We start from the raw sequence: 576716 nt of genomic DNA, 5'->3' as shown, positions 1-576716 counted from the left end.
TGGGGGTGAAACCCACACAGACATAGGGAGAATGTGCAAACTCCACACACACAGTGACCCGGGGCCAGGATCGAACCCAGATCCTCGGTGCCGTGAGGCAGCAGTGCTAACCACTATGCCATCGTGCCACCCTGAACCCAAAATGAGCATAAGTAAGCAGATGATTGCTAAGTAAGTGCCGCTTGTTTGCATTGTTGACATCATTTTGCAGATGATTTAGTAGACGGCGCACTGGTTGGCTGGACTGGTATTCTCCTGCCTTTTGTGGACAAAACGTAGGTTGGATGATTTTCCACATTATCAGGTGTTCCAGCTGAACTCTTGCAGTCTATGTTACAGCTGAACAGGAACTACTTGGTTAGGAGAGTAGCTAGTTCTAGGGGACAACTTTTCAGTTCTATAGCCAGTTGGTGTCAGAGCCCATAGCCTTCATAGTATCCAGTGTCTTTAGCCGTCTCTGGATAGGACGTGGGGTGAATCAAATTAACTGAAGGCTAGCATCTGTGATACTGGGGACGTTGGGAGCAGATCCAAATGGATCAGCCATTCGGCACTTTTGGATAAAGATGCTGGCAAACGTTTCAGCCTCTTCTTTCAAACTGATCTGCTGGGCTTCCGCATTATTGAGAATACGGTATTTATGCTGTCTTCTTCTCTGGTTAGTTATTCAATTATTCATCAATGTGAACCACTGGATATGGCAACAATGCAGAGTTTTGACTTATCCAATGGTTGTGGAATCTTTTGGCTCTGTCTGTAACATGCTGCTTCCACTGTTTAGCATGTATTTAGCCCTGTGATGTAGCATCTCCAGGGTGGCACCTCATTTGAGGTATTTATTTTTCCAGCTCCTGGTATACTCTCCTCCACAGCTCATTGAATCAGAGCTAATCCCTGGCTTGACATTGATGCTAGAGTGAGGGATATACCGGCCCATAAGCTTTCAGGTTGCGGTGGAATTCAATTCTGCTACGACAGATGGTCCTCAGCAGCTCGTGGATGCTCAGTTTTGAGTTCTTAGATCTGTTCCAAATATATCCCATTTACTACGGTGGCAGCTCACAGAACATAATGGAGGAGATGACAGTATGAAGGCAGGATTGTGTACCTACACGTATTATTGACATTCTTGTATATTTCCTACATCACATTTGTTTGGCTCTTAAAATCACCGTTTCACCATCATGCATCTCTGTCACACTAAATCTATAAGATTAAAATGGTACATCAGCAAATGAAAACTTAAGACATAGGCCACATATAAATAAAAGCAAAGTCGCTAGAAAACTGGATAAAAAACAATCAGTGACAAACTAAGAACTTATGATAATTCAATCCTGAAAGAGTAGTCACAAAAGGCTGCCAATTAAAGAAAGCTCCTCTAACTTCCATCAAAACTGTCAAATTCTTTGGAAAAACTGTTTTGCCAGCTATATTTTCCTCAGTAACGGAAATCTACAAAAGACAAAATTAACATTGGGAACATTCATATTTCACAATATTATGGTGTTCTTATTTGGGCACTGAACCTCACGAAAGGTATGCTGGCCTTCAAGGACGTATAGCACAGATTCACCTTAATGACACTGAACCTTAAAGGGGTTAATTATGAGAACGGGTTGCATAAAATTAGCTTTACTCCTTTCAGTTTATAAGATCTGATTGTAATGTAGAAAATTATAAAGGCTCGACAGGGTGGAGAAACTCAGATGATTCATCAAGTTATTATTTTACAGCTGAAAATAAATTCAATTAAAATTTTAACTGAACATCTCATCATGTGAGGGTACCTTTAAGACATGGATGTTTAAGCAATGTACCTTTAAGAAAACAGTGATGTCAGAGTGTGGGTGGAGCTGGGCTTTAGGTCAGCCATTTTGCAGGTTTTTCGTTTCAGTTTAAAAAGCAGTGTGTTTGTGTCTGTCTGTTTCCAGAGATCTGCAAGTTTTGAAAAGAGCTGGGTGTGTGTCTGTGTTTTGCAGTGAGCTGGATCTCTACCATGAAAGACTATCTCCGGATCATTTGGGTGATTTAAAGTAAAGCCTTTAACCTGATGTGATACTGTTTAAAGGTGTTAAGTCTCTTGGAAGTTTGAAGGAACATTTTAAGGAGTTATTTACTATTGCAATATTTTCTGAGTTATCATTGAAGAAAGGGGTGTTAAGAGATCCAATGTTTATTTAAGATGTTAAGTTGAGTCCATGGAATAAACAGTGTTTTCTGTTTAAAAACCCACGTGTCCATAATTGTAATCCCACACCTAGGGAAAAAGCCGCGTGTTAGGAAAAGCAACAAATCCATTAAAGGGAGAGGTTGGTTGAACTCCGTGATACATTTTGGGGTTCTGAAAACGCCTCGCCCATAACAATTGGGGGCTCGAGGGGGATAAAAGTCTATCTATTGGATTGACTTTTGTGAACTTAAAGACAGTGAAGGATTGTTGCTTTTCCGGTGTGGTATTTTAGTTTAAGTGGGGAGAGTGCTGTGAACAATGGCCCTTTCAGAGGCTCAGAAGCTTTTGGGGGTGGAGAATGTTACACATAGTACCTTACGGACAGAAACGAAAAGCAGACTGTTGGGTCTGGCAAGAACATTGCAGTTAACATGACCTGACAAAATGCGAAAGGATGAGGTAATTATGGCGGTGGTTAAGCATTTAAAGTTGCCCGAGATAAATTGGAAATGGCAAAAATTCAGTTGCAAATTAAACAAATGGAACATGAGAAAGAATTAAAGCGGCTGGCATACGAGAGTGAGAGAGAGGAAAAAGAAAGAGAAAGAGAGAGAGAGGAAAGAGAAAGAGAAAAAGAGAGAGGTAAAAGAAAAGGAGAAGAAAAGAGTAAAGAAAGAAAACCCTAGCAGAACAAAAAGAAAAAGAAAGGGAGATACAGATCAGGGAAAAAGATAAAGAGAGGGAGTTTGAACTTCAGAAAATGGCCATGAAACATGACAATCAGTTAAAATTGGCAGACGTAAAGGGAAACGTACAGTTGGATGATAGTGATGAGTATAGTGAAAAAGAGCGTCATAGATGAAGGCTTGGTGGGAATCTATTTAAATATGTCCAAGCATTGCCAAGGTTTGACGAGAAGGAAGTGGAGCCTTTTTCATTTCATTTGAGAAGGTAGCTAATGAAATGGCCACAGGACATGTGGGTGTTACTGATTCAAACAAAGCTGGTAGGTAGAGCTAGTGAAGTGTTTGCATCACTACCGGAGGAGGTATCTGGAACGTATGAGGTGAAGAAATCCATCTTAAGTGCATATGAGCTAGTGCCTGAAGCTTACAAACAAAGGTTTAGAAATTTAAGGAAAGAATTGGGTCAAACATACATGGAGTTTGAAAGGATCAAACAGAGTAATTTTGATAGGTGGATAAGGGCTTTGAAAATAGACCAAACGTATGAAGCTCTCAGAAAAATTATAATTTTGGAGCAGTTTAAAAATTCAATTCCTGATGTAGTGAGAACTCATGTCGAAGAACAGAGCGTTAAAACTGCGAGATTAGCAGCGGAAATGGCAGATGTTTATGAATTAGTGCATAAATCAAAGATTGGTTTCCGACATCGGTTTCAGCCGGTGGGGGATAGAAACTGGGGACATGAGAAATACTCAAGTGGTCACGGTAAAGGTGATCTGATGGGAGACAATAAAGAGAGTGTACCTCAGATTAAAAAAGAAATCCAGGAGAGTGGAAAAGAAATGAAAAGTTTTAAATGATTTCACTGTAATAAACTAGGCCATGTAAAGTCACAGTGTTGGTGGTTGAAGAAAAACACTGGGAAGGCTGATGTGGTAAAACAGGATAAGACAGTGGGGTTTGTTAGAGTGGTAAAGGAAAGCCCAAGGGAAGCGAAGGAGGTGCAAAAGATTGTACAGCCTGTTCAAGAAGTAATTGTTAAGAAGGTGCCAGATGTATTTAAAGAATTTACTTGTGTGGGTAAAGTTTACTCATGTGTATCAGGAGGAGCAGGTAAAGAAGTTACAATTTTAAGAGCTACAGGGGCTAGTCAATCTTTAATGGTAAGAGATGAGGAATTATGTAGTTTGGGAAGAATGTTGCCAGAAAAGGTGGTAATATGTGGAATTCAGGGTGAGAGGAGTAGCGTTCCATTATATAAGGTAAGGTTGGAAAGTCCAGTGAAGAGTGGTGAAGTGGTAGTAGGAGTAATAGAGAAACTATCTTGTCCAGGAATACAGTTTATCTTGGGTAATGATTTAGCTGGATCGTAGGTGGTAGTGATGCCTCCTGTGGTTGATAAGCCAGTGGAAAATCAGTCAACTGAAGTGTTGAAGGACGAATATCCTGGGATTTTTCCGGATTGTGTAGTAACAAGGTCGCAAAGTCACAGGTTAAGACAAGAGGAGAAATCAAAGAGTGAAGATGAAGTTGAAGTGCAATTATCAGAAACGATTTTTGATCAGATGTTGGAAAAGAACAAGAACAGGTCAAGGATGAGGCGGATATTTTTAGTTCAGGAGAATTGGCGGAGTTACAACAGAAAGATGTAGAAATAAAACAGATATATCAGAAAGCATATACGGAAGAGGAACCTGAGAGTATACCAGAGTGTTATTACCGTAAAAATGGTGTCTTGATGAAAAAATGGAGACCTGTACATATGCAGGCGAATGAAAAGTGGGCAGAAGTTCATCAAGTAGTATTGCCGGTAGGGTATAGAAAGGAGGGGTTGCGAGTTGCACATGAGGTACCAGTGGGAGGTCATTTGGGGATGAGGAAAACTCAAGCTAAAATCCAGAAACATTTTTATTGGCCTGGACTACATAAAGATGTAGTTACATTTTGTCAATCATGTCACACGTCAAGTGATAGGGAAACCTCAAGCAGTGATAAAACCAGCGCCCTTAATACCCATTCCAGCATTTGAGGAACCTTTTACAATGGTCCTAATCAATTGTGTAGGACCGCTTCCTAAAACAAAAAGTGGGAATCAATATCTTTTGACTGTAATGGATGTGTCTACTAGGTTTCCAGAGGCCATTCCAGTACGTAATGTTACAGCTAAAAGGATTGTGGAGGAGTTACTTCAATTCTTTACTAGATATGGACTACCCACAGAAATTCAATCAGATCAAGGAATGAATTTTACTTCAAAGTTATTCAAAGATGTTATGGATAGCTTAGGAATAAAACAATTTAAATCAACTGCGTACCATCCAGAATCGCAGGGAAGACAATGTTGAGGGCGTATTGTCAAGATTATCCAGAGGATGGGATAAAGGAATTCCATTCGTATTGTTTGCAATTAGGGATGCACCTAATGAGTCAACCAAATTTAGTCCTTTTGAACTAATTTTTGGTCATGAGGTAAGAGGACCACTTAAATAGATTAAGGTAAAATTGGTGGGTGAGAAATCGGAAATTACCCTATTGGATTACGTGTCAAATTTTAGGGAACGATTAAATAGAGCAGGTGAATTGGCTAGACAACATTTGAAAGTTGCACAAAATGTGATGAAACGGGTAGTGGACAAGAAATCCAAAGTTCGTAGTTTTGCCAGTGGGGATAAAGTTTTAGTGTTGTTACCAGTGGTAGGGGAGCCTTTAAAAGCTAGGTTTTGTGGACCGTATCAGATTGAAAGGAAATTAAGTGAGGTGAATTATGTGGTAAAAACACCAGATAGAAGGAAGACTCACCGAGTGTGTCATGTGAATATGCTTAAAAGGTACTTTGAAAGGGAAGGAGAGAAAAAGGAGATTTTAATGATTCTAACTCAAAGTGACGAACCAAATCCAGATGACTGTGAATTTGACATACCTCAAATTAAATTGGAAAATGAGGATGTTCTTAAAAATTGGGATGAATTGTTAAGTTACCTTCCAGAGGGAAAACAAACTGACCTGAAAAAGAGTTATTGATATCACATGGGCAAGTTTGTGGAGATAAATTGGGAAGTACTAAAATGGCTATACAGGATGTAGATGTGGGCAATGCTGTTCCTATCAAACAACATCCATATAGACATAATCCTTTAAAATTGGCACAGGTTAACAGAGAGATTGAGAGCATGTTGAAGAATGGCATAATTGAAGTGGGTTGCAACCAATGGAGCTCACCCATAGTGATGGTACCTAAACCAGAACCCAACGGTTGTGTGTGGACTATCGTAAGGTGAATGCAGTTACAAGAACAGACTCTTATCCTGTCCCACCATTGAAGGATTGCATGGAGAAAGTGGGACAATCTGCTTTTATTCCCAACTTCCAGACATGGAAAAAACATTTAAAACATCGTATGGAGTTCTTCAATCGACTTCAGGTTGCGGGTTTGGTGATGAACCTCGCCGAAAGTGAGTTTGGAGAAGCCCGAATCACTTTCCTTGAGGAGTTTCCGATACCCTCAAGACGAAGGGAGACAATCCAATCTCTTAACATGAATGAATTTGATCGAACAGTTGTGCAAAAGTTGTGGCGTGATTACTCCACTGATGGAATTGCTGAAGAAACGTAAAAAAATTAAATGGACAGCGGACTTTCAACAGGCATTTGACTGCCTGAAAGCTGTGATCACCAATGCTCCCGTATTGGAGAATTGCAAGGGACTCTGTGGTCAGATTGAACTAAAGTATCTGATTTCAAAGAGAAATGCAGAGGAGTAGAGGAATGGATGGATTGTTCAATGCAGAGACTTTGTTCAAAGAGACTGTCAATCGAGAAGGATTTCGGTTGGAGGAAGAACAACAAAGAAAAATGGACTATATTATTATACCTGTTTGCATGTGGTTTTTTTTTTTAAACGAAAAGGTGTATTTACTGTGCACATTTCTTAGTGGATGGTGCAAAAGTGAAAAATGAAACCATCTTGAAGTTGATGGTTTATTTTTTTTTTCTTGGGGGGGGCGGGAGAGGTGTCATGTGAGGGTACCTTCAAGACACGGATGTTTAAGCAATATACCTTTAAGAAAACAGTGATGTCAGAGAGTGGGTGGAGCTGGGCTTTAGGTCAGCCATTTTGCAGGTTTATAGTTTCAGTTTAAAAAGCAGTGTGTGTGTGGCTGTGTTTCCAGAGAGCTGCAGGTTGTGAAAAGAGCTGGGTGTGTGTCTGTGTTTTGCAGTGAGCTGGATCTCTACCATGAAAGACTATCTCTGGATCATTTGGGTGATTTAAAGTAAAGCCTTTAACCTGATGTGATACTGTTTAAAGGTGTTAAGCCTCTTGGAAGTTTGAAGGAACATTTTGAGGAGTTATTTACTGTTGCAATATTTTCTGAGTTATCATTGAAGAAAGGGATGTTAAGAGATCCAATGTTTATTTAAGATGTTGAGTTGAGTTCATGGAATAAACCGTGTTTTGTGTTTTAAAAACCCACGTGTCCATAATTGTAATCCCACACCTAGGGGAAAAGCCACGTGTTAGGAAAAGCAACAAATACATTAAAGGGTGAGGTTGGTTGAACTCCATGATACATTTTGGGGTTCTGAAAACGCCTCGCACATAACAATCTATTTTACTTTAATGTGTATCTAAATATTCCTTACACTATCTTGATGTGTAATTACATCTGTTGTTTGCACCCATTGTTCATTACAATGATTCCTTAGCTAAGTTTGCTCTTCAGAAAAATAGTACATGAAACAAAAACATGACAACATAGCTTACAAATAAATCCATGGTAAATTCATAGCAATAAAAATAAATTAAATTAAGAAAACAGTAGGTTAAGTTTTAACAAATTGCTACAGTTTGGTACTATGCCATCACCTGTGTGGATTGGAGGCTTATGGATGCACTGGCTTCAATTTTCTAATCGGCATTGGAACCGGCAAGATAGCTTGCAGCTGGCATATAATGAATAAATGAGCCCAAAAAAGAAAACTCACCACTGACATTTTCACTTAAAATAAGATGAAAGAGTTGGGCAAAAGCATCAACATCTTTGTGCAGCCAAATATCTGAGAGGCAGGCATCCATTTCCTTTATAAGCCAAGGCTCAAGAGAATTGAAATCTTTTTCATTCTGTGGAGTATAAAAACAGGAAAGAAAATTGAGACTATAGCTACTAAAGGCACAACTGTACATCTCAGGCAATAATTCCAATAAGAGGCAAGCTTCATCCCGTCAGGAGTCACTTTATTAGCAGGTATGAACCCAGTATCATCTGTGTCATAGATGCACAATATAACTCATTACAAATATGAATTGAATGAAGACAACTTATGAAGCTTTCATGAATCATTAAAGGTTAATGATCTAAACAGTTTATGATACAAATTTATCAAAGTTTAGTAAAATAGGGAGAGAAGCAGGCCATTTAACTCCGAGCTTTTACCGGCATTCACTGAGATCTTGACTCATCTGCACCTGAACCCCAAATATCCACGGTCGCCCCATATACTTTAATACTCTTGGTTAACCAATATCTATTAATCAAAGTTCAATATTTGATCTTTATCAATTGCCATTTGCACAAGAGAATTTCAAACTACTACCATACTCTGTGCAGCATCTGAATTTCACTCCGGAAAGGTGTGGCTTTAAATTTTAGACTATGCTGCCTCATCTTATTTTCCCCAATGAACAGGAATAGTCCCCCTCAATCTTCCCTTCATGTTTCCATTAATATCTTGAAAACTTCAATCAAGTAACCCCATAATCTTCCAAATTCCAGGCAATACAATCCCATTTTGCATAATTGCTCCTTGTAATTTAACCCTTGGAGTTCTGGTATCATTCCAGTGAAATCATTCTCCTGCTAATATAACCTTATCTGTCTGGTGTCCGGAATGGAATGCAGTACTCCAGGTGCAGTCTAGCCAGGACTTTACATAACTGATGCACAGCTTCTACCTCCTTGTGTCAGAGTCCTTTAAACATAAACGGCTAGAAATCAATAGCCTATGTGGTACAGTATGGTACAAAGTGTGGTAGAAGTTTGAAATGTTCTTGAGCTAATGGCAATTGATCTAGATCAATTACTGAACTGAGATTAATAGATATTGGTTAACCAAGAGTATTAAAAGCAGGGCAGCACAGTGGCGCAGTGGATAGCACTGCTGCCTCAAGGCACCTATGTCCCAGGTTTGATTCCAGCTCTGGGTCACTGTCTGTGTGGAGTTTGCACATTCTCCCAGTGTTTGCGTGGGTTTCACCTCCACAACCCAAAGATGTGCAGGCGGGGTGGATTGGTCACACTAAATTGCCCCTTAATTGGAAAAAATGAATTGGGTACTCTTAAATTTATTTTTTTTAAAACAAGAGTATCAAGGTATATGGGGCGACGGTGGATATATGGAATTCAAGTGCAGATGAGTCAAAATCTCAATGAATGCCGGTAAAAGCTCGAGGAGTTAAATGGCCTACTTCTCTCCCTATTTTACTAAACTTTGATAAATTTGTATCATAAACTGTTTAGATCATTAACCTTTTATGATTTATGAAAGCGTCATAAGTTGTCTTCATTCAATTCATACTTGTAATGAGTATATTGTGCACCTGTTCATGACATTTTAATGTTGCAACAGGACCGCAAGTCTCTTCGACCTCCATTATTTCTAGCTTTTCACTGTTTGAAAAATAGCCTGTTCTATTGTTTTTCGGTTCAAAATGGATGACTTCATATTTGCCTAGAATGAAATCCATTTGCCACAGCTGTCCCCATTCAATTCATCTATCAACATCGCTTTGTAATATTATTCTTCCATTGACAAGGCTTACAATGCCACCTATCTTTGTGCATTCTGCCAATTTGGATCTATGCAATTTCAAAACCAAAGGAACAATTCACAAATCAAAAAATCTTTGTAGTTTGGACATCTGCAATTTTCTCACTCACTTTATTTGGAATTCTGGAAGGGAAACCCTCTGGGCCTGGGGATTTGTCACTTTTTATGTGCCATTATTTTCTTCCTTACTGTTGTTTTGCTGAAATTAATTTTGTCACTGTCCCTGATTCAATATTAGTTTTGTGATTTCCAGTATGTCGACCTTTCCTCTACTGTAAATACTGATGTAAAGTAATTATTCAAATGTCTGTCAATTCCTTATTTCCATAGGCAATATCGTTCCAATTTTCAAGAGGCTGCATTGCCCCTACACTCGGTTTCTACTTGTAATTTTTTTTGTATTGCTTTTGATATTCTTCAAAAGTTTCTCATATTCCCATTTAGTAATTTTGCCTTTGCCAGTTTCTTTTCCAAGTTTTGCATTTTTCAATGCTTTTCTTTTAGCTTTGTGCTGTCCTTACCAGTTGTCCATGGCTGTGTTTCATTGACAAGTAGAACCTTTGTCCCTTAGGTGTATAAACTGGTTCTATATCAGATTTAATTACTTTTTGATAACATCCCACTGATGTTCTAACATTTTATCCATTAGCCAATTTGTCTCATTTACTGTGGGCATCCTTGATCTCGTCTTGTGGAGATCAACCTTACCTAAATTGCAATGGAGTCAGCCTTCCATAAATCTCGCTGACTTTTTAGATGGGGAGCCTGGCCCATAGCACCTTGTTAAATCCAGCCAGTATTTCAGAAAACTATCCCAAACAGACACAAGACATTTATTACTTTTATGACATGTGCTTGTCTGCTTATCCAAATCTATATAAAAGTTAACCCCCATCCCCGTATCCACCTTTGCCACAGGTTTAACTAGTAGATTTATTCAATCTACTATTTCACAGCTACTAGCAGGGTGTCTATACAAATCTGCTATTGGAGTCTTAAACCTCTTTCTCTTTGTCAAGTCTTCACTTCCTACTTACCTCTCTTCAGATCCTCTCATCAGTGATGTGATTTCATATATTTTTTTTAATAAATTTAGAGTACCCAATTCATTTTTTCCAATTAAGGGGCAATTTAGCGTGGCCAATCCACCTACCCTGCACATCTTTGGGTGTGGGGGAGAAACCCACACAAACACGGGGAGAATATGCAAACTCTCAACGGCAGTGACCCAGAGCCGGGATCGAACCTGGGACCTCGGCGCCGTGAGGCACAGTGCTAACCACTTTGCCACCTTGCTGGCCTGTGATTTCATAAATGTAATCACAAAGGCTACTCCTTCAGTTCTACCATTTTTCCTATCTTACTTGTAGATTTTTTAACATGGTATTTTTAGCTCCCAGACCACAGCTTGTCATAACCTCCAAGTTGATTTTGCACCTGCAATTTGTTCAATTTGTTCCTTATGCCTATGTGACTGTGTGAAGAACACTTATTTGGGTGAGAAACCCTAACTTGTCCTTCAGTTCTACGGTTTTATTTTCCTGTTTGTTTTTTAATTTCTCTCTCCTGCTTTATTTCACATCTTCCATTTTTCCTTTTGCCAGTCCTGCCAGTAGGGCGGCATGGTGACACAGTGGTTAGCACTGCTGCCTCACAGTTTCAGGGACCCGGGTTCAATTCCGGCCTTGGATCATTGTCTGTGTGGAATTTGCACGTGCTCCCAGTGTCTGTGTGGGTTTCCTCCGGGTGCTCCAGTTTCCTCCCACAGTCCAAAGATGTGCTGGTTAGGTGGATTGGCAATGGTAAATTAGCCCTTAGAGCCCAGGGACGCGTCGGTCAGGTTGCGTGGCTTGGGCGGGGCGGACAGCTGAGTGGGCATGGTTAAAGTACTCATTCGAAGGGATAGTGCATACTCGATGGGCTGAATGGCCTCCTCCTGCCCTATAGGGATTCTATGATTTAAAGAAAAATTTGACTATTAAAGTACTCTCTTCCCTTTCATTTATTTTTCAATTACCATTTACCTTTTCCATCTAATCTCTCACACCCCAACATATGCGGTTTAAAGTTCTTTAAAGTGTTCACCCCATTTATCCCCTCTCCTAGACTTGACTTCTTATCCAGACATATTGCAAAATAAAATATGATTTCAATTATCCCATCTTTTGAGGAGCAGTCCAACGTAGGCTGAGCATTGACTGTCAAACATGGTAATTCGATTGTTTTTTTATGAACTTCATAAGAAAGCGGAGCCCAAAATTTGGCAGGTGTCTATTACAAAGCAGACTAACTTAATATTATAGAACAATTGCTAACATGGTTTTAATCTAGATATAGCTGTACTATTGTTGGTGTTAACAAAGAATTTCACAGAGTATTTCCTGAATTGGTGATAGATTTTTTTATTGCTTCACCCAGGTAATTCATGGTGGGTCAGTGGTGTACTTGGTTACACTGTATAGGATTGAATGGCTTTTTCCATTCTTCCTTTTATGCGTGTTTTACCAATCCTTTGCATTTTGCTTAAAATGGTCCAATCAGGACTGATCAAGTGCACACAAACTATTATGATGCAACAGAAATGGACGCTCAACTAAAGCCGGAGTATATTACAATCTCTATTCATGATGCATGCTGTTTTGTTTGAACTAAGACTTCTTAGGGATAAAATAAATTTGACGGCTGTCCCTTCCAACATATGTTAGATGACTACAAACTTATCGAAATTGGAACTGTAGATTAAATTGTCTGCCCTAGGAACCAAAATGTCAAATAGTTAACTTGGCCAGAACAGCAGGAAAATAGAAAGAAAATAATTATTTAAAAGTTTGTCAAATTACCAATTGACTGAATACACTGTCTCCGCCATCATCAAGCAAATCATTTTCTGTTGTCAGGCTTGGGATAAATCTTTGTCTTTGATATTCCGATCTGCTGGCATTACTCGTCTCCTTAGCTTTATACCATTCAGTTAAATTTGTTTGTTGCTTTTCCTCTGAAGATAAAATATAATTATTCTCAGCAATTAATATAATTAATGATTCTAAGTATGTTTAATGTTCACACGATGTATTATTGGAACACATTATGTTATACTACTAGGTTAAAATCTAACCAAACTGGACTGTTGCTCAAACCTGCTGGCTCAATATCAGTTCTTATTTTAATCAAGCAGTCAGGTGGCAATGGTGATATACTCGCATTTGAACTTACCTCGCTGTTTCTCTTTTTTATATTTCAACATTTCTTTATTCGTATAGCCAGTTGTACGCAAGATGTCCTCTAAAAATAGTTCTTTTACTTCAAATGGTCTTCCTTGAACTTGAAAGAAAGGCATCAATGATTTTAAACCATGCTTAAATCTGCCTTGTTATACTCTTGATCCAATATATAATTGTAAATTCAATACCTTGACCATAATACAAGATGTTGTTCATCAGCTTTTACTTACTGTAAATTACAGGACATCCAGTGAAGTATCTGATGAAGAGATTAACATCCAGAGCTGCACTAGAAAGTATAAGTCTTAGAGATGGATGTTTTTGCATCAGATCCCTCAGTTTAGTTAGTAAGAAATCACTAAAGCGATCTCGCTCATGTACTTCATCCTGTTACATAAAAATGGGAAAATAAAGAATGCGTATCTATTTTTAACCATTAATCTTGCACCTAGTGAAACAAGGATAAGGTAATATACATTTTTATCTGCATAATTTCTACTCTTTTCAGTTAGCTGGTTAGTAGCTGCATAGCATATATCCCTGCAATCCCCCCACCCATACATGTTTAACCAATGTATTTAATTCACTTCTTATGGTAATTTATGTCTGCATTTATAGAATGAATTCAATCAAGTTCAGCACATTAGTGCTCTAATGTTCAGTGACACACATTAGGACTGTTCAAATTTTGTCCCACAAGCCGTGACCCGAGCTGCAAGGACCACAGAACCATTTTGCCAAGCAGTTGACAAAATTACTGAATGACTGTATTTCATTTATCATCTAAGCCTGCCAACATCAGTTTTTCAACCCATTGTGCCACCATTTAACAAGAAAAATGTTTTTTCTCATTACAATTGGAGAATGTCAATATGAACCAATTGGAAGGCTCTCAGAGCTTATGAGATCAGCTCGAAGGAAAACAATTTTCACCTCACTATTAATTGCACATAAACACAAGTAGGAAAGTTTAGGTATTGGTGTCCGAGAATAGTTTATCTCTCTAATTTAGATTGAAGGAATAGGCTGCGAGAAAACAGCTTTCATTTTAATTTGTTAAATAAACTTTTGAGGCGTACCAGCTTTTGTCTCGAATTAATGTTTATTTTCTCAGGGTGTTTAGTAACCCCATGTAGTTACTTCCGGTTCTGAGCCTTTGATAAAAGTTACTTTCCAGTTGTTTACAGCCTCTGATAACATTCCTTTTTCACCTTTATCTTGTTAAGATTAGTTGCAACTTTGTTTTTTTGAGAAAAGGAGAATGTTTTCTGGATTAACAGACTTCATTAATCACACCTCTCACTGCACTAGGTTAAGAACATGGAAATAGCAGGAGTAGGCCGTTTGGTCCTTCGAGCCTGTTATGATATTAACAAGATCATGGCTGATTTTCTATGCCAACCCCACCATCCCACACTAGCCACTTATCCTTGAATTTCTTTTGTACCCAAAAGTCTAGCGGCCAATCTTAATACCTCAGCAACCAGTCTTGGTTTGGAAATAGACGATCAGAAATATCTGTGACAATCTTGGTTTCAAGAAATTACACTGAAATTTCCATATTTAGCATTGTGATGCAAACTATTGGCCTGTTTGAATGTAATCTCCATTTAGGTTCTACAATTTAGCTATTGTAAGTTTATAAACAAATGGTTGTGACCGCTTAGCTGCCATGAAGTGGAGAAAATAGTCCATACTAATATTGAAGCAGCTAATGTGCATGGAAATATCAAGAATTAATAATAATTAGACTATAATAACTTCCGCTGAATTGGAAACAGGATCATCACTCAAAGGATCACAAACTTAAACTATGGCTTTGAAATGCATTTATTTAATAAGCTCTCACTGCCGCCTGGAACACAGGATAGCAGAAAAATACCCTGGAGGTTTCAACGTAGAAACATTACAGATACAATAGGAGAAAGGTGCAATAAATGAAACATATGAGAATATGTTTTAAATAAATTAATGATACAACTGCAACTTGATTATCATAAATCTAAATCCAAACTTGCTGAGGTAGCTAAGGTTAGCTTCCTATGGTCAAACTTATTATTTAGTCAACTGCAACTGCAGTACTCTAATAGAGACAGCTAACATGCTTTACAAACTATACAACCCTGTCATTGCCACCCACTCCAGTTATACTGCTGCTGTCTATCTGAAGTAGGATACTTCACAGCATATATAAAAAATACCATCATAAGTAACTAATCCTTCAAACCATCATCAAAAATGCACTGCTAATTTTCATTAAAATTTCTATATATTAAATATGTTCAACCGTACTGGATTCAAAATTAAGGGGCGGGATTCTCCGTTTCTGAGACTAAGTATTGACGCCGACGCAGAATTTGTGGACTTTCACGACAGCAAAATTGGCAACGAACTTGGATTGATTCAGCAACTGTGGAGGGCAAGCACCAGCGCCACATGGAACACAATCGATTCCTATGTAAAACAGTGTGGGATTCGCCAGGTCCGTGATTGATACTCAGGTGGCTAACAAGCTGCAGCCGCAAATACACATTACAATCCGCGCACACACACACACATCCCAGCCAACAAGATGGCACTGGTTGTGCCGGAGCCCGCCATACAGCTGATGGGTCGACTAGGGCCAGAGGGCACCTGGGGAGGTAGCCTGGGGAGACACCGATATGACCCGTAGCCCCAAGTTCACCGTGGGCTCTTAGCAGTGTGCGCAGCTGCATGGCTGCCTTTCCAGTTGCAGCAATGGTGTTCCGTGCCCATCCATCCCAACCCCACAGCCCACCTCCTGGCCACACCCTGCTACTCCCCCCGGCCCTGGCAGAAGCCCGGCGGCCAGCAGCCCAACTATCAGCAAACTATGACAATGTTGGACACTTTCCGTACCCCCTCTCTCACTCAGCAGCCACTACGGCAGTTTTAAGATTTTTAAAAGCACAAGTGAACCGCGCCATCGGGAACTCGACCCAATGGAGGCAGAGCATCGCAGAGGCCCCGAAGTATACTGGGTCAGGCCCGGTAATGATATGCAAATGGTATTTACTGTACATGTGTTCCGGACGGCATTGACGCCGCTGTCGAGGTGACAGAGAATTGCGATTCGGCGTCAAATCGACTCCCGCCACAATTTTAGCATCGGAACCTATTCCCCACCCAATCGTATTTTGCGATTTCGCCGTCTTCTCCTTTGGAAAATTGTTTCCCTCCTTCCACTTTCAACCCCTAAAGAAACATAATTGCTCAGCCAAACAGGTGATTTTCTAGGACTTGAAATGCAACCTGCACCCTCAAAAGGGTCAGAAAAGCAGTTCTTGTGACCTTTCCTCCATGAATATGTACATGGCACCCTCCGAGCCAGTATAATTAGTATGGTTAGAAACCTGTCTGTAAGCTTAAACTGCTACACCACCAGATTCTCTTATAAGCATTAAGAATTTGGATTATGGCTAACTATTTCAGAACTGGAATACAGAGAAGCAAACTGAAAACCTTAAATAAAAACTGCAGGAAATAGATATTCAACCCACTAGCATTTGAAAATATGAAACGGCAATTTAGTACATTGGTTGTGGACCCTTTTATCATATCTGGTAAGTGGAAGTTAATCCAGTCCCTTTATGGGACTAAACAAAATTAAGGAAATGAGGTCAGAATAGGTATAAGGTGTGCTTTGGTAGTGGGATCATTCTGTAAAATAGTTCCCATCCCCTGTATCTTCATTGCCACAATGTAAACTCTGATAACACATTCAAAATTTAAGAATTCTTTGAGAAAATAACAAGCAAGGTGGATGAAGAAGAATTTGTAGATGTGGTGTACTTGGATTTTCAAAAGGCATTGAATAAGGTGCTAGGTCAAAGATTTTTTCAAGTTAGCACATGACGTATGGGGCAACATATTAGCATGGATAAAGGATTGGTTAGCTAACAGGAGACAGAGCAAGGATAAACAGATCTTTTTCAGATTAGCAAGCTGTAACAAGGACTGCCTCAGGGTTTGGTGCTTGGGCCTCAACTATTTACCATCTGGATCAATAACTTGGATCAAGGAACCGAATGTATGGCAACTAAGTTTGCCGATGACTCCATGATAGGTAAGAAAGCAAGTTGTTTTTAAAAAGTGGATAGTCTGCAAAGGGATGTGGACAGGTTCAGTGAGTGAGCAAAAATATGGCAGATGGAGTATGTGGGAAAATATGAACTGTCCACTTTTGGCAGACAGGATAGAAAAGCAGTATACTAATTAAATGGAGAAAGATTGCTGAACTCAGTGGTTATTGCAATGGGAATGGAATATAAAAGCAGGGAAGTTTTAGTGCGGCTGTAGAGGACCTTGGAGACACCATTCCTGGAGTAGTGTACAATTTTGTTCTGTTTCTGGCCCATCAAGTCTGCACCGGCCCTTGGAAAGAGCACCCTACTTAATCCCACGCCTCCACCCTATCCCTGTAAACACAGTAACCCAGCCTAACCCTTTGGACACTAAAGGGCAATTTAGCATGGCCAATCCTCCTAACCTGCACATCTTTGGACTGTGGCAGGAAACCAGAGCACCCGGTGGAAACCCACGCAGATGCAGGGAGAAAGTGCACACTCTACACAGACAGTCACCCGAGGCCAGAATTGAACCCAGGTCCCTAGAGCTATGAGGCAGCAGTGCTAACCACTGTGCCACCATGTCGCCCTATCTTTGGTCTTATTTGAAGAAGGATATATTTGCATTAGAAGCAGTTCGGAAATGATTCACTCGACTCATTACCAAGATGAAGAGTTTATCAAGGTTGAATAAGTTGGGCTTCTACCCATTGCAGTTTAGAAGAATGAGATGTGATCTTATTGAAACATACAAGATCCTAAGGGAACTTGATAGAGTGGATACCAGGGACGGTGCATCCTCTTACGTGGCACAGTAGAACTAGGGGCACACATGAAGAGAATTTTCTGAGGGTCATTAGTATGTGGGGTTCTGTTCGCCAGAAAGCAATCGAGACTGGGTCACTGAATTTATTCAAGACTGAGTTAAGATAGATTTTTGATAAACAAGACAATCAAAGATTAGAGGGCAGAGAGGAACGTGTAATCAAGACTACAACCAAATCAGCCATAGTCTTACTGAGTGGCAGAGGAGGCTGGAGCGATGAATGGCCTAATCCTGCTCCAAGTCCAATGTCCCTTTCAGTCCTTTCTTCTTCTAGGATTTTCATTTAGCTATGGATTACAAAACTGTTGTTCAAGTCTGTCCTCATTTCCATGCCTCCACTCCCACCTTTTTAAAAAAAATACTTTTCAGTGCCTCAAGTTAATCATTTTGTTCAGTCCTACAAAATCGCTGTCCTCCATTTCTGAAGAAATGTCCACAACCAAAATATTAACAGCTCTTTTGAGATGCTGAACAACCTTTATTTCCAGTATTTTCTCCGTACGTTTCATTTATTTCATGTTCTGTTTACAAGACCATAAGACAGGAACAGAAATGGCCATGTTAAGGAAAACATTGATTGGCATCCTTCCATCTGTGAGATGATGGGAATGGACTCTCTGAACTTTGTTGCGATCAGATGAGATCATTTGCTGCACTTCTTTCTGATGGCTGAACAAGCCGATTCAGGAAAGGCAAGTCTGGCACGAGTGCCACATGTTAAGTTGTCCCTTGCCAGTGGCACAGGATGATCTCTGCTGAGGCCTTGGGTCAGCTTTGTGCTTCTGAAACCACACTTTGTTGTGATGGCAAATTTCTACCCAAAGCTGGGAGAATGAAAACCCGAATCATTCTGAAAAACTTACTACTATCACATGTGTGACAGCCGCTAAGGTGCCATCTCCTGCCATTAGCGTTCGAAGAAGTACTCCATTTGTACAAAATGTCAGCAATGTCTTTGGTGAAACCCTGAAACAAAAATAATTTTGTATGAGAAAACTTATTACGTCAAGAGAACAAACTTTTAGTGTTTAGCAGTCTCTTCAATTATACCTGCTCTCCAGTCGAATCTGATAACCGATAGTCTGCCCAATCTTCTCACCCCTCTCTGCAGCAACCCTTTCTGCCACAGCAATAGCTGCCAGTCGCCTGGGTTGAGTACAAAATATACGGCAGGGTATTCCATTCTTGTAACAGTCATCCAGAAGGAACTGGGGAATCTGAAAAATAATGCAATAAAGAGTGAACAAAGCTACTCAAAATTAATAGACAAACTCAATAAATTAGCAACACTGCAGCAAAAGTATTTGGAAATATCAAGAATATTGCACTCTCGACTTTGTATTTTGTGACCACATGATTTTCAAAAAAAAAAAATAGATCCAGTACCATATTTTCCAAAAAGGCAAAAATCAAACCAGCATTAAAAAACAGCAATGTAAACTTTTGTCTTTAATAATGAGAACAAGTGCAACAGAAGTGCTGAAAATTATGAAAATACCAAAAGGATAATTATCCACAACAGTAAATGAATTATTATTATTTTTAAAACATTTTATGAAGGCATTTATGATTTTATAACAATAAACAATACAAATACAAATGTGCACATAGTTCAATGCATAACACATTCCCCCCATTGTTCCCGCCTACTCTAAACACAAAATAACCTAACTCACCCTACACCCTAACCGCCCCTCCCCCTCTTATTGAATCTGCTGACAGTTTAGCTTTCTCAGAGGAAGTCGATAAACGGCTTCCACTTCCGGATGAACCCTAACGTTGATCCTCTCAGGGCAAACTTAATTTTCTCAAGTCTGAGAAACCTAGCCACGTCACTAATCCAAACCACTGATTTTGGGGGCTTCGAGTCCCTCCATGCTAATAAGATCCGTCTCCAGGCTACCAAGGAGGCAAAGGCCAAACCGTCAGGCTCTCTCGCCCCCTGGACTCCCTGATCTTATGACACTCCGAAAATCGCCACCTCTGGACTCGGCGCCACCCTTGTTTTTAGTACCGTGTTCATGACATCCACAAATCCCTGCCAGTATCCCTTAAGCTTTGGGCATTCCCAAAACATATGGACATGGTTTGCTGCCCTTCCGCACACCTCACACACTTGTTCTCTATCCCAAAATACTTGCTCATCCGGGCCACAGTCATGTATGCCCGGTGAACCATCTTGAATTGTATCAGGCTGAGCCTGGCACATGATGTTGACCCTGCTCAGAGCATCCTCCCACAGACCCACCTCTACCTCCCCTCCCAGCTCATCTTCCCATTTATGCTTTAGCTCACCTATCTGAGTTTCCTCCCACTCCAGGACTTCTTTATAGATATCCAAAACCTTCCCCTCCCCCACACCCGTTTTAGAAACTACCTTGTCCTGTATACCCTGTGGCGGTCCCGCAACCTGCCTTTGCACAAAAACCCTTATCTGCAGATATTGAAACCCATTTCCTCCCGGCAATTCAAACTCCTCCTCCAAATCCTCTAAACATGGAACGCTCCCATCAATAAATAGATCCCCCAGCCTCTCAATCCCTGCTCTCTGCCACCCCATAAACCCTCCATGTAGCCTCCCCAGGACAAGCCGGTGATTACCACAAATTGGAGCCCACACCGACGCTCCTTCCACTCCCATGTGCTTCCACCACAGAATCTCCCCCATCCCCCCCTAACGCGTCAGAAATGTGTAGGAGTAGGTCGCCTGAATATAATGAGACCCTGTGTTCCACCAGCCCCCCCACCCCAGACTAGCCCCTTCCAGTCCTTTGAAGCTCTCAGCACCATCGCCAATAGCTCTATGGCCAAGGCAAACAACAGTGGGGAGACAGGACATCCTTGCCTTGTCCCTCGGTGCAATTTAAAGTAGTCCAAACTCAGTCGATTCGTCCGCATACTCTCCACCGGTGCCTGGTAAAGCAACCGAACCCAGTCAATAAAGCCCTGCCCAAACCCAAACTGTCCCAGGACCTCCCACAGATAATTCCATTCCACACGGTCGAAAGGCCTTTTCCATGTCCATAGCGATCACTATCCTCGGAAGGCATCATGATCACATTTAGGAGTCTTCTACTGTTGGCCGTTAGCTGCCTGCCTTTAACAAACCCGGTCTGGTCTTCCCCTATCACCTCCGGAACACAGTCCTCTATCCTGGAGGCCAAAACTTTGGCCAGCAATTTGGCATCGACATTCAGTAGGGAGATTGGTCTGTATGACCCACATTGCTCTGGGTCCTTCTCCTGCTTCAGGATCAATGATATCGAAGCCTGCGACATTGTTTTTTTAAATAAATTTAGAGTGCCCAATTAAGAGGCAATTTAGTGTGGCCAATCCACCTAACCTGAACATCTTTGGGTTGTGGGGGTGAAACCCACGCAGAAATGGGGAGAATGTGCAAACTCCGCACGGAAGTGACCCAGGGCCGGGATTCGAACCCGGGTCCTCAGCGCTGCAGTCCCAGTGCTAACCACTGCGCCACATGCCGCCCCAGTCTGCAACATTGTTGGGGGAAGGACACCTCACTCCCTAGCCTCATTAAATGCCCTCACCAGCAGCGGGCCCAGCATCCCAGAGAATTTCTTGTAGAATTCCACCGGGTAGCCATCCGGTCCTGGGACCTTGCCCTACTGCATGGCCTCCAATCCCTCTACTACTTCTACAATCCCGATTGGGGCTTCCAAACCCTCTACTAACCCTTCCTCCACCTTCGGAAACTCCAACCCTTCCAAAAACTGCCTCGTTCCCCCCCCCCCCCCCCCCCATCCCAGCTGGGGGTTCCGACTCATACAGCCGACTGCAAAACTCCTTAAACACCCGATTCACCCCTGCTGGGTCCAAGACCGTGTTCCCCCCCTCTGTCCTTCACTCTTCCTAAGCTGGTGTGCTAGCATCCTACTGGCCTTTTCACCATACTCATATACCGCCCCCTTCGCCTTGCTCAACTGTCCCATCGCCTTTCCTGTAGATAGCAGATCAAACTCCATCTGCAGCTTCTGTCGCTCCTTCAACAACCCCACCTCTGGGGCTTCAGAATACCTTCTATCCACCCTCACCAGCCTATCCATCTCTACCCGCTCCACCTTCTCCCTATGAGCCTGTATCAAAATTAGCTCCCCCCCAGTCACTGCCTTCAGCGCTTCCCATACCGTTGCTTCCGAAACTTCCCCCGTATCATTTATCTCCAAATAATTCTGGGAGGCCTCCCTCACCCGTCCGCACACCTCCTCATCCGCTAACAGTCCTACATCCAACCTCCATTGCGGGTGCTGAGTAAATGAATTATTTGCATAATATAATCTGCATACAGTTATACTGAAAACAGCAAATTTAAAAAACACCATTACATAAACCTTAAACTTCCTGTTCTTGGTGTGCATATAGATAAGGTAGATAGTCAACATCTTTTCCCAAAGGTAGAGGAGTCTAAAACTAGAGGGCACAGGTTTAAGGCGAGAGGGGAGAGATACAAAAGGGTCCAGAGGGACAATTGTTTCACACAGAGGGTGGTGAGTGTCTGGGACGAGCTGCCAGAGGCAGTAGTAGAGTCAGGTACAATTTTGTCTTTTGAAAAGCATTTAGACAGCTATATGGGAAAGATGGTTGTAGAGGGATATGGGTCAAATGAGGGCAGTTAGGACTAGCTTAGTGGTAAAAACTGGGCGGCATGGACAAGTTGGGCCGAAGGGCCTGTTTCCGTGCTGTAAACCTCTATGACTCTATATTCTATTTTTGGAATCTAAGGCAAAATATTAACTTTTTTGTGGGAAGAGTGAATAGGAACATAGGACTTTGTAGAGTAGGCCGTTCAGCCGGTCAAGCCTGCTCTAACATTCAGTAAAATCATGACTGATCTGGTTGTGTTCTAAACTTCATTTTTCAGTCTACCCAAAAACCCTTGATTCCCTTGTATATCAAAAATCTGCACAGCTCTGTCTTGACTAAATTCAATGGCCCAGCCTACACAGCTTTCTGGGGAAGTGAACGTGACATACCTACAGAGAAAAAAAAATCCTCATCTCAGTCTTAAACAGGAGGCCTCTTATTCTTAAAAGTATCTCCCCTAGTTCTCATCTCCCAAAAATGAAAGCATGCTCTCAGTATCTACCCCTTCAAATCCCCTCAGGGATTGTTTCAATAAGATCACCTCTTATTCTTCTAAACTCCAATGGGTTTCGGCTCAATCTGTTCAATCTTCATAAGATATCCCTTCATCCAGAAATGAGTCAAGTAAGCCTTCTCTGTGCTAGTTCTAACTTCTCTGTGCTACTTCTAACGCAATTATCGCCGAAATCTTCCGCTCTCATTTGTGGCTGGGATTTTTTGGTGCCGCTGAAGGAGTGAATGGAATTTTGGCTGGAACGTCAGATTTTCCGTCCTCGCTCATAATGAGACCCGAGAATCCCGCCCTATATCTTTTTTCAAATAAGGAAACCAATACTGTACATAGTGTTCCATATGTGGTTTCACCAAGGCCCTTACAGTTGCAGTAAAACATCCCTACTTTTATATTCCATTCCCCTTGCAATAAACGTCAAAATTCCATTTGCCTTCTTAATCACTTATTGGTACATAGAACATACAGTGCAGAAGGAGGCCGCCCGGCCCATCGAGCCCACACCGACCCACCCAAGCCCTCTCCTCCATCCCATCCCCGCAACCCGACAACCCCATCTAACCTTTTTTGGACATTAAGGGCAATTTAGCATAGCCAATCCACCTAACCTGCACGTCTTTGGACTGTGGGAGGAAACTGGAGCACCCGGAGGAAACCCACGCAGACATGGGGAGAACGTGCAGACTCCGCACAGACAGTGACCCAACGGGGAATTGAACCTGGGACCCTGGAGTTGTGAAGCCACAATGCTAACCCCTGTGCTACCATGCTGCACATGCATACTAACGTTTTGTGATACATGCACCAGGACACCCAGATCCCTCTGTAGCCCAGGGTTCTGCAATCTCTCTCCATTTAAACAGGAGACCACTTTTCTATTCCTCCAGCCAAAGTGGAAAAGTTCACATTTACCCCAATATTTTGCTCCATCTGCCAAATCTGTGCCCACATTCCTAACCTGTCTATTGCAGACTACTTCCTACTGACAACTCGTTTTCTACCTTTGCGATGTCATCGGCAAATTTAGCAACAATACATTCAGTCCCTTCATCCAAATCATCAATGCAGATTGTAAATAGTTGAGGCTGCAGTACCAATCTCTATGGGACTACACTAGTTACAGCTTGCAAGCCCAAAAAAGACCCATTCTTCCTGACTCTGCTTCCTGTTATCTAACCAATTCTTTGTCCATGCCAATGTTACTCCCTACACCATATAATCTTGTAGAATAAGCTTTGGTGTGAGGCCTTATCGAATGTCTTCTGAAAATCCAAGTACACCACATCTACAGGTTCTTCTTTATCCAGCTTGTTTGTTACTTCCTCAACAAAAATATAATGAATTTAAATACAATTTCTCTTTCACAAAACCATGTTGGCTCTGCCTGATGACATCATGATTTTCCAAGTAACCTGTCCCTTAATGGTGAATTCTAGCAATTTCCCTATGACAGATACAAGGCTAATTGGCCTGTTAATCCTGCTTTCTGTCTCCTTTCTTTCTTGAATAAAGGTATGACATTAGCGATTTTCCAATCCACTGGGACCCTTCCAGAACCTAAGGAATTTGGAAGACTATAATCAATGCATCTACTATTTCTCTGGCCAGTTCCTTTAGACCCAAGGGTGCAGGCCATCTGGTCATGAGAACTGGTCAGCCTTTACGTCTAATAGTTTTCCCAGCACTTTATTTTTTACTAGTGATGGTGATTGTTTTTAAATTTCTCCTTCCCTTTCATCGCTTGATTTTTCAAGTATTGTTGGGAAGTTTTCCAAGTCATCTAAGTGAGACACACACAGAATATCTGTTCAATGCCTTTATTTCCTGGTTTTCTATTAATTCCCAGACTAGCTCACTACAAGATCAACACTAGCTTTAGTTACTTTTCCTATTTAAATACTTGGAGGAACCCTTACTATCTTGTTTTTATATTACTAGCTAGTGTTCTCTCAAGCTCTTTTTTCTCCTTCATTTTTGTTTGTCATTCTTTGCTGGTTCTTAAAATTTGACCAATCTTCTAACCTGCAGTGTTTCTTTCAATTTGAAACTATCCTTAACTTCCTTATTCGGCAATGGACAATGCATCCTTCTCAAAGAGTCTTTCTTTCTCACTGGGATTAATCTTTGCTGAGAGTTGTGAAATATCTCCTTAAACGTCTGCCACTCCACCTCTACTGTCGTACCTTTTAACCTAGTTTCCCAATTGACTTTAAGTAGATCTGCTTTCATACCCTACAATTACCTTTATTTAGTTTTTTTAAATTATGTTTATTGAAACATTACATTTAACAAAATAACACAACAAAGTTTGAAAGTAATACAGCACCCAAAGCAAGGAACGAAAAACAAATACAGCTTAACCCGCATGAGCAAAGCATGGAATAGGAAAACAAAATCACAACTGGTTTAATACCAACACTCAGTAATTGAACACAATCTTTTCTTTCAGGATTCCAAACACCTGCACTCATGTAGGAGCAGGGAACAGATATGTCATACCCACCCTCGTTAACGTGAAAGAAAATGCACAAGAACCCAGATCTCGGAGGAGTTACAGGCATACTGTGTAGCGGAACAAAACAGCAAACCCTGGCCCAGGGCAGAACCACAATTATAACAAAAGGAAAATACCATGATATGAGGCACAAGTTGGCTATGAACGATTGAGAAACTTTACTTAAAGGGATGACTGTGGATAGGCAATGGCAAATATTCAAGGAGCGCATGGTGGAACAGCAACAATTGTTTATTCCTGTCCGGCACAAAAGTAAAATGGAAAAAGATGGTCAATCTATAGTTTAGAAGGGAAATTAGAGGGCCCAGCCAGCGATGTCCACATCCCATAAATTAATTTTTTTCAAAAACAGATACCAGAAATGTTGGGAAATGCAGGGTTTAGTGAGAGGGAGGAACTGAAGGAGATCAATATTAGTAGAGAAATGGTGTTGGCAAAATTGATGGGATTGAAGACTGATAAATATCCAGGGCCCGATAATCTACATCCAAGAGTTCTTAAGGAAGTGGCTACAGAAATAGTCGGTGCATTGGTGGTCAGTGTCCAGAGATGACGGGACTGTCATATGAGGAGAGATTAACTAGGTTTGGATTGTTCTCGCTAGAGTTCAGAAGAATTGGGGGGGATATCAAAGAGACATATAAAATTCTAACAGGACTAGACAGGGTAGATGCAGGGAAGATGTTACCAATGATGGGTGTGTCCAGAACCAGGAGTCACAGCCTGAGAATTCAGGGTAAACCATTTCAGAAAGCGAGGAGACATTTCTTCACCCAAAGAGTGGTGACCCTGTGGAATTCATTACCACAGGAAGTAGTTGGTGCTAAAACATTGAATATATCCAAGAGGCAGCTAGATATAGCACTTGGGGAGAATGGGATCAGAGGCTATGGGAAGAAAGCAGGATTAGGCTACTGAGTTGGATGATCAGCCATGATCGTGATAAATGGTGAAGCAGGCTCGAAGGGCCAAAATGCATCCTCCTGCTCCTATGTGTCTATGTGATCCTATAGACTCTTGAACAGTCCCTACAGACTGGAAGGTAGATAACGTAACTCCACTATTTAACAAGGGAGGTAGAGAGAAAACAGGGAATTATAGACTAAGTAAGCTGGATATCAGTCGTGGGGAAATTCTAGAATCCATTGTCAAATATTTTGTAGCAGAGCACTTAGAAAACTAACAGGATCAGACAAAGTTAGCATGGATTTATGAAGGGAAATCATGCTCGACAAATCTACTAGAATTTTTTGAGGATGTAACTAATAGAGTTGATAAGAGGGAGCCAAGAGATATAGTTTATTTGGACTTTCAGAAAGCTTTTGACAAAGTGCCACATAAGAGATTAGTATGTAAAATTAAAGCGCATGGGAATAGGGGCAGTTTATCGAGAAAACTGGTTGTCAGACAAAAAATAGAGTAGGAACCAACAAGTCTTTTTCAAATTGGCAGGCAGTAACTAGTGGAGTACTGTAGGGATCGGTGCTTGGACCCCAGCTATTTGCAATATATATTAATGATTTAAAGAGGGAACAAAATGTAATATCGCCAAATTTGCAGATGACACAAAGTTTGGTGGAAGGGTAAGCTGTGAGCAGGATGCAGAGTTGAGTAAGTGGGCAAATGAATGGCAGATGCAGTATAATTTGGTGAAATGAGAGATTATCCTCTTTGGTAGCAAAAACGGGAACACAGACTATTATTTGAATGACCATACATTAGGAGGGGGGGAATGTGCAACGAAACCTGGGTATCCTCGTACACCAGTCGCTGAAGGTAAGCATGCAGATACAGCAGAGGGTAAAGAAGGAAAATTGTATGCTGGCCGCCATAGCGAGAGGATTAGAACACAGCAAAGGGATGCCCTGTTCCAATTATACAGGGCCTTGGTGAGGTCACACCTGGAAGATTGTGAGATGTTTTGATATCCTTATTTACAGAAAGACATTCTTGCTCTGGAGAGAGTGCAGCAAAGGTTTACCAGACTGATCCAGCGATGGCAGGATGGACGTATGAGAGAGATTGAGTCAGCTAGGATTGTATTCACTGGAGTTCAGAAGAATGAGGAGGGATCTCATATAAACCTATAAAATTCTAACAGGACTATACAGGGTAGATGCAGGATGTTCCCAATGGCAGGGGAGTCCAAAGCCAGGGGTCACAGTCTAAGGATACAGGTAATGCATTTAAAACTGAGGTGAGAAGAAATATCTTCACCCAAGAGTGATGAGCCTGTGGAATTCACGACCACAGAAAATAATCGAGACTAAAACATGGTATGCTTTCAAGGAGTTAGATACAGCACTTGGGACGAAGGTGATCAACGGATATGTGGAAATGGGGGGGGGGGGGGGGGGCGGAAGAAGGTGGGATTAGGCTATTGAGTTGGATATCAGCCATGCTCATAATGAATGGCAGAGCAGGCTCAAAGAGCCGAATCGCCTCCTCCTGCTTTTATTTTCTATGTTTCTTTGAGAGGAAGAGAGGACTGGCAACAGTAATAGTATATTCATATTATGGTCAGGCCCACCAGGCCTCCAAAGGCCCTAGAACTGATCCCTTTGTTGCTCCAGGTGTATATGAATGATTTGGAAGAAAGTGTAGCTGGTCTGATTAGTAAGTTCGCAGACGACACAAAAATTGGTGGAGTTATGGATAGTGAAGAGAATTGTAAGAGGATACAGCAGGATATAAAGTGGTTGGAGTCTTGGGCGTAGTAATGGCAGATGGAGTTTAATCCGGACAAGTGTGAGGTAATGTACTTTGGAAGGTCCAACTTTGGAGACAGCCTGATAGAAGTCTACAAGATTATGAGTGGCATGGACAGAGTAGATAGTCAGATGCCTAGTGTAGGAGAGTCAAGTACCAGGGCACATGGGTTTAAAGTGAATGGGGAAAAGTTTAGAACTGATGTGCAAGGCAAGTTTTTTTTGTTTTGTTTTTTTACACAGAGGGTGGTAAATCTATGGAACATGCTGTCTGGGGCGGTGGTGGGAGCAGGTACAATAGCAGCATTTAAGGGGCATCTAGACAAATATATGAATAGGATGAGAATGGAAGAATACGGACTCCGTAAGTACATACACTTTTAGTTTAGGCAGGTACATGGTTGGCGCAGGAATGGAGGGCCGAAGGGCCTGTTCTTGTGCTGTATTGTTCTTTGTTCACTGCAGATGCTGCCCCCACCCCCCAATCCACTTGCAAGTCCACCCAGTGCGGCGTGTGGTCTGAAATCACGATTGCCGAGTACCCCAGGTCGACGAGCCCCGCCAGCAGTGCCTTGTCCACCACAAAATAATCAATCCGTGAGTACACCACGTGCACATGGGATAAGTACGAGAACTCCTTTGCCCTCAGCCACCGAAAACCTCCACGGATCTACCCCCTACCATGCGCTCCATGAACCCCTTCAGCTCCTTTGCCACCCTCCCCGACCTGTCCAACCCTGGTTCAATAACAGTGTTAAAATCCCCTCCCATGATCAGCCGGTACGAGTCCAGGTCCGGGATCTTCCCCTGGACCCACCTCATGAACTCCACATTGTCCCAGTTCGGGGCATAGACATTCACCAAGACCACTGGCATCCCCTCCAACTTCCCACTCACCATCACAAACCTCCCTCCAGAATCTGCTACAATATTCACCAGCTTGAATGCCACCCGTTTGTTTATCAGCACCGCCACCCCTCGCATCTTCATATTTAATCCCAAATGGAAGACTTGCCCTACCCACCCTTTCCTTAGCCTAGTCTGATCCCCGATCTTCAAGTGTGTTTCTTGCAAAAAGGCCATGTCCGCCTTCAAGCTCCTCAAGTGCACAAACACATGCGACCGTTTAACTGGCCCATTCAGCCCCCTCACATTCCATATGACCAACCTCGTATGTCCACCGTCACCACCTCCCTTCTTGCTGCCCCGCAGCAACCACACCTGTGTCAGCAGTCCATCCCCTAATCAAAACAACAAACCCATCGCCCTCTGATACGCTAGCCTCCTGCTCACCCTCCACTGCGCTCCCGTTAACTAGTCCCCCCAGCTTGCCTGACTGCCCCCGCCAATGGCGCCAAACCTCCTACCCCCCCCAACTGATTCCCCTCCCCTACGTTCCCCAAACATCCCGCACAGAACCCAGCAAGACCCCTCAACAACAACAAAAAAAAAAAAAAAAAGAGGTTTTCCCATAATCAAAAAACAAAAGGCAACAGAAACAAAAAAGGTAGAGAAAAAAGCCAACATCTCCTCACACCTCAATATCCACCTTCTCCTGCCAGTCCATTGCCCCTTAAAAGACTCTGGTGTCTCAAAATATGTTCTCGGCTGTTATGAATCACCCTGAGGTGGGCTGCATATATCATCCCAAACTTTACCCCCTTCTTAAAGAGGACAGCCTTCACTCGATTAAACTCGCTCTCCTCTTTGCAAATTTCGCGCCCAAGTCATGGTGCACCCGGAGCTCATTACCTTCCCAGGTACACCTCCTCGTCTGCCATACCCACTGCAATATCTTCTCCTTGTCGTGGAATCAGTGGAACCGCACCACCATCGCCCTCGGCGGCTCGTTCGCCTGTGGCTTCCTCATCAGCGCCACATGTGCTTGGTCAACCTCCAGGGGCCGGTCAAAGGCCCCTTCCCCATCAGCTTCTCCAACATCTTGGCTACATATCAGCCAGCATCCACTCCCTCGAAGCCCTCGAGTATCCCTACGATTCTTAGGTTTTGCCTCCGGGAGCGGTTCTCCAGATCCTCCATCTTCGTCTTTAGCCGCTTCTGGGTCTCCGGCATCATCCCGAACTCGGCCGCCAAAGAGGCAAGTTGCTCCTCGTGCTCCCCCATCTCTTCCTCCACCTTCTGAATGGCCTGGCCCTGGGACTCCAGTCTCTGTTCCATCCGATCAATTCCAGTTTTTTGTGGTTCTACCGCCTTGGCTCGGATATCTTGGGCTTCCCTCCTCTGCCGGGTGAACCTCTCATTGAAGAAGTCCACCAGCTTATCCATTGTCCACTGAACAGGCAGGGCTGGCCCTTTACCCCCCGCCCGCCATCTTCACCTGTGGCGCATGAAGAATTTCTTGCTCCAACAGTTCCCTTCTTCACGACCCACTTCTGGTCCATGAATCCATCCACCAGCACCACCAGTGGAGTTTAACTTCCCTCGACCACCTCTACATCTTTTTCCACCAAAACATCCGCCCAACAAACGGGCAAAAGGACCAAAAAAACTGCCTCGATGGGAGCTGCCAAATGTGCAACCACTCACTCCATGGCCTCCACCGCTGAGAGTTATGAAATATCTCCTTAAATGTCTGCCACTGCATTTCTATTGTCGTACCTTTTAACATAGTTTCTCAATTCACTATAGTTAGATCTGCTGCCATCTTGTGGCAGCACAGTGGTTAGCACTGCTGCCTCACAGTGCCAGGGACCCATGTTTGATTCCGACTTTAGAGTGACCGTCTGTGTGGAGTTTGCACGTTCGCCCAGGGTGTTCCGGTTTCCTCCCACAGTCCAAAGGTGTGCAGGTTAACTGGATTGGCCATGATCAATGCACAAAGTTATGGGGAAAGGGTGGGGAAGTTGGCTATTTGGAGGGTCGGTGCAGATTCCATGGGCTTAATTGCTCCTCCTGCATTGTAGGGATTCTATGTTCTAACCACAAGTCAGATTGCAGGAAATTTGGATGTCCATTTTTAATCGGGGGTGGGGGGGCGGGGGGGAAAAATCACATTCTAAATTAAGCTAGAGACCTTCATAGGAAGATCTTAGGAAGAACAGGCAAAAAGGAAAAGAGGTGGTCTTGCATTGATAATAAGGGATGGGATCAGTACATTAGTAAGGAATAATCTCAGACCAGAGATTCGCCGATCAGAAGCACAAAATGTGGAATCTGTTTGGGTGGGGCTAAGAAACAGCAAGGGGCAGAACACATTGGTATATAAGCCACCAAACACTTCCGGGTGCGGCGATGACCAGCTAAGTCGCACGTTTCGGCAGCTCCCGTTGGAACGGACTTTTGGGCTCTTGATAGGAGTCCCAACGGCAATTTAAACAGCCAAAAGCACTGTGCAGTAAACCAGAAGGGAATCCCCCCGGACACGCATGGATAAGGGAGAGGATAGCGGCCGGATTGCGGAGGATCCTCTGGAGCAGCGGCAAGGAAAGGAAGCTCAAAGCAAGATGGCGTCGGAAGGTGGCCGTTTGTTATGGGGCCCGGACCTACAAGAGTTCCTGCGGCGCTGTGTGGAAGAGCTGAAGAAGGAGTTGAAGAAGGAGCTGTTGGCCCCGATATTACAGGCGATTGAAGGGCTAAAGGAGGAGCAGAGGACCCAAGAGCTGGAGCTTCGGGTCGTGAAGGCAAAGGCTGCTGAAAATGAAGATGAAATACAGGGCCTGGTGGTGAAGACAGAGACGCACGAGGCACAGCACAAAAGGTGTGTGGAAAGGTTGGAAGTACTGGAGAATAATTCGAGGAGGAAGAATTTAAGAGTCCTGGGTCTTCCCGAAGGCGCAGAAGGGGCGGACGTCAGGACATATGTGAGCACGATGCTTCACTCGCTAATGGGATCGGAGGCCCCGACGGGCCCTTTGGAGGTGGAGGGAGCTTATCGAGTTCTGGCGCGAAGACCGAAGGCTGGAGAAATACCTCGAGCTATAGTGGTGAGGTTTCTCCGCTACAATGACAGAGAGACGGTCCTCAGATGGGCGAAAAAACTCGGGAGCTGTAGGTGGGAGAACGCGGTGATCCGCGTATACCAGGATTGGAGTGCGGAGGTGGCGAGAAGGAGGGCAAGTTTTAATCGGGCTAAGGCGGTGCTTCACAAAAAGAAGATCCAGTTTGGAATGTTGCAACCGGCGAGATGGTGGGTCACACACCAAGGGAAGCACCACTACTTTGAGACGGCAGAAGAGGCGTGGACATTTATTGAGGAGGAGAAGCTGGAATAGTCTGGCGAGAGAAAGAGCTTTTGGGACAAAGTGGTGGGGTGATTATGTGGGGCGAGAAAGGCGGGGGGTGGGGGGGATGATTTTTCAATTTGTTAATTTTGCGATCCTGTAACTTTTCTCTCTTCCCCATGTTGGGGGGGGAAAGAGTATGAGGAACTGTGGGCGCCAGCCATTAGGGGTGGGGCCGAGTGGGAAACGCGGGCTTTGTTCCCGCGCTATGGTAATTATGGCGGGAACAGGGACGCAGGAAGGAGGGGGCCTCGCACAGTGGGGGCCGAGGACAAGGAGGGAAGCCGAGGTCAGCCAGAGTTCGCTGACTTCTGGGAGCAACATGGGGGGTGCAACTACGCTAGAGGGGGATCTAGCGGAGGGGGGGGCGTTAACTGGGTTGCTGCTGCTAAGGGGAAGGGGGAGCGGTTATGGGATGGGGTGGTCGAGGCGGGAGGGCGCCATCGGGGGGATATACGGGTACGTGGGAACCGGGTGAGGAGCTGGGTTAAAAAAGGGGGTGGCTAGTCGACAAGGGGGGGGTAAAGAGCCCCCCAAACCGGCTGATCACGTGGAACGTGAGAGGGCTGAACGGGCCGATTAAAAGGGCACGGGTACTCGCACACCTAAAGAAATTAAAGGCAGATGTGGTTATGTTGCAGGAGACGCAGCTGCAACTGATAGACCAGGTCAGACTACGTAAAGGATGGGTGGGGCAGGTGTTTCATTCGGGTTTAGATGCGAAGAACAGGGGGGGTGGCTATTTTAGTGGGGAAACGGGTACTGTTTGAGGCAAAGACCATAGTGGCGGATAGTGGGGGTAGATATGTGATGGTGAGTGGCAGATTGCAAGGGGAGGCGGTGGTTCTCGTGAACGTATACGCCCCGATCTGGGATGATGCAAATTTTATGAGGCGTATGTTGGGACATATCCCGGACCTGGAGGCGGGAAAGTTGGTAATGGGGGGAGACCTCAATACGGTGCTTGATCCAGGGCTGGACCGGTCGAGGTCCAGGACCGGGAGGAGGCTGGCAGCGGCCAGGGTGCTCAAGGACTTCATGGAGCAGATGGGAGGGGTAGACCCCTGGAGATTTAGTAGGCCTAGGAGTAAGGAGTTCTCATTTTTCTCCCATGTTCACAAAGTATACTCACGGATAGACTTTTGTCGTCTTGGGAAGGGCACTGATTCTGAAGGTGGCAGGGACGGAATATACGGCCATAGCCATTTCGGACCACGCTCCACACTGGGTAGACCTGGAGGTAGGAGAGGAAAAAGAACAGCACCCACTCTGGAGAATGGATATGGGCTTATTGGCGGATGAGGGGGTATGTTTAAGGGCGAGGGGGTGTATTGAAAGGTACTTGGAGCTTAATGACAATGGAGAGGTTCAGGTGGGAGTGGTCTGTGAGGCGTTGAAGGCGGTGGACAGAGGGGAACTGATATCCATAAGGGCACATAAAGGGAAGCAAGAGGGTAAAGAAAGGGAGCGAGTGTTGAAAGAACTTTTGAGGGTGGACAGGCAATATGCGGAGGCATCGGAGGAGGGACTGTACAGGGGAAGACAAAGGCTACATGTGGAATTTGACCTGCTGACCACGGGTAAGGCAGAGGCACAGTGGAGGAGGGCACAGGGTGTACAGTATGAGTATGGAGAGAAGGCAGGTCGACTACTGGCCCACCAATTGAGGAAGAGGGGAGCAGCGAGGGAGATAGGTGGTGTGAGAGATGAGGAGGGAGAGATGGAACGGGGAGCGGAGAGAGTGAATGGAGTGTTCAAGGCATTTTATGAAAGATTATATGAAGCTCAGCCCCCGGAAGGGAAGGAGAGAATGATGTGCTTTCTGGATCAGCTGGAATTTCCTAAGGTGGAGGAGCAGGAGAGGGCGGGACTGGGAGCACAGATTGAGATGGAGGAGGTGATAAAAGGGATTGGGAGCATGCAGGCGGGGAAGGCCCTGGGACCGGACTGATTCCCGGTGGAATTTTATAGGAAATATATGGACCTACTGGCCCCGCTTTTGACGAGAACCTTTAATGAGGCCAGGGAAAGGGGGCAGCTGCCCCCGACTATGTCGGAGGCAACGATATTGCTCCTTTTGAAGAAGGAAAAAGACCCGCTGCAGTGTGGGTCCTACAGGCCCATTTCCCTTTTAAATGTAGATGCTAAGCTCCTGGCCAAGGTGATGGCGACGAGGATAGAGGACTGTGTCCCGGGGGTGGTCCACGAGGATCAAACTGGGTTCGTTAAGGGGAGACAGCTGAGCACGAACGTACGGAGGTTGCTAGGGGTAATGATGATGCCCCCACCAGAGGGGGAGGCGGAGATAGTGGTGGCGATGGACGCCGAGAAAGCATTCAACAGCGTGGAGTGGGATTATCTGTGGGAGGTGCTGAGGAGATTTGGTTTTGGAGAAGGGTTTATCGGATGGGTATAGCTGCTGTATAGGGCCCCGGTGGCGAGCGTGGTCACGAACAGACAGAGGTCTGACTACTTCCGTCTTCATAGAGGGAGGAGAACACCGGGTATCTTTGTATGCAGATGATTTATTGCTGTATGTTGCGACCCAGTGGAGGGGATGCCTGAGATAATGCAGACACTCAGGGAGTTTGGGGAATTTTCGGGGTACAAATTGAATATGGGGAAGAGTGAGTTGTTTGTGGTGCATCCGGGGGAGCAGAGCAGGGGAATAGATGACTTACCGCTGAGGAAGGTAACAAGAGATTTCCGGTACTTAGGGATTCAGATAGCCAGGAGTTGGGGAACCTTACATAGGCTTAATTTAACAAGATTAGTGGAACAGATGGAGGAGGATTTTAAGAGATGGGACATGGTGCCCGTCACTGGTGGGTAGGGTGCAGGCGGTCAAAATGGTAGTCCTCCCGAGATTCCTTTTTGTGTTTCAGTGCCTTCCGGTGATGGTCACGAAGGCTTTTTTCAAGAAAATTGAGAAAAGTGTCATGAGTTGTGTGTGGGCCGGGAAGACCCTGAGAGTGGGGAGGGGGTTCTTGCAGCGTAGCAGGGATTTGGGGGGGGGGGGCTGGCACTACCGAGCCTAAGCGAATACTACTGGGCCGCCAATATCTCAATGGTGTGTAAGTGGATGGGAGAAGGGGAGGGAGCAGCATGGAAGAGATTGGAGATGGCGTCCTGCAAAGGAACCAGCCTACAAGCAATGGTGACGGCGCCGTTGCCGTTCTCCCCGAAGAAATACACCACAAGTCCAGTGGTGGTGGCAACACTAAAAATTTGGGGACAGTGGAGACGACATAGAGGAAGGACGGGAGCCTCGGTGCGGTCCCCGATAAGAAATAACCATAGGTTTGTCCCGGGGAGAATGGATGGGGGATTTGGAGCATGGCAGAGAGCTGGGGTTGTGCAACTGAGAGATCTGTTCGTAGACGGGACGTTTGCGAGTCTGGGAGCGCTGACGGAAAAATATGGGTTGCCCCAAGGGAATGCATTTCGGTACATGCAACGGAGGGCTTTTGCGAGGCAGCAGGTGAGGGAATTCCCGCAGCTCACGACGCAGGAGATTCAAGATAGAGTCATCTCAGGGACATGGGTGGGGGATGGTAGGGTGTCGGATATATACAGGGAAATGAGGGACGAGGGGGAGATCATGGTGGATGAGCTGAAGGGGAAATGGGAAGAGGAGCTGGGGGAAGAGATTGAGGAGGGGCTGTGGGCTGATGCCCTACATAGGGTAAACTCGTCGTCCTCGTGCGCCAGGCTAAGCCTGATACAATTCAAGGTTTTACACAGGGTGCATATGACCGGAGCAAGGCTCAGTAAATTTTTCGGGGTAGAGGATAGGTGTGGGAGATGCTTGAGAAGCCCAGCGAACCACACCCACATGTTTTGGTCATGCCCGGCACTGCAGGGGTTCTGGGTGGGGGTGGCAAAGGTGCTTTCGAAGGTGGTGGGGGTCCGGGTCGAGCCAGGCTGGGGGTTGGCTATATTCGGGGTTGCAGAAGAGCCGGGAGTGCAGGAGGCGAAAGAGGCTGATGTCTTGGCCTTTACGTCCCTAGTAGCCCGGCGAAGGATGTTGCTTATGTGGAAGGAAGCCAAACCCCCGGGCATGAAGACCTGGATAAATGACATGGCAGGGTTTATAAAACTAGAACAGATAAAGTTCGCACTAAGGGGTTCGGCTCAAGGGTTCACCAGGCGGTGGCAACCGTTCATTGACTACCTCGCAGAACGATAAAGGAAATGGGAAGGTAACAGCAGCAACCCAGGGGGAGGGGGGCTCGGGCGGGTCCTCAGGGGTGTTTTTGTATAGATATTTGTACTAGGTTATGTATAATGGATTGTTTGATTTTATTTTTGGAGAGTTATTATTTTTGTTATGGCAGTTGCCATTTAGTTTATATATTATTTATTTATTAAAACGGCCACTGTTATTTATATTGTTTTATTGTTGTAAAAAGGAAAACCTTTGTATTGTTTTGTTTGGCCGAAAAATTTGAATAAAATATATTTTTTAAATATATATAAATATATAAGCCACCAAACAGTAGTGGTAGTGTGGGGCATGGTTTTACTTGGGAGACTAAAGAAGCAGGTGGCATGGGTAATACAGTAATCATGGGTCACTTCAATGTACATATAGACTGGGTAAACGAATGAGCACTAATGCGGTGGAGGAAGGGTTTCTGGAGTGTGCTTTTCTAGAGGAGTATGTTGAGGAACCATCTAAAGGTTTAAATCTAGTATTATGGAACAAAAAAGGGCTAATTAATAATCTTGTTGCAAAAGAACCATTAAGGACCATAACATGATAGAATTTTACATTATGTTTGAAAGTGAGGTAGTTCAATCTGAAGCCAGGCTGTTAAATTTGAAGAAAGGAAATTAGGAAGATATGAGGGGCAAATTGGTAGAGGTGGATTGGAAAATACATTAAAAAGGTATAATGGCACACAATGGATTGTCTTTAAATAATTAAAACAGTTTACAGCAATTATACATTCCTTGAAGTCAGTCAACTGTGACTAACAAAGGAAGTTAAGGATTGTACAGGACTGAAAGAAAATCCAAGTGTATAAATCTGAAAGAAAATGCCAATAAAGTGGTCAGAAATAGGCATAAACCAGCGTATTGGGATCATTCGGAATACAGCAAAGGTCGAGGACAAAGAAACCAATAACGAAAGGAAGAATAGAACATGAAAGCAAACTAGCAAAAAACATTATAAAACAACCGTAAAATCTTATGTAGGTGGGTAAAAAGGAAACACCTGGATAAGACAAATGAGGGTCCACTATGGGCAAATTCAGGAGAATTTATAATGGGGAGTAGAGATATGGCAGAGAAACTAAATAATTACTGTGTCTGTACAAAAACATCTCCCAGAATTAGAGATCCAAGGAACTCAGGAGAATGAGTAATTGAAGGAAATTCATATTAGTGAGAAGGTTCTCTTGGAGAAATGAATGGGACTGATGAGTCCCCAGGACCTGATAATGTATTGAAGTTACAGAGATAGTGGATGCATTGGTGATCATGTTCCAAAATTGTTCTGATTCTGGAACAGTTCCTGCAGATTGGTAGTTAACAAATGTCACTCCATTGTTTAAGAAGGGAGGGATAGAGAAAACTGGGAACTACAGACAGTTAGCCCTACATCTGTAATAGGGGAAATGCTGGAATCTGTTATAAGGAATGTGACAAATGGACACTTGGGATAATAAAGCTTAGAAAGGCATAGTCAATATGGATTTATGAATGGGAAATCATGTTTGATTAACCCAAATGTTTTTTTTTTAGGATGTTACTAACATAATTGATAAAGGGAAGTCAGTGGACATAAGAATTTTCAAAAGGTTTTCAATAAGGTCATCCGCAGGAGGTTGGTTTGCAAAATTAAAGCACTTGGGCTAGAGGTAATATACTAGTATGGGCTAAGGATTGGTTAACAGGCAGAAAACAGAGTAGGAAAGAACAGGTCATTCTCAGTTTGGCAGGTTGTGACTAGTAGGGTACCACAAGGCTCAGTATTTGAGGACCCAACTGTTTGCAATATATATCAATGATATGTATATGGGGACCAGATGTAATATTTCAAGTTTGCAGATAACACAAAACTAGGTGGAAGTGGGTGTTGTGAGGAAGATGCAAAGTGACTTCAAGGGGATTTAGACAGACTTAGAAGTAAGTGGGCAACAATATGGCAGATGGAGTATTGGGTGGAAAAATGTGAGATTATCCATTTTGGTAGGATGTGCAAAGCATTTCTTAAATGGTGAGAGATTCAAAAGTGTAGATGTACAAAGGGACCAGAGTGTCCTCGTCAATAAGTCACTGAAAGCTAACTTGAAGGTGCAGTAAGCAATTAGAACGGCATGTTAGCAAGAGGTTTTGAGGACAGGAGAGGCAAAGTTTTGTTTTAATGACACAGAACCTTGGTTAGACTGAAGCTGGAGTAGTGTGCGCAGTTTTGGTCCTGTTACCTCAAAGAATATTATTGCCATAAAGGGATTTCAACGAACCAGACTTATCATAGGATCACAGAATTTATAGTGCCGAAGGATGCCATTCGGCCTGTCGAATCTGCATTGGCCCTTGGAAAGAGCACTCTACTTAAGTTTATGCCTCCATCCTATCCCCATAACCCAGTAACCCCACCTAACTTTTTGGATACTTTGGAAACTAAGGGGCACTTTAGTATGTCCAATCCACCCAAACTGCACACCCCTGGACCATGAGAGGAAACTAGAGCACCCGGAGGAAACCAACGCAGACATGGGGAGAAAGCGCAAACTGCACACAGACAGCCACCCAAGGCCAGAACTGAACCCGGGTCCCCGGAGCAGTGAAACCTGTTGCCAGGATGGCAGGCCTGTCTTATGGAGAGCAATTGGGGAAATTGGGCCTATAGTCTCTGGAATTTCAAAGAATGAGGGGTGATCTCATTGGAACGTACAAAATGTTTAAAGGGATAGACAGGATAGATGTTTCTCCTGATTGGGAAGTCTAGAACCAGGGAACATAATTTCAAAGTAAGTGGGAAACTATTTAGGACCGAGGTGGCAAAGCAAAAATGTAATCAGAGGGTTGTGAATCTTTGGAATTTCCTACACCAGGTATTCCCTACATCAGAGAGCTCTGGAAGCTCAGATATTGAGTACTTTTAAAGTAGGCATTAACAGTTTTGTATGGCATTTACCGATTTCTACCAATTATATAAAAAGGGATATGGAGATAGTGTGGGGAAAAAGGGATTGCACTGGATGATCAGCCATGATCATATTGAATGGTAGAGTAGGTTCAATGGTATGAATGGTCTACTCCTTCTATGTTCCTACACTTGTTGAAACAGGAAGATGATACATTTATTCGTGAAAATAACTTTAGAAATCAATTTCTTTCAAGATAACATTAACAATACAATTGCAATACTTAGGAGTCTATAAACCATTAAGAAGCCCACATCGCTGATGTTTTGGTGTGCCGAAAATAGAATGCACAATGCCACTGTACAAAATCCAAGAGTTGAAGCACAAGTTTACAAAAACCAAAGCACAGTAGCCTAAGTCAACTCGTTATCAGTATGCAAAAAGCAGTGGATATAAAATGGGGATTTGTACTGCACAAAAATTAACACAAGTGGCCCAAAGTCACAAAATGCACAACATTCTCCTGACAAATGTCCCAACTTACAAAGCTAGCATGTAAAACCAAGCATTGATAGATTTAGATTACCCCATTTAACAGTCATTGCACTCAGAAATGCTCTTTGTAAATTGCTTTGATGCACTTTGATAATAAGTATTGACAAATTAAGGGGACACACCTGTGTAGTTTTTCCAGATCCTGTTTCTCCAATTATTAAAATCACTCTGTTCTCTTTTATGATTTTCACAATTTCATCTCGCTTTTCAAAAACAGGTAAAGACTGTCGAAAGGCATCTAATTCAGAATCTCCACGTTTTGGTGGAACTTGAGGAATTCCATTGTTGAGTCTACCACTGGTCTTATTCATCTCTCTGTTGTTTTCTAGGAGGGAAAAATATGGAACCAACTAAAGGAGCTTGACAATTAACATGAGAAAAAAATAACACATCTTACAAAATATTACAATGCATACAGACTTGTGCAAAATGAACCTGAAAAAATATAAATACATATATTTTAACTAAAAGTAAGATAAAGTCGCCATAGTCCCAGATGACCATAGGCTGCTTTCCCCTTTGAGGGAGAGCTGACTGGTGGTGGTTTAACCAGAGGATCACCACACCTCAGGAGAGGGGCAAGGTTGAGAAGGCGGGCCTTCATGAATAACCTGAGCCGATACAGGAATTGAACCTGCACTTCTGGCCTTGCTCTGTATCAGCTGTCTAGCCCACTGAACATTTTTAAATAACAAATAGAAAATGCTGGCAATACTGTGAAGAAAGGAATAGACCCAAAGTATTGATCTGAAACATTAACTCCAGATGCTGCCTGACCCGAGTATTTCCAGCATTTTCATTTTTTGTTCCGATGCTGTAAATCTGAAATAATTATGTTTTGTGTATATTTTTAATTCCTAGGGCCAATAAAGTAGAGATTACTAACTATTGGAGCCTTACATGCAAGTTTCGCTTCAGACAGGGGGAACACAGTGGCACAGTGGTTAGCATTGCTGCTTCACAGCGCCGAGGTCCCAGGTTCGATACCGGCTCTGGGTCACGGTCTGTGTGGAGTTTGCACATTCTCCCAGTGTCTGCGTGGGTTTCACCCCCACAACCCAAAGATGTGCAGGGTAGGTGGATTGGCCACACTAAGTTGCCCCTTAATTGGAAAAAACTAATTGAGCACTCAATTTAATTTTTAATTTTTTTTTTAAGTTTCACTTCAGACATTGGTGAACTAGATTTCCATTGCCAGGTGATTTTAATAATATTAGAACAGTTATCATTATGAAGCTGTCGTTAATAGTTTACTAAATGGTCAATCTACAAAATGCCAAAATAAATGCTAATTGACAAAATACATCTTCACAACCATCCAAAGTCTATTGCACTTTCGAAAAAAAATGCAACTTGCCTGAATAGTGTGCATCACTTAATGTTTTGAAAGCTAAAAGCAGCACAGAATGGATTGTCAGTAAATTTCTAAAATATAAAAAATGCCAAAATCTTTATTTTTAAAAATAGGTTTTAAGTTACAGCTGAGTACAATGATACTTCCAATCCAGAATAGCCGTAACAGCAGTAACCCCATTTATTTTAAACAACAATTAGAAAATCTAAGTAATTAAATATTATAGCCATCGATAAATTTTCAACAACATAAACTTCAGAATGCTAGCCTAAGTAATCCCATCTCCATCTGCTAGTGTTGGACTCTGCAAAAGGTGAGCACTCTAATTTTGGAATTTTAAAAAAACATTAAAACGGAGATAAACTGGTTATTTCCTTCCTCCAAAATAAACAGCAACACATACCTGCTTCAACAGTTAAGGCATTCCCACGTTCAGTTTTGGGTAAAAGATCTGTGCGCTCTTTATTAGTTACAGGAAACCGCTGAATTAGATTGCGTATGGCGTGTTTCATACTATGGGTTAGTGTGCAGGTCATGACAGCCTGTGCCATCTCAGAGCCATCTTTCTTCTTTATTGTAAGAAATCTGTGTGCCCCTTTTCTGAAAGGAAAGGATTGATTACTTTCTCAAATAACTTTCATAATAATAATAATCTTTATTGTCACAAGTAGGCTTACTTTAACACTGCAACAAAGTTACTGTGAAAAGCCCCAACTTTAAAATACAAAGCATAAAAACATAAAAGGATAAAAGAGAACTTTGATATATGAAAAACATTTTTTTCACTACCCATTTCAAATAAGTTATTTTATGTGCTGTAATACTTGCATAAATGACCAGCACTTCAACCTATTACATACTATTTTGCTTTCTCTTAATTTTGGACTTTCATAGCTTCACTTGAATAGACAATTTAATAAAAATATGCATTAAAAATGCACCAATTCATTCTCCTCCTGTCTGCGTGGGTCTCACACCTACAGATTCTGCTGAGAACAAAGTTGGAACAATGGCCAGAAAATGGAACCAGGTGTAGACTTTCAAGCAGAGGTCTAATAAGAAGGCTTGGATTCCAGTGACGGGGATATGCTGAGCAGACACACTAAAGGTGGCCTTCATCCTGAGAATATGGATTTAGGCACTTTTAACTGAAATTAACCAGCCGAAATTGTGAAAAAACATCCCCGCACCCTCTTCCAACAACAGCGGATCTAACGATGCCTAGCAGTAGCAGCTCCAAGGTCCGAAAACAGGAGGAAGGCAACAACAGCCTAGAGAAGTGAACAGAGGAGATGGTGAACACACAAGGCAATGAGGATCCAGCTACACCCGACAAAGAGGAACGACCAGGCTGTGCACGGGGCTCCCCATCACCGGTGGGTGGATGGAAGGAGTTTCTCACGAAGGAACTACAGGCCAGGGAACAGCAGAGGGCCATAATTGCTAAACTGCACCGCTACTAAGACCGGGAAAGAATCCTGAACTGAGCCAGGCAAAGTACTGCAAATGGGAAGGGCACCCGATCAGAATCTACCAGGACATTGGGGGAGACCTGGCCAAGCGCCAGGCGGAATTTAATAACGCAAAATTAGCTCTGTACAAAAACAGGGTGACGTTTGGAATGCTGTACCCAGCCAAACTATAGGTCACCTTCCAGGGCAGGGATTTCATTGCACCTGCGGATGCGGACGAATTCATCCATGAACGTGGGCTGGGAAGACAGTAACAAAGCCAAAGATGAAACAGATACCCTGGCAAACAGACTTTCAAAGACGATTTGCGCGGGACTGCATCGCCTCGATCTGAATGTGGGAGCTACGCCTTAGATAGGTGGGGGCGAGAGCAGCAGGTTGCAGAAGGGGGTGAGGAGAAGGAAGAAGGAGAAGACAGGTCGCGGGCGAAAGAGAGCTGAGGCTGACCGCGGGAGGGAGGCCACCACACTAGCAGGAAAGCTAGCGGCAGGAGATAGAAGTGAGGGGGAGCCATGGCGCATCTCCCGCTGAGGAGACTGCGCCTGGCGAAACATAATCAAGGGAGGGGGGGGGGGGGGAATGCTCTGGGCTGGCTATGACAGATCACACATGGCAGCAAGGAACACAAACGCACCCCAAACAGCCAGTTTGGACGGTCCCCCCAAAAAAGGTAATCCCGGAGTGCAGGGGCTCAACCACATGGCGAAACACAGTTGGTGGCAATGTTGGGTGCCCCTTGGACAAACGGAAACCCTGAAGCACAGGATCCCAATCTCATGGTGAGTAGTGGCAGCGGTCATTTTGGATGGCCCCTTATCAAAGGGAAACCCTTGGAGTACAGGGGCGCATCCACAAAGTAAGTATGGTTGATCCCGTAAGGGGGGGGCGGAAACAGAAACTCCATCAGAATAGTCAGCTGGAGCATCAGGGGGCTTAACGGACCAGTAAAAAGATCCAGAGTCTTTGCCCACCTGAAAAGGTATGAAAGCCGACAGTCTTCCTCCAAGAAACACACCCGAGGGAAAAAGACCGACTACGGGTAAGAAAGGGCTGGGTGGGACAGAGCTACCATTCATGCTACGGGAGAAGAGCTAGGGGGATAGCCATACTACTCAATCAGAGGACGGTGTTCTCAGCAACAAAGACAGTTACGAACCCAAGGGGACGGTCGTCATGGTCAACGTTGCCCTCGAAGGGGCACCCGTTGTCCTGATCAACGTGCACTGGGACGACGTGAAGTTGGTAAAGGCGGGGGGGGGGGGGGGTAATGGGGGAAACTTCAACTGCGTTAAGGACCCACGGACTGACAGATCGAACCCCAAATTCAGGAAATCCGCAAACATGGCGAAGGAACTAAACACCTTAATTAAACAAAATGGGTGCAGTGGACCGGTAGAGGTTCACGCTCCCAGGGGGGTAAGGAGTTCTCCCTCTTCTCCCAGGTACACAAAATATATACCCGGAGTGACTTCTGGCAGTGGGGAAATCAGTGCTTCCAGGGTTAGCAAGAGCAAAATATTCTGCAACTGTAATCTCCGACCACGTTCCACAATATATGGATCTGACGTTGGAGATGGGCTATTCCCAGTGTCCCCATTGAGGGTGGATACGGCCCTCCGGGCCGATTAAGGCCTTTTGCGAAAGAATATCACAGGCCACAGATGGGTACATTACCAATAACCAGAACGGGGAGGCCTCACCCTCCACGTTCTGTGAAGCGCTGAAGGCTGTGATCAGGGGAGAAATTATCACTTTTAAAGCACACAGACAGGAAGGAGAGGGTGGCTAGAGAACAGCAGATCGTATCCATACTAGAGGTGGACCAGCGGCACTCCGAGGCCCCGATCGCAGAGCTGCTGGCAGAGAGAAAAAAAGCTACAAATGGACTCTTGACCTCCTCTCCACTAGGAAAGCCATGTACCAGCTCGGCCAGAAACTGGGGGCCTTCTACAAACATAGACAAGACCAGCCGTCTACTGACTCACCAGCTGAGAAAAGGCAGCACGGTAGCATAGTGGTTAGCACAATTACTTCACAGCTCCAGGGTCCCAGGTTCGATTCCCGGCTGGGTCATTGTCTGTGCGGAGTCTGCACATTCTCCCAGTGTGTGCGTGGGTTTCCTCCGGGTGCTCCGGTTTCCTCCCACAGTCCAAAGATGTGCAGGTTAGGTGGATTGGCCATGCTAAATTGCCCTTAGTGTCCAAAATTGCCCTTAGTGCTGGTTGGGTGGGGTTACTGGGTTATGGGGATAGGGTGGTGTGGGCTTGGGTAGGGTGCTCTTTCCAAGAGCCGGTGCAGACTCGATGGGCCGAAAGGCCTCCTTCTGCACTGTAAATTCTATAAAATTTCTATGAAAGCAAGCAGCCAGAAGGGAAATAGCACAGATCAGGGACAATAACGGCAGGCTGGTAGCCAAACGAGAAAAGGTCAACAAAGCATTTGATGCCTTCTGCCGGGGGCTTTATACCTTCCAAGCCCCTCCAAAGCGCACTCGGGGATGAAACAGCTTCTCAATGGACTGGACATGCCAGTCGCGGGGGAGGGTAGCAGAAGGGGTCTAGAAGCACCTCTAGAACTGGAGGAAGTCATGGAGAGCAATAACTCCATCCAGGCAGGGAAGACGCTGGACCAGATGGATTCCTGGCAAACTTCTACAAAACATTTGCGGCAGTACTGGCCCTGCACTTGCAGGGGATGTTCGCAGACTTGCTAGTAAGGGGCACTCTGCCACCATGACTAGCACAAGCCTCAATCTCGCTGATACCCAAGACAGACAAAGAACCGAGTGAGTCCAGGTCCTACAGACTCATCTCGCTACTAAATGTAAATCGCGAAAATCCTAGCCAAAATCCTGGCTAGGCGTCTGGAGAACTGCATACCAGAGGTAATTACAGAAGACCAGACGGGCTTTGTCAAGGGTAGGTAGCTAACATCGAAGATCAGGGGTTTGGTAAACGTGATAATGACCCCACCCAGGAAGAGAACACCAGAAGAAATCATCTCGTTGGATGCTGAAAAGGCCTTTAACAGAGTCGAGTGGAAGTACCTCACAGAGGTACTGGAGCGCATCGGGCTTGGTACAGGGTTTAATGATAAAAACTGGGAGGCATGGACAAGCTGAGGCGAAGAGCCTGTTTCCATGCTGTAAAAATCTCTGACTCTATGTTGGATGCGAGTGACTTAGGGAAAGGGGACTGAGGGCTAAGCCGAATGCAACTAAAGGTGGTGCAAGAGCGCACCCAACCAGAACCCAAATGAACAGGTCTGTTTGGGCGGGGGTTCAACCACCCCCCTCCCAGAAAGAACTAGGTAAATGCACAAACTTTGACTATGTCAATGATGGCGGGATTACATTCCATAAACTATGAAAATCAATAAATACATTTTTTTAAAATAATAAGACGGCGGCTTTGTTTTAGCCTTAGATAGGGAACCTCTGATCTAACATGATATCCAGAACAGCTGCATGTCTGACATGAAAGCAATGGCAGTGAAGTACCGTTGAACTGTCAAAAGTTCCATTCATTAAGATAACATTGATAAGAGGCAATCTGGAAAAAGTAGCAGTCAGACTCAAAGGATGGAGATCGAAGAAAACCAGAAATGACTGAGGGCAGGATAACTTTGCAGAATATCAATGACTATATTGAGGCAAGTAGAATGGAATCATGTGGTAGTTGTATATTAAGTTTAATAGGAAATTTGCAACAGAGAATGGAATGGTCAATCAAAATGAAAGCCTTGGAATGCTCTCAGCAGAAGGCAGGTTAATGTGTCACCTTCAAGGACATAATCGGAGGCTTTAACTAAAAAGTTATTTCCTATGCACAGAGATAAAGGTAATTAACTCTTGAAAAAATAGCAGTTTTATTGGAAGATGTTGGGGTATAGTCGTGAGATCATTAGTACTGAGCAACAATTTATTTTGTTTTTTGCTGACAAAGTGTTTGATTTTCAAACATTAAATCGGTTACTTTTGAGTTCATTTTGGGGGATTTATTCAGCCTGTTGGAGCTATCAAGTTGCAGCCATCTTTCCAATTATTTTGTATATGAAACATAGCGGGCGGTATTCTCCCCCCCCCCGCCGGATAGGAGAATCGCCGGGGTGCCGCGCGAATCGCACCATGCCGCCCCGACCCCCGCATGCAATTCTCCCACCCAACCCCTGAAACCAGCGCCGCGCGAATTGCGCCGGGCCGCTCGGAGAATCGCCGCAAACTGCAAGCCGCGATTCTCCGGCCCGAGCGGCCGGCAAAAAAAGCGACAGTCCCGCTGCCGCCGTTCTAACCTGCTCTCGGGCCGGCGGGACCTGGGGCTTCAAGGGCCAGGAGCGGCCTGCACGATCGGGACCCACCGATCGGCGGGCTGGCCTCTCTGTCGGCCTCCTTTCTTCCGTGGGCAAACCATTATCGATGGGCCATTTTTGTGCGGGGCGACCTGGAGGAGGACGGCCACCGCGCATGCGCTAGTTGGCGCCGGCCCAACTGTGCATGCGCGGGACCCAAGGCGTCTTTTACGCGGCGCCGGGTCTCTGATGCCGCTCCAAGGCCCCGCCCCCATAAATTGCACGACGCCCCTGCTAGCCCCACAGAGGGCGGAGAATAGGGGTCTGGGAACGGACTCCGGTTTTTACTCCGGCGTCGGCACATAGACTCCCGTTGGGAGAATCCCGCCCAGCATCTTTGAACAGTAATTGATCTATTTTCACATGTATTTTTCACCTTTGGTATAAAGTAGCAGAAAAGAATGAAAATTAAAATGATTAAATATGTAACTTTGAATGTAAACATATTTAAATATAAAAGCATTTCAATTGTACTCTGCTTAGGTTCCAGGACTTGCCCTGTACAAACTATTCTAAAACTACTAGAGATTTACTACAACTGCTACAGTGTGTAAGTATCAAACATGTCCCAACACTTAGCAACTCACCCTTTGCTTTTAGAGATCAAACCAAGGGACTGGGCAAGGCGATGGATAAATGCCCTTTCTGTACTAGTCAAGGAAGACGGAAATTCCATTTCTAGAAAAAAAATGATCAGTTGTAGATGGTGCAAATGTAATTTATGCAATATTTTATCTAGTTTTCACAATTTGAAATTCTTTTAGTGCATTGAATCACAGTAAGATACATTACTGCATACTGTTAAAACTCCAAACTTGCAATTAATGGTGAAACATTTGTCTCAGTCATTTTCATTCATTCATCCTGGCCTTCGGAACATACTCCATTTTTTAAATGAAAGAGAAAATGTTGGAAATACTCATGTCTGGCAGCATTTGTGGAGAGAGAACAGCTAATGTTTCAAGACATGGCCTTTCATCAGAAACTCTATATTTTTGTTCTGTCTACTTGTCACACACACACACTCCTTAACTTTTAAAAATCTGAACTGGCTGTTCTTCATTAATCCATATTATGAGCATTAATTTTAACCTGTATCATGACCCCTAGAAGCTTGCTTGCTACTGGTATTAGGCTCTTCAATCTACAACTACACACTTAACTCTGACTGCTGAAACACATAGTACACTGGTGACCATGCATGCCTTTGGCACAATTTCTTGAGGTATTTGCAAGATTATGGTCACATGCACTGCCGTTTCCACCTTGGTTTCCCTCAATAATCTTTTTTATTTACAATTATCCTTTTTAATTACTACACTTGCTTATCTTTGTATTTCCAATATCACACCTGTCTGTGAGAACGGAGGCAAAATCTCCACTAATCTTCAAGAGACCTTTTACTTTAGTTTCTCATCGGGTTTATAACTAGTATTGGTACATGCCATGTCTTGCGTACATCGGTTTGCCAGAAAACAATCGTGCTTTTATGATGCAGCCAGTTTTGATTGTCGATGTGTCATTGGATCGTTGCAAATATAAATATCCATGAAGAAATAGAAAATCACTACGAATCCATCTGGACAACTCATCTGCATGCGTTATTAGGAGTGGAGGATGGGGGCTGTTACAGGACATTATTGAATCATAGAATTTACAGAGCAGAAGGAGGCCATCCTGCCCATCGAGTCTGCTCCGGCCCCTGGAAAGAGCACCCTACCCAAGCCCACGCCTCCACCCCATCCCCGCAACCCAGTAACACCACCTAATCGTTTTGGACACTAAGGGCAATTTAGGATGGCCAATCCACCTAACCTGCACATCTTTGGACTGTGGGAGGAAACCTGAGCACCCGGAGGAAACCCACGCAGACACAGCAGACTCCGCACAGACAGTGGCCCAAGCCGGGAATGGAACCAGGGACCCTGGAGCTGTGAAGCAACTGTGCTAACCACTGTGCTGTCCTATTGGTATGGACAGTTGCAGGTTAGCTGATCTTGACTGGAGAATGGTGCACAATAAATGAACCTAAAAGAAAATGCGAGAAAAGTGAAGGAATTTTGGAATGAGTTTGGAAAGTAAAATTGATACATGGGCAATAATCCTATTTAATGGTTAAGATATCTTCACAGTTTGGAGGACCAAAGTTCTAGCAGTTCCTCATCTGAATCTCAAGATAAGATTACCAACTTGGAAGTCATTTCAGAATTTTGCTTTGGCTTAGTTTCTTTTGTGGACAACAAATGCCCAGTGTGTGGAAGCCATTGTCCTTGTACAGTAAACTTTCTTGTTGGGAAGGTCCATTGCTTTTTAAAATTGTTTTTTAATTCCAGGGTGAATTAATGAAAATCACCGAGGAGGGAATGTTTCACCATTAATTGCAAATTTGGAATTTAAACCCATTAGGTTTAAACAAACTTTTAAAAAAAAAATTTAGAGTACCCGGTTATTTCTTTTCCAATTAAGGGGCAATTTAACATGGCCAATTGACCTAACCTGCACATCTTTGGGTTGTGGGGGTGAAACCCACGCAGACACGGGGAGGATGTGGAAATTCAACATGGACAGTGACCTGGGGCAGGGATCGAATCCAGGTCCTCAGCGCTGTAGGCAGCAGTGCTAACCACCCACTGCACGCGCCGCCATTTGAACAAACTATTTAAGGCTGATGCCTCAATGTTGCACTGAAGGAATGTTTCAGTACAGGATTAAAGGAGTTTCATCCCCAGGATAAGATTTTAAACCAAGGACCTGACTGTCAGCTCAGAGTGGAAAAGCTTGCAATTATAATGCCGTTTTTAATAATGTTTTGTCAATGTCACACATCACTGATATGAAGCGGTGCAGATTAACCCTTTTGCGTAACGAATATCTACAATTTGCACATTTAACTGCCAAAAATGATTCATCTCCAAGTGCTTTACAGTCAATAAAGTACTTCTAAAATGTAGTCATCGCTGCAATGTAAGAAACACTCAATGTGGTCTCCTCTCCATTGGGGAGTCCAAACACAGACTACGCAGGCTGGGTGACTGTTATGAGAAACACCTTCGCTCAGTCCGCAATCATACTCCAAAACTTCTGGCTGCTTGCTATTTCAATTTGCCCTCTGCTCACATTTGTGTCCTCGGCTTGCTACGAAGTTCCAGTGAATCATAGACATAGAACATACAGTGCAGAAGGAGGCCATTCAGCCCATCGAGTCTGCATCGACCCACTTTAAGCTCTCACTTCCACCCTAATTCCGTAACCCAAAAACCCCTCCTAACCTTTTTGGACACCAAGGGCAATTTAGCATGTTCAATCGACCTAGCCTGCATGTCTTTGGACTGTGGGTGGAAACCGGAGCACCCGGAGGAAACCCACGCAGACACGGGGAGAACGTGCAGTCTCCGCACAGTGACCCAACGGTGAATCGAACCTGGGACCCTGGCGCTGTGAAGCCACAGTGCTAACCACTATGCTACCATGCTACCTACCCATTGCGACGCAAGCTGGAGGAACAGAACCTCACCTTCCGATTAGACACTTTACAGTCTTCTGGACTAAACAGTGAGTTCCCAATATCTTACGACTATGAGCTCTGTCTTCCAATTTGACTTGAACCCACAATCTTCAGACTCAGGCAAGAGTGCTGACACGGAGTGTAGCTTCGGACAGAGTGTGGAAGTTTGTGAGAAGAGGGAGTTCGGTGAGGAGTAGAGGGCAGTACTTGGATTCTGCTGGTCTACAGGGGAGATGGTGAATATTGGTAAGTTGTCCCGGTCTATTTTCCGAAGGTTTAAATTTGTATTGGAGTTTGTGATAAGATTAACATTTAAAGGAAAATAAATAATTGAATAAAATAATTAAGCCATTAGTTAAAGCTCATAAATACTTCAGGACAGGTGGTTGTCAAGGCTGCAGCATGTGGAAGATCATCAATACTGGTATCATCCAGGGTAGGCACAGCTGAGTAAATTACTATGGCTTGAGGAGCTTCGGTTCAGAGTCATTGAGTTGGAGGCAGAGCTGAAGACACTAACACATCAGGCAGGGCGAGGGTTACCTGGATGCTTTGTTTCAGCAGGCTGTCACTCCTCTTAGGATAGAATCTTCTGGTTTGGAAAGTGGTCAAGAACAGGAAGGAGAGACTGCAGCGGAGGCTGGTATGGGGACCTAGAGGGCAGAATTGCAGGAGTGTCAGCCTCTGCAATTGTCCAACAGGTTTGAGGTTCTTTCAGCTTCTTTGGATGAGATTGGGGGCTGCATGGTGAATGATCTAACTGACCATTGCACTGTTATACAGGAAGCCATTCAAGTGGAGGGAGCACATAGGAATGCAATGATAGTAGGGGACAGCATAGTGAGGGGGATTGACCCTGTTCTCTGTAGCAAGGAGCAAGAGTCCAAATGGCTGTATTGCCTGACAGTGCCAGAGTTCGGTACATCTGCTCTGAGATGGAGAGGAATTTGCAGTGGAAGTCCTGTTGCCGTGGTCCATTTAGGTATCAATAACACAGGTAGAACGAGGAAAGAGATTCCGCATAGAGAGGTTAAGGAGTTAGGCACTAAATTAAACAACAGAACCTCCAAGGTTATAATCTCTGGATTAATACCCGAGCTGTTCACAAATTGGCACAGGGTACATAAAACTGGAGAGATGACTATGTGGCTCAAAAAACTGGGGTGGGAAAAGTGGGTTTCGGTTCGACAGACACAGGTATCAATACTGAGAAAAGTGGGGGCTGTACCGTTGGGATGGCTGAAATCTCAACTGTGCTGGGACCAGTGTCCTTGCAAACCACATAACTAGGGAAGAGGAGAGGGCTTTAAACTAAATAGAGGGGGAATGGTTCCGGAGAGGGGATAAATAGGCTTACGAAGGAAAAGATATGGCAGCAGTACAAGTCTGCTATTTGGGTAATGTAGCCACCTGGGTTGGCCACTTCCCGACTTAAAATGGAGATCCGCAAAAAATGCAGGGAAATTCAGTCAAGCCAGGAAAAATAAGCAGGTGCAAAGTTTCCTGTGTATTAGAACTTGCAGAAACCCAGATAGCACTGAAACTAACAACAATCTGCATATTAATGAGCGATCCCCGGGAACAATTGGAAACATTTAAGGTAAACAAGGCCAAGCCAGACTCCTCGGCGCCAGCAGGAGCCAAGACAAAGGAAGTCCAATGGACACTTAGGAACCGCCCAGCGATTAGGGAACAGCTCCAGTATTGGAGAAATAGATCCAAGTGATCAGAACGTAGTCCAATCACTTGGAACCAGATACGGGGTCCGCCCAAAAGGGCGCGAAGCCCCTAGGGACTATAAAGTAGAGTCCCCAAGTTCAATTCGTCCTTCTTGGCTGGGTCTCTCAGCAGCTCGAAACAACCCTTGACAGTGACCTGCCTAGTAGCTGCATCAACCAAGTAAGTCTCCAGTCAACGCACGCTACGAGATAGGCGCTCCTAGCTACCAGTCCATACCAGCTTTGAATCCTGTAGACTCAGAATCGAACGAAAGGCCATTTGTTCCCCTGACCTGGTGGGCCAGTTCCAAAGCTAAGTATAGGCCTTTTAGTGTTAGAGATAGTCTAGTAAGTAGAGTTTTATACATGAATAGTGATTGACTGTGTATAATAAATGTGTTTTGATTTGAAACATACTAACTGGTGTATTGAGTTATTGATCAGCACTTGAACCTCGTGGTGGTATCATAAAGATACCTGGTGACTCCAGAGCAAAGGTTATAGAAACAGAGCAAATTTAGTAAAGACACAACGAGCAACAAATTAAGAGCCAACTAAAGTTAGCAACATTTACTGGCGAACGCTGACGGGATCAGACTTAGAAGTGGCCTAATCACTCTGGGAGAACCCAAAATTTGATTTGAGAATCCAATTGGGAACAGAAACATTCACAAGTGTTCAAGCAGTTCTGATCAATCCTCATAATTCGGAAGCGTGTTAATGCCTGTGTAACGAACAGGGCTATAAGGGAAAACTGATAGATTTTGTTGCGAAAAAACGGTTGGGAGTTTGTATTCCGGAAAATAGCGAACGCCATACCCGTACTTACAGCACCGCCTTAGTACCCCTCGTTCCAAATTTTAAAAGAGAGCATTCAGATAGGAAAAATGGCAATGAAGGCAATGGAACGCCTCATGAATCCTCAGGAATTCAAGGTCACAGCGACCAGCAGCAGAGTAAGACCGTGTCCCGTTTGGGAAGAAGAGATCAGAAAATATCTCAAAGGGAAAGGATGGCCTCTTTGGAGTGAATTCTGTGATAATGAGGAAACAGGACCCGGGAGTATAGGACATACTTGGTGAGAGAACCTGTCAGAGATCCACAAGAGCAGCTTGGGAAAAGCTCACAAGCCGATGGCAATTGTGTCCTGTCTGGCACAATTGCGAGGCACAGAGGTCGTCGTTCGGACGCTCCGCAAAGAGATAGAAGAGAGACATCGAATGAGCAAGGTCGATGTTAGTGAGATCGAGAGAGAGAATATAGAATTAAGAAGGAAGTTGTCAGCAAAGGACGGAGAGGTGGATGATGCCAAGTGGGCACACCAGTCTTGTCTAGCGCATCTGAGCAGCTTCCAAACTCAATACGATAAGGCCTATCAGGATACGCAACGTGTAGTCCTCGTAAGAGAAGAGACAGAGAAACAGGTAGAGGCATTGCAAAGGCAGTGCAGCGATCTAAAAGCAGCGTTAAGAGCACTCCATGCTGCCACCACGGAGCACAGACAAAGCTCAGTGGATCATGCAAAATGCCGGAAGCAGATTGCGGAACTGCAGTCTTTGCTTTCAGTGCAAAATGGGTTTCAAAGCACCTTTGGATCCCAATTAGATGAAGACGACGGCGCTGATTGGCAAGAACTAAACAAAACCGCGCAGAGATATGTACAGGGAACATGTGCGCAAGGAAAGCCCCAAAGGAGAAAAGCACCCCAACCCCCCACAGAGCAGATAGATCAGGCACCCATGAATCCAGTAACTACCCATCGCACAGTCACATCGAACGGAGACGCGGAATTCCTTTACACCACCCCCTTAACCGTGACCCAATTACAGGACGCGTGCGAAAAGATCACACCGTTCCTCCCCACCTCAGACCCCCACCACTTCTTTGCTAGAGTGAAGCAGCAGGCGACCACGTACGGCCTGGATGAGCGTGAGCAAGTGAAGCTCACAGTTTTAAGCTTAGACCCTTCTGTTGTAGCCGCCCTTCCCGACCCACAGAATGCAGGAGGAGGCACCCTTGCAGAGATGCACACGGCGATCCTAGACGCGATCGGTTATAACAGAGGTGACCCAGTAGAAGGCCTGAATAAGTGCAGGCAGAAGAAAACAGAACACCCCACAGCGTTTGCTGGATGCCTGTGGATCCATTTTACAGCCGTTTTCGGAAACTTAGACGGCGCCCATTTGTCCCCAGACAACATGGCCAAATGGACCCGCACCCTTATCTCCCATGCCACAGAGGCAGGACAGAAAGCTTGTACTAATTATGACCCCTCGGAAGAAGCGCACAACGAAAAGTGGGTTTTTAAAAAGGTTGTCCAGCACCTGGGAGCAATCTGTCCACAACAAACCCGCGATTAGAAAACCCGAGGAACAGCAGGCAGAGGCAGATATTCAAGCAGTTAAAGCGCACCAGAACCCCGCATGGGTGAACGAAGGCATGAACAGCCCCCCACAGAAACCACAGGAGTGTTACAACTGTGGACAATTAGGTCACTTTGCACGAGAGTGCAATGCCCCACGCAAGCCACAGAGAGCCCAGCAGGCAGGCACTCTGAATAGAGACAGAACAAAGCCCATACATAGTGTACGCACCCGTTCAGACCAGACAGACATGAACGGAACTGACTGACGGTGTTCGGGCTTCCCCACCTGGGTCTGCGACACCCTTTGGGATAGGTCCGGCCGACCAGTCGTTGCAGCGAAAATACGGGGACAGCCCATCAAATTTCTCTGGGACACAGGAGGGTCCCGCACCACAATTAATTCCTCCACCATGTTCCAAAAAGACACGTGGCCCACTACCACTACAGCCGCAATCACCCTTAGCAGCTTCACAGGCCACTCCCAACAGGGACATCACAGCCCCTGCCCCCATTCAAATTGGCAACATTACAACAAAACACCCCATAGTTTTGGTCGACCTGGACCACACAGCAGAACACGTTTTGGGCATCGATTTCATGAACTCCCACAATCTTTCATTTGACCCAGTAAACCAATGTGTCTGGAAAATGACAAAGTCAGCAAGAGCCCCCGCAACGCTTACAGTAGGTGAGTATGCTAATAAGATTAGCGCAGTCGACGATTTTTGGTTTGACCCGACCAAGATTAGCGCAGACAAACCGGTTAGGGCAGTTCTCCAGAAGAACAGGGCCACATTTGCAAGTCATAAACATGACTGCGGCAGGATGGTTGGTTCGGTTCAAATAACAGGACCTGACCCTAGACCCCAGAAGCAATATGGATTTCCCAAAGAGGCAGAGGGAGAAATCTCAAAGGTTATTGATAGCTTATTAGAACAAGGCGTATTAGATCAGTAGCCTCTACTAATAATGCCCCGATTTGGCCAGTGAGAAAGCCCGATGGATCATGGCGACTGACCATCGATTACCGGGAACTCAACAAAGTCACCCCCGCAGCAGCCCCCACGGTAGCCACAAGTCCCGAGACCATGCTCAAACAGGGACTCAACTCACGATATTTTACGGTTTTGGACATCAGTAACGGATTCTGGTCCATTCCATTGGCAAAAGCGTGCCAATACAAATTTGCCTTTACTTTTAAAGGTCAGTAGTACACGTGGACATGCCTTCCACAAGGATTCCACAACTCCCCCGCCAATGGTTTATCAAAATTTTCTCGCCCCGAATGTCTGGTCCAGTATGTAGACGACCTATTACTGCAGACAGACACCAAGGCAGAGCACATCGCACTTCTGTCCGAACTCCTACAGCAAATTGGATGTAAAGTGAACCCCAAGAAGGCCCAAATTTTGGAAAACAAGGTGGTATATTTGGGAATGATTATTACGCATGGTAAACGCGAGATCGAGCATAAAAGAATTGACTCGATTGTCAAATTGCCCCTTCCCCAGAACGTTTCGGCCCTCCGGTCGTTTTTAAGACTGGTTGGTTACTGCCGAAACCATATTGACGGTTTCACCACCAAAGCAGCACCCCTCTCGGAACCCCTAAAGAAAGGAGCCCCTTGGGAATGGCTTCCGCGGCACACTGATGCTGTACATGCTTTAAAGCGCGCACTCATTGCAGCTCCCGCACTACAGGTTCCAGACCCGCTTTCCCCCTATGCTATAGAGATAGCTAGCACAGATCGTACCCTTTCGGCCGTGCTCCTCCAGGAACGGCACGAACAGTTAAGACCCGTGGCTTACACCTCCAGAGTTTTAGATCCTGTGGAGCAGGGATTTTCGGCCTGTGAAAGGCACCTGCTCGCAGTTTTCTGGGCAGTTCAATACTTTTCATATATCACCAGACTAAACCCCATCACAATCCTCACGGAACACAACCCCACCCAACTTTTACTGGACGGACGACTTAAGGACTGTACAGTAAGCCAGATGAGAGCAGCCAGATGGACCCTTCTTTTGCAGGGACGGGACATCACTGTTAAAAGGACCAAGACCCACACTTTCCTAGCTGACAACCTTCAGTACCCAGGCACCCCCCACAAATGTGAAATCATCTCACCGCACCACAACACAGGCCCCTTTATCGTGAAAACACCACCTAAAAAGATAGGTAGTTCACCCCAGAGCCCCCAGCACACAGACACGTGCGCACCCTTGAGAATATATGTGGATGGTTCTTCCACTATATTAAACAGGAAGCACATTACAGGATGCGGCATCTATGTTGAGGACGGCAGGGACGCGCCCTAGAAGAAATCTCTTTAAAACTGCCAGGGCACTTAGGCTCGCAGGTGGCAGAACTAGCAGCCATTGCATACATTGTTGATCACCCAGATTCCTTACGAAGGAAAAGGATATGGCAGCAGTACAAGTCTGCTATTTGTGTAATGTAGCCACCTGGGTACAAAGTCACCACCGTTCCTCCCCACCTGGAAATGTAAAAGCCGACGCACTGGTTAAAGCAGGTTCCAGCCATGGACATTTTTGGAACCCCCCCGAAAGCGCCCCAGTGAATGCAGTTCAGGTCTCACAGACAAATATCGAAGATTTAGTGCAGGCCCAGAAGCAAGATAGTAATCTCAGGGAGATTTGAAAAGTAAACTTTCCAGCCCCATACGATGGGTTTAAAAATGCACTGACCACACATGACGGTGTGGTCCTAAAAGACACCCTTTATGTGGTTCCAGAACAGGACAGGAATCCGCTTATTTGTTTGTTCCATGATAGTCATGGGCATCAGGGAATTGAACCCACTACAGCCCATCTTAGGCAGCTCTGTTGGTGGCTGAATTTAAAGGAAGACATCACGCACTATGCTGAAAATTGCCTTATCTGTGCCCAAAACTATCCGGACAGATATGCGAAGAAAGCTCAGCTTAGCCACACCAATAATGGCCCTGGACTAACCTCCAGATTGATTTTATAGGACCATTGCCCCCTAGCAGGAATGGTCACAAGTATGTGTTAGTTGTGATAGACACGTTTACGAAGTGGGTAAGAGCATTCCCATCTTGAACAAACACGGCAAAGACTACAGCTAAGATTTTAACCCACCACATCTTTACGAGATGGGGACTCCCCCGCAGCATTGAATCCGACCAAGGTTCCCATTTTACGGGACGCGTCATGAAGAACGTCCTCACGCTATCTGGCATTACCCACAAATTCCACATCACATACCACCCCCAGTCAAGTGGTATCATGGAGCGAATGAATCGGACCCATAAGCAACCCTCAGGAAAATGGTCCAACAAAACAGCACCACTTGGGATTCAGTCCTCCCTTTTGCACTAATGTTTTTGTGTAACAATGTTTCGACATCCACAAGATACACCCCACACTCTCATGACCGGACGCCCCATGAAAGGAACAGAATTTCTATTAGGACTTGACTTGACCAGCCTCGAAATGACGGCCCTCACACACAAGAACGCAGTGAAACAATTAATAGAGAATGTAAAAACGGCTCAGCTAGCAGCCGCAGTAAAATTAGGCACCAGGAAGAAACAGAGCATGGCCTGTTTTGACAAGACAGTACATGCGACTGAGTTTGATGTCGGACAGCAGGTCATGCTCTCCATCTACAACCCCAGCACGTTCCTGTCACCTAGATATTCGGGTCCGTACTCCGTTGCGGACAAAGTAAGCCCCTCCGTTTACAAGATTAGGTACCCCAACGGGAAGACCGCGTGGTTTCATATTAATCAGATCAAGGCATATGGCTCGCAGTCTAACCACGCACACCACGTCATGCTCGATGCAGCAGACCACGCCCCGCCCACAGCCAACGTATCCCTACCCTCCCCCAACACGTCCACCCCATCCACGGACTCGACCTCGACTCCACCTCCGAACTCTAGACTCCGCCCCGGAATGCCCACAGACAGCAGCAGCAGCGACAGCGACTGTGACACAGGCAATAGCCACAGCACGCCTCCCTACTATCCCCATGCAACAGGCCCCACACCCAGCGACTCTGAACACGATTCGAGTGATCCCTTCCCGATTAAATTCCTAAACAAACCTCACCAAAGACCACCGCCCTACGATGACGAACCCAACTCCGTCCCCACAGAATTAAACACGACTATTTGGCACCGTGACAATTCGTACAGGCTCGTCCGAAACGACGAGATGGACCCTAAGTCACACCATGGAGCTTTTGCAACCCTCATCCATTCAAGAGTATGGCATCCAGGAGAAGATGACGACATTGAGTCTGACTCCCAAAACAAGAACCCCTTTGCAACCCTGTTCGCAACTGATTAGTGAGGTGTCCAGGTGATGTTTTAAAAGGAACCGCTTGGGAGAAACGGTGTCCTTTCTGATGGAACCTGCAGCATGTTTGTTCAATGTTTGTTCGTTCATTTTATCGTTAAATGTGGTGGCCTTTGACGGCCAATGGCTGTTAGAGGATCTAGTTTGTCCCAGACAACAGTTCACAGGAACTAGTCTGTCGACAGAAAATTGTTAAAGGTACAAGTTTGTCCCAGACAATAGTTCAGAGAAACTAGTCTGTCGGCAGACAACAATCATAACTACTCTCCTGATTCGAAGGTAATCACGAGAGGCAGCTCCCACGACGACCACATTCTTACCCGTTCTTGCCGGTTGCTCAGGCAGTGGAGAAACAGCATTGGTACCCGCCCTGCCTGAGGACCCCCCTCTGGTCAGCTACGCTCGGATAGAGCACATACGGCATTGATCACCGTCCTACCCGGGGATTCCATCGAAACCTTACGCCGCGGCCCATACGCACCCCATTTTGTCTTGATTACGTTCAAAATTCTTCTGTTTGGTTTTAGCAACCCTTAGGATTGCTTCCCTATGCTATTTACATCCTCAAACACTAGGATGGTAAATCACACAGGCTGCGAGACGCTCGCAATACGGCAGTACTCTCTTAGATGTCTAGTCCAAATATTTGGTTTAAAAAAAAAAAATGAGGGAGTCACACATGGTGACCAATTATAAAGGCAAATTGGCACTAAAAGACAGACATGCTAACATACAAGATATTAAACAAGATAGTTACGGAAACTATGCTTGATTCACAGAATTCCTGACGGTCCAGGAAGAGAGAAGAGACGAAAAGGAAGAGAAGAGAAGAAAGAAGAGAACAATGAAGATATCATACGTGTTTTTCGTTGTCATTGTAATTTGTATTCGGTTACGCGCGAATGCGAACCCCCCGACCCCAAACCCCCCGGCCGTCAATGATTCATTTCCCCATAGCACCCAGAGCCCAGTGACAAGTAACAACACACCATCATGGTGTGATAGGTTTATAACGTGGTACTCCCTTTCATACGTAATTGAATCCCTTTTAGCATTGGCGATATTCTGCAGCATCGTGCAGACTATCCGCATGAGAAAATGGCGAAGGAGAGCTTCCCACTCTCGCACCCCAGTATACAGGATAAGATCCCCTATCTTCGGTTTTCACCAGGCCCCCGAACCCCTTGATCTACAATAAAGGACATTCGTTTTGTGTCATCTGTGAATAAAGACATCTGAAAGCTTGTACAACTCTGTGCTTGACCGCCAAGGCAGAGGAAAATGTGAATGCTGCTATTATATTTGTATTGTTAGGAAGTTGTATGATTGGATGTTTAAGTGAGTGTAGTTTATGGAAGATAGTTAGAGGTGCCGTTTTAAAAATATGTTGTACTGCATGTCCCTGTTGTGACATAGCGCCACTTAGAATTGTCAGTTAAAAATTTCTTACATAGTTATGATCAGTGCAGAGGCCATGGAAGAGTGCTTGCTGGGTCAGGGAGTGAAGCCATCGCAGTTATGTGATCCTTCACGCTTCGCGTTAGGGATCACAAGGAGGGTGTGTAGCCACCTGGGTTGGCTGGCCACTTCCCGACTTAAAATGGGGATCCGCAAAGAATGCAGGGAAATTCAGTCAAGCCAGGAAAAATAAGCAGGTGCAAAGTTTCCTGTGTATTAGAACTTGCAGAAACCCAGATAGCACTGAAACTAACAACAATCTGCATATTAATGAGCGATCCCCGGGAACAATTGGAAACATTTAAGGTAAACAAGGCCAAGCCAGACTCCTCGGCGCCGGCAGGAGCCAAGACAAAGGAAGTCCAATGGACACTTAGGAACCGCCCAGCGATTAGGGAACAGCTCCAGTATTGGAGAAATAGATCCAAGTGATCAGAACGTAGTCCAATCACTTGGAACCAGATACGGGGTCCGCCCAAAAGGGCGCGAAGCCCCTAGGGACTATAAAGTAGAGTCCCCAAGTTCAATTCGTCCTTCTTGGCTGGGTCTCTCAGCAGCTCGAAACAACCCTTGACAGTGACCTGCCTAGTAGCTGCATCAACCAAATTATTCTCCAGTCAACGCACGCTACGAGATAGGCGCTCCTAGCTACCAGTCCATACCAGCTTTGAATCCTGTAGACTCAGAATCGAACAAAAGGCCATTTGTTCCCCTGACCTGGTGGGCCAGTTCCAAAGCTAAGTATAGGCCTTTTAGTGTTAGAGATAGTCTAGTAAGTAGAGTTTTATACATGAATAGTGATTGACTGTGTATAATAAATGTGTTTTGATTTGAAACATACTAACTGGTGTATTGAGTTATTGATCAGCACTTGAACCTCGTGGTGGTATCATAAAGATACCTGGCGACTCGAGAGCAAAGGTTATAGAAACAGAGCAAATGAAGTAAAGACACAACGAGCAACAAATTAAGAGCCAACCAAAGTTAGCAACAGTAATAACACCCAGAATGTGACAGGAAGGGTCAGTGTTCAAACATTTAACCAAAGCAGCAAATAGGGTCAAAAGGGGCACAAAAATAGTAAAATGGCAAAATTAATGGGTCTTTCTTTTTAAATACAGCGTATTCAGCACAAAATGAATTATACGGCACAATTGGAGGTTAATGGGTATGATCTTATCGCCACTACAGGGACATGGTTACAAGGAGATCAAAGCTGGGAACTAAATATTCAGGGTGTGACTTTTCATAAGGACAGACAGGAAGGAAAGGGTGGTGGGGTAGTTTGTTCGTACGAGAGCAAGAAATGATCTTGGATCAGAAGATGTAGAATCCATTTCATAGAAATCATAGAATTTACAGTGCAGAAGGAGGCCATTTGGCCCATCGAGTCTGCACCGGCTCTTGGAAAGAGCACCTTACCCAAGGTCCACACCTCCACCCTATCCCTATAACCCAGTAACCCCACCCAACGCTAAGGGCAATTTTGGACACTAAGGGCAATTTATCATGGCCAATCCACCTAACCTGCACATCTTTGGACTGTGGGAGGAAACCAGAGCACCCGGAGAAAACCCACGCACACACGGGAAGGATGTGCAGACTCCACACAGACAGTGACCCAAGCCGGAATCGAACCTGGGACCCTGGAGCTGTGAAGCAATTGTGCTATCCACAACGCTACCGTGCTGCCCTACCTCCGTGGGTGGAAGTAGGAAATAATAAGGGGAAGAAGACATTCGTGGGAGGAGTCTTTTAGCCCCCTAACAGTAGCTACACTAGGATGGAGAGTAAATCGGGAGATAATGAGGGATGTAAAAAAGGAAGTACATTAATCATGAATGACTTTAATTTCCATGTGGATTGGGAAAATCAAATTGGCAAAGCATGAGGAAAAATTCAGGATGTATTCAGGAGTGTTTCTGAGAGTTGTATATTGTGGATCGTACCAGGGGTCAGGCTGTTTTGGATTAAGTAATGTGTAATGAGGCAGGTTTAGTAAGCAATCTCAGAGTTAAAAGATCCCCGAGGAAACAGTGACCATAACATAGTAGAATTTGGCATACAGTTTGATTCAGAGAAACTAGAGACCGAAACAGCTGTGTTAAACTTAAATACGGGTAATTACAAAGGAATGAGGGCAGTGTTGGCTGGAGTGGACTTGGAAAGGTGTTTAGCCGAAAAGGCACTTGATCGGCACTTGATCAGCAATGGCAGATCTTTACGGAATAATTCTTGACTCTCAACAAAAACTTGAACGAGGGAACTGAATGTATGATTTCCAAGTTTGCGGGTGACTCAAAAGTGGTGAGGATGACACAAAGATTCTGCAGAGGAATATAGACAGGCTAAGTGAGTGGCCAAAAAACTTGGCAGATGGAATGTAATGTAGAAAATGTGAATTTATGCACTTTGATAGGAAGCAAAGCCGGATATGATTTAGAATCACAGAATTTAGTGCAGAAGGAAGCCATTCAGCCCATCGAGTCATTGAGTCTGCACCGACCCTATGAAAGAGCACCCCACTTAAGCCCACACCTCTACCCTATCCCCGTAACACAGTAACTCCACACAACCTTTTTGGACACTAAGGTCAATTTAGCACGGCCAATCCACCTAACCTGCGCATCTTTGGACTGTGGGAGGAAACCAGAGCACCCAGAGGAAACTCACGCAGACACAGGGAGAATGTGCAGACTCCACACAGACAGTGACCGAAGCCAGGAATCGAACCTGGGACCCTGAAGCTGTGAAGCAACTGTGCTACTGTGCCGCCCACAAATTTAATAAAGAAAGCTGCAGCACAGAAGGATTTAAGGGTCCTCGTGCTTAGATAACAAAAAGTTAACATGCAAGCTCAGCAGGTAATTGGGAAGGAAAATAGATGTTGGTCTTTACTTCAAAGGGTATAAAAAGAGGGAAGTAGACTTCCATTGGAGACCATGGAGTGAGAGGTCGCACATTTGGTGGCATCCACTCAAGGCAGATTTTTTTCAGTCTTTTCCTCACCCAAAGGGCAAAGCATTTGAGTGCAAGAGGTGCAGGTGTGCCTGAGGAAGGTTTTACTCCTCTGATGTGGCTGGTGGATGGATCCACAGACCAGGAGTAGGGCAAGAAGGAAAGAGCTGCTGGAATAGGAGAGTCTTCGTGGTGCACAACAGGATAAGATGGCGGAGGGCAAGGGAGCTGTGCTGCCCACCCAGTGGTCAACGGAGCAGTTAATAGAGTTCCTTAATGGAACGTTCTGCCAGTAGAGGAAAGTGGCCCTGGAAGACCTAGCCATGGTGGTGGAACTGATTTTTCAGGGATCGAGAGAGTGCAGCAAAGGCTGGAGTCCCAGGGCCGGGCAACCCAGAAAGTGTAGGATTCAGTGGGGGAGCACGAGGAGCAGCTGACCTCATTGGTGGCTGAGGTGGGGATGATGTGGGAGAGCCAGAAGAAGCTGAAGGAGAAGGTGAAGAATTGCTCCAGAAGACAAAACCTTAGGATCGTGGGGATGCCCAAAGGTATCAAAGGTGAGGAGGCCGGCATGTACATGGTCAAGGTGCTGGAGAAGTTGATGGGGGAGGGGGCCTTTGACCGTCCCCTGGATGTCGACCGAGCGTGCAGGGCGCTGATGAGGAGGCTGCAGGCGGGCGAGTCGCCAAGGGCAATGGTGGTGCTGTTGCAGCGCTTTCTGGACAAGGAGAAGATTCGCCAATGGGCAAGTAAGACTAGAAAATTTACCTGGGAAGGGAACGAGCTGCAGATGTATCAAACCTGGGAGCAGAGCTGGCAAAGATGGGGGCTGGGTTAAATCAGGTCAAGGCGGCCCTCTTTAAAAGGCGGGGCTAAAGTTTGGAGTATTGTACCCGGCTTGCCCGTGGGTGACTTTCCAGAAGCGAGAGTACTATTTTGATATGCCAGAAGAGGAGGTGGAGTTTGTGAGTGAAATTGGACAGGGGGGTGGTGGGTGGAGGTCTTCAGCGAGAGCCAGCATGCTAGCTGGGCGGGTAGTTAACGGGAGTGAAGTGGGGCGTTGTCAGGAGGAGGACGTGGGGGAGGGGGTGATGTGTTTGGTGCAAGGATATGGGGGGGGGGGGGGGTGGTGGCTGCTGAGAAGGGTGAAGGTGCTGTGGCGCAGTTGGAAAAGGATCAATGACGGTGGACATCCGAAGGTGGACCAAGGGAGTGGTGTGACACAGGCCGGGGGCTGGCCCAAAAAGGGATATGGTTGATCGGGAGCCCTCTAACCAGGCTGGTCACGTGGAACACGAGGGGGTTGAATGGGCCGGTTAAACAGTCACGTTGTTCGCGCACCTGAGGAAGCTGAAGACGGGCGTGGCCTTTTTGCAGGAGACGCACCTGAAGATAGGGGACCAGACAAGGTTGAGAAAAGATGGGTGGGGCAGGTGTTTCACTCAGGACATGAAGACGAGGGGGGTGGCAGTGTTGGTGAATAAGTGGGTGGTGTTCGAGGTGGGAACATTGTGGCAGATTCTGGATGGGGGGGTGGGGGTGAACCATGAGGTTTTGGGTGCACATGGCGTATTCCCAGGTTTATTTTTCATGTTAGACAAGGCGTTGCTGGTTTCGGTGGTCGACTCGGGAGTATTCGCCGATTGTGGTTTCCGACCACGCGCCATACTGGGTGGTATTGTGTGGGGCCCCAAGGGGGGGCCCAGCATCTGCAGTGGAAACTGGATTGATTGATTGACGTACCGAAGACCAGTGAAATGTATTTTTCTGTGTACACAGTAGACAAAAAGTACATCGACAAATACTGATTGGTTACAGTGCGGAACAAGGGCCAAACAAAGCAAATACATGAGTAGGAGCACCATAGGGTGTCGTGAAGCGGGGTTGTTGGTGGAGGAGATGGTGGGCGAGCAGGTGAGGGCTGCCATTCGGGAGTACGTGGAGCTAAACAACATGGGGAGATCACGGCTGCCATGCTGTGGGAGGCGGTGGTCACGTGGGTCATTATCTCAATTTGGGCGCACAGGGAGAAAGCAGAGCAGGCAAGGCTGGTGAACAAGATTTTGAGGGTAGACAGGAGGTATTCGAAGGCCCCAAAGGCAGGGATGTTGAAGGAGAGGCAGAGACTTCAGATGGAGTTTGGGTTAGTGTCTTCGGGGAAAGCGGTGGGGCAGCTACAGAGGGCCAGTATATGAGTAGGGGGAGAAGGCAAGCAGGATGGTGGCTCACCAGTTGAGGAAGCAAGAGGCAGTGAGGGTGATCAGCAGAGAAAGGGATGATAAGGGTGGGGTAGTGTTAGACCCTGAAGGGATGAATGGTGTGTTTGAGGCGTTCTACAGATGACTATAAGAGTCTTTTGGGGGGGGGGGGGGGGGGGCAAGGAGGTAGAGATACTTGTGGCGATGGATACAGAGAAAGCGTTCGATCAGGTGGAGTGGGAGTATCTGCTGGAGGTTTTGGGGCGGTTCGGAATCGGGCAAGGATTTGTGGACTGGGTCTGGATGCTGGACAAGGCACCGTTGTGCGAATGAACCTAGTGAGCTCTGGAATTTTGGGCTGTATCGGGGGATGAGGCAGAGGTGCCCGTCTCCCCGTTGCTTTGGCGATACAGCCACTGGCAATGGCACTTAGGGTGTCGAGGGACTTGAGGGGATTGTGCGGGGGGGCATCGAGCACAGGGTGAGGGCGACCTGCTGGGCAGTATCGGGGACATTATGAGGATTTTAGAGGAATTTGCCTGTTCTCCGCGTACAAGTTGAATATGGGAAAGACCGAAGTGTTCCTGATTGAGTCAAGAGGGCAGGAGGGGAGGTTAGGGGAGCTGCCATTTAGGATGGTGGGGGCGAGCTTTAGATAATTGGGCAGCCAGGTGACTCGGGGTTGGGCTTAGTTGCACAAGTTGAACCTGGCTCGGCTAAGGGAGCAGATGAAAGCGGACTTTAGGAGGTGGGACGTGCTGCTGCTATCGCTGGCGCAAGGGTGCAGACAGTAAATATTACAGTGCTTTCAAGGTTTCTGCTGTGTTGCAATGCTCCCAATTTTCGTCCTCAAATTATTTTTCAAGAAGGTTCATGTGCTGATCTCTGGGTTTGCGTGGGTAGGGTAGACTCCCGGGTCAGGAGGATTTGGCTGACGAAAATGAAGAACTACTACTGGGTGACGAATCTCGCCATGGTTAGGACATGGGTCGTGGGGGAGGGGTCGGTGTGGGGGCAGGTGGAAGCTGCATCATGTCGGGGAATGGGTTTGAGGGTTTCGCTCTCAACACCTCTGCCGTTGTCGCCATCCAGGTACTCAGTGAGCCCAGTGGTGGTGTCAGCTCTAAGGGTTGGGGGCAGTGAAGGTGGCACATGCGGTTGGAGAGTGCCTTGGTGTGGGTATAGATCTGCGATAACCATGGGTTTGCACCAAGGGGGCTTGGATGCGAGGTTTTGGGGCTGTGGCAAGCAGGGATTGACCGATTTGGTGACATGTTCATTGGCGGAAAATTTATGAAGTTGGAGAACCTAGAGGAGGAGTTCAAGCTGCCCAGAGGGAACAGTTTAGGGACCTGTAGGCCCAGGATGTCATAAGGAGATAGGTGCCCGTCCTTTCCTGGGCTTTTGCCCCTGGGGTTGCAAAACAAGGTGCCGTTGAGGTACGAGATAGGGGAGAAGGTGTCCAAGGTCCACAAGGTGTTGATGGACTGGGAGGGGGCCCTGGTGGGGGATATAAAGCAGAAGTAGGAAGAGGAGCTGCGAGGGAAGAGGGGGGTCTGAAACGTGGGAAGAGGCGGAATTCATCCTCGTAGTGCGAGGTTAAGCCTCATTCAGTTCAAGATAATATATAGGGAACATATGATGGTAGCAAGGATGAGTAGGTTCTTTGAGGGGGTGGAGAATAGGTGTGGGCAGTGTGCGGGGAGGTCCTCTAATCACATCCACATGTTTTGGATGTGTCCAAGGCTGAAGGGGTTCTGGCAGGGGTTTGTCGACATAATGTCCAAAGTGCTGGAGGTGGAAGTGGCCCCGAGTCCAGAGGTGGCGATATTTGGGGTGTCGGAAGATCCAGGAGTTCAGGTGGTGAGAGGCTATGAGGAGAGGTTGGATAAACTCGGTTTTTTCTCACTGGATCGACGGAGGTTGAGGAGCGACCTGATAGTTCCACTGTGGCCATCTAAAATGGCCGCCCACAAAGGATAATGGGAATTGTGGTCAGGTTGGGACACAGACGATACATAGTCCCAGTGTATTGTGCTGAGGAAAGCAGACCTACACAGATACTTGCACCTGCTAAAGGTCAATCACCGATTTCCCCAGGACAATGGGACTCAGATTGAAACATAACAGCAGTAACAGACTCGGGAGTGCCTATTCACCTTACTTGGGAGTGCCTATGTGCCTTGGACAATAACAACTAGGACCCGCCCAGCTATCAAGGTACCCGCCCCTAAACGGCCAGAATCAATTAGGGTGATCGAAATTCTATCGATCCATTGGATCCTGAGTTGGGACCGCCCAATAGAGCGCGAAAGATCAGAGGATAAGAACTGCGCGACGAACATTCTGTCTCTTTTGGGACCGGCCTCTGCCCCACCAACTACAGTACATCGACCAGCCAAGTTCAAGGATCCGCGATCACTACCTGAAGGACAAGCCGCAGTCCAGACGTACCTGACAACTTCCAGCCGTCACACATGGGGATTCAGACAAAGGCCTTGTCTAACCTGCACAGAGCCGGTCACTTGAAAGTTAAGTAAAGGTCATTTCAGCTGTTAGTCATAGTTTAATGTGTAGCTGCGTCTAGATTATTACGCATAGAACCAAGTCTATGTTTAATAATAAACAATAATTGAACTAATAGACTGGTTGTGTGGTCAGTTGTCCAGTACACGGAACGTACTCGCGTCTTGTGGTTGTTATTAATAAAGATAAAAGAGCAACACTACAAAATTATGAGGGGTGTGGACAGGGTGGATAGTCAGGAGCTTTTACCCAGGGTTTAGGGGTCAATTACTAGGGGACATAGGTTTAAGGTGCGAGGGGCAAAGTTTAGAGGTGTGCGAGCTAAGTTTTTTTTTAAAACACAGAGGGTAGTGGGTGCCTGGAACTTGCTGCCAGAAGAGGTGGTGGAAGCAGGTACGATAGTGGCGTTTAAGGGGCATCTTGAAAAATACATGAATAGGATGTCAATAGAGGGGTACAGACCCTAGAAGTGTAGAATATTTTAGTTTAGACGGGCAGCATGTTCGGTTTAGGCTGGAAAGCCAAAGGGCCTGTTCCTGTGCTGTACTTTTCCTTGTTCTTTGAGATGAGGAATTTCTTCTCGGAGGGTCATGAATCTATGGAATTCTTTAACTCAGAGGGCTGGGTTGTTCGGTATGTTCAAAGCCGAGATAGATATTTAATCAGTACGAAAATCAAGAGTGGGGATTAGGCAGGAAAGTGGAGTTGAGGATTATATCAGATCAGTCATGATCTCACCGAATGGCAGAGTAGACTCGATGGGACAAATGGCCTACTTCTGCTCCCATGACTTATGATCCAATGGTCACCAAACCAAAGTTGCGTAACTAGACAGAAGAGATCCCCGAGCAATATTCAAAAGGCAGGGCATTCTCTAGTGCATTAGCCAACATTCTTCTCTCAAATCAACACAAGAACAGGTTAAATGCCTATTCATTAACATTGTTCGTAGGAACTTGCAGTGCATAAACTAACTACCATGTTTGTCTATCTAATAACACTTACTGCATTATGAATCCATTGATTATAAAGCACTTGGGATATCTTAAGGTCATAAACAGGACTAAATAAATTCAAGTGTTTGCTTAATAATAGTTCCAAAAAATTGTAAGGAAACTTATTTTGTAACACATGGTCTAAGCTAAATATATGACAATAACTTAAATATAGGTTAGTTTATAAACTATTTTATTTTAAACAGACAATATATAATCAAAAACATTACTTAACAATCCATTAAAGATCAAAGGAATCCAATCAGTCTGTCGCATCCACGCCAACTCTCTGCAAGAGAAACTCAGCTGGTTCTGTTCCTCCACACTTTCCTCATAGGCTGATGGACATGTAGCAGGGCTATGTCCTCTGGTAGTTTCTCACTGTCTTTCTCATGGTTCACAGCACTACCAGGTTTTCTGTCATTTGCAAACTTTGGACAACCAAGTCTAGGTCATTAACATAGATCAAGAAAAGTAAAGAAGTGGCCCTAATACCAACACCTAGGGAACCATTCTGTATACTTTCTTGCAATCTGAAACCACTACTCCACTCAGCCATCATAATATCCATACTGCCACGGTCCCTTTTACTCCATGGGCTTCAACTTTACTGGCAAATTATGTGGCACTTATGAAATGCCTTGTGGAAGTCCATGTACAACACATCAATCACATATTTATCAACTCTCTCTGCTACCTCATCAAAAAACACAATCAAGCACATAGTCAAGTACAATTTGCATTAAACAGATCCATCCTTCATTCATTAATCCATATTTGTCCAAATGAAACTAAAAAGAAATTTTCAGCAACAAATGCAGTGTTATTGCATCCACCTTTTTGATCACTGTAACGGAACCTCTCTAAGGCAATGTTCACTGCAATTTTAACTTCTTCATCAATCCGGATATCCTTAAATCCTTTGGCTTTAGAGGCAGCTTGACTTGACTGGGCACTCCCAGGTCGTGGGGACACACTTGTAGGCCTTGACATATTAGCTCTAAGGAAACAAGAATGATGGTGTAATGTTCAATAAAAAACTCTAATTAATTCTACACAATATGCAATAACATAAGTCAAGTATTTAAAAATTACACATTCTTCCTGCATAATTGAGTTGACTTTTTAATTGTTCAAAATCAAAGTTAATTGATATGTCACAAGTTTGATCCAACAAGTTTCATTACTTTTAGTACATACAATGTCACGGCGCCGAGGACCCGGGTTCGATCCCAGCCCCGGGTCACTGTCTATGTGAAGTGTGCCCATTCTCCCAGTGTCTGCATGGGCCCCACAACCCAAAAAGATATGCAGGGTAGGTGGATTGGCCGCGCTAAATTGGCCCTTGATTGGAAAGAATTGGGTACTCTAAATTTATTTATTTTTTTATTTTTAAGTGTGTCTCCTCATTCTACATTCCTTATAAAGGATCACCAATAGCACATTAAATACATTCAGTTTAAGAGAGTAGACAGGAGTATTATGGGGTTTGTGTGGGCGAATAAGACCCCGAGGGTAAGGAGGAGGTTCCTGGAACGCAGTAGGGACCGAGGAGGGTTGGCGCTGCCAAACCTGGGGAGCTACTACTGGGCAGCAAATGTGTCGATGATCCGCAAGTGGGTTATGGAGGGAGAGGGGGCAGCATGGAAGAGGATGGAGATGGCATCCTGCAAAGGAACGAGCCTGGGGGCATTGGTGACGGCACCGCTGCCGCTCTCGCCGACAAAGTATACCACGAGCCCGGTGGTGGCGGCAACGCTAAGGATCTGGGGCCAGTGGAGACGGCACAGGGGTGCAATGGGAGCATCGGTGTGGTCCCCGATCAGGGGTAACCATCGGTTTGTCCCGGGGAAGGTGGACGGGGGGTTCCAGAGCTGGAATTGGGCGGGGATCAGAAGAATGGGGGACCTGTTCATTGACGGAACGTTTGCGAGCCTAGGGGCACTGGAGAAGTTTGAGCTACCCCCGGGAAATGCCTTTAGATATATGCAGGGGAGGGCTTTTTTGAGGCGACAGGTGAGGGAATTCCCGTTGCTCCCGGCACAAGAAATTCAAGACAGGGTGATCTCGGGTGCATGGGTCGGGGAGGGCAAGGTGTCGGCAATACACCAGGAGATGAAAGAGGGGGAAGCGCTGGTAGAAGAGTTGAAGGGTAAATGGGAGGAGGAACTGGGGGAGATCGAGGAAGGTCTGTGGGCTGATGCCCTGGGTAGGGTTAATTCCTCCTCCTCGTGTGCCAGGCTCAGCCTGATACAATTTAAGGTGGTTCACAGAGCTCACTTGACGGGGGCGAGGTTGAGCAGGTTCTTTGGGGTAGAGGACAGATGTGGAAGGTGCTCAGGGAGCCCGGCGGACCATGTCCATATGTTTTGGTCATGCCCGGCACTGGAGGGGTTCTAGAGAGGAGTGGCGGGAGCAATATCTCAGGTGGTGAAAGTCCAGGTCAAGCCAAGCTGGGGGCTAGCAATATTCGGAGTACTGGATGAACCGGGAGTGCAGGAGGCGAAAGAGGCCTGTATTCTGGCCTTTGCGTCCCTAGTAGCCCGGCGAAGGATCTTGCTAATGTGGAAGGAGGCGAAGCCCCCCAGCGTGGAGGCCTGGATAAACAATATTTCTGGATTAAGAGGATTAAGTTCACCTTGAGAGGGTCTGCACAGGGGTTCTACAGGCGGTGGCAACCGTTCCTAGACTATCTCGCGGAGCGCTAGAGGAAGGTCGGTCAGCAGCAGCAACCTGGGGGGGGGGGGGGGGGGGGAGCAAGAGATAACATGAAGAGTCGGGGAAACTGGCACGTACGGGAGAGAGCCAGTGTACAAAGCTATGTAAATATACTATTTTGTCATGTATATATCTTGCTCCGCGCGATTTCCCGTTTCTTTTTTTCTTCTTTTTTGTTACGGCGGGGGGGGGGGGGGGGGGGTATGGTTTGTAAGGGAGAAAAATTGTGTTAAAAACTTTAATAAATATATATATATATATATTTTTTTTTTTTTAAAATTAAATACATTCAGCAGTACACAAAACAAAAAACTTACCTTATATGCTCAGAAGCTATTTTCTCTGGCTGGAGAATCTAGAACTAGAGGGCAATTTTGTTTTATTCTTTCATGGGATTGTGGTGTCACTGGCAATGCCAACATTTGCTCCCCATCTCCAACTGCCCTCAAGAAGGTAGTAGTGAGCAGCCTTCCTGAACCACAGTTCATCTGGTACAGGTACACCCTTAAAGCTAATAGGGAGTTCTACGTCTAGTGGGTTTTTCGTTCCCTCATCACCAACTGCAGACCCAATCATGCAGCAATGTCCTTCAGGACTCAGACAGCTCAATCAGTAATGGTGCTACCAAGTCACTCCTGGTAATGTACACTGTCATCCCCATGCAGATTACATTCTGTACCTTTGCCACCCTCAGTGCTTCTTCCAAGTGGTGTTTAATGTGGAGTACTGATTCATCAGTTGAGGGAAGGCAGTAGGTGAAAATCAACATGTTTCTTGTCAATGCTTGACCTGATACTATGAGACTTCATGTGGTCTGGAGTAAATGTTGAGCACTCCATAGCCAACTCCCTCCCTACTGTATACAACTGGGCTGCCATCTCAGGTTGGTCTGTCCTGCCATTGGAACTGGACACACCCAGGGATAGTGATGGTAGTGCCTGAAACACTGATTGTAAGGTACGACTATGACAGCTATGCTTGACTGTTCTGTGAGACAGCTCTCCCAATTTCGACGCAAGCCCACCAGATGTTAGTGAGGACTTTGACTGGACACTTGTTAATACAGAACTTGATTATTGCTGAAAAGAGCATGCTATTGGAGCTTTTCATCATATTACATTCATCAGACATACGTAACAATGCCAAATTTCAAAGGGAGCAACAATGTATACTGCATAAGAAAATGGTGCTGATTGGTTGACAAGTCGAGTGGTTGGCACAGTTCATTCTCCATGGTGGACTGGGGTGTGTGACACAAATACAGCTGCAGTGAACGTAGGGTTTGGGGGGTTAGTGGGGAACATAAATAGCAGACGGTAAGGAGACCCCAAAGGCAAAGTTACCCTGGCTTGAGAGATTGTTTCCATGAGGGATGGGAAAAGCAGGGAGGGATGGCAGGAATGACATGAGAAACCAATGTTATGAAAGGGGTAGGAAAAGATGATGGAATTGGTAAAGTGTGGCAAAACAGCAGGAACATCAGTGTTGATTCTATAGAACATGATAATAGTCAATACCCTCGAGTTTCTACACATTCTAACTCCAATGGGCATGCCACCACTTAAACTTAGACTCAAGGAAGGAGCAATTATAATGTTGCAACAAAACTTGAATCCTGGCATGTCATACGATTGTCAGTAAGGAAGCTGCTTTCTTTGATGTCAAATACTGAAATTCTAACAGGCAGATTTCAAGGAAATAGAATGTTTATTCCCCAAAAAACATCAAGCCCATGAAATGTAAACCTCCCCTTTCAACTCAGGGGTGAACAGTTCCCAATTAGACTTTAAATTCCATGACTATAAACAAGTCAAGGCCAGACTCTTGACACAATTCAAATATATTTTCCTGGATCTGTTTTTAACACAGACAGCTTTATGCAGCTTTTTCCAAGTGATTCCAAAGTTTGATTTTGGCTAAAAAAATAACTAGAAATCCTCTATTTTAAGAAGTGCTGTTGCATTAAAGGTACAAACTTCACTGCAAATGTTTTATGGACCTCTGGTAGTTTATAATAGTCTCTCCACTAAGAGATGAACCTCTTTCAAACTTACCTTTGAAAATGTAGCCACATCCACTAGCTCATTTTGCTGCTTAGAAATTATGTTTCATTCAGTGTTGCCCTTTGTCCATTGGTTTCAAACAGCTTCCAATAAATATACTGAGCAGTCTCGGGCCTAGACTTTGCACTGTAACTGGAAGGGCTTTCAAAAGTCTAGCTGACTGTTTGCCACACGAGATCAATTCATAGAGTACAGCTCAGAAGGCGGCTAATTAACCTCATGTTCATGCTGGTTGTCTGCAAAAGCACTTTTTAAAAAATAAACATTTTATTGAGATATTTATGGTTTTACAACAACAAAATAAACAATGTACATGAATTTATAAACATAGTGCAAAATCCATCTTCCTCCCTTACGGGTCCCACCTTTACAAACCCCCTACTCTAAACTAAGCTAACCACCACCCCCACCCCCCCCCCCCCCCCCCCCCCCACCCCTTTCCGCAAAGAAGTCGACAAACGGCTGCCACCTCCGGGTGAACCCTAACATTGACCCTCTCAACACGAACTTGATTTTCTCCAAGCAGAGAAAGCTAGCCATGTCAGATAGCCAGGTCTCCGACTTCGGGGGCTTTGAGTCCCTTCAAGCTAATAATATCCATCTCCGGGCTACCAGGGAAGCAAAGGCCAGAACGTCTGCCTCTTTCTCCTCCTGGATTCCCGGATCTTCCGACACTCCGAAAATCACCACCTCTGGACTCGGTGCCACCCTGGTTTTTAACACCGTGGACATGACATCCGCAAACCCCAGCCAGAATCCCCTCAGCTTTGGGCATGTCCAGAACATGTGGACATGGTTCGCTGGCCCTCCCGCACACATCTTCTACCCCAAAGAACCTGCTCATCCGGGCCACTGTCACATGAGCCCGGCGAACAACCTTGAATTGTATTAGGCTGAGCCTGGCACATGTTGTGGACACGTTGACTCTACTCAACGCGTCCGCCCAGAGACCATCCTCTAGCTCTCCTCCCAACTCCTCCTCCCACTTGCGCTTCAGCTCCAGTCTGCGTCTCCTCTGACCCCATGAGTTCCTTGTAAATGTCAGAGACCTTCCATTCTCCCACCCACACTCTAGAAACTAACCTGTCCTGTATCGCCCTTGGTGGTAGGAGCAGGAAGGTTGAAACCTGCCTGTGTAGGAAGTCCCGCACCTGCAGGTACCTAAATTTGTTTCCCCTCGCCAATCCAAATTTCTCCTCCAGCTCCCTCAGGCTAGGAAAGCTCCCCTCTAGAAACATATCCCCCATCCTCTCAATCCCTGCTCTCTGCCATCTCCGAAATTCTCCATCCATCCTTCCCGGGGCAAACCGGTGATTATTACAGATTGGAGACCACACTGATGCTTCCTCTGCTCCCACGTGCCTCCTCAATTGCCCCCAGACCCGCCACCACCACAGGGCAGGTGGAGTACCGTGCCAGTGGGAACGGCAGAGGCGCCGTTATCAACGCCCCTAAGCTGGTGCCCTTGCATGAGCCCGCCTCCACAAGCTCCCATACAGACCCCCCCACCACCCACTTCCTGATCATGGCTATATTCACCACCCAATGGTAATTACTGAAGTTAGGCCACGCCAGCCACCCCTCCCCCTGGCTCCGCTCAAGCATCCACTTCTTTACTCACGGGGTCTTACCCGCCCATACAAAGCCAGTGATCACCTTATTGACCCGTTTAAAATAAGGACCGCGGAATAAAGATGGGGAGACACTGAAACACAAACCAGAATCTTGGGAGGGCCGTCACTTTCACTGTCTGCACCCTCCCAGCTAGTGACAACGGGAGGCGGAGCGCGTCCCATCTCCGAAAATTGTCCTTCATTTGGTCCATTAGTCAGGCCAGATTTAGCTTGTGCAGGTCGTTCCCATTCTGCGCCACCTGGATGCCTAGGTACCGAAAAGCTTCCCCCCCGACCACTCTAAACGGCAGTTTCCCCCAGTTGCCTCTCCTGCCCCCTTGCTGGACCGCAAACATCTCACTTTTCTCCATATTAGTTTGTACCCTAAAAACCGTCCGAGTTCCCCCAGAATCCTCAATTTTCTTCCATCCCCTCTAATGGGTCAGATACATACAGGAGCAGGTCGTCTGCGTAAGAGCGAGACTCTGTGTTCCACTCCCCCCCCGGACCACCCCCTCAAGGCGCTCAGCACAATTGCCAGCGGGCTCTATGGCTAACGCAAACAGTGGGGAGAGGGGGGGCATCCCTATCTCGTTCCCCCGATGCAGTCCAAAATAGTTCCGATGTCCAATTCGTCCGTCCGCTCACAACAGGAGCCTGCAACAACAATCTGACCCAGTCAACAAAGCCCCGCCCAACATCCGAACCGTCCCAGTACCTCCCACAGATATTCCCATTCTACCCGATCAAAAGCCTTCTCTGCGTCCATTGCGACCACTACCTCCACCTCCCTATCTTCCGGGGGCATCATGATCACATTTAATAACCTTCTTGCATTGGCCACCAACTGCCTTCCTTTAACAAACCCGTCTGGTCCTCCCCAATAACATCCGGAACACAATCCTCAATCCTAGAGGACAAGATTTTGGCCAGCAGTTTGGAGTCCAAGTTCAATAGGGATATCCGCCTATAGGACCCACACAGCTCCGGGTCCTTGTCCCGCTTCAGTAGCAATGAGATAGTGGCCTGTGACATGGTCGGGGGAAGCACCCAACGCTCCCTTGCCTCGTTGAATGTCCTCATCAACAGTGGCCCCAATATCCCAGTGAACGTTTTATAGACCTCCACTGGGTACCCGTCCGGCCCTGGGGGCTTTACCCGCCTGCATGGCCTTCAGACCCTCTGCTATCTCTTCCAACCCGATTGGGGCCCCCAGCCCTTCTACCAACCCCGCGTCCACATTCGGGAAATTCAGCCCCCCTAAGAAGTGCCTCATCTCCTCCGACCCCGCTGGGGGTTCCGACCCATACAGCCTACTGTAAAACTCCTTGAACGCCTTATTCATCCCTGCTGAGTCTCCAACCAGGCTCCCATCCCCATCCTTTACTTTCCCTATCTCCCTGGCTGCCTCCCTCTTTCTAAGCTGCTGTGCAAGCATACTATTGGCCTTCTCCCCATGCTCATAGATCGACCCCCCTTGCCTTCCTCAGCTGCTCTACCGCCCTCACAGGGGTTAACAAGCCAAACTCAGCCTGTAGCCTCCGTCGTTCCCTTAAAAGCCCTGCCTCTGGGGTCTCCGCATTCCTCCTGTTGACCTGCAATATCTCTTTTTATCAGTCAGTCCGTCTCCACTCTGTCTACCTTCGCCCTGTGGACCCGTATCGAGATCAGCTCCCCTCTAACCACCGCCTTCAATGTCTCCCAGACCACCGCTGCCGAAACTTCACCCGTGTCGTTGACTTCCAGGTAGTTTTGAATACATTTCCTCAGCCGCACGCACATCTCTGACTGCTAAAAGTCCCACGTCCAGACTCCAGTGCGGGCGTTGGCTACTCTCCTTGCTAACCTGAAGGTCAACCCAGTGCGGGGCGTGATCGGAGATTGTGATCACCAAATACCCAGTGTCCATCACCCCCGTCAGTACAGCCCTGTTCAAAATAAAAAAATCAATCCGGGAGTACACTTTCTGCATGTGTGAATAGAAGAAAAACTCCTTCACTCTCGGCTGCCCAAATCTCCATGCCCCCCCCCCCATCTGCTCCATGAACCCCTCTAGCTCCTTTGCCATTGCTGGCACCCTGCCCGTCTTTGAGCTCGACCGGTCTAAACCAGGGTCAATAACTGTGTTGAAGTCCCCTTCCATGACCAACTTGTGCGAATCTAGGTCCGGGATCTTCCCCAGCATCCTCTTTATAAAGTCCACATCATCCCAATTTGGCGCATACACATTTACTAGTACCACCTGCACCCCCTCCAGTTTCCCATTGACCATAAATGTACCGGCCTCCCACATCCGTAACTATTCTTCCCACTTCAAACACCACTCACTTATTAATCAGGATGGCGGCCCCTCTAGTCTTCGAGTCCAACCCCGAGTGAAAAACCTGTCTGACCCATCCCTTCCTTAATCTGATCTGATCAGCTACGCTAAGGTGAGTCTCCTGTAGCATTACCATGTCCGCCTTCAGTCCCCTCAGATGCGCGAACACACATGCCCTCTTAACCGGCCCATTTAGTCCTCTTACATTCCAGGTGATCAGCCTAGTTGGCAGGCTCATCCCCCCCCCCCCCCCCCGCCGATCAGCCATCACCTCTCTTGGGCCAGTTTCCAGCCTGCGCCCCATGCTTCCACCGGCTCACCCCCAGGCAGCCTCCACCCCCAACTTCCTTTCTGTCCCTCAGCAACAGTCCCTCCCTCGTCAGCAAAACATCTTACCCCCTCCCCCCCAGTAACAGCACAATGTAAACCGACCCCTTCGATAAGCATAACATCTGCTCACCCACCACTGCACTTCCGTGAGCTAGCCCGCCCAGCTAGATTGGTAACCCCCAGCCATGGCGCCAGACATTCTATCACCTATTGTTCCCCACCCTCCCTCCCGCTCTACACATATACTCAAACAAACACAATTGCCCTAGAAAAAAAAATGATAAACAATAAAAAGATCAAATAGAAGATCCAGCAAGTAACAAACACACCTCCATCTCCCATCAGTGCAAATGTAAACTGTGGGGGAGGGGCCAGGAAGCCTCCCCACCCGACCCCGCAGGAATAACAACTAAAACCACAACAGAATAGAGCAGAGCACAGTATGTGACACACGGGGCAGAAGTCAGTACTAGGGGGAAAAAACAGATTTGTGGGGGGGGGGGGGGGGTAGACAGAGGGAGCACATGTAAAAATCTCTGTACATAAGAAGCGACTTTATGTGTAAATACCAGGTGCACCATAGATTGGATTTGGATTTGTTTATTGCCACATGCACCGAGGCACAGTGCAAGTATTTTTCTGCGAGCAGCTCAAACAGATCATTTAGTACAAGAAAATAAAAGAAAAGAAAAAGAAAATACATAATAGGGCAACACAAGGTACACGATGTAAATACATAGACACCAGCATCAGATGGAGCATACAGGAGTGTAGTATTGATCAGGTCAGTCCATAAGAGGGTCATTCAGGAGTCTGGGAACAACAGGGAAGAAGTTGTTTTGAATCTGTTTGTGCGTGTTCTCAGACTTTTGTATCTCCTTCCGATGGAAGAGTGAAAAAGCTGGGTGGGAGGGGTCTTTAATTATGCTGTTACTCTGTAAAAACTGGAAAATACCAATAAAAATATTTCTTAAAAAAATAATTTACTCCTTTCCAGGTGGTTCTCTGACAAGAGTTGCAAATATCTACTGCAATTAGGATTTCAAACAAAATAATTTGAATCTTAAGTTGATAAAGTAGCTGGAACTATTTGTAAATAAAAAGACCCGATTATAATATTCAAGCAGACAAGAATTAAGTTACACAGAAGTACACATAGTAATACAACTTCAGGTGGCATTAATAAACTATGAAAAGACATGCATATTGAGCCAAGTGGTCACATGCAAGATAGCACCACTAAGTTATTCAGCAAAACACAAAAGAGAAAAGAATGTGATACCCGAGGCTGATGTCAAATCTTTCATTTCAAATGGTTCAGTTAATATCATAAACCACAAGAACGAAACCTTAGTGATTGACTGCTAACATGTTTTAAATAATTCCAGAATACCTTTGGGTAGATAAGGAATAAAGAGCACTACACTACAGAAAAGGGAGGTGGTGACGTAGTGGCAGTCATGGGACTAGTAATCCAGAGTTGAGGACCTGGGTATCTCACCACAGCAGAGGGTGGAATTTGAATCCAATACGTTTCTGGAATTAAAAGTCTATGGTTTCATTGTTGATGGTTCACTAATTGGAGGATGTCCTTACCTGGTCTGGTCTACATGGGAGGCCCAAGCAAGTCACTCCGTTGTATAAAACCGCTAAAAACAAGTCAATAACCCAGTACTGACTGGAATCTCTGGGAGCTGTCTCATGGAATCATACCTTAGCACATCAGACACCACCATCACCATTCCCAACCCACTAACAGGACAGATCCAGCGGAGGTTGCAGCACAGTGGTATATAGTTGGAATCTGAAGCACAGTAGGATATAGCCCTGGAATGCCTCAACATTGTAATAAAGTCAACCATGGGCTGATTAATCAGTATTTGAACACTGAAGGACTGACAATGTCCTAAAGCTGCTTAACTGGGTTGGCTGCAGATGGTGAGGGAACCAACAAAGTGACCTAACCTGCCTGCTGCAGATGGATCTGTCCATGACAGTATCAACAGGAGTGACCACCACACTTGAGGACACCCTCCATCCCATGTTGTGTGGCACTACTACCATGCTAAATGATTTTGAACACATCTAGCAACTCAAGAACAGGCACCCATGAGCGCTGTGGGCCATCAGTTGCAGCAGAATCGTACTCAACCACAATCTGTAACCTCATGGTTCGGCATATCGCCCACTCTACCATTACAACCAAGCCAGGGGATCAACCCTGGTTCAAAGAAGAGTGCAGGAGGGCATGCTAGTAGCAGCACGGGGCATACCTAAAAATGAGAGGTCAACCTGGTGAAGCAACAACACAGGACTAGTCACAAGTCAAACAGCTCAGCAGCAAGTGATAGGCATAGCTAATTGAATTCCACAACCAACAGATCAGGTCTAAGCTCTGCAGTCATGCCAATTCCAGTCATGAATGGCGGTGGACAATTAAACTAACTGGAGGCGGCGGCTGCACAAATATGCCTCATCATGATGGTGAGCCCAACACATCAATGCAAAAGATAATGCGGAAAAATTTGCAAAAATCATCAGTCACAAGTGCTGATTGGATGATCCATCTTGGCCTCCTAATGAGGTCTCTAGCATGAAAGATACCAGTCTTCGGCCAAATAGATTCTATGGGATATCTTTGCGATATCAAGGAACACCCGAAGGCATCGAATACTGCAAAGGCCCTGACAATATTCTGACAATAGTAATGAAGGCTTGTACTCCAGAATTTGCTGCACCTCTAGCCAAGCTGTTCCAGGGGTGCTACAACAGTGGTAACTACCCAGTAATGTGGAAAGTTGCCCAGCTATCAAGAGGCACTTGCTTAGCAATAACCTGCTCACTGACACTCAATTCGGGCCATGACTGCATTACAGACTTGATCCAAACATGGACAAAAGAGCTGAACATGAATTAAGGGGAGAGTGACTGCTCTTGACATCAAAACATCATTTGACCAGGTGTGGCATCAGGGTGCCCGAGAAAAACTGGAGTCAAGGGGCATCGGGGGGGGGGGGGGGGGAGAAGACGGGGACTCTCCAATGGTTGGAGTCATACCTAGGACACAGGAAGATTGCTGTGGTTGTTGGGAGGTCAATCACCTCAGTTCCAGGACATCGCTGCAGGAATTCCTAGTGTCCTAGGCCCAACCATCTTCAGCTGGTTCATCAATGACCTTCCCTCCATCATAAACTCAGAAGTGGGAATCTTGGCTGATGATTGTTCAGCACCACTCACGGCTTCTCAGATACTGAAATAGTCCAAGTCCAAATGCAGGAAGACCTGGGCTATATCCAGGATTGGGCTGACAAGTACCATTTCCAACCATAGAAAATCTAACCATCGCCCCTCGACGGTTAAAAGTATTAACATTGCTGAATCCTCCACAAAATACATCCTGGGGGTACCAATGAGCAGAAACTGAGCTGGACCAGCTATATGAATACTGCGGCTACAAGAAGAGAACAGAGGCTATAAATCCTGCAGCAAGTAACTCACCTCCTGACTCCCAAAAACCTGTCCACCATCTGCAAGTCAGGAGTGAGGTGGAATACTCTCCACTTGCCTCCAACAACACAAGAAGCTGGAGGGCAGGGCAGCACAGTGGTGCAATGGTTAGCACTGCTGTCCGTGTGGAGTTTGCACATTCTCTCCGTGTTTGCACGGGTTTCACCCCCACAACCCAAAGATGAGCAGGATAGGTGGATTTGCCATGCTAAATTGCCCCTTAATTGGAAATGGATTAGGCACTCTAAATTTTAAAGAAAAGATGCTTGAGGGCAAGCAGCCCACTTGATTGGCACCCCAACCACAAACATTCTCTCCCTCCACCACCAAAGAACAGTGGCAGTAGCAGTGTGTACCATCTATCAAACGCACTACAGGAACTCATCAAGACTCCTTAGACAGCACTTCCCAACCCACAGCCGCTACCATCTAGGACAAGGGCAGTAGTCACCTGGGAACACCAGCACCTAGAAGTTCCTCTCCAGACCATTCATCATTACTTGGAAAGATATTGCCATTCCTTCATCATCACGGAGTCAAACACCCTTGATCTACCTCCCTAATGGCACTGTAGATGTCCCTACTGCATCAGTTCAAGAAGGCAACTCATCACCATCCTCTCAAGTGCAATGAAGGATGAGCAATAAATGCTGGCCTCACGAGGATGTCCACATCCCATTAATTACTTTTTAAGAAGAAGCCAATTTGTATTGGCACTCCAAAAACACTCTGGAATTCCTAATTTGGTATTCTACCCCATTCACAGTGATGATGTCACGCTGCTGCATATCTCAGAGGAGCTGGAGGCTTGAAACTTCAAAAGGCATGTACAGGTCTGCTGGGCAACCCATCCACCCACTTTCGGAGATTTCACTTTCAGGATACTGAAAGTTTTATAGTTATATTCCGACTGTGGCGTCACAACAGAAACTGCTTTGTTGTGGTGCAAATGCTCAATCGAAACAAATACATTTTAAAATCTCTATTTATACTGAAAGATCACTACAAACCCAAATGAAGAGCACGCAGAAGAGGACAAAAGTCGTCTGAAGCCAGCAGATACGTCACTACTGGCGTATCTACTACATTCAAAAGCAACCAGTTGAGACTTTGCCTGTCATGTAAAAAGGTGTCACACAAAAAGGCGTCCCATATACAATATCATTAAATATCCAACACTAAAGGAGTATAAACACCGAGGGGGCCTCCCCCTTTCACCCTTAAGGGGGGGAAAAGAGGGGTCAGGGGGGAAAAGAAGGGTCGGGAGGGGGGAAAGAGGGGATCAGGGGGGAAAAGAGGTCAGGGGGAAAAGAGGGGGTCAGGGGGCACAGCCCTACAGGTGAGAATTCGATAGGTGAACCAGGAGCGCTGGAAAACTGGCTGCCACCGGAGGCCGCGCCGCTCGCCTGTCCTTCATCGCAGTCTAGAGACCCGGCATCATCGGCTGGAGGCCGGCGAGGCCTCGGCCACAAACATATCAACCTCGCTGTCTCGTTGAAAGAGAAAAGAGAGCACCCGCACCCGCACCCGGTCGGGATCCCGCTCACCTGTCGCACTCACACGGCCTTTGCTCGCACCCGCTCCCTCAGAGCTGCACGCGCGCGCCGCCCACTCACGTGACCGCGGGAAGTTTACTGGCTGCCGGCTCGAGCGCCGTTTGAACTGCTCCTCCTCCGTCCAGCCTCACTACAGCGAGGAATTCCTGCAGAAACCAAACATCTGGGAGCAAAAGCAAAATACTGCAGATGCTAGAAATCTATAATAAAAATAGGCATTGCTGGAAATACTCGACAAGTCAGGCAGCGTCTGTGGAAAGGAAAAGATAAGTTTCAAGTCGACAACCTTTCATCATAACAGAGGGACGATTGAAATGTATTAGGTTTTGAACAAGTGAAGGGAGTGGGTGTGGGGGAGGAAGAACAAAAAGACAAATGAGGACCCAGATTCGATCCCCAGCCCCAGGTCACTGTCCCTGTGGGGTTTGCACATTCTCCCCGTGTCTGCATGGGTCTCACCCCCACAACCCAAAGATGAGCAGGGTAGGTGGATTGGCCACACTAAATTGTCCCTCAATTGGAGAAAATATATAATTGGGTACTCTAAATTGAAAAAATGAACTGAAGGATAAGTCGGGTTGTCAACTCTGGCAGAAGAGATTCTTGGAGATGTTATATACCTTCATTTGTCGCTCCCCCAGACTCCATCCATTGGCATTCCACCAGGCACTTAATCACTATATTTCAGGTAGAGACTGCTTCTGCTTTGCACCCCACAGAGAACTGTGCCTTTATGGCGAGAACTAACCATGCAGTGCTCCCCTCCTGCATTCTTTCTGAGCTCTAGGTTTCAAAGCTTGTGCGACGCCTGGAGTCATGGTGGCACATCTGGAAGGCCGAGAACATACATGGTTAGCACGTTCAGAGAGGTGGTCACACCTCAGCTTAAGGACCTGGAGGCAGAGAGATAATGGGTAACCACCAGGCAGTCCAAGAGAACTAGGCAGGTAGCACAGGACTCCCCTGGGGTCCCGCTCAGAAATTGGTTTTCCATTTCGGAAGCTGGTGACGGTGCTGGTTCCTCAGATGCGTACAGTCACAGCCAGGTTTTGGCACCACAAGTGGCTCGGCTGTACAGGGCAGGAAAACGAAGAAGGGAAGATCAATCGTGATAGGGGATTTGTTAGTTAGGGGAATAAGCAGGCATTTCTGTGGCCATAGACATGACTCCAAGATGGTATGTTGCCTCTCTGATGCCAAGGTCAAGGATGTCAAAGAGCAGCTGCGGAACATTCTTCTGGGGGGGGGGGGGGGGGGGGGTGAACAGCCAGAGTTCTGGTTAGGAAGGAGGATGGGGTCCTGCAATCAGAATTTAGGGAGATAGGCAGAGAATTAGCAAGCAAGACCTCAAAGTTAGTCATCTGTGGATTACTCCTACATGAAAGTGAGTACAGAACAGGAGGATAAGGCATATGAATATATAGCTGGAAGGCTGGTGCAGGAGGGAGGACTTTAGATTCCTGGGACACTAGGATTGGCTCTGGAGGAGTTGTCACCTGTACAAGCAAGACAGGTTGCACCTGACCAGAGCTGAGTTCCTTGCAGGGTATTTTGCTAGTGCTGTCTGGAGGGTTTTAAACTAACCGTCAGGTGTGTGAGAACCAAAAGGAAATATTAGAGAGGAATATAAGGATGCATAAAATACTGGAGTGACAGAAAACACTAGTATAAAGAATAATAAGTGAAGTCAGAGTAAGGGCACTGAGGAAGTAATGACCTCTAAATCAAGGTTACTGTGCAGGTATGTGAACTCACAAAGTATATGAAATTAAACTGGCGAGTTACAGGCCCATATTGTGTTGTGGAAATATGTTATGGCAAAACCAAGACCTGGCTCAAGGAAGGGCAAGACAGGATACAAGGTATTCAGAAATGATAGGAAATGGGGAGTGGGTGGCTGTATTGGTTAAGGCAAACATTGTAGTGCTGGAGAAAGAGGATGTCCCAGAGGGTTCAAGGACAGAATCAATTTAGCTAGGGCTAAGGAACAAAAAGGGAATAATTACACTGCTAGTGTAGTCTATAGACTGCCAACTAATGAGAAGGATGTAGAAGAACAAATCTGCAGGGAAAGTACAGAGATGCAAACATTATACAGTAATTTTAAACAGCGACTTCAGCAGTACCTATCCAGTCTAACAAGAAAGGATGCACCGGTTCTTCAAATGAGGTGGGCCAAGTAGATCAAGTGTCAGGAGACACTGATCATTGTTTTGCAAGGTTTAGGATGATGATAGAAAAGGAAAATAGGCAATCGAGAGTACAAATAATTAACTGGGCGGGAGCTGACTTAAATGGAGCAAGAATGGAGCCGGGCCGATTCGACTGGAACGAAAGGTTGGCGGGAAAAACTGTAGCTGAACAATAGGCTACCTTCAAAGCAGAAATGGTCCGGACAGTCAAGGTATATTCTCTTAAAAGAAAAAGGTAGAGCAAAGAAATCCAGAGCTCCCTAGATGTAAAAGGAGATAGACATTAAGATAAGGAAGAAAAGAAAAGAAGGTGAAGTTGATGTGCTGAGCGGACACACTCAGGTCGCTCCCCTCCGAACCAGGACAAAAAAAGGCACTTTTAGTTGATTTTTCTTCAAATTTTAAAGAAAAATCCCTCAGCAGCCAAAGGAGGATAGCCAAGAAATGATGCCAGCGAACGGGAGCTCGAGGGCCGAAGAGATGGAGAAGTGGCGGAAAGAGCCACGACCAGCAGGCAGGCGAGACAGCGGATCCATGAGGCAAAGGGGACAACCCAGGAGAGAGGGCGGCCAAGGACCCGAGCATCAGCCTCCCCATCGCCGCCTGGAGATGGATGGAAGAGCTTCCTGATGAAGGAGCTTACCGCCATGAAGGAGGCGATCAGGATAGAGATCCAGGTGTCGGCCAAGGTGGTGGTAGCGGAGGTGATGGCTGTCAAGCAGAAGGCAATTGCGGGCTAGGGAAAAAAGTGGCAACTCAGGAGGGGACAATCCTCAACTAGAAAAGGCCTTGACTGACCAGAGCGACAGAATCATTGCCTTGGAAGCGGAGGTAAAAAGGTTGGTGGCAGCCCAGGAGGATCTAAGGGGAAAAGGCGAGGACCAGGATTGGCATTGGGTTAGAGCCTTGCCCACTGGTGGTGAATGGAGTTTCGGAGCTCCGGATGGGGTCAAAGGCAGATGTCCTGGCCATTGCCTCGCTTGTGACAAGGAGGCAGATCCTCTTGGGCTGGAGGTTGACTACACAGCCAAGCCCCTTGTAGTAACCTTATGTTAGCTGTTAGGGGGTGGGGGGATAGAGTCGGGGTGGAGTTTAGTGGTGAGGTTACAGTGTTGTAACGGGAATGGGGGGGGGGGGGGGGGCGGTTCTTACTGTTTGGTTGTTATTCTGTGTTATTGTATGCGTTGTATAAAAATTACAATAAAAACATTTCCCCAAAAAATATTTGCAGCCCGTTCGAGATAGGAGTCTCCAGGATGGCTTCTGGGATTCACCACCCCTGCAAGTGGGAATTACTACTCATTTCCAAAAATGGTGTATCGCTTATTTTGCGGGGGGGTGGGCGATACACCCATGCTGGTGAGGATGGATCGATGGACGTGGGGGGGGGGGCGGCAGGTTACCCTAATAATAATAATAAACCTCCTCCTTACTATTTATATGCCTACAGAAGATTTTGGAATTCCTGTTTATGTGGCTGCCAGCCTTTTCTCATAATCCCTCTTTGCATCTCTAATGTGCTTTTACACCTCCCCTCTGAACCTTCTGTACACCTCTTGGTTCTCAACTGTATTTTCTACCTGACACCTGTGATAAGCACACTTTCTTCCTTATCTTTTTAAAAAATATATTTTTAATGGCATTTTCCAACTTTAACAGTTTAACATATAAAGCACATGATATTTACAAAGTAGCAACTCAAGTGTGTCTGATATTTACAAGCCAGTTTGTGTCTTATGTACAATGGCTTTTACAAGTGGTCCCCCCACCTCCTCTTCTCCTGTTGGAGGCATATTCTGCGTTTTTCCCCCTGCTGGGGTTTTATTCTTTGTTGTTTGGTGTTGGGGAGGGGGGGAGCTCCCACCGCTTGCCCCCCGTGGTTCACTTTGTGCCTTCTTTGGGATCCCATCTCCTACCCCCCTGTCTCTTGTGTGTGCCCTCCCTTGTCTTTCTCTTCCCTCCCCCTCTCTTCCAATCACTGTTTGCCTCGAACAGGTCTTGGAACAGGCTGATGAATGCCCCCCATGCTTTGTGGAAGCCCTCGTCCGACCCTCGGATGGTGTAATTGATCTTCTTCAGGTGGAGAAATGTTGCCAGGTCTGCCAGCCAGTCTGCAGCTGTGGGTGGTGCTGTCGATCGCCAGCTGAGCAGGATTCTCTGGCGTGTGATTAGGGATGCAAAAGCCAGGGCGTCAGCCCTTTAACCCCATATGAGGTTCTGGCTAGTCCGATACCCCGAAAACTGCCACTCTTGGCATGGCTCTGCCCTTACCCACACAACCTTGGACATCGCCTCAAGCAAAGTTGTCCAGCACCTGACAAGTCTGGGGCAGGCCCAGAACATGTGGGCGTTGTGGGCCAGGCCTCCATGGCACCGTTCACATTTATCCTCCACCTCCAGGAAGAACCTGCTCATTCGGGTTCTAATCAGGTGGGCTCTATGCACCACTTTAAGCTGCATAAGGTCTCCTGCCTAACGCAGGAGGAGATAGATTTGGCCTTGTTCAGTGCTTTGCTCCACAGTCCCCAACCCGCTTCCGTCCCCAATTCCTCCTCCCATTTCCGTCTACATTTGTCCAGTGGTAGTCTTGCCTTGTCTAGCAACTGTCCATATAAGTTCCCACAGTTCCCCACCCTCCTTATTGTCCGTTTGATTAGCTCCTCCAGGAGAGTGTCAGTTGGGGCCCTGGGATACATTACAGTCTCCTTTCGAAGAAAGTGTTTAATTTGGAGGTCCTGAGCTCCTGTCACATCGGTAGGTCTAGGTCCTCCATCGTGTGGTGATATGTGCACAGGCATATCTATGTATAACTGTACATAGTTGCACCAATATATATATATTTGTATATAACAGCACCAGTGTACATAGCCACTGACCAATACATGTAGGGACAGTTATGATTTCCTGCTAGCAGGTGGAACCAGACACCCATACAGACATTTATATACTGAGGGATGGACAAGGGGACATCTTCCTCCTTAATTTCACAGTAACATAGACAGAATTGTTTGTACATAGAAATGCATGGTTACCATCCTGTGTGTCAAGAACTTATAGCAATCAGGGAAGCCATTGAACATGGTACCAGGAGTGCTGAAGAACTAGAGATAACCACAGAAAGACAAACCACGCAGTGGAATAGAAGTAACCAGAGGAACAACCAGTCTACCAACCTGGTGATCTAAAGATTTGCAACTCCACGCAACGCAAGACGATGAAGTGCGAGATAGATGCTTTGAAGGTACCCCACCGGCTTCAAGTCTCGAGCAATTCAGAAGCCCACCAGCTTTGAGCATGACCAGAACATGTACGCATGGTCACAAGCACCCTCGAACACCAATCACATCTATCCTCCACCCCATCGGAAAACTGACTCATTCTAGCCTTGTGAGGTGCTCAAAACACGACCTTTAGCTGGATGAGATTCAGCCTCCTCAGTGCCTCGCTCCAAACCTCCTCTTCCAAGACCGGCCCCAGCTCCTCTGCCCACTTTGCCTTCACACCCTCAACTGAGCATGTCTCCTCCCCCACTATCTTCTGGTACATACCCGACATACTGGCCACCTCTAACCTTGAGCAGGATAACGTCCGCTCGAGCAAGGTAGAAGGCTCCTTCACTGGGAAGGCTGGAAAATGCCTTTGACCCAGCTACGCACCTGGAGATACCTTAACCCATTGGTATAAAAGGTCCATATTTCTCCTTCAGTTCCCCCAGACTAGTGAGCCAACCCTCTAAGAACTAATCCTCCCACCTTCTCCAAATTTGCAACGGAGCTACTATCACCGAATTAGCCGAATATTTCTTCAGCACCTCCGGGAGCGGAGCCATTACCAGCGCCCCAGGCTTGCCCCCCTCACAGACTGCACTTACACCGGGACCTATAGTTCCTCTGAATCTCCCGACCACTCTAGCAGCTTTTCAGCATTGGCCGCCGAATAGTAATACTGAAAGTTTGGTAAGGCCAAGCCCCCTAATTGTCTCTCCCTCTGGACCACCGTACTCCTGATCCTTGGGCCCTTACACGCCCAAATAAACCCATTCACAAGCCTGTTGATCTCTCTGCCTTAGGTACACTGGAGACTCTGAAATAAAAATAAAAATCTCGGCAAGATATTCATCTTAACTGATTACACTCAGCCCGCCAGGGATAGTGGGAGATCGTACCACCTTTGCAGGTCTGCTTTAACCTTCTCCACCAGACTTGGTAATTCAACTCCCTAATACCGAAAATGACTTCCTGCTAGTCTGAACAGCAACCCACCAAGCATCATTTTCCGCCGCAGTGCCCAACCACCAAGCATTCGCTCGTTCCTACATTTAGCTTATAACCAGAGAAGCCCCAAAATGCTGCAAGATCCCCATAATGTTTCCCACTAGTGCCTCTGGATCCCTAACGTATAACAACAAATCGGTATATAGCAAGATCCAATGCTCCACTCCTCCTCTAACTATTCCTTCCCAAGCTTTCAAAGTCCTCAGCACATGGCTAGTGGCTCTATTGCCAATGCAAACAGCAAAGGGGACATTCCTGCCTGGTGCCCTGTAGATACCTTAACCCATTGGTATAAAAGGTCCATATTTCTCCTTCAGTTCCCCCAGGCTAGTGAGCCAACCCTCTAAGAACTAATCTAGTCTAACGACCAGGGCTCAGAAGTCACTTTGTTAGTGCATACACTGGTAAATGGACCCGTATGTAACAGCTGCACCCATATTGCGAAGCCTGGTCCAAACCCAAATTTCTCCAGCATTGTGAATAGATAGTCCCACTTTACCTGGTTGGACGCTTTCTCCACATCTAAAATGGCCGCCCACAAAGGATAATGGGAATTATGGTCAGGTTGGGACACAGATGGGACACAGCCACTGTGTATTGTGCAAAGGGAAACCAGACCTAACTGAAACTCACACCTGCTAAAGGTCAATCACCGATTTCCCCAGGACAATGGGACACAGATCGAAACGTAGTAGCAGACTCGGGGGCGCATATTTACCTTATATGGGAGTGCATACGTGCCTTGGACAGTAGTAGCTAGGACCCGCCCAAGCCATCAAGGTACCCGCCCCTAATTAGCCAGAATTGATTAGGGTGATCAAAACCCTATTGATCCATTGGATCCAGAGTTGGGACTGCCCAAAAGAGCGCAAAAGATCAGGGGATAAGAAGAACTGCGCAACCAGTATTCGGTCTCTTTTGGGACCGGTCTCTGCTCCGACCAACTGCAGCATATCGACCAGCCAAGTTCAAGGACAGCGATCGCTACCTGAAGGACGAGCCGCAGCCGAGACGAACCTGAAGACTCCCAGCCGACACACGTGAGGATCCAGATAAAGGCCTTGTTTCACCTGCACAGAGCCAGTCACTTGGAAGTTAAGTAAAGGTCATTTTAGTTGTTAGGTGTAGTTTAATAAGTAGCCGCGTGTAGATTATTACGCACAGCACCAAGCCTGTGTTTAATAAAAATTATAATTGAACTAACATACTGATTGTGTGGTTATTTGTCCAATACAAGAAACGTACTGGCGTCTTGTGTTTCAGGTAAGAGTAACAAACCAGAACTATGATCTCTGGAACCCTGCCCTCCCCCGGGGAAGTACCACGATCATCAGCCGACTCACGTTTGCAGTCAGGGATGCGATTATTTAAATACGTTTAAAGATTTATTTACATATGCAAGTCTAGACAGCACGGCTGCACAGTGGTTAGCACTGCTGCCACATGACACCGAGGACCCGGGTTGGATCCCGGCCCCGGGTCACTATCTGTGTGGAGTTTGCACATTCTCCCAGTGTCTGCGTGGGTTTCACCCCCACAACCCAAATCTGTACAGGTTAGGCCACGCTAAATTACCCCTTAATTGGAAAAAGAGAATTGGGTACTCTAAATCTATAATAAAAAAATAAAAATTAGTCTAGTTCACGTCCAGTGATTGCATCAGATGCCATGGGCCGAGAGCATCGCGTTCCGTTTGATGCCTGCACTAACCCAGTTTAGGGGCTCTCCCAATATTCTCCAGGAATAGCGGGAGGTGCGCGAGGGACAATGGGGGGGGGGGGGGAAACTATGTAGAATTGCACCCAATAAGTCTAAACAAGATGGAGATCTAATAAACCACCTCTTACCACATACTCCAAGACCCCACAGTCACCATCAACAACACACTCCTCCAATCAGTACAAGATGTTGCTATCTTGGGAGTATCTTCTCCAATAGCACTAAACTGGATGATGAAATCAGCCATTGCCTGATAAAAACAAGCTCAGAGTTTGTCAGGTTCGGTCAGACTTTGGAAAGGGAGTTTGTCTCAGAATAAAGATCACAAAAGAACACTTGGATAACCTACCGGTGTCACATAAAGCAACTAGAAGCATTCCACCTTCGCTGCCTCGGTATCTGCAAAATCAGGTAGCAGGACAAAATCCCCAACACTGAGTTTCTTACTAAGTGCTGTATGTCTAGCTTCCAGAGTATGCTCACCACAGCTCAGCTTTGTCATATGGTTCGTATGGAGGATTCCCTCATATCAAAGGCAGTATCTACAGGCAGGTGAGCACATGAACCTGCACCACAAGACATTCCAAATGTAGATATAAAGACAATCTGAAAGCCAACCTCAGAGCTTGCAAGCTGAATCCAATACTTTGCTTTTTATAGGGTTCCTTGGTGCTAAACTCAGTCAAACGTCAAGGAAGGTCACTATCACCTCATCTCTGAAATTTAACTGTTGATCTTATTGTTCTGATTGCATCATATGCTGTTTATGGCTAGAATGTTGACAATGGAAAGTTGATACCATGGTCACATAATAAGAACATAAGAACTAGACGCAGGAGTAGGCCATTTGGCCCCTCGAGCCTGCTCCGCCATTCAATGAGATCATGGCTGATCTTTTGTGGACTAAAGGAAACAGAAAATAATGAAAGATACTTTATAACTGATTTTTAAAAATCCATAATTTTTTTTGAGCGGCCAAAAAGTTAGTTGATCGAAGAAGACGACACTGACGGAAGAAATCCTTATCCAGCAAAAGAACACAAGAATTAGATGGAGGAGTAGGCCACCAAGCCCTTCAAACCTGCCCCGCTATTCAGTATGATCATGGCTGATCTATGCTGGCCTCAACTCATTTTCTGTGCCATTTCCTCATAGCCCTCTATTCCTCGATATATCAAATGTTTATCCAACTTCACTTTAAATACTTCTAATGATCCAGCCTCCACCACCCTCCAGGGCAGAGAATTCTAGAGATTCACCACCCTCTGCAAGAAGAAATTTCTACATACCTCAGTTTTAAATGACCGGCCCTTTATCTTGTAACTAGGACATCATGTTCAAGTGAAAACATCTCACCATCTACCTTGCCAAGCCCCCTCAGTATCTTATATGTTAGAATAAGGTCACCCCTCACTCTTCTAAACTCCAAGGAATACAGATCCTGACTATTTAGTCTCTCTTGATAGGACAACCTTCTCATCCCAGTAAACCCAGACAGTAAAAGGGGCTAATATGTTTTACCTGCTATGACATTTCTTCACTAAACAGGCTCCACCACAATTTAGACTAAAAGCCAGAAACCTCCAACCTCCATTTGTCTTCAAGAAATCAGAAGAAAATCTTTCAGCCTGCAACATTTCAACCATCATTTTAAAAGACTGTTAAAGAAGTGACCTGTTTTTGTCTTACCCTTTTAGTAATTTACGTGTGTCATAATATACGCCAGTATATCATGGTGCAGATACACACACACTGATGGACACACAGCAAGACCAATCAACACACACAACACCGCAGCCAATCACCAGTTAGAGCACACTCACGATAAAGACAGGGGGCATCAGAGTTCCCGCTCATTCGGGATGCAGCCTCCTACAAGGACAGAGCTTACAGCACAGATCCTCACCATGTGCTGAGTGCATAGACTGGTTCGGACAGGCATAGGTCTTTAGTTTAATCTAACATCGTGTTAATCCTCAGTGAAAGTATGCTCAACAGATTCTAACTTAATAAAATAGTGTTGCACTATTTTAAGTGTTGGTGGCCTGTCTGTGTTCCACGGATCCAGAGCACCCAACACATCATGATACCAGGAGTTGAGGGATGTTAAAACTTCTTAGACCTACCTGCAAGTGATCTGCCTTCCACCAGCATACAGCCATCTTGCAAAATGGACAGCGTCCGCCCGCCGCCGCCGCTCCGCATCACCGGTAACCTGGGGGCCAACTGGAAGATATTCAAACAACGCTTCCAGCTTTACCTGGAAGCCACAGACCGGGAAGATGCCTCGGACACCAAGAACAAAGAACAAAGAACAAAGAAATGTACAGCACAGGAACAGGCCCTTCGGCCCTCCAAGCCCGTGCCGACCATACTGCCCGACTAAACTACAATCTTCTACACTTCCTGGGTCCGTATCCTTCTATTCCCATCCTATTCATATATTTGTCAAGATGCCCCTTAAATGTCCCTATCGTCCCTGCCTCCACTACCTCCTCCGGTAGTGAGTTCCAGGCACCCACTACCCTCTGCGTAAAAAACTTGCCTCGTACATCTACTCTAAACTTTGCCCCTCTCACCTTAAACCTATGCCCCCTAGTAATTGACCCCTCTACCCTGGGGAAAAGCCTCTGACTATCCACTCTGTCTATGCCCCTCATAATTTTGTATACCTCTATCAGGTCGCCCCTCAACCTCCTTCGTTCCAGTGAGAACAAACCGAGTTTATTCAATCGCTCCTCATAGCTTATGCCCTCCATACCAGGCAACATTCTGGTAAATCTCTTCTGCACCCTCTCTAAAGCCTCCACATCCTTCTGGTAGTGTGGCGACCAGAATTGTACACTATACTCCAAGTGTGGCCTAACTAAGGTTCTATACAGCTGCAACATGACTTGCCAATTCTTATACTCAATGCCCCGGCCAATGAAGGCAAGCATGCCGTATGCCTTCTTGACTACCTTCTCCACCTGTGTAGCCCCTTTCAGTGATCTGTGGACCTGTACTCCTAGATCTCTTTGACTTTCAATACTCTTGAGGGTTCTACCATTCACTGTATATTCCCTACCTGCATTAGCCCTTCCAAAATGCATTACCTCACATTTGTCCAGGTTAAACTCCATCTGCCATCTCTCCGCCCAAGTCTCCAGACAATCTAAATCCTGCTGTATCCTCAGACAGTCCTCATCGCTATCCGCAATTCCACCAACCTTTGTGTCGTCTGCAAACTTACTAATCAGACCAGTTACATTTTCCTCCAAATCATTTATATATACTACAAAGAGCAAAGGTCCCAGCACTGATCCCTGTGGAACACCACTGGTCACAGCCCTCCAATTAGAAAAGCATCCCTCCATTGCTACCCTCTGCCTTCTATGGCCTAGCCAGTTCTGTATCCACCTTGCCAGTTCACCCCTGATCCCGTGTGACTTCACCTTTTGTACTAGTCTACCATGAGGGACCTTGTCAAAGGCCTTACTGAAGTCCATATAGACAACATCTACTGCCCTACCTGCATCAATCATCTTAGTGACCTCCTCGAAAAACTCTATCAAGTTAGTAAGAAGATCGGTCTCTTCCTATCCACGGCCGGGGAGCATGCCATCCACATTTTCAATTCTCTCACCTTTGCTGATGATGAAGATAAATCAAAATTCAAGACGGTCCTCCTCAAGTTTGACACTCACTGCAACATAGAGGTGAATGAAAGTTTCGAGCGCTATGTATTCCAACAGCGTTTGCAGGGTAAGGATGAACCTTTCCAGTCCTTTCTCACCCACCTCCGCATCCTTACGCAGTCCTGTAATTACGGGCCCACCTCCGACTCCATGATACGCAACCAGATCATTTTCGGTGTTCAGTCGGACCCCCTACGCCAGCAGCTCCTCAAGGTAAAGCAGCTCACCCTAGCGACCGCCATCGAGGCCTGCATGCTACACGAACACACCACTAGTCGGTATTCCCACATCCAAGCGGCTGAAACGGCACGGCAAGGCCCCCACGAGGCAGAACGGGTCCAAGCAATCGAGCAACTCCAGGGCCTCAGCCTGGATGAGGGCGGCCATTTCATGCGCTTTTCACGGACTCCCGCGCTTGTGCGCACCGAACGAGGGGACGGTGACGTCGACGAACGTACTGCACAGGCGCGCACCACGTATGGCCGCACCACGCATGTACTGGGGCGCAGCGAACGTACTGACGCTACAATGTGCGGCAACTGTGGCTCCACCCACTTAAAGCGGCAATGCCCTGCCAAATCCCGACAATGCCTGAGATGTGGCAAACTTGGCCACTATGCTGCTTTATGCAGATCAGCTCAGCCTGCCAACTCATATCGCTCCAGCCAGCATCCCAGGAATGTCCGGGCCATTCAACCCACGGTCACCGAGTCTGATGCGGACCTACTACCCGATATTGACACCGAGGACCCGAAGGCACCTTTTCGAGTCGGTATCGTTACAAAAAACAGGGTGTCCCCGAAGCAAAGAATCCAGCCTCTATCGGTATACAGCATCGATCCAGACGATGAGTGGTGTGCCACCCTACGGTCAACCAGTCCCAAATGCGATTCCACCTGGACACTGGTGCCTCCTCCAATCTCATTGCGCGGTCTGACCTCCAAAGTCTTCGTGTCAAACCAGCCATCCTCTCATCAGCCTGCCAGCTACTAGATTATAATGGCAATGCCATTGCTGCCAGCGGCTCGTGTCAACTTGAAGTGACGCACAGGTCACGCAAAGCCATCTTTCCCATTGAAATCGTGGGCTCCTCGAAAGCCTCCCTGCTTGGCGCGTAGGCATGCAAGCTGTTGAACCTAGTTCAGAGAGTTCACTCTCTCTCTCCTGCTGACGCGTCTGCCTTTCAGAACACCGACTTCAGGGCGCAGCTCGACGCCATTATCAACCAGTACCATGATGTCTTCGAGGGCATGGGCACGTTCCCGTACACCTACAAGATTTTATTAAAACCGAATGCCACGCCTGTGGTGCACGCACCTCACAGGGTCCCAGCACCCCTTAAGGACCGCCTCAAGCAGCAGCTGCAGGACCTCCAGAACCAAGAAATGATTTCCAAAGTCACGGAACCGACCGACTGGGTCAGTTCCATGGTATGTGTAAAAAAGCTTTCCGGTGAATTGAGAATTTGCATTGATCCCAAGGATCTAAATCGCAATATCATGAGGGAGCATTATCCATTTCCCAAGCGCGAAGAGCTCACATGTGAGATGGCTCGCGCCAAGCTCTTCACCAAACTCGACGTCTCAAAAGGATTCTGGCAAATCCAGCTCGATAAATCCAGCAGGAAACTTTGCACATTTAAAAGCCCCTTTGGCAGATATTGTTACAACAGGATGCCGTTCGGGATCATATCTGCAAATGATGGAAGGCATTGATGGTGTTCGCGTCTATGTTGATGACATAATCATTTGGTCCACCACCCCACAGGAGCATGTTAGTCGCCTCCAGCACGTATTTAGACGTATACATGAGCATGGCCTCCGCCTCAACAAGGCCAAATGCTCTTTTGGTCAGACGGAAGTTCCTCGGGGACCACATCTCCCAATTGGGTGTGCAGCCGGATGCGGACAAGGTAGCTGCCATCACAGCTATGAAAACACCAGAGGACAAGAAGGCGGTCCTCAGATTTCTGGGCATGGTCAATTTTTTAGGGAAATCTATCCCTAACCTCCCTCTCATACCATGGCTCTCAGGAACCTGGTCAGGAAGACGACAGACTTCCAATGGCTCCCTGCTGGTCGCCCGCTGGTCAATATAATACAAAAAGACTTGAACGATATGACGCCTCGCCTCCAGCATATTCTTCTCAAGCTCCGGCGATATGACTTCCAGCTGGTATACACCCCAGGCAAAGACCTCATCATTGCTGACGCTCTCTCCAGGGCAGTCAACACTCCATGTGACCCAACGGGATTGGTCTGCCAGGTTGACGCCCATGTGGCATTCGCGGCCTCCAATCTACCTGCCACGGATGAACGCCTCATCCAAATTCACCGCAAGGTGGCGGCTGACCCCTTGCTACAGCGTGTCATGCGCCACCTAACGGACGGGTGGTTCAAGGGCCAATGCCCTCAGTTCTATAATGTCAGAGTGGATCTGGCGGTAGTAGATGGCATTCTTCTAAAACTGGACCGCATTGTCATCCCGCATAGCACGCTCCAACTTGTCCTGGAACAACTACACGAGGGCCACCTTGCGGTGGAAAAGTGTCGCCGATGGGCCCGAGAGGCAGTGTACTGGCCCGGCATTAATGAGGACATAGCCAACACAGTGCTCAACTGCCCCACTTGTCAACGCTTCCAGCCGGCCCAACCACGTGAGACCCTGCAGCCCCATGAGTTGGTCACGTCACCATGGACCAAGGTAGGCATCGACCTGTTCCACGCACTGGGTAGAGACTATGTCCTGATCGTGGACTACTTTTCGAATTACCCAGAGGTGATACGGTTGCACAACATCACCTCGTCTGCCGTCATTCGTGCATGTAAAGAGACATTTGCTCGACACGGCATCCCGCTCACGGTTATGTCGGACAATGGTCCCTGCTTCGCCAGCCAGGAATCGTCCAACTTTGTAGGCAGGACAATTTTGCCCTTGTGACATCCAGTCCCCTGTACCCCCAATCCAACGGTAAAGCGGAGAAGGGAGTACATATAGTCAAACGGCTCCGAGCAAGGCTGCCGATGCTGGGTCCGATTTCTACCTTGCCTTGCTGGCCTATCGCTCTGTCCCGCTGTCGCCAGCCCAGTTACTCATGGGTCATACCCTGAGGATGACGGTGCCATCCATTCATGTCCCAGACCTCGACCACGTTCCGGTCCTTTGCCAGATGCTGCTGTCTCGTGCACAGCACAAGGCGGCTCATGACTCCCGTGCAGCTGATCTCCCTGCTCTGGCTCCAGATGACAACGTCCGCGTCCATCTTCCGGATGGGGGCTGGTCTGCAACCGCTGTTGTTCTTCGACAAGTCGCCTCCCGCTCGTTCCTGGTTCGTCTACCGGATGGCTCTATTCTGCGCCGCAATCGACGCGCCCTTCGTCTAGTTCCACGCTCGCCACGTGATCCTCCACTGTCGCCTTGCCCTCCTGCTGACCCTGCCATGGACATTGCAGAGCTCCCTGTCACTCTGCATCCCCCCGACTTTGACGCAGTCCAGCCCGCTCCTGAACCGGCGGCTCTCGACCCACCCTTGAGGCGGTCAACCAGAATGTGTCGCCCACCTCAGAGACTTAATTTATGAACTTTGTGGACTTATAGACTTTATGAAATGTTTTGTTGCTTTGTTTGATCGTTTCCCTGGTTTGTATATAGTGTTGATCTCGTTATTCTTGTTGCATACTGCTTCTCTGCACCAGGCATCTTCCCATGTAAATAGCTTAGTTCTCATGTACATAGCCCTGTAAATATGTCTTCACACCCCACACATAGTTAGGAACATTCTCACCATACATTATTTATTGCCACACACACACATTCTTTTATAAAGAACTGGTGTCATAATATACACCAGTATATCATGGTGCAGATACACACACACTGATGGACACACAGCAAGACCAATCAATACACATAACACCGCAGCCAATCACCAGTTAGAGCACACTCACTATAAAGACAGGGGGCATCAGAGTTCCCGCTAATTCGGGATGCAGCCTCCTACAAGGAGAGCTTACAGCACAGATCCTCGCCATGTGCTGGGTGCATAGACTGGTTCAGACAGGCACAGGTCTTTAGTTTAATCTAACATCGTGTTAACCCACAGTGAAAGTATGTTCAAAAGTTTCTAACTTAATAAAATAGTGTTGCACTATTTTAAGTGTTGGTGGCCTGTATGTGTTCCACGGATCCAGAGCACCCAACACATCAAAGTGCATGTTAATTTTCTAGAAATCACCTGGAGTGCATTCCTATGTGTTTGGGTGGTGAGTGTTTGTTGCATTTTGCTTTTCAGGTTTTGTGATAAATAAATGTTTACCCTTTCTTTCAATGTTTAAAGTTAACGAGAAAGCTTGTTTTGCCTGCTATTTAAAGTCACAGTACAAGATGGGAGGCTTGAAACACTCCTTCAGAAATACATCTTGTTCCATTCAGTTGAGAAGTGTCCATTTGGATGTTTGAACTAAAGTCATAAATGAGCTCTGGAGCCAAGTGGCCCAAGCAGAATCCAAACTGAGCATCAGGGAGTTGATTATTGGTGAAGAAGTGCCGCTGTCAGCAATGCCTTCAGTTAGTTTGTTGACAATTAAGAGGTTTTTTAAAAATGTTTTTTTATTGGATTTTCAAACATAGTATATTTACAGATGTGCACAAAAGAGAAAGAAAAAACTGAGAAGATATTATACACAAGATAAAAACAACAACGCTGTATAGTTAGCAAAATCACATGATTAACAAGTAAAGAAAAACATGTAGTGGAGGGGGGGTAACTGGGCGGGTATATATACATTGAGGTACTGGGGAGACCATTTGAATACATCTGTATGCCCGTCTTGTGCAATCTCTCATTTTTATACATTTTTTTTGTCCAGTACAGAGTGAACACACCCCCAGCAATTCAAAAAATGGATCTGGGTAGTCGGGAGGGGGGGGGAGCCTGGGTGGTGCCCCTGATATTGTTGCTTACTTCTCCCGGTTGGCCTTCACTGCCGTTCGTCATTTCTTCCTCTTGTACATTCTTACTTTCTGTCACTGTGTTTGCCGTGGTTGTTTTCGTTTCCTGTGCTCTCCTTCGAGTTTGTGTTCCCTCATCTCCCCCCCCCCCCCCCTTCCTGGTTCCCCTCTATTGTTCTGTGCCTCCTCTTTTCTCTTCTTCCCCTCCTCCCCCACTCTCCTTCCCTGTAGTTCACTTTTCTTTTCTGCTATCCCCCTGCACTGCTCCTCCCCCCCCCCCCCCCCCCCCCCCCGCCCCGGATCTTTCCCTCCTTCTCATGCCTTGGCTCCTTTCCCCTGGCTCTTGGCAACTTGATTATTCTTCAGCTTCTTCGTTGGCTACAAACAGGTCTCGGAACAGATGGATGAATGGCTCCCATGTTCTGTGGAAGCCGTCGTCCGACCCTCGGATGGCGAATTTAATTTTCTCCATTTGGAGAAATTCTGATAGATCGGCAGGCAGTCTGCAACTTTGGGTGGTGCTGCCGACCGCCAACCAAGCAGGATTCTATGGCGGGTGATCAGGGAGGCAAAGGCAAGGGCATCCGCCCTCCTCCCCACAAATAGGTCTGGCTGGTATGATACCCCAAAGGGCTCCATCTTCGGAGCTGGAGGACTCCACCCTCATCCCCACCACTTTGGACATACCCTCAAAGAAGGCTGTCCACTACCCAACAAGTCTGGGGCACGACCAGAACATGTGGGCGTAGTTGGCTGGGCCTCCTTGGCACCGTTCACATCTGTCCTCCACCTCCGGGAAGAAGCTACTCATTCGGGTTCTTATTAAGTGGGCTCCATGTACCACCTTTAGTTGCGTCAGGTTGAGCCTTGCACACGTGGAGGTGGAGTTGACCCTATGCAGTGCTTCACTCCAGAGTCCCCACCCTATTTTGATCCCCAGATCTTCCTCCCATTTCTTTCTCGTTGCGTCCAGTACGGTGTCGGCCCTCTCTACCAGTCGTTCGTACATGTCTCTACAGTTTCCTTTATCTAGGATGTTTGTGTCAAGTAACTCCCCTAGTAGTGTCTGTCGTGGGTACTTCCTTGTCTCCTTCCGTAGGAAGTTTTTAAGTTGCAGGTACCTTAGTTGTCAATTAACAGTTGATGGTTTGGGCAGTAACTGGCCTGATTGGATTTACAAAATATTAGATGACAGCATTTGTCCTACTTTTTCTGGGCAGCACATACCTGGCCAGATTTCCACAAGTACTTGTGTTATAGCTATACTGGAACTCTGTTGAGAAGCATGGCTCATTCTAGCCACACAAGTCTTCAGCATTACAGTTGGGATGGTGGGAACATCAGGTAGTAGCCAAGACAGATCATCTGCTCTCATACTCTGACTGCAGATGGTTGTTTATGCTGGATTCTGCCATTGTTAAGGTTGGGGATTGTTCATAGAGTCCCCTCATCCATTTAGTTCTTTGTTTGCCACCATTTGTAACTGGAAGCAGCAGGACCGTGATCTGATCCATTGGTTGTGGGGTTGCTTATCTTTGTCACAGCTTCCACTGTTGAGCATGTGTTGTGACTTCACCAAGTTGGCACCTCATTACTAGGCACATCTGATGCTGTCCTGCACACACTGAACCAGAATTGTTTAGCTGGCTTGATGGTAATGGTAGTGAGGGATATTCAGAACCACACGATTATAGCTTGTGGTGGAATATAATTTCACTGGTTATCTGGCTCTGAATCTATGCCATTTAACACACTGGTAATGCCATTCAAAATGGATGATATCTTTTAATGTTATAATAATTTTTATTATTGTCACAAGTAGGCTTATATTAACACTGCAATGAAGTTACCGTGAAAATCCCCAGTCGCCACATTCCGGCACTTGTTCGAGAGGTAAAGACGGAACTTCACCTCCATAAGGAATGTGCAGTAATTGTTTATACCAATACTGTCAAGGTAGGAACATTGGTAAAGATGAGGACCATTAGGTTTTTCTTCAAGTTTTTCTCTCACTACCCCCATGCCAGCCCAGTCTGGCAACTGAGTCCCTCATTACTCAGCCCACTTGGTCAGTAATGGTGTACTAATGATGGACATTGAACTTCCCTATCCAGGGTAATATTGTGCCATTCCAAGTGGTGTCAGTGTAGAACAACTGTTTGATCAGCAGAAAGTGTGGTAACAAAGAGATTTTCTTATCCATGTTTGACCTGATACCACTGCACGGGGTCGATATTGATGACTTCAGAGCCATTCCTTCTGAACTGTATACTGTGCCGCCACCTCTACTAGGTCCTGTCATTGGGGCAGGATATATCACAGATTACGAGGAGCAATGTTGGAAATTGGCTGCTCACATATCATTGAGAGTAGGAAGCAGTTGCTTTTGATATATTGAAAAGATTTCCCAATTTTGGCACAAGTCTCCAAATATTACTGAAGATTTCTCTGTAGGGTCGAATGGTCTGGTACCTTTTGTCATGTCAAAATCAGATACACAGTTCAAAGTGGAATGGTCCCTCCAGATTTCTGATTATATTTCTTTGACACAGCTGAGTGACCTTCTCAGCCCATTTTACAGGGCAGGTTTCCTTTCTTAAATGGAATCAGCTGGAATTTACATAAATCTGATATCTTCAATGTCACCAATGTGGAGACTTAATTTAAAAAAATCTAAATTCAAATTCAAAAACTATCATGGCACTATCTGAACTCAGGATCCAAATTATTAGCCCAGACCTCTGGACTGCTGGTTCAGTATTATAACTCAGGTGCTATCATACCCACAGGTGATCAAATAAAAACTTTAAGCACGTATATATGAAGTTCAAAATGTTGATGAACTATTAACACTCGAATTGTCAATAAAAGCATTTATTCTAGATATAAGGTCTTTTGGAAAATAATAGTATAAATGTATCTTCATATAAATAAATGCAGAGTTTGTACAATTCTATATAAAATAAATTGTTTTACACTTTACAGCAACTAGACAAACAAAAAAAGCAGTTATTAAATACAATAGGATATATATATATATATCATAACAACCCTCAAAGATCAGAGATGCTCAAATTCTCATTAATTCCAACTGATCTGATGTAGGTACCAGCCATTTGGACATTTTGCATGTAAAAGTAATCCCAACATCTTGTTAAAAACATCTGTACATCTTAATTGAAGTGTAGAAGTTAAGATTAGTGCGGTCATATATTTAACATCCTTGCTTGTGACATTTCTCTGGTGCTTTGTTCATCTATTTCCAAATTCAGAATTCTTTCCCCAAAAAACCCCTTCAATTTTACAACACAAGGTTAGACAAAGGAAAATGGTATTTGACGGAATTGAAATAATCCTCTATGCATATTAAATAAAGCCTGAAGGGAAATGCATAGTAACTCACTGGTGCCTCTCAATCCTCTTGCTTCATGATTCTGGGTAGACGAGGAACAGATGGTTGGTTTAGAAATGCCACTCCAATGAAGCATGATAAAGGGCTGAAGTAACACGTTCCATTCATAATTTCATTAGAGGTGGGATTTAATTTGATATTCACAGCTCTCTAATAATCTTCTTTATTATTGTCACAAGTAGGCTTACATTAACACTGCAATGAAGTTACTGTGAAAAGCCCTGAGTCGCCACACTCCGGCGCCTGTTCGGGTACACAGAGGGAGAGTTCAGAATATCCAAATTACCTAACAGCACGTCTTTCAGGGCTTGTGGGAGGAAACCGGAGCACCCGGAGGAAACCCACGCAGACACGGGAGAACGTGCAGACTCCACACTGACAGTGACCCAAGCTGGGAATCGAACCTGGGACTCTGGCGCTGTGAAGGAACAGTGCTAACCACTGTGCTGTTCCATTCATGTCATAAAAGGATATGCCTTCTAAAGTGGCATTAAGAATATCTACAGTCGGGCGGCACAGTGGCGAGCATTGCTGCCTCACGGCGCTGAGGTCCCAGGTTCGATCCCGGCTCTGGGTCACTGTCCGTGTTGAGTTTGCACATTCTTCCAGTGTTTGCGTGGGTTTCGCCCGCATAACCCAAAGATGTACAGGGTAGGTGGATAAGCCACACTAAATTGCCCCTTAATTGGAAAAAATGAATTGGATATTTTAAATTAATTTAAAAAAGAATATCTACAGTGTTTGAGTATTGCTGAAAAAGAGACATGCTGTTCAAGCTTTTCAACTTGCATTCATCAGAGCAGATGCAAGAATGCTAAATTTCAAGGGGAACATGAATTTATACTGCATGAGAAATGGGATACTTCACAAATCAGTTCTGACTGGTTGAGGTGTTGCCATGGCGAATGCACCAGGAAACAATCGTTCTCCTCTGCTTTTATTTATTCAGAAAAGGTGCAATGACTGAACATATTTCTTTTGCCTGTAGGGGACAAGTCCTTGCATATGAATACATATAGCTTCTTGCAAGTGAGCCTGACTAATCATTTTAAATTGGTTGTTAGTGCAATTCTTAGCACACTTGGGATTGCTCAGCAAGTGCTCCTGAAACACGGAATCACATCCAATGTTAGACGTTAGGTTCTGCGTTTTGCATGCACGGGTTGGTGGAATATGGTCAGTATTCTGCCTGTTTCAAATAGTCAAAGGGATATGCTGTTTTATATGATCCACCAGTTGTTGAGACATACAGCCCATGTAACTGGAATTATCCCAGCACTGAAATTCATATACCACATTAATCATTTGGAGGTAGGCAGAACATCTTTTTGGTTTGATGGTAGCATCTTGTAAGTGGAAAACACCACTTGTCATGCCTCTGCATGATCGCAGAATGAAACAGCTAGCTTCAACTTTGGTATTCTTGCATCTGATCTGACAAATGCAAGGTGAACAGCTTCGACAGCTTATCTCTTTTCTTCAGCAGTACTCAAGTTCTGTACCATCAAGCAACAAATAATACTGTGGACAGCAGCCCCTGTCTTCTACAATACACATAGTCAGAACAGACTTGTTTGAGAAATATATGGATCTTGTTCAGGGAAATAAATAATTTTCCTGTTATTTCTTCTCACATATAGTACTTTTAAACTATAAATAAAACTTTTTGTAATTTACACATTTTAAATAATTTCCTGGAAGAAACATGATTTTCAAACACAATGAAACATATTGGGCAATTATTAAAATTAAAACAGAACTGAGAAAAGTGGTAATGCGGTTTCACCTTTCAGTGATTTTTAAATAACGCATGTTCCACATACCATAGTTAGTTTAGGTAAACCAATCTGGAGAACATCTGTAATAAGCAACCATTTGAGTCTTGGCAACCCAATTACTATCCTGCAAGCTTTCATTCTTTTGACTACAAGAACCATTTACTATAATGTTCCTCTAACTAACACTTTTCCACTTTCTTTATAATAGTTGTAAGATTGTCCTAAATTTATGCACAAATATATGCTTAATTGTAAGATAGGACAGATGAGAACTTTATTCCTCTCAAGAGGAAAATACAAAACTCAAAATTGGTACAGAACTGAGGGTCTGTCAGGTATATCTTAATTTAAAAAGTGATTACTACACTTGAATGTGAATTTGCAATTATACTTCACATATTCATTAATGCTAACTTCTTCTAAACTTTATCTTAATAAAAAGTGGGCGCACCCACCTGTCTTCATGTCTAGATAAAAACACAAATTTGCCAAGTGTACAGTTTATTCTCTACAGTGGCCACTTGTCTAGTAACCTATTCCAACTGATAGCAAAGTATGATGCATTAATGTCATCTTTCAATTAATTTTGTTTGAAGGTTCAAAATGATCATCTCATAGTGGAGGGGTTTTATGAACTGTTCCATGCTAAAGCTATTTTTACATTAACCTAATTTCTTTTCCATTTTAGGTGTTTGAAACAAAAAGGCACTTTTATTACAAAGCAAGGGGAAATTAAACAAAGGATAGACAAAGTATCATTGAGTACTTGAAACAGATTGTGAGATTATTTATGTCATTGCTATTTGTGGTACATAAATTGGATACCTGGTTTCCTGCATTACAGAGGAGGATAAACATCAAAAGTACTTAATTGGCTATAAAGCACTTTGGAACGTCCCAAGGTTATGAAAGGCAAGATTAAAAATGCAAGTTCTTTGTTCATTCGATTAAATGAGGTATAGCAATCTCACCAAGGAGCTCAAAACTCTTGCAGCAAAACCATATTTAATAGAACAGTTTTTGTAATTTAAAGGTTCTTCAAAGATTAGTCCATCTCGCTCAATTGCATCTGATTGCATCAGAATATTGAATAGTCATTCAGAATACGAGAAGTTCCTGTCCAGCAAGTTAATGCATCAGCAAGGCTAAAGAGGTTAGTTTGTTTCTTTAATCTTTCCCTATATCCTGATTAATGGAAATTTTGAATGTGGATAGCAGTTTCTCAAAGATAGTAACACAAGGAAGGTCCATTCAAAGGATATTCCAGTCCAGGGTGCACTTGGTTTAAATAATAGATTCAAATGAGAGTTATTTTCATGTGTCATTCTGAAATTTGTACAAACTTCACTTATGGGTGACCATGATTTTTGTTTTATTCGTTCTTGGGATGTGAACTTCACTAACCAGGTCAGCATTTATAACGCATCCCTCATTACTCTTTAGAAGGTGGTGGTAAGCGTTCTTCAACGTCTGCGGTTTAAGTCGCAAATAATCAGTTTTCAATTAATGGAGAGAAAAGAAACCTGCATAAAATAGCAATGCTGAAATGTGCAATGGGTTCATCACAATCTTAATTTCTGTAGCAAAACAAGTGTGTGAATTTCAAGAAATAGATACCAGGCGTACAAGGTTACTTGAACTTAAAACATCTAGATCAGGGGCAGATTTTGATTTTAGAGTTCTAACTCCAGACAGTGAGATGCAGATAATTTACCAAATATGACATCAAAAGTTTTGGAGAACTTGAAAGAAGCTTTTGTTTGACCCATTCTTTAAAAAGGAGAACAAGAATTAACTACAGTCATCGGTAAGTTACATGATAAAAAGTTGGAAAGAGTTATGTGTATGTGCGCTACAATTTTCCAAAAGGAATGAGTCCGTTGCTTTTTCATTTCTGTATTTAACTTGTAATCATCTGCGGAATTAGTAAATTAAATCAGAAATTTTGACAACTTTGCATTTGTATGGATGGAACCAGTTTGGTCAGCTATGACGTGCCTGTGTTCAATAATCTTGGGTTATTCTGGTTCAAAATAAAATATCTAAAGCCAACACCATCTGATGTGCCAAAACCACTTCTGGTAAAATAATTAGTTGAGCGAGGTTATGAATAATAATCATAACCGAGTCTTGTATAAAATAATGAAAAATACGAAGGATCATTTTTCTTTATCCCATTTGGAACTACGAGTTCATTCTGCAGGTAGCTAATATGGACTGGCTAATTTAAGGTGTGGCTGAGCTACACAGTACTTTAAAATTCATTAAAAACATGAATTAATTCAACATAAATGTAGCCCAGAGGTGTGTTGAGGCATTTTTTCCTGTTGATTTGTTCCTGATTCTGCGGCAGTATCACATGAAACACTTACCTACAGTCTTCACTTGAAGGATTTTACATGATGTCAACCTTGACAATTGCAGCATAACAGCCTTAGTGTGCGATGAAGATAGTTTAACATTTTTGATAAAACATATTTGTAAGATCATGAGTTTGAATAGAACACTAATGACTGAAATGTTAAGTAGCTGGCAGCAGTATCTATTAAATTTCAAATTCTTGCTGTACAATCATGTGCCGATTTGATACAACTTGGTGATAACATAGTTACAAGTGTCCATTTGCCATATTTAGACAATATTAAAAATGCATGCTCCTTTTGAGATGTAAATATATTTAAGAGTGTTTCTGGGCACAGCTAAGAGCTGATTTACTGGTGTCCAATATTTAACCCAGAGTCGCTTCAGTCATTTTTATTAGAAGCATGGTTTCCACAATAATGTTATGCTGGTGGTTTACATGGTTCCTGGATACATTCACATTTATCAGAAGAAAGATATCAATATCACTTTTCCTATCTTGATATTTACGTTTTCTGAGTTGATGTGGCAGAATTGATGAATTCTCAAAGTCCATACCATTCTTATGTTTTCTTACAGTGAAGTCTCATTTGTTTGAGGTCTCGAGTTTTCCTCTTCAAGCAACGCAATTCTCTGTTTAAGCATTCTCACTTGTGTCTCATGTCTCTCCACCATGGCCATCATTTGTGCTTCCAGTTTTTTCAATTTGTTTTGATGTTTCTTCTTTGCTTTCTCATAGGCAGCTACTAAATTACTGCAATTAAAAAGGCAAAATAATTTACAAATTAGAAATGATGAAACCATATTAATCAATTTGATATACGGGGTGATTCTCCGATATTTAGGCGAAGTGTTTGCGCCGTCGTGAACGCTGTCGCGTTTCACGATGCCGCAAACAGGGCCCGGACACGACCTATTCTGGCCCTGACAGGGGGCCAGCATGGCTTGCTGGAGCGGTTCATGCCGCTCCAGCGTCCTTACGCGGGGCCAAATGGGCGCCGCGCCAACCCGCGCATGCGCAGTTGGGGTAGCCCAATCCTGCGCATGCGCAGTTGGGCCGTGACATCCTGCGCATGCGCGGGGAACGTCTTACGCACACCCGCCCCTCACCAACATGGAGCCGGTGTTCTGGGGCCGCGCGCGGAAGGAGGTAGGCCCGGGGGAGGGAGAGGCCGGCCCGCCGATCGGTGGGCCCCGATCGCGGGCCAGACCCCATTGGAGGCCACCCCACTGAAGGAGCCCTCCTCTCCCCCACCACCCCCCCCCACAGGCCGCCCCCCAGCGTTCCCGCCGGCAGAGACCAGGGGTGGACGGCGCCGGCGGGAACCTTTTGTGTTGTAGCGGTTGCTCGGCCCATCCAGCCAGAGAATCGCCGCTCGCCGGTTCTTCGAGCGGCCCGATGCGAGTCGCCAGGTTTCCACGGGGTGGGAGAATCGCGTGCGGGGGTCGGGGCGATGTGGCGCGATTCTCCCACCCGGCATGGGGGGGGGGGAATAGCGCCCTACATACTTGGATGATAGTTGAATTTTTGAAACCAATTCTTTAGGTCAAAAGTCATGAGGGCAACACATGGGTAATGTGTTTCCTTCCTTCTGATTTCCCTTTCTTCCCATTTCTATTGCTTTCTTTTATTATTTTCGGTCCGTGGACACAATCGGAATGCGGACAACCTAGCAGGGCAGTGTGTCCCATGATTTCTTTTTTGGCGATGAGAAGACAGACTCATCGCGCGCGGGAATCTTAAGGACCAGCTTTGGAGCAAGTTAATTTGATTGGCTGGCTGGCAATCTGTGGGCTGGCCAGTGACAATGGTCTGGCTGACAACTGTCAGTTATTCGTTCCTGCGGGATGCTTCTGAGAGTTGGGCAGAAGCGATTAGACCTTGAACGAAGAAGGAACTTTCTCACTCTCTCTGAAGTAAAAGACTGATTTTGTTGTTCTAAAACAGGTGAGTGCCTGGCACATGTTTACTGCATAGTTGAAATGATCTTGATTCTTGCCAGAGAAAATCCTCTCAAGCTTAGAAAGAAGAAGCATTGAATCATAAGCTGGAACTCCATTTTTGTCAGTTTAATTATATTACTTTATCATTAGTTTTCTTCCCTCTATGTTGCATGGTAGCATAGTGATTAGCATTGTTACTTCACAGCACCAGGGACTTGGGTTCAATTTATGGCTTGGGTCACTGTCTGTGCAGAGTCTGCACATTCTCCCCTCGTCTGCGTGGGTTTCCTCCGGGTGTTCCGGTTTCCTCCCACAGTCCAAAGATGTGCTGGTTAGGTCAATCGTCAATACTAAATTGCCCTTAAGTGTCCAAAAAGATTAGGTGGGGCTACTGGGTTACGGGGATAGGGTGGAGATGTGGGCTTTAGATGGGTGCTCTTTCAAAGGGCTGGTGCAGACCCGATGGACTGAATGGCCTCCTTCTGTACTATAAATTCTATGATTCGATGATACTGTTAAATAATAAAAGGTTATTTGTGTTAAACTTACAAACCTGGTGTTTACAGTTTATGGGCTCAGCCAAGGTCTTCGGGTTGTTTAGAATAACATCCTATTTCACTTGTGTTGCAACTCCATGTCAAGTGGGGCTGGAATTAACCGCCCACTAGCCCAGGGTGTCGCGGCTATTTATGGTTGGTTTCACTTTTAACTTTTCAATTGTAGCCTGAGCACAGAAAATAATTGCATTCTCTTCCCAACTCCACTTACCTTTTGGTTCTGAAATTTTTGGACTGTGACCCCTGGAAAAACTGGGGTCATTTTATACGAGGTATATGAATGTCTCTTTTGGACCAAAAATTATGCAGTCAACTTTAACATGAAAATTGACTTTTACCTGAGTATATATGGTATTTTCCCTATTAAAATGTAGCACAATTCCCGTATGAAGGGGCATTTGCCTTATGGTCAGTGCTTTTATCACATACATGAAGCAGACTTTATAGAAGAAATAGAAATCAAGACATCCAATTCATCCATCATTTATACAAAGAAATAAAAAAATGACTCATAGCTTTTTAAAAAACTTGTACTGTCAGTACGACAATGCAACTGTATAGAGCTATAAAAACTGGAGAAGTGCAATCTAGTTTTAATTCTTTATTAAGTTCCCATTAACAAGAAATAATACTGCAATAAAATAAAGGTACTTTTTACAATATGCATTTTGGATTTATTTTCAATTTTGTTTTGCTGCCCTGTCTCAGCATCAACTGGGTAGAAGGTAAAACTCCAGTTTAACAACATGCTTTAATGCAAATTACACAGGTTAATTTTCTGGTACTTTAGAGGTTGTGGGCGGGGTCAAGGGAAATGCCGATTCGAGGGAGTCGTAGATTCGAACCAGGAAGGTGCGATGGGAATTTTCAGAGATGGGAGGAGAGGAGAGTTAGGGTATTAAAGGATTTGTTTCTGGGAGGCTGGTTTGCGAAGTTGGAGGAGCTGGAGGAGAAATATGGATTGGGGCAGGGGGAGATGTATAGGTATATACAAGTCTGAAATTTTGCCAGGAAGGAGGTACAGAGCTTTCCGATGGCACCGGCTCCCACACTGTTGGAAGAGATATTGACGACAGGGGGGAAATGGAGAAGGGGTTTGTGTCGGCCCACAGTGGGCCGGACCTCGAATAACGACGAGTCAGAATACAGGTGGGAGATAGAGAACCTAGTAGAGTGGTGCAGAGACAACAATCTCTCCCTCAATGCCAGCAAAACTAAAGAGCTGGTCATTGACTTCAGGAAGCAAAGTACTGTACACATTCCTGTCAGCATCAACAGGGCCGAGTTGGAGATGGTTAGCAGTTTCAAATTACTAGCGGTGCACATCTCCAAAAATCTGTCCAGGCCCACCCACATCGACGCTACCACCAAGAAAGCACAACAGCACCTATACTCCCTCAGGAAACTAAGGAAATTCGGCATGTCCACATTAACCCTGACCAACTTTTACAGATGCACCATAGAAAGCACCCCATCTGGCTGCATCACAGCCTGGTATGGCAACTGCTCGGCCCAGGACCGCAAGAAACTTCAGAGAGTCGTGAACACCGCCCAGTCCATCACACGAACCTGCCTCCTATCCATTGACTCCATCTACACCTCCCGCTGCGTGGGGAAAGCGGGCAGCATATTCAAAGACCCCTCCCACCCGGCTTACTCACTCTTCCAACTTCTTCCATCGGGCAGGAGATGCAGAAGTCTGAGAACACGCACAAACAGACTCAAAAACAGCTTCTTCCCCACTGTCACCAGACTCCTAAATGACCCTCTTATGGACTGACTTCATTAACACTACACCCTGTATGCTTCATCCGATGCCAGTGCTTATGTAGTTACATTGTATATGTGTGTTGCCCTATTATGTATTTTCTTTTATTCCCTTTTCTTCTCATGTACTTAATGATCTGTTGAGCAGCTCGCAGAAAAATACTTTTCATTGTACCTCGGTACACGTGACAATAAACAAATCCAATCCAATCCAATCCAATTTATGTGGTGATTCTAGGGGAATCATAGAATCTACAGTGCAGAAGGAGGCCGTTCAGCCCATCGATTCTGCACCGGACCTTGGAAAGAGCACCCTACTTAAGCCCACTCCACCCCCGTAACCCCACATAACCTTTTTAGACACTAAGGGGAATTTAGCATGGCCAATCCACCTAACCTGCACACCTTTGGACTGTGGGAGGAAACCGGAGCACCCGGAGGAAACCCACGCAGACACAGGGAGAACGTGCAGATTCCGCACAGACAGTGACCCAAGTCGGGAATTGAACCTGGGACCCTGGAGCAGTGGAGCAACTGTGCTAACCATTGTGCTACCATGTTGCACAGATAAGGTGTTATGTGTCAGGGTTCAGAGAATCCCAAAGTGTATCATGGAGTTCACCTGACCCATAACTTTTAACAGACAGTGGTATGGGGAGCACACAGCTTACTCTACAGGTATAGTACAGCAGAAAATGGACCAGTGGTTTTTAAAACAAAACAATGTTTATTCTATGAACCCAAGTTAACCTTCTTAAAAAAAAGTAAATATCTTAGCAACCATTAATTCAAATACACCCCCCAAAGAATACAACACTAAATAACCTGTATGCTGTCCTTTTACCATCCAAAAGACTTAACAAACCTTCAAACAGGAGCACATTAGGGTTTACATTCAAGACTGAAAACATTTATACTTCTTCTGAATTCACCAAATGATTAAGAGATGGTCCTTCATGGCAGAGACCAACAACAGTGCAGCTCACAGACACTCCCAAACTTTTCTCAAACTGAAACTAAAAAAACAGAATTAGAGCTCAGCTCCACCCACACTCTGACATCACTCCAGTAACATGAGCAGCTCCATTTCTTCAAGTTACATTTCTTAAACACCCATTTCTTAAATGGTACTCTCACATGACACCTCCCCCCACCCCCTCCAAGAAAATAAAATAAACCATCAACTTCAAGATGGTTTCATTTTTCACCTTTGCACTATCCTTTAAGAAATGCACACAGTAAATATACTTGTTAGGTTAAAAAAACAACACACGCAAACAGGTATAATAATATAGTCCAATTTTTCCCGTTCTTCTTCCTCCGACTGAAATTCTTCATGATTGGCAGTCTCTTTGAAAAAGGTCTCTGCATGATCTGTCCATTTCTCTACGCCTTGGCATTTCTCTTTAAAGTCAGATACTTTAGTTCAATCTGATCCCAGAATCCCTTGCAATTCTTCAACACAGGAGCATTGGTTATCACAGTTTTCAGGCAGTCAAAAGCCTGTTGAAAGTCCGCTGTCCACTGAAATTTTCGACATTTCTTCAGCAAGTCCATCAGTGAAGCAATCACGCTGCAAAACCTTTGCACCAATGTTCGATCGAATCCACTCATGCCAAGAAATCGCATTATTTCCCATCGTCTTGAAGGTATTGAAAACTCCTCAAGGAAAGTGATTTGGGCTTTTCCAAATTCACTTTTGGCTAGGTTTATCACCAAACCCGCCTCCTGAAGTCGATCGAATAACTCCATCAGATGTTTCAAATGGTCTTTCCATGTCCGGCTGAAAATTACCAGATCATCGATGTATACCAAACAATTGGGTAATCCTGAAACAACTTTGTTAGTTAACCGTTGAAATGTGGCTGGTGCGTTTTTCATGCCAAATGGCATAACTTTGAATTGGTATATACCATCTGGAGTCACAAAAGCTGAAATCTCCTTCGCACTTTCAGATAAAGGTACCTGCCAGTAGCCTTTAAGTAAATCCAATTTGGAAATAAAAACTGATTGTTCCACTTTCTCAATGCAATCCTCCAAACGTGGGATAGGATAAGAGTCAGTTCTTGAAACTGTATTAACTTTTCTATAGTCCACACACAACCGTTGGGTATCGTCTGGTTTAGGCACCACCACTATGGGTGAGCTTCATTGGCTGCAACCCACTTCAATTATGCCATTTTTAAGCATACTCTCAATCTCTGTGTTAACCTGTGCCAATTTTAAAGGGTTAAGTCTGTATGGATGTTGTTTGATTGGAACAGCATTTCCCACATCTACATCATGTATAGCCATTTTAGTACTTCCCAATTTATCTCCACAAATTTGCCCATGTGATATCAATAACTCTTTCAGGTCAGTTAGTTTTTCCTCTGGAAGGTAACTCAACAATTTATCCCAATTTTTAAGAACATCCTCGTTTCCAATTTAATTTGAGGTATGTCAAATTCACAGTCATCTGGATTTGGTTCGTCACTTTGAGTGAGAATCATTAAAACCTCCTCCTTTTTCTCTCCTTCCCTTTCAAAGTACCTTTTATGCATATTCACATGACACACTCGGTGATTCTTCCTTCTATCTGGTGTTTTTACCACATTATTCACCTCACTTAATTTCCTTTCAATCTGATACGGTCCACAAAACCTAGCTTTTAAAGGCTCCCCTACCACTGGTAACAACACTAAAACTTTATCCCCACTGGCAAAACTACGAACTTTGGATTTCTTGTCCACTACCCGTTTCATCACATTTTGAGCAACTTTCAAATGTTGTCTAGCCAATTCACCTGCTCTATTTAATCTTTCCCTAAAATTTGACACGTAATCCAATAATGTAATTTCACATTTCTCACTCACCAATTTTTCCTTAATCAATTTAAGTGGTCCTCTTACCTCATGACAAAAATTAGTTCAAAAGGACTAAATTTGGTTGACTCATTAGGAGCATCCCTAATTGCAAACAGTACAAATGGAATTCCTTTATCCCAATCCTCTGGATAATCTTGACAATATGCCCTCAACATGGTCTTTAATGTCTGATGCCACCTTTCTAACGCTCCCTGCGATTCTGGATGGTACGCAGTTGATTTAAATTGTTTTATACCTAAGCTATCCATTACTTCTTTGAATAACCTGGAGGTAAAATTTGATCCTTGATCTGATTATATTTCTATGGGTAGTCCATATCTATTAAAGAATTTAAGTAACTCCTCCACAATCTTTTTAGTTGTAATATTACATACTGGAATGGCCTCTGGAAACCTAGTAGACACATCCATTATAGTCAAAAGATATTGATTCCCACTTTTTGTTTTAGGAAGCGGTCCTACATAATCAATTAGGACCCTTGTAAAAGGTTCCTCAAATGCTGGAATGGGTATTAAGGGCGCTGGTTTTATCACTGCTTGAGGTTTCCCTGTCACTTGACATGTGTGACATGATTGACAAAATGTAACTACATCTTTATGTAGTCCAGGCCAATAAAAATGTTTCTGGATTTCAGCTTGAGTTTTCCTTATCCCCAAATGACCTCCCACTGGTACCTCATGTGCAACTCGCAACACCTCCTTTCTATACCCTACCGGCAATACTACTTGATGAACTTCTGCCCACTTTTCATCTGCCTGCATATGTACAGGTCTCCATTTTCTCATCAAGACATCATTTTTACGGTAATAACACTCTGGTATACTCTCAGATTCCTCTTCCGTATATGCTTTCTGATATATCCGTTTTATTTCTACATCTTTCTGTTGTAACTCCGCCAATTTTCCTGAACTAAAAATAGCCGCCTCATCCTCCACCTGTTCATGTTCTTTTTCAACCATGTGATCAAAAATCGTATCTGATAATTGCATTTCAACTTCATTTTAACTCTTTAATTTCTCCTCGTCTTAATCTGTGACTTTGCGACCTTGTTACCACACAATCCGGAAAAATCCCAGGATATTCGTCCTTCAACACTTCAGTTGTCTGATTTTCCACTGGCTTATCAACCACAGTAGGCATCACTTCCACTTGCGATCCAGCTATATCATTACCCAAGATAAACTGTATTCCTGGACAAGATATTTTATCTATTACTCCTATTACCACTTCACCACTCTTCACTAGACTTTACAACCTTACCTTATATAATGGAACGCTACACCTCGCACCCTGAATTCCACATATTACCACCTTTCCTGGCAACATTCTTCCCAAACTACATAACTCCTCATCTCTTACCATTAAAGATGGACTAGCTCCCGTTATCTCTTAAAATTGTGACTTCTTTACCTACTCCTCCTGATACACACGAGTAAACTTTACCCACGCAAGTAAATTCTTTAAAGACACTGGCACCTTCTTATCAATCACCTCTTGATCAGGCTGTACAATCTTTTGCACTCCTTCGCTTCCCTTGCGCTTGCCTTTACCACTTTAACAAACCCCACTGTCTTATCCTGTTTTACCACATCAGCCTTCCCAGTGCTTTTCTTCAACCACCAACACTGCGACTTTACATGGCCTAGTTTATTACAGTGAAAACATTTGAAACTTTTCATGTCTCTTCCACCCTCCTGGATTTCTTTTTTAACCTGAAGTACACTCTCCTTATTAGCTCCCATCAGATCACCTTTACCACTTGAGTATTTCTCATGTCCCCAGTTTCTATCCCTCACAGGCTGAAACTGATGTCGGAAACTTGGCTTTGATTTATGAACTAATTCATAATTATCTGCTATTTCTGCTGCTAACCTTGCAGTTTTAGCCCTCTGCTCTTCCATATGAGTTCTCACGACATCAGGAATTGAATTTTTTAACTCCCCCAAAAGTACAATTTTGCTGAGAGCTTCATCGTTTGGTCTATTTTCAAAGCCCTTCTCCACCTATCAAAATTACTCTGTTTGATCCTTTCAAACTCCATGTATGTTTGACCAAATTCTTTCCTTAAATTTCTAAACCTTTGTCTGTAAGCTTCAGGCACTAGTTCTATGCACCTAAGATGGATTTTTTCACCTCCTCATACGTCCCAGATACCTCCTCCGGTAGTGATGCAAACACTTCACTAGCTCTATCTACCAGCTTTGTTTGAATCAGTAATACCCACATGTCCTGTGGCCATTTCATTTGTTTAGCTACCTTCTCAAATGAAATGAAAAAGGCTTCTACCTCCTTCTCATCAAACCGTGGCAATGCATGGACATATTTAAATAGATTCCCACCAAGCCTTCGACTTTGACGCACTTTCTCACTATCCTCATCACTATCATCCAACTGTACGTTTCCCTTTACGTCTGCCAATTTTAACTGACTGTCATGTTTCATGGCCATTTTCTGAAGTTCAAACTCTCTCTCATTATCTTTTTCCCTGATCTGTATCTCCCTTTCTTTTTCTTTTTGTTCTGCTAGGGCTATTCTTTATTTTCTCCTTTCTTCTCTCTCCTGTTCTTTTTCCGCTCTCTCTCTTTCGTATTCAAGCTGCTTTAATTCTTTCTCATGTTCCATTTGTTTAATTTGCAACTGAATTTTTGCCATTTCAAATGAGTCAAACTGTATCTCAGGGAACTTTAATTGCTTAGCCACTGCCATAATTACCTCATCTTTTCATGTTTTGTCAGGTAATGTTAACTGCAATGTTTTTGCCAAATCTAACAGTCTGCTTTTAGTCTCTGTCTGTAAGGTGCTGCGTGTGACAGTCTCCACCCTCAAAATCGTCTGAGCCTCTGAAAGAACCAAGTCAACAACACACTCCCCACTTAAACTAAAATACCACACCTGGAAAGCAACCACAATATGCTCACCCCTCACTGTCTTTAAGTTCACTAAGCCAATCCAATACATAGACTTTTATCCCGGAGGAGCCCCCAATTGTTATGGGTCAGGGTTTTGAGAATCCCAAAGTGTATCATGGAGTTCACCTGACCCACAACTTTTAATAGATTGTGGTATGGGGAGTACACGGCTCACTCTACAGGTATGGTACAGCAGAAAATGGACCAGTGGTTTTTAAAACAAAACAATGTTTATTCTATGAACCCAAGTTAACCTTTTTAAAACAAACAGTGAATTTCTTAGCAACCATTAATTCAAATACACCCCCCAAAGAATACAACACTAAATAACCTGTATGCTGTCCTTTTACCATCCAAAAGACTTAACAAACCTTCAAACAGGAGCACATTAGGGTTTACATTTAAGACTGAAAACATTTATACTTCTTCTGAATTCACCAAATGATTAAGAGATTGTCCTTCATGGCAGAGACCAACAGCAGTGCAGCTCACAGACACTCCCAAGCTTTCTCAAACTGAAACTAAAAAAAAAAAGTGGAGCTACTTTGACATCTCTCCAGTGACATGAGCAGCTCCATTCCTTAAAAGTACATTTCTTAAACACCCATTTCTTAAAGGGTACTCTCACATGACAGAGGATTAAGGCAAAGTGGGAGGAAGAGTTGGGGGAGGATATTGAGGCAGGGTCATGGTGTGAAGTGCTCCAGAGGGTGAATGCGTCAACTTTGTGTGCGAGGTTGGGGCTGATACAGTTGAAGTTGGTGTATAGGGCGTACCTCACAAGGGCAAGGATGAGTCGCCTTTTTGAGGGGGTGGAGGATGTTTGTGAACGGTGTGGGGGGGGGGCGGGGGGCTCCACTAATCATTTTGGTCCTGTCCAAACCTGGAGGGGTATTGGAGGGAGGTCTTTAAGGTCATCTCAAAGGTGGTGCACGTGAGACTCGAACCGGGTCCCCTAAAAGCTATATTTGGGGTGTCGGATCGGCCGGGGTTGGAATCGGATGTCTTAGCCTTTGCCTCGCTAATCGCTCAAAGGCGGATTCTGTTGGGGTGGAGGTTGGCTTCTCTACCCTCGGCATGGCGGGGGGATCTGCTGGAATTCCACAACTCATGGGCCTTGCTCATCATGCATTTTCATGAATTGGATGACATCGAACATTAGGGTGGGGGGGGGGGTTGGGGGTTAGAATGTATAAGTTATTAATGATTATTTTGTTTTGGTGTTTTGTATTCAAAATGTTGGGAGCTGGTTGAGGGTGGGTGGGATAAGGGGATTGTTGGCTGGGGGATTGCCATTGTATTTGTTATTGTTGATTATCTGTTGTAAATTTTGATGAAAATGTGAAAAAGGAGAATAAAAATATTTAGTAAAAAAAGTTATTTTTATGGTGCACAGGACAGCCTTCTTTCTATCAGACTGAGATACATTAGGTCTCCAACTTTAAAGGATAATATTAATGCTCATTCTGACATATCGTTCCCCTAAATTGAAATTGGGAGAGCGATCTTAAAAATGAAAGTTTGACTTAGTGGGTAAAGGCACTGCATAGTGTAGCACAAAGCCATACAGATCAAAAGGTCCAAGGTCCTATTTGTAGTCTGTGCCAAATTAACCAAACAATACCATGAGGATAGTTGGGAGACCTCAGCACCCTATGGAGAAAGAAACAGACCTCAGCAAATCAGCTTCTCTTTACAGTCATCTTGACTGTGCCAGAAATTGTCTACGTCATGTGTGGACAAGATCATGATTGGCCAAATAGGCTGTTGACACCATGGTCCAGGCACACACAAAGAGTGGCCCATGGACAAGGTACCAGACAGCTGCCAACACAGCGAACTATATCAGAGTACGATACTGTGCCTTCAAGAAAGGAGATGAGAAGAAAGTGTCTTTATATTAGGAAAAAGAAAATCACAAAATGATGTACATCAAAACAAGAAGCACAAGTGAAAGGTGCTTGTTTAGTTGGGATTCTAGGTCTGGCAGCCTTCTTCTTGTGCTTTAAGCAGAGGGCTATCTCCTTGTTATTTACATTATTATATTAAGTTTCATTATCACGGGGTAAAAATGTAGACCCACTGAGCATTGAATTTGCAATTCTGCCAGAGACACTCATTGTATACAACTTTCATATTGCTACTGTGAAAATAAAAAGACAATAAGGGGAAAGTGTTGTGTGATTCGACTTGCCTTGCTGATAACTAATATCTAAACATTATATTTGATCATCCCAGCGCCAATCCCATTTGAAATCAGCTAATTTTGCAAGACCTAAACTAACACATTATCAACTATTTTGCTAGGATTAGTCCTACATTCAAATATTAGTTCTGTTCTTTTGCAATTCCAAATCACATACCTGTTTGCTCTTTTGAGGTCATTAACAAATTCTGCAGACTGTTGATGTCGCACTTCACTGCTTTTTGTCATTCTTTCTAAAGCAGTTACCAATTCCTGCACACGAGATTTCAATTTTTTCTCTCTGTGAATAAATAAAGTAGTACAAATTTTAGTACAGGAATAGATCATTCAATCCATCATATCTAAGCTGATATTATCTCCCTGACTGGAAGCATCTACTCTAGCACTGTTTCCCATGCTCTTTTTTCTTTATTTTCACCCCCTCAATGTTTACCTGATTTACTGTTCAATACAATGACTGGGTATGGCTCCAAAAAACACAATGTTACAATCCCAGCTGTTGTTATTTCTACTGCACAAGTCACATGCCAGAGTGAACCCCGAAAGATCCGAGCTTATATATATTTTTTAAGAAACTAAACAAATTCACAGGAGTCTGCTAATTAACTTTTAACAATAAGAATAAAATATTTCTTCGACAAGTAAAAGGAACTCTATTACATTAGACAAATGGGTTGGAAAGATCTCAATACAAACAAGAAAATGATTCAAATATTCAAAATACTTTTACTCCAGCTATATCTTTATAGATGCATACAAATTCAGAAAGATAAACAATTTACCATATTTATCTTATATTTGACGATTCAGAGTAAGTATACTGTACAGGTGAACCTACTGGCAAAATGTGGTCAGACACACCACACATCCAAGTAAATGACAGAAGTGACCCAAACAGATTCTATGGATTTCTCAACAACACACTTAGACACTTGGATAGGGATGAGGGTAACCCTTGCGTTAAGGTGCTAAATTGGGGAAAGGCAAAATACAATAACATTGGACAGGAATCAAAGAATTAGGATTGGGTTTGGCTGTTGGAGGGTAAATCAACATCGGACATGCGGGGGTCTTTCAAGCGACAGTTGATTAGGATTTAGGAAAATCCTGAGAGAACGAAGGATAAGCACGGAAAGTTTAGGGAGCCTTGGATAACAACGGATAGTGTGAACCTCATCAAAAAGAAAAAGGAGGCTTTTGTATGGTCTAGAAGGGTGGAGACAGTCAAAACCCTTGAGGAGTATAAAGAAAATAGGAAGGTACTTAAGCGGGAAATTAGGAGGGCTAGGAAGGTCATGACAAGTAGGATTAAGGTGAATCCCAAAGTTTTTTATTCATATGTAAAAAGCAAGAGGGTGGCCAAGGAAAGGATTGAACCACTTAAGGATAATGGGGGAATCTATGTGTTGAGCCAGGGGAAATGGGTGAGGTACTAAATGAGTACTTTGCATCAGTGTTCCCCAAAGACTTTGTGGAAGTTGATTCTCGGGTAGGGTGTGTGGACAGTCTGGGCCATGTTGACATCAAAAAAGAGGAGGTATTGGTTGTTTTAAAAGACATTAAGGTAGATAGATCTCCTGGGTCAGATAGGATTTACCCCAGAATACTGAGGGAAGCAAGGAAGGAAATTGATGGGGCCTTGACTGACATCTTTGTATCCTCATTGACTACAAGTAAGATTCCGAGGAGACTGGAGAATAACTTACGTGGTACTGCTGTTTAAGAAAGGTAGCATGGATAATCCAGGAAACTATATGCCGGTGAGCCTCACGTCGGTAGTGGATAAATTATTGGAGAGAATTCTCTGGGACAGGATTTATACCCATTTGGAAACAAATGGACTCATTAGCAATAGACAGCATTCTTTTGTGAAGGGAGGTCATGCCTCACTAACTTAAGCATGTTTTTTGAGGAGGTGTTAAAGATGATTGATGAGGGGTGGGCAGTGGATGTTATTTACATGGACTTCAGTAAAGCCTCATGGCAGACTGGTACAAAAGGTGAAGTCACATGGGATCACAGGTGAGGTGGCAAGATGGATACAGAACTGGCTTGGTCACAGAAGGCAAAGGGTAACAGTAGAAGGATGTTTTTCTGAATGGAAGGTAGTGGCCAGTTGTGTTCCACAGGGATCGGTGCTGGGGCCTCTGTTGTTTGTAGTTCACATAAACCATTTGGAGGAAAATGTAGCTGATCTGATTAGTAAGTTCGCGGATGACACCAAGGTGAGTGACAGTTAGTGTTGAGGATTGTCAGAGGATAGAGCAGGATATAGATAGGTTGGAGACTTGGGTAGAGAAATGGCAAATGGAGTTTAATCCAGACAAATGGTATGTATTTGATAATGTATTTTGGTAGGTCTAACATAAGAGGGGAAATATACCGGAAATGGCAAAACTCTTCCAAATATAGAAAGTCAGAGAGATCAGGGCGTGCAGGTCCACAGATCTTTGAAAGTGGCAACACAAGTGGACAATGTAATCAAGAAAGCATACAGAATTCTTGCCTTGATCGGACAGGACATCGAGTATAAAAACTGGCAAGTCATGCTACAGTTGTATAGAACCTTGGTAAGGCCGCACTTGGAATATTGTGCACAATTCTGGTCGCCACACTATCAGAAGGATGTGGAGGCTTTGGAAAGGGTGCAGAGGAGGTTTACCAGGATGTTGCCTGGTCTGGAGGATGTTAGCTATGTGGAGGGGCTGAATAGGCTTGGACTGTTGTCATTAGAAAGACGGGGGTTGAGGGACGACCTGATAGAGGTCTACAAGATTATGAAGTGCATGGATAGAGTGGATGGGCAGGCACTTTTTCCCTGGGTGGAGGGATCAGTCACCAGGGGGCATAGATTTAAGATCCGTGGGACAAAATCTAGAGGAGATGTGCGAATCAGATTTTTTACACAGATGGTGGTAAGTGCCTGGAACGCGTTGCCAGGGGATGTTGTGGAAGAGATACATTAACGGCGTTCAAAAGCCATCTTGAGAAATACATGGATAGGATGGGTAGAGAGGGATACAGCAATAGGAAATGCTGAAGGTTTTGGCCAAGGGTGGTATCATGACCGGTACAGTCTTGGAGGGCCGAAGGGCCTGTTCCTGTGCTGTATTGTTCTTTGTATCACACCATGAGCTGACATGTCTCACTGAAACTCTGTCTTTCTCGCATGCGTTTCTGATCTCCACATTTGAACTTTTCTTGGAATTCTCTTAAAACACCACTCCCACTTGGATGGTTTCCACAAGGATTCACCTCCAGGATTTCAATAAAGGTTGAGCATCCCATATCCGAAAACCAAAATACTCGGAAATCCACACTTTTTTTCGAGAGCGCCGACGTGATGCAATGAGTGGGAAATCCCACAAGGCTATGGGAAGAATCCCGGGTGATGCGCAGGTTCCAAAGCGCCGCAGATGCACGGATCCCAACATGCCACCAGCCACGAGTGCATTATATTTGTGTATTGACTGTGATCATTGTGTTGAAAATGCCCCCTTCGAACATTATATTCCAAAATCCCAAAAATTTGAATCAGATTCATCTCAGTCCCAATCATTTCAGATAAGGGATGCTCAACCTGTATCGCCTTCTGAGATTCCTTTCCTCTGGATTGCGGAGTACATTTAAGCTTCACCTTCCAAGCATATACTCAGACCTTCGGCTATGTCAAGCAGAATATCATCGCTTCAAAAGGGTACCTTTACCCTTACGGCCCGCAGCACAAGAGTCATAAACCTTTGGCTGCCCTCCGCAATCTTCTGGGCTTATAGCAAGCCCACGTTTATTCAAATCTTCTCCCCATTGCTCATTCTTTAAATTGGGAGACCTTTTTCTCTGTTCTGTCATTTATCCTGACTCAGTGGGATCTATCACTGATCCCTGTATTCATCCCTACCAGGAACTGTCATCTGGGACCTCTTTCTGTCTCACTCTCTGATGTTGGACCTTTTCCCTGTGTCCTGCCCCTGGGACACGTTCCATTCACCTAAATAAACCCTTGATATTTTTAAAGCCTTATTAATCTCCTCTTTGCCTTCTCTACTTGTGGAATAATTCCAACATCTTAAGTTCCTTCTCAAACTATAATTTCTAGTCCTTGGTAATATCCTAGTATTTATGTTGAGTGCTGCTCCATGGCTTTGTTTTTCTTTAAAAGGCCATGTAAATCTGCACATAGTACTTTTACAAAGGCCTCATCATTGCCCTGTGCAAATTTTGCACGTTTCTTTGCTCCATTACTCTACTCTCCTACTTACAAAACTCCAAATTGTTTTTTTATTGGCTTGGTCAAGTTGGAGTCAAACTTCCAAAAAGATTTTGGGCGTGATTTAACTAAATGGGATATTTCCTGGTAGTGGCAGCGCTGAGAAACACAACGCATTTAAACAGCACTCAGGTTCAATAGGGTACCTCAGCGGGGAACACGCGGCCAAAGCTGCACATTGCCCCGTTTTCTGCAGAGGAACTCTGCTTGCTGGAACCCCTCAGTGTAATGAGAAAATGGCGTCCCGAACTCTGAAGCCCCTGACGCGACCCCTGACACCCCGAAGCTCAACTATGGGAGGGTCCCCGTTTGTGGGGACTAGTGCTGAACGGTGCTCGCCTGAGGTGTTTGAAGCGAAGGGGATAGATCCCAATGCTTCGGGTTCCTCGGGAAACTGCATATTAAAGTAAGACTAGCTGACTTGCTTTAATATGCAGATTTTCCAAAAAGTGATTTACATTGTAATGTCTCACGCGGTCTGGTTAGATCTTGTGAGCATTGTGAGCCGGGTAAATCCCTGGAACAGAGTCTCCTGGCTTCTGGCGGCCATGCTGTGCCATGGCGGGCTGCTTTTCGGGCGCAGCGTGGGCATTCGATCACAGTCAATGTATTTCACTCCTAGATTTACTGAGCTTGCCCTCACTGCTTTCCGCTCTTATTTATAGAATTACAACCAAAGCATCTGCAGCAATGGCTTCTTTTTCCAACGTAATAAGTCCACGGAGGCAGAAGTCCCTTCACCAGAGTCCCTTTTATTAAAAAAACCAACAGCTGTACGACCATGTGCATTCAGCTTGCTGTCTACACTGGGAGTACAGAGGATCTGACACTCCCCATTATATACAGAAGAGGTTCCCTGATTGGTCCACTAATCAGGGAACTCGTATTCCAATTGGCCAATCTCAAAGGCCTGGTCAAAGTCATTACACTCAACTTCAATTTACTTACCCCAAAAGATTCATGACTTTGTTTGGCCCCTTTCTCTTCTTTATCTACATGATCCATGCTAGCACATCATCTTCAGACATGGATTTAACTTTCAAAAGTATCCTGATAAAACCTATGTCTGCACCACTTATTTCGAGCCCTTCACCTGTCTCTGTATTGTCAGATTACGTATCTAATATTCAGCCTTGATTGAGTCACAATGGATTTCCGGTGGTGGTGATGCGCTGAGCAGTCGCACCTCCAGAACACTACCAACAGACACTTCGAGTCAAATTTAGCCCAAATATTCTGACTCATTTCATCCATCACTAAGAAAGGGAGACGAAGAATAACAATATGCCAGCAAACGGGATCTCAAGAAGCCTCAGGGATGGCAGGAGGGGAGGAAAGGCCAAGAGCAGCAGGTGGATGAGACTGCGGACCCATGAGGCAAGGGGTCCCCTGCCCTCCCAGAGACGGAGACGCTCCCCCGCCCCGCCTGGAGATGAATGGAAGACGATCCTGACCAAGGAACTGTTGGTGATGAGAGGGACAATAAAGGTGAAGATCCAGGTGGCAGTCATGGTGGCTGTGGCAGAGGCGTGGTCGTCATGCGGACGGCGATCAACAGTCTGGGAAAGAAGCTGGAAGCTCAAGGGAAGACGATCCAGGAACTTGAGAAGGAGTTGACAGACCTAAGCGACAGGATTGGTGCTCTGGAGGCTGAAATTAAAAGGTTGATGCTATCCCAGGGGAGCCTAAAGGGGAAGGTCGAGGACTAGGAGAACCGGTCCCAGTGCCAGAATATACGGAACGTGGGCCTGCCAGAAGGAATCGAGGGCAGGGACCCGACAAATGATGTGGCTCAGATGTTGGGCAACCTGGTCAAGAGGATAGCTTCCTCAACCGCCAGAGATTGATAGGGCACACAGGTCGCTCCAACCGAAGCCCAAAGCGGGGGAGCAGCTGAGGGCAATAATTGTCAAACTGCATCGGTGTCAGGACCAGGAAAGGATCGTGTGTTGGGCTCGGCAGCCAAAGGTGAGCAAGTCGGAAAGACACAGAATCCGGTTCTACCAGGACATTGGGGCAGACCTGGCAGGGCCGAATTCAACAGGCGAAATTGGCCCTGTTCAAGAGGGAAGTAAGTTTGGAATGCTGCTCCCAGCCAGGTTCTAGGTCATGTTCCAAAATAAAGAACATTATTTCAGTACCCTGAAGGAGGCGGACGAGTTCATGTGAGCGAACAGCCTCGATAAGGGTCCGTTGTCCAGTGCTGATGGCGAAACAGAGGGGGGGAAAAAGGGAGAAAGAAAAATAACAATGATGGACCTATACCATGTTTGCGCAGGACAGTACTGCCTCACTCTGAACAGAAGTGTTAAAAACACAGGAAAGGGCGAGGGCAGCGGACTGCAGAAGAGGGTGAATAGGGAACAGCAATCTAGCAGGCATAGGAAAGAGATAGGATCAGCCCCGGGAGGGTGGCCACCTCACGAGTGGGGATAGCTAGCGGAGGAGGTAGGAGAACAAGGGGGCTACGGCAGGGAGGGAGCATTTGGCTGGGGGGTGGGGGGGGGGGATCAATGGGGCAGGAATGGGGAGTGCAAGGGGAGAAATAAGGAAAGGGGTCATGGGGGGGGGAAAGAGTAGTCAGCAGGGGGGTCTGTCAGGGGGAAGGGGAACACAAGGGAAATTCAAGGATATGAAAGGTTTGATTTTCAGATTGGCTTCGGCAGGTAAGGTGCAGGTTGAGGGAACAAGATGGCGCCGCAAGCAGCCACTTTGGTAGGTCCTTAACCAAAGGGAAACCCTGGAGTGCAGGGGTGCGCGCAGGTGGCGTGTACACAGTTGGCAGCCATGTTGGGTGCCTCCTGGACATGGAAAAACCTAGAGCGCAGGGGCCCGGCCTCATTGTGAAAACGGTGACCGTGGCCAGTTTGGACAGCTCCCCAACAAAGGGAAATCCTGGCGTGCAGGGGCGTGTCCACAGGTAAGTATGCTTCATCCCGCATGAAGCGGGGGGGGGGGGTGGGGGGGGTTATCATCTGGAATGTCAGGGGCATAACGACCCAGTGAAAAGATCCGGAGTCTTCGCCCATCTGAGTTTGAAAGCCGACACAGTCTTCCTCCAAGAGATGCACCTGAAGGAGATTGACCAACAGAGGGTAAGGAAGAGCTGGGTGGGGCAGATGCACCATTCATGTTACAGGACGTGGGCTGGGGGTAGCTATCTGATTAGCAAGAGGATGGTGGTTATGACGACAAACATAAGAACTAGGAGCAGGAGTAAGCCATCTGGCCCCTCGAGCCTGCTCCGCCATTCAATGAGATCATGGCTGATCTTTTGTGGACTCAGCTCCACTTTCCGGCCCGAACACCATAACCCTTAATCCCTTTATTCTTCAAAAAACTATCTATCTTTATCTTAAAATCATTTAATGAAGGAGCCTCCACTGCTTCACTGGGCAAGGAATTCCATAGATTCACAACCCTTTGGGTGAAGAAGTTCCTCCTAAACTCAGTCCTAAATCTACTTCCCCTTATTTTGAGGCTATGCCCCCTAGTTCTGGTTTCACCCGCCAGTGGAAACAACCTGCCCGCATCTATCCTATCTATTCCCTTCATAATTTTATGTTGCTATAAGATCCCCCCTCATTCTTCTAAATTCCAACGAGTACAGTCCCAGTCTACTCAACCTCTCCTTGTAATCCAACCCCTTCAGCTCTGGGATTAACCTAATGAATCTCCTCTGCACACACTCCAGTGCCAGTACGTCCTTTCTCAAGTAAGGAGACCAAAACTGAACACAATACTCCAGGTGTGGCCTCACTAACACCTTATACAATTGCAGCATAACCTCCCTAGTCTTAAACTCCAACCCTCTAGCAATGAAGGACAGAATTCCATTTGCCTTCTTAATCACCTGTAAACCAACTTTTTGCGACTCATGCACTAGCACATCCAGGTCTCTTTGCACAGCAGCATGTTTTAATATTCTATCATTTAAATAATAATCCCTTTTGCTGTTACAGATCCAGGGGGACGGTACGTCATGGTCAGCAGCGTCCTAGACGGGGTACCAGTAGTCCTGGTAAACGTGTATGCTCCCAACTGGGATGACACGGATTTCATAAAGAAGACCATGGCAGAAACCCCCGACATCAACACACACCGACTGATCATTGGGGGTGCGGGGGGAGACTTTAACTGTGTACAGGACCCATTGACGGATCGATCAAACCCAAGAACGTGGAAAAGGACAGGCATGGCTAGAGAATTGGGAACATTCATGGAACAGATAGGGGCTGTAGACCCACACTGGTTCCTACACCCCGGTGAGAAGGAATTCTTGTTCTTTTCACCGGTGCAGAAGGTATACAAGTGAATCGACTTCTTTGCAGTGGGGAAATCGGTGCTTCCAGAAATAGTCAGAACGGGATACTCCGAGATAGTCATCTCCAACCATGCTCCACATTACATGGATATGAGGTTGGAGACATGCCGCACCCAATGCTCCGCATGGAGGTTGGACACAGACCTCCTGGCCGATAAGGTCTTCTGCCAGAAAACATTACAGGTCATAGGCGATTATACCTTTTTCCGCAAGGAGACGGCGAGGTACCCTAGGACCCTGAGAGACACATTGCTGGAGGAACTGCTGGACGTGGACAGTAGGGAGAAGGGGAACTGTGGGGGCATGTATGGACGACTTTTAGAAAGGGCAAGAACACCATTAGACGGGGCAAGAGAGAAATGGGAGGACAAACTTGGGACGGAAGTAGGGCAGGGTCTCTGGTGAAAGGCACTAAGTAGTGTCATGTGAGAGTACCTTTAAGAAATGGATGTTTATGTCACGTGAGAGTACCTTTAAGAAATGAATGTTTATCAAATAGCTGTAGTGGATGTACCTTTCAGAAATTGTTATTTATCACATAGCTGCAGTGATGTCAGTGTGTGGGTGGAGCTGATCTGTGACTCTGCTTTTACTTTCGCTTTGAGCAAAAATGCTGGTGTGGGTCTGTGTGTTTTAATTTTATTTTGGAGGGAGAAGAAGCTGAAGTCACAACAAGGAGGTGCATTGATCTCTCTATGCAATTTAAAGACTGTCTCCAGATCATTTGAGGATTTCAAAGTAATACATGTTTCTGTAGAGAATTTAAACCTGCTGTCTTTCTGTAAAAAGGGTCTTTTGGTCTTATGGATGATGTTAGGAAAGTTATGAAGGGTTACTTATAGAATCTTGTATCTGTGGGGTTATTGGTGTTGATGGTTGTTAAGATGTTTACTGTGGGTTTATAAAGTGTTAACTGGATTCATAAATAAACATGGTTTTGTTTTAAAAGTGCTTTAGATCGCTGTTGCATCACACCTATAGAGTAGGCCCTTGTGCTCCCCATAACCACAATCTTAAAAGTCGTGGGTCAGGTGAACCCCATGATACACTTTGGTGTTCTCTAAACCCTGGCGCATAACAGTAGGGAAGCTCCACCTCCTCTTGCGCAGGGTTAAGCCTCATGCAGTTTAAAATGGTGCACCAGAATCCGAATGAACAGGTTCTTCCCAGAGGTGGAGAATAAATGTGAACAGTGACAGGGAGGCCCGGCCAACCATGTCTACATGTTCTGGGCCTGCCCCAGACTTGTCGGGTTCTGGACAGCCTTCTTCGAGGCAATATCCAAGGTTGTGGGGGTGAGGGTGGAGCCGTGCCCGAGAGTGGCAGTCTTCAAGGTGTTGGACCAGCTAGAACTCCATATGGGGAAGAGGGCCGGTGCGTTTGTTTGTGCTCCCTTAATCTGAGAATCCTGTTCGGCTGGCAATCAGCAGCATCACCCTCAGCTGCAGACTGGTTGGCAGACCTGTCAGAATTTCTCCTCCCGGAGTAGACCAAATACACCATCCGAGGGTCGGACAAGGGCTTCCATAAAGCGTGGGGGTTATTCGTCAGCCTGTTCCAAGGGCTGTTTGAAGCCAATAGTGATTAGGAAGAAAAGGGGAGGGAGAACGAATGAGGGCAGTCAAAATTGCAGAGCACAGAGGGACAAGGGGGGAGGCAAGGAAGGAACCCAGGGAGATAACAGGAAGGGACATGGCTGAGCGGTGGGAGGGGGGGATAAAGAGAGAGAGCAGAGAGCCCCCCCCCAGTGAAGCCACAGGGGTAACAGCAAAAATCACAAAATGAAGGAAACACCCAAGGCGAAAGATCGGGCCAGGATGGAGCCCGACTATCAACAGGAGAGATGGGTAGCAAGGAAAGGGGGAAGGCCGATAAAAGGGGCACATGTAAAATTGTACATAAGGAATGTCTTATTCTGTAAATATTATGTTTTTTATATGTCTAATTGTTAAATTGTTAAAATTGGAAAATGCCAAAAAAAATATTTGATTTGAGTCACAACAAATATTGGAAAGACCAAAGCTATCGTCTTCGGCCTAATAAATGAAAGTCAGCACAATATTGTTCTAGGCAAATGATACCTGACTAACTTAACTGAATTAATGGAGTAATGACAAGGGTAGTATAGTTGATGCACAGGGTATTTGATACGGTAGTACATTATAAGACTTGTTAACAAAATGGAAGCCCGTGGAATTAAAGCAGTAAATGAACTGATCCCAAATTAGCAATGCAACAGAAATCAGAGAGTCGTGGTGATCAGCTGTTTTTCAGGTGGGAGAGAAGTGCTTTCAGGTCGGTGTTGAGACCATTGCTATTTTCGATAAATATTTATGACTGGATTAGTGTATACAGTGCATATGGGGGGCACAGCAGCACAAGGGTTAGCACAGTTGTTTCACAGCTCCAGGGTCCCAGGTTCGATTCTCGGCTTGTGTCGCTGTCTGTGCAGGGTTTGCACTTTCTTCCCGTGCCTGCCTAGGTTTCCTCCGGGTGCTCCGGTTTCTTCCCCAGTCCAAAGATGTTCAGGTTAGGCGGATTGGCCATGCTAAATTGCCCTCAGTATCCAAAATGTTTAGGTGGGGTTACTGGGTTACAGGGATAGGGTGGAGGTGTGGGCTTAGGTAGAGTGCTCTTATCAAATGGCCGGTGCAGACTCGATCGGCCGAATGACCTCCTTCTGCACCGTAAGTTTCTATGATATTTTCCAAATTAGTAGATGACATGAAACTCGGCAATGTGGTTGACAGTGACGAGGTTAGTAACAAACCTATAGGAGGACTTAGACACAGTGGTGAAATGGTATAAAAACTTGCACAGAGATCTGTGAAGTGATTCATTATGGTACGATGAATGAGGAGGGCCAATATCAACAAAATGGTATAATTTTCAAGACGATGCAACAGGGAGACCTGGAGGTGTACATACACAAGTTTTTGAAAGATAAGTTGAGAAAGCTGTTAAAAAGGCATATGGCATCCTTGGCATTAAAAATAGGGGCAGAGTACAAACACAAGGAAGTCATGCTAAATCTTTGTAAGAATTGAGTAGGCCGCAGCTAGAGTATTGTGACCAATTTTGGGCACCACAATTTCAGAAAGCATTTCAGAGAGGGCACAAAACAGATTAATGGTATCAGGGATGAAAGACTTCAGTTATGTGGACAGTTGAAGCATTAGATTTTTCTCTCCAGAGCATAGAAAATTAAAGGCAAATTTGGTGGAGGTAGTCAAAATCTTGAAGAGTTTTGATTAAGTAAAGAAGAAACTGTTTCCAGCAACAGAATTATTAACAATCAAAGGAAACAGATTTAAGGTAATTAGCAGAAGTACTTGAGTTGACATGAGGAAACTTACTTTTACATAGAAAGTTATGACTCAAATTCAACAATACTTTTCGAAAGCAAATAGCATAAATGCTTAAGAAAAAAAGTTTCAGGGCTATTGAAAAAGGGCTGAGGAGTGGGAATTATTGGATAGCTCAACTTCAAGAAGGTAACAATGGATCCAGACCAAATAAATTGGAGTCAAAGGCTGGTAGGAGAAAAAGTTGATGAACAACGTGCTTTTTAAAAAAAATATTAGTTCACAGGATGTGGGCACGCTGGCTTGACCAGCTGCCCATTGCTAATTGTCCCTGAGAAGTTGGTGGAGAACCGGGTTTTTGAACTGCTGCTGTCCCTGTGATACAGGTACACCCACAGTTCTCTTAGGAAGGTCTAGGATTTTGATAAAGCAACAGTGATATAGTTGCAAGTCAGGATGGTGTGTGACGTGGAAAGGAACTTGCGGGTAGAGGTGTTCCTATGTGTCTACTGCCCTTGTACTTCTAAGATAGTTGAGGTTGTAGGTTTGGAAGATGCCAAAGAAGCCTTGGTGTGTTGCTGCAGTACATGATGCAACAGGGAGACCTGGATGTGTACATACACAAGCAAATATTTACAGTGGTGGATGAGGTACCAATAAAACGATTGCTTTGATCTGGATGGTGTTGGCCTCCTGAAGTATTTACAGAACTATTCCCGTCCAGGCAAGTGCACAGGATTCCATCACGGTCCTGACGTGTAGATGGTCAACAAGCTTTGGGGTGTCAGGATGAGAGTTACGTGCAGTAGAAGTCATGGCCTCTGACGTGCTCTTGCTGCTTTGCATGGCTGGTGTAATTCCGTTTCTGGACAATCGTATCCACCCCACCTCCAGGATGTCGATTGTGTGTGTGTGTGTGTGTGTGAGTGTGGGGGGGGTTCATTGGGTGTAATGCCATTGAATGTCAAAGAGAGATGTTTAGATTCTCTCAGATAGATGACATAGATAGTCATTGTCTGGCACTTGTGTGGCACGAATGTTACTCGTCACTTATTAGCTCAAGCCTGAATGTGGTTAGGTCTTGCTACATATGAACATCGAATGCTTCAGTATCTGAGTTATTGCCAATAGTGCTGATCATTGTGCAATCATCAGTAAACATCCCCACCTCTGACCTTATGATGAAGAAAGGCCACTGATGAAGCAGCTGAAGATGGTATGAATTAGAACACTATTCTGAGGATCTCTTTCAATGATGTCCTGGAATTGAGATGATTGATCTGCAACAACCACAACCATCTTCCTTCATCCTCGGTATGACTCCATCAGTGGAGTCTTCCCCTTGATTCTTAGTGACTTCAGTTTTGCTAGGCCTCCTTTATGCCACACTTGATCAAATGCTGCCTTGAAGTCAAGGGCAGACATTCTCACCTCTGGAGTTCAGCTCTTTTCTCCATGTTTGGACCAAGGCTGTCTTAACGTCAGGTGCTGAGTGGCCTTGGTAGAACCCAAACTGAGTGCAGTGAGCAGGTAATTGTTGAACAAGTGCCACTTGATAGTGCTGTTGATGACCTCTTCCATCACTTTGCTAATGATAGAGAGCAGACCGATGAGGCAGTAATATGCCAGGTTTGCTTTATCCAGCTTTTTGTGGGCAGGACATACCTAGGCAATTTTCCACATTGTTGGTAGGTGTCAATTTTGTAGCTGTACTTAGCCAAAAAAATTCAAACTAATTGAACATGATATTGTCTTCAACTAATCCGTGCTGGATTTCATTATCCGGCATTTGCTGAAGTGGCTATTAAGTTTGTCCCGAATTATCGTTTTAGAAGCTTCCCCACCACCTGAAGTTAATCTGACTGGCCTGTAGTTGCTGGGCTCATCTTTGCACCCTCTTTTGAAAAAGGGTACCACCCAAGTCTAAGGAAGATTGGAAAATTAGGGTCAATGCCTTGGCAAATTTCCACTCTCACTTCCCTCAGTATCCTTGGATGCATCACATCTGGTTCTCGTGCTGTATCAACGTTTGAGTACAGATAACCCATCTAATATGTCCTCTCTGCAATTTTAAGGCCTTCAAGTGTCTTAATAACCTCCTCTCTTTCCATGAGCTATGCAGAATCTTCTTTCTCAGTAAAGATAGATGCAAAGTACTCATTTAATATCTGAGCCATGTGTAAATCCCCAATGGGCCCCATTGCTCCCTTTATTACCCTATAACCCATTTATATGCCTATGGAAGATTTTTGGATCCACGGTTATGTTATCTGCTAGTCTCTTCAGAATATCTCTTGGCTTCTCTTATTTGCATTTTCAATTCCCCTCTGAATGCTCAATGGTTCTCGATTGTATTATTTACTTGACATTGATTTTCATCTGCCAGCCTCGATCAATTTCTGCTCCTCCAAAACCATGCTGTATGAATCACATCCCACATTGAATCCTGCTGGTCCCTGACCCTTCCTACATGACTTACATTAAATCCACATGCCCCAACATCTCAAATTTGATATTATCATTTAATTTATTTTTATTTGATTTCAATCCCTTAACTATATTGGTAATCTCATAGACTTTACAGTGCGGAAGGAGGCCATTCGGCCCATCGAGTCTACACCGGCCCTTGAAAGAACACCCTCTGCCAGTAACCAACCTAACCTTTTTGGATGCAAAGGGCAATTTAGTGTGGCCAATCCGCCAAACCTCCATATCTTTGGACAGTGGGAGGAATCCGGAGCACCCGGACAAACCCACGTAGACACGGGGAGAAAGTGGAAACTCCACATAGACAGTCACCCGAGGCCTGGAGCTGTGAGGTGGCAGTGCTAACCACTGTGCCGCACGTGAACTAACCAGGCCGGAGTCTGTTTAGCTTCCGAGATCAGATGAGTATAGCCGTAGGCCGTCTCCTCCATACTTCACCCCTTTCCTATGCACCAAACAGTCCTTGGCACAATTTATATATTTGAGAATTGAAATAGCACGGTCAGAGCATGGTGGTTTATCCACTTTCATTTCTATTAGTATTTTCCAGAATCAAATTCCTTTCCATTACTACTTCCAACAATAACTTCAAACATAACATTTCTCAGAGACAGTGGGCGCAATTCTCTGGCCTCGGTGCGCTCTCGCTCAAGCAAAATGAGGCCAGTGAATAGCGGCAGAGGCCGAAAACCAGAACCGCGCCAGGCGCCAAAATGTTTGCAATGCAAACAGCCCGTTCCCATAGGCAAAATTGGTATCCTGCCTTAGCGTAGCGAGAATCTAATTATCACCACTGAAGCCCCATTTCCATACAATTAATCGGAGCGACCCTATATCCTACGGCCTCACGTGATTCAGCGGACTCCCCAGCAAGTGGTCAGACTGGCGCTGATTAGTACTCCTGGCGGAAGGGCATCTGCGGAGAGCCAAGGAGGTGAAGGCAAAGAGCCCGCGGACGCTGGGCATGCCGCTGGGCATGCTGGGGATCCTCGGCTGGGGGGGGGGCAGCCTTCGTAGGGGTGGCCGCTATGCGAAGGTGGAGGCAACCGAGCGTGGCACCTTCATGCCAACTCCTGGATCGTGTGCACCCGTTCCTGGGGCAACCCTTGTCCTTGCCCGTCTGCCCCACCGACCACCCATAACCCCTACCGATTGCCGAGGCTTCTGGCCATGTGGTTGAAGGCTATGGCTAATAGGGAGATGGCAATTGTGGTTAAATGAGCACCACACAATCCAAGTGGATTCCCCTGGGTGGGCGGGCCATGTAGCATGTGGGAATTACTACCTAGCATCCCAATCAGACTGCGATACCTGACTACCGTGCCTGGGCACTGCAGGAAGCAACACCCACACACAGCAGCCAACATCCTAACACCCAGGGGATGGGACACAGCTCCAGGAATATGTCTACAGCCGGAGATGTGCAAGTGCAACAGGGATAGGACCAGCATCCGGTCCAGATGACCTTATGTGGGGGTGTCTGGCGTGCAGGATCTGGGGACCGATGAGGGGGGCACACTGAAGCCGGGAATACGTGGGGGAAGGGGAGAGGGAAATCAATGGGAGAATGTGGGTCCCAGTGTGGGAGCCACCAATGTATGCCAGTCATACGCCCTCTCCCAATTCCTTACAGATATTGAACGCTATGGACGGTATTTTGGACCCCACAGAACAGGCCCTAGTGGTGCTGCTGGTAGGCCAGGCAGGCAGATGCCGACAGCAGCAGCGTCTGCAGATGCTCGAGGCAGCAGCCCATGTGCCGGACCCCATCCCTTGAGAACTTGGCCACCCATCAGGACAGGGAGGGACCCAGAGAAGGAGGACTCAATGGCCCATGGTGTCCAGGCGTCACTGGTCGTTTGAACAGATGACAGACAGCGTGTGCGGCAGGAGGCTCCGCCTTAACAATGAGACGGTGCGGCATCTATATCATGTCCTTGTGGATGTGGCACCACATGGAAGAGGAGGACACCTGCTCCTGGTAGCCGTCAAGGTCACTGCAGTGCTGACCTTTTACACTTCGAGATCACCCCAGGGCGTGAGCGGGGACCTGTGTGGCATCACGTATGCCACAGCCCACAAGTGCATCCGACAGTTCAGGGATGCCATTTCCCCGTGCAGAAAACGATACTAACTTTGACATGGATAAAGCCCCAAAAGGTGTCTGGGCAGCAGGAATCTCCGCCACTGCTGGAATGCCTCAGGTCCAGGGGCTAAGACTGCACACAGTCGCCTTGCGCTCTCTGGGCCATCTGGGAGTGCCATACGTTAACAGGAAGGGGTTCCATTCCCTGAAAATTCAGCTCATGTATGGCCACCACATGAATAATAATAATAATAATAATAATAACAGCTTATTGTCACAAGTAGGCTTTAATGAAGTTACTGTGAAAAGCCCCAAGTCGCCACATTCCGGCGCCTGTTCGGGGAGGCTGGTACGGGAATTGAACCCGTGCTGCTGGCATTGTTCTGCATTACAAGCCAGCTGTTTATCCCACTGTGCCAAACCAGCCCCTATCATGCACGTGTGCGCAAGTTTCCCAGGGAGTGTGCAGGACAGCTACATCCTGGGGCAGTCAGTCATCCCCGGCCTCTTTGAGGACCACCCCGGTTGACTCGTGGGGGATAAGGGGCACTCGCTGAGGACCTGGCTCATGACCCTAGTATGGATACTGAAACGGTGATCCTATACAACGAGCCCTATGTGGCTATCTGGGCTCACATTGACTGCTCAAAATGCGGTTCCGATGTCTCGACCGCTCCGATGGTGCCCTGCAGTACACCGCCTGGAGGGTCGCCCGCTTTGTGGTGGTCTGTTTGTCCTCCACAACCTGGCACAGTAGCGGGGCAACATGCTGGAGGTTGGGGATGAGGAACATGTACCCACCTCTGAAGAGGAGAAGGATGACGAGGATGATGATGATGATGAAGTGCTGGACCAGCAGGGGCTGGAGGACGTGCCCAGGGGTGAACCGGAGGACCAGCCAGAGGCTGTAGGACAGGCGGCAGCGCCGAGGGTCCGGCACACCTGAGGGCCAGGGAGGCCCTCATACTCACCCGCTTCACATAGGACGTGGCCTAGTCCGTCATCGATACTTTACCCACCCGCCCCATCCCCATCTCCAGGGTCTGTGTAACATCACTCCAGGGTGCTGAGACTGTTGACATCGTCAGCGGGTCACTGTCGAGTGCAGGGGGGCTGCTGATAACCCGCAGAGGGCTGAGCACCAGTGCTCCTCAATCTATGCCAGTCTGACACCTGCATGTCTGCTGAGTGCTCGCTCACACTCATCACCTGTACGCAGCGTGCCCAGAGAGGGGGAGATGCCTGGAGAGATGGGCCAAATGTTCAGAGGTCGGGCACATTGCAGAAGAATGTAACAGAGGCATCATACTGCTTGTGGTCAAGGATTTTTAATGTGTCACATATGCCCAACAATGTCCCACTCTCCCCACCACCTCCCTAAACCCTCCCCTTACCCGTACCTATACCCCAACCCCCCACCCCTGGTACCCTCAGTGATCCTCAACACGCTTAACCTTCCTCGCTCTACCGCGACATCTAGATGTGTCGCCAGGATACACATCTGAGGTGGAGGCACCCAGCTGCTTACTACGTCCCATGGCCTTCGATGCCCCTGGCGGGCGTCCACTTGGGCCAGAGGGCCCCAGCTCACCTGTCGACGGCACATGCATGGCCGTGCCGCCCTGTCCCATGTGCTGACATCAGAGGGGGACAACTCAGGGGAGCTGATGGCCACCATCCCTACTCCATGGCCCGGGTCGGGGTTGACACCCAGCGCCCTCTCCTCACGCTCGGTGCCCAGGGCCCCGGGGTTCACCTCGGGATGGAGGGTCAGCTGGTTCGAGCCCCAGCTGTCCTGCATCTTCTGACTCTGCCAGCCCTAGCGACGCCCCAATGCCTGCACTATCGCGTTGCCGCCCTTGGCGATGCTCCTCAGTCGACTGGGTTATGCTCCGCAGCGCCTCGGCCATTCCCATCTGAGAGCAGGACATATCCCACAGCACCTCAACAAGGTCAGCCTGGTACTGGGTCATATCCCTCAGCGAGTCAGACATTCTGCTGGGGCCCTCAGCCATGGCCGTTACCAGCTGTGCCACGCCTTGGGCACCTCCACTAATGGTGCCGACATCATGCACCAGACTCTCCACTGCGGTCGCCACCCTAGCCGCGTTGGCCTCGGTGCCATGTATTGTCGCCGACATCTCCTATACCTGTATGCTCTGGGGATTCCTCCAAATGGCTTTGGATCTGGAGTGTCACTGACATCTCCCTCTGAATGTCCCGGACACTTCCTAACATCTCCATCAGCTCTGGGTAACCCTGTTCCATAGGTTCATATCTGCCTGGGACCTGGAATCCAGCAGATCTCCGACTGCTGTCTCACCTGAGGGTTCCTGCCTCTACCTGATGTATATCAACAGCTGTGTGGTGCTCACCAGATGGTGCTCCAGGAGCTTGACCACTAACGTAACATTTACCACCGAGGTGTGTCATGGCATCCTCGGAGCTCTTCTCCGAGGTGGTCTCGTGGGAGGCAGGGCTGGGGCACACCTGAGATGGGCCGGTGCCATCGGCTGGAGGACATGCAGGAGAATGGACATGTGGTCAGTGGGAGGGATGGGTCAGTCAGTACAGCAATAACAACTCATGCATGAGAGGTCCTCCAGGTGGGGCCAAGTGGATCTTCATCTCTGTGGCGTGTGCCGACCTCCGCATTGGGGGTCGGGATCGATCCCGGTTCCTGGGCGCCATGAGGGTTATTGACCTTCTTGCGACACTGAAGGCCCGTCCTTCTGGTCACACGCCCAGAGTTCACGGCCGCCGCCACCTCGTCCCAGGTGGCACTGGCTGCCCTGTAGTTCACCCTCCGGGACCCTCGGGGAACAGGACATCATTTCTGGCCTCCACTTCATTGAGGAGCCTTCACAGGTCTGCATCCCCGAATCTTGGGGCCGGATATCTTGGTGCCATGCCTGCTGTTCAAATGCTGCTCGACCTTCTTAGCGGGTAGGCTGGCGAACGTGGTCCCGGCGAATTGGATGGCGAGCCTTCATTTGTGGCGAGAAGCCCGTGGGGCCTCCTCAAGTGGACAAATTAATGTTGAATAGTGTTTCTGGCCTCACCGGGCTGAGCATTGGGAAGCTCGCGGCAATTCCCCCTCGCTACCACACTGAGAAATCTTTCTAGACAATTGCAAAATTTCCTATGGAATGAAATGCCCTTCGAATGAAACAGTTCTATTACTTCAAGCAATCTTTATTGCTTGCAACTGAAAAGTATCTACCCCTTTCCTTTCTTGCATGCCCATACAATATTTTCTTCCCCTTGCACTTTAGTGATAGTTTTAAACAAAAATAAACAATGCATACTCTCAGATCAGAAGCAAGTCAATTTCTGTGATAAGATTGGATGTGGCTCAACCAAATCTAACTCATGAACACTCGCTGAATTCAATTACTTTAGCATTCAAAACAATCATGCAAATCCAGCTTACATTTGGAACATTAAACCACATTGAGTATTAAATATTCATGTAATTAGCTGGATTGGCATGATATCACTGGTATATTAACACCATTCTCTAAAACAATACGTAAAAACTGACCTATAAGAAATGAACAGAAATTAAAATATTGCATACTGCTTATTTAGTTAAAGAACAGTTCAATATTTGCTGGCTCTGCACATAGACCTTGAAAAATGATACAAGCAATACTGCAATCTGGCATTACTGACACCTGACTGGCATCAGACTATTTTAAATTAGTTAAAAACTGCTTTAAGAATTTAAAACTAGTCATCAACAGCAAATGAAAATTTATTGAGAAAGACAGCAACATGTGAAGACTGAAACCATAATCTAGTTCTGTTAAGAAAATTAACAATGCATTATTGTACCATTTAGTTAAATTCAAATCCATATTGTGATGAATGTATATATGAATATATACATATTGGATTATATGTATCTGGTGCAGTAATGTTTTTAAAAATCCTGGTTTAAAAGACAGGCAAGCACTGTGGTTACAGACGGTGCAATTAAGATGTTGCAAACGTGAGATCATCGTTATTTTTGCTTAAAAGGAGAGGTTAATGGGTTTCTGTTATGATTTCTGGGGAGTAGATAATTAGAAACAGTGTTTAAAACTTAAATAATCAGATTTGAGTAGGATAAAGTTGATGTGGTAATGAGAGGGGCTAGGTCTGTGGCAGTGAATTTTGGTGTCAGTTCTGCCAGAAGCTGTGAACTGAACAGCAGCATTTGCCAAATGTTGTGAGGTTAAGCAATAGTCTGACCCAGTCAAAAATATATCTCTCTTCAAGCAGTCTTTCCAAGATATCTCTCTACAAGTATCTATTTGTTCGCTAATTTAATTTATAAGTGGCTTTTGACCTGGGATGGGCTTTGTTTAATAGGAGGTAAAGAAGATATAAGTTAGTAGTAAACAAGGTTTCATTTTATTGTTAACAATTGCTTAACTGTTAAGTGTAAGCTATTTCTTTCAAGATGTTAAGATATTTTAAAACTGTTGTAATAATAGAATTTGTTTTAATTCATCTTATTCCTATGTGCGTGTGGAATCATTCCTGGAGCGAAGTATTCTGTTCCGCACAATTTTACAAATGAAAGAAAATTGTTGGGGTTTCATCTGGTTTCTTAATATAAATTGGGGACTGGTCCTGGATCGTAATAATGTTTAATACTGGACTATTTTCTGCCAGTATTCTCCAAACAATTGAGTTATTGGCCAAGTCTTTCTAATTAACCTAATTTGCATTTGTAATATGGCATAATCAGCAGAATAAATTATATTACTAGGCTTAGCAAATATACCTTTCAAGGCATGAGGTGAAAGCATACATTCTATTTCCCAATATTAAGAATAGCAACAATTTGTACCCTAAAACAGAGGTAACACACCAAAAAAAATCCAACTGCACTGCAGCCAAATTGAGCTAAGGGAACACAAGTTTGGACACCGACACATTATGCCAGTTAGGCTGCACAACTTGATGCTTCCTTTTTAAAAAATATTTTAAATGGAGTTCTCATGCAGTTTCAAGCAAGTGGGAAAGAATTCCAGGAGGAGTTTGTTGGAGAACATTACCTCAACTTGGAGGAGCAAAAATGCTGCAGTGATTTCTTCTCCGTAGACAAAAAAATGTAATGGAAATAACAATAAAATTGTAAATATTATTTCAAATCAATATTTTGCTTTGATCTGTTTCTAACAATTCAACTTGTTTGATAAAACGTATTTTTACCAGTTAAATACTGCCAATTTTCTGGTGTATTGTGTGGAAATATTTGCGTGCGCACCTGAAATGTTTCCTGAGAATAATGGTGACAAAGTATTTCATCAGCGACAGGATGATCTTATGACAAGGACCAACAGTACACATGACTTAATTTTTCTGAAATCAGGGATTCATCTCATGAAAACGCCACTCACCGTCTCAATGCATTGGTTAGCTCAACTGCAATTTCACTGTCACTGTACGTTTTGAGTTCAGTTAGTGCTACAGGATGTGTTACTCCATCACTGCATTCCTGATGGAAAGAAAGGAAGCGAGAACATAAATGAGAAATAATAACTCTTTGGAGTGAAATCATAACATCAATTACATGTTCAATTAGCTTCAGATTTTCACAGGCTGGTTGATGCTCTGTAGCTACAAAGATGAAGAAAAATCATTTTATTAAGAGCTTCCATCTCACTGAGGAGGCTTCAGGCGAATCCATATCCAGCAATCTGCTCTGAAACATCTGCTCACATTTCAACAGTTGTGACAAATTGCACCACAGCAACTGAGACAACCCACAATATTCTAAAACAAATAAACTTCTAAATAAAACAGCATTCTTAAAAATTTGTCTTTCTCCCCTTTAAGAAATTCTAGGTCCGGATCTTCGCCAAAAACAAATGATTTCCTCCCAAGGCCACACTTGATCAGTGTACCATGTTTTGTTGAAATTTGTCCAGTTAGCCTGACATTAGTAGTGAGCAAGATGCTAGAGTCTATTATAAAACATGTGAATACAGACCATTTGAAATGCATGAATGGGATTGGACAAAGCCAGTATGGGTTTATGAAAGACAAATCATGCTTAACAAATCCACCAGGGTTTTTTGAGGGTGTAACTGGTAGAATAGATAAGGGAAAACCAGTGAATGTGCTACATTTGAAGTATTTCAGAAGGCTTTTGATAAGGTCCCTGATGAGAGGATAGTGGGCAAAATTAAAGCCCATGAGATAGGGGGTAATGTATTGGCTTGGATCGAAAATTAGTTGACAGACAGGAAACAGAGAGTAGGAATGCTTGTCCAAGTGGTAGGCAGTGACTAATGGGGTACCGCAGGGATCAGTGCTCGAGCCCCAGACAAAACTGTGCGGAATTGTGGGTAGTGAGGAGGGTGCAAGGTAATTTAGGTACGTTGAGTGAGTGGGCAAATACATAGCAGACACAGTACAACTTGCCCACATGTGAAGTTATACACTTCCGTGTGAAAAACAGAAACGAAAAATATTAATTAAATGGTGATATATTGGGAAGTGAGTATGTACAAAGGGATCTAGGTGTACTTGTACACCAGTTAATGAAAGTTGAGAGGCAGGAGCAGCAAGCAATTAGGAAGGCAAATGTTGGCCTCTATTGCAAGAGAATTTGAGTTCCAGAAGTAGGAACGCCTTACTGCAGTTATACAGGGCCTTGGTGAGACCACATCTGGAATATTGCATGCAGTTTTGGTCTCCCTATTCAAGAGAGTGCCATACCTCATTATAGAATGTGTGCAGCAGAGGGACTGTCCTATGAGGAGATAGTGGTTCGATTGGGTCAGTATTGCTAGAGTTTAGAAGGATCAGAGGAGATCTGATTGAAACATAAAATTCTAACCGGGCTGGACAGCCTAGATACAGGGAGGATGTTTTCCCTGGTTGGGGAATCTAGAACCAGGGGACACAATCTCAAGATACAGGGTAGAGCGAGGGATAGATTTAGGTATCTGGGGATTCAGATAGCGAGGGCGGCGAATATGGACAAGGTGCGGCGGTGGTGGGAAGGAGAAGGGGTAGAATAGGTTAGGATGGAGGAAGAATCTTGTAAGGGGTCTAGTTTGAGGGCTATGGTGATGGCAGTATTGCCTATGGCTCCGAGTAGGTATTCAGGGAGCCGGTGGTGCAGTCCATGGTGAAGATATGAAATCAGTTGAGCAAGCAATTTAGGGTGGAAGGGATGTCAGTGCTAACGCCGCTGTGCGAGAATCATGGGTTTGAGCCGGGAGAATGGATAGTATATACAGGAGGTGGAGGGAAGTGGGGCTGGTCAAGGCGAGGGATCTGTATTTGGAGGTAGGATTCGCCAGTCTGGAGGTGCTAAGGGAGAGGGTAGATCTGCCGAGGGGTGTGAGTTCAGGTATCTGCAGGTTAGGGACTTTACGCGAAAAGTCTGGAGGGGGTTCCCTAAGTTGCCGGGATACACTCTGCTGGAGCGACTGCAGCAATGGAAATGGAGGGAAGAATTGGGGATATGTACAAGCGGCTGGGGGAGCAGGGGGGCGAGCGGGTGGTGAAGATCAAGGAGAAATGGGAAGCGGAGTTAGGAGGGGAGATCAATTGGGGAATATTGAGTGAGGCACTGCAGAGGGTAAATGGGACCTCCTCTTGCGCAAGGATGAGCCTGATACAATTTAAGGTGGTGCACAGGGTTCTTATGACTCAGCGAGAATGAGTGGATTCTTTCAGGGGGTAGCAGATGGGTGTGAGAGGTGTGGGCGGGGGCCAGAGAATCACACCCACGTTTTGGGGTTGCGCAAAATTGAGAAGATTCTGGGCGGGAGTGTTTGCGGTCTTGGCTATGATGGTGGAGGAGGAGCTGGACCCGGACCCTTTGGTGGTGATTTGGGGTTTCAGAGAAGCCAGAGCTCATGAAGAGGAGGAAGGCCGATGTCTTGGCCTTCGCCTCTCTGATTGCACAGCAGCGAATTGTGCTGGAGTGGCGGTCGGCATCGCCACCGGGGATAGCAGCTTGATTGGGTGACCTGTATGACTTCCTGCGATTAGAGAAGATAAAGTATGAGTTAAGGGGCTCTTCAGGGGTGTTTGAGGAAAGGTGGGGGATGTTCGTGACCGTGTTTGAGGGGCTGTTCATCGCGGGGGAGGGGGTGAAAAAGGGGGAAAATCTGTACAGACTGTAAAGTTGATTGTTGGGAAGTATGTTTCCCAGGGTGTTTATTCGCTTTGACCGGTTTTAATACATGTTTGTAAAAAAATACATTTTTAATAAAAAAGATACAGGGTAGACAGACCATTTAGGACTGAGATGAGGAAAGATGTCTTCACTCAAAGGGTCGTGAACCTGTGGAATTCTCTACCTCAGAAGGCTGTCAATGCCAAATCAATGAGTGTATTCAAGAAACAGGTACATAATTTTTTAAGATTCTAACGGCATCAAGATGTATGGGATGAAAGCAGGAAGATGGCATTGAGATAAAGGATCAGCCATGATCATACTGAGCAGGTTCGAAGGGCTGAATGGCCTACTCCTGCTCCTAGTTTCTATGTCCATTTGTTTTTGAGGAATATTGTTTACAGGCAAAAAAGGGTGAAAACATTACTTCCTCCTACCTGCATATTACGTTAACATAGGCAGAAGTGGAAGTGGAAAATAGATAACCGCTATGATAGAGTATATCATAGAATAGTAACAAACAAAAGGACTTTATTCAACTCATTGAGTCTGCATCAGCTCATTCAAAGAAATATCCAATTAGTCCCATTCACTATTGTTTTCCCATACCCTTGCGCTTTTTTCCCCCAAGTAGTTATTCAATTCCCTTTTGAAAACTTCTGTTGAATTTGTCACCACCATGTCTTCAACACCACGTCAAGTAGTGCATTCCAAATCCAAAACACTGGTTTCGCAGAAAAGTTTTCTTAGGTCGACTCTAACACTTTTGCCAATCACCTGTCCCCTCTCTTTATTGATCATTCAGACATTTTAAAACAATGATGACTTTAACAACTCCATCAAATTTACAACACAACTTCTCCAATCTGTTCACACAGGTGTAATTTCTCATTCCTAGAACCATTCTAGGAATCTTTTCTGTGCACTCTCTAAAGCCTTCATGTCCTTCCTAAAATGTAATACCTAGAATTGGGCACAATATTCCAGCTGGGACTGAACGGGTGTTATATAGGTTCAGCACATCTTCCTTGCTTTTGTACTCAATGCCTTTATTTATAAACACTATCTTATATGCTTTAATATTTTTTTAAATTTAGAGTACCCAACTCATTTTTTCCAATTAAGGGGCAATTTAGCGTGGCCAATCCAACTACCCTGCACATCTTTTGGGTTGTGGGGGCGAAACCCACGCAAACACAGGGAGAATGTGTCAACTCCACACGGACAGTGACCCAGAGCCAGGATAGAACCTGGGACCTCGGCGCCATGAGACAGCAGTGCTAACCACTGCGCCACCGTGCTGCCCAATCCTATATGCTTTACTAACCTGTACTACCACCTTTTGAGGCTGTTGCACAAACAACCGTAAACCCTTCTGTTTGAGCATCCCCGTTCCCAACCCAATTAAAATTCCAAATTTCTTTCCCTCCCTTCATTCTTCCTACAAAATACGATGGGTGCTGCCGGGTGGAGCGGGCAGGGAAGGAACGGGCGAGGAGCGGCGAAGCAGTGGAGGACAGGGAAGGAACCGGGGGGGGGGAGCCGCCAAGGTGGGGAAGGAGCGCGGATGGATGGGGGACGGGGAGCGAGGGGATGGGGAACGGGCGCGGGGGGGGACGGGGAACAGGCGCGGGGGGGACAGGGAACGGGCCCGAGGGGATGGGGAACGGGGAACGAGCCGGGGGTCGGGCTACAAGCGTGTGGGGACGGGAGTAAGCACGTAGAGACAGGTGCACATAATGGGAGGGTGTGCGTGTGGCCGGGTGCAAGAAAGGAGAGGTTGAGAGTGTACAGCCAGGCACGCAAAAGGGAGGGCAAGTGCGTGGCCAGGCACTAAACCTCACCTTTCTGAAATTTGCCTACTGGCCCCTTAAGTACGACGAAAACTGAAATGTGGACACTGTGAGAAAAGGTTGGACAAGTCTGCAATAATGCATATCAAAAACAGCAGTGGTCCACAGCCTGAATCCTGAGGATTACTACTCTCGGCTTCCCTTCAGTAATAAAAAAAAACTTTTGTTTCTGAGTCAATTCAGAATTATGTTCCTACTGATCCTTTTAGATGAGCTGCACAGCAGCCTAAAAGGTATGATGTAGGCTTTGTCCTGAGTCAAGCAACATTTTGGGCACAAAAACCTTGGCTAGGTTTTAGTGATGAGGAGACAAGTTAAATTGAAAAAAATCCTCATTTGGTTAGGGTGGTTGGATACAGCTGGGTTGGGCTCAGCTTGCAGTGGCTGTTTTGCTGGTGAGCAGGCATACGCCTCAGTGGTGCTGCCAACATCAAGATGATGGTTGCCATTGCGAATTATATTCTGGACGACGATCCCAGCTCCCTGGTGCAGGTTTTTGGTGCTCACTTTGATGAACTGCGAAATATCCACGGGAGAATGGTAGAAGTGGAGAAGAGAATCCTGTTATTTGATAGACCAATTTCCCTGGTGAGGGCTTGCCTTTGGTCCTTGGAAATCCTGCTCCATGGTATGCCCTCTATCTTGACTGACTCGGAAGAAGGGGGGCCAGACGATGAGTGTTTGTGTGCCTGGTCCCTTGTGAGGAATTCCTGACCAATTCTGAGAGTTGGCTGCCATGCTTTCGCAATCTTGATTTGAAGGCTTGGTGTTTCAGGTCCGAGGGAGCACATTGTATCCAGTCATTGAGGCCTGGGGTTGGTCGGCGATCCAGATCACTGGACATCTGTTGTCCTGTCCTCGATGCTCGTCGTGAGGGGTTGGAGGCGACTGGTCGCGCAGAGTGATCCCCTCAGCAGGGGCCGAGGTTCCTTGCTGCCTGATCATTGGGGCGAAGGCAAGGCAGAGGTGAAGGCGCTTCATTCAATGGTGCTATGGAGGGATCCTGAATGCTGCTCGCTGATCCCATCATGGCTTTGGCATTTCCAAGCAACATGGATTGTGCTATCATCCTGCAGTTCATCAATAATTCTGGACATTATTTCCGCACAATTATGCTGTTGATTTCACGTTTTTTCCTGACAAGACCGCGCGATATATGAGCTAGGGCAAAGGTCGCCTGTTATCCTCTTTTCGCAAAAAACCACAGAGATTTGGTAATGTGACATGTGGTTTGTGCATATTCTTGTCTTTTTCATATATTTTTTTAATGCACTATAATCCTTGCATTTGTGAGGGGGAATGCATTTTTTGCATCCCTACCTCGTTTATAGGGAAGATGAGTAGAGCTATGGCTGGGTGGTGGGTGGCCGGTTGGGAGGGTTGGATAAGTCCACATTTGGGATTGAGAAAATCCCCCAGTTAGAGCTCAGTGTATCAGGTTTTTATTTTGCATTTATGTTACTTAGAGTCTTGAGAATCCATGTTTTATCTCTTATGAAAGCCCGGCCAGATCATGCATCCGAGAGAGAACTGGGTTCCTTGCGATCCTTTTTTATGGTTGGCATCTCCGGAGTTGTTGGGAGCGCAAGGAAATGAATGGTGGCACACGGTTGGGTATGGTCGGTTAGTCTTTGCGCGATTTGTTGGAGCTGAGAGTCTGTATGCTGTGCACCTGCGTTTTTGCAGCCCTTCTTCAGTTTGAAATGAAATGAAAATCGCTTATTGCCACAAGTAGGCTTCAATGAAGTTACTGTGAAAAGCCCCTAGTCGCCACATTCTGGCACCTGTTCGGGGAGGCTGGTACGGGAATTGAACCGTGCTGCTGGCCTGCCTTGGCCTGCTTTAAAAGCCAGCTATTTAGCCCAGTGTGCTAAACCAGCCCCTAAGGGTAGGCTTAATGGGGAAGATAGGCACCCTCCTTTATGTGGTCTTTTCTGGTGACTTCCTGAAGGCAGTGTTTTTATTTTTGTCGCGGCAGTGCTGCTCCGTCCCTTAGTATCCTCCTTGCAATTGCAGGCGCTCCTCCCTTATGGGGATTTGTTCTCTTTAATTGAGTGGGCAGCCTATTGTTGTCTATCAGGTTTCAGGGGGGTTTCCCTTATATCAGGGAGGGAGGGGGACGGGGTATTCTTCTTCGCCTCGATGATGGGGTTTCCTCGGTTGAGGAATGTATCGGGCCAATTGTATTACTATTCTTCTGTCCTCTGCATCTATGTATGTTGAGAAATTTCTGCTGTGCTGTACCATTCCTGTGGTTTTGTTGCGTTATTTGTTAAAATGGAAAACTTAAATTAAAATATTCTTTTAAAAAGTCAGGTTAAGGGAGGTCATTATCATAGATCAGAGAGGAGACACGGGCAGATGAGAGAAACTAAAGACATAGCTACCAGAGTTATGATGGGGGAAGACTTAGTGATGTTTAGCTTAGTGGACAAGGGAAAGGAAGAATCAGCAGGAACGGATAAATGGATGGTCTCAATCTTAAGTGATTAAAACATCCACAAGCAAATTGCACTTATTATTGGAGGCAAGGCTGAAGGATGCATTAAGAAGGAACTTAAGGAGCTGGTTGATACTGAAGAAAAGCCAGAAATTATCTATGCTTTCCTGAATAATCCTGAAGTAGTTCTGGCAGAATAGAGTATGGCCCAATAGTGCTTGATATGGTCTAGCCAGATCTGGTGATGGATGGTTAAACCAGCTGTGCATCATATATGTTTAAGTCTGTGTCCCTTATTTGAGCATGCAAAGAGTGGGGCCAAACGTGAAATCCACAGATGGGAGAGTAAAGATTTCCTTGGGACAAGGACATCTAAGGTAGACAGACGGTTTGATAGATCAACAGCTGCAGAAGCACTGGGGTGAATGAAGCATAAAGGCCATGTAGTTATGATGTAGTAATTAGAGTTGTGACTTGGGAACGTGTTTTTCTAGCAATGGACTTAAAGTGAGTTGGAAGGTGGTAGGGAGATACATTTCATCAGAAATGGTCTTGTCTCTGACTAGGACATTATAGGAGTGGAAATGCAGAAAAATGGCAAAGTCAAAGAGGTGATCATGAATATAGGTTGGAGGGAGAGTTACCAGGGCTTCAGCAGTTGGCACGCAAGGTAAGTGGTCAGTGAATTCAGTGAAGAAAAGGCACATGACAGATGAAGCTTGAAATCACAGTCACTCTGCTGAGGCTGGGGGAGGAAACGAGGGAAAATATCTTGGGGGGAAAAAACTCAGAATGGGGTTGGGGAGGGAAACAACGATTTTAGTGGCGAGGTAAAAAGGAGGAAAAAGTTAGTGGTGAGAGGACAAGTGGAGTAGGAAGAGAGACTAGGGTGTGATTTTTGTGATGGTGAACACACCACCACAATGGCAGTTCAGGCGAGGGAAGACAGCACAAAGCAGAGGAAGTGTGGAATGTTTCAATAAAGGTCATGTTCTTGTCACCCAGGAGCCAGTTTCCATCAGAACAATAAAGTCATGAATGGAAAAGGAATTGGTTGTGAATGAACTGGCTTTCTGGAAGCAAATTCAGTGCTAATGATTGGAAAGGAGGGGAGGCAAAGTAATCAGGAGAAATGAAAGGGAGTATGACTGGGTGACAAAAAAAGGGGATAATATAGAAAAAGGTGCATGTAAGTAAGTAATGGGTTCTTACAGAGCAACAGCCACAATGCATGCATGAATGGACTCAGTAGACTTCGGATTACATTGGTAGAGTGCAGAGATTCGAAGAGGCATGACCCAGTTCAAACAGAGAACTTTCTTGAGACTTCATATAAATTTCACTTCCAATCCCCAATTATTTGAGTGCCATGTACTGACAAACAGTGGGTGGGTTTCTCCATTCAAGATGCCCGGAAAGTGTTCCCCGATAGGACGGAGGATAAGGCGTCAGGAGAAAATCGGGATCGTGGTCAGGATTGGTGCTAGGCACCAACCCAATCGCAATGATCTTACCCCCTGAATGCAGGGAAATGAGGAACATGTAAATAAATGCAAATGGCTCTTAATTATCAATTTGCGTCTATTTAGCAGGCACAGTGCCCTTTTGGTCCGGCCTCCCTTGATTATCCGGCCAGGAACCACGTGGGAGCAGATCACTTGTGCTCTCAGGACCCACCTGGCATGGTGGATTCATGGTGGGTCCTTGGCCCAGCGCAAGGTCCACCACACAAGGGCCATGCTATCTGACTATGGACTATCTGAGGGCCATGCCACCGCCCCCCCCCCAACAATGCACTGCCTTCCCACACCTCCTCTACCAGAGCCTCCCCCCATGCCCGCAACAACCCCCACTCCCCCAGAGGCCCTGGTAATAGGGGGACCCCTGTAAAGGGTGGACCCCCCCAAACAAGGACCCCTGTAATGGGGAGACCCCGTGCCCCAACAGGGACCCCCCAACAGGTCACCCCTGTAATGAGAGGGCCCTCAACGGGGACCCCTGTAATGGAGGGACCCCTGTAATGGAGGAACCGCTCCCCCCACCCAGCCCCTACTCAGACCCCAAAGGGATGTAAGTTCAGTGATTGGAATACACTTAGTGCCTGGAACTCACTTCCATCTCTTCTATATGGTCAATGTTTACAAGCATTGGTGTTTCACCACTTAGGCTGCCGAACCGTGATGAGAGATGAATGAATCAAAGCTGCAGATGGTTTCTGGAAGCGGTCAATCACAGATCACTACTAGAAAGCTATGAATGGCTTGCAGCTAATGGATCTGCGGGAACCAGATGCAGGTCACACCCGTTCTCCTTCCAGGAATCGACACCTTGTGCTGCAAGGTAAGTGTTAATAGCTGTAATTCTTCTCACTGCCTCTACCTGGACTACGCTCTAGCTTCCAGACAGGGGTCTCATTTCTGTGGGGGGGGGGGGGGGGGGGGGGGGGGGTTGTGGTCTGAGGAGGCTCCCTTTAGACAGGGGGTTCCTGTGGGGGGCGGATTCCTACAGGGTGGCTTTTGCCTTCTGCTGCATTGTTGCATGCAGGTGGGGCCTCGCGGCATGCCCGGAGCACTGGCATGCCATCCTGCCCTAAACTGGTCCCAAAAGTATGGAAAACTGAAGGGTGCCAGGAAAATCCCAGTCGATCTCCTCTGATTGGTCTCAATTAAGTCCTTAATGAGACTGAATAGGTGCTTGCGACATGCAGGGAATTAGCCCTGCCAACCCCAATGGCACCTCCCCAAAAATGGCCTGGAGGCAGGATGGAGCTGAGGAACTAATTTTCAACACCAGTCCATCCATCCTCCAGCCTATGGGGAGTGCAGGGGGAGCATAAATTCAGCCCAGTTTTAAGTGGTTTAAAGTGGAAATTGAGTTGATAAGTGAAAGGAGAGTTTGTGAGATTTGTGAGAAAGAATAGGTGATGAAAGTGAGAAAAGTTTTCAGAAGCGCACAAAGGAAAAGAAAATCTTGACAATGTAGAGAGTATGGGTATGCAAGATCAAAGCAGTTGATCTTGAAGGAATGCAGTTGATTGTTCTAGAAGTACATATATAGAACATAGAACAATACAGCGCAGTACAGGCCCTTCGGCCCACGATGTTGCACCGAAACAAAAGCCATCTAACCTACACTATACCATTATCATCCATATGTTTATCCAATAACCTTTTAAATGCCCTCAATGTTGGCGAGTTCACTACTGTAGCAGGTAGGGCATTCCACGGCCTCACTACTCTTTGCGTAAAGAACCTACCTCTGACCTCTGTCCTATATCTATTACCCCTCAGTTTAAAGTTATGTCCCCTCGTGCCAGCCATTTCCATCCGCGGGAGAAGGCTCTCACTGTCCACCCTATCCAACCCCCTGATCATTTTGTATGCCTCTATTAAGTCTCCTCTTAACCTTCTTCTCTCCAACGAAAACAACCTCAAGTCCATCAACCTTTCCTCATAAGATTTTCCCTCCATACCAGGCAACATCCTGGTAAATCTCCTCTGCACCCACTCCAAAGCCTCCACGTCCTTCCTATAATGCGGTGACCAGAACTGTACGCAATACTCCAAATGCGGCCGTACCAGAGTTCTGTACAGCTGCAACATGACCTCCTGACTCCGGAACTCAATCCCTCTACCAATAAAGGCCAACACTCCATAGGCCTTCTTCACCACCCTATCAACCTGGGTGGCAACTTTCAGGGATCTATGTACATGGACACCGAGATCCCTCTGCTCATCCACACTTTCAAGTACTTTACCATTAGCCAAATATTCCGCATACCTGTTATTCCTTCCAAAGTGAATCACCTCACACTTCTCTACATTAAACTCCATTTGCCACCTCTCAGCCCAGCTCTGCAGCTTATCTATATCCCTCTGTAACCTGCTACATCCTTCCACACTATCGACAACACCACCGACTTTAGTATCGTCTGCAAATTTACTCACCCACCCTTCTGCGCCTTCCTCTAGGTCATTGATAAAAATGACAAACAGCAACGGCCCCAGAACAGATCCTTGTGGTACTCCACTTGTGACTGAACTCCATTCTGAACATTTCCCATCAACCACCACCCTCTGTCTTCTTTCAGCTAGCCAATTTCTGATCCACATCTCTAAATCACCCTCAATCCCCAGCCTCCGTATTTTCTGCAATAGCCTACCGTGGGGAACCTTATCAAATGCTTTGCTGAAATCCATATACACCACATCAACTGCTCTACCCTCGTCTACCTGTTCAGTCACCTTCTCAAAGAACTCGATAAGGTTTGTGAGGCATGACCTACCCTTCACAAAGCCATGCTGACTATCCCTGATCATATTATTCCTATCTAGATGATTATAAATCTTGTCTCTTATAATCCCCTCCAAGACTTTACCCACTACAGACGTGAGGCTCACCGGTCTATAGTTGCCGGGGTTGTCTCTGCTCCCCTTTTTGAACAAAGGGACCACATTTGCTATCCTCCAGTCCTCTGGCACTATTCCTGTAGCCAATGATGACATAAAAATCAAAGCCAATGGTCCAGCAATCTCTTCCCTGGCCTCCCAGAGAATCCTAGGATAAATCCCATCAGGTCCCGGGGACTTATCTATTTTCAGCCTGTCCAGAATTGCCAACACCTCTTCCCTACGTACCTCAATGCCATCTAATCTACTTACCTGGAGCTCAGCATTCTCCTCCACAACATTGTCTTTTTCCTGAGTGAATACTGACGAAAAATATTCATTTAGTATCTCGCCTATCTCTTCAGACTCTACACACAACTTCCCATCCCTGTCCTTGACTGGTCCTACTCTTTCCCGAGTCATTCGCTTATTCCTGACATACCGAGAGAAAGCTTTTGGGTTTTCCTTGATCCTTCCTGCCAAATACTTCTCATGTCCCCTCCTTGCTCGTCTTAGCTCTCTCTTTTGATCCTTCCTCGCTACCTTGTAACTATCCATCACCCCAACTGAAACTTCACACCTCATCTTCACATAGGCCTCCTTCTTCCTCTTAACAAGAGATTCCACTTCTTTGGTAAACCACGGTTCCCTCGCTCGGCACCTTCCTCCCTGCCTGACCGGTACATACTTATCAAGAACACGCAGTAGCTGATCCTTGAACAATCTCCACTTATCTGTTGAGGCCTTCCAGTAAAATCTCAAATAAATATTATACCACAGCAATTATTTGTAATCTTGTGATGTTTCTCTGCACCTTTTCTTCTGAGTTGGTACAAGTGAGACGGTGAAAATAAAGTTAAAAATAGAAAGTTAATAAGTGCCAGTAGAAAACAGAACAAATGATTCAGAGACAAGAAGCGAATTAGAAGAAAATACTGTAGTTGATATCAGCAGGTTGAGAATCAGCAGCATTTTTCCAGTTTTCTAAACAGCAATGTTATATTATCAGGATTTTTACACAGCTTTTATCAACTAGACTAATGGTGTTATTTACTTTAACTTGTTTATCCTTTCCTCCACTGCTGGTTGAGCTGAGAGATTGCATACGTTGCTCCTTTTGTTCTTCTACTTCCGATTTCAGGTGTTCAATATGTACTAAGTAAGCTTGTTCCTGGGCTTCACGAGTGCTCAGCTTCAATTCAAGTGCTTTCTTCTCCTTTTCCATCAAATAAAGCTGAGCTTTGAGTTCCGCCATTTCCTCCTTCAAACAGAAATATGTTTCAGATCATAAAAAGCTTGAGTCAAATATATGTCAAAAATATTCAAGCTTTGGCTATAAATCAATATATCAAACTTGTCTGGTGTAGATTACAGCCACTAATAAAGGGCCTTTGACCTCATTAATACCTTGGCTCCCCATGCAAAAAGATGGTAATTTGAGCTGTTGATCCACAGAATTCTAATGCCTTCCAGTGACATTTCGCATGGGATCAAAACTCGACCATAGCATTGTGGTACATATTTCTGAAGAAAAGTCATATTTGACTCAAAACGTTAACTCTCTTTTCAAAGATACTGGCAGACCTTCTGAGTATTTCCAGCATTTGCTGTTTTTATTCAACAGACCAGTGGCTTTCACATTGCACTGCTCAAAATTAACATGAGGAGGAGACTAATGTAGTTTGCCGGCAAGTACAGTATGGGGCCAGGGAGCAGAGCAGTTACACAAAAGGTAACTACAGCAGGGATGCAGCAAAATAAAATACTTCAGTTGAAACAAAGATGAAAATAGACTGGTTTCTTTTTACTCAGCATCTAGACACAGCAAAATTCAAAACCTGTGCGGGTAGAAATTTTCTTCCAATTGAGCATACTGTATCCCAGCTTAAAGTGGTCAAATTTAGACTGGTTGACAACTGTGGCCTGCATCTCTGGTCTGTACAAAACATGATCCTGAGCTCACTTTGGCTTGCAATTTTCGACTTAATTGCCTTCCTCACATTAAAATATTTCTACTTGAACCACTAAAGTAGTTAAACCAACAAATATTCTCCAGGTCAACTATCCTATCTCAACCATCTCAACTAAAACCAAAAACTGATCAGCTTGTCATCATCTGATTGTTGCTTAAGGATCTAGCTGTATAAAAAATGGGATTTGCATACAAATGTCACTGCATTTCAAAATAAAGATTGCACTGGAAATATGTTAAAGGATTTGACAAATGTAATTCATATCTTACAGCTGTTTCAACCTTTTTGCTTTACTGGTACTTTTTCAGCCTCGCAAGTTATTAAATCAAGCAATTGTTTCTTTGTGATAGCAGTTAGCTTTCCAGATTAATGTTTACTTATTCTCTCCTCTTCATATTGTTAGGTCCTATAAATCACAGTTTCCAGTTATGACAAATCATCTACACCTGCATTAATCTATTGTTTCCCTTTCAAGATGTGGCAGAACTTTGTGAGCGTTGGGCATTTTCAGTTATTTCTTTATATCACTATTTAATCAAAGTATCCATTGTTTATTGGTATCACACAGCAAGAATGAAGCCCACCACTTTACTAAAATCAAATGTAAGGTATTAGGAAAACAAATATGGATTGTAATATTTAAGATAAATGCATAAATTGTTAGCTTCAAGTTTGACATGATTCTGATTCAAAACATTTTTAAAAATAGGCTGTAATGATAAATTTGCTATCTGATCTGTTGAGTACTTCAGCACCTTCTATTTTTGTTTCATATTAGCCGGAGTTAACTTTAGGCAATGGTTTTTAAATGCAGTTAATATTTCAGTAGATTTTGTAAAATAAGTTGTTACAAGGCTAAAAGTCAGTGATTCTTCACTCACCTTCATAGCCATGAGTTCCTGCATTAGAACTGCATTCTCCAAATCAAGTCGTTGACTATCTCCCCGAGGTTTAACATCATAACTCAGTGGATCAATATGAATACTTTCCAGCTCTAACATAGTTAGCTTGACTGCTGCTCTGTCATTCTTAAGCTGCTGAACATAATCCTTTAATCTCTGTTCATCTTCTTTTGTAAATTCTGTATCACAGCTACTAGCAGTTGAGCTTGTAGTACTGAAGAGACAATTATAATCAATGTATTATGGACACAGTGTAATTTTTTTAAAAATACTGGTTAAATACTTAGTCTGGACTACTATCAAACATAATTTTGTAATTGGTGAAAAAAGGGACATGACAAAGAGTCATCCAGACTTGAAACATTAGCTCTGTTATCTCTCCACAGATGCTATCAGACCTGCTGACATTTGGCAGCATTTTCTCTTTTTGCCTTCGAAGCTTATTGTCTTTCATTCATCAAGACAGCCACAAGAATGCTTAATTTTAACGGGAACAACATTTATGCTGCATGAAAAAGGCATGCTGATTGCGTCATAAGTTGGCCCTGATTGGCTGTGATGTTGCCATGGTGAATGCACCAGTCCCCCATGCTTTTGTTTATTCAGAAAAGGCACAATGACTGAACATATCCTATGGCCTGCAGCGAACAGGTCCCTACATGTGAATATATGTAGCTTCCAGCAACCATCAGTGAACTACAGTGCGAGCCTGTCTGATAATCTTAAATTGGCTGTTAGTGTAATTCTTAGCACACCCTGCCAAATCATGGAATCACATATGATGTTAGATGCTTTGAGTTTTGAAAGCATGGGTTGGTTAAGTACAGTCATAGAATTCCTACAATACAGAAGGCCATTCGACCCATCGAGTCTGCACCGATCCTCTGAAGGAGCACCCTATTTAGGCCCATACTCCAGCAGCCCCACCTAACCTTTGGACATGAAGGGACAATTTAGCATGGCCAATCTACCTAACCTGCACATCTTTGGACTGTGGGTGGCAACTGGAGCACCTAGAAGGAAACTCATGCAGACATGGGGATCAAACACAAACTCCACACAGTCACCCAAGACCGGAATTTAACCTGGGCCCCTGGAGCTGTGAGGCAGCAGTGCTAACCACTGTGACGCCAGTGAGTACCCTGCCTGTTGTGATCAGCTAAAGGGTATGCTGTTTGACATGATCTGCACCAATCGTTGGGATGGAAGGCCAACGTATCTCATATCATCGCAGCACTGAAATTCATATGCCACATTACTCATTTGAATGGTGGGAAGAATGTATTTTTCACTTTATGGCAGCATCCAAAGCATTCAGGTCCAAAAGTGGCAGCTTTCTATCCATACATGTGTATGCATGATACACAGAAAGCAATGATTTGATTGGGGCAGCCACACTTTTGGACCTGAAAAGTATCCCGTCTACCTCAAATTACTCTGGAAGTTGAAGTATCTTAAAAATTCGAGCAACTGGTGAAGCCAGCGGTTCCATGCTGCAACTTTGTAGTGAGAACACGAGTAGTCAAGCTAAAAAAAAGTTTTGTCAATCATATGAGTAGCGTAGTAAATTAATTTCAGTGCCAGATACGTAAGAGAGGAAACAAAGAAAAGAAAGAGTAGTGCTAAAACTTGAATTAGAATGAGAGAGAAAATGGGAAGCCATAAATCTTGAACTGAACAGAGAAAGACTTTGATTACACAGAGTGAATAGCTGGGAGATTTGACGATGAGTGAGCTTTAACTCTGGTTTTGATTTGGCAAGGAATATGTGCTCATGACTAAATTCAGGAAGAAAAGAGTTGAAATGTATTTAGTCTCACTGGAGAAAATCTTTCCAAAGTTACGAAAGCCAACAGAAATCTGGTTAATTTTATTAGTGCGTTTTGGTAGAGAAAGCGTTTGAGACTTGTTTGACCCTTTTAGATGAATAGTATGTACAGTACAGTTAAGATTGCATACAAGTTCTAGAAGTTTACAGACAAAGGTTTAGAAACCCAAGGAAGAGATGGAATCTTACTTTAGTGGAATTTGATAGAGAAAAAGAAATGGTATTTGATGCTGAGCTAAGAAGCTTGAGCAGCATTTTCAAAACTCGAGAGAGGTGTTGCTAATGGAAGAATTTAAAAACAGTATTCCTTTTTGAATAAGGTCCCACCTAGAAAGCTATAAAGGCTCTAAGATAAGAGAAAGTATTGTCATGGTTGATGGTTACAAACTATCCCATAAACATAAAGGTGGCAGTAAACCTTTGTTTGCAAACTCACAAAAAGCTGCAAAGATAAAAGAGATGTGTTAATGAACACAGAACACCAGTTACACTGGAGGGATAGGAGAAATGAGAAGACAGAGGCTCCTCAGAGCAGTACGGCGGATAAGCATGGTTTGAAGGGACCAAGATTTTCTTTGTGATAAGAGGTCACGTGAAGGCAGATTACTGATGATTAAAACTCCAGTTGCATTTGTGAGTATGTATGGTGTGACTACAGAAAATGGTGGACCAATAGCTTTGAACATATTTACTGTTAGTAAAGTCAAAGATTGTTCATATTTGGGTGAAGTTCCCACATCTTTGTCTGGTGAAGCATTCTAAGAGATACAGTGTCAACTCAATCACTCATGGTGGTCGGTGATGCAAAACTCCCTCTAGAAGATGCGCTATTTAGGAATATATTGATTAAAGGTATTAATGAAGGGTGTTTAACAGCTCCATTGCATAAAGTTAACTTAAAAGATGGTGTCATTTTTGACATTATAACTGGGGTGATTGTGTCAAAGTTGCCTAATAATGGTGCTGATTTCATACTAGGAATCGACGTGGCTGGAGATAAAGTCCTACCATCTTCAATAAAGTCCAATTAAATGTAAGATAAAATTTCAGACCTCTGTAACTATCTGTACTCCGACTATGAATGAGAGTTTTGGGCCATGAATTAAAACTTCAGAATGATAAAACTGCTGCTCACATGAGGGAATAATTGAGCAAAGTTTGTGCTGAGAGGAGAAAAGAAGTTCAAACGATTTGTGAACTGGGCTAAAAAAATGAGTATCAAGATATTTTGACTGAACATCAACATGACCTAAGGAAGTTCTTAGTATAGTGAGTAAATATAGTGAATACAATGGCATAAAGTCACTTGAGGGGTTGATGTACAGGCCCTCTAACATGTAATCATACCCTAGGGCTGGGTATCAAAAGAAGAAATAGTGGGAGCTTGTCAGAAAGATACGGCAATTATCATGGGAGATCTTAATCTACATATAGACTGGAATAATCAGATGGGCAAAGGTAGAGCAGATTTGACGTTACTATCAGATCATCCATGATCTTATTAAATGGTGGAGCAAGTCCGAATGCTAAATAACCTACTCCTGATCCTTTTTCAAATATTTATATAACTGTGGAAGCAGATTGTTGGTTGTTTTAAAAGTTAAATCTGGGACCTTTTCTGTAGTTTAGAGAATATGTTGCCTATTATTATTGCTTAGGCAATGTTGCTTTTAGATTGTTTGTTACAGTAAAAGTCTTAAAACTTGGAATCTTTTTGTATGATCCTTCCAATAAGTCACAGGAAATGCAATTTTTGGTCAAAAACTTTATTGGTCTCGATAGGATAGCAAAACGATGGAGGTTACTGTCCGGTTGACTCCGAATGAAGGTAATTCTGATAGTTTCACTGATATTACTACAGCAACATCTGGGACAATCACGCAGATTGTCACAGTGCACTCCAATAATTGTGTGTCCATAGAAAATGTCTGATAATTGTAACTCCTCTGCTTCATGTCCTTCTTACAGTGGGCAGCACGGTAGCATGGTGGTTAGCACCATTGCTTCACAGCTCCAGGGTCCCAGGTTCGATTCCCGGCTTGGGTCACTGTCTGTGCGGAGTCTGCACGTTCTCCCCGTGTGTGCATGGGTTTCCTCCGGGTGCTCCGGTTTCCTCCCACAGTCCAAAGATGTGCAGGTTAGGTGGATTAGCCATGCTAAATTGCCCTTCGTGTCCAAAATTGCCCTTAGTGTTGGGTGGGGTTACTGGGTTATGGGGATAGGGTGGAGGTGTGGGATTGGGTAGGGTGCTCTTTCCAAGGGCTGATGCAGACTCGATGGGCCGAATGGCCTTCTTCTGCACTGTAAATTCTACATATAGAATAGGTCAACAGGAACAAGTATTCTTTATAAACAGATTCAGTTAAAAGTTCCAAAGAGGGGAATGAAGAAGAATTCAAACTATAACCCCAAGAGAGGAGCTGAATTGTACAGGAAAACCTCTTGGACGTATTAATATTCTATAGCTAAATTTATGGTGAAGCTTAGTATCCTGCCTCCAGGAATTATGTAACAGTTGTCGTATTTATGACAGCCAAGTTTAATTTTGGGGATAGGAAATAGAATGAAGAGAATCAAGAGTCAATGAAAAAAATTAAAATTTCATTTGTGCTGGCTCTTCAGAGGCTCTATTTTAATATAGGGAATGAGAACATCTTCATGATTTCTTTGGGAGTAACAAAGTTGAACTAATAAGAATCCCTTTAAAAAACAATCTGGCGGTTCCGGGTGCGGCGATGACCAGCTGAGTCGCACGTTTCGGCAGCTCCCGGTGGAACGGACGTTTGGGCTCTTGATAGGAGCCCCAACGGCAATTTTAACGGCTAAAAACACCGTGCGGTAAACCAGAAGGGTGTTCCCCCTGGACACGGATGGAAAAAGGAGAGGAAAGTGGCCGGATTGCAGCGGATCCTTTGGAACAACGGCAAGGAAGGCAAGCAGAAACCAAGATGGCGTCGGAAGGTGGCAGTTTCATATGGGGCCCTGAACAACAAGAGTTCTTGAAACGTTGCGTGGAGGAGATAAAAAAGGAAATGAAGAAAGAGTTGTTGGCCCCGATATTACAGGCGATTGAAGGGCTGAAAGAGGAACAAAAGACCCAGGAGCAGGAGCTTCGGGTCGTGAAGGCGAAAGCAGCAGAGAATGAGAACGATATACAGGGCCTGGTGGTGAAGTCGGAGATACAGGAGGCACACCAGAAACGATCTGTGGAGAGGTTGGAGGCACTGGAAAACAACGCAAGGAGGAACAACTTGAGGATTCTTGGCCTTCCTGAAGGTGTGGAGGGGGCGGACGTCGGGGCATATGTGAGCACGATGCTGCACTCGTTAATGGGAGCGGAGGCCCCGACGGGTCCGTTGGAGGTGGAGGGAGCATACCGAGTTATGGTGCGAGGATCGAGAGCAGGAGAAACTCCCAGAGCCATAGTGGTGAGATTCCTCCGTTTTAAGGATAGAGAAATGGTCCTTAGATGGGCGAAGAAAACTCGGTGTAGTAAATGGGAGAACGCGGTGATCCGCGTTTATCAAGATTGGAGTGCGGAGGTGGCGAGAAGGAGGGCGAGCTTTAATCGGGCCAAAGCGGTATTTCACAAAAAGAAGATAAAATTTGGAATGCTGCAACCGGCAAGACTGTGGGTCACATATCAAGGGAGGCACCACTACTTTGAAACGGCGGATGAAGCGTGGACTTTTATTGTAGAAGAAAAATTGGAATGATTGGATTATGAAAATGAACGTTTGGACAAAGTGGTGGGGCGAATGGGGGGGGGGCGAAGAGGGGTTTTATGTTTTAATCCTGCGGTATGGTAACTTTTCTTTCTCCCACAGGTGGTGATGGGGGGAGGTGGGGAGGGAGAGGAGATGGGGCGTTGGCCATGGGAGGCGGGGCCGAGGGAGAGGCGCGGGCTTGGTTCCCGCGCTATGATAATTATGGCGGGAATAGAGAAGCAGGAAGGAGGGGGCGTCGCACGGTGCGAGCCGTGATCACGGGGGGAAGCCGAGGTCAGCCAGAGTTTGCTGACTTCTGGGAGCAACATGGGGGGAGTAATTATGCTAGCGGGGGGTCTAGCAGGGGGGGGGGTGAGGGGGGAATTACTGGGTTGCTGCTGCTGGGGAAAGGGGGGAGTGGGTACGGGAAAGGATGGGCGGGGGGGCACCGTCTGGGAGAGATACAGCTGCGTGGGAACTGGGTGAGAAGCTGGAAAAAGATGATGGCTAACCGGCAAGGGGGGGGGGGTGGGAAGCCCCCCAACTCGTCTGATCACGTGGAACGTGAGGGGGCTTAACGGGCCGATAAAGAGGGCACGAGTACTCGCACACCTTAAGAAACTTAAAGCAGATGTGGTAATGCTACAGGAAACGCACCTGAAACTGATAGACCAGGTTAGGTTGCGCAAAAGATGGGTGGGGCAGGTGTTCCATTCGGGGCTGGATGCGAAAAACAGGGGGGTGGCTATATTAGTGGGGAAGCGGGTAATGTTCGAGGCGAAGACTATAGTGGCGGATAACGGGGGCAGATACGTGATGGTGAGTGGCAAATTACAGGGAGAGATGGTGGTTTTGGTAAACGTGTATGCCCCGAACTGGGACGATGCCAACTTTATGAGGCGAATGCTAGGACGCATCCCAGACCTAGAGACCGGAAAGCTGATAATGGGGGGAGACTTTAACACGGTGTTGGAACCAAGGCTGGATAGGTCGAAGTCCAGGACTGGTAGGAGGCCGGCAGCAGCCAAGGTGCTTAAGGATTTTATGGAGCAGATGGGAGGGGTGGACCCGTGGAGATTCAGTAGACCTAGGAGTAAGGAGTTCTCGTTTTTCTCCTATGTCCAGAAAGTCTATTCACGCATAGACTTTTTTGTGTTGGGTAGGGCATTGATCCCGAGGGTGAGAGGAACGGAATATACGGCTATAGCCATTTCGGATCATGCCCCACACTGGGTAGACTTGGAGATAGGGGAGGAAACAAGAGGGCGCCCACCCTGGAGAATGGACATGGGACTAATGGCGGATGAGGGGGTGTGCCTAAGGGTGAGGGGATGCATTGAAAAGTACTTGGAACTCAATGACAATGGGGAGGTTCAGGTGGGAGTGGTCTGGGAGGCGTTGAAGGCGGTGGTTAGGGGGGAGCTGATATCAATAAGGACACATAAAGGGAAGCAGGAGAGTAAGGAACGGGAGCGGTTGCTGCAAGAACTTTTGAGGGTGGATAGACAATATGCGGAAGCACCGGAGGAGGGACTGTACAGGGAAAGGCAAAGGCTGCATGTGGAATTTGACTTGCTGACTACAGGCACTGCAGAGGCACAATGGAGGAAGGCGCAGGGTGTACAGTATGAATATGGAGAGAAGGCGAGCAGATTGCTGGCACACCAATTGAGGAAAAGGGGAGCAGCGAGGGAAATAGGGGGGGTGAGGGACGAGGAAGGAGAGACGGAGCGGGGAGCGGAGAGAGTGAACGAAGTGTTCAAGACATTTTATAAAAAATTGTATGAAGCTCAACCCCCGGATGGGAGGGAGAGAATGATGGATTTTTTGGATCGGCTGGAAATTCCCAAGGTGGAAGAGCAGGAAAGGGTGGGACTGGGAGCACAGATCACGGTAGAAGAAGTGGTGAAAGGAATTAGGAACATGCAGACGGGAAAGGCCCCGGGACCGGACGGATTCCCAGTTGAATTTTACAGAAAATATTTGGACTTGCTCGCCCCGCTACTGACGAGGACCTTTAACGAGGCAAAGGAAAGGGGACAACTGCCCCCGACTATGTCAGAAGCAACGATATCGCTTCTCTTAAAGAAGGAAAAGGATCCGCTACAATGCGGGTCCTACAGACCAATTTCCCTCCTCAATGTGGATGCCAAGGTCCTGGCCAAGGTAATGGCAATGAGAATAGAGGAATGTGTCCCGGGGGTGGTTCATGAGGACCAAACTGGGTTTGTGAAGGGGAGACAGCTGAACACGAATATACGGAGGCTGTTAGGGGTAATGATGATGGCCCCACCAGAGGGTGAAACGGAGATAGTAGTGGCGATGGATGCCGAGAAAGCATTTGATAGAGTGGAATGGGATTATCTGTGGGAGGTGTTGAGGAGATTTGGGTTTGGAGAGGGGTATGTTAGATGGGTGCAGCTGTTGTATAGGGCCCCAGTGGCGAGTGTGGTCACGAATGGACGGGGATCGGCATATTTTCGGCTCCATAGAGGGACAAGGCAGGGATGTCCTCTGTCCCCATTACTGTTTGCACTGGCGATTGAGCCCCTGGCGATAGCGCTGAGAGGTTCCAAGAGATGGAGGGGAATACTTAGGGGAGGAGAAGAACACCGGGTATCTTTATATGCGGATGATCTGCTACTATATGTGGCGGATCCAGCGGAGGGGATGCCAGAAATAATGCGGATACTTGGGGAGTTTGGGGATTTTTCAGGGTATAAATTGAACATGGGGAAGAGTGAGCTGTTTGTGGTGCATCCAGGGGAGCAGAGTAGAGAAATAGAAGACCTACCGTTGAGGAAGGTAACAAGAGACTTTCGTTACCTGGGGATCCAGATAGCTAAGAATTGGGGCACATTGCACAGGCTAAATTTGACGCGGTTGGTGGAACAGATGGAGGAAGATTTCAAGAGATGGGATATGGTAGCATTGTCAATGGCAGGGAGGGTGCAGGCGGTTAAGATGGTGGTCCTCCCGAGATTCCTCTTTGTGTTTCAGTGCCTCCCGGTGGTGATCACGAAGGCTTTTTTCAAAAGGATAGAAAAGAGTATCATGGGTTTTGTTTGGGCCGGGAAGACTCAGAGAGTGAGGAAGGGATTCTTACAGCGTAGTAGGGATAGGGGGGGGCTGGCACTACCGAGCCTAAGTGAGTATTATTGGGCCGCTAATATTTCAATGGTGAGTAAGTGGATGGGAGAGGAGGAAGGAGCGGCGTGGAAGAGATTAGAGAGGGCGTCCTGTAGGGGGACCAGCCTGCAGGCTATGGTGACAGCCCCATTGCCGTTCTCACCAAGGAACTATACCACGAGTCCGGTGGTGGTAGCTACACTGAAGATTTGGGGACAGTGGAGACGACATAGGGGAAAGACCGGAGCATTGGGGGGGTCCCCGATAAGAAACAACCACAGGTTTGCCCCGGGGGGAATGGATGGGGGATATGGAATGTGGCAAAGAGCAGGTATAACGCAATTGAAAGATCTATTTGTGGATGGGAAGTTCGCGAGTCTGGGAGCGCTGACTGAGAAATATGGGTTGCCCCAAGGGAATGCATTCAGGTACATGCAATTGAGGGCTTTTGCGAGGCAACAGGTGAGGGAATTCCCGCAGCTCCCGACACAAGAGGTGCAGGACAGAGTCATCTCGAAGAAATGGGTGGGGGACGGTAAGGTGTCGGATATATATAGGGAAATGAGGGATGAAGGGGAGACTATGGTGGACGAACTAAAAGGGAAATGGGAAGAAGAGCTAGGGGAGGAGATCGAGGAGGGGCTGTGGGCAGATGCCCTAAACAGGGTAAACTCGTCGTCCTCGTGCGCCAGGCTAAGCCTGATTCAGTTTAAGGTATTACACAGGGCACATATGACTGGAGCACGGCTCAGTAAATTTTTTGGGGTGGAGGATAGGTGTGCGAGGTGCTCGAGAAGCCCAGCGAATCATACCCATATGTTTTGGTCATGCCCGGCACTACAGGGGTTTTGGATGGGGGTGACAAAGGTGCTTTCAAAAGTAGTAGGAGTCCGGGTCGAACCAAGCTGGGGGTTGGCTATATTTGGGGTTGCACAAGAGCCGGGAGTGCAGGAGGCGAGAGAGGCCGATGTTTTGGCCTTTGCGTCCCTAGTAGCCCGGCGCAGGATATTGCTAATGTGGAAAGAAGCCAAGCCCCCGGGGGTGGAGACCTGGATAAATGATATGGCGGGGTTCATAAAGTTAGAGCGGATTAAGTTCGTCCTAAGGGGGTCGGCTCAAGGGTTTACCAGGCGGTGGCAACCGTTCGTCGAATATCTTGCGGAAAGATAGATGGGGGAAAAAAGAAGGCAGCAGCAGCAGCCCAGGACTTGGGGGGGGGGGGGGGGTGGCCTGAGACAAGGCAGTTGCCAATTAGGGCTAGTTTTTATTTTTGTTATTTAATATTTATTTATTTGTTGTTGTTTTCTTTTGTTCTTGTTTAAATAAAAAAAGGTCATTATTATCTGTATTGTTATAATGTTGTGTAAAGGATGCACAATGTACTGTGTTGGTTGACCAAAAATTTTCAATAAAATATTATTTAAAAAAAAAAACCAATCTGGCTGCAGTGTAACATTCTGAAATTATAGGTAGAATTTTATCAAAACAGATCTGCAGACAGTCAGAAGGCCAATAGTAGGTTGGGAATACGATGGCAGAGTGGGTTCAATTGCAGCCTTGGTTGACTGTCTGTGTGGAACATAGAACATACAGTGCTGAAGGAGGCCATTCGGCCCATCGAGTCTGCACCGGCCCACTTAAACCCTCACTTCCACCCTATCCCCGTAACTCCTCCTAATCTTTTTGGACACTAAGGGCAATTTAGCATGGCCAATCCACCTAACCTGCACATCTTTGGGAGGAAACCGGAGCACCCAAAGAAAACCCACGCAGAGACGGGGAGACCGTGCAGACTCCGCACAGACAGTGACCTAGCGGGGAATCGAACCTGGGACCCTGGAGCTGTGAAGCCATAGTGCTAGCCACATGAGCTACCATGCTGCCCATTATGTGGGTAGCACAAGTGTGGAGTTTGCACATTCCCCCAGTGTCTCTGTGCGTTTCCTGCTGGTGCTCCGGTTTCCTCCCACAGTCCAAAGATGTGCAGGTTAGGTGGATCGACCATGATACAAATTGCCCGTTAGTGTCCAAAGATCTGTAGGTTAGGTGGGGGTATGGGGGTAGGGCAGGGAAGTGGGCCTAGGTGGGGCACTCTGTCAGAGGGTCGGTGCAAACTAGATGGGCTGAATGGCCTCCTTCTGCCCTGTAGGGATTCTATGATTTCATGAGACAGGCTTTGAGTTCAGCCAAGGTATTAGCATCTTTCTTCCAGGTTTCCTGATTAGAGGGGGTTGGTGAAATGAAGAATTTGTAGTTAAAGGAATCCTGACAGGGGGCAGAATAACTGAACTGTAAACTAATTTATTTGGCTTCGGTAACCATTAGAATGGAATAGAGATCTGGGAATGCTGCCTATCCCACCCCACGCCATCCTGGCCTCAAACCCTTAACCTGGGGGATCTTGCTGTGGGATCTGAAGGGTTAAAATGTGGCAATGTTTGCCACGGATGGGAGGAAGAGGCCAGTCTCTACAACCAAACAAATGAGTAAGGGGTGTGGGCCTTGGAGACAGTGTCTCAAGGGGTTCAAGGACCTTAAGAGGGTAGGAAAGAGAGTGGCATTAGACTTTCAGGTACCAAGTCCCACACTCGGACATTCCCAGGTTTCTCGTACACAACACACCTCAGACCAACATAGGGCGCTGCACATTATCCAGGCACCTCCGCATAACCCCAGGTAAACAGCCAATATTGACATTCACCCTCATATTTGCCCGACTCACACCTATGCCTCACAGTCACTCTCCACAAATGCTGCCCCTTCTTTCCTCCCCACACAATCTACTTCTTGCACTTCAAACTCTGCTTTCTCACCTTACAGAAGAGAGCACAAATCTTCAGGGAGTGACAAACTAACAGGGTGGAGAGCTCCAGTGTTAGCCACTGGTAATGGATACCCAGCTGGTCCACTGAGAAGCAGGTGTTATTCCATGAGGCTACAGGTGACAGCACTGATGTGGCATGAAAGCTTAAATCTTCAGAATCACTGGCGCTCACGTGTCGAGAGCTGATCCTCTGTAGACACATAAATGCTGCACATTTTCAAGTTAGATTTGTGTGACCAGTCCCCCTGACCTGTGGTGCAACATGTGACTAAGCAGAAAACAGCTGGTACTGCTGCTGCTGTGTTTCCTCTTGTTCCTCAGCAAAGGTACACAATGGAGCTTCATTAGCTGCTCTGAAGCCATAGTGAAGACTGTCAACAGGGAGTAAAGTTCAAGAAGTTGTCAAGCAGCACAAGCAGATTCACAGAAGGCATGCTGTGAGCACCAGTCTCTCACTAGGCATGGCTATTTAGTTTAACTGTCTGAAGGCTTCCTAGCCTGTTAGGTTAATTGGAAAAAGCAGCCCCCTCTGTGCTCTTGCCTGGTTGACCCTCAGGTTCGGCACAGCTGGGCAGCACAGTGGCACGTGGTTAGCACTGCTGCCTGACAGCGCCAGGGACCCGATTCAATTCTGGCCTTGGTTCACTGTCTGTATGGAGTTTGTACATTCTCCCCATGTCTGCATGGGTTCCTCCGGGTGCCCCGGTTTCCTCCCAGTCGAAAGATGCATGGGTTAGGTGGATTGGCCATGATAATTTGCCCCTTAGTGTACAGGGATGTGTGGGTTAGGTTTTAAAAATAAATAAATTTAGAGCACCCAATTCATTTTTTCCAATTAAGGGGCAATTTGGGGTGGCCAATCCAACAATCCTGCACAACTTTGGGTTGTGGGGGCGAAACCCACGCAAACATTAGGAGAATGTGCAAACTCCACACGGACAGTGACCCAGAGCTGGGATCGAATCTGGGACCTCGGCGCCGTGAGGCAGCAGTGCTAACCACTGCGCCACTGTGCTGCCCGTGATGTGCACAGGTTAAGTTATGGGGTTACGGGGATAGGGCAGGTGGATGGGTGAGTGGACATGGGTAGAGTGCTCTTTCAAAGGGAGGGTGCAGACACAATGGGCCGAATGGCCTCCTTCTGCACGATAGAGATTCTAAATCAGTGCACTAGCTGTTAAAGCTGGAATGTTAGGTTAAATCCAGAGTTAACCATCTCTTTGAATATTTACACAACTTAACCAATGGGGATTCACTGCTTGTCTGTAACCCAAGTTGGTTAAACTATTAAGCGAATGGGATCAGAAAGGGTTCTTGACCAGGGTCACTTTTGGGGATTTAACCTTCGTCTACAATCAAAACTTCCTCTCCTTGTCAGTTCAACTTTTGACCTATATTTCTCACCTGGTGTGGCTATGAGAAGATAGACTTTCCCATGGCTGTATATTACATCCTGTTACAGTGCACGCTCCACCACAGCTACCATCAAGTTTCATTAGTAGCGCTTTTGCAGCATTCTCTGCTGTCTTCCTGCAATCATGTGCTCTCTTTAACATCATTGTTATGTTTTCCTCGCCATTTTGATCACCTGTTCAGACGAGATGATCATTATATTGTGAATGACAATAAAGACAAAGTAGCAACAGTGTGCAGAATGACTGAAACGTCATTTTTGAGTTTCATAAATTCAGCATCAGACAGAATGGGATAATTTTTCCAAATGATCATTTGTAAAAATTGAAGGTTTAACAATGCTACAGAACTAAGTTATGAATGCCAAAGTTGAGATTTAAACTGCATAACCACAACTAATTTAATTACTGGCGAGATGATAATGTCGCATTTTAGAACTTCAGTGTAATGCACCACTATCTTTCAGGTTGAACGCTGACACAAAGGAATTTATAAAGTGAAAGGTGGGAAGATGTTGGTGGTGGCAGCCCAGGTTTTACTCACTCAGAGTCACTGGCTTCAAAGTAACAACGGTCAAGGCACAAGAGTAAGATTAACTATTGGATTGCATAAACACAGGTAAGATCAGACACTCCATACGATAAGAGGTCAATTTCACTATTGATGGTATTGAAAGTCAAAGAGATCTAGGAGTACAGGTCCACAGGTCATTGAAAGGGGCAACACAGGTGGAGAAGGTAGTCAAGAAGGCATACGGCATGCTTGCCTTCATTGGCCGGGGCATTGAGTATAAGAATTGGCAAGTCATGTTGCAGCTGTATAGAACATTAGTTAGGCCACACTTGGAGTATAGTGTTCAATTCTGGTCGCCACACTACCAGAAGGATGTGGAGGCTTTAGAGAGGGTGCAGAAGAGATTTACCAGAATGTTGCCTGGTATGGAGGGCATAAGCTATGAGGAGCGATTGAATAAACTCGGTTTGTTCTCACTGGAACGAAGGAGGTTGAGGGGCGACCTGATAGAAGTATACAAAATTATGAGGGGCATAGACAGAGTGGATAGTCAGAGGCTTTTCCCCAGGGTAGAGGGGTCAGTTACTAGGGGGCATAGGTTTAAGGTGAGAGGGGCAAAATTTAGAGTAGATGTACGAGGCAAGTTTTTTACGCAGAGGGTAGTGGGTGCCTGGAACTCGCTACCGGAGGTGGTAGTGGAAGCAGGGACGATAGGGACATTTAAGGGGCATCTTGACAAATATATGAATAGGATGGGAATAGAAGGATACGGACCCAGGAAGTGTAGAAGATTGTAGTTTAGTCGGGCAGTATGGTCGGCACGGGCTTGGAGGGCCGAAGGGCCTGTTCCTGTGCTGTACATTTCTTTGTTCTTTGTTCTTTGATGGAAGGAAAACCAACTTTCTGTGGCAACATCAAGTCACAATTATGAGGATTGATGATTTAATATTTTTGGGGAATATTGGGTTAGTCTGCAAAAGTGTCTGTTTGTGTGTGTAAATCAGTTAATTAAACTGGGGAATGATTAATAGAGACAACTTGTCGAAGAGAGTTGAGAGATATAAGGGGTAAAAGTGATAAATGCATTAATTTGTAATAAAAGGGCACGGTGAAGTGGACTTAAGTAAAAGGTTGGGGTTTTAAACATTTGCATTAGAAGATAGATAGGGACTTGGCTTTTCAGCTGTTACATTTCAAAGGGGAGCAAGAAACCTTTACAAATTACAAGGGTTTTATAAATAAACAAGAGGTTATTAATTTGTAATTGACTCGAAAGGAGAAGCAATAAAAAAACATGAAGGATCTTTATATTTTGGAAAAGCTGAGTTCAAAGAGGTGCTGATGACAATGGAATCGAAGATGAAAGGGGAAAAGGATATTTAAAGAAAGATGTTGAGCTGAGTTAGGTTGGCTGTGTGGGGGAGTGTAAAATTTGAAGCGGCCACCGAGAAACCAGGAAAGTCTTTGATTCAGAAAGGAGTATTGTTTCTGAGTTTTCTTGGATAGCCACAGAACGGGGAAGCACCTGAGAAGTTCTGTGGCACACCATTACTTAAAGTAATGCTTTGCCTCGAGTAATATTACTAGATTTTTAGAGATAATAATCTATAAGGGAGTTTTGGCAAGAAGGCGTCTACCTTATGTGTTCTGACTAAGTGGGTTATTTTGGGGAGGTTTTGTCAGACTGTTGTAATTGTGTAACTTTATTCTTGCTTGCTTAAGCTTTCTTTTCTTGTCAATAAATATTTTTGTTTTTAAAGTTCCAAAATGCTACTGGAGTTGTATGCTTCGGGGGTCAATAGGCTTCACCTCATTTTCGGAACACAAAAAAAGGTTATCAGTAAGACAAGTTTCCCTGTCCAATTTGGATTGCTCAGCAAATAACATCTTCTGCGGCCATAACACAATGTAGAGAATTACATACATTTACAGCACAGAAACAGGGCACTGAACTCAACTGGTCTCATACATGCCAAAACATCAAGATCTTCTGCAATACTTAGGGTGACTGGTCCCGTCAACTATTTCAGCAAGAACATGACAAATGAGTAATTCCATTTTGTACTTTTGCAACATTTTTGGTAACAATGGAATTTCAGCTTCCTTACCTCTTCCAGAAAAAAAAAGGTGGGGGGGACACTTAAAAAGTTAAACATCATTAGGCAACAAAGTTAAAGATAGACATGACATCAACAAAAACCACACTCTCACCCACCCCACTTCCTGCAAGTACGCTTTCCATTTTCCAAGTTTGTCTGTTGCATCTGTTCTGACTGTGCTATCTTCCCAACCAAATATTCCCCTCGTAGCTTGGAGCTTCTCTTTCATAGCCTGTGCTTCTGTTGTCCCAGCCCCAAGGAGCTTGGAGCTCCTTGTCCTCACCTTCTGTTCAACCAGTTTCAATATTCAATGGATCACTTTTTGCCATCTCTAAACTCTCCTCTCCAAATTCGCATTTCAAAGCCTCATGTCACTCCCTACCACTGGCCCACTGCTCCGGCACTCCCAATATCTCCTATCCTTCCTATTAAAGTGCAGGAAATGCAACATCTCCAATTTTATACCCTCCCTTACTACCATGATAGGACCTAAAGGTCCCCCAGATTAAATAAAGCCATGCACAGGCTTCAACCAAAGTCCATCTGCCAAGCCCTGTGGCAATAGAGGACTAAGGACAGGAGTTCTAGTCAAGAAACTTTACACAGGCAATAGATGTAAAGGTCGTCAGACACCTGCTGACAGACAGAGAAGTTCTTGGGCAGCAACATTTAAAAAAATTATTTCACGGAATGTAAGCATTGCTGCTAAGGCCAGCATTTGTTGCCCATCCCTAATTGCCCTTGAATCGAGAGGCTTACCACACCATTTCAGAGGGCAGTTAACACATCATCTCAGAGGGCAGTTAAAAGTTAAACATACTGTTTTGGCAGTGGAGTCACATGTAGGCCAGGCCAGGTGAGGATGGTAGATTTCCTTTCCTAAAGGAGATTAATGAATCAACTTTTTTGTTTACAACAATAGGCAATGATTCCGTGGTCAGCACGACTGAGACTAGCTATTCAATTCCAGATTATTAATTGAATTTAAATTCCACCAGCTGCTGTGGTGGGATTTGAATCCTCGTCACCAGAACATTAGCTTGGATCTTTGGATTACCAGTCCAATGACATTACTGTCACCATCTCCCGCTAATACCGAACAGTCCTCTTCAGTTCACCCCAAATGTGAAGAGGGCTGGAACGGACGCCTTAAAAATAGACTGTCCCACTTTTTCCTGGTTAGGGTACACCTCCCAGCAAAATCACCATCATTTCAGTCAAAGAAAGGAAACTTTTCATTTTTCTACTTGGAAATTTAGGATACACATGGATAATTTCAATTGTGACATCGAGAAAGCAGAACTGCAAATGTACCACATGAGCAATTAAGACTCGCCGATCTCAATGAGACCTGCCTATCTGGGGAGGGACAGTTGAAGGGAGCAAGGGAATGCACCTAGAGGAAAGGAAAGGCTGACAGTGACTCCCATCTCCATGGAGTTGATTAGTCATTCGGAATAGGATCTTGGATGCATTTCAAGTACTCCCTAACGGCATAAACGGAAGACTCATGACACTTCACTTATAGCTCAACCAAAATCAATGTGCACTGTCATCATTCAGCACATATGCCTCGGCTTTGATGAAGTGGTTCTATTCTGACCTTGAAAATGTCCTCTCTGCCATTCAAAAATAAGGAAAGAATCATCCTTCTGGGGGAATTAGCGACAGAGTTACAGTGACTCCGAAGTCTGGAATAAAACTATTCAAAAAAACGGAGTGGAAAACCCAATGCAAATGGCGTCTGTTATAACCTGCCTGCTTACCATTGGCTGGGGACTAATGACAATCCCACAATCCTGTGGGAGTATGAGCTTCCCCAATGAGGGGGGGCGGAGAAATCATTAGCAGATTCCCTGTATAAATAAAGCTGGCCAGTTTGGAACCAGCAGGTAGGAGTAAGCAGCAAGCGAGGTTGCTGTTGTGTGTATATATATGTGATTGTAAATACATTTTATTTCTTTGTATCCTTGAAACTCGTGCTGGATTCTTCATGGCCCTCACAAAACTGGCGACGAGGGTTAAAGTGAATAGCTGTCTACACTGCTGAAGTCACCTCCCTGGATTTTTGTTGGATACAGGTTGGAAGTTGTTTTCTATTATACCATGCCTCTGTACGGAGGTTTGGATGTTTTTGATGCTGCGCTGGAAAGCTGGAACCAGTATGCACAACGGATGCGTTACTATTTCCGGGCAAACAATATCACCGAAAACAAGCGCCAGGTGGTCATATTGCTCACCGCCTGCGGCCCGCATACGTTTGGGGTGATTAGGAGCCTTACGTACCCAGCTGCGCCGGACACCAAAACGTTGGACGAACTTGTGAATTTAGTGGGGCAACATTTTAACCCAACCCCGTCCACGATAGTCCAGCATTACCGGTTGAATACTGCTGAGAGGACCCCAGGAGAATCCCTTGCCGACTTTCTATCCAGGCTACGCAGGATTGTGGAGTACTGTGACTATGGTGAGACCTTGTCAGAAATGTTACGCGACCGTTTGGTTTGCGGTATTAACAATGCGGCCACCCAGAGAAAGTTGTTAGCTGAGCCAACATTGACTTTTCAACAGGCCATTCAAATAGTATTGTCCCGAGAGAGCGCAGAACGAGGAGTGCAGGAGATACAGGGAATGCCTTGAGGCGCAACCCCTTCCTTCTGAAAACGTCCCCTCGCACTCCTGCGGTACCTTGGGTGAGATGACGTCCGGATCGACGCCAGTGGCCGTCGGACATTCCTCCCTGAAGGGAGCCTTCACCAGAACAAATGGATGAGGAGTCATGTCCGTGTCAGACTTGTAGGCACCGACCCAGTCACGGACGCCGGTCCTGGGGGCGCCGTCGTTCTGACCGAAATTGGGACCAGCCCAGGGGCCGTACCTTCCATGTGGATGAACCTGCGGCGACTACTCCGGAGTACGTGGAGACGGAGGATGACTGCCTGCAGCTGCATTGTGTGGCAGCTCCCCGTGTGGCCCCCATTAAGGTGACAGTACGGGTCAATGGTCACCTGCTTGAGATGGAGTTGGACACTGGCGCAGTGGTCTCCGTGATCGCCCAGAGGACATTCGACCGCATCAAGCAGGGTATACAGACCCTTACATTAACCGGCACACAGGCCAGGCTGGCCACCTACACGGGGGAATCATTGGACATTGCAGGAACTACGATGACCCCTGTTGTTTATGGACGCCAGGAGGGGCGTTTCCCACTTATCGTGGTGCGCGGCCATGGGCCCAGCCTGTTGGGTCGGGACTGGTTGCGCCATTTGCGCTTGCAGTGGCAGCACATCCTCCAAACAGTTTCTGAAGGGTTGACTGAGGTGCTAGGACGATACCCAGATGTATTCCAGCCTGGTTTGGGGAAAATGAAAGGGGCCGTAGCCCGTATCCAAGTTGAACCAGGAGCCACGCCGCGCTATTTCCAGGCGCGCCTTACGCCTTGCTCGAGAAGGTAGAAGGGGAGCTTACTCGTTTGGAAACTTTGGGTATTATCAGGCCCGTCCGTTTCGCTGACTGGGCAGCACCAGTTATACCTGTAATGAAGCCAGATGCCACAGTTCGCTTGTGCGGCGACTATAAACTTACAGTGAATACGGCTTCCCGACTCGACCGATATCCAATGCCTCGCATAGAGGATCTCTACGCAAAGCTTGCAGGTGGACTCTCGTTCACAAAATTAGATATGAGTCACGCCTACCTACAGTTAGAGCTGGACCCTGCCTCCCGACCATATGTAACGATTAATGAATATACACATTTGCCCTATGGAGTATCCTCTGCCTGCGCTATTTTTCAACGCGTTATGGAGGGCATTTTGAGAGGTTTACCGCGTGTCGCTGTCTACTTAGATGACGTTTTGATCACAGGGACGTCGGAGCAGGAACATTTGGAAAATCTGGAGGCTGTCCTTAAGACGCTTTTCGGAGGTTGGAGTCCGTTTACATCGCACAAAGTGCGTCTTTCAGGTGAAGGAAGTAGTCTACCTGGGTTATCGGGTGGACCGCGAAGGTTTGCACCCCGTCGCAGAGAAGGTGCGCCTGATTCAACAGGCCCCCGCCCCGACTGACACTTCGCATCTTCGTTCTTTTCTCGGTCTCATAAACTATTACGGGAAGTTCCTCCCCAATCTGGCAACTACGCTGGCCCCGTTGCATCTTCTGCTGAAGAAAAATCACACCTGGGTTTGGGGCCAGCCGCAAGAAACCGCTTTCCGGCGGGTAAAACAACAATTGTCGTCGTCTGGGTTACTAACCTACTATGATCCTGGAAAGCCTTTGCTCGTCACATGTGATGCATCCCCGTATGGTATTGGGGCCGTCCTGTCCCACAAGATGGAGAACGGGGTCGAGCGGCCGATAGCTTTCGCCTCCTCACATTGACTGCAGCGGAGAAAAAGTACACGCAGATCGAGGAGGGGGGCCTGGCAGTGGTCTTTGCGGTGAAACGATTCCACCAGTACGTGTATGGCCACCACTTCATCATCGTGACTGATCATAAGCCTCTGCTGGGACTTTTCAAAGAGGATAAGCCAATACCGCCCATTGCTTCCGCACGGATCCAGCGCTGGGCTTTGTTGCTCGCTGCATTCGAATATTCTCTGGAGCACAAACCAGAAACGTAGATAGCGAATGCCGACGCACTGAGCCGATTGCCTTTATCGACCGGCCCCATGTCGACCCCCACGACTAGTGAGGTGGTTGCAACCATAAATTGTAAGGACACCTTGCCTGTCACGGCATCACAGATCCGTGAGTGGACCCAGACGGAGCCAGTCCTGTCAAAGGTTCGACACATAGTCATGTATGGTGGGCAGCACAGACAGCTCCCAGGCGAGTTGCGGGCATTTTCCTCCAAGCTGTCAGAATTCAGCATGGAAGATGGCATCCTCTTGTGGGGGACGCGTGTGATTGTCCCGGAAAAAGGACAGGAGCTGATACTAAGAGACTTGCACAATGGGCATCCAGGTGTGACCAAAATGAAAATGTTGGCCCGGAGTTATGTTTGGTGGCCAGGCCTCGACGCCAACATTGTGAAGGTGGCCCAAAACTGCTCCATTTGTCAGGAGCATCAGAAGCTTCCGCCGGCCGCGCCCCTACATCACTGGGAATGGCCAGGGCGGCCTTGGGCGCGCTTGCATGTGGATTTCGCTGGCCCTTTTCAAGGATCCATGTTACTTTTATTAATCGACACCCAGTCTAAGTGGCTAGAGGTGCATAAGATGCTAGGCACAACGTCCTGCGCAACAATTGAGAAGATGCATTTGTCTTTTAGTACACATGGCCTCCCCGAGGTGCTGGTCACGGATAACGGCACTCCATTCACCAATGAGGAGTTTGCGAGGTTCATGAAGATGAATGGCATACGCCATATCCGCACTGCCCCTTACCACCCGGCTCCAAATGGGTTGGCAGAGCGCGCAGTGCAGACATTCAAACGAGGCCTAAAGAAGCAGACTTCCGGGTCAATGGATACGAGACTGGCTCGGTTTTTGTTTTCGTATAGGACCACCCCCCATGCGGTGACTGGGGGAGCTCCCACAGAACTCCTAATGGGCCGGAGACTTCGCACCCGCCTTAGTATGGTTTTCCAGGACATTGGCGCAAAGGTACGCCGCACACAAGAACGGCAGGGACAGGGTTTTTCTCGGCATCGGCCGATTCGGCAGTTTGCGCCCGGTGACCCAGTGTTCGTTCGCAATTTTGCTGGTGGTGCCCAGTGGGTCCCTGGTGTAATCTTTCACCAAACAGGCCCTATATCTTACCAGGTGTAAACCCAGGGTCGTCTCCAGCGCAAACATGTAGACCACGTTCGGTCCAGAAGACTATCCCTTCCAAAGATTCCCCGTCCCCGGAGCTCATTTCTACAGCCGCAGAGACCACAGACAATGGAAAGTAGTTCTCCCAATCTTCCTCTGGTGCCTCACTCAAAGCCTGCGCAGGTCGTTACAGAACCGTGCGTAGATAGAGACGCCGGGATGACAGAGGCAGCAGACACTGACTCCGAGATGGAGACACAGGACGCATCAGAGGGGGAATCCTCGGGCCCACGGGCCGTGGATGTACAACCGTTACGCCGTTCATCACGGAAGCGCCGGTCTCCGTCTCGTTACACGCCGCCCGATCCAGCGCCTCGTGCAAATGGTGTCCGGCCTGCGGCAAAACGAGTCCGACGCCCTCCTTCGCCAGGGTCTTCGGTGGATTCCTTGGACTTTGCGGGGGAGGGATGTTATAACCTGCCTGCTTACCATTGGATGGGGACTAATGACAATCCCACAATCCTGTGGGATTGTGCTACCCCAATGAGGGGGGAGGGGCGGAGAAATCATTAGCAGACTCCCTGTATAAATAAAGCTGGCCAGTTTGGAACCAGCAGGAAAAAGTAAGCAGCAAGCGAGGTTGCTGCTGTTGTGTATATATATGTTATTGTAAATAAATGTTATTTCTTTGTATCCTTGAAACTCGTGCTGGATTCTCCGTGACCCTCACAAAAGCATCCAAACACCCACTTCCTCCAGAAGGACAAAACCACATGAAGGCATCCTAGATCAAAGCATTGGCAACTTGTGGATGTCATTTATCGGGTCAAAGGTCTAAGTTATCAGTATCACTCAGTACATGCAGAGAGGACAGATGCCTGCTGAATAGATCAACTTGGTTGGTGATGAACCTCCACCTAGCACTACAACAGCACCAAGTCCAAGAGGAAGACCATCAATGCCTCAGCCATAAAACAGCCCAACCAAAAAGAGGAATTTCAAATTAATCTCACGACCATCTGGAAAATCTTCACAGAGCCAGCTCACTTTCAGAACATCTGGGATCAAATAAAGCCAGCTGTTCTAGACTCCTGTTCCCAGACAACTGGCTTCAAGCATCGTCATTACCAAGTCAAGTTCGGTGAAAATGATGCTCAAACACAAACTTCCTGGAACAAAAAGCAGGAGACTTATTGCCTGGCAGAACAACCTAAAGTCACACTCAAGAAGGCAGCATTCCAAAAGCTCAACTTGATACTGAAAGACAAATTCAGAATATAAAGGACATGTGGTGGGAAGAGAGAGCGGAGAGATCCCAATTTATGCCCATCATCATGACAAACAGTTTTTTTGAAACCACCAGGGCTATCGCTAGACTGAGGTCAAATGAACAAAGTCCTCTTCATTCACAGGATGGTTTTCTCTTCTTTAAGGATGGCAATGGCATCAATATTGGAAAGAACATTTTGAACAACTCAATTCTGAATCCATAATGGCGGCTAATACCCTCCAGGCTGTTCCCCCTGTACCCCTTTGTAGACTATGTGGATGAACCACCATCCATGGAAAGATGCTTACACGTACTCAAATAGATAAAAAAACAAAAAAGTCTATAGTTCCAATGGTATTCCAGCTAAGGTCTTCAAAACTGGTGGACCTTTGCTTTGATGAAAACTATATGCACTCATCCTACCGTAGGTCAATCTTACATGAAAAGAAATCCAAAACTTGATTATTTTTGTTCTGGAAGATGTTATAGGAATAAAATAATTTCTCCCTCAGCTGGTGGAATCTCAAACCTCATTGTCTAAAAACCTTGCAATCTACAAAAGCAGAGGAAATGCAGACAAATTGGCTCTCTAACCTGAACTACCACAAAAGAGAGAGATCAAAATTTGTTATATCAGAAGAGATGATAATAGCCACCTCAAATCTCTCCAAAGGGGAAAATGGAATTCTGGCCAGAAGCACAGAAACTGATATAGCTGCAATTAACCCATTAATGAGCAATGTCACATGATCCAACCCTCTGGCCTTTTGGAGAGTTTTAACATCACATCTTTGGCCTCACAGGCAGAGTGCTGTTTAACATCCAACCGGTAAACACCAAGTAGTAGAATTCCACATACAACAGCCTGCTCCTCATAGCCCGTCTCTGCTGGAAGACTTTCTACCATTGCCTGCAGACCTGATCCAGTCTCTGTATACCAACTTCATCTTGTGGTATGAACACCAAGTGTTAAAGAAAACTCTACAACTCCAGTCTTCAGCCAGCGGAACTCAAGCTCCTACGCAAAAGAACTCCTCACTGGACACGGACTCTGGAAATCAAGTGAACTGATATTCATTTGTGGTTCTTGTGCTGTTAACACCCATAATTGCAGCACTTTGTTCTATACCCACTTTATGCACGTGTGAAGTGGAGCGGGAAGTTGCGAACACGTCTCTCTCTCTCTTCCCCCGACCCCCCACGTTGGTTTTCAATGAAAAATGAACTAACCATCTGAGCTAATCATAACTCGAATTTGCTATGAGTTATTCGTAAATTGAATCATACAAAATGAGGATTTGGGAGAACATACCACTGCATACTTTAAAAACAATTCACCTTTTGCTTATGGACATTTGATGAGTAAAGAAAACAGTTTACTCATCTGTCTCCTGTCTGTAAGACAAAGAATATAAGAGGAAAAGCTTTCTCCTGCAGCCCACCCCCACGAATTCAACAAGGAAGACATGTCATGCTGTAGAAACTATCAAGGTGTTTTCCTCGTCCAATGCAGGGACAATCCGAACACTCATTCTCAATTGCCAATTTTCTGTTGCTGTGCAAATCCTCAGAAACATACAGTGGCTTTAGTCCAACCAGAGGAACCTCCCCCAACATGGTCTTTGTCCAAGAAAAATATCAAGAACATCACCAAGGAATTCCCGACTGCACTCATTGAACTGATCCGTGCATTTGACTCAGCAAATCATAAGGCCCCTGTAAGTTTCAGGGCAATCCTCCATATTTTTTAAAGGACTCAGGAGAAACCTGACATTTTAAAGTGGCCAACTCTGGCTGCTAGCTGACAAAACCTCCCAGAAGGTTCGGCAGGACTAACCTAACCTGCCTGTGGATTGGACTCAGGAAAATTGCAAGCCACAGGAATCCAGGTGCAGCAAAGACACAGACACACCAGTAATCTAATCACCAGCATAACAAAGGGAGATGGAGATCAGCAGACGAGAAGAAAACGGCCCAGCAAGGAGACAATGGCCACGCAAATCGGCCCCATAACAGAAAACAAAAGACCCAACCTGTTAATGGGATATCGTTCAGGAAGCTCCGGACAAACATTAACAGTTCGTTAAAATTGGCCAACAAGCATTAAACAGGACATTGAAATCGACAAGCAACAGGGTACGGCAGTTTCAGCCAAAACCTAAACTGCCCGTGTCCAGAAATCCATTGTCCTTGAAATTGCTTAGGGGGCGGAGTCAGCCTTTTGAAATTGACGTTTAAAAGAGACATGCTGGTGGGGAAAAGGGGAAGTTTCTTAGTTTTGTAGAATCGTGACACGAGGGAAGACCAGCCTGCCCCCCCTTTTCAACCCAAGGAAGGAAGCACCCGGAGACGACAGAGCCCCTAGGATTGTAAGTATCCTCAGCCAACTCGTTGAAGTTCCCTAACTAAGATAGGAGTAGAGGCAACGGAGGGGGGTAGCGTTTTAAACTCCGGTAATCTTTTGCTCATCTGTAAAATTGTGTCAAGGAAGATTTTCGTTGTGTCCGTTAGTATTTTTCTCCCGTAGTAATAAGATAAAGCATACGTTTTATTCATGTGTGATGTGATATTGGAGAGGTTGATTTTGGTGTTGTTAAGTAAATTGTAAGTTTGAAACTCGTTTGGAGTCTGTCTTGTTCCTTTTTTTTCCCCTCTCACTGACACGCTCTAGCAAAGTCACAACTTTTATCCTCGACCATAATTCCGGAGTCGAGAACCGAGGGTGATCTGGGCACCTCGAAACGCTCACTCAAGGGAGACTACTGGTTAGGCATAAACAGTGTGATCCCTCTTTCTCTCTCTTGGGGAACTACTCGAGTGGAGTAGGTACCGGGTGGCAGTTTGTCCCACCGACAAGAGAGAGAATCACCCAGGCATTGGTGGTGGTTCTGGGATAGCTGTGTGATATAAGTATCAGGGTACCGGTTAGATATAAACGGTGAGCCTGGTTTGGCGCTCTCTCCTGCGGAGTTGCCCCAGTGCGGCATTCCCCGGCCTTCGAAATTCCGAGGCTTTTAGGAGAGAGACACACAACTATCGGCTGACCCCCAAACACCGGCCTGTAAGTGGAGTAAAGAGAAAGAAACCCCTACACCCCTGTGGATTATGCTCCAACAATTTGGATGTCCTGCAAATTTCATCACAATTCTGCAGTTGCTTCATGATGATATGACTGAAACTGTCTCGAGTGGGAAATCTGAAACACACACCTTAAAAATTTAGAGTAAGGTCAAACAAGTCTGTGTAATAGCCCCCATATACCTCCAACCTACCTGACAGAGACTATTCACCTCCATGATCAACTGCCCTCTGGTGTCAGTACCAAATACTATCTAGATGGAAAACTGTAACCTCAGTCGCTTCCATGCTGGAACTAATGTGGCCACCATATATTATTTTCTCTGCCCAAGGATCATTCCAGGGCTCAAGCAGGGACTTGTGTGGCATCTTTCAATAGCCCACAAGTGCATCCATGAAGTCATGGATGCCCTGTTTGCCTGGGCAGCTAACTTTAAACTTTAATCTGGACAAGGCCCAACAAAATACCCAGGCAGCAGGATTCTCTGCCATCAATGGGATGCCTCAGGTTCAGGGCCTAACAGATGGCACGCTCAACAGGCCGTCTGGGAATGCCCTACATCACCAGGAAGTGGTTCCATATCCAGCTTGTGTGCAACCACCACATGAAGATCATGCCCATGTGTGCACGCTCCCAAGGGACTGCACAACAGATATATCCTGGGCAGTCGGATATCTCTGGCTTCTTCGAGGACCCATCCCAGGATGGCCGGTGGACTCTGAGGGGATAAGGGGTACCCGCTGAGGACCTGACTAATGACGCCAGTACAGAGGCCAGTGACCGATGTGGAGGCCCGATACAACGAGGCCCATGTGTCCACCGGGGTTGTTATTGATCGGTGCATTGGCCTCCTCAAGGTGGGGTTCCGATACTTCGACCGCTCTTGTGGTGCTCTCCAGTACACTCCCCAGAGGGTCGAGCACTTTGTGGTGGTCTGCTGTGTCCTCCACAACCTGGCACAGCCGGGGGGGCGATGTAGAAGAGGAGGAACATGTGGCCACCACCGAGGAGGTGCCAGACCAAAAGGGGCTGGAGGACGAGTCCGGGGAGGACTGGCAGGACCAGCCAGCGGATTGAGTACAGGTGGCAGCAGCGAGGGCCCGACAAGCCCGGAGGGCGAGGGAGGCCCTCATCCTCTCCCGCTTCACATAAGACGCAGCCTCGTCTGTCATTTCCCTGTGTAACTGCACTCCAGGGTTATGTGACTGTGTCGGCACTGTCAGCGGGGTCACTATCGAGGGCAAGGGGGTGATGATAACCTGCTGAGAGCTGATACTCCTCAATCCTTGTAATAGTCTGACACCTGATTGTCTGCTGCGTGCTCACTCACACCCATCACCTACACATGGTGTGTTGTATGGGGTGGGGGAGGGGGGAAAAAAGAGAGAGAAAATACACCTTCACCTACTATGACCCTCCCCCGCAGCGCCCACTCAGTGATCCTTAACCTGCTTAGCGTTCCCTGCTCTATCACTGCGCCAAGGTGTGTCCCCAGGATGCTCATCAAAGGTGGAGGCAGCCTGCTGCCTATCGTGTCCCATGGTCTTTGATGCCCCTGGCGAGCGTCCTCTTGGGCTGGAAGGCACCGGGCCATTTGCTGCCGGTACATGCCTCACGTGCCACCCTGTCCCGGGTGCTGACTCCGAGAAGCGCCGTTGTCAGGGTGGTGGGTTTTGAGAGAACTGGTGGGCGCTGTCGCCAATCCGTAGGGTGGCTCTGGGTTGACATCCAGTGCCCATTCCTCCTGGTTGGTGACCATAGGGCTCTGGGGTTCACCTCGAGGCGGAGGGGCAGCTGGACTGAGCCCCTGCGTTATCTGGCTCTGCCAGCCATGGCGGTTCCCCTGCAGTGTCCACACCCTCGGCGACGCTCCTCAGTGACTGGACGGCTTTGTAGCGTCCTGGCAATGCCCACCTGCAACTGGGTCATGCTCCACAGCACCTCATCAAGGTCCAGCTGGTACTGACAAGCTCCTTAGTTTTGCTGACACTGAGGGAGAGATTGTTGTTGTTGCACCATGTCGCTAGGTTCTCCATCTCCCTCCTGTACACACTGTTGTTTGAGATCCGACTCATTGTGGTCGTGTCATCAGCAAACTTGTAGATGGAGTTGGAGTCGAATTTTGCCACACAGTCGTGTGTATATAAGGAGTATAGCAGGGGGCTAAGTACGCAGCCTTGCGGGGCTCTGGTATTGAGGACTGTCATGGAAGAGGTGTCGTTGTTTATCCTTTTTTAAAAATATTTTTTTATAAATTTAGAATACCCAAATCATTTTTCCAATTAAGGAGCAATTTAACGTGTCCAATCCACCTACCCTGCACATCTTTGGGTTGTGGGGGCGAAACCCACGCAAACACGGGGAGAATGTACAAACTCCACACAGACAGTGACCCAGAGCCGGGATCGAACCTGGGACCTCATCTCCATGAGGCTGCAGTGCTAACCACTGCGCCACCATGCTGCCCTGTCGTTGTTTATCCTGACTGATTGTGGTCTATGGGTCAGCAAGTCCAGGATCCAGTTGCAGAGGAAGGAGTCAAGTTCTAGGTTTTGGAGTTTGGATATGAGCTTGGCTGGGATTATGGTGTTGAAGGCAGAGCTGTAGTCAATGAATAAGAGTCTGACGTAAGAGTCCTTGCTGTCGAAATACTTTTAAGGCTGAGTGTAGGGCGAGAGAAATAGCATCTACTGTGGACCGGTTGTGGCGGTTTGCAAATTGCAGTGGATCAAGGCATTCTGGAAGTGAAGAAATTTCCCCTCATCTCAGTACTAAAGGGCCTACTCCATATCCTGAGATTGCGACCCCTTGTTCTAGATCCCCACCCAGCCAGAAGAAACATCATCCCTGCCTTTAGTCCGTCCAGCCCTGTCAAAATGTTACATGTTTCAATGAGACCTCCTCTCATTCTTCTAAATCCAATGAGTACAGGCCTAGTCGACAATTCTGCCATCCCAATAATCAGTCTGGTGAACCTTCACTGCACTCCCTCTGTGTCAAGTATATCCTTCTAAGGAAACAAAATTGCACACAACACTCCAGGTGTGGTCTCACCAAGGCCCTATATAGCTGCAATAAAATATTCTTGCTCCTCTTAGCTCAGTTGGCTATTTGGCTGGTTCGTGATGCAGAGCTACGCCAACAGCACGGGTCCAATTGCCGTACCGACTGAGGTTATCCCTGAAGGCTCTGTCTTCTCAACCTTGACCCTCGCCCGAGGCATGATGGCCCTCAAGTTAAATCATCATTCTCTCTCAACTGGGAGAAAAGCCTATGGTCCTCTGGGACTTCGGCGACATCCATTCATACATTTCAGTGTTATCGTTTCATTTCAGTAATATTTTGGATTACCTCAATTCTACAAAGGATGGAATGTAGAGACCGACCAGAAGTGTGTTGGAATAGTCAATGTGGCAAAGGCATGGGCAACGCGTTAGCACAGTGGTTAGCATTGTTGCCTACGGCGCTGAGGACACGGGTTCGAATCCCGGCCCTGGGTCACTGTCCGTGTGGAGTTTGCACATTCTCCGTGTGTCTGCGTGGGTTTCGCACCCACAACCCAAAAGATGTGCAGCATAGGTGGATTGGCCACGCTAAATTGCCCCTTAATTGGAAAAAATAATTGGGTACTCTAAATTAAAAAAAAGAAAGAAAAAAAAATGTGGCAAATGCATGAATGAGCGTTTCTCTAAATGCTTAAATGTAACCCCCCCTCCCCCCCCAAAAAAAGACTCCCTATCATTTACATGCTATCATTTTAAATAATGGAAACTTTCTTAGGCCTTTTTAGAATCCAGCCCCAGCAGAACAGGTAAAAATAATTTCTGAATGTTAGCGAAATAGAAACTATGAAGTTGAAATCAGCCATGATTGAATGGTGGAGTGGACCCGATGGGCCGAATGGCCTTACTTCCGCTCCTATGTCTTATGGTCTTATATTGATGTTTCCCTGTCCATCACATCTCTCATCTTTGCTCTCATTACCAGGTGCCTCAAACATTCTTTTCCTCCTATCGATCATACTTTTGTAAGGGCCACGAAGAATCCAGCACGAGTTTTAAGGATACAAAGTAATAACATTTATTTACTATAACATATATACATAACAGTAGCAGTAACTTCCCTTGCTACATACTCCTTCCTGCTGGTTCTTGAACTGGCCAGCTTTATTTATACTCGGAGTTTACTAGTGGTTTCTCCGCCCCCCCCTTATTGGGGAAGCTCATACTCCCACAGGATTGTGGGATAGTCATTAGTCCCCAGCCAATGGTAAGAAGGCAGGTTATAACATCCCTCCCCCCCCCAAAAGTCCAAGGAATCCACCGAAGACCCTGGCGAAGGAGGGCGTCGGACTCGTTTGGCCACAGGCCGGACACCATTTGCACGCGGCGCTGGATCAGGCGGCGTGTAAAGAGACGGAGACTGGCGCTTCCGTGATGAACGGCGCAATGATTGTACATCCACGGCCCGTGGACCCGAGGATCCCCCCTCTGATGCATCCTGTGTCTCCATCTCGGAGTCAGAGTCTGCTGCCTCCGTCATGTCAGCGTCCCTATCTCCATTCGGTCCCGTAACGACCTGCGCAGGCTTCGAGTGAGGCACCAGTGGAGGATTGTGAGGACTACCTTCCCTTGTCTCTGGTCTCTGCGGCTGTAGAAATGAGCTCCGGGGGCGGGGAATCTTTTGAGGGGATAGTCTTCTGGACCGAACGTGGTCTACATGTTTTCGCTGGAGACGACCCTGGGCTTGCACTTGGTAAGATATAGGGCCCGTTTGGCGAAAGATTACACCAGGAACCCATTGGGCACCACCAGCAAAATTCCGAACGAACACTGGGTCACCGGGCGCAAACTGCCGAGTCGGCCGGTGCCGAGAAAATCCCTGTCCCTGCCGTTCTTGTGTGCGGCGTACTTTTGCGCCAATGTCCGGGAAAACCATACTAAGGCGGGTGCGAAGTCTCCGGCCCATTAGGAGTTCTGTGGGAGCTCCCCCAGTCACCGCATGGGGGGTGGTCCTGTACGTAAACAAAAAGCGAGCCAGTCTCGTGTCCATTGATCCGGAAGACTGCTTCTTTAGGCCTCTTTTGAATGTCTGCACTGCGCGCTCTGCCAACCCATTTGAAGCCGGGTGGTAAGGGGCAGTGCGGATATGGCGGATGCCGTTCACCTTCGTGAACCTCGCAAACTCCTCATTGGTGAATGGAGTGCCGTTATCCGTGACCAGCACCTCGGGGACGCCATGCGTACTAAACGATAAACGCATCTTTTCAATTGTTGCGCAGGACGTTGTCCCCTGCATCTTATGCACCTCTAGCCATTTGGACTGGGCGACAATTAGCAGAAGGAACATGGATCCTTGAAAAGGGCCTGCGAAATCTGCATTTAAGCGTGCCCAAGTGATGGCCATTCCCAGTGATGTAGGGGCGCGCCCTGCGGAAGCTTCTGATGCTCCTGGCAAATGGAGCAGTTTTGGGCCACCTTCTCAATGTCGAGGCCTGGCCACCAGACATAACTACGGGCCAACATTTTCATTTTGGTCACGCCTGGATGCCCATTGTGCAAGTCTGTTAGTATCAGCTCCTGGCCTTTTTCCGGGACAATCACACGCGTCCCCCACAAGAGGATGCCGTCTTCCACGCTGAATTCTGACAACTTGGAGGAAAATGCCCACAACTCGCCTGGGAGCTGTCTATGCTGCCCACCATACAGGACTATGTGCCGAATCTTTGACAGGACTGGCTCAGTCTGGGTCCACTCACGGATCTGTGATGCCGTGACAGGCAAGGTGTCCATAAAATTTAGGGTTGCAACCACCTCACCGGTCGTGGGGGTTGACATGGGACCGGTCGATAAAGGCAATCGGCTCAGGGCGTCAGCATTTGCTATCTGCGTACCTGGTTTATGCTCCAGAGAATACTCGTATGCAGCAGGCAACAACGCCCAGCGCTGGATCCGTGCAGAAGCAATGGGCGGTATTGGCTTATCCTCTCTGAAAAAACCCAGCAGGGGCTTATGATCAGTCACGATAGTGAAATGGCGGCCGTACACGTACTGGTGGAAGCGTTTCACCGCAAAAACCACTGCCAGGCCCTCCTTCTCGATCTGCGCGTACTTTTTCTCCGCTGCAGTCAATGTGAGGAGGCGAAAGCTATCGGTCGCTCGGCCCCGTTCTCCATCTTGTGGGACAGGACGGCCCTAATACCATACGGGGATGCATCACATGTGACGAGCAAAGGCTTTCCAGGATCATAGTGGGTTAGTAACCCAGACAACAACAATTGTTGCTTTACCCGCCAGAAAGCGGTTTCTTGCGGCTGACCCCAAACCCAGGTGTGATTTTCCTTTAGCAGAAGGTGCAAAGGGGCCAGCGTAGTTGCCAGATTGGGGAGGAACTTCCCGTAATAGTTTACGAGACCGAGAAAAGAACGAAGATGCTAAGTGTCAGTCGGGGCGGGGGCATGTTGAATTGCACGCACCTTCTCTGCGACGGGGTGCAGACCTTCGCGGTCCACCCGATAACCTAGGTAGGCTACTTCCTTTGCCTGAAATACGCACTTTGTGCGACGTAAGCGGACTCCAGCCTCCGAAAGGCGTCTAAGGACAGCCTCCAGATTTTCCAAATGTTCCTGCTCCGACGTCCCTGTAATCAAAACGTCATCTAGGTAGACAGTCACACGTGGTAAACCTCTCAAAATGCCCTCCATAACACGTTGAAAAATTGTGCAGGCAGAGGATACGCCAAAGGGCAACCGTGTATATTCATACAGGCCCCGGTGTGTATTAATCGTTACATATGGTCGGGAGGCAGGGTCCAGCTCCAACTGCAGGTCGGCGTGACTCATATCTAATTTTGTGAACGAGAGTCCACCTGCAAGTTTCGCATAGAGATCCTCTATGCGAGGCATTGGATATCGGTCGAGTCGGGAAACCGTATTCACTGTAAGTTTATAGTCGCCACACAAGCGAACTGTGGCATCTGGCTTCATTACAGGTACAATTGGTGCTACCCAGTCAGCAAAATGGACGGGCCTGATAATCCCCAAACTCTCCAAACGTGTGAGCTCCCCTTCTACCTTCTCGAGCAAGGCGTAAGGCACTGGGCGCGCCCGGAAATAGCGCGGCGTGGCTCCTGGTTCAACTTGGATACGGGCTACGGCCCCTTTCATTTTCCCCAAACCAGGCTGGAATACATCTGGGTATCGTCCTAGCACCTCAGTCAACCCTCCAGAAACTGTTTGGAGGATGTGCTGCCATTGCAACCGCAAATGGCGCAACCAGTCCCGACCCAACAGGCTGGGCCCATGGCCGCGCACCACGATAAGTGGGAAACGCCCCTCCTGGCGTCCATAGACAACAGGGGTCATTGTAGTTCCTGCAATGTCCAGTGGTTCCCCCGTGTAGGTGGCCAACCTGGCCTGTGAGTCGGTTAATGTAAGGGTCTGTATACCCTGTTTGATGCAGTCGAATGTCCTCTGGGCGATCACGGAGACCGCTGCGCCAGTTTCCAACTCCATCTCAAGCGGGTGGCCATTGACCCGTACTGTCACCTTAATGGGGGCCACATGTGGAGCTGCCACACAATGCAGCTGCAGGCAGTCGTCCGCCGTCTCCACGTCCTCAGGAGTAGTCGCCGCAGGTTCAACCTCATGGAAGGTATGGCCTCTGGGCTGGTCCCAGTTACGGCCCCTGGGCTGGTCCCAGTTTCGGTCGGAACGACGGCGCCTCTGGCACCCCCCAGGACCGCCGTCCGCGACGGGGGTCGGCGCCTACAAGTCTGACACGGACATGGCTCCTCATCCATTGGCTCTGGAGAAGGCTCCCTTCGGGGAGGAATGTCCGACGGCCACTGGCGTCGGTCCGGACGTTGCCTCGCCCAAGGTACCGCAGGAGTGCGGGGGGACGTTTTCGGACGGAAGGCATGCACTTCCATTCCCTGTAGCTCCTGTACTCCTCGCTCTGCGCTCTCTCGGGACAATACTATTTGAATGGCCTGTTGAAAAGTCAATGTTGGCTCCGCTAACAACTTTCTCTGGGTGGCCGCATTGTTAATACCGCAAACCAAACGGTCGCGTAATATTTCTGACAAGGTCTCACCATAGTCACAGTACTCCGCAATCCTGCGTAGCCTGGATAGAAAATCGGCAAGGGATTCTCCAGGGGTCCTCTCAGCGGTATTAAACCGGTAACGCTGGACTATCGTGGATGGGGTTGGGTTAAAATGTTGCCCCACTATATTCACAAGTTCATCAAACGTTTTGGTGTCCGGCGCAGCTGGGTACACAAGGCTCCTAATCACCCCAAACATATGCGGGCCACAGGCGGTGAGCAATATGACCACCTGGCGCTCGTTTTCGGTGATATTGTTTGCCCGGAAATAGTAACTCATCCGTTGTGTGTACTGGTTCAAGCTTTCCTGCGCAGCATCAAAAACATCCAAACGTCCGTACAGAGGCATGGTATAATAGAAAACAACTTCTAACCTGTATCCAACAAAAATCCAGGGAGGTGGCTTCAGCAGTGTAGACAGCTATTCACTTTAACCTTCGTCGCCAGTTTTGTAAGGGCCATGAAGGATCCAGCACGAGTTTTAAGGATACAAAGTAATAACATTTATTTACTATAACATATATACATAACAGTAACAGTAACTTCCCTTGCTACATACTCCTCCCTGCTGGTTCCTGAACTGGCCAGCTTTATTTATACTAGGAGTTTACTAGTGGTTTCTCCGCCCTCCTCATTGGGGAAGCTCATACTCCCACAGGATTGTGGGATAGTCATTAGTCCCCAGCCAATGGTAAGTAGGCAGGTTATAACACATACTGTCTCTTCTTCTACATGTACCACCCAAGTTTCCAACAGCCTGTGCCTGCCTGCCATTTTCTCATTTTCCCTCCATGGTCAAGGAAGGAAAAAGTTTGTCCACCATTATTTCCATCTGGATAGTATAAAGAGCCGAACTTGATCTAATTTACCAGTAAAGAAACAGTATTTTCATAGCGTGAAGCATGTACTGTAGCGATTCATAGAATCGCTACAGTGCAGAAGGAGGCCATTCGACCCATCAAGTCTACACTGACCTTCCAAAAGGGTCCCATGTCCACTCCCCCATCCACCCCTGCCTATCCTCATAACCCAACCTGTGCAATCCTGGACACCCAGAGGCAATTTAACACAGCCAATATACCTAACCTGCACATCTTTGGACTGTGGGAGGAAACCAGGGCACTTGGAGCAAGCCCACACCGACATGAGGAGAACATGCAAACTCCACAGACAGTGACCCAAGACCGGAATTGTACCCGGGTCCCTGGCGCTCTGAACCAAAAGTGCTAACCACTGTACCACCGTGCTACCCTGGGACAGTGGATCCTGCACTCAATCATTTAAATGTATGTCTTACACTCTGAACCTCCCTTGTCTTCTATCAGAGGCATAGTGTGCTTCCTAATCTCTCTTGCTGTCCAAGATCTGTACTGTGCTTTGCATTTAACTGCTTTATTGTTTATCAGCTCAGGAATTAAAATGCAGTACAAAGGTAAATCACGTTGGTAAATGGTTTAGAGGTTGTGTATGTGGTCGGGTGGAGAGGGAGGGCGGTGTAAGTAGTTAAGAATTGGAGCAAGAGATTGAGAGTTTGCAACACTGGGGTGGAAATACCGAGGTGGTGGGCTTGTTGCTTGACAACGATTACCAACAGGGATGGAACACCTAAGCAATGGCCCAGATTGGAGTTCATTTTTGCTGCCTACTGGCAGGTGTTACCTCCAAATAGCAGGCAAGGGAATGTGTTGGAAATCTGGTAGGGGAGCAAGTTAAAAACTATGATCAGCAGAACTAGGAACAACAGACACTGTATTGCAGACTAGTGTTAGGAAGCGTGAAAGACATCCTGCGTTATATGTATTAACATATAGGTTAAAGCACATGGTTGTGACTCAATATTGCCATATAGTTTTGATATACAGTACATGAATAAGTGACAAAAATATCATGCCAAGGGGAGCTCATATGCCCTGGAAGTGTGTACAGTACTGCATGCAAAACTTTTAATATATTCTATATGATAGAAAGATAGATAGAAATTTAACATGAATACTTTGTTACCCACCAACTGATCCAACACCTGCAGCCCTGAACTGGCCCAGAATGAGTCCTTGTTCACTCTCAGCGAGAGCCAGCAGTAACTCATAGGCTTCTATGCACTGTTCACTGGAGATACAAACACAATCAGTATAAATGTAGCAATTATATTTCACAATAAAAATCACACCATCATTATATTGTGTAATTGAATAGCAACCTGCAATTCTACCATTACACTACAGAGTGTATTCACTATGGCCACAATCTCATGGGAAAGATGTCAGAGAAAATCTACAGGAAATTACAAAGAGCTGCAAAAACTATAGAGCAGTGACGATGGGGGACATCACAGACCATGGAGGAGACCATGGCATGACACAGCGACCAGATAGTCTCATGGGAAGTGGAGCTGCTGATGGTGGAGGCCAGGAACAAAGGCCTGAGGACTAAGGTCGAGTACTTGCAAAATAACTCAAGCCTCGGGATCGTGGGGTTGCCAGAGGGGATGTAGGGCCCGAAGCCGACTGAATACGTTGCTGCAATGTTCGCAAAGTTGTTGGGGGGGAGGGGGCAGTAGGATTCCCCCCACCCCCTACCTCCCTTAAGCTGCACAGGGCTCACAGTGCTCCTGGTGAAACCACGGACAAACGAGCCGCAAGCGGTGACAGTGCGCTTTCATAGCTATCGGATGAAGGAGGGGTTCCTGAAATGGGCCAAAGAAAATCGAGAGGTGCGGTGGGAAGGCAGCAGTATTTGTCTATACCAAGACGTCGCAGCACAGTTGGCGGAGAGGCATGCGGACTTCAACAGGGCGAAGTCAGCGCTGTATAAGAGCAGTGTACGTTTTGGTGTGGGGTATCTGGCAAGATTGAGAGTCACGCATAATTCCAGGGATCATTTGAGTTGGCAGAGGAAGTGGAGGCTTTTGTTAAAGCACAAGGACTTTGACTGAACTAAGGGGGTTTGAATGGGACTTTGATGGGGGTTGGGAAGGACTGTTTGGGGATGTTGTATCGTTTTTCTTCTTTGTATATAGGTATGTTTAATTGAAATTTATGATTATGTATGGAAGTGGAGAGGGGGCTGGGGGGGCGAGGGAGTTATGGATGCGGATTAAGGAAGTGTAGTTTGTAGCCCAAAATGGAGGATGGGGATGTTAATAGGTTTGGGTTTTGGTTATTTGTTGGCAGAGGGAGGGGGCAGGGGAGTTTTTCTCTGTTAGTTATTTGATGTGGGCCCTGGCGGGGTACCCCCTTACCAGCAGGTAGAGGTTGACTAGTGAATGGGAGCGAGATAGGAGCAGGGCCAACAGCCTGTTGGACCTGTTGTGACAGATTTTGATGAGCCTAGAAGGTGTGGATGGTGGGGGAGAAGCCGATGGTGAGATGATGGTTCGAGAGGAAGTAGTTGGGGGATTTCTGGGATGGGGGAGGGGTAGATTGCTAACGGTGACCAGAGGTTTTCTCTTTGTCTCACCTAGTGGGGTAGGCCGGGGGCCATTTTGGGTATGTCCTGGTATTAGGAGGGTGGGAGATAGAGGGGATAACCCCTTGCGATAGAAATGGTTGACTTGAGCAGGGGGGGGGGGGGGGGGGGGGGGCAGTGAGGTTGGTCACGTGGGATATGCGGGTTCGGGGGGCCCAGTGAAGTCATCAAGTCATCGGCACTGTAAGAATTCTAATTGTTGATGCTAAGATTTTGGCCAAGGTACGAGCATTAAGCCTGGAGCAGAGTCTCCCGCAAGTTATGGGGGAGGATCAGATGGGTTTCGTTAAGGGTCGGCGATTGTCATCTAATGTGCGGTGGTTGTTAAATATGGTGTTGTCCCTGGCGGAAGGGATGGAGGAGGCCATTGTTCCACTGGATGTTGAGAAGGCCTTCAACAGGATAGAATGAGGGTATTTGTTTGCGGTACTGGACAAGTTTGAATAGGGCCTAAATTTGTGTCGTGAGTGCGGTTGTTATAAAAGGCTCCGAAATCCAGTGCCCGCACAAACAACTTGAGGTTGGGGTATTTTCAGTTGAACATGGGTACGAGACAGGGGTATCCTATGACCCCCTCTTGTTTGTGTTGGCAATAGAACCTTTGGCCATTGCCCTGAGGGCTTCAGATAGGTGGAGGGGGATAATGAGGCGGAGGGGTGGGGTATGGTATAATGGGGCTGTTGAAGCGTTTGGCTCTTTATCTATTTTTTATAAATTTAGAATAACCAATTCATTTTTCCAATTAAGGGGCAATTTAGCGTGGCCAATCCACCTACCCTGCACATCTTTGGTTTGTGGGGGGCGAAATCGAGAAGCTTGGTAAGAACGGTTAAGACCAACTTGCAGAGGTGGGATAGTCTCCCTTTGTCCTTGGGGGACAGAATTCAGTCGGTCAAGATGAATATTTTACCATGATTTCTATTCCTATTCCAGTATTTGTCAGTTTTTCTACCAAAGTCCTTTTTTTGGGAGAGTTGAGAAATTGATTTTATCCTTTATTTGTGCAGGCAAAGTGGCGAGGATTCATAAGACACTCCTTCAGAGGGACTGGCAGTCAGGGGGCTTGCCAAACTTGATATACTATTACTGCCAGCGAATGTGGAGAAGGTGTAGGGGTGGTGTGGGGATCCGAAGGCGGTGTGGGTACGGATGGAGTCACAATCATGTACGGGGTTGGAGTTGCAGGCTCCCATTCTCACCGGTGAAATATTCAACGTATCTGCTGGTTGTCTCCACGTTGAAGGTATGGAGAAATTTTGGCAACATTTTAAATTGAGCCGGTATCAAAGCTGGCTCCGAACTGTCGGAATTATATGTTTGAATCATAGAATTTACAGTGCTGAAGGAGGCCATTCAGCCCATCGAGTCTGCACCGGCCCTTGGAAAGAGCATCCCACCCAAGCCCACACCTCCACCCTATCCCCGCAACCCAGTAACCCCACCTAACCTTTTTGGACACCAAGGGCAATTTAGCATGGACAATTCATCTAACCCGCACATCTTTGTACTGTGGGAGGAAACCGGAGCACACGGAGGAAACCCACGCACACAGGGGGAGAACGTGCAGACTCCGCACAGATAGTGACCCAAGCTGGGAATCGAACCTGGGACCCTGAAGCTGTGAAGCAACTGTGATAACCACTATGCTACCGTGCTGCTCACGTTTGAGCCTGCAAGGTTGGATTCTACGTTCAGGGGATGGAAAGAGAAGGGTTGGAAGGAATGGGGGATCTGTGTTAGAGGGATGGTTTGCGAGTTTGGAAGAGTTAGAGTCATAGAGGTTTACAGCATGGAAACAGGCCCTTCGGCCCAACTTGTCCCTGCCGCCCAGTTTTTACCACTGAGCTAGTCCCAATTGATGCATTTGGCCCATATCCCTCTATATCCATCTTATCCATATAACTGTCTAATGCTTTTTAAAAGACAATTGTACCTGCCTCTACTACCAACTCTGGTAGCTAATTCCAGTTGTTGGAGAAATTTGGGTTCTCACGGTCTGATGCATTCAGATACCTACAAGTTCACTATTTTGCAAATTGGATCTTTCCGACATTCCCTGTGGCGCTGCCAGCCTCATTGGTGGAGAGGGTTCTTTCATTCACAGGATTGGAGGAGGGGAGTACCTCAGGTATTTATGGAAGGATTATGGCTGAAGATGAAGTATCGGTGGAGGGGGTCAAGGCCAAATTGGAAGAGTTTGTGTTCTAAGCTCGTGAGGTTCTGGGTCTCCTTCTTTGGCACCATGTCGCCGATTCTGCAAAATGAAATAGAGTTCTGTCCCTTAGCGGCCATATTTGGGGTGTCAGACTTGCCAGAGCTCCAGACGGATGTCCTGGCCTTCGCTTTGCTGATTGCTCGGAGGCGAGTGCTGATGGGATGGAAGCCAGCTGCTCCACCCAATGCCTCAGTATGGCTAGTGGGTCTTATGGAGTTTTTAATACCTCAAGAAGGTTAAGTGCAGTGTAAGGGGAGAAATTGAAGGGGGTTCTACCGAAGATGGCAGCTGCTTATCCTGTACTTTAAAGAGTTGGTCACCGTTAGTTGTTAGGGAGTGGGGTGGGATGGAGAGGTGGGGTGGGGGGTTCTGATCCTTTTGTTTTTCTCTCACTGGGAGGGTGGGGTTTGGGAGTGTTATGTTGTTTATTATGTATAAAATGGAAAACATTTGAATAAAAATATATATTTTTTAAAAGTGCAAAAGGAGAGTGAGGAAATGTTTTGAAGCATGTTCATGAGAATTTTTATGACCATTGTGCTTAGGCCCTGCGAGGAAGGAGGCATTGTTGGATCGGCTTCTGAGGAATGAGATAGGGCAACTGGATGAAGCATCTGTGAGGGAACAATGATCATAGATCATAATGTACAGGTTAGCTATGGAAAAGAACAAAGAGGAAGACTAATTTAAAGGGGAAAGAATAGATTTGTCCCAGGTAACCAACATCAAAGATGGCAGGTAGAGCCATAATGGAACAAGGGACTGCCTTTAAAGAGGCGATTGTTCAGGTACATTTGAAGTAAATTCTCATGAGGGGGAAAGGTGAGGAAAGCAAAGCCAGAGCCTCTTGGTGAGCTGATGAAGAGCAAGATGAAGTAGCAAAATGGGGCACATGACAGATTAAACTACAAGTGAGAACCAGGTTAAATATAGAAAGTTCACAAGTTCATGGGGGAAATACAAAAGGAAATACAAAAAGCAAAGATGACACTGGCTACTAATGTAAAATGAAATCCAAAAGTCTTCTGTAGACATTTAAAGAGAAATGGGGTAGAAGATGAAAGGCATGACTATTGATGTGTGAAAAAGGGGATCTGTACATGGAGGCAGGGGGCATGATTTGAGGTATTTAATGGGTACTTTGCTTCTATCTTTACCAAGAAAGATGCTGCTAAAGCAACATTGAAAGAGGAAGTAGTCAAGACGATGGATAGACTAAAATTGATAGAGGAGGTTGTGAGTTGATAAGCTACCATAACTGAATTTGAGGGAAGTAAGGGTAGAATTTGCAGAGGTATTTGCCATAAAATTCAGAGGTGGTGCCAGAGTGCTGGAGAACTACCAATGTTACACCCTTGTTTGAAAAAGGTTGAAAGGACAAACCCATCTATCCCACAACTCCATGTTTGAATCTTTCCATTTAGGTTCCCTGCCCTGTTAACAGCACTGAAACTGTCTTAAAGTCAAAAGTAGCAATAACTACCACTGTGGTGGATTTTTTGTTCATAATTGGTTGGTTATGTTGATAAAGATAAACAATGTCCATCACCTGTGTAAGGATTTAGAGAGCACAGAGTCATCTAGGACACTGAGCGGGTAGTTTGGAGGCAGAGATCTGTAATGATGTGAATAAACCTACTAAAAAGGAAAATATCTGGGTCTTGTTTCACACTTCACCATCTGGATTGGGTCCATTTAACATTTCCCTCCTTGTCCTCCTCAACCTTTCCAAGCCTTTAAAAGCCACATCATCTTCCTCCAATACAACTCCTCCACTGTCCAACTTAGCAGAATCGACCTCACTTGGTTCCACTCTTGTCTATCAAACTGTAGTCGGAACATCCAAAAATAGGGTCTCTTCCTGCTCCCACACGGTTAACTTTGGAGATCCCAAGGATATATCCTTAGCTCCATCCAGTTCCTGGTGCCCACTGTTAACATCACCCAAGCACATAGGTCAGCTTCCATACATACGCTCACAGCACCACCGCACAACCTCTCAACTCTTCCAGTGCATGTGATATCAAACTGTTTATCCAACAACCATGCTTATGAGTTACAATTTCCTCCAGTGAAAGCATCACAAAGACTGCAGTCATCATTTTTGGATCCCCATAAACTGGCTCCTGAGCCGAACCTCTAAACTTAAACCGTCGCCTTAACTAAGAATGTCTATATCCATTTCTACAACATCACCTGTCTCGGTCCACTCTGATCTATAATTCTGTCCCCTCCAGACTCACGATTCCAAAGCGTTGTTGGCCTGCCTTTCATCCTTCAATCTCTGAACCTCACCTTGTCAAAAACAGCTGCTGTAATGACCTCCTGCACTAAATCCTCTCACCCATCGTTCCTTTCCTTGCAGAATTACATTTGTCCCTTAACCTCCAACTTTTCAAGTTTAAATTCTCATCCTTGTGTTCAAATAACTTTATGGCCTTGCTATTTCTGAAACCTCCTTCCAATTACTCGCTTCTACAACCCCTGCTCCCTGTCCAAAAGCCCAGAAACCTTTGTTCCTCTGACCAGGGGCAAGGGTGGAGAAATTGGATTATATGTAAAGAAATAATTTAAAATTATACAACAATGTCCTTTCCAGCCAATGAATTACATTAAGTCATTGTTCTGGTGTAGGCAAACAATCAATTTACATAAAGGAAGTCCCATAAACAATAATCAGCTAAACAGCCAGTTAATTTATCTTGGTTTGAGATGAGGAACAAATGTTGTATACTACTACTCTTCATCCAATAGGCCATGGAATTGTTTATGCCCATATGAGGGGGAATACTTGGCTTTGGTTTGACATCACATCTAAAAGATGCCACCTCTGACAATACAGCACTCTCTTAGAACCACACTGAATTTTCAACCTGGATTGTGTGCTCAAGCAGTGCAGTGGAACTTGGACCAACTAATAGTTGACTCAGAGGCAAGCCAAGTAGAAGTTGAATATAAAAGTTCCAAGAAAGGCAGATCAAACAGAAGGTAAGGGAGACAATAATTTCAGTGGTTAGCTAAAAGAAAGAAACTACTTTCAAAATTATCTATCAAGTAACCAAAATTGATCAGTTAATTCACAGGGAAGCAAGGAAAGCATTCAGCAAACATTATGTTCTAATTATAGTTGATTTCAATTACTGAATTATTGATTAGTTTGTACAGTATTTACTGTGAAAAGAATCAGTAATGTCTGGATGTAATAAGAATTGCTCTATAGGCGAGTTTGTTAAGAGAGAGAGCTATAATTACCTCCACCACTGAAGGTGGGCAGAGATAATGTTTAGAACCCGTCAGTCTTTTTGTTAATAATATATTTCAGAAAGGAATGGACGGATTACAACAAACCTTAGCATTCAAACAGGATATAGCCCAAGGCAGAACTGATTAGATTTTGGCAAAGCATCAGCTCCAGATCCTAAAATCTTTTAAAGGGTCCATTAACATTGGGAGTTAGGGACTTCCGGGTGCGGCGATGACCAGCTAAGTCGCACGTTTCGGCACCTCCCGTTTCAACGGACTTTTGGGCTCTTATCGGGAGCCCCAACGGAAATTTTCAAAGACTAAACCCAGTGTGAGGCGACATAGGAAGGAGTACCCCCGGGTGTGGATGGAAAGAAGTGATAGTAGTGGCCAGATTGTGGAGGATCCTCTGGAGCAGTGGCAGAGAAGGGAAGAGTGAAGCAAGATGGCGGCTGAGGGAGCCCAGTTGGTATGGGGCCTGGAACAGCAGGAGTTCCTCCGGCGATGTGTGGAGGAGCTCAAGAAGGAGGTGCTGGCACCGATGCTGCAGGCGATGGAGGGGCTGAAGGAGACGCAAAAGACCCAAGAGATAGAGCTCCGTGGAGTGAAGGCAAAGGCTGCCGAAAATGAGGACGAGATACAGGGCTTGGTGGTGAAGACGGAGACGCACGAGGCGCTACACAAGAGGTGTATGGAGAGATTGGAAGCCCTGGAAAATAGCTCGAGGAGGAAGAACTTAAGGATTTTGGGTCTTCCCGAAGGGGCAGAGGGAGCGGACGTTGGGGAGTACGTGAGCGTGATGCTCCATACCTTAATGGGAGCTGAGGCCCCGACGGACCCCTGGAAGTGGAGGGAGCGCACCGGGTCCTCGTGAGAAGACCAAAGGCAGGGGAAATACTGCAAGCAATAGTGGTGAGATTCCACCGCTACAAGGACAGGGAGATGGTCCTGAGATGGGCTAAGACGACACGGAGCAGCAGATGGGAGAATGTGGTGATCCGCGTCTACCAAGATTGGAGTGCGGAGGTGGCGAGAAGGAGGGCGAGTTTCAATCGGGCCAAGGCGGTGCTCCACAGGAAGAAAGTGAAATTCGGAATGTTGCAGCCGGCAAGACTGTGGGTTACACACCAGGGCAAACACCACTACTTCGAGACGGCAGAGGAGGCGTGGACATTCATTCAAGAGGAGAAGTTGGACTAGATTTGGGAAAGGATGTTTGGAATGAAGTAGCGAGGTGGTGGCAAGGAATTGTAAATCAGATGGGGGAATTTTTTTCCCCTCGAAGGGGGGGGGGACACGAAGAAATGTGGGCGCCGGTGGGGAAGGGGATGGGGAAGGAGAGAGGGAGCTGCGCCATTAGGGGCGGGGCCGAGAGGGAAGCGTGGGCTCTGTTCCCGCGCTCGGGAAACTGTGGCGGGAAAAGGGGGCGTAGGAACGAGGGGGCCTCACACGCAGGGAGGCTAAGGATAAACAGGGGAAGCCGAGGTCAGCCAGAGTTTGCTGACTCCGGGAAGCAATATAGGGGGTGCAATCAAGCTAGAGCGGGATCTAGCCGGGGGGGGGGGATTAACTGGGTTGCTGCTGCTAAGGGGAAGGGGGAGCTGTTACGGGATGGGATGGTCGGGACGGGAGGGCGCCGTCTGGGGGACAAGCGGTTGCGTGGGAACCGGGTGAGGAGCTGGTTTAAAAAAGGGGATGGCTAGTCGACGATAGGGGGGGGGGGGGGGAAGAGGGGGTAAAGAGCCCCCCAACCCGGTTGATCACGTGGAACGTGAGAGGGTTGAATGGGCCGATTAAGAGGGCAAGGGTATTTGCGCACCTAAAGAAGCTAAAGGCAGACGTGGTTATGCTTCAGGAGACGCACCTGAAACTGGCGGATCAGGTCAGATTAAGAAAAGGATGGGTGGGACAGGTATTCCACTCGGGCTTGGATGCGAAAAATAGAGGGGTGGCAATACTGGTGGGGAAACGGGTATCGTTTGAGGCGAAGACCATAGTGGTGGACAGTGGGGGTAGGTACGTGATGGTGAGTGGCAGATTGCAAGGTGAAGCGGTGGTGCTGGTGAACGTATATGCCCCGAACTGGGATGATGCGAACTTTATGAAGCGTATGTTGGGGCGCATCCCGGACCTGCAGATGGGAAAGTTGGTAATGGGGGGGGACTTCAACACGGTGCTGGACCCAGGGCTGGACCGGTCCAGATCTAGGACCGGGAGGAGGCCGGCAGCGGCCAAGGTGCTTAAGGGCTTTATGGAGCAGATGGGAAGAGTGGTTCCCTGGAGATTTACTAGACCGAGGAGTAAAGAGTTTTCCTTATTCTCCCACGTCCATAAAGTGTACTCCCGGATAAATTTCTTTATCCTGGGAAGGGCGCTGATCCCGAAGGTGGCAGGAGCTGAGTACTCGGCTATAGCCATTTCAGATCATGCCCCACATTGGGTAGATCTGGAACTAGGTGAGGAAAAGGAGCAACGCCCACTTTGGAGATTGGACATGGGACTGTTGGCGGATGAGGAAGTATGTGGAAGGGTGAGGGGATGTATTGAAAGATACCTAGAGGTCAATGATGACGGAGAGGTCCAGGTGGGAGTAGTCTGGGAGGCGCTGAAGGCGGTGGTGAGAGGGGAGCTGATCTCCATAAGGGCCCATAAGGGGAAACAAGAGGGTAAAGAAAGGGAGAGACTGATTGGGGAGATTCTGAGGGTGGATAGGCAATATGCGGAGGCTCCGGACGAAGGGCTATACAGGGAAAGACGGAGACTACACACGGACTTTGGCTTGTTGACCACGGGTAAGGCGGAGACGCAGTGGAGGAAGGCACAGGGAGTACAGTATGAATACGGAGAGAAGGCGAGCCGACTGCTGGCCCAACAACTTAGGAAGAGGGGGGGCGGCGAGAGAGATCGGAGGAGTTAGAGACGAGGAGGGAAGGATGGAACATAGAGCGGAGAGGGTGAACGGGATATTTAAGGTATTCTACGAGAGGCTGTATAAGGCCCAACCCCCGGAAGGGAAAGAGGGAATGATGCATTTCCTAGACCAGTTGGAGTTCCCGAAGGTTGAGGAGCAGGAGAGGACAGGACTGGGAGCGCAGATTGAGGTAGAGGAGGTGGTAAAAGGAATCAGGAGCATGCAGGCAGGGAAGGCCCCGGGACCAGATGGGTTCCCGGTGGAATTTTATAGGAAATATGAGGACCTGCTGGCCCCACTCCTGACGAGAACCTTCAATGAGGCTAAGGAAAGGGGAACACTACCCCCGACGATGTCGGAGGCGACGATATCGCTGATCCTGAAAAGAGACAAAGACCCGCTGCAGTGCGGGTCATACAGGCCTATCTCCCTCCTGAACGTAGATGCCAAGTTATTGGCCAAAGTGATGGCGACAAGGATAGAGGACTGTGTCCCTGGGGTGGTGCATAGTGACCAAACAGGATTTGTTAAAGGGAGGCAATTGAATACCAATATACGGAGGTTGTTGGGGGTGATGATGATGCCCCCACCGGAGGGGGAGGCGGAGATAGTGGTGGGACTACCTGTGGGAGGTACTGAAGAGATTTGGATTTGGAGAGGGGTTCATTAGATGGGTTCGGCTCCTGTACGGGGCCCCGGTGGCAAGTGTGATTACGAACAGGCAACGATCCGACTACTTCCGACTATATAGGGGCACAAGACAGGGGTGCCCCCTGTCCCCGTTACTGTTTGCGTTGGCAATTGAGCCATTGGCCATAGCGCTGAGGGGCTCTAGGAAGTGGAGAGGGGTACTTAGAGGAGGAGAAGAACATCGGGTGTCATTATACGCGGATGATCTGCTGTTATATGTCATGGACCCAGTGGAGGGGATGCCTGAGATAATGCAGACACTCAGGGAGTTTGGAGAGTTTTCGGGATACAAACTGAATATGGGGAAGAGTGAACTGTTTGTGATGCACCCCGGGGAACAGGGCAGGGGAATAGACGAGCTGCCGCTGAGGAGGGTAACAAGAGATTTCCGGTATTTAGGGATCCAGGTGGCCAGGGACTGGGGAACCTTGCATAAGCTTAACTTGACACGACTGGTAGTGCAGATGGAGGAGGACTTTAAGAGGTGGGATATGGTGCCCCTGTCATTGGCGGGCAGGGTGCAGGCAGTTAAAATGGTGGTCCTCCCGAGGTTTCTTTTTGTGTTTCAGTGCCTCCCCATACTGATTACAAAGACCTTTTTTAAGAAGGTGGACAGGAGCATCATGAGCTATGTGTGGGCCGGAAAGGCCCCAAGGGTAAAGAGGGAGTTCCTGCAGCGCAGTAGAGATAGAGGGGGATTGGCACTGCCGAGTCTGAGTGATTATTATTGGGCCGCTAACGTGTCTATGATATGTAAGTGGATGAGGGAAGAAGAAGGAGCGGCGACGGCGCCGCTGCCGTTCTCCCCGAAAAGGTACACCACAAACCCAGTGGTGGTGGCGACTCTGAAGATTTGGGGGCAGTGGAGACGACATAGGGGAGTGACGGGGGCCTCAGTGTGGTCCCCGATAAGGAACAACCACAGGTTCGTCCCGGGAAGGATAGACGGGGGATTTCAATCTTGGCAGCGAGCAGGAATTGCGAAACTGAAGGACTTGTTCTTGGACGGGACGTTCGCGAGTCTGGGAGCACTGACAGAAAAATACGGGTTGCCACCTGGGAATGCATTTCGTTATATGCAAGTGAGGGCATTTGTGAGGCAACAGGTGATGGAATTTCCGCAGCTCCCGGCGCAAGGGATCCAGGACAGAGTGATTTTGGGGGCATGGGTGGGTGATGGTAAGGTGTCTGATATATACAGGGAAATGAGAGGTGAGGGGGAGACGATGATAGAGGAACTGAAAGGAAAATGGGAGGAGGAACTGGGGGAAAAGATTGAGGAGGGGCTGTGGGCAGATGCCCTAAGTAGGGTAAATTCCTCGTCCTCGTGTGCCAGGCTCAGGGGGGAGGGGGGGTGCATTCGGGTCTTCGGGGTTTTTTTGTGTGTTGTTACATATTTGCTGTTCATATTTATCTTTTCAATGTTACTATTTCTTTTTGTTTCTTATTTGTGTTGGCACTTGCCGTTAGTTAATATATTATTTTAAAAACGATCAATGTATATATTGTTACAAAGCTGTAAAAATGGAAAATTCTTGGTTGATCGAAAAACTTTAATAAAATATATATATATTTTTTAAAACATTGGGAGTTAGGGCAAATTTACTTTTCTTTTAAAGAATGATGTAGATTGTTTTATTTAAAATGTTGTTGATTATTTTAGACAGCTGCTAAAGGGCAAATTGTCACAGCTGTCAAAATATGATCAGAGTTTTGGGAGCAAATTGTTGGTCTAAGGCTCCACAGTGAGATGGAAGCTCTTAATAAATATATACTTTTTTCAGCTTTGAACACCAACTTGACGGAAAGCCTCAAAGAGCTGCAAAACTGACATAACATTGAGTTAACACAGCAGGGCAGCGGTATGGGCTCTCTTTAATTGTTAGACTTGTGTATAGTTGGATTAAATCAACATTTCCAGAAAGTGACTGGCTACTGAAACAATCCTTAAGTTTGAGATGAGAATTCATTTTTTCTTAATGCGGATAAATCAAATCAACAATGTATAGTTTAAAGACAACGGTAAAATTGACATTTCAAATTTGTCACATATTATTTATTAAATGACAATGATACAGTGATACTATTAAATGCAGAAGTCTGCAGTCCTTCGGATTGCACCTGCGCCACCTCAGGATATACAGCATAATTATGGAATCATAGAATTGTAATAGAATAAAAGGAGGCCGTTTGGCCTGTTGTGTCTGTGCTGCCTCTCTGCGAGAACAAGTCAGCTAGTCAGTCCCACTCCCTAAACCAGTGGTTTTCAACCGCTGTGCAAGTGTGTCACATCTTCCACTCAGCCCAGCCTCTGACTTACATGCCCATATATGGAGCTCAGAAAGTCCATGTTTAGGCAGCTCCAAATTTTTACCAAACTTATTTCTAATTTACGGAAAGTAAAATATGAGCAGTGGACTACTTGAAAGCGAAGCAGGAAAGTAAATCAGAAACAAGTTTGGTAAAATTCTCCAGCGCAGGACTGAAATAGGAAAGGGCCCAACACTCCAGGGAAGAGAATAAATAAATGGGGAATGCTGGGCAAAATTGGAAGAACACAATTCTGCACATATTTCAAGAAACACAAGAAGTAATAACCCAGTTGGGGTTCCACAGCATCATCTTCTTAGTATAGGGATGTGCCAATGTTCGTACCGGAAGTTCACAAGAAGCACTGGTATCAGAACCAGAAACTTGCAATAGTTTTCTTTCTCAGACCAGCAATGATGAAAGGGAGAGGAGTTCCCAAAGTGACGGTAAATGGCAGGAACTGGACACACAAATTCCAAATGAGTCCTTCCAAATTTATTAGTGGGACCTGGTGGAGGGAAATGGCCCAGACCACTGACTGCAGTTGTTAGTCAGATAAGTCGAAGCTGCCCAAACATGGGCTTCCTGAGTTACATATATACTATTCCACTTTTCAGTGCAAGGAGAAACAACAATGGTTTTTTTTGATTAGTCACATTATTTCTTGCCCATTGGTGTTTTACAACTTCTGAGATGTAACCATGAATTCCTCATAGGAATGTTTGATATATGATATATGGCTAAACCAGAGCTACTGGAAGTAAAACAAATGCAGTTTGGTGTTTAGGTTGGTGATTTCCCCCTCTATGCAGGGTCAGCACGGTAGCACACTGCTTAGCATTGCTGCCTCACAGTGCCAGGAACCCGGTTTAGAGTCCGACTTCGGGTGACTGTGTGGAGTTTGCACTTTCTCCCAGTGTCTGCATGGGTTCCCTCCAGCTGCTCCGGTTTCCTCCCACAGTCCAAAGTCCAAAGATGTGCAGGTTAGGTGTATTAGCCATGCCAAATTGCCCCTAAGTGTCCAAAAGGTAAGTGGGGTTACAGGGAAAGGGTGGGGGATTGCGCCTAGGTAGGGTGCCCTTTCGGGGGCTCGGTGCAGACCCGATGGGCCGAATGGCCTCCTCCTGCACTGTAGGGATTCTAGAAGACAAAGAGTTGCTAAACACACCCAGGGATTACCCACCTTTGTCTGTTACATTCCTGGACAATTGGAGCATTCTCCTTTTGGCAAGATTTCCCAATGATCTTTCCAATCTGTTAGTTCCCATTAACTGTTCTGTCCCCCATATCCCACTTTTCTCTGGTTCAATAATTCGTTTAGCACTTTTAATATCTAACAGCATCCAGTTATGATGAGAGATTACTACCCTGAAACATTTACTCTGCTGTTTCTTCTTTCACAGATTATGCTCATCCTGCTAGATATCTGCAGCATTGGCTAATCTTTTTATCAGAGTTACATTGGATTAAGTACATTTTTCCTCAAATTATTTGTCAAGAATATGAAGGGTCTTAGACTGGGTTCAAATTTCAGATGAGAAAGTTTTGTATCTATGCATGAAGAATAGTTTTAATTCCTGAGTTCCTAATTTGTCCTTGAATATTCCTCTGATGGAAGGTTAGGCCACTTAACAATACAGTCTTCGGGTGGGAAAGATTCTGGAACAGGCCGCAGGACTAGAGTGCTTCAAAACATGTCCAAATAACACGAGGGCTCTGTCCAATTCAGAGAATTTCCGATCTCTGACCCCAGATCGGCTATTTCCAAATTGTGGGTATTTCCAAACGCCAGAGGGTTTCTCCTCATCCCTGGTGGGATGGCCCACTGTTCAAATACCCAACCTCGAAAGTGGGGAGTCATGTAAAATCTGGTCTTGCCCAGGCGAAGTGACATCATGCAAATCTGGGTTATAAAATCTTCCCCGGATTAAGAGACTCTGCTCACAGAGGTGGGCCGAGATGTCACATTACCGTTATTGGTAAGATGATTTTGGTAGATCAAATCAGGGCAGGGCCTACTCAGTTAATGGCAGGGAGTTACAGAACAAAGAGATCTAGGAGTACAAGTTCATAGCTCCTTGAAGGTGGAGTCGCAGGTGGACAGGCTGGTGAAGAAGGCATTCAGATTATTAGGTTTTATTGGTCAGAATATTGAATACAGGAGTGGTGATGTCTTGTTGAAGTTGTAAGACTACACATGAATACTGTGTTCAGTTCTGGTCACCCTATTATGGAAAGGATATTGTTAAACAAGAAAGAGTGCAAGAAGAGATTTACGAGGATGCTACCAGGACTTGATGGTCTGAGTTATCAGGAGAGGCTGGATAGGCTGGGACTTTTTTCCCTGGAGCGTAGGAGGATTAGGGGTGATTTTATAGAGGTCTATAAAATATTAAGGAGCATATATAAGGTAGATAGTCGACATTTTTTCCCAAAGGTAGAGGAGTCTAGAATTAGAGGGCATAGGTTTACAAAAGAGACCAGAGGGGAAATTTATTCTTGCAGAGGGTGTTGATCATCTGGAATGGGCTGCCAGAGGCAGTGGTAGAGGCGGGTACAATTTTGTTCTTTAAAGAGCCCACTGTTCAATGGGCAGTTAGACAGTTACATGGACAGGGTGGGTATAGAGCGATATGGGCCAAATGCAGGCAAGTGGGACTAGCTTAGTGATAGAAACTGGGCTGCATGGACAAGCTGGCCGAAGGGCCTGTTTCCATGCAGTAAACATCTATGACACTATGCTGCTCGCAGTAATGATAATCTTTATTAGTGGCACAAGTAGGTTACATACTGTGAAAATCCCCTCGTCGCCACACTCCAGCACCTGTTCGGGTACACTGAGGGAGAATTCAGAATGTCCAATTCACCTAACAAGCACGTTTTTCAGGACTAATTTTGTATTTCCTTAATTTATGCACCTTCACATTGAGAAATGTAGACTTCAAGGAATACTAAAACAATTGAAACCTTTAATGGAAAATACTTTTGAATCGTGTACGTTTTGAATGAAAACATTGCATTTTACATATAAATGTTGATAATGCTTCCATTGAATACTTCATAAACTAATGAAAATTGCATTAAATGGTGCCTTGACATGTTTTGAGGTTTTAGAGATACAAGGCTTGTGCTCGACAGCAGCTAAGTTGGAGAATATCGGAGGTGTGCCTCAAGATTTTTATAGTATGAAGTTATACTGTGACAGATAAAAGGTTGGGAACCACTGCCATGAAAATCTTTTCTCTTCAGAAAATTATCCAAATACCTCTTTGAAAGCTGCGATTGAATCTGCCTTCACCACCTTCTCAGGCAATTCATTTCAGATCCTCACCACTTGCGTAACAATATTTTTCATGTCACTTTGGTTCTTTTGCCAATAACTTTATATCAATGTCCTCTAGATCTCAATCTTTCCACAAATGGAAAGAGTTTCCTCGCTATCTGCCCTGTTTTGACCCCTCATGACTACAGTGGGGAGAAAAAGAGTTAAACTATCCAAATGAACATTTAAAAACAAAACTGAATATGTTAATGACCTAAATGTATTAGTAAAACTGGGTTCAGTATTTGCTGCATTTACCTGTATTGCAGTGCAAGTCTTAATGCTGTACTATTGGATTCATATTTACCAACCAGCATACTCATTCTTTCAGCATTGCTTTTACATTCTTCCAGCGTTATAGTTAGAAGGTCATTCTGTGATTTTAGATGTTCAATTCGACTACAGAAGAAAAAGACAAAATCCAACTTAATCCTGAATTTAATTAATTAGCTGTTTCAACACAAGTTACTGAACAACTCCAAACCCATAACCACAATCATCTAGAAGGGCAGCAAACATATGGGAACATTACAACCTGGAATTTCCCCACAATGCTAACTTGGAAATATATTATCGTTCTTTCACTGTCACTGGGTCAAAACACTGGAACACCCTCCCTAACAGCACTGTGGGTGTACCTACACCACATGGACTACAGAAGTTCAAGAAGGCAGCTCACCACCACCTTCTCAAGGGCAGCTAGGGACAGGCAAATGCCGCTCTCGCCAGCAACAGCAAATCCAAAGAATGAATTTTTAAAAATTATCATGGAACAATTAATGGATCACAGAAGTTGTGATACCAAACAACAGCAGCTTACATTTGTTAATTTATATTTTTTCCAATTAAGGGGCAATTTAGCATGGCCAATCCACCTACCCTGCACATCTTTGGGTTGTGGGGGTTGAGACCCACGCAGACAAGGTGAGAATGTGCGAACTCCACACGGACAGTGACCAGGGGCCGGAATTAAACCCAAGTCCTCGGTGCCATGAGGCAGCAGTGCTAACCACTGTGCCAACACAGTGCCTCCGTGCTGCCCAACAGCTTATGTTTGTAAAGTGCCGTTACATAGTACGATAACCACGGTGCTTCAAAGAAGCATTAGTCTCAGAACCTTGCAGAAAAAAAAAGGGACCATTTGGCCAGTCTTGCCTATGCTGGCTCTTTGAAAGGTCTGTTCAACTTTGTCCCGAACAGCAAATTTCTCTCCAAACTCTGAAAATTACTTCCCATCAAATACATCTCCAATTACTTTTCAAAATTTCCTGTGGAATTTAATGCCACCACTCTTTCGATAGTGCAGATAACAACTCTTTGAAAATATGCTCAAGTCTCTAGTTCTTTTATTTAAAGTGTACGATCTCTGATTAGTGATCCATTTACCAGAGGATACAGTTTTTTCCAACTTGTTCTATCAAAACCCCTCAATTTTGAATACCTCTATTTAAGTATCCCCTTCATCTTTCCTGCTTTAAGGAGAACAATTAAAACTTCTCTATTCTCTGTTATAACCAAATACCCTCATTCTTGGAATCATCTTGGTAAACCTCTACTCTACCCTCTCAAGATCTTGACACGTGGCGCCCAGAATTGTTCACAATTCTCCAGATGCGGTTTAGTCAGTGATTTGCAAACATTTAGCATGACTTTCTAGCTGTATATCCAATACCGTTATTTACAAAGCCAAGTATACCATACACTTGTGTAACTGCCAATCAACTTTGCCATCTTTAAGCATTTGTCAACATGCACCCACAGGTCCCCCCATTTTTGCACATCCCTCAAAGTATCACCATTTAGGTTTTACGGTATCTCTATGTCGTTTTCCCAAAATGCATCACTTCACACTTATCCACTTTAAATTGCACCAACCAGGTGTCGGTAAACATAAATATTGGTGGCGCTGCACAGAACTCTCCAGAGACAGACAGCTCACAGTTGCCACCTGCGCAGCCCATGCAGCTTTTCTCAAGAAGATCGTGTAGGCCGTGCAGGTGGTGATCCACTCTTCTGTCTGACCGTGGGGAATTGAAAAACATCTGTGAAGTATTACTCCAAATGACACTGTGCAAATGAAATGTTCCCCCATTGTCTCTGTGCAGGGTAAAGTTAATAATTACAACATCCACAGTCCACCATTTTGTTCAACATTGTTGGAAAGAAATCTACATTTCATTTAGCTTCCAGCCATTCCCCATTTTGTCAGTTTTACATGCCCCCTTTGTCAATCAAGCAGATGATAATCTATTCCTAAACCTTTGCTAATGGCAAACTGAACCAAGTGGTAGAGATAGACATGCGTTATTCATTTCCCCACCTTGACCTTAAAGGAAGCAGGATCCAAGAATCCCCAGCTAATTAACAGGCATGATCATTTATGAAGTTGTGCACGGGGTCAGAGGAGCACTTTGTCGGTTGCAGCAAGATGTAGTATCAAGCTATACCATTGGCACTGCTTAACTAAAAATAACTATTTTCGTCACTGTTCCTCTTAAAACTAACTTCAAACAGTTGTGAGTGTTTTACCTGTTCAGTCTTTCAGTTTCCACTTCAAATTCACGGATCTTGCTTTCAGAGATAGCTGAACCATGCGAGTACAGAGTCTGAAAGATTTCTTGAATATTGGAGCAATCTTGCAAAGAATGCGCGAGATGTTCTGCCACACTACTGGACACCTGTGTAAGGCAGAACAAAAAGTTTATCTGATCTTTGTGAAGTATGCCATTACATGCAGATGCATTAAATCTTAGTGAAACGTTACCAGGACAGCAGACTGATTAAACAACAGCATCACGGAGGGATATTCTAGATTCTAATGGATTATCTAGCAATAATTATTAAGGCAGGACAGAAAGCAATAGACATAAGGTGCTGGACATTTTAAAAAGCTCTTCGCTTTTTATTTCTGATACACTGAAAAATCAAAAAGTGATTTAGTTCTCTCTTTTGCCAACAACCGGGAAAAAACCTGAACTAATGCGCATGATATCTTTTTTTTTTTAACTAACCCCCACCCCCCAGATCTGTGTACAACCCCCACCCCCCAGTTCTGTGTACAACCCCCACCCCCCAGATCTGTGTACTAACCCCCACCCCCCAGATCTGTGTACAACCCCCACCCCCCAGATCTGTGTACAATCCCCACCCCCAGATCTGTGTACTGACGCCCACCCCCCAGATCTGTGTACTGACCCCCACCCCCCAGATCTGTGTACTGACCCCCACCCCCCAGATCTGTGTACTGACCCCCACCCCCCAGATCTGTGTACTGACCCCCACGCCCCAGATCTGTGTACTGACCCCCACCCCCCAGATCTGTGTACTGACCCCCACCCCCCAGATCTGTGTACTGACCCCCACGCCCCAGATCTGTGTACTGACCCCCACCCCCCAGATCTGTGTACTGACCCCCACCCCCCAGATCTGTGTACAGCCACCACCACCCAGATCTGTGTACTGACCCCCACCCCCCAGATCTGTGTACTGACCCCCACCCCCCAGATCTGTGTACAGCCCCCACCCCCCAGATCTGTGTACTGGCCCCCACCCCCCAGATCTGTGTACAACCCCCACCCCCCAGATCTGTGTACTGGCCCCCACCCCACAGATGTGTGTACAGACCCCCACCCCCCAGATCTGTGTACAACCCCCACCCCCCAGATCTGTGTACTGGCCCCCACCCCCCCAGATCTGTGTACTGACCCCACCCCCCAGATCTGCGAACTAACCCCCACGCCCCAGAATTGTGTACTAACCCCCACCCCCCAGATCTGTGTACAACCCCCACCCCCCAGATCTGTGTACTAACCCCCACCCCCCAGATCTGTGTACTAACCCCCACCCCCCAGATCTGTGTACAACCCCCACCCCCCAGATCTGTGTACAACCCCCACCCCCCAGATCTGTGTACTGGCCCCCACCCCCCAGATCGGTGTACAACCCCCACCCCCCAGATCTGTGTATTAACCCCCACCCCCCAGATCTGTGTACAACTCCCACCACCCAGATCTGTGTACTGACCCCCACACCCCAGATCTGCGTACTAACCCCCACCCCCCAGAATTGTGTACTAACCCCCACCCCACAGATCTGTGTACTGACCCCCACCCCACAGATCTGTGTACTGACCCCCACCCCACAGATCTGTGTACTGACCCCCACCCCACAGATCTGTGTACTGACTCCCCCCCCCCCCCCCCCCCCCCCCCCGGCACACAATCACAGCACAGGAGAGTTTGGAAATGTTGTTGTTGCAGGACGCGCATGATATCTTAACATTCATTTGTTGACTTGTTCGTTGATCCCTTGTGGCACTGCACAAAATAATCAAGACATAATCAAGAGGATGGAGTTGGATGGATTGGGAAGTGGATACAGTAAGCACAGGTAGGGGGACGGGATTTGGGGGGGGGGGGGCGCGAGAGAAACAAAAGAGGTAGAAAGTATCATGGACGGAAGAGAGGCAAGGAGCAAAGTGGGCAAGGGAGCAAAGAAAGGTTGTGAAGAGGAGAAGGCGAGAGGGATGAGGGAGGAGAGAGGTATAGGAAGGGGTGCTGTTTAGTAGACAGCATCCCTATCAGCAAAATTCATGAAGAGAAAGGGTGGGTCTGATGACAATGGTCAGAAAACCGGCTGTAATCTAACATTACATGGCATTCTCCAAACATCATGTTGACAGTACTCTTTCATAGATTATAGATTTTACAGTGCAGAAGGAGGCCATTCAGCCCATCGAGTCTGCACCGGGCCTTGTAAAGAGCACCCTACTCAAGCCCATGCCTCTACCCTATCCCCGTAACCCAGTAACCCCACTTAATCTTTTTGGACACTAAAGGTAATTTAGCATGACCAATCTACCTAACCCGCACATCTTTGAACCGTGGGGGGAAACCGGAGCACCCGGAGGAAACCCACGCAAACACAGGGAGGACGTGCAGACTCCGCACAGACAGTGACCCAAGCTGGGAATCGAACCTGGGACCCTGGAGCTGTGAAGCAACTGTGTTAACCACTGTGCGACCATTACAATATAGTATCTTAAAATTCTTAGCTCACTCATATTTTTTAATATATTACAGGCACAGCGGCAATTAACAAAACTGAGAGCCAATATAAATGTACCATTAAAAGCAGGATATGTATGGACTTCCGGTGACGGCGGGCGGGAGGCGGCCGCACAATGGAGGGCTCCCGTTCGGCAACGGCATTTTCGGGGCTTTAAGCCCGGTCCCAGGGTCCGCGGAGGCGGCAGAAGCAGGGAGAAGGCACGGAGGAGGCACAGTGAAGACACAGGAGGAAAAAAAGAACAAAGAAAAATGTCGAGGGTGAGCAAGAAAACGGCCGGAAAAAAAACAGCTGGAGGTCCGTCGGGGAGTGGAAAGGTCACTGCGGGGTCACCAGGAAAAATGGAGGCTGGAGCACCAGGGAAGGCCGCACTGCTTACGGCTGAAGAAATAACCACGGTGATGGCTGTGGAATTTGAAAAGCAGTTGACGCAGATTGCGAAATGCATGGTTTCGGTGAGGAAGGAGATGAGGGAGGTTTTGAGTGTGCTGGTGGAGGAGGCGGTTTCCCCAGTGAGGACGGAGGTGGCGAGCACAGTGGCGGAGGTGCGAGAGCAAGGGGAGGCGCTGAAGGAAGTGGAGGAGACGTTATTGCAGCACGGTGATCAACTTGCCTCGATGGGGAAAGAGATGCGGAAGGTGATAGATACTAACAAGGATCTGCGAAGAAAAATGGAAGACCTGGAAAACAGATCCAGGCGACAGAATTTGAGGATTGTGGGGCTGCCCGAGGGAGTTGAAGGACCGAAGCCGACTGAGTATTTTGCCGCGATGCTGGAAAAACTATTGGGGGAGGGGGAGGATCCCTCCCGATATGAACTGGATCGGGCTCATCGGTTGTGGAGGCCTGTATCAAAGGCGAGTGAGCCACCAAGGGCAGTGACTCTGTGCTTCCGTAGGTACAGGGTGAAGGAGAAGGTCCTGAGCTGGGCCAAGCAGAAGCGGGTGATGCAGTGGGCTGGAGCTGGTATACGTGTATACCAGGACTTTACGGTGGAGCTGGCAAGGAGGCGGGCTGCCTTCAACCGGGTGAAGAGGGCACTGTACATTAGCAAGGTGCGGTGCGGCATTGTATATCCAGCGAAGCTGAGGGTGACTTACAAGCTCAGGGACTTTTATTTTGGAACGGCGGAAGCAGCGGAGGAGTTTGCGAAAGCAGAAGGACTGTGGCAGAACTGACAAATTGGGGAATGGCCATGTGCCGATGTAACCTCATGATTGTATTTTCTTCTTTTTTGTATCACTGTGCGCGGGTGTAGAGATTAAAGGAGCCAATGTGGTATATATTTGGACAAGGGAAGGGAAGATTTCACTCGAAATGAGAGTTCTTTGGGGTGTAGGTGGATATGCGGGGTTTGTGTGCTAAAAGGGGATCTTTGGGCTTTCGTAGGGCCGGACAAGTGGGAAAGGGACCCGGGCGGGGGCCTCCACGCTGGCCGGTTTAAGCCGGTCAGTGAACGGGTGTGAGGTGGGGGAGGGGCTGCGGCCATCGGAGCCTGGCAGAACAGGGTCCGAGTGGTCTAGCCGGGGTGGAAAGTTGGGGGGAAGGAACCGAGATTGGGAGGAGGAGTTTTACAAGAGGCAGTGGACGGGAGGAGCTGGAGACCTGGGGTTGGGGGGGAGCTGTGTAAGATTAAGGGTGACTACGGGTAATCCCTGATTCCTTTTTGTCATTTGTTTATGTAAACATGCGGGTTGAGGTTCGGGGGTTGGTGGGTAGATGGGATCGTTGTTATTATGGGGACTGACATATCTTGCTGATTATTATTTATTGTTGATGGATGTAAATGTGGGAGAAAATGTGAAAAAGGAGAATAAAAATTTTTATTTTTTTTAAAAGCAGGATATGTATCACAGATATAGCCTACTTGTGACAATAAGGGATTTTCAATGGGATGCTGAATCTGTTTTCTCAGTACTATAATTGGTCCTACTGCCCCAATGCAAAAGAGAGAAGGTTGGAGGAAGTAGCTTTGTGGGCAAAAAAGAAAAAGCATGGTTTCCTCTGCTGATTGCAATCCAGTGACCCTGACCAAAAGTGTGCATGTGGACATCAGACTGCACTTGTCTATAATGTCTTCCATGAGACAAAGCCTACTGATACTCGTTGACAAGCTCTATTGACATTGGGCTGACAAATCTTCTTAAATTTGTAATGGAAATCACTCACTTGCAAAAAATGCCTACAAAATAACAGTCTGCATCTTCAGGAGAGATGGAATAAATGAAAAAAAAGGGAGACATGAGACATGCGCTATACTTAGTTTGGTTTGCCCTCAGCTCACAACAATAAAATTACATGAGCAAACTGCTGCTGATGCTGTAAATCTGAAATTAAACACAAAATGTTGGAAATATTCAGCAGGTCTGGTAACATCTGTTGAGAAAGAACAGATGAAATAAAAGACCTGAAATGTTGACTCTCATTTCTCACTCCACAGTGCTGCCAGATCAGATGAGTATTTACAACATTTTTCTAACTGTAACAAAATTATATGTTACATTTGTTTTTAATTAACTATTCTGAATGGCCCCGAGAGTGGTGGTAAGGTGAGTTAGTGAGTTAGGGCACTACATAGACAAACATCTATTTCCAGGGTATGTACAAACCAAACTTGTGAAGGGAGATAACCTTTTGTTCTTGTAGATATTCATTAGTCACCGTATTTTACTTCACAGATGTGCTTCATTACCTGAACGCAAACCTAATTCTACTTTTCAAACCTGAAGCTGGAGAGTTGCTTTCCAACAAGGCTGCAACCTTCAATCGGGTTGTCCATATATTCTGCTCCCTAAAACACTGCCCTTCATGGAACCTACCTGAAATAATTTGTAATAAACATTTTCCAATCAAAAATCCGAGACCCTAACACAGTTCCTGCTTAACAAAAAGCACTCATTGTTAAATTTCTAAGCTTCGACAAAATGCTGTCACGATTGCTTTGATTAGCCTATGTAAATTGTGTTCAAAACATAAAATGTTTTCGATAGTCTCCCATCATTCTGATTTGATTAAGTTTTATTCTAAGTTTGACTCTAGTTTACCAAACTCCTTCCTGTTTTAAATTCCAACAGACCTGTTTAGCATTCATTCTTTTCTTAAGCAAAGTAATCATTTAAGGCTGCAAATCCTTGTGTGGAGAGGACATAAGTCAGGTTACTAACAGCCAGAGGAGCAGAAATCTGGATAAAAGCAAAACCAACTGGCTTTTGATTCAATTTGTTCTCTGGCTTAAGCTGGACAGTGAAGAGTTAGGTAAACGTCTCATCATCACTCCACATTACAGCTACAGTTTCGGGAGCTGGAGGAAAAACAGCATGGTCTAGGGAGTTGCCAGGCTACCACAGGAATTCTGCACAGTACAAAACTCAGATGTAGAAGTTTCAGCAAATGCTGAAAATGAGCATGAATGGCGTGTGTACCTGCCAAGGACATATTACTGATGTTGCAGTGCAGGGGTACCGATTACAAAGGGGACAGATTCTCTCCAACTACAGGTCAATATTTTCCTTAAAAGAAAATAATGGGCAATTTAATGGAAAAGTTTCTAAGTGTGGTAGCCAGCTGGAACAATCACAAGCTTTCCAATACTCAACCTGGCGAGGTCATCACTGATACCAAATGCTAATTGGTCTACTTAACGAGGCTCCATGGGCCTCACACCGCAAATGATGGTCCAGCTGGCTGATTCACCGGGTCAGCACCCGCCAGCTGCTCGCTAACAAGGGGGAGCTGCGCTTAAACCAATCCCACAGAGCAAACTCCACACAGAACGCAGTCAAGCCACAGGAACGACCAGCCACACGATTCGGGGATGCCAACCTGGCCAGCACGTTGGACATGGTCGAGTCCAGACAGGATGCCCCGTTCGCTCGAGGGGCTCGGAGGGTCAGCCACAGGGCAGGCAGTGTCACCTGGGAAGAAGTGGCAGCGGCCGTCAGCTCGGGGAGTATCACCAAGAGGACCGGCACCCAGTGCCGTAAGATGACCAAAGATCTCCACCGGGCCACGTGGGTGAGTTGGCACCAGCCCTCAGGTATTGGCCCAACTTGTCAACCAACCCCCCACCCCTGTCAACGATGCACCTGGCACAGCAGATGACCATGCGCCTGGCACAGCCCCCAGCCAGCACTTTACCATGCCCGGCCCACCTATGCCCAGCATTGTAGCCCGTGCCTGCACGCTCCCACGCGCCCATTCACAGTGAACGAAGCGTGCAACTCACAATGCCTTCTCTGTGTCTCTGAAGGAGGTATTGGCCCACAGACAGGAGAGAGCCCAGATGGCTGGCAAAGTGCCGGACATCAGAGTCCTCAACTCCTATGAGGAATGGGTCCTGGAGGTCACAGGCGTGGCCGAGGACAGATCGGCCACCAATGTTGAGGCTGGCGCAAGCCTCAGGGGTAAGGATCCACCAGCCGCCACCCAAATGACCTGTCACATGCGAGTTGTCAACGCCAGACAGAATGATCCTTCCCTCCAGCTGACCACATTCTCCCACAGGATCTCCGGTACCAGCCCATCCGGGGTGGTCACCCCACTTGCCTCCCAAGAGAACACCTTGGAGGGGAGTGCCGAGGAGGCCACCATATTCGCGGCACAGCTGTCATTCCCACCCTGCACCAGTGCAGAAACACACACCTCGGTGGACGACAGTAGTAGACAGGCTTTTGGGGTACATTCTGTTGAACACCACACAGTTCTTGGTGCACATTAGGTGGAGGCACAAATGCCCAGACGAGGATCCCAGGACCCAGCTGGGTCCCAGTCAGATGCTGAGTCTCTGCACCAGGTTTACCTGGAACTGCTCCAGTCAATAGGATGCGGCCATGAGATTCAGAGGGGAATGTCAGCAACACTCCAGCAAGTCCATATCTGGCTGGAGGAGTCCCAGAGGCTACGGGCGCAGGAGATAGCGCAGGCAATGCATGGCACTGAGGCCAACACTAGTAGGGTGGCGGCTGCAGTGGAGAGCCTGGTGCACGTTAAGAGTGTCCAAGGTGTAACTCAGTCAGTGACGGCCATGGCTGAGGGCCTCGGCAGAAACACGCTGGGGACGTGTCCCAGTCCCAGGTGGACTTTTCTGAGGCATTGCGGAGCATGTCCCAGTCTCAGCCTGAGAAATATGGCGCCTCTGGCATGTTATTCTGCAATGTGGGACAACCTCCAATCCCGTGGGCATGGTGGTCTGGATTTCGCTCCCCCGCTAGGCATACCATGTGCAGGTGATGGGTGTAAGCGAGCACTCAGCAAACATGCAGGAGTCAAACTATGGCACAGATTGAGGAGCACCAGCGCTCAGCTCCCAGAGGGTTATCACCCCCTGCCTTCAACAATGACCCACTGACAGGCCAACAGTCCCATCACCCTGGAGCGATGTTACACAGAGCCTGGGAGGATGGAACAGAGTGGTTGGGAGGGAGTAAGAGATGAGATGACAGACAAAGTCACGACCTTTGAGCACAGCGCGAGGATGAAGACCTCCCTTCCCTGGCCCTCCGGGATTGCTGGACCTTTGCCACTGTCGCCTATCCTCCATCCTCCAGCTGGTCCTGCAGGTCTTCTCCGGGCTCATCCTCCAACCCCTCCTGTCCCAGCGCCTCCTCGTCCTCATCCTCTGAGGTGTAAGCATGTTCCGCCCCCTCCACCCACATCATCCTGCTGCTACCACAAAGCGGGTGCCTCTCTTGGAGGTGCACTGGAGTTCACCACCAGAATAGTCGATGCATCGGAACCGCATTTTGAGCAGTACAATGCACCGTTCATTGACAGCTCGGGTGGCCGCATGGGCCTCATTGTATCGGATCTCCGCATCGGTCACCATCTTCCGTACTGTTATCATCAGCCAGGGCCTTAGCAGGCACCCCTTATTCCCCAAGTGCCGTCTGGTCAACCTGGGATGGGCCTCGAAGAGGCCAGGGATGTCTAGCTGCCCAAAGATGCAGCGGGCGTGCATTGTCCCTGGGAAGTGTGCACACACGTGCATGATCTGCATGTGGTGGTCGCACACAAACTGGATGTTCAGGGTGTGGAACCCCTTCCTGTTGATGCCAGGCACTCCCTGATGCCCAGTATACACCAGGCGACATGCTTGCCATCTATTACCCCCTGGACCTGGGACATCCCAACGATGGCGGAGAATCCTGCTGCCCGAGGTCAAAGTTTATATAGTTAGCTGCCCGGGCAATCAGTGGACCCCTGACCTCATGGATGCACTTGTGAGCTATAGCTTGTGAGATGCCGCACAAGTCCCCGCTCGAGCCCTGGAATGATCCTGAGGCGTAAATGTTCAGGGTTGCGGTGATCTTGATAGCCATCGGGAAGGATATCCTTCTCCACGTGGTGCTAAGTCTGCGAGGACATGACACAGGTGCCAGACCGTGCCCTTGTGCGGCACAGACTGCCCGTCATCTGTTCAAAAGACCAGTGACGCCTGCACACCTGGTACCGTTGCCAGACTCCCCCTCTAGGTGCCTCCCTGGTCTGATGGGTGGCTGGGTCCTTCAGGTGTCGGGTGGAGCCTAGTACATGGGCCGACGCCTCGAGCCTCTGTTGACTGCTGCTGCCTCTGCCCTCTCCGGAGTCTGGCCGCCTGGCCTGCCAGCAGCACTGCGAGGGCAGCTTCCGCGGGGTCCAAAATATCACTGATCTTGTGTAATATCCGGAAGGAATTGGAGAGGGTAAGAGACAGACAATCAGCGATGTCATCCACCTCAGGAACCTCCAGTCCCCCATGGCTCCCCCCCTTCCTCAGGGTGCCATCCAACATGCCGTGCCCATTCACCCCCAGCCGCAGTGAGGGGCCCGATCACCGTACCCCAGACCCTGTACCCCAGACACGTGTTTTTAATGTTACCTGGACTGGGCGCTGGTCCCCTCCACGGTGCACACACCCACCCTCTGGCTGCGAAAATGTCCCTGGTGTTGGGGCCCAGTCCCTGGGTGTTTGGATGTTGGCTGCTGCGTCTGTGATGTAGCTTCCTGCAATGTTCAGGTACAGTATCCAGGCCTCACGGTCTGATTGGGATGCTAGGCAATAACTCCCACATGCCATGTCACGCCTATCCATGGGAATCCACTTGGGAGCTGTGAAGTGCTCACTTAACTACGATTACCAATTCCCTATTAGCAATAGCCTTCAGCTGCACGACCAGAGGCCACCATGGTCAGTGAGGATTTTGGTTGGTCAGTGGGACAAATAGGCGAAGCTGGAGTTGCCTCCGTTATGGCTACACACGACCCAGGGGGTGGCATGGGGGACCCGCGGATGCTGAGGCACCCACCACCACCCCAGCCGAGGGGCAGGCCCCCTCCCCCACCACCACAGTGGCCATTCCGCCAGCTTCACGTTTTTAAAAAGTAGTACTAATCGGCGCCCACATGACCACTTGCTGGGGAGGCGGATAGATCACGGGAGGCGGTTAGATAGGAGGTCGTCCCTGTTAATTGTATGGAGATTGTTTTTAATTGGTGATTATTGGTATTCCACTACGCCACTGCAGGATTCTGTTCTTGCCAACGGCGACAGCTGGTTGGATAGCAAACCAATCGGATCCCGGCATGTTTCCTGACTTTGGCCTCTCCCGCGATAAACGGCTGCGTCGCGCTCTCGCTCATGCACAACGTGGCCATTAAGTCGCGCCAAATATTTTTTTTTGTTAACTTCTTCAGTCCGATAAGGACCTCTGTCATCTCATTCTCATTTTCCTGCCACCTCGTGGAGGTGACTGCCCTTGTAAAAGCTAGGCTCATCCACGTTGATAATATAAATAATCCTATCCCAGGGATTTGGGACAGAGCCAAACATTTGCAGCAGGTGGGCATGAGTACCACTCAATGGCACCTTTAATGTAAAGCACAGAATTTTAGCCTACCTTGGTGAATTATTTTTTGTTTACCAATTTGTGGGGGGAATTTGTCCTCAAAATTAGTGGATTCAGACCTGCACCTTCAAACTCTCAGTTATGGGAACCATGAACATTATAATATATATAAAGATTATTTTATTTATTTAACCTGGCATTCAGGAAGAAATGTTCAGAAGTTTGTTCATGAATAAGAACATAAGAACTAGGAGGAGTAGGCCACCTGGCCCTTCGAGCCTGCTCCACCATTCAACAAGATCGTGTCTGATCTTTTGTGGACTCAGCTCCATTTTCGGCCCGAACACCATAACCCTTTTATTCCTTTATTCTCCATCCATGCCACTACTTTACCCGTAACTATCTATCTTTATCTTGAAAACATTTAATGAAGGAGCCACAAAAGCTTCACTGGGCAGGGAATTCCATAGATTCATAACCCTTTGGGTGAAGAAGTTCCTCCTAAGCTCAGTCCTAAATCTACTTCCCCTTATTTTGAGGCTATACCCCCTAGTTCTGCTTTCACCCGCCAGTGGAAACAACCTGCCCGCATCTATCCTATCTATTCCCTTCATAATTTTATATGTTTCTATAAGATACCCCCGTTTCCTTCTAAATTCCAACGAATACAATCCCAGTCTACTCAACCTCTCCTCGCAATCCAACCCCCTCAGCTCTGGGATTAACCTAGTGAATCTCCTCTGCACACCCTCCAACGCCAGTACGTCCTTTTCAGATAAGGCGACCAAAACTGAACACAATACTCCAGGTGTGGCCTCACTAACACCTTATACAGTTGCAGCATAACCTCCCTAGTCTTAAACTCCATCCCTCTAGTAATGAAGGACAAAACTCCATTCACCTTCTTAATCACCTGTTGCACCTGTAAACCAACTTTTTGTGACTCATGCACTAGCACACCACTGCGCAGCAGCATGTTTTAATATTTTATCATTTAAATAATAATCCCGTTTGCTGCTTCTCCTCCCAAAATGGATAACCTCACATTTGTCAACATTGTATTCCATCTGCCAGACCCTAGCCCATTCACTTAATGTATCCAAATCCATCTGCAGACTTCCAGTATCCTCTGCACTTCTTGCTTTACCACTCATCTTAGTCTGCAAACTTGGGACACATTGCACTTGGTCCCCAACTCCAAATGATCTATGTAAATTGTGAACAATTGTGGGCCCAACACTGAAATCTGAGGGACACCACTAGCTACTGATTGCCAACCAGAGAAACACCCAGTAATCCCCACTCTTTGCTTTCTATTAATTAACCAATCCTCTCCCATACTACTACTTTACCCTTCACGTTATGCATCTTTATCTTATGCAGTAACCTTTAGTGTGGCACCTTGTCAAAAGCTTTCTGTAAATCCAGATATACCACATCCATTGGCTCCCCGTTGTCTACCACACTGGTAATGTCCTCAAAAAATTCCACTAAATTAGTTAGGCACGACCTGCCCTTTATGAAACCATGCTGCGTCTGACCAATGGGACAATTTCCATCCAGATGCCTCGCTATTTCTTCCTAGATGATAGATTCCATCATCTTCCCTACTACCGAAGTTAAGCTAACTGGCCTATAATTACCCGCTTTCTGACGACCTTTTTTAAACAGTGATGTCACGTTTGCTAATTTCCAATGGGTTTGCTAATTTCCAATGGGTTTTATAGGTAAAATTAGTCCATAACCAGATATTTATAGACCATGCCCAGAAAATTACAGACCATTGAGAACTGTTATCTCCATCACATTTCAAATACTTACTCCAATATTGCTGATTTCTGAACCCAGGACTGGTCGATCTGAAGATGAAGATTCTGACCTTGTCTTTGACAGTTTTACTCGTTCAGCCACCTACCATCAAGAAATGATTGTTAGAATTATTAATTGATCAGTATATCATGCAAAAACTGTATCATATTACAAAATTAATTAATTCACTAATTAATACTGACATATACCCTTTAAATCTACCTTAAAGCCTCTAAATAAAGAGCAATAAAGATCTCCCTCCCCCTCCAGTGCAAAACCAAGAGCCTTCTCCATGACTACTCTAAAATGTTCCCAAGAGAAAGTAATAAGATTTCCCAGCTAATAGTTAAGCCTCTGCAACAGCTGCAGAATGATAGTGACTACTGCATATAATGTGAAAACGTCAGAAGCCACAGAGACTTACCTTTGCAATAGGGATATCATTGCTGCTACTGCTGGTGCTGAGCTCACCAGTACTGGGGTTGACTGGTCGATTGGCTGCAGTCAAACGACTTGGACTAGCTGGACCAGATGCCTGTATGCTTTGTAAACGTGTCTGTAGCTCTCGAACCTGAATTAAAAAGAAAAATGATTGCAACCATTGTTTACAGCAGGAATAAATTATTCTAAGGACAGTACACATTATTTGAGGATAGTTATTTTATTTTTCAATTGTTATTACTTCCAGGAGAACAGACTGATTTTGCAGCATTCACAGCATAATCTTAAAAGCTGAGTTTATTTATTTAGTTTGAGCTTCTGATGTGCAGTTGTACAGTGAGACATGACAGTCCTATCAACACTTGTTAAGTACCGACTTCCGGTAGCGGCCATGATGTGAAGGGACGCACATTTGGTGGCTCCCACTCAAGGCAGATTTTTTCAGTCTTTTCTCCGCCTGAAAGGCAACATATTTGAGGGCAAATGGTACAGGAGTGTCTGGGGAAGGTAATACTCCTCTGGTGTGGCTGGTGCACAGATCGGTGGATGAGGAATACCACAAGAAAGAAAGTGCAGTTAGAGCAGGAGAGTTTCCATGATGCACCACAGGGAAAGATGGTGGAAGGCAAGGGAGCGCGCTGCCCACCCAGTAGTTGATGGAGCAGCTGATGGAGTTCTTGAATGACACGTTTCAGCAGCAGAGGAAAGAGGCCCTGGAGTACCTGGACAAGATGGTGGAGCTGCTGATATCTGGGATCGGGCAAGTTGAGCAGAGGCTGGAGTCCCAGGGCCTGACGATCCTGAAAGTAGAGGCGGCGGTGGGGGAGCACGAGGAGCAGTTGGCCTCGTTGGTGGCTGAGGTGGAAGCTATGCGGGAGAGCCAGAAGCTGAGGGAGAATGTGGAGGATATGGGAAATCTCTCCAGAAGACAAAACCTAAAGACTGTCAGGATGCCTGAAGGAATTGAAGATGTGGAGGTCACGGTGTATGTGGCAAGGATGCTGGAGAGAGTGATGGGGATAGGGGCCTTTCATCGGTCCCTGGAGGTGGACTGAATACACAGGGCACTGAGGAGGAGGCCACAGGCGGGTGAGTCGCCAAGGGCTTTGGCGGTGCAGTTGCACCGCTTTCTAGACAAGGAGACGATCCTTCGATGAGCGAGGCAGACTAGGGAAAGGAACGAGCTGTACCAGGCCCTGGGTGTGGAGCTGGCAAAAGAGGAGGACCGGCTTAACTGGATTAAGGCTGCCCTCTTCAAAATGGAGGTTAGGTTTGGGGTATTGTACCCACCTGTTGGTGCCTTTCCAGAAGCAACAGTTTCATTTCGACATGCCAAAGGAGGCGATGAAATTTATGAGGGATAATGGACTGGGAGGAGAGTGAGGAAATTGAACTTTGGTCGAGTTTTGTGTGCTCTTTAAAGTGTTAGTGGTGGATTATTGGGGGCAGGCTTTGACAGGGGAGCAACGATGATGAGTGTGCCTTTTGTTACTCTTGAGGGATAAATGGTTGGGTTGCTTGGGGGTAGGGGGGCGGAACTAGAGGGAGGTAGGATGGTTGGAGGCCTCGGGCAGGGGCTACCATGCTAGATCGGCAGACTAGTTAATGGGAGTGAAGTGAGAAGGAAGGTAGAGGGGAAGGAATTGATTTTTTGTTTGAGGGTGGGGGGATTGCTGACATGGGTGTGGTTAGTGTGGCATAGTTGGAAAGAGATCGATGATGGTGGACATTCGAGGGCGGGCCTGGAGGGTCATGTGACGAAGGCTGGGGGCTGGCTCGAAAAGGAATATGTTGATTGGCAGGGGAAGGGAGCGGGGAGCCCCCCGACCAGGCTCGTCACGTGGAATGCGAGGGGGTTGAATGGGCTGGTGAAACTGTCGCATGTGTTCACCCATCTGTGAAGTTTGAAGGCTGGCATGGTATTTTTTGCAGGAGACGCAGCTGAAGTTGGGGGACCAGACGAGGCTGAGAAAGTAATGGTGGGACAGGTGTTTCATTCGGGGCTGGATATGAAGACGAGAGGGGTGGCAGTGTTGGTCAACAAGCAGGTTGCGTTCGAGGTGGGAACATTGTGGCCGATCCGCGGGGGGGGGGGGGGGGACTATGTATGATCATGGAAAGTTGGAGGGGATGGCAGTGGTTCTGCTAAACATGTCTGTGCACTGAATTGGGATGGCCTGGATTTTATGAGGTGGATGTCAGGGAGAATTCCGGGACTTGGACTCGCATCGGTTGATTGGGGTGGGGGCAGTGGCGAAGGAGCCGAGGGGGTTTATGGAGCACACTGGTGGATTTTTTTTGTCCTGGACAAGACGCTATTGGCGGGGGTTGCCGTCTTGCAGTATTCGCCGATTGTGGTTTCCGACCACGCACTGCTAGGTTGGATTTGCGGGGGGGGGGGGGCCACAGTGGAGACTGAATGTGGGACTGTTGGTGGACATGGAGGAGTGTGAGCAGGTAAGGGCTGCTATTCGGGGCTACGTTGTGGAGCTAAACGACACGGGGGAGGTCATGGCCGCCCCACTGTGGGAAGAACTCAAGGCTGTAGTCAAGGGGGAGGTTTTTTTAAATTTAGAGTACCCGATTAATTTTTTCTAATTAAGGGGCGATTTAGCGTGGCCAATCCACCTACCCTGTACATCTTTGGGTTGTGGGGGCGAAACCCACGCAAACACAGGGAGAATGTACAAATTCCACACAGTCAATGGCCCAGAGCCAGGATCGAACCTGGGACCTCGGACCCATGAGGCAGCAATGCTAACCACTGCGCTACCGTGTTGCCCCGTCAAGGGGGAGTTTATATCAATCTGGGGCATAGGGAGAAATTGGAGTGGGAAGAAGAGGGCTAGGTTGGTGGACGAGATTTTGAGGGTCGACAGGAGATACAGGGAAGGGCCGGAGCCACGGCTGTTGAAGGAGAGGAGAGGCTCCAGAGGGAGTTTGGGCTAGTTTCTACTGGGAAGGTGTTGGGGCAGTTACGGAGTACCAGTGCATTAGTACGGGGAGAAGGCCAGTAGGATATTGAGAATTCAAGAGGCGGCGAGGGAAATTGACAGAGTTAGGAATGTTAAGGGAAAGTGGTGATGGACCCGGAGGAGGTGAATGGCGTGTTCGAAGCGTTTCATAGAAGGCTCTACGAGTCGGAGCCCCCAGCCGAGGAGGAGGGGATGCAACGGTTCCTGGATAGGTTAGAGTTTCCCAAAGTAGAGGAGGAGCTGGTTCAGGGACTGAGGGACCCAATTGGGCTGAGGGAGGTGATGGAGCATATGGGAGCAATGCAGGGTGGGAGGGCCCAGATGGGTTCCCGGTAGAGTTGTATAAAAAGCTTGGGATGAACCCGGAGCCACTGCTGTCGTACCACCCACTACCATTATTCAACATGGACGGCAAGTTATTGGCGAAGGTGTTGGCCTCGCGAATTGAGGTCTGTGTTCCGGGGATGATAGGTGAAGATCAAACGGGTTTTGTGGAGGGGAGGCAGTTGTTGGCGAATGTGAGGAGGCTACTCAATGTAATCATGAAGCCTTCAGAGGGGCAGGAGATGGCGATATTGGTGGCGATGGATGCGGAGAATGCTTTTGATTGGGTGGAGTGGACGTATTTGTGCTGGGACAGTTCGGGCAGGGATTTGTCGATTGGGTCCGGCTGCAAGTGTGTGGAGAAACTGAGTGAGTTCGGAGTACTTCGGGCTGCATTGTGGAACGAGGCAGGGTGGCCCGCTCTCCCAGTTGCTCTTCGCCTTGGCAATAGAGTTGCTGACAAAGGTGCTAAGGGCACCGAGGGAATGGAGAGGGATTGAACAGGGGGGAGTCGAGCATAGGGTTTCAATGTATGCGGATGACCTGCTACTATATATTTCGGACCCAGTGGGCAGCATCGGAGGCATCTTGGGGATACTGGGGAGTTTGGCCGGTTCTCGGGGTACAAACTGAATGTGGGAAAAAGCGAGGTGCTCCCGATTGAGACTAAAGGGCCGGAAAGGAGGCTATGGGAGTTGCCGGCCATTTAGGGTGGTAGGGGCGAGCTTTAGAAACTTGGGTATTCAGCTGGCATGCAGCTGGGTGCAACTGGGTGCAATTGTCACCTGGCTCAGTTGACGGAGCAGATGAGGGCAAGCTTTAAGAGGTGGGATGTGCTGCTGCACAAGGCGGGTGCAGATGGTAAAAATGACGATGCTGCCAAGGTTTCTGTTTGTGTTTCAGAACCTCCCAATCTTCATCCCCAAGTTGTTTTTTACGAAGGTCAATGGGCTGATCTCTGGATCTGGCTTGCACCGGCAGGGCTGGACATAAGGATTCGGAGGTGGTGCAGGCAGGGATTCAGCACTTTGCTGATCTGTTAATAGGGAGCAAATTTGCAAAGTTGGAGGACCTGGAGGAAGTGTACGAGTTGCCCAGGGAGAATGACTTTAGATACCTGCAGGTTTGGGACTATGTAAGGTGGTAGGTGCAATCCTTTCATGGGCTGCTGCCCCTGGGGTTGCAGGACAAGGTGCTGTCGAAGGAGATGGGGAAAGTGTGAGATATCTTTAAGGAGTTAATGGAGTGGGAGGGAACTCTGGTGGGGGATATTCAGCATAAATGGGAAGAGGAACTTGGAGGGGAAAATGGGGAAGGTGGGATGTGCGGAGGAGATGGCGACAGGGGAGCAGGGGAAGGGGGAAAGTGTGTGTTGGTTATTTATTTTGAGTTGTTTGGTTGTTCTTCTGATTCGGTTTGTACATATGAAAATGCCTCTTAGAAAAATATTTTAAAAAACATTTGTTAAGTACCTTCAATAACAACAATTTGTGTTTATATATCAGGTTAAATGCAATAAATGTCCCAAGGCAATTCACTGGATGTGTTATCAAGCAACAATTGACACTGACCCAGATAAGGAAAATGGTCAACATTTGATCAAAGAGGCCGGTTATTATTAGGGGCAGCACGATAGCACAGTGGGTAGCACTGTTGCTTCACAGCTCCAGCAACAGGAGGATAAGATTTAAGATTGTTTTTGGTGGGGTGGGGACATTTGGAAGGTCTTGCATGTATTTCATCTTGCAGGTTACTTGTTCACCTGATTGTATAACCTGTTGCAGAACTGATACTTGCCCTCCTACGTAAACGGTCTCTTTCCTCCCGAATAGCATTCATGGTGACCTTTGTCCTGTTAAGGTCATCTTCTTTGCTACACAGCATCGCTGTGAGGCTTTCGTTTTCTTCCCGAAGAGCTGCTAACTCTTTCTCCCATCGAGATCTCTCTTCAGCAAGGGTTGGATAGAAGTCACGGCCCAGTACTCCCTCAATCTCCTCCACAGTCTTAATAATGTTAATAAAAGTACAAATGAAGCATTCTTCACATTTTGCATTTATTAAAGTAGTACTTTCAGTTACAGGAAAAAGATTGCTAAAACAGTATGTAAAAGAAATCAAATTATTTGGTAGTTGATGGATGAAAGTTGACCAGGAGAAATACCTGCTTCTCTTTCAGTGCCATGAATTTTTTTTTTTTTGCACACCCACCTGCAGGTCAGCCTAACTCTATGCTGAAAGACGTCACATGACAATTATTGAGCGTTTCTGTTCAATAGGGTGGCACAATGGCGCAGTGCTTAGCACTGCTGCCTCACGGCACCAAAGACCCAGGTTTGATCTCGGCCCTGGGTCACTGTCCGTGTGGAGTTTGCACATTCTCTCCGTGTCTGCGTGGGTCTCACCCCCACAACCCAAGGGTAGGTGGATTGGCCACGCTAAATTGCCCCATAATTGGAAGAAAAAAATTTGAAAAATTGAAAAACATTCTCGGTTCATGCCTGGTATAAGGTTTGAACCCACTTTCCTCGCCCACACAAACCCTGAGATCAATGCATTAATCGTATTTAAAAAAGCCTCCAGAATAAAAATCGGAAGGTTCTGCAACACAAGTAAAAACCTCGGGAGAATCGGAACAGAACATGGAACATTACAGCGCAGTACAGTACAGGCCCTTTGGCCCACAATGTTGTGCCGACCATTTATCCTAATCTAAGATCAACCTAACCTACACCCCTTCATTTTACTGCTGTCCATGTGCCTGTCCAAGAGTCGCTTAAATGTCCTTAATGACTCAGACTCCACCACCTCTGCTGGCAGTGCATTCCACACACCCATCACTTTCTGTGTAAAGAACCTACCTCCGACATCTCCCCTATACCTTCCACAATCACCTTAAAATTATGTTCCCTTGTGACAGCCATTTCCGCCCTGGGGAAAAGTCTCTGGCTATCCACTCTATCCATGCCTCTCATCACCTTGTAGACCTTTATCAAATCACCTCTCTTCATTTTTCGCTCCAGTGAGAAAAGCCCTAGTTCCCTCCACTTTTGTTCATAAGACATGCCCTCCAGTCCAGGCAGCATCCTGGTAAATCTCCTCTGCACCCTCTCCAAAGCATCCTATAATGAGGCGACCAGAACTGGACACAGTATTCCAAGTGTGGTCTAACCAGGGTTTTATAAAGCTGCAGCAAAACCTCGCGGCTCTTAAAACTCAATCCCCCTGTTAATGAAAGCCAACACATCATAAGCCTTCTTAACAACCCTATCAACTTGGGTGGCAACTTTGAGGGATCTATGTAAGTGGACCCCAAGATCCCTCTGTTCCTCCACACTTCCAAGAATCCTGCCTTTAACCCTGTATTCAGCATTCAAATTCGACCCTTCAAAATGAATCACTTCACATTTATCTAGGTTGAATTCCATCTGCCACTTCTCAGCCCAGTAAGATCTTATGAGGAAAGGCTGAGGGACTTGAGGCTGTTTTCGTTAGAGAGAAGAAGGTTAAGAGGGGACTTAATTGAGCCATACAAGATGATCAGAGGATTGGATAGGGTGGACAGTGAGAGCTTTTTTCCTCAGATGGTGATGTCTAGCACGAGGGGACATAGCTTTAAATTGAGGGGAGATAGATATAGGACAGATATCAGAGGTAGGTTCTTTACTCCGAGAGTAGTAAGGGCGTGGAATGCCCTGCCTGCAACAGTAGTGGACTCGCCAACACGAAGGGCATTCAAATGGGCATTGGATAGACATATGGACGATAAGGGAATAGTGTAGATGGGCTTTAGAGTGGTTTTGCAGGTCGGCGCAACATCGAGGGCCAAAGGGCCTGTACTGCGCTGTAATGTTCTATGTTCTGCATCCTGTCAATGTACTGTTGTAACCTGCAACAGCCTTCGACACTATCTACAAACTCCACCAATGTTCGTGTAATCAACAAACTTGCTAGCCCACCCTTCCACTTCCTCATCCAAGTCATTTATAAAAACCACAAAGAGCAGAGGTCCCAGAACAGATCCCTACGGGACACCACTGGTCACCGACCTCCAGGGAGAATACTTTCCATCCACTACCACTCGTTGTCTTCTTTCGGCCAGCCAATTCTGTATCCAGACAGCCAAATTTCCCTGTATCCCATGCCCCCTAACTTTCTGAATGAGCCTACCATGGGGAACCTTATCAAATGCATTACTGAAATCCATATACACCACATCCACTGCTCGACCTTCATCAATATGTCTCGTCACATCCTCAAAGAATTTAATGAGGCTTGTGATGCATGACCTGCCCCTCATAAAACCATGCTGACTATCTTTAATTAAACTATGTTTTTCGAAATAATCATAAATCCTATCTCTCAGAATCCTTTCCAATATTTTGCTCACCACAGATGTAAGACTGACTTGGTCTGTAATGCCCAGGGATTCCCTATTCCTTTTCTTGAACAGCATTCGCCTCCCTCCAATCATCCGGTACTACTCCAGTGGCGAGTGAGGACGCAAAGATCATCGCCAATGGCGCAACAATCTCCTCCCTTGCTTCCCGTAGTAACCTTGGGTATATCCCGTCGGGCCCAGGAGACTTATCTATCCTGATGCTTTTCAAGATTTCCAGCACATCCTCCTTCTTAATATCAACATGTTTGAATCTATTAACCTGGTTGACGCTGTTCTCATGAGCAACAAGCTCCCTCTCGCTCTTGAATAAGGCCTTTGACAAGGTCCCTCATACTGGTACAAAAGGTGAAGTCACACGGGACCATGGGTGAGCTGGCAAGATGGATACAGAACTGGCTAGGCCATAGAAGGCAGAGAGTAGCAATGGAAGGGTGCTTTTCTGATTTGAGGGCTGTGACTAGTGGTGTTCCGCAGGGATCAGTGCTGGGACCGTTGCTATTCGTAGTATATATAAATGATTTGAAGGAAAATGTAACCGGTCTGATTAGTAAGTTTGCAGATGACACAAAGATTGGTGGAATTGCAGATAGCGATGAGGACTGTCAGAGGATACAGCAGGGTTTAGATCGTTTGGAGACTTGGGCGGAGAGATAGCAGATGGGGTTTAATCTGGACAAATGTGAGGTAATGCATTTTGGAAGGTCTAATGCAGGTCGGGAATATACAGTGAATGATAGAACCTTCAAGAGTATTGACAGTCAGAGAGATCTAGGTGTACAGGTCCACAGGTCACTGAAAGGGGCAACACAGGTGGAGAAGGTAGTCAAGAAGGCATACGGCATGCATTCCTTCCATCGATTGGGGTATTGAGTATAAAAATTGGCATGTTATGCTGCAGCTGTACAGAACCTTAGTTAGGCCATATTTGGAATATTGCTTACAATTCTGGTTGCCACATTACCAGAAGGATATGGATGCTTTGAAGAGAGCACAGAGAGGTTTACCAAGATGTTACTGATTCGGGGGAACCACAGATTTGAGCCAGGGAAGTGGGAAATTTTCAGAAATGGGAGGAGAAGGGGATTAAGACACTAAAAGATATATTTCTTGGGAGTGGGTTTGCAAGATTGAAGGAGCTGGGAGCGAAGTATGGGCTGGAGCAGGGGGAAATGTTTAGATACATGTAGGTTTGAGATTTTGCCAGGAAGGAGATAGAGCTTCCCGGTGGAGCCGGCCTCCACATTGCTGGAGGAGGTGCTGACGACAGGGGGACTGGAGAAGGGGGTTGTGTCGGCGGTTTACGGGGTTATTTTAGAAGAGGAGAAGGCACCACAGGAAGGGATCAAAGCAAAGTGGGAGGAAGAGTTGGGAGAGGGTACGGAGGAGGGGTTCTGGTGTGAGGTGCTCCGGAAAGTGAATGCCTCCACCTCATGCGCAAGGTTGGGGCTGATACAGCTGAAGGTGGTATATAGAGCACACCTCACAAGGGCGAGGATGAGCCGGCTCTTTCAGGAGGTAGATGTGTGTGAATGTTGTGGGGGGTGGGGGGCGGGGTGGCCCAAATCACGTTCATATGTTTTGGTCCTGTCCAAAGCTGGAAGATTACTGAAAGGAGTTTTTAGGGTAATTTCTAAAGTGGTGCACGTGAAACTGGACCCGGGCCCCCAGGAGGCCATATTCGGTGTGTCGGACCAGCCGGGGTCGGAAACGGGTGCAGAGGCAGATGTTGTAGCCTTTGCCTCGTTGATCACCCGAAGGCGGATCCTGCTGGGATGGAGCAAACACTCCAACCCTGTGCCCTGGCATGGCGGGGGTCCTGCTGGAATTCTTGACTCTTGAGAAGGTTAAGTTTGAACTGAGGGGAAGGTTGGAGGGGTTCTACAATTCAAGGGCGTTATTCATTATGCACTTTCAAGAACTGGATAACATCGAGCATTAGTGTGGGGGGGGGGGGGGGGGGGGGGGCGGGTTGGCAAGGTTGGGGAGAGGGGGACTGCATGTGTTAATGGTGACTATGGGTGATTCCTGATTCCTTTTTGTAAACATGCGGGTTGCTGTTTAGGGGTTTGGTGGGAGGATGGGATTGCTGTTGTTGATATTGGGATTGACATTATATTTGTTACTGCGTATTGTTTATTGTTGGTGGGTGCAAATTTGGGAGAAAATGTCGAAAAAGGAGAATAAAAATATATATTTTTTTAAAAGGTGTGATAACTGGTCATTTAGAAATTAATGTAAAATTGGGCAAAGTCTACATGGAGTTATGAAAGGGAAATAATGGACAAAAGTGAGAGTTTTTTTAAGAATGTTACTTGTAGCATAACTAAGGGAAAATCAGTGGATGTGGTGTATTTGGATTTTCCGAAAGCTTTTGATAATGTCTCACACAAGTTCATAAATAAAATTAGAATGCATGGGATTGTGGGAAAAATATTGGTATGGACTGCGAATTGGTTATCAGACAAAAAGCAAGAGGAGGAATAACGAATCAGGATGGCATGTTGTTCACAATGGAGTATCGCAAGGACCTGTGCTAGGTCCACAGCTGTCCACAATATGCATAAAGGACGTGGATGCGGGGACCAATTGTAATATTTCTAAATTTGCTGATGGCACCAAACTGGTGGGAATGTAAGTTGTAAGGAGGATGTAAGAAGGTTTTAAAAGGACATGAGCAGGCTAAGTGAATGGACTAGGACATGGTAGATGGAAGATGATGTGAATCAGTATGAAGTTATTCACTTTGTTAGGAGAAAGAAGGCGGCAGATTATTTGTCAAAAGGTCAGAGGTGGGGAAATACTGATGTCCAAAGGGACCAGAGTGTCCTAGTTCATGAGTCACTAAAAGCTAACATGCCGGTGCAGCAAGCAATTAGGAAGGCAAATGGCATGTTGGTCTTCATCGTGAGGGGATTTGAGTAGAGGAGTAAGGATGTCATGCTACAGTTATATATAGCCTTGGTGAGACCTTACCCTGGGGTCTTCTGCAGTTTTAGTCCGCTTATCCAAGGAAGGACATACTTGCCAAAGGGGAGCAACAGAGGTTCACCAGATTAATCCCTGGGAGGCGAGTAGATTCATGAGGAGAGATTGAGGAGACTGGACTTACATTCCCTAGAGTTTCAAAGATGGGGGGAGGTGACCTCATTGAAATGTAGAAAATTCTTACAGGGCGTGACAGGGTACAGATAAATAAGATGTTCCCTTTGGTTGGTGTGTGTAAAACCAGGGGCATAATTTCAGGATAACAGGTAGGCCATTGAGATGAAGAGGAATTTCTTTAGTCAGAGGGTGGTGAATCTTTGGAATTCTCTACCCCAGAGGGCTATAGAAGCTCAATCATTGAGCATGTTCAAGACAGAAAAGAATAGATTTCTGGAGACTAACGACATCAAGAGATATGGAGATAGTAGGGAAAGTGGCACTGAGGTAGATAATCAACCGTGATCAAATTGAATGGTGAAGCAGGTTCAACGAATTCAATCACCTAATTCTCTTCCTATGTTCAACTGGCCAATCCAACCTGTCCCAAAATTCTCAGCTAACCTTTTGAAAAAGTTCTGTAAAAAGAAAAAAAACTATTTACTCAGCACTTTATTACCTCTAAGTCCTCAGGTTGAGGGTTTTTCACACAGAAAATGTCCTACAAATCTCAGTAAGGTGGAATGACCAGTCAGTTTACTTCTGCTGACACTGGTCGAGAGGAAAATGTTTGCTGGAGTTCTGGAAAAATATATTTATTTCTTTCCTGTATCATGAGATCATTAGCATAATTATTCCGTTATTACAGAGATACACACTAGCATCAAAGTTCATATGCCCAAGCATGTAAATATTGTACGAGAGAGGAAGGTTCTTTTTGGGGCATTGTATGCCAAGAACACCATGATCAGATGTGAGCAATATGAGGAGCTGTCCCTGTTCTTGATGTGGTCTGCAAGTTGCACTGTGGTCTGCAAGTTGCACTGTGGCAGATGGTATAGTTGTCAGTGTCTGCAATAAAGCAGATGAGACATTCTGTACAAGAAAGGATTGTTGCACAAGTAAAAGAAGAGAGCTGAAATTGTCAAATCAACTTCAGTAAATCTTTGCACTTCACTTGGTTGGTTGTTGCTTTTTGTCAGTCGGGGTATATGATTGATCACTTTTTCCTTGCCAAATTAATCTTTATTGTTCCTTATCCAACAGAGTTAAACTGATTTTAATTTTCTCCCATTTAGCTAGTGGAATATTTGAACAGCAACAATAGATAAATCTTTAGGTTAGGTGGATTGGCCATGATAAATTGCCCTGTGTCCAAATAAAGTTAGCTGGGATTACTGGATTACAGGGATAGGGTGGAAGCGTGGGTTTAAGTAGGGTGCTCTTTCCAAGAGCCGGTGCAGACTCGATGGGCCGAATGGCCTCCTTCTGCACTGCAAATTCTATGATTCAATGATTCATTTCAGCCATCACTAATTTTTGTCCTAAATTGTGATATAATGAGCACTCACGTGGCAGATAAAAGAGATTAGATGGATGGTATAATTGGTAAACAAGACAAAAGTCCAACATTTCCTCAAAGCTGCTCTTGCTGGGATGCTGGAAGGTCATCAGTCAAAATCCTGGCAAAGCTAAGGTGGCAACCTGGAAGCTGTTAGATGAAATGGAGTGTCAAAATATTTGATGAAACCAGTAAACAAATACCTTTATAGCCAGGTCACAGTGCTCACTGGCTGTGGTAAGTTGTTCAATGTGTCTGTCCACTTCTGCCACTGATAGACTGCAACTGCTCTTTTTCCTTCCACAGACTACATTCTCCAGTCCAGTTAATACCCTCTGGAGCTCTGAGTTGAGGTCACTACAGTTATCTAACATGAAAAAAAACAGGATGCATATTCAGTTTCATTACTGCTGGTGTCTACAAAACACTTCACCAGAATTTCAGTCTCCTATACGATTTCACAAGCCTCAATGCAAACCTCAGAAAGAGTATTAACAGAGTTGGATCTCCTCACATTCAAGCCTTGATCCTGGGCCTATGATTTTGCAACTCATGAGAGCTTCCTTTCTATTCAATTACTTATTGTCAGCCTGCGTCTTTGAGAGAATAAACCGGATGGCAGTTACACCAGGTCGTATAAATATAAACTTAACATAGATATTAGTGCCATTTAGGCTGGAACAGTTATTGGCAGATTATAGACAGACTCAAAAGGTGTGCTGTTCATATCCAATTTTCCAAGTTTTGTTAATGGGAGCCTGATTCCTTCAGGGTGAGGCAAAAGGAGCTAGGTAAAGACAGTGAGACTGGTTCCCAGTCACATATGATGCAGAATGGGTGACTGCTGAAAACTTGAGCCACTTCGGCAAGAAATTGAGAGCTTTCATACTTTTTTTAAAATGCCTAACTCTTGATAAAACTGAATCAGAAAATCTAGACATTATACAACACTCATTAATGAAATGTATCTTCTATATTTTATATAAAGCATGCAAGATGGTATCAGCATTTGGAGGGGTCATGATGGAGTAACTTCAATTGATTTGCAGATACATCGCAACTCCCTGAACAGCAAATCCAAACAAAAGCTTGCATCAATAAAGCGCTTTTAAAATAACTAAAAATGGCCCAATAGACTTCTCAAATGGAAACTGGCAGGAAAAGGAAAGCAAACCGCAGAGGGAGAGATTAGCAAGGGATTACCCCCAAAAATTATTATCCTTTGAAGTCCAATTTACTGAGCAATTTATGACTCAAACTATAACTTACAACTTAAAGTATCATCTTTCACTCCCAATATTATGGCACACACTCAAACAAACTCGTTTGTCGTATTAATGGAGAGTATTGTTATCATGACAAAATTTTTGTTCATATGTATTATAATTTGTACAATTTTAGGCATTCATATAGTTAAAATATTAAACCTATAAAGTGGTATTGGCATTTGGGTTGCTGCTAAATCTAGAATAGGATTTATATTTATGTGAATTTTAGGAATCCCCGTAATGAAACATCTCGAGGTGTTCAGGTCATCTTACCTATATCAGCAGAGACCATCATTGACTGGTTCTCGAGCACAGAGACAGAGGTTTGATCCTGATCCATACTTCGAGAATCATCGTTTGCCTCTTGTTGGCTGTGGCTAAGTTCTGAACGCAATTCTGAACACTCATCATCTTCTCTGTGGAAGAAACAAACCATTTGAACCACAAACCACCAAAATGGAGATAATGCATTTGAGACTTTGAGATTAACTTTTCTGAACTTAAAATATTTCTTACTATTAAAATTAAATAAAAAACAAATGAAAAATGAAAATCGCTTATTGTCACAAGTAGGCGTCAAATGAAGTTACTGTGAAAAGCTCCTAGTCGCCACATTCCGGCACCTGTTCGGGGAGGCTGGTACGGGGATTGAACCATGATGCTGGCCTGCCTTGGTCTGCTTTCAAAGCCAGTGATTTAGCCCTGTGCTAAACCAGCCCCTAATACTTTAAAGATGAAAAAATAACTCTCAATATATATTTCAGTAACCATAAAAGAATGAATACCGAGATTAACCATGTATATTTTAGGTTACTAAAAATGACTGATGTGCAACGCTTTCCAAGGCAACACAAATTCAGTTCTACCAAATTCTATTTCATTAGTTTTATATTCGGGCCGATTTATTCCTTCCATAGAGCTGGCCGATTCGTCCCAAGTTAATCATAGAAAAATCATAGGATTGTTGCAGCAGAAGAGGCCACTTGTACTATATTGTGTAGAAGTTCTTTACAAGAGCAATTAAAAAAAAAAAATCATTTACAGGATGTGGGCGTCCTGGTTAGGCCAGCATTTATTGCCCAATACTCGTTGCCCTTCAGAAGGTAGTGGTGAGTTGCCTTCTTGAACCGCTGCAGTCCTGGAGGTGTAGGTACACCCGCTGTGCTATTAGGGAGGTAGCTCCAAGATGTTGCCCCAGTGACAGTGAAGGAAAGGCAATATATTTCCAAATCAGGATGGTGAGTGACTTGGAGGGGAACCTCCAGGTGTTGGGGTTCCCAGGTATCTGCTGCTCTTGTCCTTCTATATAGTAGTGGCCGTGCGTTTGGAAGATGTTGTCTAAGGAACCTTGGTGAGTTACTGCAGTGCATCTTGTAGATGGTACACATGGCTGCCACTGTTCGTCGGTGGTGGAGCGTTTGTATGTTTGTGGAAGGGGAGCAATCAAGCGGGCTGCTTTGTCCTGGATGGTGTCGAGCTTCTTGAGTGTTCTAGGAGCTGCACTCATCCAGGCAAATGGAGCGAATTCCATTACACTCCTGATTTGTGCCTTGTTGATGGTGGACAGGCTTTGAGGGGTCAGGAGGTGGGTTACTCGCCGTACGATTCCTAGCCATTGACCTGCCCTGATAGCCACAGGATTAATATGGTTAGTCCAGATCAATTTCTGATCATTGGTTACCCTCCAGAATGTTAATCGTGAGGAATTCAGCGATGGTAATGCCATTGAATTTCAAGGGTTGGTGGTTCGATCCTTGCTTGTAGGAGATGGTCATTGCCTGGCACTTGATAGCACTATTGATGACTCCTACTGATAGGGCGGTAATTGACTGGGTTGGATATGTCCTGTTTCTTGTGCCCAGGCACACCTGGGCAATTTTCCACATTGCCAGGTAGATGCCAGTGTTGTAGCTGTACTGGATCAGCTTGGCTCGGGGTGCGATAAGTTCTGGAGCACAAGTCTTCAGTACTATTGCTCGGTTATTGTCAGGGCTCATAGCCTTTGCAGTATCCAGTGTCTTCAGCCGTTTCTTGATATCACTTGGAGAGAATCGTTTTGGTTGAAGACTGACATCTGTGATACTGGGGACCTCTAGAGGAGACCGAGATGGATCATCCACTCGGCACTTCTGGCTGAAATGGTTAACGCTGCTGCCTCATGGCACCGAGGTCCCAGGTTTGATCCCGGCTCTGGGTCACTGTCCGTGTAGAGTTTGCACATTCTCCCCGTGTTTGCGTGGGTTTCGCCCCCACAACCCAAAGATGTGCAGGGTAGGTCGATTGGCCTTGTTAAATTACCGCTTAATTGGAAAAAATGAATTGGATACTCTAAAATTAAAAACCAACGGCACTAACCACTACCCAGCCTTCCGAATAGCGGCCATGACACCACACAACACTGCCATGGCAATCTCTGCAGGACGTGACAGATCATCGACATGGGGACCACCATTACACGTGAGAACATCACCCATCAGATACATGGTACATCCTCATGCGACTCGGCCAATGTTGTCTACCTCATACGCTGCAGGAAAGGATGTCCCGAAGCGTGGTACATTGGCGAGACCATGGAGACGCTGCGGCAACGGACGACGCGACAATCACCAGGCAGGAATGTTCCCTTCCAGTCGGGGAACACTTCAGCAGTCAAGGGCATTCAGCCTCTGATCTTCGGGTAAGCGTTCTCCAAGACTGCGTTCAGGACGCGCAACATTGCAGAATCGCCGAGCAGAAACGTATAGCCAAGTTCCACCCACATGAGTACGGCCTCAACCGGAACCTTGGATTCATGTCGCATTACATTCACCCCCACCATCTGGCCTGGGCTTGCGAAATCCTACCAACTGTCCTGGCTTGAGACAATTCACACCTCTTTAACCTGTGATTATCCCTCTCTCCAGTTGCTCTGTCTGGACCTGTAAAGACTTAATTACCTGCAAAGACTCGCATTCAAAATATCATCTTGCATCTTTGACTTTGTCGATATATATTTTTCTGGAACCCACCTCTTCATTCACCTGAGGAAGGAGCTGTGCTCCTAAAACTAGTGATTTGAAACAAACCTGTTAGACTTTAACCTGGTGTTGTAAGACTTCTTACTGTGCACATCAACAAGATGCACTGTAGAAACTCCCCAAAGCTCCTTCAGCAGAACCTTCCAAATCCATAGCCTCTACCAGCTGGAAGAACAAGGGCAGCAGATGCATGGAAACACCACCACCTGCAAGTTCCCCTCCAAGCTACACAAATTCTGGCTTGGAACTATATTGCCTTTCCTTCACTATTGCTGGGTCAAAATCCTAGAATTCTCTGCCTAACAGTACTGTGGGTGTACCCACACAGCATGGACGACAGTGGTTCAAGAAGTCCACTCACCACCACCTTCTCAAGGGCAATTCGGGATCTGCAATACAAATGCTGACCTAGCCAGTGAGACCCACATCCCATAAAAGAACATTTTCTGAACAATACAACGGATAAAGGACTGCTTAGCCAACAAAAAATAGAGAGTAGGCATTAATGGGTCATTTGGAGTTTGCATGATGGGTCATTTTGGGTTTGCAAGATTTCACAAGTGAAGTGTCACAGGGCTCAGTGCTGGGAATTCAACTATTTATAATCTATGTCAATGATTTGGATGAACGTACCAAATGTATGGTTGTTAAATCTCCTGATGACACAAAGGTAGGTAGGAAAGTAGTTTGTGAAAAGAACATAAGGGGTCTCCCATTTAAGACTAAGATGAGAAGAAATATTTTCTCTCAGAGGATCATTAGTCTCTGGAACTCTCTTCCCCAGAGTAGGGCATGGTCAGTAAATATTTTTAAGGCAGTTAGTTTCTTGACTAATATTGAGGGTATGCAATTCGCATACCGCTGCAACCGGTCCACATCAGACACCATTTCCCTGGCCCTACACTCATCCCTAGAGCATCTCGAAAACAAGGACGCCTACATTAGACTCTTATTTATGGACTACAGCTCCGCCTTCAACACCATAATCCCAGCCAAGCTCATATCAAAACTCCAAAACCTAGGACTTGGCTCCCCACTCTGCAACTGGATCCTTAATTTTCTGACCAACAGACCACAATCAGTAAGAATGAACAACAACACCTCCTCCACAATAGTCCTCAACACCGGCGCCCCGCAAAGCTGCGTACTTAGCCCCCTACTCTACTCCCTGTACACACACGACTGCGTGGCAAAACTTGGTTCCAATTCCATCTACAAGTTTGTTGACGATACGACCATAGTGGGCCGGATCTCGAATAACGATGAGTCCGAATACAGGAGAGAGATAGAGAACCCAGTGGAGTGGTGTAGCGACAACAATCTCTCCCTCAATGCCAGCAAAACTAAAGAGCTGGTAATTGACCTCAGGAAGCAAAGTATTGTACACACCCCTGTCAGCATCAACGGGGCCGAGGTGGAGATGGTTAGCAGTTTCAAATTCCTAGGGGTACACATCTCCAAAAATCTGTCCTGGTCCACCCACGTCGACGCTACCACCAAGAAAGCACAACAGCGCCTATACTTCCTCAGGAAACTAAGGAAATTCGGCATGTCCACATTGACTCTTACCAACTTTTACAGATGCACCATAGAAAGCATCCTATCAGGCTGCATCACAGCCTGGTATGGCAACTGCTCGGCCCAGGACCACAAGAAACTTCAGAGAGTCGTGAACACCGCCCAGTCCATCACACGAACCTGCCTCCCATCCATTGACTCCATCTGCATCTCCCGCTGCCTGGGGAAAGCGGGCAGCATAATCAAAGATCCCTCCCACCTGGTTTACTCACTCTTCCAACTTCCTCCATCGGGCAGGAGATACAGAAGTCTGAGAACACGCACGAACAGACTCAAAAATAGCTTCTTCCCCACTGTCACCAGACTCCTAAATGACCCTCTTATGGACTGACTTCATTAACACTACACCCTGTATGCTTCATCCGATGCCAGTGCTTATGTAGTTACATTGTATATGTGTGTTGCCCTATTATGTATTTTCTTTTATTCCCTTTTCTTCTCATGTACTTAATGATCTGTTGAGCTGCTCGCAGAAAAATACTTTTCACTGTACCTCGGTACACGTGACAATAAACAAATCCAATCCAATCCAATCCAGGGTATTGGATGTAAGCAGGATAATGGCATTGAGGCCACAATCAGATCCGTTATGATCTTACTGAATGACGGAGCAAGCTCAAGGGGCCAAATGTTCAAACCAAATGATATTCTGACTTCATCCAAGACACAGATCTATCAGTCAGTATAAATTCCTTTCCTATGTATTTTGTTTTCCTGTATAGACATAATGCACAGCCTCTTAAAGGGAAGAGCTGAGTAACAAGAGAAATTGGAAAGAAATGATCAATAACATCTTGCGATTCAGGCACCAGAAAAACCCAATACTTTTCTCCAAACAAAGCATCACAGCCCCTTAATGTTAACAACCCACTCGCAATCTCTCAACATAGCTAAAGATGAGCAATAAATGCAGCCTTATCTATATTGCCCATGTTCCAAGAACAAATTAAAAATACTCCCATAATATTCAAATTCAGCTTACCTTATTGTTATTCCCTGCAGCCTGTCAATCTTCTTATTTAACTCTGCAATTATACTGTGAAGTTCAGTGATACGTTCTTCATAGCGAAGAGTTGCCCTTTCCTGAGTCTCTTCATGTTCCCGCATTAAATGAGATTGCTCACACTGAAAAGACAATTATGGGGGAAAATTGAATCAAGGTTGCCTCTTTCCAGTCTTTAAAAAATAGAGATGCTGGATATACTCAGCAGGAAAGGCAACATAGATGGAGAGAGAAACAGAATTAACATTGCAATTACGTTTTAAACAAGTGAAAGGGGGAGGATGGGAAGAACAACATAAAGGAAAGTCTGTGATAAGGTGGAAAGGAGAGATTACATGACAGGAGGCTTCATGATGCAAGACTGAAGGGATTGGTAATGCGTCAAGTAAACAAAAAATGTGCCCAGAAGGTGTGAATAGCAGGATAGGCATCATCCAAATGCAAAATAAAGGAAGTAAGAGACCAATGAGAAACAAAAAGCAAACCAAGAAAGAAAAATAAAACAAAATGGGGAGGTTGTGATCTAAAATTGAACTCAATATTGAGTCCATAAATGGAGGTGTTCTACAAAGCAGTCACCCAGTGTATACTTAGTCACTCCAATTTCGAGTCTACCACATTGTACACAGGAGATGAAATCATTGTTTCACTTGGAAGGAGTGTTCGAGGCCTTGGACAGTGAGAAGGAAGGTGACTAAAGGGCACTGGTTGCATCTCCTGTGCTGGCAGGTAGTGATGATGTGGGGAAAGGAGATTTTGTTTGGATGACTGAGAAGTGGACCAGGATATCGCAGAGAGAATGGTCCCTTTGGAATGTGAAAAGACAGGGAAGGGAAAGGGAAAACACGTTTGGTGGTGGCACCATGTTGGAGATAGCTAAAACTGTAGAGGATGTTCTGTGAATACAGTGAGTAGATGGTGAGTGCAAGGGGAACTCTATATTGGTTCTGGGAGGGTGATGGGGAGTTAGAGAAGAGTGCACAAAATAGAATGGACACAGTCGATACTGTCAACCATAGTGGAGGGCAGGGTGAGTGCGTGTGCTAGTGTGTGTGTGTGTGCTCGCGCATGCGGGGGTTGTTCCTTCTTTGAGGCAAAAGAAAAACATATTGCCCATCACAGAGTCTGATGACCTATTTGTCCCTCAATGGTAGGTTAGTTGCATATGAATGGCATAGCTCTGTTCTTTTGTAGAAACAGGAGTGGGAAATCAGACAACCACGATAACAATAATGGATTCAAGTCTGACCACCTCAGGGTTCAATGGATTCAAGTCTGATCACCTTTGTTTGAGGGGCTGGGTGGAACTTAGAGAGAGAAGAAATGCTGTTTTGAATAGTTACAGGAGAATGTTGTGGAAATTGACCTGAGAGGTTATGAAAGTTGCCACCGAGGCAGGCTTTGCAAAAGAGTTCTTAACAAATGTTTCTTACAGGAAAAAAATTGCTTCATAAATGCAAGTATTGCCTTGGCCTGTCCATGTAAGTGAATGAGAGCAGCATGGGTTATTTAAAGTGATGTTTAATGGGAACGAGTATATTGACGTTACAAAATTGCAAGTATTCTGTTTGCGTTAGAGCTGAAGTAAAAACTTAAATATCATTTTATTTATCATTTTATTTTAATAAAGTTTGTTTATGAAATAGCCAAGCCCCATTTCTTATATTATCACTCCTGGAATGAATCGATATTTCCGCACCGTCTTAAAACTTAACAAAATTATGGCATCTGGTCCAGTCTCTTAGCCACTATTGAGAGCTAACCAGGCATATGTAACAGTGACATATATGAAGAGAATGAGAGAATGGAATTGAGTCCTTACAGGACACATGATTTGAGGAAGTGTGGTCAAGGTAGCTATGGGAATCAGAAGAGTTACAGAGTGAACACTGGTCTTTGGTTGATAGTTTATCCCCAGAAATGGAGATAGAAACATCAAGGGAAAGGAAGTGAAGAGAATGGCCAATGTGAATCTGAGAGAAAAAGGAATTTTAAAAATATATATTTTTATTCAATTATTTTCATTTTATACAGAATACAAAAACAAAACATAACCAATGAGAATAAAAGCCCCCAACTCCACCTACCACACCCTCAGACCTTAGCCCCACCACTCCAAAAACACAACCTCCCCATCCCCTTCCCCCCCCAACCGCTCTTTAACAACTAACGGTGACTAGCTCTGAAATATAAAATAAACGGCTGCCATCTTTGGTAAAACCCCTCAATTGCTCCCCTCACACTGTACTTGACTTGAGGTACAGGAACTCCATCAGATCTCCCAGCCACACAGAGGCACTGAGTGGAGAAGCTGACCTCCACCCCATCAGGACTCGCCTCCAGGCAATCAGCGAGGCGAAGGCTTGGACATTGACATCGCCACCTGTCTGCAGCTCCGGCGAATCTGACACCCCAAATCTAGCCACCAAGGGGCACGGCTCCAGCTCAATTTTCAGAATCACCGACATACTGCTAAAGGAGGAGACCGAGAATCCCATAAGCTTGGGACACGACCAGAATATATGCATATGGTTGGCCAGATCCCTGCACAGTGCTCGCACTTGTCCTCCACCCCTGCAAAGAACCGACTCATTTAAGTTGTATTAAGCCGAGCCTCACACATAAGCACATGGAAATTACCCTCTGCAGGGCCTCACTCCACATCTGACACAGGCCTCAACTTCTCCACGCACTTGGCCTTAACCTCCTCCATCAATACTATGTCCTCCGGCATAACACACCCACAGATACTGGAAAGAACCCATTTAATTAGCGAGGTTGGCACCGCCCGTCGGGAAAATCTGTTTCGCAAAATTTCGAACGAGTAAATATCTGAATGAGTCAGATCACGAGAGGCCAAACTTCTACGACATTTCCTCTAAACTCACAAACCGCCCCTCCAGAAACAGTTCCCTCTTTCTTTCCAACCCCTTTCCCTCCCACCCCCGAACGTGGCACCCAACCTCGCAGGTTTAAACATATGATTCACACAAATCGGAGCCAGCTTCGATACAGCCCCCAATTTAAAATGCTGCCGAAATTGTCTCCATATCTTCAAGGTGGAGACAACCACTGGATTTGCATAATGTATCACCGGTGAGAACAGGAGCGAGGCCGTCAAGCCAGGCCTCTCCATGACTTTGATTTCATCTACACCCACATGGCTCTTAGATCACTATACCAATCCAACACCTTCTCTGCATTCGCCGTCCAAAAATAATAAATCAGGCTTGGTAACACCAAGCCACCTGACTGCCTGTCCCTCTGAAGGTCTGTCCTTCGAATGCTCATGCCCGCCCATATCAAGGACGTGATCAATTTTTTGACTCCTCAGAAAAAGATTTAGAAAGAAAAAACAACAAACACTGGGACAATAACAAAAATCTTGGCAAAATGTTCATCCTGACTGACTTAACTCTGCCCGCCAAGGACAGAGGAAGATTATCCAACCTCTGCTATTCGGTGCTGACCATACCAACCAAGCTCATAACAGTTCAGTCTACAGAGCCGGGCCCAATCCCGGACCACCTGAACCCCCCAATACCTAAAGTTGGAAAAAGCCAACCGGAACGGCAGCATCTCCAAATTCACTTCCCTCCCTGGGGGATTAACCGGGAAGCAGTCACTTTTTTCCAGGTTTAACTTATACCGTGGAAAAGAGCCAAAACTCTTCAACAGCTTCATTATGTCATCCATAATAGGAACCTGGACCATTACATACATTAAGAGATCATCAGCCTACAGGGACACCCGATGCTCCACCCCTCCACTCATTATTCCCCTCCACCTGAAGCCCCCAGGGCGATGACCAAAGGCTCTATCACCAATGCAAACAAGGAGGGGGGCCATAGGGTGGCACGGTAGCACAGTGGTTAGCACTGTTGCTTCACAGCTCCAGGATCCTCGGTTCAATTCCTGGCTTGGGTCACTGTCTGTGTGGACTCTGCATGTTCCCCCAGTGTCTGCGTGGGTTTCGTCCGGGTGCTCCTGTTTCCTCACACTAGTCCTGAAAGACGTGCTGTTAGGTAATTTGGACATTCTCAATTCTCCCTCAGTGTACCTGAACAGTCGCCGGAATATGGCGACTGGGGGCTTTTCACAGTAACTTCATTGCAGTGTTAACGTAAGCCTACTTGTGACAATAAAGATTATAAGAGAGTTTTCCCCCTGATTCCCATTGGCTACAGTTTAGCTAGGGCTCCTTGATGCCATACTAAGTCAAATGCTTGTCATGTCACCTCTGGCATTCAGCTCTTTTGTCCATGTTTGAACCAAGGCAAAAATGAGGTCAGGAGCTGAGTGACCCTGGCGTAACTCAAACTGAGCATCCGTGAGCAGGTTATTGCTGAGTAAGTGTCATTTGATTGTACTGTTGATGACTCCTTTCATCACTTTGCTGATGATGGAGTGTAGACTGATAGGGCGGTAATTGATTGAGTTGGATTTGTCTTGTTTATTGTGTACAGGACACACCTGGATAATTTTCCACATTGCCAGTGTTGTAGCTGTACTGGAACAGCTTGGCGAGGGTTTGTAGCAAGTTCTGGAACACAAGTCTTCAGTACTATTTCCGGAATATTGTCGGGGTCCATAGCCTTTGCGGTACCCAGTGCCTTCAGCCGTTTCTTGATATCACGTGGAGTGAATTGAATTGGTTGAAGACTGACATCTGTGATGACATCAGGGACACGTCCACAGTCCCTAGCTCCTTTTCGTGCAAGAAGTGTGTCCAGTTGCAGCTCCTGTTAGACCGCTTGACGGCTCTGGAGCTGCGGATGGACTCACTTTGGAGCATCCGCGATGCTGAGGACGCCGTGGGTAGCACGTTTAGGGAGTTGGTCACACCGCAGGTGAAAGGTACTGAGGGAGTTAGAAAATGGGTGACCAAAAGACAGAGCAAGAGTAGGAAGGCAGTGCAGGTGTCCTCTGCGGTCATCTCCCTGCAAAACAGATATACCGCTTTGGATACTGTTGAGGGAGATGGCTCACCAGGGGAAGGCAGCAGCAGCCAGGTTCATGGCACCGTGGCTGGCTCTGCTGCGCAGCTGGGCAGGAAGAAGAATGGCAGGGCTATAGTGATAGGGGACTCAATTGTAAGGGGAATGGACAGGCGGTTCTGCGGACGCAATCGAGACTACAGGATGGTATGTTGCCTCCCTGGTGCAAGGGTCAAGGATGTCTCGGAGCGGCTGCAGGACATTCTGGGGAGGGGGGGGGGGGGGGGTGAACAGGTCCTGGATCTGGTCCTGTGTAATGAGACAGGATTGATTCAGGATCTCATAGTTAGGGATCCTCTCGGAAGGAGCAATCACAATATGGTGGAATTTAAAATACAGATGGAGGGTGAGAAGGTAAAATCAAGCACTAGTGTTTTGTGCTTAAACAAAGGAGATTACAATGGGATGAGAGAAGAACTAGCTAAGGTAGACTGGGAGAAAAGACTTTATAGTGAAACAGTTGAGGAACAGTGGAGAACCTTCCAAGTGATTTTTCACAGTGCTCAGCAAAGGTTTATACCAACAAAAAGAAAGGACGGTAAAAAGAGGGAAAATCGACTGTGGATATCTACGGAAATAAGGGAGAGTATCAAATTGAAGGAAAAAACATACAAATTAGCAAAGATCAGTGGGAGACTAGAGGACTGGGAAATCTTTAGGGGGCAACAGAAAGCTACTAAAAAAGCTATAAAGAAGAGTAAGATAGATTATGAGAGTAAACTTGCTCAGAATATAAAAACAGATAGTAAAAGTTTCTACAAATACATAAAACAAAAAAGAGTGGCTAAGGTAAATATTGGACCCTTAAGACGATGAGAAGGGAGATTTAATAATGGGAGATGAGGAAATGGCTGAGGAACTGAACAGGTTTTTTGGGTCGGTCTTCACAGTGGAAGACACAAATAACATGCCAGTGACTGATGGAAATGAGGCTATGACAGGTGAGGACCTTGAGAGGATTGTTATCACTAAGGGGGTAGTGATGGGCAAGCTAATGGGGCTAAAGGTAGACAAGTCTCCTGGACCTGATGGAATGCATCCCAGAGTGCTAAAAGAGATGGCTAAGGAAATTGCAAATGCACTAGTGATAATTTACCAAAATTCACTAGACTCTGGGGTGGTCCCGGCGGATTGGAAATTAGCAAACGTGACACCACTGTTTAAAAAAGGAGGTAGGCAGAAAGCGGGTAATTATAGGCCAGTGAGCTTAACTTCGGTAGTAGGGAAGATGCTGGAATCTATCATCAAGGAAGAAATAGCGAGGCATCTGGATGGAAATTGTCCCATTGGGCAGACGCAGCATGGGTTCATAAAGGGCAGGTCGTGCCTAACTAATTTAGTGGAATTTTTTGAGGACATTAACAGTGCGGTAGATAACGGGGAGCCAATGGATGTGATATATCTGGATTTCCAGAAAGCCTTTGACAAGGTGCCACACAAAAGGTTGTTGCATAAGATAAAGATGCATGGCATTAAGGGGAAAGTAGTAGCATGGATAGAGGATTGGTTAATTAATAGAAAGCAAAGAGTGGGGATTAATGGGTGTTTCTCTGGTTGGCAATCAGTAGCTAGTGGTGTCCCTCAGGGATCACTGTTGGGCCCACAACTGTTCACAATTTACATAGATGATTTGGAGTTGGGGACCAAGGGCAATGTGTCCAAGTTTGCAGACGACACTAAGATAAGTGGTAAAGCAAAAAGTGCAGAGGATACTGGAAGTCTGCAGAGGGATTTGGATAGGCTAAGTGAATGGGCTAGGGTCTGGCAGATGGAAGACAATGTCGACAAATGTGAGGTTATCCATTTTGGTAGGAATAACAGCAAAAGGGATTATTATTTAAATGATAAAATATTAAAACATGCTGCTGTGCAGAGAGACCTGGGTGTGCTAGTGCATGAGTCGCAAAAAGTTGGTTTACAGGTGCAACAGGTGATTAAGAAGGCAAATGGAATTTTGTCCTTCATTGCTAGAGGGATGGAGTTTAAGACTAGGGAGGTTCTGCTGCAATTGTATAAGGTGTTAGTGAGGCCACACCTGGAGCATTGTGTTCAGTTTTGGTCTCCTTACTTGAGAAAGGACGTACTGGCACTGGAGGGTGTGCAGAGGAGATTCACTAGGTTAATCCCAGAGCTGAAGGGGTTGGATTACGAGGAGAGGTTGAGTAGACTGGGACTGTACTCATTGGAATTTAGAAGGATGAGGGGGGGGATCTTGTAGAAACATATAAGATTATGAAGGGAATAGATAGGATAGATGCGGGCAGGTTGTTTCCACTGGCGGGTGAAAGCAGAACTAGGGGGCATAGCCTCAAAATATGGGTAAGTAGATTTAGGACTGAGTTTAGGAGGAACTTCTTCACCCAAAGGGTTGTGAATCTATGGAATTCCTTGCCCAGTGAAGCAGTAGAGGCTCCTTCATTAAATGTTTTTAAGATAAAGATAGATAGTTTTTTGACGAATAAAGGGATTAAGGGTTATGATGTTCGGGCCGGAAAGTGGAGCCGAGTCCACAAAAGATCAGCCATTATCTCATTGAATGGTGGAGCAGGCTCGAGGGGCAGATGGCCTACTCCTGCTCCTAGTTCTTATGCTCTTATGCTGGGGACCTCCGGAGGACATTGATCATCCATTCAGCACTTCTGGCTGAAGATTGTTGGGAATGCCTCAGCCTTGTCTTTTGCACATATGTGCTGGGATCCTCCATCATTGAGGATGGGGATATTTGTGGAGCCTCCTCCTCCAGTGAGTTCTTTAATTGTCCACCACCATTCATGGCTTGACATGACAGGAATGCTGAGCTTAAATCTAATGCGTTCGATGTGGAATTGTTTAGCTCTGCCTATTATTTGCTGCTTATGCTGTTTGGCACACAAGTAGTCCTGTGTTGTAGCTTCACCAGGTCGACACCTAATTTATTGATATGCTGATGTTGCTTCTGGCATGCTCTCCTTCACCCTTCATACAACCAGGCTGATCACCGGCTTGGTGGTAATGGTAGAGTGGGGGATATGTCGGGCCATGAGGTTGCAGATTTTGGTTGAATACAATTCTGCTCCTGCTGATGGCCCACAGTGCCTCATGGATGCCCAGTTTCGAGCTGCTAGATCTGTTCAAAGTCTATCTCATTTAGCATGGAGGTAGTGCCACACAACACGATGGAGTGTATTCTCAGTGTGAAGAGAGGACGTTGTCTCCACCAGGACTGTGCGGTGGTCACTTCTACCGATACTGTCATGGACAGATGCATCTGCAGCAGACAGGTTGGGGAGGATGAGGTCAAGTATGTTTTTCATTCTTGCTGGTTCCTTCACCACTTGCTGGAGTCCCAGTCTAGCAGCTATGTCCTGTCGGACAGATGGGTTTGTGGTGGTACTACAAAGCCACTCTTGGTGACTTCCGGTGACGGCGGGCGGGAGGCGGCCACACAATGGAGAGCCCCCACTCGGGAACGGCAATTTCGGGGCTTTAAGCCCGGTCCCAGGGTCCGCGGAGGCGGCAGAAGATGGGAGAAGGCACGGAGGAGGCACTGAGAAGACACAGGAGGGAAAAAAACCCCAAAGAAAAATGTCAAGGGTGAGCAAAAAAACGGCCGAAAAAAAACCAGCTGGAGGTCCGTCGGGGAGTGGAAAGGTCACCGCGGGGTCACCAGGAAAAATGGAGGCTGGAGCACCAGGGAAGGCCGCACTGCTTACGGCTGAAGAAATAACCACGGTGATGGCTGCGGAATTTGAAAAGCAGTTGGCGCAGATTGCGAAATGCATGGAGACGGTGAGGAAGGAGATGAGGGAGGTCTTGAGTGTGCTGGTGGAGGAGGCGGTTTCCCCGGTGAGGACAGAGGTGGCGAGCGCAGTGGCGGAGGTGCGAGAGCAAGGGGAGGCGCTGAAGGAAGTGAAGGAGACGTTATTGCAGCACGGTGATCAACTTGCCTCGATGGGGAAAGAGATGCGGAAGGTGATGGATACTAACAAGGATCTGCGAGGAAAAATGGAAGACCTGGAAAATAGATCCAGGCGACAGAACTTGAGGATTGTGGGGCTGCCCGAAGGAGTTGAAGGACAGAAGCCGACTGAGTATTTTGCCGCGATGCTGGCAAAACTACTGGGGGAGGGGGAGGACCCCTCCCGATATGAACTGGATCGGGCTCATCGGTCGTGGAGGCCTGTACCAAAGGCGAGTGAGCCGCCAAGGGCAGTGACTCTGTGCTTCCGTAGGTACAGGGTGAAGGAGAAGGTCCTGAGCTGGGCCAAGCAGAAGCGGGTGGTGCAGTGGGCTGGAGCTGATATACGTGTATACCAGGACTTTACGGTGGAGCTGGCAAGGAGGCGGGCTGTCTTCAACCGGGTGAAGAGGGCACTGTACATTAGCAAGGTGCGGTGCGGCATTGTATATCCAGCGAAGCTGAGGGTGACTTACAAGCTCAGGGACTTTTATTTTGGAACGGCGGAAGCAGCGGAGTAGTTTGCGAAAGCAGAAGGACTGTGGCAGAACTGACAAATTGAGGAATGGCCATGTGCCGATGTAACCTCATGACTGTATTTTCTTCTTTTTTGTATCACTGCGCGTGGGTGTAGAGATTAAAGGAGCCAAGGTGGTATATATTTGGACAAGGGAAGGGACGGGACTTTCACTCTAAATGAGAGTTCTTTGGGGTGTAGGTGGATAGGCGGGGTTTGTGTGCTAAAAGGGGATCTTTGGGCTTTCCTGGGGCCGGGCAAGTGGCAAAGGGACCTGGGCGGGGGCCTCCACGCTGGCCGGTGTGTGCCGGCCAGTGAACGGGAGTGAGGTGGGGGGAGGGGCTGCGGCCATCAGAGCCTGGCAGACCAGGGTCCGAGTGGTCTAGCTGGGGTGGAAAGTTGGGTGGGAAGGAACCGAGGGTAGGGGGAGGAGTTTTACAAGAGGCAGTGGACGGGAGGAGCTGGAGACCTGGGGTGGGGGGGTGGGAGCTGTGTAAGATTAAGGGTGACTACGGGTAATCCCTGATTTATTTTTGTCATTTGTTTATGTAAACATGCGGGTTGAGGTTTGGGGGTTGGTGGGTAGATGGGATCGTTGTTGTTATTCTGGGGACTGACATATCTTGTTGATTATTGTTTATTGTTGATGGATGTAAATGTGGGAGAAAATGTGAAAATGGAGGAGAATTAAAAAAATTATTTTTTTTAAAAAGCCACTCTTGGTGATGGACATTGAAGTTCCCCACCCAGAGTATATTCTGCACCCTTGCTACCCTCAGTGACTCCTCAAAGTGGTGCTCAACATGGAGGAGTACTGATTCATCAGCTGATGGTGGCCGGCTGATGGTGGCCGGTAGTGGTAATCAGCAGGAGGTTTCCTTGTCCATGGTTAACCTGAAGCCATGAGACTTCATGGGGTCCAGAGTCAATGCTGAGGACTCCCAGGGTAACTTTCTCCCTACTGTTTACCACTGTGCTGCCAGCTCTGCTGGGCCTGTCCTGCCAGTGAGACAGGACATACCCAGGATTGATGATGGTGCTGTCTAAGACATTGGCTGTAAGGTATGATTTTGTGACTATGATAGGGTGTTGTTTGACTCGTCTGTAAGACAGCTCTCTAAACTTTGGCACAAGCCCCCAGATGTTAGTAAGAAGGACTTTGCAGGGTCGACAGTGCTGGGTTTGCCATTGTCATTTCCAGTGCCTCGTTGGATGCCAGGTGGTCCGTCCGGTTTACTTTTTTGTGTTTTCATAGTGGTTGAATACAACGGAGTGGCTTGCTAGGCCATTTCAGAGGGCATTTAAGAGTCAACCACATTGCTATGGGTCTGGAGTCACATGTAGGCCAGACCAGGTAAGGATGGCAGATTTTCTTCCCTAAATGACATTAGTGAACCAGATGGGTTTTTCTGACAATCGGCAATGGTTTCATGGACTTTTAATTCCAGATATTTTATTGAGTTTAAATTCCACCACCTGCTGTGGTGAGATTCGCACTTGGGTTCCCAGATCATTAACCTGGGTCTCTTGATAAGTTGTCCAGCAATAATACCACTAAGCCACCTCCCCATGTCACTCAGATCTTTTGATGGAAGCTGCTGAAACTGCAATAGAAGCTTGACTGTTGCGATCATGGGTATGGATACTACTGTTCATAGAGGATCACAGCAATCTATCCTTCAACACATTTCTTTGCTGGGATCACGGAGGTGCCAACCCAGTAATTTTGCACGGTTTCATGAAGCACAAATTTACTTTCCCCTCTCAGGAGAAAAGGTGTTCTTGTTTCTGCCCGTCATTCCACCACTTTTCTTATGGTTGTCTTTTAAGTAGCCAGGTTCAATTTAAGCAGCCCAGAGTGTTTGCCATTTCCTTAGCGGTGGCACGGTAGCACTATTGCTTAACAGCACCAGGGTCCCAGGTTCGATTCCCGGCTTGGGTCACTGTCTGTGCGGAGTCTGCATGTACACTGTGTCTGCGTGGGTTTCCTCCGGGTGCTCCAGTTTCCTCCCACAAGTACCGAAGATGCGCTGTTAGGTGAATTGGACATTCTGAATTCTCGCTCAGTGTACCCGAACAGGGGCCGGAGTGTGGCAACTAGGGGCTTTTCGCAAAAGGCTTTTCAGCAGCCTTTCATTACCCATGCTGCGGCCACTGGTGAAGCACCTCACTGGAGTAGTAGTAGAGGAAGGGCATGAAGAGATTACACATGTATGGTTAATTTATATTTGCATGTGTGATCACAACTGAATTTAAAAAAAAAAATTTTTTTAGAGTACCCAATTCATTTTTTTGGTGTGGCCAAACCACCTACCCTGCACATCTTTGGGTTGTGGGGGCGAAACCCACGCAAACACAGGGAGAATGTGCAAACTCCACATGGACAGTGACCCAGGGCCGGGATCGACCCTGGGATCTCAGCGCCATGAGGCAGTGCTGAACAACTGAATTGATAAATTTAGATTGAATTATGGATTTTCTGTCTATTTTTGCATCGTCAGAAAGAGAACAATGTGATGACCAGCAATGAAGGAAAGAAGAATATGGTGGGACTATTAGTGAATTGGGAGATGGGATTGATATTACTGGGATCATGCCAATTGTTTCATCATGTAAAGCCCAGGCCGAAAGGGATGTTTATGATATTTGCCTTCCTGTATCTGGTCCTCCATTTTCTTTTCCCCTTTGTGTTTCTTCTGTTCATGAGGCACATGTAAATTGGAAATACATTTCCCATGAGCATTTCACCTAATTATTCTTGAATCCTTGGCTATATCAAACACATAAGCATCTACCCCCTCCACCTCTGGCACACAATTGCTGTGGTGTATAAAAAATGCACTGCAGCAAGTAGTCAAGGCTCCTTTGACAGCACCTTCTGAATCCATAACCTTTATCCACCTAGAAGGACAAGGGCAGCAGGTGCATGGTAACACCATCATCTGCGAAGTTTCCCTCCAAGCCACACACCATCCTGAACTATATAGTTGATCCTCACAGTCACTGGGTCAAAATTTTAGAACATCGCCTTAACAGCATGGGGGTATAGACATAACATGCATTGTAGAACTTCAAGACGGCGGCTCACCGCCATGTTATCAAGGGCAATAAGGGATGGATAATAAATGCTCGCCTTGTCAGCGACATTGACATCAAGAATGAATAAGAAGAATGTGCAGGAGTCAATGGCACCCTGCAACATGGGATGGCTAAAATCCGTGTAAATTCTTTTGCTTGTTCTGCCTGCTTCTCTTTAGTAAAAGGGAATACAATGAAATTACCTGCCTTTGTGTGAAGCAATGCATTCATCATTATGCTGCAAACTGTTGCTTGTATCTCCAGCAGCAGTCTGGAAGGAGTCAGACACATAAAAGTTGAGAGCTGCTGTCTTTGCTCTACATGGAGGTCACAGTATTTTTTTATTCTTTTATGGGCCTTGTTGGTTCGGCCAGCATTTATCATCCTCCCTAATTTCAATCGAGAGGATTTTGCTGAGCAGCCTTCTTGAATCGCTGCAATCCATGTGGTGTAGGTACTTTCTCAGTGCTGTTCGGAAGAGCATTCCAATGCTTTAATACAGTGACAAGTGAAAAAATTGTGATATAGTTCCAAATCAGGATGGTGGATGTTTGGAGGGGCATTTGTTAGGGCTGCAACTGTTGGCAGATTTCAATCACACCTCTTTAGTGCAGGCCTTTCAAACATTGATCCTCGCTTCAGTTGAGGAAAAAGAATTGTTCCCTTAAAGGCCCTTAGTGGATGACATCTGTTGAAAGTCCTTCTTCTCCTCGTCCTCCCTCACCGAGCAACATTCATTTTCCCAGTTAAGTTCAATTCAACGAGGAAGACCTACCAGGCCACCCACCCACCTCTGGAAGCAACTTGCTTCAACACAAGTTTTTTAATGTACTTCAGCACAAACCAGCCATTCCCTCACTGAAACAGTTCCCAGTTTTTCCACCTACATATCTTACTGTGCTTTTATAGTATATATACACAGACATAAATCTTACATGTTCAAAACCATGGTTTACAAAAAGTAATACGGAGATTCTCTTTAAATAGCCTTCATTTTATCAAAAGAAATTCTGAAGTTAAAAGTAACTGCATATCATTTCATGAGGAAGGTCATATACATTCTTTGCAGAAATGTTGTAATCTACCACTTTTACTTGCAAAAGCTATTTCTTCAACCACACACTGAAAACAATTGAATATCTTCACATTTTACGTATGGTTGCCCCCATAATTAGTTTTCGCAAATCCGGTTGATCTCAACAATAATCAATGTTATAGCATAAAGCCTAAAACTGTCCTTTCCTTACCTGGGATTTTGCCAACTTCTTTTCTAACACATCCCTCTCCCGTTCTGTATGTTGGAGTCTTTTATTGAGATCCACTATGTCTGTTTTTAGTGATGCCAGGGCTGCTAAGTGTAGCTGGTGAAGGAAAGCAAAACAAAATTACTCAAGAACTCGATTTAAGAAGTAACACATAAATCTGCTCATTCTCTAAAGAGGCTTTTATACTTTCAGGACTGCAAATTAGGAGTAGCTGTTCACTGGTAGAGACTGTTCCACATCTTTCATTAGAATACCTCACTTTCTTCATGTAGTGCAATTCGTTGACCAAGCATTGTTAATCATGGCTCATGCCATGGTATCAGTATGAAGCAAGGTGAAGAAGCAGGCCCCAGAAATACATCAACTGATACGTTGCATGGGGTGGCACGGAGGCGCAGTGGTTAGCTCACGGCGCTGAGGTCCCAGGTTGGATCCCAGCCCCGGATCACTGTCCGTGTGGTGTGTGCACATTCTCCCCGTGTCTGCGTGGTCTCACATCCACAAAACCAAAAGATGTGCAGGGTAGGTGGATTGGTCACGCTAAATTGCCCCTTAATTGGAAAAAAATAATTGAGCACTCTTTAAAAGTGCTTCACCACACTGTAGCCACCTCGCCAATGAACCAACCGCCAAAAGCCTTAATGATGTGTAAAACACAGGTTCAACAAATTACTTTATCATTTTTTAAATCTACATTTAAAATACCCAATTCTTTTTATTCCAATTAAGGATCAATTTAGCGTGACCAATTCACCTACCCTGCACATCATTGGGGTGTCGGGGTGAGACCCACGCAGACACGGGGAGAACGTGCTAACTCCACACGGACAGTGATCCGGGCCAGGATTGGACCCGGGTCCTCAGCGCTGTGAGGCAGCAGTGCTATCCAGAATGTACAAACTCCTCACAGACAGTGAAAATTACTTTATCTAACTTCTCTCCTTTTGGCTGTTGAAGGCAAGAATTTGGCCCATGGGCCAATACCACATACGCCCAGGCAACGTAAGTGGTTGATCATTACGATTACCAACCATTTGATTACTATTGGTACTGAATATTTAATATATTGGTAGTTCTTGTCCAAAAAACCTCAAAAGTTTTAATCAGGTAAAACTAGATAAAAATTAAATAATGAAAACTGTTGTTTCTTATTGGGAGTACCGAATGCTATTTCTCAAATGGATGACAAAGAGAGGAATAATTATTGCAGCACTTGATCACCTGCATGTCTTTTTTATAAACCTGGGAGTAGTGGAGGCTGGAATCGTTGAATACATTCAAGGCTGAGTTAGAAATACTTTTGGTCTACAAGAGTGACAAAGGTTATGGGAGCAGACAGAAAGTGGAGTTAAGGCCACTTAAGAGCAACCATGATCTTATTGAATGGAGGGGCAGACTTGAGGAACCAATTCATCTGCTTCCACCATTATGTTCTTATGTTTAAAATCTGAGTGGGACAATGGGCAGAGTTTTGAACTGGACATGTTCCACCTGATGATTTTTTAAAAACCAGCTGAACTGGATCATTTCGGCAGATTTTTGTTTTCTGAGAACATCAATAAACATTTAATTATTACAAGCACTTCAAGAAGCAAATGTTCCACAGCATTTAATCATCTCTTTCCAGAGATGATCTTTTAAACTATTAATCTTCCTAACCTGATATGAACATAGATTTTTAAATTCTTAATGAACAGATTTAACCACGATTGTAATACATGACATTCATTTTTTAGCATTTTAATTTCACTATCCAACTTAAATAACTTTTATGCTTTTTCATTTGCTCTCAGCATATGAACCATGTTTATCACCCACTTTTAACTGCTCTGAGAAATTGGCAGCAGACAATTCTCCTTCAACTGCTGCAAGCCTTCTTCTAATAGAACATCCACAATTATCAGTTGGAATTACAAACTTTTAACCAATACACAAATACCCTCATTTTAAGTCACCCCCGTTAAGTCATTCCACTTTAATCCTGGAACTCCCTCCGTAACACCACCGGGTATACCTGCACACATGGACTGCAGCGGTTCAAGAAGGCAGCTCACCACCACATTCTCAAGGGCAATTAAGGATGGCCAATAAATGCTGACCAAGCCAACAGCACTCACATTCCATGAAAGTGAAGTGTCAGTCAGTTATGGGGCTAGTATTTGCATTTAGCATCAGAGGTTTTGTTGTAAAGTGACTGGTGCTGGGTCTAAAGTAGGGTTGCCTGACCTGATCAGCATAATTTTGGAACGGCCTTTCCAGCTCTTGGGCCTCCCCGTTACCAAACCTCCCAGTCACTGCCAACCTTCTCTTTTGCCACATCACCAGCTTGCAGCTTGCTCTACCACACTGTAACTCGAAGCTGTTCTTCTTGCCCCTCACTGCTCATCTTGCAAGCTCTTGCTCAAAGCAAGGGTCCGAGAAATTCAGTGAGACACATGATTGACTGTGGTGAGCGGGAGAGGTGGAGAATCCGCATATTTCCTTTATATTTTTAATTTATTTTAAAAGTGACCTCATTTACAAACAGAGGAATTTTATATTGTAAAGTATTTTTACTTCCAGGATATAATGTTTTAATGTGTGTTTTTTTACGATGAGAAAGGTCCTACAGAAACTAACTGTAGTTTTTATTGTTATATTACTTTACGTAATAGATATATTACTCTTTGAACCAGCCGAATTGATGAAATGAACAATAGTCTTCTTGTAAAGATGAACTAATTTATTGAATAATATAAATAATATTTGAGAGTCCCTTGTACTTAATATTCAACTAGTAAAATAAATAAAATACAGCAAAGATAACGAACTATACAATGTAATAATGAAATAATTAATAACTTCTCTCTCGCTCTAGCTATTCGATGTCTTGTCTGTTCACTCTCCTGAAGCACACACTCTCAGAAAGAGTGGGAATGTCTTTCTTACACCATCTGATAGTGAGACATCTAGTGTTGAATTGACTGTACTAGTTTTACATATATTGATCATATATATTGACATACAAAGATCACTCCAGTTATAATAAGAAATTTTGACTTGCTTAACATTGCTTCATTTGAAGTTACACTTTTCAAGAACACAATGAGAACATTAAGTGAGGAACTACAGTACTTAAGGGATGGAAAATATATGTCCAGAAGCAAAATATTGCAGAATATGTAAATCTGATCCAACAGAAAATGCTGGGAATACTCCAGGTCAGGCAGCATCCATGTCAAGAGAGAGTTAACATTTCCTATCTGACTTTTCGTCAGAACTGCTAATTCTACTTCACTCTCCATAGATTCTGCTGAATATTTTTGGGATTTTATTTTAAGATGCATGCCTAAGTCAGGTTCCTGAGTTACTTCAAGGTGATTATATTCCCATGATTCTGCAGTTTTTGTCTTCTTTATGATCAGTGAATTGCAAGTATCTTCAAAGTCAGTTTTCAAATTTTTGCAGCGTATCATGTAGAGAGATGCAAAGACACAAAGGCTTCACATTGTATATTTTATAAAATTTATGTAGAAATCCACATGATTATTTCTAAAATGTCAAAAACTGGACAAAGATCTTTAAAAATGACTGAATCTGCCGGTTTGTGACACTCAACAATAGGGTGTAAGGAGGTAACTGGCAGTATTGAAGAAACTTGAAGCACAAGCAAGCGAGCGGAGGGGGTGGGGAGATGGGAGCGCATGGGCGGAGGGAGCGGGCGAGCGAGGGGGCGGGGGTAGCGAGCGAGCGAGCGTGGGGGCAGGAGGAGCGACCGAGTGAGCGCGGGGGAGCGGCCAAGTGAGCGCGGGGGCAGAGGGAGCGGCCGAGCGAGCGCGGGGGCGGAGGGAGCGGCCGAGCGAGCGCGGGGGCGGAGGGAGCGGCCGAGCGAGCGCGGGGGCGGAGGGAGCGGCCGAGCGAGCGCGGGGGCAGAGGGAGCGGCCGAGCGAGCGCGGGGGCGGAGGGAGCGGCCGAGCGAGCGCGGGGGCGGAGGGAGCGACCGAGCGAGCGCGGGGGCGGAGGGAGCGGCCGAGCGAGCGCGGGGGCGGAGGGAGCGGCCGAGCGAGCGTGGGGTCGGAGGGAGCGGCCGAGCGGGGGCGGAGGGAGCGGCCGAGCGAGCGCGGGGGCGGAGGGAGAGGCCGAGCGAGCGCGGGGGCGGAGGGAGCGGCCGAGCGAGCGCGGGGGCGGAGGGAGCGGCCGAGCGAGCGCGGGGGCTGAGGGAGCGGCCGAGCGAGCGCGGGGGCAGAGGGAGTGGCCGAGCGAGCGCGGGGTCGGAGGGAGCAGGCAAGTGAGCGAGTGCAGGGGTGGAGGGAGCGGGCGAGCGAGTGCGGGGGCGGAGGGAGCAGGCGAGCGAGCGTGGGGGCGGGGGGGGGAGCGAGCGAGCGTGGGGGCGGGGAGAGCGAGCGAGCGTGAGGCGGGGAGAGCGAGCGAGCGTGAGGCGGGGAGAGAGAGCGAGCGTGGGGCGGGGAGAGCGAGCGAGCGTGGGGCGGGGAGAGCGAGCGAGCGTGGGGCGGGGAGAGCGAGCGAGCGTGGGGCGGGGAGAGCGAGCGAGCGTGGGGCGGGGAGAGCGAGCGAGCGTGGGGCGGGGAGAGCGAGCGAGCGTGGGGCGGGGAGGGAGCGGCCGAGCGAGCGCGGGGGCGGAGGGAGCGGCCGAGCGAGCGCGGGGGCGGAGGGAGCGGCCGAGCGAGCGCGGGGGCGGAGGGAGCTGCCGAGCGAGCGCGGGGGCGGAGGGAGCGGCCGAGCGAGCGCGGGGGCTGAGGGAGCGGCCGAGCGAGCGCGGGGGCAGAGGGAGCGGCCGAGCGACCGCGGGGTCGGAGGGAGCAGGCAAGTGAGCGAGTGCGGGGGTGGAGGGAGCGGGCGAGCGAGTGCGGGGGCGGAGGGAGCAGGCGAGCGAGCGTGGGGGCGGGGGGGAGCGAGCGAGCGTGGGGGCGGGGAGAGCGAGCGAGCGTGAGGCGGGGAGAGCGAGCGAGCGTGGGGCGGGGAGAGCGAGCGAGCGTGGGGCGGGGAGAGCGAGCGAGCGTGGGGCGGGGAGAGCGAGCGAGCGTGGGGCGGGGAGAGCGAGCGAGCGTGGGGCGGGGAGAGCGAGCGAGCGTGGGGCGGGGAGAGCGAGCGAGCGTGGGGCGGGGAGAGCGAGCGAGCGTGGGGCGGGGAGAGCGAGCGAGCGCGGGGCGGGGAGAGCGTGCGAGCGTGGGGCGGGGAGAGCGAGCGAGCGTGGGGCGGGGAGAGCGAGCGAGCGGGGGGGCGGGGAGAGCGAGCGAGCATGGGGGCGGGGAGTGCGAGCGAGCGTGGGGGCGGGGAGAGCGAGCGAGCGTGGGGGTGGGGAGAGCGAGCGAGCGTGGGGGCGGGGAGAGCGAGCGAGCGTGGGGGCGGGGAGAGCGAGCGAGCGTGGGGGCGGGGAGAGCGAGCGAGTGTGGGGCGGGGAGAGCGAGCGAGCGTGGGGGTGGGGAGAGCGAGCGAGCGTGGGGGCGGGGAGAGCGAGCGAGCGTTGGGGCGGGGAGAGCGAGCGAGCGTGGGGGCGGGGAGAGCAAGCGAGCGTTGAGGCGGGGAGACCGAGCGAGCGTAGGGGCGGGGAGAGCGAGCGAGCGTGGGGGCGGGGAGAGTGAGCGAGCGTGGGGGCGGTGAGAGTGAGCGAGCGTGGGGGCGGGGAGAGCGAATGAGCGTGGGGGCGGGGGAAAAATAACAGACCCGAAGATTGGGAGCAGTTTAGAATTCAACAAAGGAAACCAAGAGATTGATTAAGAATGGGAAAATAGAATACAAGAGTACACTTGTGGGGAACATAACTGATTGCAAATGTTTCTGTAGGTATGTGAAGAGAAAAAGATTGGTGAAGACAAAGGTAGGTCCCTTACAGACAGAAACAGGGTAATTTATAATGGGGAATAAAGAAATGGCTGAGCATACATACTTTGATTCTGTCTTCACAAAGGAGGACACAAATAACATACCCCAAATGTTGGGGAACAGAGTGTTTAGTGAAAGAAAGGAATGGAAGGAAATCAGTATTAGTAGAGAAATGGTGTTGGGGAAATTGATGGGATTGAATCATAGAATTTACAGTGCAGAAGGAGGCCAGTCGGCCCATCGTGTCTGCACCGGCCCTTCGAAAGAGCACCCCATTTAAACCCACACTTCTAACCTATCCCCGTAATCCAGTAATCCCACCTAACCTTTTTGGACACTAAGAGCAATTTAGCATGGCCAATCCATCTAACCTGCACATCTTTGGACTGTGGGAGGAAACCGGAGCACCCGGAGGAAACGCATGCACACACGGGGAGAGCATGCAGACTCCGCACAGATTGTGACCTAAGCCGGGAATCGAACCTAGGATCCTGGTGCGGCGAAGCCATAGTGCTAACCAACTGCTACCATGCTGCCCTTGAAGGCCCATAAATTCCCAGGGTCTAAAAATCTACATCCCAGAGTACTTAACGAAGTGGCTATATAAATATTGAAATCAAAATCACTTATTGTCACAAGTAGGCTTCAAATGAAGTTACTGTGAAAAGCCCCTAGTCGCCACATTCCGGCTCCTGTTCGGGGAGGCTGGTACAGGAATTGAACCGTGCTGCTGGCCTGCCTTGGTCTGCTTGAAAAGCCAGCGATTTAGCCCAGTGTGCTAAACCAGCCCCATTGGATCCAAATATTGGATGCATGGATGGGCATCTTAAAAGTTCCTATAGACTCTGGAACAGCCCATAACAGCCTACCCGAACAGGCGCCGGAATGTGGCGACTAGGGGCTTTTCACAGTAACTTCATTTGAAGCCTACTTGTGACAATAAGCGATTTTCATTTTCATTTTCAACAGTTCCTACAGACTAGCGTGTAGCTAACATAACCCCACTATTTAAAAAGGGAGGTAAAGAGAAAACACAGAATTATAGACCAGTCAGCCTGATGTCATTTGTGGGAAGAGTCCATGATCAAAGATTTTATAGCAGAGCTTAGAAAGCAGTTGATATATTATGTACTCTGGGATAACACAGGCTGCAACTGGATGCAGCTTTAACCAAAAGATACTCCAGACCTTGAAGCTAGTTCAATCTGATTTATTGAATCAGTAGCACAGTTAGCACAGTTCTCTATGTGTTCGACTCTCTGCTAACCTAAGTGTGGTTACTCTGTCTGACTGAACGAGACTAGCTCTTAGCCATGTGCTGGAGGTGTGATACTATAAATACACCCTGACTCACTCTGTAGATGTTCATCAGTGGAAAGAGGCAGAGAATGCGTGCCTCGTGCATTTTATAGCGAGATACCACCCCTGAGTGTCCTGCCTGCTCATTGGTCATGTCCTGTTCTCTGTGTTCGTTAGCTGCCTGTCTGTATATCATTATCTGCATGTCTGCATATCATGACATCTTCCCTTTTTTTTAATGTTTTGTTTACATATGGGAACGTACTTACATGTGGTGGCATATATTAACATATTTACAAGCAATGGCATATGTGAACTTATTTACATGTGAAGACAGCTGTCTAATGTGAGAAAACAGAACAGAGCAAACAAAACAAATGTTCATTAAGTCCAGTGTCTGGGGCTTGCGTCTGATCCTTGCCGACCGCCGGAGAGGTGGTGGTGGGGACGACGGCACCTTGACAGGCGGGATGGAAGCCTGACTGGTGGCTTTGTACTTCGAGGTATCAGGAGGTGGCAAAACAACGGACGTAAACGGAGAAGAAAGAGGTTGCGGGCAGGCAACTTTGCGCAGTGCCCGTCTGTTTCGTCGCACAACAGAACCATCAGCCATTCGTACAACATACGAGCGGGCGCAGCCTGTCGAACAACGACAGCTGGAGCAGACCAGCCACCATCCGGTATCTTGATCCTGACAGTGTCTGCAGGGATAACATGGGCAAATCGGTGGCATGAGCATCATAGCCCTGCTTTTGCTGGTTTCGGAGCTGCTGCACCTTCTGCAGCACCGAGAGGTGATCCAGGTTGGGCAAGTGTATGGCTGGAAGTGTCGTCCGCAGGTCCCTGTTCATCAGGAGTTGAGCCGGCGACATGCCAGTGGAGAGTGGGGTCACCCTGTATGCAAGCAGCGCGAGGTAGATGCCAGAAGCAGAATCCGTGACCTTGTAGATGAGCTGCTTCACAATGTGCACCCCTTTTTCAACTTTCCCATTGGACTGCGGATAGTGTGGGCTGGAAGTGACATGTTTGAAATGGTATGGCTTGGCAATCAAAGGCCACTCGTGGCTGTTGAAGCACGGGCCATTGTGACTCATGACAGTGAGTGGGATGCCATGCCTGGAGAACGTCTCCTTACAGGCCTCGATGACGGTCTGAGATGTGAGGTCTGAGAGCTTCACGACTTCAGGGTAGTTGAAGAAATAGGCAATAATCAACACGTAGTCACGACCATTCGCACGAAAGAGGTCGATGCCAACCACGGGGAGGTCTCGATTTCATGCTGCTGGATCGTCTCCTTGCTCTGCGCTGGCTGGAAGCGTTGACAGGTCGCACAGTTGAGGACCATGTTCTAGATGTCCTGGCTAATACCAGGCCAGTACACAGCCTGCCTGGCTCTGCATCTGCTCTTCGACGCCCAGGTGTCCCTCATGGATTTGGCAGAGTGGAATGACAATCCGGTCCAGCTTAAGGAGGATACCATCAATCACCGTCAGGTCGTCCTTTCCATTGTAAAATTGCGGGCACTGCCCTTTCTGCCAGCCATTGGCGAGGTGATGCATGACACGCTGCAAGAGGGGGTCTTTGGCTGTCTCCTCGCGGATATGAACCACCTTCTCATCAGACGCCGGGAGGGTGCTAGCACACAGCTGCACCTGTGATTAAATCTGCCTGATGATTTCCAGCGGTTCACTAGGCAAGGTGATGGAGCGGGACAATGCATCAGCAATGATGAGCCCCTTGCCAGGTGTGTACACTAAGTCAAAGTAGTACCTTCTGAGTTTGAGGACGATGCGCAGCAGGCGTCATGCCGTTCAGGTCCTTGTGGATAATGTGGACCAGAGGCCTATGATCCGTCTCGACAGTGAATGTCGGCATGCCGTAGACATAGTCGTGAAACTTGAGATTGCCAGTGAGAAGACCCAGGCATTCCTTCTCTATTTGCGCATACCTTGTTTCGCCGGGCGTCATGGTCCTCAATGCGTAGGCTACCGGTACCCAGGATGACGTGTCATCGTGTTGAAGCAGCACCGCACCGATGCCATCCTGGCTCGCATCAGTTGAGATCTTTGTCTCCCTGTCTGGTCGAGAAATGCCAAGATGGGTGTAGTGGTGAGCTTGGCTTTCAGCTCCAACCACTCTGCTTGATGTGCTGCCTTCCACTCAAAGGCAGTGGACGTTTTCACCAGGTTTCGGAGGGCCGTGGTGTGTGAGGTCATGTTTGGGATGAACTTGCCCAGAAAATTGACCATGCCCAGGAAGCGCAACACCACCTTCTTGTCTTCAGGGACCTTCATGGCTTTGATGGCCTTGACCATGTACACGTCCAGGCGCACGCCCTGCTGAGAGATCTGGTCACCTAGGAACTTGAGTGTTGACATGCCAAAGCAACATTTGGACCTGTTCAGCTTCAGGCCATTGGCCTGGACACGGCAGAATACCTACTGGAGACGGCAAACATGCTCTTCAGGGGTCGTGGACCATATGATGATGTCGTCCACGTACACACAAACCCCTTCAATGCCCTCCATCATCTGCTCCATGATGCGATGGAAGATCTCCGATGCCGAGACAATGCCAAATGGCATGCGATTATAGCAGTATCTGCCAAACGGTGTGTTGAAGGTGCAGAGCCTTCTGCTGGACTCATCCAGCTGGATTTGCCAAAATCCATGTGACGCATCTAACTTGGTGAAAGAACGTGCGTGTGCCATCTCACACAGCTAAATTGCTGGCTTTGAAAGCAGACCAAGGCAGGCCAGCAGCACGGTTCAATTCCCGTACCAGCCTCCCCGAACAGGCGCCGGAATGTGGCGACTAGGGCCTTTTCACAGTAACTTCATTGAAGCCTACTTGTGACAATAAGCAATTTTCATTTCATTCACTGGCGAGTTCCTCCCGCTTCTGGATGGGGTAATGTTCACGCATTATATTCTTATTGAGATCCTTGGGATCAATGCAGATGCGCAGGTCTCCCGAAGGCTTTCTAACACATACCATCGAGCTGACCCAGTCAGTCGGTTCGGTTACCTTGGAAATGATGCCCTGTTGCTTAAGGTCATTGAGCTGTGCCTTCAGGCGCTCCCTCAGTGGAGCCGGGACCTGTCGTGGTGCGTGGACCACTCGCTTGGCATCAGGTCATAGCAGAATCTTGTATCGATATGGCAGCATGCCCATCCCGTCGAACACATCCAGAGACTGAGTGGGGATGTCATCAATGCCGGTCTGAAGATCCAGTTTGGCGGATGTTGTTGTGTAAACCCGCTGCACGAGGTTCAGCTGCTTGCAGGCATGCGCACCAAGTAGGGATGCCCTGTCTGGCTTGACAATTTCAAAATGTAACCCTTGCATGGGTGCTCCGGTTGGAGACGAATAGATGGCAGGATCCCAGTGACGTGATGGCATTTCCGTTGTAGTCCAAGAGACTGCAGGCTGCTGGAAGGACCTTGGGGGGCTTCTTGATGCGTTTGAAATCTGCCTGTGAGAGAAGGTTGGCAGTAGCACCTGTGTCCAGCTTAAACTGGATGGAGCAGTGGCTGATCTGCATCACCGCACGCATTCGTCCGCAGATTCCACAGCGAGGATGGATTGAATTTGTGGTGAGTTGGATGTGGCATATTCACATTTGGTAATGATGCCCACACAGTAGGCGGAGTCCAGGCATTCTTCCTCTGGATCCGTTGTGCTGCCAGGATCAAAATCCTGTAATCGTTGTTGTACACTCCGAACGCGCCGCCGTCGGAATAGGGAGCGCTGGCCCTGACTGGTGGTGCAGACCTGCACAAGGCTGCATAGTGTCCAGGCTTCCCGCAGTGTAAACATCGATATCAGAGGTAGGTTCTTTACTCAGAGAGTAGTAAGGGCGTAGAATGCACTGCCTGCAACAGTAGTGGACTCGCCAACACGAAGGGCATTCAAATGGGCATTGGATAGACATATGGACGATAGGGGAATAGTGTAGATGGGCTTTAGAGTGGTTTCACAGGTCGGCGCAACATCGAGGGCCGAAGGGACTGTACTGCGCTGTAATGTTCTATGTTCTATGCCTCTGGGCAGGGCAGTGTTTCTTTAAGTGGCCGTTGCCGCAGTTCGAGCACGTCATGACGTCGGTGTCCTGATGCTCCGCGCGTCATCGCACATGCGCAGTGCGGTCGGCAGACATCTACACCTGCGCAGTGTGGGTGTCGGCCGCTTCGTTATCCCGTTCGCATCGCGTATGCGTGGGCCCCGGGAAAAATGCGCAAAATGGCCACTTTCATCAATGCTGAGGCGCTGCATCTGGGAGATGGCCTGCACACACTCTGCACCGTGGGAGGCAACTTTCTCATTTTCTGCCGATTTGTACTGGGCACAGCGATTTTTGGCATGCTCATGCACTGTGCATGTTTCAATCGCGACTGGCAGGGTCATATGCTTGATTTTCAGTAGTTGCTCTCTCAGAGGATCAGAGTGAACTCCAAAAACGATTTGGTCTCTGATCATGGAGTGAGCAATATCACCAAAGTTGCAGGACAGCGCTAGCAGGCGGAGGTTAGTTAAGAAGGAGTTGAAAGATTCATCTTTACCTTGTAGACGCTGTTTGAATATGTAGCACTTGAAGATTTCATTGGTGTCCACTTCACAGTGACTGTTAAACTTGTCCAGGATGGTCTGAAACTTTATCTTGTCCTGGCCTTCGGTGAAGTGAAAAGAGTTGAAGAGTTCGATGGCTTGATCTCCCGCTGTTGAGAGGAGAAGCGCGATCTTCCTTGCATCAGTCGCACCCACGAGGTCTGAAGCTTCGATGTACAGCAGAAACTTTTGCTTGAATGTCCGCCAGTTGGCACTGAGATTGCCGGAGGTCCTGAGCTGGTGAGGAGCCTGAATCTTCTCCATGGTGCCGGGATACATTCACTGGTCGTCACGGAACGGACTGAGATAAACCACCTAGATTAAGCAGTCTCCTGGTAGCATGAGGTGTTATGTACTCTGGGATAACAGGCTGCAACTGGATGCAGCTTTAACCAAAAGATACTCCAGACCTTGAAGTTAGTTCAATATGATTTATTGAACCAGTAGCAGTTAGCACAGTTCTCTATGAGTTCGACTCTCTGCTAACCTTTACTCTGTCTGACTGAACCAGACTAGCACTTAGCCACGTGCTGGAGGTGTGATACTGTAAATACACCCTGATTCACTCTGTAGATGTTCACCAGTGGAAAGAGGCGGAGTGTGCGTGCCTCGTGTCTTTTATAGTGAGATACCACCCCTGAGTGTCCTGCCTGCTCATTGGTCATGTCCTGTTCTCTGTGTTCATTAGCTGCCTGCTGCCTGTCTGTATATCATTATCTGCATGTCTGCATATCATGACAGCAGTGGTAGAAACGGACAGAAGCAGCATGGATTTACGAAAGGGATGTCAAGCTTGAAAAATTTACTGGAATCTTTCAAGGGTTGATGAGGGGGAGGCCAGTAGATAGTGTTGCTATATTTACTCGCTATAAATATGGCAGTCAATAAAGTATCCCTTCTTTTGTCTAGATATTGATATTATATTGCTTTCAGAGTCGCCAGGTATCAAATGATACCACCACAAGGTTCAACCGCCAACAACCAGTTAGTTAGTTCAAGTACAATAGTACTTTATTTACACACAAGATTAACTTATACATGCAACATAAACACTATGAGCTAAATTACACCTAACGCTATGACAACCTGTACTTAACTTCAGGCACTCGACTTAGGTCAGAGGAACAGTGGCCTTTGTTCGAATCTGGATCTGCTGGGTCTGGAGAAGTAACTGCAGTTCAGCTAGGCTCATCCGTCTGGTAGCGAGTGTTGAACTTGGTGCTGCAGTTGTAGATAGACGTTGCCGGAGCGCCAGGTCCAAAAGAGATCGAACGCATGGCAGTGTCTCTCTTTATCCTTGGGGAGGTTTCGCGCTCTTTTGGGCGATCCTTGGGTTTGGGCCCAATTAATTGGGCAGTTCTCGATCACTGCCTTCGATCTGAGCCAATAAAGGGGCGGGTGCCTTGATGGCTGGGCGTGCCCTAAGCGGTCATTGACCTTGCTGTTCATGCTTCCTTACCAAGGGGAGTAGCGCTGAAATGTCTGGAATCGTATCGGATACCTGAGTATCAGTCCTTTGTCTTACGGAGATGGGTCATATAAACGCAAATCAGCTGGGGGTTTCGATGCTGTCTGGATTCTCTGCTCACAAATATACATTCAGGCTCAGTGCCTGCCTGAATCTTACATTGGCCATATTTCCCTTTAGGCTTTGCGAACGTCCATGTTTCTTGTTGTAAGTGGCCATCCCAGGTGGCTACAGTCCGTCCTCTTGACCCGAAACGCGAAGCGTGATGGATCACATTCCTGAAACTTCATCTGTTCTTTGGTATGCCGGGTACCCTTAATCAAGGACAGGTTCTATACTACTCTGTCCTATGGATTGGAACATTTACCTAAGTTTTTAATACATCACACATCTATAAAAATTCTAAGGGGGCACTATAACATTCATTCATTCATTTAACATCTTTACACAAAGGGGAACCTCTAACTATCCTTACCTAAACTACACTTATGCTGCTAGCCAATAACCAAAAGAACTTATATTACAATACAAAAATTTAAACATAGCAGCATCACATTTCAACTTAAACTTATCACATTTACAGAAAATGCAACTGGTATTGAAAACCGCGGAATGTATTAGTCAGAAAAAGGGTTCAAAAAGAGTGTGGGGTCTGTTGAAATCTAAGAAAAGGGGCTCTGAGTGTGTATACTGGGGGGCGGGAGGCTCTCCTTTGCCATTTCCGAAGTCTAAGTGTCTGAACGACACTGCAAAGTATTGCTATAATCAATAGGGCTTCTACCGTGTAAGAGGGAATACCACTTTATGACGTCTTCGCACCATGTCGGACTATCAGTGGCTGTTTCTATGTGTGGTGTAGTGTCCGGGCTAGGGGTATTGTGTTGGGTGGTCATGTTTAGGGCCTGTGTGGTGAAGCATATAGAGGCTGATAACGCGTGCAACTGTAGTGATCCAACGATGATCATGATGCAGGTCATCAGGTCCGTCTTCATTTTGTCTTTGTCTTCCTCTGTCTCCTGGTATATTTGTATTTTCCTGGGGGTACAAGCATAATATCTGTTATTATCTTGTTGTTTAATTTCTCGTTTGTCTGTCTGTTTCTCCTTAACATCAATTTCCCATTTAGAATTGTCACCATATGTGACTCCCTCATTTTTTTTTTTAAACCAACCATTTGGGGAGACAAGACATCCGAGAAAGAAATTCATTCACAGTGCGAGCAATCTCCAGCCTGTGGTCGATGCGCTGAGTGGGTGGACAATTTCTCCGTCCAGTGTTGAGGTAGTTTTTTGCAGCAGCAAATTTGTTTCAACCGTTTGAACATGTAAATAGCAGTTGGGGGTTAGCTGGAGGGTCACCGGAAAGCATATAAAAACTGTGGCAAAGTTCATTCTTTAAACTACACTGCCTTTTTATGTAGGGTTTGTTCCCAAGCTCTATAGAGTCTTTTCAGAACCCGCACTTCATTGTGTGTGGGGTCTGAGGGGTCATAATTTGCACATGCTTTTTGTCCTGCATCTGTGGCGTAGGAGACTAAAATACGGGTCCATTTGGCCATATAGTCTGCAGTTAAATGGGCGCGGACTAAATCTCCAAATACTGCTGTGAAGCGTATCCAGAGGCGTCCAGCAAATGCTGTTGGATGCTCTCCTTTCTTCTGCCTACATCGGTTGAGTCCTTCTACCATTATAGCCAATTGCATCTCGGATAGCTGTCTTCATATCCTGGAGGCTACCCCCTCCTACATTTTGTGGGTCGGGAAGGGCTGACCTAACGGATGAGCCAAGGCTCATTACTATGCTCCTGTTCGTCCAGATCGTACATGACTGTCTGTTGTCTAACTCGCTCAAAGAAATGGTGTGGGTCGGATGTGGGTTGAAAGGTTTCTATTTTATCACGGGCATCCCTTAACTGGGTGATGGTTAGTGGGGTGGTGTACACAAATCAGGTTGGTCTTCTGTCGGTACTCTGCGCTGCGTGGTGACTGGATTCATAGGGCTGTGTGCTGCCTGTGCAGTCGGTGGTGCGGGTGCTTTCCTTTTCGGGGCCTGGGGGGCTCTATTCTGAATCTCTGTTCCGTTTACGTATCGATGGGCAGTTTCCTTAAGTTCCTGCCAATCGGGGCCATCTTCCAGGTCTAAATGTGGTCCAAAGGTGTCTCTGAAACCATTTTGCACTGAGAGCAGTGACTGTAACCGTGAAATTTACTGCCTGCATTTGGCGTGGTCTACCGAACTCTGTATTTGTTCCGTTGTGGAACTGTGGAGTGCTCGTAGGGCTGCCTTTAAGTCCTCGCATTGCTTCCTTAATTGCTCTACTCAGTGTTCCGTTTCTTCCCTTACCAAAACTGCGCATTGCGTGTCTTTGTAGGCCTTATCATATTGTGTCTGAAAGCTGCTTAGGTGAGCTAGACAAGATTGGTGTGCCCGTTTGACATCAGCCATCTCCTTGTCCTTCGCTGCTAGCTGCTCTCGGAGTTGCTCATTTACTTTTTCGCATTCACTAACATTTCCCTCACTACTCTTCTCTTTCTCTACAAGCTGTCTGCTGAGCGTCCTCACGACCTCCTCTGTGCCTCGCAATTGTGCCAAACAGGACACGATTGCCATCGGCTTACGAACTCTACCTAAACTCTTTTTAGGCATCTCGGTCAGGTTATCCCACCAAGTCCTATACTACCAGGACCTGTCTCTTCATTTGCACAAAACTCAGACCATAGGGGCCGTCCTTTCCCCTTTAGGTACTTCCTAATTTCCTCTTCCCATATGGGACACTGCTCTGCTCTATTGGTCGCTGCGACCTCGGGTTCCTGTGGGTACATAAGGCGTTCCATTGCCTTCATTGCCATTTCTACGATTATGTCTTTTCCTACCGTAATCTCTGTATCTCTACCGTAATCTCTGTATCTCTACCGTGAATTTGGGACAGGGAGGAATAAAGCGGTGATGCAAACAGCGGGTATGGCTTAAGCTATTTTCCGGTTCACACAACTCCCGAAAGTTTTACGCAACAAAATCTAATGAGTTTACCTTATATCCCTGTTAGTACGCATGCAAATTACTACACACTTCCGAATCTTGGGAGGTTTGATCGATACTGGTCTTACATTTGTGGTTTCTTTCACTTTTCCAATTGGGTTTCCAATTCAAACGTTTTGTGGGTTCTCTCGGAGTGACAAAATCACTTCTGGGTCGAGTCCCATCAGAGGTCGCCAATAATGTTGCTATATTTACTCGCTGTAAATATGGCAGTCAATAAGGTTGCCCTTCTTTTGTCTAGATATTGATATTATATTGCTTTCAGAGTCTCCAGGTATCAAATGATACCACTACAAGGTTCAACCAGATATCGCTCAAAGACCCAACAACCAGTTAGTTAGTTCAAGTTCAATAATACTGTATTTACACTCAAGATTAACTTATACATGCAACATAAACACTATGAGCTAAATTACACCTAACACTATGACAACCTGTACTTAACTTCAGGCACCCGGCTTAGGTCAGAGGAACAGTGGCCTTTGTTCGAATCTGGATCTGCTGGGTCTGGAGAAGTAACTGCGGTTCAGCTGGGCTCATCTGTCTGGTAGCGAGCGTTGAACTTGACTTGCTTCTGGTCGTGGTGCTGCAGTTGGAGATGGACGTTGCCGGAGCGCCAGGTCCAAAAGAGATTGAACGCATGGCAGTGTCTCTCTTTATCCATGGGGGGGTTTCGCGCTCTTTTGGGTGGTCCTTAGGTTTGGACCCAATTAATTGGGCAGTTCTCGGTCACGGCCTTCGATCTGAGCCAATAAAGGGGCGGGTGCCTTGATGGCTGGGCGTGTCCTAAGCGGTCATTGACCTTGCTGTTCATGCTTCCTTACTAAGGGGAGTTGCGTCGAAATGTCTGGAATCGTATCGGATACCTGAGTGTCAGTCCTTTGTCTTACGGAGATGGATCATATAAATGCAAATCGGCTGGGGGTTTCGATGCTGTCTGGATTCTCTGCTCACAAATATACATTCAGGCTCAGTGCCTGCCTGAATCTTACATTGGCCATATTTCCCTTTCGGCTTTGCGAACGTCCATTTTTCTTGTTGTAAGTGGCCATCCCAGATGGCTACAACAGATTTATTTGGACTTTCAGAAGGCTTTTGACAAAGTCCCACATAAGAGATTAAAGCTCATGCGTTTGGGGGGTAGTGCATTGTGATGTACAGAAAACTGGTTGGCAGACAAGAAACCAAGAGTAGGAAGAAATGGGTCTTTTTTCCGAATGGCAGGCAGTGACTATTGGGGTACCACAGGGATCGGTACTAGGACCCTTGCTATTCACAATGTATATTAATGATTTAAATGAGGGGCCAAAATGTAATATCTCCAAATTTGCATGACACAAAGCTGGGTGAGCTGAGAGAAGGATGCAGAGATGCTTCAGTGTGATTTGGACAAGCTGAGTGAGTGGGCCAATGCACGGCAGATGAAGCATGTGGATAAATGGGTTATCCACGTTGGGAGCAAAAACAAGATGGCAGATTATCTGAATAGCTATAAATTGAGAGAAGGGAATGTGCAATGAGACCTGTATGTCATCGTACACCTGTGGATGGAATGAAGTATGCAAATGCAGCAGGTGGCAAAGAAGGCAAAAGGTATGTTGGCCTTCATCACAGGAGGATAGAGTACAGGAGCAGGGATGCCTTGCTGTAATTGTACAGGGCTTTGGTGAGGCCACACCTTGAATAGTGTGCAAAGGTTTGGTCTCCTTATCTGAGGAAGGATGTTCTTGCTATAAAGGGATTGCAGAGGTTTACCAGAACGATTCCTGAGATGGTGAGACGAAGTATGAGGAGAGATTGAGTTAGTTCACTGGAAATCAGAAGATAGAGGGGGGATCTCATTAAAACCTATAAAATTCTAACAGGACTAGACAGGGTCGATACAGGATGGTCTCGATGGTGCGGGTGTCCAGAACCAGGGGACGTAGTTTAAAGGATATGAGGGTGAACCTTTTAGGACGGAGATGAAAAGTATTTTCTTCACCCAGAGCATGGTAAGCCCGTGGAATTCACCACTACAGAACGCAGTTGAGGCCAAAACATTGTATGTTTTCAAGAAGGGTATGGATATAGCTCTTGGGGCTAAAGGCATCAATGGATATGGTGGAATCAGGCTATTGTGTTGGATTATCAGCTATGATCATAATAGATGGCAGAGCAGGCTCAAAAGGCCAAATGGCCTACTACTGCTCCTATTTTCTGTGTTTCTATCTTGAGCTGCTTCAAAAGTGTTCCCCGTCATAAGGTCAGAAGAGGGAATGTTCGCAGATGATTGCACATTTCATTTCTTATTTCATTCACACTTCCTCAGAGAATGAAGCAGTCCGTACCTGCATGATCCAAGACCCAGGCAACATTTAGGATTGGGCTGCTAAGAGGCAAGTAACAACTGCACTACACTCGATTGATTCCAGAGATGAGGGGTTTGTCTTATGAAGAGAGATTGAACAGTTCAGGCCTACACTCTCGAGTTTAGAAGAATGAGGGGAGATCAATTTGAGGTATACAAGATGATAAAAGGTATGGATAAAGTAGACGCAGATGCTTCTTCTTGAGGGGCATTCTAGAACAAGGGGTCATAGTCTTAGGATAAGGGGTAGCAAAATTAAAACAGAGATTAGGAGAACCTACTTCTCCCAAAGGTTCATGAATCTGTGGAATTCGCTACCCCAGAGTGCGAGGGATGGTTATCATAGAATTTACAGTGCAGAAGGAGGCCATTCGGCCCATCGAGTCTGCACCGGCTCTTGGAAAGAGCACCCGACCCAAGGTCAACACCTCCACCCTATCCCCATAACCCAGCAACCCCACCCAACACTAAGGGCAATTTTGGACACTAAGGGCAATTTATCATGGTCAATCCACCTAACCTGCACATCTTTGGACTGTGGGAGGAAACCGGAGCACCCGGAGGAAACCCACGCACACACGGGGAGGATGTGCAGACTCTGCACAGACAGTGACCCAAGCCGGAATCGAACCTGGGACCGTGGAGCTGTGAAGCAATTGTGCTATCCACAATGCTACCGTGCTGCCCTGCTGGGTAGTGAGCAAATTTGAGGAGTTATCCAGATTTTTAATTAGTAATGGGTTGAAGGGTTACGGAGAACGGGCAGGATAGTGGAGATGAGGCCATGATGAGATCAGCCATGATCGTATTGAATGGTGGAGCAGGTTCGAGAGGCTAAATTGCCTACTCCTGCTCCTAGTTCTCATGTTCTAAGAAAGACCCATTCTGTCCAATTCCACCTTCCATCTCTTAGTCTGTAGCCCTGTAGGTAAACAGCACCTCAAGCACAAATCTGGTGTTCTTGATTAATAAGGGGATTTCTTAATTAATAAAGGGATCAGGGATTATGGGGCGAAGGCAGGAGAATAGGGATGAGAGCACATCCACCATGATCGAATGACGGAGCATATTCAATGTGCCGAATGGCCTAATTCTGCTCTGACAATTTATGGTCTGCACAAGTGTTGGGCAATGACCACTTCCAACATGAATGTGTCTAAACACCTCCCCTTGACACCAAACAGCATTACCACAGCTGAATCCCCTACCATCAATGTGCAAGTGGTTCCCACCGACCAGAAACTTAATTGGGCTAGCCACCTAAATGCTGTGCTTATAAGAGCAGTTTAGAGTATTCTGTGGCCTCCTGACTCCCCAAAGCCTGGCTACCATGAACTGGGCACAAGTCAGGAATGTGATAGAATGCCATAGCCTCAATAAGTGCATTGCCTACAACACAAGAAGTTCATCATCCAGGATGAAGCAGCCCACCTAACTGGCACCCGTTCCATCACCTTAAACAACCAATTACTCCCTCAACTACCAACACACGGTGATCATGTGTATTATGTACAGATTCACCAAGATTTCTTCAACAACACATTCCAAATCAGGGACCACTATTGTCATGATATTCAGATAAACATCATGGTGCAAACACACATACGCACTGATGGACAGATCAACGGACCAATCAATACACACGCAACATCACAGCCAATCACAAGCAAGAGCAGACACACTATAAAACGGGGACCACGACACTTCCGATTCATTCCAGCAGCAGACAGCTCAGGGCACAGAGCTCACAGCAAGCCACTCAGACATTCACCATGTGCTGAGTGCCTCTCCAAGATAGTGTTAGGGCTGGATCCACAGGTTAGAGGGTAATGAACGAACCACAGCAACCAGTTTACAAATGTTAATAATTGTTAGTAATAAAACTGAGTTGTACCTTCCGCAACCGTGTTGGTTCGTCTGTGTAGCAGAGCACCCAACACAACAACTATTACAAGAAACAAAGTGTTCCCATACAACTGCTACCCAGCATCTGTAATTTTCTTTTCAAGTCACGCACCATCCTAACTTGGAATTGTATCATTCATTAGCACTGGGTCAAAACCCTGGAACCCTCAATCTGACAGTACCGTGGGTAGACCTACACCACATGGACTTCAGTGGTTTGAGACATTCTCAAAGGAAACTAAGGATGGGCAACACTCGCATGCCAAGAATTAATTTAAAAAGAAAAGCCCATTATTCTGCAAAAGTACATCAAACCTTAATGTGCATTTAATTTTTATTCAACATTTTTAAAGCTGAGAATACAAGAGGGCATACAATATGCACCATAAAGAAGCTGATACCTATTGCGGAATTCTCCGTTGGCGGAATCCTCCGTTCCGCCGGCAGTGCACACACGCCCACTGATTTCCCAACGGCGTGTGGTGGCCACAATGGGAAACCCCATTGGTTGGCTGTGGAAATTGAGTCATCCTGGAGAAGGAGAATATGGTTTAGCTGTACTTTGGACTGTCATGTGTTTGGCTAGTGTTCTGGACTTTAGTAGAACTGTGTTATAATGGTCCTGGAGTTTGATGGTGCCATAATGAGGCCAATGACAGTTTGGCTTAATTAGGGGAATCCCTTGATCTGGTATTATTGTGATCGAGAGCTCGATATTTAACAGATGTATGAAAGGAGAACCAGAGGGTTTGAACGCAAGGTGTGTTTTATGAGTGGATTGCTGATAACTGTCAGGAGTAAGATTGGGGCAAGACATGGGCTGCCAATATTGGTTTGCACTGGGGGTGAAGGAGGGTAAGAATAGGAAAGGGTCTCTCATGTCTGGCACTACTGATTTGTGATATCCCAGGAAATGTCTATAAACATTACATTGGATTTTGTGACTGCCTACTGGATACATGTCTCTGTGGCTCATTCTGCTGTAAAAAAAATTACAATTACAACCAAAATAACAAGTGGAAAAGAAACCTTTTAAAAATTCAACACATTTGATTTTACTTTTTAGACAGTAACAAATTAAATGAAAGAAGACCGCCTCACTATCGCCATGGCTCTATATTGGACTGCTGTTCATAATTAGAATGATAGCATTTCTTAACTTCCACAATGAGGTAACAAAACTGCACTCTTTAAAATTAAAACTTGTTTGTTGGAAAAAATAATTAAGAGGAAAACCATCGCGAAGCACAATATATTTTCTGAAGTTTATAAAACACAAGTTACCATAGGCATGTCTAGTTTGTAATCTTTTTTTAAATATCTAATTCACACTTATATTTAAAAAACCCACACATCTCTTTAAAATTAATTCAATATAAAATTCACCCGAGTAACGATTTTGAAATTAGTTCTCCAACTTAAGCTCATTTGAAAATAATAACAAATGCTCTAGGGCTAGCATGGGCAAGATGGGCTGATGGCCTCCTTCTGTGCTGTAACATCTCTATGATTCTAATATACTATGAGCACAGCTGATTGAATGATAGTGATGTTTCCTGGGACATTAGACATATTTGTACTCAGTGTGCACAAAGCAAGTTTAGCTCAGAATCACATTCTGGGTAAAAGGTCAGGACAAACCAAGGGTTCTTCAATTGAATGGAAACTTGAAAGGCAGACAAATTATAACCAAGAAATAATCCAATGGAGTTGTGCACTTGAAATTTCAGCTGAGAAAATAATGGCTGTTGAAAATCATTTTCAGAAAGCAACTGTGGAAACCACGCTGCCAGATTGAGCTCAATATGCTATTGCCATACTCTAAAAACACAATTACACTATACAGTTATTGTGCACAATACAGGCTGTGATGAGGGAGCATAACATATTAAACTTTGAAACATCTATCACAGCATCACCAACAGAGGCAGCAAGGTAATTATCCATCATCTTTGAACTGCATCACATGACAAATGTAATAAACATGTCTGATATTTTATAACTTAATTCTCCTTTCACAGCACATTCCGGAAGGGCAAGAGTGGAAATAAACTGCACTGGCAAAAATATACCTTCACAAAACTTTAAATAAAAACAAGCTTTAAATTCAGTTTATGAAGAATGGAAGTTTCCTCCAAAAATTCAGGAATGCGTAGCTTTGAAATGGACTGATTTCAGAGAATGTAATTACATTTGTCGAGAAAAAGCAGACAGTCTGCATTCTTTTTTAAAAGGAAAATGTCACCCCTTAATATAAAGAAACTCCATTATTTCCAACAGCCAACCATTTGCACTTGCCGCTGCAGCATCTTTGCTTTCCTGACAATTACTCAACTTTTTCCTCAGTGGGCCACAGAAAAACATTATTCTACATACCTTCAACTTGTGTATTAAAAATATCAATGCACTTACTTTTACTTTATAATTTGTTCATATCAAACTTTTTTGCCTATTCTGCAGATTACTCATTCGTAAAGCACCAAGTCTAGCCACGATTTAAACCTCAATACAGCTATTGACTTGCATGTTTCTCCTTCTGCTCAAATGGAGGCTACGCGTTCTGAGTGACTGCTTTGATAGTAGTCACAGCTGGTTCTTAACCACAAGCCTTTCTTTCGCCCCTCCTCTTTTTTTCCCTGAGGGCCAGATTTTTTATCTGAATAACACAGAGCAGATGCAGCCTTCCTTGTAAAGATAAACACAAGTGTCTTTTTAAACCAGGAAATGGAATGCAGGAACTGAAATGAAACCATGCTCTATCGGAGAGAATTATGTGCAGGGACAAGTATACAGCAGGATTTTTTCTATTTTTAAACAGGTTTTTTTAAAACTCCGGGTGGAAGTCACTCAGAATTGCAAAATGTTGACAGAATTGGAGGGCATTTTCAACCAATCAGCATTTTATTTAGAAAAGTGAGATACTTAGTCTAACTACTTAAAACATCTATTAATTTGAACATACCAGTTCATATATAGTTGCACAATACGCACTGCTCAAATGCAAGGAATTTCCTTGTCTTCACCTTCGGTTTGTTCATAATTTCTTCCATTCCTACTAGATCTTAGTACATTAATGGACATTAGTGGACCAGATGGGGTTTACAACAATCGGTTTCATGATCATTACGGAAACTGGCTTTATGTTCCCAATGTATCAATTAATTGAATTTACAGTCCCCAATTATCATGGTGGGATTGGAACTCGTGTCCCTAGGGCATTCATCTAGGTCTTTGGATCACCAGTCCAGTAACATTACTACTATGTTGCCATTCCCGTTGGTCTCAAGGTCTAGGAACCAACATGTTGGTTAAAATTGGTGTTCACTGTCATTGAGGACAGAAAAGAACCATAAAAACATTGAAGGTTACAAATCATCACATTTTGCTAGCTGTCCAAAAGTAACCTAAGTCCCACTTTTCCTGTGGACTTGGCACATTCCTCTGCTTCAAACATGCACCAATGGCAGCACAGTAGCAGTGATTATCACAGTTGCTTCACAGCTCCAGGGTCTCAGATTCGATTCCAGGTTTGGGTCACTGTCTGTGTGGAGTCTGCACGTCCTCCCCGTTGTCATGATATTCAGGTAAACATCATAGCACAAACATACATACATACTGATGGACAGATCAACGGACCAATCAACACACACAACACCACAACCAATCACAGGCAAGAGCATACACAGTACAAAACAGGGAACACGACACTTCCTGAGCATTCCAGCAGGAGACAGCTCAGGGCACAGAGCTTATAGCAAGCCACTCAGACATCCACCATGTGCTGAGTGCCACTACAAGATAGTATTAGGAATAGGTCCACAGATTCTAGGGTTATGATCGAACCTCAGTAACCAGTTTACCACTGTAAATAAATGTTAGTAATAAAACTGAGTTGTACCATTCGCAACCGTGTTGGTTCGTCTGTGTAGCAGAGTACCCAACACATCACCCGTGTCTGCGTTGGTTTCCTCCGGGTGCTCCGGTTTCCTCCCACAGTCCAAAGATGTGCAGGTTACGTGGATCAGCCATGCTAAATTGCCCTTAGTGTCCAGAAATTTTAGGTGGGTTTACTGGGATAGGGTGGAGGCGGGGTTTTAGTAGGGTGCTCTTTCCAAGAGCCAGTGCAGACTCGATGGGCCGAATGGCCTGCTTCTGCACTGTAAATTCCATGGTTCTGTTAAAAGTTCAACAGTAGCTGCCTTAACCAGTCCTGCGATACAGCATTCCATGCTCTTAACAACTAACAATTGCCCTCACATTCAAGTCACAACTGTAACCTTTGTCACCGACTCCTTAACCAAAGAAAATATTTTCCCACATTGAAAACTCTTCGTAATTTAAATTCCTCTATTTTGTTTCCTCTCTGCTACAGCGAAATAGCCAAATTATCTTACTTTTCTTTCATAAATTATCATACTTTTCTGGGACTATTTTAAAACAACTATTCACATGTCTTCACACTTGCAAGGAGTTATGTATTTGCACCCCCTGGTCTGTTGGTTCCTCAACAATCTTCAGTATTTTTGTATTGAGTGTACGCTCCCATTCCACATTTTGTCTTTCAAAATGTTTACATCGCACTTGCCTACATTGTTTCATCTGCCACCTCCCTGCTCATATCGCTGATTTGTTTATATGTCTGTCTGAAGTGGGGCAGCACGGTAGCACAAGTGGATAGCACTGTGGCTTCACAGCACCAGGGTCCCAGGTTCGATTCCCCGCTGGTCACTGTCTGTGCGGAGTCTGCACGTTTTCCCCGTGTCTGCGTGGGTTTCTTCCGGGTGCTCCGGTTTCCTCCCACAGTCCAAAGACGTGCAGGTTAGGTGGATTGGCCATGATAAATTGCCCTCAGTGACCAAAAAGGTTAGGAGAGATTATTGAGTTATGGGTTAGGGTGGAAGTGAGGGCTTAAGTGGGTCGGTGCAGACTCGATGGGCCAAATGGCCTCCTTCTGCACTATATGTTGTATGTTCTATGAAGTCTTTCGCAGCTGTTCTCACTATTTATCAGACACTGCTTTGCATCATCAAATTTAAATTTCTATTGAAGATATGGAGTTAAAGTACAACGTTTTTAAAGTAATTTTTAATCTTTACATGAACTTTTTTGAATAACAGCTTTGTGGGCGGTAGGCTGCATCTGACCACTAGGAGTTTTCTGGACCTGCAATGAGAATGGACCAACCTGCTCCCCAAAGGGAGGAGAGTTCAGAGCGGAAATCGAAGTCTGAACACGCAGCACTGGTTGAGTACACGGCTTGGAGCAGTTCTTTTAAAAAAAAATTTTTTTTAATTTTGACCACGTAATTCATTTTTCCAATTCAGGGGCAATGAAGCGTGGCGAATCCACCTACCCTGCACATCTTTGGGTTGTGAGGGCGAAACCCACGCAAACACGGGGAGAATGTGCAAACTCCACATGGATAGTGACCCAGGGCCAGGCTCGAACCTGGGACCTCGGCGCCTCGAGACAGCAGTGCTAAGCACTGCACCAACGTGCTGCCCTGCATTGCGCAGTTCTCATTGGCTAATGACTGGCTATCTTGTCACCTGTACCATCTGGAAAAGATCCAGGAGTACCAAGCATCCTACACAGGAGAGAAAGGTGTTTGCCACTGTACTCCAGTGGTTCCAGGATCATGTCAATGTCTGGAAGTCAGGTTCCTCCTCCTCGGAAAGTGGAGTGTCTGTAGTTCAAAGCCATGACTCATTGTCTGACAGAACTGTGACTTCAAACATTTTGTTACAGGGTAATTGAAAAAGATGCCTGCATCCCAGAATGAGAAATCATAAGCCATGACCTCAACAAAGAAGCAGGGCTGTGTGCCTTCTGGGTTTTTAGTCTTGACCTTATAGATTACCTTTAGTGCAATTTTAGTGTATTGACTTTGTACAGGTCCTTCCAGTTTACTCCCCTTATTTCCCCTTTCTTTTATTTTAACGTTATTATTTTGATCCGTGGTTGATGGATGGGCATGTCTCTTTAAGGCAAGCAGCCTGTGTCTTTAATTCAAGATGAAGAATCCAGAAGTTTAAGGAGAGATTACTTGCTGGTTTAAACAGACCACAGACGTCCAGCACCAGTGAGAGAGATCGGCTGGGACTCAGTTTAATTAATTGGCTGGCGGCCGATGAATTGGCCCAAAACGCTGTAGTTTGCTCAGTAACAGGTGGTGATTTGGATCTTATCCCAGTGGGATGGTTCAGAGACGTGTAGGTTTCAGTTTGACGCCTGGCAGCTTAGAGAAAAGACCCACTCTTTCCTCTGAGAGGTTCACATCAGAAAGCAAGTGTTTGAAGAGAAGTAAGGTGTCTCTTTAAAAAACTTGTGGGTACTGCATTTCTAAACCACAAACAACCTGAATGAATGGATCCACAGAGAAGACCATTACAGGCTGCAGACCAAAGACTTTAATCTGCAAGCTTCACTGTGAAGAAAGTAAGCTAAAAACCATCATCTGCAACAAAGACCCTTGTTCCGTCCTAGATAGATAGATAGATAGAGAGGGCGACAGAGAGAGAGAAAGACAGATAGAGAGAGAAATAGATAGAGCGAGAGAGAGAGAGAGAGATAGAGAGTGAGCGAGAGAGGTAGAGAGACAGATAGCAAGAAATAGATAGAGAGCGCGAGAGAGAGGGAGAGAGAGAGGGAGAGAGAGAGCGAACGGGAAAGAGCACGCGAGAAAGAACGAGCAAAAGCGAGCGAGAGAGAGCACGCGAGAGCGAGAGAGAGATCGAGAGCCAGATAGAGAGACAGACAGAGAGACAGACAGAGAGACAGACAGAGAGACAGACAGAGACACAGATAGAGAGCGATAGAGCGATCGATAGATAGAGAGACAGAGAGAGAGAGGTAGGGAGACAGATAGATAGAGAGAGAGACAGATAGAGATAGAGAGAGCGAGAGAGATAGAGATAGAGAGATAGATAGAGATGTATATAATATATATTTATAGATATATATATAATATAGTAGGGAACAAGTTAGGTATTAGTTAATAGTTAACTAACTGTATCTGCTGTGATTTCATTATAGTTCTTATTATAAATGAAGAGTAATTTTGTTTACATTTACAAACCTGGTGACTGTAATTATTGGGCAACAAAGGGTCAAAGACTTCGGGTATTTTTATAACAATTATTGGTTAATCCACTTGTATTGTGACTCCAGGACCGTGGGGCTGGAATTGACTGCGCACTTGTCCAGGGTGTCATAACATAATTTGGGGGCTTGGGTCTGGGTTCTTTGGAATGTTGGACAGCGAAGTTTCGGTTGCGGTGTATATGAAAAAAAGACACCAGGTTTGTAGTGGTGTAACAGGATGGCTCTGGAAGCTGCCATGCATTTTCTTCAGGACTTTTCTCTGGCTTATTTATGATAGCTTTTAAAAGACAAGCTAGTCGAATTGGCAGGAGAATTAAAAATAGAAGTACCAGCTAGAGCTAGGAAGATGAAGATAATTGACGTGATTGCTCACCAGTTAGATTTGAAGGAAATACCAGAAACACAGCCTGGGTCATGGCAGCAATCAGTAGAGAATTAGCTAAAATCCAGCTACAAATTAAATAAATGGAGATGCAGCGAAGAGAAATGAGGCTGCGGCAAAAATAAAGAGAAAAGGAAAGGGAGATGAAGCGTAAGGAAACGAAAAAAGAAAAAGGAGATGGAAATGAGGATGTTAGAATTAGAGAGACTTCCAGATTAAGACACCAAAAATTAGTGGGGAGCTGCCAAAAAATAGAAGAGGACTTAATCCGAGAACAACCTCAGCAGGTGACATGTTTAAATTGAGACAGGCCCTCCCAAAATTCAATGAGGAGGAAGTAAAAACTTTTTTTTTTCATTTGAGAAAATAACAATCTAAAAGCAGTGGCCAAGAGAAAAGTGAACATTACCCATGCAAAGTAAATTGGCAGGGTGGGCACAGGACGCACGGTAGCACTATGGTTAGCACTGTTGCTTCACAGCACCAGGGACCTGGGTGTGATTCCCGGCATGGGTCACTGCCTTTGCGGAGTCTGCACGTTCTCCTAGTGTCTGTGTGGGTTTCCTGCGGGGGCTCCAGTTTCCTCCCAAAAGTCCCGAAAGATGTGCTTCTTGGGTGAATTGGACATTCTGAATTCTCCATCAGTGCACCCGAACAGGCGCCGGAGTGTGGCGACTAGGGGATTTTCACAGTAACTTCATTGCAGTGTTAATGTAAGCCTACTTGTGACACCAATAAAGATCATTACTATTTTGCTTCCCTGTCAGAGTGGGTGTCGAAGAACTATGACGAGGTAAGAAAGGTTATTCTAGATGCATATGAATTGGTTTCCAAAGAATATAGGCAAGAGTTTCGGAATTTAAAGAGACTTATGCAGAATTTGAACGGGTTAATCAAAATAATTTTGATAGATGCAGATGAGCATTGGGAGTTTCAACTTCCCCAGAGGCTCTGACAGAGGTCATTCTCTTAGAGGAATTTTAGAATTTCTTACCTTCTATGTGAAGAATCCATGTTGAAGACCAGAGCGTGAAGACAGCTAGGCCGGCAGCAATTATGGCTGCCGATTATGAGCTAATCCATAAATTTAAACTTTTGTTCCATCACCCCCAGAATTTTGAAAAGGAAGGGCGGCATGTGGCGCAGTGATTAGCACTGGGACTGCGGCGCTGAGGACCCGGGTTCAAATCCCGGCCCTTGGTCACTGTCCATGTGGAGTTTGCACATTCCCCCCATGTCTGCGTGGGTTTCACCCCCACAACCCAAAGATGTGCAGGTTAAGTGGATTGGCCACACTAAATTGCCCCTTAATTGGAGATAAAATAATTGGGTACTCGAAATGTTAAAAAATAATAATAATTTTGAAAAGGATAGAAAGTGGGAGGGTGAAAGGAAGGCAGGTAGCCATGGTGAAGAATGGATAGCTAGGAACTCTGAAATCTCCTCCTCGGACCAGAAAGGAAGGTACTGAGGATGAGACTCAAAAGCCTAGGTGTCACCTAGAAGGTGGGACACATTCATTCAGCCTATTGGAAGTTGCAAGGAAAGCCTATGGGACTCGTGGGAATTAATAAGGAGGATTCTAAAAAGGGACCAGAAGTAAAGAATACTACTGGGCAGACTGTAGCTTTAACTGGATTTAGGATACCTGAAGAACACTGCTTTGGGAGTAGGTGTGAGGAATGAGGTAGCTGAGAGATATGCCAGGTTTTAGTCTAAGGGGAAGATCACCACATTTTCATCAACTGATGTAGCCAAACCCATAACTATCTTAAGGGACACAGATGCTACTCTCTTAGTGGAGAAGGATTTGTTTTTCCTTCAGAGAGCTCAAGGTACTCGTGAATGGGATAGGTGGAGATTATATCCCAGTTCCATTGTATAAAGTACAATTGTAGTGCTTTTGTCAGATTGAGTAGTTGTCGGAGTGGTTTAGAAATTCCCAATGGAAGGAGTAGACTTACCTTTGGGGACTGATTTGCCAGGAGTGAAGGTGGAAGATTCACCCATGTTACAGAGAATCCAGACTTCCGGTGGCAGCACGTAAGTGGAAGTTGCACGTTGGGTGGCTCCTGCTTGAGGCTCTGGTTTATGGAGTTTAATGCCTGGTTCCAGGGTCAAGGTTTGGACACACTGGTGCAGGAAGACAAAGGGAAGGAGGGAAATGGCGAAGAGCCAAAAAAAAGTTGCTGGGAAGAAGGGGGCAAGTGAAAGTTCGCCGTCGGGTGAATTGGTCCGCAGGAAAGATGCCGGAGGCTGAATCGTTGGGTGGAGCTGCGCCCTTCACAGTAAAAATTTTGACCGAGGTGATGACTGGAGACTTTGAGAGGCAGTTCGCCAAACAGATGGAGGTGTTGCGAAGGAGATGATGGCGGCGATGAAGGAGCTGGTGGAGGAGGGGATGGCCCCTGTGAAGGTGGCAGTGTTGAAGCCATCTGTCGAGGTACGGAAGCAAGTAGAGAAGCTGAAGGGGTTGGAGGAAGCTCTGTTGCTGCACAGTGACCAGTTCACCTTGACGAGTGAGGAGTTGCGGACGGTTTTGTAGGCCAACAAAGGACTCAGAGCCAAGTTGGAGGACCTGGAGAACAGATCGAGGCGGCAGAATTTGAGAAATGTGGGCTTACCCAAGGGGTGGGTGGCCTGAGGCTGACTGAGTTCTTCGCAAATATGTTTGCAGAGTTTTGGGGGAAAGGGAACGAACCTTCCCTATATGAACTGGACAGGGCTCATCGGTCGCTCAGGCCCAAGATGAAGACAAACGAGCCGCCAAGGGCGGTCATAATTTGTTCCAAACATTCCATGTCAAGAAGGTCCTGAGTTCGGCAAAATAAAGGTATGAGGTGCAGTGGGAAGGAGCTGGTATTCATATATACCAGGACTTAAATGTGGAGTTGGCAAGAAGGCAGACGGCCTTTGTTTGGCTGAAGGTGGCACTCTCCAGCAATGGTGTGAGGTTCGGCGTGGACTACCCGGCAAAGCTGAGAGTGACTTATAATTCGAGGGACTTTGAGACAATGGAGGCGGCGGAGGCATTCGTGAAGGCTGAAGAACTGGGGTTAAAATGAGAGATGGGATTGGGGTTTGATTCTGGAATGAAGGAAGGGAGGTGAAATGCTGTATACAGCCTCATTTCTTGTTTCAGGATATTTATTTGTTCTGTATGTGTGGGGATTTGGTTTTCAGGGTGGTTGATGGGTAGGGGTGTGTACCTTCTGCTATGGGTGACAGTGGGTATGAGAATATTGAGCTTTGGGGTTATGGTGCCACAGTTAAGTCCTGGTATATACGAATTACAGCTCCTTCCCACTGCGTGATTGTGACAGGTATTAGAAGGGAGGCTGGAAGCTGGCAAGCATATCTGGCTCCAACTGGGGTGATGCAGGGTTTGCGAAGAGGGTGCTGGGTGCCACCCTGGATTTGGACACGCATGAGTTAATCACGGGAGGCGAAGGCACTGGTTGGGCTCACGAGAGAGATGGGAGGAGTGGACCCTTAGGAGGTTCCTGCACCCTAGGGAGCAGGAGTATTCATTTTTTCCCCAGTACATAAAGTGTACTCAACAATAGATATTGATTTCGGACCATGCGCCACATTGGATGGATGTGGTTCTGGAGAAGGTGTAGCCATCTCAGATAGGTATTTGCAACCCAGACAGTTAGACATGATCAAAACCCCCGCTCGTTCACATTCTAATAGCACATTTCCCCAGGACAAAAGGACTGTACTCAGGTAACCGATACGGATGCAGACTAACCGGCGCCACTCCCTTTGCTAAGAAAGCCCAAACAGCCAAGGTCAATGACCACTCAGGACCGCGCAACCATCAAGGCACCCGCCCCTTTATTGGCCAAAATCGAAGGCAGTGATCGAAGCCTGTCGAATTATTGGGTCCAAAGCTAAGGACTGCCCCAAAGAGCGCAAAATCCCAGAGGGATAAAAAGAGACACAGCCATGGGTCTCTCTTGGCCCCGGCCTACACCTAAAACCAAGTGTAGCATTATGACCAGAGACAAGTTCAAGACCAACGATCGCGACCAGACGGATGAGCCCAGCAGAAACAAAGCCACTTCTTCTACCCAGAAACACAAGATCCGAACAAAGGCCTTGTTCATCTGCAAAGAGCCGGTTGCCCTGAAGTTAAGTATAGGTTATTGTAGTTGTTAGGTGTAGTTTAACTTGTAGTGTTTTATGTTGCATGTCAAAATAATCTTTGTGTGTAAATAAACTATCTTTGAACTTGAACTGACTAACTGGTTGTTTGGTCTTTGATCGATATCTGGTAAAGCCTTGTGGTGGTATCATTTGATACCTGGCGACTCTGAAAAGCAATATTATCAGTAATAACTGCCATATCTAGTTAATTTGGCAATATTATTGGAGCCGATTGGTGGGATAGTATTCCACTCATTAAAAGAGCAACATTATTGATGACTCCGGCGCAGATTAGCAACATTATTGGCGACATCTGACGGGACTCGACCTAGACGTGATTTTGTCACTCCAAGAGAGCCCACAAAACTTTGCATTAGAAATCCAATTGAGGAAAGATGAAAGAAACCCGTGTAAAGAAAATGTAAGGCCCATATTGATCAAATCACCAAGATTTGGAAGTGTGTATTAACTTGCATGCGTACTAACAGGGATATCAGGTAAACTCGTTAGATTTTGCGTAAAACTATCGGGGATATTGTGAACCGGAAAATAGCCTAGGCCATACCCGCTGTTCGAATCACCGCCTTATTCCCCCTGTCCCAAATTGACGGTTGGAAAAGAGAAGTTAGAAGCAGAGCAAAAGAGAAGGTAGAGGTAGGAAAAACAGAGATTAACGGTAGGAAAACAGAGATAATAGTAGCAATGGCCACAAAAGCGATGAAACGCCTAATGAACCCGCAGGAACCCAAGGTCGCAGCGACCAACAGAGCACAGCAGTGCCCCATATGGGAAGAGGAATTGAGGAAATATTTGAAGGGGAAAGGATGGCCCCTTTGTTCCGAGTTTTGTTCAAATGATGAGTCAGGTCCAGGAAGCATAGGACAGACCTGGTGGGACAACCTAACCAAGGTACATAAGAGGAATGCAGCGAAAGTTTGTATGCCGATGGCAATAGTGTCCTGTTTGGCACAGTTGCGAGGCACAGAGGAGGTCGTGAGGACGCTCTGCAGACAGCTAGCTGAGAAAGAAGAGAAGAATGAGGGAAACTATAGTGAATGTGAACCGATTAATGAGCAACTCCAGGAACAGTTGGCAGCTAAAGATAAAGAGATGGCTGGTGTCAAACGGGCACACCAATCTTGTTTAGTTCACCTTAGCAGCTTTCAGACCCAGTACGACAAAGCCTACCAAGATACACAGCGCGCAATTTTGCTACAAGAGACAGAACAGCAGGTAGCACAGTTAACAAGCCAATGCGCAGATTTAAAGCCAGCTTTACGAGCACTCCATAACTCCACTACAGAACAAAAACAGAGTACAGTAGACCACGCGAAATGTAGACGACAAATAGAGAAGTTGCAGTCACTGCTGTCAGTGCAAGACGGATTCAGAGATACCTTTGGACAAGATTTAGATGAGGAGAATGGCCCCAATTGGCAAGAACTAAATGAAACCGCCCATAGATATGTGGAGAATACCGAAAATCACAGTAGAGCCCCCCAGGCCCCAAAAAGGAAAGCACCCGCACCACCGACTGCACAGGCAGCACACACCCCCATGCATCCAGTCACCACACAGCGCAAGTCATCGGATCGGGAGAACCCAATAGCGTTTACACCACCCCATTATCCATCACCCAATTGAGAGATGCCTGCGCTAAAATTGAACCATTCGAACCCACCACAGACCCACGTAATTTATTTGCGAGAGTACACCAGCAAAGGTTATGTACGGTCTAGACGAAAGGGAGGAAGTTAAACTTATAGTAATGAGCCTTGACCAGTCCGTTAGCTCAGCTTTACCAGAACCCCAGAATGTAGGAGGAGGAAGCCTGCAAGAAATGAAAACGGCTATTTTAGATGTGATTGGGTACAACAAGAGAAACCCCATAGGTTTGAACCGTTGCAGGCAAAAGAAGGGAGAGCATCCGACTGCATTTGCAAGTCGCCTTTGGATCCATTTTAAAGCAGTATTTGGGGATTTGAACCGCGCACACTTAGATAACAACGACACAACTAAATGGGCCCACACTTTAGTCTCCCACACCACAGAAGCAGGTCAAAAGGCTTGTGTAAATTACGACCCCGCAGAGTCACACAGAATGAAGTTTGGATTTTAAAGAGACTCTCCAGAGCTTGGGAACAATCCCTACATAGGAAGGCAGATCAGGAAAAGGCAGAAGCAAATATGCACCCAGTCAAGACTAATCAGGACCCAGCATGGGTAAATGAGGGCAGATATGAAGGACAGCACCCCAGAGCACAGGCACCACGAGGTTGCTATAATTGTGGACACGTGGGACATTACGCCCGCGAATGCAGACAAAACCCCCCGAACCAGCAATCGAATGCCCCACCTAGGAACAATGTTAGGCCCTTACATAGTATTCGCGCCCGAACAGATAATGCAGTAATTCACACTACAGATTGACGGTGTTCGGACTCCCCAACTTGGGTCTGCGACACACTCTGGGACAAATCAGGCAGACCAACAGTCACAGGCATAGTCCGGGGACATCCAGTAGAGTTCCTTTGGGACACAGGAGGGTCCCGCACCACTTTAAACTCCTCCACAATGTTTCAGCACGACAAATAGCCCACCACAGACAGCATCACCTGTAGTGGATTTACAGAACATGTACAGCAGGGATACATTACAGCCCCCGTAGATATTCAGATAGGAACCATAAATACCAGGCACCCTGTTGTTTTAGTCGACTTGCCCCAAACAGCCGAGCGCATTCTAGGAATCGACTTTATGAGCTCCCAAAACCTTTCCTTTGACCCCGTGAATAGGTGTTGTTGCTGATTTTGCCTTAGTTCAATTGCTCTGTTTTATTACCTTTGCTCTCGAGTCGCCAGGTATCTTTATGATACCGCCACGAGGTTTAAGTCCGAGTAATGATCAATAATCCAATACACTGATTAGTAAGGTTTAAATCAAAGCACATTTATTACACACAGTAATCGCTACTCATGCACAAATTCTACGTCTAAGCTACTTCTACAACTAACAAGCCTATACTTAACTTTGGACTGGCCCACCAGGTCAGGGGAACAAATGACCTTTCGTTCAGGTTCTGAGTCTGCAGGATTCAAAGTTGGTACGGATTGGTAGCTGGGAGCGCCTATCTCGTAGCGAGCGTTGAACTAAGACTTACGATTCCGATGATCACTGGAGTCACTGTACCGGTCACGGTCAATGTTGGTTCCTTGTGCTGGGTGACCCGGGCAGGAAGAAGAGAGCGGTGAAGAGAGAGCGATTTGAACTTGGAACTCAACTCTTATAGTCCCCAGGGGCTTCCTGCCTTTCGGGGCGGACCCTGTACCTGGTCCCAAGTGATTGGACTTTGTCCCAATCGCTTGGTTCGATTTTCTCCAATACTGGAGCGGTTCCCTGATCGATGGGCGGTGTTGAGGTGCTCGTTCACCTCCTTTGTTTTGGCTCATGCTGGCGCCAAGGAGTCTGGCTTTGCTTTGTGTGTCAAAATGTTACTTATTGTTCCCGGGGATTGCTCATCAGTATGCAGATGGCTGTTGCTTTGTTATGCTGATGGTCGCTGGTATCGATGTTGTCTGGTTTTTGCAGAGGTAAATACACAGCAAACCTGCAGCTGCTGGTTTTTGTCATGTTGGCTGACTTTCCCATCAGCCTTTGCCGTTCGCCATTTTGAATCGGGTGTTGGCCAATTTAAGTGGCTACAGTGTGTATTGAAAATGGCCAAAACAGCGAGAGCCCCCACTACGCTCACTGTAGGGGACTATGAACATAGGATTTGCTCAGTAGGTTTGATCCGCAAACAATTAGTACAGACCAGACAATTAGAGAGGTCCTCAGGAAACAAAGCAGCCTTCACCCAACACAAACACAATTGTGGGAAGATCCCAGGCATGGTCACAATTTTGGATCCCAATCCCTAGCCCCAGAAGCAATACGGTTTCCCACAGCAAGCCGAGGGTGCGATCTCAAAAGTCATCAATAGCTTACTCGATCAAGGAGTAATTTGGCCCGTAGCCTCAACAAACAATGCCCCAATTTGGCCCGTAAAGAATCCAGACGGTTCATGGAGATTAACCATCGACTACTGAGAGCCCACATACACCTCATGTTCCTGTCTCTTTGAGTACTCCGGAATGGTTCTTTATACTTTTCACTGTCTTTGGCAGGTCTTAGTTTTCCCTTCTCTGCTCTTGTGGTTTAAAGAATGCCCTTTGCCACAGTCTGTACACTCATCCCTTTACCTCCCGCAACCCACTGGTCGCTTCCCCACCTGCTATTTACATGTTTGACACACTTGGTTGCCACATATATGCTGCTATACGCGAACTACCTCTGGACCCTGGGACGAAGAAACTTTATAAAACCGGCCGCCCTAAAATTCGGCTAGTTAAGAATGAGCCTTAATCATCAATGCTTGTAGTAAAGAAAAGACTGGTCGAATAAATTGTCCGCCCACTCCAAACATCGACCACAAGCTGCGAGCGTCTCTGTACTTTAAAAATTTGCATTTCTTGTCTCTCCAAAATGGTATTTCAAAAAAGAAAATGAGGGTGTCACACATGGTGACGATCAGAATGGGTAATTGGTGTAAAGAGAGAAAGACGAGTAAAACGAGATATTAACCGAACATAATAACAGATATTATGCTTGCACCCCAAGGAATATACGAAGAACGAAGAACAGAAGACAAGATGAAGACAGGACTGATGACCTCCATTGTGATCATCGCTGGACTCCTACAACTGCACGCGTTACAAGCTTTTGTACCCTACACCACACAACATGATACCCCTAGCCCGGACACCACACCACACATAGAGATAAACACTGATACCCCCACTTGGTGCAAAAACATTGTTAAATGGTATTCTCTTTAATATACAGTAGAGACCCTTCTGGTGATAGCGATAATCTGCGGTGTCATCCAGACACTTAGACTCCGCAAATGGCGAAAAAGAGCCTCTCCCGCTCCCAGATATATACACTCCCAGCCCCCTTCTTCGGAATTCACCCAACCCAACAAACAATGTAGCCACCCATAAAAATAAAGATTGTACACCTCTGCAACGTTGATAAGTTAAGTAGAAATGTGATGCTGCCGTTGGTTTAAAACTTTTGTATTGTACATAAGTTCCTTTTTATATTTGCCAGCAGCATGAGAGTAGCTTAGATAGTGATAGTTAGATATTCCCTGGTGCGAATAAGTTAAATGTGTAATAGTTGAATGTTTTATAGTGGCCCCTTAGAGAATATGAATGTATGATGTGTTAATAAAACTTAGGTAAATGCTCCAAAACATAGGACAGAGTAGTGTAGAACCTGTCCTTGACCAAGGGTGACCGGCACACCAAGGACGGATGAGGGATCAACAGTGTGATCCACCACGCTTCGCGTTCAGGATCAAGAGGATGGGATGCAGCCATCTCAGATAGCAACCTGCAAAGGACCATGGGAATTATGGCCAACCCAGGACTCAGACACACTCAGAGCTTCTGTGTGTATTTGCAACCCAGATAGCTAGACGCGATCGAAACCCCCGCTCGTTTGCATTCTAATGGCCCGTTTCCCCAGAAAAGGACTGTACTCAGATAACCAATACAGATGCAGACTAACCGGCGCCACTCCCTTTGCGAAGAAAGCCCAAACTGCCACGATCAATGACCACTCAGGACACGCCCAGCCATCAAGGCACCCGCCCCTTTATTGGCCAAAATCGAAGGCAGTGATCGAAGCCTGTCGCTAAGGACCGCCCCAAAGAGTGCAAAATCCTACAGGGATAAAAAGAGACACAGCCATATGTTCGGTCTCTCTTGGCCCCGGCATACGCCTAAAACCAAGTGTAGCATTACGACCAGAAGACAAGTTCAAGACCAATGATCGCTACCAGACAGCTGAGCCCAGCAGAAACGAAGCCACTTCTTCCACCCAGCCACACAAAATCCGAACAAAGGTCTTGTTCATCTGCAAAGAGCCAGTTGCCCTGAAGTTAAGTATAGGTTACTGTAGTTGTGAGGTGTAGTTTAACTTATAGTGTTTTATGCTGCATGTCGAAGTAATCCTTGTGTGTAAATAAACTATCTTTGAACTTGAACTGACTAACTGGTTGTTTGGTCTTTGATCGATATCCGGTAAAGCCTTGTGGCGGTATCATTTGATACCTGGCGACTCTGAAAAGCAATGTTATCATTATTAACTGCCATATCTAGTTAATTTGGCAACATTATTGGTGCCGATTGGTGGGATAGTATCGCTAAAAAGAGCATTATTGGTGACTCCGGTGCCGATTGGCAACAAAGGGTGTGGCCCAGAGGCTGGGGTGGAGAATAGCTGTGGGGCTGTTTGGGGACCGGAGTTTTTCCGATAAGATTGGAAAGGTGATCAAGGAATATGTGGAGTTTAATTGCACAGGGGAAGTTTCGCAGTCAGTGGTTTGGGAGGCTCTGAAGGCAGTAGTGAGGGGGGTGGTGATCTCATTTAAGGCTAAGTTGGGCAAGGAGGAGAGGGAGGATTGCCAAAATCTGATTGAGGAGATGCTGAAGGTGGGTAGGAGGTATGCGGGGGACCCAGATCCAGCCCTTTTGGCCAGTAGAAAGAGCTTCAGGCAATGTTTGATCGGTTATCCACAGGGCAAGCGGTGCGGCAGTTGAGTAGGGCGAGGGGACCAGCCAATGAATATGGGGAGAAGGCGTATGTTGGCTGCCCAGCTCCGGAGGGAGGCGGCGGCGAGGGAGGTAGTCTAGGTGAGGGATAAGATGGGGAAGCTAGTGGTGGGCCCGGAGCAGATCATAAATTTTTGAAGAATTTTATGAGAAATTGCATAGGTCGGAGCCACCGGGAGAGGAGCGACAGGTAAGGAAGTTCCTGGATGGGTTGGAGTACCCGAGGTTGGGGGAAAAAGAGAGGGCAGGGCTGGAGGGGCCGGTGGGAGAGCAGTAGGTAAAGGAGGCAATTGGGAGAGTGCAGTCAGGGAAGACAATGGAACCAGATGGGTTCCCAGTGTAATATTACAAGAGGTTTAAGGCAAGTTGGCCACGTTGATGATGGGAATGTTTGAGGAGGCGGTAGGTAGGGGGGTTTTGCCACAGACATTGGAGCAGGAATCGATTTCCCTGCTGTTGAAGAACATAGAACATACAATGCAGAAGGAGGCCATTCGGCCCATCGAGTCTGAACCGACCCACTTAAGCCCTCACTTCCACCCTATCCCCGTAACCCAATAACCCCATCTCACCTTTTTGGACACCAAGGGCAATTTAGCATGGCCAATCCACCTAACCTGCATGTCTTTGGAGCAACCGGAGGAAACCCACGCAGACACGGGGAGAAAGTGCAGGCTCCGCACAGACAGTGACCTAGCGGGGAATCGAACCTGGGACCCTGGTGCTGTGAAACCACAGTGCTAGCCACGTGTGCTAACGTGCTGCCCAATAAGGGGGATAAGGACCTGGTGGAGTGTGGGTCGTATAGGCCCATATCCCTACTGACTGTAGATGCCAAGATATTAACACAGGTGCTGGCGGCAAGGTAGGAGGGGTGTCTCGTGAAGGTGATGGAAGCCTATCAGATGGGGTCCGTGAAGGGAAGGCAGCTGTTTTGAATGCAAGAAGGTTGTCAAATGTGGTCATGTCGCTGGCGGTGGGAAAGGAGACGGAGGTGGCGGTGGCTCTGGAAGCAGAGAAGGCATTTGATTGTGTAGAGTGGGGTTATTTGATGGTGGTATTAGAAAGATTTGGAAGCGGGCCGAGGTTCACGGCGTGGGTACTGCTGCTGTATAGGGAGCCGAGGGTGAGCATTCGTATTAATAATACAAATTTGGGATACTTTGCTCTGCACCGGGTACAAGGAAGCAGTGTCCTATGTCCCCTCTGTTGTTTGCATTGGCTATAGAGCCTTTGTCCATCGCGCTAAGGAGCTCAGGGTTGTGGAAGGGGATACGGAGGGAGGGGTGAAGCATAGAGTATCCTTATATGCTGACGATCTGCTACCGTACATTTTTTAAAAATATTTTTTTACTTTCCTCCTTTTTCACATTTTCTCCCAAATTTATACCCAACAATAAACAATAATCAGAAATGAATGTAATGTCAATCTCCATATCAATAACAACGATCCCATCCTCCCACCCAACCCCAGACATTATCCCACACGTTAACATAAACAAATGACAAAAAGGAATCAGGAATCACCCATCGTCACCATGAACACATACAGTCGTCATCCCCAACCCTCCCAGCTCCCCCCACCCCTAATGTTCGATGTAATCCAATTCTCGAAAGTGCATAATGAATAACGCCCATGAATTGTACAACCCCTCCATCCTTCCCCTCAGTTCAAATTTGACCTTTTCAAGCATTAAGAATTCCAGCAGCCGCCACCCCCCCCCCCCCCCCCCCCCCACCACCACCACGCCAGGGCACAGGGTGGAGAGGTTGATCTCCGCCCTAACAGGATCCGCCTTCGGGCGATCAACGAGGCAAAGGCTACAACATCTGCCTCCGTGCCTGTTTCCAACCCCGGCTGATCCGACACCCCGAATATGGCCTCCCGAGGGCCCGGATCCAGTTTCATGTGCATCACTTTAGAGATTACCCCCTATAAACACCTCCTTCCAGTAATCTTCCAGCTTTGCACAGGACCAAAACATATGAACGTGGTTTACTGCTCCACCCCCCCCCCCCCCCCCACTTTGCAACGTTCACACACATCTTCTCCCCCCCTCAAAAAGCCGTCTCATCCTCGCCCTTGTAAGGTGCACCCTATACACCACCTTCAGCTGTATGAGCCCCAACCGCGCACACAAGGTGGAGCCGTTCACTGTCCAAAGCACCTCACCAGAACCCCTCCTCCATGCCCTCTTCCAACTCTTCCTCCGACTTTGCCTTGATCCCTTCTAGCAGCTCCATCTCCTCCTCCAAAATAGCCCGTAAACCGCTGATGCTACTCCCTTCTCCAGTCCCCCCTGTCGACAACACCTCCTCCAGCAATGTGGAAGCCGGCTCTACTGGGAAGCTCTGTATCTCCTTTCTGGCAAAGTCTCGTAACTGCATGTATCTAAATATTTCCCCCTGCTCCAGCCCATACTTGCTCCCAGCTCCTTCAATCCCTCAAAACGACTCCCAAAAAATAGATCTTTTAGTGTCCTAATTCCTTTCTCCTCCCAGCTCCGAAAATTTCCATCCCACTCCCCTTGCTCAAATGTATGGTTCCCCCGAATCGGCATTTCCCTTGACCCTGCCCCCCAACCCGAAGTGCTATCGAAACTGCCTCCAAATTCTCCACAAAGCTACTACTACCGGACTCCGAGTATCTCCCAGGAGCCGTCGGGGCTACCGTGCATTTCTAACAATAATAATCTTTATTATTGTCACAAGGCTTACATTAACACTGCAATGAAGTTACTGAGAAAATCTCCTAGTCGCCACACCATGGCGCCTATTCGGGTACACTGACGGAGAATTCATAATGTTCAATTCACCTAACAAGCACGTCTTTCGAAACTTGTGGGAGGAAACCGGAGCACCCGGAAAAAACCCACGCAGACACGGGGAGACCATGCAGACTCTACACAGACAGTGACCCAAGCCGGGAATCGAACTCAGGTCCCTGGCGCTGTGAAGCAACAGTTAACCACTGTGATACCATGCAGAGCTGAGCACGTCGACGGGGAATATAATGGGCTGCTCCAAAGTTTTGGGGCGTTCTCGGAGTATAAATTGAACCTTGGCAAGAACGAGTATTTCATGATTTCCCAGCTGCCATTTTGTCTGGTGGTGCAGGTGGCACGAGATTGGGGTAGGCTCCAAAGGTATAATTTTACTAGTTTGGTGGGGGAGGGTGAATGCTGGTTTGGCACGGTGGGATATCCTCCCTCTGTCGCTGGCGGTGGGTCAGGTGCAGGCAGTTAAAATGAATGTATTACCGTGATTTATGTTCTATTTCAGTGCCTGACGATCTTTCTACCAAAATCTTTCTTCAAGGTGGGAAAATTGATCACGTTGTATTTTTTTTGGGGGGGGGGGGGAAGAAAGAGAGAAAGTAGCCAGGGTTAGGAGGGTGGACTTGTAGAGAGGTCAACAGGTGGGGTGGGGCTCGGCCTCCCAAACTTACTGCTTACTGGCCGGCGAATGCGGGGCGGGGGGGGGGAGAAGAGTCCTGATGGGTTAAAATGGAGGAGGGCTCGTATAGGGGGGCGGGGTTGTGGGCGCTGGCAACGGCGCTGCTCCCGATGGCACTGGGTAAGTATCTAGGGGAGTCCGGTGGTGGTGGCCACCTTGAAGATCTGGGGGCAGTTTAGGCAGCACTTTAAGCTGGGGGCCGGGTCAGGGGGGAATGCTGATTAGGGGAAATCATGGGTTCAAGCCAGGGAGGCTGGATGCGAGGTTTCAGAGGTGGGGTGAGAGGGGGATTAAGGAAATGAAGGATCGGTTTCTTGGGGGACAATTTGCAAGGTTGGAGGAGCTGGGAGAGAAGTACGGGTTGGCGCAGGGGGAAGGGTTTAGGTACCTGCAGGTCTGAGATTTTGCAAGGAACGTTTTCCCGTCCTTCCCAATAACACTGGCCTCCCCGCTGTTGGAGGTGGTATTGTCAGCGGACAGGGGTTGGAGAAGGGGGTTGTATCGCCGATTTATGGGACGATCCTGGAAGAGGGTAGGGTGTCCATGGAGGGGGTTAAGGTGAAATGGAAGTAAGTGCAGGGGTTGTACAATTCTTGAGGTTTGTTTATCATGTACTTTCGGGAGTTGGTTTCCGTAGAATGCTCGGGGGGAGATATTGCCCATCCTATTTGCCCTGAGTATTAGAACTCTCTCTCTCTCTCACTGGTGTCTTTGATCAGGTGACTGTTTGTTTAATTTTAAACAATGCAGTATGAAATTGTAAAAGTTAAGTCTCCATAGTCCCAGATGACCATAGGCTGTTTTCCCCTTTGAGCAGAGCTGACTGGTGGTGATTTAACCTAAGAATCACCACACCTCAGGCAAGTAGCAAGATTACGAATTGAGAAGGTGGGGCCTTCATGAATAACCTCAGCCGGGATGGGAATTGAACCCACTCTGTTGGCCTTGTTCTGCATCACAAACCAGCCAACTAAGTCAAACCAATATAATATAATGCACAGGAAAAGATCAGGCAGAACTTGCAATGCATTTTGCTTATTTTCAATGATAAGATGTGTTAAAGATATGTTCCAAAAATTTGATGTTAACAATATGGATTCTTTGATCATTTCCTATCATGTAAAAGTTCAATTTTGCTTCAACATCTTTATAACAACAATAACAAAAAAGGTCCAACATATTCCCTCACACTTCAACTAATGATGGAACATGAGCGAAGGAGAGGCCCGAGCAGGGTACAGTTCCTGGTGCACATTTGTGTTCCTGATATTTTCATGCTTTCAGCTGGAGAACAAAATACCAAGATGAAGCAAATGGGGCAAAGGTTTACATACGGGTTTGGTCACAGATTGACAATGATAGAAGGGGAAAAAAATGTACTCCGTCTTAAGAAGAGGTCCAAGGAACAAAATGGTCTACTCCTGCTCAAATGTGCATGAGGTTCTTGTTACCCAATCAGCTACAAATTAAATATCCATTGCTAAAAACACTTGCTAAATACTGTACACAACAATGAAGAGATTATAGAAAACCTTCACTCTTTCGCTCTTCCGCCCATTATCTTACTGCAAAACAAGATCAAATCAATGGTTTTATTTCACAGTTTTACCTTTTCTGAATGTGACTGTTTTCTTTACTTAATCTCAAAAAAGTCCCATTGCCAAATTGAAAAGGTCCAAATGTTTTGTTCCCAGGTCTGAGGCAGTGCAGTTTTCATCTAGCCACCAGCATTCACTTGTTCAAAGCAAGGGTGGCATATTTAGTTTCAGCACCCCTTGAGGAAGGGAAAGTCAGCCTGGTATCTCTACTGAAAAGTACATTAACATAGATGTTGGCTAAAGACAGGATTAGGCTAGGTTGTGATGTCCTTCACAGCTGAATAGTTGATGAGATTCAACAGCCAAGCTCACTCAATGAAGTCACTTAGTTTTTCCTCACAGAACAAGCACCAAGAACAACTGATTACCTGGGCACAAATCATTTAGATGGCTAAAGCTCCAAAAGTACTCTCATTCAATTTATCCTAGCAAGTAGTCAACTAGAAAATATTAACAAAGATTTTAGAACAACATACAATTGTCTATTTAACGTAAGACAATAGCACAAATGGTACCACTGCAGTTTAACGATTGATGTGTAGGAACATTATTCACCACAAACTCCATCCTCAAACACTGGCCAGAATTTTACAGCCCCTACAGCAGGACCAACAAGCCACTGAAATCTCCGTTCACCTCAGCACTACGGCAAGGTTCCACTGGTTGCAAACTTCAGGCCACTGTCTCAAGACTCAAAACTCTGCTCCCAGTATCCTACACTCCACCCGCCCATCATCTTTATCATTATTGGCACACTGTACCCCACTCTAGTAAACCTCAAACCATGTTTAATTCCCTCTGTGGACTTTCTCCTCACTAACTCTGTAAACTTCTTCCGACTCTGGTTCTCTTATGCATCCAAATCCCCTTCGTCATACTATGGGGAGTTATGTCTCCAGCCAACTAAACCTCATGTTCTGAATCCGCTACCTAAACTCTTCCATCTCTCCACCACCCTTCCCCTCCTTCAAAAATCACTTGAAAACCTATTTCTTTAACCAAGCTTTTGGTTACTTCTGCCAGTATCTCCTGCTCTGACATATTTCTGATTTTTTAAACATGGTGCCCAATTCTTTTTTTTTCCCCAATTAAGGGGCAATTTAGTGCGGCCAATCCACCTACCCTGCACATCTTTTTGTGTTGTGGGGGTGAGATCATCGCCGACATGGGGAGAATGTGCAAATTCCATACGGACAGCGGCCCAGGGCTGGGATCGAACCCTGGTCTTCAGTGCTGTGAGGCAGCAGTGCTAACCACTGCACCATCATGCCGCCTAACATTTATTTCTGATGGCACCTCGTTAAAACATAAATGATTTTTTACGTTACATAAAAGCAAGTTGTTATCCTGAAGCAATACTTGAAGGGTATTTTCTGAAAAATTTCTTTAAAGTGATAAGTGTGAAAAACATGTCCAATAGCTCTTAATAACAAAACATGTGGAGGAATAGCAGCACCCTATTTTGTTCTGCTTATTGCTGCTTGTGAATGAAATAGTTGAACAACTCAGCATCAAAGTATGTCAATAAGTCAAACATCGTATTGGCTGAAATGGCTCAAACTGATATGGATAGTGCTCATTGGTTCATCCACAGAACGCAAAAGCGAACTACGGTTGAAGACTTCTTAGTTTGTGATGCACGATCAATGACCACTAAAGCGAGGTTGTAGTCCAACTGAAGGCTTTAATAAGCTAGATGTTTCCCCCAGCAGCTCAGGTACAGAATGAAGGCTGCTGGGGCAGCATGGGTTCTTATACCCCGCCTAGCAGGGAGGTACTATCGTACATTCTAACCAATAGAAAGCATACAGTTTCCACCAATGGTGCTTTAGCCTATCAGGTACCGTAATACTTATAATACCACAGTTTGCTTAAAATCTTGTGAAAACCAGGGCCAACTTCCAAATTAAAATCTGCATAGGCTCTAAATTGTCAGCATACATTCCCAATCTTCAGCATATTTCATTTAAAACTGATTTATCAGAAAGGAAACAAGTGCTTCTAATTTTCAAACAAAAGGTTGGCTGATAGCCTGACAAAAATAACATCGAAGTGATCCAGTCATGTCTATTCACACTTAATGAGTACGAGTTTTCAAATCATTTAACGTAACCTTTTTAATTTCACTATTACATTTTAAGGGCAGAACGGTTTTCCGACTTTTCCAGTGGCACTACCTTCCTCGCTGTTGGGAGGATTGCTGTCGGTGATGGGGTTGGAGGGTGGGATCATCTCGGTGATCTATGGGCAGATTTTGGAGGATATAGCTTTTCTGGAAGGGGGTTAAGGTCAAGTTGGAGGAGCTGTGGATGGTGCTAGAGGAGGGGTTGTGGTGTCAGGTGCTGTGGAGGGTGAATGCCTCAACCTCATGTGCGAGGCTAAGTTGATACAGTCAAAAGTAGTACATAGAACGCATCTGGCGAAGTCAAGGATGAGCAGGTTGTTTGAAGGCGTGGAGGATATTTGTGAGCAGTGTAGGAGGGGGCTGGCCAATCACGCACGTGTTCTGGTCCTGCCCCAAGTTGGAGAAATTTTGGAGGACGTTCTTCAGCACGATGTCAGCCGTCTTGGACGTGAATTTGGAGCCCAGTCCCCGGGGGGCCATATTTGGGGTGTCGAACTTGCCAGAGCTGCAGACAGGAGCGGGTGTTTTAGCCTTCACCTTGCTGATTGCTCGCAGGCGGGTGCTATTGAGGTGGAGGTCAGTTCCTCCATCCTGTTCCTCAGCGAGGTTGCGAGATCTATGGAGCTTTTGTATCTGGAAAAGCTGAAAATTTGCTTTGAGGGGGGCTAGTGACGGGTTCCACAAGAAATGGGGTTTGTTTGTACTACATTTCAAGGAGCTGATTACCGTCAGCTGTAAAGGAGGGTGCAATATTTGACTTCCGGTGGTGGACATGGAGGAATATGTCGCACATTTGATAGCTCCTGCCTGTGACAGGACTTCTGGACCTTTTCCTCCTGTTTTTTTCCGGATTTTGTTGGATGAATCGGTGGAGAGTGAGATGGTGAGGCGAAGTCCCCCTCCAGTGCATGGAGAATTGGACCAGAAGAGGCCGTGTGAGAAGACAAAGTTTTACAAGAAAGACGCGAGCAGAGCCGGCAATGTGGGAAGATATGGCAGAGAAGCAGGGCCACGGGGAGATGGCACAGTGGTCGATGGAGCAGCTGGTAAAGTTTTTTGAAGAATGCTTCGCCAAGCTTAAGAAGGTCATGCTGGACCCGATCAAGGCTTCGATTGATCAGGTGGTGCAGGATCAAGAAATCCACAGACGTGCAATCCAGGAGGTAAAGAAAAGGTGTCCGAGCACGAGTAATATATAACCGTGTTGGAGACCAAGGTGGAGATGATGAATGACCACCAGGAAAGAATGCAGGAGAAGCTAGAGGACTTGGAGAACAGGTCCTGGAGGCAGAACCTGAGATTCGTCGGCCTCCCTGAGGGCAGTGAGGGATCGGACGCGAGGGCCTATGTGACGAACATGTTGGACAAGTTGATGGGGGCTTCGCCAAACTGTTGGCTAAGATATTGGCCACAAGGATAGCGGATTGTGTCCCGGGGGTGATAGGGGAAGACCAGGCGGGCTTTGTAATGGGCAGGCAACTCACGGCCAATCTTCGAAGCCTCCTAAATGTTATTATGATGCCCTCATAAGGAGGGGAGATGGAGGTGGTGGTCGCGATGGATGCGGAGAAGGCTTTTGATCGGGTGGAGTGGGATTACCTGTGAGAGGTACTGGGAAGGTTTGGGTTTGGTGAGGGCTTCACTGACTGGGTGCGGTTGCTCTATCATGCACCAGTAGCTAGTATGCGTACAGGGATTGAGGGTATTTTAAACTACACCGAGGGACGAGGCACAGGTGTCCCCTCTCCCCACTACTGTTTGCGCTGACCTTAGAGACACTGGCCGTGGCGTTAAGACCCTCTAGGTACTGGAACGGGCTGGTTTGGGAGGCGGGGGGAGCACCGGGTTTAGCTATATGCAGATGACTTGCTCTTATATAGCTCAGACCCGTTGGAGGGTTGGGGGAAGTTATGCAGATCTTCGGGGAATTTTTCAGGGTATAAATTGAACATGGGGAAAAGCGAGATGTTCATGATCCAGGCGAGCAGCAGGAGAAGAGTTTGGGAGAGCTGCCGTTTAGAATGGTAGGAAGGAGCTTTGGATATTTGGGAATCCAGGTGGCTCAGGAATGGGAGGCATTGCACAAGTTAAACCTATCCCGGCTCGTGGAACAAATGAAGGAGGACTTTAAGAGATGGGACATGCTCACGTTATCACTGGCAGGGAGGGTACAGACCATGAAAATGACGGTCCTCCCCAGATTTCTGTTTGTCTTTCAGTGCCTCCCCATCTTCATCCCGAGGGCCCTTTTTAAACGGGTGAATAAGGTGATTTGGGCTTTGTTTGGGCGGGTAAAACCCCACGGGTGAAGAAATCGTTGCAAGGGCGCAGTCAGGGGGAGGGTGGGTTGGCGCTGCCGAACTTTTTAAATTACTACTGGGCGGCAATATAGCCATGATTAGAAAGTAGGTAGTGGGGAACGGGTAGGTGATGGAGCGAATGGAGGTGGCGTCATGTAAAGACGCAAGTTTGGGAGCACTGATAACGGCACCTCTCCCATTGTCGTGGCAGTGGCTTCAGGGCTTCACAGCTCCAGGGTCCCAGGTTCGATTCCTGGCTTGGGTCACTGTCTGTGCGGAGTCTGCACGTTCTCCCAGTGTGTGCGTGGGTTTCCTCCGGGTGCTCCAGTTTCCTCCCACAGTCCAAAGATGTGCAGGTTAGGTGGATTGGCCATGATAAATTGCCCTTAGTGTCCAAAATTGCCCTTAGTGCTGGTTGAGTGTGGTTACTGGGTTATGGGGATAGGGTGGAGGTGTGGGCTTGGGTAGGGTGCTCTTTCAAAGAGCCGGTGCAGACTCAATGGGCCGAATGGCCTCCTTCTGCACTGTAAATTCTATGATAAAAAACAACTCCACCTCCACAATAGTCCTCAATACCGGGGCCCCGCACGGCTGTGTACTTAGCCCCTACTCTACTCCCTGTACACACACGACTGCGTGGCCAAATTTGGTCTCAACTCCATCTACAAGTTCGCTGACGATATGACCATAGTGGGCCGGACCTCGAATAACGACGATTCAGAATACAGGAGGGAGGTAGAGAATCGAGTGGACTGGTGCAGCGACAACAATCTATCCCTCAATGCCAGCAAAATTAAAGAGCTGGTCATTGACTTCAGAAAGCAAAGTACTGTATGCACCCCTGTCAGCATCAACACGGCCGAGATGGAGATGGTTAGCAGTTTCAAATTCCTTGGGGTACACATCTCCAAAGATCTGTCGTGGTCCACCCATGTCGACGCTACCACCAAGAAAGCACAACAGCACCTAGATTTCCTCAGGAAACTAAGGAAATTCGGCATGTCCACATCAACTCTTACCAACTTTACAGATGCACCATAGAAAGCATCCTATCTGGCTGCATCACAGCCTGGCATGGCAACTGCTTGGCCCAAGACCGCAAGAAACTTCAGAGAGTTGTGAACACAGCCCAATCCATCACACAAACCTGCCTCCTATCCATTGACTCCATCTACACCTCCCGCTGCCTGGGGGAAGAGGGCAGCATAATCAAAGATCCCTCCCACCTGGCTTACTCACTCTTCCAACTTCCTCCATCGGGCAGGAGATACAAAAATCTGAGAACACGCACAAACAGACTCAAAAACCGCTTCTTCCCCGCTGTTACCAGACTCCTAAACGACCCTCTTATGGACTGACCTCATTGACACTACGCCCCTGTATGCTTCACCCGATGCCGGTGTTATGTAGGAACATTGTGCACCTTGTGTTGCCCTATTATGTATTTCCTTTATTTCCTTTTCTTTTCATGTACTTAATGATCTGTTGAGCAGCTCGCAGAAAAATACTTTGCACTGTACCTTGGTACACATGATAATAAACAAAATCCAATCCAAACATCTTCATCACTCCCTCGGAAAACTCAATCAAGTTAGTGAGACATGACCTCCCATTCACAAAACCATGCTGCCTCTCGCTAATACTTCCACTTGCTTCCAAATGGGAGTAAATCCTGTCTCAAAAGAATCCTCTCCAATAATTTCCCGGCCACTGACGTAAGGCTCACCAGCCTGTAATTTCCTGGATTATCCTTGCTACCCTTCTGAAACAAAGAACAATATTAGTTTTTCTCCAGTCATCTGGGACCTCACCTGTAGCCAGTGAAGATACAAAGATTTCTGTCAAGGCCCCAACAATTTCCTCCCTTGCCTCCTTCAATATTCTGGGGTAGATCCCATAAGGATATTTGACGTTTTAGTTGCTGTTAAATGAAGAGTCTAAAGTTCGTGTTCCTTTTCACCAAACACCATTTATTTCACTTCCACAGCCTCTGCACAAAACTCTTAACACCACACCACCTGACCGAGGCCACCTGAAGCCCCTTTACATATCAGTGTCAATTAATGGATACTTAACATAAATGAGACAACTAATTGCAATGTCTCTTAACCCATTACTTAACAGTCTCCTCTTCCTTGGAGAAAAAAAAATACTTAGGTGAAAACAAAATTTCAAGAAACTCAAAAACACACACATGATGTCCACCCCCTTTTATTTGGACGAGAAAGAAAAACAAAAGTCTCAGAAACAAGCGCCCTTCATTAACAATATCCAAATGTTTCTGTGAACTCGCCCCTCTTTTCGTAAAAGTCTGACAGTTGATAGCTCCTGTCGACCGATTTAATTTTTGTTATTTCCCCTCTGTCCAACATCTGCTTCAAACTTGCGATGTCGATCCGTAACCTCTTTTCATTGACACTTTTAGTAGAGTGCACATTTTCCCACAGGGATTTATTGTCAATGTGACAGTCAATAGGTATATTACCCAAATCCCCTAATCCCAAAATTTCTGTCAATATCATACTTATATAAAAAGCCATATCCACCACTTCTACAAGGCTTAACGTCTCAGCAGCCAAAGTGCTTTGTACCACTCTCCTTATTTTCTTTGTTTCCCACACAAGTGAGCAACATTTACCATTGTTCCCCAAAAGGAAAATTATAAAACCTCCTGCGCTTGAAACTCCATCACATAAATTTGCGTAGGATGCATCACTATAAACTATGAGTTTCAAGTGCTTACGGTCACCTAAAACCGGGAACTTCAAAACACACTCCTGCATTTTTAGTTCGGCCAACGCTTTATTTGCTCTTATTATGTCTTCCACTTTGGGATCACTCATTGTTGTAGTCAACTCTAAGACATCAAAACTCACGCCCGGTCTAGTCTGTCTACCTAACCAGTTCAATTGCCCAATTAAACTTCGCAGTTGCTCTTTTTCTATCTTTGAAACCATTGTGTCTTTTTGTGAAACTCGGCCCCGACTAATTGCTATTGGGGTGATGCTTTCCAAATATGATTGCTGATGTAAAGTTGCCCCTAACTTAGTCTGTCCAATTTCCAGTCCAATATATTTAAATGCACCGGAAGATTGACTTCCAACCCTGAATCCTTTCCTCAAACCAGAGATTACAATAGCTTCAAAATCACTAGTCCCACCCCACATCGACATGCATCATAAAAATCCCAGAAAGATTTCCTTTATAGTTCCAGTAAAACATTGCAGGATCTGCTTTCAACTGGCAACAGCCTAACTTTAACAAAACTGACCTTACCGAAAAATGCATCATTTAATCCATATACACATTTGTTCAACTTCCAGAGTACCCCTTCTGTGTTAGCTGCTTCTTTAGGAGGACGGAGAAAAATGTCTCTCTGGAGCCGATGCCCCTGCAAAAAGGCAGCTTTTATATCTATAGATTTGCATTCCCATGCCTTTGTGTCTAATAGAGCCAAGAAGATCTTTAAAATAACCTTTCCTGCTGTAGGTGAATCTACCCTTAAATCCTGATCGTCTAAGTTTTCTTCAAATCCCCTTGCCACGAGCCTGGCCTTTGCCTTATAAGTTCCATCCGGAAGAACCTTTTCCGTGCAAATCCATCTGTGGGATAGAACTCTTTGTCCCCTATCCGGTACTTCCGTGTATACCCCAAATTCACTCCAACTATGCAATTCTTGCTGTTTAGCTTCTTTAATAGCTTTTTCATCTAATTTATTTGAAGCCACCAAAATCTCACATGCATGTGGGCTTCTACTCCTATTAGTATTCGTAGTCTTACTCATGTTCCGAGATCTTGACAAACTACATCCCCTCTCCCACCTGGTATCTCGTTCTGTACTGATACTGCTTGATCTTTCCCTTCTGCTGTGGGATGTCCTTTCAATAGTTCTCGACCTTTTCCTGCGGACCTGTTCATTATCGGATGTACTATCTGAACTGGCACTGCGTTTCTGTGCCCTCCATTTTTGAACTTTGTTTTCCCAATCCATTGTCTTGACTCCTTCCCCTGAATGCTGTACATTCAACCAATGTTTATACTTTCCAGTGGCCTTGCCTGCTCTACTAATAACAGTTGCATCCTTCCATTGATTAGACCCTTCAGGCAAGTATGTCACTTTTGTGCCAACTTTTGGCAGTTGCCCTTTCGGAAAAATGGCCTGTTTTAATTCACCAGAAGTGTTGTGTTCCTCCACAGAAACCCTGTCTATATCAGTTAATTGGTCCTCATAGTTCTGTAACACATGCGTACCAGATGACTCTGGTTCCTCGTCATGTCTGTCGGCTCTGTCTAAATTTGAAAATTTGTAATCTGTACCCATTGTCCTTGATGAATGGACCCTAACAGTTTGATTACCATGTTGCAAAATAATTGTTTTGCCATCTATGCCTATGATCTTCCCTGGGCCTTTCCATTCATTAGAATTGTCTCTCTTATAGTATACCATGTCTCCTTGCTGAAAAACGGCATCTGATGGCCGTACGTTATGTCTTAAAGCTCTGCGAATTCTTTCAGAGACTTCTGCTTCCAAAAAAGCTTTTCTACTGCTATGTAATGCATTTAAATGTTCAGCAAAAGCAGAGCTAATTGTAGTCCCCTCCCAAGCTGGAGGATGGTCATCCAAAATGGATGGAATTTTAGGATTTCTACCAAACACTAATTGATAAGGACTATAGCCCCCAACCATCTGCAATGAATTCTTTGCATGTACTGCCCATGCTAAAGCTGAATTTAGCCTGCAATTTGGTCGATCTGCCAAAACTTTCTGAAGCATGTCATCGATGACAGCATGATTTATTTCACAGACACCATTACTAAATGGGCTTTCTGCAGCCGTATTCATAACTCTGATATTCATGTTTTCACACATATCCATAAAATCATCATGAGCAAATTCTCCCCCATTGTCCGTAAGGAATTTTGCCGGTGGACCCATTCCTGTCCCTATCCATTTTTCCACGATTTGATCCAGAATTACTCTCTTTTCTTCACTTCGTACAATCGTTGATTGACTAAATCTGGTTTCTAAATCTACAAAATGCAAAATAAATATATAATTTGCTTTATCCCAGATCTTAAGGTCCATGGCCACAATGTCGTTAAAATCCCTGGCCAAAGGTAGGGATACTATCGGTCGTGCTGGTGCCCTTCTGTACTTCCTACAAACTTCACAGCGGTCACTAACCTGTTCTATCAGTTTAGTATAGTCGTCATCCCTTACCCCTGCATCCTTTCATAAATTGTTCAGCCTCCGAGACGGATGTGCAAATTGCCTATGCAGTTTTAATACCACAAGCTTTTTATCAGCTAAAGTCCCATTTTCAACTGCCATTAACACATCCTTAACCACTCTACTTGAAAAATTGTCAGTAATGGAATACAATAGTGTCCCGACTGTGTAAATTGTAAGTCCACGGTCTTTCCAAAAACTGTTGCCTTATCCTGTTCCATATCCAGTTTCATGTGTGCTTTCTTCATCGATGGTCTGCTCAGAAGCAAAGGTATCTCACTTGATACAACATCCGTGCTAATGAAATGATTCACTCCGGCAATATTGCAAGGGATCACCACTCTTTTCAGCAACTTCAGAGTATTATCATCCCCAAACCTGAAACTTGTGGAACTTTCAAATTCCTTAACCTTGTAACGATTTTCAGCATTCAAAGAGTCCAGGTAACATTTTAACCAGTCAATTCCACACACAGTAGATGTGCAGCCACTGTCCAATACAGCACAGTTGAAGAATTCTGCAACCAACACCCTCATTACCGGCATAAAACTGCTCGTCAATAGGACAATGCCTTCTTTCTGGTCACTATCTTTTTCCTCTTCTGACTCTTCCGTGTCATGTGTCGCTTCAAACACTCTATCATAACGAGTTGGACAGTTGAAAGCATAATGGTATTGAGAGTCACATCGAAAACATCGATTTATCATGCCCCGTGCATTTCTGGGGTTCATCTTCTTATTGTAGGTTCTAACTGGGTTTCTGTCTTCATAATTTCCTTGTCTCGGTCTCCGTCTATAGTCTTGAGCCCTGTTCGTAGCCATACAATTTCGCCATCCTGTTACTAGTGTATCTTCCATATTCAGCCTTATTGCAGGCTGACCTATTTGGGTCATCAGAGCCATCGGAATCGAATGCTTCCCCAGAAACCTTTGTAAAGCTTTTGTCATCTGTCCGATTAAGGTATCCTTATCAGTAAACTGAACTCCTGTCAAAACCAGGAGCCTATCCATGTTGCTCACTCTAGCACAGTCAAGTAATTTAAAGGCCAACACAGACTGTGGAAATTCCAGATTGTGTTTCTGCAGCCTTTTATATAGTCTGCCAAATTCCATTGTATAGTCTTCCATGGAGATATCCTCCATTTTCCGGAACTTATCAAAATCCGACCATGCTTCATACGCACTTAACAAGTCATCTTTCTGATACATCTTATCCATATAATGTAATAAAGTCTCCAGACCGTCTTCTGAGTCTAACTCTTCCAATTCCAGCTCAGAAAGCACTTTGTTTCGGATTTTACTGCCATATGGTAGAGAAAGAGCCAATGCCAAATCTTGTTTTCTCTTTCCCAAAGCAGTTACTTTAGTCCACATAACTACTGCACTTCTCCATTGGTTGTACGATTCCCTTTCAGAAAATAAGGGAGGATAGTCATATACAGCCATCTTTATCCTCGGTTCAGCCATGTATCTTTTTTTTTCCTTCTCACTCACTCCTTGGTTTGATCAGGAAAAGTTGTATCTTTCAAACCTTCACATTTGCACAGCAACCATCCTCTGCTACCATTGTTAGACGTTTTAGTTGCTGTTAAATGAAGAGTCTAAAGTTCTTGTTCCTTTTCACCAAACATGATTTATTTCACTTCCACAGCCTCTGCACAAAACTCTTAACACACCACCTGACAGAGGCCCCCTGAAGCCCCTTTACATATTAGTGTCAATTAATGGATACTTAACATAAATGAGACAACTAATTGCAATGTCTCTTAACTCATTACTTAACAAAGGACGTGGGGACTTAGCTACCTTAATGTTTTTCAAGACGCCCAACACCTGCCTCGTACCAACCTCCCCGAACAGGCGCCGGAATGTGGCGACTAGGGGCTTTTCACAGTAACTTCATTTGAAGCCTACTTGTGACAAAAAGCGATTTTCATTTCATTTTCATTTCACCTCCTCCTTTTTGATCTCAATGTGACCCAGATTATCTACCCACCCTTCCCCAGACTCATCATCCATAGAGTCCTTCTCTTTGGTGAATACAGATGCATTTAGTACTCATTTAGTAGCTCGCCCATTTCCTCTGGCTCCCCACATAGATTCCCTCCCCTGTCCTTGAGTGGGCCAACCCTTTCCCTGGCTACCCTCTTGCTCTTTATTCAGATATAAAAAGCCTTGCGATTTTCCTTAATCTTGTTTGCCAATTACTTTTCGTGACCCCTTTTAGCCCTCCATACTTAAGTTCCTCCCTACTTTCCTTATATTCCTCACGGGCTTCGTCTGATCCCAGCTTTCTAGCCCTTACAAATGCTTTCTTTTTCTTTTGGACCAGGCTCACCATATCCCTCGTTTCCGGAGTTCCTGAAACTTGCCATACTTATCCTTCTTCCTCACCGGAACATACCGGTCCTGAATTCCTATCAATTGCATTTGAAAGCCTCCCACATGCCAGATGTTGATTTATCCTCAAACATCCACCCCTAATCTATAATCTTCAGTTCCTGCCTTATATTCTTATTATTAACCTGCCCCGAATTTAGCACCTTCACCCGGGGACTACTCTTATCTTTACCCAACAGTACCTTAAAACTTACGGAATTATGGTCACTGTTCCCGAAATGCTCCCCTACCGAAAACTCTACCACCTGGCCGGGCTCATTCTCCAATACCAGGTTCAGTACGGCCCCTACCCTAGTTGGACTATCTACATTTTGTTTCAAAAAGCCCCCTGAATGTTCCTTCCAAACTCTGCCCCATCCAAGCCCCTAGCACTAAGTCTCCCGCTGGCTATTGGGAGGCTATAGTAAACCCCTAACATTGTGATTGCACCCTTCCTATTCCTGAGCTCTACCCATATTTCCTCGCTGCATGAGCCCTCTGAGGTGCCCTCCCACAGTACAGCTGCGATAATCTTCTTAACCAGTAGTGCAACTCCCCCAACCCCTTTTACATCCCCCTATATGCCACCTGCAACATCTAAATATTGGAACGTTTAACTGCCAATCCTGTCCCTCCCCTTAGCCAAGCCGCTGTAATGGCAGCAACATCATAGTTCCAAGTACTAATCCAAGCCCCAAGTTCATCTGCCTTACCTGTTATACTTCTTGCACTGAAACAAATGCACTTCAGACCACCAGTCCTGCTGTGTTCAGCAGCATTTCTCTGCCTGTTCTTCCTCTTGAGTCTTACTGGCCATATTCTCTAGTTCCCCCTCAGTTATTTCACCTTCTGACCTATTGCTCTGGTTTCCACTCCCCCGCCACACTATTTTAAACCCTCCCGTGTGACACTAGCAAACCTCGCCGCCAGAATATTCAACAGCGCCGGAAGAGATCCCGATGGTCCAGATGTCTGAAACTCTCCCTCCTACACCAGCTTTTAGCCTGTTTTTGTATTCTGTACCTTGTCCAATAAAGGAAAGCATATCATATGCATTCTTTACCATCTTATCCACCTGTCCTGCCATCTTCAGGGGTCTGTGGGTATGCATTCCAATGTCTCTCCCTTCCTACACCCCTCCCAATATCCTCTAATTTATCATGCATTCTCGAGCTTTGCTTGCCCTCCCCAAATGCATGACTTCATACTTCTCTGGATCTGCCACTCAACAAAACCATTCTGGAGGCAACAGCTATCCTTTTTTTAAAAATATATTTATTAAAGTTTTTTAACAAAACAAACTTTTTACCCTTACAAACAATAAACCCCCCCCCCCCCCATAACAAAATAACACAGAATCGCCCTGAGCAAGATATATACATGGTAAGATGGTATATTTACAGAGCTTTATACACTGGCTCTCGCCCGTTCGTGCCAGTTTCCCCCACCCTCCATGTTATCCCCCGTTCGTCCGTCCCCTCAAGCAATCTCTCGTTCCCCCCCCCCCCCACCCCCCCCCCCCACCCCCCGCCAGGGTTGCTGCTGCTGCTGACTGACCTTCCTCTAACGCTCCACGAGGTAGTCTAGGAACGGTTGCCACCGCCTGTAGAACCCCTGCGCAGATCTCCTTAAGGCAAACTTAATCCTTTCCAACTTTATGAACCGAGCCATGTCGTTTGTCCAGGCCTCCACGCTAGGGGCAGCTATCCTTTTGACTATCAACTACAAGGGACCTAGCAATGAGCCCTGTGGTAACACCACAGGAAACCATTCACAATTTTCAAAAACATCCATCAACCATTACCTTTGTTTCCTGTCACTGGTCACTGAACCAATCTTGGACCAACATGCCAGATTCCTCTGCATCCTATGGGCTTTTATTTTTCTGACCGGTCTGCCATGTGGAACCTTGCCAAATACCACAGAAAATCCACATAGGAATTTCCGGTGACGAGGATGCGCTGAGAAGCTGCACATCAGCTGGCTCTCCTCCCGTGAACTTGTAAAATAGTAACTTTTCACCTGAAAAACGCCTGCAAACCGAGCAAATCATTCCCACGACATTAGCAAAATAACAGATGAAAAAAAGGATACCGAACAAAAGCCAATCCAGGGGTCCAGCAGAAACCAGGAGTGGGAAGAGTGGACCAGCAACGGATGGACGAGCCGACCGGCGTATGAGACAGCAAAACCTGAACTTCGCCGGAGCGAGAGGGCCTGACAAGAAGCCCTCCCTCACCAGGAGATGGCTGGATGACAACGTTGGACATCCAGACTGCGGTGAAGGTCTGGATGCTCTGGCGCACATGCAACTGGCCCTGGACAAAGCCGAAAAGCGACTGGAGGCCCAGGAAGCGATGATCATAGGCCTGGAAAGGACTGCAATGGACTAGAGCGACCTAGAAAAAGAGGTGCAAGGCTGTTCACGACACAAGAGAGCCTGAAAGGAGAGGTGGAAGACCAAGAGAACCGGTCGAGGCGGCAGAACTTGTGAATCGTGGGCCTACCGGAGGGGATCGAAGGTAGGGACCCCACAGATTATGTAGCCCAAATGCTGGGCAACCTGGTGGGAAGGGAGAGCTTCCCCAACCCACCAGAAATAGACAGAGCCCACAGATTTCTACGACCAAAGATGGGGACCAGCCAATTATTGCGAAAATGCACGGGTACCAAGACTGGGAGAGAATCCTGCGCTGGGCAAGGCAGTCCAAAAACTGCATCTGAGAATGACACAAGATCCGGATATACTAGGACATTGGGGCTGACCTGGCCAAGCGCCGGGCCGAATTCAACAAAGTAAAGGCATAGCCTGTACAGCCAACATCAAACCACCGCCACAGGGACCGCTTTATGCGGGAGAGCCTGGCCTCATTTTGGAAAACAATAGTAGAGAAAGAGGGAAAGATGAGCTGCATTCAGACAAGCGAACAGGGCCAGATGGGGGATAGATCGGGCAAGGAGTTCAGAGAACAGGCGAGGGGATGCAGTACATTAACTCCCGGGAGCCGAGCCACCACACTAGTGAGGTAGCTAGCACCGGGACACGAGAAGGAAAGAAGCTGCGGCGCACCTCAGTAAGGGGGAAAGCGTCTGGCAGATGGGAGGGGGGGGGGAGGGGGGGGGGGGGGTGACATAACGGGGATGTGGAGGCAAGTGGGGAAAGATTCAGAGGGAAGGGGGAAAAGGGGAATGGGCTACGGGAAGGGCCACCATAAGAGAGAAATAGGTAAGGAAAGATGGAAGACATTAGACTGGCTACAGCAGGCCACATGTGGCGACTTGGAACAAAATGGCGCTGTAAGCAACCACCTAGACGGGTTCCTGGGCAAAGGGAAACCCCAGAGTGCAGGGGCTCATCCACATGGTAGACGCACAGTTGGCGGCCATGTTGGATGCCCCCTGGACAAAAGGAAACCCTGGAGCTCAGACGGGGGGGGGGGGGCGGTGGACCCATGGTGTTTCACCCACCCAGGAGAAGGAGTTCTCCTTCTTCTCCCAAGTGCACAATTTCTATTCCCAGATCGACTTCTTTGTAGCACTTCCAGGGCAGATTACTCTGCGATCGTAATCTTTGACCACGCTCCACACTACATAATAATATGTCTTTTTATTGTCACAACTAGGCATACATTAACACTGTAATGAAGTTACTGTGAAAAGCCATGGATGTGAGGCTAGAGACGGGCAGAGCCCAACGCCCCTCATGGAGGTTGGACACGGCCCTACTGGCCGACAAGGCTTTTTGAGAGAAATTATCACAGGCCATAGGCAAGTATACTACTAACAACCAGAATGGGGATGTCTCACACTCCACGTTCTGGAACGCTCTAAAAACTGTGATTAGGAAGAAATTATCGCTTTTAAAGCACAAAAAGACAGGGAAGAGAGGGCGGCTAGGCAACAGCTAGTTCACTCCATACTGATGGACCGGCGATATTCCGTGGCCAAGACCGTAGAGCTCCTGGCGGAGAGGAAAAAGCTACAGATGGACTTAGACCCGTTTTCTACGAGGAGAACGGTGCACCAACTCCGCCAGGCACGGGGTACCCTATATATAAACACGGAGACAAGGCCAGCCGCCTGCTGGCGCACCAGCTGAGGCAGCAGGCAGCCACAAAGGAGATTGCACAAATTAGGGGTAGTGGAGGCACACTAGTTACGGAACCAGACATGGTCAACAAGGCCTTCAAGGCCTTCTACCAGGGGCTGTGCACCTCAGAGCCCCCAGCAGGGGACTCAGGGATGAAGCAGTTTCTTGATGGACTGGACATGCTGGCTGTGGGGGAGGACAGGAAATGGGGTCTGGAAGCAACACTAGAACTGGGAGAAGTCATGCATAGTATTAGCTTTGTGCAGGCGGGAAGATGCCGGGACCAGACTTCTACAAATGTTTTGTGATAGCACTGGCCCCACACCTGTGGGAGATGTTCACAGACTTGCTGGCGAGGGGCACACTACCACCTATGCTGGCACAAGCCTCAATCTCGCTTATACCTAAAAAAGACAAAGACCCAAGTGCGGTTCCTACAGACCCATCTCGCTACTAAACGTAGACGCCATAATACTGGCCAAAATCCTAGCCAAAAGGCTAGAGGACTGCGTGCCACAGGTGGTCGCAGAGGACCATGTGGGCTTTGTCAAAGATAGACAGCTAACTTTGAATACAGGTGCATGCTGAATGTGATCATGACCCCATCCGGGGAGAGAACACCCGAGGTGATTGTCTCCCTGGACACAGAAAAGGCCTTCAACAGAATTGAATGGAAGTACCTAATAAAAGTAACTGGAACGGTTTGGGCTTGAAACAGGGTTAACCACCTGTGTGAAGCTCATGTATAATGCCTCCACAGCGAACTTACGGGCAAACACCACCAGCTCCAAGTACTTCCAGCTGCACAGAGGCACGAGGCAGGGGTGCCCGTTATCCCCGCTGTTGTTCGCCTTAGCAATAGAGCCACTAGAGCAGCAAAGAATTGGAAGGGGATCTGAAGAGGTGGCAGAGAGCAGTGAGTCTCGCTCTATGTGAATTAACTGCTCCTCTACATCTCGGGCCCACGAAGTAGCATGGAAAGAATCATGACACTCCTGAAAGAGTTTGATGCCTTCTCAGGCTACAAACTCAATGTGAGCAAAAGCGAGATCTTCCCGTGAACCCACAAGGGGGAGGGGCAGAACTGGAGGGGCTGTTGTTTAAGCAGGCCCGATACAAATTCCGCTACCTGGGGTTCCAAATCGCCCATGGCTGGATAGGGGTCCACAAATGGAACCTGGCCAGCCTGACAGAGGAAGTAAAAAAGGACCTGCAAAGATGGAACACACTCCCACTCTCCCTGGCGGGGTGTGTGCAGATGATCAAAATGAACATACTGCCCAGGTACATCTTCCTGTTTAGATCCATCCTGATCTACATCCCCAAGGCCTTTTTCAACTCACTGGACAAACTGATTATGGCGTACGTGTGGGGGGGTGAAAGAATGCAAGGATCCCAAAGAAAGTTACTACAGAGAACAAAATCCATGGGGGGTTTGGCCCACCCAAACTTGCGGTACTACCACTAGGCGGCAACAGCAGAGAGAGTAAAGGGGTGGATAAAGGAGCCAGATGCCGAATGGATGCTGATGGAGGAGGACTCCTGCAAGGGGACGTCCCTCCGGGGTCTAGCCACGGCGGCACTCCCAAGAAGCATTCAACCAGCCCAGTGGTGGTGGCAACACTCCAGCCGCGGGATCAATTGCGACAACATTTTGGCCTAACGGAAATGTCCGACAAAGCCCCCACCTGCAAAAACCACATGTTCACACCGGCGCTCATAGACGCCTCCTTCAAGGAAGTCAGGACCGAGGGATGCTGACAGTTAGGGACCTGTGCACGAACAATAGGGTAACAAAGAGCTGACAGAAAGATTCCAACTAACAGGGGGCAATGAATTCAGGTACCTACAACTCAAAATCTTTCTGCGAAAAGAAACATGGACATACCCATGACCGCCACGACAGTCACTACTAGAGGAACTGCTGGACGTGGACATCTTAGGGAAAGGGAGTTGTAGTGACATATACGGAAGATTGCTAAGGGGTGCCGACACCCAATTGGACGAGACAAGGGAGGAAGATGTGGGGTTCGAAATAGGTTGGGGACTCTGGAGTAAAGCACTGCACAGGGTTAACTCCACTTCCACATGTGCAAGGCTTAACCTAACACAGCTAAAGGTGGTACACAGAGCCCACTTGACCAGAACCCAAACGAGCAGGTTCTTCCTGGAGGTGGAGGATAGATGTGAACGGCGCCAAGGAGGCCCGGCCAATCACGTCCACATGTTCTGGTCTTGCCCCAGACTAGCTGGGTACTATGCAGCCTTCTTCGAAGCAATGTCCAAAGTAGTGGGGAGGTGGGTGCCCGATAGTGGCAGTCTTCGGGGTATCAGATCAGCCATATCTCTTCATAGGGAGGAGGGCCGACACCCTTGCTTTTATCCTCCCTGATCGTCCGCCATAGAATCCTGCTCGGCTGGCGGTCAGCAGCGACGCCTAAAGCTGCAGACAGGCTGTCCAACATATCGGAATGCTCCAAATGGAGCTGGTTTAGCACAGTTGGCTAAACAGCTGGCTTTTAATGCTGAACAAGACCAGCAGCGCAGGTTCAATTCCCGTACCGGACTCCCCGAACAGGCGCCGGAATTTGGCGACTAGGGGCTTTCACAGTAACTTCATTGAAGCCTATTTGTGACAATAAGCGATTATTATTATATTATTAATTATATTCACCATCCATGGGTTGGAAGAGGGCTTCCACAGAACGTGGGAGCCCTTCACTCAGCTGTTCCAGGACTTGTTTGTAGCCAACAACTAGGTAACCAAAGATCAAGAAAGAGTTGCCACGACACAGATGGGAAGGAGGGGGAGGGGAGGGGAGAGCAGGAGTAACAACAATGTGAACCGGGGAAAACCGGCAGGGAGCGATATACGAGGGACCACAGCTGTCACAGCAAACACTGTGAGGAAAGGACAAAAGAACGGAAAGAGGAAACTGTGGTGTATCCATGTAAATATGTACTCTCTTGAGTAACTCTCACTGTTCTGCTTGTATTTATGTACACCAAAAAAAACCAATAAAAACATTTTAAAAAGAAATAAAATCCACAGAGACAACATCTACTGCACTACCATTGTCAATCTCATTACTTCCTCAAAGCATTCAATTAAATTTGTAAAACATAAACCTAACAAAACTATACTGACTATCCCCGATTGATCCATCCCTTTTAAGTGACAGCTTATCCTGGGCAGTAAGGGAAGTTGTGTTTGGCAGTGGTATCAAACTAGTTGGATGGAAATTTGGAGGAAAACCTTCCTCCAAATAAAAAATGTGGCCTTGGGTACCCACATAAGCTCCAGTTATGCCTGTCTTTCTGTGAGGTATATGGAATATTCCTTGTTCCAGTCCCACTCAAGGCCCTCCCTCGCACAACTGTTTTTCCAGTACATCGATGTTTGAGTTGGTACCACTTCATGTTCTCACATGGACTTGGAAAAATGTATCGATTTTGCTTCCAGTATCCACCCCTCACTCACCCTCACATGGCCCATGGGTGACAATTCCCTTCCCTTTCCGAACTTCTCGGTCTCCATTTCTGGTGATATTACAAACTCACCAACTCCCACAGCTACCTGGACTACACCTCCTCATACACTGCTTCCTGTAAGGACTCCATTCCATTCTCCTAGCTTCTCCGCCTCTGTCGCATCTGTTCCGATGATGCTACCTTCCAAAACATGTTCTACTTTTTTCCCCCCCCGAGCGAAGGCTTCCCCCAACTATGGTTGACAACTGTATCCAACTCAACTCCTGCACTTCTGCCCTTCCGTCCCTCCCAGAACCATGAAACAGTTCCCCTTGTCCTCACTTTTCACCCCAGCAGCCTCTATATTAAAAGAATCACCCTCTACCATTTCCACTAACTCCAGCATGATACCACCACACATCTTTCCCTCCCTCACCATGTCAGCTTTCTTTAGGGACCGTTCCTTTTTTGACACCCTAGTCCACTTTTCGATCACCCCCCAACACCTCATCCTCTACCCACAGCACCTTCCCACGCAATCTTAGAAGGTGCAACACCTACCCCTTTACCTCCTCACTCCTCACCGACCAAGGCCCCAAGCACTTCTTTTAGATGAAGCAACATTCTTATTGCTTTCCATAACCCACTCTTTTATGTCACCAGCAAAGTGAGATTTTTATTATTGCAATTATGCTCAAATCATGCATGGAAAGAAAGAACAACATGCTACTCATAAGAACACTCCCACCTCTTTGACCAAACTTTTGATGATCCCTCCCAATCTCTTTATCTTTAGCTTAGTTCCTATTTTGGCTCAAACCTCTGGGAATCTCTTTTAATAATAATAATAATAATAATAATAATCTTTATTGTCACAAGTAGGCTGACATTAACACTGCAATGAAGTTACTGTGTAAAGCTCCTAGTCGCCACATTCCAGCGCCGGTTCGGATACACAGAGGGAGAATTCAGAATGTCCAAATTATCTAACAGCATGTCTTTCTGGACTTGTGGGAGGAAACCGGAGCACCTGGAGGAAACCCACGCAGACACAGCAAGAACGTGCAGACTCCACACAGACAGTGACCCAAGCCGGGATTCAAACCTGGGACCCTGGAGCTGTGAAGCAATGTGCTGCCCACTGTGCTACCCTCATTGACAGGTTTCTCTAAATTAAGAGTGCTGTAAACACTTAGTTATTGTTCTTATGCATTCTTTATTCTTAGCTTTAAAAAAGTAGAGTTAAAATCAAATATGTAAATGAAACCAATATTAAGATCATGTAGATTCCTGCAAAAAATAGACAGTGACATAATTTAGATTTTATAAAAACTCAAGTAAACCAGATAATAAACTGGCTAATATATACATTTTTCAGCTAAATGCAAATTTAGCCAAACTGGATCATTTCCCAATTTGTTCATCTGAATAAACTAATTTTTTTTAAATCACTCATACAAATTACCAGTTAACGAGACTCAAAACAGTCTGAAAATCTGCATTTGTAATTCACGTCCTATATAATTCTACATGAACAAAATTCTTCTTGTAAAAGAAACAAGCTTTTGAGTTGGCAACAAAAGATTGCTAAACTTCATGTCCTAAAAATGTTTGTGTCAGTGGGAATATTTTTGTCAGTGATTCTCAGTAGTTTTCTATTGAAGATGGAGTTTACAAATTGCAAGCCTTGGTAAGTCTCTTCATCTGACAATAAGAGCTGGAAACTCAAGACTCAAAAGCACAGCGGCACATGTTGGAAACCCTACTACAGCATTTCAAACATAGAAAATACTATATACTTGGAAAGTTGTGTCATTTTTCATTCTTTTGCGTTGCAAACCATTATTTCATATTCAGCTTATGAAAATGGCCATACTCATTTATGCCAGCTGGGCTTTTGCAAACAATGTTGTCACCCCATAACTTTGCTTAACGTTTTGTGATGAACTAACAATCAGGACTTGAAGTTGTTTCCTGAACAAGGTTGTTGGCCAATAAAACTTGCTGGCCAAAAGAAGTTCCAAGAACATTAAGGGCAATTGGTTAGTTCGCCTTCATTTGTAATTAATTTTAACTTTAGGGTTAGTTTTAATTTCAGCTTGGTACTTGACTAGTACATTACCCTTCCCTTAATATTAGATTTGTTGCTGTTCGTATTTAATTTCACTGCAATTAATTTGGAAAAGGGCACAGCACCCAAAGTTTGACAGACAGGCTATGCCACACTAGTGGATTATAAGAATTAGTTTGTGCTACATTGATGTACTCTCCACATTGATAAGACAACAGTAACTTGCAATTCGGAAGGTTTATAAAAAGTTGAGAGAAAAGTGGACAACAAGAGTTTAAGGAAGGCATTTCAGGGAGGGAGAGCATAAACCACTGATGGCTGTGTTACCAACTGAGAGGTGAAAGAATAGCAGCTCATCTGGGTCTTCAAGGATGGGAGTCACAGACAAGCATGGCTCCAAAAATACAGGAAAGGCTACCACGTTCCCCTTGTCTAATGGAACACTACACAGGTAATTGGGTTTGCAAGTGGCCAGTATTGCTGCCAATCAAAATATTCTAGTGCTTTGAGGATAGATTCCTATTTTCAGGTTGAACAAATTACCCTTTCCCTCAACTGGACATCAGATTAGGAATCAGATACAGCAAATTATCGTCCCTCATGAGGTTTGGTGTTTGCTGTACTCTAGTTGATTAGCCCTTATTTCTCACAGGCTACATTGAATTTTTAAAAATGTTTTTATTGAGTTTTTTGTGGTATACAAAACAAGGATAAGTATGGGCCAACAGTAAGAGACAGGATAAAGAAAAATATTTACACATTGGTCAGTTTCAACTATTTACATACGTACATGGTTGTTTTTTTTCTCTTGCATTATTTACAGAGGTGGTTGTGATTTCCTGTTTTTCGTTCCCCACTTTTTTTTGGTTATGGCTGCTGCCCCTGCCCCCCTCGCTCTCTTTTCATACTCCCACCCCCCTTGCTTCTCATGCTTCTTTCGTTGGGCAATGTTGTGTTCCATGTCTCCCTGACCCTCTCTCGCTCTCCTATCCCCCCCCCCCCCCCTCCCTTGCTGTGCTGTGGCTACCTCCTCCTGTTCTTTGGCTCCTTAGTTGTTGGCTGCCAACAGTCTTAGAACAACCCAGTAAATGGCTCCCACGTTTTGAGGAAGCCCTCCTCCAACCCCAAGGTGGCAAATTTAATTTTCTTCATTTGGAGAAATTCTAATAGGTCGGACAGCTAGTCAGTCTGCAGCTTTGGGTGGGGCTGCTGACCGCCAGCCAAGCAGGATTCTCCGGCAAACGATTAGGGAGGCAAAGGCAAGGGCATTGGCCCTCCTCCCCATGAACAGATCTGGATGTTGAGACCCCGAAGACTGCCACTCTTGTGCATGGCCACTGAATTTAATTTCAAAACATGGCCAGAATTGTAAGTTGCACTGGCAGACCCGCCCCAATGTCTTTTTGCACATCAGAGCCTTTCCCAGCATGCATTTGACACTGGCTTCTTGTTAATTGGCTAGTCAGCGTTAAATCACGCTCCAGGGCTGACCATGGCCGAAACGTATTTTGCGATCATTTCCAGGTCCACCGATTGTTCTTAAGGAACAGACCATCTATGTGTAACATCACAAGAGATAGTGCAATACATCGGGGAGCACTGCTTTTCAAAAGTGTTTAAAATTATTTTATATCCAAGGATCATTCAGGTCAGCTTTTAAAATAGAAATTAGTTGCACAATTGGTCAATATACAAAAACCAGAGCCAGTGGCTAAATAGTTCGTCATACTGATAAATCACACAAGTAGGTGTTTACTCTTGCTGTAAGGATCAACAATGTGTTTATTTGTGCTATAAAGATGAACAACATATGTAAAATATTATATCTACCTGAATATTTCCACAAGCCATTGTTAAAAATCTACATTAAAATAACCCCACTAAACATTCCAAACACGAGTGCAACTGTGGGGCAAGAGGGGAAAATAACAGCCCCCAACATTTTGTGGCATATGATGTGACCCATGTTCATAATCCTAGACTTGGGTGCCTTCAAGCCACTCCACCCCACCCCAGCGTCAAACCACCGCACAGCAACCCCCCCAACAACACACACAATTACCCTTCCTTAGTGTTTCTGTCTCTGCCCAAACAGCTGGAAATATTTTAATATCACAGAGAAAGAACAGAATCCTTGCCAAATATTCACTGCAAAAACCTGGAGATCATTACTGTCATTGGTACTCACTCAGACATTTTGACCTTAATTTAATCAAAATAATTTACCAGAGCTCTTTTTTGCAGTACATGCTGCAACTAATCAATCCTATTTCATACAGCTCAGTAGCTAAAAAGCAAAATCATTTAAATTGTCTGTTTAAGTGTGACAATGGCCACAGTGGAAACTCTCATTAGTAATTTTATCTACTAAAAGCATTGCAGTACTAACCCTTCTATTGCACTTCTGGTACCAATTTGCTGTTGCAATGATTTCATTTTTTTTAATTCCAAAAAGGAGTACGAAAAATAACCATTTTTAAATCATTTGCAAATTACACAATAATCCAGAACTGCTGTTTTTGCCCCTAGATAGTTTCAAAGTTGACGTCATTGTCACTTGAAATCTTAAATCTTTTTCACAAGCAAAGAAATCGAGTTATAAATTCATGAAGATGCAGCAAACCATTAATATCATGCAGGATTCTTTTTAAACAAAAAAGGTATTAGTTTGCGATGCTGAAGGGTTCAAATGTAGTTATATTTAAATGCACGAATAGCAAAGTCATACTATTTATTGGGCCAAATCGCATTAATTTATCCAATTTAAAAACACAATCCCATAATAATGGGGAAACATGGAAAATTACTTTTTTTTCTCCCCAAACCTAAATGCAGGATTCTGTCGTGTTATTCACCCTGGGGTAACACGGACTGCAACTGGATGCAGTTGTACTGTAAAGTAGACACCAAATTTAGACGTTAGTTCAATACGTTTTATTGAACTTCTGGAGCAGTGCGCACAGCTCGCTGTGGGTTGACACTCTATTAATCTAAGTGTGCTAACTATAACTAACTAGACCAGACTAGCTCTGAGCCACGTGTAGAAGGTGCTAACTGATATATACACCCTGACTGTCACTACAGTTGTCACCAGTGGAAAGAGGCAGAGTGCTGATGCCTCGTGTGTTTTATAGTGGGAAACCCCCGTTCTGCCTGGTGATTGGTTGTGTTCTGTCCTGTGTTGATTGGCTGTGCTGGGTGTCTGTCACTGCCTGTCTGTATCTCATTATGTGCATGAGTGCATATCATGACATCCCCCCCTTTTAAAAAAAAAAATTGGCGGTTGCTTAGAGCATATACAACTATGTACATGTATAACTATTGACATTAAATGGTGAGTGAATGAATATGTACATGAAAGGTGTCTAGATACAGAACAATATTTACAAGATAAATGTCTATAAGTCCAATCTTTGGGGCTGGCCTCGGATTCTTGTCGACCGCCTGAGAGGTGGAGGTGGGGACGACGGCGCCTTGACAGGCGGGATTGCTGCCAGATTGGTGGCCTTGTGGTGCGAGGTATCCAGAGGAGGCACAGCAACATCTAGAAAGGTGAGATTTGGTGGTGGGCAGGCAAGTTTGCGTAGTGCCCTTCTGTTGCGCCTGACAATGGAGCCATCAGCCATATGAACTACAAACGATCTGGGAGCAGCCTGTCGAACAACAACAGCTGGGGCTGACCAGCCTCCATCAGGTAGCTTGATGCGAATAGCATCTTCCGGAGATAGCACAGGCAAATCGGTAGCATGAGCATCGTACGTCAGCTTTTGCCGGTTCCTGAGTTGCTGCACCTTTTGCAGCACTGGGAGGTGATCCAGGTATGCTAAGTGTATGGCCGGAACAGTCGTCCGCAAGTTTCTATTCATGAGGAGTTGTGCCAGAGACATACCGGTGGACAGAGGGGTTGCCCTGTACGTCAACAGCGCAAGGTTGAAGTCAGAAGCAGAGTCCGCAAGTTGCAGAGCAGTTGCTTCGCTATATGGGCCCCTTTCTCGACCTTCCCGTTGGACTGCGGGTAATGTGGGCTTGAGGTAATGTGTTTGAATTGGTACGACTTGCCAAAACTGGACCACTCTTGGCTGTGGAAGCAGGGACCATTGTCACTCATGACAGTGAGCGGAATACCATGCCTGGCAAATGTCTCCTTGCAGATCTTGATGACTGTCCTTGATGCGAGGTCTGACAGCTTCACAACTTCCTTGATAAGTAATCTATGATGAGCACATAGTCACGCCCATTCGCGTGAAAAAGGTCGATTCCCACCTTGGACCACGGAGAGGTCACGATCTCGTGTTGCTGGAGTGTTTCTTTCGCCGGAGCAGGCTGGAAGCGCTGGCAGGTCGCATAATTTTTTTTTAAAAATATATTTTATTCAAGTTTTTTGGCCAAACATAACAATACGTAGTGTTTCTTTTACACAACAATAAAGCAATATAAATAACCGTGGCCAGTTTTAAACAAATAAATAAATAATATATATATAAACAATAACAAAAAAACAAAACTAAATGGCCACTGCCTTGTCCAAAATAAATACTCTCCAAAATTACAGTCCAACAATCCAATATACAATTACATATACCAAATACCTATACATATACAATAACATCCCTGAGAGTCCGTCCGATTCCTCCCCCCCGCCCCCCTGGGTTGCTGCTGTTATCTACGTCTTTTCCATTCCCTCTATCTTTCTGTGAGGTAGTCAACGAACGGTTGCCACCGCCTGGTGAACCCCTGAGCCGAACCCCTTAACACGAACTTAATCCGTTCTAACTTTATGAACCCTACCATATCTTTTATCCAGGTCTCCACCCCCGGGGGTTTAGCTTCCTTCCACATTAACAATATCCTGCGCCGGGCTACAAGGCACGCAAAGGCCAACACGTCAGCCTCTCTCGCCTCCTGCACTCCCGGCTCTTCTGCAACCCCAAATATAGCCAACCCCCAGCTTGGTTTGACCCGGACCCCCACCACCTTCGAAAGCGCCTTTGCCACCCCCACCCAGAACCCCTGTAGTACTGGGCATGACCAGAACATGTGGGTATGATTCGCTGGGCCTCTCGAGCATCTCGCACACCTATCCTCTACCCCCAAAAATTTACTAAGCCGTGCTCCAATCATATGCGCCCTGTGTAGCACCTTAAATTGCATCAGGCTTAGCCTGGCACACGAGGACGATGAGTTTACCCTACGTAGGGCATCCGCCCACAGCCCCTCCTCAATCTCCTCCCCCAGTTCTTCTTCCCATTTCCCTTTCAGCTCATCTACCATGATCTCCCCCTCGTCCCTCATCTCCCTGTATATGTCCGCTACCTTACCATCCCCCACCCATGTCTCTGAGATCACTCGATCCTGCACTTCCTGCGTTGGGAGCTGCAGGAATTCCCTCACCTGTTGCCTCGCAAAAGCCCTCAATTGCATATACCGAAATGCATTCCCTTGGGGCAACCCATATTTCTCCGTCAGCGCTCCCAAACTCGCAAATGTCCCATCTACAAATAGATCTCTTAATTGTACTACCCCAGCTCTTTGCCATGCTCCAAATCCCCCATCCATTCTCCCCGGAACGAACCTATGATTGTTTCTTATCGGGGACCGCACCGAAGCTCCCGTCCCTCCCCCATGCCGTCTCCACTGCCCCCAAATTTTTAATGTAGCCACCACCACCGGGCTTGTGGTGTATTTCTTTGGTGTGAACGGCAACGGCGCCGTCACCATTGCTTGCAGGCTAGTCCCCTTGCAGGACGCCCTCTCCATTCTCTTCCACGCCGCTCCCTCCCCTTCTCCCATCCACTTACACACCATTGAAACATTGGCGGCCCAGTAGTACTCACTTAGGCTCGGTAATGCCAGCACCCCCCTGTCCCTACTACGCTGCAAGAATCCCCGCCTCACTCTCGGGGTCTTCCCAGCCCACACAAAACTCATAATGCTCTTCTCAATTCTTTTGAAAAAAGCCTTCGTGATCACCACCGGGAGGCACTGGAACACAAAAAGGAACCTCGGGAGGACCACCATTTCAACCGCCTGCATCCTACCTGCCAATGACAAGGACACCATGTCCCATCTCTTGAAATCCTCCTCCATCTGTTCCACCAACCGTGTTAAATTAAGCCTATGTAATGTACCCCAATTCTTGGCTATCTGGATCCCCAGGTACCGGAAGTCCCTTGTTACCTTCCTCAACGGTAAATCCTCTATCTCTCTGCTCTGCTCCCCCGGGTGCACCACAAATAACTCACTTTTCCCCATGTTCAGTTTATACCCTGAAAAATCCCCAAACTCCCCAAGTATTCGCATTATCTCTGGCATCCCCTCCGCCGGGTCCGCCACATATAGCAACAAATCGTCCGCATATAGAGATACCCAGTGTTCTTCTCCCCCCCTAAGTACTCCCCTCCACTTCCTGGAACCCCTCAGTGCCATGGCCAGGGGTTCGATCGCCAGTGCAAACAATAACGGCGACAGAGGACATCCCTGCCTCGTCCCTCTATGGAGCCGAAAATAGTCAGACCCCCGTCCATTCGTGACCACGCTCGCCATCGGGGCCCTATACAGCAACTGTACCCACCTGATATACCCGTCCCCAAAGCCAAATCTCCTCATCACCTCCCACAAATAATCCCACTCCACTCTATCAAACGCTTTCTCGGCATCCATCGCCACCGCTATCTCCGCTTCCCCCTCTGGTGGGGGCATCGTCATTACCCCTAGCAGCCTCCGTATATTTGTATTTAGCTGTCTCCCCTTCACAAACCCAGTTTGGTCCTCATGGACCACCCCCGGGGCACAATCCTCTATCCTCATTGCCATTACCTTGGCCAGGATCTTAGCATCCACATTCAGCAGGGAAATGGACCTGTATGACCCGCATTGCAGCGGGTCTTTTTCCTTCTTTAGGCGGAGCGATATCGTTGCCTCTGACATAGTCGGGGGCAGCTGCCCCCTTTCCCTCGCCTCATTAAAGGTTCTCATCAGTAGCAGGGCCAGCAAGTCCAAATATTTCTTATAGAATTCAACTGGGAATCCGTCTGGTCCCGGGGCCTTCCCCGCCTGCATGCTTCCAATCCCTTTCACTACTTCCTCCGTCTCGATCTGTGCTCCCAGCCTCACTCTCTCCTGTTCCTCCACCTTAAGAAATTCCAGCTGATCCAGAAAGCACATCATTCTCTCCTTCCCGTCCGGGGGCTGCGCTTCATATAATCTTTCATAAAATGTCTTGAACACTCCATTCACTCTCTCCGCTCCATCTCCCCCTCCTCATCTCTCACCCCCCCTATCTCCCTCGCTGCTCCCTTTTCCTCAGTTGGTGGGCCAACAACCTACTCGCCTTCTCCCCATATTCGTACTGTACACCCTGTGCCTTCCTCCATTGTTCCTCTGCCTTACCCGTAGTCAACAAGTCAAACTCTATATGTAGCCTTTGCCTTTCCCTGTATAGTCCCTCCTCCGGTGCCTCCGCGTATTGTCTGTCCACCCTCAGCAGTTCTTTCAACAACCGCTCCCTTTCCCTACCCTCCTGCTTTCCTTTATGTGCCCTAATAGATATCAGCTCCCCTCTAACCACTGCCTTCAGTGCCTCCCAGACCACTCTCACCTGTACCTCCCCATTATCATTAATTTCCAAGTACCTTTCAATACACCCCCTCACCCTTAAACACACCCCCTCATCTGCCAATAATCCCATGTCCATTCTCCAGGGTGGAAGCTGTTGTTTTTCTTCCCCTATCTCCAGGTCCACCCAGTGTAGAGCATGATCCGAGATAGCTATAGCCGTGTACTCCGTCCCCGTCACCTTTGGGATCAGTGCCCTTCCCAAAACAAAAAAATCTATTCGTGAAAATACTTTATGTACATAGGAGAAAAACGAAAACTCCTTACTCCTAGGTCTACTAAATCTCCAGGGATCTACTCCTCCCATCTGCACCATAAAATCCTTAAGCACCCTAGCTGCAGCCGGCCTCCTTCCGGTCCTGGAACTCGATCTGTCCAGCCCTGGGTCCAGCACCGTATTAAAGTCTCCACCCATTACCAACTTTCCCGCCTCTAGGTCCGGGATGCGTCCTAACATACGCCTCATAAAATTGGCATCATCCCAGTTCGGGGCATACACGTTCACCAATACCACCGCCTCACCTTGCAGTTTGCCACTCACCATCATGTATCTGCCCCCACTATCTGCTACTGTAGTCTTTGCCTCAAACATTACCCGCTTCCCCACTAGTATGGCCACCCCCCTGTTTTTTGCATCTAGCCCCGAATGAAACACCTGCCCCACCCATCCTTTGCGAAGTCTAACCTGGTCTGTCAGCTTCAGATGCGTCTCCTGAAGCATAACCACATCTGCCTTAAGTTTCTTTAGGTGTGCGAGTACCCGTGCCCTCTTAATCGGCCCGTTCAGCCCTCTCACATTCCACGTGATCAACCGGGTTGGGGGGCTCTTTACCCCCCCCCTTGACGATTAGCCATTTCCTTTTTCAATCCAGCTCCTCACCCGGTTCCCACGTAGCTGTATCCCCCCCAGGCGGCGCCCCCCCGCCCCGACCCCCCCCCCCCTTCCCCGACCCCCCCCCCCCCCCTCCCATACCAACTCCCCCTTCTCCCCAGCAGCAGCAACCCAGTTAACCCCCCCTCCCCCGCTAGATCCCAAGCTAGCGTAATAGCACCCCCCATGTTACTCCCAGAAGTCAGCAAAGTCTGGCCGACCTCAGCTTCCCCCCGTGACCTCGGCTCACACTGTGCGAGGCCCCCTCCTTCCTGCTTCCCTGTCCCCGCCATGATTACCATAGCGCGGGAACAAAGCCCGCGCTTCCCCTTTTGGCCCCGCCCCCAATGCCCGGCGCCCACAGCTCCTCATCCTCCCTCAACCCCTCCCCCACGACATGGGGAAGAGAGAGAAGTTACAGGGTCGCAGGTTTAACAATCTGGGAAGTCTTCTCTTCCCCCTTTTCCCCCCTTCATCCCACAAATTCACCCCCCCACTTTTGTCCCAAACGTTCTTTTTCTTCTGGCCCGCTCACTCCAGCTTCTCCTCGACAATAAATGTCCACGCTTCGTCTGCCGTTTCGAAATAGTGGTGTTTCCCTAGATGTGTGACCCACAGTCTCGCCGGCTGCAACATTCCGAATTTGACCTTCCTTTTATGCAACACCGCCTTGGCCCGATTAAAGCTTGCCCTCCTTCTCGCCACCTCCGCACTCTAATCTTGATACACGCGGATCACCGCATTCTCCCACCTACTGTTCCGAGTTTTCTTGGCCCATCTAAGGACCATCTCTCTGTCCTTGTATCGGAGAAATCTCACAACTATTGCTCGAGGAATTTCTCCAGCCCTCGGTCTTCGCGCCATAACTCGATAGGCTCCCTCCACCTCCAGCGGACCCGTCGGGGCCTCCGATCCCATTAACGAATGCAGCATCGTGCTCACATATGCCCCAACGTCCGCCCCCTCTGCACCTTCGGAAAGACCAAGAATCCTTAAGTTCTTCCTCCTCGCATTATTCTCCAGCACCTCCAGCCTTTCCACACATCTTTTGTGTTGTGCCTCGTGGATCTCCATTTTCACCACCAGGCCCTGTATGTCGTCCTCATTCTCAGCAGCCTTTGCCTTCACGACCCGAAGCTCCTGTTCCTGGGTCTTTTGCTCCTCCTTTAGCCCCTCAATCGCTTGTAATATCGGGGCCAACAGCTCCTTCTTCATCTCCTTTTTGAGTTCATCTACGCAATGCCGCAGGAACTCTTGTTGGTCATGGCCCCATATTAAACTGCCTCCTTCCGGCGCCATCTTGCTTTGTGCCTGCCTTCCTGGCCGCTGCTCTTGAGGATCCACGGCAATCCGGCTACTTTCCTCTCTTTTTTCCATCCGTGTCCAGGGGAGATTCCCTTCTGGATTACCGCACAGTGTTATTTGCCGTTAAAATTGCCGATGGGGCTCCTATTAAGAGCCCAAAAGTCCGTTCCACCGGGAGCTGCCGAAACGTGCGACTTAGCTGGTCATCGCCGCACCCGGACGTCGCAGGTCACATAATTGAGGACCATGTTGGATATGTCCTGGTTGATTCCAGGCCAATAGACAGCCTGCCGGGCCCTGCACCTACACTTTGACACCGAGGTGTCCCTCGTGGATTTGTTTGATCACTAAGCTCTGCAGGCTGCAAGGAATAACGATACGATCTAGCTTGAGGAGGATCCCCTCGACGACTGTCAGGTCGACCTTGACATGAAAGAACGGAGGGCATTGTCCTTTTTGCCAACCATTTGCGAGGTAGTGCATTACACGCTGCAGAAGAGAGTCCTTAGCAGTCTCTTCGAATGTTGATCACCCTTTCATGAGGCTGGGTGGTTGCTGGCACACAGTTGCACCTGCGCCTCAATTTGGCGGATGAAGTCAACCTGTTCACAGGGCAAGGTGATGGAGCGTGACAGGGCATCCGCAATTATTAGCTCCTTGCCTGGTGTGTATACTAACTCAAAATCATATCTGCGGAGTCGAAGGAGAATGCGCTGAAGCCTGGGAGTCATGTCATTCAAATCCTTATGAATGATATGGACCAAGGGTCGGTGGTCAGTCTCCACTGTGAAGGTTGGTAGACCGTAGACGTAGTCATGGAACTTCATAATGCCGGTTAGGAGGCAAAGGCACTCTTTTTCTAACTGGGCATACCTCTGTTCAGTAGGAGTCATGGCCCTTGACGCATAAGCCACTGGAGCCCAGGACGAGGTCTCATCCTTCTGGAGGAGCACCGTACCAATGCCGTCCTGGCTTGCGTCCGTGGAGATTTTTGTCTTCCTGTCCGGGTCAAAAAACGCAAGTACCAGAGCAGTGGTGAGCTTTGCCTTTAGCTCGAGCCACTCTGCTTGATGTGTGGGTAGCCACTGGAATGCAGTGGACTTCTTCACCAGATGCCTGAGAGCCGTGGTGTGTGATGCCAGGTTGGGAATTAACTTTCCCCAAGAAGTTTACCATACCGAGGAAGCATAGTACCGCCTTTTTGTCTTCCGGGGTCTTCATGGCGTAAATGGCCTCGACTTTGTCCGAATCTGGTTGCACACCCTGCTGGGATATCTGGTCGCCCACCCTGCTGGGATATCTGGTCGCCCAAGAACTTGATGGATGACATGCCAAAGGAGCACTTGACCTTGTTCAACTTGAGGCCGTTTGCATGGTCACGTCGAAAGACTTGTTTGAGACAAGATGTGTGTTCCTCCGGGGTCGTGGACCATATGATTACATCATCTACGTAGACACGCACACCCTCAATGCCCCCCATCATCCTGTGGAAGATTTCAGAGGCTGAAACAATGCCGAACGGCATCTGGTTATAACAGTATCTTCCGAAAGGTGTATTGAACGTGCAGAGCTTCCTGCTGGACTCGTCCAGTTGTATCTGTCAGAAACCACGCGATGCATCTAGCTTCGTGAAGAATTTGGCATGTGCCATCTCACTGGTCAGTTCCTCCTGCTTCGGAATCGGGTAGTGTTCCCGCACTATGTTCCGGTTAAGATCTTTTGGATCTATACATATCTGCAACTCTCCTGAGGGCTTCTTCACACAGACCATCGAGCTGACCCAGTCAGTCGGTGCCGTCACTTTAGAGATTATGCCCTGGTCTTGGAGCTCCTGCAGCTGTGCGTTTAAATGTTCCTTTAGTGGAGCCGGCACCCGGCGTGGTGCATGGATTACAGGCGTGGCATCAGACCTGAGTAAGATCCTGTAGCAGCCTGGCAGCATCCCCATTCCACTAAACACATCCGGATATTGCGCCAGGATGTCATCAATGTCAGCCTGAAGATCCACATTGGAAGAGGACATGGCATGGACTCGCTGTACGAGGTTGAGTAGCTTGCATGCATGGGCACCAAGCAGGGATGCCTTGTCAGGCTTGATGATTTTGAATGACAGTGTGGCATTGATGGTCTTGTTGGGGACAAACAGATGACAAGATCCTAATGCAGTTATGGCATTGCCATTATAATCAAGGAGCTGGCAGGCTGGTGCAAGAATTTTGGGTTGCTTTTTAATGCGGTCAAAATCAGCTTGAGAGATGAGATTGGCTGAAGCACCAGTGTCCAGCTTGAACTGGATGCTGCATTGGTTAACGTGGATGACAGCACGCCATTCGACCACAGAATCCACATTAAGGATAGATAGGCACCTTGCTGAATTTGAGAAGGCATATTCACATGTAGTGATGATGCCCACACGATATGGGGGCTCCAGGCAGTCGTCCTCTGGATCAGTAGGGCTACCAGGATCAGAATCCAGTAGACGTTGCTGTATACATCAAACGAGTTTACGTTGGAAATGGGATCGCTGGCCCTTGACCGGTGGTGCAGACCTGCACAAGGCTGCATAATGTCTAGGCTTCCCACAATTTAAACATCGCCTGCCTTTTGCCGCTTTAAGTGGGCGGTGCCGCAGTTCGGGCATGTCATGACGTTGACGTCGTTACGCTCCGTGCGTCGTCGCACATGCGCAGTGCGGTCAGCCGACGTTCGCACTTGCGCAGTTTGATCTTCGGATGCTTCGTTCTCCCGTTCGTGGTGCGCATGCGTGGGACCCCGGGAAAAGCGCGTGAAATGGCCGCCTTCGTCGATATTGAGGCGCCGCATCCGGGTGATGACCTGTACACTCTCTGCCTCGTGGGAGGCAAGTTGTTCCTGTTCTGCCGATTTGAAACAGGAGTACCGATTTCTCGCCTGTTCATGCACTTTACACGTCTCGATTGCGACTGGCAGGGTCATGTTTTTACTTTTGAGGAGCTGCTCCCGGAAAGAGTCGGAGTGGACCCCAAACACGATCTGATCCCTGATGATGGAATCAGCGATGTCACCATAGTTGCAGGACTGTGCTAATATACGGGGATGAGGATTGGAAAGGTTCATCCTTACCCTGAAGGCGTTGCTGGAAGACATAGTGCTCAAAGCTCTTGTTCGTTTTGACTTCACAGTGACTGTCGAATTTAGCTAAAACGGTCTTGAATTTGGTCTTGCCCTCGCCGTCGGCAAAAGTGAGCGAGTTGAAAATTTGGATGGCTTGGTCCCCCCACAGCTGATAGGAGCAGCACGATTTTTCTGGCATCGGACGCAGCCTCGAGGCCTGAGGCCTCAATGTAGAGAAGGAACCTCTGCTTGAAGACCTGCCAGTTGGCGCCGAGATTGCCGGAGATCCGTAGCTGTGGAGGGGCCTGGATCTTCTCCATGCCGTTGGAAGGCACTCGTTGGTTCATCACTGAATCACTCGAGGTAAACCACATAGATAGACTACTGGTACCATGTCGTGTTATTCACCCTGGGGTAACACGGACTGCAACTGGATGCAGTTGTACTGTAAAGTAGACACCAAACTTAGACGTTAGTTCAATATGTTTTATTGAACTTCTGGAGCAGTGCATACAGCTTGCTGTGGGTTGACACTCTACTGATCTAAGTGTGCTAACTATAACTAACTAGCTCTGAGCCATGTGTCGAAGGTGCTAACTGATATATACACCCCGACTGTTACTACAGTTGTCACCAGTGGAAAGAGGCAGAGTGCTGATGCCTCGTGTGTTTTATAGTGGGAAACCCTCTTCTAGTGTTCTGCCTGGTGATTGGTTGTGTTCTGTCCTGTGTGTTGATTGGCTGTACTGGGTGTCTGTCACCACCTGTCTGTATCTCATTATGTGTATGAGTGCATATCATGACAGATTCCACAGTTAAAAAGTGAAAGAAAGGCAGAAAATGTATAATGATTGATCAGACATTAAATTCATAGAACAAAATCAAACTAGGTTTTCAAGACAAAGTCTTTACTTCAGCAAAACTGAAATATTTCTGAAGGGGGGGGGGGGGGGTGATAGAGAGGAGCAAGTGTTTATTCAAGAGACCAAATAAGGAAAATGAGTTCTATCGGGTCTTTGCTCGGAACATTAAACTCTCCTAAAGCATCAACTTCCTGACCCTTCCCCCAGTTAAGAAAACAATCAACTCCATCCTGGCATCTGGAATATCACTGTCTGTTCAAAGCAAAGAGGAGGAAGACTTTAGCTGCTGCCGATATTTGTAATTTATTGCCAAATTTAACTGGAAATTTTGTAATTTGAATATTGAACTAAATGAATTTCTTCGACGAGCATAAAAATTAAAATTTTCTCTACTCAAAATTTCTCCTGCAAAACACACTTAATAATGTTCCCTTAACCGCTTTTCCTGACCAACTGACATTCCTGACAAATCTGAACTGATGCTGTGCCAATGCAAAAGCATGCAGATCATTTCCTGACGAATGCTTTAAGCTTCAAAAGTCCAAAGATGCACAAAGTCCATTAAAGTTTCATCTTCCCCACAGCCCACTTTCAGTTAACCAGCACTCACCTCATTTTTCTCTGTAGTTGAATCTGTTCCACATTTAATAACTCCAGAGCTCATAGTGCTAGCTCTTACTGTGCAGAATCGAAATGTCCCAGAATTTAAGCATATATACAGTGCCAACTGCTTCCAGCTTCTTCTGTCTGCTACTTTCCAGTAAAGCCAGCCATTTTCAACCAAAAACGGACTCACAGCCTGAATTAATGATGCAAGCCTGCTGACATCCTCTACAAGCCGAACAGCCTCCACTTCAAAAATAATTAAACGTAGAGTAACACATTATGTCAAAGTGTGATAACATGGGTTGAACAATTAATCATCAGTTGGTTAAAAAATTGCCCAGAAGTTGTCCAGTCCCTGCTGTTATGCTCTCTTAGAAGTCAGTCCCACAGTACCTCCCCCAGTTTGTGCGCTGTTCAGCTGCTAGATTGAAGGCACCTCCCAGAGGAACTGAAAGTACAGCCTATTTAGTGAGCTTGTTGTAAATGTAGCAGCTCTAGTGGCAAACCATCCATCTCCTTCAGCGAAAGAATTGTTTGTTTGCAGAAATTAGATTTCTGTTGTGTTTAATCCCAGATTTGTAGCTTTTAAGCATTGTAAATGTATGTGATTTATATATTAAGCTGAGCTTTCTCTTGCTATGTAGGAGGGACTTTGTGGCAGAATCCTTTTCAGCAATGGATTCTGCTTTCTTTCAAAATTTACCAGAAACTGCAGATATAAAAGGAGTATATACATGATAAATCCATATGAGCTATCACTTTTTAAAAAATAATTTCTACATCTTTCATGAGGACTCATTTTGTTTCCCTCAGCAGCCCCTTTCACAATACGCTCTTTACTTTAAAAGCAACATTTATTCTGGTATCAGCAAATGATCAGCAACACAACACAGCATAAATGAAGGAAGGGGTCATCAACAGTGTTATCAAGTGGCACTTGCTTAGCAATAGCCTGTTTACTTGTGCTCAGTTTGGGTTCTGCCAGACATCACCACCCTCTGAGTGAAGATGTTTTTCCCTCACATTCTAATCCTTCTACCAATCTCCTTTATTTACCATCTAGAAGCATAAGGGCAGTAAATGCATGGGAACACCACCACCTAGAAGTTTCCCTCCAAGCCACACACCATCCTGACTTGGAAATATCCTGCTGTGCCATCACTCTCACCAGGTCAAAATGCCGGAACTCCCGCCCTAACAGCACTGTGGGTGTACCTACAACACATGGATTGCAGCAATTCAATAAGGCAGCTCACTACCATCGTCCCAAGAGCAATTAGGAATGGGCAATTGAAATGCCGGATGAGCCAGTGATGCCCACATGCCACGAATGAATAACATTTAAAAAATCTGACTCAGCCCAATCTCTTTTTTTTTCTTCTTTTTTATAAATTTAGTGTACCAATTCATTTTTTCCAATTCAGGGGCAATTTAGCTTGGCCAATCCACCTAACCTGCACGTCTAAGTTGTGGGGGCGAAATCCATGCAAACACGGGGAGAATGTACAAACTCCACATTGACAGTGACCCAGAGCCGGGATCGAACCTGGGATCTCGACGCCATGAGGCAGCAATGCTAACCACCGCGCCACCGTGCTGCCCCTTGGCCCAATCTCTGATACACAGCTAAACACAAACTATAAAGACAGACATTTTGAAGTTCTGTATTAGATTTTTCCAACCATAGTACACAAGCTTCCAGAAGCAAGTTACCTTTAATGGTAGAGCATTAAGCTATTTTACTGCTCCAAAATTCAGATGCGATGCCCCAAATATTCACATTAATGACAGTCCAAGCAAAATTAGGCTCTCTTTCATCTAAGGCAACATTTATTTCTAATAGTTAAAAGCTAGGAAGGCATGGAAAACATTTGAGTTACTTCACCACCGCATCGTTAAAAATCTTCTTTAAACATAACAGCTAACTTCAGCAATTCTTCACATTAAATACAATAAATAGTACACGGTTATTTTTTTAAAGCATGTGCAGTAATCACAGAACCAAGCAATTGCTTCCGCAGTGGCTAAATGGAGCTCTCTGAGCCTTCTGCTGAATTGTCAGGGGGCAGTCTTCAAGGATGTGAGTTACTGATTGGGGTGCACTACAGCTGCAGTCCAGGTCCCCTGCAAGACCCTAGTTGTGCCAACTTGCTGCACAAAGGCCTTGGCCAGTACAAGGTAATTGGCTTTCTCTCTGAAATCACTGACGATCTCTTCATTCACACACACAGCTGACAAGTTGTAAAAATAGGCAGACACCTGAATTTCTCTGCAGCAATGTATCATGTAATGCATTTTGGTAGAAGAAACATGGGGAGACAATATAGGCTCAATGGCACAACTTTGAGGGGAGTACAGGAATAGAAGGACCTTGGGGTTCAAGTGCCTAATTCGCTGAAGGTGGCGAGGCAAGTTGAAACAGTTATCAAGAAGGCTTATAGGATCCTTGGGTTTATAAATAGAGGCATAGAGTATAAAAGCAAGGATGTGATGCTATACCTCTGCAAATCATTGCTCAGACCACATTTGGAACAATGTGTTCAGTGCTGGGCACCTTATTTAAGGAAGGATGTTAAAGCCCTTGAGAGAATGCAGAGGAGATTTACGAGAATGATACCAGGAATGGGGAATTTTAGATACAATAATTATCTAATAATAATAATAATCTTTATTATTGTCACAAGTAGGCTTACATTAACACTGCAATGAAGTTACTGTGAAGATCACCTAGTCGCCACACTCCGGCGCCTGTTCAGGTACACGGAGATAGAATTCAGAACGTCCAATTCACCTAATAGCACGTCTTTCGGGACTTGTGGGAGGAAACCAAAGCACCCGGAGGAAACCCACGCAGACACGGGGAGGATGCGCAGACTCCGCACAGACAGTGACCCTGGCCGGGAATCGAACCTGGGACCCTGGTGCTGTGAAGCAACAGTGCTAACCACTGTGATACCTACAAGAAAGATTGGAGAAATTGGGCTTGTTCCCCATACAGCAGTGAAGATTAAGACCATAAGACATAGGAGCAGAATTAGGCCACTCGGCCCATCGAGTCTGCTCCACCATTCAATCATGGCTGATATTTTCTCATCCCCATTCTCCTGCCTTCTCCCCATAACCCCTGATCCCCTTATTAATCAAGAACCTGTCTATTTCTGTCTTGAAGACACTCAGTGATTTGGCCTCTACAGCCTTCTGCGGCAAAGAGTTCCACAGATTCACCACCCTCTGGCTGAAGAAATTCCTCCTCATCTCTGTTTAAAGGATCGTCACTTCAGTCTGAGATGGTGTCCTCTGCTTCTAGTCTTTCATAAAAGTAGAAACATCCTCCCCATGTCCACTCTATCCAGGCCTTGCAGTATCCTGTAAGTTTCAATAAGATCCCCCTCATCCTTCTGAACTCCAACGAGTACAGACCCAGAGTCCTCAACCGTAAGAGGTGACCTTATTGAGGTGTTCAAAATTATGAACAATTTTGACAGGGTAGAAGGATATTGTTTCCACGAGATGGTACATCAGTGGCTAGGGGGTCACAATTTCAAGATGGTCAGCAAGAAAGCTAGGAGTGAGATGAGGAAAAACCTCTTTACTCAGAGTTGTTGGGATTGGGAATACGCTGCCTGGGAGAGTGGTAGAGGTGGATTCCATAGGAGGTTTAAAAGACAATTGGATATATATTTAAGTGGGCTGTGGAGATAGGGCTGCTGAGTCACCTGATTGATCTGGGACCAGTGCTCTAGCTGAAAGGATAAATAGGTGGTCACAAGGACTTTAAACTAGCAAGTGTGTGTGTGTGTGTGTGTGTGTGTGTGTGTGGGGGGGGGGGGGGGGGGGGGGGGTAAAACTACAGGAAGTATAATGGCTAATGGGAAGCAAAGCGGCAGGTTAGCACATGGGGAGGTGGGTACTATATGGAAAATTATGAAAGAAGTTAAAGGAAAGAACTCAGGAGATGTTATTAATGGAGGTGTTGGGATTCAAAACGAAGGTATAAAAACTAGCATACGGGCACTTTACCTGAATACTCTCAGCATTTCAAACAAGGTAAATGAGTTGACGCACAAATCGTTGCGAATGAGTACGATTTAGTGGCCATTACAGAGCCATGGTTGCAGGGTGGTCACGACTGAGAGTTAAATATCCACGGGTATCAGACTATTCGGAAGGGCAGACAGGAAGGTAAGGGAGATGGTGTAGCTCTGTTATTTAATGATGTCATCAGGGTGGTAGCGAGAGATAATTTTGGTTCTATGAAGAAAAAGGTTGAATCCATTTGGGTGGAAATTAGAAATAGTAAGGAGAAAGGAGATAGGCGTAGTATTATTTGGTAATAGGTCACCAAATAATAACATCACAGTGGGGCGTGCAATAAACAAAGAAAAACTGATGCATGCAAAAATGGTATGGCAATTACCATGGGATATTTAAAAAAAAAAAAAAAAATTTAGAGTACCCAATTCATTTTTCCAATTAAGGGGCAATTTAGAGTGGGCAATCCACCGACCCTGCACATCTTTGGGTTGTGGGGGTGAAACCCACGCAACACGGGAAGAATGTGTAAACTCCACACGGACAGTGACCCAGAGCCGGGATCGAACCTGGGATCTCGGCACCGTGAGGCAGCAATGCTAACCACTACGCCACCATGCTGCCCTATGGGATATTTTAATCTACATGTAAATTGGTCAAACTAGGTCGGTCAAGGCAGTCTTGAGTAGGAGTTCATAGACTGCATCCACAATAGTTTTCTTGAACAGGTGTAATGGAACCTATGAGGGAGCAAGCTATCCTAGATCAGGTCCTGTGTAATGAGATAGGAATAATTAATGATCTCATAGTTAGGGATCCTCTCGGAAGGAGTGATCACAGTATGGTTAAAATTAAAGTACAGTGACTTGTGCTTAAACAAAGGAGACTACAATGGGATGAGGGAGGAGTTGGCTAAAGTAGACTGGAAGCAAAGACTTTATGGTGGGACAATTGAGGAACAGTGGAGGACTTTCAAAGCAATTTTTCACAGTGCTCAGCAAAGTATATACCAATGAAAAGGAAGGACTGTAGAAAAAAGGATAATCAGCCAACAGGGAAGGAAAGTTTGGGGAACCTGGCCCGGGCGGTGGACTCGATCACGGCGGTGGTTGACCACTTGGAGACGAGACTGGCAGCCCAGGGACAGGCGATCCAGAGGTTGAAGGAGCTGGCGGGGGAGCATGAGAAACAGTCCACCTCGTTGGCAGCTGAGATGGGATTGATGAGAGACCAGCAGAAGCGACTGCTGGAGAAAGTGGAGGACCTGGAGAACCGTTCTCTTAGGCTGAACATCCGGAGTGTGGGCTTGCCGGAGGGAGTGAAAGGAACGGATGCAGGCACGTATGTTGGGAATATGCTGGAGAAGCTGCTTGGGGAAAGTGCGTTTGACCGGACGTTGGAGGTGGATCAGGCCCACAGGGCACTGATGCACAAGCCCCAGGGGAGCGAGCCGCCGAGGGCGATGGTGTTACGATTGCATCGGTTCCTGGATAAGGAACATATCATGAGGTGGGCCAGGCAGACGAGGTGATGCACCTGGGAAAGTGCTGAGATTCGGGTGTACCAGGACCTGGGGGCAAAGCTCGCGAAGAGGAGGGGGAACTATTGTACTGTGAAAAACTTTGGGTTTTTGCTGTTTGGGTTTCTTTCGTTTTTCGGTTGTTTGGGGTTAGGCTGGTTTACAGTTCTTTGTTAAGAGATGAGGGGTGGGTCTCGGAGTTCGGACCTTGGGAGGGATTGTTTGTTTGTTTCTACTTCTTGCCTGTGTTTTGATTGTTTTGACTGTTTGCACTAAAAGTGGGGGGAGGGGAATCAGTGTGGGGTAGATGCTAGGCGCCATGGGCGGGGACTGCCAGGCTAGCTGGGCGGGCTAGTTCACGGAAGTAATGTGGGGGGGTGAGCTGAAGATCGAGTGGGTGAGTTGGGGGGGGGGATTAAACTGCTGACGGGGAGGGGACTTTCAAAGTGGTGGAAGAGGAGGGTTGATGATGGTGGTTGCCTGAGGGCGGGCCAGGGGAGGTGCGGGGCATCGACCCAAGACTGGCCTAGGTAAGGTTATTTGATTGGCAAGGGAGGGGGACGGGGTGCCCCCCCGACCAGGCTGGTCACGTGGAACATTCAGGGACTGAATGGGCCAGCAAAAGGGCCTGTGTGTTCGCGGGAAGAACTAAAGGGCCGCACACAGCTCCCATACATGGGTCGTACCTCTTCCGCTTGGACGGCGTGAGCCAGTTGCACCATATTTCGTAGTTGAACCCGATACCCGATTCCTTGTCGGGAGGGAAGCCGCGTACCCCCCGTCGGACACACGCAGCACCGACCGGCAACTCCGAGCCAGTGAGTCCCAAGGGTCTTGGCAGCTTGACCACCACGATCGTGTTACTTGAGGCATCTGAAGGCGGACGTGGTCATGTTGCAGGAGACACATTTGAAGGTGGGGGATCAGATTGGACAGGGATGGGTTGGACAGGTGTCCATTCGGGGCTCGACCTTAAAACGAGGGGGGTGGTGATCCTGGTTAATAAGCGGGTGGAATTCGAGATGGGGAATACAGGAGCGGACCGGGGGGGGGGGGGGGGGGTTTAGATATGTTATGGTTAGTGGGAAGTTGGAGGGAATGGGCCTGGTATTGGTAAATATATATGTCTGTTAAGACGGGTACTGGGGAAGATCCCGGACCTAGATTCACATCGACTGATTATGGGGGAAGAGTTCAATACGGTCCTGGATCAAAGGTTGGACCGGTCGAGTTCTAAGTCTGGGAAGGTATCAGCCATGGCGAAGTAGCTCCAGGGATTCATGGAGCACATGGCGTGGGTCGATACGTGGAGATTTGGGAGGCCGAGGAGTAAAGAGTTTTTATTCTACTCCCATGTGCATAAGGTGTATTCCCAGATAGACGTTTTTGTTATGGACAAGACGCTGCTGGCTGAGGTGGTAGATACTGAATATTCAGCATTAGTGGTGTCAGACCACGCCCCGCACTGGGTGGACTTGCAAATCAGCAAAGAAAAGGCCCAACACCCACAATGGAGGTTGGATGTGGGGCTGTTAGCAGAGGACGAGACATGTGAGTAGGTGTGGGAGACCATTCGGGGATATATAAGGATCAATGACATGGGTGAGGTTTCGGCGGAGGTGGTTTGGGAGACGCTGAAGGTGATCATTAGGGGGGGATTCATCTCAATTCGGGTCCATAAGGAGAAGGCTGAGCGGGCGGAGTTGGACAGATTCGTAGATGAAATTTTACAGGTGGACAGGAGGTATGTGGAGTCTCCGGATGAAGGGCTTTTGAAGGAGCGTCAGAGACTGCAGCTAGAATTTGGGCTCCTGTCCACAGGTAAAGCGGAGCGACAGCTGAGGAGGATGAAGGGGACGGTGTATGAATATATGGAAAAGGCCAGCAGGATGCTGGCGCACAAGTTGAGGAAACAGGAGGCGGTGAGAGAGATTGGGAAAATGAAAGATACAGGGAGTAAGGTGGTTCTGGATCCGGAGAGGGTGAATGATGTGTTTTGGGAGTTTTATAGTAAATTGTATAAATCGGAATAAATAGGAGAGGATGAAGCGATTTCTGGGGCAGCTGGAGTTCCTGAGGATAGCTGAGCAGTTGGTGGAGGATTTGGGAGACCCAATTAGGCTTGGGGAGGTTATAGATGGGTTGGGGGCGATGCAATCAGGCAAAGCCCCGGGACCTGACGGGTACCCGGTTGAGTTTTCTAAAACGTTTTCCGGGCTGTTGGGGCCACTTCTGGTAAAGGCTTTTAATGAGTCTAAGGAGCTGGGTGTGCGCCCCCCCAACGTTATCGCAGGCATCGATTTCCCTTATTTTGAAGCGGGATAAGGATGCGGAGAGCTGTTTGGTTTGATTTCATTTATTGTCACATGTACCGAAGTACAGTGAAAAGTATTTTTCTGTGGCCACGGGAACATACACAGTACGTACATAGTCGACAAAAAGAATAATCAAAAGAGAACATTGACAAATGGTACATTGACAAATAGTGATTGGTTACAGTGAGGAACTAGGGGTCGTATAGGCCAATCTACCTGCTAAATGTGGATGCGGAATTGCTGGCAAAGATCTTGGCCATGCCATTAGAGGATTGTGTTCCGGGGATAATAGGGGAGGACAGGTCGGGATTTGTTAAGGGATGACGCCTGATGTCCAACATTAAGCGGCTCCTTAATGTAGTAATGATGCCTGCAGAGGGGCACGAGGTTGAGGTGGTGGTGGCCATAGATGCAGAAAAGGCCTTTGATCGGGTGGAGTGGAAGTATTTGTGGGATGTCCTGGGAAGGTTTGGGTTTGGGCAGGGATTTGTGGATTGGGTCCGGTTGCTATATCAGGCACCGGTGGCGAATGTGTTCGATAAGAATATTTTAGTCTGTGTCAGGGACGAGACAGGGGTGTCCACTCTCCCCACTACTGTTTGCCCTGGCCATAGAGCCTTTGGCAATGGCGCTGCGAGCATCGAACAAATTGAGAGGGGAGGGTGGAACATAGGGTTTCGCTCTATGCGGACGATTTGCTCCTTTATATAACAGATCAGTGGGAGGGGGGGGGGGGGGGGGATTGCAGGAATTATGGGAATACTGGAATAGTGGAATTTGGCCGGTTCTCAGGTTACAAACTGAATATGGGCAAGAGTGAGGTTTTTTCGATCCAGGCAAGGGGGCAGGAGAGGAGACTGAAGGAGATGTCGTTCAAAGTGGTGGGAAGGAGTTTTAGGTATGTGGGGATTCAAGTGGCAAAGGACTGGGGTCAGCTTCATAAAGTAAATTTGGGCAGGTTGATTGTGCAAATGAAAGGGGACTTCAGTAGGTGGGACTTGCTCCCGCTGTCATTGGCGGGGAGGGTACAGACTGTGAAAATGACAACCCTCCCGAGATTGCTGTTCGTGTTTCACTGTCTTCCAATCTTCATCCCGAAGGCATTTTCTAGGAAGATGAATGCGATAATCTCGGGTTTTATATGCACCGGGAGAACCCTGCGGGTGAAGGTCCTTCTTGAGCAGGGGCGCGGGCAGGGGGGCTTAGCCCTTCCGAATTTTATTAATTGCTACTGGGCAGCCAATATAGCGATGGTTAGGAAATTGGTAGTGGGGGAGGGGTCAGTATGGGAGTGAGTGGAGGCGGCATCTTGCAAGGGCACGAGTCTGAAGGCTTTGTTAATGGCACCTCTGCCGTTCTCGCCGGCTCGGTACTCCACAAGCCCAGTGGTACTGGCAGCCCCAAGAGTGTGGGGGCAGTGGAGGCAGCACATGAGACTGGCGGGGGCGTCGGTGTGGTCACCAATCTGTGACAATCATCGGTTCGCTCCGGGGTGGCTGGACGGGGGCTTCAGGAGGTGGCAGCGGGCAGGGAATGAGAGATTTGGGGATCTCTTCATTGAAGAGGGTTTCCCAAGCTTGGAGGAGCTAGAGGAGGGGTTTGAGTTGCCAGAGGTGAATGGGTTCTGGTACTTGCAAGTGTAGGATTTTGTCCGGAGGCTGGTCCCTGTCTTCCCTCACCTCCCACGAAGGGGACTAAAGGAGAAGGTGATTTCAAAAACAGGGGTTGGGGAGGGGAGGGTCTCGGAAATATGTAAGGAGCTGATGGAGTGGGAAGGGGTTCCAATTGGGGAGGTGAAGAGGAAGTGGGAGGAAGAGCTGGGAGGGGAGTTGGAAGTCGGATTATGGGAGAAGGCCCTGAGGAGAGTCAATGCATCCTCGTCATGTGCCAGGCTTAGCCTGGTCCAAGTCAAGGTAGTCCACAGGGCTCATATGATTGTGGCCCAGATGAGTAGGTTTTTGAGGAGGTGGAGGACAGGTGTGAGCACTGTGGGGGAGCTCCTGCGAATCATGTACACATGTTCTGGGCATGTCCGAGGCTGAGTGGTTTTTGGCAGGGATTTTCGGATGTCATGTCACATGTCCTGGAAGGGAGGGTGACTCCAAATCCAGGGGTGACATTTTTGGAGTGTCGGATGACCCTGGAGCCCCGTGGGGGGGGTGGGGGGGTGGGGGGGGGGGGGGCAGGGGGGTGTCACTGTCCATGTGGAGTTTGCACATTCTCCCAGTGTCTGTTTTCGTGTCACCCCCACAACCCAAAACGTTGTGCAGGTTGGTGCATTGGCTATTCTAAATTGCTCCTCAATAAGAAAAAACAATTGGGTACTCTAAATTTATTTTTTTAAATCACTAAGGAGGTAGTGTTGGGCAAGCTAATGGGGTTAAAGGTAGACAAGTCTCCTGGCTCTGATGGAATGCATCCCAGGATACTAAAAGAGATGGTGGGGGAAATAGCAAATGCACTCGTGGTAATTTACCAAAATTAGCTGGACTCTGGGGCAACAGCAAATGTGACGCCACTGTTTAAAAAAGGAAGTAGACAAAAGGTAGGCAACTATAGGCTGGTTAGCTTAACTTCTGTAGTGGGGAAAATGCTTGAATCTATCAAGGAAGAAATAGCATGGCGAGAAATTGACCCATTGGGCAGACGCAGCATGGGTTCATGAAAGGCAGACCATGTTTAACTAATTTGCTGGAATTCTTTGAGGACATTACAAGCATGGTCGACAACAGGAACTGGTGGATGTGGTGTATCTAGATTTCCAGAAGGCATTTGACAAGATGCCGCACAAAAGGCTACTGCATAAGATAAAGATGCATGACATTACAGGTAATATATTAGCATGGAGAGAGGATTGGTTAACTAACAGAAAGCAAAGAGTGGGGATAAATGGGTGTTTTTCTGGTTGGCGGTCAGTGGCTAGTAGTGTGCCTCAGGGATCAGTCTTGGGACAGCAATTGTTTACAATTTATATAGCTGATTTGGAGTTGGGGATCAAGTGTACTGTGTCAAAGTTCGTAGATGACACGAAGATGAGTTAGAGCAAAGTGTGCAGAGGACACAAAGTCTGCAGAGGGATATAGATAGTTTAAATGAGTGGGCAAGGGTCTGGCAGATCGAGTACAACGCTGGTAAATGTGAGGCCATTCGTTTTGGTAGGAATAACAGCAAAATGGACTATTATTTAAATGGTAAAAAAATTGCAGCATGCTTCTGTGCAGAGGCCTCATACATGAAACGCAAAACATTGGCTTGCAGGTGCAGCAGGCAATTAAGAAGAAAAATGGAATTTTGTCCTTCATTGCTCGAAGGTTGAAGTTTAAAAACAGGGAGGTTATGTTGCAGCTGTATCGGGTGCTGGTGAGGCCACACCTGGAGTACTGTGTACTTTTTTGTTCTACTTACTTGAGAAAGGATGTGCTGGCACTAGAGGGGGTGCAGAGGAGAATCACTCGGTTGATTCCGGAGTTGAGACAATTGGCTTATGAGGAGAGACTGAGTACACTGGGACTACTAACATTGGAATTTAGAAGAATGAGGAGGAATCTTGCAGAAACATTAAATTATAAAGTAAACAGATAAGATAGAAGCAAGGAAGCTGTTTCCACTGGCGGGTGAAATCAAAACTAGGGGGCAGAGCCTCAAAATAAGGGGGAGCAGATTTAGGACTGAGTTGAGGAGGAACTTCTTCACCCAAAGGGTTGTGAATCTGTGGAATTCCCTGCCCAGTAAAGCTACCTAGTTGAATGTTTTTAAGCAAAAGATAGATAGATTTTTGAACAGTCAATGAATTAAGGGTTATGGTAAGCGGGCGGGTAAGTGGAGCTGACTCCACAAAAAGATCAGCCATGATCTTATTGAATAGCGGAGCAGACTCAAGGGGCAGGATGGCCTACTCCTGCTCCTAGTTCTTATGAGTAGCTCTTTTGGGAATCGGTGCAGACACGCATAGCCTCCTTCTGTACTGTAAAAAAAAATCCAGATCCTGGTTTAATTTGGTAAACTCAAGCCTAGGTTCCCGAGTTTGAGTCATTCATCTTTACTATCTTTTGAGAATGAAAACCTCATGCAAGTAACGACGTGAAGCAGGCAGATATTCAAACTCAACCTACTGCAAGATGACTCAGACAAAATTCAAATGTAACCGTCTTGATCAATTGTAAAAGTGAAAAATGGGAATCAAATAACCCTTCAAATTTCCAAATGTTAACTCTCTTTAATCTATATTATGTTATCAGCTAAAGGGTTCACTTCATAACTTTCCAAGCTGCATTTGTTTGTTTATCTAGCTACACAAATATTCCATTTCCAAGGCACTGAATTCTTTGAATACTTCAGAAATTATATTGCTCAAGATGGCTCGCCAGTCTTGCAAAACCTCTTGTTTTCTGGCATTCCATTATTACAACAATTCGACATTGAATACTGCAGCAGAACATCAAATGAAATAATCATGGAAATGTCATTAACTTCAGAAGAGATGATGCATATCCTTTCTCGCTCATCTGCTTTCCTGCACCAAGCACGTCCAAACTCAGAAAAATTGCAACATACTAAAATCAATAATGTTAAAATGATACCATCAAAAAGGATATCTATCATCCATTTCAGTTATCCTAAATTCTGTAATTCACTGCAGTGTCTGATTTTGCACAGTGGTTTTCCAGCAATCTGCAACGAGCTTTATAAATTTCAATATTGAGTAACATTTACTTGCTAAATGGTATGCGTTTTGACAACTCAGTCCAGGAATCCTTTTTTTCAAATTTTAAAAATAAATTTAGCGTACCCAATTATTTTTCCAATTAAGGGGTCATTTAGTGTGGCCAATTCACCTAACCTGCACATCTTTTTTGAGTTGTGGGGATGAAACCCACGCAGACACGGGGAGAATGTGCAAACTCCACACAGACAGTGACCCGGGGCCAGGATCGAACCCGGGTCCTCAGCGTCATAGTCAGCAATGCTAACTACTGCACCACAGTGGACTTGGATTCATAGAATCATTCAGTGCAAAAGGCCATTCAGCCCATCGAGTATGCAATGGTCCTTGGAAAGAGCACTCCACTTAAGCCCACATCTCCACCCTATCCATGTAACCCAATAACTCCACCTCATCTTTTTGGACACTAGGGGCAATTTAGCATGGCCAATTCACCTAATCTGCACATCTTTGGACTGTGGGAGGAAATCAGAGGATCCAGAGGAAACCCACGCAGACCAGGGAGAACGAGCAGACTCTGCACAGCCAGTGACCCAAGCCAGGAATCGAACCTGGGACCTTGGGATTTGTGACGCAACAGTGCTAACCACTGTGCTATCATGCTGCGCATCCTTGGAGCAGAGGAGACTGAGTTGGGGGGGGGGGGGGGGGGGGGAGAACATGATTGAGATGTATAAAATTATGAGGGACATTGATAAGAGTAGACAAGAACAAACTTTTCCCATTGGTGGGGGCGTCAATGACCAGGGGGAATAGATTTTAAATAAGGGGCAGAAGGTTTAGAGGGAATGTGAGGGGGAACCTTTTACCGCGAGGTGGTGGAAGTTTGGAATTTGCTGTCTGAAAGGGTGGTGGAGGCAGTGACCCCCATAACATTTAAGAAGTATTTAGATGTGCACTTGCAATCCCAGGGCATTCAAGGCTATGGGCCAAGTGTTGGAAAATGGGTTTAGAATGGCTAGGTGGTTGTTTTTCACCGGCACAGACATGATGGGTCAAAAGGCCTTTCCGTGCTGTATGATTCTATGACATCCCATTCCAATACCCTTATTCTCATTCTCCAATTCCTATCTACATGTTGCCCCTCGGCAACATAATCTATAGGCACAGTATTAGTTTTCATGTGTATGAAAACAACATCCAACTCTGCCTCACATCTCTCTCAACTCCTGCATTGTTGCTAAATCAGATTAATTTTATTCCATCCTTTCAAGCATGCAGTCGTTAAACCAGTATTTATCGTCCATTCCAAATTGCCCTGGAAAAAGATGCACCACCTTCTTGAACTGCTGCAAACTATGTGGTGTAGGTACATCCACAGTGTTTACCTGACATCCAATACTGAATGAGCAGAAATGTTCCATTTAACATGTAAATAGAGAGGACTGAAGCCACTGTTCCCGAGCTACCGACTGCATCCTTTTCAGGGCAACGATCTGAAATTAAAGCAGTCTGTTCACAAACTTGGTAATGCATTGGATCCCAAGGTGACCATCCAACTTCATCTTCATGCCATCACAAAGACTTACTTTCATCTTCTAAATATTGCCCGACTTCGGCTATCTAAGTTCACCTGCGTCTGAAACCTTCATTCATGACTTTTTGTCACCTCGTTACCTGACTATGCCAATGCACTCCTCGCTGGTTTTCCATATTCTACCCTCCATAAACTGGAGGTCTTCCAAAACTCTGCGGTCCATGTCTTAATTCGCAGCAAGTACAACGTTAAAATTCTCATCCTTATTTTCAAATCCCTTGGTGGCCTTGTCCCTCCCCATTTCTATAATCTCCCCCTCGGAGTGGTGTACACACTTTAATTCTAGCTTCTTATGCATTCCCAACTTTGATTTTCAATAATTAGCGGCCATGTTTTCAGTTGGCTAGGCTCCAAGCTCCAGAATTGCCTTTCTACCTTCTGCTGGTAGGTAATGGGTTAACATCTGTATTATAGTGCTAGACAACCACTAGATGGCAGCACCAGATCCATGTATATAAACTGCACTCAGAAGATATTCCCACCTCTTCATATCAGGAGTGACTAGTGAGCAGAGCTGCAGAATCGCCAAGCAGAAGCTTATAGCCAAGTTCCGCACTCGGCATCTTTGAATCTGTCTATATATATGTTTCTGGAACATACCTCTTCATTCACCTGAGGAAGGATAAACTTCTTACAGTGAGCAGAGTGTTAGAGATATAGCTTAGTTGGCACGTACAGTTAAACATTATTTATACTTCTTCTTACTTACTTAATCATCAGTTATAGTTGTAGAAGAGTGAATTAACTCAGATATTTACATTCGTTATTCAATAAATGTTATTTGCTTAATTTGAAGACTGATAATTTTTCTGAACTACAACCATCAGACCATTCTGGAAGTAAACAAAAGAGTAACAACGTATTACAATGACGTAATATAACAATCTGAACTAACATATTATGCTCCTCAGTGTCATATTTTCTTTTATAATGCTTCTGTGAAGTGTCTTTGAATGTTTCATTATATTAAACGCCCTGTATAAATAAAGCTGTTGTTCTGAATTATGGTAATATGAAATCACGGTCAATGAACCACGGTCCCCTTAATGCCCTTTTAATTTGATAATAGTCCAATCAAAGAACCAATCATTTCCAAATACGGTCTATAAAGCTGGCAGCTTTGGAACTCATTACTAACATTTATTTGCATTATTTTCTTCGATTAAGTCTAATCATCAGCATTTGTCAAGTGTAAAACCTGAAGCTAATTCAGAAGAAATAATTTAGGCAATTTGTCACCATCCTTAAAATGTGATCAAATGGAATTCCAGGAAGCCAATAACCAGAAGGTATATCACTCAATAACCTATTATTGTACCTTTTAAATGCTGTGATTTCAACCACAGTGAGAAATCTATCCCATTTCCTTTTGAATGATTGCATCAAATTCACAATTATTGTACCAACCATCGACAATGGCTAACTAAACTAAGCTCACTGGACCTCACTAACCTAAGTACCATATTATAATCCTTAATAAAGACTTCTACCCTTTGCCTCCCTGGTAGCCCAGAGACGGATTTTGTTAATGTGGAGGGACTCGAAACCCCCGAGCGTGGAGACCTGGGTTAGCGATATGGCGGGGTTCCTCAGCCTGGAGCAAATAAAGTTTGCCTTGAGAGGGTCCTTGATGGGGTTCTCCCGGCAGTGGCAACCTTTCCTTGACTTTCTAGGGGAGCAGTAAGTGTCAGCAGCATCATGGGGGGGGGGGGGGGGGGGGGGTGTACTGTGGATATAATGTGACTTGGGCATGGAGACAAACACCTTGTTCTGTTTAAAAAAATAATAATTTTCTGTTTTGTAATTAGTTTTATTGTAAGCTTTGGGCTATGCTTATTGTTATATTTTATTACCAGCTGCATTTCTATTTTTGTTATGTAAAAACGCTGATTGGAAAAACTTTAATAAATAATTTATTTTAAAAAAAATAAAGACATCTACTGGATCTCCTTTGAACCTTGTCCAAGCCTCTATGTGAAGTGACCAAAAAAATTGGGTTCCAGATGAGGCCGAATACCAGCAATATAGTGTTTTTCTGTTTTATAATTAATTATCCTGGTAATAAATCTTTTTTTTTTTATAAATGTTTTATTGAAAATTTTTTCCCAAACAACAATTTTTCCCCTCTTACAAAGCAAACGCAACAATATCAATACAGAAATTTTAAACAATACACAAGTAACAAAACCCCTTTATCTTTGACCTAAACTAAACCCCCCCCCCTCCCCCTGGGTTGCTGCTGCTGGTCATCTGTCTTCCCTCTAACGTTCCCCGAGGTAGTCGAGAAATGGCTGCCACCGCCTGGTGAACCCTTGAGCCGATCCTCTCAGGGCAAACTTTATCTGCTCCAGTTTAATGAACCCCGCCATATCATTTACCCAGGCCTCCAGTCCGGGGGGTTTCGCCTCCTTCCACGTGAGTAGGATCCTGCGCCGGGCTACTAGGGACGCAAAGGCCACAACGTCGGCCTCTTTCGCCTCCTGCACTCCCGGCTCTTCCGCAACTCCAAATAGAGCTAACCCCCAGCCTGGTTTGACCCGGGCCTTCACCACCCGCGGAATCACTCCCGTCACTCCCTTCCAATACCCTTCCAGTGCCGGGCATGCCCAAAACATATGTGCGTGGTTTGCCGGGCTCCCGCCACACCTCCCACATTTGTCCTCCACTCCAAAGAACCTGCTCAATCTTGCTCCCGTTATGTGTGCTCTATGTAGCACCTTAAATTGAATCAGGCTAAGCCTGGCGCATGAGGAAGAGGAATTTACCCTGCTTAGGGCATCAGCCCACATACCCTCCTCTATCTCCTCCCCTAGTTCTTCTTCCCACTTTCCTTTTAGTTCGCCCACCGACTCCTCCCCCTCTTCCCTCATCTCTCGGTAAATCTCTGACACCTTGCCCTCTCCGACCCACACCCCTGAAAGCACCCTGTCCTGTATTCCCTGTGTCGGGAGCAACGGAAATTCCCTCACCTGTTGTCTAGTAAATGCCCTCACCTGCATATATCTCAAGAAATTTCCCCAGGGCAACTTATACTTTTCCTCCAATGCTCCCAAGCTCGCAAAAGTCCCATCTATAAATAAATCTCCCACCCTCCTAATTCCCAACTGGAACCAGCTCTGAAATCCTCCATCCATTCTTCCTGGGGCGAACCTATGGTTGTTCCTGATTGGGGACCCCACCAGGGCTCCCCGCACCCCTCTCTGTCGCCTCCACTGTCCCCAGATATTCAATGTTGCCGCCACCACCGGGTTTGTGGTAAACTTTTTAGGTGAGATCGGTAGCGGCGCCGTCACCAGCGCCTCTAAACTCGTCCCTTTACAGGACTTTCTCTCCAGTCTTTCCCACGCCGCTCCCTCACCCTCCATCATCCATTTACGTATCATTGCCACATTGGCGGCCCAATAGTAATCGCCCAAGTTCGGTAGTGCCAATCCTCCTCTGTCCCTACTACGCTGAAGGAACCCCCTCCTTACTCTCGGAACTTTCCCTGCCCACACGAAGCTCGTGATGCTCCTGTCTATTTTATTAAAAAAGGTCTTAGTGATTAGTATAGGGAGACATTGAAATACAAATAAGAACCTCGGGAGGACCATCATCTTAATTGCTTGCACCCTGCCCGCCAGCGATAGAGGCTGCATGTCCCACCTCTTGAAGTCCTCCTCCATTTGTTCTACCAACCGTGTCAGATTAAGTCTGTGCAAGGTTCCCCAGCTCCTAGCGATCTGAATCCCCAGGTATCGGAAGTTTCTTTCCACTTTCCTTAGAGGCAAGCCTTCTATCTCTCTACTCTGGTCCCCTGGATGTATCACAAATAATTCACTCTTCCCCATGTTTAGCCTATACCCCGAGAAATCCCCGAACCCCCTCAAAATTCGCATAACCTCTATCATTCCCCCTGCTGGGTCCGACACGTATAACAATAGGTCATCCGCATATAACGAGACTCGGTGTTCTTCTCCCCCTCTAATCACCCCTCTCCATTTCCTGGAGTCTCTCAACGCCATGGCCAGAGGTTCAATTGCCAACGCGAACAGCAATGGAGACAGCGGGCATCCCTGTCTTGTTCCCCTATATAGTCGGAAATACTCCGATCTATGTCGACCTGTAACTACACTTGCCGTTGGAGCCCCATAAAGAAGTCTAACCCAGCTAATAAACCCGTTCCCAAACCCAAACCTCCTTAACACTTCCCATAAATACTCCCACTCCACCCTATCAAATGCCTTCTCTGCGTCCATTGCCGCCACTATCTCTGCCTCCCCCTCCACTGGGGGCATCATTATCACCCCTAATAGTCGTCGCACGTTAACATTCAGTTGTCTCCCTTTTACGAACCCTGTCTGGTCTTCGTGCACCACCCCCGGGACACAGTCCTCTATCCTCGATGCCAGTACCTTTGCCAACAATTTGGCGTCCACGTTTAACAATGAAATGGGTCTATAGGACCCGCACTGCAACGGATCTTTATCCCTCTTCAAAATTAACGATATCGTCGCCTCCGACATCGTCGGGGGTAGAGTCCCCCCTTTCCTGGCCTCATTGAACGTCCTCACCATCAACGGGGCCAACAAGTCCACATATTTTCTGTAATACTCCACCGGGAACCCGTCTGGTCCTGGGGCCTTCCCTGCTTGCATGCTTCCCAGTCCCTTAATAACCTCGTCCACCCCAATCGGTGCCCCCAGGCCTACCACCCCCCGCTCCTCCACTTTCGGGAACCTCAATTGGTCCAGGAACTGCCGCATCCCCTCCTCTCCCTCTGGGGGTTGAGACCTATACAGTTCCTCATAGAAGGTCTTGAACACCTCATTTATCTTTCCTGCCCTTCGCACCGTGTCTCCCCTTTCGTCTCTAATTCCTCCTATCTCCCTCGCTGCTGCCCTCTTTCGCAATTGATGAGCCAACAGGCGACTTGCCTTTTCCCCATATTCATACCTCCTCCCCTGTGCCTTCCTCCACAGTACCTCCGCCTTTCTGGTGGTCAGAAGGTCAAATTCCGTCTGGAGTCGTCTCCTCTCCCTGTACAATTCCTCCTCCGGGGTCTCTGCAAATTCCCTATCCACCCTTAAAATCTCCCCCAGTAATCTTTCCCTTTCCTTGGCCTCTGTTTTCCTTTTGTGGGCCCCAATGGAGATCAGCTCTCCTCTGACCACCGCTTTTAGTGCTTCCCATACCACTCCCACAGGGACCTCGCCATCGTCATTGACCTCCAGATATCTCTCAATACACCCCCGCACTCTTGCACACACTCCCTCATCCGCCATCAGTCCCACATCTAATCGCCAGAGTGTTCTCTGCTCCCTTTCCTCTCCTAATTCCAGGTCCACCCAATGTGGGGCATGGTCCGAAACCGCTATGGCTGAGTACTCAGCTTCTTCCACCCTAGAGATCAACGACCTTCCCAAAACAAAAAAATCTATCCGGGAGTACACTTTATGGACATGGGAGAAGAAGGAAAACTCCCTAGCCCTAGGTCTAAGAAATCGCCATGGATCCACTCCCCCCATTTGGTCCATAAACCCCTTAAGTACCTTGGCCGCTGCCGGCCTTCTTCCGGTCCTTGAGCTGGATCTATCTAGCCCCGGGTCCAGCACCGTATTAAAGTCCCCTCCTAAAATCAAGTTTCCTACCTCCAGGTCCGGTATACGCCCCAGCATCCGTCTCATAAATCCCGCATCGTCCCAGTTTGGGGCATACACGTTAACCAACACGACCTCCATTCCCTCCAGCCTGCCACTCACCATTACATATCTACCTCCGCTATCTGCTACGATGTTCTTTGCTTCAAATGCGACCTGTTTCCCCACCAAAATGGCCACCCCTCTACTCTTTGCGTCCAGTCCTGAGTGGAACACCTGTCCCACCCATCCTTTCCTTAGCCTAACTTGGTCCGCCACCTTTAGGTGCGTCTCTTGGAGCATAACCACGTCTGCCCTTAGTCCTTTCAAATGCGTGAGCACTCTGGCCCTTTTTATCGGTTCGTTCAGGCCTCTCACGTTCCACGTGATCAGCCTCACTAGGGGGCTACCTGCCCCCCTCCCGTGTCGACTAGCCATTACCTTCTCTAGGCCAGTCCCATATCCCGCCTCCGCGCTCCCGCTCGCTCCCCCAGCGTCGCACACCATCCCCGCCCACCCACTCTTTAGCCATTTCCTTTTGGATTTCCGCAGCAGCAACCCCTTTGTCCCCCCTCCCCCTCCCTCCCCCCCTCCCCGCTAGATCTCTTTCTAGCATGATTGCTCCCCCCATATTACTTCCGTAAGTCAGCTGACTTCAACTGACCCCGGCTACTCCTGCTCACTCCTCGACCCCCCCCATGTGGGGAACTCCCATCTGCCTTGCGCCTGTCTTCCCGCCTTATTCTTTCTGGTGCGGGAACATCCCTTTACCTGACCCGCCTCTTATGGCGCAGCTCCCTTTCCCCTCCCCCTCCCCCATTCTCCAACTATGTCCCATCTTTCCCCCCTCACCGGCGCCCACATTTCCCCAATGTCTCCCCCCTTCCCTGTTTACTTCTCAATTAACTTCCACCGTAACATTAACAATAACATTTCCTGCAGCATCAGTCCCTCAGTTCCGATCCAATTTCTCTTCTTTGATGAAGGTCCATGCTTCCTCCGCCGTCTCGAAATAATGGTGTCTCTCCTGATACGTGACTTCACCTTCCTTTTATGCAACACCTCTTTGGCTCGGTTGAAACACGCCCTCCTTCTCGCCACCTCCGCACTCCAATCCTGGTATACCCGTACCACTGCATTCTCCCATCTGCTACTCCGCACCTTTTTAGCCCATCTCAGGACCTCTTCTCTATCCTTAAGGCGGTAAAATCGCACGATTATCGCCCTGGGTGGTTCTCCCGCTTTTGGTCTTCTCGCCGGAATCCGATTTGCCCACTCCACCTCCAAGGGGCCCGTAGGGGCCTCAGCACCCATCAGTGAGCTCAGCATCGTACTTGCATACGCTCCACAGTCCACTCCTTCCACACCCTCAGGGAGACCCAGTATCCGAAGGTTCTTCCTTCGCGCTCCATTTTCTAGGGCTTCGATCCTTTCAGTACACTTTTTATGAAGTGCCTCGTGCGTCTGTGTCTTAACCGCCAGGCCCAGGATCTCGTCCTCAATATCTGTCACCTTCTGCTCCACCACACGGAGCTCTGTCTCCTGGGTCTTTAATGTCTCCTTGAGCCCCTCAATTGCCTGTAGCAACGGGGTCAGAACCTCCCTCTTCAGCAGCTCCACGCACCGTCTCACAATTTCATGCTCAGGCCCCCATGTCGCCTGCGCTTTCTCCGCCGCCATCTTGTACTTCTCTCTTTCTGACCCTTTGGTCGACGATTCCTCGCGCTGCAGCCGCCGCCGCCGGTTTTTTCCTCCTTCGTTTGGGGGGGACTCCCTTCTCACACGCCCCACACCGGGTTGCGTCGTCGAAAAATTCCCCGTTGGGGCTCTTAAAAGAGCCCGAAGGTCCGTCGGAGCTGGAGACGCCGAAGCGTGCGGCTAGCTCGGCATCACCGCAACCGGAAGTCCCTTCAGTGGCCTTGATGAGGTCTTTTCACAGTTGTTCCCTCTGCTGCTAGAATTCACTTTTGATACAGGCCCTCAGGTCAGCTTGCAGCTTTAAGCTTGCCCTTCCCCCGCCTGCATGCTGGAAGAGGCCCTGTTTATCCTGCAGTTGCAGCCAAATCTTTTACTGTTTCTGCGTGTGTCTGGCAACCAAGAGACATACCCTTCCTGGGGGACACTGTCGGGGGAATATTGCCGCCTTCTTCCCACACCGGGAAATGTCAAACAAATGCCATGGGGGCCCTGTAAAAGAGCCCAAAAGTCCGTTCCAAGCAGGAGCTGCCGAATATGCGACCTAGCTCTGCATAGCTGCACCCGGAAGTCCTGGTAATAAATCTTAATACACCATTTGCTTTTGCTATAAGCTCACAACAGTAGTGGTGAACTGTTAAGATATTCATGTACACAAAAAAAAACCACTTCACTATTCTGCCCAACAGAACCTTACATGGTATACGCATGGCTTTGCAACTGTGCGTGGCGTTTTACTATTTCTTTTTTTTAAAATAATTTTAATTAAAGGTTTTCATAAAATATCAATAACAAGATGAAAAAGGAACCCAACAGGGTTAAGTACAAAACATGGTCTAGAAACGCAACCCTCCCTACCCCCCTCCCCCCTGTTCATGAATAATAAATTAACATTAACACCCCGACTTAATACAACTGGTATATACACCCCCTGGACCCTCCAGTGTAAATAACAAAAACAGAAATAGAGTAAACCCCCCCCCCCCCCACCCCCCGCCTGAGTTGCTGCTGCCATTGACCAATGTCTACCATTCTGCCAGGAAGTCTAAGAACGGTTGCCACCCCCTAAAGAACCCTTGTACCGACCCTGTCAAGGCGAATTTCACTCTCTCCAATTTAATGAACCCCGCCATATCGTTGATCCAGGATTCCACGCTTGGGGGCCTCGCATCCTTCCACTGAAGAAGAATCGTTCGCCGGGCTACCAGGGACGCAAAGGCCAGAATACCGGCCTCTTTCGCCTCCTGCACTCCCGGCTCCTCTGCCACCCCAAATATTGCGAGCCCCCAGCCCAGTTTGACCCTGGATCCTACCACCCTCGACACCGTCCTCGCTACACCCTTCCAAAATTCCTCCAGCGCTGGGCATGCCCAGAACATATGGGTGTGATTTGCTGGGCTCCCTGAGCACCTAACACACCTGTCCTCACTCCCAAAAAAACGGCTCATCCTTGTCCCGGTCATGTGCGCCCTATGCAGCACCTTAAACTATCTGAGGCTGAGCTTCGCGCACGATGAGGAAGAGTTCACCCTCCCTATGGCATCTGCCCACGTCCCTTCCTCGATCTCCTCTCCCAACTCCTCCTCCCACTTACCTTTCACCTCCACCACCGAGGCCTCCTCCTCCTCCTGCATCACCTGGTAAGTTTCCGAGATCTTCCCCATTCTCTCCCCCCCACCCCCCGAGAGCACTGCCCTGTACTGTGCGTGGCAGCAGCCGCGGGAATTCCACCACTTGCCACCTGGCAAACGCCCTTCCCTGTAAGTACACAAAGATGTTCCCCGGGGGAGCCCATACTTCTCCTCCAGCTCACCCAGGCTCGCAAACTTCCCGTCCACAAACAGGTCCCCCAACTTTCATATCCCTGCCCTGTGCCACCCCGAAAATCCTCCACCTGTTCTTCCTGGGGCGAACTGGTGGTTCCCCCGTAATGGGGTCCACGCCGAGGCCCCAACTTCCCCCCTGTGCCACCTCCACTACCCCCAAATTTTGTGGGCAGCCACCACCTCCGGGCTTGTGGTATACCTCCTTGGAGGGAGCGGCAGCGGCGCCGTTGCCAGCGCCCCCAGACTCGTACCCACACAAGACGCCGTCTCCAGCCTCTTCCATGCAGCCCCCTCCCCCTCCATCACCCACTTGCGCACCATTGTCGCGTTGGCGGCCCAGTAGTACCCACAGAGGTTGGGCAGTGCCAGTCCCCCCCCCAACCTCTACTCCGCTCCAGGAACACCCTTCTCACCCTCGGAGTCCCTCGTGCCCACACGAACCCCATTATACTCCTGTTAACCCGCCTGAAAAAAGCCTTCAGGATAAACATGGGGAGGCACTGGAACAGGAACAAAAACCTTGGGAGCACCATCATTTTGATTGACTGCACCCTACCCGCCAAGGACAGCGGCAACGCGTCCCATCTCTTGAACTCCTCCTCCATTTGCTCCACCAGCCTTGTAAAATTTAGCCTATGCAGGGCCCCCAGCTCCTGGCCACCTGGATCCCCAAATATCTGAAGCTCCTCTCCGCCCTTTTTAGTGTGAGCTTGCCAATCCCCCTCTCCTGGTCCCCTGGATGAACTATGAACAGCTCGCTCTTCCCCATGCTGAGCTTGTACCCCGCAAAGTCCACGAATTCCCTAAGAATCCTCATTACCTCCGGCATTCCTCCCACCGGGTCCGTCACATACAGCAGCAGGTCGTCCGCATAAAGTGACATCCTATGCTCCTCCCCACCCCGCACCAACCCCCTCCAGTTCCTTGACTCCCTCAGTGCCATAGCCAGGGGTTCAATCGCCAGTGCAAAGAGCAGGGGGGACAAGAGACACCCCTGTCTCGTCCCTCGGTGCAACCGAAAGTACTCGGACCTCCTCCTGTTTGTGGCCAAACTCGCCATCGGGACCTCATACAACAGCCTAACCCACCTGACAAACCCCTCCCCAAACCCGAACCTCTTCAGCACCTCCCACAGGTACCCCCACTCTACCCTATCGAAGGCTTTCTCAGCGTCCATCGCCACCACTATCTCCGCCTCCCCCTCCCTCGCCGGCATCATGATAACATTCAAAAGCCTCCGCACATTCGCGTTCAACTGTCTCCCCTTCACAAGCCCCTTCTGGTCTTCATGGATGATCTGCGGCACACAATCCTCAATCCTCGTGGCTAAGACTTTCGCCAGCACCTTGGCATCTACATTTAGCAAGGAAATCGGTCTGTAAGACCCACATCGCAGGGGATCCTTGTCCCGCTTCAGGATCAAGGAGATCAGTGCCCGGGACATCGTCGCGGGCAAAGCCCCCCCTCCCTTGCCTCATTAAAGGTCCTGGCTAACAGCGGGCCCAACAGGTCCATATATTTTTTTATAGAACTCGACCGGGAAACCGTCCGGCCCCGGTGCCTTCCCCGCCTGTATGCTTCCCATCCATTTGATCAGCTCCTCCAGCCCAATCGGGGCCCCCAATCCCGCCACCAGTCCCTCTTCCACCTTTGGAAACCTCAATTGGTCCAGGAAGCGGCCCATCCCTCCCTCCTCCCGTGGGGGCTCGGATCGGTACAATTCCTCGTAAAAGTCCCTGAAGACCCCATTGATGCCAACCCCACTCCGCACCACACTCCCTCCCCTGTCCTTAACTCCCCTGATCTCCCTAGCTGCGTCCCGCTTCCGAAGCTGATGTGCCAGCATCCGGCTTGCCTTTTCCCCATACTCGTAAATCGCCCCCTGGGCCTTCCTCCACTGCACCTCCGCCTTCCTGGTGGTCACCAGGTCGAATTCGGCCTGGAGGCTACGCCCCTTCCTCAACAATCCTTCCTCGGGCTCCTCCGCATACCTCTTGTCTACCCTCACCATCTCCCCCACCAGCTTCTCCCTCACCCCCCACTCCCTCCGCTACTTGTGGGCCCTAATGGAGATCATCTCTCCCTTCGCCAGCGCCTTCAGTGCCTCCCATACCATCCCCACTCGGACCTCCCCATTGTCGTTGGTCTCCAAGTACCTCTCGATACTTCCTCGGACCCGCTCGCTCACCTCCTCGTCCGCCAACAGCCCCACCTCCAAGCACCACAGCGGGCGCTGGTCCCTCTCCTCCCCCATCTCCAAGTCCACCCAATGCGGGCCGTGGTCCGAAATGGCTATTGCCGAATACTCAGTATCCTCTACTCTCGCTATCAGCGCCCTACTCAAAATAAAAAAGTCGATTCGGGAATAAGCCTTATGGACATGTGAGAAGAATGAAAATTCCCTAGCAAATTCCCTAGCCTTGCAAATCTCCAAGGGTCCACCCCTCCCATCTGGTCCATAAACCCCCTCAGCACTCTAGCCGCCGCCAGCTTCCTACCCGTCCTAGACCTGGAGCAACCCAGTGCCGGATCCAGCACCATGTTAAAGTCTCCCCCCATTAACAGCCCCCCCACTTCAAGTCTGGGATCCAACTCAACATACGCCGCATAAAACCCGCATTGTCCCAGTTCGGGGCATACACATTGACCAGTACCACCCTCTCTCCCTGCCACTTACCACTTACCATTATGTACCTACCGCCATTATCTGCCACAATGCTCGACGCCTCGAATGACCCCTTCTTTCCCACCGTGATCGCCACCCCACGATTTTTGGCATCCAGCCCCGAGTGAAACACCTGACCTACCCACCCTTCCCTCAATCTTACCTGGTCTGCCACCTTCAGGTGTGTCTCCTGCAGCATAACCACATCTGCCTTGAGCCCCTTCAGGTATGCGAACACGCGGGCCCGCTTAACCGGCCCATTCAGTCCCCTTACATTCCAGGTTATCAGCCGGATCAGGAGGCTACCCCCCCCCCCCCCCCCCGCCGTCTAGCCATGACCCCTCCCCCCGCCGTCTAGCCATGACCCCTCCTCGGCCAGCCACGCGCCCGCACCTGGCCCGTTCCCCACAGTGGCATACCCCCGTCTCGACACGCCCCCCCCCACTCGCTCCAGCTCCTCCTTGACCATAGCAGCAGCAACTCGATTCCCTCCCCCTCCCGGCTAGGACCCATCCTAGTTGATTTACTCCCCCCATTGCACTTCCGCAAGTCAGCTGACTCCTGTTGACCCCGGCCATTCCCGCCTCTCCTTCAACTCCTCCCATTGTGTGGCACACCCTCCTCTCCCGTTCCCCATCCATAGGCTCTCCCCCTCCCCCTTCCGTTCTAAGCGCGGGAAACAAACCTCGTTTCCCGGCCCCCTCCAGTCTTCAGCGCGGGAAAAAGCCCGCGCTTTCCACCTACCAGGCCCCACCACCTCTGACGCAGCTCCTTTTACAGGCCCGGTCCCCTCACCCCCGACCCGGGCCTCCCCCTCCCCCGCGGGGCCCCATCTCACAGCCGTCCACCACCCCCCCCGCAAAACAGTGCCCAACCCGCCCCAGCCACCCTCACCGACCTGAAAGAGAAAAACACAGAGAAAAGGAAACCTGGAGTAATACAAAGGCCCCCGCCTCGAGAAAAAAAAATAAACATCACATATCAACCGCAGTCCCCAATCGCCCATCCCGACCCTCAATCTGTGTCCAACTTCACGGCCTGAACAAAGGCCCACGCCTCCTCCGGAGACTCAAAATAATGCTGCCGGTCCTTGTAGGTAACCCACAGTCGCGCCGGCTGCAACATGCCAAACTTCACCCCCTTCCTATGCAACACCGCCTTTGCTCGATTGTACCCGGCCCTCCTCTTCGCCACCTCCGCACTCCGGACCTGGTATATTCGAACCTCCGCGTTCTCCCACCTGCTGCTCCTTCTCGGCCCACGTGAGCACACACTCCCGATCGACGAACCGATGGAACCTCACAAGCACCGCCCGCGGAGGCTCATTAGCCTTGGGCCTCCTCGCCAGCACTCTATGGGCCCCTTCTAGCTCCAGGGACCCCTGGAAGGACCCCGCTCCCATCAGCGAGTTCAACATGGTGGCCACATAGGCCCCCATGTCCAGCCCCTCCAGCCCCTCCCGGAGGCCCAGAGTCCGCAGATTCTTCCGCCTCGACCGATTCTCCATCTCCTCGAACCGCTCCTGCCATTTCTTGTGGAGTGCCTCGTGTGCCTCCACCTTTACCACCAGGCCTATGATCTCGTCCTCATTGTCAGAGATCTTTTGTTGAGCCTCGTGGATCGCCATCCCCTGGGCCGTCTGTGTCTCCAGCAGCTTATCAATAGAAGCCTTCATCGGCTCTAGCAGGTCCGTTTTAATCTCTCTGAATCAGTGCTGGATACCCTCCTGCTGCTCCTCCGCCCACTGCATCCACGATGCCTGGTCTCCGCCCACCGCCATTTTATCCTTCTTCCCTTGCACCTTCTTCGAGTCCACCACTACCTTTTTTGGCGCCCCGCTCCTAGTTGAAGCCATATACTGACGGGGAGTTGTTATAGACTCCTTCCCACACCGGGAAATATCGCAAAAGTGCCGTTGGGGGCCCCGAAAAGAGCCCAAAAGTCAGTTTTTGCGGGAGCCGCCGAATGTGCGACTTAGCTCCGCATAGCCGCAACCGGAAGTCTGTTTTACTATTTCTTGAATTGCTTCACACTTTGCCCCCACCTTTCTCTCACACACACCGATGCCCTGCTATAAATGAGCACCATTAGGGGCGGCATAGTGGCTAGCACTGCTGCCGCACAGTGTTAGGGACTCGGGTTCAATTCCGACCTTGGGTGGATGTGTGGAGTTTGCATGTTCTCCTCGTGTCTGCATTGGTTTTCTTCAGGTGTTCTGCCTTCTCCTCACAGTCCAAAGATGTGCAGCTTAGATGGATTGCCATGCTAAAAGTGACCCTTAGTGTCCAGGAATGTTCAGGTTAGGTGGGTTATGGGGATAGGGCAGAGGAATAGGTGCTCTTTCACAGGGTCGGTGCAGACTCAGTGGGCTGAATAGCGTCCTTCCGCACTGTAGGGATTCTATGGTTCAATGGTATTCAGCGTCGAAGGTAGAGTGCTATAAATCATGCCCAAGGTTCCTCCGTTTCAATTAAGACAATATGGCTGTCAGTGAAATGTCCCTTTTTCTGAAGCAAGAGAGCCACATTCAACCAATTCCTAAAGATTTATAGCTCGTTAGATGTGCATAAGTGTCGCTGATACACAGAAGTCAGCTGAATTGGTGCTTTCATGACAGAGAAAAAGTTGACTGAAGTCAGTTTAACATTTAAAAAAAACTTTTGCTTCCAAGTTCAACCACCCTAGTTTTCTCCAAAATGTTTATGAAGTTTAGTAGGGTGGGTCCGCTAACAGCCCATATCGTTTCCTGCCATTGTTTCAAAAATTATTGTTAACTACCGGTATGTAAAATCTATGTTCCAATCAATTGCACACTGGGCTAAATCGCTGGCTTTAAAAGCAGACCAAGGCAGGCCAGCAGCACGGTTCAATTCCCGTACCAGCCTCCCCAAAAAGGCGCCGGAATGTGGCGACTAGAGGCTTTTCACAGTAACTTAATTTGAAGCCTACTTGTGACAATAAGCGATTTTCATTTCATTTCATTTGGATTGGTATTGTCTGCATGAATGTAAGATGTAAGAATGTAAACATGAAATGTTTATTAAATGATATAGTGGTTTTTGCGCATTGCTATTTTTTCAAGTAACAGATTGTAAGTAAGAGTATGTATGTAATATGTACAATCAAAACAAAAAATATTTAGAACCCGGAGGTCCATTTAACATAATGGACCAATATAAAATATATTTATATATTCTACCTAAAGACAATATGGGAGTCATTATTGGAAATAAGTGAACCATTCAGCCCATCAAGCCTGCATTGACCCTGTGAAAGAGCACGCTACCTAGGCCTGCTCCTCTGCCCAATCCCGATAACCCCACCTAACCTGCACACCCCTGGATACAAAGGCAATTTACTGGCTTCCAGTAGTCAATGCATAATAAAAAGGCAAACTCAGGATTGTCACTGGTATACGAAAGTGAGGTTAGAAGAAATATTTTTCCGAGAGTTATTAAAATCTGGACCACTTTACTACAAGTCGGCACTGAAGCAAAGTATGAATGTTAAAACAAATCAGAAATATTTTGTAATAAAGAATATGAACAGAAAGGTCAAGGAAATTAGATTACAGTAGATTGTTCCAGTCAAAATACTTGGACTGACAAATGTAATAGGCAGATTTATAATCACAGAATTCTTGTTCTCTTCCTCCAGTCTTTACACTGCTCATCCTTCTCCATGGATTTCCACCGTTACATGTTGAAGAGACTTGCGCATTCTATCCATAGATATACATGACCAACAGTTTGTGGGTGACTGCAACGCCGTTGCCTACTCTGCATCGGATTTGCAAGACAGTCTCAATCTCTTCAATTCTACCTACAAGAAATCTGGCCTGCCCTGGAGTGTAAGTAGAAAACTCATATCAACCCCACACTTAGTCAGCCAAATATTTCATCTGCCGTACATGTTGAAGGAGGGCCTCTAGAATGTTGAACAATTCCCAATTCTTGGCAGCCACTTCTTTCAAAAGGCTAATATTGATTATGAAATCTAACACTGGATCAGCTGTGCCAGCTCAGCCTCTATAAACGACAGTACTGACTGTTTTACAACGAAGCCTTTTTCATGTTTAACAAAAATCCTTGTGTACAGAGTAGTTGTCTTCATCAACTCCTATACTGCAGTCAGACCTGAACTGTGCATCAACTACACATAAGAGCACGAGAGAAATTCATAACGCTATTGATGCGCGATCAATTACACTCAAGACGAAGTGATTTCATAATTGAAGGCTTTAATCTACTAGGACTTGTTCCCCAGCAGCTTCGGTACAGAAAGTGAAGACTGCTGGGACAGCACCATCTCTTATACTCCGCCTTCAGGGCGGAGCTACGTAATACAGCCAATGGTAGATTCCTGGGTCTAACCAATGGTCATCAGCCTCTCAGGTACCGCAATACCTGGTACTACCACATTCACCCCCTGTTAAAAAAGAGTCCGGCGGGGGTGGTGGCCAGTGGTAACAGTCGCCTTTAACATGGTATGATCAGGTATGGAGGTACCGTGCTGTTGAGGATATTTACAAAGTTCACAGCGAAGCAATCTGTCGATCGGGTTGCCTGGTCGTCCTTCTGGAGCATCTGGGCTTCGGTGGTGATTCTGGTGGGGGTCCCGGTGGTTGCGACTCCGGGAGCGTGGTTCCGTCCTCCCTGGCAGCTTCGTCACCCCTAGGTGGCGCTGTTGGGGCAAAAGGTTGACACGGGGGGGGGGGCCTGTAGGGGACGTCGGGGGGTGGGCGGGCTTAGGCAGGAGCGGCAGGAGTACTGACCCTCCAGTGAGGTGCTGTTGTGGGGGGGGGGCAATGGTTTGGGTGCAGCGTGGGGTTCCGGCGGGCGCCAGGTCCCGAAGGGAGACTGTACCTTGCCGGCCGTCAGGGAACGCCACGTAGGCGTACTGGTGGTTAGCGTGCAGCAGGTGGACCTTCTCGACCAACGGGTCCGACTTGTGCGCCCGCACGTGCTTCCGAAGCAGGATGGGTCCGGGTGTCGCTAGCCAGGTTGGGAGCGAGGTCCCGGAGGAGGACTTCCTGGGGAAAACAAGGAGACGTTCATGAGGTGTCTGATTTGTGGTTGTACAGAGCAGCGACCAGATGGTGTGGAGGGCCATCGGGAGGACTTCTTGCCAGCGGGAGACTGGGAGTTCCCTAGACCATAGGGCCAGTAGAACAGTCTTCCAAACCGTTCCGTTCTCCCTCTCTACCTGCCCGTTTCCCCGGGGGTTGTAACTGGTCGTCCTGCTCGAGGCGATGCCCTTGCTGAGCAGGAATTGACACAGCTCGTCGCTCATAAAGGAGGACCCCCATCACTGTGTTTGTACCCGGGGAAACCAAACAGTGTAAGGATACCCTGGAGGGCCTTGATGACAGTGGTTGTGGTCATGTCTGGGCAGGGGATGGAGAAAGGGAACCGGGAGTACTCGTCAGTCACGTTCAGGAAGTACGTGTTGCGGTCGGTGGAGGGGAGGGGGCCTTTGAAATCCATGCTGAGGCGTTCAAAGGGACGGGAAGCCTTTATCAGGTGTGCCCTCTCTGGCCGGTAGAAGTGCGGTTTGCACACTGCGCAGATTTGGCAGTCCTTGGTGACTGTCCTGACCTCCTCGATGGAGTAGGGCAGGTTGCGGGTCTTGACGAAGTGTAACAAACGAGTGACCCCCGGCTGGCAGAGGTCCTCGTGGAGGGCTCGGAGGCGGTCCACTTGTGCAGTGGCACAAGTGCCGCGGGACAGGGCATCAGGAGGCTCGTTTAGCTTCCCCGGACGGTACAAGATCTCGCAGTTGAAAGTGGAGAGTTCTATCCTCCACCGCAAGATCTTGTCGTTTTTAATCTTGCATTATCGAACATGAAGGCAACCGACCGTTGGTCCGTGAGGAGAGTGAATCTCCTGCCGGCCAGGTAATGCCTCCAATGTCTCACAGCTTCTACTATGGCTTGTGCCTCTTTTTCAACCGAGGAATGGCGCATTTCGGAAGCATGGAAGGTATGGGAGAAGAAAGCCACGGGCCTGCCCGCCAGAGCTACGTCAGACGCATCGCTCTCGACCTGGAAGGGGAGGGACTCGTCGATGGCGCGCATCGTGGCCTTTGCAATGTCTGCTTTGATGCGGCTGAAGGCCTGGCGGGCCTCCGTCGACAGGGGGAAGATTGTGGACTGGATTAGGGGCCGGGCTTTGTCTGCGTAGTTGGGGACCCACTGTGCGTAATAGCTGAAAAACCCGAGGCAGCGCTTCATCGCCTTGGGGCAGTGAGGGAGGGGGAACTCCATAAGGGGGCGCATGCGCTCAGGGTTGGGGCCTATAACTCCATTTCGCACTACGTAGCCTAGAATGGCTAGACGGTCGGTGCTAAACACGCATTTATCCTTATTGTATGTCAGGTTAAGGATTTGCGCGGTCTGGAGAAATTTGCGGAGGTTGGTGTCGTGGTCCGGCTGGTCATGGCCGCAGATGGTGACGTTATCCAGATACGGGAACGTTGCACGTAAGCCGTACCGGTCAACCATTCGGTCCATCTCTCGCTGGAAGACCGAGACCGAGACTGATTAGTGACACCAAAGGGAACTCTTAAAAATTGATAGAGCCGCCCATCTGCTTCGAAGGCAGTACTTGCGGTCACTATTACGGAGGGGTAGCTGGTGGTAGGCAGACTTGAGATCCACCGTGGAGAAGACCTTGTATTGTGCGATCCTGTTTACCAGGTCGGTTATGCGGGGGAGAGGGTACGCATCCAGCTGCGTAAACCTGTTGTGGTCTGGCTGTAGTCAATGACCATCCTATGCTTCTCCCCGGTCTTTACCACCACTACTTGAGCTCGCCAGGGACTGATGCTCGCTTCGATGACCCCTTCCCCCAGCAGCCTTCGGACCTCTGACCTGATGAAGGTCCGGTCCTGGGCACTGTACCGCCTGCTCCTGGTGGCGACGGGTTTGCAATCCGGGGTGAGGTTCGCAAACAGGGAAGGCGGGTCGACCTTAAGGGTCGGGAGGCCGCAGACAGTAAGGGGAGATATAGGGCCGCCGAAATTAAAGGTCAGGCTTTGCAAATGGCATTGGAAGTCCAGCCCCAGGAGGGTAGCCATGCAGAGGTGCGGCAGGACATACAGGCGGAAATTGTCGAATTTCCTGCCTTGGACACTGAGGTTCGCGAGGCAGAACCCCTTTACCTCCACCGAGTGTGACCTGGAGCCCAGAGAGATCCTTTGATTTACAGGATGGGTTACAAGTGAACAGCGCCTTACCGTGTCAGGGTGAACAAAGCTTTCCGTGCTCCCAGAGTCAATCAGGCAAGATGTCTCGTGGCCGTTGATGAAGCCCGTCGTTATAGCTGTTGCGAGTGTCCGGGGTCAACTTTGGTCCAGTGTCACCGAGGCCAGATGAAGCAGTTGCGAGTTGCGATCGGGCAGCGCGTAGTCGGCCGTGCTGGGGGCCTGGGGGCCCATCAAAGATGGCGTCACCCATGGGTCGCCAATGGTGTCCGGGGATGAAGAAGATGGCGGTGGCGATTGACAAAATGGTGGTGCCGACCCGTCCAGCGTGGTGTCCGGGGGGCAAGATGGCCACGCCCGTGGGTCGCACGTGGCCCTAGGATGGGGGGGTGGCGGTGAGCGCTGGGCGGTCGGGGCCTGAAGGGGGGGTTGCCGCAGCGGACTGGAGTTGCTGGAGAACGCGGCCACGGCGCGGGCCAAGCAGACCCCCACAAAGAGGCCCTTCTTGCCACACCCTTTGCAGGTGGCGGTGCGGGCCGGGCAGCGGGCGGGGATGATTTGCCTGCCTGCAGAAGAAACAGCGGGGCCCAGCGGCATTAGCGGGCCGTCTCGCAGCGCAGGCCAGCGGGGTCAGGGGGAAGGTCTGTGGGGCTGCTGCTGCGGGGTGCCACGCAGCCCAGGGGGCCACCGCGCGGTCGGGCGCATAGGACTGCACGTTTTTGTAGGCAACGTCCATGGACCCTGCCAGGGCCCGTGCCTCTCTAAGTCCCAGGGTGTCCCTTTCTAGGAGTCTTCGGCGGATATCTGAGGAGCTCATACCTGCTACGAAAGCATCCCTGATTAAAAGTTCTGTGTGCTCGCTCCCCAAAACTTGCGGGCAGCCACAGTTTCGGCCCAGCAGCAGTAGCGCCCGGTAGAAATCTTCCAACGATTCCCCGGGGCTTTGCCGTCTCGTAGCAAGCAGGTGACGTGCATAGACCTGATTTACAGGGCGGATATATTGTCCTTCCAACAGTTCGATCGCGACATCATAGTTCTCCGCCTCCACGATAAGGGTGTAGATCCCAGGGCTGACCCTTGAGCGCAGGAGATGCATTTTCTGTCCTTCTGAGGGGGTGCCTCCGGCCGTCTCCAGGTAGCCTTTAAAGCACGTCAGCCAGTGTTTAAATATTGCAGCCGAGTTATCCGCGTTGGGGCTGAGTTGAAGGCACTCCGGTTTGATTCAGAGATCCATCCTTCCAGCTTAAATCTAGTAGATTAAATTGATGCGCGATCAATTATACTCAAGACTAAGTGATTTCATAACTGAAGGCTTTAATCTACTAGAACTTGTTCCCCAGCAGCTTCGGTACAGAAAGTGAAGGCTGCTGGGACAGCACCATCTCTTATACTCCGCCTTCAGGGCGGAGCTACGTAATACAGCCAATGGTAGACTCCTGGGTCTAACCAATGGTCATCAGCCTCTCGGGTACCGCAATACCTGGTACTACCACAGTTATACAGTACAGAATAAGTCCTTCAGCCCATCGAGTCTGCACTGATAAAACTACATTAAATCTACAATAATCCCACTTTCCAGTTCTTGGCCCATAGCCTTGAAGGTTTCCAAGTCTCACCCACATACTTCTTAAAGATTGTGACGTTTCCCACTTCTACTAACCTCGGAAGTGCATTCCAGACTCCCACCACCCCCTGGGTGAAAAACCTTTTCCTCAAATCCCCTCTACACCTCCTGCCTCCCATCTTAAAATTATGCCCCACGTTATTGACCTTCAACTGAAGGAAACAGCTGCTTCCTATCCACCCTGTCCATACCCCTCAATCTTATGCACCTCAATCATGTTCCCCCTCAGCCTTCTCTGCTCTAGGAAAACAACCCAAACCTATCCAGTCTCTCCTCATAGCTCAAGTGCTCCAACCCCGGCAACATCTTGGCCAATCTCTTCTGCACCCTCTCCAGTGAAATCACATCCTTTCTAAGGTGAGGTGACCAGTGCTGCGCACAGTACTCCAGCTGTGGCCTAACCAAAGTTTTGTACAGCTCCAACATAACATCCCTGCTCTTATAATCTATGTCACAAATCTATGCCTTCACCAATGTCTCCACCATATCCTCCAGATTCAATGGGAGGACCGCCAACCAAATATTAGTGTCCTTTTTAAAGACAGCTCTGCAAGTCTTCAAAACCCCTACAAAATCAACTCCAATGAACCGTACATACACTGTGCCCAGGTGGTCAAAAAGCATCTCCCCCTCTAGGTCTTGTTTTCTCAACTCTCAAATGACCAATGTTGAAAGAAATGTTTCAAAGATACTCTGGATCTCTCCTTGAAGTGCAACAGCACGGACTTTAATGACTGGAGGAATTAGCGATGAATCGTTCAGAATGGTGACAACTCGTCCATCTAGCTGCATCATGCTTCGAGTCAAAATGTCTTAATGATGGGGCAGAGCAGTGGACACAAATGAAAAGGACTCGGATAGGGGGTTGGTTTCTGCCCCAGAGAAGGTCAATGAAGTTTTTGAGACCTTTTACCATGGGTTCCATCAGTCTGAGCCTCCGGAGGAGGAATTGACAATAGTACAATTTTTAGATGAGTTGATCTTTCTGGAGGTAGGGTGGGATAGAAGGTAGGAGTTGGTGGCGATAAATTGGGCAGGAGGAGATCTTGAGCTATATTTGTTTAATGCAGATGGGTCAGCACTGGGTCCGGATGTTCTCCGTCGAGTTTTATAAACAGTTTGCTGGGCTGCTGGTTCCTATTCTGGTGGAAATGTTCAGTGGGGGTACTGCCGGCCTCGCTGGCGCAGGGATTGATCTCTTTGATCTTGAAAAAGGACAAGGATAGGGCTGTACGGTTGTGCAGTGGTTAGCATTGCTCCCTCACAGCGCCAAGGTCCCAGATTTGATCCCGGCTCTGGGTCATTGTCTGTGTGGAGTTTGCACATTCTCCCCGTGTTTGCGTGGGTTTCGCCCCCACAACCCAAAGATGTGCAGGGTAGGTGGATTGGTCATGCTAAATTGCCCCTTAATTGGAAAAAATGAATTGGGTACTTTAAATTTATTTTTAAAAAGATAAAGGACAAGGATCTAACGCAGTCAGGGTCGTACCCACCCATTTACAAAGAACAAAGAACAAAGAAATGTACAGCACAGGAACAGGCCCTTCGGCCCTCCAAGCCCGTGCCGACCATGCTGCCCGACTATACTACAATCTTCTACACTTCCTGGGTCCGTATCCCTCTATTCCCATCCTATTCATGTATTTGTCAAGATGCCCCTTAAATGTCACTATCGTCCCTGCTTCCACCACCTCCTCCGGTAGCGTGTTCCAGGCACCCACTACCCTCTGCGTAAAAAACTTGCCTCGTACATCTACTCTAAACCTTGCCCCTCTCACCTTAAACGTAAGCCCCCTAGTAATTGACCCCTCTACCCTGGGGAAAAGCCTCTGACTATCCACTCTGTCTATGCCCCTCATAATCTTGTATACCTCTATCAGGTCTCCCCTCAACGTCCTTCGTTCCAGTGAGAACAAACCGAGTTTATTCAACCGCTCCTCATAGCTAATGCCCTCCATACCAGGCAACATTCTGGTAAATCTCTTCTGCACCCTCTCTAAAGCCTCCACATCCTTCTGGTAGTGTGGCGACCAGAATTGAACACTATACTCCAAGTGTGGCCTAACTAAGGTTCTATACAGCTGCAACATGACTTGCCAATTCTTATACTCAATGCCCCGGCCAATGAAGGCAAGCATGCCATATGCCTTCTTGACTACCTTCTCCACCTGTGTTGCCCCTTTCAGTGACCTGTGGACCTGTACTCCTAGATCTCTTTGACTTTCAATACTCTTGAGGGTTCTACCATTCACCGTATATTCCCTACCTGCATTAGACCTTCCAAAATGCATTACCTCACATTTGTCCGGATTAAACTCCATCTGCCATCTCTCCGCCCAAGGCTCCAAACAATCTAAATCCTGCTGTATCCTCCGACAGTCCTCATCGCTATCCGCAATTCCACCAACCTTTGTGTCGTCTGAAAACTTACTAATCAGACCAGTTACATTTTCCTCCAAATCATTTATATATACTACAAAGAGCAAAGGCCCCAGCACTGATCCCTGTGGAACACCACTGATCACAGCCCTCCAATTAGAAAAGCATCCTTCCATTGCTACTCTCTGCCTTCTATGGCCTAGCCAGTTCTGTATCCACCTTGCCAGCTCACCCCTGATCCCGTGTGACTTCACCTTTTGTACTAGTCTACCATGAGGGACCTTGTCAAAGGCCTTACTGAAGTCCATATAGACAACATCCACTGCCCTACCTGCATCAATCATCTTAGTGACCTCCTCGAAAAACTCTATCAAGTTAGTGAGACACGACCTCCCCTTCACAAAACCGTGCTGCCTCTCACTAATACGTCCATTTGCTTCCAAATGGGAGTAGATCCTGTCTCGAAGAATTCTCTCCAGTAATTTCCCTACCACTGAAGTAAGGCTCACCGGTCTGTAGTTCCCGGGATTATCCTTGCTACCCTTCTTAAACAGAGGAACAACATTGGCTATTCTCCAGTCCTCCGGGACATCCCCCGAAGACAGCGAGGATCCAAAGATTTCCGTCAAGGCCTCAGCAATTTCCTCTCCAGCCTCCTTCAGTATTCTGGGGTAGATCCCATCAGGCCCTGAGGACTTATCTACCTTAATATTTTTTAAGACACCCAACACCTCTTCTTTTTGGATCTCAATGTGACCCAGGCTATCTACACACCCTTCTCCAGACTCAACATCTACCAATTCCTTCTCTTTGGTGAATACTGATGCAAAGTATTCATTTAGTACCTCAGCCTAGTGTTTCTCTGTTAAATGTTGATGTGAAACTCTTGTCTAAAGGTGCTGGCAACCCGTTTGGAGCCTTCTCTGCTGGGTATGGTTTCGGAGGAACAGACAGCGTTTGTTAATGGATGGCAACTTTCAGCCAACATTAGGAGACTCTTGAATATGGTGCTGTCGCCCTCCTCGGTGGCTGAGCCAGAAGTGATTATCTCGATGGATGCGGAGAAGGCGTTTGAGGAACCATCTCACTCATCAGTATCCAAAATGGAGAAGTGTCACAGCCCCTGGAGAGATGTGCGGATCTCTAATTCTCACCTATTGTCCCCCCCCCCCCCCCTCGTAGATGGTGGACAGGCTTTGGAGGGCAAGGAGGTGAGTTACTCGCTGTAGGATTCCTATCCTTTGACCTGCCCTGGTAGCCACAGTATTAATATGGCTAGTCCAGTTAAGTTTCTGATCAATGATATGGATTGGATATGGATTGTGGGGGAGTCAGCGATGGTCATGGCACTGAATGTTAAGGGGTGTTTGATCCTCTTAATTAAGGAGATGGTCATTGCCTGGCACTTTTGAGGCAAGAATGTAACTTGCCATTTGTTAGCCCAAGTCTGGATATTGTCCAGAGCTTCCTGCATTTGGATATGGACTGCTTCACTATCTGAGGAGTCGCAATGGTGATGAACATTGCATAGTCATCCGTAAAATCCTCATTTCTGACCTTATGATGGAAGGCAGGTAATTGATGAAGCAGCTGAAGATGGTTGGGCCTAGGACACTAGGCTGAGGAACTCCTGTAGTGATGTCCTGGAGCGGAGAAGATTGACCTCCAATCATCACAACCATCTTCCATTGTGCCAGGTATGATTCCAACAAGCGGCGAGTTTTCCCCCTGATTCTCATTGACTCCAGTTTAGCTAGGGCTCCTTGATGACATACTCGGTCAAATGCTGGCCTTGATGTCAAGGGCTGTCACACTCACCTCACCTCACCTCTGGCATTCAGCTCTTTTGTCCATGTTTGAACCAAGGCTGTAATGAGATCATGAGCTGAGTGACCCTGGCGGAACACAAACTGGGAGTCCACGGGCAGGTTATTGCTGAGTAAGTGTCGCTTGATAGCACTATTGATGACTCTTTCCATCACCTTACTGATGGAGAGTAGACTAACAGGGTGGTAATTGGCTGGGTTGGATTTGTCCTGTTCCTTGTATGCAGACACACTTGTACAATTTTCTACATTGTCGGGTAGATGCCAGTGTTGTATCTATACTGGAACAGCTTGGCTAGGAGTGCAGCAAGTTCTGGAACACATCCTGACCCCTCCAAAGCCTGTCAACCATCTCCAAGGCACAAGTCAGGAATGTAATGGAATACTCTCCACTTGCCTGGATGAGTGTAGCTCCAACAACACTCAAGAAGCTCGACACCATCCAAGACAAAGCAGCCCGCTTGATGGCTCATCCTTCCACAAATATTCAAACCTTCCACCACGGTGAACAGTGGCACCATCTACAAGATGCACTGCAGTAACTCACCAAGATTCCTTCGACAGCATCTTCCAAACCCATCTAGAAGGACAAGAGAAGCAAATATCTGGAACCCCACCACCTGGAGTTTCCCCTCCGAGTCACTCCCCACCCTGACTTGAGAGATATACTGCCGTTTCTTCGCTGTTGCTGGGACAAAATCCTGGAACTCCCTTCCTAACAATACAGTGGGTGTACCTATACATGAAGGACTACAGCGGTTCAAGAAGGCAACTCACGACCACCCTCTGAAGGGCAAATAGGGATGGGCAATAAATGCCAGCCTACATCCCGCAAGTGAATTTTTTTTTTTAATGTGCGAGTGATTCACCGGCCCCCTTGAATAACACTCACATCTATCCTTTACACCCGGGAAGAACCCACTCATACGTGTGTTGGTCAAGTGCATCCTGTGTATCATTTTAAACTGAATCAAACGCGCCTCGCATGTGAGGAAGTGAAAATCGCTTATTGTCACAAGTAGGCTTCAAAAGATTACTGTGAAAAGCCCCTGGTCGCCACATTCCAGCGCCTGTTCGGGGAGGCTGATACTGGAAGTAAAATTGACCCTATGCAGATCCTCGCTCACACACCCCCCTCCAAAACCAAAACCAACTCTTCCTCCCATTTCCCCTTTACTTCCTCCATCAAAGCCTTCTCCATTACCATCATCTGCCCATATGTGTCCAATATCCTCCTTCCCCATCTCATCAAGAGACAGCACCTTATCACTTCTCGGCCTTTTGGCTAAGGTGAGCGTGAGGTCAGGTGTAATGCCTGGATCTGGTATGTCTCGCTTGTGGGGACCACGAATTGAATTCAATTTGAATTGTTTTTTTGGAGCAGACAAGGAGCTGGATTGGGGGTTTGCCCCTGGTCACAAGTTCTGACTTTGTAACTCTGCTAAAATTTAAAAAAAGAGACAGCACCTAATCCATAAGTAAAGGCGGCATCAATCGAGGAAAGGAATAAAGTTCCTTACGCACAAAATTCCAAACCTGCAAATAGCTAAAAACAATCCCTCCCAGGAGTTGGAACTTCTCCACCAACTCCTCCAGTCAAGCAAATCTACGAACAAATTTCTCAACCTCTCGGCACCCTCCCTCTCACAGATCTTATACGACAAATTCATTCCAGCCGGAATAAACCTCTAGTTCCCAAAGATCGACGCTTGTAGCGACATAGACCCTAAAGTGCTGTCTGAATTGATTCCATATTCTCAAAGAAGCTATTACCACTGGGCCAGAAGAAAATCTAGCCGAAGAGAACGGAAGAGGAGCCCTCAAGCTCCTTGAGGTGCCCTCAAGTGCCCTCAAGCTCGAACCTACAAAAGTCTCTTCCATCCGTCGACATACTTATCCCAGATTCTTAATAATAATATACACTTATTGTCACAAGTAGGCTTCAATGAAGTTACTGTGAAAAGCCCCCAGTTGCCACATTCCGATGATTGTTCGGGGAGGCCGGTACGGGAATTGAACCCGCGCTGCTGGCCTTGTTCTGCATTACAAGTCAGCTGTTTAGCCCACTGTGCTAAACCCCCCTCCCCCAAGTACCTTTTACTCTGCAAGAAAGCCCATCTGAACCCTTCCCACCAAGGACAACGGAAGGGCATCCCACCTCTACAAGTCCACCTTCACCCCCTCTACCAGACTAGCCAGGTTCAACTTGTAACGAGGCCCAGAGGCCCAATCATGAGCCACCCGCTCCACAGAGAGAGCGATGAAGAACTCCAGAGTGAGCGATGAAAGACGCCACAAAGAGAGCAATACAAGCCTCCACAGAGAGAGCAACGCAAGCCTCCACAGAGAGAGCGACGCAAGCCTCCACAGAGAGAGCGACGCAAGCCTCCACAGAGAGAGCGACGCAAGCCTCCACCAAGAGAGCGACGCAAGCCTCCACCAAGAGAGCGACGCAAGCCTCCACCAAGAGAGCGACGCAAGCCTCCACCAAGAGAGCGACGCAAGCCTCCACCAAGAGAGCGACGCAAGCCTCCACCAAGAGAGCGACGCAAGCCTCCACCAAGAGAGCGACGCAAGCCTCCACCAAGAGAGCGACACAAGCCTCCACCAAGAGAGCGATGCAAGCCTCCACACACTGCTCGGTGACAGACTCAAAAATGGAATCAAGCAAACACTCCATAGCGAACGCCATGCATGAACAAGACCATGAAGATCGATCAAGCTTATTTGAGCCACCAGAAGACGACTATGACAGTCTACCCAGCTTATTTGAGCCACCAGAAGAAGACTATGAAAGTCTACCCAGCTCATTTAACCAACAAGAAGACACTGAATGTCTACCCACTGTATGTGAGACAAGTGACAAAGAAATCACTATTCCCATACAGGATGCACAGGATCACAGCAAGACTGACATATTTCAGCTCGTCTGCACAGAAGCACTAATAATCAGAGGACGGCTACTCATGAGTCCAGAGAGACCACGTTAATAGAAATCTTGAAGATTTTGACTCCAGAAGAGGAGCACCAAGAAACCAAAGGTGATTCAAAGGAACCAGAAATAACTCCAGAAGAGGAGCACAAAGAAATCAATGATGATTCAAGTGAACCAGAAATGACTCTAGAAGAGGAGTACCAAGGAAGCAAAGAAGAGGAATCAAATCCACCACAAATGACTGATGTCACCAACATCAGATCATTCTCACAATTCTCAAGAAGAAACACTCAATGTAACAGATACCACAAAGGACACTGACACCAATAACTGTGACAATGACTCACATCATCCAAACGGAACACTCATTGAGCGCGACAAACTCAAAGTATGGACTCTCCAAAAAAAATGTTTTTTAATTAAGACTGGACTCATAAATATTAATTGGCTTTGTATAATCGTCATCATCACAACTTGTACATAATGTCACTTGTCTACCTATTTTATGCAAGCAAAAAACTAAAACTTGAGACTAAATGTATTAACATTTGACAGACTAACTCATTGATTTTCTGTAATGCATTTGCAAGCTGCATCCATTACGTTTTGTTCAATTTTCTTTCCAACATACAGAAAATATGTAACATGAAAAAAAGGGGGATGTGATGATCTCAGTGTGTGCATGTACACAAGGGGTTAATGTGTCATCAGTAGCACCACATGATCACTAGAGGGCCGGACCAACAGGGGTATAAAAGGCAGCCACATTGGGGATCTCTCTCTCTCTTGGGTGCACTGTGATCAAAGCAACAGCAGACTAGTTTAGATGGCCAGTGGAGTTACGTATAGTTACCATAGTTAAATCTTGTTAACCTTATCACTAGTATCAAAGTTAAAGTAAAGAACTCATGTAAATATTGTTGTAGTTACTCAATAAACCTTTTGTTACTACTGGAAGAGTTTGAATCTTCTTCATCGGGATTCAGAATACCTCATCACTAACCAAGGATTGAGTAGCACATGTTGCCTACCACACAGGTAACAAAAGGTTGAGGCATTCACCCTCCGAAGCACCTCACACCACAGCCCTTCCTCCATATCCTCCCCAATTCTTCCTCCCACTTTGCTATAATCACCTCCAATGATACCTTGGCCCCCAGAATCTTCCCATAAATCGCCGACACCACCCCCCCTCTCCATTCCCACTACCATCAATACCTCCTCCAACAATGTGGAGGCCAGCGCTATCGGGAAGCTCTGAACCTCTTTCCTGGTAAAATCTCGGACCAGCAGATATCCAAATACCTCCCCTGGCCCTGGCTTCTACCCCCAACTCCTCCAGCCTCGCAATACGACCTCCCCAGAAACAAATCCTTTAATACCCTGACTCCCCTCTCCTCCCAACTCCGAAAGCTCCCAACCCACTCCCCTGACTCAAACCTATGGTTACCCCTAATCGGCATCTCTCCTGACCCTGCCCAAAACTTAAAAGAGCTGCCTCAACTGTCTCCAGATCTTCAACGTCACTACCACCACCATACTCCCCGAATATTTAAGCAGTGGTTATTTCTGACCATGCGCCCCACATGGTGGACTGGAAGATAGAGGCGGGTTGAGCGCAGCTTCCAGGATGGAGACTGGATGTAGGATTGTTATCTGATAGCCGGTTTTGCGGGAAGGTTTCTAGGGCAATAAAGCAGTACATTGAATTGAATAAAATGGGATGGTTTCGCCCTCTACTTTGTGGGAGGCATTAAGGCAATGATTAGGGGAGAGATCATCTCGTACAAGGCATACATAGACAGGGATGCCTGGAAGGAGCATCAGGAGCTGTTGGATGAAATTCTGGATGTGGGTCAGGAGTATGTGAGCGACCCAAAGCCGGAGTTTTGGGCACGCAGGAAGCTGCAAATTCAGTTTGACTTGGATGTCCATGGGCCAGGCGATGCAGCACCTGAAGCGCTTAAAAGGATTGGCGTATGAGCATGGTGGGAAGGCTTGCCACCTTTATGCTCATCAGTTACGGCAATGGGAGGCTACTAGGGAGAACTTGCAGGTGAGGGAGGGGAGGGTGATTGGTCTCTGACCCAGAAAAGGAGAATGGGGTGTTTAGGACCTTTATGAGGTGGGTTATTCTTAGGACCTTCTATCTATGACCCTGTCCTGTACCGATCACAATATATACATTGCTACTTACGCTTAATTACCAAAGGTTAGACAATTTCTACTTCAATTTATACAGGTCAGCACAATATATTACAGCAATCCTTGAGAGCAATCCCCTTCTTTCTTCAAGATCACTCAGAATTGAAATCTTACTGAAGACAAGAGGGGACTCAGACTGATGCAAAGTTTCAATTTTTAAAAAAATGTCTTTTGTTAAAAAATATTTTTATTCTCCTCCTTTTTCACATTTTCTCCCGCATTTACACCCATCAACAATAAACAATAATCAGCAAGATATGTCAATCCCCTTAATAACAACGATCCCTTCTGCCCACCAACCCCCAAACATCAGCCCGCATGTTTACATAAACAAATAACAAAAAGGAATCAGGATTACCCATAGTCACCCTTGATCTACACAGCCCCCCTACCCCCCACCTCCCCAGCTAATGTTTGATGTTATCCAGTTCTTGAAAGTGCATAATAAATAGTGCCCATGACTTGTAGGACCCCTCCGAGCTTCCCCTCAGTTCGAACTTAACCTTCTCATGGGTCAAGTATTCCAACAGGTCCCCCCGCCACGCCAGGGCACTGGGTGGAGAGGCTGCTCTCCATCCCAGCAGGATCCGCCTTCGGGCGATCAACGAGGCGAAGGCTGTGATATCTGCCTCCGCTCCCGTTTCCAACCCTGGCTGGTCCGACACCCCGAATATGGCCTCCTGGGGACCCGGGTCCAGTTTCACACGCACCACCTTGGAAATTACCCTAAACACCTCCTTCCAGTACTCCCCTAGCTTTGGGCAGGACCAAAACATATGAACGTGATTCGCGGGCCCCCCCCCGCAATGCTCACACACATCCTCTACTCCTTCAAAAAATCGTCTCATCCTCGCCCTCGTGAGGTGCGCTCTATATACCACCTTCAGCTGTATCAGCCCCAACCTCGCTCATGAGGTGGAGGCATTCACTCTCCGGAGCACCTCACACCAGACCCCCTCCTCTATAACCTCTCCCAGCTCTTCCTCCCACTTTGCTTTGATCCCTTCCAGTGGTGCCTTATCCTCTTCCAAAATAGCTCCGTACACCGCTGACACTGCCCCCTTCTCCAGTACCTTTGTCGTCAACACCTCCTCCAGCAATGTGGAGGCCGATTCCTCTGGGAAGCTCTGTATCTCCTTCCTGGCAAAATCCCGAACCTGCATGTACCTAAACACTTCTCCCTGCTCTAGCCCATACTTCGCTTCCAGCTCCCTCAATCCTGCAAACCGACCCCGAAGAAACAAATCTTTTAGCGAAGTTCAATTTGTTTTTAATTGTCTAATTTGTACCCACTGGAGACAACTGAAAATATTGAAGTGCCTTCTATGTAATAGCAATGAACTACTGCCCCCTTTTGTTCAATTAATTAAGAATTCTACTGACAATTTTAAGAGTACCCACGCACGGGTAATTATGATGTAACCTGATTTCTACCATTTCTAAAGAGGTTATTCGCAATATATCAACCCATCATTCATCTGTGCACGGATCCAGTAGTGTATCAGTTCAGGTAATCCAGAAGCCTGCGCTAATAATCCAAAAAGGATTAACTCAAATCCCACCACGGAAGTTTGAAAATTTGACTCGAGCTAAAAAAAATGATTTGAAATACAAAGCTGGTATATATGCCCATGAAGCAGTCAAAAAACCTCGAGTGATTCAAGAATGTCCATTGTGATTTACCAATGTGGCTGATTCTTAAGTTTCATCTGAAATGGCCTAGCAAGCCATCAAGATACTAGGGGTGGAAATAAATGTCAGCCTTGCCACCAATACCGGAATCAAGCAATTAAGAATTCTAAAACCCTGCACAAATCAAGGCACTCAATCCCCCATTTGGTGATTACCTAAACTCTCATCACATATCTTTGTCCACTCTTTACTACATGGCCTTTTATGGGTAGCAAAACACAAATTCCTACCATTTAAAAACAACAAACAATACTGACGAGATGTGGTTAACAATAGAAACTCGTCTGGACCAGAAAGGCAAAATACTTTAATTATGTGAAAAGTTGTTACAATTATGATGTTTATAATGTGTTTTGGGACTGTGTCTTTCAAAGTAATCAGCATTTCTATCTGGATATAAGGTCCATGCGACTTCTGTTGTCATGGAGATAGGCTTTGAGAGCGGATTGGTTTCGGAGATATCCCTGAAAACTCTCAGACACAGACAGTCTGCCAGGATCCGGAGGCGAGGGAGCAGCTAGAGGCTGAAAGTCTCTATAGTTCACTGCACAAGAATGCAGATAAGAACTTGCGCTCAGATTGGAAAAAAAAAAATTTGAGGACATTTGAAAGGAGGCTTAAAGATTCACCGAGCTTACATTAGAGGGATAATCTCATGGTAAAATGCTCATAAAGAAAGACAGTTCTAGAGACCAGGCCAAGCTGGGGAAGGAAAGGAAATAATCCCTTATAAACTAGGAATTATTTTGAACTAGGTCCGGGAAAATCAAATGACCACAAGTGACAATGTATAATATATTTGGGAAGGAGGGGTTTTGATTGTGTTAACAGAAAAAAGTTCTGTGCTGCAGTTTAAACACAAAAAAGTGTTGAGTCGATAATATGTTTAGACTGGTTGTTGCAGTAAAGGTCTTGTGCAATCTTGTCATCTCATCCTTTCAGCTACCAACTAGAAGTGCAAATGTCTTTTTTTTTAAGTCATCGGTTTCTGTGGGGATCATAACAGAAGTCTTGTAGTTTCATTTTGGATCTTTGCAACCAGTAAAGAGACTGGTCAGAGACATTGACTGTATTTAAACCCAACGTCACAGATGCTAATGTCATGAACCTTTATTCTTCACAGCTTTTCGGATCAGCAAAAATCTGTTGTTCCAGCAGTGTTTTAATCATGGCAACAATGTATTCCTGTGACAGTGCATACTTCCCTGACAGAGATACATGTGATAAAGGAGCATCTGTGATTATGGGTGATTTTAATCTCCATGTAGATTGGGTGAGTCAAATTAGTCACAGTACAATAAAGGAGGATTTCTGGAGTGCATACGGGATGGTTTTCTGGACCAATATGTTGAGGAACTAACAAGGGAATCTTGGACTGTGTGTTGTGCAATGAGAAAGGACTAGTTCGCAATGAGACTGTCTGTTGTGGGAGAATCCTTGGGGATGAGTGACCATTGATAGAATTCTTTATCAAGGTGAATAGTGAGTTAGTTAATTCTGAGACCAGGGCCCTGAAACTCAATAAAGGTAACTATGATGGTATGAGGCATGAGCTGGCTATGACAGACTGGGAAACATAACTGAAAGGAAGGACAGTGGACAGGCAATGGTAGGCATTCAAGAAACAAATAGGTGAACTCCAAAAGTTGTTTATTCCTATTTGGCGCAAGAGTGGAGAGGGTACTGTGGCCAAACCATGGCTTACAAGGGAAATTAGAGATACCATTAGATTCAAAGAAGAGGCATACAAATTATCAAGAAAAGGCAATAGATCTCAGGATTGGGAACAGTTTAATATTCAGGAAAGGCAGAATCAAAGGGATTGATTAAGAAGGGGAAAATGCAATTTGAAAGCAAGCTAGCGGGGAACATAAAAACTGATTTTAAAAGTTTCTGTAGATATGTAAAGGGAAAAAGATTGATTAAAAACTAATGTAGGCCCCTTACAGTCAGAAATGGGGGAATTCATAATAAGGTACAAAGAAAAGACTGAGAAACTAAATTCGTACTTTGCTTCTGTCTTCACAAAGGAAGACATGAATAATGTACCGGAAGGTCTGAGAAACGCAAGTTTTAGTGAGCTGAAGGAAATTAGTATTAGTAAAGAAATGGTTTGGGAGAAATTAATGGTTAATGGGATTAAAGGCAGACAAATATCCTGGGCTTGATAATCTTCATCCCAGGTTCATTAAGGAAGTGGCCCTAGAAATAGTAGATCCATTGATGGTCATTTTCCAAAATTCTTTGGACTCTGGAGTGGTTCTTCCAGATTGGAGGGTAGCAAATATAAGTCCGCTAATCAAAAAGGGAGGTAGAGAGAAAACAGAGGACTATAGACCAGTGAGCCTAACATCGGTAGTAGGGAAGTTGCTATAGTCCATTATCGAGGATTTCATAGCATAGCATTTAGAAAGCAGTAGTATAATCAGACCAAGTCAGCATGGGTTTATGAAAGGAAAATTATGCTTGACAAACCTGCTAGAATTCTTTGAAGATGTAACTAGTAGAGTTGACCAGGGAGAACCAGTGGATGTGGTCTATTTAGACTTTCAGAAGGCTTTCAACAAGGTCTCACATAGCGGATTACTATGTAAAGTTAAAGCACATGGGATTACGGCAGTGTCTTCAGATGGATAGAAAGCTAGTTAGCAAACAGGAAGCAAAAAGTTGGAATAAATGGGTCTTTTTCTGATTGGCAGGCAGAACTATTGGAGTATGCAAGGATCTGTGCTAGGGGCCCAACAGTTCACATGATTTGGATGAGGGATTAAATGTATTATCTCCAAATTTGCAGATGATACAAAGTTGTGTGGTCGGGTGAACTGTGAGGAGGATGCAGAGTTGCTTCAGCAGGATTTGGACAGGCTAAGTGAATGGGCATATGCATGGCAGATGCAATGCAATACAATGTGGATAAATGTGAGGTTATTTGCTTCGGTAACAAAAATAGGAATGCAGATTATTATTTGAATGTGGGTAAATTAAGAGAGGTGGATACTCAGCGAGACCTTGGTGTTCTCGTGCATCAGTCGCTGAAAGTAAGCGCGCAGGTACAGCAGACAGTAAAGAAGGAATAGTGAGAGGATTTGAATATAGGAATAGACATGTTTTACTCTACATGGCATTGGTGAGGCCACACCTTGAGTATTGTGTGCAGTTTTGGTGTCTCAATCTGAGGAAGGATGTTCTTGCTATGGAGGGAGTGCAGCAAAGGTTTAGCAGGCTGATTGCTGGGATGGCGGAATTGTCATAGGAGGAGAGACTAAATCGGTTAGGATTATATTCATTGGCATATTCTCCCCGTGTTTGCGTGGGTTTCGTACTCACAACCCAAAGATGTACAGGATAGGTGGATTGGCCATGCTAAATTGCGCCTTAATTGGAAAAAATGAATTGGGTACGCTAAATTTATTTTTAAAAAAGGATTATATTCATTGAAGTTTAGAATTAGAAAATCGGATCGGGTTAAACATGGTAGATTCAGAAAGAATGTTCCCGATGGGGGAATCCAGAACTAGGGGCCATAGTTTGAGGATAAGGCGTAAACCTTTTAACACTGAGGTGAGGAGAAATTTCTTCACCCAGAGAGTGGTGAATCTGTGGAATTTACTGCCAGAGAAAGTAGTTGAGGCCAAAACGTTGTGCAATTTCAAAAATAAATTAAATATAGTTCTTGGGGATAAAGGGATCAAGGGATATGGGAATTGGGGGGATTCAGGGTCCATGGTCATAATGAATGGCGGAGCAGGCTCGAAGGACCGAATGGCTTCCTTCTGCTTCTATTTTCTCTGTATCCATCCATGTACACCATGTTATACGGAGTAAATTAAAGTCAGCCATCAGCAATAAATCAATCCAACCTGAACTACTAATATGGGAAGTTAACTGGTTCTTTATAAAAAGATACATACATATATCAGCTAGTTAATTTGCTCGCCCAGTCTTAAGGGTGCATGCTAAGGAACATACTAGTACTGTCGACAAGATGCAATGCTCACCGAGGCTCCTTTGACAGCACCTTCAAAATCCAAGATTGCTAACATCTAGAAGGACAAGGGCTGAGAATGCATAGGAATGCAACCATTGGAAGTTTCCTTCCAAGCCACACACCATCCTGACTTGGAAATATATTGGCATTCTTTCACTGTCACTGGGTCAAAATCCTGGAACTCCTTCCCCAACATCACTGTGGGTGTACCAACATGACATTGACTGCAGCGGTTCAAGGTGGCCGCTCACAACCACCTTCTCAATGGCAATTAGGGATGGGCAATAAATGCTGGCTTAGCCACCAAAGCCTATATCCTATGAATGAATTTTAAAAACACTTTAGATTATATACTAAACTAGGAGGAGTAACAGACTCAAGGTGGCAACCCAGAAATTACAGAATAAACTATACAAAATATGCAGTGGCAGAAAATTCAGACAATTGTTACACACCTTGAAAAAAAGAATAAGCAACACATACCTCACAAATGATGCTGAAATTGCAATGGGTGCAATTGAATGAGATCAAGGAATTATAAGTTTTAAAACTCAAGGTTAAACATGATCAAACAACAAAGCCAACATTAAGGTGAACTATACAGCTAAATCATAGAAGTAACATGCCATTATTAAGCCATCCAATGTCAGACCACAGATTGAGTATTATGCCTAGTTCTGGCCACTAACACACATGGAAAATTGTATCCTGGTAGAAAGCCTGAGTGTTACAAGTGGAGGAAGGGTGGAGAAATTTTGAGTTTTCAGCCTGGAAAAAAAGTGGTCGGAAAGGTGATCCGATTGTGATATACAAGATAGTCTAAAGAATGGGAAAGTGAAAGTGGAAAATTACTTTAAAATGAATTGTAAGGAGCAAAAGAAGATAGATTCAAATGTAACAAGTAAATTGAGCACTAGCATCAGGAAATTGTCCTTCAAAATCAGACGTCCTGTTTCCTTCCTCCAGTTAAACACGAGAAGACTGAAGCAACTGATGTCAGCCCCTGCCACAAATTCCCATCCCTGCTTTGGTTCCAGTTTGAACCAGACCATTCACTATCTTAGTCAGGGACCTATTCAATTTCAACCTGAACTTTTGATACCACATGTTCTCCATAACCTTCATCCAGCTCTGAGGCAGGAAGTAGGTGAATGACCTTTATCTGGGCCCATCTGCTGTTGAAATTGCCACTCCTTCACTGCCAGTGGGTCAGAATCTTGGAGCTTCCTCCTGACACCACCAATGAACATCAAATAGACTACAGCAGTTCAAGGTGACAGCTCGCAACCACCTTCTCAAGGGTGGTTAGAGATGAGCAACAAATGATGCCCACACGCCATAAATGAGACAGATTCTTTTCTCGCACAAATTAACAATGAGTGAAAGCAGATGCGGTTTTCAAACACCATTCTTCAGAGAAAGGGTGTTACAAACAACATTTTGTGAGTTCCATATACTTTCATTTTATCTTTCTAAAGTGGAAGTCATCAAAATTTAGGTTGCAGGAATACCACAAATCTTCAATTTATTAAAGCCAGAACATCACAAAAAAAATGAACTTGTATTTGACAACAAAGACCATTCATCCAATCTTCAGGTCTTGGTAACACTATGGTTATGATAGTGGATGAGTGATCCACTAGAAGTGGACCCGCGGTCCGTAGAGTTTGAATTCTGCCATGGTAGCAGGGGAATCTAAATTCAATTTAATAAAAATTGGAATAAAAAGACAGCATTAGTAGCGGTGACCATGACATGACTAGACTGTCATAAAAACCCATCTGATTCACTTATGATCTTCAGAGAAAGGAATCTACCATTCTTACCTAATCTGGCCTGAGAGACTCCAGGCCCACAGCACGTGTTAACTCCCCTCTTAATTGTAATGAACTAATACAAAAACGTTGACTACCTCGCATCAAGAAAGCAGCTCATCGCCACCTTCTCAGGGGCAATTTGGGTGGGCAATAAATGCTAGTCTAGCCAGTAACATCCACATCTTGCAAGTGAATTGAAGAAACCAACGGATAGGATACAAAGGCATACCTTGCCAGTCGATCCTGCGAAATCTTCCATGCCAACATCTGTGACTTGTGCAAAAACTGAGTGTCCTATCCTACAGACAAGTCAAGCAACAACCCGCCATTGTCACATTCACAGAATCATGCCTTTATGCCAAAATTAGACTTCTCCATCATCCCTGGGTAATATCCTGTCCCATCAGAAGAATAAACCATGAGAGGTGGCAGCACAGTGGTTTACAGCAAGAGGAAGTGGTTCTTGGAGCTGTCGACATTGATTTAAAATCCCACAAAGTTTCATAGCATCAGGTCAAACATAGACAACTACCTTCCTTCAGCTCATGAAACATTCTCCTCCATTTTGAAAACTACTTGGGAGAAGCACTGAGGGTAGCAAGGGGACAAAATGTTTTAAATTCTTTATCATGACCAGCATTTCTCCCACTTCACCTTCAAACCAGGGGACCAATCATGGTTCAATTAGGAATGTAGAAGAGCATGCCAGGAGCTGCATCAGGTGCACCTAAAAATGAAATGCCAATCCGCTGAAATTACAACACAGGGCATGCTACTGGCAGAGCTCATGGGGATATGGTGGCCCAGTGATAATGTCACTGGGCTGGTAATCAAAAGGCCCAGGAATTTTAATTCAATTAATAAATCTGGAATTGAAAGCTAGCCTCAGTAATGGTGACCATGAAACTTTTATCAATTGTTGCAAAAGCACTTCTGGTTTGCAAATGTCCTTAAAGGAAGCAAATCTGCCGACCTTACCTGATCTTGCCTACATGCGACTACAGTCCTACAGCTATTTTGTTGACTCTTAACTGCCTTCTGAAATAGCCTAGAAAGCCACTCAGTTCAAAGACAATTCAGAATGGGCAACACATACTTGTCTTGTCACCAACACCCACATCTCATGAAATAATTTTTTAAAAGCCAAGTGACCAAAAAACCAAGAGATCAGATCAAAGTTCTGTCTTGCTAGAGGTGAACAACTAACAGGAGGAAAAGACTCAACAAACATTGGTCTCACCTTCAGGGGCTGGGCTCTGCTGCCATTATGTGCAAAAGACAAGTAGAAAGCATTTGCAACTATCTTCAGTCAGAGACCACAGTGGGTAATCCAATTCAGCCTCCTGATGTCTTCATCATCACAGAAGCCACTGTTCAGCTAAATCAATTCATTCCATGCTGTACATCCCTGCTGTAGTGCCTAAAATGTGTGCTCCAAAATGAGCCATGTCTTTAGCGAAGCTGTTCCAGTACAGTTACAACATTGACACATCCCAACAAAATGGAAAGTTGCCCAGTATGTCGGGTCTACAAAAGGATAAATCCAATTCAACCAATTATCGCCCTATCAATATAGTCCCATTCACCAACAATGTGAGGCAAAGTCACTTTGGCTCAGAGTTGTAGGCTGAAGTCCAAGCTGCAGATATTGCAGGTCATCAGGGAGACGGAAGAGTCACCTGGACACTTTATTTCAGGAGGCACCCCCTTTTGGGGGGGGGGGGGGGGGGGGGGGGGGGTTGGAGGAAAGAGAGAGAGAGAGAGAGAGAGATCCACATAGGAACCAATAACAGGTAGAACTAGAATTAAGTTATTGAAAGAGTTCAAGGAACTAGGTCCAACTTGAAAATGCAGAACCCCAAAACTAATATTTTTTGCATTGTTACCACAGATATGTGCCAATTGGCATAGGGTCGAGCAGAACAGAAAATTAAATGTGCGACTCAAAAGGTGGTGCAAGAAGGGTTTCAACTCATGGGGTACTGGCACCAGCATTAGGGGAAGTGGTATCTGTATCATTGGGATGGGTGCCAGTAAAACTCGGCTGGGATTGCAAAACTGGTATTGTATAACTATAGAGGTTTGAAAGGGCACTAAATTAAAAGTTTAGGCTAGGTAAAGAGAAATTTGGAAATCTAAAGAGAAAAATTGCCTAATGGAGCAGTGGGTTTTGGTAAAAATGTGCAGAGCGGGATGGGAAGGGACAGAGAGCTCAGTAAGTGCAGTGTATAAAAGTATATAAAGAGCGGTAAAAAAAAATTAAATGCTCTTTATTACAAATACTTTGCACAGATAAAATAGATGAGCTAAAAGTGCAAACGGGGATGGATGTATGAGATCCAATTGCCATTTCAGAAGCAAGGTTACAAAGTGGCGAAAGTTGAGAAATGAAATATTCAAATGTTACACGACGTTGTTAAAAGATGTAATGGAAAACAATGAATAGCCCTGATCATAAATGATGACTCAAGAACAGTAGTGAAAAATTATATTGGCTGAGAAGATCAAGAAGTAGAATCAGTAAGCAAGGCAGTTAGAGATAACAAGCAAATTAGGAACATCAGAAAAGGTCCCCGAAGAGTAATTATACAACTGAACAGAGCATTAAACAAAAGATAATTCAAGCTTGGAACATAGGCAATATATTAATTCTGGGGGACTTCAATCTTCACACAGACTGGACAAATCAAACTGGCTACGGTGCTCTGGAAGATGAGCTTCTAGAATACTTCTGCAACATTTTCCAGGAACAATATGCGGTGGAACCAACTATGAATAAAGGTACCTTAAATTTAGTATTCTCAAATGAGGCACGGTTAGTTAGCAATCTTATGTTTGATAAATCATAGCATCCCTATAGTGCAAAAGGAGGACATTCGGCCCATCGGGTCTGCACTGACCCTCTGAAAGAGCGCAAACCCCCCCCCCCCCCCCACGTCCCATCCCCATAAGCTCCAAGGTGCGAATCGAACTCGGGTCCCTGATGAGGTAGCAGTGCTAACCAATGTGCCGCCATGCCGCCATATGATTTGCCTCAACTACTCCCTAGAGGTAACGAGCTCCATGTTCTCGCCACTCTCTGTTGATTAATTAGTTCATGGGATGTGAGCGTTGCTGGCTAGACCAGCATTTGTTACCCTTTCCTAATTGCCCTTGAGAAGGTGGTGGTGAGCTACCTTCTTGAATGGCTGCAGTCCTTGTGTTATTGGAACACCCGTTGTGCTGTTGGGGAAGGAGTTCAAAGATTTTGACCCAGCGACAGTGAAAGCAAGGCAATGTAGCTCCAAGTCAGAACTATGTGAGGCGTGGCAGGCAGGCTTGGAGGTGGCGGTGGTGTTCCCATGCATCTGCTACTCTTGTCCTTCTGAATTCCCTTTTTGGTTTCATGGTGACTACCTTAAACTGATGGTCTCTATTTCTGTTCTTTCCCCTTTCTCTCCGTACCAGCAAGAGACACAGGTGGAGATCTGAGTGGCGTATTTCCAGCCTTGCTCCTGACCCAACATGGGCAGCACGGTAGCACAGTGGTTAGCACAGTTGCTTCACAGCTCCAGGGCCCCAGGTTCGATTCCCTGCTTGGGTCACTGTCTGTGTGGAGTCTGCACGTTCTCCCAGTGTCTGCGCGGGTTTCCTCCGGGTGCTCCGGTTTCCTCCCACAGTCCAAAGATGTGCAGGTTAAGTGAATTGGCCATGATAAATTGCCCTTAGTGTCCAAAAAGGTTAAGTGGGGTTACTGGGTTACGGTGATTGGGTGGAGGCATGGGCTCGAGTAGGGTGCTCTTTCCAAGGGCCGGTGCAGACTCGATGGGCCGAATGGCCTCCTTCTGCACTATAAATTCTATGATTCTATAAATAGCAGTAAGCTCCAATATTGGGAGTTTTTTTAGAAATCAACAAAGGATGGTTGGTAATTTGATAATAAATGGTGGAAAATAGAATAAATAAATGAGCCAGGGACATTAAAACATTGCAAGAGCTTTTAGAAATATATAAAATGGAGAGTAGCGAGAGTAAACATTGATTCCTTAGAGGCAGACAGGAGTAATTATCATGGGGAATGAGGAAATGACAGACATGTTGAACAAATATTTTATGTCCATCAACAACACTAATTACACACCTGAAATAGAAGGTAACCAAGGATCGAAGTGTAAGGAACTTAAAATAATTATCAGCAGAAAGTACTGGAGAAACTTAAGGGACTATGTTTCTGAGCTGGTGGCATGGTAGCACAGTGGTTAGCACTGTTCCTTCACAGCAGCAGGGTCCCAGGTTCAATTCCCGGCTCGTGCCACTGTCTGTGCGGAGTCTGCACGTTCTCTCCGTGTCTATGTGGATTTCTTCCGGGTGCTCCGGTTTCCTCCCACAAGTCCCGAAAGACTGTTAGGTAATTTGGACATTCTGAATTCTCCTTCCGTGTACTCGAACAGGTGCTGGAATGTGCCGACTAGGGGCTATTCACAGTAAGTTCATTGCAGTGTAAATGTAAGCCTACTTGTGACAATAAAGATTATTATTATAAAAGCAGATGAGGGTGGAGCCAAGCCCGAAAGTGGCAGTCTTCGGGGTATCAGACCAGCCAAATCGCGTCATTGGGAGGATGGCAGACGCCCTTGCCTTTGCCTCCCTGATCGTCCTCCGTAGAATCCTGCTCGGCTGGTGGTTAGCAGCACCACCTAAAGAGAACGACCCCCCACCCCCCCGTCCTGTTATATTTCCTAGATCCTATGTATTTTGCTTTACGCTGCATGTACTTGTATTTATAACATGTACAAAACCCAAGAAAATTTTTTTTTTTTTTTAATTCTAAAAGCTGACAAATTCCCAGGACCTCATGGCCTATGTCCTAGAGTTCTAAAAGAGATAGCTACAGATGCAGTGGGTGCAAAGGTTATTATTTTCCAAAAATTCACAAGGATCTAGAGCAGTCTCAGTAGATTGGGTGTTTGCAATGTAACACCTCCATACAAGAAATAAATCATTGAGCACACAGGGAACTATTTGCCAGAATGCCTGACAATCAGTTGTCAGGAAAATGCTGGAACCAATTATTAAAGAAGACTTAACAACACACTTCAAAAACCACAATATTATCAGACAAAGTGAACACGGTTTTACCAAAGGGAAATTGTGTTTGGCAAATTTATTAAGAGTATTTTGAGGATCTAATTAGCAAGGTAGGCAAAGGGGAACTAATCTAGATGTGGGATATTTGGATTTCCAAAAGACATTTGACAAGGTGTCACAGAAAAGGTTAATAGGCAAAATGGGATTTGTTTATTGGCACATGTACCGAGGTAAAAAGGATTGTTCTGCGTACAGTTCAGACAGATCATTCCGTACATGAAAGAAAATACATAGATAGGAGATGTAAGAAGAGGATCTGTGTGAGAGAGCTTGCAGAGAGTCGCCAAGCTCCAGCGCCATCTAGCTTTTATATTAGCATAGACAGAGGGTTGGTTAACTGAGAATAGAAATTAATGGGGCATTTCCAGTTTGGAAGGTTGTGACCAGCAGAGTACAGCAAGAATCATTGGAGGGGCCTCAGCTATGACACAGAGACCATAAGTGATATATTTAAGTTTGTTGACGATAACAAAACCTTGAGGCTACAAAAAGGTACAGACAGGTCAAGTGAGTGGATAATATGATGGTATCAGATGGAGAATAATATTGGTAAGTGTGAGCTTAGTCACTTTGGTAGCAAGAAAAGCAGACTTTTTTTTTTTTAAAGGCAGGAAACTTCTAAATGTTGGTGTTGAGGGGGGCTTGGGTGATACACGTACAAGGAATACAAGTAATTAGAATGACAAATGGAATGTTGGCCTTAATTGCAAGGGGATTGGCACACAAGAATGACAGAGTCTTAAGGTTAGCACTGTTGCTTCACAGCACCGGGGTCCCAGGTTTGAATCCCTGCTTGGGCCACTGTTTGTGCGGAGTCTGAGTGTTCTCCCCGTGTCTGCATGGGTTTTTCCGGGTGCTCCGGTTTCCTCTCACAAGTTCCAAAAGATGTGTTGTTAGATAATTTGGACATTCTGAATTTTCCCTCTGCGTATCCAAACAGGTGGCAGAATGTGGCGACTAGGGGCTTTTCACAGTAACCTCATTGCAGCGTTAATGTAAGCCTACTTGTGACAATAATAAAGATTATTGTTATTAATATTTTTGAAGTCAATTGGAATTCTGGAAAACACTTCATTGGCTGGACAAATTCCTTTCTAACTTGTTGCCAGCTTGTTGCAGACTGGCACAAATCACACTGGCACATGTCAACAGCCATTTTATTCCCTGCACAGGATGATCCTGGTTGCTTTGTAGCCATTCACCCACCAACTTAGGGGTAACATAGGCAGGAAGAGTGATGAGGTCCTTCAGAAGGAGTTAAGGGAGTTAGGCAGTAAGCCAAAAAGCAGAATCTCTAGGATTGTAATCTCAGGATTACTCCCTGTGCTACGTGCCAGTGAGGCTAGAAATAGGAGGATAGTGCAGCTGAACACGTGGCTAAACCAGTGGTGTAGGAGGGAGGCTTTCAAATTTCTGAACCATTGGGATCTCTTCCGGGGCAGGTGCGACCTACACAAGAAGGACATCTAAATTTGAGGGGCACCAATATCCTGGTTGGGAGGTTTGCTAGAATCACTCAGGAGGATTTAAACCAGTATGGCAGGGGGATGGGAGCCAGAGTGGTAACTCAAAGGTATCATAACTGAAGGGGAAATGGAGAACAAAAATAAGAGAACATCACCACTCTCAGGCAGAATATAAAGGTGACAAGTGTGAGAAGGGAGGTGGTCAATGCAGGACTGAGGGTGTTGTACCTTAATGCGCGCAGTATACGGAACAAGGTAAATGATCTTGTTGCACACATTAAAATTGGCCGGTACGATGTTGTGGGCATCACAGAGATGCGCCTGCAAGGGGATCAGGGCTGGGATCTAAATATACAAGGATATCGAAAGGACAGGCAGATGGGCAAAGGGGATAGGATTGCATTGTTAGCAAGGAATGAATTTAAATCGATAGCAAGGAGCGATATAGGATCAGAAGGCATAGAATCTCTGTGGGTAGAGTTGAGGAATCGCAAAGGTAAAAAGACCCTGATGGGAGTTATGTACAGGCCCCCTAGCAGTAGTCAGGATGTGGGGCAGAAAATAAATCAGGAGACAGAGAAAGCATGTAAAAAAAGGCAATATCACAATAATCATGGGGGACTTCAATATGCACGTGGACTGGGAAAATCAGGTTGGTAGTGGATCCCAAGAAAAGGAATTTGTGGAATGTCTAAGAGATGGCTTTTTGCAGCAACTTGCGACAGAGCCTACGAGGGAACAGGCAATTCTGGATTTGGTGATGTGTAATGAGGCAGACTTGATTAGGGAACTTAAGGTGAAGGAACACTGAGGGAGCAGTGGCCACAATATGATAGAATTTGCCCTGCAGTTTGAGAGGGAGAAGCTGGAATCAGATGTAACGTTTTTACAATTAAATAAAGGGAACTAATAATAATAATAATAATAACTTATTGTCACAAGTAGGCTTCAATTAAGTTACTGTGAATAGCCCCTAGTCGCCACATTCCGGCGCCTGTTCGGGGAGGCTGGTACAGGAACTGAACCCGCACTGCTGCCTTGCTCTGCATTACATGCCAGCTGTTTAGCTCACTGTGCTAAACCAGCCCCTACAAAGACATGAGGGAGGAGCTGGCCAGATTTGATTGGAAAATAAGCCTAGCAGGGAAGACAGTGGAACAGCAATGACAGAGTTTTTGGAGGTTATTTGGGAGGCACAACAGAAATTCATCCCAAGGAGGAGGAAACATGCCAAGGGAAAGACAAGGTGTCCATGGTTGACGAGGGAAGTCAAGGGCAGCATAAAAGCAAAAAAAAAAGCGTACAAAGTGGTGAGGATTAGTGGGAAGCCAGAGAACTTCCCTCTAACAAAAAAAGCAATAAGGAGGGAGAAAATGAAATATGAGTGCAAGCTAGCTAGTAATATGAAAGAAGATAGGAAGAGTTTTTTTCAATGTATTAAAGGTAAGAGAGAGGCAAAAATAGACATTGGACCACTGGAAAATGTGGCTGGAGAAGTAATAGTAGGAAACAAAGAAATGGCAGAGGAACTGAATAGTTACTTTGCATCAGTCTTCACGTGGAAGACACCAGTGGGATGTCAGAGCTCTAGGAGAATCGGGGGGGCAGAGGTGAGTGCAGTGGCCATCACAAAGGAGAAGGTTCTAGGGAAACTGAAAGGTCTGAAAGTGGATAAATTACCTGGATCGGATGGACTACTCCCCACGGTTCTAAAAGAGATAGCTGAGATGCTTGTGGAAGCATTGGTGGTGATCTTTCAGGAATCACTGGAGGCAGGAAGGATCCCAGAGGACTGGAAAGTGGCTAATGTAACACCAATGTTTAAGAACGGAGGGAGGCAGAAGACGGGAAATTATAGGCCGGGTAGCCTAAATTCGGTAATTGGTAAGATTTTAGAGTCCATTATTAAAGATGAGATTGCAAGTACTTGAAAATTCATAATAAAATAGGACTGAGTCTGCACGGCTTTGTTTGTCAAAGGGAGGTCAAGTCTGACAAATCTGTTCAGAGTTCCTTAAGAAGTCAAAAGGAAGTTAGACAAAGGAGAACCAGTGGACGTGATTTATTTAGATTTCCAGAAGGCCTTTGACAAGGTGCCGCATAGGAGACTGTTGAATAAGTTAAGAGCCCATAGTGTTACGGGTAAGATCCTGGCATGGATAGAGGATTGGTTGACTGGCAGAAGAGAGTGGAGATAAAGGGTCTGCAGAAGGATTTGGACAGGCAAGGAGAGTGGGCAAGGAAGTGGCAGATGAAATATAATTTGGAAAAGTATGAGGTTATGCACTATGGAAGGAGGAATGGAGGCATAGACTATTTTCTAAATGGGGAAATGCTGAGGAAATCAGAAGCACAAAGGGACTTACTTGGGAGTCCTTGTTCACAATTATCTTACGGTTAACGTGCAGGTTCAGTCGGCAGTTAGGAAGGCAAATGCAATGTTAGCATTCATGCCGAGAGGGCTAGAATACGAGACCAGGGATGTATTTCTGAAGCTGTCTCATGCTCTGGTCAGACCCCATTTGGTGTATTGTGAGCAGTTTTGGGCCTCGTATCTAAGGAAGGATGTTGGCTGGAGTACCCAAGGTTAGGGGAGGGGGCATGGCTACATTAGAAGGGGCGATAGTGGAGCAGGAGATCAAAGATGCGATTGGGAGGATGCAGTCAGGGAAGGTGGCAGGGCTGGATGGATTTCTGATGGAATATTATAAAAAATTCAAAGACAAGCTGGTACCGCTGATGGTGGGGATGTTTGAGGAGGTGATAGGGAAGGGGGTGATCGTGCAAACTTTGGGGCAGGCATCGTTTTGCCTGTTGCTTAAAAGCAATAAGGACCCACGTTGGGTCCTATAGGCCCCTATCACTTTTAAACATGGACGCAAAGATATTGGCGAAGATACTGGCAGGTAGGCTAGAGGAGTGCCTCCCGAAGATGATAGGTGAAGATCAGACGGGGTTTGTGAGAGGGAGGCAGCTCTTTTCGAACATTAGGAGCGTATTGAACGTGGTTATGGCACCAGCGGAGGGGAAGGAAATAGAGGTGGTTGTGGCATTGGACACCGAGTAAGCATTTGACCAGGTAGAATAATTAATGGAAATTCTGGTGCGGTTTGGGATTGACCAAGATTTGTGGACTGGGTAAAGCTACTGTATAAGGAGCCGAGGGCGAGTGTCCGCACAAATAACATCAGCTCGGAATACTTTTCCTTCCACCGTGGGACTAGGCAGGGATGTCCTATGTCCCCCCTTGCTGTTTGCACTCGCGATTGAGCCATTGGCCGCCGCGTTAAGAAGTTTGGCGGTATGGAAAGAGATAGTGCGGGGAGGGGGGGTGAATAGAGTATAGGGTGTCCTTATATGCCGATGACTTGTTATTATATGTGTCGCAACCGAGTGTGTCAAATGGGGGGGGGGGGGCAATACTGGAGCTGCTTCGGGTGTTTGGGTCTCTCTCGGGTTACAAATTAAATCTAGACAAGAGTGAATATTTTGTGATGTCTCGGCCGATGGTGGGGGCAAGGGTGGGGGGAGGGGCTGCCATTCCGTAGAGCAGGGACTCACTTTAGATACCTGGGGGAGCAGGTTGCTCGGGATTGGGGGGCGCGCCGTAGGTACAACATTTCTAGTTAGGTAGGGAGGGTGAAAGCTGATCTGGCAAGGTGGGATGGTCTCCCTCTGTCATTGGCGAGTCGGGTACAGGCAGTTAAAATGAACGTGTTGGACATCCGGTCGCGACCATGGAGTGAACGGTCACACATTTGGCTGCTCCCGCTCATGGTGGTCTTTGTGTGGCTTTTAAGCTGGATTGTTACAGTAAATTTGTAGAGAATGTGTGTAGAAGCAAGAACAGACGAAAGGGACCCCCAGTTTATGGCGGTGCGGCCCAGAAGTCATCAGAAAAGAACGGACCAGGCAGGGGTGGCGAGTGAGGAGCGGACAATGCGAGTGGAGATGGCAGACAAACAGGGTCGGACCCAGTCAGCTCAGTGTTCTATGGACCAGTTGGTGAGCTTCTTAAATGAGAAGTTCACCCAACAACGGAAGGAGAGTGTGGAGGACCTGACCCGGGCGGTGGACTCGATCAAGGCGGTGGTTGACCACATGGAGACGAAACTGGCGGCCCAGAGTCAGGCGATCCAGAGGTTGAAGAGCGGGCGGGGAGCAGGAGGACCAGTCTAACTCAATGGCAGCAGAGATTGGGATGCTGTGTGATCAGCAGAAGAAGCTGCTGGAGAAAGTGAAGGCCCTGGAAAATCGTTCTCGGAGGCAGAACATTTGGATCGTGGGTCTGCCGGAGGGAGTCGAAGGATTGGACGCTGGTGCATATGTGGGGAAGATGTTGAAGAAGCTGCTTGGGGAAGGTGCGTTTGATCAACCGCTGGAGGTGGATCGGGCCCACAGGGCACTGACGCGCAAGCCCCAGGTGTGTAAGCCGCCGAGGGCGATGGTGGTACGATAACACGGTTCCTGGACAAAGAACGCATTATGAAGTGGGCCGGGCAGACGAAGCGATGTACGTGGGAGGATGTCGAGATCCGGGTATATCAAGACCAAGGGGCAGAGCTCGCAAAAAGGAGGGCGAGATTTAATAAGGTCAAGTCAGCCCGGTACAAAAAGGGCATAAAGTTCGGACTACTGTACCCGGTCCGGCTATGGGTGACCTATGGGGGGGGGGGGGACCAGGCTGGTCACGTGGAGCGTTCGGGGACTGAATGGGCCAGTCAAAAGGGCCCATGTGTTCACGTACTTGAGGCAACTGAAGGCGGACGTGGCCATGTTGCAGGAGACACAGGGTAGATATGTTATAGTTAGTGGGAAGTTGGAGGGAATGGCCGTGGTATTGGTAAATATATATGCCGCAAACTGGGATGATGTTGAGTTTGTCAGACAGGTGCTGGGGAAGATCCCGGACCTGGATTCATATCGACTGATTATGGGGGGAGATTTCAACATGGTGTTATGGGCCAGGGTTTAAAGAACCCCAAAGTGTATCATGGAGTTCACTTGACCCACGACTTTTAATAGATTGTGGTTATGGGGAGCACATGGTCAGGTATGATGCAAACAGAGCTTTACAGTACTTTTAAATTAAAACAAAGTTTATTCTATGAACTCAACTTAGCCTTTTTAAAACATAGTGAACATCTTAGCAACCATCAATTCAAATACGACCCCCAAAGAATACAACACTAAGTAATCCTTAATAACTTCCCAAGCAACATCCAGAAGACAAAGAAAACACCTTTTAACAGAAGCAATTCGGTTTACTGAGAACATTTATAATTCTGAATTCACCAAATGATCAGAGATAGTCTTTTCATGGCAGAGAGATCAACAGTACACCTGCTCTCTCTGGCTTCAGCTCCAACACTGAAAATGAAACTAAAACACACCCTGCAGCAAACGGTCTAAAACAAAAGTAAAAAGCTGACAGACAGCCCAGCTCCACCCACTCTCTGACATCATTACAGTAATAAACACCCATTTCTTAAAGGTACTCTCACATGACACCCACCCCCCAAAAACAACATCAACTTCAAGATGGTTTCATTTTTCACCTTTTCACTACCCTTTAAGAAATGCACACAGTAAATATACTTTTTTGTTTAAAAAAAAACATACACGCAAACAGGTACAATAATACAGTCCATTTTTTGTTCTTCTTCCTCCAACTGAAATCCTTCCTGATTGACAGTCTCTTTGAACAAGAAGTTCTCTGCACGATCCGTCCATTTCTCTACACCTCGGCATTTCTCTTTAAAGTCAGATACTTCAGTTCAATCTGATCACAGAGTCCCTTGTAATTCTCCAACACATGAGCATTGGTTACCACAGCTTACAGGCCATCAAATGCCTGTCCATTGGAATTTGTTACGCTTCTTGAGCAAGTCCGTCAGTGGAGCAATCACGCTACAAAACTTTTTCACCAATGTTCGAACAAATCCACTCATGCCAAGAAATCGCATTATTTTGCTTTGTCTTGAGGGTATCGGAAACTCCTCAATAACTGTTGGTTTCACATCCCGTATAACCATTCGGCCCTGTCCGATTATATGGCCAAAGAAAGTGACTTGGGCTTTTCCAAATTCACTTTTGGCTAGGTTTATCACCAAACCCGCCTCCTGAAGTCGATCGAATAACTCCATCAGATGTTTTAATTGTTCTTTCCATGTCTGGCTGAAAATTACCAGATCGTCGATGTATACCGCACAATTGGGTAATCCTGAAACAACTTCGTTAGTTAACCACTGAAATGTGGCTGGGGCGTTTTTCATGCCAAATGGCATAACTTTGAATTGGTATATACCATCTGGAGTCACAAAAGCTGAAATCTCCTTCGTCCTTTCAGATAAAGGTACCTGCCAGTAACCTTTAAATAAATCCAGTTTGGAAATAAAAACAGATTGTCTCACTTTCCCAATGCAATCCTCCAAACGTGAGATTGGATAAGAGTCTGTTCTTGTGACTGCATTAACCTTTCTATAGTCCACACACAACTGGTACCGTCTGATTTAAATTGTTTTATTCCTAAGCTATCCATAACTTCTTTGAATAACCTGGAGGTAAAATTTGATCCTTGATCTGATTTCTGTGGGTAGTCCATATCTAGTAAAGAATTTAAGTAAAACTCCTCCACAATCTTTTTAGTTGTAATATTACGTCCTGAAATGGCCTCTGGAAACCTAGTAGACACATCCATTAATGAAATGAAATGAAATGAAAAAATGAAATGAAAATCACTTGTCACAAGTAGGCTTCAAATGAAGTTACTGTGAAAAGCCCCTAGTCGCCCCATTCCGGCGCCTGTTCGGGGAGGCTGTTACGGGAATTGAACCGTGCTGCTGGCCTGCCTTGGTCTGCTTTCAAAGCCAACAATTTAGAAGTCAAAAGATATTGATTCCCACTTCTGTTTTCGGAAGTGGTCCTACGCAATCACTTAGGACCCTTGTAATTTTTCAAATTTAGTGCAGATTCCCTTCCCAGCCAATCAGGTCACAGCTTTCCTGTAACGTCACTTTTTTCAATTTGTTTCAGTGGCCATCTACAAGATTCAAGTGTCACCGCCTGACATTCAATGGCATTACCAGCACTGAATCCCTTACCATCAACACCCTGGAGGTCACCATTAAACAGAAAATGAACTGGACCAACCATCTAAAAACTATGGCCTCAAGTACAGGTCAGGCTGGAAATTCTACGGCCAACAACATCTCCCGATTCCCCAAAGCCTTTTCACCATCTACAAGGTACAAACCAGGAGTGTGACGGAATACTTTGCACTTGCCTGGATGAATGCAGCTCCAACAATGTTCAAAAAACTTGACACCATCTAAGACAAAGCATCCCACTTGACTGGCATCCATCCACCCCTTTAACATTCATTCCCTTAACCACTGGTGCACCATGACTGCAATGTGTACAGTCTATAAGATGCACTGCAGCAAAGCGTCAAGGCACATTTGACAGTGCTTCCTAAGCCCATGATCCTGATCACCTAGAAGGGCAAGGAAACACCACCAACTAACTGCAAGTTCCCTCCAGGTCGCACACCATCCTGACTTGGAAATGTATCACCATTGGTTCATAGTCACCGGTGAAAATCCCTATCACTATCGCCTTCACACATGAACTGCAGAGGTTTATGGCAGTGGCTCACCACGTTTGCTTGGGAAACTAGGAATGGGCAATAAGTAGTCTCGTCAATGATGTCCACATCCCATGACTCCAAAGTTCCACGCTCAAGATGTGACTTAAATCTGTAGATTATCACCAGTTTCGAAGAATATGTTGAACAATTAGACTGACCTTGAACTTTGGTGATATTGTAATCTTAATAAATTTAGTCTTAATTGTAATTTATTCGATTGAAACACAATAATTTTAGTCAACTATTTTGCGCATCTTAGTTGATAAAACCAAAATTTATTGACAAATATATGCAATGGTGATGTTCCTTAGCTTTTAAGAGACCCGCTATACTTCCTTTTTCAGCCAAGTACTGTCTCAATTTTCCTCAATGTCTCAAATTGTCTTGTTAAAGCAAGTATGAAACAACAGCTTGCTTATTTGTTTTCGGAATCTGAATTGTTACTGATAAGATGAATGGAATTCTTAGATCTTTGGTTATTATGATGTGAGCATAAGATGCTATATATGAGAAAGGAGGTAAAAGAAATGAAAAAGATTCTAACACACCAGGCACATTTCTTCAAATCAGTTGTTTAGTCAAAAAAATCCAGGAATTCCTCGAGTGACGCATTCTATCTAGCAATGAGTTTAAGGTATTACCTTAACAAATAGGTTAACTTATGCTACACGGGTCTGGCCAACAGCTTCAATAAAAAAGCTGACAGCTGGAAAAAAAAAACCAATGATATGTGATGATTTATAGGGACTTCCTAACAAGTTCTGGGTGTACCTACTGGATTTAGAGCATATGAAAGTCTGAAAGGGTACATTCAAATAATGACACTTTCTCAACAAAAGGAAACATATTGACCCATGTATATATTTTCATTTGCGAATTTAAAATTTTGCATTCTGGTCCATTTTAAACACTGCGAAGATAAATATTAAACAAGAAACATTTTGATATTCAATAGACAAACCATTACTCCCCCAAAAGTTCTCAACACACAAATTAATTAATTTATCCCATTCTAGTTTAGAGAAACTGTACCGTAATCAATTCTCAACATTTTCAGAGATACTCCCACTTTTGCAAATCCTTTCAGTTCATTCTCACTACTCTCAATTCAATGCCCATTTTCCCTGTTCAAGCTCCTACTGGTTCCTCTAAATTCAACATGGCATTTTCAGTCACTGCAGCTCACCTCAAATTATTAACTTACTTCCACTTTTATTCAAATTGGAAATCTTCACACCTCCTTCTGTACAATGACATTTGCCCTCTAATTAGATCATGTTAATTAATTTCTCCATCTTTCATTGTTTTCTCTCAGATATACACTAAAACCAGGCTGTGTACATATTTGAACAATTTGCTTTGTGAGGCGAGGGAGGGAGAAGATAGATACATACAACTAATGATAATTGCAGCACTCACTGTGTTGGCGAGCTCCAAGTAACTGCCACTCTTTGGATGGTTCAGGCTTGAAGCCTGTACCAAGAGTTTCTGCAGAGCGACTTCTTGATCCAGACTAGCGCCTCCACATTCTAAAAGTTTCTGAAGCATTGGATGACTATTATGTAGTTCTGGGCTCTGAAGGTCTCGAGCTCCAGAATCATACTCCCAGCTCTCTCTGGCTCCTGACATTGCACCTAGGGAAAAAAAGCACCTTATAAACTTTGAAATTAAAAGTACACTTACGACATATTGAGCACAAGTCAACTAAATGTCTTTGATCTCTTAGGGATGGAAACAGCAACAGACACATATAAATTTGATATTAATTTAGAGATGAAGGAAGAGCCACAAACTTAATGTTTTAGATTTCCACAAGACCTACTTCAAACCTATTTCCAGTGGTGGCACATGAGGTAAATTCACACACAAGATAGCTACCGCCAGGGTACTTGTTTTCAGTTCATTTTGCCCATTTTGGGGGGGGGGGGGGGCGGGGCGGATTCCTCGGGAAAAACTAACCAATTTGGAGACACAAGATACCTTTACTAGAACAATGTCGAAAAAGGATGTAAGAAGCCTGCAGATGGTAATTCATTGATGGACTGAGGCTTTGTGTAGCTCCTCTGTGGAGAAAATGGTGGAGACTGCTTCTGCGGCTGACCCAATAATGGTGAACATGCTTGCTGGTGTGCTGTCGAAGGAATTTGACAAGCAATTTGAGAAACAGTGAAAGGCGATGTCGGAGAGACTTCGAAAGTCGATCGGGGAGGTCATGGGTCCCGTCCAATCGAGACCAATTGGTGAAGACTGTTGAGATGGTGAAGTGATATGGCAAGGTTTTAGAGGGCGTGGAGAAGGCTCTGTCAAGTAATGATGAGCAAACTGCCTCGTTGGAGGCTGAGGTGGCCATGGTAGCTGACGGGAACAAGAGGTTGAGGGCCAAAGTCAATGATCTCGAGAATCATTCAAGGAGGCAGAACCTCAACTTTGTGGAGCTGTTGGAGGATGGAGGGCCCGAATATCACTGCGTATTTCTCACAGATGTTTGGGAAGATGATATGGGGATGGTGGACACCACGAGCAGTTATCGTTCATTTACATAGCTTTGAGGAGAAGTGGGCCAAGGAACAATAGAGACTGGAAGTGGGAGGGTAATCTCGTTAATATCTACCAGGACGTTGGAACCGAACTGACGAAGAGGAGGGTGGCCTTCAACAAGGCTTCGCCGCATTACATAAGAAGGGATTCGGTTTTGTGTGGTGCACCTGGCGAGATGAATCGAAATACTATCATTTTGATGCACTGAAGGAGGCAGATCCTTTTGTTGCAAAGCAGACTTGGCTCTCGTTAACTGCTATCTGAGGGCTTTGATTTCGTGGGTCAGGAGGGAATTGGGGTAGCATGTAAATTATCAGGAATAATGGGGTACTTTTGTGTTTCATTTGGTGTGTGTTTATTGGGGGACTAATTGTTATGAGGGTTGGTGTCTTATGTTATTCAGATTGAAATATATAGTTCCTGTTGGGAATTTAGGTGTGATACTGGTTTATGTGTCACATTTTATACCCAGGGCGGGCTGCAATGGTTTCTTTCATCTTTATCCTGGGGCGGGGGACTGCCACGCTGGCAAAAGATTCAGCTAGCTAACGGGAGCAAGGAAGGGGGGCTGCAGCTTGCCAAACTGGTTTGGCTTGGTTGGATGAGCTTAGTGTCTTTGTTTGGATGGGAATTGAGGTGTGGGGGAGGGGTATTGTTCATTCTTTTGGTTTCAATATGTATATTTGGGTGGAGTGTTGCTTGGGGGAGGAGTGGTGGGGGTAGGGATGGAGAGGGGTTAGTTTGCTGACAGTGACTATACGCTATTCTTGGTTTCATTTTATGGGTGGGTTTGGTTGCTATGTTGGGTGGGCCTTGGGCCTGAGTAGTTACTTGATTATTCTTTTCCGTGGAAATGATCGACGTCGGGATGAAGGGGCAGGAAACCCCAATTTGGTTGGTCACCAAGAGCATCAGGGGCTTGGGGGGCCCAGTAAAAAGATTGAGAGGGGGCAACATGGTGGCACAGTGGTTAGCACTGCTGCCTCAAGGTGCCAAAGACCCGGGATCGATCCCGGCCCCGGGTCACTGTCCGTGTGGAGTTTGCACAGTCTCCCCGTATCTGCGTGGGTCTCATCCCCCCCAATCCAAAGATGTGCAGGTAGTGGATTGGCCATGCTAAATTGCGCCTTATTTGGAAAAAAAATAATTGGGCACTCTAAATTTTAAAAAAAGATTGAGAGGTTTTGCTCAGGTAAAGGATCTGAAAGCTGATGTGGTGTTTTTGCAAGAGACTCATTTACAGATATGGGATCAGACCAAATTGAGAGTGGGGTGGGCGAGCCAAGTGTTTCACTCAGACTTCAATGGAAGGGCCCGGGGATGGCAATTTTAGTTAACCAACGGGTTCTTTTCTTGGCCACCAGGACCGCAGCAATCCCAGCAGAAGATTTGTGATGGCCAGCGGGTCTTTGGAGTAAACACCTATATGCCAAATTGGGACAATGTAGCACTTGTTAGGAGACTAGTGGCTTCCGTTCTTGATCTGAACATGCACCAACTGGTTTGGGCAGTTGGGGAGGGGGGGGGGGGGTCACTTTAACTGTGTACTTGATCCAAGGTTGAATCGATCTCGGCCTAAGTTGTTGGCTCCTTCGGGGGTAGCGAGGGCGCTGCTGACCTTTATGGAACAGGTGAGGGGAGGGGGGTGGGGATGGGCAGACCTGTGTTGGCTTTTACACTCAGGGATAAGGAATTTCTGATTTCTCCCAAAACTTTTTTCCAGGATAGACTTCTTTCAGCTGGGCAAGTCTCTTCTCCCTGGGGTGAGGAAAGCGGAGTACTCAGTCATATTAATCTCAGACCATGCTCCACACCTTATGGACTTGGCTCTGGAGTCAGGACATGCTCAGCGTCCACCGTGGAGGTTGGATGCATCGCTGCTAGTGGATAAGGAATTTTGTGGGTACACAGTTATTGCCATTGAGGAATACATTAGGTTCAACAAAAAGGAGTCTGTCTCGCGCTCCACGTTGTGGGAAATCCTCAAAGCGGTTATCGGAGGGAAGATAATCTCCTATAAGGCACAGACAGGTAGGGTGGCGAGGAAGGAGCGGCAGAGACTGGTGCATGTTATTCTGGAAGTAGACTACCAGTATTCACGGGACCCTACCCTGGAGCTACCGGCAAGCAGGAAAAAGCTGCAGATGCAATTTGATCTGCTGTCCACGGGGCAAGGCAGTAAGCCAGCTGCGGCGCTCAAGGGTTTTTTTTTTCAAGGGAGAAGGCCAATCATCTTTTGGCCCACCAGCTGAGGTGGCAGGCGGCTTCCAGGGAGATCATACAGGTTAGGGATTGGAGCAAGAATTTGGTTTTGTCTAAAACACATTTAGTTGGGTTTTGTGTTGAGGTTGGGATGGGAAGGGATTGGGTGCCTATTTGAGCCAGGAGGAATGGTTAGCAGATGTTTGGAAGGGTGAGGGAAGTGGGGGAAGGGGTGTTGGGTGGACTGGGAGGTAGATAAAATGCTGGCAACGAGGGTCTCTTTATGTATGGACCGACGTAGGGGTGGAGGCGGCATCCATCTTGGGTGAGCCTGGACTCGAAATTAGTTGGGGGTCCTCACAGAGGGGGATTGGGTGACTCTACTGGAGGGAGGGTCCCCACTAGGTTGGTGACGTGGAATGTTAGGGGATTTAATTGTCCGGTTAAAAGGTCTTGGGTGTTTACTCATTTGAGGACATTGAACGCAGAGATAGTCTTCTTGCAGGAGACACATTTGCAAACTTGGGATCAGGCGAGACTAAGGCTGGGTGGGACAGATGTTCCACTCAAATTTTGCTTCAAGGTCGAGAGGAGTTGCGATCCTGATCATTTTAAGAGGTTGGCATTTTGGCATTTACGGCGACTAGAATTCTGAAAGACCCTTTGGGGGGGGGGGGGATATGTTATAGTGAGGGGGGTGCTGGCGGGTGCACCAGTGGTATTAGTGAATGGGGGGAGGAAGGGAGGAAGAGAGAGGGGGAGCGAGAGAGAGAGAGAAGGGAAGAGGAGGATCCATGGAGATTTAGTCACCCAAAAGAGAGGGAGTTTTCCTTCTCCCATGTGCACCAGGTCCACTCCAGAACACATTTTTTCATAGTGGGAAAGGCATTACTCTCGGGGGTGGTGGTAGCTGGGTTCTCGGTGATAGTAATATCGGGCCATGCTCCACACTATGTGGATTACCGATTAGAGACAGGCTGAGCCCAGCACAAACCATAGAACATAACAGCGCAGTACAGGCCCTTCAGCCCTCGATGTTGTGCCGACCTGTGAAACCACTCTAAAGCCCATCTACACTATTCCCTTATTGTCCATATGTCTATCCAATGACCATTTGAATGTCCTTAGTGTTGGCGAGTCCACTACTGTTGCAGGCAGGGCATTCCACGCCCTTACTACTCTCTGAGTAAAGAACCTACCTCTGACATCTGTCTTATATCTATCTCCCCTCAATTTAAAGCTATGTCCCCTCGTGCTAGACATCACCATCCAAGGAAAAAGGCTCTCACTGTCCACCCTATCCAATCCTCTGATCATCTTGTATGCCTCAATTAAGTCACCTCTTAACCTTCTTCTCTCTAACGAAAACAGCCTCAAGTCCCTCAGCCTTTCCTCATAAGATCTTCCCTCCATACCAGGCAACATTCTGGTAAATCTCCTCTGCACTCTTTCCAATGCTTCCACATCCTTCCTATAATGCGGCGACCAGAATTGCACGCAATACTCCAAATGCGGCCGCACAAGAGTGTTGTATAGCTGCAACATGACCTCATGGCTCCTAAACTCAATCCCTCTACCAATAAAAGCTAACACACCGTATGCCTTCTTAACAACCCTCTCAACCTGGGTGGCAACTTTCAGGGATCTATGTACATGGACACCGAGATCTCTCTGCTCATCCACACTGCCAAGAATCTTACCCTTAGCCCAGTACTCAGTCTTCCTGTTATTCCTTCCAAAATGAATCACCTCACACGGAGGTTGGACACATCACTCCTGGCAGATAAGGGGTTTTGTGAATGGGTGGCTTTGGCCATAGGGAATTGCGTAGATTCAAACCAGAATGGGGAGGACTCGACTTCCAAGTTTTGGGAAGCGTTGAAGGCGGTGATCAGAGGAGAAATAATATTGTACATGGCCCACAAGATTAAGGCTGGCAGGGTTGAAAAGCAGAGGTTGGTAGACTTAATCTTGGAGGTGGATTGGCAGTACTCCACGGCCCCTGTGGCAGAATTGTTGGCAGAGAGAGAGGCTACAAATGATGTTTGAGCTTGAATCAAGGAGGTGAGCCAGCTTCGTGGTTGGCGAGAGTGGAGTATGGGGATAAAGCCATGTCGATTAATGGCTCACCAATTGAGACGACAGGCAGCCACACATGAAATAACTCAGGTTAAAGATGGGGGGGGGGGGGGAGAGCTGGTTACTGCCCCAGATGAGATTAATGGAACTTTTGAAGGGGTTTTTTTGAAAATATTTTAAGGCATATATGATTTTTAACAACAATTTTCAAGAGGAAAAAAGCCAACAGAACAGATAACACCCACCCAACCAACAACCAAACCCAGCCAACATGGCTTACATACACAGTTCCCCAGTCTTGTATCTGCTGACAGTTTAGTTTTCCCCAAGGAATTCAATAAACGGCTGCCACCTTCGGGCAAACCCTAACATTGATCCTCTCGGGGTGAACTTGATCTTCTCAAGCCTGAGAAACCCGGCCATGTCACTGACCCATATCCCTGATTTTGGGGGTTCTGATTCCCTCCATACCAATAAGTTCTGTCTCCGGGCTACCAGGGAGGCAAAGGCCAAAATATCAACCTCTCTCACCCCCTGGACTCCCAGATCTTCCGACACACCAAAAATCGCCACCTCTGGACTCAGAATCACCCATACCTTCAATACTGTGGACATGACATCGGCAAATCCTTGCCAGAATCCCCTAAGCTTCAGACATTCCCAAAACATGTGGACATGATTCACGGGCCATCCTGCACACACCTATCCTCCACCCTTCAAAGAACCTGCTCATTCAGGCCACAGTCATATGCACCCGGTGAACCACCTTGCATTATATCAGGTTAAGCCTGGCACACAACGAGGACGCGTTAACTCTACTCAGAGCATCTTCCCACTGTCCCACCTCTAATTCCTTGCCCAACTCTTCCTCCCATTTGTGCTTTAACTCCTCTATCGGGGTTCCCTCCCATTCCATGAGTTCTTTATAAATTTCTGAGACCTTCCACTCTCCCACCTCCGTTTTCGACACTACCTTATCCTGTATCCCCCTGGGGCGATAGGTGCGGAAAGGTCGAAACCTGCCTCCGTGCAAAGTCTCTCACCTGCAGGTAGCAGAACCCATTGCCCCCGGGCAGCTCAAACTCCTCCTCCAAGCACGGAAAACTGTGGCCAATAAACAGGTCCCCAAATTGCTCGATCCCAGCTCGGTACCACCTCTGAAATCCCCCCATCCAGCCCCCCCGGTGCAAACCAGTGGTTGCCACAAATAGGTGTCCATACCGACGCCCCCTCCACTCCCATGCGCTTCCGCCACTGCCCCCACACCGTCAAGGCCGCCACTACTACCAGGTTTGTGAAATCCCGAGCCGGCAAGCACGGCAGAGGTGCCGTTACCAGTGCCCCTAAACTTGTGCCCCTACATGAGGCCACCTCCACACGCTTCCACACCGACCCCTGCCCCATTACCCACTTCCTGACCATTGCTATGTTCGCCGCCCAGTAATAGTTCTTGAAATTCGGTAGGGCCAGCCCCCTCTCCCCTCAACCCCACTCCAGCAGCACCTTCTTTACCCGCGGAGTCTTACCCGCCCACACAAACCCAGAGATCACCGCATTCACCCTCTTAAAAAATAGCCTATGGGATAAAAATAGGCAGGCACTGAAATACAAACAGAAACTTCGGGAGAACCATCATCGTCACCGTCTGCACCCTCCCCGACAGTGACAACAAGAGCATATCCATCTTCGGATGTCCCCCTTCATCTGCTCCTCTAATCAAGCCAAATTCAGCTTGTACAGCTGCTCCCACTCCCATGCCATCTGGATAGCCAAATACCTAAAGCTCCCTCCCATCACCTTGAACGGCATCCCCCCCAATCTCCTCTCTTGACCCCTCGCCTGAATCACGAAGACCTCACTCTTGCCCATATTCATTTTGTACCCTGAAAACCGGCCAAATTCCCTTAGGATCCCCATAATCTCTCCAATTCCCCCCCCCCAAAGCCGGTCTGAAATATACAAAAGTAGGTCATCGGAAAATAACGAGACCCTGTGCTCCCCCTCCCCCCATTGGGGGGAGCACCCCTCGCTCCCGAGCCTCGTTAAACGCCCTTACCAGCAGGGGCCCCAGGACTCCTGAAATCTTTTTATAAAACTCCACTGGGTACCCATCCGGCCCCAGGACCTTGCCCGACTGGGTTTTCAGGGCAGCACGGTAGCATAGTGGTTAGCACAATTGCTTTACAGCTCCAGGGTCCCAGGTTCGATTCCTGGCTGGGGCCAGGGTCCCAGGTTCGATTCCTGGCTGGGTCACTATCTGTGCGGAGTCTGCACGTTCTCCCCGTGTGTGCGTGGGTTTCCTCCGGGTGCTCCGGTTTCCTCCCACGGTCCAAAGATACGCAGGTTAGGTGGATTGGCCATGCTAAATTTCCCTTAGTGTACAAAATTGCCCTTGGTGTTGGTGGAGTGTGGTTACTGGGTTATGGGGATAGGGTGGTGTGGGCTTGGGTAGGGTGCTCTTTCCAAGCGCCAGTGCAGACTTGATGGGCCGAATGGCCTCCTTCTGCACTGTAAATTCTATGATTCTATGACTGCATCGCCTCCCGCCCCCAGCCCAATTGGGGCCCCTCGGCCCTCCACCAGCTCTTCTTCCATCCTCTTCTTCCCCCTCCCCCCCCCCTCCGACTCGTATAGCCTGCTATAAAAGTCCCTAAACATCTTGTTCACCCCCAAAGGGTCCAAGATCGTATTCCCCCTCTATCCTTCACTTTCCCAATGTCCCTTGCCGCCTCCTGTTTCCTTAGCTGGTGTGCTAGCATCCTACTAGCCTTCTCCCCATATTCATACACCGCCCCTCTCAACTGTCCCACCGCCTTCCCTGTAGATAGCAACCCAAACTCCATCTGTAGCTTCTGCCGCTCCTTCAACAACCCCGCATCCTGGGCCTCCGAATACCTCCTGTCTTCCTGGAGGATCTCCCTCACTAATCTATCCATCTCCGCCCGCATCGCCTTCTCCCTGTGTGCCAAACTAGAGATAAACTCCCCTCTCACCAGTGCCTTCAGCGCGTCCCATACCACAGCTGCCAAGACCTCCCCTTATCGTTTATCTCCACATATCTCCAAATGGCCTCCCTCACCCGCATACACACTTCCTACTCCGCTAATAGTCCTACATCTAACCTCCAGTGCGGGCGCTGCCCCCTCCTTGCTCACCCATAAGTCCACCCAGTGCGGGGCATGATCCGGCACTACTATCGCCGAGTACTCGACGTCAACCACCCCCGCCCACAACGTCGTATCCATAACGAAAAAGTCAATCCGGGAGTACACTGTGTGTACATGGGAATAAAATGAGTGCTCCTTCGTTCTCGGCCGCCCAAACCTCCACGGATCTACCCCTCCCATCTGTTCCATAAACCTTTTTAAGTTCGTTCGCAGCCGCTGACACCCTCCCAGTCCTCAAACTCGACCGATCCAGTCTTGGATCCATAACCGTATTAAAGTCCCCCCGGCTTTTTATTTTTATAAATCGAGGGCTATACAAGTCTTAACCGCCGGAGGATGGCTCCGAGATGGAGCGATGTTTGGGCAGATTGGACTTCCCAATGGTAGAAAGGGTGAACAGGGAGAGGTTGGAGGCACCATTGGGGTTAGAGGAAGTTATAGACTGTCTTGGTTCCATGCAATTGGGGAAAGCACGGGGGCCAAATGGTTTTACGGCCGGACTTTACGAACAGTTCGCGGCCTTGTTAGCACTGCACTTACTGGGAACGTTCAACGACTCTGCTGAAAGGAATGCTGCCTGCCACACTGACACAGGCCTCGATTTTTTAAATCCTGTAAAAGGACAAGGATCCCTTAGAGTGTGGGTCTTATTGGCCTATTTCACTATTAAACAGTGACCCCAAAATACTAGCTCCGGTTCTGGCGAAACATTCGGGGGGTGCCTACCAGAAGTGATCTCTGAAGACCTGACAGGATTTGTCAGGGGCTAACAGTTGTCCAACATCAGGAGGCTTTTGAATTATGCCCTTTGTGGAGCAGGTGCCAGGGATAATGATCTCCATGGATGCGAAGAAGGCCTTTGACTGTGTGGAGTGGAGCTACCTCTTTTGAGGTCTTGAGGCGAATTGGGTTTGGTCCTACTTTTATTTCCTGAGTGTAACTGCTATTTAATGCCCCCGCGGCTAATGTCCGAACCAATGTAGTGAGCTCAGGATATTTCAGAATACACAGGGTTCCGCTGTCTCCACTATTGTTCGCGCGAGCGATTGAACCATTGGCCATTGCACTTAGATTGTCAGGGGAATGGAAAGGTATTGAGAGGAACATAGAGCGTTCCTTTACGCAGATGATTTGTTGTTGTACATTTCTGATTTTCTCACAGGTATGGGAGAAGTTATGGAACTGTTGAAAGAATTTGGATCCTTTTCAGGGTATAGATTGAATATGAGCAAGAGCGAGATGTTCCCGGAAAATCCCCTGGAGAAGAGGACAGATCAGATGCTCTATTACTGGGCGCCGAACATTGGGAATGTGCGAAGGTGGTCTGAGGAGCCGAGTGCGGGGTGGGGTCGGATGGAGAAGGCCTCTTGCCTCGGATCATGTCTAAGAGCGTTGGTTACAGCCCCTCTTCCATCCTCCCTGGCCAGACTCTCGATGAGCCCGGTGGTAGTGGCATCTTTAAGAATTTGGAACCAGTAGGTGGGAACAGTGGTAGATGGAGGGATGTGCTACGCACTGAACTATGTTTACATTTGTATTTGTATCTTTTATTGTTATAAAACCATAAATGCTTTAATAAAATGTTTGGAAAAAAAAAAATGTATTTGGAACCAGTTTAAACAACATTTTGGATTGGGGGACATGTCTTTACCGTCACCAATCTGTGATAATCATAGGTTTGCACCGTCAGGGCTGGACACAATGGAGGAGAAGACGGGTTGAGAAGTTCAGAGATTTGTTAGTGGAAGGTAGGTTTGCGATAGAGGAGATGGAGGAGAAATTTCAAATCTTGATGGAGAGTGCATTCAGATATTTGCAGGTGAGGAACTTTATTCATAAAGTGTTGTCCTCGTTCCCCCAGTTGCTGAGACCCACACTGATAGATAGGATGCTATCATGGGTTGCGATGGGGCAAGGGAAGATCTCCGACATATATGAGTGTTTGCTGGCGACAGGGAAACCATCACGAGAAGAGGCAAGGGGAAAGTGGGAATTAGGGCTGGGCCCATGACGAATGTGATATAAAATAGTTACTTTAGAGATTTGTAGAGATGGGTCAGTCTCATTCTGGTGAGTTCACAGACAAAGGATTTCAGACCGCATGGCAAAGCAAGGAGGAGGTGTGTCCACCAAAGGAGGAGAAAATAATGCTGGGTAATAGGGGCCAGAGGAAGGGATTGGAAGTGAGCCAATCAGAATGTCTGACTAGGTCAGGAGGGGTATAGGATGACCTATGGGAAGCGTGTATGTGAAACTTGATACCATTTGAATTGATTTGCAGAGATCCCTTTGTCTCTTTGTTCATTCACTTTCCGGGGTGTAGGAGACTGGATGTGTCTTATGCCTCTCTGAGATGAATCAGGCTTGCAAGCCAAATAAAATAACTAATGCTGTACGTGCAAATCCATCTCGACTTTTATTGAGGCCAGACTGACGGGTAAAGAAATTTGGGATTTGTCACCCAGGGTCTGAGGGGGAGGAGTGGAGTGAGATCATGCTTAAGGTGAACTTTATCTCCTCCTGCACTAGTTTGAGCCTGATTAAATTCTATGATTCTATACTATAAATTGTCAGTACAGAAGGAGGCCATTCGGCCCATTGACTCTGCACTGGCCCTTGGCTAGAGCACCCTGCCGAAGCCCACACCTCCACACTATCTCCAGAATCCAGTAACCCCACCAAACATTTTGGGACACCAAGGACAATTTAGCATGGCCAATCCACCTAACCTGCACATCTTTGGACTGTGGGAGGAAAGCAGAACACCCGGAGAAACCCACGCAGACATGAGGAGAACATGCAGACTCCGCCGGGAATCGAACCTGGGACCTTGGAGCTTTGAGAGTGCACTTAACTAAGACGCGTACGAGTGGGTTCTTCCCTGAGGTAGTGGACAGGTGTGAGTGTTGTTCAAGGGGCCTGCAATTCACTCACACATGTTCTGGCCCTGCCCCAATCTAGTTGGATTCTGGGTCTCATTTGTTGAGATCACGTCAGAGATCGTTGGGGTCGAACTAGAACCATGTCTGCTGGTGGCGATCTTTGGGGTGAGAAACTCCCCGGAGCTCCTTGGGGGGGCGGGGGGAGGGGAGGGGGGGGGGGGGGGGGGTTAAAAATGGATTTCAGCAAGTTTCCCAACGACAGATGTTAGGCTCAATATCTTTTAGTTCTTCTGACTCTCCCCCCTTTCTTGAATAGTGATGTTAACATTTGCTGTTTTCCAATCCGATGGGATCTTTCCAAAAACTAGGGATTTTTGTCAGATTACAATCAATGCACACAGCCACTTCTTTTAAGAGCCCATCTACCCACTCGTTTCCAATCCTTTGATAACTTATCAAATAGAATTCGATTGACTGCATTCTTTCTCGAAAATTTCATCCAACCGAGAACCCACAGCCTTTTGGGGAAGCAAATTCAAGGTTTCCATTAAGAAAATACTTCCTAAATGGTATATTTCTAATACTGTAGATTGATTCCTGGGATGACAGGGTTGTCCGATGAGCAGAGATTGAGTTGAACTGAAGCATATTCTCTGGAGCTTAGAAGAACAAGAGGTGTCCAATTGAAACAAATAATTCTGAGAGATTTGACAAGGTGAATGCAAAGAAGCTATTTTCCCTGGTTGGGTCATGGTCGGCAGGGTTGACCATGCAGGGTTTGTATGTGGAAACATTTATTTGCAGAGGATGCGGATCTTTGGAATTCCCTACCGAAAGGATTGTGGATACTCAGTCATTGATTATATTCAAGGCTGTTAATAACAGATTCTTGGACTCAAAGGGAATCAAGGGATTGAATGGGAACATGCAGTTGAGGTTGGAGATTTGCCATTATCCTCATGAATTGCAAGAAAGTTCAAGGGGCCACGTAGTCAACTCCTGCTCTTATTTTTTGTGTTATGCCCTAGTTACTGTGCGGAGTTTGCACGTTCTCCATGTGTCTGTGTGGCTTTCCTCCGGATGCTTCGGATTCCTCTCACAAGTCCCGAAAGGCATGTTTGTTAGGTGAATTGGACATTCGGAACTCTCCCGCAGTGTACCCGAACAGGCGCTGGAGTGTGTCGACTAGGGGATTTTCACAGTAACTTCATTGCAGTGTTAATGTAAGCCTACTTGTGATATTAATAAAGATCATATTACATTTCCCTTGTATAAAGGAATAAAGTTTCTCTATCCAGCCTATCCAATCTTTTTAAAATGCCTCAATTAGGTAATTCTTCGGCCTTCTAAACACAAGGGAATACATGTTAAACGTTTTAGTTGCTGTGAAATGAAGAGTCTAAAGTTCTTGTTCCTTTTCACCAAACACCATTTATTTCACTTCCACAGCCTCTGCACAAAACTCTTAACACACCACCGACAGAGGCCACCTGAAGCCCCTTTACATATCAGTGTCAATTAATGGATACTTAACATAAATGAGACAACTAATTGCAATGTCTCTTAACCCATTACTTAACAGTCTCCTCTTCCTTGGAGAAAAAAAAAAAATTAGGTGAAAACAACATTTCAAGAAACTCAAAAACACACACATGTCCCCCCCCTTTTTTTTTTGTTTGGACGAGAAAGAAAAAAAAATAGTCACAGAAACAAGCGCCCTTCATTAACAACATCCAAAAGTTTCTGTGAACTCGCCCCTCTTTTCGTAAAACAGTCTGACAGTTGATAGCTCCTGTCGACCCATTTAATTTTTGTTATTTCCCCTGTCCAACATCTGCTTCAAACTTGCGATGTCTATCCATAACCTCTTTTCATTGACACTTTTAGTAGAGTGCACATTTTCCCACAGGGATTTATTGTCTATGTGACAGTCAATAGGTATATTACCCAATCCCCTAATTCCAAAATTTCTGTCAATATCATACTTATATAAAAAGCCATATCCACCGCCTCTACAAGGCTTAACGTCTCAGCAGCCAAAGTGCTTTTTACCACTCTCCTTATTTTCTTTGTTTCCCACACAAGTGGGCAACATTTACCATTGTTCCCCAAAAGGAAAATTATAAAACCTCCTGCGCTTGAAACCCCATCACATAAATTTGCGTAGGACGCATCACTATAAACTATGAGTTTAAAGTGCTTAAGGTCATCTAAAACCGGGAACTTCAAAACACACTCCTGCATTTTTAGTTTGGCCAACGCTTTATTTGCTCTTGTTATGTCTTCCACTTTGGGATCATTCATTTTTGTACTCAACTCTAAGACATCAAAACTCACGTCCGGTCTAGTCAGTCTACCTAACCAGTTCAGTTGCCCAATTAAACTTTGCAGTTGCTCTTTTTCGATCTTTGAAACCATTGCGTCTTTTGGTGAAACTCGGCCACGACTAATTGCTATTGGGGTGATGCTTTCCAAATAAGATTGCTGACGTAAAGTTGCTCCTAACTTAGTCTGTCCAATTTCCAGTCCAATATATTTAAATGCACCGGAAGACTGACTTCCAACCCTGAATTCTTTCCTCAAACCAGAGATTACAATAGCTTCAAAATCACTAGTCCCACCCCACAAACAATCATCGACACGCAACATAAAAATGCCAGAAAGATTTCCTTTATAGTGCCAGTAAAACATTGCAGGATCTGCTATCAACTGGCAACAGCCGACCTTAAAAAAACTGACCTTACCGAAAAATACCAGACTCTAGATGCATCATTTAATCCATATACACATTTGTTCAACTTCCAGAGTACCCCTTCTGTGTTAGCTGCTTCTTTAGGAGGACGGAGAAAAATGTCTCTCTGGAGCTGATACCCCTGCAAAAAGGCAGCTTTTATATCTATAGATTTGCATTCCCATGCCTTTGTGGCTAATAGAGCCAAGTATATCTTCAAATCCCCTTGCCACGAGCCTGGCCTTTGCCTTATAAGTTCCATCCGGAAGAACCTTTTCCGTGCAAATCCATCTGTGGGATAGAGCTTTTTGTCCCCTATCCGGTACTTCCGTGTATACCCCAAATTCACTCCAACTATGCAATTCTTGCTGTTTACCTTCTTTAATAACTTTTTCATCTAATTTATTTGAAGCCACCAAAATCTCACGTGCATGTGGGCTTCTACTCCTATTAGTATTCGTAGTCTTACTCATGTTCCGAGATCTTGACAAATTCTCCCGCCTGGTATCTCGTTCTGTACAGCTACTGCTTGATCTTTCCCTTCTGCTGTGGGATGTCCTTTCAATAGTTCTCGACCTTTTCCTGCAGACCTGTTCACTATCCGATGTACTATCTGAACTGGCACTGCGTTTCTGTGCCCTCCATTTTTGAACTTTGTTTTCCCAATCCATTGTCTTGACTCCTTCCCCTGAATGCTGTACATTCAACCAATGTTTATACTTTCCAGTGGCCTTCCTTGCTCTACTAATAACAGTTGCATCCTTCCATTGACTAGACCCTTCAGGCAAGTATGTCACTTTTGTACCAACTTTTGACAGTTGCCCGTTCGGAAAAATGGCCTGTTTTAATTCACCACAAGTGTTGTGTTCCTCCACAGAAACCCTGTCTATATCAGTTAATTGGTCCTCATAGTTCTGTAACACATGCGTACCAGATGACTCTGGTTCCTCGTCATGTCTGTCGGCTCTGTCTAAATTTGAAAATTTGTAATCTGTACCCATTGTCCTTGATGAATGGACCCTAACAGTTTGATTACCATGTTGCAAAATAATTGTTTTGCCATCTAAGCCTATGATCTTCCCTGGGCCTTTCCATTCATTAGAATTGTCTCTCTTATAGTATACCATGTCTCCTTGCTGAAAAACGGCATCTGATGGCCGTACGTTATGTCTTAAAGGTCTGCGAATTCTTTCAGAGACTTCTGTTTCCAAAAAAGCTTTTCTACTGCTATGTAATGCATTTAAATGTTCAGCAAAACCAGAGCTAATTGTAGTCCCCTCCCAAGCTGGAGGCTGGTCATCCAAAATGGACAGAATTTTAGGATTTCTACCAAACATTAATTGATAAGGACTATAGCCTCCAACCATCTGCAATGAATTCTTTGCATGTACTGCCCATGCTAAAGCTGAATTTAGCCTGAAATTTGGTGCATCTGCCAAAATTTTCCGAAGCATATCATCGATAACAGCATGATTTCTTTCACAGACACCATTACTAAATGGGCTTTCTGCAGCCGTATTCATAACTCTGATATTCATGTTTTCACACATATCCCTAAACTCATCATTAGCAAATTCTCCCCCATTGTCCGTAAGGAATTTTGCCGGTGGACCCATTCCTGTCCCTATCCATTTTTCCACGATTTGATCCAGAATTACTCTCTTTTCCTTACTTCGTACAATCGTTGATTGACTAAAGCTGGTTGCTAAATCTACAAAATGCAAAATAAATATATTATTTGCTTTATCCCAGATCTTAAGGTCCATGGCCACAATGTCGTTAAAATCCCTGGCCAAGACTTCCGGGTGCGGCTATGCAGAGCTAGGTCGCATATTCGGCAGCTCCTGCTTGGAACGGACTTTTGGGCTCTTTTACAGGGCCCCCACGGCATTTGTTTGACATTTCCCGGTGTGGGAAGAAGGCTGCAATATTCCCCCGACAGTGTCCCCCAGGAAGGGTATGTCTCTGGGTTGCCAGACACGGCAGAAACAGTAAAAGATTTGGCTGCAACTGCAGGATAAACAGGGCCTCTTCCAGCATGCAGGCGGGGGAAGGGCAAGCTTAAAGCTGCAAGCTGACCGGAGGGCCTGTATCAAAGGTGAATTCTAGCAGCAGAGGGAACAACTGTGAAAAGACCGCATCAAGGCCACTGAAGGGACTTCCGGTTGCGGTGATACCTAGCTAGCCGCACGCTTCGGCGGCTCCAGCTCCGACGGACCTTCGGGCTCTTTTAAGAGCCCCAACGGGGAATTTTTCGACGACGCAACCCGGTGTGGGGTGTGTGAGAAGGGAGTCCCCCCCAAACGAAGGAGGAAAAAACCGGCGGCGGCGGCTGCAGCGCGAGGAATCGTCGACCAAAGGGTCAGAAAGAGAGAAGTACAAGATGGCAGCGGAGAAAGCGCAGGCGACATGGGGGCCTGAGCAGGATGAAATTGTGAGACGGTGCGTGGAGCTGCTGAAGAGGGAGGTGCTGACCCCGTTGCTACAGGCAATTGAGGGGCTCAAGGAGACATTAAAGACCCAGGAGACAGAGCTCCGCGTGGTGGAGCAGGAGGTGACAGATATTGAGGACGAGATCCTGGGCCTGGCGGTTAAGACACAGACGCACGAGGCACTTCATAAAAAGTGTACTGAAAGGATCGAAGCCCTAGAAAATGGAGCGCGAAGGAAGAACCTTCGGATACTGGGTCTCCCTGAGGGTGTGGAAGGAGTGGACTGTGGAGCATACGCAAGTACGATGCTGAGCTCACTGATGGGTGCTGAGGCCCGTACGGGCCCCTTGGAGGTGGAGTGGGCAAATCGGATTCCGGCGAGAAGACCAAAAGCGGGAGAACCACCCAGGGCGATAATCGTGCGATTTTACCGCCTTAAGGATAGAGAAGAGGTCCTGAGATGGGCTAAAAAGGTGCGGAGTAGCAGATGGGAGAATGCAGTGGTACGGGTATACCAGGATTGGAGTGCGGAGGTGGCGAGAAGGAGGGCGAGCTTCAACCGAGCCAAAGAGGCGTTGCATGAAAGGAAGGTGAATTTCGGGATGCTGCAGCCGGCAAGACTATGGGTCACGTATCAGGAGAGACACCATTATTTCGAGACGGCAGAGGAAGCATGGACCTTCATCAAAGAAGAGAAATTGGATCGGAACTGAGGGACTGATGCTGCAGGAAATGTTATTGTTAATGTTATGGTTGAAGTTAATTGAGAAGTAAATTGGGAAGGGGGGAGACATTGGGGAAACGTGGGCGCCGGTGAGGGGGGAAAGACGGGACATAGTTGGAGAATGGGGAAGGGGAGGGGGAGGGGAAAGGGAGCTGCGCCATAAGAGGCGGGTCAGGTAAAGGGATGTTCCCACGCCAGAAACAATAATGCGGGAAGATAGGCGCAAGGCGGATGGGAGTTCCCCACACGGGGGGGTCGAGGAGTGAGCAGGAGTAGCCGGGGTCAGTTGAAGTCAGCTGACTTACGGAAGTAATATGGGGGGAGCAATCATGCTAGAAAGAGATCTAGCGGGGAGGGGGGGAGGGAGGGGGAGGGGGGACAACTGGGTTGCTGCTGCGGAAATCCAAAAGGAAATGGCTAAAGAGTGGGTGGGCGGGGATGGTGTGCGACGCTGGGGGAGCGAGCGGGAGCGCGGAGGCGGGATATGGGACTGGCCTAGAGAAGGTAATGGCTAGTCGACACGGGAGGGGGGCAGGTAGCACCCTAGTGAGGCTAATCACGTGGAACGTGAGAGGCCTGAACGGACCGATAAAAAGGGCCCGAGTGCTCGCGCATTTGAAAGGACTAAGGGCAGACGTGGTTATGCTCCAAGAGACGCACCTAAAGGTGGCGGACCAAGTTAGGCTAAGGAAAGGATGGGTGGGACAGGTGTTCCACTCAGGACTGGACGCAAAGATTAGAGGGGTGGCCATTTTGGTGGGGAAACGGGTAGCATTTGAAGCAAAGAACATTGTAGCAGATAGCGGAGGTAGATATGTAATGGTGAGTGGCAGGCTGGAGGGAATGGAGGTCGTGTTGGTTAATGTGTATGCCCCAAACTGGGACGATGCGGGATTTATGAGACGGATGCTGGGGCGTATACCGGACCTGGAGGTAGGAAACTTGATTTTAGGAGGGGACTTTAATACGGTGCTGGACCCGGGGCTAGATAGATCCAGCTCAAGGACCGGAAGAAGGCCGGCAGCGGCCAAGGTACTTAAGGGGTTTATGGACCAAATGGGGGGAGTGGATCCATGGCGATTTCTTAGACCTAGGGCTAGGGAGTTTTCCTTCTTCTCCCATGTCCATAAAGTGTACTCCCGGATAGATTTTTTTGTTTTGGGAAGGTCGTTGATCTCTAGGGTGGAAGAAGCTGAGTACTCAGCCATAGCGGTTTCGGATCATGCCCCACATTGGGTGGACCTGGAATTAGGAGAGGAAAGGGAGCAGAGAACACTCTGGCGATTAGATGTGGGACTGATGGCGGATGAGGGAGTGTGTGCAAGAGTGCGGGGGTGTATTGAGAGATACCTGGAGGTCAATGACGACGGCGAGGTCCCTGTGGGAGTGGTATGGGAAGCACTAAAAGCGGTGGTCAGAGGAGAGCTGATCTCCATTGGGGCCCACAAAAGGAAAACAGAGGCCAAGGAAAGGGAAAGATTACTGGGGGAGATTTTAAGGGTGGATAGGGAATTTGCAGAGACCCCGGAGGAGGAATTGTACAGGGAGAGGAGACGACTCCAGACGGAATTTGACCTTCTGACCACCAGAAAGGCGGAGGTACTGTGGAGGAAGGCACAGGGGAGGAGGTATGAATATGGGGAAAAGGCTAGTCGCCTGTTGGCTCATCAATTGCGAAAGAGGGCAGCAGCGAGGGAGATAGGAGGAATTAGAGACGAAAGGGGAGACACGGTGCAAAGGGCAGGAAAGATAAATGAGGTGTTCAAGACCTTCTATGAGGAACTGTGTAGGTCTCAACCCCCAGAGGGAGAGGAGGGGATGCGGCAGTTCCTGGACCAATTGAGGTTCCCGAAAGTGGAGGAGCGGGGGGTGGTAGGCCTGGGGGCACCGATTGGGGTGGACGAGGTTATTAAGGGACTGGGAAGCATGCAAGCAGGGAAGGCCCCAGGACCAGACGGGTTCCCGGTGGAGTATTACAGAAAATATGTGGACTTGTTGGCTCCGTTGATGGTGAGGACGTTCAATGAGGCCAGGAAAGGGGGACTCTACCCCCAACGATGTCGGAGGCGACGATATCGTTAATTTTGAAGAGGGATAAAGATCCGTTGCAGTGCGGGTCCTATAGACCCATTTCATTATTGAACGTGGACGCCAGATTGTTGGCAAAGGTACTGGCATCGAGGGTAGAGGACTGTGTCCCGGGGGTGGTGCACGAAGACCAGACAGGGTTCGTAAAAGGGAGACAACTGAATGTTAACGTGCGACGACTATTAGGGGTGATAATGATGCCCCCAGTGGAGGGGGAGGCAGAGATAGTGGCGGCAATGGACGCAGAGAAGGCATTTGATAGGGTGGAGTGAGAGTATTTATGGGAAGTGTTAAGGAGGTTTGGGTTTGGGAACGGGTTTATTAGCTGGGTTAGACTTCTTTATGGGGCTCCAACGGCAAGCGTAGTTACAGGTCGACATAGATCGGAGTATTTCCGATTATATAGGGGAACAAGACAGGGATGCCCGCTGTCTCCATTGTTGTTCGCGTTGGCAATTGAACCTCTGGCCATGGCGTTGAGAGACTCCAGGAAATGGAGAGGGGTGATTAGAGGGGGAGAAGAACACAGAGTCTCGTTATACGCGGATGACCTATTGTTATACGTGTCGGACCCAGCAGGGGGGATGATAGAGGTTATGCGAATTTTGAGGGGGTTCGGGGATTTCTCGGGGTATAGGCTAAACATGGGGAAGAGTGAATTATTTGTGATACATCCAGGGGACCAGAGTAAAGAGATAGAAGGCTTGCCTCTAAGGAAAGTGGAAAGAAACTTCCGATACCTGGGGATTCAGATCGCTAGGAGCTGGGGAACCTTGCACAGACTTAATCTGACACGGTTGGTAGAACAAATGGAGGAGGACTTCAAGAGGTGGGACATGCAGCCTTTATCGCTGGCGGGCAGGGTGCAAGCAATTAAGATGATGGTCCTCCCGAGGTTCTTATTTGTATTTCAATGTCTCCCTATACTAATCACCAAGACCTTTTTTAATAAAATAGACAGGAGCATCACGAGCTTCGTGTGGGCAGGGAAAGTTCCGAGAGTAAGGACGGGGTTCCTTCAGCGTAGTAGGGACAGAGGAGGATTGGCACTACCGAACTTGGGCGATTACTATTGGGCCGCCAATGTGGCAATGATACGTAAATGGATGATGGAGGGTGAGGGAGCGGCGTGGAAAAGACTGGAGAGAAAGTCCTGTCAAGGGACGAGTTTAGAGGCGCTGGTGACGGCGCCGCTACCGATCTCACCTAAAAAGTTTACCACGAACCCGGTGGTGGCGGCAACATTGAATATCTGGGGACAGTGGAGGCAACAGAGAGGGGTGCGGGGAGCCCTGGTGGGGTCCCCAATCAGGAACAACCATAGGTTCGCCCCAGGAAGAATGGATGGAGGATTTCAGAGCTGGTACCAGTTGGGAATTAGGAGGGTGGGAGATTTATTTATAGATGGGACTTTTGCGAGCTTGGAAGCATTGGAGGAAAAGTATAAGTTGCCCCGGGGACATTTCTTGAGATATATGCAGGTGAGGGAGTTTACTAGACAACAGGTGAGGGAATTTCCGTTGCTCCCGACACAGGGGATACAGGACAGGGTGCTTTCAGGGGTGTGGGTCGGAGAGGGCAAGGTGTCAGAGATTTACCGAGAGATGAGGAAAGAGGGGGAGGAGTCGGTGGGCGAACTAAAAGGAAAGTGGGAAGAACTAGGGGAGGAGATAGAGGAGGGTATGTGGGCTGATGCCCTAAGCAGGGTAAATTCCTCTTCCTCATGCGCCAGGCTTAGCCTGATTCAATTTAAGGTGCTACATAGAGCACACATAATGGGAGCAAGATTAAGCAGGTTCTTTGGAGTGGAGGACAAATGTGGGAGGTGTGGCGGGAGCCCGGCAAACCACGCACATATGTTTTGGGCGTGTCCAGCACTGGAAGGGTATTGGAAGGGAGTGATTTCGCGGGTGGTGAAGGCCCGGGTCAAACCAGGCTGGGGGTTAGCTCTATTTGGAGTTGCGGAAGAGCTGGGAGTGCAGGAGGCGAAAGAGGCCGACGTTGTGGCCTTTGCGTCCCTAGTAGCCCGGCGCAGGATCCTACTCATGTGGAAGGAGGCGAAACCCCCCGGACTGGAGGCCTGGGTAAATGATATGGCGGGGTTCATTAAACTGGAGCAGATAAAGTTTGCCCTGAGAGGATCGGCTCAAGGGTTCACCAGGCGGTGGCAGCCATTTCTCGACTACCCAGGGGAACGTTAGAGGGAAGACAGATGACCAGCAGCAGCAACCCAGGGGGAAGGGGGGGGGTTTAGTTTAGTTTAGGTCCAAGATAAAGGGGTTTTGTTACTTGTGTATTGTTAAAAATTTCTGTATTGTTATTGTTGCGTTTGTTTTGTAAGAGGGGAAAAATTGTTGTTTGGGAAAAAGATTTCAATAAAACATTTTTTTTTTTAAAATCCCTGGCCAAAGGTAGGGTTACTATTGGTCGTGCTGGTGCCCTTCTGTACTTCCTATAAACTTCACAGCGGTCACTAACCTGTTCTATCAGTTTAGTATAGTCGTCATCCCTTACCCCTGCATCCTTTCATAAATTTTTCAGCCTCCGAGGAGACGGATGTGCAAATTGCCTCTGCAGTTTTAATACCACAAGCTTTTTATCAGCTAAAGTCCCATTTTCAACTGCCATTAACACATCCTTAACCATTCTACTTGAACAATTGTCAGTAATGGAATACAATAGTGTCCCGACTGTGTAAATTGTAAGTCCACCGTCTTTCCAAAAACTGTTGCCTTATCCTGTTCCATATCCAGTTTCATGTGTGCTTTCTTCATCGATGGTCTGCTCAGAAGCAAAGGTATCTCACTTGATACAACATCCGTGCTAATGAAATGATTCACTCCGGCAATATTGCAAGGGATCACCACTCTTTTCAGCAACTTCAGAGTATTATCATCCCCAAACGTGAAACTTGTGGAACTTTCAAATTCCTTAACCTTGTTACAATTTTCAGCATTCAAAGAGTCCAGGTAACATTTTAACCAGTTAATTCCACACACAGTAGATGTGCAGCCACTGTCCAATAGAGCACAGTTGAAGGATTCTGCAACCAACACCCTCATTACCAGCGTAAAACTGCTTGTCAATAGGACAATGCCTTCTTTCTGGTCACTATCTTTTTCCTCTTCTGACTCTTCCGTGTCATGTGTCGCTTCAAACACTATCGTAACGAGTTGGACAGTTGAAAGCATAATGGTATTGAGAGTCACATCGAAAGCAGCGATTTATCGTGCCCCGTGCATTTCTGGGGTTCATCTTCATATTGTAGATTCTAACTGGGTTTCTGTCTTCATAATTTCCTATAGTCTTGAGCCCTGTTCGTAGCCATACGATTTCGCCATCCTGTTACTAGTGTACCTTCCATATTCTGCCTTATTGAAGGCTGACCTATTTGGGTCATCAGAGCCATCGGAATCGAATGTTTCCCCAGAAACCTTTGTAAAGCTTTTGTCATCTGTTCGAATAAGGTATCCTTATCAGTAAACTGAACTCATGTCAAAACCAGGAGCCTCTCCATGTTGCTCACTCTAGCACAGTCAAGTAATTTAAAGGCCAACACAGACTGTGGAAATTCCAGATTGTGTTTCTGCAGCCTTTTATATAGTCTGCCAAATTCCATTCTCTAGTCTTCCATGGAGATATCCTCCATTTTCCAGAACTTATCAAAATCCGACCATGCTTCATAAGCACTTAACAAGTCATCTTTCTGATAAATCTTATCCATATAATGTAATAAAGTCTCCAGACCTTCTTCTGAGTCTAACTCTTCCAATTCCAGCTCAGAAAGCACTTTGTTTCGGATTTTACTGCCATATGGTAGAGAAAGAGCCAATGCCATACCTTGTTTTCTCTTTCCCAAAGCAGTTACCTTCGTCCACATAACTACTGCACTTCTCCATTGGTCGTACGATTCCCTTTCAGAAAATAAGGGAGGATAGTCATATCCAGCCATCTTTATCCTGGGTTCAGCCATGTATCTTTTTATTTTCCTTCTCACTCACTCCTTGGTTTGATCAGGAAAAGTTGTATCTTTCAAACCTTCACATTTGCATAGCAACCATCCTCTGCTACCATTGTTAAGACGTTTTAGTTGCTGTGAAATGAAGAGTCTAAAGTTCTTGTTCCTTTTCACCAAACACCATTTATTTCACTTCCACAGCCTCTGCACAAAACGCTTAACAACACACCACCTGGCAGAGGCCACCTGAAGCCCCTTTACATATTAGTGTCAATTAATGGATACTTAACATAAATGAGACAACTAATTGCAATATTTCTTAGCCCATTACTTAACAATACACACCAAATTAATGCAACCTGCCCTGATGAAATATCATTGACTTGAACTGGTGACTGTTTCTCTCTGCACAGATGCTGAGGCCTGAGTATTTTCAGCATTTCCTGTCTATTTCATTTCAAAATTTTAAGGCCTGAAATAATTCTAGTGATTTTGTACTCTAGCCCCTCCCAAGGCAAATATATCTTTCCAGGAGTTCAGTGGCCAAAGCTGAAGCATTGTTCCAGATGGTTCTGATCAACACACTATAGAATAACCTCCTCACTTTTAAGTTAACCTTCCTCACCCGAGACTTGTAACAGAATTTTATATAAATTAATGTAAAAAGTCTTTACACCATTCAATTGCAAATCAAGATATCAGCTATTTAAGTTTATACAGTTTATATTTACCATTTCCAAGCATATGGATATGATATAAAACTACATTTAATTCCAATAAGCAAGTGGTAACTGTTAGTCTAGCAGGTGCACATTTCTGCAAGGATAGAAGGATAAAATTCACTATGGGAACTACAGCTGGATCCTTGAAGAATGTTCTATTAAAATTAGAAATACTGATTTTAGTGAAATAATAATCTGCTTTACAAATGAATACTAAGTCACAAACCATGACAGCTAGTCAATTGAAATAATTTAAGAACTTACATTGAAATTAGGAGAGCTGTTTTATTCCATATTTCATATATACTTTCCCTTGCATCACTGATGACTATCACGACAAACATAGCCAACCTAAGTAAAGCACTGCAAGCAATTCATGTTTAATGACATCTTCCCATTGAGGAAATTATTTTTGTGCACTCAATACAAGTTTAGAATGAGAATCTGAAGCGTAGCATTATATGTTACAGCCACCACATTCAACTGTGACATTGTCAAATACATTATGGCACATTCAGAGGCATACTACTAAAAGAGCAATTAAACGAGAGGGGAATATTTTCATGCTGCACCACAGAGTGAACTAGGGATTACACAAAAGTAAAAATTCATCTTTTTCATTATTGCAAGCTACATACCAAGGCTGTTATCGCTGCTGGTTGGCCATGAAGCTATCCGATCACGTAATTTTCTTTTTTTGCAAGATTCTTGTGACTTCACTGAAAGTTCACCTTCTTCCTTCCTTATTTCAGAAACCAACTGCATACGACAGCGAGCAAAATCCTCAAAGGAGATTTTCCCATTCTCATCTGCTCCCAACTGATGCATAATCTCTGCTACTGATTCCTCCATGTTCAGTTGCCGACACACCATAAGCAAGTCATTCCTGAAGAGCGATAAACAAAGAAATATCACCACATTGATCACATCTTTGCACAGTTATGGGAACTATATTCCCTATTAATGTCACACTTGACAAAGTTGAAATAGTTTTTTTTGTATAAATTTAGAGTACCCAATTCATTTTTTTCAATTAAAGGGGCAATTTAGGGTGGCCAATCGACCGACCCTGCACATCTTTGGGATGTGGGGGCGAAACCCACACAACACGGGGAGAATGTGCAAACTCCACATGGACAGTGACCCAGAGCCAGGATTGAACCTGGGACCGCAGCGCCGTGAGGCAGCAGTGCTATCCACTGCACTATCGTGCTGCCCTAAAGTTGAAATAGTTAACGCAAGATACCAGTCACATACAACACAAAGGAGTCAAGGGTAATGGGGTCCAGGCAGTAAAGTGAAGTGGATGCCAAGATCAGATCAACCATGATGGCAGTGACAAGGCAGGCTGAGGAAGTGGTTAAAAAAGCATACGGGATCCTGGGTTTCATAAATAAAGCCATAGATTACAAAAGCAAGGAAGTTATGTTGAATCTTTATAAACACTGGTTTGGCCTCAACTGCAGCATTGTGTCCTATTGTGGTCATTAGGAAGGATATGAGAGGGTGCAGAAAAGATTTACAAGAATAATTACATGGATGAAGGACTTCCGTTATGTGAATGAATTGAAGAAGCTGGGGCTGTTCTCCTCAGAGATGGTTCTGGGGAGATTTGATAGTGGTATTGATAACCATGTGGAGCCTAGACAGCAAGTAGAAACTATTCCCATTGTGGGAAGGGTCAAGAACTAACGGATTTATGATTGGCAAAAGAGCCAAAAGCAACAAGCAGATAAACCTTTTTTATGTAGCAATTAGTTCCGACCAGGAATGCATGGAGGGGGTGGTGGAGGCAGATTCAATTATGGCTTTCAAAAGAATTGAATGAGCACCTGAGAAAACAAATTGCAGACAGAAAGATCAAGGAAATGGGATTAGCTAGTCCGGCAAGAACTAGATAAGCCAAGTGGCCTCCTGTGTTATAACCATTCTACGATTTTCAGCATGGCTGTTGCTCAATTACTTACACACATGTTCTGCTAGCTGTTCAAACTCATTCTGTTCTCTTCAGTGAATTACATTTATTCCTTGCAACCAGTGTGCAACGTATTCATTAGTTGTGTTAACAGTTTTACAAAAAATATTTAAACATGATTTAAACAAATGTGTAAACGTCATGTTGTGATTGTTTCTTTGGAGTCAGTTATTTTTTCATCCAATTGCATTTTTTTCAGGTGTGCACTTTGGTCTGAATTTTTTTTTTTTTTAAAAGTCATCCAGACAAGAAACGTTAGTTTAGTTCCCTCTCCACAGATGCTGTCAGACTTGCTGAGATTGTCCAGCATTTTCTGTTTTTGTTTCAGATTCCAGCATCCGCAGTAATTTGTTTTTATTCTACTGAGTAGTTCGGCACCTTTGGACACCCACAGGCTTTTAAACAAGTAGAAACAGCACCCTAGTTTACTTATTTGTTGATTTACCAATAGTTATTTATAACTTACTTATTATTTGACTTCTTCGTGTCAACCAATCAATAAATCCAACTTTTTCAATGAAATCGACAATTTTTAAAACTTCGTCAACCACCCAGTTCTGGTTATTTACATTCGTGTTACTTCAAACGCTGACATCGGGATTCTCCAAAAATTCGTATGAAACGCAATCTACCAGCATTTAAATGGCCATGTCTTTTAAGTCTGTAAAGACTTTGGTTTTGAAAGATTTGATGCCCGGTTAACAATTTATTTTATGTCATTCACTAGTAATTTTTGAACCAAAACTAATCTGTGTAAATTTCAACTTAGACAAAACGAGAAAGGATGATGCCCCCCCCCCCCCCCCGAAAGCTTCTCCTCTGCTGCACACGATACAAGATAGATGGTTTGATATTGTTGCAACTTGTGCCAGGATCAATCTATCCAGGTTATTCAAAGCTGCATTTTAGTCCATGCGATTTAAAACGCATCGACTTCTGAAAAGTTTCTAAACCCGTCCCCCAAACTGCTGCAGCAAATTAGGTTAAAGTTTATTACAATGCACAAAAGCAATGCAGCTGGCCCCAGCTCCCTCCTCAACATTTTAAACTATTGTTTGCTGCATTTAAGATTTGCCGGTCATCTCACCAAACCGAAGGCAATGTTCTCTCTCTTCACCCTGTCCCTGGGCAATTGTTGGAGAAAGAGCACACGCACGAGCCCTACCTGCTGATGTAGCCGTCGCCATCCCCATCACAAGTCTGAAAGAGCCGCTTCATCCTCTCCTCCTCGCCGGTGCTCGAAGTGTCACTGCTGCCACTGCTCGCACTCACTGCCGCCGCCATCTTCTCCTCACCCAGCCCCTAACTCCGACGTCACATTCAGCAAGCCAGCGCGCGCGCCCGCACGAGAGCCCGGCTCCAAACGGCAACTGCACGCGCCAGCCGCTCCTCGCTCCACACACAAGCTCCCAAAACCAACCGACCGGAGCTATCGCGCTGAGGGCATTCGCTGACGGTGTGCCGCGCACGCCGAGGAAACCCGTAAGCTGTTCTCAGGCTGGGAAAAGAAAGGTCTCACCTTTCCCGACACTGACATCTGGATGCAAGCTGGGGCAGACCAGACCAACTCTTACCCCAAAACCAAAGAGAGATACACAGATCTAATGTTCTTGACTCAGAATGATTTCGTTGTCATGTTTTGTTCGCCCCCGCCTTCCCATGCAGATCTCTGGCATTCCATGGGTCTAATTTTGACAGTGAATGACCAAATCTACTCTTAGACAAAACGAGAAAGGATCAAATCTACTCTTCTTCCGTTTGTTCCCTGCAGATATATTCTTTGCTAATTACATCTCGACCGGCACCAATGATGTTTTCTCAACCTCTGCATGTCAGTGATTCTTTCCTGGCCTGGTGTGAATCTGTTGTCATCCTTTCTCTGTTCCATTGTTGGGTTATCTGCGGTTTCCCAATATGCTGATTCCTTCCAACCCATACAGTTTCATTAAAGCCAGATGATTCCGCATTCGAACTTTTACTTAAATAGTAACAGAATTGAAACAAGAAAAGTATGCAATCAAGTATATTCTACGAAGGGAATGATGTTTCACGAGTGAATGAGAAAATTACAGCAACATTTAAACTTAAAGAAACACATTTAACGCTGAACAGGATTGATAACGAAAAACGGCCAAAATGAATAGAAAAAATATAGGAAATATATAAAAACGGAGGCGAGACGTGAGGTGAAAAAAAAATTAACAAGACAACAAAGGGCAATAGAAAAGTGTTTGATAGCCACAGTAATACAGTTAACAGGATTGGAACCAAGAAAGAATGAAGGCAAGCTTGGAGGTTAAAAAGAGGGACTGACAGCACATTGATAATAAGTGACAACTTTATATAGCGCCATTAACATAATAAAACATCCCATGGGACTTAATAGAAACATTATGAAGCAAATTTGGCGTCATGACACACAAGGAAACATGAAGGCAGATGATCAAAAGCTTTGATGTGGAGATGCCGGCGTTGGACTGGGGTGGGCACAGTAAGAAGTCTTACAACACCAGGTTAAAGTCCAACAGGTTTGTTTCAAATCACGAGCTTTCGGAGCACTGCTCTTTCCTCAGGTGAATGAAGAGGTAGGCTCCAGAAACATATATATAGACAAAGTCAAAGATGCAAGACAATGCTTTCAATGCGAGCATTTGCAGGTAATTAAGTCTTTACAGATCCAGAGAGAGGGGTAATCCCAGGTTAAAGAGGTGTGAATTGTCTCAAACGACAGTTGGTAAGATTTTGCAAGCCCAGGCCAGATGGTGGGGGGTGAATGTAATGCAACATGAATCCAAGGTCCCTGTTGAGGCCGTACTTATGTGTGCGGAACTTGGCTATAAGTTTCTGCTCGGCGATTCTGCGTTGTCGCGCGTCCTGATGGCCACGTTGGAGAACGCTTACCCAGAGATCAGAGGCTGAATGCCCTTGACTGCTGAAATGTTCCCCGACTGGAAGGGAACATTCCTGCCTGGCGATTGTCGCGCGATGTCCATTCATCCGTTGTCGCAGCAATCAAAAGCTTGGTCAATAGGTAAGTAAAGAGGAGGAAGGAGAGGCAGAGAATTTTAGAAAGGGTTTTCCAGACTTGAGGGCCCAGCAGCTCAAGCCTCAATCACGACTGGTGCAATAGCTTAATTCTGGCCTCTTGGACATCCCCAAATTCAGAGAAACACAGATATGTTGGGCGGCTGTGGGCTGGAGGAGATACAAACAGGGGAGTGGCCTTGGAAGGATTTGGTAACAACAATGAGAATTTTAAAATCAAGGCATCGCTTAACTAGGAGCGAATGTAGTTCAGCGAGCGCAGGGTTGTTGCGTAAACAGAATTTGCAACTCAGGACATGCACAGCAGAGCTCAGGATAACCAAGTTTAGGGAGGGTAGAATATGGAATACCAACGAAGAGTATATTGGAATAATGAAGTCCATAAATAACAGAAATATATGTGCAGTTTTCAGCAGCAGCTGAGCTGAGGCGGGGGCAAAGTTGGGCAATGTTAAGGAGTTATAAATAATAACAATAATAATCTTTATTGTCAAAAGTAGGCTTACATTAACATCGCAATTAAGTTACTGTGAAAAGCCCCTAGTTGCCACAGTCCGGCACCTGTTCATGTACACAGAGAAAGAATTCAGAATGTCCAAATTACCTAATAGCACATCTTTCAGGACTTGTGGGAGGAAACCGGAGCACCCGGAGGAAACCCATGCAGACACAGGGGAACGTGCAGACTCCACACAGACAGTGACCCAAGCCGGGAATTGAACCTGGGACCCTCTAGCTGTGAAGCAACAGTACTAACCTCTGTGCTACCGTGCCGTCCACAATATGATCAAGAGGTTTTGCTTATTTGGAAGTCACAAACAATCTGGTTCAACCTCATGGTTCCCAAGGAGAGGAAGGGAGTTGGTGGTTAGGAAGAGTTGTAGCAGGGGCCGATGACAATAGCTGACGTAGAAACATACATGGAAAATAGAAGGAGAGGGCCATTCGGCCCTTCAAGCCTGCTCCGCTGTTCATTATGATCATGGCTGCTCATCAAGTTCAATACCCTGATTCAGCCTTTCCCCCATATCCCTTGATCCCGCCTTCCCCCCATATCCCTTGATCCCTTTAGCCCCAAGAGTTTTTCTAATTCTTTCTTAAAATTACACAATATTTTTACCTCAACTACTTTCTGTAGTAGTGAATTCCACAGATTCACCACTCTCTGGGTGAAGAACCTTATGCTCAAACTATGACCCCGAGTTGTGGACTCCTCATCCATCGGGAATATTCTTTCTGAATCTACCCTGTCTAATCCTGTTAGAATTTTTAAGTTTCTCTGAGATCCCCCCCTCACTTTTCAAAACTCCAATAAATATAATCCTAACTGACTTAGTCTCTCCTCATGTGACAGTCACGCCTTTCTAGGAATCAGCTTGGTAAACCCTTGCTGCATTCCCTCCATAACAAGAACATCCTTCCTCAGATAAGAAACACCAAAACTGTACACAATATTCCAGATGTGGCCTCTTCAATGCTCTACACAATTGTAGTAAAACATTCCTATTCCTATACTGCCACTGATCTACTATATCTAGGGCTACTTCCTTAAGTACTCTGGAATGAAGATTATCAGGCCCTGGAGATTGATCCACCTTCCGTCTCATTAATTTCCTTCAATCTTCCTAATATTTAATTCATTCAAGGAAATTTCTGCTCATCCAGTATTGGATGTCAGACAAACAGTCTGATGATTTCGAGACAATGGCAGGTTCGAGAGAGGTGGTGGTTTGGTAGAGCTGTGTGACATCAGGGTAAACATAGGAACTGATATTGTATTTTCAGATTATAGCATCAAGGAGCAGCATTTAGTTAAGAAATTGGCGCGAACCATGGCTAGATTATTTGAAGACCAGTAATTAAATAAATAAAAACAGAAACTGTGAGAGGCACTTCACAGGTTACCCAACAAAACATCTGTAGAGAGAGAGAGGCATAATATTTCAGGTCAATTCTTATGGTCATCAACCTGAAACCTTAACCTACACTTGAAGTTTGACTATAATTTTGAGAAAATCTTTGGAAAGTAAAATTGTGCTAGAGAACTGCAGAGTGGCATTCTTCTGATGAGATTAGTTGTGAAATTATAGGTAAATCAGTCTTACCTCAGTTATAGTGAACTACCAGAGTCTATGATATAGAAATTTAAAGCACAGATGTCACATATGTCAACACTGACTCTTTGAAAGAGCAGTTGTGTCCTCACTTTTGTCTATAATTCTGTGAGCTCCTTATCCTGAAATACCTGTGCAACTCCCTTTAGAAATTGTTTTTGGAATTAACTTTCACCAACTTGTCAGTAGAGGATTTTAGATCCCAACAATTGTCCTGTACATTTTTCCTGAACTCCCCTTTTAAATCTATGACCACTAGCTGTTGACCCATGCACAAAGTGAATATCTTACTCTATACAGTCTATTAAAGCCCTGATCTTGAAAATCCATCTTAGATTACCTCTTAAACTTCTCTTCCAAGGAGAACAGTGCTAACTTATCCAAATTCTCTGCAGAACTGAAATCCCTCATCCCTGGTAACATCCCAGTAAACCTTCTCTGTACCCTTTCTATAGCCTTTCCAACTTTTGTGAAGCATGGTGCCTAGTGTAAAGGGATGATGTTAAATATATAAGAGGACTGTCTACACCTCTGATGCAGAGCATACTGAGAGATAGTCCTATGTGAAGCCTCGTGCTAAGTCTTATCCTGTACATAGTTAGAAGAAGGTTTTATAATAGTTCAAGTTTACCAACAGCCTTGCTTCCAGCAATTTCTGTGGTGATATGCATATGCATAGCAGTGTGTACAGTTGGATGTACGACCTCTGACCAGCAGGTGGGGACGGTGATCCACCATGTGGACTCCACAGTTCGGTAGTTGGTAGTAAGTCTTACTAGAGGCCAGTCGCATTAGAAGTAGCTCCTAGAATTCACTTATTGATTACCGTTTGTATTATAGTTCATTAGTTATCTTTCCACGTATTCATTTTGTGAATAAACTATCTTACTAGTCAAAGAACTAGATATTCTGTGTACATCTTTACCACAGCCACAACACAGAACATAACATGGTATCAAGAGTGTTGAACAATTGAAGATAACTAGAGAGAAGACTGGACAAACAGACCGAAGAAAGAAAAAGAAAATTCTTCCATCTACCTGGTAGACTACGGTCAACTGAAACTCAACACATGGAAAGACTGTGAAGTTAGAAATGGAAGATCTAAAGGCACCTCACCAGCTTCAAGTCACCGGTAATGTAGATGAGACTTGGCAGCATAGTGGCATAGTGGTTAGCACTGCAGCCTCACGGCACTGAGGTCCCAGGTTCAATCCCGGTTCTGGGTCACTGTCCATGTAGAGTTTGCACATTTTAACCGTGTTTGCGTGGGTTTCGCCCCCACAACCCAAAAAGATGTTCAGGGTAGGTGGATTGGCCATGTTAAATTTCCCCTTAATTGGAAAAAATGAATTGGGTACTCTAAATTTAAAAAAGAAATGTAGATGAGACTTGGTGTGTTTTCTAAAAAAATATATTTTATTCGGGTATTTGCAATTTTTATAATAACAATAACAGCGACAAACATGGCACAATAAACATTTCCACCCCCATCACAATCTTCACACCCCCAACAATAAAACAACAGTCTGGCCCTCCCCCCCCCCTTTTTTGAATTCTGCTTCTGCTGACATTTTAATTTTCCCAGAGAAAGGCGACATACGACTGCCACCTCCAGATGAACCCAAGCTTTGACCCGCTTAAGGCAAACTTTATTTTCTCGAGACTAAGAAACCCAGCCATGTCACTAACCCAGGTCTCTACACTCGGGGGCTTCGAGTGCCTCCACATTAATAAGATTTGTCTCCAGGCTACCAGGGAGGCAAAGGCCAAAACGACAGCCTCTTTCACCCCTGAACTCCCAGCTCCTCCGACAATCCAAGGATCGCCACCTCCAGACTCGGCACCACCCGTGTTTTGAGTACCTACCATAGACATCACCTCACCGAAACCCTGCCAAAACCCTCTAAGCTCCGGGATTGCCCAAAACATGTGGACATGATTTGCTGGACTTCCCGCGCACCTCGCACAGCTGTCCTCTACCCTGAAAAACTTGCTCATCCGGGCCACCGTCGTGTGTGCCCAGTGGACTACCTTGAATTGTATCAGGCTAAGCCTCGCACATGATTAGGATGTGTTAATCCTGCTTAGGGCATCCACCCACAGACCCGCCTCTCTCTCCCCCCAGCTTGTCTTCCTACTTGCCCTTTAGCTCCTCTACCGGAGTTTCTTCCGATTCCTTAAGTTCTTGGTAGATGTCTGATACCTTCCCCTCTCCCACCCATGTACTGGAGACTACTCTGTCCTGAATCCCTGTGGTGGCAGCAGCGGGAAGGTCGGAAACTGACTTCTCAAAAAGTTTCGTACCTGCAGGTACCTAAACCCATTCCCTGCTGGCAACTGAAATTTATCCTCCAAGGCTTTCAAGCTGGGGAAGCTCCCGTCTATAAATAGATCCCCCATCCTCCTAATTCCTGCCCTCTGCCATCTCTGGAACCCACCATCCAGCCTACCCGGTACAAACGATGGTCATTATAAATCGGGGTCCAAACCGATGCTCCCTCCACTCTCTTATATCTCTTCCACTGCCCCCAGATTCTCAGAGCCGCCACCACCACCGGACTTGTGGAGTATCGGGTGGGTGAGAACGGGAGAGATGTCGTTATCAGTGCTCCCAAACTTGTGTCTTTACATGACGCCACCTCCATTCGCTCCCACACCGACCCGTCCCCCACTACCCACTTCCTAATCATGGCCATATTGGCCTCCCAGTAGTAATTGCTAAAGTTTGGCAGCACCAACCCACCCTCCCCCCCCGACTGCGCTCCAGCAACACTTTCTTCACTCGCAGGGTTTAACCCACCCACACAAAGCCCAAAATAACCTGATTCACCCATTTAAAAAAGGCCCTCGGGATGAAGATGGGGAGGCAATGAAAGATAAACAGAAATCTGGGGAGGACCGTCATTTTCATGGTCTGTACCCTCCCCGCTAGTGATAGCGGGAGCATGTCCCATCTCTTAAAATCCTCTTTCATTTGTTCTACGAGCCGGGATAGGTTTAACTTGTGCAATGCCTCCCATTCCCGAGCTACCTGGATTCCCAAATATCGAAAGCTCCCTCCTACTGTTCTAAACGGCAGCTCTCCCAGTCTCTTCTCCTGCCCTCTCGCCTGGATCATGAACATCTCGCTTTTCCCCATGTTGAATTTATACCCCGAAAAATTACCAAATTCCCCTAAGATCCGCATAACTTTCCCCATCCCCTCCAATGGGTCTGAGATATACAAGAGCAAGTCATCTGTGTAAAGCGAAACCCGGTGTTCCACCCCCCCCGCCCCCCCCCCCCCGCCCAACCCCCCCCCACCCCACCCCCCCGCCCAACCCCCCCCCCGCCCCCCCCCCACCCCCCCCCCGCCCCCCCCCCACCCCCGCCCCCCCCCACCCCCGCCCCCCCCCCACCCCCCCCCGCCCCCCCCCCCCCCGCCCCCCCCCCACCCCCGCCCCCCCCCACCCCCCCCCGCCCCCCCCCGCCCCCCCCCACCCCCCCCCGCCCCCCCCCCCACCCCCGCCCCCCCCCCACCCGCCCCCCCCCCCCACCCCCGCCCCCCCCCCACCCGCCCCCCCCCCACCACCACCCACCCAAACTAGCCCTTTCCAGTACCTAGAGGCTCTTAACGCCATGGCCAGTGCTGTATGGCCAGAGCAAACAGTTGAGGGGAGAGGGGACACCCTTGCCTCGTCACTCGGTGTAGTTTAAAATAACCCAACCTCAATCGGTTTGTACGCACGCTCGCTGCTGGTGCCTGATAGAGCAACCGCACCCAGTCAATGAAGCTTTCACCAAACCCAAACCTTCCCAGCACCTCCCACAGGTAATCCCACTCCGCCCGATCAAAGGCCTTCTCCACATCCATCGTGACCACCACCTACATCTCCCCTCCTTCTGAGGGCATCATAATAACATTTAGGAGCCTTCGAACATTGGCCATGAGTTGCCTGCCCTTTACAAACCCCATCTGGTCTTCCCCGATCACCCCCGGGATACAATCCTCTATCCTTGTGGCCAATATCTTAGCCAGCAGTTTGGCATCAACATTCAGAAGAGACATTGGTCTGTATGACCCGCATTGCTCCGGATCCTTCTCCCGTTTCAGGATCAATGAAATCGAGGCTTGCAACATTGTTGGGGGGAGCACTCCCTTCTCTCTTGATTCATTAAATGCCCTCACCAGCAGTGGGCTCAATACCTCCGAAAACATCTTATGGAATTCCACCGGGTAGCCTTCCGGCCCCAGGGCCTTGCCAGAGTGCATGCCCTCCACCCCCTCCACTATTTCTTCAATTTCAATTGGGGTTCCCAGCCCTTCCAACAGATCCTCATCCACCCTCTGGAACCTCAACTGACCCAAGAACTGCCTCATCCCCTCCACCCCAGCCGGGGGCTCCGACTCTCATAATTTGCTGTAAAAGTCCTGAAACACCTCATTCACCCCCGCTGAGTCCAGGACCGTGATCCCACCTCTACTCTTTACTCTCCCTATCTCCCTGGCTGCCTCCCTTTTTCTGAGCTGGTGCGATAACATTCTGCTTGCCTTTTCCCCATACTCATAGATCGCCCCCCCCCCCCTGCCTTCCTCAGCTGTTCCATCACCTTCCCTGTAGTAAACAGCCCAAATTCCACATGTAACCTCCGCCGCTCCTTCAGTAACCCCGCGTCCGGGGCTTCCAAGTATCTACTGCCCACCTGGAGTATCTCCCCAACTAGCCTATCCCTCTCAGCTCGTTCCTCCTTTTCTCTGTGGGCCCGTATCGAGATTAATTCCCCTCTGACCACTGCCTTCAAAGCTTCTCAGACCGTTGCTGCAGAGACCTCCCCCGTATCATTTGTTTCCAGGTAGTTCTGGATGGACTTGTTCACAAGCCCACAGACCACTTTGTCTGCTAACAACCCCACATCCAGCCTCCATAGCGGGCGTTGTCCTCTCTCCAAACTAACCCGTAGGTCCACCCAATGTGGGGCACGATCCGATACTGCGATTGCAGAGTACTCAGTATCCGCCACCCCCAGTAGTAGAGCCCTGCTCAGAACAAAAAAGTTGATCCGAGAGTATACCTTGTGGACATGGGAGAAAAAAGAAAACTCCCTCGCTCTTGGCCGTCCAAACCTCCATGTGTTCCATAAATCCCTTCAATTCCTTTGCTGAGGCTGACACCCTCCCTGTCCTGGATTTTGACCGGTCCAATTCCAGATCAATGACTGTGTTGAAATCTCCCCCCATGATCAAATTATGTGACTCTTAAGTCTGGGATCTTACCTAACACCCGCCCCATAAATTCCACATCATCCCAGTTCGGAGCATATACGTTCACGAGTACCACCCGCACCCCCTCCAGCTTCCCACTCACCATTATGTACCTGCCCCCTGTGTCTGACATGATTCTCTCTGCCTCAAATGCCACCCGTTTATTAATCAGAATCGCTCCCCCCCACTGTTCTTCGAGTCCAGCCCTGAGTGGAATACTTGGCCAACCTACCCCTTCCTCAATCTAGTCTGGTCTGTAATCTTTAGGTGTGTCTCCTGTAACATTGCCACGTCCGCCTTCAGCCCCCTTAGATGCGCAAACACGCGAGCCCTCTTGACCGGCCCATTCAGCTCTCTAACGTTCCATGTAATCAGCCTGGTCAGGGGACTTGACGCCACCCCCTCCCCTCCCCCCATGCCAACTAGTCATCACCCTTTTTAAGCCAGCCTCCAGCTCGCGTCCCCGGCCTCCTCGAGCCCGCCCTCGTGCATCCGTCATCCCCGACCTCCCATTTGTCCCTAGTAGCAGTTCCTCCCCTGACAATAAAGCAGCTCCCCGCCCCCGCTCTCCCCAGGTAACAGCACCAGAAACCCAACTCCCCATATCAAGCTCAAGCTCATCACCTGCTCGCCCCCCACTGTGCTTCCGTGAGCCAGCTGACCTGATAGCTCCCGCCCATGGCACCAAACTGACTGTCTCCCCATTGTTCTCTCTCCTCCCCCCACTTGGACATACATAGTCTCCCCATTGTTCTCTCTCCTCCCCCCCCCCCCCCCCCCATTTGGACATATATATTCAAAGCATCACATTCCCCAGTAAACAAACAGTAGCAAAAACAGTGGAGAACCAACCACAGAACCCCCCCCCTCCATCCAGCTCCCAGTAAAACGTGTTGCCGGCTCTGCTCGTATCTTTCTTGTAAATCTTTGTCTTCTCATACAGCCACTTCTGGTCCAATTCTCTGTGCACTGGAGGGGGACTTCTCCTCACCGTCTCACTCTCCACCGATTCATCCAATAAAATCTGGAGAAAAAAGGGAGAAAATGGTCCAAAAAACGTCCGTCACAGGCGGGAGCTATCAAATGTGCGACCTACTCCTCCATGGCCGCCGCCGGAAGTCGACTTGGCGTGTTTCTAACCAGCAATTCAGACTCTACGTTGCAGCCCTTGGCCTGCAGACACAGCCTGATAAGAGGCTTATTGCATTGCTGCTCATGGTAGCAGGTCCTCACGTCATCAAAATTTATAATACCGTTGCTTTCGACAGCTAAGCAGAAAGCAAGAGCTTCGATGAAGTAATAAAATACATTGATCAGCATTGCTCCCCCCCAAAAAATGAAACATTCGAGCGTTATATCTTTTGCACGCATACTCAGAAGGCAGGCAAATATTTTGATAGTTTTCTAACTTACTTGCGGTTGAAGGTGCAGTCTTGATGCTGAATGGCACCTTAATTAAATGCAAGCTTGACACGGGAGCGAGGGCCAACCTTATCAGTTGCTCAGATTTGAACAGGCTGAGAATCAAACCGACAGTCGTAAATCAAACAAATCTGCTGAGAGATTACAATGGGACGGAGATTGCGACGTTAGACGCATGTGAGCTTAAAGCATGGATACACAACAGAAGTCACACCATAACATTTTCCATTGTGGACACAGAATGGGAGTCCATCATAGGAGCGGAAGGGTGTGAGGTGCTGAACCTAGTTGAGCGGCTGTACATTCCGGACAGCGCTGCGACAGAGGATCATTGCAAATGACAATGAGATGAAGTGGAGCAGTTATCCGTCAAGGTGGAGGAAGATAAACCAGATAAACAGATGGAGGAGCCAAAAGGAATTCCAGAAATCTGGTTGACAGTCTTCAAAAATGTGGATTTGCTCAGTGACATGATACAAGAGCATGATGAGCCTATCTTAAAGCATTTACAAGATTTACAGGTGAAATTTCAGATCCTAGAACAGCCAATGAGTTTTACTCTAGAGTTGAACTTTGAGCTAAATGAATATTTTGCAAATGAAGCAGTGACAAAAACTTACCAGATGGAGTCACAGCCTGATGAGTCCTACTTTTTCTTCTTTGATGAACCAGAAATTATAGGATGCTCAGGATGCCAGATTGGATTGGATTGAATTGGATTTGTTTATTGTCATGTGTATCGAGTGAAAAGTATTTTTCTGCTTGCAGTTCAAACAGATCATTCAGTTCATGAAAAGAAAATAAGCCTCTTGTCAGGCGGAGCAGACTCGATGGGCCGAGTGGCCTAATTCTGCTCCTATGTCTATTGGTCTAAAATACATAATAGGGCAACACAAGGTACACAATGTAAATACATAGACACCGGCATTGGGTGAAGCATACAGGAGTGTAGTATTAATCAGATCAGTCCATAAGAGGGCCGTTTAGGAGTCTGTTAACAGCAGGGAAGAAGCTGTTTTTGAATCTGTTCATGTTTGTTCTCAAACTTTTGTACCTCCTGCCCGATGGAAGAAGTTGGAAGAATGAATAAGCCAGGTGGGAGGCATCTTTGATTATGCTGCCCGCTTTCCACAGGCAGCGGGAGATGTAGATGGAGTCAATGGATGGGAAGCAGGTTTGTGTGATGGACTGGGCTGTGTTCACGATTCTCTGAAGTTTCTTGTGGTCTTGGGCCGAGCATATGCCACATCAGGCTGTGAAGCAGCCAGATAGGATGCTTTCTATGGTGCACCTATAAAAGTTGGCCAGAGTCAGTGTGGACATAGAACATAGAACATAGAACAATACAGCGCAGTACAGGCCCTTCGGCCCACGATGTTGCACCGAAACAAAAGCCATCTAACCTACACTATGCCATTATCATCCATATGTTTATCCAATAAACTTTTAAATGCCCTCAATGTTGGCGAGTTCACTACTGTAGCAGGTAGGGCATTCCACGGCCTCACTACTCTTTGCATAAAGAACCTACCTCTGACCTCTGTCCTATATCTATTACCCCTCAGTTTAAAGTTATGTCCCCTCGTGCCAGCCATATCCATCCGCGGGAGAAGGCTCTCACTGTCCACCCTATCAAACCCCCTGATCATTTTGTATGCCTCTATTAAGTCTCCTCTTAACCTTCTTCTCTCCAACGAAAACAACCTCAAGTCCGTCAGCCTTTCCTCATAAGATTTTCCCTCCATACCAGGCAACATCCTGGTAAATCTCCTCTGCACCCGCTCCAAAGCCTCCACGTCCTTCCTATAATGCGGTGACCAGAACTGTACGCAATACTCCAAATGTGGCCGGACCAGAGTTCTGTACAGCTGCAACATGACCTCCTGACTCCGGAACTCAATCCCTCTACCAATAAAGGCCAACACTCCATAGGCCTTCTTCACAACCCTATCAACCTGGGTGGCAACTTTCAGGGATCTATGTACATGGACACCTAGATCCCTCTGCTCATCCACACTTTCAAGAACTTTACCATTAGCCAAATATTCCGCATTCCTGTTATTCCTTCCAAAGTGAATCACCTCACACTTCTCTACATTAAACTCCATTTGCCACCTCTCAGCCCAGCTCTGCAGCTTATCTATATTCCTCTGTAACCTGCTACATCCTTCCACACTATCGACAACACCACCGACTTTAGTATCGTCTGCAAATTTACTCACCCACCCTTCTGCGCCTTCCTCTAGGTCATTGATAAAAATGACAAACAGCAACGGCCCCAGAACAGATCCTTGTGGTACTCCACTTGTGACTGTACTCCATTCTGAACATTTCCCATCAACCACCACCCTCTGTCTTCTTTCAGCTTGCCAATTTCTGATCCACATCTCTAAATCACCCTCAATCCCCAGCCTCCGTATTTTTTGCAATAGCCTACCGTGGGGAACCTTATCAAACGCTTTGCTGAAATCCATATGCACCACATCAACTGCTCTACCCTCGTCTACCTGTTCAGTCACCTTCTCAAAGAACTCAATAAGGTTTGTGAGGCATGACCTACCCTTCACAAAGCCATGCTGACTATCCCTGATCATATTATTCCTATCTAGATGATTATAAATCTTGTCCCTTATAATCCCCTCCAAGACTTTACCCACTACAGACGTGAGGCTCACCGGTCTATAGTTGCCGGGGTTGTCTCTGCTCCCCTTTTTGAACAAAGGGACCACATTTGCTGTCCTCCAGTCCTCTGGCACTATTCCTGTAGCCAATGATGACATAAAAATCAAAGCCAAAGGTCCAGCAATCTCTTCCCTGGCCTCCCATAGAATCCTAGGATAAATCCCATCAGGTCCCGGGGACTTATCTATTTTCAGCCTGTCCAGAATTGCCAACACCTCTTCCCTACGTACCTCAATGCCATCTATTCTATTAGCCTGGGGCTCAGCATTCTCCTCCACAACATTATCTTTTTCCTGAGTGAATACTGACGAAAAATATTCATTTAGTATCTCACCTATCTCTTCAGACTCCACACACAATTTCCCATCCCTGTCCTTGACTGGTCCTACTCTTTCCCTAGTCATTCGCTTATTCCTGACATACCTATAGAAAGCTTTTGGGTTTTCCTTGATCCTTCCTGCCAAATACTTCTCATGTCCCCTCCTTGCTCGTCTTAGCTCTCTCTTTAGATCCTTCCTCGCTACCTTGTAACTATCCATCGCCCCAACCGAAACTTCACACTTCATCTTCACATAGGCCTTCTTCTTCCTCTTAACAAGAGATTCCACTTCCTTGGTAAACCACGGTTCCCTCGCTCGACGCCTTCCTCCCTGTCTGACCGGTACATACTTATCAAGAACACACAGTAGCTGATCCTTGAACAAGCCCCACTTATCCAGTGTGCCCAACACTTGCAGCCTACTTCTCCACCTTATCCCCCCCAAGTCACGTCTAATGGCATCATAATTGCCCTTCCCCCAGCTATAACTCTTGCCCTGCGGTGTATACTTATCCCTTTCCATCATTAACGTAAACGTCACCGAATTGTGGTCACTGTCCCCAAAGTGCTCTCCTACCTCCAAATCCAACACCTGGCCTGGTTCATTACCCAAAACCAAATCCAACGTGGCCTCGCCTCTTGTTGGCCTGTCAACATATTGTTTCAGGAAACCCTCCTGCACACACTGTACAAAAAACGACCCATCTATTGTACTCGAACTATATATTTTCCAGTCAATATTTGGAAAGTTAAAGTCTCCCATAATAACTACCCTGTTACTTTCGCTCATATCCAGAATCATCTTCGCCATCCTTTCCTCTACATCCCTAGAACTATTAGGAGGCCTATAAAAAACTCCCAACAGGGTGACCTCTCCTTTCCTGTTTCTAACTTCAGCCAATACTACCTCGGAAGAAGAGTCCCCATCTAGCATCCTCTCCGCCACCGTAATACTGCTCTTGACTAGCAGCGCCACACCTCCCCCTCTTTTGCCTCCTTCTCTGAGCTTACTAAAACACCTAAACCCCGGAACCTGCAACATCCATTCCTGTCCCTGCTCTATCCATGTCTCCGAAATGGCCACAACATCGAAGTCCCAGGTACCAACCCACGCTGCCAGTTCCCCTACCTTGTTTCGTATACTCCTGGCATTGAAGTAGACACACTTCAAACCACCTACCTGAACGCTGGCCCCCTCCTGCGACGTCAAATCGGTGCTCCTGACCTCTATACTCTCATTTTCCCTTACCCTAAAACTACAATCCAGGTTCCCATGCCCCTGCTGCATTAGTTTAAACCCCCCCAAAGAGCACTAACAAATCTCCCCCCCAGGATATTTGTGCCCCTCAGGTTCAGATGTAGACCATCCTGTCTGTAGAGGTCCCACCTTCCCCAGAAAGAGCCCCAGTTATCCAAAAATCTGAAACCCTCCCGCCTGCACCATCCCTGTAGCCACGTGTTTAAATGCTCTCTCTCCCTATTCCTCATCTCACTATCACGTGGCACGGGCAACAACCCAGAGATACCAACTCTGTTTGTTCTAGTTCTGAGCTTCCATCCTAGCTCCCTGAAAGCCTGCCTGACATCCTTGTCCCCTTTCCTACCTATGTCGTTGGTGCCAATGTGGACCACGACTTGGGGCTGCTCCCCCTCCCCCCTAAGGACCCGGAAAACACGATCTGAGACATCACGTACCCTTGCACCTGGGAGGCAACATACCAAACGTGAGTCTCTCACGCTCCCACAAAATCTCCTATCTGTGCCCCTGACTATAGAGTCCCCAATTACTAATGCTCTGCTCCTCTCCCCCCTTCCCTTCTGAGCAACAGGGACAGACTCCGTGCCAGAGGCCCGTACCCCATGGCTTACCCCTGGTAAGTCGTCCCCCCCACAAGTATCCAAAGCGGTATACTTGTTTCTCAGGGGAACGACCGCAGGGGATCCCTGCACTGACTGTTTTTTCCCAGTCCCTCTTACAGTTACCCACCTATCTCCAATCTTTGGTGTAACTAATTCCCTGAAGCTGCTATCTATGACCCCTTCTGCCTCCCGAATGATCCGAAGTTCTTCCAACTCCAGCTCCAGTTCCCTAACTCGGTCTTGGAGGAGCTGGAGATGGCAGCACTTCCTGCAGGTAAAATCAGCAGGGACACTAACTGCATCCCTCACCTCAAACATCCTGCAGGAGGAACATTGCACTCCCTTCCCTGCCATTCCTCTAACTTTCTACCAAGATCTGGCTAACAACTAAATTAAATTTTTATAAAAAATAATAATAATATAAAAAAAATATGGTACTTACCTCAGACCAATGGGTTTTATTATTAGGTTAGAGGAGGAGGGTGGGTGGGAGACACTACACATGTCGAATTTCCTTAGTTTCCTGAGGAAGTATAGGCGCTGTTGTGCTTTCTTGGTGGTAGCATCAACGTAGGTGGTCCAGGACAGATTTTTGATGGATCAACTGGAAGAAAGGAAAAAACATCACAATGAAGACCATTAAAATGAAGCAGACGCATAGGGGTGGGCGCACTGGTGAAAGTTATGAAAACTGTACTAAGGGTGGCACATGGCACAGGAATCCCGGCCGTGTGTGTGGAGTTTGCACATTCTCCTCGTGTCTGTGTGGGTTTCACCCCACAACCCAAAGATGTGCAGGTTAGCTGGATTGGCCATGCTCAATTGCCCCTTAATTGGAAAAAAAAAATACTTGGGTATCTTAATTTTATTGTAAAATGTAGCAAATGACTCTTTCTTCAATTTGTTTAGTCCTCCTGTGGTTCCATAGAATGGGGGACTGGATGAAGGTTCTGCGGCAAGACTCACTGCTGACTTTGAAATTGTTCACTTCTTGCATGAACACATAATTCCATGAGCAGTGTTATACTTCACAGGAGAAGTTATTGCAGATGACGATTGCAATGATGATGATTACGATGAGGAAAGTGAAGAATCAGATGAAGAGCCAAAAGACTATGAAAGTTTATTTAGTTTATTTGGCATTAATGATGAGGCGATAACAAGTAGCATCCAATCTGTGTAGGACAACGATGAGTGATGCAAGTTCTAGGATGGAGTTGCAGAGCCTGAAAGTGAGAATGCAACTGCAGATAAATTGGCTGAGAGCAAATCAACTGTGAACAGCCAACTGGTAACTGAAGAAATGATCTCCATTTTGGAGAAATTGGCTCCAGAGAAGTACGCTGAACATCTTCTTGTTGGTCTCCTGAACCCTGACCGAATACGTGATCTGGTTTCATTTTTTGACAGTCCGGTTTTCTGACTGGTCTTTGAATAATCAACTCTTTCAGTCTTTTGAAGTGATGCCTCCTACTCTGTGTGTGTTCTTGTATATTGGCCTTATTGCCGGTGATTGTGTCTCCACTGTAACAGCTGCTGCCTGGTCTACCCTGCTACCCTCGACTCTTCTCTTACCCTTCCTTCTCTTTTTTATAATCAACTCTTTTGTTCTCCATTTCTTCTTAAGTGGCTCTTCTTAAGTATTTTGAATATTTAGAAGTCCGGATCAAGCCAAGAAGTGGCAGAACTGGTGTCATATGCTTACCAGGTACAGAACTGCTTCAGGACTAGCAGAAAATCCTACAAGGACCAGGTCAGTACCCTCCTCTTTGCCATCTGCAGTAGTGCAGATAATAAAATTATTAGGTAGGGTATAAATGAAGTCAGGTGACTGTGTGTGGAGCAGCTTTATCTCCTTTGGCCCACTGGAGGTACCCCTCCCTTTTTGGCCTCTCAACCCAGCCCCCAATGGCTCCTTGGGGTCTGCCAGCCTGGACCATCCAAAATCTCAGGCACAAGTGCAGGTTCTTCCTCAGGGGCTACCTGTAGTCCCAGCAGTGGCCACCTGGTGCTGCTGACCAATCAAATTGACTGACAGATCTGTAGGGCAGGATCGCTTCCCACATAAGGGAGTAAAAGTTGCTGCTCGCACAGTATTGCTGCAGAGTAACCGTATGTTTGGGTGGGCAGGCTGACGGCAGACATAATAGTAATAATAATCTTTATTGTCACAAGTAGGCTTACATTAACACTGCAATGAAGTTACTGTGAAAAGCCCCTAGTCGCTGCATTCCAGAGCCTGTTCAGGTACACGGAGGGAGAATTCAGAATGTCCAATTCACCTAACAGCACGTCTTTCGGGACTTGTGGGAGGAAACCGGAGCACCCGGAGGAAACCCACGCAGGCATAGGGAGAACGTGCAGACAGTGACCCATGCCGGGAATCGAACCTGGGACACTGGTGCTGTGAAGCAACAGTGCTACCCAGTGTGCTATGGTCAGGGGGGTGTAGGGAATAGATTACCTATAAAATGCAACCCATGTTGACCAAGATTGGAAAATAAATATTCCAAGTTACACAACATTTCAATAAGACAGTAGAGTGGAAAATAAGGAGTAGGGCAGCACGGTGGTGCAGTGGTTAGCGCTGCTGCCTCATGGTGCCGAGATACCAGGTTAAGGGCAGCACGGTGGTGCAGTGGTTAGCCCTGTTGCCTCACGGCGCTGAGGTCCCAGGTTTGATCCCGACTCCGGGTCAATGTCCATGTGGAGTTTGCACATTCTCCCCGTATTTGCGTGGGTTTCGCCCCCACAACCCAAAAGATGTGCAGGGTAGGCGGATTGGCCACGCTAAATTGCCCCTTATTGGAAAAAATGAATTGGGTACTCTAAATTTATATTAAAAAAAGAAAATGAGGAGTAGTCTTGATAATAAAGGATGGCATAAGGACAATAGTGAGAAAGGATATTGTCTCAGAAGATTAGGAGATAGAAATAATATGGGTGTAGGTTAGGAATAACAAAGGTCAATAAATGCTGGTCGGAGCATTTTATGGACGCCTAACCAATTGATGTAGCGTAAAGCAAGATATATTGGAATCTGTAACAAAGACAATGTAATAATCTTGGGGGAACTTCAACCTTCATATAGAGAGAGGACAAATCTAATTGATAAAAGTAGTCTGGTGGATGTTTGTGGAACGCTTTTGCGACAATTTGCTGGAACAGTATGTGGTGGAACCATCCAGGAATAAAGCTGTCATATTTATCAGATTTAATAATAATCTCAAAGGATTTTCTGGGAACAAATTAATTTAATACAATTTAATTCCATGTTAAGCTTGAAAACAACAAACTTAAACCAAATCAATTACAGAGGTATGAAGGGTGCGTTTATTAAGGTTGGTTGGGTAAATAGACTGAAAAGGTATGGCGGTAAATAAATAGTGTGAAACAGTTAAAGGAATAATTCAACATGTTCCAACAAAAATACATTCCATTAAAAGACAAAAATTCAGTGAGAAAGATCTGTAGAGGGACAGGTAGTATTGAGGAAGCAGGCGGGCTGCAGAAGGACTTGGACACACTAGGAGAGTGGGCGAAGAAGTGGCAGATGGAATACAATGTGGAAAAATGTGAGGTTATGCACTTTGGAAGAAATGGAGGTATAGGCTATTTTCTAAATGGGGAAATGCTTAGGAAATCAGAGCATAAAGGGGCTTGGGAGTCCATGTTCACAATTCGCTTACAGTTAACGTGTAGGTTCAGTCGGCAGTTAGAAAGGCAAATGCAACTTCCGGTGGCAGCCATGGTGTGAGTGGTCGCACATTTGGTGGCTCCCGCTCGTGGTGGATTTTTCGCACCTTTTCCCCGATTAACAGATGGATGTGAGGAAGCAAAAAGGTGCAGGAAAGTTAGAAGAGATTGACCCACTGGTGTATGGAGCTGAGGGCCAGAAGCAGTTGCAAAAGAGGGAAACAGACTGCAAAAGTTGATATGGCGCCTGCGACACACGTGGAGATGGTAGAGGGTTAGGGAGCAGCCCTGCCAGCTCAGTGGTCAACAATGGTGGGCTTCCTGAACAAGACGTTCACCCAGCAACGCAAGAATCTGGAGGACCTGGCCGGGCGGTCGATTCGATTAAGGCGGTGATCGACTGCGTGGACACAAGGCTGGAGGCCTGGTATCAGGCGATCCAGAAGATGGAGGAGGTGGCGGGGGAACAGAAGGAGCAGTTTGCCTCGATGGCAGTGGAGATGGGGCTGATGCGGGATCAGCAGAGGCAGCTCCAGGAGAAAGTCGAAGACCTGGAGAACTGGTCACGCAGGCAGAATATTAGGATTATGGGCCTGCCGGAGGGGTGAAGGAGCCGATGCTGGAGCGTATATGGGGAGGATGCTGGAGAAGCTGCTGGGAGAGGGAGCATTCACAAGGCCTCTGGAGGTGGATCGAGCGCATAGGGCGCTAATGAGGAAACCCAAGGGGAACGCGCCGAGGGCGATGGTGGTGCATTTGCACCGTTTCCTGGACAAGGAGTGGATCATGAGGTGGGCCAGGCAGTCTAGGCACTGCACCTGGGCGGGCAGTGAACGTCGAATATTTCAGGACCTGGGTGCAGAGCTGGCCAAGAGGAGAGCGAGTTTCAACAAGGTCAAGGCGTTCGTGTGGGCAGGGAAGACCCCGAGGGTAAGGAGGGGGTTCCTGCAGCGCAGCAGGGACAGGGGGACTGGCGTTGCCTAATCTGGACGACTACTACTGGGCCGCCAATGTGGCGATGGTTTGTAAGTGGATGAGGGAGGGAGAGGGGGCGGCGTGGAAGAGGCTGGAGATGGCGTCCTGTAAGGGAACGAGCCTAAAGACGCTGGTGACGGCGCCGCTGCCGCTCTCCCCGAAAAGGTATACCACAAACCCAGTGATGGTGGCAACCTTAAGGATCTGAGGGCAATGGAGGCGACACAGGGGGGTGATGGGTGCCTCGGTGTGGTCCCCGATCAGGACAACCATAGGTTTGTCCCAGGAAGGATGGACGGAGGGTTCCAGAGCTGGCATCGGGCAGGAATTAGGAGTCTGAGAGACTTGTTTATTGACGGGGAGTTTGCGAGCCTGGGAGCGCTGGAAGAAAAGTATGAGTTGCCCCCGGGGAATATCTTTAGATACATGCAAGTGAGGGCGTTTACGAGGCAACAGGTGAGGGAATTTCCGCTGCTCCCGACACAGGCGATCCAGGATAGAGTGATTTCCGGGATATGGGTCGGGGAGGGCAAAGTGTCTGAAATATATCAGGAGATGAGAGACGAGGGGGAGGCGCTGGTAGAGGAGCTGAAGGGAAAATGGGAAGAGCTCGGGGAGGAGATTGAGGAGGGGCTGTGGGCTGATGCCCTAAGTAGGGTAAATTCCTCTTCCTCGTGTGCCAGGCTTAGCCTGATACAATTCAAGGTTCTACAGAGCACATATGACGGGAGCAAGACTGAGCAGGTTCTTCGGAGTGGAGGACAGGTGCGGGAGGTGCTTGGGAAGCCCGGCGAACCACACACACATGTTCTGGTCATGTCCGGCACTGGATGAGTACTGGAGGGGAGTGGCAAAGGTGATTTCAAAGGTGGTGAAGGTCCGGGTCAAGCCAGGCTGGGGGTTAGCTATATTTGGGGTAGCGGAGGAGCCGGGAGTGCAGGAGGCGAAAGAGGCCGATATTCTGGCCTATGCGTCCCTGGTAGCCCGGCGAAGGATCCTACTTATGTGGAAGGAAGCGAAACCCCCCCGGCGTGGAGGCCTGGATAAACGAAATGGCAGGGTTCATAAAACAGGAACAAATTTGCGCTGAGAGGATCGGCTCAGGGGTTCTCCAGGCGGTGGCAACCGTTCCCTGACTATCTCGCGGAACGTTAAGGGAAAATAGATCAGCAGCAGCAGCCCAGGGGGGGGGGGGGGGGGGGGGGAGCACTATAAAAAAAATTGTCACTTTGTTAGTCAAGGCGAACCTCTACAAGAAGGGGTTGAAGTTTAGGATGTTGTACCCAGCACGTCTGTGGGTAACTTACGCAGGCTGGGAGCTGTACTTTGGGACGTCGGAGGAGGTGATAGAATTTAATCAGAGACAATGGATTTGGCAGGAGAAGGTAGACTTTGAACTTCAGTGGCGAGGCTTTGGCTTGTATTTCATTAAAATACGAGTTTGGGCAAGTATTTCATTTGGGATTAGACTCTAAAACAAAGGGGGTGGGGATTTTGATCAATAAGCGGGTGGTGTTTGAAGTGGGAAGTGTAGTGGCGGACTCTGGGGGAAGGTATGTTATGGTGAGCGGGAAACTGGAGGGGCTGTCTGTGGTGTTAGTCAACATCTATGCCCCGAAATGGGCTGATGTTGATTTTATAAGGTGGGTGCTGGGGATGATCCCTGACCTGGATTCTCATCGGTTGATTTTGGAGGGGGGCGGGGACACTTCAATACGGTCCTGGATCCGAGACTGGACCAGTCGAGCTGGAGGTCGGGGAGGGTGTCCGCAACAGCTAAGGAGCTCCGGGGGTTCATGGAGCACATTTGGGGGGGAGGGGGGGGGGGGGGGGAGATCCGAGGAGATTTGGGAGACCGAGGGCGAAAGAATTTTCATTTTGCTCCCATGTGAACAAGATGTACTTCCGAATAGACTTTTTGGTGTATGACAAGACATTGTTGGCAGGGGTGGTTGATATTGAGTATTCGGCAACAGTGATGTCGGACCATGCCCCGCACTGGGTGGACCTGCGAGTGAGCAAAAGGAGGGCCCAGCACCCACAATGGAGGCTGGGTGTGGGACTGTTGGTGGAGAAGAGGCATGTGAACAGGTGAGGAAGGCCATCCGGGGATATGTGGAAATTAATGACATGGGGGAGGTTTCGGCAGGTACTATATGGGAGGCACTGAAGGCAGTGGTGGGGGGGTGGTGGGGAACTAATATCGATTCGGGCACATAGGGAGAAGGCGGAGCAGGCGCAGATAGAAAGGTTAGTGGAGGAAATCCTGCAGGTGGACAGAAGATATGCGGAGGCCCCGGAGGCGGGGCTGCTAAAGGAACTGCAGAGGCTGCAGATGGAGTTTGGGCTATTATCTACGAGTAAGGCGGTGGGGCAGTAGAGAAGGGTGAGAGGGGCAGTATACGAGTATGTGGAGAAAGCGAGCAGGATGCTAGCGCACCTGTTGAGGAAGCAGAAGGCGGCGAGGGAGATTGGTAAAGTGAAGGACACAGGTGGGAATACGGTCTTGGACCCGGAGGGGGTAAACGGGGTGTTTAGGGACTTCTAAACTTCTTAACTCGTAAGCTATACGAGTCGGAACTCCCAGCCGGGGAGGAGGGGATGAGGCGGTTTCTGGAAAGGTTGGAGTTCCCGAAGGTGGATGAGGAATTGGTAGAGAGCCTGGGGGCCGCAATTGGGTTGGTAGAGGTAGTGGATGGGCAGGAGGCGATGCAATCGTGTAAGGCTCCGGGTCCGGACGGGTACCCGGTGGAATGCTACATGACGTTTTCAGGGTTATTGAGACCGCTGTTGGTAAGGGCTTTTAATGAGGCAAAGGAGCTGGGAGTACTCCCTCCGACATTGTCGCAAGCGTTGATCTCCCTCATTCTAAAGCGAGATAAAGATCCGGAACAATGTGGGTCATATAGACCTATTTCCCTGTTAAATGTAGATGCAAAACTATTGGCGAACATCTTGGCCTCAAGGATCCAGGACTGTGTGCCAGGGGTAATAGGGGAGGACCAGACGGGGTTTGTGAATGGGAGGCATCTGGCGCTCAACATCGGGAGGTTACTTAATGTGATCATAATGCCTCCAGAGGGACGCATGGACGCAGAGAAAGCCTTTGATCGAGTGGAGGGGGAATACCTATTGGAGGTCCTGGAGCAGTTTGGGTTTGTGGACTGGGTTGTTATATCAGGCAGCAGTGGCGAATGTGCAGACGAACCGGGTGAGATTATTTTAGCTGACACCGGGGGACGAGGCAGGGTTGCCCACTTTCCCCCACTGCTGTTGCCCTCGCTAAAGAGCCACTGGCAATGACACTGAGAATGTTGAGGGTATGGCAAGGATAGAACGGGGGAGGTGGAGCACAGGTCACGCTTTACGCAAATGATTTACTTCTATATATTTCAAACCCGCTTTGGGGCGGGGGGGGGGGGGCGGGCTTCCTGTATTTGGGTATCCAGGTGGCACGGGAGTGGGAGCTGCTGCATAAACTGAATCTAGGTTGGTTGGTAGAACAGATATGGGGGGATTTTCGGAGGTGGGATGCGCTCCCATTGTCATTGGCAGGGCGGGTTCGGACAGTAAAAATGATGGTCCTTCCAAGGTTTTTCTTCATCTTCCAGAGCCTTCCAATTTTTATCCCCAAGGCTTTCTTTAAAAAAGTAAACGCGGTGATCTCGGGATTTGTTTGGGCGGGTAAAACACCATGGGTGAAGAAGGTGCTGCTGGAGCGGGGGTTGTGGGTGGACGCTGCCCCTTCCGAATTTTATAAATTATTATTGAGTGACAAATATTGCGATGGTCAGGAAGTGGGTAGTGGGGGAGGAGTCGGTGTGCGGGTGGGAGGAGTCGGTGTGCGGGTGGGAGGAGTCGGTGTGCGGGTGGGTGGAGGCGGCCTCATGAAAAGACACGAGTTTGGGGCACTGTTATCGGCACCTCTGCCATTCTCGCCAGCCAGTTACTCCACAAGCCCGGTAGTAGTGGCAGCCCTGAAGGTGTGGGTCAGTGGAGGCAGCATATGAGGTTGGAGGGGGCGTCGGTGTGGGCACTGATATGTGGTGATCACCGGTTCGCTCCAGACGGGCTGGATGGGGGGTTCTGGAAGTGGCAGCAGGCGGGGATTGAGAGATTCAGAGATCTTTTTATTGATGAGGGCTTTTTGAGCTTTGAGGAGCTGGAGGAGGAGTTTGAGATGCCAGGTGGGAATGGGTTCCGGTATCTGCAAGTGAGGAATTCTGTTTCGACCTTTCCACACCTGCCGCCTCAGGGGCTACAGGATAAGGTGGTGTCGAGAATAGGAGTAGGGGAGGGGAAGGTTTCAGAGATCTACGAGGAACTGGAGTGGGAGGGAGCCCCGATAGGGGAGGCGAAGAGAAAGTGAGAAGAGGAGCTGGATGTGGAGTTGGAGGCTAGATTATGTGAGGAGGCCGAGGCGAGTCAATACATCCTTGTCGTGTGCCAGGCTTAGCCTTATACAATTTAAGTTGGTCCATAGGGCGCGCATGACGGTGGGCCGGATGAGCAGGGTCTTCAAGGGGGTGGAGGATAGGCGTGGACATTGTGGGGGGGGGGGGGGGGTGCTGTGAACCATGTCCTTATGTTCTGGTCGTGTCCGAGGCTGAAGGGTTTCTGGCAGGGGTTTGCTGACCTCATGTCAGAAGTATTAAAGCTAATGGTAGTGCCGAATCCAGAGGTGGTGATCTTTGGTGTGTCAGAAGATCCGGGAGCCCAGGGGGTGTGAGATGGCGATGTCCTGGCCTTTGCCTCCCTGGTGGCCCGGAGATGGATCTTACTAAGCTGGAGGTACTCAGAACCCCCAAAGTCAGGTGTATGGGTTAGTGAAATGGCGGGGTTTCTCAGACTCGAGAAAATTTAATTCGCTTTAAGGGATCACTGCAGGGGTTTGCCCAGAGGTGGCAAACCTTCATCGACTTCTTCGAGAAAAATTAGGGTGTCAGCAGGGAGGAGGGCAAGGGAGGCACGGAGAGGATGTTTCTACTTGTAGGAAAAACTAAAAGCTGGGGAGTAAGGGGAGGAGAACCAGTGGAAGGGGTGCTGGGGAAGGTGGTACTAACAAAGAACAAAAGAAAAGTACAGCACAGGAACAGGCCCTTCAAGCCTGCACCGACCATGCTGCCTGTCTAAACTAAAATCTTCTGCATTTCCGGGGTCCGTATCCCTCTATTCCCATCCTATTCATGTATTTGTCAAGATACCCCTTAAACGTCACTATCATCCCTGCTTCCACCACCTCCTCCGGCAGCGAGTTCCAGGCACCCACTACCTTCTGTGTAAAAAAACTTGCCTCGTACATCTCCTCTAAACCTTGCCCCTCGCACCTTAAACCTATGCCCCCTAGTAATTGACCCCTCTACCCTCTGACTATCCGCTCTGTCTATGCCACTCATAATTTTGTAGATCTCTATCAGGTCGCACCCTCAACCTCCGTCGTTCCAGTGAAAACAAACCGAGTTTATTCAACACCTCTGTTTCTGTAAGCCATGTTGGCTGGGTTTGTCACGGGGTGGGGGGGCATATTGGTTATATTGTTTTGATCTTATTGAAACCTGATATTTAAAATTGTTAAAATTATAAATGCCTCATTAAAATATTTTCTAAATATAAAGAGGTATGCTCCAGAAACATATATATAGACCACCTGCTAATGCTCACATTCCAAGCATTGTCTGGGTCTCTGAATTTGTCTATATACATGTTTCTGGAGCATACCTCTTCATTCACCTGAGGAAGGAGCAGCGCTCCGAAAGCTAGTGACATCGAAACAAACCTGTTGGACTTTAACCTGGTGTTGTAAAACTTCTTACTGTGCTCACCCCAGTCCAACGCCGGCATCGCCACATCATACCTGGAAAATGATATGGGGGAGGTCTCTGTAGCGACGGTCTGGGAAGCTTTGAAGGCAGTAGTCAGACGGGAATTAATCTTAATACGGGCACACACAGAAAAGGTGGAACAGGCTGAGAGGGATAGGTTAGTGGAGGAGATACTCCAGGTGGACAGGAGATACTCGGAGGCCCTGGACGCAGGGCTGCTGAGGGAGCAGCGGTGGCTACAGGTGAAGTTTGGGCTGTTGACCACAGGGAAAGCAGTGGAACAACTGAGGAAGGCAAAGGGGGGTGATCTATGAGTACGGGGAAAAGGCAAGCAGAATGTTGGCGCATCAGCTCAGGAAAAGAGAGGCAGCCAGGGAGATAGGTAAAGTAAAGAGTAGAGACGGTAATACTGTCCTGGACCCAGCGGGGATGAACGAGGTGTTTAAGGACTTTTATAGTAAATTATGAGAGTCAGAGCTCCCCGCTGGGGTGGAGGGGATGAGGCATGTCTGGTTCAGTTAAGGTTCCCGAGGGTGGAAGAGGACCTGATGGAGGGGCTGGGAGTCCCAACTGAGATTGAGGAAATAATCAAGGGGCTGGAGGGCATGCAGTCGGGCAAGGCCCCGGGGCCTGATGGCTACCCTGTAGAATTCTATAAGAAGTTTTCAGAGATATTGAGCCCACTGCTGGGAGGACATTTAATGAAGCAAGAGAGAAGGGAGTCCTCCCCCAACAATGTCGCAGGCCTCGATTTCATTGATCTTGAAACGGGAGAAGGTTCCGGAGCAATGCGGGTCACACAGGCCGATTTCTCTACTGAATTTGGATGCCAAACTGCTGGCTAAGATACTGGCCACAAGGATAGAGGACTGTGTCCCGGGGATGATAGGGGAAGACCAGACGGGATTTGTTAAGTGAGGGCAAATCAAGGACAATGTTCGAAGGCTTCTAAATGTTATTATGATGCACTCAGAAGAAGAGGAGGTGGAGGTGGTGGTAGCGATGGATGCGGAGAAGGCTTTTGATCGGGTGGAGTGGAATTACCAATGGGAGGCACTGGAAAGGTTTGGGTTTGGTGAGGTCTTTATTGACTGGGTGCGGTTGCTCTATCAGGCACCAGTAGCGAGTGTGCGTACGTACCGGCTGAGGTCGGGGTATTTTGAACTACACCGAGGGACGAAGCAAGGGTGCCCCCTCTCCCCGTTACGGTTTGCTCTGGCCATAGAGCCATTGGCCATGGTGTTAAGAGCCTGTAGAAACTGGAAAGGGCTGGTTCGGAGGGGGGAGGGGGAGCACCGGGTCTCGCTGTTCACAGATGACCTGCTTTTGTACATTTCGGACCCGTTGGAGGGGATGGGGGAAGTCATGCGAATCTTGGGGGAATTTGGCAATATTTTGGGGTATAAATTGAACATGGGGAAAAGCGAGATGTTTGCAATCCAGGCAAGAGGACAGGAGAAGAGACTGGGAAAGCTGCCGCTTAGAATGGTAGGGAAGAGCTTTCGATATCTAGGAATCCAGGTGGCCCGGAAATGGGAGGTACTACACAAGTTAAACCTATCCCGGTTGGTAGAACAAATGGAAGGGGACTTTAAGAGATGGGACATGCTCCCGTTATCACTGGCGGGGAGGGTACAGACCGTGAAAATGACGGTCCTCCCCAGATTTCTGTTTGTCTTTCAGTGCCCCATCTCCATCCCCAAGACCTTTTTCAAGGGGGTGAATAAGATTATTTCGGGTTTTGTGTGGGCGAGTAAAACCCCGCGAGTGAAGTAAGTGTTGCCGGAGCGCAGTTCGGGGGGGGGGGGGGGGGGGGGGGTGCGAGCTGGCGCTGCCGAACTTCTGCAATTACTACTGGGCAGCTAATATAGCCATGATCAGCAAGTGGGTAGTGGGGAGGGGTCGGCATGGGAGCAGATGGAGGTGGCGTCATGTAAAGACACCAGTCTGGGAGCATGGGTAATGGCACCCCTGTTGTTCTCACCGGCCTGATACTCCACAAGTCCGGTGGTAGTGGCGGCTCTGAGGATCTGGGGGCAGTGGAGGAGATATAAGAGAGTGGAGGGTGCATCTATTTGGACCCCGATTTATAACAACCACAGGTTTGTACTGGGTAGGCTAGATGACGGGTTCCAGAATTGGCAGAGGGCAGGAATTATAAGGATGGGGGTTCTATTTATAGATGGGAGCTTTCCCAGCTTGAATGTTTTGGAGGATAAATTTAAATTGCCAGCAGGGAATGGTTTTAGGTATTTGCAGGTGCGCGACTTCCTGAGAAAACAGGTGCTGGCCTTTCCACTGCTGCTGCCATGGGGGGGATACAGGATAGAGTAGTTTCCAGTACCTGGGTGGGAGAGGGGAAGGTATCGGATATTTATCAGGAGCTTTCGGAAGCGGAAGAAACTCCGGTGGAGGAGCTTAAGGGCAAGTGGGAGGACGAGCTAGGAGGAGAGATAGAGGCGGGTCTATGGACGGATGCCCTAAGCAGGGTTAATACCTCCTTATCATGTGCCAGGCTTAGCCTGATACAATTTAAGGTAGTCCACCGGGCACACATGACAGTGGCTAGGATGAGCACGTTTTTCAGGGTAGAGGTGCGCGGGATGTTTTGGGCATGCCTGAAGCTTAGATGGTTTTGCTGAGGCAATGTCCACGGTGCTAAAAACACGGGTGGTGCCGAGTCCGGAGGTAGCGATCTTTGGAGTGTCGGAAGATCCGGGAGTTCAGGGGGCGAAAGAGGCCTTTGCCTCCCTGGTAGCACGGAGTTGGATCTTATTAACGTGGAGGGACTCGAAGCCCCCGAGTGTAGAGACCTGGGTTAGTGACATGGCTGGGTTTCTCAGTCTTGAGAAAATAAAGTTTGCCTTAAGAGGGTCAATGTTCGGGTTCACCCGGAGGTGGCATCTGTTCGTCAACTTTCTCGGGGAAAATTAAAAATGTCAGCAGATGCAGTATTCCAAGGGGTTGGGGCAGGTGGATTGTTGTTGTATGGTTGAGATGTTTGAAGATTGGGCTGGAGGGGAAATGTTTATTTTACCATGCTGATGTCATTGTTTTTGTTACTGTTATAAAATGTTTCAAATACCTTAATAAAATATTATTTAAATATTTTTATAAACAGTGTCATAGTAGAAGGTACAAGTTAGATACCAGGAATAGACGCTAACCAGGGATCTAATAAAAGTGAAGAACCTAAAGGCAATTATACCTTTGCTTTGCTAATATTAGAGAAATTTAAAGAGACTAAATATTTTTTTATTATAAATTGAGAATACCAAATTCATTTTTGTCCAATTAAGGGGCAATTTAGTGTGGCCAATCCACCTGCGTCGCACATCTTTTGGGTTGTGGGGGTGAAACCCACGCAAACACGGGGAGAATGTGCAAACTCCACACGGACAGTGACCCAGAGCCGGGATCGAACCTGGGACCTTGGCACCGTGAGGCCGCAGTGCTAACCCACTATGCCACCCTAAAGGGGCTAAATATTGACAAATCACCAGGACCTCATGGCCTATGTCCGAGGGTTCTAAAAGAGGAGCTGCAGAAATGGTTGGACTGGTTAGGATTTTCCAAAATTCTCTAGATTCTAAAACAGTCCCAACAGACTGGGAATTAACAACTGTTACATCAACATTCAAAATAGGAAGAGAAAACAAGGAACAACAGGTCAGTTAGCCTGACATCAGAAAAATGCTGGAATCTATGATGAAGGATATCGGGACAATGCACTTAGAAAATCATAGTACAATCAGACTGAGTTAACATTGTTTTATTTTGGACAAATTTATTGGGAGTTTGAGAGTAAGTAACTGGTAGGATGGATAAATGGGAGCTATTAGGTGTATATGGATTTACAAAAGGCGTTCAATCAGGTGCCACTCGAAATAGAGCTGAGGTAATAATGAAGTGTGAGGTTATTCATTTTGATTGTAAAATATACATATATTTATAAAAGGCATGAAACTAGCAACGGTGATGTTCAGAGGAATACTTGGGTGTATTCCTAAAAGGAACATCAAAAGTTAGCATGCAGGAAGACCAATAGCATGTTGGCCTTGAGTGCAAGGGCATTCGCGTATAAGAAACTTCTACTACAATTATATGTGGCTTGGTGAAACCATACCTGGAATACTGTACCGTGTTTTGTCCTCCATAATCTAAGGAAGGATATACTTGCCTTGGGGGCAATACTGTGAAAGTTCACTGGATTGGTTCCTAGGATGAGGGTTGTCCTTTGATGAGACTTGTGTAAATCAGGTTTATACTCTCTGGAGTTTAGAAGAATGAGAGGAGATCTCATTGAGGTATTCAAACAGGGTAGATTGAGAGATTGTTTCCCCTAACTGGGGAATCTAGTAGATGGGGTCTCAGGATAAAGATTGATCATGTAAGGACTGAGCTGAGGATTGATTTCTTCCCTTAAAGGGCTGTGATCTAGACTTGTCCACCCCAGAGGGTTGTGGATTTATCATTGTTAACTTTATATTCAACATGGAGATGAGTAGGGGGTGGCACAGTGGTTACCACTGCTGCCTCATGACGCCAAGGACCCGTGTTCGATCCTGGCCCGGTTCCCTGTCCGCATGGAGTTTGCACATTCTCCCCGTGTCTGCATGGGTCTCACCCCCACAACCCAAAGATGTGGAGGGTAGGTGGATTGGCCACGCTAAATTGCCACTCAATTGGAAGACAAATAATTGGGTACTCTAAAATGAAAAAACATGGAGATCAGTCGATTTTTGATTTGTCAGGGAATCAAGGACTATGGGGAGTTGGCAGGGCAGGAAAGTGGAATTAGGGTTAAAATGTAACCGTGATCATACTGGTTGGCAGAACAGACCCAAGGGGCTGAATAGTCCACTGCTCCTATTTCTTATGCCTCATTGTAGGTATAGTTGTTGTTCCTGGTGGTATAAATGTAGAAATAGTTATATATTTGTGGCAGTAATGTTTTTAAAAGCCTGCGTTATGGTACATATTTGTTGCAGTATTATTAAAGAACCTAGGCTAAGATACCCAGACTATGTGCCTGCTAAAGCTGTAATTAAAGAATTCATGTAATTTATAGTGCAGGAGGAGGCCATTCGGCCCATCTAGTCTGCACCGACCCCTGTAAAGAGCACCCTACTTGAGCCCACAAACCAGTAACCGCACCTAACCTTTTTTAGACACGAAGAGCAATTTAGCATGGCCAATCCACCTAACCTGCACATCTTTGGACTGTGGGAGGAAACCCACGCAGACACTGGGAAAAGTACAAACTCCAGAGTCACCAGAAGCTGGAATTGAACCCGGGTCCCTGGCCCTGTGAAGCAACTGTGCTAACCACTGTGCTACCGTGAGGCAAAGATGTATTCCAATCATTTACTTGAATACAAATAAAAGGCTAATGGAAGTGATTTGATTACTGGAGATTCCCTGGAGAGTAGATAATATGAGGAAGTGGTGTTTCGTCCTAGCTAGGCAGGTCACAGACTTAGTGGGATACGAATTATGGAATAAATGAGAGAAGCCAGGTCTGTCTGTAATTTTATTTTAGAAGATTTTAAGTTGAACAGCAGTTTGTCATCGGATTTTAATCTGACAAGACAGAAGTGTACTGGATCTGCTCTTGAAAGAAACTCTGTCTAAAATTCTCGACACAGCTTGGCAAATAAACCTGTTGCGTTAGCTTAGAGGCATTTGAACTATTTGGGTTGCTTAATTGGAGTTAGCAGCAGGTATAGATAGCAAGTTCTTTTATTTAAGAACTGTATAACTGAACATTGTAAAGCTATTTATTTCATGTTATTGTGGTTAATTCTGATGGTATACAAATCTACTGCCACATGGATGTCCAATTGTGTGCTTTTCAATCTGCCATTAGTTACTCTTTTAAAAAAATATATATTTTATCAAAGTTTTCAAACACAATTTTTTCCCTTACAAATCAACAAAAATGGTAGCATGATACCTGCTAGAAACATTGTTTAAATAATATAGTAAACTAACCAAATAACACAAAGTAATGCTCCCCCCACCCCCTCTCCCCATCTAGAACACAAACAATTTACCCCCCGGGCTGCTGCTGCTGGCTATCTATCTTCCCCCTAACGTTCCGCTAGTCGAGGAACGGTTGCCACCGCCTGGTGAACCCTTGAGCCGATCCTCTCAGCGCAAACTTCATCCGCTCCAGTTTTATGAACCCCGCCATATCGTTTATCCAGGTCTCCAGGCTGGGGGGTTTCGCTTCCTTCCACATGAGTAAAATCCTACCCCGGGCTACTAGGGACGCAAAGGCCACAACATCGGCCTCTTTCGCCTCCTGCACTCCTGGCTCATCCGCTACTCCAAATATAGCTAACCCCCAGCCTGGCTTGACCCGGACCTTCACCACCTTCAAGATCACTCTCATCACTCCCCTCCAGTGCCGGACACGACCAGAACATGTGTGTGGTTCGCCGGGCTTCCCCCGCACCTCCCACACTTGTCCTCCACTCCGAAGAACCTGCTCAACCTTGCTCCCGTTATGTGTGCTCTATGCAGCACCTTAAATTGGATCAGGCTAAGCCTGGCACACGAGGAAGAGGAATTTACCCTGCTTAGGGCATCAGCCCACAAACCCTCCTCAATCTCCTCCCCGAGCTCTTCTTCCCATTTTCCCTTCAGTTCGTACACCAGCTCCTCCCCCTCTTCTCTCATCTCCCGGTATATCTCGGACACTTTGCCCTCCCCGACCCACACCCCCGAAAGCACCCTGTCCTGGATCCCTTGTGTCGGGAGCAGCGGAAATTCCTTCACCAGTTGTCTCGTGAACGCTCTCACCTGCATATACCTAAAGGTATTTCCCAGGGGCAGCTCATACTTTTCCTCAAGCGCTCCCAAACATCCCATCTATAAATAAGTCTCCCACTCTCCTGATTCCTGCCCAGTGCCAGCTCTGGAATCCTCCGTCCAGCCTCCCTGGGGCAAACCTATGGTTGTTCCTGATCGGGGACCACACCGAGGCTCCCAGCACACCCCTCTGTCGCCTCCATTGCCCCCAGATACTTAATGTTGCCGCCACCACTGGGTTCATGGTAAACTTTTTCGGGGAGAGCGGTAATGGCGCCGTCACCAGCGCCTTCAAACTCATCCCTTTGCAGGACTTCATCTCCAACCTTTTCCACGCCGCTCCCTCTCCCTCTATCATCCATTTACGAATCATCGCCACGTTGGCGGCCCAATAGTAGTCGCCCAAATTCGGCAACGCCAGTCCCCCTCTGTCTCTGCTACGCTGTAGGAACCTCCTCCTTACCCTCGGGGCCTTCCCTGCCCACACGAAGCTCGTGATGCTCCTATCTATTTTTTTTAAAGAAGGCCTTAGTGATCAGTATAGGGAGACATTGGAACACAAATAGGAACCTCGGGAGGACCATCATCTTAATTGCCTGCACTCTGCCCGCCAGTGACAGCGGCTGCATGACCCACCTTTTGAAATCCTCTTCCATTTGTTCCACCAGCCGTGTCAGATTGAGTCTGTGCAAGGTTCCCCAGCTCCTAGCGATCTGAATCCCCAGGTATCGGAAGTTTCTTTCCACTCTCCTTAGCGGTAGGCCATCTATCCCTCTACTCTGGTCCCCAGGGTGTACCACAAAAAGCTCACTCTTTCCCATGTTAAGCCTATATCCCGAGAATTCTCCAAACTCCCTCAATATCTGCATGACCTCTGTCATCCCCCCCACTGGATCCGTCACATACAGCAGTAGGTCATCCGCATAGAGTGACACTCGGTGTTCCTCTCCCGCTCTAACCACCCCTCTCCATTTTCTGGAGTCTCTCAGCGCTATGGCCAGTGGTTCAATTGCCAGCGCGAACAGTAATGGGGACAGCGGGCATCCCTGTCTTGTTCCCCTATGTAGTTGAAAATACTCCGACCTTTGCCGATTTGTGACCACACTTGCCATTGGGGCCCCATAGAGGAGTTTAACCCAGCTGACAAACCCCTCCCCGAACCTCCTCAGCACCTCCCATAGATACTCCCACTCCACCCTATCAAATGCCTTCTCTGCATCCATTGCCGCCATTATCTCTGCCTCCCCCTCTGCTGCGGGCATCATTATCACCCCTAATAGCCGTCGCACGTTGACATTCAATTGTCTCCCCTTTACGAACCCTGTCTCGTCTTCGTGTACCACCCCCGGGACACAATCCTCCATCCTCATTGCCAGCACCTTTGCCAGCAACTTGGCGTCCACATTTAGCAATGGGATAGGCCTATAGGACCCGCACTGCAGCGGATCTTTATCTCGCTTCAAGATTAGCGATATCGTCACCTCCGACATTGTCGGGGGTAGGGTCCCCCCTTCTCTGGCCTCGTTAAAGGTTCTTACCAGCAGCGGGGCCAACAAGTCCACATATTTTCTATAGAATTCCACCAGGAACCCATCTGGTCCTCCACCTTCGGGAACCTTAGTTGGTCCAGAAACTGCTGCATCCCCTCTTTTCCCTCCGGGGGTTGGGACCTATATAGCCTCTCGTAAAAGGTCTTAAACACCTCGTTCATCTTCCCTGCTCTCCGCACCGTGGCTCCCGTTTCATCCCTAACTCCCCCTATCTCCTTCGCCGCTGTCCTCTTTCGCAGCTGGTGGGCCAACAGGCGATTCGCCTTTTCCCCATATTCATATCTCATCCCCTGTGCCTTCCTCCACTGTGCCTCTGCCCTCCCTGTGGTGAGCAGATCGAACTCAGTCTGGAGTCGTCGCCTCTCCCTGTATAGTCCTTCATCCGGGGCCTCCGCATATTTTTTATCTACCCTCAAAATCTCTCCCAGTAGTCTTTCCCTTTCTTTGGCCTCCGTTTTCCCCTTGTGAGCCCTGATGGAGATCAACTCTCCCCTGACCACCTCTTTTAGTGCTTCCCATACTACTCCTACTCGGACCTCCCCGTCGTCGTTGGCCTCCAGGTATCTTTCAATACATCCCCGCACCCTTCCGCAGACTCCCTCATCCACCAATAATCCCACATCCAGTCTCCAGAGTGGACGCTGCTCCCTCTCCTCTCCTAGTTCCAGGTCCACCCAGTGTGGGGCATGATCTGAAACAGCTATGGCTGAGTACTCGGTTCCTTCCACCCTCGAAATCAGTGACCTTCCCAAAACAAAGAAATCTATCCGGGAGTACACCTTATGGACATGGGAGAAAAAGGAGAACTCTTTTGACATCGGCCCAACAAATCGCCACGGATCCACTCCCCCCATTTGGTCCATAAACCCCCTAAGCACCTTGGCCGCTACCGGCCTTCTTCTGGTCCTAGATCTAGATCTATCTAACCCTGGGTCCAGCACGGTGTTGAAGTTCCCCCCCCCCCCGCATTATCAGGTTTCCTATCTCCAGGTCCGGGATACGTCCCAGCATCCACTTCATAAATCCCGCATCATCCCAATTCGGGGCATATACATTAACCAAACCAACACGACCTCCATTCCCTGCAGTCTGCTGCTCACCATCACATATCTGCCACCGCTGTCCGCTACAATGTTCCTAGCCTCGAATGATACCCGTTTCCCCACCAATATGGCCACCCCCCTATTCTTTGCGTCCAGCCCCGAGTGGAACACCTGTCCCACCCATCCTTTCCTTAACCTAACCTGGTCCGCCACCTTCAGGTGCGTCTCCTGAAGCATGGCCACGTCTGCCTTCAGTCCTTTTAAGTGCACGAACACTCGGGCCCTCTTAATCGGCCCATTTAGGCCTCTCACGTTCCACGTGATCAGACGGACTGGGGGGCTGCCCACCCCCCTCCCCTGTCGACTAGTCATCACCCTCTCTGGGCCAGTCCCACGTCCCGGTTCCGCGCACCCACTCGTCCCCCAGGCGGCGCATTCCCGCCCCGACCACCTTTTCTTTTGCCAGTTCCTTCTCGATCTCCGCAGCAGCAACCCAGTTATCCCCCCCCCCCCGCTAGACCCCCATCTAGCATGGTTACTCCCCCCATATTGCTTCCGAAAGTCAGCTGACTTCAACTGACCCCGGCTTCTCACGCTCTTTCCTTGACCCCCCCCGTGTGAGGAACTCCCATCCACCTTGCGCCTATCTTCCCGCCATCATCTTTCTGACGCGGGAACAAGAAAAATAAACCTAGTGTTCTCTAGAGCCGTCCCGCCCCTCGTGGCGCAGCTCCCTCTGCCGCCCCACTCCCATTCCCCATCTCCCGCCCGAGTCTCTTCTTACCCCCCACCGACGCCCACATTTCTCAATGTCCCCCCCTCCCCAATTTACATTTCTATATACATCAGCATTGTTGTTTCCCCTCCAACATCAGTCCCTCAGTTCTGATCCAGTTTCTCGTTTTTAATGAAGGTCCATGCTTCTTCCGCCATTTCGAAGTAGTAATGCCTCTCCTGGTGCGTGACCCACAGTCGCGCCGGCTGCAACATCCCGAACTTCACTTTCTTCTTGTGCAGCACCTCCTTGGCTCGATTGAAGCTCGCCCTCCTTCTCGCCACCTCCGCACTCCAATCCTGATACACTCGTACCACTGCATTCTCCCATCTACTACTCCATACCTTCTTGGCCCATCTCAGAACCGCCTCTCTATCATTGAAGCGGTGAAATCGCACGATCATCGCCCTAGGTGGTTCTCCCGCCTTTGGTCGCCTCGCAGGGACCCGATGGGCCCCTTCCACTTCCAAGGGGCCCGAGGGGGCCTCAGCTCCCATTAGCGAGCGTAGCATCGTACTCACGTAAGCCCCGCCGTCAGCTCCTTCCACTCCATCGGGGAGACCCAGGATCCGGAGATTCTTTCTCCGTGATCTGTTTTCTAGGACTTCAATCTTTTCGATGGCACTTCTTATGGAGCGCCTCGTGCGTCTGCATTTTGACTGCCAGGCCCAGGATCTCGTCCTCGTTGTCAGTCACCTTCTGCTCCACCACACGGAGCTCTATCTCCTGGGTCTTTTGTGTCTCCTTAAGCCCCTCAATTGCTTGTAGCATCAGGGCCAGCACCTCCTTTTTTAGCAGCTCCACACACCGTCTTAAAAATTCATCCTGGTCCGGTCCCCATGTCGCCTGGGCTCCCTCCGCCGCCATCTTGCTCCTTTCTTCCTTCTGCTACTGCCCTCGAGGATTCTTCGCGATCTGGCCACCGCCGCCGATATTTTTCTTTTTCGCTGGGGGGACTCCCTGTTGTCTCACCCCACACCGGGTTTTGTCCCGAAAAAATTCCCCATTGGGGCTCTTAAAAGAGCCCGAAGGTCCGTTCGAGCTGGAGCCGCCGAAACGTGCGGCTTAGCTGGTCATCGCCGCAACCGGAAGTCGCCATTAGTTATTCTTGGTTAGGTCCGTGGGAATACATTCTTGGCTGGTTCTGTGTTACATGAAGTGCAGTGACATCAGTGTTTGTGCGGGGTTTGGGGATCACTATCTTGATTGTATGCGCAACACCCTTAATAAACTTCTCAAAGTGTTTCACAAGAATCCAGTGTAGGCACCTCGATATCGTTGCTCTTTGTGGCAACAAAGAAATAGAACATTCCTATTTTCGAAGAGCTATATTACATAATATTTCAGTTTGAAGACTGTCTTTAATACTGTACATTTGGGAGTCAGCCTAATGGAGGGCACCATCACCTAGAGGTCAGAAGTGGGTTCAAGCTCCACTTTAGGACTTGACCAAATAATCCATGCAACTCTTCAGTGCCATATTGAGGGATATCTACCAAGTTATCTTACCGTTGAAATGCTTAACCCAATCTTCTCCCTCAGATGGACATAAGGATACTACTGCATTATTCTGAAAAATTAAGAGTCTTGATCAACATCACAAAAAAACTGATCAGTCTATGGAAACTTGTGCGCATATTAGCTGTCACATTTCCTACAATTACAGCAGTGACTACACCCAATAGGCTCTAAAGCACTTTAGGATGTCCTGAGGAAGACATTTGTGAGCATTGGTGACCAATCATCTCTGCCGCAAGCCTTCTTCAAACTAGTGTCCTAGGTTGAAGCATCTTCAGCTGCTTCAAAAGACTTTCTGCTCCTATAAGATCAGAAGTGGGGGATGTAACACTGATGACTGATACTGCTCAGTTTCATTCACAACTCCCAAGATAACAAAGCTGTATGCCCACACGCAACAAGACCTGGACAACAGTCAGGCATGGGCTGATAAGTGGCAAATAGCATTCATACGAGGAAGTGGTCATTCCTAACAAGGGAATAATTACCACACCGACATTCAACAACATTAACACAGTCAAATACCCCACAATCAACGTGCTAGACCAGAATGGACCAGCCACAAAAGATCAGAGGCTGAGAATTCTGCAACGTGACTCAGCTCCCAACTCCCTGAAGCCTTTCCCCATCGACAAGGCACGAGTCAGATGTGGGACAGTATAGTCTGCACCTGCCTGGATAAGCGCAGCTCCAATACTCAATGAGGTCACCCACATACAGGACAAAGCAGCCCAGTGAATGGCATCCCATCCATCACCTTACATTCATTCCTTCCACCATCAGCACGTCATGGCTGCAGTGTGCATCATTTGATTAATCAGTTGACCACAACTATGATGAACTACAGCAACTTATTAATGCTTCTTTGACAGCATTTTTCAAACCTAAACTTTACTGCCTAGAGCAAAGGTGCATTACCCTCAAGAACATTAACCTCTTAAGTAATTCACCATACTGACTGTGGCAATAAAGGAACAGCTAGCATGGAAATCAGATATGGATGTTGGGAAATCAGCAGTTTAGTAGGAATGTAGTCAGGGAGCAGAAGGATCTGATGGAGTAAGATGTGCTCAGAGACAGTATGAACACAGGAAAGAAACTAGAGAAACATGCCAGTTCAGATGAGGGGTAGTGTGGGTGAAAGATGCAACAGAGACAATAGAGATTGTACAAGTCCATGAGCTCCTCACCATTTTGAAAAAAATATAAATTTAGAGTACCAAATTCTTGTTTTTCTAATTAAGGGGAATTTAGCATGGCCAATTCATCTACCCTGCACATCTTTGGCTTGTGGGGGTGAGACCCACGCAGACATGGGGAGAATGTGCAAACTCCACACAGACAGTGACCTGGGGCCGGGATCAAACCTGGGTCCTCGGCGCAGTGAGGCAAGTGTTAACCCCTGTGCCACCGTGCTGCCCATTCCTCAGTTCTTAAGAGAAAAGAGTGAACAAGGAGAGGTTAAAAAGATAGCTAATAGTGGAGAAAATAAGCCTCTGGTGTTATTTTTGCTTGCGAGGATGATACGGGAAGCAGTGTGCAGGTTGGTTAGATAAGACCCAGGAGAGTTCTACGAACTAATTAAATAGTTCCTTTACACCAGGTGCTTAACATATGGAGTTGACTTCCATAAACTTTTGCGTAACTGAGTCCATTTTTTGTAAAAACAGGAGGCTGGATTCTGCACCCCGCCACTTTTCAGCCTCGACCCGCCGGCAGGGTTCTCCATTACGCCGGCCGGTCAATGGGGTTTCCCATTGTGGGGCAGCCCCACGCTGTCGGGAAACCCCCGGGTGCCGGCAAAACGGAGAATCCCGCCCAGGGAATGAGACAGTCACTTGAAAGCAGAATATTAAAATATTTGGGGAATGAGCAGCAGAGTAATGACTCATATGGGAAAAAACTGGACAAACCGAGTGGGCCACATTTGTGCAAGAATATGCAAATTATTGATCTTGTTATCTTCAGTTTTCCGTAGCAGCTTAATGCAATCACTAAAACCTACGTCAACTAAGAAAATAAAAATTACACCGCTATTACATCTCATCTCCCCTCATCCTAAATGCACACGTGATCTTGGGCCTAATGGAAATATTTTACTTAAGTCATATCGTTATAAACATTTGAATGTTGCGTGGAATCTTTGAGCTTCTATGTATGATTCATTGCATTTTTAAAAACACAATTTCAAATAGTTGCGATTTAGAAGACAAAAATCAGGCTCAAAATAAGACAACTGACAGAACGCAATTTGATTCTTATTTATTTTTATATCCTCAATACTTTCATTAATGTCGAAAATATGGAAACTAAATTTTTAAAATATCATTCCATTCATAGTTACTACACATGACACTCTAATGCAGTTTTTTTATTTTAAAAGTGGTTTAGGTGCACTGTGTTTCTCTACAGATCTAGGTTTGTTACTTTGCTCTCATAAGACTTGAACAGGTAAAAGTGATTAATACAAATTCTGCAGTACTAAAACGATTTCCCAAAACAAAAGATATGACCATAAACTGTAAAATCATGTTATGCAACACTTTAGTTAAGTGTAATTCAAAATGACTTGCGTTAACTCAAAACAATTTTAGCATAAACGCAAACTACCAGCAAATATGAACTAATCGAGATATAACTCAATCATTTACACAATATAACATGAAATGCAAAACTAAAAGATTTTCAACTGTCTATTACACAAAAGGGACCAGTGACAAAGAAAGCACAATCTGAAAATAAACCAAATAACACATGGTTTTAAAAATAATTTTAGCCAACACTGTGGTGAGTTTTGATAGGATTATAATGTATTCATGTGCTAATCCCATCATATTCCTTCCCTCCTGCCCCAAAAACAAAATAAAAGCTTCAAAGAGTCATTTAAAAAAGCAGCACCAAAAGACGGCTTACTTGCCAAAAAGTGGACATGCGTTTATGATAATTCCTCCCAGTGCGAACGTATTCTTTTTAAATATAAAGATTCCCTCAAGAATACCACTTGGTAATGACTTCTGAATACATTTTATAAATATAGAGTATCGCATCTCTGCGCTGCAAATATCTACTGTTTTCCATCACTATAAACAAAAATATAATGTGACATTTCAGAACAAAAATTGTGTTTTCGGAATCAGAATCCTAATTACTAAAAATTAAGCTAATGAATACACAAAGCTATTAATAAACTACACAGTATATTTTAGGGGGTATTCTATACACAGGCTTTCAAGCACTAGTGAGGAAAAATGACATTCAATCTAGTTTAAAAAGTCAATTTCTTTTCTCCAACTAAAATCAGATGAACTATCTAATTTTATCAGAAGTAGATTAGGATTTGAGTTACCAATATTATAATTTAGAAAAATTGTAAATAGGTCTCAAGTTTTGCAATAAACATTTACTTTACTGTGCATATTTTCAAGCTATGCATATTTAATCCAATTGGTATAATCCAAGTGCTCCAGTTTTTAAAAGGAAATCCAGGTATTTCCATACAATTGTTGAAAAAGAGACATAGTCTGGTATATGGCCACTTTCGGACCTGGAAAGTACCAAAGTTTACCTTGGAAGGGTAAAGTATGTCAAAAATTTGAGCGATAGGTGAATCTGGTCAATTCACACTGTGTCAAGGCAACAGAAATACAACTGGTGCTTTCCACTAACAAGATGCTGCTGTCAAGCTAAAAAGCCTACCACACAAATCAGAAACATAATAGTGCCGGTCTGATGACAGGTACATAGGTCATATGTCCCAATAACTGACGGTTCATATTGCTGTTCGCAATTGGCATGGTATTGACCATATTGAACCAACCCATGCCTGCGCAACCTGGAACATAATGTTTCATCGTAAATGCGAATTTGCGATTAGGCACTCTGATCAATCTTGAGGGTGCTGGGAATTACACAAACACCCAATTAGTTATGCTCACAATGTAGCTTACTAATACTTGCTTGAGGATAGATCTATTCATATGCGAAGACCTATCCTCTGCAGGCGAATGGAAGATGTTCAGACATTGCATCCTGAATAAGCAAAAGCATGGGAAACAATCGCTCCCGACTGCATTCATCATGGCAACATCTTGACTCATTTGAGCCAATTTGCCAACCATTCAGTACCCCTTTTCTCAAGCAGTATAGACGGTTGTTCCCTTTGAAATTTGGTATTCTTCCATCTGTCCTGATAAATGCAAGACCAAAAAACTTTGACAACATGTCTCTTTCTTCAGCAGTACCCATGTTCGGTTATACCAAACAAATATTTCCATATCTGTACAAGTTCTTATATACTGCACAAGCAGTTTTTCTCTTCATAGTTTAACAACTGGAATTAGAACACTTTGTATCCACAGAAAACAAAGACAGTATTTAAAATAAAACAACAAAATTACCATGAAAAGTTGCTTGATCAGATATGTATACTGATGCTGTATTACTCATTTATCACTTAAAATTGCAGTTTTTAAAATTGTAGTAAATACAGCCATATCTCAATGGCCTAATTGATAAAATGGACGTTTGTCTTTAGTTGCATTCGTTGCTACTAGAACAGTTACATGTATTGGGCTCAGCTTGCACTTCAGTTTCTTCACTTCCATTTGACAGGAGCCTCCTGAACTGCATCCTAATTACACCTCAGTGATACCGTTCTTACCCAATACTACATAAACAATGTACTGGACGTCTGCACCACTATCTACATCTTCTTCAAAAACAGTCATTATTTTAAGCATTTGAATTAGTGATTGAAGCTGTTTTTCTCCCCCTAATCGGATATGATTCTCAATTACAACATAGATATTGCATATTATTGGAGCATTCTTTCGTCTTTGAACTTGGTCACAAAATAGATAATATATTATTGATCTGTTTTCCAACGAGAGAATCTAACCAGCTCCTCTTGACATTCAATTCTAATAACATTGCTGAGTTCCTCACTATCAGCATCCTGGGAGTTACCATTGACTAGAAACTGAACTGGACCAGCCATATAAATACTGTGGCTACAAGAGTACATCAGAGATTGGGAATTCTGAGGTAAATGCTGTACACTATCATCAAGGCACAAGTCAGGGGTATGATGGAATACTCTCCACTTGCCTGGATGAGTACAGCTCCCACGCGCAAGAAGCTCAACACCATCCAGGACAAAGCTGCACATTTGATTGGCACCCCATTCATCACCTTAAACATTCACTCCCTCCACCACCAACGTACAGTGGCAGCATGGTGTACCATCTATAATACGCACTGCAGCAACACACCAAGGCACTTTGACAGCACCTTCAAAACCTGCGACCTCCTACCACCTAGAAAGACAAGATGTGGAGATGCCGGCATTGGACTGGGGTGAGCACAGTAAGAAGTCTTACAACACCAGGTTAAAGTCCAACAGGTTTGTTTCGATGTCACTAGCTTTCGGAGCGCTGCTCCTTCCTCAGGTAGCAGATTCATTGGAACTCTGTCAGTTCCCTTTCAAACCTAACACACCAGCCTGACACGTAACTATTTTATAATTCTTTCTCAGTTAGAATCCTGGAATCCCTACAGTGTAGGAGGCCATTCAGCCCATCGAGTCTGCACCAACCCTTCGAAAGAGCCACCCTACCTAGGACCACTCCTTTCCCCCAACCCCCTATCCCTACAACCCCACCTGCAGATCCCTGGACACTAAGGGACAATTTAGCATAGCCAATCCACATAACCTGCACATCTTTATAAACCCACGCAGACACGGGGTGAAAGTGTGAACTCCACACACTCAAGGCCGGAATTGAACTAGAGTCCTTGGTGCTGTGAGGCAGCAGTGCTAACCACTGTGAAACCGTGCCGTCACTAGATCAAAATCTTGGAACTCCTTTCCCAAAGCACTGTGGCCTTACCTGCACTACACAGATTCCAAAAGTTCAAGGCGGCAGCTCACCTCCACTTTAAGGGTAATTTGGGTTGGGCAACAAATGCTGGCCTTGCCAACGACACCAACATCCTGTAGAAGGTGGTTTAAAAAAAACAAAAGCCACTCATTTTTCAAGTACATGAAGACATTGTGTTGAGTCCACGATTAAAAAAAACGAAAAAAATATCTGGACCACAAAATCCTTAGGCTGGATTCTCCGCACCCCGACACCGAAATCGCGGCCGACACCGAAATCGCGGCCGGCACCAGGCCAGAGAATCCATTTCCCCGCATGGAATCGGGACCGGCACCGGTTCCCTGATTCTCCCGGCCCCGAAAGGTGGCGTACTCAGAGAGTACGCCGCGCCGCATATCACCTGCCTCCGGCCATTGCTGGAGGCCCGCCCCGCAATTCTCCACCTCCGACCGGCCGAAGTCCTGACGGTGTGGATCTAACATGGTCCTTGCAGGTCAGGATACTAGCGTGGCAGCTGCGGATGCAGTCTGCGGCCGCCCTGATCGTGGCGGGCCAATCGGAGGGCAGAGCCTTATACGCGGCCGGGCAATGTTTGGGGGCACGGCTGATCGGGGGGGTCTATTTTTAACATCCAGATCCGCGGTCTGAGTCCACCATGAAGCACGGTGCGACCGCTGCCGTGTGCATGCGCGGCCTCCGACCCGGAAGTGCGGGGTCCTGTATCTGCAGTAAATGCTGCTAGTTTTACGCCGGATAGCTGCTAGCCCGTGCAGGGCTTGTAATAGGTGGCCCTTTCACGCCAGTTTTTCTGGAGTGAAAGTCCACAGTTTTTATGACGGCATGGGGACATAGTCCCAAAAACAGAGAACAATCCTAACCTTTTTAATTAAAAAAAGCACCAAATTCCAAATGAAGCAAAAATTATTCCCTGAATTTGTGCTTTGCACTAGATGCGAGACCATCAAATGAAGGTACACAACTGTAAAGTAAAAAGTAACGTTTTTAAAAATAAATTTATATTACCCAATTTTTCTTTCCCAATTAAGGGGCAATTTAGCATGGCCGATGCACCTAACCTGCACATCTTTGGGTTTTGGGGTTCAAATCCATGCAGACACGGGGAGAATGTGCAAACTCCACACAGACAGTGACCGGGGCTGGGACCGAACTCGGGTCCTCTGCGTCATAGGCAGCAGTGCTAACCACTGCGCCACCGTGCCGCCCCAAGTAAAAAGTAAAGTTGCAATAGTCCCAGGTGACCATCGGCTGATTTTCCCCTTTGAGGGGGAGAGCTGACCGGTGGTGATTTAACCTGGCGAGGTGCAAGGTTGAGAAGGCGGAGCCTTCATGAATACCCTCAGCCGGAATTGAACCCATGCTGTTGGCCTCGCTCTGCATCACAAACCAGCTGTCCAGCCAACGGAGCTAAATCGGCACCCAAAAGCACAAACAACCTCACTGCAAATCTGTAGTAACCAACTAACCAGTTTTGTTTGCATTCGGAAAGCATCATAATATATTTACACAGTAAGGGTGATTTTAACTTAAGTAAACACAACACTGTGAAAACAAAATCCGCAAGTATTCGCCCTTCTACTCTCTGGCAATAATAAAACATTTATTATTGCCAGAGATGTTACATTGGTAAGTTGCAGCTGTACAATGTAGCACAAAAAAATTGATATTAGTTTAGTTCTTTAAAAATAGTCTTTCACAAATTACAAGGACTTTTAAAAATAAAGTTGCATCACTACAACAAATAAAACATATTTATTGCACAAAACAAGAAAAAAGTTCATCACTCACTGTTTTTCATTAGTCAGGGCTTCAAGATAGGCAACAAATTTGAAAAAACTACTTCTGCACTGAAAATGTAAATTAGTCTGAGCACCTTGCAAACCAATGTCAGACAAGATTATGCAAAATAAGGCATAAAATGTAATAAGGCAAAGAGCAAGGATTTAAAAAATCAGTCTAGAAACTAATCTAAATTAGACAGGGTGGGCCTGTCACCCGTACAGGACCTTCAAAAGTTCAGTTATCTAGTCATTTTTATTTTGAGGCGTGAATCCATGGGACAGTGTTAACAGGTTTCAGTAAAACCTGCACTCCATTTAAGTCCCAATTTATGAAAGCAGTTGTGACACAATAACCTCTTAAAATTGATCCATAATGGGCAGTGTCAGCGGTATACGGAGCTATTCTGGAAGAGGTTAAGGCACCACTGGAAGGGATCAAAGCAAAGTGGGAGGAAGAGCTGGGAGAGGTTATAAAGGAGGGGGACTGGTGTGAGGTGCTCTGGAGAGTGAATGCCTCCACCTCATGTGCGAGGTTGGGGCTGATACAGCTGAAGGTGGTATATAGAGCGCACCTCACGAGGGCGAGGATGAGCCGATTTTTTGAAGGAGTAGAAGATGTGTGTGAGCGTTGCGGGGGGGCCCCCGCTAATCACGTTCATATGTTTTGGTCCTGTCCAAAGCTAGGAGAGTACTAAAAGGAGGTTTTTAGGGTAATTTCCAAGGTGTTGCGCATGAAACTGGACCCGGGTCCCCGGGAGGCCATATTCGGAGTGTCAGACCAGTCAGGGTTGGAAACGGTGCGGAGGCAGATATCATAGCCTTCGCCTCGTTGATCGCCCGAAGGCAGATCAGCTGGGATGGAGAGCAGCCTCTCCACCCTGCGCCCTGGTGCGGTGGGGGGGACCTGTTGGAATACTTGACCCTTGTGAAGGTCAAGTTCAAACTGAGGGGAAGCTTGGAGGGGTTCTACAAGTCATGGGCACTATTGATTATGCACTTTCAAGAACTGGATAGCACCAAACATTAGTGGGGGGGAGGGGGGGGAATGGATGGGAGGGGGCTGTGTATATTAAGGATGACTATGGGTAATCCCGGATTCCTTTTTGTCATTTGTTTATGTAAACATGCGGGCTGATATTTGGGGGTTGGTGAGAGGATGGGATCGTTGTTATTGTTATGGGGATTGACATATCTGTTGCTGATTATTGTTTTTTGTTGGTGGGTGTAAATTCGGGAGAAAATGTGAAAAAGGAGAATTAAAATATATATATTTTTTTTTAAATTGTTCCATAATTTGCAAAGACTCAATTTTATGTGTCTTGATCCAATTTTGAAACCTTCACAAGTCTGTTTAAGATATACAACCACAGCAGTTTCAGAATAGCAGCTATGTCATTGCACGTCTATTTTAATATAGATGATTAAAATTTACAAAAGAATAGATTTTGCTGCTATCCTCACTCCCAAGATTTTGAATATTTTTGCACATTAACTGCCGATTAAAATCCTCTGCTTACTACTTAACGACCAGAAATGTTAGTTTAATTCACATCTGGGACCTGAGTTAACCTATTTCATAGGTAGGCATACTATATTTAGCCACAGTGAGATCAAAGCACCTGTACATTTGTGACTAAACAAATAAATCTTTACTTTTTAATAACGCCCATGATAGATGTGTTTTGTTCAAAATGGGGGTTGCTAGAGAAGCGGGTGAGGAAAAACAAAAAGACTAAAACGTGTTTTCCATTCCTCTACATCACCATCCTTCAACTACAATTGGCATTTATATAACACCGTTAACATAGTAACATAGTAAAAGTGTCCCAAGCTGCATCACATTTGACAACAAGCCACTTGAGATGACATTAAGGCAGATAATAAGCTTGACCAATGAAGCAGGTTTTAAATGAGCATAGAGAGGTGAAGGGTTTAGAAAAGGAATTCCAGAGCTTAGGGGGCAGGCACTCGAGGCATGGTCAGCATCTGTGATGGGACAAATTTGGGTATGTGCATGCAGCCAGAATTGGAAGACTGTAAGACTGGAGTATGTTACACAGAGGTAAGGAATGGGTTGGTAATGGAGCGGCTAAAAACAAGGGTAAGAATTTTAAAACCAAATCATGATTGGGCAGCACGGTAGCATGGTGGATAGCACAATTGCTTCACAGCTCCAGGGTCCCAGGTTCGATTCCGGCTTGGGTCACTGTCTGTGCGGAGTCTGCACATCCTCCCTGTGTGTGCGTGGGTTTCCTCCGGGTGCTCCGGTTTCCTTCCACAGTCCAAAAGATGTGCAGGTTAGGTGGATTGGCAATGCTAAAATTGCCCTTAGTATCCAAAATTGCCCTCAAGTGTTGGGTGGGGTTGCTGGGTTATGGGGGTAGAGTGCTCTTTCCAAGAGCCGGTGCAGACTCGATGGGCCGAATGGCCTCCTTCTGCACTGTAAATTCTATGATCAATGGATCAGGAGCCAATGTAGGACAGCAAATAGGTGATGGGTGACTCATACTTGATGCAAATTGAGACATGGATAGTAGAGTTTTGGTTGAGTTCAAGTTAAATGAGCGTATAATGCTGGACGCCAGCCATGAAAGCATTGGAATAGTTGAGCCTAGAGGAATGGATGAAGATGTCAGCAACAGATGAGCTGAAGCGGGGCCCAAGGGTCACTGTCATACTGGTGGAAGTAGGCAGTCTTGGTGATGAAGTAGTGTCAGAAGCTTATTTCTGGGTCAAATAGGATAGAAAGGTTGTGAGTAGTTTGGTTCAGCCTCTAGAGTGGCTGGAGAATGAGCTTTTTGGCAGGGACCAAAGATGATGGCTTTAGTCTTCCCAATGTATAGCTGGAGAAAATTTCTGCTCATTCAGTACTTGATGACAGGCAGTATGCAAAATGAGAGGCAGTGGAGGGGTTAGAGAATGAGGTGGTTAGATAGAGCTGGGAGTAATTACACTAGAGAAGCACAAACAAGGAAGTCTGTTTCCTTTTGGGCACTTAAAAGCAGCAGATACACAAGCATGGGATCAGACCACCACTTTATGATAATATAGTGGGGGTGTGGGGGAAGGGAGAGCAAGAGACCTTCTTTGCATCTCAGTAATAGAGCTAGCTACATGTTAATTGTCATTATAAGCAACGGTGATGACAACAAAATGGTATGAATCGTGCAGGCAGATCTCAACATGTAGGAGACAGAGCTCTTAAATCTTCCACTTTATCTGTATGAAATTAATTAATAATCCCAAAACACAATTAATTAGGGAGTACTTTACATTATTCCAATTTAGCATTTTCCCCAATTATAAATATGCAAAGATAGATTTTTTCAAATAGCTAATCTTTACTCATACCTGCACAGCCTGTGTAATAACTTGAAGCAATATTGGGCAAATGTTTCAATGTGAACTGCTGGAAGCTAGCTAAAACATTACAAAAATGTTACTGCATAATAATTTTGACATATCCAATGTTAATTCTGTTATGTCATACCCCATAATCTGAACTGAGAAGATCCACATTAAAATATTATTGCGCATTAACCAAAGTGAAATGAATTGGAGAAGGCAGTGGGATCAAGTCTTTTTATTTTAAAAAACTTAACAGGTGTTTTATTTTGTCTTTTGAATAGTTAATATTTGAATAAAACAGCATTTGACAGATTTCTAATTTATATTTCTGGGAAAATCTTTGGATAAACTGTTTTAGGCATGCAGCTTTAAAAAAAAAATCAGTGCATTCCAAAACACTGTCCAATTGCACTGGTTCCTGGAGAATTTGTATTTGCCAACATGCAAATGAGCTTTGGCAGAAAATTGAGAAAAAAAACTTCTCAAAAATAGCACAATTGTGGGCATAATTGACCAAATTGTTGATTATGTCCAAAGCCTAAACTTTACCACCAGACCTCGAGACACTTGTAAGATTGCACTCATGAAACAAACTCCCACCCAAAGATTCTATTCTAATGCAAATTAATTTTATTTTCAATAAAAGCTCAAAACACTTATCTCACAAAATGTTATCACCCTCTTCATCAAAACTCTTTCACTGGGTAAATGATGAAAATGGGACAAACAAAATAAGTGTATTCCTTATTACAACAATATTGTCACTGTTTTAAATTGCTAATGTATTTAAACAGTTATAAAGCTTAACAAAGGATAGTTACTTGCTATTAAACAGTCTACCATCATAAATTAGTTGGATGCTGCTTCTGCACTAACTGCTTGTACTGTAATGTTAAATAGAGAAGTGGAGTAGGATTAGCATACATTGAAAATAAATTCAATTTAGCAATCTTTTATATTTCTCGAAATAAAAACATCAATTATAATAAACCAGAACTTCTGTGAAGGGACTGGTTTTGGAGTGTACAACTGACTTCAGCAAAAGAATGAGGTCATGGTTTTTGAGGTTTCTTCTGCAGTAGGATAGCAGTCAAGGTTGCATGTCAATTAAGTAGGCGAATTAGCTGGAAAGAGACCCGAAATTACTCTTTAAAAAAAAAAAAAAAAAAAGAGTGCCCTTCATCTCACTAAGTCTATTTCCAAAATGAATTCAGGTAACTTTGTGTAGTTGGGCAAAATTCAATAATGATTAAGGCTGATGGAATTTTAACCTGTCACTGTCCATCCTTCAGATCTCCAATGTACAGGTCAAGATTTGTGATTTATCACATCAACTCTTCCCTAGCCAAGAGTTTATTTTTTAATACAACCCTTGAACTTAGTCAAGGGAATCAAATGATTCAATAAAAGGAATTGCTGTTACTCACACGTAATATTAAGTCAATAGATTATTGGAACTTACAAACCAAGAAATTCTATGCAATCAAACCATTGATTTAATAATGGACTGAATGACTAATAGGACAAGATAGTAATCTCAACAATGAGCCCGAGAAAGTTTTTAAACTCAACATTTCCCATTTTCACAATGAACTTCTAGAGCATTAATATATCTAACCTATGTACAAGAGGAGTTTCCCTGAAACTGTACCAGAGGTACTGAATACACTGAAGAAAAAAAAACATTTAATACCACCATCAGAAACGAACAGCCAATAAGCTGAAAACACGGGTGACTATCCTGTAACTACAGTAACAATGAAGACCATTCTAAACATCCAACAATAGAAAGGAACAATAAATACCCACAATCTGGTTAGTTAATGAATACCACTATAAACAGAATCAGCATTCTTTGATGATTCTATGATTCATGAATACCACTATAAACGTGATTCATTAAACTGCATTAAATAGAAGTATAATGCTGCAACAATCCATTCTGTCCAGTCTATCCAAATACCCACTCAAAAGACCATATATCTTTCATCTGCACTTGCACATTTAGCAGAAAGTGTCACATCCAAGCTGAAGTCATGGGTGGGGAGGAGGTAACAAGAGAAACAAGGAAGGAAATATTGCTTAGAAAAAACAAAAACATTCTCCACTCCAGTATTGCACTAATCACCCAAAAAGGAAACCAATGGCCAATTCCAAGTACTGAATAGGTTGCCCCGTGTACAAAGGTTAAATTGCATTAAACATGACCTCATTGCATTTATTTCTGCTCACTTTTTTAAAAACCCACTCTCTACTTTTTAAAATCCTTAGGGCTCTGCAACACACATGGGCCAAAAGGTCAGTTTTTCACTGATCTTGTAACTTGTTCCATACAACCTTCTGATCTCTTCACATCAAAGCCCAACCTTCTGTCATAGATCGAAGCATTTCATAATTGCAACTTGATCAAACTTGAAGCTGAGAAAGGCCCTGGATGAAAAACTAAAATTGGAATGTCCGCTGCAGGAATCAGAGAGATCAGAAGTCGATATGCATATCCCAGTATATTCCAAGAGCTGAGTAGAGCTGCACAGTTCACAAACCGTATCTAAGTGAAAAAAAAAAATCAGTATACTTTTATAATCACAGACAAAATGTCTTTTAAAACATCTATATACATTAACACAACAAAATTTAGTGTTACATATTTACAACACTGGAGGATATTTTCCACAGATATCGTACCTATTTCAAAATTGTCCTGTAATCGTCTTGGCTGAAGCTTTTTATCAGATTTCTAAAAGATTTAAAAAAGGAACAAGAAAAAGTTTACTTACAAATAGCTGTTAAGACATTGTGGACATAGCACTTTCAATTCAGGAATGAACATGGGTATTAACGCCAGTTCCACAAGTTACATACAGAAGCACATGCCAGAAATTGTGACCAGTTAATGGAAGGTAGGTCAGTTAACAGAGGCTGTGTATTGGGATTATTTGTTTATAATAAAATACCATCACTAAATAAGCCTCTAAAGAAGCAATGTGGAATAACCTTTTTGTACTTTGCTTAAAAATGTATATCAAAGGCAAATTTATGATAATATATTACAAATACCATACATTGATAACTGGACTGATGATTTAACTTCTGACCACTTTTTAAAAGAACAAATAACAAAGAACAATACAGCACAGGAACAGGCCCTTTGGCCCTCCAAGCCTGTACCAGTCATGATACCAACCGTTGCCAAAACCCTCAGCACTTCCTTGTGCCGTATCCCTCTATACCAATCCTATCCATGTGTTTGTCAAGATGCCTTTTGAACACTGTTAATGTATCTGCTTCCATAACCTCCCCTGGCAACACGTTCCAGGCACTCACCACCCTCTGCGTAACAAAACTGCCTTGCACATCGCCTCTAAACTTTGCCCCACGGACCGTAAACTTATGCCTCCTGGTGACTGACCCTTCCACCCTGGGAAAGAGTGCCTGCCCATCCACTCTATCCATGCCCCTCATAATCTTGAAGACCTCTATCAGGTCACCCCTCAACCTCCGTCTTTCCAATGAAAACAGTCCGAGTCTATTCAGCCTCTCCACATAGCTAACACCCTCCAGGCCAGGGAACATCCTGGTAAACCTCCTCTGCACCCTCTCCAAAGCCTCCACATCCTTCTGGTAGTGTGGCAACCAGAACAACATATGTTTGTAACAGAATGCAGACAATGTATTTTTTTTTTGTTTACAGGATATGGGTGTCGGTGACTATGTCAGCATCTGTTGCCCATCCCTAATTTCAGAAGACCGTTGAGAGTCAACCACACTGCTGTGGATCTTAACTGCTCAGTTAAATATGCAAATCTGGATCCCGCCCAGTGAGATCAAAAGATCTCCTGAGGCGTACAGAGTGTTGCAAATCTCGCAAGATTTAATTACCTCATCACATCCCGATTAGAGTGTGACAAGGCTGAAGACCGGGCCCAACATCAATACAAGTATTCTTTACTTTTACCTTCACAACCATTTTATACTATATTGATACAATTCATAAAGGTGAAAACCTAGATACAGTTGAGGTTAATTTCCTCTGGCAGTCAACTGGTCCAAAATTAGATTAAAATAGCATACCAAAAGTGTAAGGTAACTAGCCCACTGACTCAAACTATACCTTTAATGTTGAAGCATCTTGGAGAAAAACAGGGCCAAGGCTTTTCATTTTGAACTTTTAGATGAACACAATGGTCCAGATTTTGTTGGAAGAATAATGACGACACTTTCAGCACTCACCTTTTGGATAGAATGAATTTGACAGCAACTCCTGGCAAGCAGGCATGCTTAGTTTTGGAACTATATCTCCATTCCTTCACGGTCACTGGATCAAAATCGGAGAACTCCCTCCGTAACAACATTGTGAGTGTACCTACATCACATGGACTGCAGTGGTTCAAGAAACCTTCTCAAGGGTAATTCGAAATAGCCAATAAACACTGCTGCCTCACGGCACCGAGGACCCGGGTTCGATCCCGGCCCCGGGTCACTGTCCGTGTGGAGTTTGCACATTCTCCCAGTGTCTCCGTGGGTCTCACCCCGTAACCCAAAGATGTGCCGGGTTTGTGGATTGGCTGGGCTAAATTGCCCCATAATTTGAAAAAAGAATAGGGTACTCTTAATTTATTTAAAAAAAGAAATGAGCAATAAATGCTGGCTAGCCAGTGATGCCACATCTGATGAACAAATATAAAAAAATTGAAGTGCAGAATCTTGAAGCTGATATTCGAGTTTATCATGCTCCTCCAGATAAGTATTTTGATGCAATAGTATCTCATCAAAAGACATGGCATTAAAAACATTGAAAGGCATGAAGATGTTGTACTTGTGTGATATACAAGTATTCAATTAAGCAGAAAAAGTAACGGTTTGCCATTCCACTCAAAGTACATTTTTAAATGACATAATGAGCCAGCAAACTTCCTGGCACTGAAAATTGACTTTTTCAAGCGTAAGGTCTTATTCCAGCGCAGGAGTTGCGAGTCGGAGCGGAGATTTAAAAAGCGCGGGTGCTGCGAGTTGGAGCAGAGATTTAAAAAGCGCGGGAGCTGCGAGTTGGAGCAGAGATTTAAAAAGCGCGGGAGCTGCGAGTCGGAGCGGAGATTTAAAAAGAGCGCGGCCTAGTTTCAGGAGCCGTTCAGAGGAGGAGCAGCAGTCCCTGTCAGGGAGAGAACCTGATAACATCTAAGACCCTCAGAAGGTAAGTAAGTGATTTTTACTCATTTTTACTTTTATTACCTTTTCAAATTGTGTGTGTGGGTGTGTGTGTGTGTGTGGGGGGGGGGGGGGGGGGGACGACGACGACTAAAGTGACATCACAGAAAAGCTGTGACCTGAGTGGCTGGTTGGGAATCTACACTAAATTAAAAAAATTAAGCATTGATAACTAATTAAACATAATTACTTAATTATAATTTAGAGGGGTATCTAAGCCAGAGATCGGAGAGTACTATATTTAGCTTTCATATTTATAGTAGAAATCTAGTGCTAGGAAACAGATAGTTAACAGTAACTTTTTTAACTTTTAACTTTAATTTACTAATTAATTGACGCAATGTCAGTTAGAGGGGTGCAGTGCTCGGACTGTGAGATGTGGCAGGTTCGGGAGGCTTCCAGCATCCCGGATGGCTTCATCTGCAGAAAGTGCACCCAACTGGAGCTCCTCACAGACCGCATGGTTCGGTTGGAGCAGCAATTGGATGCACTTAGGAGCATGCAGGTGGTGGAGAGCGTCATAGATAGCAGTTATATAAATGTGGTCATACCTAAGGTGCAGGCAAAGAAATGGGTGACCACCAGAAAGGGCAGGCAGTCAGTGCAGGAATCCCCTATGGTTGTCCCCCTCTCGAACAGGTATACCCCTTTGGATACGGTCAGGGGATTTAGCCTATCAGGGGGAAACAGCAGCAGCCAGAGCAGTGGCACCATGGCTGGCTCTGATGTTCAGAAGGGAGGGTCAAAGCACAGAAGAGCAATAGTAACAGGTAGAGGGCATCCTGAAGGGGGAGGGCAAACAGGCAGAGGTCGTTGTACATATTGGTACTAACGACATAGGCAGGAAGGGGCATGAGGTCCTGCAGCAGGAGTTCAGGGAGCTAGGCAGAAAGTTAAAAGACAGGACCTCTAGGGTTGTAATCTCGGGATTACTCCCTGTGCCACGTGCCAGTGAGGCTAGAAATAGGAAGATAGAGCAGCTAAACACGTGGCTAAACAGCTGGTGTAGGAGGGAGGGTTTCCGTTATCTGGACCACTGGGAGCTCTTCCGGGGCAGGTGTGATCTATATAAGGACGGGTTGCATCTAAACTGGAGATGCATAAATATCCTGGCCGCGAGGTTTGCTAGTGTCACACGGGAGGGTTTAAACTAGTATGGCAGGGGGGGGGGGGGGGGGGGGGGGGGGGGGGCGCACGGGAGCAATAGGTCTGAAGGTGAGAGCATTGAGGGAGAACTAGGGAATAGGGACAGTGTGGCTCTGAGGCAGAGCAGACAGGGAGAAGTTGCTGAACACAGCAGGTCTGGTGGCCTGAAGTGCATACGTTTTAATGCAAGAAGTATTACGGGTAAGGCAGATGAACTTGGAGCTTGGATTAGTACTTGGAACTATGATGTTGTTGCCATTACAGAGACCTGGTTGAGGGAAGGGCAGGATTGGCAGCTAAACGTTCCAGGATTTAGATGTTTCAGGTGGGATAGAGGGGGATGTAAAAGGGGTGGCAGAGTTGCTCTACTGGTTAGGGAGGATATCACAGCTATCCTACGGGAGGACACCTCAGAGGGCAGTGAGGCTATATGGGTAGAGATCAGGAATAAGAAGGGTGCAGTCACAATGTTGGGGGTTTACTACAGGCCTCCCAACAGCCAGCGGGAGATAGAGGAACAGATAGGTAGACAGATTTTGGAAAAGAGTAAAAACAACAGGGTTGTGGTGATGGGAGACTTCAACTTCCCCAATATTGACTGGGACTCACTTAGTGCCAGGGGCTTAGACGGGGCAGAGTTTGTAAGGAGCATCCAGGAGGGCTTCTTAAAACAATATGTAGACAGTCCAACTAGGGAAGGGGCGGTACTGGACCTGGTATTGGGGAATGAGCCCGGCCAGGTGGTAAAAGTTTCAGTAGGGGAGCATTTCGGGAACAGTGACCACAATTCAGTAAGTTTTAAAGTGCTGGTGGACAAGGATAAGAGTGGTCCTAGGGTGAATGTGCTAAATCGGGGGAAGGCTAATTATAACAATATTAGACGGGAACTGAAGAACCTAGATTGGGGGCGGATGTTTGAGGGTAAATCAACATCTGACATGTGGGAGGCTTTCAAGTGTCAGTTGAAAGGAATTCAGGACCGGCATGTTCCTGTGAGGAAGAAGGATAAATACGGCTATTTTCAGGAACCTTGGATAACAAGAGATATTGTAGGCCTCGTCAAAAAGAAAAAGGAGGCATTTGTCAGGGCTAAAAGGCCGGGAACAGACGAAGCCTGTGTGGAACATAAGGAAAGTAGGAAGGAGCTTAAGCAAGGAATCAGGAGGGCTAGAAGGGGTCACGAAAAGTCATTGGCAAATAGGGTTAAGGAAAATCCCAAGGCTTTTTACACATACATAAAAAGCAAGAGGGTAGCCAGGGAAAGGGTTGGCCCACTGAAGGATAGGCAAGGGAATCTATGTGTGGAGCCAGAGGAAATGGGCGAGGTACTAAATGAATACTTTGCATCAGTATTCACCAAAGAGAAGGAATTGGTAGATGTTGAGTCTGAAAAAGGGTGTATAGATAGCCTGGGTCACATTGAGATTCAAAAAGACGAGGTGTTGGGCGTCTTAAAAAATATTAAGGTAGATAAGTCCCCAGGGCCTGATGGGATCTACCCCAGAATACTGAAGGAGGCTGGAGAGGAAATTGCTGAGGCCTTGACAGAAATCTTTGGATCCTCACAGTCTTCAGGTGATGTCCCGGAGGACTGGAGAATAGCCAATGTTGTTCCTCTGTTAAGAAGGGGAGCAAGGATAATCCAGGGAACTACAGGCCAGTGAGCCTTACTTCAGTGGTAGGGAAATTACTGAAGAGAATTCTTCGAGACAGGATCTACTCCCATTTGGAAGCAAATGGACGTATTAGTGAGAGGCAGCATGGTTTTGTGAAAGGGAGGTCGTGTCTCACTAACTTGATAGAGTTTTTCGAGGAGGTCACAAAGATGATTGATGCAGGAAGGGCAGTGGATGTTGTCTATATGGACTTCGGTAAGGCCTTTGACAAGGTCCCTCATGGTAGACTAGTACAAAAGGTGAAGTCACACGGGATCAGGGGTGAGCTAGCAAGGTGTGTACAGAACTGGCTAGGTCATAGAAGGCAGAGTAGCAGCAATGGAAGGATGCTTTTCTAATTGGAGGGCTGTGACCAGTGGTGTTCCGCAGGGATCAGTGCTGGGACCGTTGCTGTTTGTATTGTATATATAAATGATTTGGAGGAAAATGTAACTGGTCTGATTAGTAAGTTTGCAGACGACACAAAGGTTAGTGGGATTGCGGATAGCGATGAGGACTGTCAGAGGATACAGCAGGATTTAGATTGTTTGGAGGCTTGGGCGGAGAGATGGCAGATGGAGTTTAATCCGGACAAATGTGAGGTAATGCATTTTGGATGGTCTAATGCAGGTAGGGAGTATACAGTGAATGGTAGAACCCTCAAGAGTATTGAAAGTCAGAGAGATCTATGAGTAGTCAAGAAGGCATACGGCATGCTTGCCTTCATTGGCCAGTGCATTGAGTATAAGAATTGGCAAGTCATGTTGCAGCTGTATAGAACCTTAGTGAGGCCACACTTGGAATATAGTGTTCAATTCTGTTTGCCACACTTCCAGAAAGATGTGGAGGCTTTAGAGGGGGCAGAACAGATTTACCAGAATGTTGCATGGTATGGAGGGCATTAGCTATGAGGAGCGGTTGAATAAACTCGGTTTGTTCTCACTGAAATGACGGAGGTTGAGGGGCGACCTGATAGAGGTCTACAAAATATGAGGGGCATAGACAGAGTGGCTAGTCAGAGGCTTTTCCCCAGGGTAGAGGGGTCAATTACTAGGGTGCATAGGTTTAAGGTGCGAGGGGCAAGGTTTAGAGTAGATGTACGAGGCAGGTTTTTTACGCAGAGGGTAGTGGGTGCCTGGAACTCGCTACCGGAGGAGGTGGTGGAAGCAGGGACGATAGTGACATTTAAGGGGCATCTTGACAAATACATGAATAGGGTGGGAATAGAGGGATACGGACCCAGGAAGTGTAGAAGATTGTAGTTTAGTCGGGCAGCATGGTCGGCACGGGCTTGGAGGGCCGAAGGGCCTGTTCCTGTGCTGTACATTTCTTTGTTCTTTGTTGTTCTTTGTAGATGTTACTTAGCGATTTAAAAATAAAATTTGAGTTTTAGAAACTTCTTCTTTCATCTGTCTCTTCATCCCATTTTTCTATTTCTATTGTTCGATAATGTTTTCAGGCAGGTGTAAGTTTAGTGAATGATAGATGCTGCTCATTCATCACTGACCACAAAATCTGGGCCACTGCTTTGCCGAAGCATGTATATAATTCTACATTGGTCAAGTGGTAAATGTCAACGGTGATATTATGCTGTGATGTTTAGTTGAACAAAGTTTTATTTTTCCTCCATTCCTGCCTGAGAAACTAAACAGCGAAGCACGTTCTTCACCAGTTTAGTTAACAGTGGGTTTTCATAAACTTAATAAAAATGTCTAGATTGTGCTTTACATAGAGATAATTGATTCTTCCAAAGGCATTACAATCCATGAAGTGATTCTTCTGAGACAAAGAAAACTCCAAAATAATTTAAGCACAAACTTAGCCTTCGGATTGCCATATCTGTCAAACGTTCTGCAAACTTAAGTGCAAGCCTTGCATCTAGTCTAAAAATAAATTGGAGAAAAATAAATTGGAGTGGCAATACAGATCAGGCATGATCTAACTGAATAGTTTACTCCTGTTCCCATATTATTTCCTATTTTGCTAAATTAAAATAACAATTTGCTCAAATTAGTGTAAAGCAAGCTTTACACAAGCCTGCACAAAACCCATATTTTTTTACTTTTCCCTTACATCTTACAGTAGGCGAGGATTAGCAGCATATCATTAACAAACTTTGGCCAGCAAAGATCATCAATTTCAGCTTCGGACAAGCAAGAATTAAAGTCAACATACAGCAATATTAGTACAATCTTTCTCTCACTTACAAATGCTATGTCTTTGGAAGTCGTTAGTCCTGCCATTTGAGAAACTACGGATGCGATTGGCAGGGTGTTCCCCAACGGCCAGGTTGGAGACATCACGTCCCGTATTTAACGGCATTTGGTGCTGGAAATGAGCCCCCCTTGATCTTCTTGCCGTTACTGACTTTCTCGCCATCTAATTCACAAGACTAGCGCCTCAGCTTCTTGATACTAACAAGGTGGAGCGTCCTTTAAGTGCTCTCTCAGCACTCGCTTGCTCAATACACAAGCATGGTAGCCCGCAGACCTGCACCACACTTTGGCAATGCTGACCTGGCCAGGCTTCTGGACGCTGTGGAGGCGAGACAGGCTATCCTGTTCCCAGAGAGGGTCGGAGGACAAGCAGCAGGGCCACCAATGCCACACAGTACCAACAGCTGTCAATATGGGCAGCATGACCAGGAGGACTTCGGTACAATGTAGGATGAAGGCCAACGACCTCCACCAAGCTGCAAGGTACGTTACCATCTCTCTACTGGCATCTGTTCTGCCTGCCACATTTCAAATCCCCCCCCCCCCCAAATCACTGGTTGACGCCTCACACCCTCCCCACATCCGATCTTCAAGCTTGTTCCTCAGCACCCCAGCGCAATCCCTTCATATCCAGTTGCGATGCCCACATGCTAGACCCCCCCCCTCCCTCCAGACCCATCACGTGCGTGGCTCACAATGCCTTCTCTTTGTCCCCACAGGAGAAGATGGCCCTTTCACGCCTATTATGGGCTAAGGTACCCGAGATCATAGTCCTCACCCCCTGATCCCCTAGTGGTTGTGGAGTTGGCAGTGAAGGAGAAGAGATCAGTCATCGACCGAGGGGTTGGCCTGTGCCTCAGAGATGAGAATCCACTGCCCCTTCACCCAGATGACATTCTTCAAGTGAGTTGTTCATGTCAGACAAAATGATTCCTCTCCCTCACTGACCACATGTCCATTTTCTCGCAGGATGTCCATCTGATGGGGACAGACTATCCATAGTCATTCCCCCCGCCACCCGAAAACACCTTGGAGAAGAGCTCCAAGGAGACCACCAGAGGCACCACTGATATCACCCCCAATTTCCACCAGCGCAGAGACGCACACCCTGGTCGGTGACATAAGTGGTCAGGCTTCTGAGGCACAATCTAGTGAACACCACACAGATGCTGATGCACATCAGGAAGGGGGAGGGGAACATTCAAGGAGGTCTGCTGGTTCCCAGAACTCAACTGGGTCCCAGTCACATGTCGAGCATCTGGACAAGGTTAACCCTGAGCTAATGCAGATGCTAAGGCACAGCCATGAGATTCAGGAGGGGATGTCAGCGACATTCTGGCGAGTGCATAGCCGATTGGAGGAGTCCCACAGACAGGAGATGATGCCGACAATGCGTGGCACCAAGACCAACACAGCTAGAGTGGTGACTGCAGTGGACAACCTGCAGCACGAGGAAAGCATCTTCAGACTCCTCTTCAAAGCCCAGAGGGGCGGGGAATGGAACAGCTGATGGACAAAAGCCTCGTCCTATGAAAACCGAGCAATGATGAGAGCTTCCTGGTCTCTTGGGGATGCCAGACCCTTTCCGCTGCCTGTCCTTCATCCTCCGGCTTCTCCTGCGAGTCCTCCCCCAGCTCGTGCATCATCTCCTCTTAGTCTGCCTCCTCCTCAATGATGCCGCATGACCCTTCTGCTTCTCCTCCAGCATGTTGCCCTGCTGCTGTGCCAAGTTGTGGAGGGCACAGCAGACCACCACAAAGCAGGAGCCTCTAGTTTGAGGAGGGGGAGGGGGGGGGGGAGGAGATGATGAGGTGTACTTTGGAGCACCACCAGAGGGGTCCAGGCATTGGACCCAAATTTGAGAAGTTCGATGCACCCAACAAGGATGACAGCACAGGTGGCAACATAGGCCCCGTTACATTGGGTGTCCGCCTTGTTCTCCAACCTCCGCACTGGCATCATCAGCCAGGACCTCAGTGAGTACCCCTTATCTTCCAAGAGCTGTGGAGGCAAGACAGGACATCTCCTCCCAACCCCCATTCCTCCTCGGCCTGATGGGCGGCCAGACCTTCAGGGTATGCGGCGCCCCTTGCACAAGGCTGCGTCACCTCTAACTGCCTGGGCCGCCTCCAGCACCGAGAGGGCATCCTCTGCGGGTTCGATACTGACATCCATTTTGATATCTGCAAGGAATTGGAGACCGACAGTCAGTTCTGGCTTCCACCCCAGGACCCTCAAATCCCCCCATGCCTCCCCCAACCGTAAGTGTTGCGCCTTCTCCCTCCATCCAACGAGCCAGCTGTGGTAGAAAACCTCATCCTGCACACTCACCCCCAGCCACAGCAGCAGCCCCGAGACCCCAGCCGGGAACATTAGGGACACCATGTTCAGGTGCCCTTCCCTGATCCACACACTTGCCCTTTGGTCGCGAGATATCCCCATTGTCGAAGCCCAGCACTTGAGTGTTTGATGGTTGGCTGCTGGCTCTATGGTGCTGGCGCTTCTAGACGTCAGGGAAACTGTTCAAACTTCAAAGTTTGATTGCAATGCTATGCAATAATCATCGTCTGAGGTATGGCGCGTGTACCCATGAGAATACGCTTGAGACTATTTTATTAAATGCTTTATTAAAGATAAAAACAAACCACTTAAAAGTCCATATAGCACATGAACCGACTAGGAAAAGGCACCATGCCATACACACACAAACACAAGTTTCACTGTAGAATATCAGTACAAACACAGAGCAATAGTGCATTTATCCAAAAGAAAACCGTGGAAGGGTCGGGGGCGGCCTGCGGGAGGGGGTTCCGACCCCAGGGAGATGCCTCCGATGTGGCCTTGCTCGCGATCGGGGCCCACCGATCAGCGGGCCAGCTCTCTGGCTGGCGGCCTCCTTTCTTCCGTGCCCGGCCCCTGTAGTCCTGCGCCATGTTGTGTCGGGGACAGCGCGTTGAAGGAAGCCACTGCGTATGCGCACGTTGGCGCAGATGCCACTGCGCATGCACGGATTCCATGGCGCTCAGTTGACGCCGGGATCAACAGCTGGAGCGGCGTGAACCACTCCAGTGCTGTGCTGGCCCCCTGTAGGGGCCAGAATTGCTGATCCTGAGGCTGCGTTGACGCAGTCAAGAAACACAACGGCGTCAACACTTAGCCTCAGGATCAAAGAATCCCACCCACAATACATGGTATCACCCCTCAGGTTCCTCAACAGGATAAGCCTGGGAATGTGTCATCATGTCCAGAACTTTGTCGTAGAAGTGATCTGTCCATCAATGTGTGACTTGTTCCATGTATCAGTGCCATTGTCCGTCCAGGAGGGACAGCTGTGCAGACCCTCCCACACTGCCCAATCTCACCGGAACCAAATCCCGGCATCCACATATTCCACTGCAGATTCAAGGTGCAGTTGAACATCATGGACATCCAGCATGTTTAACCCACGGTGACGTGTCAGTTACATGTAGCACTCACCACACCAACAAGAGAAGCATCAGCAATCTGCAAAAGCATTTCTATAACAACCTCATCAGTTAGCCCATTTCAATCGAAGTCGCGCACCAGGTCCCGCAGCATCTTCTTGCTTCAAACCAGACAGCTCCCATAACGGGAGCAACAGATGGCTACGGAACATAAAATGTCACTGGTAGTCCATTAAAGTGTCCTGACACAACCTCCAGACTGCGCAGTCGAACTGGGCCACTGCCCCTTCTCTTCTGCAGTATCGGCGTCTGATCTTCCATCGCCACACTGTCCGAGGAGAGGGCCATAGGAACACTGGGGACATTATTAACAGATGACTCAATCCAGAACAGAATACAGAGTCAACGCACAAAACAGACCTTTAAAAACATCCACAGACTCCTCGAGCAAGTCGTCCTGCATTTTCAATGGTGGTAGGCCCACCAAAACTCTCCACTTGCCACACTCCACGTAAAAGAGACCGAAAGGCAACTATTTTCTTCTTTCTCTTCATCCAGAAAGAAGTAAGCCCAAGGGGAAGAGGCAGCAGGCAAGCAGAAAAGGCAACAGCAAGCAGCAAACAAACTCTCAGCTACAGCAGCCTCCATGAGTTGCAGCTAAGCAGCAACAAACAACCTGCAGCTGGGACGTGATCTCACAACTAACTAAGCCAATTTCTTATTCGCAATAGCCTTCTGCTGTGAAGCTAGAGGTTGCTCATAGTCAAAGGGAGTTAAAATGACCGTCAATGTATAACCAAGAACAGGGCTCTGTCCTGGAAGTGTTTGGTAGGACTGACAGGGTATCCACAATATTTAAAGATGGCTTGAAGGCCTCACAGATGAGAGGCCCCTCAACACCGCCGTCCCCCAAAGCACTGGGGCAGTAGCTCCAGAGCCCTTGAGCTGCATGTTCGAAAATGGAAATGGCTACTCATCTCCTCCAAACCCCTCAGCAGCCATTGTGCCAGCTTCACATTTTTAAAGTAATAAACGACACCCACATGATTTCTTCTAGGGAACCGGCTAATTCCCAGGACACCGTACCATTCAGCTTCATTCTCTCTCAGGAGATGGAAATTGGTGCTAATTGGGGTCAATGATACAGGCTCCATATTTGGCAGTGATCCAGAACTCCCCATTTGGAGCAGGCCGGTTAGATGGCAAAGTGATTCGCGCCTGGCACGAAAGTCGATTTTGGCCTTTCCCACCGGGTGCCCAAATCAGTGCCAGGTGCAACGCGGTCGTTAAATCACACCCTAAATCTTGGCTAGCCAAAAATGTATGTCACAACCAGAGCTATTAACTTGTTTCCATACTTGCAGGAGCAATATAAATTGGTCACCGTTAGCAAAGGACAACCATAAGGGCTCTAGCACACAATCTAAAATCATATAATTGTACAAATGTTAAGTGCTGAAACATCCTACCAATTTACTAAAATGTAATGTGGGCCTAAAAGTCTCTCAGATAATGTTTTTAAAATTTTCACACTATACCTCGATGTGAGCTTTTTCTTTAATTATGAACAACACTATGACTGATGTTGGAATTATTATTTTTCCAATTGCACAAGAACAATTCAAATTTTTGACTAAATATGTAGCAAAAACTCACCAATATCTGATATTGTTTTACTTGCTGATTATTTACTCCATTAGTCTTCTTCTTCTGGTTTGGAGTATCTTGGTTCTGCTTTCTGCCATTGCTTCTGACATTTTGTGACTAATATAAAATTAACAAAAGTTCAAATGTGCAATGTAAATAAACCAGAAATCACTTGGGTTTGCTCTACTTTAACGGCATTGCCCGCCAGTAAAGCAAATTTCCTACAAATGAAAATACCTGCATCTCATTTATTTCAGAAATATTAAATGATTACTTTGCATCAGTCTTCACTTTTAAAAACGATACTTGACAGTTAGATGGTCGTTAAAACCGTTAACATAAATGAACATATTGTTTTAGGTAGAATAAGGAACTTGAAAATAGATAAGGCAGGTGAGCCAGATGATAACTACCTGAAAGCGCTCAAGGAGATGGGACACCTGTTGTGCAAGCCCCTTGTCCAAATTTTCAAATAGCTCACTAAGCTCTGGGATAGTTCCCTTGGATTTAAAGAAGGATAATCCTTATTTTTTAGAAAGAATTGCAATTATATAGCAACATTCATGACCAGTGGACATCGGTGGAATACGGCCAATGAAGTACTTTTTGAAGTGCTGTCACTGTTGTAATGTAGGAAACAGCAGCGTGATTATGACCAGATTTTTATTTGCGGTGTTGACTGAAAGAGGAATATTGGCCAGGACACCAGGGCTAACTCTTGCCCTTAGAGATAATTCCATGGGATCTTTATGCTCACCCAAGAGGGCAAGAAGAGCCTTAGTCTAATGTCACATCACAGACAATGCAACACTCAATCAGTACTGCATTACAGTGGCAGCCTCGATTGTTGCGCTCAGTCCTTGAGTGGGGTTCTGAGTCACAACCTTCTGATTGGTCAGAAATACACTTGTCTCTCAAAGTAGATTGTGTTTGAGTATGCACTTCCCATTAAGTAATTTTAGGAGCACCAGTGGTCAGAATTTTAGATTGTCCAAGGCCATATCTAGGTTCTTTTCCCCAGAGAATAGTGGCTTCTAACTTGTACAGTGGATGCCAATTTACTGATTTAGATCAATTGAAAGCTGGACCCATTTCTGGGTGGGGCGGAGATCACATTGTATAAAAGGAGGCACTGCATAGAATTCTCAAGCCCAGAATAAATCTCCTGAACTAATTTTAATTACCCAAGTGGATGATAAAGAAAATTCCCAGATTGGCCTGGGTTTTTAAAACTTGGCTTTTTGCCTCTCTCAGTAGATCATATGATTTTCCCTGCAGATTACATGGTTTTGGGCGGAGTGGGAAGTGCAAATATTGTGATGCACAAGATTTCAATTGTGTGGAATGGAATGGATTGACCAGAGGATTTCTTCCTGTCCATTATTACTCCAAACTTTGTAGCTAACGCATTACAAGGATTTAAGATTGTGAATATTTCTTGAAGATGTTGGGGGAAAAAATTGAAAACAAAGTTAATAAAAAATTTGAGATGGCATGTAGTTTATTCTGATGAAGATACACTTGGTATACAACTTAATGCCTCCCAGGGATACAGCAGATGGTGTTGCACCAATATTTTACTCTTCCAGTGGTATTCTTCAAACAGATTAAATATAATGCATGTTTTCACCAATTATGTGCATTTTGTTGGTTCTCCATTTCAGCTTACTTTTTAAATTAAAATTTCTACATCATTTATCTTTGTGATTACTTCTACTGTTTTAAAGTAATTATGCAAAATAGTTTCATTATCTTCAACATGCATATTTGTGCCATTAAAGAGTACAAATACTTGAAAACAAAAACTCAATCTAATGTCCACTGTGTTTTAAAAAAGGCTAGATTGATTTTTATTGTCGCATGTACCGAAGTACAGTGAAAAGTATTTTTCTGTGGTCAAGAGAACGTACACAGTACGGACATACTAGACAAAAAATAATCGACAGAGTACATTGACAGTGGTGCATCAACAAATAGTGATTGGTTACAGTGCGAAACAAGGCCAAACAAGAGCAGCATAGGGCGTCGTGAATAGTGTTCTTACAGAAAACAGATCAGTCCAAGGGAGAGTCATTGAGGAGTCTAGTAACTGTGGGGAAGAAGCTGTTCCTATGTCTGGATGTGCGGGTCTTCTGCCTGATGGAAGGGTCTGGAAGAGGGCAAAGCCTGGGTGTGAGGGATCTCTGACAATGCTGTCTGCCTTTCTGAAGCAGCGGGAGGTGTATATAAAATCAATGGGAGGATGGCAAGCTTGTGTGATGCGTTGGGCCGAGTTCACCACACTCTGTACTTTCTTGCGATCTTGGGCCGAGCAGTTGCCATACCAAGCTGTGATGCAGCCATAGGATGCTCTCTATGGCACATCTGTAGAATTTTGAGAGAGTCAATGCAGACATGCAGAATTTCTGTAGCTTCCATAGGAAGTAGAGACGCTGTTGGGCTTTCTTGACTGTTGCATCAACTTGAGTGGACCAGGACAGACTGTTGATGATGATGACCCCCAGGAACTTAAAGCTATTGACCATCTCTACTTCGGAGCCATTAATGGGGGGGGGGGGGGGGGGGGGTTGTCGTGCTACGCTTCCTGAAGTCGATGATTAGTTCCTTGGTCTTTCCAGCATTTACAGAGAGGTTGTTTTTGGTACACCGTGCAACCAAGTGATCTATCTCCCTTCTGTATCGTCGTTGTTTGAGATCCAACCCACTACAGTTGTATCATCTGCAAACTTATAGATTGAAATGGCATTGAATCCCGCCACACAGTCGTGTGTGTACAGGGGGTACAGTAGAGGACTGAGCACACATACTTGCGGGGCCCTGGTGTTGAGGACTATTGTGGAGATTGTGTTGTTACCTATCCTGACAGATTGCGGTCTGTTGGTGCACAGGGAGGGGTAAAGTCCAAGGTTGCAGAGTTTAGTTATTAGTCTTGTTGGGATAATGGTGTTGAAGGCGGAGCTGTAGTCTATGAACAGCAGTCTGACGTAGGTGTCCTTGTTGTCAAGGTGTTCGAGAGCTGATTGTAGGGTTGGAGAGATAGCATCTGCTGTGGATCGGTTGCCGCAGTAGGCGAACTGCAATGGATCGAGACCGTCTGGGAGGCTGGCATTGATCCGTCTCGTGACTAGCTGCTCGAAGCATTTCATGGTAACAGACGTCAGGGCCACAGGTCAGTATTCGTTGAGGCACGCTACCTTGTTCTTCTTTGGTACTGGTATTATGGTGGTCTTCTTGAAGCAGGTAGGGACCTCGGAGCAGAGAAGTGAGGTATTCAAGATATCTGCGAATACACTCGCCAGCTGGTCAGCGCAGGCGCTGAGTGCTCGCCCAGGGACTCGGTCGGGGCCCGTCGCTTTCCACGGGTTTACTTTCAAGAAAGCAGCTCTTACCTCAGAGGCTGTAATAGTGGGTATGGGTGTGTCCAAGGCTGAAGTGGCAGGTGGCACTGATGTATTGGCTCACTGTTCAAAGCAGGCACAGAACTTGTTCAGTTCATCGGGGAGGGAAGCTCCAGCCCCAGAGATTCCGCCTGGTCTTGCTTTGTAGCCTGTAATCTCATGCAAGCCCTGCCATAGACGTCTTGGGTTTGTGTCGTTGGCCTGGGACTCTAGTTTGATGCGGTATTGTCTTTTTGCATTTCTGATGGCTTTCCGTACGTCCTACCTGGATTTCTTATATAGGTCAGGGTCGTCAGACTTGAACGCCTCCGTCCGGGACTTTAGCAGGGAGTGGACCTTTTGGTTAAGCCATGGTTTCCGATTAGGGAACATCTGCATAGTCTTCTTTGGTACACAGTCCTCGACACACTTACTGATGAAGTCTATGACGGAGGTTGCATACTCATCCAGGTTAGCTGCCACGGCCTGGAATATGGGCCAGTCCACAGACTCGAGCAATCGCGGAGAGTGTCCTCCGATGCCTTGGACCAGCACTGCACGGTGTTCTTGACTGGTTCAGTACGCTGGAGTTGCTGTTTGTAAGCCGGAAGTAGGAGTACCGACTTGTGATCGGATTTGCCAAAGTGTGGTCGGGAATGGAGTAGTAGGCACCTTTGATGCTCGTGTAGCAGTGGTCCAGGGTGTTTGCACCTCTGGTGGGGCAGGAGGTATGTTGATAGAGTTTGGGTATAACCTTCCTGAGGTTGACCTGGTTGATATCTCCAGCCACGATTGTCAGGGCTTCAGCGTGATTTGTTTCTTGGTTGTTGATGGTGGAATGTTGCTCGTCAAGTGCTTTCTTCACTTCCGCCTGGGGTGTGAAGAAGACTGCTGTGATGAGTACACAGGTGAATTCACATGGAAGGTAGAAAGGGCGACACTTCAGTCAAGTATTCTAGGTCTGGGGAGCAGTGGCATGCTAGGGACACCACATCCGAGCACCAGGTGTTGATGAGGCGGCAAACCCTTCAACTTGCCTGAGGCCATCGTGCGGTCCATCCAGTCGATCGAGAAGCCTTTGAGTTGGATGGCGCAGTCTGTTGTGGCCGGAAGAAGCCATGTCTCGGAGAAGCAGAGCACACAGCAGTTCCTCACTTCCCTCTGGAAGGCAAGTCTAGCGTTAAGGTCATCCAGCTTGTTCGCAATCGCTTGAACGTTCGCCAGGAGTATGCTGGGGAGAGGGGTCTTGAAGCCACGTAATTTAAGTCTCACCTTCAGACCGGCGCACTTTCCCCGCTTCCTGGGTCGGCGGCTGCCCTTAGACGGGAGGGTTGGATTTCCGTAAGGTAGGTGGTTACGTTCGGACGGGTCGTGGATAATGGTGGCGGTGGCAGGTTCACTGGAGGGGGTTGTACGTGGGTCGGTCTGGTCACGTGGGGCAGAGAGGTCGGCAAGCATCGAGCAGGGTGATTATTAAGACCAGGTCAGGTTGGCACGGAAAGGGGGGGGTGGATCAGCACATCAAGTTTCCGCTGGTTAGATAAAGGGGATAAATTTGCAAGCAAGAAAGACACTTGCCTAAAATAATGATAAATGATAACCGTTCCTGTATTACATTACATGATTACACGTATTACCTGATTAAATATTCAAATTCTATTAATAATTACATATCCAAAATATTTGCCAGAGCTCGCCAGAGCTCATTACCTTATATTTCTAGAATGTTTGCAAGAAAAAAAAGCTACAAACACACAATGCAAGAATGCTAGAAAACCACCCCAGCGTCTGTAAAGCTTTTGTACTATGCTATATTTAATAGAATTTTTTTGTTTTACTCAGCTTGTACCCCACAGAAGTGCACATTTTATTTGTCAGTTATTACCTTTGTCTTTGTGGTCTCAGAAATATCACAGATATTGCTTTGACTGAAAATCTTCTGCTGTGGTTTGTGTTTATTGGAGCAGCCCAACTGCTCTCCTAGGCCCTCAATTAACTGTGGATTTTGCCGTACTCTTGATCTATGAAACACAAAAACACACAAATTTTAAGGAAGATTTTTCAGTTTGATATCCAATTCTCAATCCTTTCCAAACCTAACCTAACCATGAAAGCTATTAGGTCATATCCATTTATTGTATTAATGCCTTAGGTCTCCAATTTTGGTTTGAATGCTTTGTGCATTCCCATACTCTAAATCCTGAATCTTGTGTTGCTTGAAGCACTAACATTTTTCCCCCAGGTTTATTCATTTGATTTTTGAAGATCTTCGCCTTTCTACAATATTTATTATTTGTTTATCCTACCCTTGCTCTTTTTCATTGTGCATTAATTTCCATTTGCTTCAGCTATGCCTCCCGACAATGTCAAAACTGCTTTATGGGTCGCACTTCAATTTACCCATAGCCATCTCCAAATTAGATCAAATCGTAATCCAATGCTCCATTTACCCTTTTCGCAAGGGCAATAGCGCCATTTCGATTCAGGCGAAGGTCATATCTTCAATTTAGCCTTCCTCCATTCAAAAATTCACCCTCTAATAACTTTCTCAACATTTGATCTGGGAATAATCACTGTATTATTACCTAATGTGTAATACAAGTCAAAATGTGTGTGATAAATGTCCCTCAATATTATACACCTTTATTTCATTGTTGGAACATTTGCTAGATAAAAAATCTAGTGTTCTTTTTAAATAAAATGTAGTCTGTATTCCCACTTCAAAGCCCAAGGGGAACAGACTGAGCTTATTTCAGGGTGTCATCTTTTTAAAAAAATCGTTTTATTAGCATTTTCAAAATTATATACATTGCCGTTAGTTTTCATTTATTATACAGTCACAAAGGTTTCTTCTTCGATTCCTCTATTTACAGTCTGTCGCTGTCTGGCTCACATACAATCCTCCCTATCCACCCACTCCAGCTCCCCTCTCTCTTCCCCCCCTTTTCACTGCTGCTCCCCATTTTTGCTTGCTGGGTTTTGCTACCTCACCCACGGATGGTGACTTTGATTTTTTCCATTTGGAGAAATTCTGATAGGAGGTTGGACAGCCAGACTGCAGCTTTAGGTGGTGCTGCTGACCGCCAACCGAACAGGATTCTACGGCAGGCGATCAGGGAGGCAAAGGTATCCGTCCTCCTCCCCATGAAGAGATCTGGCTGATCTGATACCCCAAAGACCGCCAGCTTCAGGAATGGCTCCACCCTCATCCCCACCACTTTGGACATTGCCTCGAAGAAGGCTGTCCAGTACTCAGCAAGTCTGGGGCAAGACACAGAACATCTGGGCGTGGTTGGCACCATTCACATCTATCCTCCACCTCCGGGAAGAACCTGCTCATTCGGGTTCTGGTCAGGTGGGCTCTATGTACCACTTTTAGCTGCGTTAGCATTAGCCTCGCGGATGTGGAGGTAGAGTTGAACCTGTGTAGTGCTTCGCTCCAGAATCCCCACCCTATTTCGAACCCAAAGTCTTCCTCCCATCTCCTCCTCATTGTGTCGAGTTTGGTGTCGGCTCGCTCTAGCAGTCGTTCTTACATGTAACTACAGTTCCCTCTGCCTCGGATGTCTGCGTCCAGTAGTTCCTCCAGTAGTGTCTGTCGTAGTGGTTGCGGGTGTGTCCTTGTCTCCTTCCGTAGTAAGTTTTAAGCTGCAGGTATTTGAGTTTGTTGCTTTTAGCTAATTGGAATCTCTACATCAGTTCTTCCAGTGTTGTGATCCTACCGTCACTGTATAGGTCCCTGACTGTCAATGTCCCCCCATCCTGTCTCCACCTTTAAAAAAAAAAAATTAAAAAAATTTAGAGTACCCAATTCATTCTTTCCAATTAAGAGGCAGTTTAGCGTGGCCAATCTACCTATACTGCACATCTTTGGGTTGTGGGGGCGAAACCCACGCAAACACGGGGAGAATGTGCAAACTCCACACGGACAGTGACCCAGAGCCGGGATCAAACCTGGGACCTCGGTGCCGTGAGGCAGCAGTGTTAACCACTGCGCCACCGTGCTGCCCTGTCTCCACCTTTTGAAGGTGGCGTCGGTGAGTGCTGATGTGAGCCGGTGGTTATTTCAGGTGGGGGCTTGTCGGACATTTCAGTCAACCGAATTGCTGCCTTAGTTGGGTCCATGTCTGGAGGGTGGCTATCACCACTGGGCTGCTGGAGTGTTTCTTGGGCGGGCTTGGGAGTGCCGCCGTGGCGAGGGTCCAGAGAAAGGTCCCCTTGCAGGAGGCCTCCTCCGTGCGCACCCACTCAGCCTCTGGCTCCTTTACTCTTTCCGCTGTCGGAGCCCAGTGGTAGAATTGTAGTTTTGGGAGGGCTAGCCCTCCCCTAGATTTTGTTTTATGTAGGACCTTTTTGTGATCCTAGCATTCTTTCTCCCCCATACAAACGCCATGATTAATTTGTCCAGCGAGTTGAAAAAGGCCTTGGGGATATAGATCGGGGTGGATCTTAGTAGGAAGAGGTATCTGGGCAGTACATTCATTTTGATTGTCGGTTATCTCCCTGCCAAGGAGTGGGAGTGTGTTCCAGCTTTGCATGTCTTTTTTTGACTTCCTCTGTCAGACTGATCAGGTTCCATTTGCGGATCCCCGTCCAGTCATGAGCGATTTGGATCCCCAGGTAGCGGAATTTGTGTCTTGTTTAAACGGCAGTCCCACAAGTGCTGCCCCTCCCCTTTTCGGGTTTAACAGGAAAATCGCACTTTTGCTGAGGTTGGGTTTGTAGCCCGAGAAGGCACCAAACTCTTTCAGGAGCGTGATGATTCCTTCCATGCTGCTTTGTGGGTCCGAGATGTAGAGGACCAGGTCATCAGTGTAGAGTGAGACTCTATGCTCTCTGCCCCCTCTTTGGATCCCCCTCCAGTTCTTTGCTGTTCTGAGAGCGATCGCTAATGGTTTGATCACTAGGGTGAACATTAGAGGCGACAGCAGGCATCCCTGCCTGGTGCTCCTGTGCAGCTGGAAGTACTGGGAGCTGGTGTTATTTGTCCGTACGCTTGCCATGGGAGCATTGAACAGGAGTTTCACCCATGAGGTGAATCCTTTTCCGAGCCCGAACCGCTCCAGCACCTCTAAGGTACTTCCACTCAACCCTGTCGAAGGCCTTTTCTGCGGCCAGGGAGACAATCACCTCAGATGCTCTGTCCCCTGATGGGGGTCATGATCACGTTCAGCAAGCGCCTGATGTTCAATGTTAGCTGTCTACCTTTGACAAAGTTCATTTGATCCTCTGCGACCACCTCTGGTACGTCAGGGTGTCACCTTGGGGATGCATCATGGATCAGTGTTTTCCATAAAAATCCACTATCATGTTCTAATATTGCCACACCTATGCAGAACAAAACTGCAAGGCTACATTCTATTGTAAATGGGAAAGGCAGCCAACAAGACAAAAACCAGCAGCTGCAGGTTGGCTGTGTATTTACCTCTGGAAAGGCCAGACAATATCGATACCAGCAACCATCAGCATAACAAAACAACAGCCATCTGCATACTAATGAGCAATCCCCGGGAACAATAAGCAACATTTAGACACACAAAGCAAAATCAGACTCTTCGGCGCCAGCAGGAGCCTACACAAAAGGAGGTGAACGAGCACCTCAAGACCGCCCATCGATCAGGGAACCGCTCCAGAATTGGAGAAAATAGAACCAAGCGATTGGGACAAAGTCCAATCACTTGGGACCAGGTACAGGGTCTGCCCCAAAAGGCGGGAAGCCCCTGGGGACTATAAGAATTGAGCCCCAAGTTCAAATCGCTCGCCTCTTCTTCACCTCTTCGCTCCCTTCACGCTCTTCTTCCTGCCCAGGTCACCCAGCAACAACGAACCAACATTGACCGTGACCGGTGCAGTGACTCCAGTGATCATCGAACTCGTAAGTCTTAATTCAACACTCGCTACGAGATAGGTGCTCCTAGCTACCAATCCGTACCAACTTCGAATCCCGCAGACTCAGAGCCCAAACGAAAGGCCATTTGTTCCCCTGACCTGGTGGGCCAGTTCAAAGTTAAGTATAGGCCTGTTAGTTGTAGAAGTAGCTTAGACGTAGAATTTGTGCATGAGTAGCGATTACGGTGTATAATAAATGTGCTTTGATTTAAATCTTACTAATCGGTGTATTGGATTATTGATCATTACTCGGACTTGAACCTCGTGGCAGTATCATAAAGATACCTGGCGACTCACGAGCAAAGGCAATAAAACAGAGCAATTAAACTAAGGCAAAGTTAGCAACACTATACCAATATGAGAGATATAAATACCGCATCACTACATTTATTGGATGAGAATGATATTACAAAAGACAGTGCAACACAGAAGGTAACTGACAGAGAGCGGTCACAGGTGCTCAGGCAGGGGCGGCACTATATTGACAAAGAGATGGTATTCAGTGCATCAGAACCAGAGGAGCAGATAGTGGTTTAAACCACAGTCCAGGTTTTAAAACATGGCACTCCCCAGTTTAATACAAAGCATCTCTCCAATATCGTCCCAGCAAAAAGCAAATTGCTGAATACTAGATAAGAAGTCCATAAGCTTTCAAATGTCAGTCACATCTATCACCCAAGATACACTTACCTTGCATTTACTTTTTCCAATAAAGTTTTGGATGGAGTTGTGCTATTTGAAACAAAGCCATCACTATCTGAAGAATCTGCATAGTTTTTGGATATCCAGTCTCTCAGTGGCCTGTAATAATAACAGAAGCATACTTAAAACTCTTACAAAGAACAAAGAAATGTACAGCACAGGAACAGGACCTTCGGCCCTCCAAGCCCATGCCGACCATGCTGCCCGACTAAACTACAATCTTCTACACTTCCTGGGTCCGTATCCCTCTATTCCCATCCTATTCATGTATTTGTCAAGATGCCCCTTAAATGTCGCTATCGTCCCTGCTTCCACCACCTCCTCCGGTAGCGAGTTCCAGGCACCCACTAGCCTCTGCGTAAAAAACCTGCCTCGTACATCTACTCTAAACCTTGCCCCTCGCACCTTAAACCTATGCCCCCTAGTAATTGACCCCTCTACCCTGGGGAAAAGCCTCTGACTATCCACTCTGTCTATGCCCCTTATAATTTTGTAGACCTCTATCAGGTCGCCCCTTAACCTCAGTCGTTCCAGTGAGAACAAACCGAGTTTATTCAACCGCTCCTCATAGCTAATGCCCTCCATACCAGGCAACCTTCTGGTAAATCTCTTCTGCACCCTCTCTAAAGACTCCACATCCTTCTGGTAGTGTGGCAACCAGAATTGAACACTATACTCCAAGTTAGTAACTGCTTAACATAAAAGTTGCTTTCATGATAAGCTGCTGGGTTTATATCAACAAGATTTACTACACTTGTAAACTTATAAATGAACCACCTAGCACCAGCTTGGTACAGTGTGATGATCTTGTCATTTGCTCACCCAATAATCAAAATAGAATTTTAAATAATGAAATATGCTTCTGGATTTGTAGTGTTCAGTTTGAATGTGAACCCACCTTAAAGAGGAGGCAGAATGCATTAATTAGGTTGTGAGTAAAAAAAGCTTGAGTATCACACATTCGATCGTACCTTATAAATGGAATAGCCATGAAAAACTTATTTGGTGCTAAACCCAATTTTGACTTGGGAGTCATGTCATTCCTGTGGGATGGCAGCTTCTCGATGGAAAACCATTCAATATTCTAAAAACCAAATGTATAGCTGGATTAAAAACCTGCATTTATATAGCACTTCAAAATCTGTAGGCTGGCACCTCAGAGCACTTTACAAAACACAGAAGGAATGGGTTGGGTGGACACTGCTTAGGGAAAAAGGGAAGCGAACTTAGGGACATGATTTAAAATAAAACCTTTTGTGAAAGTAATGAGAGACAACAAAGCAGAGAATCCAAGTACAGCTACAGAGTACAGCAGTGACTGCAGAGGTTATCAGAGATGAAGCAGCGATATTCAGGGGCAAGGAGAATTCCTGTAGTCAGGTTAGCAAAGTGCATACAGTGAAGTTAGGCAGGGTAAAGGCATGGAAACATTTGGAAACGAGATGACAATTTTGAAATTGACACAACTGGGATACAAAAGACTAGAGAAAATGGGTTGGGAACAGACTTACTTTGGGTGAAAAGTTTGGCAGGTAGCAAGCTGAAACTTGTGGAAGGTTGATGCAGGAAGGCCAGATAGCAGGTTGACAACATCAAGCCGCGAAATGAAGGTATGGAGCAGGAAAAGAGGAGAATAGGGAGGGGGAAGACAGTCATTTTGGTAATGGAGGAGTGGAGAAGAAAGCTCAACTTTATTCTTGAAGGTTTACATTACTTTTGTTAAATTTGCACTTCATATAAGCATGATTCGATTACTGAAGAGAACTTTTGATTACAAGAGATCAGAGGCCAAAATACATATCCTCTTCATAACACCATTCAGTGCAACAAAGCAGTCTTATGACTCTACCACACTGGAACTACTGCTTGACAAGATTCCTGGGCAATCTTTAAAAATGCAACAAGTTTGAATTTACAAGTTCAAATATTTTATACCCGGATTTCTCTTCTGGTTTTCGGGTTAAACTTTGTATCCTTTGGAACACCTGGGATTATATACAGTCGAGCTAATTGATCATTTATTCTTTGTTCAATAAAGTCATCTTTACAAATGCGATCTCTTATGTCGAACCCAGTTTCTTCAAGAACCTGAAAGAAGCATACAAAGCTTTTCACGGAATGTCAAATATACATAACAGAACATTAAGTGTAGAAATTTAATCAATCTCCATACAATTCTATGCTAATTACTTTTGTACTACAGTACAATATTTAGAATCATCAAGTGAGGAAAGGAAGCACCTTTCCCTGTGTCACCATCTACCCCCTCATTCTGTATAGCATGGCGCATGTGTGGGGGGGTGGGCGGTTGGCAGAGGAAAAAAATGTTTTTCCCTTCAAAAAGTTAATTCAAAAAAAGAAGTGCTCCATTGAACACCACTTCTCATCAATAATCACCAACAGAACGATCCCAAACTATAGTGAAGACATTTAGTAATGAATCATATCTGGATTTACAGATAGAAAGCATCCTATCTGGCTGCATCACAGCCTGGTATGGCAACTGCCCAGCCAAAGACTGTAACAAACTACAGAGAGTCGTGAACACAGCCCAGTCCATCACGCGAACCCGCCTCCCATCCATTGACTCAGTCTACGCCTCCCACTTCCGTGGGGAAGCAGGCAGCATAATCAAAGACCCCTTCCACCCTGTTATTTTCACTACCAACCTCTTCCATTGGGCAGGAGATACAAAAGTCTGAGAGCCCGCACTAACAGATTCAGAAACAGCTTCTTCCCCGCTGTTACCAGACTCCTGAATGATGTTCTTATGGACTGAACTGATCTCTCCTCGCATCTGCTCTACTGTGTAGCACTTCACTCCATATGATTCACCCGGTGTCTGCGTCTATGCATTTGTATTGTGTATCTATCATATGTCCTATGTTTTTTCATATATGGAATGATCCGTCTAGACTGTATGCAGAACAATACTTTTCACTGTACCTCGGTACAATAAACCCAAATCCAAATTCTGTATTAGGATAGAGAGTTTGAACATTGTACGTTAGATTCTGTGTTAGCTTTGGCACTTGGAACCGTAGAACAATAGAATTCCTTACAATGCAGGAGGCTGCCATTTGGGCCATCAAGTCTGCACCGACCCTCCGAAAGAGCACCATATCCAAGCCCACAGCCCCGCCCTATCCCCTGTGGTAAAATGGACAGTGGCATGAATTTTGGTCCCTATATAAAATTGGACACTCTAAATTAAGAATTGGACATTTTAAATCAAATCACAGTCAGCTCCAGGACTGGCCTGATAGGCATACAAATGTGGCCAAGTTTGAATACACTGAACACAGACAAACTGCCAGGACATGTCTGGGCCTGCACTGTTAATCACCCATCAGGAGATAATCAGTCCCATTCATATGCATCGATTGTTTTGGGTTGCTCAGATAAAGCTAGACATTCCGGCACCCTGTTTTCCCACCATTACCATATATGGAGAGAGGTTACTTGCAAACACCACACCTAGAAATAGACCCCTGGGCCCTACAGAGTGGCAATCGGCAACACCATTTTGTATTACGACCCCCACCCCTCACTGGCTGAGGACCAGAGAACCTTCTGGCAAGGCATGCAGACGGGTATAAAGATCGACCACCAGGACCCTCCCCAGCGAAGACTCAGCGCAGAGGTAGAGAAAATTGAACGACCGACCAGAGACGGAAGGAAGCGGCATGCGAGGAACACCTTCGCTGACGAAGGCCCTGGGGAATCGTTCTCAGAGAATCGGATTCGCAGCTCAACTGAGTCCATTGCTTCGGGTAGTATTAAGAATCTTGGGGTCATTTAGTATTGCTTGAGATAATTTAGAAGGGATAACTCGGACTGTTTGATGAATAAATTTGGTTGAATCATACACCTGTATTTGTCCGTTGCTCGTCTTGCAAAGAAAGACACCTAGGTACAACGTTTGAGTAATAAACTGGTCGAAGTGTCTGAGGTTTTACAGACAACACCCCATAACCCCACCTAACCTGCACATCTTTGGATGATAAAGGGAAGTTTTAGCATGGCCAATCCACCTAACCCACACATCTTTGGACTGTGGGAGGGAAACGGAGCCCCTGGAGGAAACCCACGCAGACACAGGGAGAAAGTGCAAATTCCACACAGTGACCCACGGCCAGAATTGAACCAGAGTCCCTGGTGCTTGTGAGGCAGCAGTGCTAATCATTGTGCCGCCCCTTGGATAGTTGAATGGAAACCTGCCCAAAAGCTCTTTAAAAACATTTTTGAAATAACGATTCCACAAATTACAGAGGAGAGATACAAAAACTTTGCATAAAGATTTCCAATAATCCAAATAAAAATGGATTTTCTTTTAAACGCACATCTTACTTTACCTCTCTCACAGCACAGTCATGTGGGGCCTCCTCTTTGTTCACTTTGCCCTTTGGAAACCCCCATCCAGACTTTGCCAAATAACCTTGAACAAGCAGTACCTGTATAAATAGGAACAGGAACAAATTTTAAGTTACTCGGTTTGCAAAGCATTTAACATTTTAATACCATTTAGTTTTTAATTGGCACTGGGAAAGGCAAGGGGTTGACAAAAGAAGACAGCTTTCCTCAGATTATTTACCTCTTCGCAGCTCTTTGCATTTATGTTGTCAACGAGTCATTCTTTATCTAATAATAGCCAGAGAATCACTTGCAATGGCTTTTATTCCACGCCATTACCTCTGGTGCCCCTGTTGGCACCCTCCTATTTCTCATCTACATGCTGCCCCTGGGCAGCATCATCGAAAAGGCCCACAATTTTCACAAATACACCCAGCTCTATCTCACCACCACACTTCGCCACTGTTGGTAAATTATCAGGTTGCTCATCAGTCATTCCATAGCAGATGAGCAGAAATTTCCTCCAATTAATTATTGGCTAGATTATCAGTCCTACAAACGCCATCAATCTCCTTGGTCTTAGTCTCGAGTTTAAGCCAGTCTATTCGCAGCCTTGCTGTCACATCTGATCCAGAGATGAACTTCAAACCTCACATTTGTGCCATCACCGAGACAGTCTATTTCCACCTTCATAACATTGCTCAACTTTGCCTCTGTCTTAGCTCACCTCCTGCAGGAACTCTTATTCATACTTTGTTATCTCTAGCCTCAACTACTTGAACATACTCTTGGCTGACCGCCCATATTCAACTCGCTTTAAATTTGAGGTCACTGAAAGTTGTTACCCATGTCTTAACTCGCAGCAAGTCTAATTTCTCCATGTGCTCACTGACCTACGATGGCCGCTGATCAAGCCACGCCAGGAAGACATTTTTTAAATTTTGATTCTTGCTTTCAAATCCCCCCCTGGCCTTGATCGTCTGTCACTCTGTGATGTGCTAAAGCTTCTGAGATATCGGCACTCATCCAACTCTGGCCTCTTGTTCATCGCTAATTATAACTGCTCCACCATCGGTAGCTGTACCTTTGGTTACCTAGGCCCCAAGCTATGCAATTCCTTCCCTACTTCACTTTTCACTCATAACCTCTTTGAGCACATTTTTTACAAGATCCCACATAAAAGATTGGCATGTAAAATTAAAGTGCATGTGTTTGGGCGTAGTGTATCGAGATGGATAGAAAACTGGTGAGAGGGCAGCACGGTGGTGCAGTGGTTAGCACTGCTGCCTCCCGTGCTGAGGACCCAGGTTCGATCCCGGCTCTGGGTCACTGTGTGTGGAGTTTGCCCATTTCCCGTATTCGCGCGGGTTTCGCCCCACAACCCAAAGATGTGCAGGGTAGGTGGATTGGCCATGCTAAATTGCTCCTTAATTGGAAAAAACGTATTGGGTACTCTAAATTTATGGGAAAAAAAAAAACTGGTGGGAGACAGGAAACAAAGAGTGGGAATAAACCGGTCTTTTTCCAAGTGGCAGGCATGGACTGGTGGGGTACCGCAGGGATCAGTAACAGGACCCAAACTATTCACAAATGTATATTAATGATGTGGATGTAAACAGGTGTCAACCTTCCCACTCCTACCGCTAAGGGGGATTCAGGACAGGGTAGTTTCCAGAGGGTGGGTAGGAGAAGGGAGCGTCTCTGACATTTACAAGGAACTTATGGGGGTCAGAGGAGACGCAGACTGTGGAGCTGAAGCGCAAGTGGGAGGAGGAGCTGGGAGGAGAGACAGAGGATGGTCTATGGGCAGACGCGTTGAGTAGAGTCAACGTGTCCGCAATATGTGCCAGGCTCAGCCCAATACAATTCAAGGTCGTTCACCGGGCTTACATGACAGTGGCCCGGATGAGCAGATTCTTTGGGGTGGAAGACAGGTGTGCAAGATGTGCGGGAGGACCAGCGAACCATGTCCACATGTTCTGGACATGTCCGAAGCTTAGGGGATTTTGGCAGGGGTTTGTAGATGTCATGTCCACAGTGTTAAAAACAAGGGTGGCACTGAGTCCAGAGGTGGCGATTTTCGGGGTGTCGGAAGACCCGAGAACCCAAGAGGAGAAAGAGGCAGACGTTCTAGCCTTTGCTTCCCTGGTAGCCCTGAGACGGATACTATTAGCTTGGAGGGACTCAAAGCCCCCGAAGTCAGAGACCATCAGACATGGCTAGCTTTCTCTGTTTGGAGAAAATCAAGTTCGCCTTGAAAGGGTCACTGTTAGGGTTCGCCCGGAGGTGGCAACCGTTCGTCGACTTCTTCGCGGAAAATTAATGGTCAGCAGAAGGGGGAGATTAGTTTAGCTTAGACTAGGGGGTTAATAAAGGTGGGACCTGTAAGGAAGGGAGACGACTTTTGCACCGTTTATAGTTTCATATACATTGTTTATTTTGTTGTTATTACAATACCAAAAATACCTCAATAAAATGTTTATTTAAAAAAATTAATAATGTGGATGATGGACCTAATATCTCCAAATTTGTTGACGGAGCTGGTTGGGAGGGTGAGCTGTGAGGAAGATACAGAGATGCTTCAGTGTGATTTGGACAAGTTGAATTTGTGGGCAAATGCATGACAGATGCACGTCCCACCATATCCTCAAGGAGTAGTTTCTCCACTTCATTCTCCAGCCGGTCCAGAAGCGACAAAACGAGCCCAGGAACCGCTCGTCCTCCAGCAGCAGGTTGTTAAAGTGCCAGAAAGCGGACCACGACTGAATGTGAGACGGGGTGAGCCCCGCCCACACCAGACGGTGGACTGAGCGCGGCACCTGCTGCACAGAGGCCGTCGGGACGCTGGGCAAATAATGCCCTGGAAATGTAGAGGCGGTCGATTCTGGACATTCCGACCCCAGGCCTCACAAAGGTGGAGTCAGGATGGAGAGTCCACCAGACGTCCACCAAGTCAAAGAACCTGACCAGGTTCTTTAACTTCACCACCGAACGGGAGCTGCACTGGGTACCAAGATGGTCCTTTGTCCTGAGGGTGCAATAAAAATCCCCCCCCTCCCCAGGACAATGGTGCCAAGATGAGTGGACACTTGCTCGAAGAAAACCGTCTGCTGCTGGCCAACCTGGAGAGTGTAGACATTCACAAGGTACCTTAGCCCCCTCAGGTGCAGCAACCAGCCTGGCACTGGCTCCTTGACCCCAAAGTTCTCCAGCTGATAATGTGGGGCCAACATGATAGCCACCCTCCCTAAACGCGAGATTAGGTGACTCATGTTGACCCCCCCGCCATTTTACACTAGGAGCCACATGGCTGTCGTCTCCTGGAGCGGTGTGGATTTCATGCAGGAAGCATGCTGCATATTTCCTGTCCCAGAGGACCGAGAAGTTCTGGAACCTGCAGAGCGCGTCCCTTCTGTCGTTGATGTTGAGGCTGGCTCTGGAAACCTCCATGTCAGCAGTAATGTGCCACCTTCACCATCACAATTTTAGTGTTTGGGAGCGTGCGCCCCTCCGTTCCCTCTGGAGCCTGGCGAGGAAAGATTTCATCCAGCGCTGCTCAATCCCGTCCGTGTCTCCTGCCTCTTTAACGTAGGCACAGGAAGACTGAATGACCAGCGCCATGTCCGACCACCGGTCGAGGGCTAGCTACACTCTGTTTCGGCGACTGCGGTTGGCATATCAAAAATCCTGGAGTTCCTCTCGGGGGCTGAGGGGTGAACTGGTGTCAGGCACGATGGAGTCCACCGCCTCGCAACAGATGGACTCAAAATCATCCCCTGCGTCGCCCACCGAGCTGTCCTCCTCCGGGCAGTCGCCTTCTGGGACCGAGTCTCCCGCCACATTGAGTGTGGCAGATGGCACTGACCCACCAACTAGCCCTGGGTCTGCCTCGGTCCCATGCCCCGGATTGTCGACAGATGGGTTCCTTACGGGCTCCTGTCGGGAAACTGGGCCAGAGCGAAGCGGTGGCTCAGGCCCCCAATTCCTCTTGCGCCGTGGGCCACTGGACAGATGCAGGAATAACTCCGGGAGAAGCTCCGGAATGGAGTTGGAAGTGCCCAGCGCGTCGGAGACTGAGGCGGAGAGGGGGGCCCCCTACGCCGCCACCGCCAAATGACCCTGAGGTCAGGGAGCAGGGTGTGATGTCAAGGGGCTGGGGTGCCACCTTCTCCGCACCAGGGGGGGGGGGCATGTTTGTTTGTTTTTTGCCCCTCCCCCCCTCCAACGAGTGGCGCTGCTTAAAAGGGGGGGCCTGGACCAGAAGGAGTAGATGTGCCTAAGGGAGGTCTTCTTTAGGTCACAAAGGAGTGTCGCCACCTCGGAACGTACCTCCCCCAGTAGTTGGGTGGTAGTGAGGAGGAGCTCCACAGGGAGGTAGGGCGGGACATTGGAAAGGATCACTCCCTCGGCGGTGTCCTCAAGAGGGTCCATCGCCACGTAGGTCAAGCCCACTGTGAGCCCCTTTTCAAAGGCGAGGTGGACAGTCTTCTCGGCCCTCAGGAAGAACACGATCTTCCCGTACATACGAGGCGTGGTGGAGTGGCCATCATGGCAAGTGCTAGACATGATTGGAAATTGACAGTGAGGGGGGGGGGGGGGATTAGGGGAAAGGTGAGGTGGATCAATGTACTCTCCCCGTAGGAAGGTATACAGAAGGGGAACAGAGGGAGGAGGAGGATGGCGACACAGGAGGGTGAGACACCGTAGATGGAATGGTGCTGGAGGTGGGAAACTCCAAGTCTCCTGTGAAGCTGGAGAGTGGGATGACAGGGAGCAAAGGCAGATCTCCAGCCCGGGAGGGGTCTGGCAAAAGCACCGGGTGTGCTCCCACCCTAGGTCGGCCACAATGATTTAAGTGGCGCTGATTCGCCAAGTCTTTGGCCCAAGTAGGGCTCAGCAAAAACACAGTCCATGCTCCCACCCTGGAAACACCACCCAATGGAATTGACCTCCTCCCTGCAGAAAGAAGCCACTGTATGGGGTGTTCAGCACGGGAAGGGCTCAGCAACTACACTGTCCACTGGATACCCCTGACCCGGAACAAGCACACCTAATAAAAATGAAGGTTTCTTCCTTGCCTAAGGCAGTTGACGACAGTTGGGAGAACCAGGCGACAGGACAGGGCCCTCAGCCCGGGAATGTTGAAGTCATCTACTTGTTGTCCTTCTCCCCTTCCTTCACCTCTCCTTCCTCCAGGCGTCTGAGAGCGAGAGTGAGTGTGTTGTCCCTTAGTGTCCAAAGGTTTGGTGGGGCTACAGGGATAGGGCAGGGAATTGGGCTGAGGTAGGCTGCTTTCAGCGAGTCAGTGCAGGCTCGATGGGCCAAATGGCCTTCTTCTGCATTGTACGGATTCTATTCTATGACATGCTTAGAAAATACTGTCCTTTATAACCTCATATTTCTCAGTATCCACAAGACATCGCACCTCTCGACATGGTGTTTAGGAATAGTACAGTTGCAGTTTGCTAATCTTTCTATTACTCATACATAAACTCAAGTAACTAATTAGTGGCGGATTGCGATGGGTATCATAGTTAATCCAGATTATGCCCTCACCCAACCGGTCATTCCGATCATTATATTTTAGAACACAAGAGGCTCATTTGGCTCAGCATGCTTGGGCCAATTCTGCAAGAACTCTCCATTTAGCCCTTTTCCTCTGTTCGCTCTCATGTTTTTCCAATATTTATTCACTTGTCTTTGTAAGCACGGTTATTATTTCTGCTTTGAGCAGTTTCTGGCAGGCCTTTCCACTTTCTAACAACTCTTCATGAAAAAACATATTCTTTTTATTTCCATCTTTGCAACACAGCCATCGTGCCTGCTTGATCAATTGTGCCCAGTTGACAAGGTATCAGGAAGTAAAATATGCATTTGTGGGATGAAAAATGGAGGCTTATGATGAATCTGAGTACATCATGTTATGGCTGTAAGCGGGGGAGGGGGTGATGCAGCAGAGGAGAAAGCATGGTTTCTGGAGCTGGAAAGTGGAGTGGTCTTAATTGACCTGGCATATATGCAATGATTTTTGGTAGCTGATTGTACAAAGGCTTTGAGCAAGTGATTCAGGGGAATGCGTGGAAGAACATTTTTTTAAAAAATGGAGTGAGTGGTAACGACCGGGAACAGACTGCCCATGAGGATGATGGGTACGAAACAATCAAGGATTTCAAAAGAAAACTGGATGGGCACTTGAACAAAATAAACTTGCAGCAGTATGGGGACCACGTGTGGGAATGGCAACAACTCAGTGGGGAGCCAGACAGATTGGATAGGGCATATGGCCAATGTGATTCTATGACTCACTGGCCATTGGAAATAGCGTTACCATATTAGCTTTTTCAAATTAGCCAGCGTCCTGCCATAAACATATGGCAAAGACCTGACATTTGTTTTATTTACCATAAACCTTGACTTTTGCATAGACATTTCCCAAACATGAAATCATGTGGAGCATCTGATGCTACAAACGTCAGTCATTCTAGGTTATTACTTACATTTTCCAGTGTTTCATCTAGTATAATTGCACCATATGTCGGCACTCCCATCTTGTACTCCTTCCATTCATCTAAAATCTTTTCCACATCATCCCCTTTCCGCAGTAAAAATGAACAGTGACTGAAGAGTGCAAACAGCAGTTAAGGAATAAGCATTTAGGTTACATGACTTTCAGCCAGGCAGATTTTCTTGCCATGTAAGCAGGATTTGAATCCAGATGACGCAAGACTCCACAGTAAGATCAGGTAACCGAAGTACTGATTAGAAGGTTCGCAGCTTGGTTTTTAAAATCTGGAATGGAAGGGAAAATAAATATGGGACGGGTGAGATGGGGCGTTGCACAATTTGGGAGTCCCGGGAAAGAATCAGTTGAGTATGACAGAAAATGCACAATTTTAATCAGGCGTGGGGAGGAGGAGTAGATAAATCAACTTATTTGGAGCTTAGAAAGGACAGGGAAATGCAGAGAGGCAAATCATGCTGTCAAAAACTAACCTATTTGCAAAGGCTGCAATATATTGCTACACATCTAGTGATCAGCTCACGACATTTCTGCAAGGGAAATATTTTGCAGATGTTAACAAAATCTACCTCGGATGTAGTCAAAAGGATATCTGATTTGGCAAAATCTCTTATCCCACACTGAGGCAATCCTGGTGTGTTCTGCACGTAGAAGTCCAAGTAAAACCAATGGGCCAGCTCAATCTGAAAGCACACTCTGATCGCATTGTCCCTTTCTTCACTTGGAATATGCAAAATGAATCGGCTGTTCAATAAATAAGCCACATAGTTACAATATTAAATTGTTAGGGTCATTATCATTCATAAAAAGATTCACAATCTTGTGATGTAGATCCCACCATACTGCTATACAACGTGTCCACAGTGACAAATCATCCAACAGTCAAAACAGAGAATCAACAAGAGGCCTGGAAGCAGATTTGGTACCCAGAGGACAGCGATGCACATGTTACATCCTTGTTCAGAAAGGGTGCAAGAACATCTGTATTATTCTGTGATTCTGTCAACTGGGATTAGGTGGGCAGGTCAGGTCTTTCATGCGTTGGTGCAGACTCAATGGGCCTCTTCTGCACTGTATTATTCTGTGATTCTGTGAATAAATCCAGCAACCACAGGCCAGTCAGTTTAACTTAATGGTTAGAAACAAATCATGTTCAGCTTGATTGGGGTTTTTCGATGAGGCTAATGCAATTGGTGTACATGGTCTGTACTTCAAAAAGACATTTGATAAAATGCCACATAACAGGCTTGACAGCTGAGTTAAAGCCCATTGGATAAAAAGGGGCAGTTGCAACATTAGCACACAATTGCTGATCGACAGGGAACGGAGAATAAATTTGAGGGGTTATTCTTTGGACTGCAGGCAGGTGGGATTCCCTGTGGTCAATACTATGTCCACTGTTTTTCCTGATATTTATAGGAAAAAAGGTCCTACAGACCCTTGAAAAGGGGGGGAAAAACATCGCTTTGTTTTTAGCTGGAAGCTACAGTAGTTGGTGACAGGCAGCTGGAGAGGGGATATCGCTCTCAGCTTTGCTAGAAGCAAAGCCACACAATTAAATCATGGTTCATAAAGCCAGTGCTAAAAAGCTAAAGGATAGCTACTTAAGAAAATTAGAGAAATAAAGAGGAATTTCCAGGGAGCTTGAAGTTAAAGGAACAAAGGAGGACTGGGAGAACAAGATACTGTTCATTTCAAGGCACAGAATTGTAAAGAAGCTGGCTAGTGAGAAATCAGCAAGATATCTGAAATGGTTCTAAAGTTTGTGATATCTTACTACAGTTTGTGAGGCATGAATTGAAATTATTGTGGAGCACTTGGTAGCTGGATATCGGAATTTGTGTGCAAAAGCAGTCAAGATAAAGCAATCCTAAAAAGGATTGGTATAAAATCTGGTTCACAGAAGTGATGCGGAAGATCTGTTCACAAGGGTCTTTTGGAAAATGTAAACTGGATTTCTGAATGCAAATCGTTAATGGAAGCATGATTATGAGAAAAGGTTTAAAGTATGTTTTGGGATTGGAGTTTGGAAACTCTTATATGAAAATTATCTTGGAGGGTTCTCAGAGGAAGAAATCCAGACACTAACTAAAAGAGAAAATGCTGGAAAATCTCAGCAGGTCTGGCAGCATCTGAAGGGAGAAAAGAGCTAACGTTTCAAGTCCAGATAACCCTTTGTCAAAGCCGAGTGGAGTGCGTGTTTGACCATAGCCGATCTGTGTGTTTTTAAAAAGTACTTTGTATGCTAATGAGACCACTATTGTTTCAAATGTACTGTGTCATCTGAGTTAATCCTAAAACCTGTGGGTAATTATTAACCTAAAGGTTTTTTTTTGGGGGGGGGGGGGGGGGGGAGAAAGAGTAAAGATGTTTTGTATTATAATCCAATTTTTCCATGTTTATTAATTGATTAACTAATTAACAGTCCTGGGACAAGTTGGTGGAATGGCAAAGATGAAATGTAATGCAGAGAAGTGTGAAGTGGCAAATAGTGAGAAGAATGAGGCCCTGAGGCGGGTCAATGCATCCTCGTTGTGTACCAGGCTCAGGTCTACAAGCGCACGTGATGGTGGCCCGGATGAGCAGATTCTTCGAGGGGGTGGAGGATACGTGTGGACGCTGTGCGGGGTGTCCTACGAACATTTCCATGTGTTTTGTGCATGTGCGAGGCTGAAGGGCTTCTGGCAGGGGTTTGCTAACATCATATCAGAAGTTTTAAAGACGAGGGTGGTGCTGAGTCCAGAGGTGCCGATCTTTGGTGTGTCGGAAGATCTAGGTGACCAGGAAGTGCGAGAGGACAATGTCCTGGCCTTTGCCTCCCTGGTGGCCCTGTGACGGATCTTACTAGGTTGGAGGAACTCAGAACCCCCGAAGAAGAGGGTTCGGGTTACTGACATGGCAGGGTTTCTCAGACTAGAGAAAATTAAATTTGCCTTGAGGGGATCGCTGCAGGGGTTTGCCTGGGGGGGGGGGGGGGGGGGGGGGGGGGGGGGGGGGTGGGGGGAAGAGACAGGAGAACAGTGGAAAGGGGGCTGGGGAAGGTGGTCCTGTTTGTGCAAGCCATGTTTACTGGGGGGGGGGGGGGGGGGGGGGTATATTGTTTTGTTCTTGTTGAAACCTGATGTTTAAAATAAAAGCCTCAATAAAATATTTTCTAAAAAAAAATTAATGAGGAGAGGCAGTATAAAATAAAGAATACAATTCTAAAGGGTGATCAGGAGGTATATGTGCACAAATCATTGAAGGTAGCAGGGCAGGATGAAAAAATGGTTAATAAGCTCTCAATGCTTTATAAATAAAGACATACAATACCAAAGCAAGGGAATTACAGGTGAACCTCTTAGCACTGGTCCTCAGCTGGAGTACCGTGTTCAATTCTGGGCATTGCTCTTTAGGAATATGCGATGCCATTAGCGAGGGTGCAGAAAGGAATTACGAACATGGCTCCAGAGATGAGAAAACTCAGTTATTCGGACAGATTGCAGAAGTGGGTCTGATCTCCTTAGAAAAGAAAAAGGTGAGGGGAGATTGACTGACGGCTTCAAAAGCCTGAAGGGTCTGGACAGGGTCGAGGGAGAAACTGCTCCCAATGACAGAGAGTTTGAAAACCAGAAGACACCAATTTAAGGTAACTGGCAAGAAAACCAAAAGCAAAAATACACAGTGATTAGGAAATAGAATGCACTGCCTGGTTGTGGTGGAAGCAGAATAATTGAGGCTTTGAAAAGGAAATTGGATAATTATCTGAACAACGGTGTGAATTCAACATATTTCAATAACTAACAAGAATCTTAAACAAAAGTGAATTACATCAGAATGAGGAGAGAACTGGTTCAGGTTAATTGGGATAAAGGACTGATCGATTAGGAGAAATGCTTCATTCAAAAGGGTTGCAAACCTTTGGAATTCAGGTTATGGATGTTCCATCATTGAATGCACTTATGGCTGGGGACGGAGTGTGTTCTGGTCTCTCAGGGAATCATAGGGGCAGGCTGGAAAGTGGAGTTAAAACCATGATCAGACTGAATGGCAGAGCAGGCTCAATGAGGCACGTGGTCTACTCTTGCGTCTTGTGAAGAATGATAGGACTACGTGAAAGGGTAGGGGATTGGGCTGACTAAGTTGCTCCTGCAGACAGCTGGCATGGACTCAATGGACCGAATGGCCTCATTCCATGCTGTAACTATTCTATGATTGTTTTTACGTTTTTGCCACAAAACATGGATAAGTCAAATTGGAAAAAAAAATTAGCTACGTAATCTATTCGTACAATAATTAGCTTAACTAGTAATAGGCAAGATAAACAACAGGCTACATCATTGCTAAGTAAATCTGACTTAACACGGACATGTGCACAATCTCTCAAACAGGTTTAGGTAATGGCATAGGAAAACATTTTCAGAGAAAATATCACTCTGCAGTGTCGTCCTGCAGCTGTACATTCCAACAAAAAACATTTCATGGGGAGGACCCACCATCCGTGGTTAACTAAGAGTTATAGATAGTATCAAGCGTGAAGAAAAAGCATATAACTGCACAAGGATGGGCAGGTCAGAAAATTGGACAGAATATAAAAAACAGCCAAGAATGACAAAGATTAATAAGGAAGGAAAATTAAGAGTATGAGAAAGCTAATTTTAAAAAGTTAACAAAGCGAGCATTGGTCCTACAAAAAGCGACTCTCGGGAATTAATAATGGAAATTAAGGAGATGGCAGATCAACTGAACAGGTATTTTGCATCAGTCTTCATTATAGAGGATGCAAGTAACATTCCAGAAATAGCTTCAAATCAGGAAAGGGAAGGGAGGAACTCACAAAGATTACAATCGCCAGGGAAATGGTACTGAGCAAAATGTTGGAGCTGTGGGCTGACAAATGCCTGGATCCTGATGAACTTCATCCTAAGATCTTAAGAAAAGTGGCTAGGGAGATCACTGATGCGTTGGGTTTAATCTTTCAAAATTCCCTAGATTTGGGGAAGGTTCCATTTGATTGGAAAATAGTAAATGCAACTCCTTCATTCAAAGATGGAGGGAGCAGAAAGCAGGAAGCTCCAGGCCAGTTAACTTAACATTTGCCAAAGAGAAAATGTTGGAAGTTATTATTAAAGATATTATAACAGGGCACTTCGATAGAGTCAAGCAATCAGAGTCATGGCAATCAGACAAGTCAATATGGGTTTGAGAAGTAAATTATGTTTAACCAATTTATTGGAGTTCTTTGAAGTAACATATGCTGTGGATGAAGGAGAACTGGTACTTACTATTCTTAGATATTCAGAAGGCATTTGATAAGGTGCCACATCAAAGGTTCCTGTGGAAAATAATGCCTCATGGTGTATGGGGTAACATATTGACATGGATAGAAGATTGGCTGGCTCGCTCACACAACGGGTAATTTTCTGGTTGGCAAGATGTAATGAACGGTGTGCTACAGGGATCAGTGCTGGGCCTCAATATTTTTAGTTTGCATAAAGAACACAGATGAAGGAAACAAAGGGTATTGTTGATAAACTTGATGATACAACACAATTGGTAGTAAAATAAGTTGGAAAGAGGACATAAGGAGGCTACAAAGGGACATAGATAGGTTAAGTGATCTGGAAAATTCGAAATTGTTCATTTTTGCAGGAAGAATAACAAAAGGCGCATATTATCTAAATGCTGAGATTGCAGAGCTCTGAGATGCAGAAGGATCTGGGTGCCCCAGTTCATGAATTGCAAAATATTAGTTTGCAAGTAATTAGGAAAGCTAATAGAAATGTTATTGTTTATGTTGAAGGGAATGAAATACAAAAGTAAACGGGTTAAAATATGGAGAATTGTTTTTCTTAAGAGTTGTGAGGCTTTGGAATTCTCTTCCTCAAAAGGCAATAGAAATAGAATCTGTGAAAATGTTTAAGGCAGAGCTAGATAGATTGTGAGGGGGGTGGAAGCTTATTGGGGTATATGGGAATTGAGGTTAAAATCAGATCAACTATGATCTCACTAAATGGCGGAGCAGGCTCAAAGGGTCCAGTAGGCCTACTCCTGCTCCTAATTAGTATGTTCATATATGCAAAGGAATTTTAACATTTTTCATCTTTCACAAAAGTAAAAGCATTACTGATGCATTTTACACTTCAGTCTGACAGTGTAGATTCAGATTTAGTGCGTGGCCTTTAGTGGTGTAGCCAGAGGCAGGCTTACACCTTTGGGGGCTCCACGCTCTCCCTCTATACGTGGGACCCAGATAAACCCCCCCCCACATCCCTAATGATGTCGAGCCCCACCGCAAAAAGGTAGCAAATTCAACAGGCAAAAACAACAAGACGTTGGTTGCTCTCCAGCCTCCTCGTTCTCAGCTCTGCCATGCTGGCCTCTGGTCGAATCATTCCGCTGCTCCGAGACACTATGATGGAACTTGCTTGGCCTTCAAAGCCCTTCCAACTGCTGCTCACCTTTCACTCAGGTGGTAGGGCCTCGAACTGTGATGACTGCATGTGCTCCTGGTTATCTGCTCTTTTGACCCTTTCCTTTTGGTTGCTTGGCCACCCACCCTGCTCAGCCTGGCCTGGAGTCTTCTGCTACTCCCCTCGATGGTCGTTGGACAGCACCACCTCCTCAACTCGCTCGAGACTTTGCAAGCTCACATTTGCCTCTGGCTGCTTGCCAGACTGAATGCCAGAAATCTGGCTGCTACCTTGCACCTTTATTCAATGACAGTTCAGCAACTTCACACAAATTTAGGAGATGGGTCTGAATTGCTCTAAGTCTCCACCACCTGCCAAACCGTTCTCCTGATCTAAAGGAGAGTCCACCAATTAGAACCCAATGTTGTTCTGCATTGTGTGATGGGCTCATTCAAATTTGTTGAGCCTACCATCAAATTTAGAGCTATGAAGGCTCTGATTGTCATGGTGTGAGCACCAGTCATGCTGGGGCCTTGCGCTGTGGGGCTGTGTTTCATGGAAAGTATGCCTCTTGAGGGGAGCTAAACACTTTGATGCAAACATGCACAGTATTATCTTTCTTCTTGGTGATATTTGACTTGAAGGTCGAACATGTTCATCATCTGAGGTCTTCGGTGGATACCCAAGTGACTGCCAAAGCCAATCTGTGCCCAGAAGGTTCTGCTGCAAATAGGACAGGATACAGACGACTTGAGTGTTGACGAGCTGCTGGCTCAGGTTTTCCCTCACCACTTGATTTCTTTCTGCCTTTGATATGCCCTTGCTTTCAAAAACAGTGATCCTGTGGCTTCTCCCAGGACTTGAAATCAATATCATAGAGTTCCAAAGTATCATTGCAGCAATTCATTTCACTGTCATAAGTGTACCCCAAGTTCTCCAAAGAAGGTTCACTTTACTGAGCGAGGCATTCTGGCGACATGGCCTGCCCAACTCAGTTGTGACTATCTCAGTGGGGTATTGCAAATACATCCTAAAATACTGACTCTCTGTGCATCTGAAAGTCATGCACCAAAACTGGACAAACGACATAAATAGCATATAAATCTTGTCAGGTCCTACATATGTGCAAGTTTAGCAGGAAAAGTATATACTGCCTAAGATGCTTATTGTTTTTTTATGCTGTGGAGTGCATGTTAAATTTTGCATTGCAAAGCAATGTACAAAATAAATCTCCGCAGATTAAAAATAACCACCCAGTTCCTCCCTGCAATTTGAAGTAATAGAACTATTCACTAACCCAGCACGTTTTGTTTCAAAGATTAAGCTTTGCAAGTAAATTCAAATATGTTAAACTACAAACTATAGATACTGTGAATCGATATGAATTTATACTTTAAGAAAGCAATGTCACAAAATGTCCTCTCGTTTTACAACATTTAGCATCGTGCGATTTCGTTTCGAAACAAAAATGAAACTCGATTTACACGCTCTCCTGGTTTTATGTAAAATATCGAAGGATCCCCAAACTCCCTTTGCTTTGAATTAAATTCCATTTTAACTTTGGCCCTTGGTTGTGTCGGGCTCTCCGCTCGGAGCGCATTTCCTCCTCCTGGACCTTCCACTTCCTTCTTTCCAACCCACCCCGTCCCCCACCACTGGACAATCCGACCTTTTGTGATTTCACACGCTGCTTCCTGTGTGTTTACCTGCAGAGATCGTCCAGCACCCCGATTGGAATGTCCACTTTCTTCCCCTCCATAGTGTCCACATACCGCGGCTGCTACTCCCAGAGCCCGTCACCGCTTCCGGGAATGAGAATGCAGCCACCCGCTCCATTCGACCCAGCCTTTGTGACGTCGACATGATTGACAGCAGCCCTGCAGAGCTCAGGGAGCTTGGCCACTAAGGCAGCCACAAGCTAAGAGGAGGAAACTATCAAAATATTTAACAGCAGTTTTATTACCCACACGTTTAAAATCTCCCCCGCCCCGCCCGAACATTCCGAAAATCCTGTGTTCCTCTAACACTGGGTTCCTTGTGCAAGCCCGCCCTTCCTTTACCCCGCCCTTGGATCGTTGCGCCGTCAGCCCATCTATGCCCAAACCCATTCCCGAAAATTCTCTGCTCCTCCACCTTTCTCACATTGAGGCACTCCTTCATAGCAAAGGAAAAATTGCGTGGCTGGAAATCTGAAAAGAAAAAAGTGCTCAGGTCCGTTTTTGAGCGGGATGAAGCTTCTACTCCATTTGGTATGGCTCCTACTTCAGAGCTGCAGGAAGGTAGAAGTGTGATGGGTCTCGTACCGTTGGGAGGGGAGAGATGACAGGACCTTGAAATGACAAATATGTCATGGAACAAAAGACAACGGGCCGTGGCTGGCGCAACCATTAGGCAAACTAAAATAGCCACCAGATTGGGGAAGGTTTTTAAAAAAAACTGCCGGCTTTTTAAAATCAAATCGGAACTGAAAACCGACCGAAACCCCACGGAGCTCGGCATCAATCTGCCAGTGGGGAACGAAAGCATTCAGAGAGATTTTAAACTTCTGCTTTAAGCGCAACACTCCCATAATCCATCAGCAGCAGCCAAGCGGATAGAAACTACAACTCCTCGCGGCATAGCGAGGCGGTGACGTCACATCGAGCCCAGCCCAATCACATTGAAGCGTCATTCAACGGCAAAACAAAGCTAACAGCACTGAGCTTGGCTGTGAGTTTGGCGGGCGCGGTTTGAATTTCAAACCGGGATGCGGGCGCGAGCAGTGAGAACGACGAGCACCAGTGGAGTGGAAGTAGAGGGGGTGGAGTGGATGGGATAGTTTGGGTCACTCCATTTGTGATCAGGTCAGTCGGTAGGAATCCCTGGGATTCATGTCGCATTACATTCATCCCCCACCATCTGGCCTACGAAATCCTACCAACTGTCCTGGCTTGACACAATTCACAAAGCTTTAACCTGCGGTTACCCCATCTCTGGATCTGTAAAGATTTAATCACCTGCTAATGCTCCCATTCCAAGCATTGTCTGGTATCTTTGAATCTGTCTATATATATGTTTCTGGGACATACCTCTTCATTCACCTGAGGAAGGAGCAGCGCTCCGAAAGCTAGTGACATCGAAACAAACCTGTTGGACTTTAACCTGGTGTTGTAAGACTTCGTACTGTCCTTTAGGTTAAGCAGAGTAACAAACTGGTAGGTTTCAATATTAAACCTTAATCCCATGACATGCTCAGAGCACTTTTCTCAGGTCTATGTGGCTGCTCGTTCTTCTTTCTTAATGGTTGTATATATTTTTTCAGTATCCGTGAGAGATCTTGAGATGTAGGAAGCTGGCCATCTTTGTCCACCGTTTTGAACTTGAAACAATAGTGACCTAAGCCTTCAGATGATTTGTCTGCAGCTACAATTGTTGGCAATTCTGGATTGTAGTGTTAGAATTTATGTTGAAATTAGATTTTTTAAATCTTGTCAAAAGTATTTTGCTGGTCCACTTTCAACTGCAGCTGTTGACCTTGTCTCAATAGCTGTCATAATGGCTCTTTCATTTCCACCAAGTTTTGTAGGATTTATTTTAGTATGGACTTACCTATGTGGTTGACCATCCCAAGGAATCTTTGTAATTATGTGATGGTTTTCTTTGAGTTGGCAGTAATTCCAAAAACTGGCACAATGTGTGCTAAAAAAGGTTGATCATAGGCTTTGTAAATTTAAATTTATTATTCAACTCCATCTACAAGTTTGCTGACGATACAACCATAGTGGGCCGGATCTCGAATAACGACGAGTCAGAGTACAGGAGGGAGATTGAGAACCTAGTAGAGTGGTGCAGCGACAACAATTTATCCCTCAATACTAGTATAACTAAAGAGCTGGTCATTGACTTCAGAAAGCAAAGTACTGTATTTGGTAGTCGGTCTTAGGGGTATTACGGTACTTAGGTTGGAAGTACCTGATGCTGTAAGATCATTGGTGTTGGGGGTACCTGATACTGTAAGATCATTGGTGACACCTGCCTGCTGGTTCCGCCCAGTAAGGCGGAGTATAAGAGTCTGGGTTTCTCTAGCTGCTGCATTCTGTACCCACGCTGCTGGGGGAAACATCTAGTTCAATAAAGCCTTCAATTGTCCTACAATCTCGCTTCGGGAGTTATTGATCGTGCATCTATTTATTGAACTAGATTTGAAGAATGGAGCTCCGCATCAAGCCGGAGTGTCTGCAACTTAGCCCCCACGCGGCAAACTCAGCGGCGACCTTTAAACACTGGCTGGCGTGTTTCAACGGATACATCAGGACGGCCACGACTACACCCATGGAAGACCAGAAACTGCAAGTTCTCCACTCAAGGGTGAGCCCAGAAATCTACACGCTCATCAAGGACGCGGACGGGTTTCGAGGCTGTGATGACCCTGTTGAAAGGACACTACATTCGCCCAGTAAATCAGGTTTATGCTCGACATCTTCTAGCTACCAGACAACAAATTCCGGGGGAATCGCTAGACGAATTCTACCGCGCACTGCTGGTACTAGGTAGGAACTGTGACTGTCCACAAGTTTCAGCCAACGAACACACCGAACTGTTAATCCGGGACGCCTTTGTTGCAGGTATGCTGTCCTCCCAGATCCGCCAGCGGCTGCTGGAAAAGGAGACGCTAGGCCTCAAGGAAGCACGGGCCCTCGCAAGCTCCTTAGACGTAGCCTCCCGCAACGCCCGAGCGTACGTCCCCAACCGCGCGGCAGCCCCGTGGACACGTGGACCGCAGCCGATTCTGATGCATCCCCCAACCCCCCAGAAGCTTGTGCCGTGCGGTTGCCAGGCAACCCCGGAGGGCCCCGATGTTATTTTTGCGGGCAAGCCAAGCACCCGCGGCAACGCTGCCCGGCCCGCTCCACAACTTGCAAGGGCTGTGGAAAAAAGGGGCATTTCGTGGTGGTATGCCAGGCCTGGGCGGTTGCCGCTGTCTCCGGGGGCAAACCGGGGCCACCGCCATTACCCTCATCGCAGGCCACGTGCGGCCCGTGGGCGCCACCACCTTCGGTCCTGCGAGCCACGTGCGGTCCCCGAGCACCACCATCTTGTTCCCCAGAGATCACGTGCGATTCGTGGGTGCTGCCATCTTGCCCACCCCCGGCCATTGGCGACCCGTGGGCGCCGCCATCTTGACTGGAGTCTCAAGGCCCCGATTCGGATGACCGCACACCGCCCGAGGAAATCCATCAGCTTCTGCCACGACTCGCCTCGGTGACTCTGGACTAGTCTCGGGCGCCGAACTCTTTCGACCACTACGACGACGGTACTCGTCAACGGACACAAGATATCCTGCCTGATCGACTCCGGGACCATAGGGAGCTTGAAACACCCCAATATGGTAAGGCGCTGCTCCCTCCCTATACAACCAGTTAACCAGAAAATCTCCCTGTCCTCCGGGTCTCCCTTTGTAGAGATCAAGGGATACTGCATAGCTAACCTCACAGTCCAGGGAAGAGAGTTTAACAATTTCCGATTCTACGTCCTACCTCACCTCTGCGCTGCCACACTCCTGGGATTGGACTTCCAATGTAACCTCCAGAGCTTAACCTTTAAATTCGGCGGCCCTATCCCCCCTCTCACTGTCTGCAGTCTCGCAACCCTCAAGGTCGACCCGCCTTCCCTGTTTGCAAACCTCACCCCCGATTGCAAACCCGTCGCCACCAGGAGCAGACGGTACAGTGCCCAGGATCGGACCTTCATCAGGTCGGAAGTCCAGCAGTTACTGAAGGAAGGTATTATCGAGGCTAGCAACAGCCCCTGGAGAGCTCAAGTTGTGGTTGTAAAGACCGGGGAGAAGCACAGGATGGTCATCGATTATAGTCAGACCATCAACAGGTATACGCAGCTCGACGCATACCCTCTCCCCCGCATATCTGATTTGGTCAATCAGATTGTACAATACAAGGTCTTTTTCACGGTGGACTCAAATCCGCCTACCACCAGCTCCCCATTCACCCGGACGACCACAAGTACACTGCATTCGAAGCAAATGGGCGGCTCTACCACTTCCTAAGGGTTCCCTTCGGTGTCACAAATGGGGTCTCGGTCTTCCAACGGGAGATGGACCGAATGGTTGACCAGTACGGGTTGCGGGCCACGTTTCCGACCTCGACAACGTCAGCATCTGCGGCCACGACCAGCAGGACCACGGCATCAACCTCCGCAAATTTCTCCATAGCGCCATTCTCCTTAACCTAACCTATAACAAGGAGAAATGCGTATTCAGCACTGATCGTCTAGCCATCCTCGGCTACGTAGTGCACGATGGTGTCATAGGCCCCGACTCCGAATGCATGCGCCCCCTCATGGAGTTTCCCCTCCCACACTGCTCCAAGGCCCTGAAACATTGCCTGGGTTTTTTTTCATATTACACCCAGTGGGTCCCCAATTATGCGGACAAGGCCCGTCCGCTAATCCAATCCACAGTTTTCCCCCTGTCGGCAGAGGCCCGCCAGGCCTTCAGTCGCATAAAGGCAGACATCGCAAAGGCTACGATGCACGCAATCGATGAGTCCCTTCCCTTCCAAGTCGAGAGCGATGCATCCGACGTAGCTCTGGTGGCCACCCTCAAACAAGCGGGCAGGCCCGTGGCCTTCTTCTCACGTACCCTCCATACCTCCAAAATCTGCCATTCCTCCGTTGAGAAGGAGGCCCAAGCGATAGTAGAAGCTGTGCGGCATTGGAGGCATTGCCTGGCCGGCAGGAGATTCACGCTCCTCACTGACCAGCTTTCATGTTTGATAATGCACAGCGGGGCAAGATAAAGAACAATAAGATCTTACGGTGGAGGATCGAGCTCTCCACCTACAACTACGAGAGCTTGTATCGTCCCGGGAAGCTGAACGAGTCTCCTGATGCCCTATCCCGCGGCACAAGTGGACCGACTCCGACCCTTCACGATGACGTCGGCCACCCGGGGGTCACTCGTTTCTTCCATTTTATCAAAACCCGCAACATGCCCTACTCATTGAGGAGGTCAGGACCGTCACCAGGTACTGCCACTTCTACCGGCCAGAGAAAGCGCACCTGGTGAAGGCTTCCCGCCCCTTTGAACGCCTCAGCATGGACTTCAAAGGGCCCCTCTCCTCCACCGACCGCAACACGTACTTCCTGAATGTGATTTGACGCGTACTCCCGGTTCCCGTTCGCCATCCCCTGTCCCGACATGACCGCTGCCACCGTCATTAAAGCCCTCCACAGCATCTTTACCCTGTTCGGTTTCCCCGCCTACGTCCACAGTGATAGGGTGTCCTCCTTCATGAGCGACGAATAGCGTCAATTCCTGCTCAGCAAGGGCATTGCCTCAAGCAGGACGACCAGTTACAACCCCCGGGGAAACGGGCAGGTGGAGAGGGAGAACGGAATGGTTTGGAAGACCGTCCTACTGGCCCTACGGTCCAGGAATCTCCCAGTCTCCCGCTGGCAGGAGGTCCTCCCCGATGAACTCCACCTCATGAACATCTCCTTGTCTTCCCTAGGAAGTCCTCCTCCGGGACCTCGCTCCCAACCTGGCTGGCAGCTCCTGGACCCATTCTGCTCCGCAAACACGTGCGGGCGCACAAGTCGGACCATTTGGTCGAGAGGGTACACCTCCTTCATTCTAACCCTCAGTACGCCTATGTGGCATACCCTGACGGCCTGCAGGATATGGTCTGCCTCCGGGACCTGGCGCCTGCTGGATCCCCACCCCCCCTCACCAACCCCTCCCACCGACGCACCCCACGGCTGCCCCCTTCCCAGGGGGATCAGTCCTTCCACTGGTCCCACCCAGGGGTGATGACGTTGAAGACGCCACGCTCCCAGAGTCACGGATGCCCGAGCCGGCGCCTGCATCACCTCCAAGACTGCGACGATCACGGAGGACTTTTTTTAACAGGGGGTGAATGTGGTAGTCGGTATTAGGGGTATTACGGTACCTAGGTTGGAGGTACCTGATGCTGCAAGATCATTGATGTTGGAGGTACCTGTTACTGTAAGATCATTGGTGAAGCCTGCCTGCTGGTTCTGCCCAGTGGTATAAGAGTCTGTGTTTCTCTAGCTGCTGCATTCTGTACCTGCGCTGCCGGGGTAAACATCTAGTTCAATAAAGCCTTCAATTGTCCTACAATCTCGCTTCTGGAGTTATTGATCGTGCATCACTGTACACACCCCTGTCAGCATCAACGGGGCCGAGGTGGAGATGGTTGGCAGTTTCAAATTCCTTGCAGACGGCACCATATGACTATTGAGAGACTGGCAAGTCTCTACCTACCAGACCAGCAGTAGGCAGGAGTTGTGTTTAATGTGTTGTAGGGCAAGGGATTGTCAGGAAACTAGTGTTTTAAGTAATCTCTCTTTGTTTTTTTGGATATTAGAAATAAGGTATAGATTTAGATGAGTTTAATTGTGTGTTTCTGTGTAAGAAAGGTACAACTCTGGTTAGATTCATGTTTAAACAAAGGTGTTTGCATGTATGGGGGTTTTGGTTTCAATTCAAACTTTGCCTGCATTGTGATAGAGAGTTTACGGCATGAAAACCGAGTTTAAAGAAACACTAGGCTGTCGCTTGGTAAATGTGAGGTCATCCATTTTGGTAGGAATAACAGCAAAATGGACTATTATTTAAATGGTAAAAAATTGCAGCATGCTTCTGTGCAGAGGGACCTGGGTGTCCTTGTGCATGAATCGCAAAAAGTTGGTTTGCAGGTAAAGCAGGTAATTAAGAAGGCAAATGGATGGGAGGAGAGATAGAGGATGGTCTGTGGGCGGACACGTTGAGTAGGGTCAACACGTCCGCAACATGTGCCAGGCTCAGCCTGATACAATTCAAGGTCGTTCATCGGGCTCACATGACAGTGGCCCGGATGAGCAGATTCTTTAGGGTGGAAGACAGGTGTGCAAAATGTGCGAGAGGACCAGCGAGCCATATCCACATGTTCTGGACATGACCGAACCTTAGGGGATTTTGGCAGGGGTTTGCAGATGTCATGTCCACGGTGTTAAAAACAAGGGTGGCACTGAGTCCAGAGGTGGCGATTTTCGGGCTGTCGGGAGACCCAGGAAACCAGGAGGAGAAAGAGGCAGACGTTCTGGCCTTTGCTTCCCTGGTAGCCCGGAGACGGATACTATTAGCTTGAAGGGACTCAAAGCCCCCGAAGTTGGAGACCTGGCTTTCGGACATGGCTAGCTTTCTCTGTTTGGATAAAATCAAGTTCGCCTTGAGAGGGTCACTGTTAGGGTTCGCCCAGAGGTGGCAACCGTTCGTCAACTTCTTCGCGGAAAATTAATCGTCAGCAGAAGGCCGGGGGAGGGGGGGGGTAGTTTAGCTTTGAGTAGGGGGTTAATAAAGGTGGGACCTGTAAGGGAGGGAGACGGCTTTTGCACTATGTTTATAGTTTCACGTACATTGTTTATTTTGTTGTTGTTACAATACCAAAAATACCTCAATAAAATGTTTATTTTTTTTTAAAAAAGAAGGCAACTGGAATTGTGTCCCTCATTGCGAGAGGGATGGAGTTTAAAAGCAGGAAGGTTATGTTGCAGCTGTACAGGGTGCTGGTGAAGCCACACCTGGAGTACTGTGTGCACTCTTGGTCTCCTTACTTGAGAAAGGATGTACTGGCACTGGAGGGGGTGCAGAGGAGATTCACTGGGTTGATTCTGAAGTTGAGAGGATTGGCTTATGAGGAGAGACTGAGTACACTCGGACTATAGTTATTAGAATTTAGAAGAATGAGGGGGGCTTTATAGAAACATAAAAAGTGAATTGAACATTCTGAATTCTCCCTCTGTGTACCTGAACAGGCACTGGAATGTGGCAACTGGGGGCATTTCACAGTAAACTCTTTGCAGTGTTAATGTAAGCCTACTTGTGATGATAAAATCATTAAATTAAAATTATGAAGGGAATAGATAAGATAGAAGCAGGGAGGTTGTTTCCACTGGCGGGTGAAACTAGAACTAGGGGGATAGTCTCAAAATAAGGGGAAGCAGATTTAGGACTCAGTTGAAGAGGAACTTGTTCTCTCGAAGGGTTGTGAATCTGTGGAATTCCCTGCCCAGTGAAGCAGTTGAGGCTACCTCGTTGAATGTTTTTAAGGCAAAGGTAGATAGATTTTTGAACAGTAAATTAATTAAGGGTTATGTTGAGCAGGCGGGTAAGTGGAGCTGAGTCCGCAAAAAGATCAGCAATGACCTTATTTAATGGCGGAGCAGGCTAGAGGGGCCAGATGGCCTACTCCTGCTCCCAGTTCTTATGTTCTTAGCAGCTAGGGGCCACTTCAAGTTAGAAAGACCTTTTTGAGTTAGTTTAAGCAGATACAGTAGCAGTTGGAGCCAGGTAGCTGGAGAGGAAGGGAGAGAAAGCTCTTACAAAACCTGCTAGAAACAGAAAAGCAGAACATTGAAGTAAGATGCAGAAAGCTAGTCTCAGAAGCTAAAGAATAGATAGTTCTAGAAACGTGGGAATGAAAGAGAAGTCCCGGGAAGACTGAAGTCAAAGTCACAAGAGGAACTAGAAATCAAACATGGTACTGTTCCCTAAAGTTAAAGAAAGGGGCAGAGAAAGGCTTGTAGTTAAAGACAGGCAGAAGGTGCAGACCTGGCGAAGTTGGCTAGTGAGCAGCCAGACATCTCAATTGATCCTAAGGTTGATGACCTTAAAGCAGCTTGTGAAGCAGTGGTGTTCTGTTAGCATGGCTGGGTACCTGAGAGATTATGTGGCAGCTTGAATGCACATTGCAATTAAAGACAGAGGAATACTGAAAGGAGACACTGAAATTCTGATAGTGGATCCATGGTAAATCTGAGAGAAAGCATTGTGTAGGAGAAGACTCTGGCGTGTTTTGTCAAGAGGGAATTTGGAAATCGTGAGGCCACTTGGCTCACAGTGGGGGGTATTTGATGGGAAATCTACTATTTGGTTTCAGAGTGGGGTGTGTCTGATCACAGTTGGCCTGTGGGTTTACAGGGACTGTGTACTTCCTGAGAACACTATAGTGTCATGTGAGAGTATCTTTAAGAAATGTACCTTTAAGAAATGGGTATTTATCAGTGATGTTGGAGTGTAGGTGGAGCTGGGCTGTCTGTCAGATTTTTACTTTTGTTTTAGGCTGTTTGATGCAGGGTGTGTTTTAGTTTAGTTTTCAGTGTTGGAGCTGAAGCCAAACGAAGCAGGTGTACTGCTGTTCTCTCTGCCATCAAAAGACTACCTCTTGATCATTTGGTGAATTCAGAACTATAAATGTTCTTAGTAGTGAATGTAAACCTAATGTGCTTCTGTTAAACGGTGATTCTTTTCTCTTCTGGGTGGTGTTTGGGAAATTATTTGTATTGAATTGATGGTTGCTAAGATGTTCACTGTATGTTTTAAACAGGTTAACTTGAGTTCACAGAATAAACAATGTTTTGCTTTAAAAAATACTTTTCCATTTCTGCTATACCACACCTGTAGAGTGTGCCGTGTGTTCCCCATACCACAATCTATTAAAACTTGTGGGTCAGGTGAACTCCATGATACACTTTGGGGTTCTCTAAACCCTGGCCCATAACAAATTGGGGGCTCGTCCGGGATAAAAGTCTACCTATTGGATTGGCTTAGTGACCTTAAAGACAGTTAGGGGTGAGCATATTGTGGTTGCTTATTAGGTGTGGTATTCTAGTTTAAGTGGGGAGTGTGTTGTGGACAATGGCTCTTTCAGAGGCTCTGAGGTTTTTGGGGGTGGAGACAGTCACACGCAGTACCTTACGGACAGAGACTAAAAGCAGACTGTTAGATTTGGCAAAAACATTGCAGTTAACATTACCTGACAAACTGCGAAAAGTTGATGTAATTATGGCGGTGGCTAAGCATTTAATGTTGCCTGAGATACAGTTTGACTCATTGGAAATGGCAAAAATTCAGTTACAAATTAAACAAATGGAACATGAGAAAGAATTAAGAAGCTTGAATACGAAAGAGGGGAATACAAAAGAGGGGGAAAAGAAAGAGAGAGAGGGGAAAAGGAAGGGAGAGAGAAGAAAGGAGAAAAGAAAGAATAGCCCGAGCAGAAAAAAAAGAAAGAGAAAGGGAGATACAGATCAGGGAAAAAGAAAAGAGAGAGAGTTTGAACTTCAGAAAATGGCCATGAAACATGACAGTCAGTTAAAATTGGCAGACGTAAAGGGAAACGTACAGTTGGATGATGCTGATGAGAATAGTGAGAAAGAGCGTCAAAGTCGAAGGCTTGGTGGGGATCTATTTAAATATGTCCAAGCATTGCCACGGTTTGACGAGAAGGAGGTAGATGCCTTTTTCATTTCATTTGAGAAGGTGGTTAATCAAATGAAATGGCCACAGGACTTGTGGGTATTACTGATTCAAACAAAGCTGATAGGTAGGACTAGTGAAGTGTTTGCATCACCAGTGGAGGAGGTATCTGGGACGTATGAGGAGATAAAAAAATCCATCTTAGGTGCATATGAACTGGTGCCTGAAGCCTACAGACAAAGATTTAGAAATATAAGGAAAGAATTTGGTCAAACATACATGGAGTTTGAAAGGCTCAAACAGAGTAATTTTGATAGGTGGATAAGGGCTTTGAAAATTGACCAAATATATGAACCTCTCAGAGAAATTATGCTTTTGGAGGAGATTAAATATTCAATTCCTGATGTAGTGAGAACTCACCTGAAAGAGCAGAGGGTTAAAACTGTGAGGTTAGCAGCAGAAATGGCAGATGATTATGAATTAGTTAATAAATCAAAGCTTGGTTTCCGACATCAGTTTCAGCCTGTGAGGGATAGAAACTGGGGATATGAGAAATACTCAAGTGGTAGAGGCAAAGGTGATCTGATGGGAGATAATAAGGAGAGTGTACCTCAGATTAAAAAATAAATCCAGGAGGGTGGAAGAGACATGAAAAGTTTCAAATGTTTTCACTGTAATAAACTAGGCCATGTAAAGTCACAGTGTTGGTGGTTGAAGAAAAGCACTGGGAAGGCTGATGTGGTAAAACAGGATAAGACAGTGGGGGTTGTGAAAGTGGTAAAGGAATGCACAAGTGAAGCAAAGAAGGTGCAAAAGATTGTACATCCTGATCAAGAGGTGATTGATAAGAAGGTGTCAGATCTCGTTAAAGAATTTACTTGTGTGGGTAAAGTTTACTCATGTGTATCAGGAGGAGGAGTGGTAATATGTGGAATTCAGGGTGAGAGGAGTAGTGTTCCATTATATAAGATAAGGTTGGAAAGTCCAATGAAGAGTGGTGAAGTGGAAGTAGGAGTAATAGAGAAACTATCTTGTCCAGGAATACAGTTTATCTTGGGTAATGATATAGCTAAATCGCTGGTGGGAGTGATGCCTACAGTGGTTGATAAGCCAGTGGAAAATCAGACAACTGAAGTGTTGAAGGAAGAATATCCTGGGATTTTTCCGGATTGGGTAGTCACAAGGTCGCAAAGTCACAGGTTAAGACAAGAGGAGAAGTCAGAGAGTGAAGATAAAGGTGAAATGCAATGATCAGAAACGATTTTTGATCAGATGGTTGAAAAAGAACAAGAACAGGTGGAGGATGAGGCGGATATTTTTAGTTCAAGAAAACTGGTGGAGTTACAACAAAAAGATCTAGAAATAAAACGGATGTATCAGAAAACATACACGGAAAAGGAATCTGAGTGATAGGGAAACCTCAAGCAGTGATAAAACCAGCGCCCTTAATACCCATTCCAGGGACATCTGGTTGCGGCCATGCCTGAATAGGTCGCACGTTCGGCAGTTCCCGCCGGGAACGGACTTTAGGGCTCTCTAGAGGGGCCCCAATGGCACTTGTTCAACGGCTTCCAGTGTGGAAGGTGACAGCAAGGTCCCCCCCCCGACAGTATATGGATTGGACCAGGAGTGGAGCGGTGAAAAAAGGGATCTTGGAGCAGCAAAAAGTGAGAGGGAGAAAAAGCAAGATGGCGGCGGGTGGAGACCAAGCAGCATGGGCGCAGTGGTCGCAGGAGCAGCAGAAGTTTCTTAAACGCTGCTTTGATGAGCTGAAGACAGAAATGCTGGCGCCAATGAAGGCGGCGATTGAGAAGCTAGTGGAGACCCAGAGCTGACTCCTGCTGACCCCGGCCTCTCCCGCCTCCAAGAGAGAGGGCAGGGAGAGGGAGAGGTTGGTGGGGGAGATCTTAAGGGTGGACAGGAGATATGCAGAGGCCCCCGAGGAGGGACTGCTTGGGGAGCAGCGAAGCCTCCAGACGGAGTTTGACCTGTTGACCACAGGGAAAGCAGAGGCACAGTGGAGGAAAGCACAGGGGGCGATGTACGAGTATGGGGAGAAGGCGAGCCGGATGCTGGCACACCAGCTCTGTAAGAGGGTGGCAGCGAGGGAGATAGGTGGAGTTGAGGATAGGGGGAATACGGTGCGGAGTGCAGTGAGAGTAAATGAGGTATTTAAGGACTTCTATGAGGAGCTGTACAGATCTGAGCCCCCAGCGGGGGAAGAGGGGATGCGACAATTTTTGGATCAACTGAGGTTCCCGAGGGTGGAGGAGCAGGAGGTGGCTGGTTTAGGGGCGCCAATTGGGTTGGAGGAGCTGGTTAAAGGATTGGGGAACATGCAGGCGGGGAAGGCCCCGGGGCCAGATGGGTTCCCGGTCGAGTTTTATAGGAAATATGTGGACCTGCTAGGCCCATTGTTAGTGAGGACTTTCAATGAGGCAAGGGAGAGGGGGACCCTGCCCCCGACAATGTCCTGGGCGCTGATCTCGCTGATTCTGAAGCGGGAGAAGGACCCACTGCAATGTGGGTCGTATAGACTGATCTCGCTCCTCAATGTGGATGCTAAGTTGCTGGCAAAAGTGCTGGCTACGAGAATTGAGGACTGTGTCCCTGGGGTGATTCATGAGGACCAGACGGGATTTGTAAAGGGCAGGCAGCTAAACACTAATGTGCGGAGGCTCCTCAACGTGATTATGATGCCATCGGTGGAGGGAGAGGCGGAGGTAGTGGCAGCTATTGACACGGAGAAGGCCTTCGACCGGGTGAAGTGGGAGTATCTTTGGGAAGTGTTGTGGAGGTTTGTGGAGACATGGCAGGGTTCATTAAGCTGGAGAGGATAAAGTTTGCCTTGAGAGGGTCTGTGCACGGGTTCCTCAGGCGGTGGCAACCATTCCTAGACTATCTCGCGGAGCGCTAGGAGGAGGTCAGCAGCAGCAGCAACCCAGGGAGGGGGGGTGTCTCTTTCGGGGGGGTATTTGGGCGGGTGGGGAGGGGGGTTTCCCCAAGGGTACTTTTGAATGCCATATGGGGGGGTTAATATATGCGGGAGAAACCCAATGTATAAGTAGTTTATTTTTTGTGATTGTGGTGTTTGTGTTTTTTCTTCTTTTTGTTATGGGGGGGTTTGTTTGTTAAAAAAATTTGTTGGAAAAATTTGAATAAACATACTTTTAAAAAAAAATACATTCCAGCATTTGAGGAACCTTTTACAAGGGTCCTAATTGATTGCGTAGGACCACTTCCTAAAATGAAAATTGGGAATCAATATCTTTTGACTATAATGGATGTGTCTACTAGGTTTCCAGAGAACATTCCAGTACGTAATATTACAGCTAAAAAGATTGTGGAGGAGTTACTTAAATTCTTTACTAGATATGGACTACCCATAGAAATATAATTGGATCAAGGGTCAAATTTTACCTCCAGGTTATTCAAAGAAGTTATGGATAGCTTAGGAATAAAACAATTTAAATCAACTGCCTACCATCCCCAGAATCGCAGGGAGCGTTAGGTGGCATCAGACATGAAAGACCATGTTCAGGGTTTATTGTCAAGATTATCCAGAGGATTGGGATAAAGGAATTCCATTCGTACTGTTTGCAGTTAGGGATGCACCTACTGAGTCAACCAAATTTAGTCCTTTTGAACTAATTTTTGGTCATGAGGTAAGAGGACTACTTAAATTAAGGAAAAATTGGTGAGTGAGAAATCGGAAATTACATTATTTGATTACGTGTCAAATTTTAGGGAACGATTAAATAGAGCAGTTGAATTGGCTAGACAACAGTTAAAAGTTGCACAAAATGTGATGAAACGGGTAGCGGACAAAAAATCCAAAGTTTGTCGTTTTGCCAGTGGAGATAAAGTTTTAGTGTTGTTCCCAGTGGTAGGTGAACCTTTAAAAGCAAGGTTTTGTGTACCTTATCAGATTTAAAGGAAATTAAGTGAGGTGAATTATGTGGTAAAAACACCAGATGGAAGGAAGAATCACCGAGTGTGTCATGTGAATATGCTTAAAAGGTACTTTGAAAGGGAAGGAGAGAAAAAGGGGGAGGTTTTAATGATTCTAACTCAAAGTGACGAACCAAATCCAGATGACTGTGAATTTGACATACCTCAAATTAAATTGGAAAAAGAGGATGTTCTTAAAAATTGGGATTAATTGTTGAGTTACCTTCCAGAGGAAAAACAAACTGACCTGAAAGAGTTATTGATATCACGTAGGCAAGTTTGTAGAGATAAATTGGGAAGTACTAAAATGGCTATACATGATGTAGATGTGGGAAATGCTGTTCCAATCAAACAACATCCATATAAACTTAACCCTTTAAAATTGGCACAGGTTAACAAAGAGATTGAGAGTATGCTTAAAAATGGCATAATTGAAGTGGGTTGCAGCCAATGGAGCTCACCCAAAGTGATGGTTTCAAAACCAGACGGTACCCAACAGTTGTGTGTGGACTATAGAAAGGTTAATGCAGTTACAAGAACAGACTCTTATCCTATCCCACGTTTGGAGGATTGCATTGAGAAAGTGGAACCATCAGCTTTATTTCTAAACTGGATTTACTTAAAGGTTACTGGCAGGTACCTTTATCCGAAAGGGCAAAGGAGAGTTCATCTTTTGTGACTAGATGATATATACCAATTCAAAGTTATGCCATTTGGCATGAAAAACGCCCAAGCCACATTTCAACGGTTAACTAACAAAGTCGTTTCGGAATTGTATGGTATACATCGATGATCTGGTAATTTTCAGCCAGACATGGACAGAACATTTTAAACATCTGATGGAGTTATTCGATCGACTTCAGGAGGCGGGTTTGGTGATAAACCTAGCCAAAAGTGAATTTGGAAAAGCCCAAGTCACTTTCCTTGGCCATACAATCGGACAGGGCCAAATGGTCACACGGGATGTGAAACTAACAGTTATTGAGGAGTTTTCAATACCCTCAAGACAAAGGTAAATAATGCAATTTCTTGGCACGAGTGGATTTGATCGAACATTTGTGCAAATGTTTTGTAGCGTGATTGCTCCACTGATGGACCTGCTGAAGACAGGTCGAAAATTTCAGTGGACAGCGGACTTTCAACAGGCATTTGACTGCCTGAAAGCTGTGACAACCAATGCTCATGTGTTGGAGAATTACAAGGGACTCTGTGATCAGATTGAACTAAAGTATCTGACTTTAAAGAGACATGCCGAGGCTTAGAGAAATGGACGGATCGTGCAGAGACCTTCTTGTTCAAAGAGACTGTCAATCGAGAAGGATTTCAGTTGGAAGAAGAACGGGAAAAAATGGACTATATTATTACACCTGTTTGCATGTGTTGTTTTTTGAAATGAAAAAGTATATTTACTGTGTGCATTTCTTAAAGGATAGTGAAAAGGTGAAAAAGTATATTTACTGTGTGCATTTCTTAAAGGATAGTGAAAAGGTGAAAAATGAAACCATCTTGAAGTTGATGGTATATTTTTTTTTTCTTGGGGGGAGGTGTCATGTGAGAGTACCTTTAAGAAAAGGATGTTTAAGAAATTTACCTTTAAGAAATGGGTGCTTATCAGTGATGTCAGAGTGTGGGTGGAGCTGGGCTGTCTGTCAGCATTTTACTTTTGTTTTAGGCTGTTTGCTGCAGGGTGTGTTTTAGTTTCGTTTTCAGTATTGGAGCTGAAGCCAGACAGAACAGGTGTACTGTTGATCTCTCTGCCATGAAAAGACTATCTCTTGATCATTTGGTGAATTCAGAATTATAAATGTTCTCAGTAGTGAATGTAAACCTAATGTGCTTCTGTTAAAAGGTGTTTCTTTTATCTTCTGGATGGTGTTTGGGAAGTTATTAAGGATGACTTAATATTGTATTATTTGGGGGTTGTATTTGAATTGATGGTTGCTAAGATGTTCACTGTATGTTTTAAAAAGGTTAACTTGAGTTCATAGAATAAACATTGTTTTGCTGTACCATACCTGTAGAGTGGGCTGTGTGCTCTCCATACCACAATCTATTAAAAGTTGTGGGTCAGGTGAACTCCATTATACACTTGGGGGTTCTCTTAATCTGGCCCATAACAATAGCATAAGATGGTTGTGCCTAGGGCACTACTCTGAGGAACTCCTGCAGTGATGTGCTGGAGCTGAGATGATTGACCTCCAATCACCATAATCTCCATCACTGCCTCCCTCCCTTCATAAAGAGTGGTGTTACATTAGCCGTTTTCCAGTCCTCTCGGACCTTCCCTGACTCCAGTGATTCTTGAAAGATCACCAATGTCTGCACAACTATCTCCTTCAGATAGACCTGGGATGTAGCCCATCCGGTCCGTGTGATTTATCCACCTTCAGATCTTTCAGTTTCCCCAGCACCTTCTCCTTAGTGATGGCCACTACACTAACCTCTGCCCCCTGATTCTTGAAGTTCTGGTATGCCAGTGGTATCTTCCACCGTGAAGACTGATACAAAGTCCTTAAAGATCTGTCAAGATATAGGTGGGGTGAAAGCGTATTGTGTTATAATCAATCTTTTCATGTTTAATAAATGTTTTACTTTGTAAAAAAACTAATTGGCAGTCCTGTGACTCTGTTCACCCATGTTTTTTAAAAAAGTAAGAATTGCAGTCTGTTGAGCCAAGGCTCCATTCTGGGACCTTCCCATCCAGTGGTAACATCAGCTGGGATCTTAATAGTAGAAACTGGCCTGAAGCATGGGGAGGGGCTAGGGCAATGGTTCCACTGAGGAAGAGGAAAACTGGCCTGAGGCAGGGCAAGGGAGGAGCAAAACTAATCAGACCAAGGGTCAGCAGTTCCCCTTTCAGACACAGAGGGTGAGGATCTGAGAATAGTTGTGCAGAGGGGGCTCTCAAGACTGAGAATTTGCATATCTTATCTGCAGATGAGCAAGAGACGGTGGCCGCGATTTTAGCAATCAAGCGAGTCGCAGGCACAAATCCCTTAATGGCTGCTAAGTCTCGCGAAAAGCCAAAAACAGGATTCGGGCCAGAGAGATTTCCAAACACGATCTTCCCAGCCCCTTCTGATGACGCATCCAAGTTCAGACTTGGTTGTGAGTCTGATTAGCATAGATTTTAATATAATTAGCAGGTTCTACGCTGCTATTTCCACACTCAATGTATCATAGGAACCCTACAGTGCGGAAGGAGGCCACTCGGCCCATCGAGTCCCCATCGATAGACCACCCTACCTAAGCCCAGTCCCCCGTCCTTCCCCCATAACCCAACCTCACCTTTTCTTTCCACTATGGGGCAATTTAGCATGGCCAATCCACCTAACCTGCACATCTTTGGACTGTGGGAGGAAACCAGGGCACCCGGAGAGAACCCATGCAGACACTGGGAACATGTACAAACTCCATACAGTCATCTGAGTTTGGAATCAAACCCAGATCTCTGGTGCTGTGAGGTAGCAATGCTCACTACTGCCACCGTGCCTCCACTGGCATCCTAACATTGTGCCGCGAGCCTGTGGCTGCAATCCAGACATTACAGATTGAGAAACGCTCAATGTTGTAGTTTAGGGTGGCAGGGCAATAATGTGGCAGAGAGGGACAGAGCTTCAGCACCTTGAGGTGGTGACGGCAGCACGGTAGCACAGTGGTTAGCATTGTTGCTTCACATCAGCAGGGTCCCAGGTTTGATTCCTGGCATGAGTCACTGCAGAGTCTGCACATTCTCCCAGTGTCTGCGTGGGTTTTGTAGCCACCTAAAATGGCTGATTCCCGATTAATTTGGCCAAAACCCGATTTAAAATGGCTAACCGAAAAGGCTGATGGGAAAAGCAGCCAACAGGGCACAAACAGACAGCTGCAGACAGAACAGCGTATTCGGCTCTGGGGAAGTCGGCCCAGATCGATCTCTGCGACCATTAGCAGCACATCAACCCAGACATCTGCAGTTTAATCGGCTATCCCCGGGAACAATTGCAACATATTAGCAATTGAATGCCGATCCAGACCTCTCGGCGCCAGCAGTGGCCGAGACAAAGAAAGGTGAACGACCACCCCCCGATCAAGGAATCGCCCCATTATTGGAGCATATCGAACCCAGTGATTGGGAACAAGTCCAATCACTTTGGACCAGGGTCAAGGTCCGCCCCGAGAGGCGGGAAGCCCCTGGGAACTATAAAAGATAGGGGCCAAGTTCAGATTGGCCCTTCTCTCCCTTCTTCTCCTGCTCGCAACCTTCGCAAGAACCATCGACCAGCAACCGTAAGTTTGACTCCAGCGATCGCTACCCGATAGAGACTCCTAGCCATCGACCTGTATCAGCCTTTGAATCCCGCAGGCCAGACCCAATTCGATAAGCCATTTGTTTCCCTGACCTGATGGGCCATTCCCAAAAGTTAAGTATTGGCCAGTAGTGGTAGGTAGTAGTCTAGAAAGTAGGATTATTGTATAAGTATGTATTGCTGTATATAATAAATGACCGTTGATTTTACTCTTACTAAGCGGTGTGCTGTCTTATTAATCATAACTAGAGCTTGAACCACGTGGCGGTATCAGAAAGATACCTGGCGATTCGTGAGCAAAGGTGACAGAATTAGAGCTAATAAAACTAAGGCTAATAAGAGCAACAGTTTCCTCCGGTGCTCCGGTTTCCTCCCATAAGTCCCGAAAAGACGAACAGGTGCAGGAGAGTGGCAACTTTTCACAATAACTTCATTGCAGTGTTAATGTAAGCCTACTTGTGACATTAATAAAGATTATTATATTATTATTATAAGGTATTCTGACTCATTGGTGAAATTGGCAGATGTGTCAGAAACACGGTTGGCAGACAGGAATTCAGACGAGCTCTGATTATGGACTCATAGCATGACACCCCTGCTGGATGACAGGAGCACAGGGAGTTGCATGATATATGACCCTTCTCCATGTGTAAACACATCTCTGCTTCTACACTTAGAACATAGAACATTACAGCGCAGTACAGGCCCTTCAGCCTCAATGTTGCGCCGGCCTGTGAAACCACTCTAGCCCATTTACACTATTCCCTTATCGTCCAGATGTCTATCCAATTACCATTTGAATACCCTTAGTGTTGGCGAGTCCACTACTGTTGCAGGCAGGGCATTCCACACCCTTACTACTCTTTGAGTAAAGAACCTACCTCTGACGTCTGTCTTATATCTATCTCCCCTCAATTTAAAGTTATGTCCCCTCGAGCTAGACATCACCATCTGAGGAAAAAGGCTCTCACTGTCCACCCTATCCAATCCTCTGATCATCTTGTATGCCTCAATTAAGTCACCTCTTAACCTTTTTCTCTCGAACGAAAACAGCATCAAGTCCCTCAGCCTTTCCTCATAAGATCTTCCCTCCATACCAGGCAACATTCTGGTAAATTTCCTCTGCACCCTTTCCAATGCTTCCACATCCTTCCTATAATGCGGTGACCAGAATTGCACGCAATACTCTAAATGCGGCCGCGCCAGAGTTTTGTACAGCTGCAACATGACCTCATGGCTCCGAAACTCAATCCCTCTACCAGTAAAAGCTAACACACCGTACGCCTTCTTAACAACCCTCTCAACCTGAGTGGCAGCTTTCAGGGATCTATCTACATGGACACCAAGATCTCTCTGCTCATCCACACTGCCAAGAATCTTACCATTAGCCCAGTACTCTGTCTTCCTGTTATTCCTTCCAAAATGAATCACCTCACACTTCTCTGCATTAAACTCAATTTGCCACCTCTCAGCCCAGCGCTGCAGCTTATCTATGTCCCTCTGTAACTTATAACATCCTTCCTCGCTGTCCACAACTCCACCGACTTTAGTGTCATCTGCAAATTTACTCACCCATCCTTCTACGCCCTCCTCCAGGTCATTTATAAAAATGACAAACAGCAGTGGCCCCAAAACAGATCCTTGTGGTACACCACTAGTAACTGGACTCCAGTCTGAACACTTCCCATCAACCACCACCCTTTGTCTTCTTCCAGCTAGCTAATCTCTGATCCAAACTGCTAAATGTCCCTGAATCCCATGCTTCCGTATTTTCTGCAGTAGCCGACCGTGGGGACCTCATCAAACGCTTTACTGAAATCCATAGACACCACATCAACTGCTTTACCCTCATCCACCTGTTTGGTCACCTTCTCAAAGAACTCAATAAGGTTTGTGAGGCACGACCTACCCTTCACGAAACCGTGTTGACTATGTCTAATCAAATTATTCCTTTCCAGATGATTATACACCCTATCTCTTACAAACCTTTCCAAGATTTTGCCCACAACAGAAGTAAGGCTCACTGGTCGATAGTTACCGGGGTTGTCTCTACTCCCCTTCTTGAACAAGGGGACAACATTTGCTATCCTCCAGTCTTCTGGCACTATTCCTGTTGACAAAGATGACTTAAAGATCAAAGCCAAAGGCTCAGCAATCTCCTCCCTAGCTTCCCAAAGAATCCTAGGATAAACCCCATCCGGCCCAGGGGACTTATCTATTTTCACCCTTTCCAGAATTGTTAACACCTCCTCCTTATGAACCTCAAGCCCTTCTAGTCTAGTAGCCTGAATCTCAGTATTCTCCTCGACAACATTGTCTTTTTCCTGTGTGAATACTGATGAAAAATATTCATTTAGCACCTCTCCTTTCTCCTCGGACTCCAAGCACAACTTCCCACTACTGTCCTTGACTGGCCCTACTCTTACCCTAGTCATTCTTTTATTCCTGACATATCTATAGAAAGCTTTAGGGTTATCCTTGATCCTACCTGCCAAAGACTTCTCATGTCCCCTCCTGGCTCTTCTTAGCTCTCTCTTTAGGTCCTTCCTAGCTAACTTGTAACTCTCTAGCGCCCTTACTGAACCTTCATGTCTCATCTTTACATAAGCCGCCTTCTTCCTCTTGACAAATGTTTTGACTGCCTTAGTAAACCACGCTCTCCTTGCTCAACCACTTCCGCCCTGCCTGACAGGCACATACTTATCAAGGACACCCAGTAGCTGTTCCTTGAACAAGCTCCACATTTCCATTGTGCCCATCCCCTGCAGTTTTCCTCTCCATCCGATGCATCCCAAGTCTTGCCTTTTCGCATCATAATTGCCTTTCCCCCAGATATAACTCTTGCCCTGCGGTATATACCTATCCCTTTCCATCACTAAAGTAAACGTAATCGAATTGTGGTCACTATCACCAAAGTGCTCACCTACCTCCAAATCTAACACCTGTCCTGGTCCATTACCCAGTACCAAATCCAATACGGCCTCGCCTCTCGTTGGCCTATCTACATACTGTGTCAGGAAACCCTCCTGCACACATTGGACAAAAACGGACCCATCTAAAGTACTCGAACTATAGCCTTTCTAGTCAATATTTGGAAAGTTAAAGTCCCCCATAACAACTACCCTGTTGCTTTCGCTCCTATCCAGAATCATCTTTGCAATCCTTTCCTCCTCATCTCTGGAACTTTTCGGAGGCCTATAGAAAACCCCTAACAGGGTGACCTCTCCTTTCCTGTTTCTCACCTCAGCCCATACTACCTCAATTGACGAGTCCTCATCAAACTTCCTTTCTGCCACCATAATACTGTCCTTGACTAACAATGCCACCCCTCCCCCTCTTTTACCACCTTCCCTGAGCTTACTGAAATATCTAAACCCCGGCACCTGCAACAACCATTCCTGTCCCTGCTCTATCCATGACTCCGAAATGGCCACAACATCGAAGTCCCAGGTACCAACCCATGCCGCAAATTCCCCCACCTTATTCCGGATGCTCCTGGCATTGAAGAAGACACACTTTAAACCACCTTCCTGCCTGCCGGTACACTCCTGCAACTTTAAAACCTTACTCATGACCTCACTACTCTCAACCTCCTGTATACTGGAGCTACAATTCAGGTTCCCAAGCCCCTGCTCAACTAGTTTAAACCCTCCCGAAGAGCATTAGCAAATTTCCCCCTCCCCCAGGATATTGGTACCCCTCTGGGCCAGGTGTAGACCATACCGTTTGTAGAGGTCCCACCGACCCCAGAATGAGCCCCAGTTATCCAGAAATCTGAAACCCTCCCTCCTGCACCATCCCTGTAGCCACGCATTGAACTCCTCTCTTTCCCTATTCCTCACCTCGCTATCACGTGGCACGGGTAACAACCCAGAGATAACTCTGTTTGTCCTAGATCTAAGTTTCCACCCTAGCTCCCTGAATTCCTGCCTTACATACCTATCCCTACCTATGTCGTTGGTACCTATGTGGACCACGACTTGGGGCTGCTCCCCCTCCCCCTTAAGGATCCCGAAAACACGATCCGAGACATCACGCACCCTGGCACCTGGGAGGCAACACACCAACCGCGTGTCTCTCTCGTTCCCACAGAATCTCCTATCTATCCCCCTAACTATGGAGTCTCCAATGACTAATGCTCTACTCCTCTCCCCCCCTTCCCTTCTGAGCAACAGGAACAGACCCTGTGCCAGAGACCTGCACCCCATGGCTTACCCCTGGTAAGCCCCCCCCCCCCCCGCAACAATATCCAAAGCGGTATACTTGTTACTAAGGGGAACAACCACAGGGAATCCCTGTACTGACTGCTTCCTCCCAGACCCTCTCACCGTCACCCATCTATCTTTATTCTTCGGAGTAACTACATCCCTGAAGCTTCTATCTAGTTCCAGTTCCCTAACGCGGTTTCTGAGGAGCTGGAGATGGGTGCACTTCCCAGAGATGAAATCAGCAGGGACACTGTCAGCGTCCCTCACCTCAAACATTCTGCAGGAGGAACATTGCACTACCTTCCCTGCCATCCCCCTAGATAAGAAAAGAAAAAAAAAGCTTACCTGTTATTGACTCCCCTTCTCACCAAGCACTCACTCAGCAACCTCTGTACCCTGCACGATAACACCTGAGGGACTATAAAAGAAAAACGACTTACCAGTTACCAGGCAATCCCTTACCTGCAGGCTGTGGCGTCACGGTTCACTTTCCTGACCTCGAGCCTTCCTCTTGATCTTTACAGCGGTTGGTTTTTTTGGTTAGAGGAGGGGGTAGTGAGGGAAACACTGAATAAGTGTTTCGGATTTAAGTGTCACTTGCCAACAGCTCCTCCACAAACTACCTTCAAATTAGGGTGACCACGACGGAGGTATGCAAATTTCCCATGCAACACCAATCAGCAGCTCCGCTCTACTACCCTCTGCTGGATGCTTGTCTTCACTCAAACAGCGAGGGTCTTTAGCTCAGGTACACCTTCAAATTAGGGTGACCACGACAGAGGTATGCAAATTTCCCTTGCAACACCAATCAGCAGCTCTGCTCTACTGCCCTCTGCTGGATGCTTGTCTTCACTCAAACAGCAAGGGTCTTTAGCTCAGGTACAACTAGGGAAAGGGCGGTACTGGACCTGGTATTGGGGAATGAGCCCGGCCAGGTGGTAGATGTTTCAGTAGGGGAGCATTTCGGTAACAGTGACCACAATTCAGTAAGTTTTAAAGTACTGGTGGACAAGGATAAGAGTGGTCCGAGGATGAATGTGCTAAATTGGGGGAAGGCTAATTATAACAATATTAGGCGGGAACTGAAGAACATAGATTGGGGGCGGATGTTTGAGGGCAAATCAACATCTGACATGTGGGAGGCTTTCAAGTGTCAGTTGAAAGGAATACAGGACAGGCATGTTCCTGTGAGGAAGAAAGATAAATACGGCAATTTTCGGGAACCTTGGATGACGAGTGATATTGTAGGCCTCGTCAAAAAGAAAAAGGAGGCATTTGTCAGGGCTAAAAGGCTGGGAACAGACGAAGCCTGTGTGGCATATAAGGAAAGTAGGAAGGAACTTAAGCAAGGAGTCAGGAGGGCTAGAAGGGGTCATGAAAAGGCATTGGCAAATAGGGTTAAGGAAAATCCCAAGGCTTTTTACACTTACATAAAAAGTAAGAGGGTAGCCAGGGAAAGGGTTGGCCCACTGAAGGATAGGCAAGGGAATCTATGTGTGGAGCCAGAGGAAATGGGCGAGGTACTAAATGAATACTTTGCATCAGTATTCACCAAAGAGAAGGAATTGGTAGATGTTGAGTCTGGAGAAGGGGGTGTAGATAGCCTGGGTCACATTGTGATCCAAAAAGACGAGGTGTTGGGTGTCTTAAAAAATATTAAGGTAGATAAGTCCCCAGGGCCGGATGGGATCTACCCCAGAATACTGAAGGAGGCTGGAGAGGAAATTGCTGAGGCCTTGACAGAAATCTTTGGATCCTCGCTGTCTTCAGGGGATGTCCCGGAGGACTGGAGAATAGCCAATGTTGTTCCTCTGTTTAAGAAGGGTGGCAGGGATAATCCCGGGAACTACAGGCCGGTGAGCCTTACTTCAGTGGTAGGGAAATTACTGGAGAGAATTCTTCGAGACAGGATCTACTCCCATTTGGAAGCAAATGGACGTATTAGTGAGAGGCAGCATGGTTTTGTGAAGGGGAGGTCGTGTCTCACTAACTTGATAGAGTTTTTCGAGGAGGTCACTAAGATGATTGATGCAGGTAGGGCAGTAGATGTTGTCTATATGGACTTCAGTAAGGCCTTTGACAAGGTCCCTCATGGTAGACTAGTACAAAAGGTGAAGTCACACGGGATCAGGGGTGAACTGGCAAGGTGGATACAGAACTGGCTAGGCCATAGAAGGCAGAGGGTAGCAATGGAGGGATGCTTTTCTAATTGGAGGGCTGTGACCAGTGGTGTTCCACAGGGATCAGTGCTGGGACCTTTGCTCTTTGTAGTATATATAAATGATTTGGAGGAAAATGTAACTGGTCTGATTAGTAAGTTTGCAGACGACACAAAGGTTGGTGGAATTGCGGATAGCGATGAGGACTGTCTGAGGATACAGCAGGATTTAGATTGTCTGGAGACTTGGGCGGAGAGATGGCAGATGGAGTTTAACCTGGACAAATGTGAGGTAATGCATTTTGGAAGGGCTAATGCAGGTAGGGAATATACAGTGAATGGTAGAACCCTCAAGAGTATTGAAAGTCAAAGAGATCTAGGAGTACAGGTCCACAGATCACTGAAAGGGGCTACACAGGTGGAGAAGGTAGTCAAGAAGGCATACGGCATGCTTGCCTTCATTGGCCGGGGCATTGAGTATAAGAATTGGCAAGTCATGTTGCAGCTGTATAGAACCTTAGTTAGGCCACACTTGGAGTATAGTGTTCAATTCTGGTCGCCACACTACCAGAAGGATGTGGAGGCTTTAGAGAGGGTGCAGAAGAGATTTACCAGAATGTTGCCTGGTATGGAGGGCATAAGCTATGAGGAGCGATTGAATAAACTCGGTTTGTTCTCACTGGAACGAAGGAGGTTGAGGGGCGACCTGATAGAGGTATACAAAATTATGAGGGGCATAGACAGAGTGGATAGTCAGAGGCTTTTCCCCAGGGTAGAGGGGTCAATTACTAGGGGGCATAGGTTTAAGGTGAGAGGGGCAAAGTTTAGAGTAGATGTACGAGGCAAGTTTTTTACGCAGAGGGTAGTGGGTGCCTGGAACTCACTACCGGAGGAGGTAGTGGAGGCAGGGACGATAGGGACATTTAAGGGGCATCTTGACAAATATATGAATAGGATGGGAATAGAAGGATACGGACCCAGGAAGTGTAGAAGATTGTAGTTTAGTCGGGCAGTATGGTCGGCACGGGCTTGGAGGGCCGAAGGGCCTGTTCCTGTGCTGTACATTTCTTTGTTCTTTGTTCTTTGTACACCTTCAAATTATGGTGACCGCGACAGACGTACGCAAATTTCCCTTGCAACACCAATCAGCAGCTCCACTCTACTTCCCTCTGCTGGATGCCTGTCTTCACTCGAACAGCTAGGGTCTTTAGCTCAGGTACACCTTCAAATTAGGGTGACCGCGACCGAGGTATGCAAATTTCCCTTGCAACACCAATCAGCAGCTCCGCTCTACTGCCCTCTGCTGGATGCTTGTCTTCACACGAACAGCTAGGATCTTTAGCTCCGGTACACCTTCAAATTAGGGTGACCACAACGGAGGTATGCAGATTTCCCTTGCAACACCAATCAGCAGCTCATCTCTTCTGCCCTCTGCTGGATGCTTGTCTTCACTCAAACAGCTAGGATCTTTAGCTCAGGTACACCTTCAAATTAGGGTGACCACGACAGAGGTATGCAAATTTCCCTTGCAACACCAATCAGCAGCTCCGCTCTACTGCCCTCTGCTGGATGCTTGTCTTCACTCAAACAGCGAGGGTCTTTAGCTCAGGTACACCTTCAAATTAGGGTGACCACGACGGAGGTATGCAAATTTCCCTTGCAACACCAATCAGCAGCTCTGCTCTACTGCCCTCTGCTGGATGCTTGTCTTCACTCAAACAGCGTGGGTCTTTAGCTCAGGTACACCTTCAAATTAAGGTGACCACAACAGAGGTACGCAAATTTCCCTTGCAACACCAATCAGCAGCTCTGCACTACTGCCCTCTGCTGGATGCCTGTCTTCAGTCGAACAGCTAGGGTCTTTAGCTCAGGTACACCTTCAAATTAGGGTGACCACGACCGAGGTATGCAAATTTCCCTTGCAACACCAATCAGCAGCTCCGCTCTACTGCCCTCTGCTGGATGCTTGTCTTCACACGAACAGCTAGGATCTTTAGCTCCGGTACACCTTCAAATTAGGGTGACCACAATGGAGGTATGCAGACTTCCCTTGCAACACCAATCAGCAGCTCATCTCTACTGCCCTCTGCTGGATGCTTGTCTTCACTCAAACAGCTAGGATCTTTAGCTCAGGTCCACCTTCAAATTAGGGTGACCACGACAGAGGTATGCAAATTTTCCTTGCAACACCAATCAGCAGCTCCACTCTACTGCCCTCTGCTGGATGCTTGTCTTCACTCGAACAGCTAGGGTCTTGAGCTCAGGTACACCTTGAAATTATGGTGACCACTACGGAGGTATGCAAATTTCCCTTGCAACACCAATCAGCAGCTCCGCTCTACTACCCTCTGCTGGATCGATTCAAGAATGCAGGTGAGATAAGAGAACACCTCTGCCTCAATCTTAAACATGATGTGAAGATGCCGGCGTTGGACTGGGGTGAGCACAGTACGAAGTCTTACAACACCAGGTTAAAGTGCAACAGGTTTGTTTCGATGTCACTAGCTTTCAGAGCGCTGCTCCTTCCTCAGGTGAATGAAGAGGTACCTTCAAATTAGGGTATTACCTCTTCATTCACCTGAGGTAGGAGCAGCGCTCTGAAAGCTAGTGACATCGAAACAAACCTGTTGCACTTTAACCTGGTGTTGTAAGACTTCGTACTGTGCTCAATCTTAAACAGCCAGGAATAGAATTTCATAGAATCATGGAATTTACAGTGCAGAAGAAGGCCATTCGGCCCACCGAGTCTGCACCGGCCCTTGGAAAGAGCACCCTACCTAAGCCCACTTCTCCACCCTATCCCCATAATCCAGTAGCTCTGTCTACCCTTTTTGGACACTAAGGGCAATTTAGCATGGCCAATCCACCTAACCTGCACATCATTGGACTGTGGGAGGAAACCGGAGCACCCAGAGGAAACTCACGCAGACACGAGGAGAATGTGCAGACTCCGCACAGACAGTGACCCAAGCCGGAATCGAACCTGGGACCCTGGAGCTGTGAAGCAACTGTGCTACCATGCCACCCTCTTGCAACACTGGATGCTGTCCTCTTCTGCAGGGCTTTGGCACTGATCTCCACCTCCAATGCTGGATTTGGCAGTAGGTGGTAATGACTAAGAGGTTTCCTTGCCCATGCTTGACCTGACTTGATGCCATTAGACATCATAGGGCCCAGAAACAATGTTAAGGACTCCCAGAATGATTTCCTCCAGAATGCATAACACTGTGCAGCCACCTTTACCGGTGGTACAGGACAGTCCCAGGGATGGTGATGGTGGTGTCTGCGTCATAAGACATAAGAACTAGAAGCAGGAATAGGCCATCTGGCCCCTCGAGCCTGCTCCACCATTCAATGAGATCATGGCTGATCTTTTGTGGACTCAGCTCCACTTTCCGGCCCGAACACCATAACCCTTAATCCCTTTATTCTTCAAAAAACTATCTATCTTTATCTTAAAAACATTTAATGAAGGAGCCTCTACTGCTTCACTGGGCATCCATAGATTCATAACCCTTTGGGTGAAGAAGTTCCTCCTAAACTCAGTCCTAAATCTACTTCCCCTTATTTTGAGGCTATGCCCCCTAGTTCTGCTTTCACCCGCCAGTGGAAACAACCTGCCCGCATCTATCCTATCTATTCCCTTCATAATTTTATATGTTTCTATAAGATCCCTCCTCATCCTTCTAAATTCCAATGAGTACAGTCCCAGTCTACTCAACCTCTCCTCGTAATCCAATCCCTTCAGCTCTGGGATTAACCTAGTGAATCTCCTCCGCACACCTTCCAGTGCCAGTACGTCCTTTCTCAAGGAGACCAAAACTGAACACAATACTCCAGGTGTGGCCTCACTAACACCTTATACAATTGCAGCATAACCTCCCTAGTCTTGAACTCCATCCCTCTAGCAATAAAGGACAAAATTCCATTTGCCTTCTTAATCACCTGTTGCACCTGTAAACCAACTTTTTGCGACTCGTGCACTAGCACACCCAGGTCTCTCTGCACAGCAGCATGTTTTAATATTTTATCATTTAATTAATAATCCCTTTTGCTGTTATTCCTACCAAAATGGATAACCTCACATTTGTCAACATTGAATTCCTTCTGCCAGACCCTAGCCCATTCACTTAGCCTATCCAAATCCCTCTGCAGACTTCCAGTATCATCTGCACTTTTTGCTTTACCACTTATCTCAGTGTCGTCTGCAAACTTAGACACATTGCCCTTGGTCCCCAACTCCAAATCATCTATGTAAATAGTGAACAGTTGTGCGCCCAACACTGATCCCTGAGGGACACCACTAGCTATTGATTGCCAACCAGAGAAACACCCATTAATCCCACTCTTTGCTTTCTATTAACTAACCACTCCTCTATCCATGCTACTACTTTCCCCTTAATGCCATGCATCTTTATCTTATGCAGCAACCTTTTGTGTGGCACCTTGTCAAAGGCTTTCTGGAAATCCAGATATACCACATCCACTGGCTCCCCGTTATCTACCGCACTGGTAATGTCCTCAAAAAATTCCACTAAATTAGTTAGGCACGACCTGCCCTTTATGAACCCATGCTGCGTCTGCCCAATGGGATAATTTCCATCCCGATGCCTCGCTATTTCTTCCCTGATGATAGATGCCAGCATCTTCCCTACTACCGAAGTTAAGCTCACTGGCCTATAATTACCCGCTTTCTGCCTACCTCCTTTTTTAAACAGTGGTGTCACGTTAGCTAATTTCCAATCCGCTGGGACCACCCCAGAGTCCAGTGAATTTTGGTAAATTATCACTAGTGCATTTGCAATTTCCCTAGCCATCTCTTTTAGCACTCTGGGATGCATTCCATCAGGGCCAGGAGACTTGTCTACCTTTAGCCCCATTAGCTTGCCCATCACTACCTCCTTGGTAATAACAATCCTCTCAAGGTCCTCACCTGTCATAGCCTCATTTCCATCACTCACTGGCATGTTATTTGTGCCTTCCATTGTGAAGACCGACCCAAAAATCCTGTTCAGTTCCTCAGCCATTTCCTCATCTCCCATTATTAAATCTCCCTTCTCATCCTCTAAAGGACCAATATTTACCTTAGCCACTCTTTTTTGTTTTATATATTTGCAGAAACGTTTACTATCTGTTTTTATATTCTGTGCAAGTTTACTCTCATAATCTAGCTTACTCTTCTTTATAGCTTTTTTAGTAGCTTTCTGTTGCCCCCTAAAGATTTCCCAGTCCTCTCGTCTCCCACTAATGTTTGCTACTTTGTATGCTTTTTCCTTCAATTTGATACTCTCCCTTATTTCCTTAGATATCCACGGTTGATTTTCCCTCTTTCTACCGTCCTTCCTTTTTGTTGGTATGAACCTTTGCTGAGCACTGTGAAAAATCGCTTGGAAGATTCTCCACTGTTTCTCAACTGTTTCACTATAAAGTCTTTGCTCCCAGTCTACCTTAGCTAGTTCTTCTCTCATCCCATTGTAATTTCCTTTGTTTAAGCACAAAATACTAGTGCTTGATTTTACCTTCTCACCCTCCATCTGTATTTTAAATTCCATCATATTGTGATCGCCCCTTCCGAGAGGATCCCTAACTATGAGATCCTGAATCAATCCTGTCTCATTACACAGGACCAGATCTAGGATCGCTTGTTCCCTCGTAGGTTCCATTACATACTGTTCTAGGAAACTATCGCGGATACATTCTATAAACTCCTCCTCAAGGCTGCCTTGACCGACCTGGTTAAACCAATCGACATGTAGATTAAAATCCCCCATGATAACTGCTGTACCATTTCTACATGCATCAGTTATTTTTTTGTTTATTGCCTGCCCTACCATAATGTTACTATTTGGTGGCCGAAAGACTACTCCTATCAGTGACTTTTGCGCCTTACTATTCCTGATTTCCACCAAAATGGATTCAACCTTATCCTCCATAGCACCGATGTCATCCCTTACTGTTGCCCGGATGTCATCCTTAAATAACAGAGCTACACCACCTCCCTTACCATCCACTCTGTCCTTCCGAATAGTTTGATACCCTCGGACATTGAACTCCCAGTCGTGATCATCCTTTAACCATGTTTCAGTAATGGCCACTAAATCATAGTCATTCATGATGATTTGCACCATCAACTCATTTACCTTGTTCCGAATACTACGAGCATTCAGGTAAAGTACACTTATGTTGGCTTTTTTACCTCTGTTCTGAATCTTAACACCTCGATCAGTAACCTCTCCTAAGTTATATTTCCTCTTAACCTTTCTCCTAATTTTCCTTGTCGTTGAACCCATATCTTCATGTAACAACCTGCCACGTCACTTACCATTAATGTTTTCACTTCCCGTTTTATTCCTTTTAGTATTCCTGGTCCTATTCACTGAGCTCCCCTCAGTCACTGTTCCTTGTACTGTCACCCTTTTTGATTTTTGATTATGGCTTCTCTGCCTTACACTTTCCCCCTTCCTACCTTTTGTTTCTGTCCCTGTTTTACTACCTTCCAACTTCCTGCAGCGGTTCCCATCCCCCTGCCACATTAGTTTAAACTCTCCCCAACAGCTCTAGCAAACCCCCCTAGGACATCGGTTCCAGTCCTGCCCAGGTGCAGACCGTCCGGTTTGTATTGGTCCCATCTCCCCCAGAACCGGTTCCAATGCCCCAGGAATTTGAATCCCTCCCTCTTGCACCATCTCTCGAGCCACGCATTCATCCTATCTATCCTGACATTCCTACTCTGACTAGCCCGTGGCACTGGTAGCAATCCTGAGATTACTACCTTTGAGGTCCTACTTTTTAGTTTAACTCCTAACTCCCTGAATTCAGCTTGTAGGACCTTGTCCCGTTTTTTACCTATATCGTTGGTGCCTATGTGCACCACGACAGCTGGCTGTTCACCCCCCCCCCCCAGAATGGCCTGCAGCCGCTCCGAGACATCCTTGACCCTTGCACCAGGGAGGCAACATACCATCCTGGAGTCTCGATTGCGTCCACAGAACCACCTGTCTATTCCCCTTACAATTGAGTCCCCTATCACTATAGCCATGCCATTCTTCTTCCTGCCCAGCTGTGCAGCAGAGCCAGCCACGATGCCATGAACCTGGTCCCCTGGTGAGCCATCTCCCTCAATAGTATCCAAAGCGGTATATCTGTTTTGCAGGGAGATGACCACAGAGGACACCTGCACTGCCTTCCAACTCTTGCTCTGTCTTTTGGTCACCCATTTTCTATCTCCCTCAGTACCTTTCACGTGCGGTGTGACCAACTCTCTAAACATGCTATCCACGACGTCCTCAGCATCGCGGATGCTCCAAAGTGAGTCCATCCGCAGCTCCAGAGCCATCAAGCGGTCTAACAGGAGCTGCAACTGGAGACACTTCTTGCACATGAATGAGCCAGGGACAGTGGACGTGTCCCTGAGCTCCCACATCGCACACGAGGAGCATGACACGGGTCTGAGATCTCCTGCCATGCCTTAAACCTTCGGTTAACTTCAACAATTACTATTCCCCCCCCAAAAAAATAAAATAAATAAATAAATAAACAACGGGAAAAAAATATATATATATACCAATGAAAAGAAAAAGAAAACAGAAAAACTACTTATCAGTCACTTACCAGGGATAAAAAGCACTTCCTCCCCACCCAGCTTCGAATTCCCACTTAGATTCAAGTTCCCACCTAGATTCAAATTCCCACCTAGATTCAAATTCCCACCTGGATTCAAATTCCCACCTAGATTCAAATTCCCAAACTCACTCTTGGTTCTGTCTCACTCTGGCTGTGTCATCTCTGGCTCACTGGGAGTGAGTTTACAAGTTGCTCTTTTTAAATTGTCCTGAATTGACTCCCTTCCCCCACCTGCTTTTAGATCAAGGTAGATTTAAGTGACTGACACTTAACTGCCAACCAGTTATGTGAGTGGGTGGGGCAGCCCTTGTTAACCTACACTGCACAATTCTAGCTTAATTTAAATTAATTTAAACTCCTGAAATTTAAAAGGAGTTGCCTTACTGATTTGATTCAATTCCCACCGAGATTCAAATTCCCAAACTCACTCTTGGTTCTGTCTCACTCTGGCTGTGTCTTCTCTGGCTCACTGGGAGAACTCACTGGACATGACATTACACTGAAAAGCATGTGAACCAGGTTCTTTCCACAAGAACACTTAAGGTTTAGGCTTCACCAATGTCCCAAATAATCTGAAAATGGGCACACACTGTGCTGATATGGATGCAGACTATCAAGAAGAGAGGCCCCGTGATAGCTCTGAGTAGCGGGAGGGATCGTGGACTTGAATTTCATACTTGATTTGATTCAAAGCTGGAAGAGGCTGCAATTTCTCCTGTCAGCTGAAAATGTTGAAACAACACAGTTTTAGCCTGGCTGGCCAATTATGGACCAGCCAGCACAAAACGCACCCCCACATTGGAGAAGGTCTGCCAGCAGGGGCCGGGTCCAATGAAATGAAAATGAAATGAAATGAAAATAACTTATTGTCACAAGTCAGCTTCAAATGAAGTTACTGTGAAAAGCCCCTAGTCGCCACATTCCAGCACCTGTTCAGGGAAGCTGGTACGGGAATTGAACCGTGCTGCTGGCCTGCCTTGGTCTGCTTTCAAAGCCAGCGATTTAGCCCTGTGCTAAACCAGCCCCAGATAGGGGACCTGGTGGGGGATTTCAAATTGCACGAAGAAGCACCCAAAGGTTGCCAGGAGTTCCAGAAGAGGCATCCAGATCTGTTCAAATATAAGACACAGTTATGGCATCAGCACCCATTCAACATACCAGGCGGGAGGACAATGTCGGTGGACATACTTTTCCCCTCCTTCTCAGATGAGTACCTGCGCACTCTTGTGGAGGCAGTGAGTGCTAGGCAGGACATCCTGATGCCGCAGGAAGGCAAGAGGAGACCACCCCACCAAACAAAGAAGACCTGGGTAGAGGTGGCAGCCCAGGTCAGCAAGCACAATGTGGTGCACGCACCTGGATTCAGTGCTGAAAAAGGTTTGATTATCTTCTGTGCTTAGCAAGAGTGAGTACCAGTTGGGTGTGGAGAAGTCTCAAAGGGTGGTTGTCTTTCGTGGCGCCCCGTGGTATAACACAAGGCACATATACCTCGGCCTGCTGAGGCTGGACAGTTAGCCCTTGGTGCATATCAGTGTCAGGTGTGCAAATGTGACAAGCACTTCAACCTGATTCTGGGGGTGGTGGCGAGTAGAAACCCCGTCATGATGTTGTAGGTAGCGGATGGACTAATGGACCTTTGTCCTCCCAGAAGAAGAGAAGTCACAACGCTGCTGAGTGCAAAAGAACACTGGTGGGGTGGCCAACCTGCTTATCCTGAGCAAATGTGTTCTGGGAGCTCTAGAGCTTGAGTGTTAGCGCGTACAAAGGTCACAAGGTCATGGAGAGGCAAGCACCTCTGAGGAAGGTAAGAGTCCAGTGGACAAATGTGTGACAGGTGGCGGCTGCAAACTATGTATGGTCCTCGCATCTCAGAAATAGATTCCAAACAAAAGTCACCACTGATCCAGCAATGATGATGCCACCATTATGCTCTTATCCATAGTCTCACCAGGCTGCCTAGTATAGACATACAATATGTTATGATTGATACCACTGACATCTTGTTATTCTCCCTCAGATGCTCCATCCTCCCGAGACATCTGGGATCCTGACGATCCTCGATTGACAGCAGAGGAGGAGACCCACACAGATCCACCTGTGTCATACGCTCTCACCATATCAAAGAACAAAGAAAATTACAGCACAGGAACAGGCCCTTCGGCCCTCCCAGCCTGCGCCGATCCAGATCCTTTATCTAAATCTGCCGCCTATTTTCCAAGGATCTACTTCCCTCTGTTCCCCGCCCGTTCATATATCTGTCTAGATGCATCTTGAATGATGCTATTGTGCCCGCCTCTACCACCTCCGCTGGCAAAGCGTTCCAGGCACCCACCACCCTCTGCGTAAAAACTTTCCATGCACATCTCCCTTAAACTTTCCCCCTCTCACCTTGAAATCGTGACCCCTTGTAATTGACACCCCCACTCTTGGAAAAAGCTTGTTGCTATCCACCCTGTCCATACCTCTCATAATTTTGTAGACCTCAATCAGGTCCCCCCTCAACCTCCGTCTTTCCAACAAAAACAATCCTAATCTACTCAACCTTTCTTCATAGCTAGCACCCTCCACACCAGGCAACATCCTGGTGAACCTCCTCGGCACCCTCTCTAAAGCATCCACATCCTTCTGGTAATGTGGCGACCAGAACTGCACGCAGTATTCCAAATGTGGCCTAACCAAAGTTCTATACAACTGTAACATGACCTGCCGACTCTTGTACTCAATACCCCGTCCGATGAAAGCAAGCATGCTGTATGCCTTCTTGACCACTCTATCGACCTGCGTTGCCACCTTCAGGATACAATGGACCTGAACTCCCAGATCTCTCTGTACATCAATTAGATCTTCCAAAATGCATCACCTCGCATTTGCCTGGATTGAACTCCATCTGCCATTTCTCTGCCCAACTCTCCAATCTATCTATATTTTGCTGTATTCTCTGACAGTCCTTCTCGCTATCTGCAACTCCACCAATCTTAGTATCATCTGCAAACTTGCTAATCAGACCATCTATATCTTCGTCTGGGCTGGTTTAGCTCACTGGGCTAAATCGCTGGCTTTTAAAGCAGACCAAGGCAGGCCAGCAGCACGGTTCAATTCCCGTACCAGCCTCCCCGAACAGGTGCCGGAATGTGGCGACTAGGGGCTTTTCACAGTAACTTCATTAAAGCCTACTCGTGACAATAAGTGATTTTCATTTCATCATTTATGTATATCACAAACAACAGTGGTCCGAGCGTAGATCCCTGTGGAACACCACTAGTCACCTTACTCCATTTTGAGACACTCCCTTCCACCACTACTCTCTGTCTCCTGTTGCTCAGCCAGTTCTTTATCCATCTAGCAAGTACACCCTGAACCCCATACGACTTCACTTTTTCCATCAACCTGCCATGGGAAACTTTATCAAACGCCTTACTGAAGTCCATGTATATGACATCTACAGCCCTTCCCTCATCAATTAACTTTGTCACTTCCTCAAAGAATATCAGACACCAGCTCGGATACAAGTACATCAGCAGGTTTTAGTTAGTCAATGCAGACAGTTGTGCACTGTGGGTAGGGCATGGCACACTCTCATGAGTTGGCAGAGACAGAGAGTGCTCAGGGTGCCAGCTATTGGCAGTTGGAGAGAAAGACAATGCAGATGATGAGTCTCTGGAATCCTCCATCAGGTGCAGATACTGGATGTCCAACGGGATGCATGGGAAATCTGACAAAGAGTCCTGAGGGTCTACTTGCCAGGATCTCTGCCATGGAAGTCCATGAGGAGCTTGAGTGCTGCATTGACCCTGAGCACCAAGCACACAACCCCTCCACAGAGCGTGGCGACTCTCATGGAGTGGTAGCGCCAGGAAATCATTCAAGGGTTCCATTGGTCGCACTTGGACCTGCAAGCCCACACATTGGCTGTCACCTCAGGAGGTCACTGCCAGTGTGAGAGATGGATGAGGCACTGAGAGTCTCTGCTAGATGCCCATCATCCGTGCTGAGCAGGGAAGTCCAGACATGCCTCACAGGCAGATAAGCAAAATGTTGTCTCTGTGGCCTCCTCTTTCAGTGCCCCGGACAATGGTGGCAGCTCCCCCGTCCCTTTGCCAGCGACTGTGGCATCTTTTGAGGACATGACAACTGAGCAGTGCCCAGCCATGGCGGAGGTTGCTCAGCTCTCTCTGGGCAGAGGACAATAGCCACAGTTATCAGGGCTGACACAACAACACAGCTAGCAATCTGCCTCCAATGCCGCCAAGGTTGTACTTGTGCTTCCCATGAGATATTTAATCTCATCAGTTATTTATCATAGAATTTACAGTGCAGAAGGAGGCCATCCGGCCCATCGAGTCTGCACTGGCTCTTGGAAAGAGCACCCTACCCAAGGTCAACACTTCCACCCTATCCCCATAACCCAGCAACCCCACCCAACACTAAGGGCAATTTTGGACACTAAGGGCAATTTTATCATGGCCAATCCACCTAACCTGCACATCTTTGGACTGTGGGAGGAAACCGGAGCACCCGGAGGAAACCCACGCACACACGGGGAGGATGTGCAGACTCCGCACAGACAGTGACCCAAGCTGGAAACGAACCTGGGACCCTGGAGCTGTGAAGCAATTGTGCTATCCACAATGCTACTGTGTTGCCCCACAATGCTACCGTGCTGTATCATGTGACATGACATAATAATCTTTATTAGTGTCACAAGTCGGCTTACATTAACACTGCAATGAAGTTACTGTTAAAATCTCCTAGTCGCCACACTACGGCGCCTGTTTGGGTACAGTGTGGGATAATTCAGAATCTCCAATTCACCTAACAGCACGTCTTTCAGGACCTGTGGGAGGAAAACAGAGCACCCGGAGGAAACCCACGCAGACAGTGGGAGAACGTGCAAACCCGCACAGACAGTGACCCAGCTGGGAATTGAACCTGGGTCCCTGGCGCTGCGAAGTAACAGTGCTAACCACTGTGCTACCATACCTCCTCACATAATTACATCAGTATTTTAAAATTTGGTGAAGACATTGTCAATGAGCTCAGCTGTTTCCTGCCTCAGTCTTTGAAACTAATCAGTGCACCCAATCATTTGACTTTGGCTCAAGATAGATGCTTAATTTTTCAAAAGAAATGTCTGGATTTTTGCTGTCATCTTCACTCACCTCCCAGTTATGAAATAAATGTAACCCTCTCTCCCCTGCACACAACGGGATGAAGCTGACCCTTTCCTCTTCACTAGTGCCTTTAGAAACCTGCTGAATGTCAGTTTGCACTTTCAAATGCCTCTGCAACTTCATCAGTTTCCCAAAGTAATTGTACATTCGTTGCTGCAATGGCAACTACTTTGTTTTCACACAATGCAGTTAGTTTTCCCTGCTTTCTCTGGCACTGATTTGGAGTGATCTTTCACAATCATATTCATCATTAAATCAATGTAAAATGTTTTGGTCTTACTCACAAGACACCTGCTGTCACTACATTATGACTTCTGTTTCCCTTAAGTTTAAATAAAATCACACTTTTAGACTTAAAATGCTAGAGATTCATCAAGTGTATTTCTAGCAATTCTCTAGGACTGATACATTATTGCTCAACACCGGACTGCACTGTAATAGTAAATGTGGCATCCTAAATTATATCCACAGATCGATTAGTTCCTATTTATTTATGGGTAATATAACAGTCTACTTCTGTTTATGTCCCTTTTTAAGTTTGGCCTACACAACTTGGGCTGGATTCTCCCAAAATGGGACTATGTCCCCACACCGGCGTAGAAACGCTGTAGATTCCTGTAAAAAAAAAGTGGAGCTAATTCAATGCCCTTCAGGGGGCTAGCAGGGAACCGGAGTAAATCATTGAATCATAGAATTTACAGTGCAGAAGGAGTCCATTCAGCCCATCGAGTCTGCACCGGCTCTTGGAAAGAGCACTCTACCCAAGCCCACATATCCACCCTATCCCCATAACCCAGTAACCCCACCGAACACTAAGGGCAATTTAGCATGGCCAATCCACCTAACCTGCACATCTTTGGACTATGGGAGGAAACCGGAGCACCCAGAGGAAACCCACGCACACACGTGGAGAACGTGCAGACTCCGCACAGGCAGTGACCCAAGCCGGGAATCGAACCTGGGACCCTGGAGTTGTGAAGCAATTGTGCTAACCATTATGCTACCGTGCAGCCCACAATTTCGCAGCTTTAGCTGCGGATAGGGGCCCCCGCACTTCTAGTTCGGAGGCCGCGCATGCGAACGGCCCCGTGGCGTACTCGGACCACGGAGCCAGACGCAAAACTTAGACACCCCCCATCGGCAGCACGCCCGAGCATCTAACCGCGCGGATCTAACCCCTGGCCGCCTATCAGGCCCCCTTCCCCCGGTGTCCCATCCCCCCGTGCCCCACCAGGGTGGCCATGGACTGAGTCCTCAGCCACCATGCGAGCATCCCGACCGGCAATAGCAGGTTAGTTCCACGCCATCGGGAACTCGGCCAGTCGGCAGTGGAGGATCGCTGGGCGGGCCTCTGGCAATGGGCCCCCAGCCACGCGGCGTATTCCGCGATCACGCCGATTTTCGGGTCCCGGAGAATTGCCGGACTGGCGCCAGACCCGATTTCGGCATGAAAGTGGATTCTCCCCCCCCCCCCGCTGAACGCGATCTCAGCGCGCGGGGCTGTGGAGTATCCAACCCCTCATCTCTCCGATCTTAGCGACATCTGTAAACTTGGATATACAACTTCCTTATTCCATCATCTAAGTAATATATATGTCACTCACCATTTAGAGAACATTCCCTTTTTCTCTACCCCCTGTTGCTTAACATCCAACCAATTACCCAGATGAGTCACAAGGTTATCTCTAATTCTGGCAACTTTAAATTTTTGCTTTAATCTCTCATATCTCACGTACCTTATACAATGAACAAAGAAATGTACAGCACAGGAACAGGCCCTTCGGCCCTCCAAGCCCGTGCCGACCATGCTGCCCGACTAAACTACAATCTTCTACACTTCCTGGGTCCGTATCCCTCTATTCCCATTCTAGTCATGTATTTGTCAAGATGCCCCTTAAATGTCACTATCGTCCCTGCTTCCACCACCTCCTCCGGTAATGAGTTCCAGGCACCCACTACCCTCTGTGTAAAAAAGAACTTGCCTCGTACATCTACTCTAAACCTTGCCCCTCTCACCTTTAACCTATGCCCCCTAGTAATTGACCCCTCTACCCTGGGGAACAGCCTCTGACTATCCACTCTGTCTATGCCCCTCATAATTTTGTAGACCTCTATCAGGTCGCCCCTCAACCTCCGTCGTTCCAGTGAGAACAAACCGAGTTTATTCAACCGCTCCTCATAGCTAATGCCATCCATACCAGGCAACATTCTGGTAAATCTCTTCTGCACCCTCTCTAAAGCCTCCACATCCTTCTGGTAGTGTGGCGACCAGAATTGAACACTATTGAATTGGCCACCAAGTGTGGCCTATCTAAGGTTCTATACAGCTGCAACATGATTTGCCAATTCTTATACTCAATGCCCCGGCCAATGAAGGCAAGCATGCCATATGCCTTCTTGACTACCTTCTCCACCTGTGTTGCCCCTTTCAGTGACCTGTGGACCTGTACTCCTAGATCTCTCTGACGTTCAATACTCTTGAGTGTACTACATTCACTATATATTCCCTACCTGCATTAGACCTTCCAAAATGCATTACCTCACATTTGTCCGGATTAAACTCCATCTGCCATCTCTCCGCCCGAGGCTCCAAACAATCTAAATCCTGCTGTATCCTCTGACAGTCGTCAAGCTATCCGCAATTCCACTAACCTTTGTGTCATCTGCAAACTTACTAATCAGACCAGTTACATTTTCCTCCAAATCATTTATATATACTACAAACAGCAAAGGTCCCCGCACTGATCCCTGCGGAACACCACTGGTCACAGCCCTCCGATTAGAAATGTATCCTTCCATTGCTACTCTCTGCCTTCTATGACATAGCCAGTTCTGTATCCACCTTGCCAGCTCATCCCTGATCCCGTGTGACTTCATCTTTTGTACTAGTCTACCATGAGGGACCTTGTCAAAGGCCTTACTGAAGTCCATATAGACAACATCCACTGCCCTACCTGCATCAATCATCTTTGTGACCTCCTCGAAAAACTCTATCAAATTAGTGAGACACGACCTCCCCTTCACAAAACCATGCTGCCTCTCACTAATACGTCCATTTGCTTCCAAATGGGAGTAGATCCTGTCTCGAAGAATTCTCTCCAGTAATTTCTCTACCACTGAAGTAAGGCTCACCGGCTTGTAGTTCCCTGGATTATCCTTGCTACCCTTCTTAAACAGAGGAACAACATTGGCTATTTTCCAGTCCTCCGGGACATCACCTGAAGACAGTGAGGATCCAAAGATTTCTGTCAAGGCCTCAGCAATTTCCTCTCCAGCCTCCTTCAGTATTCTGGGGTAGATCCCATCAGGCCCTGGGGACTTATCTACCTTAATATTTTTTAAGACGCCCAACACCTCGTATTTTTGGATCTCAATGTGACCCAGGCTATATACACACCCTTCTCCAGACTCAACATCTACCAATTTCTTCTCTTTGGTGAATACTGATGCAAAGTATTCATTTAGTACCTCGCCCATTTCCTCTGGCTCCACACATAGATTCCCTTGCCTATCCTTCAGTGGGCCAACCCTTTCCCTGGCTACCCTCTTGCTTTTGATGTACGTGTAAAAAGCCTTGGAATTTTCCTTAACCCTATTTGTCAATGACTTTTCGTGACCCCCTTCTAGCCCTCCTGACTCCTTGCTTAAGTTCCTTCCTACTTTCCTTATATTCCACACAGGTTTCGTCTGTTCCCAGCCTTTTAGCCCTGGCAAATGCCTCCTTTTTCTTTTTGACGAGACCTACAATATCTCTCGTTATCCAAGGTTCTCGAAAATTGCCGTATTTATCCTTCTTCCTCGCAGGAACATGCCGGTCCTGAATTCCTTTCAACTGGCACTTGAAAGCCTCCCACATGTCAGATGTTGATTTGTCCTCAAACATCCGCCCCCAATCTAGGTTCTTCAGTTCCCGTCTAATATTGTTATAATTAGCCTCCCCACAATTTAGCACATTCACCCTAGGACCACTCTTATCCTTGTCCACCAGCACTTTAAAACTTACTGAATTGTGGTCACTGTTCCCGAAATGCTCCCCTACTGAAACTTCTACCACCTGGCCGGGCTCATTCCCAAATACCAGGTCCAGTACCGCCCCCTTCCCTAGTTGGACTGTCTACATATTGTTTTAAGAAGCCCTCCTGGATGCTCCTTACAAACTCTGCCCCGTCTAAGCCCTTGGCACTAAGTGAGTCCCAGTCAATATTGGGGAAGTTGAAGTCTCCCATCACCACAACCCTGTTGTTTTTACTCTTTTCCAAAATTTCTACCTATCTGCTCCTCTATCTCCCGCTGGCTGTTGGGAGGCCTGTAGTAAACCCTCAACATTGTGACTGCACCCTTCTTATTCCTGATCTCTACCATATAGCCTCACTGCCCTCTGAGGTGTCCTCCCGTAGTGCAGCTGTGATATCCTCCCTAACCAGTAGCGCAACTCTGCCACCACTTTTACATCCCCCTCTATCCCGCCTGAAACATCTAAATCCTGGGACGTTTAGCTGCCAATCCTGCCCTTCCCTCAACCAGGTCTCTGTAATGGCAACAACATCAAAAGGCTTTTTGACAGCCTTTTCATATTGCTTTTCAAAATAGCAATATATTTGGTAGGTGGACGAGGGTGATCATCATCTAACTTTAATATGTAAGGCCATTAAGTCACAAAGTTATTATTATTTTCAATTGTGCAATTTCTTTCTCATTTCCAACTTTTGAGTGCACAATTTCTTGTTGGGTTACATTACATAACTCTGTCCTGAAATTTGACATATCAATGCCCGAATCAATACATGAAAACCGAGATTATCAGCAATCTTTTGTTTGGATATTGGGAATGGATTTGAGCCTTACTGATACTAAACCTTCTAAAAGGCCGTTTCCGCGCGGAAAAGCCTGAAATAATCATTGCAATTTTTCTATATTACTCAACCTGTTACTATTGTTGCCAAAATGTTAATTTAAAAAAAATTTAGTGTCCCCAATTCATTTTATCCAATTAAGGGGCTAAATTGCTACCTACCCTGCACATCTTTTGGGTTGTGGGGGCGAAACCCACGCAAACACGGGAAGAATGTGTAAATTCCACAATGAGAGTGACCCAGAGCCGGGATTGAACCTGGGACCTCGGCGACGTGAGGCAGCAGTGCTAATCACTGCACCACTGTGCTGCCCTTCCAAAATTTAATTTTAATTGAATAAAATCCTCTTAATAAATATATCAATGTTTAAGCATTAAAGTTCTATATGATGCCTGTTTGACTTATTTTTCAAAAATGCATTTACTCGCATAACAAAGCATCTCTGTTATAAAGAGAGACGTGAGGAGACCGGCTGAGTGAATACTGTTTTGATTGTACTAGTAACTGGTTGAGCAGTAAATTATACATATATTGACTAATTGCTGTGTCTACAAATATTGCTCGGGATTGTTTGACTGCCAAGCTGGCTGTTCGTTAAGTGTGAAAAATACGAGTGACTGGGTATGATTTTGGTGTGTTTGAATTGCTTTAGTACAGGAAGTCAATAAAGTAAGAATAGATTGAGTTTGGCCTCAACTGTAGGTACTTTCTTTGAAACATAGAAAATAGGAGTAGGAGGGGGCCATTCAGCCCTTTAAGCCTCCTACGCCATTCTGATCATCCAAATCAATAGCCTAATCCCACTTTCCCCTCATATCCTTTGATCCCCTTCACCTCAGTGCTATATCTAACTGCTTCTTGAAAAAAAACAATGTTTTGGCCTCAACTACTTCCTGTGGTAACAAATTCTACAGGCTCGCCACTCGCTGAGTGAAGAAATTTCTCCTCATCTCTGTCCTAAATAGCCTACCCCATATCCTCAGAGTGTGACCCCTGGTTCTGGACACACCCACCAATGGCAACATCCTTTCTGTATCATCCCTGTCTAGTCCTGTTAGAATTTTATAGGTTTCTGTGAGGTCCCCCCTCATTCTTCTGAAGTCCAGCGTTTATAATCTTTAAAAAAAATAAATTTAGAGTACCCAATTAATTTCAACAAAGAACAAAGAACAAAGAAATGTACAGCACAGGAACAGGCCCTTCGGCCCTCCAAGCCCGTGCCGACCATACTGCCCGACTAAACTACAATCTTCTACACTTCCTGGGTCCGTATCCTTCTATTCCCATCCTATTCATATATTTGTCAAGATGCCCTTAAATGTCCCTATCGTCCCTGCCTCCACTACCTCCTCCGGTAGTGAGTTCCAGGCACCCACTACCCTCTGCGTAAAAAACTTGCCTCGTACATCTACTCTAAACCTTGCCCCTCTCACCTTAAACCTATGCCCCCTAGTAATTGACCCCTCTACCCTGGGGAAAAGCCTCTGACTATCCACTCTGTCTATGCCCCTCATAATTTTGTATACCTCTATCAGGTCGCCCCTCAACCTCCTTCGTTCCAGTGAGAACAAACCGAGTTTATTCAATCGCTCCTCATAGCTTATGCCCTCCATACCAGGCAACATTCTGGTAAATCTCTTCTGCACCCTCTCTAAAGCCTCCACATCCTTCTGGTAGTGTGGCGACCAGAATTGAACACTATACTCCAAGTGTGGCCTAACTAAGGTTCTATACAGCTGCAACATGACTTGCCAATTCTTATACTCAATGCCCCGGCCAATGAAGGCAAGCATGCCGTATGCCTTCTTGACTACCTTCTCCACCTGTGTAGCCCCTTTCAGTGATCTGTGGACCTGTACTCCTAGATCTCTTTGACTTTCAATACTCTTGAGGGTTCTACCATTCACTGTATATTCCCTACCTGCATTAGCCCTTCCAAAATGCATTACCTCACATTTGTCCAGGTTAAACTCCATCTGCCATCTCTCCGCCCAAGTCTCCAGACAATCTAAATCCTGCTGTATCCTCAGACAGTCCTCATCGCTATCCGCAATTCCACCAACCTTTGTGTCGTCTGCAAACTTACTAATCAGACCAGTTACATTTTCCTCCAAATCATTTATATATACTACAAAGAGCAAAGGTCCCAGCACTGATCCCTGTGGAACACCACTGGTCACAGCCCTCCAATTAGAAAAGCATCCCTCCATTGCTACCCTCTGCCTTCTATGGCCTAGCCAGTTCTGTATCCACCTTGCCAGTTCACCCCTGATCCCGTGTGACTTCACCTTTTGTACTAGTCTACCATGAGGGACCTTGTCAAAGGCCTTACTGAAGTCCATATAGACAACATCTACTGCCCTACCTGCATCAATCATCTTAGTGACCTCCTCGAAAAACTCTATCAAGTTAGTGAGACACGACCTCCCCTTCACAAAACCGTGCTGCCTCTCACTAATACGTCCATTTGCTTCCAAATGGGAATAGATCCTGTCTCGAAGAATTCTCTCCAGTAATTTCCCTACCACTGAAGTAAGGCTCACCGGCCTGTAGTTCCCGGGATTATCCCTGCCACCCTTCTTAAACAGAGGAACAACATTGGCTATTCTCCAGTCCTCCGGGACATCCCCTGAAGACAGCGAGGATCCAAAGATTTCTGTCAAGGCCTCAGCAATTTCCTCTCCAGCCTCCTTCAGTATTCTGGGGTAGATCCCATCCGGCCCTGGGGACTTATCTACCTTAATATTTTTTAAGACACCCAACACCTCGTCTTTTTGGATCACAATGTGACCCAGGCTATCTACACCCCCTTCTCCAGACTCAACATCTACCAATTCCTTCTCTTTGGTGAATACTGATGCAAAGTATTCATTTAGTACCTCGCCCATTTCCTCTGGCTCCACACATAGATTCCCTTGCCTATCCTTCAGTGGGCCAACCCTTTCCCTGGCTACCCTCTTGCTTTTTATGTAAGTGTAAAAAGCCTTGGGATTTTCCTTAACCCTATTTGCCAATGACTTTTCATGACCCCTTCTAGCCCTCCTGACTCCTTGCTTAAGTTCCTTCCTACTTTCCTTATATGCCACACAGGCTTCGTCTGTTCCCAGCCTTTTAGCCCTGACAAATGCCTCCTTTTTCTTTTTGACGAGGCCTACAATATCACTCGTCATCCAAGGTTCCCGAAAATTGCCGTATTTATCTTTCTTCCTCACAGGAACATGCCTGTCCTGTATTCCTTTCAACTGACACTTGAAAGCCTCCCACATGTCAGATGTTGATTTGCCCTCAAACATCCGCCCCCAATCTATGTTCTTCAGTTCCCGCCTAATATTGTTATAATTAGCCTTCCCCCAATTTAGCACATTCATCCTCGGACCACTCTTATCCTTGTCGACCAGTACTTTAAAACTTACTGAATTGTGGTCACTGTTACCGAAATGCTCCCCTACTGAAACATCTACCACCTGGCCGGGCTCATTCCCCAATACCAGGTCCAGTACCGCCCCTTCCCTAGTTGGACTGTTTACATATTGTTTTAAGAAGCCCTCCTGGATGCTCCTTACAAACTCTGCCCCGTCTAAGCCCCTGGCACTAAGTGAGTCCCAGTCAATATTGGGGAAGTTGAAGTCTCCCATCACCACAACCCTGTTGTTTTTACTCTTTTCCAAAATCTGTCTACCTATCTGCTCCTCTATCTCCCGCTGGCTGTTGGGAGGCCTGTAGTATACCCCCAACATTGTGACTGCACCCTTCTTATTCCTGATCTCTACCCATATAGCCTCACTGCCCTCTGAGGTGTCCTCTCGCTGTATAGCTGTGATACTCTCCTGAACAAGTAGCGCAACTCCGCCTCCCTTTTACATCCCCCTCTATCCCGCCTGAAACATCTAAATCCTGGAACGTTTAGCTGCCAATCCTGCCCTTCCCTCAACCAGGTCTCTGTAATGGCAACAACATCATAGTTCCAAGTAGTAATCCAAGCTCTAAGTTCATCTGCCTTACCCGTAATGCTCCTTGCATTAAAACATATGCACTTCAGGCCACCAGACCCGCTGTGTTCAGCAACTTCTCCCCGTCTGCGCTGCCTCAGAGCCACACTGTCCCTATTCCCTAGTTCTCCCTCAATGCTCTCACCTTCTGACCTATTGCTCCCGTGCCCACCCCCCTGCCATACTAGTTTAAACCCTCCCGTGTGACACTAGCAAACCTCGCGGCCAGGATATTTATGCCTCTCCGGTTTAGATGCAACCCGTCCATCTTATACAGGTCACACCTGCCCCGGAAGAGCTCCCAGTGGTCCAGATAACAGAAACCCTCCCTCCTACACCAGCTGTTTAGCCACGTGTTTGTCTGCTCTATCTTCCTATTTCTAGCCTCACTGGCACGTGGCACAGGGAGTAATCCCGAGATTACAACCCTCGAGGTCCTGTCTTTTAACTTTCTGCCTAGCTCCCTGAACTCCTGCTGCAGGACCTCATGCCCCTTCCTGCCTATGTCGTTAGTACCAATATGTACAACGACCTCTGCCTGTTTGCCCTCCCCCTTCAGGATTCCCTCTACCCGTTCGGAGACATCCTGGACCCTGGCACCAGGGAGGCAACATACCATCCTGGAGTCTCTTTCACGTCCACAGAAGCGCCTATCTGTGCCCCTGACTATAGAGTCCCCTATAACTATTACTCTTCTGCGCTTTGACCCTCCCTTCTGAACATCAGAGCCAGCCGTGGTGCCACTGCTCTGGCTGCTGCTGTTTTCCCCTGATAGGCTATCCCCCCCGACAGTATCCAAAGGGGTATATCTGTTCGAGAGGGGGACAACCACAGGGGATTCCTGCACTGACTGCCTGCCCTTTCTGGTGGTCACCCATTTCTCTGCCTGCACCTTGGGTGTGACCACACTTACATAACTGCGATCTATGACGCTTTCCGCCACCTGCATGCTCCTAAGTGCATTCAATTGCTGCTCCAACCGAACCATGCGGTCTGTGAGGAGCTGCAGTTGGGTGCACTTTCTGCAGATGAAGCCATCCGGGACGCTGGAAGCCTCCCGGACCTGCCACATCTCACAGTCAGAGTACAGCACCCCTCTAACTGACATTGCGTCAATTAATTAAAATTAAAATTTGTCTTTTTTTTTTAAATAAATACTTTTTTTAAATTTCAAAGTTACTGTCAACTATCTGTTTCCTAGCACTAGATTTCTAATAGAAATGCGATAGCTAACTATAATATTCTCCGATCTCTGGCTTAGATATCCTCTAAATTATAATTAAGTTATTATGTTTAATTAGTTCCCAAATACTCAAAAAAATTTAGGTTAGAATCCCAACCAGCCACTCAGGTCACAGCTTTTCTGTGATGTCACTTCAGTTTCCCCCCGACACACACAATTTGAAAAACAGGTATAAAAGTAAAAATCACTTGCTTACCTTCTGAGATGTTCTCAGGTTCTCTCGCTGACAGAGACTGCTCCTCCACCTCCAATCCTTGACCTGCACAATGCTAATAATAAAATAATATAATATGGCACTTACCTTACACCAATGGGTCTTATTATTAGGTTAGAGGAGGAGGGCGGGTGGGAGACACTACACGTGTAGTGTCTCGGGTTTCCTCTCAACCAGAATTTATTGGTTGGGGGGGGGGGGGGGGGGGGGGGGGACTTGCCAGAGGTCGAACTTCCGGTTCCCGCTTTTAAACTAACTACTCACCTCCCAGAAGGCCCCTGCGCACCGCTGCCGCCGAAATCCAAAGGGCTGCTCCTGTAAAGGTAAGTGCTTTTAAATTCACTACTCACCTCCAAGAAGGCCCCTGCGCACCGCTGCCGCCGAAATCCAAAGGGCTGCTCCTGTAAAGGTAAGTGCTTTTAAACTAACTACTCACCTCCCAGAAGGCCCCTGCGCACCGCTGCCGCCGAAATCCAAAGGGCTGCTCCTGTAAAGGTAAGTGCTTTTAAATTCACTACTCACCTCCAAGAAGGCCCCTGCGCACCGCTGCCGCCGAAATCCAAAGGGCTGCTCCTGTAAAGGTAAGTGCTTTTAAATTCACTACTCACCTCCAAGAAGGCCCCTGCGCACCGCTGCCGCCGAAATCCAAAGGGCTGCTCCTGTAAAGGTAAGTGCTTTTAAATTCACTACTCACCTCCAAGAAGGCCCCTGCGCACCGCTGCCGCCGAAATCCAAAGGGCTGCTCCTGTAAAGGTAAGTGCTTTTAAATTCACTACTCACCTCCAAGAAGGCCCCTGCGCACCGCTGCCGCCGAAATCCAAAGGGCTGCTCCTGTAAAGGTAAGTGCTTTTAAATTCACTACTCACCTCCAAGAAGGCCCCTGCGCACCGCTGCCGCCGAAATCCAAAGGGCTGCTCCTGTAAAGGTAAGTGCTTTTAAATTCACTACTCACCTCCAAGAAGGCCCCTGCGCACCGCTGCCGCCGAAATCCAAAGGGGATTTCTTTCCAATTAAGGGGAAATTTAGCATGGCCAATCCACCTAGCTTGCATATTTTTGCGTTATGGGGGCGAAACCCAAGCAAACACGAGGAGAATGTGCAAACTCCACACGGACAGTGACCCAGAGCCGGGATCGAACCTGGGACCTCAGCGCCGTGAGGCCATAGTGCTAATCCACTGCGCCATCGTGCTGCCCTGCGAATATAATCTTAACTGATTCAATCTCTCCCCATGCATCAGTCCCATCATCCCAGGAATCAGTCTGGTAAACCTTTGTTGCACTCCCTCCAGATCAAGAACATCCTTCCTCAGATAAGGAAATCAAAACGGGGCACAATATTCCAGGTGTGGCCTCATCAAGGCCCTGTTTAATTGCAGCAAGACCTCCCTGCTCCTGTACTCAAATCCTCTTGCAATGAAGGCCAGCATACCATTTATCTTCTTTACCACCTGCTGCACCTGTATCCTTACCTTCAATGACTGGTGTACGAGGACACCAGGTCTTGTTGCAAATTCCTCTCTCCTAATTTATTGCCATTCAGATAATAGTCTGCCATATAATTTTTGCTACCAAAGTGGATAACCTCACATTTATCTAAATTGTATCGTATCTGCCATTCATTTGCCCACCCATTCAACTTGTCCAAATCACACTGAATGATATCTGCATCCTCCTCACAGCTCACCCTCCCATCCAACTTGGTGCCATAGGCGAATTTGGGGATATTACATTTTATCCACCTTCTAAATCATTAATATATACTGTGAATAGCTGGGGTCCTAGCACCAATCCCTGCGGTACCCCACCAGTCAATGCCTGTCAATTTGAAAATGACCAGTTCATTCCTACTCCTTGTTTCTTGTCTGCCAACCCATTTTCTATCCATCTCAATACACTACCCCCAATCCCATGCACTTATTTGCATGTCTAAATCCATATAGTAGAGGACGGTGGAAGCCGGGGTTATGCAGCACTTAAATCACATGGGAGTTTCAAGAAATCATGCAGTCCATTACAACCGCAGATGTGGGGAATTTTTCTTGGTAGGCTCATTCATGGTTAAACTTACTGATGTTGAGATGAAACACATTGTAAATTCAAAGGAAGGTGCTTCAGAATATCTGATAGCAGACCAGCTCTCCAGAACTCCTCGTTTAGCTTTGTAGCACATGCAAACCTAGGTATGTTACACCCTGACTCTTTAGTCATTAACATGGATTGTACACAGCTAAGATCCCAGGAGTGATCCTTGTGGCACTCTACCTGCCACAGCCTGCCAACTAAAATATTTCTATTAAGCAATCCTCCATCCATAGTAATTTTCCAGTGAGTGGTTAAGATCTAGAATTTGCTGCCTGAGTGTTTGGTGGAGGTAGATTAAATCAAGGCATTCAAGACGGAATTGCTTTGTTATCTGAAATAGAAGAATCTGCAGGGTTATGGGGAGAACGCAGGGGAAAGGGTTTGAATGTATGAATAAATAAAATTTCTGATTTAATCCCAAAAGAGTTTGCTGCAAGTTACTTTAAAAATTAACTACACGAACAAAGGCTTTGTTTAAAGTAAAAACACCTCTGCATACAGACAAATGATCCGAGAATAAAGGAGTTCAGTTTTGTCTTTCTCTTCTGTCCATAATGGTCTGCATCAAAGATCTACCTTTGTTCGTTCTGCAGTTTGGTCAATTTGTTTTTGATTAAATTTATCCTCCTTCACTCCCTACTTATTAAAATCTATGGTCCTGGGAACACCTCCTCCCCAATTAATCCAAGCCCTTTACAATTATAATTTGAGATGTCAGAGCAAATAAACCGGCCCCATGGGGTTCAACAATGCCTCCCTGCGCATTCTCTCCCAAGTCTTCAGGAAATGGTGTCCCTGAGGTATGGCAAGACGCAGCTTAGATGGAGTTCATAGCGAAGGTTAGTAAACTTGGGATCCATACAAAATCATGAGTGAAATGCCAGAAAAATGTCAATGACTCCCTTTTCAATCGTCCCTGTATGTAGCATAGGATTTTTCTGATGTGAACATCAGGCTATGTATTTGTGCGAGTGTGCAGCAAGACTAGGCAGATGAATGCATGATTAGTCTCAGGACTTCCTGGCACTTGAGGCCAAAGCGTATGACAGTTTGCTTGAGTAAATGATTCAATATAATCTTAACATATTGAAGAGACAGTCTGTATGATATGGTTGCATGCAGGCAAGAGGGTCAGTGGCATTTATTGTCTGAAATTTCCACCTTCTATTGCAAAACAAGCAGTTTCATTCAAAAGGAAAGGGCAAAGACATATGGAGGAGGTGCCTAATCTTAAGATACTCACCCTTGCTAAGGAAGTCACCCTCCAGATTTCTAGGGAAAAGGGATGCCAATCTGCTGCTGACAGCAAGGCAGCAGATTGAGAATGCATGCAACCTGGTGCTACCATAATGGATGCTCAGACCTGTAGTGATTTCTATATGTGCATGTACACAAGGGGTTAATGTGTAATCAGTAGCACAACATGATCACTAGAGAGCCAGACCAACAGGGGTATAAAAGGCAACAACATTGGGTCTCTCTCTGGCTCTTGGGTGCACTGTGACCAGGGCGATAGCAGACTAGTTCAGATGGCTAGTGGAGTTATGTATAGTTACCATAGTTAGATCTTGTTAACCTTATCACTAGTATCAAAGTTAAAGTAAAGAACTCATGCAATTATTGTTATAGTTACTCAATAAACCTTTTGTTACTACTGCACGAGTTTGAGTCTTCATCGAGATGCAGAAGACCTCATCACTAACCAAGGTTTGAGTAGCACATGTTACCTACCACACAGGTAACAAAACATGATACCAGGCGTGTTGGCTTCAACAGAACTAGTTAGATTAGGTTAAACAAAAAGAAATGTAAAGCTGCAAAACCCAATTTTCTTACCTCCAAAGACAGAACAATGCCCGAACTTACACCAGCAGTTGAAAATAACTTTCACAACACCCTGGAACAAGCAGTCTGCACCACCCAAAGCGAAGAGCACAATGACAAATCCGAATCCCAAGAAGATAATTTGTTCATTGAACAGGAAAAGAACGATAACAACTCCGAAACAAAAAGAGATGATTTGTCTACCGAACAATACAAAAAATACTACTCAGACATGGCTGAGTTATTCGGATATGCTGATCACAGCATCAGCAACACAGTTGCAAAGCTCAACACGACTCTATTCATGGTAGATGATTCCAATACCATGATGCCATGGCAGATCGTCGATACATTGGGTGACAACAATAGCCAAGAAGAAGACAATGTCACACAGAGAGCACAGATCGACTCTACAGCGAGAACACTGCATGACTCCACACAAAGAGCGAGGACAGACTCCACAGAGAGAGCGATGAAGGAATCCACAGAGAGAGCGATGAAAGACTCACTCTACAGGTATGGTACAGCAGAAATGGACCAGTATTTTTGAAAACAAAACAATATTCATTCTATGAACTCAAGTTAATCTTTTTAAAACAAACAGTGAATATCTTAGCAACCATTAATTCAAAGATAACCCCCAAAGAATACAACACTAAGTAACCTGTATGCTGTCCTTTTACACCCAACAGACTTAACAAACCTTTAAACAGGAGCACATCAGGGTTTACATTCAATACTGAAAACATTTATAATTCTGAATTCACCAAATGATTAAGGGATAGTCCTTCATGGCAGAGAGCTCAACAATACAGCTGCTTTGGCTGACTTCAGCTGCAACACACTCAAGCTTTTCTCAAAATGAAAACTAAAAAGCAGAACCAGAGCTCAGCTTCACCAACACTCTGACATCACTGCAGTAACATGAGCAGCCAAACATTTCTTAAAGCAACATTCTCATGACACAAGCTCACGTGAACAACAAAAAGACTATGCCAGTCTACCCAGCCTATTTGAGCCACCAGAACCCAGCTCATTTAACCAACAAGAAGACAGTTGGTTAAATTTGAGCCACCAGATGAAGACTATGAAAGTCTACCCAGCTCATTTAACCAACAAGAAGACACTGAATGTCTACCCACTGTGTGTGAGACAAGTGACGAAGAAATCACAATTCCCGTGCAGGATCACAG

The 576716-nt window shown here is 46.6% G+C and overlaps 3 protein-coding genes and 1 long non-coding RNA gene across 14 annotated transcripts in view; 1 reads left to right on the top strand and 3 right to left on the bottom strand.

Moving 5' to 3' along the window:
• ythdc2 (YTH domain containing 2) overlaps positions 1 to 83492 on the bottom strand; it is a 227156-nt gene extending 143664 nt beyond the window's left edge. For 4 of the 8 annotated variants that reach the window (XM_072516459.1, XM_072516461.1, XM_072516462.1 and 1 more), the window contains exons 1-12: positions 83392 to 83453; positions 74066 to 74321; positions 70130 to 70293; positions 47815 to 47905; positions 41812 to 42008; positions 40177 to 40379; positions 18870 to 19036; positions 18683 to 18785; positions 13136 to 13292; positions 12898 to 13005; positions 12525 to 12679; positions 7843 to 7978 (exon numbers count right to left, since the gene is read on the bottom strand). In XM_072516459.1, coding sequence (XP_072372560.1) covers positions 7843 to 7978; positions 12525 to 12679; positions 12898 to 13005; positions 13136 to 13292; positions 18683 to 18785; positions 18870 to 19036; positions 40177 to 40379; positions 41812 to 42008; positions 47815 to 47905; positions 70130 to 70293; positions 74066 to 74085 — 1501 coding nt within the window. In that variant the 5' untranslated portion in view covers positions 74086 to 74321; positions 83392 to 83453. Of the gene's footprint in view, positions 1 to 7842; positions 7979 to 12524; positions 12680 to 12897; positions 13006 to 13135; positions 13293 to 18682; positions 18786 to 18869; positions 19037 to 40176; positions 40380 to 41811; positions 42009 to 47814; positions 47906 to 70129; positions 70294 to 71931; positions 71951 to 72328; positions 72826 to 74065; positions 74322 to 83181; positions 83297 to 83391 lie in introns of those variants that run through there. The other 4 variants (XM_072516460.1, XM_072516464.1, XM_072516465.1 and 1 more) reach the window with 4 other exon arrangements.
• A 24436-nt stretch (positions 83493 to 107928) lies between these two features.
• Positions 107929 to 430765, bottom strand: mcc (MCC regulator of WNT signaling pathway). 4 transcript variants are annotated; one of them, XM_072516455.1, is made up of 19 exons: positions 430391 to 430758; positions 427889 to 428136; positions 403147 to 403361; positions 256011 to 256124; positions 242214 to 242356; positions 236910 to 237052; positions 235572 to 235735; positions 228284 to 228490; positions 223171 to 223317; positions 222759 to 222848; positions 210577 to 210725; positions 208306 to 208446; positions 191897 to 191997; positions 169062 to 169245; positions 156149 to 156383; positions 154349 to 154555; positions 141876 to 141973; positions 120171 to 120293; positions 107929 to 108517 (listed from the first exon to the last, which is right to left on the bottom strand). In XM_072516455.1, the coding sequence occupies exons 1-19, from the start codon at positions 430507 to 430509 to the stop codon at positions 108337 to 108339; spliced, it is 3009 nt and encodes a 1002-aa protein (XP_072372556.1). In that variant the 5' UTR covers positions 430510 to 430758; the 3' UTR covers positions 107929 to 108336. The 4 variants fall into 4 exon arrangements, with proteins under 4 accessions (XP_072372556.1, XP_072372559.1, XP_072372558.1 ...); XM_072516457.1 differs by lacking the exon at positions 107929 to 108517 and adding an exon at positions 112535 to 113860 and having other exon boundaries at positions 430391 to 430764; XM_072516456.1 differs by lacking the exon at positions 107929 to 108517 and adding an exon at positions 113868 to 114242 and having other exon boundaries at positions 430391 to 430765.
• Positions 430766 to 470354: 39589 nt separating this feature from the next.
• On the bottom strand, positions 470355 to 523561 carry dcp2 (decapping mRNA 2). The gene is made up of 11 exons (XM_072516454.1): positions 523367 to 523561; positions 515861 to 516012; positions 515246 to 515373; positions 508751 to 508849; positions 506331 to 506483; positions 505367 to 505479; positions 504384 to 504494; positions 499690 to 499825; positions 494437 to 494544; positions 481819 to 481870; positions 470355 to 481681 (listed from the first exon to the last, which is right to left on the bottom strand). The coding sequence occupies exons 1-11, from the start codon at positions 523417 to 523419 to the stop codon at positions 481506 to 481508; spliced, it is 1281 nt and encodes a 426-aa protein (XP_072372555.1). The 5' UTR covers positions 523420 to 523561; the 3' UTR covers positions 470355 to 481505.
• Positions 523562 to 523614: 53 nt separating this feature from the next.
• Positions 523615 to 539881, top strand: LOC140429448 (uncharacterized). Its single transcript, XR_011949091.1, has 2 exons — positions 523615 to 524854; positions 538259 to 539881. It is a non-coding gene; the product is annotated as an uncharacterized lncRNA (long non-coding RNA).
• The last annotated feature ends 36835 nt before the right edge of the window (positions 539882 to 576716 follow it).

Source organism: Scyliorhinus torazame, chromosome 9, assembly GCF_047496885.1.
Source record: "Scyliorhinus torazame isolate Kashiwa2021f chromosome 9, sScyTor2.1, whole genome shotgun sequence".
NCBI classification, from domain to species: Eukaryota; Metazoa; Chordata; class Chondrichthyes; order Carcharhiniformes; family Scyliorhinidae; genus Scyliorhinus; species Scyliorhinus torazame.
Note: the sequence above shows the minus strand (reverse complement) of the source record. Positions and strands in the feature narration are given on the sequence as shown.

Excerpts from the sequence above, each read along its gene's own strand:
- dcp2 (XM_072516454.1), bottom strand. The coding sequence starts at position 523,419 with ATGGAGGGGAAGAAAGTGGACATTCCAATCGGGGTGCTGGACGATCTC. Across the intron at positions 508,850-515,245 it reads TAGATGAAACACTGGAAAAT|GTACTGCTTGTTCAAGGTTA; the intron begins GTAAGTAATAAC and ends CTATTTATACAG. Across the intron at positions 481,682-481,818 it reads ACAGGACAATTTTGAAATAG|ATACGGTTTGTGAACTGTGC; the intron begins GTACGATATCTG and ends TTTTTCACTTAG.
- mcc (XM_072516455.1), bottom strand. The coding sequence starts at position 430,509 with ATGGCGGCGGCAGTGAGTGCGAGCAGTGGCAGCAGTGACACTTCGAGC. Across the intron at positions 235,736-236,909 it reads GATGGTCTCTGCTGATATAG|ATAACTGTAGTGACCTCAAC; the intron begins GTAAGATGACCT and ends TTTTCATGTTAG. Across the intron at positions 120,294-141,875 it reads CTAACCAATGCATTGAGACG|AGAGAAAAAATTGAAATCTC; the intron begins GTGAGTGGCGTT and ends ATTTATTCACAG.